The 550,589-nt window shown below is 43.3% G+C and overlaps 4 protein-coding genes, 1 non-coding gene and 1 pseudogene across 12 annotated transcripts; 3 read left to right on the top strand and 3 right to left on the bottom strand.

Annotated features, from left to right (window-relative positions):
• Positions 1–42,439: 42,439 nt before the first annotated feature.
• On the bottom strand, positions 42,440–52,847 carry ndufaf4 (NADH:ubiquinone oxidoreductase complex assembly factor 4). The gene is made up of 3 exons (XM_078212644.1): positions 52,599–52,847; positions 46,009–46,103; positions 42,440–44,063 (listed from the first exon to the last, which is right to left on the bottom strand). Exons 1-3 carry the CDS (start codon positions 52,735–52,737, stop codon positions 43,764–43,766), a joined length of 534 nt encoding a protein of 177 aa, XP_078068770.1. The 5' UTR covers positions 52,738–52,847; the 3' UTR covers positions 42,440–43,763.
• A 13,165-nt stretch (positions 52,848–66,012) lies between these two features.
• klhl32 (kelch-like family member 32) lies at positions 66,013–327,796 on the top strand. 6 transcript variants are annotated; one of them, XM_078212637.1, is made up of 10 exons: positions 102,626–102,648; positions 103,217–103,397; positions 140,190–140,297; positions 171,955–172,053; positions 209,737–209,952; positions 278,857–279,583; positions 299,759–299,817; positions 309,958–310,150; positions 326,694–326,788; positions 327,635–327,796. In XM_078212637.1, the coding sequence occupies exons 1-10, from the start codon at positions 102,626–102,628 to the stop codon at positions 327,794–327,796; spliced, it is 1,863 nt and encodes a 620-aa protein (XP_078068763.1). The 6 variants fall into 6 exon arrangements, with proteins under 6 accessions (XP_078068768.1, XP_078068763.1, XP_078068765.1 ...); XM_078212639.1 differs by lacking the exon at positions 140,190–140,297; XM_078212638.1 differs by lacking the exon at positions 171,955–172,053.
• Positions 221,439–221,644, top strand: LOC144494557 (U2 spliceosomal RNA; annotated as a pseudogene).
• Positions 259,587–260,006, top strand: LOC144494098 (COP9 signalosome complex subunit 9-like). The gene is made up of 2 exons (XM_078213678.1): positions 259,587–259,651; positions 259,907–260,006. The coding sequence occupies exons 1-2, from the start codon at positions 259,593–259,595 to the stop codon at positions 260,004–260,006; spliced, it is 159 nt and encodes a 52-aa protein (XP_078069804.1). The 5' UTR covers positions 259,587–259,592.
• Positions 327,797–366,400: 38,604 nt separating the features above from the next.
• mms22l (MMS22-like, DNA repair protein) lies at positions 366,401–518,444 on the bottom strand. 3 transcript variants are annotated; one of them, XM_078212634.1, is made up of 25 exons: positions 518,385–518,444; positions 513,550–513,729; positions 509,096–509,221; positions 499,516–499,568; positions 492,243–492,330; positions 490,906–491,083; positions 486,922–487,015; positions 478,080–478,210; positions 472,975–473,088; positions 463,395–463,574; positions 458,851–458,913; positions 457,213–457,332; positions 454,504–454,730; positions 452,636–453,145; positions 412,485–412,675; positions 410,283–410,433; positions 404,435–404,577; positions 401,815–401,960; positions 398,679–398,838; positions 387,945–388,114; positions 378,363–378,574; positions 375,697–375,866; positions 372,220–372,316; positions 369,131–369,298; positions 366,401–366,835 (listed from the first exon to the last, which is right to left on the bottom strand). In XM_078212634.1, exons 2-25 carry the CDS (start codon positions 513,723–513,725, stop codon positions 366,748–366,750), a joined length of 3,756 nt encoding a protein of 1,251 aa, XP_078068760.1. In that variant the 5' UTR covers positions 513,726–513,729; positions 518,385–518,444; the 3' UTR covers positions 366,401–366,747. The 3 variants fall into 3 exon arrangements, with proteins under 3 accessions (XP_078068760.1, XP_078068762.1, XP_078068761.1); XM_078212636.1 differs by lacking the exon at positions 509,096–509,221 and having other exon boundaries at positions 518,385–518,443; XM_078212635.1 differs by lacking the exon at positions 518,385–518,444 and having other exon boundaries at positions 401,815–401,957; positions 513,550–513,725.
• trnay-gua (transfer RNA tyrosine (anticodon GUA)) lies at positions 433,422–433,509 on the bottom strand. Its single transcript is given in 2 exon segments — positions 433,422–433,457; positions 433,473–433,509. It is a non-coding gene; the product is annotated as a tRNA-Tyr (tRNA).
• Positions 518,445–550,589: the final 32,145 nt, after the last annotated feature.

Genomic DNA, 550,589 nt, shown 5'->3' with positions numbered 1-550,589 from the left:
TGGGAAAGGGTCAAAAACAAATTATGGAACATAAATTTGAAAGGGCAATTCAAATTAAATATTTTGACAAGGAAATGATAACACAAAATGATGACTAAAAATAATATGAATAGGAGTTACGTGCCCTATCAATGCAAGGTTTGGATTAATTATTTTGGCATAGCATTGATCACAATGAATGAAAGGTTTAATGAAAACAGGGGTGTAATGCCAACGGATTATGAGGGATAATGATTTATCAGAATTGAAAACAACAGTCTTAGGAAAACTAGTAAAGGAATCCAGAGTCTAGCAGGATGGGGGTAATATCGAAGAGTCAATCGCTATTTTGGAGGGAGAGAGGGAGCATCCACTACTGAGTAATTTATGTGAGACGTATGTTCGAGGATCACCTGGTGCGGAATCTTTGACAGTAACACTGGTGAAGGATGTCTCATCTTCATGGAACAGTGGGGCGGCACGGTGGCATAGTGGTTAGCACTGCTGCCTCACAGCGCCAGGGACCCGGGTTCAATTCCGGCCTCAGGTCACTGTCTGTGTGGAGTTCGCACATTCTCCCCATGTCTGCGTGGGTTTCCTTCAGGTGCTCCGGTTTCCTCCCACACTCCAAAGATATGCGGGTTCGGTTGATTGGCCATGCTAAATTGCCCCTTAGTGTCAGGGGGATTAATAGGATAAATCATGTGAGGTTACAAGAATAGGGCCTGGGTGGGATTGTGGGGAGTGCAGACTCGATGGGCCAAATGGCCTCCTTCTGCACTGTAGGATTCTATGATTCTATAACAGTACAATCAAAAGTTTGACTGCTGTGAGGTGGGTTTGCAACGGAGGTTGGAATGATCGAACACTCAAGACCTGCAAGATTAAAGCTTGAAATCTGCATCTTTGCCTTTACTGATCATCTATTGGGATGGTAGTAACTAACGTTCCTCTGCCTTAAGGGGAAACTAACTTGACTGCAGCCCCCGCACCCTCTTTCCCCACTAGATTCCTAAGCTGTAGAAAGAACAGTCACTTGGATTGAGGAGAATATGTTTTGCATTCATTTTCCCCTCACTAGGGAGGAAATGGCCCGCTGAGAAATATCAGCTCCTTAAATCTTTCCCACAATGTCATTCAAGGACCTTCCACCATTGTCTATTTCTCTCTCTTTTCCTTCTCCTCCCCATACTTTCTCCCCAATTGTGTTTTGTACCCACTCCCTCATCGCACTTGCTCCCTTCTCCTTACCCACTCCCGTCGCCCACTCCTCCATCACACCCTCTCCCATTCCTTCACCTTTACACTCTTATTTCATTTTCACTGCTCTAGTTTTCTCTCCTCCCCCTCCTCCCTAAAACAAAACTGTTCAACTGAACATAAAAAACAAAATATGTCTGACTCATCGGGTTATTGGTAATTTTGGAGATAAAATGTTGTGTGTTATTGTTCTGAATGTGTATTTTTTTTAAACCTGAAGGCAGACCAAAGTTGCTTTGGCCTGGGGATTTTCAAATATAGCAGCAAAAAATATTTGATAGCTTGGCATGACTAGAGATAAATAAGGTACAAATTAAGGCCAAAACAAGGTCTATTTTAATGAATGCCTCCAAATTCAAAATAAATACAATTGTAACTGTTAAATGTTTTTCGATGTGGCACTGACTCACATGTACACTGTGCATGACCAGTTTATATAAGCAGCAGCTTGTGTAGGAGGTATGCGACAATATCTAAATTTCAACTAGTAACTGAGTCACACAATCTCACTGGCATCAAAAGCTCAAACACATGTAAGCTATAATATATTGGAATGGGAGCACATGAAGTGGCTTAAGAAAGGAACCAAATATAAAATGATTTTGCTGTTTCCCATTAGGAATGGAAATCGGAGGTCAGATGAGACCCAAGATCTGGTTAAAATCAAGCTTTGACTGTCAAACTGTAAACTGTGCAGAGCACACACCTAATAAATTCCACATTCAGCTGCCCACCTCTCTCTGTTATCACAGATTTAATTCAAACTGCAAAAATTTAACAAAATTCTCTCTTTCATTTTCCCAGTTGGTTAGTATTAAGCCTTATTCTAAAAGGACTGTGCACCTCACGCTGTTTCGATATGGCAATAAAAATGACACCACTGTTTCAGCTGGCCAAATTAAAATAGAGACAGCCTCACTCAATTCACTTATGCATTAGGCATGACTCAGTAGTATCACTTGCTTTGAAGTGAAAAGGTTTGTTTATGCAAAGCCCAGTCAGAAGGTTCAAGTCCTTAATCAGGCTGATTCTCCAGTGCATGTTTAGTGGTGCCACCTTTTGGATAAAGAACTAAACCAATGCCCCATTTTCTCTCCTGGATGGATTTAGAAGTTCACATGGTACAATTGGAAAGGGAGTCATACCAGCTTTCCTGACAAGTGTTGATCAACCAATCGACATCACTAAAAACAAATGATCTGGTTTCCCATATTAAATGACACACAAACAGGTGTTGCGGGACCTGAAGCAGATACCATATTTAATTTTTAATACACTGATTTATTTGGCTCAACCTATTTTTGAACATAATCCATCACCATCACAGTAAACAAACCCCCCACTCCCACATCGACCAACCCAACCACCTCGTCAAACATAATTACAGTAATCTTTAAACAGCTCCAGATCTGGAGTTAAAAGCAGAAATGACTACCTGTTATCTGATCATCACGTTGTCCATAATGTAACCACGGCTCCAGAAAATGTTGTTTACAGCAACCTGGACCCCCAGGCCCATGGCACGAATCCACAATGAACAGCTGTTCCCGTGGCTGGAACAGTTACCTGGGTTCCTGCGAAATATTCAAACATAATTGCATCAGCCATCCAGTTTGTCTTCATTCCACCAACTGAAATTTCATTTTGAAACCCCACCCCCCTTTTTTGACTTAATTTACGCCAAGAACGATATAACCACTTTCTGTAGATAGAGGGAATTATCAATGTTTATCAGATTGGGAGCAACAATCTAACTTGACATTCAAGTTGACAACAAACTGATTTTTCGAAGAGCTTTGAAGCTGAGGGACGGGCTACTTCATAACAGGACAAATGGGTTAATTTAAAAGAAGCGGAATCCTGGAAAATTACTGACATTTGGTGTAGGAGATTTAAAAACATGGGTGGGATCCTGTGCCCAGATTCTCTGTGCAAGGGATCACCGGTGGGGGCACAAAATCCCGAGAGAACTGGAAATGGCAAATCTTGCCAGCAAGATCATGATCGCTGGCTTTCCCTGCACCTGGCAACATAATCAGGTTCACATTCGGTAATGGGCGAGAACTTGATTTTAATGTATTGGAATAAATTTGAATATGCTTAAGTAATCCCCTCACCAAATGATTCCCCCTTACGGTATATTTTTGCCACAACAACATGACATCATGTCGGTGAGGTTGTCAACCAGTTTATAAAGACGTAAACCTGTCGAGGGGAACTCCCTAGGGGCGCAAAGGGAAGAGGGACATGGCCAGGTGGTGCCACGACACAGGCTGGCACATCAACCTGGAAGTACCAACCTCATTAAATCCCTAGAGTGCAGAAGGAGGCCATTTGGCCCATAGAGTCTGCACTGACCACAATCCTACCCAGGCCCTATCCCCGTTAACCCCACGTATTTACCCTGCTAGTCCCCCTGACACTAAAAGGCAATTTGGCATAGCCAATCAACCTAACCCACACATCTTTGGACTGTGGGAGGAAACCAGAGCACCCGGAGGAAACCCACGTAGACACAGGGAGAATGTGCAAACTCCACACAGACAGTGACCCGAGGCTGGAATTGAACCTGGGTCCCTGGTGCTGTGAAGCAGCAGTGCTAACCACTGTGCCACCATGCTGTCCCTATGCCTCAGTACCAGGTGGCTTGCCAGGGGCAGGTCCTAGCGGGATCCTACCATGGGGTGTGTTCATTGATTAGTGGCGAGGAGTGCAGTCACTGAGGGGGGAGGAATGCGGAAACTGGTGATGATCAGGAGGGGGAGCCCCTGATGCTGGGGTGATGGGTGGGTAATTATTTTTTGTCGTGATTGGGGGGCCCTTTAAAAATTGTGCAGTCAGTCTTGCTGGCTCTAAGAGTCCCCACCCTGCCACAGTGACAGTGTAAACCACACCCACTCATTTTTATTAGCCTAAGAGACTCAAAATCTGGAGAGAGACTGATCTGTGGAGCTGGAGAGCTTTACACCATTTTTCTGTCAGAGCCTGACACATGGAATAATTTTGGTAAGATTCCATGCCCTACCTTTAATTTAAAGATGACATATACGAAGAGGATCTGTTAGTAACACGATGTACTGCAGCAGAGAAATTTGGCAAAGAAAAATAGAAAATAGCTTAGTATTAATTTAACTTTAGTATTTTTGATGATTAACACAAGCACAATCTTGAATGTGTGAGAACAAACTGCTTACACAATACTCATACTTTATGCTATGAAAACAATTAAAATTTGCTTTATTTTTGCTCAAAGCATTGACTTCCATATCTCTCACCAAGAGGATAACAAGGAATGAACTGTAGGACAATATATTTTTGAAGGCTTTGGAGCAGTCTTTTTGAACACTAAAATTGGAAGAAAAACTTAATCAAGACATGCAGTGATAACTTAATTCCCATCCTTTAGTTTGCGTAATAGAATGTACTTGGCTTAATTTCGAAGTATCTGCTTATTATCACTGACCACATTGGCCAGGTCTTCAGTATAGAATCATAGAAATCATAGAATCCCTACAGTGCAGAAGGAGGCCATTTGGCCCATCGAGTCTGCACCGACCACAATCCCACCCAAGCCCTATCCCTGTAACCCCAAGTATTTACCCTGCTAATCCCCCTGGCACTAGGGGTCAATTTATCATGGCCAATCCACCTAACCTGCACATCTTTGGATATATTTGTCATTGGGAAAAAAAACATTATTTTAACACATTGCCAGCTCGCATCTTTAACACAGCAAAACATCCCAAGGCAGGAGCATTATCAAACACAACTTGACACCCAGCCACAAATCAAGATGCCAAGACAGGTGGCCAAAACCTTCTAAGGTAGGTTTTAAGGAGTGCCCTAGAGTAGAAAGAGAATCAAAGACCCGATGGTGGAGAGGGAGGGAGATCCGTGACTTTAGGGATCATGCAGTGAATATCCAAGACATCTGGCTCCTAGGCCTAACTTGGTGAAAATTATGATAAAATGTCTGCACGGTTTAAAAACATAACAGCTGGAGAAACAGAACACACTGGAAATCAGAAATGCCTTCTATCTCAATTATATTTATTTGGTAACATCGCTTGGAATGTCAAAGATTACTCCTGAGAGACTGTACTCGATGGAGTTTAGAAGGATGAGGGGGGGGAATCTCATTGAAGCTTACAGAATACTGAAAGGCCTGGATAGAGTGGACATGAGGAAGAGATTTCCATTAGTAAGTGAGAGTAGGATCCGAGGGCACAGCCTCAGAATAAAAGGACCACCTTTTAAAACCGCGATGAAGAGGAATTTCTTCAGCCAGAGGGTGGTGAATCTGTGCAGCTGATTGCCACAGAAGGCTGTGGAAGTGAGGTATATTTTAGAGAGAAATCGATAGGTTCTTGAATGGTAACGGGATCAAAGGTTATGAGGAAAAGGGATTGAGAAACTTATCAGCCATGATTGAATGGCAGAGCAGACTCAATGGGCCAACTGGTCTAATTCTGCTCCTACAGACTCAATGGGTCAACTGGTCTAATTCTGCTCCTATATTTTATGGTCTTACTATACCAGTTGGCAAGCAGAAATTGTCTCAATTTTAAAGGTCAAAAAACCATTTAAAAGTGAAATTATGTACAAATGATTGGTCTAAAATCACTATTTATTTTAATTTGCAAATTCAAATCACCATAAATTAGTAACATTCATGTAGTCAGTGTGTACTGAGGAAAAGATTGTGCAGAATTAGTGATTCATGCATAGTGAGTATATCTATGATGCAGGGATTGCAATGGTTTACGAAGATGGTTCAAAACCTTCCCAAAGGGAATGGGGGATGAATGTTGGCCTTGCAAGCAATCTCCACAACCCTTGAATAAATGTTAAGAAATAAAATCGCCATGTGAAGATAGGGTAGGGGCAGTCTTGGCAGACTTCTGCTCATGACAGATGCCCAGAAATTCAGGAATAAAAGCATCACTTTATTCCATCCTAATCTACATGTACTGGATATAGAACAAGAGTTACAGAGTGATCAATCTTTGGGCAGTGGAGCCAACTCAACACAATTTCCAATGTGCATTTCAACCCCATCTTCTCTGGGGGGAAGAAATCAGTCTGGCTGACTGGCTTGGAATGTTGGTGTAGATCATGAGAGGGGGAAAATCAGCATACTATTGGATCCATTATTTAATAATTACAAGCGATGGAACTCAGAGGTTTGAGTCTGAACACAACTACTTTCTGAGCAGAGGTGGTATTAATGTACTGTGTGCAGTATTGGTCCCCTTATATGAGGAAGGATATATTGGCATTGGAGGGAGTGCAGAGAAGGTTCACCAGGTTGATACCGGAGATGAGGGGTTTGGATTATGAGGAGAGGCTGAGGAGATTGGGTTTGTACTCGTTGGAGTTTAGAAGGATGAGGGGGGATCTTATGGAGACTTATAAGATAATGCGGGGGCTGGATAGGGTGGAGGCGGAGAGATTCTTTCCACTTAGTAAGGAAGTTAAAACTAGAGGACACAGCCTCAAAATAAAGGGGGGTCGGTTTAAGACAGAGTTGAGGAGGAACTTCTTCTCCCAGAGGGTGGTGAATCTCTGGAATTCTCTGCCCACTGAGGTGGTGGAGGCTACCTCGCTGAATATGTTTAAAGCGCGGATGGATGGATTCCTGATCGGTAAGGGAATTAAGGGTTATGGGGATCAGGCGGGTAAGTGGTACTGATCCACGTCAGATCAGCCATGATCTTATTGAATGGCGGGGCAGGCTCGAGGGGCTAGATGGCCTACTCCTGCTCCTATTTCTTATGTTCTTATGTAATGTACCTCTCAATGTCAAGTAGAATAGCCCTCACTCCGACTTACATTAAACGGAGATTTGACAAACGTAATGACCAGAAGTTTGAGGTGGTAATTGCAGCAAAATTGACAGTGTATGCCATCATTACTCCTCTAAATTAACACCAATGGCTGAAGTTTGTAAGTTGCTGTTAGTAATTCTACACTTCTCTGCAGCATGCTCTGTTGAAGTCCTCATAGACTGTAATCAATTAGAAATAGACAAGAACTGACATGTTATGCCATTAGTCTCAATTTAAAAACCCTCGAAAATGTTATATTGTTGAATGAGGTGTAACTTGAGTTTTTAAACCTAGTACTAGGTTCACAATTATGATTGAACAACCTCTTCGGCCCTGAAAAACTAATTTTATATTTGTGAAATATCAAAGTTGATAATATTGAAACCTATCCTTAATGTTTTAAAGCTTGCTCATGATACTTTACCTTCTGCCTTAATCTCATGTGAATGTTGCATTCATTTTTTTCTTTCTTGCTGTAAAATGGTATTAAGTGAAAGGTAATCAGTGCTTTTTACTTCCTGGTTTCTGTCTGTGAGAATGTTTCAGTGTTATTGACCATTTGACCTGTTTGATTATATCATTGTCGCTGGAAGCCTGAAGATCTCAGTGACTTAACCAGATCCCCATGACTTGACCAGATTCAAACTATCAAGAATGGGAAAACTTCTACCACATATGTCACTGGATCCTTTTAAGATAGCTTTCTTCAAGGTCAGGGGTAACCATCATCACTTTGCCTCTAATTGCAAAGTCTGGGCCAATGGCTATGCATGCAAAGGGCTAAGCTAAATGTAAATTAAAATGACCAATTCAATAGAGAACAGTATCAAGCAAGGAGGGTTTGAAAATACGAGACACAGCAGTAATTTAAGAACTAGATGTTTTAAGATCTCTGGTCAAAGATACAAGGTGTGCTTGTACCTTCACAGAATGGATGCCAAGGCTGCAAAGCTGATTGGCTAGAAAACCAGCCTTGGGCCTAGAATATTCGGACAACCTCCAGTCAAGGGTACAAATTAAGGTTAGATTACTGTAGGGACAGTAGGGGCATTCTTCCTATTGCTCAAGAGTTACAAACATTGGGTTAGATGTCATTAGTTGTGTCGATCAAGATATACATACTTGGGCTAAATGTTGCAAAGTTACATATAAAAGGGCATAAAAATTGTGGTGCATCATTGAGGTCTTTGCATTTTGCCATTTGCTGGGGGACATTTATTGGGAGAAGGAGTTAGGAGGAGGGCACTTGACAAGGAGTTAACATTTGCATCATACATTACTAGCCGATGAGTACTTATCACAAGACTGAGGGATTGCTGTAAGAACCCAGTATTAAAGATCAGTGGATCCAGTATGGACAGAATTGCCAGGGCTCATGCGATTTGCCTGAACAGAGAGTGAATAAAAAACATATAACCATTTAGCTGTCATTAAAGTCTAGCTTGGGAAAACCACAGTTGTTGTTAGAAGGATGTTTCCACCAGGGAGAGTGAGAGAGAGAGAGAAGCAGACAGACAGCTATGAAGTGTGTAGCTTCAGCAGTTAAAGTGGATTGGAAGCTTCAACAGTAAGGTAGACTGGGAAATTGTGGGATGGAAAACGATCCACTCAAGTTGGAGTCTTGGCATTTGTATGCATGTTAGAGTTAAGTTGGCTAGGCTAAAATCACAAAGGATGTAATGAATCAAGACACCAGGTTCTAGGAATCAAGAAATTAGTCCCGAAGTCTCAGGATCCATGGGAAAGATAGACCAACATATGCTGAATTTGTATATCGTGCCATGCCTCGACTAATGGAAGGTTAATTTCAATCTTTGTTATTCAATAAACCTTGTTATCTTGCACTCTAAATTAGTCATTGCCCTTTGTGCCAAAATTATCATTCCTCAACAAGAATTTTCTTACTCTGCCATTTAGTATATCGTGCAAATCCCTACATAAGATTGGAACTAACTGCACAGTGGAGATCAAAGAAAAGATATTCGAGCAGGATAGTATGATTATGTCAAATGCTTCAAAGAGATCAGAAAGGTTGAGGCAGGATAATGCATCACAGCCAGAAAATGCAATTGTGACAGACTAGGGTCATTTCAGTATTGTGGCATGGGAGGATGCGTGATTGGAGATATTCAAACACAAACTGGCAACTCTGGCACGGATTAGGGAGGTGGCAACACATTGAAGGGTTTGAGCAGAAAGGAAGGTTGGAGATGGGACAATACAGAGGGATCAAAGGTGGTGATGAAAGCACTACTGAAAGAGGGTGAGTGTGGTGGGGGTGGAGGGTGGGTGTGGGGGTGGGGGTGGAGGGAATCATTTACGACTTCAGCTAACATGGAAGTCAGGGAGGGCAGATGCAAAATCAGTTCATTGATATTAAAGGATATAATAAGTTTGTAGAGGACATGAGAGGAGATTGAAAGTGCTTGTGTTATAAAGCATCTTTCATGATCCCAGGATATCCTGAAGCATTTCACAGTCAATCACCTACTTTAGAAGTGTGGCTGCTGTTGTAGAAAAAATGTGGCTGCTAATTTATGCACAACAAAGTCCCATAAACAGCAATTAAATAAGTGATCCAATCATCTGTTTGAGATGTTGTTGAAGGTATAAAAATGTTGGCAAGAACTCTCAATCTCATGTATTTCTTCAAATAGTGCTATGCTTTCTTTCACATCTACCCGAGAGTGCAGATGAGACCTCAGTTTAACTTTGCATCTGACAGACAGGACCCCCAACAGTGCAACACTCCCTCAGAATTGCATAACGTTGTCAGCATAGATTGCATTTGTGTCTCAAGAGTAGGACTCAAACCCATTAACTTCTGAGTTAGAGGCGAGAGTAGTATCACTGAGCCAAAGTAGGCACTGATACAGGGAAGCTAGAAAAAGATGGGTGGTCATAGGCAGGGAAAAGGGAAACCGTGGTGGACAAGGTGAAGAGAGGGCTGTGCAGAGACAGTTAAACAAATGGTCTCAATCTTAGTAACAAAGATGACCATGAGCACTTTGTTGTGGTGGAGATGAGAGAGGAGGAGCATTGGCAAGGCATTACGAGATTGCTTCTTTTCTCAACCGCCAACTGAGTTATCATTGTATTCTACTCAGTCAAGCTTATAACATGGCTCACTTATGCCTGCGAGAAGCAACATACATTCATTCGTAGGGGCCAGTTCTGCAAACAAAAGGAAATATGTTCAAGTCTGGAGCCTTTTTTGAATAATCCAGGAACTTGGGGGTGGAGGGTGGGAGGGGCTATAGTTCCCTGTTGCTTTCAACACGGCAGTGCCTCATTCAATCAGAGCTGCCTTGCCAATCAACGAATACCCATGTCTCCTGTAGTATAAATTGTGATCGTTTGAAATTTGGCATTCTTGCATTTCTCCCAATGAGTGCAAGACAAAAAGCTTCAGCAACAGGTTTCACTTTTACCTGGCTGCTGAAAATGTCCCAGCAAGTCACTCAGTAATATTCAAGAAGGTGGCTCACCACAGCTTTCTTGAGGACATTTAGAATGGACAATAAATTCCACCCATGACAGCAATGCCCACATCCTGTTAACGAATTAATAAACAATTAAGGAGGTGCTTGAAGGAGGCAAAAGAGCGACATGAGGTGGTGGTGTAAAACACCAAAGCAAGATGATCACATCACCTACATCCCATTTTTTAGCAGGACAGGTATGAGTGGCACAGTGGTATGGGTGGCACAGTGGTTAGCACTGCTACCTCTCAGCACCAGGGATCCGGGTTCAATTTCAGCCCGGGTGACTGTGTGTGTGGAGTTTGCACATTCTCCCCGTGTCTGCGTGGATTTCCTCCGGGTGCTCTGGTTTCCTCCACAGTCCAAAGACATTCAGGTTAGGCGGACTGGCCACAGTAAATTGTCCCTTAGTGTCAGGGGGATTTGCAGGGTAAATCCATGGGGTTACGGGGATAGGGCCTAGGTGGGATTGTTGTTGGTGCAGGCTCAATGGGCTGAATGGCCTCCTCCTACACTGTAGGGATTCTATGATTCTATGAAATGGTTTTGCAAGTAAGAGGGATTTGGAAGCTGTTTCACGTTCAAGAGCTAAGTTTCAGGATATCAGTGTAATCATCTGTAAGGTTATGGATGATAAGTGCTTTGTTCATGAGTGAATGGACATTCTCCTGGAAAATGCATTGGGGAGGGTGGGGGGAGGAGACAGCGGTTGGATGAGCGAGACAATTAGGAGGTTGAAGGATTAGCCGCCCTCCTGCACTTTAAAACCAGAATAGGACAGTGCTCAAAAGAGGCATTATCAAAACACTGTATAGCTTCAACATGACAGCCTCAAATTTACCAGCATGATGATATTTTTTCACATCCTTTCTCGTACTCTTTACTATCTTTCTGAGCCATATAGATATTCAGTTGAAATAGGTTTATCAACACAGTATCTAATGTTTTGCTACGTAATCTCTTTTTCACATTTACTACTTGCAGGGTAAAGGAAACGAGAAATGTATTCTCATCACTATTCTTAGAAGACATAATTACAAAATGAAGGGTTTTTTTTTTTACACAGTTCCTTTCATTTCATTTTGTACTTGCGGTTCAGCTATCACAGTTTAAACCAAACAGCGTGTATTGATTGCACATGCCTCTCTCATTTAAGGACCTGCAGGAAATCCTTTTCCATTCTCCTTTCCTCCAATTAAGTCTGCTTTTAACGATTCTTTGTAATTAAGATATGAGCAACCAAAAATTCACCTACAAGAGTAATCCAAAATATGAAAGCCAATGAATCCTTGATAAGAAGTACTGGGCAAACCCAGAGATTTAACAGTGCCATTCTTCAGAAGGGAAATTAAGAAGAAACCTGTACCATGGATTTGAACGAGCGGAACCAATATCACACTGTGTTATTTAAAAAGTAGTGATATATCTTGCGGTGCACTGAAACATGTGTTGCGTTTACTTCGCACAACAATTTGCACTTAAGGGTAATTAACTGTACATGAAGCGTTTTGATATATTTTTGAGGCTTGAGTTTATAGTCCTGGGCACCAAACTATAGGAAGGATGTGAAAGTATTGGAGAGGGTGCAGAAAAGGTTCCAGAGATGAGAAACTTCAGTCATGAGGATAGATTGGAGAGGTTGGGATTGCTCTCCTCGCAGAGAAGAAGACAGAGGAGATTTGATAGAGATGTTCAAAATCATAAGGGGGCTGGACAGAGTAGATAGGGAGAAACTGTTCCCACTTGTAAAAGGATCATGAATGAGAGGGCACAGATTTAAAGTGAATTGTTAGGGATCAGATCAGAAACTCCAAAATATATTGTGAAGTTAACCCATACCCCAACTTTTTTTTAATTTTGGCATTGGTGCGAGCAGAAGGTGTTTTGCTCCAGGTGCGATCCCATTAATCCACTCGGAAGTTTTTATTAAAACAAATTTTATTTTAACAACACATTTAAAACATTAAAAAGAATTAACATAACTTTTACCAATTGAAATAATTCATCATGACAAGGTATAATTCTTATCCTATCTCTATAGTTCCAATTTAAGCAATATCCCCACAGACATGCATCCTTCTAAAGAATCAGCTAACACAAAAAAAAAGGCTCATGCAGGTGCTAGGATTTCAGCCTTTTAACCCCACTCGACAGAGATACAGAACAACAGTTGTCTTCTGACTCTTATACAGCAGCCTCCAGAGAAAGATCTGTCTTCAAACAGGCAGAACTTCAGAGAAAAAGAGACCTATTGCTGGCAGATTCCCCCCAGTCTCCAAATCTGGAGAGAGAGAGAGAGAGACAGAGAGCTACTTCTCTCTAACAATTCTCAACAGCATCTGAACTTTTTTTGTGTTTAAATCTAGACTTGCCCAGTCACATGATTTTTCCTGTCAATCAACCTAATCAAGCCCCACTCTGAAAAACCCCAGGGAAAACACAAAAATAACAACACTGCATTAGCCCAGATTAAAAGAAACATTTTAACAATTAGGATCAATTATGCTTCTGCAGCATAAACATCTGGCTGCCGGTTATAGACAAAGTGGCACTGGCTGAACTGAACTGACTGCTAAAAAGGTCCTACACAAAAAACATGACAAATATATTTCTTAAAGGCACAGTATTGTCACAGAATCTAATTTCAAAAGAAACAAATGCAATATGAGAAAAAACTGTTTCACACTGGGTGGTTGGGGTCTGGAATGCACTGCCTGGAAGTATGGTGTAGGCAGGTTCAATCAAGAAATTCAAGAGGGCACGAGATGATTACTTCAATAGAAACAATGTGCAGGAGTATGGGGAAAAGGCAAGGGAATGACACAGTCATGATGCTCATTTGGAGAGTCTATGCAGACTAGTGGGCCAAATGACCGCCCTCTGCGCTGTAACCATTCTGTGATCGATAGCACTATATCAATGCTTGGAATCTCCAAATCTACTTTTCTCAGAGCTCTCTTCAAGGTATCCAATTTTTAAAAGGTGGGTCATATTCATAATTTCAGAATAAATAGGTAAATAATTAGTGATGATCCACAAAGGATTCCCTCTCGGTGATCATTCCAATATTCTTCTGTATTTACTTGTTAACTAATCTTCTTAAATGTTTCCAATCTGTAGCAAAATTGCAAATACATCTTTGAACAAATCAATGTTTTGCTGCAAAAATTTTGCATGTAACAAGAAATATCATTGACTGCACATAGGCAACAGATCATTTTTGTTGAGGATTGCAACAACCAATCTATTTACTGATTTATTAATAGATCAGAATGGTTCCAGGGATGAAGGGTTTTATTTACATGGTTAGGTTTACGTGGGAAAAGTGGGGGTTGTTCTCCTTGGAACAAACGAGGTTAGGGGAGGAACATAGGAGCAAGAGGAGGCAATTTGACCTGTTAAGCCAACCAAGCAGACCATGGTCAACCTAATACCTCTACACCATTTTTCCCACACTATGCCCACATCCCTACTTGTCACTATATTCTAAAAATCTTGGAGATCTGACAGAGCTGTATGAAATTATGCAGGATTATGTAACTGACGAGGAAAAATTGTGTCCATTAGCTAATGTTACAAAGGACTATGGGATGCAGATTTAAGGTTTTGGATATGGGGAATATGGGGAAGACCTTTTTTTAAAAAAAATGGAGCTGGAAATTGCTGTCTACAAGGGTTGTAGGAATGGAGATAATGAATGATTTCAAAATGAAATCGGACGGGCACGTTGAAGGAAATAAACTTACAAGGCTACTGACAGAATGGGATTGACTGGATTGCTTGATGGACAACCAGAAGACCAGATGGACCAAATGGTCTCCTGTGCAGTAGTGACTCTATGACTTAAAATCTTTAAATTCTTAACTTAGTACAGTTCCAGTGACTTTATTTATGAAGAATCATAGAATCCTTACAGTGCAGAAAGAGGTCATTTGGCCCATCAAGTCTGCACCGACCACAATCCCACCCAGATCCTATTCCCTTAACCCTACCTATTTATCCTGCTAGTCCCCCTGACACTAAGGGACAATTTACCATGGCCAATCAACCGAACCTGCGCATCCTTGGAGAGTGGGAGGAAACCTGATCCCCCGGAGGAAACCCACGCAGACATGGGGAGAACATGCAGACTCCACACAGTCACCTAAGGCCGGAATTGAACCCAGATCCCTGACACTGTGAGGCAGCAGTGCTAACCACTGTGCCACCGTGCCGCCCTTGAAGGTCAAAACTTTTGCTAGTTTATATATTTCAAACCTCTTACACAGTAAATCACTAGCCCTCCAGACAAAGGCTGGTTAATAACAAACCAATAACCTATCTATCCAATCTCCTACATTCTCTTTCTCTGACACAATACATAAGAACATAAGAAATAGGAGCAGGAGTAGGCCATCCAGCCCCTCGAGCCTGCCCCGCCATTCAATAAGATCATGGCTGATCTGACGTGGATCAGTACCACTTACCCGCCTGATCCCCATAACCCTTAATTCCCTTACCGATCAGGAATCCATCCATCCGCGCTTTAAACATATTCAGCGAGGTAGCCTCCACCACCTCAGTGGGCAGAGAATTCCAGAGATTCACCACCCTCTGGGAGAAGAAGTTCCTCCTCAACTCTGTCTTAAACCGACCCCCCTTTATTTTGAGGCTGTGTCCTCTAGTTTTAACTTCCTTACTAAGTGGAAAGAATCTCTCCGCCTCCACCCTATCCAGCCCCCGCATTATCTTATAAGTCTCCATAAGATCCCCCCTCATCCTTCTAAACTCCAACGAGTACAAACCCAATCTCCTCAGCCTCTCCTCATAATCCAAACCCCTCATCTCCGGTATCAACCTGGTGAACCTTCTCTGCACTCCCTCCAATGCCAATATATCCTTCCTCATATAAGGGGACCAATACTGCACACAGTATTCCAGCTGCGGCCTCACCAATGCCCTGTACAGGTGCATCAAGACATCCCTGCTTTTATATTCTATCCCCTTCGCAATATAGGCCAACATCCCATTTGCCTTCTTGATCACCTGTTGTACCTGCAGACTGGGCTTTTGCGTCTCATGCACAAGGACCCCCAGGTCCCTTTGCACGGTAGCATGTTTTAATTTGTTTCCATTGAGATAGTAATCCCATTTGTTATTATTTCCTCCAAAGTGTATAACCTCGCATTTATCAACGTTATACTCCATTTGCCATATCCTCGCCCACTCACTCAGCCTGTCCAAATCTCTCTGCAGATCTTCTCCGTCCTCCACACGATTCACTTTTCCACTTATCTTTGTGTCGTCTGCAAACTTCGTTACCCTACACTCCGTCCCCTCCTCCAGATCATCTATATAAATGGTAAATAGTTGCGGCCCGAGTACCGATCCCTGCGGCACGCCACTAGTTACCTTCCTCCAACCGGAAAAACACCCATTTATTCCGACTCTTTGCTTCCTGTCGGATAGCCAGTCCCCAATCCATTTTAACACACTACCCCCAACTCCGTGTGCCCTAATCTTCTTCAGTAGCCTTTTATGGGGCACCTTATCAAACGCCTTTTGGAAATCCAAAAACACCGCATCCACCGGTTCTCCTCCATCAACCGCCCTAGTCACATCTTCATAAAAATCCAACATGTTCGTCAAGCACGACTTTCCCCTCATGAATCCATGCTGCGTCTGATTGATCGAACCATTTCTATCCAGATGCCCTGCTATCTCCTCTTTAATAATGGATTCCAGCATTTTCCCTACTACAGACGTTAAGCTGACCGGCCTATAGTTACCCGCCTTTTGTCTCCTTCCTTTTTTAAACAGCGGCGTAACATTAGCCGTTTTCCAATCAACCGGCACTACCCCAGAATACATCACAGTATAAATAATAGTGGCCTAACACTAACAGCCAAACCACTCACCAACAGTTAACTACAAATCGGCCATTAATCTACTTGCCCGAATCTTATTTTTTGCCACTGTGTACACCAAGCAATAAAAAGTTTTGGATATATCCTATTTCATTAATCTTAAAACGTTAATGTGAATGGTCAAAGCCTTTCCATTTCATGAAAATGCAACATGTCACAAATGCAATCAACAAAAAAAGCAGGAAGTCCACATTATACATAGGATACATTGCCACGCAGCTCACAGGAAAATCTCCAAAAGCAACATGGCAAATGTGAATGCATAGCTGCTAAACATCATACCATATTATGCATAAGCTGTAAACAAAATCTTGGTAAATACAACTTTTGTACTCCACTGATTTTGGCCGCAATTGCCTATTCCCTGCTATCTTGATTCAAAATAGAATTCTGAAAGCAAGTTAGTTGCCTGCTCTCACATTCGGAAATTATAGCATGAAAGTCATCAATAGGAAACTGGCTAGGGCATAGAATGCAGATAATAGTGGTGGCTGCCTACTTTTCAGACTGAAGGGACAGTAGTTTCCCAGGGGTCACCATCAGGATCACTGCTCTTTTTTATATACACATATATAGAGCATCAAGAATACAAAGAAGGTACACTTGCGTAGCACAATGTCTATATAGTCAATGTCCTAGTCCTGAAGCTCAACAGGCTTTACTACCACCGGCGAATTTACATTCATGGGAGTGGCCTGGCTGACAATAGACAAAGCTACATATTGATCTTGCTGGGCCATTTCTCTTATGTCATAAGTCTCTTATACTAGTAGATGCACACTCTCAAGTGGTTAGATGTGCAGTTGATGAAGTCCACAACAGCCATGGCCACCATGGACAAGTTAAGGAAGATCTTTGCTATTCATGGCATTCCACAAGTGGCTGTGTCAGACAATGGCACATTATTCATGGCGAAGAATTCCAACAATTTCTCAAGTCCAATCGCATTTGCCACATGAGGTCGACACCTTACCACCTGGCATTAAACGGACTGGAGTAGTCAATAAAAAAAAAACAAGCAAATAGGCTGTTCCCTTTACATATAGCCAGGTTTCTACTGTCATATAACACCACCCTAAACATGACCACAGCGGTCACACTAGCTGAGTTTTTGATGGGACGTTGTTTAAGAACATGACTGGACACAATATTTCCAAGTTTGGCAGGGGGAGGATGGAGGCTTGGCAAGTCTCTCAGAAGGAAGGAGTGTTTAAATTGGAGGATGCAAGCATGGTTAGAAATTTTGCTGCAGGCCCGGCATGTGTAGCCAGTAAAATTATGGAGAGAACAGAACCAGTCTCCTACGTGGACCATCTAAGGAGGAGAGCAGTAATGGACACAGGGGATCAACAGGCAACCTCAGCAGAGAGTTCTTTGATGCCAGGGTTGGTTACTGAGATTGCCACTGTGAATGTGAGATTGGAGCAGCTGATGGTTGTGGAAACTGAGGAGCCAGAATCTGCCGAAGAGCCACTAGAGCCTGCACTAATTTTGGGGGGGGAAGAAGTTTGATAGCATGGCCCTTGTGTGTGTGTGTGTGTGTGTGGGGGGGGGGGGGGGGGTTGTTGTTCCAAGGGCCACCCGATCACTGTGGACCCAATGGATTATCCTGGCAGGAAGATGAGCCAATTGGCGAGGGCGCATACCACGGGTCGAGGAGGGACTCGCATTTGGAGCCAGGGGTCAAGTAGTCACATTGTATATTAGTCTGAACTTCTTGTCTAAATATTATTCTTTATTTGGCAATAAAGCCTTTGTTAATTCAAGCCACACCGAGTAGCCCTTGATTTATTACAGGTATGTATACCATAACTTCAAACTTTACAGATAACAAGAAACACAGAAATGTAATAAACAATGAGATGGAGAGTAAAAAGCTTCAATGGGCCAGACACACTGGTGAAATGGGTAAATATAGATTAAATTTAATTTAATGCAGAGAAAAATGTAACGTGATAAACTTTAGTCGGAGGACTAAGGGAAGGCATTATGGACTGAATGATCCAGATGCAGAATCCGAGACACTTGTGTACTTATACAATTCTTTGAAAGGTGGCTATAATAGCACCCTCTTATGGTTATTCATACATATGCCAAACCATATTAAACTAGTTAATTTTGTAATGGTGGCTATGTTGTCCACACAAGTGATTTTCTTTGTAAAAATATGACAAATTTGGCAACCAAAATGGAATCACGAATTCCCTAGCTGGAAACATTTGGGTTGGAGAAGCTTCCAGCTAACCAGCCAAGAAACTTGTAAATATTCAAATAGCCTTAAAAATCTGATCGAGAGAAAAGGGTGCTGTACATGTGTGGACTGAATTTAAAAGATGGTGGTGTCAACAAGTATTATTAGGTGACAGGGGAAATACAGCAATGACAGAGTATTTCAGTGTATATGTGGAATGGCTAGAAATATTTTTTCACTGCTAACAATATCCTCGAAGATCCTAATAAACCAGCTGTCGACCTTACAGTGGCAGAAAGGAAAAGGATGATATTATTGACGTGAGGCGGCCCAGAAGATACTCTCAAGAATTTGCATGCTCCAGCAAAGCCAAAAGACATGCAACATGCATTTTAATCAAGCTGGAGCAGCACTATAACCCCAAACCACTGGAGATTGCAAAAAGCTATTACCTCAGAATAAGGAATCAGTTGCCCAGTGGACTTACCAAAGGGTTTATCCTGTCTATGAGAAAGCTGCCCATTCATTCCAATTCTGGACATTTTAAGAGAAGGCATTGCAGACAGATTTGTTAACAATTGCCAGTCATCTGCTAAAGTTACTAAGCTGTAGATGAGTGAGAAGGTGGCCCGAATTATGACAGCTGGCATTGACGGTGGTACAACAATGTCTTGTTACTGGTGCTTAAGCCAACACTGGCCACAGAATTGTCCACTTGTGAAGGACAGAGAAAATGCTGGCTGGAAGAAATGGCAGTCATTGTACTAAGTTGTCAAACAGCAGTAGGTCATTAGCATCATTGAAGATCCATCTGATCAGAAGCACAAGGATGTCCAATGGAAATTCATAGGGCATCAGATGGACTTCTGGTAGACATGGAGATGACCATTGGTGCCTAAGTTGGCATGATCCTAATCGTACATCATGAAAAGTTACGTCAACGTTAATTGGAAAAATTGCAATTCAGTTACTAAGTTCTGGAGGAGATAAAATTCCCATAATTGACAGTGTGTCAGTTCTGCTCATGCACAATGAGCAATTAGCAAAATTGCCCATCACTGTTGTTCAAATGAAAAATCAACCTTGTTAGGAAGAAACAGGCTAACAGCATTTTAGTTAAATTGGAACAAGCTTTTTCGTGTGGAAGTGAGGTTCACAATGCAGGATGATGTGATTGACGTGTACCCTCAGGCGTATAACAAAACCAGCAAACTGATTCGAGGATACAAGGCAAAGGTACGAGTTCAGAGAAAGATAAGATCAGCTAATTGCAGGTTGCTTCCAGTACTCCATTCTCTAGAGAGAAGGCAGAGCTAGAACCAAAAAGACTCGAGTCTGAAAAATTTCTCTCTTTAGGTAGAACAGAGTAATTGGGTTAATCCATAGTGGTAACAAGTCAGAAGGTTCTGTGGGGATATGTGGTGAACATAAGGAAATTGTAAATCAGGTACCAAATATGATCCACCTTACCAAACATGGAGGTTCACATTGTTGACAGGGGACCAACTTTTTTCAGTTAGATTTGAAAAACACACATCTGCAACTTGATTTAGACAATAAGCTTCAAGTCATACTTGACCATAAATACACAAAGGTTCAGTTTCATAGATTGCCATTTGGAGTCCCTTCAAGCCCTGGAGTTTTCCAAAGAGTAATTTATTACATTGTGTAAGGAATTGAGGGAGTAGCTTGCGATTTGGATGACATATTCATTTCAACTCCAAACAGATAATATACGTGATGACAGACTGAAAAAGCTGCTCAAATGTTTGGGAAAGCATGGCGTTCAGGTGAAATCACAAAAACGTGAAATGCTTCAAAATTCTGTAGAACATTTGGGTCACAGGGCAGACAAGAATGGGCTACATCCTACCAAAAGCACGGTTCAAGCAATAAGAAATGCACCACACCTTCAAATATCCCCAAGCACAGATCTTTTTTGGATCTGATTAATTGCAATGGTAAATTCATACCAAATTTGGCAAAATTATTGCATCCATTTGAGGAAGGGTGTTGCTTGGAATTGGACAAAGGGGTGTGACAAAGCATTCATTTTGCATAAAAGTCGACTGGTACAGGGCACGATATTTGTACATGACAATGTATCCAAAGAGATTAAGCGAGTATGTGATGGCTTTCTATACAAAATTGGTGCTGTGATGTCTCATGGGTAGAGTACGTCAATTAACAGTGTAGTAGCCACCATCAGTACCTTTGCAACCATGGAAATGACCAGCTGGAGTATGTCAGATGCTGCAGTGAGATTTTGCAGAATTTGGTATTCATTGTGTTAGTCATTTAAAGTGAACTGAGCAGTTGCCGATGAATCGAACAACTTGCAAAAACTACATTTTGCATTGTTACTTATGTCTTCCCAAAGGAAATTGTGTCTGACAACGGACCTCAGCTTTGTTCAGAAAAGTTGGCACAATTCAAGAAAATGAAAGGAGTAAAACGGTATCATCCTGCTTATAATGGAGCAGCAGAGCATATGGTACAAATAGTTAAACGTGCTCTTGTAAAGAAAATGTGAGATAGAAATCTAAAGAAACATCGCTTTTCATTGGCTCACAGACTGTTTAACTGGCATGATACTGCTCTTGCTATCTGTTCCTTAAAAGACAGCCCAGAACCAGATTTTCAATACTGAAGCCACATTAAACACAGAAATAGGAAGAAAACCATGATATGGGGTAGAGTGAGAGGAAGAAGCTTGAAGTTAAACCAGAAGGTTAAATGCTGAATCGTGATCACAAGTGGTTGAAATGGCTACCACAAAGAATCGTGAAAAAACGTGGTCCTCACACAAATTTCATCAAGATGTTTAGTCGTGGAAAGGTTAGGTTTGTACATATAGACCACGATTTATGTTCAAAGGTTCATGAAGAGAAGGCAGCAATTAGGAAGAATCAGATAGTTAGGATATGATGCCAGTACCAAAAATCACTCCAACACAAGTCACCTCTTTCAGATCCGAGTCAGAGTCAGACAGATGAAGGGGAAAATTCAAGTGTAGGTCACTATGTTTGTTGGAGAAAATGTCTTCATAGACAATAAGATGGGTAATGAGCCTTTCCCAAGTTCTGAAAGTTGGGATTATAAAAGGGAATATCCTCTTAAGAATGGGAAACCATGTGAATAAATGAAAACAAAATGAAAGCAAAAATTGTCAACTCGAACACATTAAGAAAGTGTGTAATAGTACCCTTTTATGACCCTTTGTGTATGTGCACATATAAACCAAACCAGATTAAACTAGCTCATTTGTACCAACGGTCAGGATGTCCACAGGAATAGTATGGACAGAAGAGAGAACCAAACCAAACTTTTATTTTCTCACTGTCTGTCAGTAAGCAGTGGTGTTGGGAATGTTTCTCCTACCTTCTGTGAAAGTCTATTTTAAAAGTGACTTGCAGCAAACTCGATGCACACACAGATAGGGAGATTTTTAAAAAGGTTTTACAGCTAGTAATAACTTAAAACAAAAGACAAAAATATTAATTCAGATGAATGTTAAAAGTCCAGAATGTCAGAATCCAATGAGGGTTCCGTCATGTAGGAATTAAAGTTGAGGCAGATTCAGCAAGGTGAAAGGAGTTGCTGAATTCTTTCAAAGTTTGTGATGGCTTGGCAAGATGAGATTGGTATGCAGAGACTTGGTTCACTTGATAGACTATAGTAGAAATATTCCAGAGAACCAGGCTTCAAAAAGGTTTAGGCTTGATGCAAGCTTTGTTGTCAGCCTTGAGTCTTCCTATGGTGACGGCAGGCTGCATTTTAAGAAGAAACTGCTCTGAGATTCTAGGAGTGTGGCGTTAAAACTTTTCAAAGGCCAAAAGAGTTTAGGTCATGTGATGTTTTCCATTGATAAGTCTCTTTCATGGACAAGTTGGACCGAAGGGCTTGTTTCCATACTGTAAACCTCGATGACTCTTTCAGGTTAACGGTTTATTTGTCTCTGCTCAAAATCCATTGTTAACCTTAGGGGATAGATAGGTATAATGAGTTTTGATGGCTCTCTCCCTTTGTTCTAAACCCAGGCTGGGAAGCCAGACCATTTGATAGGTAATGGTTAATTAATTTTGATAGAATCCCTACAGTACAGAAAGAGGCCATTCGGCCCATCGCGTCTGCACCAACCCACAATCCCACCCAGGCCCTACCCCCATATCCCTACATATTTTACCCACTAATCTACGCATCTCAGGACACTAAGGGGCAATTTTAGCATGGCCAATCGACCTAAGCCGCACATCTTTGGACTGTGGGAGGAAACCGGAACACCCGGAGGAAACCCACGCAGACATGAGGAGAATGTGCAAACTCCACACAGACAGTGACCCAAGCCGGGAATTGAACCCAGGTCCCTGGAGCTGTGAAGCAGCAGTGCTAACCACTGTGCTACTGTGCCGCCCTTGCTACCTTGTTTCATTGACTGTAATGGTTCACACAGTGACAGGTGTGAGATTCCACAAGGATGAGGGTTGAGCTTTGTCCTGTAATTACTGTTTGAAGTTTCCAGAACTGAAGCCAACTTGCAAATCATGTGACCTGTAGCAGCCATTTTTTGGTCCAGCAAAATCCATTTTAAATGAGCAGAAATTAAGGTTTGATTTAAATAGTTGATAATCCCTTTCATGTCTTATGGACATGACATGAATGATTGTCTGCAAAGATATTACCAGTGACAAGACAAATTAAGTAAATTAATAAAGCTGTTATAAAGCAATGGGATCCTTGGCTTTATTAATAGAGGAGTACAAAAGCAAGGAAATTATGCTAAACCTTTATAAAAGGCTGGTTAGGAATCAGCTGGAGTCTTGTTCAAATTCTAGTCAGCACACTTTAGAAAGACCTGAGAGAGTGCAGAAGAGATTTACTAGAATGGTGCAAGGGGCAAGGGATTTCAGTTGCTTGGAGGATCTAGAGAAGTTGTCCACCTTACAGCAGAAAAGGTTAAAAGGAGATTTGACAGGTGCTCAAAACCACAAAGGATCTTTATAGAATAAACGAGGAGAAACTGTTTCCACTGACAGAAGGGTCAGTAACCAGAAGACACAGATTTAAAGTAATTGACAAAAGAATCAGAAATTACATAATATGACATGTTTTTGACACAGTGAGTTGTGCTCTGGAATGCATGACAGTAAGAGTGGTGGAAGCAGATTCTATTGTAACTTTCGAATTGCATAAATATCTATCATTGCTGTTACTTGTAGCTACCACAGCAGATCTGCTGTCATGGTGTGTCATGCTTGCCTATTTTGCACCATCCTCACAAATCCAACATAGCTCGTCTGTAAACGCTGTGACGTCCATCATCCAACTGCACCTTGGCCAACTGCTCTTTCTGCTACCCACCACTTTGCCCTCTAGAAGAGATCTCTGCAGCTCTTAAACTCTGATCAAATAGCCTAAATACTAACATTGTATTTTCTGGATGTCATTTTTTTAAAAAGAGTTCTGTTCGCCCTTGTAATTTCAAACACTTCTTCATTGGTCTTATAATCTTATAATTTTAAGCATACGTCTTAGCATTCACATTTCAAATACCTCTACTTCCTTCCAGGATCTTTACTGACTATCCAGGTTTCTACAGAAAGATGAATGAAATGCGAAATGTGGCATCTTATGAGTTTTAACGCACACCAATTTTAGCCATCTGCCAGAGATTCTGATGTTTTTCCTTTTGCTCTTAGACAGAAAAAGGTCCAAATTAATGATTCACTAGTTTGTTGTAAAACATCGAAGTGAATGGTTCCATTCAGGCCTAAAAGTGCCACAGATATATCTGCAGGACCACACTGTTACTCTGGAACAAAAGAATTGTCAAATTAGAGAAACCCAGAGCTGATGAAAATATGTGCTCTTCTAATGTCAGCCTTGTCAACACACTTTCTGCTGAATTATGTATTTGTTATCTATTTGGGATATCGTATATCTTATGACTTATTTTAAAATTTTATTTCTTAAGGTTGCACAATGGGCATCAATGTTTTTCAACAATGCAGTAAGGTGTATATTTTCATGGGAAAGTTTGAAGACCAGAATCAAACATTTTCATGCTCAATTTGCCATTTAAACAGTTACTATTTTTAGCCAAGTATCACGTGGAGCTGCCACATGAACAGTAGCCAACTTCTTTTAAGGAGTACAGAAAAATCATTAGAGGTACCATGAGTTTCTTTATCCAATTACTTGCATTTGAGGTTGGAGATCAATTTACTGATGTAAATTTGAAGGCTGACTCTCATTTGCTTTAAGATTGATTATTCAAAGGATTGCTTGCTTCATGCCACTGATATATTCTCCCGATTTAAAAACCAACTGTGTTATTGTTTAATCAACAGGATGTTTAAACTTGAGGGTAGTTATTTATTTAATAATAGACTACATTCACTCTTTGGCAGTGACTCCCTAATCTTCAAATCAAGCTGTCATACCAATTACATTTTACGGAGAACTGAAGGGCAAGGGAAGGTCACTCAGTTAAGCAGAAGTTGGTGGTAAATGTTACAAGATTTTAATAACCTCTAGGAATGGCATATTGTCATGGCAGAGAACAAGTTTTATCCCACAACAGGTTTATTTAAATTTGCAGAATGGATTTTCTTTTCAAGGTTTCGCTAATTTTATGCATTCTTCTGCAAAAAAAATTGGTTTGTTGCTGCGGTATGGTTTGCCAAATTCAAGTCAACTCACACTGCCACCCAACTTGTCACTATTCACACAAGTTTTCTTGATGAGCGTCAACAAGTTTTTTGACTGTAATCGGAATCCCACCATCTAATCCTATTCCAAAAATAATAGATAAATACTTACTGCCAAGAGCTGCCAGATATCAATTAGGAGCACTTTATCCTAACGATTCAGTCATCTAAAAGTCTTATTTACAATATTTCATTTAAATTGTTTTCAATGCAAGTTAGTTCAGATGTTATAGCAATATCAAAATTAATTTGAAATGACACAGGACATGAGTGCATATGAATAATAGATATTGATGATTATTTTTCTACTGCTGCTCTGTGTCTTTTCCCTATCATTGGCATTTTGATCAAGTATAAGAGACAATAAGAAGTTTGCATTTGCCCACTTAACCGATAACGCTCTGCAGACTCTTCCCCTCACAACTTGCTTTCTGATCTAGCTTTGTATCATCAACAAATATTTAAATGAGCACTTGAAATGCCATAGCTTACAAAAAGGCCAAGTGCTGGAAAATAAGATTAGAATAGATAGGTGCTTGATGGTCAGCACAGCCACAATGGCCCGAGATCCTGAATCCTAGGGTGTTAAAGGAAGCCAACAGAGGAAGTGGATGTATTGGTTGAAATATTTCAAAATTCCCTAGATACTACAAGGTCCCAGCAGATTGGAAAAAATACAAATGTAACACCACAATCCAAGAAAGGAGGGGTCCAGTGAATGTTTATTCCCATTAGTTTGCAGAGTACTTTTTCTCTAGTGATAGTAACTGTTTTAAATTACCCTCTCCCTTTTGCCTCATGATTTCTACCACTCCTGTGATGTATTTTCTGTCTTCCATCATGAAAATACCTGTTCAAAGTTTCTGCCATGTCCTTGTTTCCCATTATTAATTTGTAGTCTCATCCTCTACAGACCAGTAGCTACTTTCTTCCTTTTTATACACTTGTAGAAACTCTTACTTTTTTCTATTGCTGCTTTGCTCTCATATTCTAACTAAACTGATTTTGTATCACAATCTACGGACCCAAGATTGTTTCTCACTACTGTACCGAACTCATACTTTATTAATAAAGCTCCCCCTCCTCCTTATTTTTTCTTCTTATCCTTCCAAATAATCTTTAATATTCAAATCTCAGCCTCAGTTACTTTGTAAGCAAATCGCTATCATATCTTGGTCATTTATCTGTATTTGCGCTCTCAATTTATCTATCTTGTTATGAATGCGGCATGCATACATAAAGAGCCTTGAATTCTGTCTTTTACCATTTTCCCCGACTCTGACCCTATCTCCTCTGCATTCTTACATTTATTCACTTTGTTCTTTCCTTTCACACTCTTGTTATCATTACGTGTATCAGTACCTTGCATTATTGCCTTGTTGTTTCTCGTTAACTTTCTAAATCTCCCCTCACATTGAAACTTCTTCCCCACTAATTACTTTAAACCCCTCGCTACAACCCTAGATATTGATTTGCCAGGAGCCAGCTCTCAACATAGTTCACGTTAAGGTCATCCCAGTGGTACAGTTCCTACTTCCCCCTGTACTGCTAGTCCATAGCTTATTTCTTCCACACCAATCTTTGAGCCATGCATTTAACTCTCTACTCTTACTTACCTTATGGTATTTTCTTTGAGGCCCAAGTTGCAATCTAAAGATTATCTTTGTAGTTCTGCTTTTAATTTAATCCCCAGCATCCCACACTCCCATAACAGAACTTCTTTCTTAGTTCTATATATGTCATTGGTACCTATGTGGACCACAACAACAAGATCTTTCCCTTCCTACTCAAAGTTCTACTCCAACCCCAGGGAAAGGTTCTTAACCTTGACAGGGGGCAAGCAACCCAGTCTTTGGGACTGGGTTGTTTCAATTGTTGAGAACGATATTTAGCCGTCTAACTGTACTATGTCTAATTAGCCATGTCCCCTACAGCAACATTCATTTTTTTACCTCCCTTGTATCACAGTGCTATGGTCAGTACGGTCATCCAGTGTGGTCATCCTCCCTGCTTTTGTCCACACAGGCTGCAAGAATCTAGGCCATAATGAAAATCTGGGGGTGGCACAGTGGTTAGCACTGTTGCCTCACAGCGCCAGGGTTCCAGGTTCAATTCCGGCCTCGGGTCACTGTCTGTGTGGAGTTTGCACTTTCTCCCTGTGTCTACGTGGGTTTCCGGTTTCCTCCCACAGTCCAAAGACATGTGGGTTGGGTTGATTGGCCATGCTAAATTGACTCAAGTGTCAGGGGGATTAGCAAGATAAATACAGGGGGTTACAGGAATAGGGCCTGGATAGGATTGTGGTCGGTACAGACTCGATAGGCTGAATGGCCTCCTTCTGTACAGTAAGGATTCTATGACAACCTACTTGGTGCTTCATATGAAGAAATATTTTCCATTTTAATCCTCTGAATGGTGTTAAATTTTGCATGACAATCCTAACTATTCTAACTACCACTTATTTGTCCAACATTTTATATTCACCAGGTTCTATTCAGCTTCACAGAAATCTGAGGACACATACCAACCGACTCAAGAACAGCTTCTTCCCTGCTGCCATCAGACTTTTGAATGGACCTACCTCACATTAAGTTGATCTTTCTCTACACCCTAACTATGATTGTAACACTACATTCTGCACTCTCCCTTTTCCTTCCCTATGTACAGTATGTTTTGTCTGTTTAGTGTGCAAGAAACAATACTTTTCACTGTATCCTAATACATGTGACAATAGTAAATCAAATAAGAAACGAATTAACTTATAGATCATTTCATTTAGACAGGGGACTGAAATTCTCCAAGTTATTTGAACATGAGGTTTGCACATAAAAGTTGAAACACATCAAAGATAAAAGGTAAATACATTCTCATCATAAATTGTCTTCAAATGGTTCAGGTGAATTTTTCCTCTCCAGTGAATGAAAAAGTCATCCAAGGGTGGATGATTCATAACAGTGCTGAGAAAATATACTTAAGCAGTTTGCAAATCACCTACAAATAACCCTCTACAATAAATAGCAACATGCAAATATCTTAACATTTTGGTAAATATGCATTAGACCTTATATACAGAAACTGTATAAATGCATGAAACTGGCATTTAACAAATGAATATAAAAGACCCGCACTTGTATTTTTTATTAAAATACATTCAAGTTCAGATCTAATTCTTTTACTGACAGTTATGTTTGTCTACCTCCAGTCCATTTTTAATTCATTTATGGGATGTGGGCGAACCTGGCTAGACCAGCATTTGTTGACCATCGCTCGTTGCCCTTGAGAATCTCAGAGAAAGAGTACACCACGTGGAATGACACATCCTGTGCTATGACTGCCATTCGACACTCCTGTTAACATCTATTTTCTCATTCGTACTCGGCTCCCCGAAAAATCAACTCATCCCAAGCTTGCTTTTCAACCGCTTTTCCAACACCCACCTCCCAAATTCCTGTATTTCGCCGGCACTGACATTAATTCCATAATAGTTGCGCGATCAGTCAGCTACTCTGCACTGTGATTCAGCTAAGATTTTACACAGAGCAATATTAACACCATCGAATCAACTCTATGAATACCCTACAAGGGACTCTACGATTGGGCCCCAGATACATACCTCTTTAGCTCACCTAGCATGCAATCACAATCTCTCATTTTGATCTACAGTAGAAACTTCAAATCCCGCACAGGTACATTGATGTACAAAGTATCGATGCATAATCAACACCTCTCAGGCGCCGTTTGCCTTTGTGCCTCTACCTTATCCTAATTCTGTTGAGTTTCTCATCCATGTTGTGGTCATTTTCAGACCCAATTTTTTTTCCAATACCTTCCCTGAACTCCGGTACATAACTTGCAACAGGCTCACAGAGCATGGCCATCCCTCTTCCAATCCTGCATTAAAATCCCACCCAGCGATCGTCCCAATTCTTTCTGGTCCACATCAGATTTCCAAGTCTCGATTTAAAACCGCTGCCCTCAAATTGCTCAGATGGTGGGAAGTTGCCAGGTAGAAATAATTCTTATTTCAACAATTGATGAAAATACCCAAAAGCTTCCGCCTCCCCGCCCCTCTCGAGTGTTACTTACATTAGAGTTTTTTTTACATTTAATTTACATTGAGACATAGGAAATCTGAAAATGAAAAAGCTGTTTCGCGGGTATACCCTTTCAAATTCAGTTTCAGAAAGGTACTCCGCTCAATTGCATTGACATAATTTTTTTTCATTAAAACAGCGCGTTTCAATTCTTATAAATATTAAAGATGGTAACTCACTTGAAGTTGTTAAATCAATTTATAGATTTTGATTTCTCTACTTGACATAAATAAAACAAGCCTCGAAACTGAAGTGTTCAAGTACTAAACAGAATCAATTAATACAGGATCAATTTCGCCACTGAATTAAAAAGGTCATATATATGCCTGGTGTGGTACTTTAAAGTTTAAAAAGTCGCACACGACAAGGAAACGGTTTTCATTGTATTTGTTGGTGGGAAGGGGAGGATGTGGAAGATTTCGATCGGTTGCATTTTCAGCAAAAACAAAATTATAAAAAAATAACTTAAAAGCATTCAATTATCTTTGCACAGTTTTCATCCCACGTATAGGTTAAAGATACCGAGTGGCGAGTAGCCAGGCTGACAGATACAACACCAATCAGTGCCTTCAACAGTGAGTGTAACGCCAGCACTCAGTCACAATGCTCACTGCTGCTGTGTTAGTGCTGAGAAACACTGCCCCCATTCTCCGAAAAAAGTGAATAACTTTCAACTCACCTCGCATGCATGTGTGTGTGTGTGTGTGTGTGCTTCGCTTGGCTATTCCCGAAGTGCCTCCAACGAATGTGACGGGAAAGGGAGTTTTTTTTTTAAAAACGAAAATCCTATGGTCGAGCTCTGCCTTTCATTTGCTGCAGCCAGCCGGAATTCACTGCTCCCTGCGCCGCTGATACACTGTATATTACTGTATCCCCCTTCCCGGCTGATACACTGTATCCCTCTCCTTCCCCCGATTGATACACTGTATCCCCCTCAGCTTCGCTACATTGTAGCTGTGGCACAAGCTGCTGCTGCTGCCACCGCCGCCACCAATGCGCACCGCATCACGTGCCCAGCAGCCGGCGCGCTCGGCCCACTTCCTCGCCGCTGCCGCCCGCGAGCGGCGCTCTCGCCCAGCGGGTCACGTGTCGCCGCGCTCCGACCCCCCTCGCTTCGCGCGCCCGGGAGTTTGATTGACAGCAGAAGCTGGGCTGCGTTTCAAGGGGTGCTGTTATCAAGCCCCGCTGCTGTTGGAAGCGCGAGTAAATCGTCTCAACTTTTCTGTGTATTAGACCGCAGTGCTGTGCTAACTTAGAATGGTCCTATAGAGGAAAGAAAAATAGCACATCGCCTGGGAAACCTGCATAGTCGTGCAAAGCGACGAACGCTGCAAATGTGCACTACGACTATCAAATCAACCACACACACTCCTCCCCATCCTATTTGATAGTGCAAATAGGATAATAGAACCATCAAGTACAGGAAGAGGTCATTCGATCTATAGTGCCAATTAGTCTCACTCCCCTGATCTTCCTCATCTTTTCTTTTTAAGCATTCATCCAATTCCCTTCTTGCTGATTCTTTTTAATCTGCTTCCATCACCATGTTGGGCATTGCATTCCAAATCATATCAGCTCTCCAAAGGATTAAAATAACTTTTCTCCATCCTGGCTTGTTTTGCCAATTATCTGTGCCCTCTGATTACTGATCCTCTTGCGAATGGGAACAGTTTCCCCCTATCCTACCATCCCCTCATAATTTTGGTCTTGTTTTATAGGTTCTTCCCTTAACCTACTTTCCTCTGCTCTGAGAACAATCTCGGCATCTCTTTTTTCCACTAAGTTTGATCTGATTTATTATTGTCACATGTATTGGGATACAGTGAAAAGTATTGTTTCTTGTGCCAAAAAGACAAAACATACCATTGATAGAGTACATGGGGAGAAGGAAAGGAGAGGGTGCAGAATATAGTCTTGCAGTTACAGATAGGGTGAAGAGAAAGATCAGCTTAATATATGATAGCAGCATTCAAACATTTGATAGCAGCAATGAAAAGGCTGTTCTTGAGTCGATTGGTACATGTTTTCAGACTTTTGTAACTTTTTTTCTGATCGAAGAAGGTGGAAGAGAGTACATCCAGAGTGTGTGGTGTCTTTGAGTATGCTGGTTGCTTTCCTGAGGCAGCGGGAAGTGTAGACGGAGTCAATGGATGGCAGGCTGGTTTGTGTGATGGACTGGGCTGCATTCACACTTGTTGCAGTCTTGGTTAGAGTGGGAGTCATACCAAGCTGTGATACATCTGGAAAGGATGCTTTGTATGGCGCATCTGTAAAAATTGGTGAGTCGCAGTGGGCAAGTATATATTCCTGGTACCAGTCTGATAAAAAATAGGCTACAAGATGAAGGCATGTAAAATCGCCGGCTCCGACGCACCCCTCCCTGATGAGTTCAATGCATTTTACACCCGTTTTGAGCAGGAGGTCAGCGAGAGCACGCCCTCCACCCTGGAAGCCTTGGGTGAACCTGTATCTGAGGTCACCATTGCAGATGTCAGAGCAGCTTTCTCAAAGGTCAACCCATGGAAAGTGACTTGCCTGGATGGGGTACCTGGACGAGCACTTAGATCCTGCGCGGATCAGTTGGCGGGGGTATTCACAGACATCTTCAACCCTCTTTACAAGAATCTGAGGTCCCTATCTGCTTCAAGAAGACGACCATCATCCCAGTACCAAAATAAAGCCAAGCAGCGTACCTTAAGGACTATTGTCCGATGGCTCTGACATCATAAGACCATAAGACCATAAGACATAGGAGCGGAAGTAAGGCCATTCGGCCCATCGAGTCCACTCCACCATTCAATCATGGTTGATTTCAACTCCATTTACCCGCTCTCTCCCCATAGCCCTTAATTCCTCGAGAAATCAAGAATTTATCAATTTCTGTCTTGAAGACGCTCAACGTCTCGGCCTCCACAGCCCTCTGTGGCAATGAATTCCACAGACCCACCACTCTCTGGCTGAAGAAATTTCTCCTCATCTCTGTTCTAAAGTGACTCCCTTTTATTCTAAGGCTGTGCCCCCGCGTCCTAGTCTCCCCTGTTAATGGAAACAACTTCCCTACGTCCATCCTATCTAAGCCGTTCATTATCTTGTAAGTTTCTATCAGATCTCCCCTCAACCTCCTAAACTCCAATGAATATAATCCCACGATCCTCAGACGTTCATCGTATGTCAGGCCTACCATTCCTGGGATCATCCGTGTGAATCTCCGCTGGACCCGCTCCAGTGCCAGTATGTCCTTCCTGAGGTGTGGGGCCCAAAATTGCTCACAGTACTCCAAATGGGGCCTAACCAGTAACATCCATCATTGTGAAGTGCTTCAAAAGGCTAGTCATGGCACAAATCAATTCTAGCCTCCCGGACTGCCTGGATCCATCACAGTTCGCCTACCACCACAACAGATCCACAGCAGACGCCATCTCCCTCGTCCTACACTCAACCCTGGAACACCTAGATAACAAAGATACCTATGTCAGACTCCTATTTATTGACTACAGCTCAGCCTTCAACACCGTTATTCCTATGAAACTCATCTCCAAACTCCGTGGCCTGGGCTATGGCACCTCCCTCTGCGACTGGATCCTGAACTTCCTACCTCACAGACCACAATCAGTAAGGATAGGCAACAACACCTCCTCCACGATCATCCTCAACACCGGTGTCCCACAAGGCTGTGTTCTCAGCCCCCTACTATACTCCTTATACACCTATAACTGTGTGGCCAAATTCCTCTCCAATTCTATTTTCAAGTTTGCTGAAACTACCACCGTAGTGGGTTGGATCTCAAACAATGACGAGACAGAGTACAGGAATGAGATAGAGAATCTGGTGAACTGTGCGGTGATAATAATCTCTCCCTCAATGTCAACAAAATGAAAGAGATTGTCATCGACCTCAGGAAGTGTAGAGGAGAACATACCCCTGTCTACATCACCGAGGATGAAGTAGAAAGGGTCAAGAGCTTCAAATTTGTACGTGTCCAGATCACCAACAACCTGTCGTGGTTCCCCCATGCCGACACTATAGTTAAGCCTTTACTTTCTCAGAAGACGAAGGAAATTTGGCATGTCCTCTACGACTCTCACCAACTTTTACAGATGCACCATAGAAAACATTCTTTCTAGTTGTATCACAGCTTGGTACAGCTGCTGCTCTGCCCAAGATTGCAAGGAACTACAAAAGGTCGTGAATGTAGCCCACTCCATCACGCCTACCAGCCTCCCATCCATTGACTCTGACTACACTTCCCACTGCCTCAGCAAAGCAGCCAGCATAATTAAGGACCCCACGCACCCCGAACATTCTGTCTTCCACCTTCTTCCGTCAGGAAAAAGATACAAAAGTCTGAGGTCACGTACCAACCGACTCAAGAACAGCTTCTTCCCTGCTGCCATCAGACTTTTGAATGGACCTACCTTGCATTAAGTTGATCTTTCTCTACACCCTAGCTATAACTGTAACACTACATTCTGCTCCTCTCGTTTCCTTCTCTATGAACAATATGCTTTGTCTGCTTTGTCTGTATAGCATGCAAAAAAAAATACTTTTCCCTCTATACTAATACGTGACAATAATAAACCAAATCAAATGATAAATGTCTTCTGCCCTCTCCAAGACCTTGGTATCCATTCTGAAGTGTGGTGCCCAGAATCAGATGCAATTTTCCCTGAGGTCTAACCAGTAGTTCATGAAGGTTTACCATAACTTTTTTTTACCCCTTGCCTCCATTCTAAACCTAAAGATCTGGTGTATTTTATAAACAGCCTTCTCAACCATCTTTAAGTATTTGAGCATGTGATCCCCAGCTCTGTCTGTTACCGTACCCTATTTAAAATTTCACATTTTAAATATTGCTCTCTACATTTTCCTTCTTGACATCAGATCTAAAATGCAATGCTTGTACACCCATAGTTCCATTTCAAGTAATTTTCCAGGTTAAAGTTTTACAATTTTCCATGCTGGAAATATGAAATAAAAGCAGACAACACTGAAAACACTCAGAAGATCAGGCAAAAAACAGAGGTAACATTTCAGGTCGTTTGATGAAAGGTCTGTCAGAGATCCTTGGGTACCAGCAACCTTCGGCACACTTAGTCGATTCTTAATACAAACAGCGCTGGACACCAGGCATCCAATGCAAAGTCTTTAATTACTTGTGCACAAGGAGAACACCCTTCCCTCCATCAAAATGGTTGGAGTGGTTCTGACGTTACAGAGAAACAACTCAGCAGTTATAGTCAATCACAGCAAATCAGGAACAAGCATTTTGTTCACATCCTTCATTGACATACATATTTGCCAATTAAATCCTGGTTTTTCACCCTTTGTCATTCGATGAAAAATTGACTTCTGCTAAGCCTTCATTTGCAAAGCATATCCCCATATCTCACCTTTGGTATTTGCCGTGGAAAAAAAACTGCTCTTGTTCACCCTCTGGTGAAGGTCAAAAAGTAGAATGTTTTGATGGTTAGGCAAGAGATGATTAATCTAAAGCAGACAGGCTCCCTTGAAGGTCTGCAGCTAATAACATTCTCACAAGCTGTTACTGAGAAGGCATGATTTTTTAAAAAAATCTCAGCATTTTAACTTCCACAGGTCATTGCTCTAAAACATTAAATGTATTTGACGGGCTAATTGTGTGCAGCATTTACCAGTTTTATTTTGATTTTTCCCGTATTATTTACAGGATCATCTCTCAGACAGTTCCTTTCCGAACTGAAAAATCCAAGTCTATCCTCTATATTCTCAGACTCCAGGTACTATAAGTTGAGTGAGCAATGCATGAGCAGCAGTATTCTGAATGAATCACAGTTTTGTGGAAAGTTGAATCTTTAGAGAATTCAAACCTTGAGGTAATAAACAAAGTCTCACAGGCAGGGAGGGAGAGTTTGGGGCAGAGGTGGCCAGTTTAGTAAACAGGCAAGTAGGCACCTATTGTGTGTGTGGCGTCTGTCTCTTTAAGACAGTACCACACAAGCAGATCACCTGTTTTGAGGGACCAGTGGGGACTGAGAATGAGTCATCACCCCAGAGGGTGGAGTCTCTCTCGGGCAGAACCTTCTCGCAGCCATGTAATTAACATCATAAAGACTGGGTTGGACTAGGGCAGTCTGGAGCTGCAACTCCACAACTAATTTCTCTTATTCAATAAATACCTTTTGTTCCTAACAAAGTCTGAAATCTCTTGGCGACACAAGAGTGCCACAACATAACAGTGGCCTTGACAAAACAGATACGAAATAGAAATTTACCATTACCCAAACGGATCGTCAGGCTCCAAGCTTGTGGTTTCTGATTTGAGAGGTTTAAGAATCAACAAGCTGCAATGGACAAGAATTGAACCCAGGTCAACTCCTTGGACAGTAGCTATGCTCATCACTGTACCACTGTCACTGGGCCTATTACACCTGCTGTTCCCAGGCAGTCTTACATCCATGTACCAACCAGGCCTCAGTCTATTTAGCTCCTGAGATTAATCAAGATTGGGTGTTTTCAGACTAATATTCATCATGTTTTTCTTGAGATGCAAACAGAATTTACCTGTTTGCAATTTAGTTGCTATTTTGACAGCCAGTGCTTTAAACAAAGTTGTTTTCATTGTGCTTGAGGACGAATACACAGAAAAAGAAATGTGTTTATTACTACTGTATAGAATTATCAAATGTTACAACATAGAAATATTGATTAACTTATCAAGTCTTCACTGGTGCTTTTTCCACACGAGCCACATAATTTAAAAAACATAGAAACACAGAAGATAGGAGTAGGAGGAGGCCATTTGGCCCTTCGAGCCTGCTCCACCATTCATTACGATCATGGCTGATTGTTCAACTCAATCGCCTAATCCTGCTTTTCCCCATAACCTTTGATCCCATTCGCCCCAAGTGCTATATTGAACCGCCTCTTTAATACAATCAATGTTTTAGCATCAACTACTTCGTGCGTTAATGAATTCCACAGGTTCACCACTCTTTGGGTGAAGAAATGTCTCCTCACTTCCGTCCTAAATGGTCTACCCTGAATCCTCAGACTATGACCCCTGGTTCTGGACTCACCCACCATCAGGAATATCCTCCCTGCATCTACTGTCTAGTCCTGTTAGAACTTTATAAGTCTCCATGAGATCCCCCTTCATTCATCTGCACTCGTGAAAATTTAATCTCAGGTTCAACAACCTTTAATTTCCTAATATATCTGCAGCTGAAAATAATGTTTCGAATAGAAACAAAAATGTATTTTTCATAATATTGTGACAACTGCATTTTCATAACATTTTGTTTGAGTGTTCAAACTTCCTGCAAAGTCCAGAGCTTGAATCTATCAGCTTGCAATAAGTAGTGGGTGAAGACTGCAGCTTCTAAAATACCAGTGTATGGGCAGCACAGTGGCACAGTTACAAAACCATGCTGCCTGTCACTAACTAAGTAAGAAGACTCACAACACCAGGTTAAAGTCCAACAGGTTGGACCTGTTGGACTTTAACCTGGTGTTGTGAGACTTCTTACTGTGTTCACCCCAGTCCAACGCCGGCATCTCCACATCATGTCACTAACTAATCCATTTTCTTCCAAACGTGCAGATACCCTGTCTCTCAGTATCTTCTCTACAAGGTCCCCCATCACTGACGTCAGCTCACTGGCCTATAATTTCCTGGATTATCCCTGCTTCCTTTCTTAAACAAGGGAACAACACTGGCTATTCTGCAGTCCTCTGGAACATCACCTGTGGTCAAAGAGGATGTGAAGATATCTGTTAAGGTCCCAGTTATTTCTCCTCTTATCTCCCGCAGTAACCTCAGATAGATCCCATCCGGCCCCGGGGACTTGTTTACCTTAATGCAATTTAGGTAACCAACACTTCCTCCTTCAATATGTTAGCATTATCTAGAGCATTCACACAACTATCCCTGACCTCAACATCTGTCTTGTCCTTCTCCTTGGTGAATATGGATACAAAGTACTTATTAAAAATCTTACCCACTTCCTATGGCTCCTCGCATAACTTTCCTCCATTATTCTTGAGTGGTCCTACTCTTTATCTTGCTCCCCTCTTGTTCCTAATTTTTGCATAAAAAGCATTGGGATTCTCCTTGACCCTGTTTACTAAAGACATTTCATGGCCTCTTTCAGCCCTCCTACTTCTGTGTTTAAGTCCTACTTTCACCATACTCCTCAGGTCAGGCACCACACTTGAGGAAAGATATGAAGATTCTTCAAAGTGTGCAGAGATTTACCCAAACGGTTCCAGGGATGAGGGAATTTTGCTACAAGGTTAGGTTGGAGAGGCTGGCATTATTTTTCTTGGAGCAAAAGAGGTTGAGGGGAGATCTGATAGAGGTGTACAAGAATATGACAGATAGACAGAGAAAAGCTGCTGCCATTAGCTGCTGGTACAAAGATGGAGGAGCAAGATTTACAGTTTTGTGCAAGAGATGCAGAGGACATGTGAGAAAGAGAAATATTTGTGTGGCAAATTATAACAAAGGGAAAGTAGATTTTATGGGCATTTGAGAGCAAAACATTAGCATAGCTATTGTAATACAGCAGGGGAATGGGAATGGGCGGCACGGTAGCACAGTGGTTAGCACTGCTTCTTCACATCTCCAGGGACCTGGGTTCGATTCCCGGCTTGGGTCACTGTCTGTGCGGAGTTTGCACATTCTCCTCGTGTCTGCATGGGTTTCTTCCGGGTGCTCCGGTTTCCTCCCACAGTCCAAAGATGTGCGGGTTAGGTTGATTGGCTATGCTAAAATTGTCCCTTAGTGTCCTGGGATGCATAGATTAGAGGGATTAGCGGGTAAAATATATAGGGATATGGGGGTAGGGCCTGGGTTGGATTGTGGTCGGTGCAGACTCGATGGGCCGAATGGCCTATTTCTGTACTGTAGGGTTTCTATGATTTCTATGATGATTGGATTGCTTGACAGAGAACTGGCATGGACTCAATGGACCGAATGACTCCTTCTGTGCCCTAATGAATTTATAACATTAAATAACAAAAAATATTTAGAGTAAATAAGGTAAATGAACACAATACTATGTTTTTTTGTTACACAGAAACAACATAAATTATCCAGCAACATAAATTAAGCCAGAATAACTGCAATGATATTAACAATCACTCTTAAAAAGAAACAAAGTCAGATTTCTGGCCAACAGCCTAAATAGCAAATAAGCCAGGATTAGCTCATTCACCAAAGCAGAAAAATATTTTGTGCATTACATCGCATTAGTGCACCTGTTCTTTTAAAATAATGGCTTTCACCTTGCTGGAAACAGTGAAGAAATGGCTTTCTCAGTACAGCACCTATACAATTGCCCAAAAAGACTTCCGTCTGTTTGTGCAGATTTATAGTTTTCTGGCATCTGATCCCGTAAGGGGTCACTTCCAAGGATCTGTCGAGTCTGAGAGTAGGACATGGAGCAGGGAGACTCTTCAACCTATCAGACTGAGTAATTCCACACTAAGACATGCAGACTACATTTAAATGATACATGAAGAAAAATAAAAATTACAACATACATGTAATTAAGCAATACATAAATGAGAAAAACAGCCGAAAGACAACTTGATTTTTATTTCAAAAAATCTACATTAATAATATTTGGAGGGAATGAAACTACACACTCGTATTTTTTCAGGGCCAGAGAAGATGTTCCACACTATCACTTCCTATGTAGTTAAAAATTTAGTAACCACTGATTACACGGAACCTATTATTTTCATCTCATTTTTTTTTTTAAAAACGGGATGTGGCAACACTGGCTGGGCCCATCCCTACTGTAATAATAATGAGTAATGAGCTTAAATTCACACCATTGCAGTGATATGTATGCAGATTCCATCAGTGAAGACTTGCAAAATGTAGCCTGAGGAGGAGTAGGGTCTCACTGACAGCAACTACTGAAGTTCCACATTTCACTGTGAATGTGTGGAAATCAGAATCTGTTGCCAGTTTTACCCTGCATAACACTGAGTTCTGACAGCCTCACTGATACTGATACACCAAAATCCAGCGCAATGTGTCATTTGCTTTGCTAGGAGCAATGACATGACAGATTTTTTTTAAAAATGCATGAATGCACAAACCTCCTCTCCATTGGATGTCAGGAGTCAGATCTCAGGCATACCACTTGCGATGTTCAAAATCCATGTTACATTAAAAGACAAAGCCAAATTGTTGCAAAGTTTATTATTCATCAAACAGTGATAAGTCATAATTGAACATGTTGGCACAAATTAAGAAAATCCAGCTTGCCGAGTTGATGAAAATAACCAAATGTTGAATGGTCAGTTGGGAAAACAATAATCATTCATCATGAGGTGGGAGTTTGTTAGTTCTGTCAGCAAAAATCTGGGTGAAATCAGGTAAAGCAGAGCAAAAAGCCAGGAAATTTTAAACGTAACCCATCTCAAGCATAGAAATTGTTTTAATGCTGGTTTTTAAAAAATTGCCTGAAGCTGAACCTGCCCCTAGTCTGGGCAAGACCCCAAATCTAAATAAGAATAGCTACTTTCTGCTGCGTACACCTGTTTGTGGTCTTCAACCTGAACTAGCTTTGAACATGTCAGCATTAGTGGCACATGTTTTTACATGTTAAAGTATCGAAGAATCTTGCTAGTGAATGAAACTAGTAATTGGTTCAATATAGCTTTTTAAACTTTCAGTGATCTTAAGTCAAGTTAATCACGAGAAACTTTTGAGCAGTATTAATAAAACAGGCACAAGGTTAACACTCTATATCACGGAATATTTTATATGATATAGCTGGAATCCAGCTATCATCAGCCTGCTGGCTACACATGAAAGGAATACAATATCTAACACGGATTCACATTATAAAAATATATTCACAAAAAACCTCAATTTAAGAAATAAAGCCAGCAGCAAGATTTGGTGCATAACAAATTGACTAGCGATATTCACACATTATAAATCATCCTTTAGAACAGAATGCTTAAGCAATCCATGCCCTTTGAATTAACTCAAATAATCATGATAGAGGTTAAAATTTTAACTGATTTACAAATGGAACTTTAGGAAGAAACTGGTAGAAATATTTCAGTTTGATTAATAATTTGCATTATTCCTGTCAAAAGGTTATATATAAAGCTTTGTTCCTGGAACGACAACTTCTTTTAAGGTCTGGAGTTTAGGTCCAAGACCACAATCAGTGCTTTTTTCCTGACCCCTGGTATAACACCAGGCAAAGCGACTATACTCACTTGCATAAATTCTCATCGCCTTATTGAAAATGCTGCCCTACTACTGCTGTAGCCATCCATTAACTGGTTTTGTACTTCACCAGGACAATCAGCCAGTCATAGCTCTTGTACCTCATTTGCAATCCACATCAATCTGTTCCACATTAAAAAAACTGTGTGTTATATGTTAAAGTGCCTCAAACCAGCAGCAGGGCCAAAGAAGCTGAGAACAGGAGGAGCATTGGAGTTTAAATTCAGGTTCAAGAACATTTGGGGCAGTAATTCTTCACCCATCTCCTCAGTGTTCCTTTCTGTATGGGTGGATAGGAAGAGCGTCCAAGTAGATCTCTTGCAACAGAGCTGGTGGTGGGAGCAGGAACCCAGCTTGCTCCTAAATCGGAAGTGGCGGATGAAGCCCAGGTTGATCCTCAGGAATGGTACTAGATGAAAGTGTTCGCTACGGGCAAGACCAAGTCTGCATTCCTTTCCAATATGGTTGGCAGAGATGGTGGTGGGAGTGGGGGGTGCAATGGAGTGGTGATGAGCTTATTGACTTCATCAAAAAAAGTTGATTTTTTTCTTGCACTCTGGATCTTACACAACCAATGGATGAAAAATGAATATTCACAGTTTGCAAAAATAATTCTTCCAAAGAAGTCATCATCGGATGTGAAAAGTTAACTGTTTCTCTCACCATAGATACTGCTCGACCTGCTGCGTTTCTCGAGCAGTTTCTATTTTTATTTCAGAGTTTCTAGGCAGCTTTGGCATTCTTTGTTCTTTGGGGAAAACTATGGGCAAGTTGGCATCTTGCACAGTGGGGCTATCACTCAACATTAATTGACCTTCAACAAATTATGTGTCATCATCCCAATTCCATCACCCTCGAGTGCAATTCCATTTTAATCTTGTAGCCACTCTGCAATTTTTTATAATCTATTCAGAATCATACTACCCTTCAAAGTGAAGCTTCATTCCCTTCCTTACTGTGTATTAATGAATACCCCTTGCAACTCAATATTCCAAGAAACCAGTTTTAGAAACAGTAAAAATAGCAAAACTATTTGTGTGTCAATATCAACGTAACATCATTCACATTATCCCAGCCCAAGAAATATCATTTTGACTGTTACCCTTGGTTTTCTGCTCACCTATCTATATGGTCACATTCCTACAATTCAACACAGCATCCTAAGTTTTTTCCCCCAAAGAGAAACTAATGAATGACTTTTTTTGCTGTAAAACTTGAATTGTGTTTAAGCAGTTGCTGCGATGGGGACTAAGGCAGATGAAGGGACCTGGCAATGTCCATCATCAATATAAGCAGAGAATTTGAGCAGAGAAGATCAGTCTGTGAGAAGATGGAACATTTTCAAGTTGCTTAGCTAAGAATTTGGTATTTGAAGGGAGACAGCTGGAAGTTACAATATGTAACACACATCATTTTCATTTCACAAGTTGAAGACCAAGGATGTTAAACTGGCAAGGAAACGGGGCTACAGAACAGTAAGCTGCTCTATAAATTTACAACTGACTTCCCACATTAGTTATATACTTTCCACCATATTTGCAAACTTGTAAAACTCAGGTGAAAAGTTTTAGATTCACAGCCAAAATGTAGTCTCTGGAACATACAACCTAGTTTAAAAAAGTGAAATTGTGTTTGTCAGATGACTATAATTACATCATTCATGCAACTTCATGTTCAAGTTTTCATCTTTGTCAAACTGCTCCCTCTACTGGATATTTTGTATGACAATTTGGTCAGTGACTGCAACGTAGAATTTGAAAATTTGAAATCACAGAAATATTTAATAGCACAGTTTGAACAAATTAGACATATTAGTCCAAAAAATAAGTGCAACTTGATTCATTTCCATCCCCTGCCCCCGCCAAACCCACATAACCAACAGTGGAGCTAAATGTGACAGAAGGGGAAAAGTTATATTTATATGGCAACTTTCACGACCTAAAGGTACTTCTCAGCAAATAACTGACTTTTTAGAAAGATTGCAACGTAGGGAAAGAAGGCAGGCAATTTGTGCATTTGGCCAAATATACAGCAATGAGTTAAAGAACCACAGCGGTGTTGGCTAAGGGACAAATGTTAGCCAGGAGACTGGAGAAATTCGAACTTCTCTGGATAGTACCGTTGGATTTTTTAATGTCAATCCAAGAGGGTAAACGGGAATGGAGCTTATCATCTCACCTATAAAACAACATCTCCAACAGTGCAGCACTCGCTCAGTATTATACCAAAGTGCCAGACTGGATTACGTACTCAAGCCTCTGAAGTGGGTCTTGAACACCATGGCCATTTCCCTCAAGAGGCAAGTAATTTACCTGCATTTATTAATCCGAGGAAACAAACATTCTGAAGCTTCAGCGCTACAAGAAATTGGAACAACCTGAGAGACGCACTGATGAAGAGAGAGGAGAATGAAACCATAGCCTCAGTGAAACTTTATCTCAAATATTTTGCAGACAAAACATTTTAACTGTATCAGTGCATCCAAGGTTAAAGTACATTCACAAGCTTGGAGGAAACAAAAAAATATATATTTGCACTTTACTTGTTATTTTATATTAACAGGACCAAAAAGAGAAAACTCCCTCAAGATACATTACATTGAGGTAACCAGTTTGTTGACCAAGGATTAAACGAACACAATATTACATAGCAAGAGACCTTTACTGAAACCAGGCAGTGAGTAGTCAGTATAAAGCATGATATGGAACTCAGTTTCTAACATGTACTAGAAACTGGAATATACAGTTAACCACAAGCCGGCTAGAGTGGTTGCACATTTCCAAGGTTATGTGTTTGTGAGTTTTAATGTGAAAAACAGATTGTAACTGGGCACTCGGTACAGTATGAACAGTTAACAAATGAAAGACTACACTGCAGTGCTGATAAGCTATTATATCCAGAGTACAGCTTTGTGGTCCTGCACTAGTTCACCCATAGGTCTCAGTAGAAGTCTAATGCTTCTAGTCACAACATCCATACTGTTCCCATAACATTGAAAATCTTAAATATTGTAAAGATATCAAACTCATTTACTGGCAAGAATTTAAATCTGAATAGTCTGAAAGTGTTCATATTTGCTAACTTGCAATTAGACGTTCCTTATTATCATGTTTTGGAGGTAGAACTTTTATTTCAAATGGTTTGAAAAACTCCAACAGTCCTTTAACGTCTTTAAGGTCTAAACTGTAATCTTCAGCTATTTTGTCAACTGTCCATACTTGGGGCTGGAGCTTGTGGTTGTTGAGGATTACAAGAGCCTCCGGTATGCTCAGCTTGCCTTTGGGAACCTTTGTAATGTTGAACAGGTCATAACTCATGGTCGACTTCAGAAGTCTGTGCTCCTGCAGCTGCTTGGATGTTTCAACAGTTTTAAGTCTCTGGAAAAGTGAAATAATAACAGTAAAATATCTGAGACAACAGTAATCATTAAGAAGGAAAACTGTTTTCAGGAACGATGTGTTACAAAATTAAAAGTTATTGCAGCAGATCGGCAATCAAGTCAATTTGTAACTGAGTGGAAACAGAGAAGACCTCTCTAAACATCCATAACTCATCCGCATACATGGGCATGGAGGTGGAAGAGGAGGAGTATATAGACCCAACCATTATTGGGGAGATATTAGGCACATTGCACAAAGCCACATTTACAAATAGTTAAGTTCATTTCAATTGTTTAATTTGGTAAATTAGTCCATTCACTTCCCACAGGGCTGTTGCATTAAGACTTTCAGTACACATTGCCATGTGACCTTCCCCTGCCTGGCATGTGTAATTTTTATGAGGGGTCATTGCATTTGCAATGATCGTCAAGCTTTTCCATCTTGGGGTCCATTTTTCTCAGTTGATTTACACACATTGTCAAGTACTGTGATGAAGAACTAGCATATTGATTCCTGCACTTTATTTCAGCCATGCAGCTTTGCAAATAAAGACAGATTTTCTTATATAAACTTCCAACCTATTGATATTAAAGCAGCTAGCTGCTACACAATTACGAGAGGAAAGGACAACTGCAGCAGTATAATCTGTTAACAAGATTTAATTACTTTTTCTGGATGCATTAATTACGCCCATTTATGCTGTGGCAGGGTGAAGTGTACACATTTTTTATTCATTGCAGGTTAGGCCATCTTTTATTGCCCAAACTGCCATCGAGAAGGTGGTAGTGAGCTGCCTTCTTGAACAGCTGCCATCCATGTGTTGCAGAAGCACCAATGCTGTAAGGAAGGGAGTTCAAGGACTTTGACCCAGTGACAATGAAGGAATGGCGATATATTTCCAAGTCAGGATGGTGAGTAGGGGAATGTCCAGGTGGTGGTGCTCCCATGTGTCTCAGCCTTTGTCCTTCCAGATGGTAGTGGTCATGGGTTTGGGTTTGGAAAGTGCTGTCTAAGGAGCCTTTGTGAGTTCCTACAGTGCATCTGATAGATGGTACACACTGCTGCCAATGTACGTCAGTGGTCGATGTTTAAGATGGTGGGTGCGATGCTAATGAAGCGAGCTGCTATGTCTGCCCCCAAACATCTTTGTGACCTAGAAATTGTCACAGAGAGCCAAGCACTGTTCTCCCTTCTGGAAGACACAGCAGCGAAAGCTTGGCACTTCCTAATTTAATTGCTCCAGAATTGAATTGAGTAGACTGGGAGTCTAATGTGCTTCCAAATCTGGTCCACTGTACTTAGCGCTACATGGAATAAATTAAAGGTGGCGTTACTGTGAGGTTCTCTTGGATATTTTGTTGATTTGAAAAACACCCATTCATTTCCCTACTCCGAAAAGCCCTTTCGTCTGCAGAAGACCTCTAACCCATTGCTAATAAGATGCAAAGTCAATAAGAGAGGCAACTAAAGTAGGTCAGTCAAACAATGCCTGCATCTGCTACTGACATCCAGAAAAAAAAAGGGAACAAAGAATTCCTACTGGATTGGCAAGCCTTTGAAAGAAAAAAAATTAGTACTTCAAATTTTGTTTTAAATTGTCAAAACAGATTGGGGATTAAAGAACTGCAGGAGAGATCTAGAAAAAAGGTGTCCCTTGACACCACTAAGAATCCAAATATCAGGTAGTTTCAATGGAGAGAACAGGAAGAGGAAAATGACAGAAATTCCACAATAATGAGCACAAAAGCTGAATTTAATCATACTGAAAGGTCTTTAAGCAATGTAGGCACATTTGAACGGTAATGCTCATTTTATTCACTGATGCTAGAAACAAAGGGCCAGGAGGAAAATCATTCAGCAAAACACAAGACAAATGAAAGTTTTATCTGCAGCGGTTCAGCATTATATTTTCAGCAAGAGTGCATCTATAACAAATACTTACCTTTGCAGGAATATCCTTCGAATCAACATATACATCTCTGAGTAAAGACAGAAGTTCTTCATTCTTGTTATGAACGTCACGGGCTTCGGGAAGGTCTGTAAAAGAACATTATAATTTAATTGCATGATTCTGAATGAAAGATGCAGCCTGACACCAACTCAGCACAAAAAGAAACCAAGAAAAAAACTGTCTTACCGTGGATCATGTTTCTGAATTAGTAAATTAATCAATCAGGCACAATACAAGAAGTGACTATAATATATCTCAAATTTGGTCCAACAGCTCCCTGCTAATTTCTCGACAACTGGCTTTTTAATTTAATTCAGCAATAGGGTAAATGTGTCAATATTAACCCACATACAAGCAAAGAAATTTTCAAACTCGTCACTGAAATAGACGGTCAGATACATTTTCCCCTTCTTGGCCTATCTGCAGCAACTCCACGGGAAGCAGTTCAAAGAAGACTTACTAGACCAATGTCTGGAATGGGTAGGCTCATCACTTCTGGAGTTTAGGAGAGTAAAAGGTGACTTAATTGAAACACAAGACTCTCAGGGGTCTTGACAGGGTGGACGTGGGAGGATGTAAAACTTGGGGGTCGCTGTTTAAAAATAAGGGGTCACCCATCGAAGACAGAGATGAGGATAATTTTTCTCGCTCAGAGGGTTGAGTGTCTTTGGAGCTCTCTTTCTCAAATGTCAGTGGAAGCAGAGTCTTTGAATATTTTTTCAGGTCGAGCTCGATAGATTCTTGATATACAAGGGGGTGAAAGGTGGGAATGCGGATTGGAGGTTGCAATCAGATCAGCTATGATCTTATTAAAAGACAGAGCAGACTCGAGCAGCCAAGTGGCCTACTCCTCATTCATATATGTAAAGGAAGTTTCAAGCTCATTCCTGAAGTAACTGGGACAGATCAATGGCACCTGAGTATTTGTAGGCTGGATACAGAATTTTGTTTTTTTGCAGAGTATCTAATTAAGGATGAGATTATTAGGGGAGATGATGGCCTAGTGTTATTATCGCTAGACTATTAATCCAGAAACTCAGCTAATGTTCTGGGGACCAGGGTTCGAATCCCACTACGGCAGCTGGTGGAATTTGAATTCAATAAAATATATCTGGAATTAAGAATCTACTGATGACCATGAAACCATTGTCAACTGTCAGAAAAACTCACTAATGTCCTTTAGGGAAGGAAATCTGCCGTCCTTACCTGGTCTGACCTACACGTGACTCCAGAGCCGCAACAATGTGGTTGACTCTCAACTGTTCTCTGAAATGGGCTGGGTGAGATACTCAGTTCAAGGGCAACTAGGGAAGGGAATAAATGCTGGCCAGCCAGCAACACCCATGTCCCACAAATAAATAAAAAAATAGAAAATGTACCTCAATAAATAGGTAAAAGTAGCTAGCACTGATTTCTAAAGAGATGATCGTGCTTGACAATCATCCTAGAACTCCTGAGTTACAGATGTGGTATTTGTGGGAAATGTAGTGGATGTAGTGTGCATGGACTATATTAAAGCATAGGACAAAGTACCACACGAAAGGGTTAGATTAAGAAGTACGGAATTAGGGGTTGCAATTAAAAATTGGTTAGAACTGATCAAATAGAGATAGTGCTTGGAATGCGCTGCCAGAGGAGGTGGTGGAAGCAGGCTCATTAGCAACATTTAAGAGGCATCTGAATGGGTTACGTGAATAGGGAGAGAATAGGGAAATATGGACTGAGTAAGGGCAGAAGGTTTTATTTTAGTTAGGACATCATGATCAGCACAAGCTTGGAGAGTCGAAGGGCCTGTTCCTGTGCTGTATTTTCTTTGTAAGACAGTCTCTCAATCTGGCTAGCACTGAGTACTGGTGTTGCAAAGGACTTGATTCTGAAGCCACTTCTTCTCACTGCCTATTTTGTAATCCATCAAAAGGCATTAATGGATACCTTGAAGTGTAATCCCAGTTGCAAATCTCCAAAGTATATTGGCACTCATCAAGCAGAAACAACTTCGCTGGCTCGGGCACATTTGCAGTATGGAAGACAGTCACATACCCAAGGATGTGCTGTATGGCGAGGTAGCCAGAACCAGCTGACCAGTAGGACCCCAAAGATGTCCACTTTGAGGATGCTTGAAGGCCCTAAACATACATTTCCACACCTGTAAGACATTAGCCAACCGGGACACTTACCAACCTGAGCGAAATGGCTTGGTCACTTGGGATCTAACAAGTGCCACCATGACGATCAGTGGCTGCAACAGTGTGGCACAGGCATCAACACCAAAAACAACCCACAACGACACCTGATAACCACTTCATATGCTTCACTTGTGGCAGAATCTGCCTCTCGTGGATTGGTGGCTTCAGCCATCAGCACCGGAGCACCAGATGAAGCTACCCCAACCCTAATAAATTTGATTTGCTTCATGACCATCACCTCATGCAGATTTCCACAATACCGAATGTTTACCAGTAATTTGCACATAGGCCCAGAGGAACAGTTGTGGATAATACCAAAATAGGAAGTTCATTGTTTAGAAGAGCAAAGGAAGCTGAGAAAAAGAGTCTGGTGCTGAAATCGGAGAACTGACAAATAAATTAGATAAAATTCAATTTCAGTAGTCATGACATGACATATTCTGAAACGGCGGCACAGTGGCAAGCACAGCACCAGGGATCCAGATTCAATTCCGGCCTCGGACGATTGACTATCTGTACGGTGTTTGCACATTCTCCCAGTGTCTGCATGGGTTTCCTCTGGGTGCTCCGCTTTCTTCCCACCCTCCAAAGGTGTGCAGGTTAGGTGGATTGGCCATGCTAAATTGCCCCTTTGTGTCAGGGAGGTTAGTGGGGTAAATACATGGGGTTACAGGGATAGGGCCTGGGTGGAATTGCTGTGGGTGCGGGCTTGATGGGCTGAATGACCTCCTTCTGCACTGTAAGGATTCTATGAAAGAAGAAATAACAGCAGGAACTGACATAATTAGCCAGGTGTTAGTGAAGATTAAAGGGATATGGGGATACAGGCTCACATGACATTAAAGGCAGCACCTCAGATTAATAAGACTTTATTAAAGATACTGAGATTGAAAAGGATGAGGCCCGGAATGGGCATATATAAATAAAAAGGAAGGTTTGAAAGCTTGCAGCTTTGTGTTAGCACAATGTAGATGTTGAGGCAATATGATGGCTCTTGGTCTAGCAACTCCCAAGAGAGCTCCTGTGCACCTATAGAACTTGAATTTCCCTCTGTCTATTACAGCATACATTTTGGCTGCTGCTCCAAACCAGAGTTGATCATTTACTCCCCTTTAGGTGGTTCAACCTTGCACAATGTCCCAAGGTGCTGCACAGGAGTGCAATTAAACCATGTTAAAGTCACTATATAAATGCAAATTGATGCTGCTAATATGCTAGAGATTTTTACAATCACAAAAGGATGGGGTAGGATCGACACAAGTAGATTATCTCTGGTAGTTGAAGGATTCAGGTTGAGAGTCACAGATGAAAGCTAAATTGCAGGGGATTTAGGATAAATCAAAAGAAACTCTTCACACAGTTGAGGGGCTGCAGAATTCACTTTCAGAAATAGCAGTTAGCAAAAGCTGTCAATATCCAAGATTGGATTAAATAAATAGATTAAAGAAAAAGAGGCCACAGAGACCTAGCAACGAGGCAGGTAAACGTTATCAGAATTGCGTGTTTGTAAGTAAAGTAAACATCGACATCTACACTTTGGGCCAATTGGCCCTCTGTGTCGTAAGGTTGATGTATTTCTATATATTAAAGGCTGGTGTATGAACAAGAGCTGAGAACGTGCCAACTGGTACAACAACAGCTGATCTATGTGTCCAATCAGAGTGAAGCGACAGTCAACAAACCAAGTTGAACTATTATATAATATTATATACACATACACACACAACTAAAAAAATTAAACACAAAATCCGAGAAATCAATTCTTCAGATTTCTAGACACCGCACTCTTAATTACTGCACCCAGAATTCAGCAGAAAGACACAGGGCACTATCTACGTGCTGGGAACAGATTAAAGAATCAAGAGACTGATCCCTAAAATCAGAGAACTGAAATATCAGGGAAAAAAACTGAAGAAACTCTAGACTTGTCTTAAAAGAACATGACCTTCTCTGACAGGAATATAATTTATGTACTACATAGACAAAGTATAAATCAATTAACTCATTGCAACATGGGTTTTAAAACACAGCACTACATTGAACAGTACCACTAAACAAAATCACAAGGGCACTCCATGGAGTGTATACTCCTGACAACTTTTTCAACCCCGCATTATTACAATTATGCAGCTCTTCCTCGAAGCTTTTTGCTGCTTGGCTGATGCTCTGTAACTATAAAAACTGAAAAAAGAAATAGATTTATTACAAGATTCCATCTCACTGAGAAAGCTTCAGGCCAATCCACCAACAACAACCTGCTCTGAAAACTCTGCTCACATTTTGACAGCTGTGACAAATTCCACCATTGCAGCTGAGACAATCCACAACATTCCAAAACAACATACTAAATAATACAACCCACAAAAGTCAATTACCCAATCTCCCAATGTTACCAAATTCCTCTTAAAAAAATGCCAGAATCTGGATCCAGATCTGCGACTTTGGCAAAAATTAATCAGGTTGTCCTTGGGCCATACTCTACCAAATATCTAAGCTTGTCAAAGTCCCTCAGTTTTTAAAATATATGGTTTACAAACAGATCAACAGGGCCAAACATCGGCCCGATTCTTCTGAGGAGTGGTAATAATCGTCAGATTGCTGCTGTGTCAAGAAATTTCCATGACCTGATGCTGCTCCAAATTTCTACTGGGGTCCTCTGAACACAGCTCTCCCAGAAAAATGGAGCACAGCATCTCTCCTAGAATTCCATCGGATCTTAGTAGAGTCAGGGAAAGACAAGTCCCCAACATCCCTCTTTTTCAGCACCAGCTGCTTTATGGTAAATTTAAATATCCAGTCTGAAGGCAAGTGAAGGGATGAGGTGGGTAGTCAGGTCGGGAAGTACTTGTGTTGAGAGAAGAGTTGGGGAAACTATGGGTGCACGATTGGGAGGGCCAATTTTGTAGTGACCCAGGATTTCAACTAGGTTTTAACTGCTCTAACGTTTCCTTAGTTAGGCATGTACGAAGGAACTGTCCAAATCTAACTCAGAGTCAGAGACATTCAGAGCACATGGGGGAGCAGGGGAATTACCCATTGGAACTTGAAATTTCCCGCATGATTTCTGGGTTGGGACTAACACGGTTTCATAGAATCCTTACAGTCCAGAAAGAGGCCATTTGGCCAATCAAGCCAGGCCCTATCCCCGTAACCCTACACATTTACCCTGCTAATCTCCCTGACACTAAGGGGCAAATGAGCATGGCCAATCCACCTAACCTGCACATCTTCGGCGTGTGGGAGGAAACCGGAGCACCCGGAGGAAACCCACGCAGACATAGGGAGAATGTGCAAACTCCACACAGACAGCGACCCGAGCCAGGATTCGAACCCAGGTCCCTGGAGCTGTGAAGCAGCAGTGCTAACCACTGTGCTACCGTGCCGCCCCTAATCCATCTAACCTGCACCGGAGCACCCGGAGGAAACCCACGCAAACACGTGGAGAATGTGCAAACTCCACACAGTCACCCAAGGCTGGAAATGAACCCAGGTCCCTGACGCCGAGAATCCATGATGTGGAGAATCAGCAGTGCTAACCTTGGAGGCACCTTGCCACCCATTTCCTGGCATGCATCTTTAGTTTGGCCCATTGCCTCCACCAGGCAATTACACTTGGTCTGGTTCAGCCAGACAATGGCTGGGAGAGGAATTAATACAAGTGAAGGCTGTGTTAGGAAGTGAAAATTACAGCTTTCATTTTCATGTTGTGACAAATTGTGATTTATTAGAATTTATATTGAACAAGCAACCTGAAAGTACACAGGCAATAGGATCAGGATGGGCAACAGGCAAACTGCAAAAAAACTCCAACTCCAGTAACATCACCATCCAAGATATAGTGACCTTGAAACACGCATTATTGCACTGTTACCATGGTGTAATTTTAATTTCATTTTAAGTACGGTAATTATCTCCAGGAGTGATCACAGCAGTCGGTAAGGTCAGCCCTCACTATGAAGTTTCGCAATCTGTACTGTTCACAATTTACAATTAATGGGGAGTAGAATCTCCTGTACGGATTAAACCAGATACCTATTTAGGTTTATTCTAAGGCCAGAGGAAAGGGTGCTGCACATCAAACATTACGGGGATTTTAACTTCAATAAAAATAAATCACAGGGAACCATACTACATAAAATTGGTCTTCCCAGTTACATTGGAAAAAGAATTAAAGCCACGTTAGGCTGATGGTAGTCACACAACCTCCAGATCACCTTGACCTCCCTCCCAGCCTCATACAAACTAACTTGGTCTGCAAAACAAAAATCTCTCAAGTTTTGGAAACTGCGGAAAAGCAGCACAGAAGGGAGAGAGAGAGAGCACAAGAGAGAGGAAAGGGGACGGCTGGGTTTGACTGGGAGTTTCGGCCCAGCTGGCGTTGACTGCAGCCCTCACCGCTGAGCTTCTGCTGCTTCATCAGCGCCTGGTTGCCCGGGTGCCGCGGGGCGCTGGTCGGCTTCTGCTTGCCGATCTCCACGTGCGCCCTGTTCTCCAGGTTGAAGTTCCGTATCGCCCGTGTCAGACGCCCCCCCATTGTTACATCCTTCCCCGGGCAACGTTCCGAAGAGCTGCTCGTGTCCCGGGCCAGGCTTCTCAACAGCTCCCACCCCCCGACTTTCCCAGGCAGTCCCCGCGGGCTCTTGTCAGACCAAAGACTTTCCCCTCCATGCAAAAGATAAAACACCCAGCTGCAAATACCGGTCTCAGCAAGAGCTACCGCCGCCTACTGACAAGCAGGGCAGGAGGAATTGGCTTGTAAATTGAGCGGGTGGTTTCAGGTGACCATGCTCAGAAGACTTGATTAAAATATCGACCAAGCTCAATTCGCATTCAGCATCATTTCCCTCTCTGTATAATTTGTAGTTATGGAGTACCTTTAAAGTAGAAAACATCACAAGACTGTTCACAGAGATGATAAAGAATGTTCGTTTCTGCAAATTTGGAAGGCAGTTAGATGAAAGTTGCGCTTCATCTTGGCTCATGTTTGTAAATCTTTGACTCCCTTCTACAGGGTCGTGAAAAAAAGTGTTAACTGGCTTTCCTTTTTATATTTTCCTTTAAACAAAATTGTTTCGTGATTCGAACAAAGTCTGACAATTTGAAACGTGGTATTCAACACCTGTATTTATAAATATAAACTGTGAATTTGCTTGCAATTGTACAGTTAGACAAAATAAATGATATAAACTTTTATCTTGTAATCCACCTCCACCCCTCCATTTCTCATCTAGGTTAATCAAATAGGTGGCCTGGTGGCATCATCACCAGACTTCAGCCAATGTTCTTTGGGCCTGGGTTCGAATCCCACCACAGCAGATGGTGGAATTTGAATTCAATAAAAAAATATCTGGAATTAAAAATCTACTGATGACCATGAAATCATTGTCGATTGTTGGAAAAACTCATCTGGTTCACTAATGTTCTTTCGGGAAGGAAATCTGCTATCCTTACTTAGTCTGGCCTACATGTGACTCCAGAGCCACAGCAATGTGGTTGACTCTCAACTGCCCTCAGGCAACGAGGAATGGATCATAAATGTTGGCCACCTAGCGACGCCCATGTCCCACGAATGAATATAGGCTGATGCTTCATGGCCTCATCCAAAAACACAATGGGCAGAATTTTATGGCTCGCTCAAGCAAGACCGGAAATTCCCACCCGAGGTCAATGGACCTTTCCGTTGTCCGCCCCTCGCCCGCTCCAATTCTGTGACGGGTGGGATGGTAAAATTCCAATGAATGTTCCTTTCCACATTGTAAGATGACTTAAATCCACCTTTTAATGGACATTAATACAATATGTGGAATATGTACAAAACTGGCTGAAATACAGACAAACTTAAAATTCTATGCTTCAAAACACATGGACTTAAAATGGCTGCAGACAAGATATCAAGATATTGACAGATAAAGAGATACACAGCCTTATCAAATCCGTCTAGGAGTTGCTTGAGCAGACAGAGAACAATGAGTCATGGCAAAACTAGCCTGCTAGTTATGCAAAAATTGGCACTTGTCAAAGCTTTGACAAAGGGTCACCTGGACCTGAAATATCAGCTCTTTTCTCTCCTTGCAGATGCTGTCAGACCTGCTGAGATTTTCCAGTATTTTCTCTTTTGGTTTCAGATTTCAACATCCGCAGTAATTTGCTTTTTTACACATTATAGACTCCAAGTTGTCTGTGAAATCCAACAAAGGTTTGGGCCCAGGCTGTGTCTTGCAAAACCATCTCGATGGGAAAGAGATCAACACCTCCTGAGGACCATCAAAACCATTTTGCACATCATCACACCAAGCACTCATCAAAATTCAATCGACCTTTGAGAGAAGCCTGCCAGAAATTCAAAGGCTGCATCGTTTTAAAATTGGATAAAGACAAAGGATACGTGACTCTTTTAACCAGAGCACAAGGGTGGTTCACTTCTCCACAACTACAGCCAAGGACTCTTCTCCAAGCAGAACAAACCAAATTTGACTGAGCCGCAGCCTTTATGGAGCGTAAAGGAGAACTTGCCCTGTCTACATAAACGAGGACGAAGGAGAAAGGGTCGAGAGCTTCAACCTGTCCTGGTCCCCCCATGCTGACACTATAGTTAAGAAAGCCCACCAACGCCTCTACTTTCTCAGAAGACTAAGGAGATTTGGCATGTCAGCTACGACTCTCACCAACTTTTACAGATGCACTATAGAAAGCATTCTTTTTGGTTGTATCACAGCTTGGTATGGCACCTGCTCTGCCCGAGACCGCACGGAACTACAAAAGGTCGTGAATGTAGCCTAATCCATCATGCAAACCAGCCTCCCATCCATTGACTCTGTCTACACTTCCCGCTGCCTCGGCAAAGCAGCCAGCATAATTAAGGACCCCACGCACCCCAGACATTCTCTCTTCCACCTTCTTCCTTCGGGAAAAAGATACAAAAGTCTGAGGTCACGTACCAACCGACTCAAGAACAGCTTCTTCCCTGCTGCTGTCAGACTTTTGAATGGACTTACCTTGCACAAAGTTGATCTTTCTCTACACCGTAGCTATGACTGTAACACTACATTCTGAACTCACTCATTTTCTTCTCTATGAACAGTATGTTTTGTCTGTACAGCGCACAAGAAACAATTCTTTTCACTGTATGTTAATACATGTGACAATAATAAATCAAATCAAGTCAAATCAAATCAAAGATCCAAGACACAAGAAACCACATTTTCGGCACAACTCCAAACTGAAGGCCTGAGTCGCACAGCAAAGATTTTTATATCTACCTCACTACACAACCAAGGTGCATGACCCTTGAAGGCAAGATGGCCCGCCCTGACCTTTTCATAAAGACAGCACTGCCTCTTTGATCCCAGGAGTGTTGAGTATAATCTACAGTCTCCAGAAATCTCCAATTAGCCAAGTGTTGAGCAAGGGTGGTTGGGAATTGTCTAAAATTGTGTAACCCTAAAAATGTCCGTTGTGTCATTATAGTCTCTTCCTTCCATAGCGTAGCAACTGGTTATGTATGCATATTGACAGGTCTGGTTAATTTCATTCCATCCTGAATAAAATTTGGCCTTTGGTGTCACCCACTCATCTCTCTTTTCATTCTGGTGGATCACAGAGTTAGAACATGATTCCGAAGTCTAAAACAGTAGGGGTTCGGGTGGCTCGAAAACACTCACTCAAGCAGGTTCACTGGTCAGGCATAAACAGTGGCTCACTTTCTCTCTCTCCTGTGAAGTCGTCCTAGTGTGACACTTCTGTCGTTTCCTCTACCTGCAGGAGAGATACACACATCCAAGAGTGGTAGCGGAGACAACCACGTGTGGAGTAAAAGACCCCCTACAATATGAATGGTGAGGACAGCCAGCTCTACCTCATCAAAACCTCTCTCAATCCCTTTGCTGTCTCTAAATTATTGGTTCTTTATAGTTGTTCTTGTGGTGTGAGTGTCACTGGCAGGGCTAGCATTTATTGCCTAACCCAGGCAGTGGGTCGCCTTTTTGAACCGCTGCAGCCAGTGTGGTATAGATACACCACAGTGTTGTTAAAGAGGGGGTTCCACATTTTGACCAAGTGACAGTGAAGGAATGGCAATATAGTTCCAAGTCAGAATGGTCTGTGGCTTGGAGGGGAACTTGCAGGTGGTGGTGTTCCCATATGTCTGCTGCCCTTCTCGATGGTAGAAGTTGCAGATTGGAAAGGTGCTGTTGAAGGAGGCTTGAAGAGTTGCTGCTGTGCATCTTGTAGATGGTACACACTGCTGCCAATAAACACTGGTGTTAGAGGGAATGGATGCTTCAGGTGGTGGTGCCATTCACCAAAGCAGGCTGCTTTGTCTTAGATGGTGTCCAGCTCCTTGAGTATTTTGAAACTGCACTCATCCAGACAAATGGAGAGTATTTCATCACACTCCCCACCTGTGACTTGTAACGACTGGGGAACAGACTTTTGGAAGTAAGGAGATAAGTTATTTGCCTCAAAATTCCTAGCCCCTGACTTGCTTTGTAGCCACAGTGTACATATGGCTGTTCCAGTTCAGTTTCTTGTCAATGGGAACCCCTAGGATGTTGATGTAAATGCATTGGAAGCAGTTTGAGAATGTTTACTTGTTGGTGGTGGATTCAGTAATAGCAATGCCATTGAATATCAAAGACAGGTGGTTATATTCTCTCTTATTAAAAATGGTTATTGTCTGGCACTTGCGTGGTGCAAATGTAACTTGCCACTTATCAACCCAAGCTTTAATCATAGAATCATAGAATCTCTACAGTGCAGAGGAGGCCATTCAGCCCATTGAGTCTGCACCGATAACAGTCCCACCTAGGCCCTATCTCCGTGACCCCATATATTTACCCTGCTAATCCCTCTAACCTATGCATCCCGGGATGTTGTCCAGATCCTGCTGCATATGGACATGGACTGCTTCGGTGTTTGAGGAGTTACAAATGGTGCTGAACATTGCGTAATCATCAGCAAACATCTTCATTTCGAATCTTATGATAGAGGGAAGGTCGTTTATGTAGCAGGTGAGGTTATTTGGGCCCTGGATACTATGCTGAGGAAATTCTGCAGTGATGCCCGGGGACTGAGATGATTGACTTTCGCCACAACCATCTTACTTTTGTGCTAGGTATGACTCCAACCAATGGGAAATTCAACCCCCCCCCACCCCCGCCACCCCACCCCACCATCTCCCATTGACCTCAATAACTAGGGCACTTTGGTGTTACACTCAATCAAATATGGAACATGAACTGAATATTGGTGAACAGGTTTTCTTCTGAGCAAGTGTGACTTGATAGTTCTCTTAAGAACATCTCTATCGTTTTCATGATGATTGAGAGTAGACTGTTGGAACAGTAGTTGGCTGGGTTGGATTTGTCCTGCAGCTTGTGAATAGGACAATTTTCCACAATGTCAGTTAGTTTCCAAAGTTGCAGCTATACTGGAACAGATTAACTAAGGGAACAACTAGTTCTTGAGCACAAGCCTTCAGTACTACACTGGCATGTCGACAGGGTCCATTGCCTTTGCTGTGTTGCTTGTCTGACATCTAGTACTGGATGAGCAGAAATTTCCTCCAACAAAATCTTGGGAATGCTGAAACCATTGTTTCCGCTTCCCTCCTCTGCAAATATCGCTGCCTTACTACCTACTATCCCTCTTTCCAGCAACTGTCTGAGGCTTACCGTATTTGGCATGTCATATTTGGGCGTGAGTTGAGCTTCCAAGACACATCCCAACTGTGAATAAAACCATTTATTTCCACCTCCCTTTCCACCAACTCTGCTCCTCTGCCATTAGCTGTGAAAGCTAAACTCTGGAAGTCCCTCCCTAGTCTTCTACATTCCTCTGACTCTCTTCCCTCATTTAAGATGCTCCTTAAAATCTACCTCCTTGACCAAACTTTTTTTCTTGGGAGTCATTGTCTGATAGAGTCATTACAGCACAGAAGAGGCCATTCGGAGCAATTGACTCAGTCCCTTTCCTCCACCGTGTCTCCGTTACCTGTAAATTTATTTCCCTCAAGTGCCTATCCATTTTCCTTTTGAAATCATTAAACGCCTTTGTTTCCAACATCCTTGTAGGCAGTGAGTTCTAGGTCATTACCACTCACTGTGTAGAATCTTCAAATTTCCCCCTCAATCTCATGCCTCAAACCTTAAATCTGTGCTTCTAGTCCTTGGAAACATCAGCAAATGGCAACATCTTTGTCTACCTTATCCAAACCTGTCATAATCTTGTACATCTCTATCAAATCTCTGCTCAGTCTCCTTTACTCCAAGGAGAACAACCTCAGCTTCTCTAACCTAATTCTATAATTAAAATCCCCCATCCCTGGATTAATTCTTCTTCCCTATTACTTCCTTTTGTGATTTGGTATTAAATTTGGTTTGATAATGTGACAGTGAAGTGCCTCAGGATGTTTTACTATTGAGAGAAACTGATGAGGTAGTGGAGATGTCACTGAACTTGTGATCCAGAGATTCCGGCTGATTCTCTGGGGCCATGGGTTCAAGTCCCACCATGGCAACTGGTAGAATTTAAATTCAATTAATAAAAGCTGGAATACAAAGCCAGTCACAGTAATGGTGACCATGAAACTATCATTGATTGCCGCTAAAAATCCAAGTGGTTCACCAATGCCCTCTAGATAGGGAAGCCTGCCATCCTTACCTGGTCTGGTCCAACTTGAAGTGGTTGACTTTTAACTGCCCTCTGAAATGGCCTAGTGAGCCACTCAGGTCAAAGGACCATTAAGGATGAGCGAAACACAATGGTGGCCTTGCCAGCGATGCACGCATCCCATGAAAGAATGAATAAATTTTAAAAACTATGTTAAAGGTGCTATATAAATGCAATTCATTACTGATGCAGATTCTTACATGGCACTCAGGTTTGGCACTGTCATAAGTGGGGATTTTTATACTTACTTGGGCAGTTTTGTCAATGAAGAATGAAGAATTCTTGTGGATTCATTTTTTTTTCCTTTGAATGAGTAATTTATTTTCTGTAAAATCAGGGTCACTGTCAGAATGCTGTATCTCAACATTACTCACATCTCACGGAGCGATTAGTAAATGGTCTGTAGTTTACTATCTTCACCGGTTAGACACTGCTGATTCAATTGAGCTTCTACATGCTATTAGAAACTTATATTACATTATGGTTAGCTATAAAATAGTTCAACACAATGCAAAAATGGAACATCTAGATATGTGTTTTTACCTGAAGGTGACAAGGACAAAACAAAGCAGCTAGGTCACTGTAGCTCATTCTATTACATGTACAGTCAGAATTCAGGTATCTGCCCTACTTTTGCAAAAATGGACAAAAAAATAAATAAAATAAACCTTGAGGAATGCGATTGATATAGACAAATTTATAGTTATGATTTTATTGGCTTTGACTTCTGAGGAATTATGATTCACATATACACAGTATTATTCTTGTCTTCATGAAACATCCTGTGAGGCAACGAAGACCTCACCCAGTATATTTTTATTAAATATATACATATATACCAGCCTCCCATCCATCGACTCTGTCAACACTTCCCGCCGCCTCGGCAAAGCAGCCAGCATAATTAAAGACCACATGCACCCCAGACATTCTCTCTTCCACCTTCTTCCTTCGGGAAAAAGATACAAAAGTCTGGGGTCATGTACCAACCGACTCAAGAACAGCTTCTTCCCTGCCACTGTCAGACTTTTGAATGGACTTATCTTGCATTAAGTTGATCTTTCTCTACACCCTAGCTATAACTGTAACACCACATTTTGCACTCTCTCGTTTCCTTCTCTATGAACAGTATGTTTTGTCTGTATAGCGTGCAAGAAACAATACTTTTCACTATGTTAATACATGTGACAATAATAAATCAAATCAAATTAAATCAAATCAGTTATCCTCATTGCTATTTCTAAAATTTTATAAACTGGACAAAGACATTTTAAAATGGCTGAAGCTATGTCTGTCTGTGAACAAAAGGAGCTCCCAAGGCAGTATCACAGAAACTTGCACCTTGTTATTTCTGAAGAGACACTAACCACCCCCTGTCCATTGCAGAGACCAAACACAAAGAGAACTGTACAAAGACCATCTGCATTTTTATGAGCCAGGCTGGCCTATTCATCTGTTAGGACAAAGGGCCACATAACCTTCCTCTCAAGTCTTAATGGTTGGAACATTTGACCATCTTGGGGACCCTGACAGGGGATACACTTCTTTGTCAAAGTCACTACAAAGAAGTCAGAATCATGTGATATGGCCCTTTAGCTTGTCTAACCAGTAATATTGCCTTGCTATAATACAAAACTCAGTCTATCATTTTTCCATCTAACTAGCAGCAATACGGGAAAAGGGCTCTGCCCAGACTGAATACCTGGCCCCAACAATGCTGTCTCTACTGGAACTTTGGTAGTATCACCTGCAAGGCTAATTCTCCATTCTCATCGTGGGAATTGTGAAAGAAAAGTGAAGTGTGTATTAGTTTTCAGCCTACTGACTTCTATGAAGGATAACCTCATTAGACTTTGATTCTGGACTCTGGAATCCACGCGAAACACCATTTCTTTTCAGTGGTTGTTGCAATGTAAATCTTTTTCTCTATCCCTCTTTTTCTGTATGAATGTGAAGGGGCTACACTGCAACCCGCCTCCTATGTTTTGCAAATAAACTAACCCTTTGAGTTCATCTTATCACAAGTTTTCTGTGCAGTCAATAATAGAAATTGGATTACACCAAAACCAAGGGGCTGGGAAATACACCACCGCTTATAAAGAGGGAAACAAATTAAAACACCTTTCTGTTTATCGCAGGTAGTGGGAAGAAAAATCAGTGAGGTTTAAGTTAATCCCTTCCAGTTTGTAACAATCCATTATTGATATTACATCCATGTCACAAACTGACAATATCTCAGGCTCTATATGTCACAAGCCCATCATTCCTTTATTTCTTATGTACACCTATATCTTAAAATGGAACCACAATGATTAAAAATAAATATTTACTATTTTAAATGTACAAGCAAGCCAGAGGATGTGTTATTTCATGGTAGGAAAGCTACATCTAAAATTTTCTTTTGCGCCAGCCATTGAATTTTTAAACAGCAGTACTTTACCTTTTTCAACCTGATAAACCGTGAAGGGTGTTTTGTACTGGTTACTGAAAGAGCTACTGAGTTACAGTATTTTAATGGTAACTCTAATTTTAAGCAGTGCATATAAGCAGAATATCTGCCAACTGTGCAGTTAGTTGTGAGCAACCAGCTAAAGAATATTGATACCTTAACACGCACTGTTGATTAAAATTGAGGCTAACTCCAACACTCTTTCTCATTCTCCTTAATTTTGTCTCAGGCCATTAAATCTCTCAAAACAATTTCTAATGTTCCCTTTTCCTTTTTTTTTGTATCTTTTTTTTATACTTTTCCAATTCAATCAAATCAAATCCAATTCAGAGTCTCAACAAGTTGAGACATTTCAGATCCAGGCTGACAAGACAGGGTGAGCGACCAAACCACCCTGTCCTGGGCCTGATCTACATGAGCCAAGCTGATTGGAGAAGGGGGAGGTTCCTCCTCCAAGACTTGGGCTCATTTGCATCTTAGCCAAAAGGCCGAGATGCCGCTTTTAAAAATTGCTTCATATGCAACATATGAAGCTTCAATGTAACCTAATGACCTCAACCAAGTGCAGCATCCTCTCCATACTACACTTGATCTTAGCCAAAAGGCCGAGCCACTTGATCTTAGCCAAAAGGTTTAGCAGCATGACGCAGTGATAAACATGTTTGCCTGACAATCCTTAATCTGGGTTCAATTTTTCACCTTCCATTTACTTCTCAGCCCTCAATTTAGTAATCTCACCTTTGAGTAACAAAGTTGTGAATTCAAACAGCACTCCAGGGACTTGTGCATGAAATCCTCTACACTAACACTTCACTGCAGTTCTGCATTGTTAGAGGTGCCATTTTTCAGATGAGGCACATACGTAAAAGATCCCATGCCACTATTTGGAGAAGAGCATGTGTTCCCTTGATGTCACGACCAATATTTATCTCTCAGCCATCAAAACTGACAACCTTGTCATTTATTACTTTGTTTCTGAGCAAATTGGTTGTTGCTTTTCTCTAGTCCACAAGAGTCACTGCACATTAAAAAAATTTCCACTATTGGCTGTGCAATGCTTTCGGATGTTCTAAGACTATGATAAGTACAAGTTCTTCTCTATCCTTTTCTTTCATTGCATATGATGCTTTAATAATCTCTTTCATGGTTTCTCTCTCTCTCTCCTCTTGCTCCTGGACTGAATCTCTATTTTTTGTCTATTGTTCTTTTTTTCTCAAAATAACTTTTTGAAAATAATTCACCTACAAAAACTTAACTCAACGAAATTGGAAAAATTATGCTTTTACCTTGTGTTGAAATCAGTAGGAAAATTATCATTGAAGCTTTTCTGCCAATGAGCTTTGAGTAAAGTACTGATTGGTTCTATAGTCAAATAGATGCATGTTGGAAGTTTTTACCATAGAATGTTTGCAGTCTCTGCCTGTAGCATGCTGTGAATTGTACATACAAATGCTTGCTGAGAGTTGTAGTTGAAACCTCAGCTGACATGGGGATTGCTTAGCACGAGGGGACATAGCTTTAAATTGAAGGGTGATAGATATGGGACAGATGTCAGAGGTAGGTTCTTTACTCAGAGAGTAGTAAGGGCGTGGAATGCCCTGCCTGCAACAGTAGTGGACTCGCCAACATTAATGGCATTTAAATGGTCATTGGATAAACATATGGATGATATTGGAATAGTATAGGTTAGATGGGCTTCAGATTAGTTTCACAGGTCGGCGCAACACCGAGGGCTGAAGGGCCTGTACTGTGCTGTAATGTTCTAAGTTCTAATATCTTGAATCAGAGGTACAGCCCTTCAATAGAAACTGCTATTTGAAATATTGTAGATACAGAAGATGCTATGGTAATTTTTAAACATATATTTAATATAAAAGCAAAATATTGCTGGAAATCGGTTGAAGGCTTGTTTAGATTCAAAACCCACTGTTTCTCTCCACAGATGTTGCCAGACTTGCTGAGTTTATTCAAAATTTGTTTTTATTTTAGAAATATTCAATGTTTTATTATTTCCAGTAATGAGTTTCTCAGATAAAGTTCAAAACAGCCTCTGAAAGAATGAAAAAGAAGTGTTATTTTAGTGGTTTACCATCCTTTTTTTATACTTCATATTTTTTTCCATTCTTACTTGCTTGTTAGTGCCTGGTAGTTTATTTGTGATTTATTATTGTTGTTTCACAAATGCGCAGGTATGACACAGAAATTTGGACTTTTACAGATGTGGTACTGACAATGTGATAGATAAAATTTATACTGGATAGAAAAGTACCGACTCAAAAATACCGACAGAAAAGTATGGACTTGAACAGCTTCTTCCCTGCTGCCATCAGACTTTTGAATGGATCTACCATGCATTAAGTTGATCTTTCTTTACACCCTAGCTATGACTGTAATACTACATTCTGCACTCTCATTATGAAGTGCTTCGAAAGGTTAGCCATGGCACGAATCAATTCCAGCCACCCGGACTACCTGGATCCACTACAGTTTGCCTACCGCCGCAACAGGTCCACAGCAGACGACATCTCCCTGGCTCTGCACTCAACCCTGGAACACCTAGATAACAAAGACACCTATGTCAAACTCCTATTTATAGACTACAGCTCAGCCTTCAACACTATTATTCCCATGAAACTCATCTCCAAACTCCGTGGCCTGGGCATCGACTCCTCCCTCTGCAACTGGATCCTGAACTTCCTAACCCACAGACCACAATCAGTAAGGATAGGCAACAACACCTCCTCCACGATCATCCTCAACACCAGTGCCCCACAAGGCTGTGTTCTCAGCCCCCTACTATACTCCTTATACACCTATAACTGTGTGGCCAAATTCCTCTCCAATTTGATTTTCAAGTTTGCTGACACTACCACCGTAGTGGGTTGGATCTCAAACAATGACAAGACAGAGTACAGGAATGAGATAGAGAATCTGGTGAACTGGTGAGGCAACAATAATCTCTCCCGCAATGTCAACACAACGAAGAAGATTGTCATCGACTTCAGGAAGCGTAAAGGAGAACGTGCCCCTGTCTACATCAATGAGGGTGAAATAGAAAGAGTCGAGAGCTTCAAGTTTTTAGGTGTCCAGATCACCAACAACCTGTCCTGGTCCCCCCATGCCGACACTATAGTTAAGAAAGCCCACCAATGCCTTTACTTTCTCAGAAGACTAAGGAAATTTGGCATGTCAGCTACGACTCTCACCAACCATAGAAAGCATTCTTTCTGGTTGTATCACAGCTTGGTATGGCTCCTGCTCTGCCCAAGACCTCAAGGAACTACAAAAGGTCGTGAATGTAGCCCAATCCATCATGCAAACCAGCCTCCCATCCATTGACTCTGTCTACACTTCCCACTGCCTCGGCAAAGCAGCCAGCATAATTAAGGACCCCACGCATCCCAGATATTCTCTTCCTTCGGGAAAAAGATACAAAAGTCTGAGGTCACGTACCAACCGACTCAAGAACAGCTTCTTCCCTGCTGCTGTCAGACTTTTGAATGGACCTACATTGCACAAAGTTGATCTTTCTCCACACCGTAGCTATGACTGTAACACTACATTCTGCACTCTCTCATTTTCTTCTCTATGAACGGTATGCTTTGTCTGTATAGCGCGCAAGAAACAATACTTTTCACTGTATACTAATACATGTGACAATAATAAATCAAATTAAAAAATTAATGCTTTAGCACATGTCATCTGACATTGCTCACAGAGGCTATACTGTTGTTAGCGTCAAAGCGTGGATGTGGGAAAAGATGCAAATTCCAGCGCAAGTTTTCTGCACATTGTAACAATCAGTTTCAGAGTGGTATTGCCAGGATCCTGAGAGAAAATTACCTATTGGCTACAGTGGAAGACACTGATTGTTTGGAAAATATCACAAGAAAAATGGAGGGCAACATCCATTCAAAAAATCATTCATACTGAAATTGTCACAATCCTAGCGCTGCACGATAACGGTGCAACATTTTAATTCTGGGGTTCTCACGTTCATAATTCTTATTTCGCCAAACCGTGTGAGAATTAGAGACACCTTTCAGCTGGGTAATGGAAGGAGACACATTATGGGGCAGCCACTTCCCACAAAGATTATAATCCAAAATTAACCCCTAATTTTGCATTATCTTTCAGCAGCAGACTGGGAAGCAGTGGCCCAAACAAAAAACACACACACACGAAAAAAAGAAGCTTGCCAGCAGCTTGGCTTTGACGCTTGCGGATCTGCAATCCCCATTGATTGGAAGTGACAATCCCTTATATCGGTTTGGAAATGTTGACCTATTTTAATGCGGGGCTTTGGCGAAGCACAGCCCCGGCTCTAACCTTGCTTTGAAAGGAAAGCCCCATGGTTTTCCATCGGATATGAGTGTCACCACCCCCACCCCCCCGCCCCGAACATTCAGAGCACCCCAATGTTGTGAGCGATGTGAAGAATAGCGAAGACACACAGACACTGCAGCTTGTCTGTATCTCTGTGTGTGTGTCTCTCTCTCTCTCTCGCGCGCGCTGGCCAGCACAACGTTCCATGGATGGGCCACCAGGGCGCGCGCCCGCCCGCGGCGTCACGTGTCAATCACCGTGCGCGCGCGCCAGCCGGCCGTCCCGGCGCTTCAGAGCTCCGGCAGCGGAGCAAAGCCCACACAGCCAGGCAAGAGACAGACAGAGACAGCTGAGCGTCTCTGCAAATCCACACAGGGGGGGGACACACAGCGCATCAAAGACATTTCCAAAAGGTTCGCCCGGCATACATCACCAGGCACGAGAAGTGCAGCAGCTCAATACATTTAACAAAAAAAAAACCCAATAGGACACTGCCTTCTCAGGTGAGTGGAAGTTATTCTGTCCATTCCGTCGATGTCTGGTGAGCAAGAAGAGTAAAGCAATCATTGTGTGACTGCTGCTAGGCTACATAATGCAGGTGGCTGGGTCCTGGTGCCCCATTTACCGGTCCGTTTTAGTGCAATTTTATACGTGTGTGTGTGTATATGTTGTGTGTGTGATTGCCACTGAAATCACGTCGAGGTTGAACGCTATGTTGTTGCAGGGGACGATGCAAGATGTGGGGGAAAACAGCTTATTCTGTCATAAGACTTTAGTTGACTTTAGCTTTACCATGGCAACACACAAGGTGTACTACGTGACCTTGATTCAAGGGAGAATTTCGACAGTAATTCGATGTGGTGACCCTATCTGAGTTATTGGTAATGAGTGAAAATAATTAAAACATGCTTTCTGACAAAGTGAAAAATATGAATGCAATGCTTACTGGTTAATGGAGTGCTGTAATGATGTGCTTATAGTATGGAGGGGGGATGCTGTACATTTACCTGTTTTGAAATGTTATCAATGATTATAATTGCAAACAGTGTATAACCATTTTAAATAATATAGTTTAAGTGTTGTTGCAATTTTGATATATACTAGTTGATCTCCTGTGGCAGTGCACGTGGGGAGTGGAGACTGAGGTGTAGCTTTCAAATAAAACAGGCGTAGAGGATAGGGTAATTCACTCCCCATTTTCAAGTTATATGGCCAGTCCTTATCTTTCTAGAACTTGATTTATAAATGTGGACATAAGAATTATAATGAAGGCAGCCTAAGTTGCAATGTCTCCACTGCAGAAAAGATGTAAGTAGTATGACAAAGTTTACATCAGCAATAGTGCAGACATAGGAATTGATGATGGGAAAAAAAACGACTGAAATTGTATGCAGCTGGAAGATTAAAAATTTTTTTTTTACTGCATTTAGCTTCCATTACATTTAGTCTTCATATTTTATAAACTTGTTCAGTGTTTATTTGCATGTTAAAACTATAACTGGTTAAAATTTCAAATCACATGGTTTATCTATCCTCCCACTCTTACTAAAATCAAATAATTTTGAGAGATATGATAAATTATGCCTTAATTGTTTTATAATGAACACATACTCTGAATGCTAACTGGCAGTTCATAGGAAATTATGGACACTTTCACAACCCCCATCTGGGAGCAATTCTGAAATGTGATCAAAGATTGAATCCTTGCTTGGGCCCATTTGGCCAAGATTGATTTTTATTTACAGGGAGAATCTGGCTATTAATGTCACTCAGGTTTTGGAACTGAACTTGGGTGTCCCACTTAGTGCTTCAGTCCATCAAAATATTATTCCTCTCAAAGAACAAAGAACAATACAGCACAGGGACAGGCCCTTCGGCCCTCCAGGCCTGTGCCGACCATGTGCCCTCTCGGTTGTTCCTCTAGGATGCATCAGTATTTTATTTAACTTTCTTTGTCTTTGTTTTTACAAATAACATTTGAAGTGGGTAGCATAAAAAATGATAATGTGCAAGATAAAAAATATTAAATACGAGCTGAAGAAGCAAAGTTCGAAGTAGTGCCAAATTATTGCTAGCCGACTAGTTGGTATCTTGTCACAATGCATGCAGGGAATCAAAAGTAAGTATTTCCTTCAAGAAAGGTGGTATTAGACAGCAAGTTAATGTTGAAACCAATGTATGTAAATAATTCTATTCTCATTTTCAAGTCATACATTTTGTCCCTATCCTATTTCCATTAGAAATTTCGATGTTCATATTTAGAATGGAAGCAGTTTGGTCATTGTGTTATGTCATCATCCAACCAACAAGTGACACTCTAGACACAAGAATATTATTATATTAAAGGTGATTTGTATGGCTACTGATGAGTGGTTTGGAGGATGGTTGTGAAGTCTAAATGGAATGGGATTTAACCTGGGTTATTTTTAAAGACACTGATGAAGCACATCTTGTGGGGAAAGGGTCTAAATACATCCTGAGGTCATTCTAAGGCTAATTACTGAGCAAAATTTCTGTAGATTGGCAGTTGCTTGCAAATCTTTTGGGGATTGTCCAGATTCTGCAAGATTGTCCTTTTTTATATGTTTTTTTTCACTTTCAAGTATTCTTTAATATGCTTGAAGGTGTGCTAATTGGAAGATATTTTTATAAATGGACATTTTTGGGTGTGAATATTTCAAAGGGTTTGTGTTTCCAATCAGTTCCCAGATTTGAAATTGCAGAATGTTCCTTATTAAGCCTGTGAAAACTGCCTGTTCTTTTAAAAGAATTCTCAGGTTCAGGAGGGTCTGTGATCTTATGTGATAGAACATTTCCTACTAGCTAGGAGAAATCTTGAATGTGCATATTATTAAATGAATGACAATTAACATTGCCATTCTGTCCCTATCCCTTGCCATGCTGTAAACTTGCTTTCAAGTAATTCTGGCATTAAAAGACATGTAAATGAAAACTTGCATAATATATTTACATTTTGTTTGAAAGCAGCATGACATATCTTGCACATCTCTTAAACTCTCAAGCAAGCAGCTGGACAAATATAAATGAGTTGTCGTAATTGTTTTCTGATACAACTGCTGATTCACCAAGGGAATTGTAAATAATGATCATATGTCAAAGTTTATAGCTTTATTAAATAAAGCATGTGAGCGGAGGTAGTGTATATACAAATTTGTGATCTGTTTTGAATAAAGAAATAACTTGTATTAACACACCAGTAGTTTACTATTTACCCTTTAGAGAGGGGAGGCATGTGGTCACTGCCTTTTCACTTCAAGAACCTGAAATCTGTGGGAGGGCAATGCAGTCGAAGAACACATGACAGGCTGGAATGTTTTATACCTGGGAGTGTGAGTTAGGGGAGAGTGAGCACAGGGTGTGAGGCCAGTGGAAACATTGGAAGGATAGGGAGTTTCTGTTCATGTTGCTTGAGAGAGTGATATTGGTTCAAAACTCTGGAGGAACTCCCACCTCTTCAATAATGTCACCAAATGTTTTCTGCCCCATGACATAGTAGGCAGGGTGTCCATTTAACATTTAATCTAAGCCCTAACAAGCAGCACTCCTCCAATTCCAGGCTGCAAGTCTTTGAAGTGGGACATCAAAACACAACATCAGAGAATGGCCTCTGGCTGTGCTGTGCAGGTTGTCCATCGAATCTGCTGTGGTGACTTTTGAACCTATATCCACTGCAATTTCACTCGTTGGATAAAAAAAGATTTCCTTATGTCACCTCTGGTTCTTCTACCATAAATCTGTGCTCATTGTTGACCCTTCAGCCACAGGAAATATTTCCTCTTTATCTAAATCTTTTGTGATTTTAAAGACCTCTATTAAATCTATGCAACGGAGAACAGCTATAGCTTCTCCAGTCTATCCACGTGACTATAATCTTTCATCCAGGAAGCAGTCTACTAAATATTTCCTGCAACCTCTCTGAAGCCTTCTAATCCTTCCTAAATTGTGATGCCCACAATTAGACATGATACTCTAATTGGGTCCAAAATTGTGTTCTATATAGGTTAGGCATAACTTCCTAGTTTTGAACTGTGCCTCTATTTAGGAGATCCAGGATCCGATTTTGTTTTTAATTTATTCTTTCATAGCTTGCTGATGTTGCTGGCTGGACCAGCATTAATTGTCCTTGAAAAGGTGGTGGTGCACCACCTTCTTGAACTGCTCGACAGGGTGCATGTGGGAAGAATGTTTCCCCTTGTGGGAGAGTCTAGAACTCGAGGCCACTCTGCTTAAAGATAAGGAGTTGCCTGTTTAAGATAGATGAGGGAAAAAAAATCTGAGGGTTGTGATATTTCAGAATTCTCTTCCTCAAAAAGGGCTGGAGGCAGAGTCTTTGGATATCTTTAAGGCAGAAGTAGATAGATTCTTGAAGAGCAAGCAGGTAAAAGGTTATTGAGTGTAGGCAGGAATAGGAAGTTGAAGTCAAAATTAAATCAACTGTGATCTTATTGAATAGTAAGAAGTCTCACAACACCAGGTTAAAGTCCAACAGGTTTATTTGGTAGCAAATTTGGTAGCAATCTTATTGAATGGCAGAGCAGGCTTGAGGGATCGAGTGACCTACATCTCCTAATTTTAAAGTTTGTGTATTAATGTCCCAAGTAGGCTTACATAAACACCGCAGTGAAGTTACTGTGAAAATCCCCTAGTCACCACATTTCAATGCCTGTTCACTAAGAGAATTTAGTATGGCCAATGCACTTAACCAGCATGTTAGCGGGTGCAGATTCAAGGTGAGAGGGGGAAAGTTTAAGGGAGTTGTATGGGGAAGTTTTTCACACACAGTGGGTGCCTGGAACATGCTGCCAGAGGAGGTGGTGGAAACAAGCACATTAGCAACATTTAAGAGGTATCTGGATGGGTACATGAATAAGGAGGGAATAGAGGGATATGGACCGAGTAAGGGCAGAAGGTTTTTTTTAGTTTAGTTAGGGCATCATGATTGGCACAGGCTTGGAGGGCCATAGGGCCTGTCCTGTGCTGTACCTTTCTTTGTTCTTTGTCTTTCTAACTGTGGGAGGAAACCAGAGCACCAGGAGGAAACCCACGCAGACATGAGAGAACAGACTCCGCACAGAGAGTGACCCAAGCTGGGAATTTAACTCATGTCCCTGACGTTTTGAGGCAGCAGTGATAACCACCATTTGCATGTTCCTGCCGTCTATGTATTGTAAGAATACCCGTAGTGCTGTTAGGAAGGAAGTTCTAGGATTTTGATGCAGTGACTGTGGAGCAACAGCAATGTAGTTTCAAGATATGCTTTTTTAATTGCTTTATTAACCTGTTCTGCCACCTTTAAAGATTAGTACATAAACATCTCGGATCTCTTGCATCCACTTTAAAATGGTACCATTTAGCATGTATAGTCCCTCCTCATTCCTTCTTGAAGGAGGCCCTCTGACACAGTGGTAACATCCCGACCACTGAACCAGAAGCTCCAGGTTCAAGTCAAATGCCAGGACTTGTTGACCACGGTTATCCCATGGGCTTCCATTTTGCTAACAAACCTAAGATGTTGTACTTTAAAAAACACCTTTTGAATGTCCTCATGCCCAACATCAACTGCAGTGCCCTCATCCATCTAGTTACCTTGTCAAAAAACTCAACCAACTTAGTCAAGTGCAATTTTCCTTTAACAACACAGTTTTCTTCTCGTCCGTCCATGTTTACCCAAGCTGTTAAATTTCCTCCCAGATATTATGTCCAAAAATTTCCTTACTGCCAGTGTTAAATTGACTGATTTCTAGTTGCCCAGTTTATCTTGCTCCCCTTTTTTGAACAACTGTGCAACATTTGCAGTTCTCCAGTCCTTCCTGTCTTGAAGTAGGATTGGATGATTGTGGCCAACATCCCATCAATTTTCACTCTTAATTTTCTCAGGAACCTAGGTTGCATCCCATCTAGTCCATGTGACTTATCCACTTTAATTAACAACAGGTTTTCTCATGTTTGCCTCCTGTCTAATGTTTATTTGTTTTTATTCAGTATCCTAACAACTCCTTGGTTATTGTAGTTTTGATTAAAAAACAATGCAAATTACTCATTCAGTACCTTGGCCATTTTTTCTATATCCACTAATAGATCTCCCTTTTGGTCCCTAACTAGCTCCCTCGCTCTTCTAATAGCCCCTTTAACAGCTTGTGGAACTTTGGTGATTCCTTCACTATGCTTCCTGCTGGACACCACAGGGATTGGGGTGTATAATTGACCCCTTTGATCACATTTTAATTTGATGTTTTAAGTTTCTTTTCCGCTTTGTCTTTTGTTTCGGGCGGTTCCCCTCCTTTTGGGAGCTGCCCCTTTTAAATTGTCCTTGAGTTAATTTGCGTTGGTTTATTTGGTTGGACAATAAAATATGTCTTTCACTATGCTTCTCAGCCCTCTTTTTCCTGATTATTAATCACGAGTAGACATGGTCAATTACAGTCAAGCAGCAGCTAAGTTCCCAATTTGCTGTTATTTAACAGTGTGTGCTGGGGTCAGGAGGGTTTTATGCTGCGCTATTTAATAATGAGTTGTGGTGTTTGGCTGGCTGCTTGTGAAGAGTTCCTGCCAGCTGATGTTCGCATAGTGAGGGCTTGTCAATTGTCTCATGACTAACTAGCAACTATCTCTTTGGCGGTCAAGGAAGGGAGAGAAACAATAATATGTCTCTTTGTAGTCAAGCTGGCTCACAAATCACATGCCTAGTAATTGAAGCCAAGAACTGATTTGCTATTGTGTACTTCCTGGACCAGTAAAGTCTGCAGTTCTCTAGGGCACTTGGTGTTTGACTAACCAACCTGGGTGACTTGTGGAACCTGGAAGGCAGATCTGGCACTGGGAATTGGGATTCTCCCACTCAGCTTCAGAAAAGCATGCTAGGCAAACTTAAGGTCCAGTTCTGATCGGACATTCAGGCAAAGGTCCAAGACAGTGTAGCAACAATCAAAAAACAATACTTTTCACATGTATACTATTACGTATGACAAATCAAATCAATCTTCCCAAGGACAATCCCACAACGGAACAAGCTGCCAAAGGAAAAAAAAATCACAACTCACAACCCCAGTACTTGAAATCTTCAAGATGCCATCTTTAAATTCTTTCCGTGTAAAAGCTTACATTATCCGGACCATCTCAGCAGGTCATACCTGGTTTAGCTAGTGCTAACCAAATAAATGTTGGCGGAATATAGATATTAGTTTAAAGCAGATGCTTACCAGTGCCTCATGCTGATAAGCTGCTAGTTTTCGGTCGGACTGTGTGTCTGCCATTTTGTGTTTACACTTCAGCTGCAGTATTGCTGAAATGCAGTTACAACTTTAGCGAAAAAGAGAAGTTAAAATGTAAATTCAAAGTCTGGAGAAAAGCGGGGTAATACTTTCTGAAGAGAGTACTCTTGCTTTGATTTGAGACAAGACAGAGTCCAATTACCTTGGACCTCTTATACATATTATAGCCCGCCAGCAAATAATTCCAATGCTTTGAGATTGCAGATATTGCCTCTTGCTCTATAAATATTGAAAATGTAACTTTTTGGAGGAAATCTCTGCGTATGTGCTGTGTGGCTAGTCTGGAGGGATGTCAGAAGTTACAGAGGGACATAGATAGGATGCAAGACTGGGCGGACAAGTGGCAGATGGACTTCAACCCAGATAAATGCGTCGTGGTCCATTTTGGTAGGTCAAATGGGATGAAGGAGTACAATGTAAAGGGAGAGACTCTTAGTACTGTAGAGGATCAGAAGGACCTTGGGGTCCGGGTCCATAGGACTCTAAAATCGGCCCCGCAGGTGGAGGAGGTGGTTAAGAAGGCGTATGGTGTGCTGGCCTTTATCAATCGAGGGATTGAGTTTAGGAGTCTGGGGATAATGATGCAGCTATATAAGACCCTCGTCAGACCCCACTTGGAGTACTGTGCTCCGTTCTGGTCACCTCACAATAGGAAGGATGTGGAAAAGATTGAAAGGGTGCAGAGGAAATTTACAAGGATGTTGCCAGGATTGAGTGGCATGCCTTATGCGGATAGGCTGAGGGAGCTCGGTCTTTTCTCCTTGGAGAGACGAAGGATGAGAGGAGACCTAATAGAGGTGTATAAGATGTTGAGAGGCATAGATCGGGTGGACTCTCAGAGGCTTTTTCCCAGGGTGGCAATGTCTGCTACGAGAGGACACAGGTTTAAGGTGCTGGGGGACAGGTACAGGGGAAATGTTAGGGGGAAGTTTTTCACAGAGGGTGGTGGGCGAGTGGAATCGGCTGCCGTCAGTGGTGGTGGAGACGAACTCAATAGGGTCTTTTAAGAGACTCCTGGATGAGTACATGGAGCTTAATAGGATGGAGGGTTATAGGTAGGTCTAGAAGGTAGGGATGTAAACTAGTATGGCAGGGGGGTGGGGATCAAACTATTAGGTCTATAAGTGTGGTGGCTGGGGACGAGCTTGGGGCTGGGACAAGGCTGGCAAAGAAGAAGAGCACTCTGGGGGAGGACGACCTCACTGAGCCTGGGGGTCTGGAGTGCTTATACTTCAATGCAAGGAGCGTAGCAGGTAAAACAGACGAACTTGGGGCCTTAATGCGCACGAGGAATTTGGATGTGGTTGCGGTGACAGAGACTTGGTTGAAAGAGGGACAGGATTGGCAGCTGAACATTCCAGGGTACAAGTGTTTTAGGCGAGACAGAGGAGGGGCCAAAAGAGGTGGGGGAGTAGCGGTATTGGTTGGAGAGATATTACAGCGGTGCAGAGGGAGGACAATTCGGAGGAGTCGTGTAGCGAGTCACTCGGGGTGGAGCTTAGAAACAGGAAAGGCGCAGTCACTATGTTGGGGGTGCACTACAGGCCCCCCCAACAGCCCAAGGGAAGTGGAAGAATGGATATGTCAGGAGATACTGGATAGGTGCAGGAAATATAGGGTTGTTGTAGTGGGAGACTTCAATTTCCCTGGTATAGACTGGAAATCGCTGAGGGCAGGGACTCTGGATGGGGAGGAATTTGTAAAATGTGTACAGGAGGGTTCGTTGGAACAATATGTGGACAGCCCGACTAGAGAGGGGGCTATACTGGACCTGGTACTGGGGAATGAGCCCGGTCAGGTCTTCAAAGTTTTGGTTGGGGAACATGTGGCAAATAGTGACCACAATTCTGTTAGCTTTAGGATAGTGATGGAAAAGGATGAGCGGTGTCCCAAGGGTAAGGTGTTGGATTGGGGGAAGGCTAACTTTATTGGGATCAGGCAGAAATTGGCAGCTCTTGATTGGGAGAGGCTGTTTGAGGGTAAATCCACATCTGGTATGTGGCAGTCTTTTAAGGAACGGTTGTTAGGGATACAGGACAAGCATGTGCCTGTAAAAAAGAAGGATAGGAAGGGTAGGATTAGAGAACCGTGGATAACCAGGGAAATTGAGGGACTGGTCAAAAGGAAAAGAGAGGCGTATGTTAGGTCCAAGCAGCTAAAAACGGAGGGAGCTCTGGAGGAGTACAATGAAAGTAGGAAAATACTCAAACGGGGAATTAGAAGAGCAAAAAGGGGTCACGAAATGTTCTTGGCAGACAGGATTAAGGAGAATCCCAAGGCATTTTATTCATACGTTAGGAACAAAAGGGTTGTTAGGGAAAAAATCGGACCTCTCAGGGACAAAAGTGGGGACTTATGCTTGGAGCCCAAAGAGGTAGGGGAGGTCCTAAATGAATACTTTGCGTCGGTATTCACAAAGGAGAGGGATGTGTTGACTGGGAGTGTCTCAGAGGGGAGTGTTGAACCGTTGGAGAAAATCTCCATTACAAAGGAGGAAGTGTTAGGTTTGTTAGAGAATATAAAGACTGACAAATCCCCAGGGCCTGATGGAATCTATCCAAGGCTGCTCAGGGAGACGAGAGGTGAAATCGTTGGGCCTCTGACGCAAATCTTTGTCTCGTCACTGGACTCAGGTGAGGTCCCAGAGGATTGGAGGATAGCCAATGTGGTCCCGTTATTTAAGAAGGGTAGGAAGGATAACCCGGGTAATTATAGGCCGGTGAGCTTGACGTCCGTGGTGGGGAAGTTGTTGGAGAAGATTCTTAGAGATAGGATGTATGCGCATTTAGAAAGGAATAAACTCATTAACGATAGTCAACATGGTTTTGTGAGAGGGAGGTCATGCCTCACTAACCTGGTGGTGTTTTTTGAAGAAGTGACCAAAATGGTTGACGAAGGAAGGGCCATGGATGTTGTCTATATGGACTTTAGTAAAGCGTTTGACAAAGTCCCTCATGGTAGACTAGTGAAAAAGGTTGGATCCCATGGGATAAAGGGGGAGGTGGCTAGATGGGTGGAGAACTGGCTTGGTCATAGAAGACAGAGGGTGGTAGTGGAAGGGTCTTTTTCCGGCTGGAGGCCTGTGACTAGTGGTGTACCGCAGGGCTCTGTATTGGGACCTCTGCTGTTTGTGATTTATATTAATGATCTGGAAGAAGGAGTAACTGGGGTGATCAGTAAGTTTGCGGACGACACAAAACTGGCAGGACTTGCAGATAGTGAGGAACATTGTCAGAGGCTACAGAAGGATATAGATAGGCTGGAAATTTGGGCAAGGAAATGGCAGATGGAGTTCAATCCTGATAAATGCGAAGTGATGCATTTTGGTGGGAATAATGTAGGGAGGAGCTACACGATAAATGGAAGAACCATAAAGGGTGTAGAGACGCAGAGGGACCTGGGTGTACAAGTCCACAGACCTTTGAAGGTGACGTCACAGGTGGAGAAGGTGGTGAAGAAGGCATATGGCATGCTTGCCTTTATAGGACGGGGCATAGAGTATAAAAGTTGGGGTCTGATGTTGCAGATGTATAGAACGTTGGTTCGGCCGCATTTGGAATACTGCGTCCAGTTCTGGTCGCCACACTACCAGAAGGACGTGGAGGCTTTGGAGAGAGTACAGAGGAGGTTTACCAGGATGTTGCCTGGTATGGAGGGGCTTGGTTATGAGGAGAGATTGGGGAAACTGGGGTTGTTCTCCTTGGAAAGACGGAGGATGAGGGGAGACTTAATAGAGGTGTATAAAATTATGAAAGGCATAGATAGGGTGAACGGTGGGAAGCTTTTCCCCGGGTCGGTGGTGACGTTCACGAGGGGTCATAGGTTCAAGGTGAAGGGGAGGAGGTTTAACACAGATATCAGTAGGACATATTTCACACAGAGGGTCGTGGGGGCCTGGAATGTGTTGCCGGGCAAGGTAGTGGAGGCGGACACACTGGGAACGTTTAAGACTTATCTAGACAGCTATATGAACGGAGTGGGAATGGAGGGATACAAAAGAGTGGTCTAGTTTGGACCAGGGAGCGGCGCGGGCTAATTGTTCCTGGTTTCTCGTTTCAAGGCTTCATTCTATGATCATCTTGCTGGTGCCAGTACAGAGCGAGACTGCGGATAGTTGGGAACCTGTCTCGGGGGCAGGGAATTCATATGGTGTTCGTGGAAGTGGAAATGTCTAGGGTTGGGAAGCATTTTCCGATCAGGGCCATTGTGATCTCCTGGACTCGTTTCGATCGCCTCAGGGGGTCGGAGAGGAGTTTCCCAGATTTTTTTTTCTTCCCCATATTGGCCCTGGGGTTTTTCACTCTGGGTTTTCGCCTCTCCCTGGAGATCACATGGTCTGGAATGGGGGGGTGAGGGTGAGTTAGTAGGTTGTAATGAACAAAGCATCGTAGCTGTGAGGGACAGCTCGGTGGATAGGATATTGGTATGTAGATAGGCTGGAAAATTGGGCGGGGATCCTGGATTCAGGATTCAATCCTGGACCGGGGAGCGGCGCGGGCTTGGAGGGCCGAAGGGCCTGTTCCTGTGCTGTATTGTTCTTTGTGTTCGGCACAACTTGTGGGCCGAAGGGCCTGTTTGTGCTGTAGTTTTTCTATGTTTCTATGTTCCCTCTTGGACATGCATTATCTATCTGGAATACTGATTTGTAAGTACAGTAAAGGGGAGCCAAATTGGATATTGCCTGCTAAAAGGATCATGTTATGATTAACCTACACCCAATCAGTGCAGTGCAGCCAATTTTACGTTTTCTCTAATTACCATAATTGTAGTGTGCAGCCAACACTAAGCAGAAAATTGGAGGACTGCCAACGTTTTACTGTTGCTGAAAAAGGAGGAACAGAATCAGAGTAATCTGAGACCAGCTAGCTTAACTTTGGTTGTGGACAAATTATCGGGATCAATTCTGAGGGATAATATAAACCTTCATTTAGAAAGGCATGAATTAATCAAGGAAAGTCAACATTTATTTGTTATGGGAAGATCATATCTGATGAATTTGACCAAACTTATTGGTGACAAGTTGGGTTGATGTGTGGTGGATGTGGTCCACGTGGATTTCAGCAAGGCCTAGTTCTAAATGACAAGCTGGTCAAAAAAGTAAAGTCCCTTTCGGATTCTAAATTAGATCTAAAATTGTCTTAGTGGCAGGAAGCAATGGTGACTGTTGTTTATCTGTTTGGAAGGCTGTTACTATTGGGATTCTGCAGGGTTCACTACTCGGTCTCTCGCTTTTTGTACTTCATATTCATGTTTAGATTCAAATGTCGGGGCATAATATTCTTTCGTGGGATGTCATGGAACAGCCAATATTTCTTGCCCATCCCCAATTGCCCTTGAATTGAGTGGCTTGCTAGGACCATTTCAGAGGGCAGTTCAGAGTACCCCATTGCTGTGGGACTGGTCTCACATGTAGGCCAGACAGGTAAGGACGGCAGATTTCCTTCCACAAAGGACATTAGTGAACCAAATGGATTTTAAGCCCAGATTTATTAATCTAATTCAAATTCCTGTAGCTGCAATGGTAGAATTTGATCCTATGACCCCAGAGATGAGGCTGAGCCTCAGGATTAGCCCAGTGATATTACTGGGATTATCTCCCAGTGACAGAGAAGGAAAATGTTAGACTGCAGGAAGTTATAGTCTTGTGGCAGAAAAGTGGAAAATGGAATTTAATTCTGAGAATTGTGGTAATACATTTGGGGAGGGTGAAGAAGGCAACAACATGCACATGCATGATAGGAAACTGATCAGCATGGAGGAACAGAGGGACCTTGGTGTATGTCCAAACATTCCTTAAAGGTAGAAAATACAGCCAACATTTCGAGTCTAGATGACTCTTTGCCATGGCTCTATTGAAGGGTCATCTCGACTCAAAACGTTGACTCTATTCTCTCCCCACAGGTGCTGTCAGACCTGCCAAGATTTTCTAGTATTTTCTGTTTTTGTTCCAGATTCCAGCATCTGCAGTATTTTACTTTTATCCACTCTATCCAATCTCTCAAGTAAAACTCTCCAGCCCAGGCAACGTCGTGGTAAATCTCTTCTGCACCCTGTCCAGTGTTATCACATCCCTCCTGTGACATGGATTCCAGAACTGCACATAAGTTAGATTGCAGCTAGAGTATTGAGTACAGTTTGGTCACCACAATACAGAGAAGGTGTAATTGTACTGGAGAGGGTGCAGAGGAAATTTGAGGTTGTTACCAGGACTAGAAAATCTTAGCTGTGAGCAAAGATTGGATCACTGAATGTTTTTAAAAAGGGGGCTGAGGGGCAATTTACTTGCGTGCAAAATTGAGGGGCTTAGATAAACAGGTGTGACCTTTAGTGGGGACGGTCAAAAAACGCGGGCCATAGATTTAGTGCAGAAGGATTAGAGGGGAACTGAGGAAACATTGACAAGATTCTCTGGCCTTATAGCCGCATGTTTCACGGCTGCAGGAGGTGACTTGCCATTCACTGGTGGCGGGATACTCTGGTCCCGCAGCTGTCAATTACATTTCCCATTGAAACCACCTCATGCCACTGGGAAACCCATGACTAATGATGTGCTATTGGTGGGATCAGAGAATCCCACCGGCGTGAATGACCAGAGAATCCTGCCCATTATTTCGCCCAGAGGGTGATAGGGCTCTGAAAGGATGGTTCAGGCAGAAACTCTCACCAATCTAAAAAGTACTTGGGTGTCAGCTTGAAAAGCCATGACCTGCAGAGCGACGGACCTAATGAAGGCAGGTGGTATTAGGCTGGGTAGCTCCTTGTTGACCGGCATGGGTACAATGGGCCAACTCGCTGCCTCCTATGGCATAAATGTTCAACGATTTTTAACTGTTCATTAGTAATATGTATCATCAGGTGGCTGAAAATTGTAACATGCTAGCACCAGATATAGCTGGCCCAAATCTGTTGAAGTGCATTGTAACAGGAACACCTGCAGGCGACATGCCCACTATCCTAACAGTCCACGATGTCGATGTGGGAGAGGACCCACCAATCAAACAAAACTACAAAACCTCGACTGCTAAACCCTAACAAGCTGACTCATGTCAGTCAGGAAATCCAATACATGCTGGGCAATAACATCATCGACGCTAGTTAGAGTAGTTGGAGCTCTCCCATTGTGGGCGGCACAGTGGTTCGCACCGCTGCCTCACAGTGCTAGAGACCCGGGTTCGATTCCCAGCTTGGGTCACAGTCTCTGTGGAGTTTACATATTCTCCCTGTGTCTGCGTGGGTTTCCTCCAGGTGCTCCGGTTTCCTCCCACAGTCCGAACATGTGCAGGTTATGTGGATTGGCCATGCTAAATTGCCCTTAGTGTCAGGAGGACTAGCTAGGGTAAATGCATGGGGTTATGGGGATAGGGTCTGGATGATTTTATGGTCAGTACAGACTCGATGGGCTGAATGGCCGCCTCCTTATGCAATTTAGGGTTCTATGAATCTATGGTTGTACTGGTCCCGAAACTGGATGGATCAAAACAACTTTGCATTGATTACCAGAAAGTAAATGCAGTAACCAGGGTCAACTCCTACCCAATCCCACACCTTGAGAATTGTATAGACAAGGTGGGCTGCTGTCCGATCTCAGCAAAATTGACCTCTTAGAGGGGTACTAGTAAGTCCCCATGACCCCCAGGGCAAGATAAATCACCCCTGATGGCCTATACCAATGCAAGGGCCTTAAATATACCCCTGCAACCTTTCTGTGGTTGACCAATCAGTAGTTGTCTTTGGCAATTGGGGAGTGTACCTGGACGATTTGATCACTTAAACCATCTGGAGGCAGTTCCAGGGTCTGAAGAGGGCCAACATGGTAGTGAACTTGGCAAAAAGTGAGTTTGCAAAGGCCAAGGTAACTTAACTGGGCCATGTCATGAGACAAAGGAGCATGCTACCCTGCAAAGCCAAAATACATGTTCTAATCGACTTCTCTCCCAAAAAACCAGAATGCTTTCTATGATATCCTGAGTTTTATAGAAAGTTTCTGAACTTTGACACTCGAGCTACCCCTTAAGAGATGCCTTTAAAAGTGCGTTGTGTTCAGAGGCTTTTGGATAAATGAGCCTGTGCAAGTTGCCCCAGGATTCAGTAAACTTTTACTGATAGATGCAAAGGATCCAATGGGAGCTGTTCTAGTCCAGGAAGACGATCAAGCTTTCAGTTGGCTATTTTTCCAAAAAACTCAACTAATGCCAGAAAAGATATTCTACAACTGAGAAAGAAACCTTGGGTCTCCTTCTAACTGTCCAGCATTTTGAAACTTAAGTTTTTCATGGGTACCAAGAAACCCTCCTGTGCATTGATCTCAATCCTCATAAATTTCTAGAAAAATTCAAAGCATCCAGTACCAGGTTGTTCTGCTGGAGCTTTCTCTTACAACCCTTCAACCTAAAAACTACCCACGTCACGGGAAAGGACAATGTCATTGCTTACGCCCTATTCAGAGTTGAAATCTCCCAAATTCAGCAGGGAGCTGACATTATTCCTGCTAGTTGTGTGTTTGACTTGCATAGCGAAGGAGTGCCTACAAAGGACAAAGAAAATTACAGCACAGGAACAGGCCCTTCGGCCCTCCAAGCCTGCACCGACCATGCTGCCCGACTGAACTAAAACCCTCAACTCTTCCGGGGACCATATCCCTCTATTCCCATCTCATTCATGTACTTGTCAAGCTGCCCCTTAAAAGTCACTACCGTATCCGCTTCCACTACCTCCCCCGGCAACGAGTTCCAGGCACCCACCCACTGTGTGTAAAAAATCTGCCTCGTACATCTCTTTTAAAACTTGCCCCTCGCACCTTAAACCTATGCCCCCTAGTAATTGACTCTTCCACCCTGGGAAAAAGCTTCTGACTATCCACTCTGTCCATGCCTCTCATAATCTTGTAGACTTCTATCAGGTCTCCTCCCAACCTCCGTCGCTCCAGTGAGAACAAACCAAGTTTTTCCAACCTCTCCTCATAGGTAATGCCCTCCATACCAGGCAACATCCTGGTAGATCTTATCTGTACCCTCTCCAAAGCCTCCACATCCTTCTGGTAGTGTGGCGACCAGAATTGAACACTATATTCCAAGTGCAGCCTAACTAAGGTTCTATAAAGTGTCAACATGACTTGCCAATTTTTAAACTCAATACTCCGGCCGATGAAGGCAAGCATGCCGTATGCCTTCTTGACTACCTTCTCCACCTGCATTGCCACTTTCAGTGACCTGTGTACCTGTACACCCAGATCCCTTTGCCTATCAATACTCTGAAGGATTCTGCCATGTACTGTATATTTCCTATCTGTATTGGACCTTCCAAAATGCATTACCTCACATTTATCCGGATTAAACTCCATCTGCCATCTCTCCGCCCAAGTCTCCAACTGATCTATATCCTGCTGTATCCTCTGATGGTCCTCATCACTATCCGCAAATCCACCAACCTTTGTGTCGTCCGCAAACTTACTAATCAATCCGGTTACATTTTCCTCCAAATCATTTATATCTTTTCACTTTGTTTTCTCTTGCAAGACCACATGAAAAGAAAACAAGAATTAACTTTTCTCCAGAGGGTGAAAGGACTGTCATATCAATAAGACATGAAAAAAAATCCCAAACTGTTCTATCAACATTTTATTATTTATGGGCAGCATGGTGGCACAATGGTTAGCATTGCTGCCTCACAGCACCAGGAATCCAGGTTCACTACCGGCCTCAGTGACACACTGTGTGAATATATAGATATATAGAATCCTACAGTGCAGAAAGAGGCTGTTCAGCCCATCGCGTCTGCACCGACCACAATCCCACACATGCCTATCCCCAACAACCCGTGCATTTACCCTGCTAGTCCCCCTGACACTAAGGGACAATTTGGCATGGCCAATCCACCTAACCCGCACATCTTTGGACTGTGGGAGGAAGCCGGAGCACCCGGAGGAAACACAGATAGTCACCCAAGGCTGCAATTGAACCCAGGTCCTTGGTGCTGTGAGGTAGCAGTACTAACCATCTGCCACCGTGCCGCACATTCTCCCCGTGTCTACATGGGTTTCCTCTGGGTGCTCCGGTTTCCACCCACAGTCCAAAGATGTGCGGGTTAAGTTGATCGGCCATGGTAAATTAATCCTGAGTGTCAGGGGGATTAGCAGGGTAAATACATGGGGTAACAGGGATTGGCATGGTTGGGATTGTTATCGATGCAGGGTCGAATGGCCTCCTTCTGCACTGTAGGGATTCTATAAGCAGAAGTTTCCACTCCCATGATTAACACTAACTGGAAAGAACTCCAGCAGTCTCTGCTGAACAAGCCACCATCTCTCACTCCTCAATGCCTATTTGATTTTAAATGTCTCTCATCATTACCTGCCAAGCAATCTAAGCACAGAAAGCTCATTGTGTTCGAGCACCATTTGTTTCCAGGACTTTTGTGTTGTTGTCTTCAACCAAAATTTCATGTGGCTAGAAGAACATAAGAACTAGGAGCAGGAGTAGGCCATCTGGCCCCTTGAGCCTCCATTTACCCACCCGCTCACCAAAACCTTAATTCCTTTACTGTTCAAAAATTTATCTTTCCTTGCCTTAAAAACATTCAGTGAGGTAGCCTCAGCTGCTTCACTGGGAAACATCCTATGGACTTTAGCTTCTTGGACTCCTGGAAATCATGTGAACCAATATTAATTCCTGTTGTCCTTTTTACTGTAGTTGTAAATCTTCCTCCTTTTCTATCCCTTCTTGCTGATTTTATTTATATATAATGTGAGTGAGAGGACCCCCTTTCTGCTGTATTTGAATGTGAATAAACTAACCTCATTAATCATAGCGTGCGTTTGCTGCATGTCATTAGTAAATGAGGATTGGAGTAAACACAGCACAGACTACTTAAATTGAAAACACCTCTGGTTACGGACAGACAGGGAGAGGAAAAATAAGTTGTAGATTCTGTGTCTCCTGTGCGTGACAAAAGGAGCTTAGAGTGTCACAGCATCTAGCAATCTGTTCTACAACAGGTTAGTCCGATTGCTGCGATGCTGCCTCAGGGGAGTGGCAGTGACTTCATGCAGCATGACCCTGTTCTCTTGCAGGATGACAGAAATTGTCCTTCTGCTTTGCCTGCGCCCTTGCTATTGCCTGTCAGCCAGCTAACCCAGACTGCTATTGGCGGCACGGTGGCACAGTGATTTGCACTGCTGCCTCACAATGCCAGGGACCCAGGTTCAAATCCAGCCTCTGTGCAACTCACCGTGTCTGCGTGGGTTTCCTCCCGGTGCTCCGGTTTTCTCCCACACTCCAAAGATGTGCAGGTTAGCTGGACTGATGATGCTAAATTGACCCATAGTGTCAGGGGGATTAGCAGGGTAAATACATGGGGTTATGGGGATAGGGCCTGGGTAGGATTGTTGTCAGTGCAGGCTCGATGGGCTGAATGGCTTCCTTCTGCACTGTAGCGATTCTATGTTGAGATGGCGTCACACAACCAACAGCCAGGCTTTCTAGGACCAGAAGTGCTTAAGGTCACCCTGCAGCTTCCTCCACTGAAAGTCATCAACCTGCCATGCTCAGCCCCAATGCAGGAGCTAATATAGACAAAGACACATTGAAGACACTAAAGAAATACACAAGGGTATTCAATTTACATTGCATGCAATGTGGCATGATTTCTTTCATAAATTTGGTTTGCAATGTATGTCTACAGGCCATTTTATTTTTACATTGTGTTCGAGTTGGTGATGGTTCGTGCCAAGGAAACTAAGAGGCACAATTTTACACTCCTATTCCAGCTGATTTGTAGGTGTGAGGAGCCCGTAAATTTCCCTGTATGGCCTGCCCAACCTGTCTGCAATTTTATGGTGGGTCAGGCGAAGCATAAGCCAGCTTGCCTGTCCTTGTCCCAGTTGAGGCCCTTCAGTGGGCAATTAATGACCACAAGGGCAGTTTTCTGTCCAGCCTCAATTATGGGGCTGGTGGGAGGAGTGGGGGATACCCAGTAAGTCACTCTGCTCAGGTTTCTGATGGAACGGCTGGGGTAGGGCAGGGAGGAAGAGGCTGTGTTCTTCAATGGTCTCCTTTCTACATTGGGTGACCCCTCCTGCTTTCAAAATCTGCCCCTCCCACCTGGCCTGTCCATCAAGACATTCTTCTCCCTCCCCATCTCCCCAGACTATACTTCTCATCCCACTGTGAGACCATCCTCACTTCTCGATCTTGGAAATCAGGGCTTTGAATCTGGCGACTGCTTGTAGTCCCAGTCTTGGCCACTGCTGCTACTGGCACTGCATGCACCACAGAACTGTAGGCCAGTCTGATTGGCTGACAGTTCTGAGGTGGGACTTCCTCCTGAGTGAGAGGTGGAAGTCCCAACTCCAGTCAAATAATACGGCATTAAATGGATGCAGCGTACCTGTGATTAGCAGGGCCACATTCCCCGCTGGCACTTAAGATGGTGGGGTCTGAAACTCCACCATTTGAAAAATTCTGCCCAAGGTAAGGGACCGTTGGTGAATCATGAATTGGGGGTTGCAGTGCGTTGAATTCGGACATTGATTTTCACTCTGGAAAACCAGTAGTGATTTTTGCCAGAGTTACGTCACGCTGCCAGGGGGATGGGAGGATCCATCGTGGGCGGTCGCTCCAGCGCCAAGCCTAGTAATTAAATTTACATCTATTGAAATGTATGAAAATCAAGTTCGCTCCCCTTCTAGGCATGAACATCATTATGCCACCAGGAGTGGGGTGGGGGAGCCTTAAACTGAGATTTCTCTGGTGCAAATCCAGTTTCTGGCCACTTGCAAAGTTTAGCGGCTTTTACAAAATTTGCACCCATGGCTAACAGACCACTAGATTGCGGCCAAAGGTTTTGAATCCATAGCTCTGAAGAAGAGTCATACAGACTCAACATTAACTCTACTTTCTCTCTCCACGGATGGTGCCAGAATTGCTGAGTTTTTCCAGCATTTTCTGTTTTTATTTCAGATCTCCACATTTGCAGTGTTTTGCTTTTATTTTAGTCACAAGAAAGGGGCTGTCTACGTTGTCTCCTGATTCAATTCCTACCAATGGTTCCTAGGTCTCAGCAGCACCAGCTACTCACTTCCTCCCAGACCACGATTCTTTTTACTTGTCCTTTTTTTGTGCTAACCTCAACTTGAATGGGAAAATGATTGAGGGGAGATCAGAAAACCTTTTGTGAAGGAAGAAAGACAATTACAGAAAGTGCTCCAAATTTCTGTCCACGAGTTGAATTTTATGCTGTGTTACTTGGTACGATATTAGTAAGAAGTCTCACAACACCGGGTTTATTTGGAATCATGAGCTTTCGGAGCGCTGCTCCTTCATCAGGTGAGATTGCAAGCAACATTAACCAATGTGTCATTTAAACAAAATACTTCTATTAGAAGGAGTTTTCTATTATTGTTATCGAGCATTTTTGCCCATGATATTTCTTTATGGTGTATTGAGACGTACTAATTTATAATTTCAAATTTGGCCAGCTCCAAAATGTTGATATCAGGAACAGTGCTAATGTACACGGTGAATTACTTATACAACGAATTACTAACAAATTCAAGTATGGAAGGATGAAATGAGATGCATCCAAAGATATTGAAGGAAGTAAGAATGGAAATTGCGGGGATGCTGGCTGTAACCTTTCAGTCTTCTTTAGACTCGGGAGCTGCCAGAGGACTGGAGAATTGCAAATCCGTAAATATAACCCCAGCAATTCTGCACCAGTCAGTTTAATGTTAATGGGCGAACTTTTAGAGACAATTATTCAGAATTATGGAAACATGTGGGTTGATCAGGAAGAACCAGCATGGATTTCCAAAGCAGAAATCATGGTGAACTAGCTTGCTGGAGTTTCTTGAGATGGTAACAGGGTGAATGCGGGTAATCCTGTTGATCTGTACTTGGACTTCCAGAAGCTATTCGAAACAGTGTCACACAATAGACTTTTGAGGAAAGTTGTAGCTCATGGAATAAAAGGATCAGTAGCAACTTGGACACAAAATTGACTGAATAATAGGAAGCAGAGAGTAAAAGTCAATAGATATTTTTTGGGCTGGAGGAATATTTGGAGTGGTGTTCCCCAGGGGTTGGTATTGGGACCCTTGCTTGTCCTGATGGTCTAGGGTTGCAGATGATACAAAACTTGGAAGTTTGTAAACTGTGAAGAGGGCAGTGTAGAACTTCATAGACAAGTTGGTGGAGTGGGCATTTAAGGCAGATGATGTTCAATGAAGAGAAGCGTGAGATGATTCATTTTGGTCAGAAGAACATTGAGAGACCATATAAAATAAGGGGTGAAATCTAAAAGCGATGCAAGATCAGAGGGACCTGGATGTATATGTGCATTGATCATTAAGATAGCAGGCCAGGTGGAGACCGCATATAGTATTCTGGACTTTATTAATCGGGGCAGAGTGCAAGAGCAAGGAGGTTATGCTGAACTAATTAGACCTCATCTGGAATAGTGTACAGTTCTGGGTGCCACACTATAGGAAGGATGTGAATGCATTGGAAAGGGTGCAGAAGAGATCTATAAGAATAGTTCCAGGGATGAGAAACTTCAGTTACGAGGATTGATTGGAGAGGTTGGTATTGTTCTCCTTTGCAATAAGATGGCTGAGAAGAGATTTAATGGAAATGTTCACAATCATGAGGGGGCTGAGCAGCGTAGATGGGGAGAAACTGTTCCCCTCCTAAAAGCATCAAGAACAAGAGGGCACAGATCTAAGGTGATTTGCAGCAGAAGCAAATGTGATGTGAGGGGGGAAAAAAAATAAAGCGAGTGGTTTGGGTCTGGAATGCACTGCCTGAGGATGTGGTGGGGGCAGGTTCAATTGAGGCTTTCAATGATTACTTGAATAGAAACAATATACAGCTATACGGGAAAAAGGCAGGGGATTGGTACTAAACCATAATGGTAGTTTGGAGAGCCGGTTCAGATATGATAGGCCAAATGACCACCTTATGCACCATAGCAATTCTGTGAAATATCTGTAATGCTGATTCATCATCGCCTTATTTTGCAAATATCTACAGACACTACCTTTCGAATCCTCCGTCAGTCTTGATTCCTATCATCATTATACGCTGATCACTTTTTTCCACATCATTATTTTTAACATTCATTCATATATATTTCATATTTTAAATACATAAATGATTTCTTCATTACCACCCATTATTGCTCAAACTTGACATCCGATTAATAATTTAGTTACTACTTCTTGACTTGTAAGATCTTTCAAGTGAAGCTACATGACACAGCAGTGGTCACTTTGTGTTTTCATTGAACTGTAGTTTCATATTGACAGAAATGTTGAATAATTTTGCTGTGATGACAGGTACTATAAAACAGCAGTTGCTGCCCGAAACATAAATTCTTAGTTGTCCCTGTGAATGGACTTTGGATTCTGGGATCAAATCATGTCGAGCTGCAAAAAAAAAACAACTGGGAATTAATGCAAGATTTCATCAATTGCGAACAACCATCTTCTGATGATGCTTGTGAGGCTGCTACTGAAATGAACTATTTTATGTTAGTTCATTTTGAGAGCCAAGCCTAGAACTGGCTTCTGGTGATGTTGGTGGATAAACTTAAAACACATTTATTTGTTAATCCTTTGTCTGCTGTTTTAGTGAATGTGTTAGCCTATTAATTTTAAACAGTTTCACACTCCTTTTAAAATGGAATGTGGGGAATAGATGCAAGTGCATAACAATTCATTAGATAATGTTGCCAGTTCCAAATTTCTGTTGATGTAGCAAAAATAAGTATGGAATTTTGCTAATAGTAAATTACCATAATGCAATTGTTTCATCATTATGACTTTTTATTTTTCTCAGCTCAATGGATGATGTGTACGTCGTATGTAATAGCTTAGATGATATAAGGAAATCCCATTTATTAAAAACCTTACCCCAAAATATTGTACAATATATCCACTTCTAAAAGTGCATGGATATGATTGTTTACTCCTGTAACTGAAATAATTTAGGATAATTAGGTTACTACACATCATGCATGATTATCATGAGAAACGCACTGGAAACAGAGACATAACTTTTATTCCAAATTATTTTTAACTTCACCCAACGAACATTTCTAAAATACAGTCTAGGGTAGCTTATCTGAGCCGAGAATGAGAAATCTGGTATGATTCTCGCTGGCTGCAAACTTGTTTCAGCATTTAAGCAGGCGACATTAATAGCAATGTAGTGGTAGTTTGGAAAGTATAGTCAGGGGGAGTGACACCATTCTCTGCATCCTTGAGTGGGAGTCCAGAAGGCTGTGTTGCCTGCCTGGTGCCAGGGTCTGGAACACCTGCTCTGGGATGGAAAGGAACATGGAGGTGGGAGGGGTAGGATCCAGTGGTCGTTGTCCACATAGGTTTCATCGACATATTTAGAGCTAGATGTTCTGCTGAGGGAGTATGAGCGGCCGGGGGCTAAAATAAAAAGCAGAACCTCAAAGATAGTAGTCTCTGGATTACTATCTGACCATGTGTAAATTAGTGTAGGTTAAATCAAATTAGAGTTAAATACATGGCTCAAAGATTGGTATGGAAGAAATTAGTTTTGATTCATGGGGCATTTACACAAGTACAAGAAGGAGGGAGCTGCTTGTTAAGATGGTCTTCACCTGAATCATGCTGGGACAAATGTTTTGGTAAGTCGTTGGTAGGAAGGTCGTTAAACCAAAGAAGTGGAGGTTGGGAAGAGGTGATAAATTGAATGGATAAGATGAAGCAAAAAAAGCAAAGTAGGAATAAAGTAAATGATGATCAGAATATGACAGTAAAGAAAAGAACGTACAAACCAAAACGTGCACAAGCAGTTAGGGCTAAAGGTTACAAAAAAATGTAAGAAGACAGAGTGAAAGGCTTTTGCATCTAAATGCACTTTGCATTCGTAACAAAACCGATGAATTGACAGCACAAGGAGAAATAACGATCCATGATCTGACTGCCGTTACAGAGGCATGGCTGCATGATAACAAAGATTGGGACCTCAATATTCAAGGGTAATTGATATTTAGCAAGGACAGGAAAAGGTGGAAGGGTTGTCCTGTTAATTAAGGCTGACACTGGTACAATAGAGAGGCACAGCCGTAGTTTGAGATCAAGCTGTCGTCGGATCAATTTGGGTAGAGATGAGGAATAGAAAAGGTAAGAAGTAACACGTGGCAGTGATTTATTGATCATGCAATAAACATGCAGGCTGTACAGGAAGAAACAATGGGGGCTTGTGAGAAAGGTGCGGCAATAATAATGGATGATTTTAATCTACATATAGATGGGACAAATTATTGGCAGACAGCCTGGATGATGAGTTTATAGTATTCTTGGGACAGTTTCTTATAACAGCATGTTTTATCACCAAGCCGAGAGAGCAGGCTATATTAGATCTGGTAATGTGCAATGAGCAGGACTAATTAATGACCTCATCATGAAGGCGCCCCGAGGTAGCAGCAATCATATGGTTGAATTTCACATCCAGGGCCATTATGAGGACATGAAGGCAGACCTGGCTGAAGCGAACTGGGAGATTCGGTTAAGGGATAGGTCAATAGAGATTCAGTGGCAGACATTTATGGAGATATTTCAGAATAGTCAGAAAAGATACATTCCAATGAGAAAGAAAGGCTCTTAAGCGAATAACCCTCTCTTCAAGGCTAACTAAGTAAGTTAAAGATGAAATTGAAAGAAAAAGTGTATAATTCTACAAAAATGAGCGGCAGGTCAGAGGATTGGACAGAATAGAAGAAGGAACAGCAAAGAATGACAAAAATTAATAAGAAGGGAGAAGTTAGAGTACCAAAGAAAGATAATTAGAAGTACAAAAATAGATAAAGTTTCTACAGGTTTTTGAAAAAGAAAAAAAGTAAAGTAAACGTTGGACCTCCGAGAGAAATCATGGAAAATAAGGAAATGGTAGATGAATTGAACAGAGATTTTGGGTGGAATTTTCCCATTCCACCCGCCACGGGAATCATAGCGTGCAGGACACGGACCATGCAAAGGTCCGTTAACCTCGGGTGGGAATTTCTGGCCTTGAGGCGAGCGCTGCTGGAAAATCCCACTCTTTGTGTCTGTCTTCAGTACAGGATATAAATAAAATCCCAGAAATAATTGTGAATCAGGAGGTGAAAGGGAAAGGGTACTGCGAAAATTATTAGAATTAAAAGCTGACTGGTGTACCGGTCTTGATGGACTTCATCCTAGGGTCTAAAAGGAAATAGTTGTTGAAATGGTAAATGCACTTGTTTAAATTATCCAAAATTCCCTAGATTCTCAATGTTTCATTCGATTGGAAAATAGCAAATGTGACTTCTCTATTCAAGAAAGGAAGGAGACAGAGAGCAGGAAAGCTACCGGCCAGTTAGTTTAACATCTGCCATAAGGAAATTGCTGAAATCTATTATTAAGGATGTTACAGCAGAGCACTTAGAAGATCTCAGTACAATCAAGCAGAGTCAACATGGCTTTGTGAAAGGGAAATAGTGAAAGGGAGTAACAATCAACATGGACAAAGTGGAGCCTGTGAATGTTGTGTGCTTGGATTTATAGAAGTCATTTGATGAGCTGCCACATCAAAGGTTGCGACGCAAAATAAGAGCTCATTATGTCAAGAGTAACATATTGGCATGGATAGGAATTGGTTAGCTAATAGGAAGCAGAGAGTTGGAACAATTTTTTTTGTATTTACAAGATTTGACTAGAGGCATGCCATATGGATCAATATGAGGGCCTCAACTGTGTAGAATTTATATCAATGACTTGGATGAAAGGGCTGAAAGTAAGGTTGCAAAATTTGCTGATGTCGCAAAGATAAGTAGGAAAGTAAGTTGTGTAGAAGATGCAAGAAGTCTGCAAACGGCATAGATAGGTTAAATTAATGGACAGAAAATTGGCAGATGGAGTATAATGTGGAAAAATGTAAACTTGTCCACTTTGGCAAGATGAACAGAAAAGCAGCTTGTTATTTAAATGAGAGAGCTTGCAGAACTCTTGACGTACAAAGGGACCTGGGTACCCAGGTCCATGAATCCAGAAAGGTTGGTCTGCAGATACAACAAGTGATGAGGAAGGCAAGTATTTGTTGTTTATTGTAAGGAGAATGGAATATAAAAGCAGGGAAGTTTTGCTACTGTTGTAGAGGGCAGTGGTGAGACGACATCTAAAGTATTGTGTATGGTTTTGGTCTCCTTATTTAAGAAACTATACAAATGCGTTAGAAACCCTTCAGAGACGGTTCACTCAACTTAACCGGTTGGTTATCCTGCAAGGAAAGGTTGGACAGGCTGGGCCTGTGTCCATTGGGTTTAGAAAATTGCGAGGTGTTTAAATGAAAATATAAGATTCTGAGGGGACTTGACAGGGTGCATGCTGAAAGAACATTTCCCCTTATGTGACTAACCAAAAAAGGGGAAGCATTTTAAAAATAAGGGGTCTCTCATTTAAGATGGAGATGAGAAGAATATTTTTCTCTTGGGGTCATGAGTCTTTGGAACTCTCTTCCCCAAAAATGGGTCCATGAATATTTTTGAAGCAGAGGTACATAGATCCTTGACTAACAAGGGAGTCAAAGGTTTGTGGGTATGTGGAACGTGGAGTTGAGGCCACAATTAGATCAGCCATGGTGTAATTGAATGGTGGAGCAGGCTCGAGGGGCCAAATGGCCCACTGCTCCTAATCCGTATGAATCCTTTCTGAAACATTGCCAGTGAGCTGCTTTGTCTTTGGCTTTGGATGAACAGGTCCTCTCTAGCCTCCAGATTGCAAACAGAGTCCAGCAGGACTCTATAGCAACTCATCCCCTTGATGTATCCAAGTATTACATCTTATTTTCAAGAGATATTGACGATAACAAAGGCAAGTAGTCTTTGGTATAAGGTAGTTCCATGTTGAACCAGGACCATATGGATGAATGACCTGTAAAATGTAAATGATCAAAGTTATATACGTTTCCCACTGGCGCTGGCGAGATGGGATTCAACCACTTTAAAATACAAAAAAATGCCCCCATCAGGCGTGCTCAAATCAACACTTCCTGCTTTTCTTCTTCTCAGAACAAATGAACGAAGAATAACCTAGTCTCGCATTACTGCAGGAAGCATTTCATGTTAGATCTTTAATGAGATCAATGTTTTTGAGTTATAACTGTGAATTTACCTCTGACGGTCTCTACTGCAGCAAGAACCCAGAAAAAAATAATTGAAGCCTGTAAATGAACTACTCCCCAAAAATTTAGTTCTTTGCAATACTAATTAGACATTTCACACACGGTCCATTTAAAATATGTGATATAACTGAATCAAACCTGTAATTTTCCCCATGACAACTGCATCTGAATGTTTTCTATATTCTATAGATGTTTTCACATATTCCCATGATAAGAGAATGAGATGTAGTTCTGAAATTGTACCTGGAGTAGGAGCACATAACACTTTTTGAGCTTGTATACGATAAAGTAGAGAGATATAGAATAGCATATTATAATGCCTCGCGTATTTCCAATCTCAACTAATCATTGGAAAGCAAACACTTAATACCAGAGTTAGCCCAATACCAGAACATGCAAACGTCTTTGTGACCAGCTGCCCACCATCTCACTTGTAGATGCTGAAAATGATGAGAAAACCATCATAAGAAGACTTGCATTCTTGCATAGCAACTTATCATGTCCTCATGTACAACGGTTAGCACTGCTGCCTCACAGCACTGGGGACCTGTGTTTGATTCCGACCTTAGGTTACTGGCTGTGTGGAATTTGCATGTTCTCCATGCATGGATTTCCTTTTCTCCCACAGTCCAAAGATGTTAGGTTAGGTGGATTGGTCATACTAAATTGTCCCCTAGTGTTCCAAGATGTGTAGGTTAGGGGGATTAACAACGTAAATAGTGGTGTTACGGCGATAGGCGGGGGGGCTGGGTAAGGTGCTCTGTCAGAGAGTCAGTTCAGACTCAATGGGCCAGTACATCCCTGCATTGTAAGGAATTCTATGATCTATGTCCCAGAGCGCCAATGAATTACATTGAAATATTATGAATATTCGTAACTTTCAGGTCAATTTCAAATCCAAGGTAGCCACAAAAAAGGTCAGATGTGTGAGCAAACAAAATACTGAATAAGTCATCATTTGCCACACTTTATGCCTTTATCTTCTTAGGCAGTCCTTCAGAGTTGAGGATGACTTGCTTCCACACTAAAAGTGAGTTCTCAGGTGACTGAGGAGCCCAATGCGCAATCGACAGGCTCCGTCACAGGTGGGACAGACGGTGGTTGGTGGAGCAGGTGAGGTGAGGTACCCGGGTTGCCACATGCTCCTGTCGCTATCAACGCTTGGCTTCAGCTTGCTCTTGGCGATGAAACCAGAGGTGCTCAGCTCCTTCTCGGATGCTTTTCCTCCATTTTGGGCAGTTTTGGGTCAGAGATTCCCAGATGCTGATGGGGATGTTGCACTTGATCAAGGAGGTTCTCAGGGTGGTTTTGTAGCATTTCCTCTGTCTTCCTAGTACCCAAGGGTACTTGTGTTGAAGTTCCGAGTAGAGCACTTGTTTTGGGAGTCTTGTGTCAGGCATGTGGATGAAGTGGTCCGCCCAGCAGATCTGATTGAGCGTGGTAAATGATTCAGTGCTGGGGATGTTGGGCTGAGTGAGAACACTGACATTGATGCGCCTATCCTGTCAATGGATTTGCAGCATCTTGCTGAGGTAGTGCTGGTGGTACTTCTCCAGGGTTTGAGGTATGTGCTGTACATAGTCCATGTCTTTAAGCCATATAAGACGGCAGGTATCACTACTTCTCAGTAGACCATGAGCTTGGTGCCAGGTCTGAGGTCCTGACTTTCAAACACTCTCTTCCTCGGGCCACCAAAGGCTGTGTTGGTACTTGTTGATAGTGAACTCCCAAGGTATGGAAAATGTCCATGTCATCTATACTCTCATCATGGATTTTGATAACTGGGTGCCAGGTGGGTGGGAGATGTGGGCAGTGCTATGTGGCAGGGGCAAGTTGATAGAGAACCCTTACCTTATGGATGTTCATTGTAAGGTCCATGCTCTCGTTTGCCTATGTGAAGCTGTTAACAAATGGCTTGGAGTTCGGCCTCTGAATGTGTGCAGACGCAAGCATCGTCTGCATACAGATGTTCACTGACAGAAGATGGGGCAACCTTGGATCTGGCTGGCTTGTAGGCAGTGGAGGTTGAACAGATTTCTGTTTGTTCAGTAGTTTAGCTCCAGTCCAGCAGGGAGTTTGCTGAAGATGAGATGAAATTGCAGCAAGGAAGATTGAGAAGAGGGTCGGTGCAATGACAGCCTTGATTGACCCCAGTCCAAACGTAAATTGGATCTGAGCTGGATCCATTGGTCAGAATCGACAGAAGAATTTCCCTGCTGTTGACCATTGGGAAGGAGATTCCAAGGGTCCTCCTTAATCACCTTTTCCCTGTGGCTGAAGAGTTCATTCCAGAATCCCAATGCAGATTCTGCCCACTGAAGGTCACAACAGACATGATTTTCCCCACATGGCAATTACAAGAGAAATGCAGGGGACAGCACCAATCCTTGTACATGGCCACCTTTGACCAAAGGCAAAGGCCTTTGATACTGTCAATTGCAAAGGATAATGGAGCACCCTTCTCTGTTTCAGCTACTTCCAAAGGTTTGTCGCCATCCTCTGCCTGCTCTATGGAGACATGCATTTATATACATGCATTGTAATCCTATTTTTGTATTTTGCGTAGCCTTTCTTAGTTCACTCCCAGTATACGTCCTTTTCTAATACTGTCCAGCACACTCACTTTATGCACCTTATTCTTCTTTATGTTGGTGACCATCACCCTGCCATTTTAATTCAAACCTTCCCAAAGCACACTTGCAAACTTCCCTGCGAGGCCACAGAAACAATATAGGAAATGTGACACATTATTTACAAGACAAATGTGTTTGAGTTTTTGCTTTTAGAAATAAAATAGGTCTCTATCATGGACTAGAAGGTGACTTGGTAATCACATTAGTGTCAACACTTCCGGGCTGATAGAGTGTAGTGTTCTACAAAGATCTATAATATTTATGACTGACTTTCATCAGGATTAGTTGGCAACTATTTATCTTAGTCATATACAAATATACAATACTGCATTGCCCTATATTCTACTGCATGGCCCCTGTTGACTTTATTGGTTTCTACACTCTCGACCAGCTTGTTATAGGCTCTGAAAGTTTTCTTTTTGCATTCCTGATTTTAACTTCTTGGATTCTTTTATCTTGCCTTTACTGCATGCAGTTTATTTTGCGTTACTCCAAATTAGCATAAAGCAATATTCTGTGAAGAGCTCCTGTTGCAGAGTGGTCGTGGAACTTGAAGAGAATGGGTTTTGAATTCCAGGGATAGTAAAAGCTTCAGCAAGTTTCTGTACGCCAAATGCCTTGGTTCAGGTTTTGACAAATAAGTTATTTATTAGTGTCACAAGTAGACATACATTGACACTGTAATGACGCTACTATGAAAATCCCCTAGTCACCACATTCCGGCGCCTGTTTGTTTGGGTACACTGAGGGAGAAATTAGCATGGCCAATACGCCTAACCAACACGTCTTTCGGACCGTAGGAGGAAACTAGAGCACCCGGAGGGAACCCACACAGACACAGGGAGAATGTACAGACTCCGCACAGACAGTAACTCAAGCTGGGATTTGAACCTTGGTCCCTGGCACTGTGAGGCAGCACTTGCCACTGTGCCGCCCAGAATCTGGCTGCTAGCTGATTGGTTTGTTTTCTGCGCTAATGGTTCGGCAATGGCATATAGGAAACGTCCCAAACTCTCTAGGTGAGTCTTGCTACAAACTGATTCACATGCCCAGATATTTATGTGGGTGGCCTTTGTTGAAGGGCAAACAGCTATCAGTAAGATGATGTGCAGATTGTTTTCGAGAGCGTTGATACACTTGCAAGTGGAAACTGATCCTTACAGATAATTGTTTTTTATATCGATATCTAGTTTAGGATTCTCAGAAAGCCAGAGGACGTTTTAACACTGTGAAGGTAACTAACAGAACTGGACTTCCCATTGAAAGTTCTTTTAAGCAGGGTAAAGCATCACATTCACAGAAAAATGTTAGCTTCCAAATAATTTTATTTCAGAACAAGAGATGGAGCTAGCATGAATACATAGGTTTTTTTTACATTTTAATAGATTTGTGCATAATAGTTATGCACAAGTATTTTTGAGTATCTCTGAGAAAAGAGACATGCTGTTAAAGCTTTTCATCTTGCAGTCATCAGGACAGACGCAAGAGCATCAAATTTTAAAAGGAACAATAATTTATTCTGTGTGAAAAAAGGGGTGCTAATTGCTTGACAATTGGACTCTGATCAAGGTGTTGGCATTGGGAATGCACCAGGGAAAAGTTACCCCTTCCAAGCTTGTGTCAAAAAAGGGAAGAAGGATTTGACTGACCGAGGCATTCCCGTAGGGAATACACCAGGGAACACTTGTCCCCCAATCTTTTGTTTAATTGAAGCATGTGCGATGCATGTTCTTTCCGTTTTTGTCAACTGCAAAGAAATATGACACTTCCCATTTCAATAGATACAGTAAGTCATAGCTTTTGCATTTTCAATGGATTAACTATGAAGCATGAATTATTAACCATAAATTTTCAAAAAAAAATCTTCGGGAGCAAATTGTACCTAAGGACCGAGAATGGCAAATTTTAAAGGCACGTTCAAGAGATAGAAAAGAAATGAATCACAAAATTGTAGGCCAGCCATGGTTAAACTTCTGGAACCCATTACAGAAAATAAAATGAGTTAATACTTAAAAAGACATATGTTGAATATCCCTGATTAACCTGAATTTTCAAAGGGCAGTTTATGGTTGACTAATTTAATTGATTTTTCTCAGGAAGTAACAGTGTATGGATAAGTGGAATGCATTGAATATTTTGAGTATGAGTTTTCAGAAGATATTTGATAGAGGTCTTAAAAATTATGGAAAAGAGGCCTTTTAAAATGATTAAATGCTTTGACAGAGTAGACAGTGTTTCCTTTTGTGGAGAAGAGTACAATATAGGCCATTAAGATTAGATAGTCAACAAGGACTCAAAGTGGTAATTCAGAAAAAATCTCTTTACTCAGAGGGGCATGTGAATACGGAACTTGTGATCAGAGGGAGCGGTTGAAGCAAATAGCACAGATGCCTTTTAAGGAAAGACTGGAAAAGCAAATAAGAGAGAAGTGAACAGAGAATTATGCTGATCATGTTAGAGAGGAAGGATGGGAGGAGTGGAGTACGAATGGAGTGGAGCTTGGACTAAATTGCTTGTTTCTGTGATGTTACATTCTGTGTAGGTGCTGCATGAGACTTCTGAAAATTAAGGCCAGTGGTTCAAAGCGAATGTCCTAATGTGGACAGAGATGGTTAGGAGGTGGGCAAAAAACAAAGATTAGAGGAAAATAATGTTTTTAAGATTGGCAGGGTACATTCGACTTCAGTAAATGATTTTGGCATAAGGTGCAAGAGGAATTATTTTTAGATTTACCGATGATGCAAAATTAGAGGGTCCAGTAGACTGTGAGGAAGACCACAGGTGGACATGGTTTGACACAATGGGCAGATAGGTGGGTAGTTACGGACGAATCTGATCAATATGGAGAGATTGTGGGGTGGGAACGGGGGTGGGGGGTGAATCCAGCAGAAGACCCAAAACTGTTTTTATGCTGATGTAATTTCCCTACTCAGTTGTTCTACCCCCCAGCCAAGATGTAACAGGGATCCTGACCTCAAAGGTTAGAATCCCTATTTATATCTTTCAGAATGTATACATCAGGTATTTGATTGGCAGTCAGTAACTAGCTGGGTTCTGCACGGATCTATGCTAGGACTCCAACTGTTCACATTATATATTAATGATTTAGAAGAGGGAACTGAATGTATTATCTCCAAATTTGCAGATGATACAAAGTTGGGTGGGAGGGTGAGCTGTGAGGAGTATGCAGAGATGCTTCAGCGTGATTTGAACAAGCTGAGTGTGTGGGCATCTGCAGTGTAATGTGGATAAATGTGAGGTTATCCACTTTGGTAGCAATAATAGGAAGACAAATTATTATTTGATAGAAGCTTTATTATTTGAATGGGTGTAAATTGAGAGAGATGGATACTCAGCAAGACTTTGGTGTTCTTGTCCATCAGTCGCTGAAAGTAAGTGCGCAATTACAGCAGGCAGTAAAGAAGGAGTGGGGAGTCCAGAACTCGGGGTCATAGTGTGAGGGTAAGGGGCAAACCTTTTAGAACTGAGGTGAGGAGAAATTTCTTCATCCAGAGGGTGGTGAATGTGTGGAATTCACAGAATGTCGTTGAGGCCAAAACGTTGTCTGATTTCAAGAAGAAATTAAATGTAGCTTTTGGGGCTAAAGGGATATGGGGGAAGGAGGGGGATCAGGATATCGGGATATTGAATTTGATGATCAGCCATGATCTAAATGATTGGCAGAGCAGGCTCGAAGGGCCAAATGGCCTACTCCTGTTTCTAGTTTCTATGTTTACACCTTATTTCACCACCGCTCCCCCTGCCCCCCACCACATCCCATGTTGGACTGTCCATTCAAGATGAAGTGAAGGCACATCAACATGAATCATAACAGGTTCCCTACAACATCCACCTGGCGAACAGAACCTGCCTGGGGCGTACAGCTAAGTACAGCCCATAGGGGTGGGGGTGCGGGTGGTTCATCCTCTGGCACTGCTATCCTGGTACAGCAGTGCCGGAGGCAGTTGAGGCAGAGGGGAGGGGGGTGTTCTTTGTTGGTGGGGGAGGGCGGCAGGTGGATGGACGGACAGAGTTCTGTGGTAGTTGGGGGAGGGGGGGGGGGGAGGAGGAGGAGGAGTGTTCCTTTTCTCTTTTTTTTACTTTGGGGCACCTTGTATTTCCCACCCCATCAGCATGACGTTGAGACGCGCCCCTTACTTTTTTTCAAAAGATGTGGCAGGAAAAGCCGGCAGTGCAGCCAGCAGGCTACACTCTGCTTTTCCCGTCCAAGTTGACACTTTTCTGCCTCTCAGTTCCAGGGGCCCAGGTTTAATTCCAGCCTTGGGTGTGGAGTTTGCACGTTCTCCCTGTGTCTACGTGGGTTTCCTCCAAGAGTTCTGGTTTCCTCCCACAGTCCAAAGATGTGCAGGTTAGGTGGATTGGCCATTTTAAATTGTCCTTTGGTGTCCTGAGATCTGTAGCTTAGGGGGATGAGTGGGATAAATGTGTGGGTTTGTGGGGATAGGGCGAGGCATGGGCCTGGGTAAGATGCTTCCAGAGAGTCAGTGCCGACTCATTGGGCCGAATGGCCTCCTTCTGCACTGTAGGGATTCTGTGAAAATTCTATGAATATTGATAACTTGTGTCTATTTTCTAAATTCGTGTACTCATTGCAAAGCTTCAGATGTATCAGAAGTGCTGCACTTACCTGACAACCAATGGATACAACTCCTCAACCGATGAGAACTGCAGAAGTTTCATTGTGCAGGCTATTAGAATAATTGATCAAAATCTTGATGCAGGTTGAAAACTGTTGCGCTTTGCTATCTTGCTTACCTTCCATCCAAAAGACGCAGAAATAGGAAAGTTGGGGAATGCAGCATTTTGTGAAAATGAGTTCAGTGGGACAGACATACAGTGGGCTGTGGAGGCTAATGGGCTGTTGTTAATATGTGGAGCAAAGATCTAGTTCAGAGATTGATTTTTTTAAAAAGTGATGAATGTAGTGTGGCAGCAATGCAGACATGGATGGGAAACAGTAGGAGGGTGATGGATGTATCAAGGGGGGAATAAGACATGGACATTCGGTGAAGGAATTCATAACAGACAAATGAGAAAGAGGCATTTCAAGACTATCCTAAAAATTGGGAAGCCAGCAAGGACAGCCAAGTTGAACTGGGTAATGGCAGAAGGAGGATGGTGTATTTTGCTGTCAAATACTGGAGCGAGGACACGGAAGGATAATGCACCATGATTGGAGCTGTTTTAGTTTGAAATGATGGATAACCTGATTGGAGGGATTCAAGTATTCGGACAACATTTTTCAAGGTCATTGGAGAAGGGATGGAACTTTGTATTGGCAGATGAGTTGAGTTTGAAGATGGAAATGACCAAGGTAGTTTTTAAAAAGAGAGGAAATACCTGTGGAAAAGGAGCTATTTATGACATCCATGACCAGGGATCTCAGCAGGGAAATTGGGTGACCAGCAGTTTAATCAGTATAGTCACGGGAGGAGGTGGTGGGTTTATTGGATTAATTGAAGTTTAAGAGAGCGTGGAAGGAGATGGTAAAGAAATGATTTGACTGCTGGATGAGGTTTGAAGGAGAAGCGGCAGAGAGTATCAATCTTGGTGGCAAAGAAATTCATGAGCTCTTTTACTTTTTTTTTTAGGGTAAAAGTGGGGATTCCGAGGAGTGTTTGAAGAGGCCTTTGGCAGTAGTGAAGGGAAGTTGGGGCTATCTTCTATTCTAGTTTGATTCTGGAATAGCTTTGAGATAGAAGTGTCATAGAAATTGTGTATTGACTTGCAATATATATTAATATTATAGCCAAACCAATCCCATTTGGAAAGAAGGAAAACAACAAAGTTAGTTCTCTAACTTGTAATCTGAAAATAACTATATTTAGCTTTGACCTTCCCCAGTATTTACTGAGCAGTTAAACCTTTTCGTCTGAAAGGAACAGAGTATCATGTTAGCAGCAGAATGATTTTTTTTTACATTTGCTTTTGACCTTTTGAAACGGAATATTATCCAAGTATCTGTGAACAATGCCGTAGAAGACTGCCGGATTTCGATAAGTGATCATCTTCAACTCTGCCACAAACTCAATCTGCTCACCAGTGACCATCCATCTTCTGGTCACTATCTCAGGCTGAACCAACCATTGCAATTGTTACATCCTGTGGTTTACATTATTATATCATCTACTCCACCTCTAAATCATTTCAGATATTCAAATGTCTTAAAAGAAAGAAAGCTAGAAAGTCATTTCACGCACTCTTTAACAGACTGGGAACCTAACTAGGTATTTACAAATAGCTGCAAAACTTTGCTCTCATTGGCCTTGAGGTTTACCTAATTACAGCCATTAACCTAGTGGTTTTAATGTTGCATACAGATGTACCTTGCCTATTGATTAATAATACATTGTGCATTAAATTGGATAATGCTCGTCTCCTTATAAAACAGTTTAACATGAGCACTGCCATTGGAGATCTCCTAGTATTAGAAATGGGTGAATTGAAAACTGTTTGCTAACGACAAATATAATGTTTTGAAAGTATTCTGGCATTGTTCTGTAAATCATGTACATTTTGAAAAATATCTTGTGCAATACTGAATGCAACTATTCACCAACAAATGCAACCGCTTTATAAGCCAAGTGGTTTCTTAATTTAAAAGATAATGCGGCGCAAATTGTGAAATGGAAAACCCAGAGGCAGAAGTTGCATAACCATTAATCTAAAACATTCTTTCATTTGTTGTGTGTGATAATCCTGATTCAGTGTTGGATGAGCCTTAGGAATCCATGCTTGTATAGTCAACTGGAGCCAAACCTGTTCATGCTCACACATTGCTATTCCCATTGTTACACTTGCAGCTGGGCTCTTTCTCACACCTCCACCGCCTTTGCACTGATACCTGCTGAGTCTGGATCGGAATATGCCATCCGAAATGTGCCTCAGGTACTGTGTATCTGACCCATGAGTGTATGTGATGTCACCTTAAGCGAGCTGGTATTTAATTCAGTTGAGGCTTTCGAAGCTTTCGTCAGATTGTGGCAGTGAAATATTGTCAGCAACTCGTATTGCACCATCAGTAAGATGTAGGAGGTTTAGTGAGTTATTTGATTCTAGTTTTATTTTTAAGCTTCTTATCTGTGGTTTATATTGAACTCTTTAAAAATAGTTCTAATGCATGCTGTGTACAAAATAGCTATCTATCATTCTCTGCATCACCTCAGGTTCAATCCAGGGGATTTAGTTGTGTGTGTCAAGCAGTCATGAGATTTTCAAGGCTTTGTTTGTAATCCAGCATGTGGCCCACGCTAACTGGACGGTGGTTTCATTATTTTCTAACTATTCATTAGAGAGAGAGCTTTTGATTTACAAGCAAAGGGTTGCTGTTTTCCCTTATCGAGAACAGTTTGAGTACAGCGGCATACAATTTTAATAAGTGTAACACATTGCTGGTTTTGTTTTGGGGAGAAAGGCCTTAATTTTGTTCACAACCTACTTTTGTTTTATTTTACAGCATTCAAGAAATGCTGACAGGTCACAGGCTCTGCCAGTCAAAGTCTCATAAGGATGCCGTCCTAGCAGCTCTGAACCAGCAGAGGAATGATGGGATACTCTGCGATGTCATTCTGGTTGCCGAGGAACAAAAATTCCATGCCCACAAAGCAGTGCTGGCAGCGTGCAGTGACTATTTCCGAGTAAGTTTGTCATCGGCCTTCATGTTCACACTGTTTCTTGGAAATGATTTGTTTTTTAATGCTTGTTAAAAAGTGTGTCACATTTAAAGGTTGTTGACTGCAGTTACAACACTGACTACACTTCAAAGGTACAACGTTGGCTCACAAGTACTTTGAGAGGTCAAAGTGGTCAGAAAAAGCGCTGTATGAATGCAAGTCCTCCTTTTTCTTTTCCTCCTTTGACTGGTGTACACGAGTGGAAACATAGACCTGCTTTGAATGTGCAGAACGATTGCACCTCATTCTGGCATGAGCCCGTTGATTAATGTTTGAACAATTTTGTATTGCATTCAAACCCATTGTAGTAAATGTAAATTGTAGTCTTTAAGCAACTGACACCTCCTTCAGCTAATTAGCAGTTGGATGGTGCTGTTGAAAGTCCTATTAAGGTTCAGGAGAAATGGAAACTATAATTAAGTTTGAAGTTTCTAAGCCTGCTTTTTTTTGAGAAAAGAAACATAATTTGTTTTTTGTTTTGTCTCATATCCTGTCAGATTTTAGAGAATGTCTCTTCTCTTGAAAGAAAGGAAATTCCTAAACTTTCCACTGAAATGCTACAAACATGGAAATGAGGAAGCAGTACAAAATTCGTCTGCGGCCTGCCTTAACAGCTGAGCACAGATTAATTGTAATCCTCCATGCAAGACAGGAACATTGAAGTCCTAGCTGGTTGTGTAGAAACACTAGCTACAATGGCAGCCTATCAAATTTAGTTTTTTTTTCTGCACGTTATTTAGTGCAGGAGAACCAAGCAAGAAATTAAAAGTTGAGGGGTTTAATTGCATAGTTGCTCAATTCTGTGATCTAGAGATAATGGGCTAAGAATTTGCTGAGGCCTAATAATGGATGCAAGGATTGCGATGAGCAAACAGCAAGTGACCTCTCGTAAGTACTGCAGGCAACAAGCAAACTTTGTGCTGTCTGCTTATTTTCATGATCATGGTATGCAGCCCAGTGCGTCATGCACTGCTAAGTGGTTGCATGTTCATGTAAGGCTATTACTGATTTAGCTAGCCAGCACCTCTTCAAAGGGGAGGGGTGGGGTGGGGATGGGGGGGGGGGGGGGGGGGGGCAGTGCATTCCACCTATAGCAAGCAGTTCATTCAGCTGGCTGAGAAATACATTAAGGGCAGGAGGAAAGCTGAGCAGTGGAGCACCAAGCAAGAAGTTAAAAGCAGGAGCGAAGTCCTCTATCCGCAGGACAATCTCCAGACAGTCACTGAAAAGAAAGAAGAGGCAGATGGCTTCATGGCCCAATGCCAAGAGTCTGGTCACAAGGACCTGGATGATGTTTGGGTACCTCACGAGTCGTCAAGGTCAGTGAATGCATCTTCAAACGCCATATCCTAATAATTGCAACAACAGCCTCAGCCATACTCAATGCAGCACATCCCTGTCTCGCATCTACTAACAGCTTCTAGCAATCAATTCATCCTCACACAGTTACCACTGCTACATGCCTCAGACCAAATCTTACAGCTTCCACAGTGCCAGCTATTCAGCTGTGATAGGCATGTCACCCAAACACATTGCGTTACTACTCATGGACACACTTCCCTCTTTCTCGCAGGACAAAGTGGCACATAACAGGAGGAAACAGCGACAAAAATGGGGGAAAGGAAGAGCTGCATACTTCTGCACCCTTTGAGGGGATGCTGCTCAGCAAACAACATCACTGAAGCTATCCAGAATGATGGTACGGTCCTGCCTAATGTGCCATCTAAAATCTCACTTCACCCTCATCCCGCAATCTGGTGTGACGCACAAGTTGCTGATGGTATGACCATGTGCCTCTTTCTTCCTCCTTCCCCACTTCCCTCAACCTAATTCTTTCCCTTCTGCATTTATGCTTTCAGATACTCAGGAACTGCAGCCTAGTCAGCCAGTGCCTAAGGATGAAGTCCCAGAAGAAGAACGGATCTTTGGGAAAGAAACTTCACAACTTGATCTGACACTTTCAGCTGTCAGCTCATACTGTGTGAAATTCAGAGGGTCGCACAGAGATAGCATCTGCAAGTGGTGAGTGGTGCACTCAAGTGGGCTGTAGGCAATGATGGTGTGGATGCCACATCCCCGAAGGATGAGGGTCGCAGATGAGTTCTACTACAGGTGATGAAAGGAAAAGTCTCATGCACGTGGACACAGAAATGGCAAGCAAACTAGAGAGCCTTTTGTCTGTTGTCACGCTGTTAAGTGCAAGAGGGATCCAGCTCCAACCTGACAACAGCTTGGACACATCCTTTCCAGCAAGAAAGTAGTGACAAACTCCAGAAGAACAATTGGTCAGACGCAACATCTGATGATGTTTCTGCTTTCATTGTAACACGGACAGAAGCCAAGCAATGTCACGCAAACTCAGTTCATGGGATACCAGAGCTTGAGGGGGCTTGCAGGACTTTGCAGTCCTCCAGCAATCTGTGCTCCAGCTGATTGCTAGGATTCTTTAGGTGCTGGTCCAAGAGAATGACAGTGACTCCACGGCGCACAAAATTATGACAGCATTTGTCTGTCTTGCAGTGCCCTGCTATTGCCTGTCAGCCAGCCAGTTCATACCACTGCCGCCTGTGCTGTGGTAATGTGGTCCAAAGTTGAGCCAGCTGCTTGAGGACATTCTGTAAGGCAATCTGCAGTCTCCTCCATTGAAAGCCTGTAGCTTTCCAGTAGCAATGCTGCAGCATCAGGGAACTCAATCAAGAAAAACACCCACAAGATTAACACTAAGAAAATGCACAAGAATGAATAGTTCATCTGTGTTTATATAATTGGATATGTTGCTTAATAAAGATGTTAAGGCAAGGTTTTTGTTCGTATTGCAGGGGTTTGGCCAAGAGGATGCAGAGATTGGACATCACAGATGGGTGGGGAATAGTGGAGCTTGTTCACATAGGGATAATATCTTGAGGGAATCTGACTAGGTGCTTAAAACATCTGGTCCAGAGAGAAAGTGTGCTGGATGACTCCTCCTTGACTTCACACCATCCTCCTCCTACTCCTCCTCCTCCTCCCTTCAAGGTGCCTTCTCTATGCCAAGTGGCAAAGGCTGAGCCATCATATTAATGAGTTTGTGGAGGATGCAGAAGACGAGCACACACTTGGAAATGCACTCTGGTAAGTATTGTCAGGCTCCCTGCTCAGCGAACCAGGCAGTGAAACCATTGCTTCAAGAACACCAATGGCTTATTCCATGATGCACCTGATGGCAACATGGCTATCATTGTACTACCTTTGTCATTGTGTGGTCTGGTGGTGAGGGTTGAGGACAGGGTTGCCATCAGTCACAAGTGCAAGGGTAACCCTTGTCTCTAAGCTTCTGTATTTCTTGGTATCCTGAAGACAAACAGGAACGTCAAATTGCGTCAGGATGAAGGCTTCATGGCAGCTACTGGAATACTGGGTGTTCACTATACTCTGTGCATAATTACACGGTAATTGCATGATAATAATATGGAGCCCTTTAGTTTTAGTTTATTTATTAGTGTCACAATTATGCTTACATTAACGCTGCAATGAAGTTGCTTTGAAAATACCCTAGTTGTCACATTCTGGCGCTTGTTCGGGTACACTGAAGGAGAATTCAGCATGGCCAATGCATCTAACTAGCACGTCTTTCGGACTGTGGGAGGAAACCCACGCAGACTCAGGGAGAACATGCAAAATCCACACAGACAGTCACCCAAGGCCGCAATTGAACTCGGGTCCTTGGCACTGAGAGGCAGCAGAGCTAACCACTGTGTCACCCTGCCACCTTTCGCATCTACAACTCTTCCTGTTGATGGGTGGCCTGCAGGGCCACATGCAATTGATGTCTCCCCGAATCACTGGGAATCCTAGTATCCTGGCAAAGCCACATGTTCTCTCATCCTGCTTCACTCTGGTTAGAAAGAAAATAAGTGCTTGCAACAGGGGTAGATCATAAAACAGCCATCAAGCCTGCTCCCCTATTTAATATAATAATGGTTGACCTTGGACTTCAACTCCACTTTCCACCTGCTCTCCATATATCTTGTTTTTCACAGTCTTCAGTATATTCAAAGATGGAGCACCCCCAACCATCTTTAGTAAAGAATTCCAAATATTTACAACCCTTTGAGTGAAGAAATTTCTCCTCATTTCAGTCCTGAATGATTGTCCCTTTATTCTGAGAATACAATGCACGCACCTTATCTTGTATACGGGGATTCTGTCACCTATCTGATGCAGTGATGGAGAGTACACTGATATTTGCTTGCAATGTCACCTGCTCACCTGGCAGGATCCAGTCCATAATACCATAAGTCATAGGAACAGAAATAGACCATTTGCACCATCAAGTATGCTCTGCCATTCAATGAAGTCATGACTGACGTGATAATGCTCAACTCCACTTTCTCGCCTTATCCCCATATCCCATGATTCCCTGACGGAGAATAAGTTGCGTAGAAGTTTAGAGTAACAATGATCTTGATGGCCACCACAGCACTGTTTTTGCCCTGGTGTGAGGCTGCTGGTCCTATTGAAAGAGGTGGCTCAGTTCTGTGACCACTTGTTTAGTCAATTTCAGGCGTCTCCGGTATTGATCCTGGCTGAAGTAGAGGAAGGGAAGGTGCTCCCTGAAGACGTTTGGTGAATTGGGAGAGCTCTCCTTTTCCTGTCTCTGTGCACAGCTTCCCCTCTTTGCAGTCTCGCTTCAATTGCCTGTGGTGTTGCAAACCCAGGGGCTATACCTATTGTAATGTTTCTGAGGGCAAGTCCCAAAATTCCTGTTGGGATAAAAGGGTCTGTTAGGGTGAATGGGTCATTTTCAGATTGGCAAACTAATTAGTAGGATACCACAGGATTCAGTTCTGGGGCCTCAGCCGTTTGAAGTCTATATTAATGACTTGGATGAGGACACCGGCTGTATTGCAGTGAAATTTGCTGATAAGGTATGCAACCCAGATTGTGAGGAAGACATAACATCTGCAAAGAGATATAGGTAAGTTCAGTGAGTGGGCAAAAATCTGGCAGATGGAGTATAATGTGAGAAAATGTGAGGTGTCCATTTTGGCAGGAAGAATAGAAAAGCAGAATATTATTTCAATGAAGAGAGGCTGCAAAATGCTGCAGCACAGAAGAATCAGGGTGTCCGTGTGCATGAATCTCTCAAATTTATCAAGCAGGGTACAGCAAGTAATTTGCAAAGCAAATGGAATGTTAGCCTTGTAAAGGGGATGGAGTATAAAAATTGGGATGTCTTGCTACAATTGTACAGGGCATTGATGAGACTGAATCTACAGTACTGCGTAAACTCTACACAAGGTTGTACATCTGCTTTCCACCAACTCCAAAAGCCTCTGTCCTCGTTCGAGGCGAGGATTCTCTGGTGCTGCTGAAATCGAATGGAGTTTTGGCTGGAAATCCAAATTCTCCGTTCTTGCCTGTGACGAGGTAGCCGTGGGCGAGGTACGAGAATCCCACCCCAGATCTCAGACTCTTAGTCATGTGACTCTCCCATTCCCTCCTCATCAAACACCCATACCGGGATTAAATTTGGAATCTTTTGGGTCTGTATAGTTCAATACTTGCTGGATAAAAATGCTCAGCTTCTTGGCACTTTCATTTGAATTCCTCGTCTATAGGGAATCATTGAACCTAAGAATGTAAGAAAGAGTAGAGGGAGACCATACAGCTCCTCCAGCCATTCAGTAAGATAATGGCAGATTTCTGCCCAATCCCCATACCCTTTGGTTCCCTGGATGTTTACTCATACAAGTGATCAAACAATGAATTGGTGAAATTAAAATAGTTGTTGTTGAAATCCAATTTTAAAGAGCATTTAAAAAAATATATATAATGGATTCCACAATCAATATAATTGTACTTGTTGCTGCCTAACCGAGGTTCAGTATTTCAGTTCACATAGATGGGAATAAATATTTCAACAATCACAGCAGCTTGTGGTTCAGAATTCAGTCACTATGAAATCCCTATGGATTTCTGCTGGTTACATTTTAGTCGGGAGTCATTTGATGTATTTGCTGGAGGCCAGGGGCACTGAGCATGTCTGGGGAAGACAGTGACCTATTTCTACATGAAGTTCGTTTTTATTCATTGAAAAGACCTTCCTTTTAGCATGCAATGTGTGGTCCCCAATGTGCGTACCAAAGACACTGAATCATATTGTGTAAGGTAGCATGTGACTATCATAAATGAGTCTGTTTATGTTTGTATAATTTAAGAAGATTACTTAACATATGAGGAACTTGCCCTATTCCCTGAGCAATGATGTTTTACGATTACTCAAGATTATGAAATCAATGTACAGGATAAAATTGTCAAAGATGTCATAACCTTGCTTCAGTATGCTTTGTAATAATTATTTGGATTTTTCAGGTCAATCTGAATGCGCGTACACTCGCTATTACCCAAATTTATAATACATTAGATTGTATTGTATTATGTGTATTCCATAATGAATCATCATACTGTTTCCTCCATGACCTTGCAGTATTCTAGGTTGAAGTTTGTGTTGCACAGGTATTTATAGGTTTCTAACAATTATTGTTAGTTTTTGTTTTTTGCTCTTTCCACACTGCATTACTGAATCACAGAATTGTTGGGTCGCAGAAGGAGACCATTTCGTCCATCATGTCTGCACCGGCTCTCAAAATAAGCAACTTTAGTGCCTTTTCCCGGCCTTCCTGCCATAGCCCTGCACATTCTTCCTTTTGAATGTTTCAACTACACTCACACTCAGGGAGTGCATTGCATGCTAAAGTACTACGGGAAGTTTCACCAGTTCTTAAGACCGTATTGGCATCACTGTATCTACTACACAAAGAAACAAAATGGAAGTGGGGGGCGGGCCACGCCAAATAAAGCTTTCAAGGATGTGCAAGTTTTGCTACAATCAACTAGTCTGATTCGTTTTGATTAAGATAGAGAACTCATTCTGTTGTGCGATGCGTCCTCCTATGGTGTTCGGGCAAAACTCTCTCATCTGATGGAGGACAGGTCAAAAAACCCATTGATTTTACATTGCATATGCTGACAACAGCTGAGAAGGAATATTCACAGTTTGACGAGGAAAGTCTAGCCATTGTCTTTTGTTGTGAAACTATTTCATCAGTGCCTTTTATGGTCATTAATGCACTATCCACAAGTCATAAGTCTTTTCAGTGAATCCAAGTGCATTCTTTTCATGGCCTTGGCGGGAGTACTGCTTTTGAAGTCCTGCTTGCTAATCTTCTACCTAGTTCCTGGAATTCAAATTACAGGACCACATCCATCTTTCCACCTATGTCATTGGTACTGTTCACCCTGACTCCCCTACTGCAGCCACTCAGTGACATCCTGAACCCTGGCACCAGGGAGATAGCATAGCATCCTAGATTTTCTGCTGCCACAGCCATAAAAATGTTTATCTGTTCTCCAACTCATGAGTTACCCATTACTATCGTTCTTCCTTGTATCCCCACCCGCCTTGCAGCTGAGTCCTCTGTGATCTTGTGGACTTGGCTCTGGCTGCACTCCCCAAATGGACCAACACTCTCATCTGTACTCAGAACTGAATATTGGTTGGGGGAGTGGGATACGCTCGGACTCCTGTATCACCACTAACTATTCCTTTTTGTCTGTCTGGTGGTCACCCATTCCCCCTCTCTCTGCATACTGAAGGGTGACCACATCTATAAACATGTTATCAACGTAGCTCTTAGCCTCAGGTGCACCATAGCGTCACCTCTCGAGTTCCAAAATCCAGAGCTCCAGCAACTGCAACTGCTGATACTTCCTAACAAGTGGTTGTCGAGGATACAACAAGGGTCCTGGAATTCCCACATTGCACAGCATCACAGCCAGCCAAGGGGATGAATCGAGCTCTGCTGTGTTACCGGATACTGGGGGTTCAAGTGCAGCTTCCACGGGATGTGCTGCAGTCCAAGATGACAGTCAGGATTTTCAGACTTTTGCTCATGTGCAATTGCTGACAGAAACCTGCCCTTCCTACAACTTTTGATCCTTCTTACTGAGTTATCCTAACCTGCAGTTTGTGCAGCTGCACAGAATTTGATAGATGCACAGTGTAGCTGAGGCTGAAATGTTATGTGCATGCATGGAGCCTGCACATTTGTGCCCATGTGCAGAGCCATGTGCACACCACATGGGTCACCTTCTGCTTGTTTGTGGCCACCCAGTACCCAGCAAAGACTGGAAATGATTACAGTTCTTTGTGCTATTTAACTCTTCTTTGTACTGTTTAATTCACAAAACTGAAGTAATTGTTCACTGCCCCAACTGGGGGTTGGGGGGTGGGGGTTGGGGAGGGGGTGGGGGGGGGTGCTGTATTTGAACATCTAGATATTTATGTTAGTAATGTCAGTCAGTCCCATTCGCTAATTCATTGATCTACGTGACTGTTAAAACAAAAAGTGGCAATTGACTCATACTGGTCTGTACCTACAGTGTGAAAGCAAAACCCAGGCGTGTAATAATAACCTCGCATGTATCCTGATTAGATATTCTTGCCCTTTAAGCATGCACTTTCAAACTCTACAAGTGTGAGATGAAGATTGAAACAAATTGATCCTGTTTTGTTTCATAATGTACATGTGCAGAACAACAGTTAGCGATCAGCTTCATTTAATACGATGAGTACAACTTATCTTCACGTAATAATACAAAATAAAGAATATACCACACTTCCCTACATTGATGGTCATCTTTCTTGTTGCAATAAGATGTCTTCAAACCACCCAGCAACATGTTTAATGCAATCATTCGCAACTTTCTCCTTTTAAAAACTGACTGTCTCTGCGTTCTGCCTCCCTCTGTTCACAACCAGAAAGGAATCAGCAACTTTTCAATACGAGGTGTTTTCTTGGCAATGGTTTTAAAAATGTTACTCCCTATTTACAGTCTATCACCCTTTTTGATGCTGTTTGTCAGTTTCAGCGACTTTTTGCGGTTGGCATATACAAGGTAGCTGAGAATTCACAACTTGTGAGTTAGGTTGATGAGATTATTCTGCTTTCTTGGCTGAAGATTTGGAAATTTGATGCCATCAGTGCCAACAGCCTCCTGGTACCTTACTTGCCCAAGTGAGCCTGTGGGTTCACTGGGTGTAAAACAGAGGATGTCATTGCAGAGGTCATCAAAGACCAATCTGACTGGGTCTTCTCAACATCCAATGTGCGTGTTTTTTTTAAAAATTGGGATTACTGGGAAACAATCTGGAGCTTTCATTCTTTGCCCACAGATTCGAAGACCAATTTGCAGTGTGTTTGCTGCTGGCGTTCTCCATTTTAAGCTCACAAAAATATGGTGCTGCTATAATTTTGTTGTGCTTTTATACATTAAGCTGTACCTGATTTTCTGCTTCCATGTGATGCCTGCATTCAGTCAGAGCCTGTCTGCCTCATGTTAAATGCCATGAGACAATTCCATGTAGCTTTCCATGTGAAATTGGCAAACATCTTCCTGTAAATTGAGCATTGAAGTGTTTTGGCCATGTTTGTTGAATAACAGCCTGCTTTTTTTTTTTGACAGCAGCTTGTGATCAATATATTTAGCCATTAGTGATGGCGGGCCAGGGCCAGGGGGTGTGGGTTGTTGAGATCTTGGTATCAAACATATACAATGTCATGTCATTGCAGGGAATCAGCCAGTGTTAGAAAAGTATATTTAGACAGAGCCTAGCAATTGTTAGTGCAAATCTAGGGGTTCAAGTATTATTTTATACAAAACAAACCTAATACTTGAGGGGAAAAAAATAGGTTACTTGGAAGGAGGAATGTTTTAATAAATATGGTAAACTGCAAGGTGGTAAGTGAGTGCCACTGAATTCGAATTATAAGAAAAAACAAAAGCTAAAATATAGAAATTTAGTTTTGTGGTGCAGCTTTTGCTTGCATGCAATTAATTTATTTTGAACAATTGTGACTATATTCCAAAAGTTATCAGTTGGCTGCGAAGCACTGAAAGGCACTCTATAAATGTGAATCTTTTTTACTTGAGTGTGCTGAAGATAGCTTTTGTAGTCTTAATCGTCATGCACTTCTTAATGCTAATCATACTTAATGTGATAATGGAGACGAATAAAATATTGCCATGGTAATTTCTGCATACTTCGTTAAGTATCAGATGCAGCAAGACCCATCTGCTTGGCAAAACATTTTCTGTTAAATTTCAAGTTCAGTGACCAACAACCTCCAGAGGATCAGAATAAGGAAACCTAGCACATCCATCGAATCAAAAGAGAAAATGCTGGAAAATCTCAGCAGGTCTGGCAGCATCTGTAAGGAGAGAAAAGAGAGCTGACGTTTCGAGTCCAGATGACCCTTTGTCAAAGCTGAAAGGCACGGCATTCCTATGCCTTTTAGCTTTGACAAAGGGGTCATCTGGACTCGAAACATCAGCTCTTTTCTCTCCTTGCAGATGCTGCCAGACCTGCTGAGATTTTCCAGCATTCTCTCTTTTGGTTTCAGATTCCAGCATCTGTAGTAATTTGCTTACATCCATCGAATTGATCATCAAACACAATCTGATGAAAATAAAATTCAAAACCATTTGTATTACTCAATGCAGACCTATGTTGGCAACAGCAGTTGAAGTTATTGGTTTGATTGCATAATTCTAACAAAGGTCGTTTTATGCAGGCCATGTGATCAATCTAAAATTAATAGCACCACATGTTGGCCATTGTATTAGTCAAGTTTCTATTACAAGACCATGATAAATTATAAGATCAGGCATGAATGCCTAATACAATATCCTGACAAAATATAGCTCCATTATAATAGATTCATTCTCCAAATACAGAATTCTTCTCGGATTTTTTTTTTAATGAAGGTTTTCAATTATGTAGCATAACAATGTTAAACTTGGGAGACCTGATGAGTACCTGGAGTTCCAAATTTCCTTGATGTTTATGCTATGAAATGTAAGGGCGACATTGTAGCATGTTGGGTTGCCTCAGAGCGCCAGGGACCCGGATTAAATTCCACCTCGGGTGACTGGAGTTTGCACGTTCTCCCTGTGTCTGCGTGGGTTTCCTCCGGGTGCTCTGATTTCCTCCCACACTCTAAAAGATGTGCAGATTAGATGGATTGGCCATGGTAAATTGCTCCTTAGTGTCATGGGGGGGGGGACTAGCATGGTAAATATGTGGGGTTATGGGGATAGAACCTGGCTGGGATTGTTGTCGCTGGGGGCTTGATGGGCCGAATGACCTCTTTCTGCACTGTAGGGATTCTATAAGTCATTTGATATCATGTGTTGATCAGTATCCCTGAGTTTATCATTTGGATATTCACTTTCTATGTTTAAGCTATGGAATGATCTGATGAGATGTTTTAGGTACTTTGAAATCATAATTTGATTTCAAAGTAGGATATATTGCAAACATTCATTAACTAAAAAGTTTGAAATTTATGAAATGAGAACATTTCATTTGGTTGAGATGCTTATGCCTTCCACAGAGCATATGCTGTTTGATCTGTTGTGAACTCGGGTCAATCTATTTAAGTTGAGCTGACAGAACCGAGAAATCTTCAGTGAATCTCAAAAGAGGATAAGCTCTGTGAAACATTTCACCTACAAGAACAATTTAGGAAAGCTACATATTTAAAGCCCGCAATTAATCTGATCATCTGAATTTCAGAAGTGACATCTATAGCTCCACCAGCACATGAATCGTTTTGTTCTTCAGACCATTTCATCCATGCCTCCTTTGTTTATCCTTATAATCTCCCACTCTGCTAGTCAGCATGCATTTAGCTGGTCCCTTTTAGAAGAATTAATAAACAAAGCATTATCTGTTCATGCTGAGAGTTCATTTGATACATCAGTTACTCTTGAGGGGTGAAATGGGAATCTTGACTGTTGTCACACAGGCAGCATTTAGATCCACAGTGAAACGCTTCGTCCTCGTGCATTAGTGTGATGTGATGCAACAGCAGAAACTTGCCATTGTGTAGTGTCTTTAATGTAGTGAAACTTGCCAAAGTGCATCAAAAGAACATTATCCAGCAAAATGTGACACTGAGCAGCATAGCAGATATTGATCAATTGAATTGTTATATTTATAATAAAAACAACTCCATTAGCACTCTCCATTCTTCTTGGAGAAACTGATAACAGCACCTGTAGACATTCCAAGTTGTTAAGTGCAGAAATTTGGAAGTTGCTCTCTACGATACCCTTCTTCTCCATATGATGCATCATTACAGAATTTGCAGGTGAAATTGTACAAAAATCATTGTCAAAGCAGAAACTTAGTTTCATTTTCTATTATTATTACATGAATGACCAATGAAAAGCTTATGCTTTGTAATCAGATATAAATTAGTTTCATGTTGTAGTAAGTCATAATTACTGCTGATCAGCTCCTCTTAATTAATTTAACAAAAGTTTGGAGTCTCCTTCCCTTAAAAGAAAATTAATCATTTGATTTTTTAAAAAATTCTTAGTTTTTGTGTCTGCTGTTCTGTGATTTTCCTTTAATCCCATGTGCATCTCTATTTTTATTTTGCTTCTGATACAATAAATTTAATTTGTATTCGCTGCATTTTTTAAGTCTGCTTTTGCTGTCTGTGAGGATTATTCAATCTGGTTGAATAGCTTCCCTGTTGCCTTCCCTCCGTACAGACATCACAAATCTCTTATCCAGTGTGATGAATTCAACAGACGCCAGAAGAATTCAAGTCTCCACTGTAAAGCCCACTAAAACTCTGTGGGCAACTATATGTGGGGTTAATGGTAGAAGCTGTCTTTTTGCCACTCACGGCAGAACCCAAGCCAATAGGACAAGTGATCAAAACTTTGGTCATAGAGCTAGGTTTAAAGGACCATCTTAAAGGTGGAGAAAGAGAGGCAAGAATGCAGACAGGTATGGAGAGGGAATACCTGGAGCTTTAAGGACCAGGCAACTGAAGGCATGGGTGCCAGTGATTCAAATCTCAAATAGGCAAGAGGCCAGAATTGGAGGAGGAGTGCAAGGATTGGAATGTTGTTGGGATGCGGAAGATTAAGGAGGTAGGAAGCGACAAGACCTTGGAGGAATTTGAAAACAAAGATGAGAATTTTAAAATTGAGGTTGTGCCGAACTGGGTTCAATTGTGGTTGAGAGTTTAAATTTTATTTATTTATTAGTCACAAGTAAGGCTTGCATTAACACTGCAATGAAGTGACTGTGAAATTCCCCTAGTTGCCACAGATTGGTGCCTGTTCAGGTCAATGCACCTAACCAGCACATCTTTCAGAATCTGGGAGGAAACTGGAGCACCCGGAGGAAACCCATGCAGTCACGGGGAGAACGTGCAAACTCCACACAGACAGTGACCCAAGCCTGAATTGAACCCGCGTCCCTGGCGCTGTGAAACAGTAGTGCTAACCACTGTTCTACCATGCCGCCCCACAGAACACAGGGGTAATAGGTAAGTAGACTAGATGCGGGTTAGCATGTGGATAGCAGAGTTTTAGAGGTCAGTTTTACGGAGGTTGGAGAGGGGAGGCTGATCAGTAAAGCATTGGAGTAATCAATCTAGAGGCAACAAAGGCATGGATGAGATTTTAGCAGCAGATGAGCTGAGGCAAGGGGAAAGGCAATGGTGTTACTGCGATGGAAGTCAGCAGACTTGGTGATGGAGCAGATTTGTGCTCAGAGTCATCTTGGTCAAATAGAACACAAGGTTGCAAATCATTGAGTTCAACCTCAGATAGTTGGTGGGAGAGGGATTGAGTTGGTGGCAAGGGAAAGGAGTTCATGTTGTGAATGAAAGCAATGGGTTCAGCTTTCCCAATATGTAGTTGAAGGAAATTTCTCCTCATTTTCCAAGTCTGGAAAATTAAGTCCTGTCTCCCTTCCCAATTATTATTTCATAACCTGGATATAAGAATTGTTTAGTCCATTCCCCTATGTGCTCTGAAGGTGATACTGGACTTGAAATCGGTCAGTGAAGTGTGGCACACGCACATTCCCATTCTTGGAATTAACTTAGGAGCTGAAAGAAGGAAAGTTAGTGCAGCAGTTTCCATTAATGTGAAATACAGGGAAAAAAATGCTTGAAATAATCAGCATATGTGGAGAGAAAGAGTTAATATTTTTTGTGTGGATGTACCCTTATTTGAGGGGAGGGAAGGGAAGGAAGTTGAATTAAATATCCGAATCATGATCAGTGAACACACACAGGCCATCCCAACCATCCCTTCGCTACAGCCAGTTTATTGAGAAGAAGTTTGAAAAGAGCTGTGGCTCCTCTGACTGATGGGAATGTAGGGGTCCAGGATGGTTTAGCAGCCTAGACTCATTCCATCCTCAGTGAGTTAATTTATGGTGTCTGGAATGAGGTATGGTTTAAACTCGTGAAGAGAATACAGCCAATGTTGCGAGTCTGGATGACCCTTTGGTCAGAGGTGACGAAGTGTCATCCACAATCGAAACATTGGCTCTATTCTCTCTCACAGTTGCTGTTAGATCTGCTGAGTTTAGACAGCATTTTCTGTTTTTGTTTCAGATTCCAGCATCCGGAGTTATTTTGCTTTTATCTTATGGTTTAACCCTGTTCCTTTTCCCTGCTCCACTCATATCCTTCTCCAATCTTCTCATCCTCCTCCTTCGTTGTTGACCTATAATTTCCTGGCTGTTCTATCCCTTTCCCTTGCCGCCCCTCTAATTTGATTGTGCAGTTTTGTGCCATTTTCTCATTCCACTTTGGGAGCTGTCATCTGAAATTAAATGCTCTAAATATTGTCCATATGGCTGAAATCTGACTTTATCTATTAAATCATCAGTTGTTCAGCTCTCGTCCTGAGGCAAAATGCCCTGAATAACATGATGTCAATTTATGTCACTACACCCTTTAGACTTTTAATTATGTGGTCTATTAATTTTCTTCTGGAGGAAACAATTTTCTTTGTTTGCCAGTTCTCTCTCGATTATTGTAATTGTCTGTCTTTTAGATATTTTTCTCTCTTTTAATTTCTCTGTGCTCTTCATATGAACAAATAAGATAGGGGCAGGAGGAGGCCATTCGGCCCCTTTCAGCCTGCTCTGTTATTTAATAAGACCATGGCTGATCTGTTTATGGCCTCAGCTCTGCATTTCATCTTGCCCCAATGCCCTTCATTCCATCTCTTCTTGGTTTGTCACGTTCCTTCTTCTTCAGCTTAACTGTCTGTTTCCTGTCTTCACCTCTTATCTAGGAGGTGATAAATTAGAGAAGGAATACAGGTGGAGAAGGTGGTGAAGAAGGCATATGGTATGCTTGCCTTTATAGGACGGGGTATAGAGTATAAAAGCTGGAGTCTGATGATGCAGCTGTAAAGAACGCTGGTTAGGCCACATTTGGAGTACTGCGTCCAGTTCTGGTCGCCGCACTACCAGAAGGACGTGGAGGCATTAGAGAGAGTGCACAGAAGGTTTACCAGGATGTTGCCTGGTATGGAGGGTCTTAGCTATGAGGAGAGATTGGGTAAACTGGGGTTGTTCTCCCTGGAAAGACGGAGAATGAGGGGAGATCTAATAGAGGTGTACAAGATTATGAAGGGGATAGATAGGGTAAACGGTGGGAAGCTTTTTCCCAGATCAGAAGTGACGTTCACGAGGGGTCACGGGCTCAAGGTGAGAGGGGCGAAGTATAACTCAGATATTAGAGGGATGTTTTTTACACAGAGGGTGGTGGGGGCCTGGAATGCGCTGCCAAGTAGGGTGGTGGAGGCAGGCACGCTGACATCGTTTAAGACTTACCTGGATAGTCACATGAGCAGCCTGGGAATGGAGGGATACAAACGATTGGTCTAGTTGGACCAAGGAGCGGCACAGGCTTGGAGGGCCGAAGGGCCTGTTTCCTGTGCTGTACTGTTCTTTGTTCTCTTTGTTTGTCATGGCAGAAGTGTTGCATCTGGAGTTACCTTATCAAGCATGGTGGAGGAGGGTGGGGAAGGCAGTAAGAGGGTGAGATAAAGGTGAAATGGTAGGGGGTTCCCTCCCTTGGGGTGGGAGTCAATGCAGGAAGTGAGATGTTAATAGTAATGGGGACTTAGGTTGGAAAATGCTGAGTGGGAAATGATTAGACCCAGTGGTTCGGTCTAGGAATGCACCATCTAGAAATACGGTGGAGACAGCTTCAACTGAGACGTTCAAGAGGGCATGAGGATAGAAACAATGTGCAGGAGTATGGGGAAATGATAGGAGAATGACAGTTGTAAGGGGCAGCAGGCACTAGTGATGTGGCCACATATCTAGTTAGTAGATCACCAGATCACAAATGAGCAGTATTTTGTGCTGCTGATCCTCTGCTGGTAGGTGGGAAGCATTGTATGCTGCAGGATGTATTTCCTGATTCAGGCGTTGGTCAGGGAGGAATGTAGTTATGAGTGGAATGTGGTAAAATGGAGAGGAAAGACAGTATTTTGTGTAGCAGCAGGAGGCCAAGATGATGAGAGCAAGGCAAGTAGGCATTTTGGATGGGTTGCAGTGGAAGGCATTTGAAAGGCGGCTGGCTGGGAAGGAATGGGCCAGCTTGCGTGGAGGGAGCATGAGCTTTGGGTTCTTAGAGTTACTCAACTCATTGGAACTCGTTCCTCAGTATATTAAAAATCCTAATGGAGTGGAGATTTGGAAATTGGATCAGGTTGCGATTAAAATATGGCAGAGTCATTATTTTAAAGATTTAGATTCTGCCCTTATTTTATATATTTTGATATTACTCATTGCTTAATAGCTTATCTGTTGAGCAAATATGGCAATTTGGAAAGGAGAAGTGATTGGAACATTGGGGTTTCTCTGCAGTACAGGCTGAGGAACTTGTAGAAGCAAAACTGAGGTTCTACAGCACCACTATTAACAGCAGGATGTAATTACTATGATAGTAATATCAGAGAAGGGTTACAGTCACTTCGCTATGTTGGTCCTCTGCAAGAATAATTCAGAGGTAGTTAGTTTATATTGTAATTATACATGTAAGGATTTCTAGTGGAAAAGTTGACAACAGCAAGAAAGATTTTGATTTGATTTATTATTGTCACATGCATTGGGAAACTGAAAAGTATTGTTTCTTGTGCACTATACAGACAAAACATACCATTCATAAAGTACATAGGAGTGAAGGAAAGGAGAGGGTGCCGAATATGGGGGGGGCGGAGTGGGTGGTGGGGGTGGGGGCGGAGTGGGTGGTGGGGGGCAACTCTCCCATCCTGCTGAGCTGCTTTTGCAGTGGGTCGGGAGAAACTAGCAGACCGTTTCATGGGCTCCCTACTGGATGCCATGGCCTCTGCGCATTTCTGGTAGCCGGATTTCTGGTGCCAGAAATCGGTGCGGAGCTGAATACATTTATGTTAATCCTAATTTGCATTTGTTTTAAATGCCATTAGTGGGAAATTTCAAGCCCGCTAGCCTCTCCACTCCAGCCATGAATATTTCACTCCAGCAGGGTTTAGTAAAGCTCCCCACTGCGGAGAGTGGTGGCCTGACCCCATTGGAGTAAAGGGGGGGGGCAATCAAGGCACCCCGCCCCCCCCAAGAGGGTCAGATGCTGGGGTGGGGGTGCCCCCTGGGTCCTGGCACTGCCCAAGGGGCAAATTGAAAATGCCCAAGGGGCATCTTGGCACTGCCCATTGAACATCGGGCACTGCCAAGGGGATGGGGCCTAATGGGCATGGGGCCTTGGGGGGGGGGGGGGGGGGGTGTTCAGTGGGGGAGTGGAGTCCCATTGCCACTCGGCATTTCGGCTGAGTGACAGAGGAGGGGAGGGAGGCCAGTGATCGGGGCTGGCCATAGGGTTGGGGAGGGGGGGGTCAACCTGCTGGGGGGGTTGGTGGGTCAGGGGTGTGGGGTGGGGCTGTTGGGTGGGATCACTGAGGTGGGGTGGGTAGGGTCGAGGCTGGCCCGTGCATGTTTGGGGGGCCAGCACTTGGGCCTTGGGGGGATCGCATGGCCGGCGTTGCGGGGGTTGCTGATTTAGGCGCTGACAGTTCGCCACATGCGCAGTGGTCTGCTCAGCGCTGTGCTGCCAGCCTGTCCATCCACTGATTTTTGGACTGATTAACACTGGTGCACTCTGCAGTCTCGGCACTCTATACCAGCATCCCCCACGATGATGGCATTGCTGCAACGGCCTCAGTACTCAATGCCGTGAACTGCCAGTTTCCAGATGCAATTTTACAACTCATCTGCTTCATCCTGGACCACAATGTCTTCACCTTCAACAACCAGTTCTTCATCCAGACACATGGAGCAGCCATGGGGACCAAATTCGCACCTCAATATGCCAACATCTTCGTGCACAGGTTCGAACAAGACTTCTTCACCACACAGGACCTTCAACCGATGCTATACACTAGATACATCGATGACATTTTCTTCCTTTGGAGTAATGGTGAGCAATCACTGAAACAACTATATGATGACATCAACAAGTTCCATCCCACCATCAGACTCACCATGGACTACTCTCTGGAATCGGTTGCATTCTTGGACACACGCATCTCCATTAAGGACGGTCACCTCAGCACCTCACTATACCGCAAGCCAACGGATAACCTCATGATGCTCCACTTCTCCAGCTTCCACCCTAAACACGTTAAAGAAGCCATCCCCTACGGACAAGCCTTCCGAATACACAGGATCTGCTCGGATGAGGAGGATCGCAACAGACACCTCCAGATGCTGAAAGGTGCCCTCATAAGAACAGGATATGGCGCTCGACTCATCGATCAACAGTTCCGACGCGCCGCACCGACCTCCTCAGAAGGCAAACACGGGGCATGGTGGACAGAGTACCCTTCGTCGTCCAGTACTTCCCCGGAGCGGAGAAGCTACGGCATCTCCTCTGGAGCCTTCAACATGTCATTGATGAAGATGAACATCTCGCCAAGGCCATCCCCACACCCCCACTTCTTGCCTTCAAACAACCGCACAACCTCCTGGACTTGCAGGCTGTCCTGTCTGGAGACAATACACATCTCTTTAACCTGTGTTTAATGCTCCCTCCACCCACATTGTCTGTACCTTTTAAGACCTGGCTGGCTGTAGGGATTCGCATTCTAATCAGTATTCTGTAACTTGATTTTGTGTCTCTGTGCACTGTTTGAGAGCACATTTCCACTCCATCTGACGAAGGAGCAGCGCTCCGAAAGCTTATGGTATTTGCTACCAAATAAACCTGTTGGACTTTAACCTGGTGTTGTGAGACCTCTTACTGTGTTCACCCCAGTCCAACGCCGGCATCTCCACATCGTGGCACTCTGCAGTGCACAGAGTGTGGGGGATTCATTTTAAATCCCGCTAAAAAACCCAGCGTGATTTACTCCAGTTTTTATGCAAATTCGACACTTAAAATATTTTTGGGAGAATCATCCCCATGGTGTTACAGTCATAGCTCGGGTGTAGAGAAATATCAATTTAATATATGGTAGATCCATTCAAAAGTGTGATGGCAGCAGGGAAGAAGCTGTTCTTGAGTCTTTAGTGGACAAGAATGAGTTTAAAATATAGATAAACGTATAGATTTGATAACTTTTCATAATGAAATTGATCATGTGAACAGCCCACTTGTGGTATACAAGTTGTGTATTGATATCAGCTTTTGACTCTTTGATTTTACATCTTGCAGTTGATGCTGGTTAATCAGCACACCTCCATGATATGTGTTTTACCTCAATTAACTGAATATCTCACCTCGAGCAACCCATTCATTCACACATGCACTTCTGTTTGAGCCTGGGGTTGAAAAGATACCACGGAAAACATTTTGCTGCCTCTGCCAACTGTGTCGTGGATAAACCACCACAGGAATTGCAGCTCAAGGAAAGCTGCGAGCTGGCTGTAATCCTGCCAGCTACCTCCTGCCAGGAAAATCAGATGGTTCCGAAATTGCAACTTATATGCTGCCTCATAACTTCATCAGTGAACTGCCTGCAACTTCAGAGACTAAACCCAAGACGTAAACAGACCTGAGAAAGCCACTCTGAAATACTGTCCGATGTCTACTGATCTGGAAAAACCAGTGAGGATGAACAGACTTTGTCAGCCTGTTGCAGCAAATGGCCATAGAAACTGAGAGTGGAATTCTCTGCTTTTGAGACCAAGTGTGGTGGCGGGAGGTTCTCGCAGCACCTTTCCTGCTGGCCAGAATGGGGAGATTTTGCACCAGATTCTGCACTTGGAACCACTCAATTACGCACAGGTGAGCTCCCCTCTGAATATCCTGATGGGCCGGCAATCAATTCGTCAACCTTCCGTCAGCTGGTGGGTTTATAAGTCCTGACGCCATATGTAAATACCAGTCCAGCACACTCGTATCACTCTGTCCGGCCCACTTGACTTCAGACCATTCAGGATGTCAGCAACCCAGAGGAAAAAGGCTAGCAGGCTCAAAAATATGTCTGCTTCTTGACCCAAGCATCCTTCACCTCCCGGCCCCTCTTCCTCTGAGCCATTACCTGCGAGGCTTCCATGCTTTACTTGGACCTCGATCCACCGCATCTGGAGTCTTTGTGCTTTCCTGGCTGAGTGGTGTACAGTGCATCAGGGGCAATGCAGCACTATGACAAAAAGGCTTTGTTGCCCTTGCCTCTTTAATAATCTGGTTTTAGACCGATGTAATTTCACGCTGGCGTGACATAAGATGGGGGAGTTCACAGTCTGAGGATTCAGGGTAGACCATTTAGGACGGAGGGGAGGAGATATTTCTTCACCCAAAGGGTGGCGAGCCTGTGGAATTCATTACCACAGGAAGTGGTTGATGCCAAAACATTGAATGCATTGAAGGGGTGGCTAGATATAGCACTTGGGGCGAATGGGATCAAAGGTTATGGGGAGAAAGCGGGATTAGCTATTGAGTTGGACGATCAGCCATGATCGTGATGAATGGTGGAACAGGCTCAAAGGGCCAAATGGCCGCCTCCTGTTCCTATCTTCTATGTTTCTATGTAAGATTGAAAGGCCTGGTGGGATGCCAGGAGACAGCTGTTTTAATCATTTATGAGGCGCAAATGAATACAAATAGCATTCACGTCACCAACAAGTGGGAAAACTGACCGTTGACCCGCCATTGGGAGAATTGCAATGTGATTTTACACTTTTTGCCCCTCATTAGATTTTCTGCTCTCACCTGCCACCCAATCCACCATGGGCAGGATGGGAGAATTCCATCCCTAGTTAACTGTTATGCAGAAAAAATGCTTACTTGCAGATTTGTTTATTTTATGGATTTGGAAGGTTCGGGAAGGCTATTCTTAACAGTGTTGTCTCGTAACTTGATAAGTCGTAGATCAGAACATCAAGATACATTGTAGGAGCAACTGAAGATGTATACAAATTAATGAATTTATGAATGACAAAATGTCCATGTCGCTGCCTCCTCAACATCAGGCTCCGAGATACATCTCTATGTGGGAAATGAAGACACAAAATTTGGTCACTTCTTGTCCATAGAAATGCATTGAGGGGAATCTTTTACCGATGGGTCCACCTGCTTAAATGCCTTATGCATGTCATGTATGTTGGTGTGGAGATGCCGGTGTATGTTGGTCACAGAATTTCTTTGGAATAAGTGCAGTTGCTTAGTCTGAACATGTTTAAAAACTCATTCTTGAGATGTGGATGTCACTGGCAAGGCCAGCAATTATTATCTATCCCTAGCTGCCTTCTGTATCAAGAATTTGGAGCAAGTTGCCAATCAGCATCTGTGCTAATAGAAACTGTTAGCTTTCAAAGTGAATCAATTATATTATCCATAATCTTACCCATATACATTTTATATTAAAAATTAGTGCCCTTGAGTGATTTTAATTAAAGGCGTAATGTAATGTTGGATTGCAATAACAAGTATGAACAGCTCTAGCTTTATTCCTGCACTTTAAAGTTTTCTTTCGAGTTCTGTGATTCAATTACTTCTATGGTTTTATTACCAGTTATCCATCATTTTCCTCCTTTAAGCAGTTTGCACCAAATCAGCTCGTTTATCTCCAAAATGTACTATCTATTTTAAAATATCTACATTGACATATACAAGTATATTGGAAAATTACAAAACTGTTGGAAGTATTAATTTGCTGGAGGGTTTAATATTCTTATACCTGGATCAGGTTTGCTGGGGTCAAAATTTTAAAATGAGAGCTAACCAGCATAATTTTTTGTTGACTGGGAAAGTTATTTTGCTTGGACTGAAGGTCCATGTTGTATGCTCCCACATACAATGTTTTGGAGTTATGGATTTGTTGGTGGGTATGTTGATGATGTTGCTTTGTTTCCAGAATGATAGCCAGTGAAATTAGTAGAATTAACTGGTCTTCACAGATTTGACTGAAGTGGTCCATAATATTCTTGTTGTTTTGGATACCAGTTGTAACCTTGAAGTTGCTCATGTCTGTTCTTGTGTTCTGTTTTAGGAGGGGATGGCGTGTTTAGAGACTTGGAAAAGAAGGTTGGAGATGTGGTCGTAGTTTGTAAGGACCGAGGGATCAACTTGGGGTTTACTGAGGAGTGCAATTACTGCAGATTTGCAAGGGAGCAGGGTAATACCAGAGGAGAGGGAACAATTTACAACATCAGCCAGCGTGGTAGCAATGAAAGGGAGTTTGGGTGGTCAGCCGCTTAATGAGGATCAGGTTGAGAGAACAAGAAATGAGTCTCATGGACTAAATTAATTTAGAAAGGGTATGGGGGAAGAACAAAGAGAAGTCTCCCCGTGTCTGCATGGGTTTTCTCCGGATGCTCCGGTTTCCTCCCACAGTCCGAAAAACATGCTGGTTTGGTGCGTTGGCCATGCTAAATTCTCCCTCAGTGCACCCGAACAGGCACCAGAGTGTAGTGACTAGGGGATTTTTACAGTCACTTGATTGCAGTGTTAATGTAAGCCTACATGTGACACTAACAAATAAAGAAATAAAAATAATATTGTTGGGGTAGGATGGGTTGCAGCAGCGTCAGTTGAATAGATGGCTTCAATCTTATTGACTAAGCTCCATTATGTTTGTTGCTGGAGGAGAAAGTGGGGATAGGGCAGAGGAGCCGAATAGAAGATGATCATAGAATCTTAGGTGCAGAAGGGGCCATTCGGCCCATCGAGTCTGCACTGACCACAATCCCACCCAGACCCTATTCCCATAATCCGTGCAGTTACCCTAGCTAGTCCTCCTGACACTAAGGGGCAATTTAGCATGGTCAATTCACCTAACCCACACATCTTTGAACTGTGGGAGGAAACTGGAGCACCCGGAGGAAACCCACGCAGACAAGGGGAGAATGTGCAAACTCCACACAAACAGCGACCCAAGCTGGGAGTTGAACCCAGGACCCTGGAGCTGTGAGGCAGCAGTGCTAACCACTGTGCCACTGTGCTACCCAGATAATGATTGTTATCGCAAAAGAGAACCGGGGGTTACCTTTATGTTTCAGGATGTTTTCTTTTTATTTGTTTATGGGATGTGGGTGTTGCTGGCTGGGTCAGCATTTATAACTCATCCCTAATTACTCTTCAGGAGGTAGTGGTGAGCAGCTTTCTAAAACGGTTGCAGTCCGTGTGTTGTTAGGAACATCCATATTTAAGGAGATATTCAATTCCTCCCAACTAAAATATATTCCAGAGAGAGAGAAGTTTGACACTTTTGAACATCAATAGAGGGTCAATAAAAAAAGTAATAACAAGCAAATGTGAATGATGAAAGAAATGTAATGCAACATATAAAAACGGATAGCAAAAGTTTCTCCAAGTATATAAAAAGGAAGAGAGTATCTAACATCAACATTGATCCCCAAGAGGATGAGACTGGGAAGTTAATAGTGGGGAACACAGAAATGCCAGAGACACTAAATCAATATTGTGCCTCGGTTTTCATGGTGGCGGACATTAGAATCACCCCAATAGCAACAGGTAAGGCAGAGGTTGTTGAAAAGGAGGAATTTTTAAAAATCACCATCACTAGGGGAAAAATACTGCGCAAGCTATTAGGATTAAAGGCATACAAGTCACCAGGGCCTGATGACAGACATCCTATGGTCTTAAAGGGAGTCATGACGAAGGAGCAGCGCTCTGAAAGCTAATGGCTTTTGCTACCAAATAAACCTGTTAGACTTTAACCTGGTGTTGTGACACTTCTTACTCTACTTAAAGGGAGTGGCAGGTGTGAGTAATTTTCCAAAATTCCCTGGATTCTGGAAAGGTTCCAGTGGATTGGAAAAATGTTCAAAAAGGGAGAAAGGCAGAAAGTAGGAAACTGTAGATCAGTTAGTTTAATGTCCGTCATTGGGAAATTGTTGAAATCCATTATTAAAGTTTATTTACTTATTGTTGTCACAAGTAGGCTTGCATTAACATTGCAATGAAGTTACTGTGAGAATTCCCTAGTCGCCACATTCTAGCGTCTGTTCCGGTACACTGAGGGAGAATTTAGCATGGCTAATACACATACCCAGCATGTCTTTCGGACTGTGAGAGGAAACCAGAGCACATGGAGGAAACCCACTCAGACACGGAGAGAACGTGCAAACTCCACACAGACAGTGACCCAAGCTGGGAATCGAACCCGGGTCCCTAACACCGGTGAGACAGCAATGCTAACCACTGTACCACCGTGCTAGGAATTAATAACAGGACATTTGGAAAGTCAAAATGCAATCCATCAGAGACAACGTGGTTTTATGAAGGGTAAATCATGTTTGACTGATTTGCTGGAGTTCTTAACAGATGCAACAAGCAAAATGGATAATGAGGGCCCTGTAGATGTAGTGTATCTGGACTTCCAGATAAGATGTCACCCCAAAGGTTAATGCACAAGGTAAGATTCCATTGGGTTGGGGGTAATTTATTAGCACATATAGAGGATTGGCTAACCAACAGAAAGCGGAGTGTGGGGATAAATATAACTTTTTCTGGTTGGCAAGTTTCAACTCCTGGTGTGCCACAAGGTTCAGTCCTCTGGCTCCAACTATTTCTAATTTATATTAATGACTTGGATGCAGGGTAGAATGTACTATGGCCAAATTTGCAGTTGACACCTGAAGGGTGCAGCAGAGACACTCAGAGTGCAGCAGAGTTCCCCAGTGAATTGAGTACAGCACAGTTCACTGGGAAGCTGCTGTGAAGATGTTTCTGAGCAGTGCCCACACTTGCAGATTGGCAGCACAAACAAGCTGAACAAAATACAGGAGGATGCGAAGTCTGATAACCGTAATAGAGATGTGGATGTTTGGATGGTGTAGCCATATGGGTGTACTTTGGTAACTAATCATTATAATTAGACAAGCATATAGAGGCTGTGGCTGGTTAATTATATTCACCTGACAAATGAAGTAATCGGAATTATTGGATTTTAATGACATCAGAACAAATATACACTTTTGTTTGGTATATGTAAATTTCTTATAAGCTAACCAAACGTATAATTGCCCATGTTGTGTATCATTCAGGATGTCTGTACGCCACCTTGTGGAAGTCAGACTTCCCTGATGTAGCTTAAATTAGGGCCAATTTAAAACTCCCAAATCTTCATCTGGTCATACGGTGGAGATAAGGGTCAGGGATAACTGGGCCACTATTGTCTGCCCCAAAACAACCCGAGCAACACTAAAATAGGTGGGAAAGCAAGTTGCAATGAGAAAATAAGACACTTGCAAATGGATATGGACAGCTTAGTAAATGGGTCAAATTTGGCAGATGGAATTTAATGTGGATAAGTGTGAGGTTATCCATTTTGGTCAGAGAAATAAAAAGGCAACTTATTATCTAAATGGAGAGAAACTTCAAAATGTTTCAGTGCAGAGGGACCTAGGTGTCCTCTTGCACGAATCACAAATTTAGTATGCAAGTGCAACCAGCAGTGAGGAAGACAAAGGGATTTTGGCATCCATTGCTAATGGAATAGAATATAAAAGTTGGGAGGTGCGGTTGCAACTGTATGGGGCATTGGTGTGATCGTATCTGGATTATTGCAGACAGCATTGGTCCCCTTACTTGAGGAAGGATGTAAATGCATTAGTGGCGGTTCAGAGAAGGTTCACTAGATTGATTACTGGGATGAAGAACATGTATTATGAAGAGAGATTGAGCAGTTTAGGCCTATATACGCTGGAGAAGAATGAGAGGAGATCTAATTGAGGTATACAAGGTGCTAAAGGGGATTGAAAGGGTGGACATCGAGTGGATGTTTACCCTTGTTGGACATTCTAGAACAAAAGACCCTAGTTTTGGGCTAAGGGGTGGCAGATTTAAAACAGAAATAAGGAGGAATTACTTCACTCGAAGGGTCGTGCATCTGTGGAATTCTCTATCCCAGAGTGCAGTGGACACTGGAACACTAAACTTACAGGTGGTTGGGTTCTCATGCATCTTCTGCCCTTGTTCTTTTAGGTGGTAAAGATCACCGATTTGGAAGGTGCTATCGAAGGATTCTTGGTGAATTGCTCCAGGGCATCTTGTAGATGCTTACACATTTCTGCCACTGTGTGTTGATAGTGGAGGTTGTGAATGTCAGAGGTGGTGGATGAGGAGCCGGTCAAGCAGACTGCTTTGTCCTGGACGGTGTTGAGCCTCGAGTGTCATTGGAGCTGTACTCATCCAGGCAACTGGAGAGTATTCCATCACACTCCTGACTTGTGCCTTGTAAATGGTAAACAGGGGGTCAGGGGGTGAGTTGTTCACTACAGAATTCCCAACCTCTGAAGTGCTCTTGTAGCCACAGTATTTATATGGCTGGTTCACTCAGTTTCTGGCCAGTGGGAAACCCAAGGATGTTGATAGTGGGGAATTCAGCAATGGCAATGCCATTGAATGTCGATGGTGATGGTTAGATTCTCTCCTGTTGAAGATGGTCATTGCTTTGCAGTTGTGTGGCATGAATGTTAGTTGTCATTTGTCAACCCAAGCCTGAATATTTTCCAGGTCTTGCTGCATATGGACATGACACCTCAGATAGTGAAGGAGACCATGAATGGCACTGATCATTGTGCAATCATCTGCGAACATGCCCACTTCTAACCTTACAATGGAGGGAAGGTCATTGATGAAGTAGCTGAAGATGGTTGGGCCTAGGATATGACGATCCTGAAGAACTTTTCAGATTCAAATGATTGGCCGTCAGCAACCAAAACCAGCTTCCTTTGTACTTGTTCTGACTCCAACTAGTGTAGAGCTTTCCCCCTGATTCCTATTGACTTCCATTTTGCTGGGGATCCTTGTTGCCACACTCTGGAAAATACAGCCTTGATATCAAGGACAGTCACTCTCACCTCATCTCTTAATTTCAGCTCTTTTTTCCATGTTTGGACCAAGATTGTAATGTGCTTGGGAGATGAATAGTCCCTGTTGGAAACCAAACTGAGTGAGCAGGTTGTTGCTGAGTAAGTGCCATTTACTATCACTGTGAACGACTCTTACCATCACTTTGGTATCAAGAGTAGACTGAAGGGGCAGTAATTGGCCAGGTTGGACTTGTCCTACTTTTTGTTGTTAGCCCCACTTGGTATTAAGGAGGATTTTGCAGGGTCGACAGTGTCAGTTCCATTTCCAGTGCCTAGGTGGACTGTGGTAGCAGTTTGATGCAACTGAATGGCTTGCGAGACCTTCTCAAAAGTCAACCACATTGCTGTGGGTCTGGGGGTCATAGGTCGGCCAGACCTGGAATGGATGTCAGGTTCCTTTTTCCTCCTTTGGCATATATAAGCTGGATGACAATCAACAATGATTTTGTAGCCACCATTAGACTAGCCTTTAATTCCAGATTTATTAATTGAACTTAAATTCCACCAGCTGCCTTGGTGGGGTTTGAAGCCATGTCCCCAGCGCATTAGCGTGGGAAACTGTAGCTGAGGCAGAAAAATCAGCAATGATAGTATTGAATGTCAGAGCAAGCTCTAGAGATCTATGCTTTTCTCTTCCTATTTCTTATGTTCTTATGATTGGTCTTGACAGAAGAGAGCAGAGAAGTTTTAAAATAAACTCACGGAGGGCAAAGCACTTTAGGGGGATCATTGGGGTGGTGGGTGCTCCCTTTCCTATCCCATTTTCATAGGCTACCACTGGCAGGACACTTCCATATTACTGGAGGCCTCCTCACGTGGTAGGAAGCTGTCCTCCCATTGGCAAAATGCCAACAACAATACAAAATGGCCACTAATTGACCCTTTAATTATGTAAATCGGCAGCCTATCTACTTGGGGTGGGGTGTGATGGACAGCCTCTATTCCCACTGTTGGTAAAATGGCCTGATACTTTTGGGGAACTGATCTGACCTCGGACCCTGTGATTTTATCAACCTCCTACCCTGACTCCCAGGGAGGAGTAAAATCCAGGTCATTAACACTGCTTTTCACTCCACAGATGCTGCCTGACCTGCTGAGTATTTGTAGCAGTTTCAGTTTTTATGTTCAGGTTTGCACTTCCTTATGTTTAAGTTTATTTATTAGTGTCACAAGCAGGCTTGCATCATCACTGCAATGAACTTACTTGGATACGAGGGAGAAAATATGAAGGCCTTACTCCAAAGGAATGACTTATGATGGGAAATAAAGGCATCAAAAGTGGAGGAGAGAGTGAGTGAGTAGATCAGCAGCTGTTAAAGTCTTGGCATCTGATCTGACCTGGGATCCAGCCTCTTTGAAAATGGCTTAGGGTCAGAATTGTGACTAGATGTTTGGGAATTTGAAAGTGACTTGGAGAGATTTATTCTGGAAGTTTGTTAGAACGGCTCGGGGGGAGGGGAGAGTAGGAGGTGTGAATGGTGAGGAATACAAAGATAGCGATGGTCTTGTCTTTGATTGAGACAATTGGAATAGCCATGTCTAGTGAGATGGGAAGGTTGGGGGAGAAGCGCGCTTGAATACAGATGGGAGAATTTATGTGAAGTGAGTGTTTAAAGAAGAGCGTTATAGCTCAGTGAACACAGAGGGAGAGTGCAAGATGAGTGGAGATGGAGGTTGAAATCACAGATGGAGTTGCTCACTGAGGGAGGAAAAGAATGAGGAACTCGGATAGGTTTTGGTTGGTGGCAGAACTTGATACAATTCAGAATTTCCATTTTTATAAAATCAATCACATAAAACAACATACACAATGTTTAATGAGATTTTCTGTAGTAGCTAAAGTGTACTGTAGATCCATAGCAACACAATACAAACACTTAAGTCTCACTTTGTTAATCCTGAGCTAATTTAGAAACAGACAGATGGCGTGAGCTTGGATAGATCACCTTTATCACATAAGGAGTTAACAAAACTCCAGTTCAGCTCTTGTTTCAAGCCCAGTAAATGATTCACGATAGTAGAAAAGAAATAGATGTGATATGGTGGGGGTGGGAGTTAACAGAGAACTGCATGACACCCGGTACCCAGTTAAACTTGCGAAAACCTGGAATAAAGGGCAGAAGAGACCCGACAGCCCTAGGAAGTTGTGGAAGGGTTCTAGAAACATTGGGCAGAACTTTCAGTTGAGGTTGGGATCCGGGTTGCCGGTGGGCAGATTTGCAGTTCAGCACTTCCAGTTGTGGTACTGGTTCCTTGCCAAAATTCTGACCCTTAGCCATTTTCAAAAAGGCTGGATCCCAGGTCAGGTCAGATGCCTGATGCAGAGGTAGCTAATTTTCTGCAAATTAGTGTCATTAACACAAACATAGAAATTTGAAGCAGGAATAGGCCATTCAGCCCTTCAAGCCTGATCCACCATTCATTTTGATCATGGCTGATCATCAAATTCAATATCCTGATCCCACCTCCCCTAATTCCCTTGGTCCCTTAGCCACAAGAGCTATATCTAATTTCTACTTGAAATCACACAACATTTTGGCCTCAACTACTTTCTGTGGTAGTGAATTTCACAGATTCATCACCCTCTGGGTGAAGAAATTTCACCTCACCTCAGTCCTAAAAGGTTATCCTTGTTGTGGGAAATCACCACTCAGAGTCAGATTTAAAGATTCAATATGCAGTTTATCGGACAAAGCTTTGGGAGAAGCGCTGGGCTCTCCGCAGTGCTCGCAGTCACCTTCTCAATTTTAAAATGGCAGCTGAGCTTTTATACTTTTCGAAGAGTCGACAAGTACAGACATTAGCAGTTATCATATCATTAGCCGATTATGCCCCCCAATCAACGACTGATCTCGTTAACAAAACTCATTGTTTCGGTTCTGCTTTATCTTAAGCTAAGGTGATCATCTGGACCTCAAGGTCTGGTTTATTTCCTGCAGTAATTGGACAATAACAGGATTTAGCTCGTTGTGCAATGTCTATGCCTAAGTCAGCACATCTTAATGTCTTTCCACAGAGTCCATTTTGTACCAGGTAACCATCTTGTATCTTTTAATTTCGGGATTCCCTCTGGCAGCATCTCACTTTTACTCCAACATCTTCATCCTCATCTCCTTATCCTCAAACTATGATTCCTAGTTCAGGACTCCCCCACCATCTTTCTGAATCTATCCTGTTTGCATTTTATAAGTTTCTATGAGATCCCCTCTCACTCTTCTAAACTCCAGTGAATATAATCCTAATTGACTTAGTCTCTCCGCATATGACAGACCTGCCATCCCAGGAATCAGCCTGGTAAACCTTCACTGTACTTCCTCTATAGCAAGGATATCCTTCCTCAGATAAGGACACCAAAACTGCACACAATACTCCATGTGTCACCTCAACAACGCCCTATACAATTGCAGCAAAATATCCCTATTCCTATACCCAAATCTGCTCGCTTTGAAGGCCAACATACCATTTGCCTTCTTTACCGCCTGCTGTACCTCCATGCTTACTTTCAGTGACTGATGCACGAGGATACCGAAGTCTCGCTTCCCTCAATTTACACCCATTCAAATAATCTGCCTTCCTATTTTTGCTACCAAAGTAGATAATCTCACATTTATCCACATTAAACTGCAACGGCCATGCATATGCGCACTCATTCAGCCTATTAAATCACTCTGAAGCATCTCTGCATCCTCCTCACAGCTCATCCTCCCACCTAAGTTTTGTATCATCTGCAAATCTGGAGATAATACATTTAGTTCCTTCTTCCAAATCATTAATATATAATGTGAACAGTTGGGAGTCCCAGCACAAATCCGTGGGACCTATTAAAGCCCCATTCCTGAGGCGACTGGGCTTTCCAAGGGCAATGCACATAGCCCACATGGTGGGCTCAGTGAAGGAAATGGGCACTGTCTTCTCATTGTTCACATGCGACCCCTGCTCTGTAATAGCCACTAGATCATATTCCTAAGAGGGGTTGCTCCTCCGGGATTGTATCAAAACTCTTAAAAATAAAAAAAACTTACTTGCCTTCTCCCTCCCTCCATCTTTAGAATGACACTTCCCACCACAGATGGTGCAAGCATGGCCATCCTGAAGGACAGCACTTTCATGCCTCCACATATTTGGATGACAGCATCTATCTGGCAAACAAATCACTGGGCAACTGAGGTGGGATCCATTGGAATTGTAGCGGGCAACTTCATCCCCTACCTCTTTCTGATGGCGTGGCGAGATGGAAATTCCCTCAGTCATACGTCCCTTATTTTGTCCCTCCAGCATCAGGAACCCACTCACCATTCTGAATTAGATAATGAGCCTGCTCCTCAGCCTTTGATTGTCTCCCCTTTTTCAAGATGGTAGCTTGCATGTCCACCACGAGCTGTCTGAGGTCAGCAGCAGGATCTGGCCTCCATGTCAGGTTCCCAAAATAAGGGACGTATGACTGAGGGAATTTCCATCTCTCCACGCCATCAGAAAGAGGTAGGGGATGAAGTTGCCCGCTACAATTCCAATGGATCCCACCTCAGTTGCCCAGTGATTTGTTTGCCAGATAGATGCCGTCATCCAAATACGGGAAGTTATGAAAGTGCTGTCCTTGACTTGAACACTCCAAAAGACCATTGGTCATATCAGTCAAATCACATCTCAACCAAAGGCAGCTGATGGCCACATTATGCAATACATTTGAGATTGTGCACTGGCCTGTGCTGCTACCATCCCCACTCCAACCCCCAAGCAGCAGGTCATTGCTACATCTTCCCACCTGACACGAGTTGGAATGTTTTAATGAGCTAATCTTAGAGACTTTGGCATGACAGAAGATTAGAAGGCCTGACGGGATACTGCTGGCTTGCTGTTTTAATGAGCATTCATGAGATGCAAATAGTGTTCATGCCAAATCTGCCCAGAATCTGTTACTGGAGTTGCAGCTCCTCCAAGAATCTTTTCTCCAAGGCTCACTTGAACTGCTCCTGTATGTAAATGAATGTGGCACCTGCGCCTTGGTTTCATCACTAAGTCGCAGAAGGAGCCGTGTTGTCCACAAGTATGGAACTGCACTTCTCTATTTAAACCAAACATTTCTGTACGCTTGCTGCACCTTCATTCATTCAATTCCAGAGGGAGGAGCCAAGTACCGACAGAAATTAGGAACAGGATGTCAAATTCAAGAAAGGCTCCTCCCCCTTTATGTTTTCAAGGACTTCCAGGAACATTTTGGGGCAGATTTGCCCATTATCCTTGTTTACTTTGAATGCTGAGCAGGACATTTAAAAAATCAGAATATCCACAAGACCATAGGACATACGAGCAGAATTAGGCCACTCGGCCCACCGAGTCTGCTCTGCCATTCAATCATGGCTGATATTTTTCTCATCCCTATTCTCCTGCCTTTTCCCCATAACCCCTGATTCCCTTATTAATCAAGAACCTATCTATCTCTGTCTTAAAGATATTCAATGACTTGGCCTCCACAGCCTTCTGCGGCAAAGAGTTCCACAGATTTACCACTCATTGGCTGAAGAAATTCCTCCTCATCTCTGTTTTAAAGGATTGTCCCTTTAGCCTGAGGTTGTGCCTTCTGGTTCCAGCTTTTCCTGCTAGTGGAAACATCCTCTCCACGTCCACTCTATCCAGGCCTCGCAGTATCCTGAAAGTTTCAATAAGATCCCCCCCCCTCATCCTTCTAAACTCCAACGAGTACAGATCCAGAGTCCTCAACCGTTCCTCATATGACAAGCTCTTCATTCCAGGGATCATTCTTGTGAACCTCCTCTGGACCCTTTCCAAGGCCAGCACAACCTTCCTTAGACACGGGGCCCAAAACTGCTCACAATACTCCAAATGGGGCCTGACCAGAGTCTTATACAGCCTCAGAAGTACATCCCTGCTCTTGTATTCTAGCCCTCTCAACATAAATGCTAACGTTGCATTTGCCTTCCTGACTGCCAACTGAACCTGCACGTTAAAATTAAGAGAATCTTGAACAAGGACTCCCAAGTCCCTTTGTGCTTCTGATTTCCTAAGCATTTTCCCATTTAGGAAATAGTCTATGCCTCCATTCCTCCTTCCAAAGTGTATAACTTCACACTTTTCCACATTGTATTCCATCTGCCACTTCTTTGCCCACTCTCCTAACTCCTAACAAGTCCTTCTGCAGCCCGGCTGCTTCCTCAATACTACCTGTCCCTCTACATATCTTTGTATCAGTTCCTCCTTCCAAATCGTTAATTTGGAGTCAACATGGTTTTGTGAAAGAGAAATTGTGTTTGACTCATTTACTCAGGATGTAACAAGCAGGATGGAAATAGGACCAGTAGTTGTAATGTATTTGGATTTCCAAAAGGCATTTGATAAGATGCCATGTGGAAGGTTACTGCATAAGATAACAGCTCGTGGAATAAAAATAAAATGCAGAAAATACTCAGCTCTGGTAGCATCTTCGGAAGGAGAATATGCTCTATCAGAGCTCATGAGGGTAATTTTCCATTCTGAACAGACATTTGGCTATCGAACAGGAAACAAAATCAAGAAAAATGAGTAATTTTCAGGTTGGTAAACTGTGACTGGTGGAATGACGCTGGGATTAGTGTTGTGATCTCAATTAATTAACTCACTATTAATGACTTGGATAAAATAACTGTATTTATTGTGGCCAAACTTATTGATGATACAAAGATAGGTAGTTGTGAGGAAGATACAGAGTTTGCTGAGGGATATATACGGTTTAAGTGAGTGTTTGGTAGATGGAGCATAATGTGAGGTTGTCCACTCTGGCAGGAAGAATCGAAAACTAGAATATTATTTCAGTGGATCGTGACTGCAGAATGCTGTGATATAGAGAGACCTGAGTGTAATTGATCACAAATCGCAAAATGTTAACATAGGCAGGGGAAGTAATCAGTAAGGCAAATGGAATGTTGGCTTGTATTGCAAGGGGGATAGAGTATAAAAGTAGGGAAGTCTTGCTACAACTATATTGGGCATTGGTGAAATCACACCTGGAGTACTGTCCAGTTTTGGTCTGGGGTATACTTGCATTGAAAGCAGTTCATAGAAAGTTCACCAGTCTGATTCCTTGGATGAAGACGTTGTCTTAAGAGGAAAGTTTGAGCAGGTTGGACCTATACTCAGAGTATAGAAGAATGAGAGGTGTTCTTTGAAACATATATAGAATTCTGAAGGGTTTGACAGGATAGATGCTGAGAAGATGTTTCCCTTATGGGAAAATCTAGAACTAGGGGGCACAGTTTCAAAATAAGGGGTGTCTCATTTAAGACTGAGAATTTCTCTGAGAGTTATTAGTTTTTTGAATTCACTACACCAGAGAACAGTGGAGGCTGGATCATTCAATATATTCAAGGCTGAGTAAAACAGATTATTTCATCTTCAAAGGAGTCTAGGATTATGTGGGGAAGGCAGAAAAGTGGAGTTAAAGCCACAATCAGATTAGCCATGGTCCTATTGAATGGCAGAGCAGACTCAAATGATCGAATTGCCTACTACTTCTATTCCTTATCTTATGAAAGACAAACTAAATTGAAAATGTGAATTTCATTCCCCAGCATAAAGTATGCACTTGTAATTCATTTCACTGGATGTGGGCAATACTGGCTAGACCAGCATTTTTATTGCCCATCCCTTGTTGTCCTTAAGAAGGTGGGGTTGAGCTGCGTTTTTGAAATGCTGCAGTCCCTGAGCTGTAGGTACACCCACAGTGCTCTTAGGGAAGGAGTTCCAGGATTTTGACTTGGTGAAGGTAAGGTAACGGTGATATATTTCCAAGTCAGGGTGGTGAATGGCTTGGAGGGAAACTTGCAGCTGGTGGTGTTCACAGGCATCTGCTGCTCTTTTCCTTCTAGGTGGTAGTGGTCATGCGTTTGAAAGGTGCTGCCTAAGGCGCCTTGGTGCATCTTGTAGATGGTACACACAGCTGCCACTGTTCACCAGTGGTGGAGGGATTGAATGTTTGTGGAAGGGGTAGCAGTTAAATGACTGCTTTGTCCTTCTTGAATGTTGTTGGAGCTGCATTCATCCAGACAAGTGGGGAATATTCCATCACACTCCTGACTTGTGCCTTGTAGATGGTGGACAGGCTTTTAGGAAGTCAGGAGGTGAGTTACTCTCCACAGGATTCTTAGCCTTTTACCTGTTCTGGTAGCCACAGTATTTATACAGCTGATCCAGTTCAGTTTCTGGTTGATGTTAACCTCCAGGATGTTGACGATTCAGTGATGGTAATGCCATCAAATGTCAAGGGGTGATGGTTAGATCCTCGCTTGCTGGAGATGGTCATTGCCTGGCATTTGTGTGGTGTGGATGTTACTCACCACTTACAGCCCAAGCTTGGGTATTATCCGGGTCTTGCTGCATGTGGACATGGACTGCTTCAGTACCTGAGGAGTCCCAAATGATATTGAACGTTTTTGCAGTCATCAGCGAACATTCCCACTTCACTTCTGATTATGATGGGAGGAAGGTCATTGATGAAGTAGCTGAAGATAGTTTGACCTAGGACACTCGCCTGAGGGACTCCAGCTGTGGTGCCCTAAAGCTGAAATGATTGACTTCCAATCACCACAATCATCTTCCTTTGTGGCATGGTGGCGCAGTGGTTAGCGCTGCTGCCTCACAGAGCCAGGGACCAGGGTTCGATTCTGGCCCCGGGTCACTGTCTGTGTGGAGTTTGCATGTTCTCCCCGTGTCTGTGTTCATTTTCTCTGGGTGCTCTGGTTCTCTCCCACGCTCCAAAGAAATGCAGGTTGGGTTGATTGGCCATGCCCAATTGCCCCTTGGTGTCAGGGAGACTAGCAGGGTAAATTCATGGGGTCGCGGGGAAAGGGCGTGGGTGGGATTGTTGTTGGTGCAGGCTCAATGGGCCGAATGGTCTCCTTCTGCACTATAGGAATTTTATGATGTTATGAACCAGCAAAGGGGTTTTTTTTTAATGCCATTGACTCCAGTTTTGCTAAGGCTGCTTGATGCCATACCTAGTCAAATGGTGTATTGATGTCAAGGACGGTCATTCTCTCCTCGCCTCCTCTGGTGTCCAGCTCTTTTGTCCATGTATGAGCCAAGACTGTTACGAGATCAGGAGCTGAGGTGGCCCTGGTTGAACCAGAACTGAGTCCGTGGTCAGGTTATTGTTGAGTAAATACCACTTGATAACACTGTTGCTGACCCCTTCCATCACTTTACTGATTATCAAGAGTAGACTGGGCAGTAAATGGCTGGGCTGGAATTTTCCTGTTTCTTGTGCACAGGACAGGCCTGGGCAATTTTCCACATTGCTGGGTAGAGGCTAGTGTTGTAGCTGTACTGGAACAGCTTGGTTAGGGGGCGCAGCAAGTTCTGGAGTGCAAGTCTTCAGTACTAATGCTGGAATATTATCAGGGCCCATAATCTTTGCAGTATCCAGTGCCTTCGGCAAATGTTTTTGGTGATTGTAACAGAGTAATTCTAAAATGTGCAAAGTGACAATACTCATTAGATTATATACATATATGCATTCTATGTAATTGATCCTTGAGATGAATTTATTTTACCTTTTTTGTTTTCAGGCCATGTTTAGCCTGTGTATGGTGGAGAGTGTGGCTGAGGAAGTGAGCCTGCATGGAGTGACCAGCCTGGGTCTGAAACAAGCTCTGGATTTTGCATATACAGGCCAGGTACAGAATTGTTTGCTTTTTAGGAACAAAATGATAAACAGTCAATTTAATTCTTACTGAGAATTAATTAATTTTAACTTTAGAAATTGCCATTTCCTGCATGCATGAATGAAACATACCAAACTCAACTGTGACGGGTTTCATATGAAATAATAACTCCTTGCCGTGCCATGATTGTTTTCCTGAGCCAACAATGTTTTACTACTTTATCAAAATCATTTCGGTGTGCTGAGGGAATGAGCAGTAGTCACTCCAAACTGAGGGGTCACTGTGATTCCAAAACCAGTAACTTGCGTATAGCTGCTAAAATCAAAGTGAAATACTGCAGATGCTGGACATCTGAAATAAAAACAGAAAATGCAGGAAATAGTCAGCAGGTCTGGCAGCATCTGTGGAGACAGAAATAGAGTTAACGTTTTGAGTCAAATATCAGAAATGAAGGAAGAGTACAAATGTGATAGGTTTTATGCCATTCAAAGTGGGGTGGAAGGAAGAACAAAAGGGATCGGTGAGAGATTAAACAGCAGAGATATCTAACTACAGACAGAACTAAACATAAAGGGGGGAGTGTAATGGCTGTGGTAAAGAAATATAACATTTATCCAGAATGAGTGTGAATGACAGAATAATGAACAGCCCTATCCAAAAAAAAGATTGCAATTGGCATATGGCAAAATAAAAACCAGAATCAAAATGGAGGGACAGAGTTTGTGGTCTGAGATTGTTGAGTCCAGAAGGCTATAAAGTGCCTAATTGGATGATGAGGTGCTATTCCTCGAGCTTGCGTTGAGGAATGCACCAGGGTGTTGCAGAGGGAATAGTCCCTACACAATGCTGTTAGGGAAGGGCAGGGAAAGATGAGTTGGGTGATGGCATCATGCTGGAGGTGGAGGATGCAATGAAGATGGAGAAACTGGGAAGTGCATCTCCCCTCGCATCTGTTCCAATGATTCAACCTTCCATAACAGTGCTTCTGATGTATCTACCTTTTTGTTCAACCAAGGATCCTCCCCCCTGTGGTTGACCGGGTCCTTAACTGCATCCGACCCATTTCCTGCACGACTGTTCTTGCTCCCCCAGAACCATGGTAGGGTTTTACTTGTCCTCACTTTCCATCCCACCTGCCTCCACATTCAAGGGATCATCCTCTGCCATTTCTCCCAGCTTCCGCATGATTGCCAACACCAAACAGATCTTCCATCCCATCCCATCCCGTCAGCATTCCAAAAGAACCTTTCCTTCTGTTGCACTGTCGTCCATTGCTCAATCACCCCCAATCACCTCTTCCCATGGTTCCTTCCAGTGCAATTGCAGGAAGTGCAACACCTCTTTTACCTCCTCTCTCCTCACCATCCAAGATTGCAAACTCTCCTCCTTTCAATTTAGTGTACTGTATTTGCCACTCACTATATGGTTCTCCTCTACATTAGGAAAATGCAAATTCAGATTAGGTGAGAGCTTTCCAGAGCACCTCCGCTCAGTCCACAAGCATGACCCCTGGCTTTTGGTTGCTTGCTATTTTAATGTACCACCTTGCTCACACTCTCATTTCTGTCCTCAGTCAACTGCTGTGTGCCAGTGACGTTCAATTCAAACATGAGGAACAACAGCTCATCTTCCAATTCGGCACTTGACAGCTTTCTGAATTCAACATCAAGTTCAACAATTTCAGACCATGGACCCATTTTGAATCTGTTTTTCTGTCATGTGCTGATCTTAATCTTGTTTTTCATATTTCTGCTTTCAGACAGAGCTATTCATTATTCTTCCATTCACATTCACTCTGGGCAAATGCTTTGCTGCTTTACATCTAACCACTGGCTTTGCCTTTTGTTCCTTGACACCTTTGTCATTTAATCTCTTCCTCCCCCTCCTCCATTCAACGGCATAAAACCAATCACAGTTATACATTTCCTCAGTTCTGAATACGAGTCATATTTGGCTTGAAATGTTGATTCTGTTTCTCTCTTCCCGAATGCTGCCAGACCTGCTGAGTATTTTCAGCACTTGGTTGCACTCATAGAATTTTAAGTCGCACTTGATTTGATTTGATTTATTATTGTCATATACAAAGAAAATTACAACACAGGAACAGGCCCTTCGGCCCTTCAAGTCTGCACCGACCATGCTGCCCGACTGAACTAAAACCCCCTGCCCTTCTGGGGACCATATCCCTCTATTTCCATCCTATTCATGTATTTGTCAAGACGCCCCTTAAAGGTTACTACCGTATCTGCTTCCACTATGAGTTCCAGGCACCCACCACCCTCTGTGTAAAAAAAAAAAATCTGCCTTACACATTTTCTTTAAACCTTCCCCTCGCCCCTTAAACCTGTGCCCCCTAATAATTGACTCTTCCACCCTGGGAAAAAGCTTCTGACTATCCACTCTGTCCATGCCTCTCATAAACTTGTAGACTTCTATCAGGTCGCCCCTCAACCTCAGTCGTTCCAGTGAGAACAAACCAAGTTTCTCCAACTTCTCCTCATAGATGATGCCCTCCATACCAGGCAACATCCTGGTAAATCTTTTCTGTGCCCTCTCCAAAGCCTCCACAACCTTCTGGTAGTGTGGCGACCAGAATTGAACACGATATTCCAAGTGCGGCCTAACTAAGGTTCTGTAAAGTTGCAACATAACTTGCCAATTTTTAAACTCAATACCCCGGCCGATGAAGGCAAGCATGCCATATGCCTTCTTGACTACCTTCTCCACCTGCATTGCCACTTACAGTGACCTATATACCTGTACACCCAGGTCCCTTTGCCTATCAATACTCTTAAGGGTTCTGCCATTTACTATATTTTTCCTATTAGACATTCCAAAATGCATTACCTCACATTTGTCCGGATTAAACTCCATCTGCCACCTCTCCGCCCAAGTCTCCTACTGATCTATATCCTGCTGTATCCTCTGGTGGTCCTCATCACTATCTGCAAATCCACCAACCTTTGTGTCGTCCGCAAACTTACTAATCAATCCAGTTACATTTTCCTTCAAATCATTTATATTACAAACAGCAAAGGTCCCAGCATTGATCCCTGAGGAACGCCACTTATCACAGCCCTCTATTCAGAAATGCACCCTTCCACTGCTACCCTCGGCCTTCTTTGACCGAGCCAGTTTTGTATCCACCTTGCCAGCTCACCTCTGATCCCATGCGACTTCACCTTCTGCACCAGTCTGCCATGAGGGACCTTGTCAAAGGCCTTACTGAAGTCCATGTAGACAACATCCACTGCCCTACCATCATCAATCATCTTCTTCACTTCCTCGAAAAACTCGATCAAGTTAGTGAGACACGACCTCCCTTTCACAAAACCATGTTGTCTCTCACTAATACATCCACTTATTTCCAAGTGGGAATAAATCCCGTCTCGAAGAATCCTCTCCAATAATTTTCCCACCACTGATGTAAGGCTCACTGGCCTGTAATTACCTTGATTATTCTTGCTACCCTTCTTAAACAAAGGAACAACATTGACTATTCTCCAGTCCTCTGGGACCTCCCCTGTAGCCAGTGAGGATACAAAGATTTCTCTCAAGGTCCCAGCAATATGTATTAGCATACAGTGAAAAGTATTGTTTCTTCAGCACGATATGGACAAAGCATGCCATACATGGGGAAGGAGAGCGTGTAGAATGTAGTGTTACTGTATAGCTAGGGTGCAGAGAAAGACCATTCAAAAGTGTGATGGCAGCAGGGAAGAAGCTGTTCTTGAGTTGGTTGGTCCGTGATCTCAGACTTTTGTATCTTTTTCCCAACAAAAGAAGGTTGAAGAGAGAATGTCCTGAGTGCGTGGGGTCCTTGATTATGCTGGCTGCTTTTCCGAAGCAGCGGGAAGTGTAGACAATGTCAATGGATGGGAGGCTGATTTGAGTGATGGACTGGGTTTCATTCATGACCCTTTGTAGTTTATTGCGGTCTTGGGCAGAGCAGGAGCCATACCAAGCTGTGATACAACCAGAAAGAATGTTTTCTATGGTGCATCTGTAGAAGTTGGTGAGATTTGTAGCGGACATGTCGAATTTCCTTCGTCTTCTGAGAAAGTAGAGGCATTGGTGGGCTTTCTTAACTATAGCGTTCGCATGGAGGGACCAGGACAGGTTGTTGGTGATCCGAACACCTTAAAAACCTGAAGCTCTCGACCATTTCTAGTTCGTCTCCATTGATGTAGACAGGAGCATGCCCTCCACTGCACTTCCTGAAGTCGATGACCATCTCCTTTTGTTTCGTTGAGGACCATCAGAAACTGAAGCTCCTAAAAGTGCACTCTATAGCCGAGTATTCCCAGTGGTCTGAAATATCTGGCATCTCAAAATCTTCTATGAGTCAGTTAAACATTTCTCTGCAGGCCCTTGATGAGTAGTTTAATAAACTGTAATATAAAAGAGCAATCTTGTCAACAACCGGAATCACGTTGGACTTTTCCAAATATTTTTCTGCACCATACAAAGAATGAAGCACGGAATTATGACACTATAGAGTGGGTATTCATAAGAGTTTGTAAAAGATTTCATTATTAATTTGGTGATGCTTCCAAGAATTCAAAACATATGGTTATTCTTGATAGACATTTGCATCTAAGTTGAATGTTTATTTGTTTTAGCAACTTGCAAATGTAAAATAAACAAGTAGTTAGATATGAGACAGTGAACGTTTCTAATGACATAACCCTATAATTATTTCAAGTTCATAGAATCCCTACAATGCAGAAAGAGGCCATTTGGCCCAGCGAGTCTGCGCTGACCACAATCTCTCAAGCCCTATTCCTGTAACCCCACATATTGGGCGGCACGGTAGCACAGTGGTTAGCACTGCTGCTTCACAGCTCCAGGGTCCCGGGTTCGATTCCCGGCTCGGGTCACTGTCTGTGTGGAGTTTGCACATTCTCCTTGTGTCTGCGTGGGTTTCCTCCGGGTGCTCCGGTTTCCTCCCACAGTCCAAAGATGTGCGGGTTAGGTTGATTGGCCATGCTAAAAATTGCCCCTTAGAGTCCTAAGATGCGTAAGTGAGAGGGATTAGCGGGTAAATATGTGGGGGTAGGGCCTGGGTGGGATTGTGGTCGGTGCAGACTCGATGGGCCGAATGGCCTCCTTCTGCACTGTAGGGTTTCTATGATATTTATCCTACTAATCCTCTTACTCTAGGGTCAATTTAGCATGGCCAATCAACCTAACCCGCAAATCTTTGGACTGTGGGAAGAAACCGGAGCACCCAGACGAAACCCATGCAGACATGGGGAGAATATGCAAACTCCACACAGACAGTGACCCGAGGCCAGGGAACTGAAGCTGGGTCCCTGGCGCTGTTAGGCAGCAGTGCTTTGCCACTGTGCCATCGTGCTGCCCCGAATGCCACCGTGCTGCCCCAAAGTTCTTTGTGTTTCTTGTGATTCAGAACAAAGGTTGCAGGCTTTAGATGGAGAAGATCATTGTAGAATCTCAGCACAAAGAGGCAAGTATCATGTATCTCCATGCATGCATAGAGCGTGACATAACATTTCTGCAGTGAGTTTAGAGAGGCGAACTTTCTGGGACGTAATCTGTGTAACTTGGTTTGGCCACATTATGGGTTTTCCATCAATCTGGCACTTTTATATTAACAATAGATATATGTGCTGTTATGTGGGCTGTGTATGAATCAACCTTTTATTACTGAAAAAAATAAGCTAAGGATGAGTATTAACACAATATTCAGAAATCCACTCCAACTGCTTACTCCTCCTGAGGCAGTACTGGGATGATTGCACAGGTCTGTCACTGACAGACTGCAGACTCTAGTTGTCGTATTTAACTCCAGAAGTGTTATGTATGATTTTATGCATGCAATGGCTATTTGTAGTGAAATTCTACAGAGGCTGTCAGGGGTGCTGAGACAATTGGGAATGATATGCAGTGTGCAAGAATCAATATTAGGAGAGTGTGGTATCAAGGTTTTCAAATGCTGCATCGGAGACAGAAAGGTTGTGAAATATCCTGTACCCGCAGAGATGGAGACCCTACAAACTGATGCTCATGGAGTCAGCGACAAGAGGGAGTGGAAGAGGTGAATGCCAGGAGTATAGCCCCAAGAACATGGGAGCAAGGCAGGATGCTCTTAGTGGTCGAAATCTGAAGACATCTTCAAATGTCATGTTCCATCAACTGCACCATTAGCCTCAGTGACTACTCAATTCACCATACCTTTAACTGTCACGCTCAAAAGAATTCTACCAATCAGGCTTTGTTTCTAACATTCACAAGCTTCACACCACTTGAAAAAATAAATGGACTGGGCTACATTCACAACCCTTTGTAGTTTCTTGTGGTCTTGGTCAGAGCAGGAGCCATACCAAGCGGTGATACATCTGGAAAGGATGCTTTCTATGGTGCATCTGTAAAAGTTGGCGAGAGTCGTAGTGGACATGCCAAATTTCCTTAGCCTCCTGAGGAAGTAGAGGCATTCATGGGCTTTCTTAACTATGGCATCAACGTGGAGAGACCAGGATAGGTTTTTGGCGATCTGGACATCAAGAAACTTGAAGCTCTTGACCATTTCCATGTTATCACCATTGCTGTAGACGGGCCATGTCCTCCACTATGTTTCCTGAAGTTGATGATTACTTCTGTCGTTTTACTGACATTGAGGGAGAGATTATTGTCGTTGCACCATTTCACTAGGTTCTCTATCTCTTTTCTGTACTCCACCTCCTCATTGTTTCAGATTCGACCCACTACGGTGGTGTAGAAGGCTGAGCTGTAGTCGATAAATAGGAGTCTGACATAGGTGTCTTTGTTATCTAGGTGTTCCAGGGTTGAGTGTAGGGCCAGGGAGATGACGCCTGCTGTGGACCTGTTGTGGCAGCAGGCGAACTGTCGTGGATCCAGGCAATCTGGGAGACCGGAATTGATTCATGCTATGACTAACCTTTTGAAGCACTTCATAACGATGAATGTCAGAGCCACCGGGCAGTAGTCATTAAGGCACGCTGCCTGGCTTTTCTTTGGTACAGGGGTGATGGAATAATTTACAGGATAGCCTGGGGCCCTGAATATGGTGAGACGTGCACAAGTGTGCTGCAGCCATGGCAGGGGAAAAGGCAAAGCATGTGCCAGTTCGCTGGAGGTGAAGTTGCACGTATGTTCTGCTGTAGTGGCCTCGGTTGATGAAGTTAGTGGAGCAGTTAATTCTGCATTAGAAGTGTGTGCATGTGCCACAGACATGATATTGGAATGTTTAAGGGGCCTGTTAGCAACCTAAAAAGCAGATGCTGCTGAGCCCAATTTCATTCCTTGTAGTTATTGACCCTGCTGGGCAACAGAGTAATTTCAGTGAATTGATAATTTTATTTGTTCGTATTTGGAATAGAGTCATAGAGATTTACAGCATGGAAACAGGCCCTTCGGCCCATCATTGTTTCCTCTACATCTCAAAACCACGGAAGAAAAATGGAGACTAACACGTTCCAGAAAGACCTTTTTCATGGGAGATCCAACACACCTGTAAGGTGGCAGGGTGGGACAGTGGTTAGCAGTGCTGCCTTACAGCGCCAGGGACCCAAGTTCGATTCCCGGCTTGTGTGTGTGTGTGGAGTTTGCACATTTTCCCCAACTCTGCGTAGGTTACCTCCGGGTGCTCCGGTTTCCTCCCACAGTCCGAAAGATGCGCTGGTTAGGTGCATTGGCCACGCTAAATTCTCCCTCAGTGTAAAAAAAATTACTAATTTTTTGTACATTCATGACCCCTTGTGGTAATTCAATTTAACTACAACTGAAATATTTTGTGGTCTTAACAGTATTGTTCAACATTGCAGAATGATTGTGGAGAAAAAAATTACATGCACACCTTCGTTTGAAGGCCGGCTTGAATCCGTTCTTAAAATGATCGAGCTGTCATTTGGCTCGGTGGACGGGGAAGATGAGGTATTGGCGCTTTGGTAAAAACAGGGCGCGTGGTCCTTCAAAAAAATTCATGGTGAGGGAGCAGTAATTGAAAATGAGTTCTTGCTGCATGTTGGTTGGAGGTCTTATGGTCTTATAGGAATTAAGGGCTATGGGGAGAGAGCGGGTAAATGGAGTTGAAATCAACCATGATTGAATGGTGGAGTGGACTCGATGGGCCGAATGGCCTTACTTCCGCTCCTATGTCTTATGGAGGGAGAGAGAAAAAAAAACAAAGAACTGGAGACGGACAAAATTACCCAAATCTCTCAATGCAAGAAGAATGTCTGCTCCCTTATATTTTATTGAGGAAATTAAAATTGAATTTGGCAACACTTATAGTGGTTAAACTGGGATTTGAAAAATGACAAAGAGGCTAAAAGCTCCCCGCAGTGCAACAGTTAAATGATCAGGAAAGTGAATCAAGCTGCACTAATAACAGAAAATAAGTGCAGCACACCTTGAAATATCCAACATTCCAAAGAGTGAAGCATGCCCTCCCTCTAGTGGCTGTTTTCTGGGGGAATGCTTAGTTGTCGGTGCATTTCCAGCAAAACAAAATGACAAGAAATCGCAGCTATTTACCACATCAATTTGTATTGAAGTTGGGACTGTAACGAGCAAGAGCTTCTGGCAGATGTTTTGTTTCTGCCCAGCTGGCAGGCGTACCTGATTTCCAGTCCTTAGCTGTCCTACTGGTGTATTCAGTCAGAAAGTCTGTCCTCACGTACCCACTTCAACTTCTGTTTGAAAGGCTTTAGAGATTGGGCAAAATTCTGAAGTTTTACAAGGTTATTTCCATTATTTTTTTCTGCACATATTTTAGATTTCCAGCACTTGGAGTCGTGCTTTGTTATATTATGGAATCACGGTAGAACATTCCGTGTAATTAAAGAAAAAACCTTTGCCTTAACAGAATTCCCCATTCCGTTGTATTTGATATTTTGATGAAGATGATAAACGTAGGCACCCTGGTTAGCGACTCATCATTCAGTGGAAATAGTCCTCCACTATTTACCATTTCAAAACACATCATCATTTTGAAGACTTGTCTATTAGATCTCTTCACTTTCACTGCTGTAATGATGAGAGGTTAATTAAAGTTAATTAAAACCACTTATTCCTAATATCCGAATGAATCTGTCCTTTGGTGTCTCCATGGCCTTGATATCCTTCACAAAATGGGCCATGGTGTTCTAACCAGGGCAATATCAATACGCACAATGCAACATAAACAACTAAATGCTTATTTCTACTTTATCAGTGTTTTTCCCAATTTTAAAGATTGGTGTATTGGAACTCCTAAATTTTCCTGCTCTCTCGTATTTTTAAAGATTTATAATTTAGTGTAAATGTCACCTCTTTCTTTTCTTCCTAAAATATTATCACTTCTGACTATTAGAGAGGAATAACCTACATTTATTCGACACCTTTATTGTGCCCAGGATACCTTGATACCTTGCAACCAATGAATTACTAATGTAGTGCCAACATTGTTGTCGCGTGGACAGATGTCATAGTTTGTGCATTGCAAAGTCACACAAGCAGCATTGAAATAAATACCAGCTAAGTGTTTTGGTAGTATTGGTTTAAGGGACAAATGCTGGCGAGGAGATGCCCCTGCTCTTTGAGTAAGGTCAATGGATTGCTTACAACCATCTGAATAGAGCATCGATTTGATGCCTGATCAGGAAGGCTGCACTTCCACCAATGCAGAATTCATTCAGTACTGCAGTGAAGCATCAGCTTGGATTACTTGCTTGAAATTGGGCCTGAGCTCAGTCTTCTGAATTCAGTGACAACTGTGCTATCAAAAGCCCACCAATGCTGCTACTTTCTCAAAAGACTAAGGAAATTTGGCATGCCAGCTATGACTCTCTCCAACCTTTACAGATGCACCATAGAAAGCATTCTTTCTGGTTGTATCACAGCTTGGTATGGCTCCTGCTCTGCCCAAGACTGAAAGAAACTACAAAAGGTTGTGAATGAATCCATCACACAAAGCAGCCTCCCATCCATTGACTCTGTCTACATTTTCCGCTGCCTCGGAAAAGCAGCCAGCATAATTAAGGACACCATGCACCCCGGACATTCTCTCTTCCACCTTCTTCCGTCGGGAAAAAGATACAAAAATCTGAGGTCACGTACCAACCGACCCAAGAACAGCTTCTTCCCTGCTGCCAAACACTTTTGAATGGACCTACCTTGCATTAAGTTGATCTTTCTCTACACCCCAGCTATACTGTAACACTACATTCTGCACTCTCTCCTACCTTTCTCTCTGAACAGTATGCTTTGTCTGTATAGCGTGCAAGAAACAATACTTTTCACTGTATACTAATACATGTGACAAATCAAATCAAAATTCTCCTGAAGGCTATTCATAAATGCCAGAGTGCACAATTGATGCTTTAAATGGTTGCTTAAACCATGAAATGACACTGCCCAGCATGTTCGCAACAGGTTCCCAAAGGTGCTGCAAAGAGGAATTTGGTCATTCTGTGTCATTAGTGAGTATTCAGTAATAACCAACAGAGAATTGTCAAACCCAGTCAAAAAAAATACAGAACGAGGTTATTGGCGTTACCGTTCTTGTGGCTGCACTAGATTTTCAACTAGAGATATTTAGTCTCATTTCCTTGTTCCTTTTCCCCATCCTTTAATATGTTACATCTTGAACGCTTAGTAAGTCACTTATTAATGTTAGGGAATCACATACACATGAACCCATATCAAAAAGCTTGCCAGCACTATTCAGTGCACATGACGCAGCAGTATCATGCTTCGTGCCTTTGCCTGTCCTGGTGCTCCCAAGTTGTGCTACCCCAGGAGTTGCAACATGACTGGCAGAAGGCTGCTGACTTTCAGTGGTGGAGACTACAGTTGATCTTGCAGAATGTGCAGCTCTGGCCTGAAGATCTGAATTTACACCTCACCACCTCCACACTGGGACCAGCAGTCTGGGCTAGCTGGCCAAGATGCAAAGGTAAGGAGTCTGACTGAATGATAGTGGTGAGGGGATGAAGGCCACCATTCTAAGACAGGAAAGCAGGGTTTGTACTCTATGGGAACTGCTGCCACCCCCTGGGTTTCAGCCATTTCGATCCTCGCAATTTAAAAAGATTAATTCATGATAAGTGAGCTTCGCTGGCTAGGCATTTATTGCCCATCCCTAGTTGCCCTTGAAAAGTCATAAGAGTCAGAGAATTTACAGCACAGAAAGAGGCTCGTTGGCCTATTGTGTCTGAACAGGCCATCGAGCACTGTTCTGCCGATCTGACCACTCCGTCTATGGGGTCCTGTATCCCAAGGCTTTCTTCCCCGCTATTTACCACACCACCAATTTTTGTCATCTGCAAACTTGCGGACCATACCCACACATTCTCATTTAGATCATTAATGTACACTACAAACATCAAGAGAGAGACACTGATCCCTGCGGTACACCACTGGACACAGGCTTCCAGAGCACAAAACCAACCTTCAACCAACATCCTCTACCTCATGCCACTGACCCAACTTTGGATCCAATTTACCAAATTTTGGATCCAATTTACCAAATTACCAAGAGCCCATGGGATATGAGCTCTTATCACCTTGAACAGTCTCCCATGTGAGACCTTGTCAAAAGCCTTACTGAAGTTCACATAGACCACATCAACTGCACTGCCCTCATCTACACACCTGGTCACTGTCTCAAAACATTCAATCAAATTTTTTAGACATGTGGCCTCCGTGCCACATGTTTCTCATCAACAGAAAGCGATGTGCTGTTCACTGGCGGCGGGATTCTCTGGTCCTGCTGCTGTCAATGGGATTTCCTGTTGATATCACTTCAGACCACTGCAAAACCCGTGGGAGAGGTGTGCACTGCCAGCGGGACCAGATAATCCCACTGGCATGAATGCTCAGAGAATTCCCCCCGTGCCAAAGGCATGCTGACTATCCGTGATTAATCCTTACCTTTGCACGTGGAGATTAATTCTGTCCATTTTTTTTTCCAATAATTTCCCTGTCAATGATGTTAGACTCACTGGCTAACTCCATATGCCTATTTTTTCTCTACTTCCCTTCTTGAATGATGGTACCACGTTTGTTGTCCTCCACTCCTCTGGCACTTCACATGTAGCCAGAGATATTTTGAAAATTAATGTCAGAGTCCCTGAAATCTTCTCTCTTGTCGCAAACAGCAGCCTTGGATATATCTATCAGGGCCTGGGATTAATACATTCTCTTTAGCCCACTAAAAGCACTAACACCTCCCTCTCAAAGCTAATCTGTTCAATTATATAACAGACCCCTCCCTGCTTTCTATACCTACCTGGTCCTTCTCCATAGTGAACACATGCACAATAATAATTTATTATCTCACCTATGTCTTTTGGCTCCACACACCGATTGCCACTGTGGTCCCTAACGAACCCTATCCTTTCCCTGGTTACCCTCTTGCTCTTAATATACTTATAAAACACCTTGAGATTTTCCTTTAATTTGCCCACCAGTGTTTTTTCATGTCCCCTCTCTGCTGTCCTGATATTTTTTTTAAGTTCCCCTCTGCGCTTTCTATACCCCTCTAAGGCACCCACTGTTTTCAACCCCCTGTATCTGCCATAAACCTTCCTTTCTTTCCTTCTCAAATCCTGTATTTCCCTTGTTGTCCAGGATTCTCTGGACTTTTTAGTCCCACCCTTTTACCTTTATGGGAGCATGATGTCTTTGTACTCTCTTTCCTTTTTGAATGACTCTCACTAATCTGATGTGAATTTAACTACAAATAGCTGCTCCCAGGCCAGATCCTGTCTTATCCGATTAAAATTGGATTGCCCCAAATCAGAAATTTTATTTCTGGTCCATCTTTGTCATTTTCCATAAACTACAGAATCACAGAATACTGCAGTGCAGAAGAGGCCCTTTGGCCTATCGAGTCTGCACTGACGCATGAAAGACCCTGACCTGTTCACCTAATCTCACTTGTCAGCACTTGGCCCATAGCCTTGAATGTTATGGTGTGCCAAGTACTCATCCAGGTACTTTTTAAAGGATGTGAGGCATTCCGCCTCCACCACCCTCCCAGGCAAAGCATTCCAGACCGTCACCAACCTCTGGGTAAAATAGTTTTTCCTCAAATCCCTCCCTAAACCTCTCACCCCTCACTTTTAACTTGTGTCCCCCCCGTAACTGACCCTTCCACTAAAGGGAACAGCTACTCCCTATCCACCCTGTCCATGCCCCTCATAATCTTGAACACATCAATCAGGTCACCCCTCAGTTTTCTCTGCTCCAGAGAAAACAACCCAAGCCTATCCAACTTCTCTTTATAACTTAAATATCCCATCACAGGCAACATCTGGTGAATCTCCTCTGCACCCCTTCCAGTGCAATCGCATCCTTCCTATAATGTGGTGACTAGAACTGTACACAGTACTCCAGCTGTGGTCTCACCAAAGTTCTATACAACTCCATCATGACCTCTCTGCTTTTGTAATCTATACCCCGATTGATAAAGGCAAGTGTGCCATATGCCTTTTTCACCACCCTCTTAACCTGGCTTTCCACCTTCAGAGATCTATGGACAAGCATGCCAAGTTCCCTTTGTTCTTCGGAATTTCCCAGTTTCAGACCTTTCATAGTATACTTTCTTGTCAAACTACTCATTCCGAAGTGTATCACCTCTCATTGTTCAGATTAGATTCCATCAGCCACTTATCCGCCCATTTGACCATCTCGTCTATATCTTCCTGTAACCCAAGACACTCAACCTCACTGTTAATCACCTGGCCAATCCTTGTGTCATCAGCAAACTTACTGATCCTACCCTCCACATAGTCATCTATGTCATTTATATAAATGACGAACAATAGGGGGCCTAGCACAGATACCTGTGGTACACCACTGGTCACTGGCCTCCATTCACGAAAGCAGCCATCTGTCATCACCGTCTGTCTCCTACCGCTAAGCCAATTATGAATCCACCTTATCAGATGACCTTGTAGGCCATGGGCATTTGCCTTCTTAATAAGTCTCCCAACTACTTTAAATCATAATGAGTGATGATCATTATCATCAAAATGCTCCCCCACTGACACTTCTACCTCGTTCCAGGCTTCATTCCCTCAAATTTGATCAAATTAGGTCTCTTGTTGGACTTTCTATGTGCTGGCTCAAAAAGCTCTCCTGGATACACTTTAAGAACTCCACTCCTTCTAAGCCTTTCACACTCTGGCTATCCCAATTAATACTGGGGAAGTCTACTATTATTACCCTATTATTTTTACACTTCTGAAATTTGCCTACATATCTGCTCCTCTACCTCTCCCTGATTTTGCTGGGAGTGTACTATAGGACCTCAATGTGATTGCTCCCTTTATATGGCTTTAGTTGAGGATCTTGCTAAGATATCATCCCTCCTCACTGAAGTAATTGATTGCTTGATCAATATTGACACCACCTCTTCTTTTAAACCTATCCCCTCTCGCCTGACAATTCTATACGGCAGAATATTGAGCTGACAGTCCTGCCCCTCCTGCAATCATATCTCCGTGATAGCATTGATATCATATTTTCATGTGTGAATCAATTCCCTCAATTTATCTGCCTTACCATAAGATTCCTTGCAGTGAAATAAATGCCATTCAGCCTTGCCATATTCCCTTGTGTCTTAGCATGTCTATCTTCACTCTACCTTCTGGACAGACTCGGTTTTTCTTCTATATTTAGCTGTGCGTGACCCTCTACTGTACCTCCACTCGGCAGCCCATCTCCCTGCCAAATTAGTTTAAAACCCCATTTCCACATAACAGCACTAGCAAACATTGCTGCAAGGATGTTGGTCCTGTTCTGATACAGATGCAACCTGCCCAACTTGTACAGGTTCCACATTCCCCAGAAACAGACCCAGTGATCCATAGAACTGTAGAGTCATAGCCTCTTTCTGCACTTTAGGTAGTCTATGTGGCCCATCGAGCCAATTCCACTCAGGCCCTATCCCCATAACCCCATGTATTTACCCTGCTTATCGCCCTGACGCTAAAGGGCAATTGAACATGGCCAATCAACCTAACCCACACATCTTTGGGCTGTGGGAGAAAACCGAAGCATCCAGAGGAAACCCACGCAGACAGGGGGAGGATGTGCAAACTCCACACCGTCACCCAGGTGGGAATTGAACCTGGGTCCCTGGCACTGTAAGGTAGTAATGCTAACCACTGTGCCAGCATGATCCAGGAAACAAACACCCTCCCTCCTGCACCATCTCTTCAGCCACACATCAATCTTCTCTATGCTTCTATTCCTATATGCCAACAGTGTAGGTTCAATTCCTGTACCAGCTGAGGGTTTTCATGAAGGCCCTGCCTTCTCAACATTTCCCCCTTGCCTGAGGTGTGGTGATCCTCCGGTTAAATCACCATGAGTCAGTGCTCTTTCTCTCTCAAAACAGGGAGAGCAGCCTATAGTCCTCTGCAACTTTGGTGACTTTCAGCACTTGGCACTGGGAGTAATCCAGAGATTACAACCTTTGAGATCCTGCTTTTCAATTTGCTACCTAGCTCTCTGAATGCTTCCAGAAGGGCCTTATCCCTTCTACTTATGTCCTTGATACCAATGTGAACTATGCCCTCTGACTGCTCAAACCCCCCTTCAGATTGCTCTGTGACCACAGAAACCCCCATCTTCACCCTTCACTATTGAGTCTTCTATCACAATTGCTCTTCCACTCTTACTACTCCCGACTTGTGTAGCTTAGCTCCACAGTGCCATGAAATTGGCTCTGGCAGCACTCCCCAGAGGCACTGTCACTTTCACCATTTTCCAACACAGACATATGGTTCTTGAGTGAGATGCATTCTGGGGCTTTCCTATCTACCCATTTCCTCTCTCACTGCACTTTCTTAAGCTATGGGGTGACCATGTCTAAAAACATGCTCTCCACGAACTTCTCAGCCTCCTGGATGCGCTGCTGTGTCTCCAGCCAATGCCCGAGCTCAAAAGCCGGCTCTCAAGCTGGTCAAAGTGGTGGTACTTCCTGCAAATATGAATTTGGTGAATGACCTGATGAAGGAGCAGCACTCCGAAGGCTCCTGATGCCAAATAAACACGCTGAACTTTAACCTGGTGTTGTGGACCACCCCAGTCCAACCCCGCGCATCTCCACATCAAGTTTGACTCCTGGTGGATTGGTGATTGAAGCAGGGAGGGGTTCAGTTGTGAGGAAATTGAATTTGAAGATGATCCACTGACCTTGATCATCCATGTGATCCAGATCATTAGGGCTGCATTGTTGGTATTGATCATGACTGTTTGCTTCCACTGCTTTCACCGTATCATTTCAGAGAGCCTCCAGATCCCCTGCTGGTAGCAAACCTCTCTCCCTCTGCCCGTCTCTTGTACCAAGACTTCAGCAGTGCGGTATTGGTGAACCTTAGAGCCCATTCTTTGTAAAGTTATGTCATTCTTGTATCATGTACCCAGGTCACAATCTGACTTTCAGTGCCTACTCTAGTTGCAATGCATCTTTCCCTTAAACAGGTGCAGACAAGCTAACCTGAACTCCTGCGAGCATCTTACAACCTCCCTTGCTCTCCCATCAACATTCCCCCTCCCCCACCCTCCATGCCCATCCGATGCTCAGGGTTGCATCCACTCAGCACACTTCACAGAATCACAGAATTGTTACAGTAGAGAAGGAGGCCATTCAGCCCATAGTGTCTGCACTGGCTCTCCAAATGAGCAATTCGCTTAGTTGCATTTTCTTGCCCTGCATATTTTTCCTTTTGGGTATCAGTCTAGTTCCTTTTTTAATGTCTCGATTGAATCTGCTTCCACCACACACTCAGGCAGTGAATTCCAGACATTAACCACTCACTGCATGAAAAAGCATTTTCTCATGTTGCTTTTGGTTCTTTTGCCAGTTACTTTAAATCCGTGCCCTCTCGTTCTTGATCCTTTCATGAGTGGGAACAGTTTCTCCCTATCGACTATTTTGGGATGGGGCAGTGGTTAGCACTGCTACCTCAGCGCCAGGGATCTCTCTCTCACTCTCTCTCTCTTTCCTCCTCCTCCTCCTCGCCCCCCGGCCTCCTTCTATACTGTAGGGATTGTATGATTCTCTACTCTCTCAAGACCCCTCATGATTTTGAATACCTCCATCAGATCTGAGCACTGGCTGCCCACATAAATCATCAAAATGAGCAAGCAGCGTAAGTGTGTGTGTAAACTGTCTGCTTCAGGAATAATTGGTTAACCGCGCATTATCTTCTCTGAGCCTGTTTTCAGGTCTTATCCAATTTTGTGGCCTAAATATCACCAGTGGACAATAATATTGATCAGGATTAGTCTTTGATCTGGGAATGAAATAACATTCTTTTCTACCCTGTTGCTTCTCTTGAAAATTAAAAACACCTGACAGCCACATTTACCCTGAACCTAAACCAATAGTCTCGTGAAGCTTCGGAGACATTCTTCTTCCCTTTCATTCTGAGCAGTGCAAGATCAATCGATGTCTAAGCTCTCTTTATTCTGGAACGTTGCTTAAACACTAAATTGAATCAAACAACAGACTGTGTGAAGTGGGCTTGAGAGGGCAATTGAAAGGTTGATTGAAGAAAGAGGTAGCCAGATAAATTATTTTTGGCTCTGAAAGTAGAAGCTGACAAGTTAAAAGCTGAATAAGATCACAGAGTAGAAAGGAAGGAGATTGTTTGATCCATCTGGCTCATCCTTCAATGAAGCCCTCATGCTAAAACATAGCATCCATATTCCTATCCAGAAGATGAATCTGTGGCTACGTGGAAACGTTTTTTTTTCCTGACATCAGTCCTGAACATATCTTTTCTCAGTTCTTCCTGACATCTCGTGTCCTGCAGTCACTTAAAATGAGGTTCAGAATAAACTGCTGCTGTTCCTGTTAGTACCTCAGTCCTCTGACATAAGAGTTCAACTTAGCACATCTTCTCTCAGTTGCTTCAAGAGCTTGTAATCTCAATGCCAATTTACAGCCTGACCTAGTTTTCTGAAAACAGTGTGTGGCAATTAGCAAGTGCCATCCTTGCAGCATTTCGATGTGGTCACTCCATCTCCTTATTGTGCAACAGTTCAGGGCTTTATCAAACTAAACCAGTGATAGGGAGAAAAATACAGCTATTTGGCTATAGTGTACTTCACACACTCTATCTCGAGAAAACTAAACAAAGACTCTTGGAGTTCCTGACAAGGCCCTTATGCTGAATTATACTACAGGCTGACCCCAGTGCTCCAACTTGTGGTTCAACAGGGAGAGCCTCAATCCAAGAATTGCACAGACCTTTATAGTTGAGATTCAGTTACAAGAAAATAGTATATACCAATCAAAGATATACATTTGCACAGAAGTTATCTGTATCCAGTCACAGCTATCAATTAGATTTTCATCATGCACAACATAAGGGTATAGTTGTCCAATTGCAATATGTCAATATCTGTGCATGGGAGATCATGCCTTACAAATTTGTTAGAGTTCTTTGATGAAGTGACCAGGAAGGTTGATGAGGGCAAGGTGGTAGACATAGTCTATCTGGCCTTCAGTAAGGCCTTTGATGAAGTTCCACATGGTTGGCTGCTCTGGAAGATTAGATCACATGGAATCAAGGGAGAGCTGGCAAATTGGTTTGATGGTAGAAAGCAGAGGGTAATGGTGGAAGGATGCTTGTCAGACTGGAGGCCTGTGATGTGGTGTGCCTCAGGGGTCAATGCTGGGCACATTGCTGTTTATTATCTATATCAACGATTTGGATGAGAATGTACAAGGCATGATTAGTAAGTTTGCAGATGACACCAAAATACTTGGTATTGTCGACAGTGAGGAAGGTTATCAAAAATTGCAGCAGTCTCTTGATCAGCTGGGGAAGTGGGCCGAGAAATGGCAAATGAAGTTCAATAAATGTAAGGTGTTGCATTTTGGAAAGTCAAATCAAGGGAAAAGTTTCTTGCTGAATGGTAGGACCTTACGGAGTAGCATGGAACAGAGGGACCTTGGAGTTCAGGTGCGTGGTTCTCTAAAGGTGGAGTCACAGGTAGATAGGGCAGTGAAGAAGGCTTTTGGCATGCTGGCCTTCATCAGTCAGGGCATTGAGTATAGAAGTTGGGAAGTTATGTTGCCATTGTACAGGACGTTGGTGAGGCCACACCTGGAGTATTGTGTTCGGTTTTGGTCACCTAGCTATAGGAAAGATGTTATTAAACTGGAGAGAGTGCAGAAGAGATTTGCAAGGATGTTGCCATGACTCAAGAGACTGAGTTATAGGGAGAGATTGAACAGGCTAGGACTTTTTCTTTGGAGCGTAGGAGACTGAGGGGTGATCTTATAGAGGTGTACAAGATCATGAGAGGCATGAATAGGATGAATGCACTCGGTCTTTTTCCCAGGGTTGGGAAATCGAGAACTAGTGGGCATAGGTTTAAGTTGAGGAGAAAGAATTAATGGAAACCTGAGGAGCAACCTTTTTTACACAGAGGGTGGTATGTATGTGGAATGAGCTGCTGGAGGAAGTGGTTGAGGCAGGGACATTGGCAACATTAAAAAAGGCATTTGGACAGACACATGGATAGCAAAGGTTTAGAGAGATATGGGCTAAATGCAGGCAAGTGGGGTTAGCTTAGAGGGCATTTTGGTCGGTATGGACCAGTTTGGGCTGAAGGGCCTGTCTCCATGTTGTTGATTCTATGATCTACCTAATTATACTATCACCAAGCACACATTTCTTTCTATACAATTATGAAGTTATCTTTCTAACCAGTGGTATATCAGCCTCCCTGTCCCATTGTGTCTTGTTAGAACAGACACTGACAAGCTACAGCTGTGTATAATTCAATGGAGGTCTTTTATGTATGCTGTATGACTGAGTCTTGCCTTATAACTAGGAGTTTTATGGCCCTTAATGCTAATCTGGGTCTGCTTTAATTAAGACCTGTGGTTTTCCCATAGTTTTCCTGTGTGACTGAGGTTTAGCAGCTTATGTGTTTTTCAAACTTGTGTGATTATTAACCCTTTCAACCCGTAAACTCTACTCCATGTGATTTTATGTTTTTGGTTTAATGTGGCAACTGCTGTGGTTCCCTGGACATCTGTCTGGGTCATCGCTATTATACATATAACAATATAATGAAGAGGGTAGTGGTAGATTTGAGGAGGACAAAGACTGGTGAAATAGAAACAGTGATGAAACATGGCCGATGAAATTTAATGCGGAAAAATAAGAGATGACACATTTTTGTTAGGAAGAATGAGGAGAGACAATGGTGCAGTTTTAAAGGTAACGTAGAAACTGAGGGTCATAGAGTCATAAAGTGCAGAAAAGACCCTTTGGTCCATCGTGTTTGCACCAACAATATCTACCACTGAGGGCTGCTAATCCCATTTTCCTGCACTTGTCCCATATCCTTGAATATTATAATATTTCACATGCTTATCCAAATATTTTTTCAAGGTTGTAAGGTTTCCGATCTCGACTACGTTTCCAGGCAGTGCATTCCTCTCCAAGTCACTCGCCATCCTAAAGAGGAAATATATCACCATTCCTTCCCTGTCGCTGCGTCAAAAACCTGGAACTTGTTCCCTAACAGCACCTTGGGTATACTTAATACTATATAGGGACTGCAGTGGTTCAAGAAGGCAACTCACCATAGCCTCAAGGGAAATTAGAGCTGAGCAATAAATGCTGGTCTAGCATTTGAATGAATAATTTTTTACAAATGAGATTCCATTCTGGGGACACAGTATTTCCAAGTCAGCATCCAAGGTGCATGCAACACCAGGCAACTTTTTCCCCAAATTTTTATTCCATCCAAAAAAACAAATTCAAATTGAATCCAGTTCATGGTCCCCACATGAGGGATAAACAAAGTCCGAGTTGATGAGATGAGGCATTGCACCCCAACCTGGGCTTGATCTAGAGTCATAGAGGTTTACAGCATGGAAACAGGCCCTTCGGCCCAACTTGTCCATGCCGGCCTTTTTTTTCAATGACTAAGCTAGTCCCAATTGCCTGTGCTTGGCCCATATCCCTCGTTAGCCATTTTACTCATGTAACTGTCTAAACGCTTTTAAAAAGACAAAATTGTACCCGCCTCTAGTACTACCTCTGGCAGCTTGTTCCAGACACTCACCACCCTCTGTGTGAAAAAATTGCCCCTCTGGACCTTTTTGTATCTCTCCCCTCTCACCTTAAACCTATGCCTGCTAGTTTTAGACTCCCCTACCTTTGGGAAAATATATTGACTATCCGGCTGATCTATGCCCTTCATTATTTTATAGACCTCTATAAGATCACCCCTCAGCCTCATACGCTCCAGAAAAAAAGTCCCAGTCTATCCAGCCTCTCCTTATAACTCAAACCATCAAGTCCTGGTAGCATCCTCGTAAATCTTTTCTGCACTCTTTCTAGTTTAATAATATCCTTTCTATAATAGGGTGACCAGAACTGGACACAGTATTCCAAGTGAGGCCTTACCAATGTCTTGTACAACTTCAACATGTTCCAAGTCAAAGTTCTGACCAAATGACACCAAGCATGCCGCCTTCACCATGCTGTCCACCTGTGACTCCACTTTCAATGAGCTATGAACATGTACCCCTAGATCTTTTTGTTCTGTAACTCTCCCCAATGCCCTACCATTAACTGAGTAAGTCCTGCCCTGGTTCGATCTACCAGAATGCACCACCTCGTATTTATCTAAATTAAACTCCATCTGCCATTCGTCAGCCCACTGGCCCAATTGATCAAGATCCCATTGCAATCCGAGATAATTTTCTTCACTGTCCACTATGCCACCAATCTTGGTGTCATCTGCAAACTTACTATGCCATGTCTCCTAAATTCTCATCCAAATCATTAATATAAATGACAAATAACAGTGGACCCAACACCGATCCCTGAGGCACACCGCTGATAACAGGCCTCCAGTTTGAAAAACAACCCTCTACAACCACCCTCTGTCTTCTGTTGTCAAGCCAATTTTGCATCCATTTGGCTACCTCACCCTGGATCCCGTGAGATTTAATTTTATGCAACAACCTACCATGCGGTATCTTGTCAATCTAACGCTTCATCTTGGCCAAAAGGCGAGATGTCTTTGAAAAATTGCATCAGGTAAATCCTTGGTTTAACCTCATGGACTACTCTGATCCTTTACTCTATCCTAGCCTGGGCAAACCACCATCACAGGCATTAGGACACCCTAAGTGCAATGGGCTAGCCTTGTCACCTGGCCGATCATGTCTTCACCCCTGCCAGATAACTGGAAAAACCTGATTCCCTATTTGGTTTTTGATTTTTTAATTTGATTTATTATTGTCACATGTATGAACATGCAGTGCAAAGTATTGTTTCTTGTGTGCTATACAGACAAAACATACCGTTCATAGAGAAGGAAACGAGAGTGTGCAGAATGTAGTGTTACAGTCATAGCTAGGGTGTAGAGAAAGATCAACTTAGTGCAAGGTAGGTCCATTTAAAAGTCTGACAGCAGCAGGGAAGAAGCTTTTCTTGAGTCTGCTGGTCTGTGACCTCAGACTTTTGTACCTTTGCTGCAGTGGAGGTGTTTTTGCCTTAAGGTAGTTAGCTGGCAATGAGGTCTGTAGAATGCCCACACCATCCCCTGCCATTAACCTCCTCCACCAAATTAAATATGCCCGAAATGGTAAGATTTTGAATGGCGTAAAGGAACACTCCACAACACAACCTCCTGCAGGTCAGTATTTCAACCTACCAACGAGGTGCTGTTGAAACAATCTGACGGTTAAGTGCGCAACCCTAGATTTCACACTAGCCTCATATACCCTTGTAGCAGATTGCACAGTTCAGCATATGGCTCTCCAATTAATCCAGGCCCTGCAATGTCAGTTCTTTATGATCTTTGCCAAGTAAATGAAACCGAGACTGCAGATATAATTGGTGTCTTAGTGGGTGGAATTAATTTTGGTGTACTGGGTATTTATCACCCTGGCATACTTTTCTTTCTGATGTGGAGATGCCGGCGTTGGACTGGGGTAAACACAGTAAGAGTTTTAACAACACCAGGTTAAAGTCCAACAGGTCTATTTGGTAGCAAATGCCATTAGCTTTCGGAGTGCTGCTCCTTCGTCAGATGGAGTGGCTCCTACATAACACCAGCCTAAAGGAGCTTGTGTAGCTTGCAGCAGTAGCCACATTTCTTTCCTCTCTCCCATGCATTATGCCCTGCCAGGGATGCAATTTTCCAATGTAGCTCACCCAGCTTGGTCATGCTGAGAACTTTGAGTGAACTGTGCCTGTCCAGAATGTGTGCATAGGAGGGGAATTAAAGCCAGTAAAATTGAACGCCTACAGTGCCAAAGGAGCATTGCAGAAAAAAAGTAAAATTCAGGACTTTTCAACATATTCTAATTTTGGGATATCAAGGCGATCATGAAATTAAAATGTGCAACTAAATTGTTAATTGATAAATTATTATTTCTGTAGGTTGCATTGACGCTTGTCCTTCAACCATAGGTCTACCTCTGAAGGAATAAATGAGCTTGTGAAGAAGATTAACCTCACAGACCATCCATTTTTATCAAACAAGTCCTCAATGGTGTCACAATGTCCTTGATTCCAATGCTGACCATTTTTGAGGCCAGCAAAACAAGGGAAAACTTCTCTGAAATTGTGCACTGCTTTTGATATTGTATTAATTCCTGCCACCAGGTGGTACTGCTGTGCAGCCTGGAGAAGGCAGTAAGAGTAAGCCTGGAGAAGGCAGTAATGGGTCTCACTACTTCAGAATAATCACAAATAGACGGAACAGCAAAAAGTGGGATTTTGCTTCTGGCGATGAATCCTAGAATATTAAATGCTATTCAGCTAGTTAAATGTGCACTGTTAATTCTCTTAACAGAACCTATTTCATCTAATCCCAGTCTTCTTGCTGCTCAGATCCTTTACATTCCTCTTTTTCAATTACTCTTCGTTCATTAAAAACATCTATTGACTCTCCTTCAAAGATGGCTTGTGATAGAGAATTCCACATTCTGTCTGTGAGTGAAGAAATTGATATTAACTTGAATTCTTTTTTGTGATCACAAATTTGTACCCTCCTGTTTATTATGTTACGGGTTGGTAGATACAATTTGTGACTATTTACCTCATCGTAAGCTCCACATAACCTTGAAGAGTTCTTTTGGGCCTGCTACTAACATTCTCAATAGTAGTTAAAGATGCTATAACTGTTCAAAACTCTAAGTAACTACTCTCAGGTAGCATACCAGAGAGGGATGGTACAGGGTTAGCACTGCTACCTCACCGCACCAGGGACCTGGTGGGTTTGATTCCCAGCTTGAATGACTGTCTGCGGCGTTTGCACATTCTCCCTGTGTCTGCTGGGTTTCCTCCGGATGCTCCAGTTTCGTCCCACAGTCCAACAATGTGTGGGTTAGGTTGATTGGCCAAGCTAAATTGCTCCTTAGTGTCATGGGGAATTAGTAGGGTAAATATGTGGGGTTACAAGGATGGGGCCTGGGTAGGATTGTTGTCGGTGCAGGCTCGATGGGCTGAATGGCCTCCTTCTGCACTGTAGGGATGCTGTGATTCTATGATCACAGTCTGTTGCACATTTTCCTTTGATTTTATATCTTTGCTTTAATGGGTGCCGGGAAGTGTTACCAACATTCCAGCTTCAGCCTAAAGTACTGTATGTTTGCACACACTCTGCTCCTTTACTCCATTTGAAATCTTACCATTCCGAGCATATTTAATTTGGTGGAGGAGGTTAGTGGGAGGGGTTGGTGTGGGCATTCTCCAGACCTCATTGCCAGCTATCTAACTGTATGTGTAAAAGCCAATGCACCATGCAGGGAGACAATAGGAACAGGGGGGAAAAAAGGGAGAAAGGGACAATTTACCAAAAAAGTAACAGCCTTTCAAACATCTTCCAACATTTTAGCTCACTGCTTGAAAAAGTGTGTAACCTCCAAAATTGCTGATATATTTTCCTCTGCACGTAGAGTTAAAACGTTTTCAAGAGTCTGTCAGTGAATTGTTAATCAAGATCTTCTCTTCAACATTACTCGCAAAGGTAGTTTCATCAACTAATTAATCTGATACCTCGGAACAGACCAGGAAACCAATGTAATATAACTGAAAAGTTTACTGCAATGACTTTCTTTTAACTCGCAACAGCTTCAGGATGTAACTTGCTAAAACCTTATAAGCTTCTGTCTATATTTGCGATCCTCTTCTTTCAGCCTTCAATCACTTCATCCTACCCAATATGCTAGCACAAATCAGGTGTTAAAAATCAAAGCTGACATTTCACATGCATAAACAAAACAAGGGGTTGTAGATGTTGTCAGAAGAGCCTTGGTGTGTCACTGCAGTGCATCTTTCATATGGTATACAATGGTGGAGAGTGTGAACGTTTAAGGTGGTGGGTGGGTGTGAACCAAGTGGGCTGCTTTGTCCCAGATGGTATCAAACGTCTTGAGTTTTGCTGAAGCCGCACTCATCCAGGTAAGTGGGGAGTGTAGGAGTTTTTCAGAGACCTATGTATTTTGCTGGCTTCATGCAGGAGATTTCTCTTTATTAATACAGCTCAGCAAATACAAAGAACTCACCGGAGATAGTAATTCAGGTTTGAAGATGTCCTTTATTGCCCAAGCCTGGTTCCACCATGGAGGAGAGCACTTTGAGATAGCTCAAATTACTCTAATTACGTTATCAAAATGTTGTACAAATTATATTCTTTCAGAAATCATCTGCCCACCTACTCTGTCCATCTTACTAGGATGGACCAATCATGTTAATATGGATTATTTACCTTGTCCAATTACATCCCACTCTCTGGCAGCATGAGAATTCATTAGTCCGTAGAATCCGGAAGCTCCCGGGTAATAGGTAAAAGAGTTCAAAGGTACCTTTTCCACTATCTCTCAATTATGTAGGTCGTAGAATTCAAAAGTTCTCATTCTCACTGTCTGCTAAGCACTTCTTATCAGTAGAAATTGAATTGCTCCATTCATGTTAGTGTCTGGGAACTTGTAACCTATACTGATAAAAACTGTGCTCTAAGGCTGTATTGTTCTTTAAGAATGTGGTTCATCTTACTTAGCTTTCATCTCATTATGCCTTGGGGCAGTCTGTATTTGGCCAAGGTATACAGAATATTTCAAAAATACATATTTAAAATCTCTAACAGAGGTTATATGTATTTCTATGCCACTGTACCTCTGTATTTTCAGGTACCTTTACTGCACTAGTTTAAAGTTTTTATTATTTATTAGTCACAAGTAAAGCTTACATTAACACTGCATTGAAGTTACTGTGAAATTCCCCTAGTCATCACAGTGCGGCGCCTGTTCAGGTCAATGCACCTAACCAGCACGTCTTTCAGAATGTGGGAGAAAACCGGAGCACCTGGAGGAAACCCACACAGACACGAGGAGAATGTGCAAACTCCACACAGACACTGACCCAAGCCGGGAATTGAACCCGGGTCCCTGGCGCTGTGAGGCAGCAGTGCTAACCACTGTGCCTTAAAGAATGTAGTTCATTTCACTTAGCTTTCATCCCATTATGCCTTGGGCCAGTCTGTATTTGGCTAAGGTGCACAGAATATTTCAAAAATACATATTTAAAATCTCTAACAGAGGTTATATGTATTATATTTATTTCTAAATTAGTCTACCCCAATTTATTTATTAGTCTTTTAGTATCAGGTTATCCTAATTTCCTCAAACAGGTAAGTGGGAAGTGTTTCAGTTCTGGGTATAATGATATATCACAACAGTGGTGAAATATCCACCATCCAAAGGTTGATTGTGAGCTTTATGAATGGAGGTTGGTTAGTGAGAACGGGAATTGAGAACTTTTACAGATGCTGCAAAGCTCCATTAATGTGTGAGCACAGGGCGCAGAACAAATGTAACAATGGCCTGAAGAAAAGATGTTTATTATTAACCTTGGAGAAAGCTGTGTGGAGCGATCTAATAATCTCCGTGGTGAGAACTTTGCCTCTTTCAAAGTGGAGTGGATTTCCAGTATAGGACTGCAGTGACGTCATCAAGCTGTCCAAGCGGCCAATCATATTAAAGAATTCTCACAAAAAGCCACCCAGGAAATGAAATATACCAATCAATCAAATTTACTTTTTAAAATGATACTGAGAGTGAAATAAAGATTTAGACAAGCGCAAGAAAGAATTAAGTAAGTTAACTTTAAAAATCTATTTTTAACAGGGACTTACCTGATGAAGGAGTAGCGCTCTGAAAGCTTGTGATACCAAATAAACCTGTTGGACTTTAACCTGGTGTTGCTTCCTACTGTGCCCACCCCTGTCCAACGCCGGCATCTCCACATCATATTTTTAACTAGTAATTAATCATAAATAACATTTAATAATGTTCCACAAATATAAAATAACTTCTGCACAACTGGATTCCTCATTCAACAGTAGCTATTTCTTAGTTCATGGTTAACAACCCAGTTACCTCCTAGTAGAAAATAATAGAAATTTAAGTCTTTCTCAAACAACAATATGAGAGCATAAATGCAGAGATTCTCGTCAGATCAATTGATTCTGTTGATTGCTAGCTTAGGTTGTTTGGTGAACTGATGGACTAGCATCACAGCCTTGCAGTTTCTGCATTATAATATTCATAGTCCAGCAATATTTCATACATTGGTAATATGGGTGTACTTGCACCATTTGGACTGCAGTGGTTCAAGCATGCAGCTAACTATCACCACCCCAAGAGCTGTTAGAGATGGGCACAGATGCTGACCTAGCCAGTGATGCTCACGAGCCATGAAGGAATGCAAAAGATTAAAAATAACTATTTGGGAGTGACCATAACAATGGACACAAAACTTGGATCCAGGTTGTCAGTGGAACAGTCTGTTCTTAAAAAAAAAAATGGGTGGACAAAATCAGCATTTCATTTAAGGAGCCGAATGCAGTTGGAATTTGTGAAGATAGATTAGTCATGACCTCATTAAATGGTGGAAGATGCTCAACAGGCTGAATGGGCTACTCATGTTGCTATTTCCTCTAAAATGTAAGAGATGATTCAAAATGTACATGTTTCACCTGGAGACAGGCAATTGGCCAGTCATGTTTAGGATTAAGACACCGCGGCCTAAGATGGACCCAGATGTGCTGTGGTCTGACTGCTGCTGCTTCTTCCTCATCTGTGTGGTACTCATTTTATACTAAAGAAAGTGGCTGTGTGTATAAGGTGCCTTGCTCCTTGTTGAGATAAGCCTCTTTGTCTGTTTTCCCTGTTCCTTTCTAAAACTGACCTCCTCAAATCAAACCTCTGATGTATTGGATGTCAGCCTGAAATACCTGTGGCTTATATTTCTCATATATTTGAGGGTTTTTCAGGAATATATTGACAATGTAACGACCTGTTGAGTTAGATTGTGCACCCACCTTGCATTGTGAAACTTGGTAGAGCAACTGGGAAAGTCCAAGCTGTTTTCTGTGCTAATTACTCTATAATTTTGTGTGTGATGAAAGCATTTTACAAAGGCATCCAATTTACTGTCAAAAATGTTACTTTTAACAGAATATGACTATAACTAAACTTCATCGCACCTCTAAATATTAAAATATTGAACAAAAGTCCAAATTAAATTTACTTGGCAAATTTCAACCTCCTTGTTTTCTTTCCTGTAACACGAATCCAGAGTGCTTAGTTCAACCTTGAAATACTGTGAGATTTAGCTCGAGAACTATTGATGCCAAAAAAATATTTTAGATGTTGAGAGGCATAGTTTCACAAATGCATTTGCAATTAGACTTAAAGATAATATTTCCTCGAACAGGCTGTAGCCCTTTGTGAAGCTGGTTAAGGAGGGAAATATGTCATTAATGTTTATGATGTTTCATTGATGATTAAACTCAGGCAGTATGTCTATTACACTTATCTCTACAATCTCATATGGGTGTTACAGGTTGTAGTTCGTATTTTCTGGCGCATTCTCCCAACAATATTGGAGCAATTCAATCTCAATGATGGAACCGGTCTTCAGATAAAAGTGCCCTGCCCACTTCCTTGTTTTCATATATTGTTCATTCCCCAGTTAGAATAAAATTAATTGCTCCAGGAAATCAGTGCCTCTGATATAAAATAGAGCAGCTGAGTGCTGAAATCTGCAATAAAAGTTGGCAGTGCCAAGCACTTAATTGGTTAGCAACACCTTGAAGAGAAACTTCAGTTAATATTTGGAGTGGGTCTGATGAAGGGTAGGAGGTGAAATGTAAACTTAATTTTCTCTTTCTGGTGCTGATTTAAATTGCAATGTAGCTTCACCATTTCCACTATTCCATAACATAATACTGTAGCTGTTGCATTGCCTATATTGCTGGTACACAGACATATAAAAATAACGGTCAGGAAAAGACCAATTGGTCCATCAAACCAATTTGATGCAACTGAGCTTCGAGATATACAATCCTTCTTTCCGACTAACAGTCATGTAATCACCTCGCGAGAGGCAAGTGGAAGGTATTTAATGAAAACAACCTTGGACCAAACTCTTGGGAAATTCCTCTCTGACATGACACGTGATTGAAGTGATACACAATGAATTTAAAGCATATAAACCAATAGGTCACCTATTTTTGCATGCTGTGATATTAGCAATATTCAGAAACTCAGTGCTCACTCCAGCAGCTGCCAACCTGTTCTTAAAGTTGATAAACCTCGTTGAAATGAAAAATCTTCTGGCATCTAACCTTGTTCTATGTTTCAATAACTTGCATAAGTATCCCATTGTTCTCCATAATCCATCTGGTATTAGATGCTGCTTCATTTTAAAAACATGATTCAAATCTGCCCAAAGCCCGTGCTTTACTGAGGCAAGAAGAATCAATTCTCCAAACCTACCATGACAACCAATGGATTTTAAACAAATATTGATCTATTGGTCCTCTTGTAAACATTTTTCAGGGTTTCATATTGCCCAACATGTAATGGGGCCAAAACTGTTCACTCTATTCCAGAACAGTTTAAGCAAGGTCTTATTTGAGTACAATAGAGCCCTGTTTGTTGTTCTTTGGTTTTTCTTTCACAATGCACCCTAATACTCTGTGTTTAGCTATAACATTGTAACACTGATTGTTAAGCTTTAGCAACTCATCTACTATGTTTATTTACCATATTCATCTACTCAGTGAAGAAGGTCTTCTGGGTCCATTTGTAGTGCCTCTGCCTCTGAGTTGGTAGTGCTGGGTTCAAGTCCCACTCTAGGACATGTTGGCTATGGAAGAAGCATTCATGACATAGTTCAACGGGTTAATAATCAGCCTGCTAATCCTTCCAGCACCTCCCAAAAGGGAGAAAAGTATACGAGAAGGTACAAAAGAAATAATCAATCTCTTTCCCACTCAGCAGACTTGAGCTTGGACGGCATACATGTGATTGTTATTGGCCTTCACATCTGCACACAAGTACATTTATCAATATCAAGTGACATTTGCCAAATGCAAGTTCATTCCCCCATTGCCTGTAGATCTAAATGTATTTTTTTTCTCCTCATTCATGGTTTTAACGTTTGCTCAGATACTTATCAACCAGATTATTCATGAAAATTATGAAGAGTAATGTGCTAAAAATGACTCTGCGGGACTTGTCTAGTAATTAATCTCCACACAAAACCATAAAATTAATGCCAACCTTCTGACCATGAGAATGTAACTAATCTCTTACCTAACCATAGATCTCATCTCCAATCCTTCAGGACTCTATCTTATAAGGTAACTTATTGTGTGGTACCTTGTCAAAAACTTTATGAAAATCCAAGTGTGCAATGTGAAATTTCTACTTTCCTCCAAATGATTATGCTGAACCTCTTCAATCGTGCCTTCTCACCACTTTCCTCTCACTGAAGTCAAGCACATGGACCTATAATTTTCTATTTTTGACTTGTTGACTGTTTCTAAAAGAACTGGCATGAAACAAGCCTCCTCAGAGTCCGTGGTAAAGATCTATGTCCATAATGAGCCATTAAGAAGGCAGATTATTGAGCATTACATTGTATCCATTTCTTTGAGTATCTTCTGTTGAAAGCCATCAGTACCAACAGTCTCTGTTCCGAGACCTCTTATTCTTGTCACATTTGGTTTAATACTTGCAACTTTAGAGTCAACCATGTATTGCATTAATGACAACTAAACATAGTCTACTGGAGTGAGAAACAAACATAATTTACTGAAATGAAGATTAATTCATCGTGGCAATTTAAAACCTCCACCAAAACCTGGACTTGACTCTATCATGAGGAATCTTTTCACAGTGCTTAGGAGTCCTTAATGGCCCTTGGACCTCCCCCAAGGTTAAAAAAAGATTTCACTGTAGTTACTCACTATCTTCCCCTCCAGTGAGCTTTTGATTGCTCTTAAAGCAGCTTTTGTTGCCTTTAACTGAGTGCAGTAACGATCTCTATCCTCCTGAGAGTTATTTTTCTTCTGCAAAAGTATTTTTGCTTTAATCTGATACGTCCTTACACATGACCAGTTAACCACTTTAGTTTTGTTATGCCACTTGACCTTTTTTTTTCTCTGGGAAACATCCAGAGCTTCCCTTTGTATTAGGGTGGTTTTGGAAATAGCTTTGTCGGTAATGTCCCTGCTGAATAGAGTTGCGCAAAGCTGTTGTAATTTGATACAGTTAGGAAGGTATAAAAATTATTTATTTGACACAAAGCCAACCTCCCGTTTAAAACACAAACTGTTTGCTTTTCAGATCTTACTGGAACCGGGTGTAGTTCAAGACGTGCTTGCAGCGGGAAGTCACCTTCAGTTATTAGAGCTCTTGAAACTGTGTTCTCACTATCTAATCCAGGTGAGCCAATACTTAGCTTATTATTCTTAGTGGGACTTTGATCCTTACTTCCTTTTTATAGTGTGATTTCATGGTGGCACCTGAATTCACAACCCAGTACCAGAACCACTTCACAATCAAACATTAGAGAGGCATTTTACGTTGTAACTTGTATTTCAGTGGCAACATGGTGGCATAGTGGTTAGCATTGCCAGGGACCCGGGTTTGATTCTGGCCTTGGGTGACTTTGTGGAGTTTGCACGTTCTCCCCATGTCTGCGTGGATTTCCTCTGGGTGCTCCGGTTTCCTCCCACAGTCCAAAGATGTGCAGGTTAGGTGGATTGACTGTGGTAAATGTGTGGGGTTACGGGGTTAGGGTGAAGGGGAGGGCCTGGGTGGGATGTTCTTTTGGAGAGTTGTGCAGACTCAATGGGTCAATTAGTCTCTTTCCTCATTGTACGGATTCAACGGACTCTACGATTGAATTGGTAGCAATGTTTGAAGACAAGACAAGGATCCTCTGCTTCAATTTGACAAGTTCAAAATAGAACCAAGGAGGCTTGGCTTTTGAATTAATAGAACGTGTAGAAAAGATAGCTTCTTATTTTTTTTCAGCTTATTGATTGTTTTCTTCACTCAATTACTATGAACGGTGAGGAAGATAGCTCAGCAATTTCTTCACATCGATAAACATAATCAGGCAGCAGTAAAGTGCCTCTGTGAATTTGGACAGAGGTTGGCTCTTGTGAACTTGAGAGCGAGAGTCAGAGAGACGCAGGCCTGAATTTTCACTATAACAGAGAACCTTTCTGTTGGAGCAAAAGTGGGGAAAGAGGCCCGAATCTAGAAGGCCTGTCTCTGAACACAGCACCTACCATTTTCCCGGGGCGGGGATGGGCCTGGATCAGGATTCGCACATTTGCTTTTCACAGAGGCAGCTACACAGAAATCAGGAGCTGACTCCACTCATGATTTTGGTATGACAGGTGTCTGAAGCCCAACATGTGCAGATGAGAGCTGGTTGTACCAGGTTTGAACTTACTGGATTCATCAAAATAAACAAGGTATTCCTTTGGAGAGGATTTTGGGGGAGGTCAGGTGCCCCCTTTTTTTGATTGCTAAACTCATTGGAATTGGCAGAAACACCTGTCAAATATCTCAACATGAACTGTCAAGAAGAATTTAAAACTCTTACCCTTTAACTGTTTGAAAAACAATTGGTGTGGTTTTAAAAAAAAACTTTGTGTCTGTAAAATACTCCCACAGACGAAAAATGTGTTGACATAATCCAGAGGGCTTTCATTATAGGATTGGTGCAACGTGACTGATTTCGCAATAGTCTATTATCACAGTCCGGTTGCCTACTCTTTCATAGTTTAATCGACTGTTCCAAGTGGCTATAGATCCTTTGAAATGGGCTATGAAGTTGTTATAATGGATCATGCAATTAAATGTTTGGTGTTATAAGGGATGATGTAGTTGAAAAAATGTAAATGTAGTAAATGGCATTTCAAGTGCAATAGACACTTGGAAATTTATTTTATTTAATCTCAGCGTGGGTCCTGAGGTCTGTCCATAGTGGATACTGGGTGAGTTGACATGGTCGGTGTGAGAGCCAAGGATGGTGGATGGGGGTCATGGACTGGCATGAATTGGCACAAGGTTGGTATAGGGGCTATAAAGGGCCATGGGCTGAGCAGAGAGGCACAGGTTGGTATATGGGCTGTAAGGAGTCAGGGGTGGGCAAAGGTTCATAGAATCATAGAAAAGTTACAGCATAGAAGGAGACCATTAAGCTCATCTTGTCCACACCAACCCGAGGGCACCCAGGTGCCCTTTTTAATCCCACCTTCCTGCACCCGGCCCTTAGCCCTGTAGCTTACATTTAAGCTGCAGATCAAGGAACTTTTTAAGAGTTTAGGGGCTCTGCTCCACCACCAACTGGGGCAACGAATTCCAAACACCCACCATTCTTTGCGTAGTTCATAGGTTGGCATGGTGGCTATGAGGAGCCATGGGGGTGGGAGGAGGCATAGGTTGACATGGAAGGTATGAGGGATCATGGGGGTGGGAGGAGGCATAGGTTCGCATGGTGGCTAAGGTGTCATGGGCTGGGGAGGAGGCATAGACTGACATGGAGGGTATGGGAGTCATGGAGAATGGGCAGAAGGACATAGTGTGTTGGGGTGGGACGACTGGACAGCTATTTTATGTTTTTCTGCTTTTTTAACATAAAGTTCAACGTGGAACACTGACGTCCTACTGCCCAGGCTGTGCCAGTGCCTGGCATCCTCCTCATTCGTTCTGGAGTTGCCAGGCCAGGCTCCCAGGGAACCCCGCTACCCTGGAATAAAACTCTGGTGTTTGGTCAGATATTTTTAGAAGGGGGCTCACAGATCTGGGAATTCTCCGGATTCTGCACACAGATGCATGGATGAAAACCCAGCCCACAGTGTCCCTGTAAATTCGATGAGTATTGAAGAGGCAGAAGTATACCTGGGAGAGCATTATGATGAAGAGTGAGTGGAATTCCAAGGGGGATAATGACTGTTGAGTTTGTTTTTGGGGAAATTATGGATTTTTTTTATCAGATCAGTCATGATCTCATTGAATGGCAGAGCAGACTTGATGGGCCAGGTGAACCACGATTGCCCCTATGTCTTATGGTCTTATTCAACCTATAGTTTTTTGATTTAAAAATATTGTGAATTAATAAAGTGATTCACAATTTTTAAAGTAAATTGTCTCACACAATACAAAAAAAAATCAATTGGAGAGAAGTAGTATTTGGAAGTATTCTAATTCTCTTCCTGCACCTAGTGACTCACTAAGGCAGACTTTTATCTCTTCCCATAACTAGTTACTCCTGGGACAGGTTGCTAGTCAGTCACCAGAGGCTTGTATAAATTGAAGGGCACCACTCCATATCAAGCTTGGCTGACCAGGAGTCACTCATGGTCACACATTTGGCGTATTTGGTAGGATTTGCAGGTTGACAGTCAACCTGTTTGACCATGTGATGAACGCACCTTCCCTGGCCTTCAAGTCCTGGGACTCAAACCGAGAGCTTTTGCCTCGGAGGCAGGGACGCTACCACTGCGCCACAAGACCTCCTATTTGGAAGTGTGCACATTTTAAAATGTCCCATGAGATAACATCAGAGGAACCTTTACAATATTATTTGGAGATCTTGGCTCAGAATACAAAATGTTTCACATACTCTGTGAAAGCATGTTTTAATCTTGAGATCAATCTTTAAGAATTCTATAAAAGCAAGCTGCAGCAAAATGACAAGATCAGTGATATTAACTAGCCCAAAAATCCTCTTACTAACCATTAATGACTTAACAACTCTTAATAACTTAGTAACTCTTTCAACATACCTCCCATTGGCTGCTTCCCTCCCAACTTGCGGCCTGATCCCAACCTGCTCCTGACTCACTGCTTTGTTTTCAACTCTGTGCCTTGCTCCCACTCGCGCCCCTCTCCCATGCTCTCCTATGTGCTGCGCTGCCTCTCCCTAATGCCACCTTCCTGCAACTTGCCATTTCCCTCTCCCAAACCCTTGCCCTGAGTGAGAGCTCAGGACAGGGATGACGAGAGGGAGGAAGTGAGCGAGAGAGTGGAATGGCCAGGGAATGAAGCGGTAAACTTGAAGTTTGAGGAGGGAAAAGGTAAATGGGAAAATCAACATTTTGGCTGTTAGTTGCACCTGAATAAATCATGTCAGGCTTTGCTCCCATCCATTAGCCTCCTGTCACGGGGGGTGTTCTTTGTTCTTGGGGTAGAGTGTCAGTAAACCGCATTTTACCATCGTGGCTGTAGTAACTAAGTGCAAGGCATTTGATGGACTGATGGACCATTTGAAGGACGGCCTTGCAAGCATACATCTTAGAGGGAACATTACTGAGGATGTGTATTTCTCTAGAATTTAGAAAGGCCTGCACATATGAGCTTCTGAAATAAAATCTGTTTCTTCTCTGGGTATGGTAATTGCATAACTCTATTCTTGTCTGTATATTTGTTATGTAAGAAGTCTCAACACCAGGTTAAAGTCCAACAGGTTTATTTGGTAGCACAAGCCACTAGCTTTTGGAGCGCTGCTCCTTCATCAGGCTCCTTCATACAGACAATGTGAGTGGAGAGAGGGTTAAGCACAGGTTAAAGAGATGTGTATTGTCTCCAGCCAGGATAGTTCGTGAGATTTTGCAAGCCCAAGCAAGTTGTGGGGGTTACAGATAGTGTGACATGAACCCAAGATCCCGGTTGAGGCCGTCCTCATGTGTGCGGAACTTGGTTATCAGTCTCTGCTCAGCGACTCTGCATTGTCATGTGTTGTGAAGGCCGCCTTGGAGAACGCTTACCCGAAGATCAGAAGCCAAATGCCCGTGACCGCTGAAGTGTTCCCTGTGCTGTGTTCGCTGTGCTTAACCCTCTCTCCACTCGCACTGTCTGTACCTTTAAGACTTGATTACCTGTAAAGACTCGCATTCCAACCATTATTTTGTAAATTGAGTTTGTGTCTTTATATGCCCTGTTTGTGAACTGAAATCCCACTCACCTGATGAAGGAGCAGCGCTCCGAAAGCTAGTGGCTTGTGCTACCAAATAAACCTGTTGGACTTTAACCTGGTGTTGTGAGACTTCTTACTGAGCTTACCCCAGTCCAACGCTGGCATCTCCACATCATATTTGTTATGTCACATATCTATTGTTTAACCTCCTTGCTGAGTTGATTCATTTTATTTATTGTCCATAAACATTGAATAGCTAGAAAGCTACCAAAAGCCTTAACACATCCCAGTCGGATTAATTGAAAATTGTCCAGTCCAGTTCTTTTCGTGCATATTCATGTTTTCAAAAGAAATCTGAAAATGTAATTGTGATATGTGCTGAAAAATAATTGCAGAGTCACACCATAATTCTAATAAGCCTGGACAATTTTCCTGAAGTGCTTCTACTCACCAGACCACAAATCTGTGAATTTGTAATGCCTGCTCTAGATACTGAGTTAGGACTGAAGGGAATGATTCCACAATTCCAGGGAAATTGGCTTTGGGATTGCTGTGCATACAAATACACTAATGCAGTTGCAGTGAGGAGCTGACCTTGCTGAATCCTACAAGGTCAACTAATTTTATTAATCTGCTCATGCTCCCTCTGCAGCTTGTGCCTTGTGCAGGACTAGAATGAATTGGGGCCTGCTGAATCCAGCCCATGCAATAGTTGGATGATGGCACGGTGGCACAGTCGTTAGCACTGCTGCCTCACAGCACCAGGGACCCAGGTTCAATTCCGGCCTCGGGTGATTGTCTGTGTTGAGTTTGCATGTTCTCCCCGTGCCTGTGTGGGTTTCCTCTGGGTGGTCCGGTTTCCTCCCACACTCCAATGGTGTGCAGGTTAGGTGGATTAGCCATGCTAAATTGCCCCTTAGTGTGCCAAGATGTGTAGGTTATGGGGATTAAAGGGGTAAATACTTGGGGTTACAGGGAACAGGTCTGGGTGGGATTTCCCTTAGCATCAGAGAGATTACGTGGTATTATGGGAATAGGGCGTGGATGGGATTGTTGTCAGCACAGACTCTGGGCTAAATGGCCTCCTCCTGTACAGTAGGGATTCAATGATTCTATGACTATTGTGCGAAATTGAAACAAATGCAAAACTTGGGTTGGTAGCGCCTGCTTTTTGAAAGCTTCAAGTAGCCCTAAATGTCCAACATGGTATCTTCAGTGCCCTTCTGTGGGGTGAAAGTCTTAGAACATAGAACATAGAAAGCCACAGCACAAACAGGCCCTTCGGCCCACAAGTTGCGCCGATCACATCCCCACCTCTAGGCCTATCTATAGCCCTCAATCCCATTAAATCCCATGTACTCATCCAGAAGTCTCTTAAAAGACCCCAACGAGTTTGCCTCCACCACCACCGACGTCAGCCGATTCCACTCACCCACCACCCTTCTGATAACATGCAGAGTACATGGTTTATTACGTGAAATGGTGTGTAATGCTGATTGGAACCAGCCTTGCCATCTTAGCTCAGTGTTCCAACTAACGTTCTCTCTTAAATTTACACAGCTGAATGCATGTTCATCAGCAGAGGGGACATTTCCCAAACAGCAAAATTCTCAACTGCTTTCAAGTCTTTTGCTGATTTGTGGCTGCGGGTTAGTGCAGTGATGACAGCAGTGTTTGGTGGTTTCTAGAGTCCTGAGTGTCGAGGCATGTGCTGAAATATTTTGCCCTGCCTAAAGGCTGGACAAACCAATTGTTCCCAGACATGGGTGTGATAGTTTGCATCCCTCTTGGAATACAATGTGACCAGGAAAATGAGCCAAGGTGAGCTGAAATAAGCTGCTGGGAGAGGGAGAAGGGTTCTCAGCAAATGGCCGTCAGTCCAGGGTACAGTTGTCATATGTGAACCTCAGCAAAGGACAGAGCATCATATATCCACACTCATTCACTGACAGCAGCCACAACTGCAACCTTGAAGCAGAGCCAGGGTCACATTGCCAGTGGCTGTGCAGGTGTATGTGGCAATGAACTTTTGTCCTTTGGCTCCTCTGGGGCAGTCCTGGAGACTTTTAAAACCAATTGAAAGTTTGTAACTGTGACACTGTTGCATTGCACAAGGGAAGTCACAAATTCTGATTATGTTTCATTCTGTCTTGCCAGAGAGCAGCAGGCGGCGTGAGCACATGGCTTCACTAGGATTGCAGGTTCTCCTTGGTGCCATTGACAGCATACATGAGGCTTACAGGCTCTGCCTGTCAACCCTGATCTACTGCAATCGAAAGGGATTCCACTCCCTCAACCTCCAGCTCTTGTGTGACCATAGGTGGTGACACACAAATCAATATCCGATGTCCTGGCAGCAGTCATGATATACTCTTTCTGCAGCAAATGCTGTATCACCTACATTTGATGCACCGTTGACAAAGCAATGTGTGGCTTACTGGGCGACAATGGCTATTGCTGACATGCAACTCTGGTGGCACATATGGGCAGCACACGTGCAATTAAACTAATTTAGTGGGGGGGAGGGTTGCAGACTGGACGTACATTCGGGGCACGGCTAAATATAGGAGAAAAACCAAGGCTGTCTGGAAGGCAGAACAAAGATAAGCATGTTGAAGCATAAGGAAATAAGGCATGGCTGGATGGCATTTATTTTAATACAAAGACTCTTATGGGTGAGGCTGATGAACTGAGGACATAGTTTAGCACATGGGAATATGATATTGCTATCACAGAAACATTGTTAAGGGAGGGGCAGGACTGGCGGCTCAATATTCCAAGGTATGGAATCTTCAGGTGAGAGGGGGTGGGGTGCAAATCAGGGGGTGGTGTTGCAGTATTGATCAAGGAGTCAATTACTGCAGTGAGGAGGGATGGTATCTTAGCAGGTTCCTAAATGAGGCCATTTGGGTGGAACTTAAAAACAAAAAGGGCGCAATCACATTGCTGGGAGTATACAATAGGCCCCCAAACAGTTGGGGAGAGATAGAAGAGTAGATACGTAGGCATATCTTAGATAAGTTTAAATATAATAGGATAATAATAGTAAAGGATTTCAACTTCCACAATATTATTTGGGCTAGGTAGAATGTGAAAGGCTTAAAGGAGGCAGAATTCTTAAAGTGCAGCCAAGAGAGCTTTTTGAGCCAGCACGTAGAAAGTCTAACAAGAGCCCCTCTCTTGTTAGACTTTCTATGTGCTGGATCAAAAAGCAATACTTGACCTAATTTTAGGGAATGAAGCCAAATAGGTGATAGAAGTGTCAGTAGGGGAGTATTTTGGTGATAGTGACCATAACTCAGTAAGATTTAAGGTAGTTATGGAAAAGGGCAAACATGGGGTGGGAATGAAGGTTCCGAATTGCGGGGGAGGCCGGTTTTAATAGGATAAGACAGGGCGGCACGGTAGCACAGTGGTTAGCACTGCTGCTTCACAGCTCCAGGGTCCCGGGTTCGATTCCCGGCTCGGGTCACTGTCTGTGTGGAGTTTGAACATTCTCCTTGTGTCTGCGTGGGTTTCCTCCGGGTGCTCCGGTTTCCTTCCACAGTCCAAAGATGTGCGGGTTAGGTTGATTGGCCAGGTTAAAAATTGCTCCTTAGGTTCCTGGGATGCGTAGCTTAGAGGGATTAGTGGGTAAATATGAGGGGGTAGGGCCTGGGTGGGATTGTGGTCGGTGCAGACTCGATGGGCCGAATGGCCTCCTTCTGCATTGTAGGGTTTCTATGATAACCTCTATGATAATCTGGCCGAATTGGACTGGGAGCAGCTACTTGTAGGAAAATCCACATCAGAGGCATTCAAAAAGGTAATAGAAAGAGTACAGAGCCAAATGTAACGGTAAAGGATGGGGCCAAAAAGTCCTAACAACACCAGGTTAAAGTCCAACAGGTTTATTTGGTGGCAAATACCATTAGCTTTCGGAGGGAGCAGCACTCTGAAAGCCAATGGTATTTGCCACCAAATAAACCTGTTGGACTTTAACCTGGTGTTGTTAAAACTCTTACTGTGTTCACCCCAGTCCAACGCCGGCATCTCCACACCAAAAAGTCCAGACAACCCTGGATGTCAAGGCAAATACAGGATTGGATAAGGAAAAATGGAAGGCAGATATAAGGGGCTGAAAGCAATGGATGTCTTGGAGGAGTACAGAAATAGCAGAGGGGAATTAAAGAATAAATCAGGAGTGCAAAGAGAGGGCATAAAAAACACTGGTGTGCAAAATAAAGGAAAATCCACCTCAAAGAATTCTAATGAAACTGTCAGACACGATTTTCCCTTCATGCAGCCATGCCAAATCTGTTAGATTATATTGCATTTCTAAATGCTCTGCTATTACATTCTTTATAATGGACTCTAACATTTTCCCAATGCCAGAAGTAAAGATAACTGACCTGTAGTTACCTCTATTTTTGCCCCTCTTCCTTTTTGAATAAGTGTGTTACATTGGCAGTTTTTTGGGATTTTTATAGAATTTAAGGATTCTTGGAAGATTACTATCAGTGCATCCGCCATTCTTCTAGGGAGGCGTCTGTGATATAAATGAACAGATTAGCACTGTAAATGGGTCAGTATTGATGGTGTGCTGCACAGTCAGTGGGTCAGTATTGAGGGAGTGTGACACAGTTGTTGGGTCAGTAGCGAGGATGTGCCGCACAGTCGTTAGGTGAGGATTGATAGTGGACCGCACAGTAGTGGCTTCGGTATTCAGGTAGTGCCGCACAGTCGGTGGGTCAGTATTAATGATGTGCCGCACAGTTGTTGGGTCAATATTGAGGGATTGTCGCACAGTCGATGGGTCAGTATTGAGGCAGTGCCACACAGTCAGTGGGTCAGTATTTAGGCAGTGCTTCATCGTCGGTAGATCCCTATTGAGGGAGTGGTGCATCATTGGTAGGTCAGTATTAAGGGAGTACCACACAGTTGGTGGTTCAGTATTGAGTGCCACATAGTCTGTTTTCATGCTGTAAACTTCTTTGACACTGAGGTGTTAGCAGTTTAATGGGCTGAGTAAATATCCAGGCCCAGATGAGATGTATCCTTAGCTGCTGTGTGAGCCAAGGGAGGAGATTATAGGGGCTCTGACATTTATTTTCAAATCCTATCTGGCCGCAGGTGAGGTGTCAGAGGATTGGAAGACAGCTAACATGGGATCGTTATCCAAGAAGGGAAGTAGTGAAAAATGAGGTAATTACAGGCTAATGAGTCTAACATGAGTGGTGGGGAAATTATAGGAAAAAATTCTGAGGGACAGAATTAATCTCCACTTGGAGAGGCAAGGATTAATCAAGGTACTCAGCATGGCTTTGTCCAAGGGGAGATCATATCTAAAAAATTTGATTGAATTTTCTGAGGTCGTGTCTAGTTGTGTAGATGAGAGCAGTGCAGTTGATTTGATTTGATTTATTATTGTCACATGTATTAGTATTGTTTATTGTGCACTATATAGACAAAGCATACCATTCATAGAGTACATAGGTGAGAAGGAAAGGAGAGGGTGAAAAATAGTGTTACAGTCATGGCTCAGGCTTGGCGAAAGCCCAACTTAATATAAGATAGAAATCAAAAGAGAAAATGCTGGAAAATCTCAAAGCTTTGACAAAGGGTTGTCTGGACTCGAAATGTCAGCTCTTTTCTTTCCTTACAGATGTTGCCAGACCTGCTGAGATTTTCCAGCATTTTCTCTTTTGGTTTCAGATTCCAGCATCCGCAGTAATTTGCTTTTATTAATATAAGGTAGAATCATTCAATAGTCTGATTGCAGCAGGGTGGAGGCTGTTCTTGAGTACTTGAGATGTCTTGAGATGTAGCCTACTGATGTAGTCACCTGAACCGATCTGGGACCAGTGTTTGAGCGGAAAAGACAAATAGAGTGGTCACAAAGACTTTAAATTAGCAAGTGGGGGGAACGGAAGTATAATGGTTAATGGGAAGCAAAGCAGCAGGTTCGCATGTGGGGAGGAGGGTTTAACTATGTGGAAAATTATGAAAAAACAAGGTAAATGAGTTGACAGAACGAATCATCGCGAGTGAGTATGATTTGGCGGCCATGACAGAGACATGGTTGCAGGATGGTCACAACTAGGAGTTAAGTATCCAGGAGTATCAGACTATTTGGAAGGGCAGACAGCAAGGTAAGGGAGATGGTGTAGCTCTACTATTTAAGGATAACATCAGGTGATAGTGAGAGATGATATAGGTTCTGTGGAGATAAAAGTTGAATCCATTTGGGTGGAAATTTGAAATGGTAAGGAAAAAAAGTCACTGATAGCCGTAGTCTATAGGCCATAAAATAATAACATCATGGTAGGGTGGACAATATACAAAGAAATAACTGATGCATTTAAAAATGGTACGGCAATTATCATGGGGGATTTTAATCTACATGTTGATTGGTCAAACCAGGTCAGTCAAGGCAGCCTTGAGGAGGAGTTCATAGAATGTATCCATGATAGTTCCCTCGAATAATGTAATGGAATCTACGAGGGAGCAAGCTATCCTAGATCTGGTCCTGTGTTATGAGACAGCAATAATTAATAATCTCGCAGTTAGGGATCCTCTTGGAAGAAGCGATCACAATATGGTTGAATTTAAAATACAGATGGAGGCTGAGAAGGTAAAATCTTCAGTGGTTCAGTATTCCTTCTCACCTATGTACTCTATGAATAAGAACAAAGAACAATACAGCACAGGAACAGGCCCTTCGGCCCTCCAAGCCCGTGCCGCTCCCTGGTCCAAACTAGACCATTCTTTTGTGTCCCTCCATTCCCACTCAGTTCATATGGCTATCTAGATAAGTCTTAAACGTTCCCAGTGTGTCCGCCTCCACCACCTTGCCTGGCAGTGCATTCCAGGCCCCCACCACCCTCTGTGTAAAATATGTCCTTCTGATATCTGTGTTAAACCTCCCCCCTTCACCTTGAACCTATGACCCCTCGTGAACGTCACCACCGACCTGGGGAAAAGCTTCCCACCGTTCACCCTATCTATGCCTTTCATAATTTTATACACCTCTATTAAGTCTCCCCTCATCCTCCGTCTTTCCAGGGAGAACAACCCCAGCTTACCCAATCTCTCCTCATAACTAAGCCCCTCCATACCAGGCAACATCCTGGTAAACCTCCTCTGTACTCTTTCCAAAGCCTCTACGTCCTTCTGGTAGTGTGGCGACCAGAACTGGATGCAGTATTCCAAATGCGGCCAAACCAACGTTCTATACATCTGCAACATCAGACCCCAACTTTTATACTCTATGCCCCGTCCTATAAAGGCAAGCATGCCATATGCCTTCTTCACCACCTTCTCCACCTGTGACGTCACCTTCAAGGATCTGTGGACTTGCACACCCAGGTCCCTGTGCGTATCTACACCCTTTATGGTTCTGCCATTTATCGTATAGCTCCTCCCTACATTATTTCTACCAAAATGCATCACTTCGCATTTATCAGGATTGAACTCCATCTGCCATTTCTTTGCTCAAATTTCCAGCCTATCTATATCCTTCTGTAGCCTCTGACAATGTTCCTCACTATCTGCAAGTCCTGCCAATTTTGTGTCGTCCACAAACTTACTGATCACCCCAGTTACACCTTCTTCCAGATCGTTTATATAAATCACAAACAGCAGAGGTCCCAATACAGAGCCCTGCGGAACACCACTAGTCACAGGCCTCCAGCCGGAAAAAGACCCTTCCACTACCACCCTCTGTCTTCTGTGACCAAGTAAGAAGTTTAACAACACCAGGTTAAAGTCCAACAGGTTTATTTGGTAGCAAAAGCCACACAAGCTTTCGGAGCTCCAAGCCCCTTCTTCAGGTGAGTGGGAATTCTGTTCACAAACAGAGCTTATAAAGACACAGACTCAATTTACATGAATAATGGTTGGAATGTGAATACTTACAACTAATCAAGTCTTTAAGAAACAAAACAATGTGAGTGGAGAGAGCATCAAGACAGGCTAAAAAGATGTGTATTGTCTCCAGACAAGACAGCCAGTGAAACTCTGCAGGTCCACGCAACTGTGGGAGTTACAAATAGTGTGACATGAACCCAATATCCCGGTTGAAGCCGTCCTCGTGTGTGCGGAACTTGGCTATCAGTTTCTGCTCAGCGACTCTGCGCTGTCGTGTGTCGCGAAGGCCGCCTTGGAGAACGCTTACCCGAATATCAGAGGCCGAATGCCCGTGACCGCTGAAGTGCTCCCCAACAGGAAGAGAACAGTCTTGCCTGGTGATTGTCGAGCGGTGTTCATTCTGTGACCAAGCCAGTTCTCCACCAATCTAGCCACCTCCCCCTTTATCCCATGAGATCCAACCTTTTTCACCAGCCTACCATGAGGGACTTTGTCAAACGCTTTACTAAAGTCCATATAGACGACATCCACGGCCCTTCCCTCATCAACCATTCTAGTCACTTCTTCAAAAAACTCCACCAGGTTAGTGAGGCATGATCTCCCTCTCACAAAACCATGCTGACTATCGTTAATGAGTTTATTCCTTTCTAAATGCGCATACATCCTATCTCTAAGAATCTTCTCCAACAACTTCCCCACCACGGACGTCAAGCTCACCGGCCTATAATTACCCGGGTTATCCTTCCTACCTTTCTTAAATAACGGGACCACATTAGCTATCCTCCAATCCTCTGGGACCTCACCTGTGTCCAGTGACGAGACAAAGATTTGCGTCAGAGGCCCAGCGATTTCATCTCTCGTCTCCCTGAGCAGCCTTGGATAGATTCCATCAGGCCCTGGGGATTTGTCAGCCTTTATATTCTCTAACAAACCTAACACTTCCTCCCTTGTAATGGAGATTTTCTCCAACGGTTCAACACTCCCCTCCGAGACCCTCCCAGTCAACACATCCCTCTCCTTTGTGAATACCGACACAAAGTATTCATTTAGGATCTCCCTTACTTCTTTGGGCTCCAAGCATAATTCCCCACTTTTGTCCCTGAGAGGTCCGATTTTTTCCCTGACAACCCTTTTGTTCCTAACGTATGAATAAAATGCCTTGGGATTCTCCTTAATCCTGTCTGCCAAGGAAATTTCGTGACCCCTTTTTGCCCTTCTAATTCCCCGTTTGAGTTCTTTCCTACTTTCTTTGTACTCCTCCAGAGCTCCCTCCGTTTTTAGCTGCCTGGACCTAACATACGCCTCTCTTTTCTTTTTGACCAGTCCCTCAATTTCCTTGGTTACCCATGGTTCTCGAATCCTACCCTTCCTATCCTTTTTTACAGGCACATGCCTGTCCTGTAGCCCTAACAACTGTTCCTTAAAAAACTCCCACATGCCAGATGTGGATTTACCCTCAAACAGCCTCTCCCAATTAAGAGCTGCCAATTTCTGCCGAATCCCACTAAAGTTAGCCTTCCCCCAATCCAACACCTTACCCTTGGGACACCACTCATCCTTTTCCATCACTATCCGAAAGCTAACAGAATTGTGGTCACTATTTGCCACATGTTCCCCTACCGAAACTTTGAAGACCTGACCGGGCTCATTCCCCAGTACTAGGTCCAGTATAGCCCCCTCTCTAGTCGGGCTATCTGCATATTGTTCCAAAGAACCCTCCTGTGCGCATTTTACAAATTCCTCCCCATTCAGAGTCCCAGCTCTCAGCGATTTCCAGTCTATACCAGGGAAATTGAAGTCTCCCACTACAACAACCCTATTTTTCCTGCACCTATCCAGTATCTCCTGACATATCCGTTCTTCCACTTCCCTTGGGCTGTTGGGGGGCCTGTAGTATACCCCCAACATAGTGACTGCGCCCTTCCTGTTTCTAAGCTCCACCCAGAGTGACTCGTTACACGACCCCTCTGAATTGTCCTCCCTCTGCACCGCTGTAATATGCTCTCCAACTAATACTGCTACTCCCCCACCTCTTTTGGCCCCTCCTCTGTCTCGCCTAAAACACTTGTACCCTGGAATATTCAGCTGCCAGTCCTGTCCCTCTTTCAACCAAGTCTCTGTCACCGCAACCACATCCAAATTCCTCGTGAGCATTAAGGCCCTAAGTTCGTCTGTCTTACCTGCTACGCTCCTTGCATTGAAGTATAAGCACTCCAGACCTCCAGGCCCAGTGAGATCATCCTCCCCCAGAGTGCTCTTCTTCTTTGCCAGTCTTGTCCTGGCCCCAAGCTCGTCCCCAGCCTCTACACTTGTAGACCTAATATTTTGATCCCCACCCCCCTGCCATACTAGTTTAAACCCCCCCGAACTGCACTAGCAAAACTCCCAGCCAGGATATTCGTGCCCTTCCAACTTAGTTGTGACCCGTCCTTCTTGTACAGGTGCCATCCTCTCCTGAAAACTTCCCATTGATCTTGGAAAATGAAGCCCTCCCTCCTGGACCAGTCCTTTAGCCAAGCATTCAATTGTACTAACTCCCTATTCTTAGCCTCACTGGCACGAGGCATTGGGAGCAGCCCAGAGATGGCCACCCTGGAGGCCCTACTTTTTAGTCTATTTCCCAACTCCCTGAATTGCTCTCGTAGGATCCCCCTGCTCTTCCTATCTACGTCATTTGCACCAATGTGTACAATGACATCCGTTTCTTTATCTTCCCCTTTTAAGATGCCTCCTATCTGCTCGGAGACATCCATTACCCCAGCACCAGGTAGGCAGACTGCCATCCTGGAGTCCCGTTCGCACCCACAGAATCGCCTGTCCGTGCCTCTAACCGACGCATCCCCCACCACTATTGCTCTCCTAACCCCTCTCTTTCCTTTCCGGGCCACAGAGCCTGACTGTGTGCCAGTGACCTGGTCACTGTGGCTTACCCCTGGAGAGTCATCCTCCTCCACACTATCCAAAACAATATACTTGTTTTGGAGTGGGACAACCACAGGTGACCCGTCCACTAATTGCTCACTCCCCTCCCCTCTCACAGCTGTAGCCGAGCCCTTCCTATTATGAGAGACAGCCACTGGAATACTCTCTGGTACGTTACCCTTCTGACCTTTACTGCTCCTAACTGTGACCCACGTGTCTTCCTCCCGATGCCCCGGTGTAACTAGTTCCCGATAACTCATGTCAATTATTCTCTCATTCTCCCTGACTAGACCAAAGTCAGCAATCTGCAGCTCCAGCTCCAGCTCCAATCTGCAGCTCCAGGTATGCTTTGTCTATATAGTGCACAATAAACAATACTAATACTAAACAAAGGAGTTTACAATGGGATGAGGGAGGAGTTGGCTAAGGTAGCCTGGGAGAAAAGACTTTATGGTGGAACAATTGAGGAACAGTGGAGGACTTTCAATGTGATTTTTCACAGTGCTCAGCAAAAGTATATACCAGTGAAAAGGAAGAACTGTAAGAAAAGGGGATAACCATGGATATCTAAGGAAATAAAAGAGGGTATCAAATTGAAAGAAAATGCATACAAAGTGGCAAAGATTAGTGGGAAACTAGAGGATTGGGAAATCTTTAAAGGTCAACAGAAAGCCACAAAAAAAGCTCTAAAGAAAAGTAAGATAGATTATGAGAGTAAACTAGCTCAGAATATAAAAACAGAGAGCAAAAGTTTCTACAAATATATAAAACAAAAAAGAGTGGCTAAAGTAAACATTGGTCCTTTAGAGGATGAGAAGGGGGATTTAGTAATGGGAAATGAGAAAATGGCCAAAGCATTGAATAGGTATTTTGTGTCGGTCTTCACAGTGGAAGACACAAATAACATGCCAAAAATTGATGACAAAAAGGCTATGGCAGATGAGGATCATAATCACGAAAAAGGTAGTGTTGGGCAAGCTAATGGGGCTAAAGGTAGACAAGTCTCCTGGTCCTGATGGAATACATCCTAGGGTACGAAAAGAGACAGTGGGGAAAATAGCAAGTGTGCTTGTGGTAATTTACCAAAATTCACTGGACTGGGGTGGTTCCAGCAGATTGGAAAACAGCAAATATGACGCCACTGTTTAAAACAGGAGGTGAACAAGAGGCAGGTAACTATAGGCCAGTAGCTTAGCTTCTGTTGTGGGGAAAATGCTTGAATCTATCATCAAATAACGAGACATCTGGATGGAAATTGTCCCATTGGGCAGACGCAGCATGGGTTCATGAATGGCAGGTCATGTTTAACTAATTTATTGGAATTATTTGAGGACATTACGAGCGCGGTGGACAACAGGGAACCGATGATGTGGTGTATCTGGATTTCCAGAAGGCATTCGACAAAGTGCCGCACATAAGGCTGCTGCATACGATAAAGGTGCATGGCATTACGGGTGAAGTATTAGCATGGATAGAGGATTGGTGAACTAACAGAAAGCAGAGAGGGAGGATAAATGGGTGTTTTTCTGGTTGGTGATCAGTGACTAGTGGTGTGCCTCAGGGATCAGTGTTGGGATCGCAATTGTTTGCAATTTGCATAGATGATTTGGGGGTTGGGGATCAAGTGTAGTATGTCAAAGCTTGCAAATGACACTAAGATGAGTGGTAGAGCAAAGTGCGCAGAGGACACTGAACCTCTGCAGTGGGATATAGATAGTTTAAGTGAGTGGGCAAGGGTCTGGCAAATGGAGTATAATGTTGGTAAATGTGAGGTCATCCATTTTGGTAGGAATAACAGCAAAATGGACTATTATTTAAATGGTAAAAAATTGCAGCATGCTGCTGTGCAGAGGGACCTGGGTGTCCTTGTGCATGAATCGCAAACAGTTGGTTTGCAGGTGCAGCAGGTAATTAAGAAGGCAAATGGAATTTTGTCCTTCATTGCTAGAGAGTTGGAGTTTAAAAACAGCAAGATTATGTTGCAGCTGTATAAGGTGCTGGTGAGGCCACACCTGGCGTACTGTGGACAATTTTGGTCTCCTTACTTGAGAAAGGATGTACTTGCACTGGAGGAGGTGCGGAGGAGATTCACTAGATTGATCCTAGAGTTGAGAGGGTTGGCTTATGAGGAGAGACTGAGTAGAGTGGGACTATACTCATTGGAATTTAGAAGAATGAGGGAGAAACATATAAAATTATTAAGGGAATAGATAAGATCGAAGCAGGGAAGTTGTTTCCACTGGCGAGTGAAACAAGTACTAGGGAGCATAGCCTCTAAAAATGCAGGAGCAGATTTAGGACTGAGTTGAGGAGGAACTTCTTCACACAAAGGGTTGTGAGTCTGTGGAATTCCCTGCCCAGTAAAGCAGTTGAGGCTAACTTGTTGAATGTTTTTAAGGCAAAGATAGATTTTTCAACAGTAACGGAATTCAGGGTTATGATGAGCGGGCGGGTAAGTGGAGCTGAGTCCACGCAAAGATCAGCCACGATCTTTTTGAATGGCGGAGCAGGCTCGAGGGGCCAAATGGCCTACTCCTCGTTCTTATGTTCTTCTAGACTTCAGTAAGACTTTTGACAAAGCTCCGCAAGAGGGACTGATCAAGAAGGTAAGAGTTCATGGGATCCAGGGCAAATTGGATCCAGAATTAACTTAGTGGCAGGAGGCAGAGGGTGATGGTTGAAGTTTGTTTTTGTGACTGGAAGTCTGTGTCCAGTGGTGTGCTGCAGGGGATCGGTGTTGGGTCTAAACCAAATTTCTAAATGAAATCACGCATATAGGTTACTTGTCAGCTTTATGTAGTGCCTTAGTGCTTGTCTTCTGTGCATCTTTGCCTGTCCTCATAGAATCATAGAAACCCTACAGTGCAGAAAGAGGCCACCTGGCCCATTGAATCTGCACCGACCACAATCCCACCCAGGCCCTACCCCCATATCCCTACACATTTTACCTGCTAATCCCTCTAACCTACGCATCTCAGGACACTAAGGGGCAATTTTTAGCATGGCCAATCAACCAAACCCGCACATCTTTGGACTGTGGGAGGAAACCGGAGCACCCGGAGGAAACCCACGCAGACACGAAGAGAATGGGCAAACTCCACACAGACAGTGACCCAAACCGAGAATCGAACCCAGGTCCCTGGAGCTGTGAAGCAGCAGTGCTAACCACTGTGCTACCGTGCCGCTACTGTCCTGGTATTCCTATTCAGTGCTGTCTCATTGGCTGCAGGATGGCTGGTAGATGGCACCTCCCTTTTAGTGGGGGACACTGCAGATGGGCTTGGTGGGTGACATCAAGCAGCTGCAGTCCTAGGAGGCCCAACTTTGGACAACACCATTGTGGCAGGGGTGACAGCAGTCTGGCCGACTAACCAGCAACAGCAAAGGCAATGACAGAGTGGCAGTGGTAGAAGTATCAAGACTGTTATCCTGAGAGAAGGCAGTGTGTTTATGCCGTACCAGACTCTACAACTCCCTTGGGCTGACAGCTCAGCAATCCTTGGAATCTGTTGGAGCACAGATTGCTGGAATACTGTGATGCTCTGCAAGCCCCTTTCAACACTGGTATCACAGTTATGATGGCAGCGGCCTGAGCTTGCACAGCAAGAGTCTGAGTTTCCATTGCACCACACAGATATTGGATAGCTTCCAGCTGCGCTATATTAGAAGCTGAGACATCGACCATCAGTCTTGGATTATGGTTGGGTCCACAAGTCTACTGTTGGTGTTGGCCACCACTTTGATGCTTCAAGGATATGTGCTCCAAACGCTACACAAAGCCCTGTGATGAGTTCCATAACTTCGCACAAGAGCTTCCTGGCAGAATTCTCTGTGCAGCGAGTATTTCGTTGTGGGTGTCACCTGTGCATTTCACATCAGCTTTATTCTATAGACAGATGGAGGAGCCCAGCACATCAGTGCATAAAATAAGGCTGAAGTATTTGCAGCAATCTTCAGCCAGAAGTGCCGAGTGGATGATCCATCTTGGCCTCCTCCAGTGGTCCCCAGCATCTGCGATGCCAGTCTCCAGCCAATCCGATTCACTCCACGTGATATCAAGAAACGGTTGGAGACACTGGATACTGCAAAGGCAATGGACCCTGATAACATTCCGGCAATAGTACTGAAGACTTGTGTTCCAGAACTTGCCGCTCCCCTAGCCAAGCTCTTCCAGTACAATTACAACACTAGCATCTACCCAACAATGTGGAAAATTGCCCAGTTATGTCCTGTACACAAAAAGCAGGACAAATCCAACCCTACCAATTACTGCCCAATCAGTCTCCTCTCAATCATCAGTAAAGTGATGGAAGGGGTCATCAACAGTGCTATCAAGCAGCACCTGCTCAGCAGTAACCTGCTCAGTGAAGCCCAGTTTGGGTTTCACCAGGGTCACTCAGCTCCTGACCTCATTACAGCTTGGTACAAACATGGACAAAAGAGCTGAATTCCAGAGGCGAGGTGCGTGTGACACCCCTTGACATCAAGGCTGCATTCGACCGAGTCTGGCATCAAGGAGCCCTAGCAAAACTGGAATCAATGGGTATCAGGGGGCAAATTCTCCGCTGGTTGGAGTCATGCCTGGTACATAGGAAGATGATTGTGGTTGTGAAGGATCAGTCATCTCAGTCCCAGGACATCTCTGCTGGAGTCCCTCAGGGTTGCGTCCTAGGCCCAACAATCTTAAGCTGCTTCATCAATGACCTTCGCTCCATCATAAGGTCAGAAGTGGGGATGTTCACCGATGATTGTGCAATATTCAGCACCATTCATGACTCCTCAGATACTGAAGCAGTCCATGTTCAAATGCAACAAGATCTGGACAATATCCAGGCTTGGGCTGACAAGTGGCAAGTAACATTCGCGCCACACAAATGCCAGGCAATGACCATCACCAATAAGAGACACTGTAACCACCACCCCTTGACATTCAGTGGTGCAACCATCACTGAATCCCCCACTGTCAACATCCTTGGGGTTACCATTGACCAGAAACTCAACTGGACTCACCACATAAACACAGTGGCTACAAGAAAGGTCAGAGGCTAGGAATACTGCGGCGAGTAACTCGCCTCCTGACTCCCCAGAGTCTATCCACCATCTACAAGGCACAAGTCAGGAGTGTGATGGAATACTCCCCACTTGCCTGGATGGATGCTCCAACAGCACTCAAGAAGCTTGACACCATCCAGGACAAAGCAGGCCGCTTGATTGGCACCACATCTACAAACATTCAATCCCTCCACCACCGACGCTCAGTAGTAGCAGTATGTACTATCTACAAGATGCACTGCAACTAGTCACCAACGATCTTTAGACAGCACCTTCCAAATACACGACCACTTCTATCTAGAAGGACAAGGACAGCAGATAAATGGGAACACCACCACCTGCAAGTTCCCCTCCAAGCCATTCATCATCCTGACTTGGAAATATATCGCCGTTCCTTCACAGTCGCTGGGTCAAAATCCTGGAATTCCCTCCCTAATGGCATTGAGAGTCAATCCACAGAACATGGACTGCAGCGATTCAAGAAGGCAGCTCACCACCACCTTCTCAAGGGCAACTAGGGATGGGCAATAAATGCTGGCCAGCCAGCGATGCCCATGTCCCACGAATGAATAAAATAAAAGCAGTAATGGTGACCATGAAGCTATCATTGATAGTTGTAAAAACTCATCTGGTTCACGAGTGCCCTTTATGGAAGGAAATCTGCCATCCTGACCTGGTACCTCCAGACCCACATTCCGGGAATCAGTCTGGTGAACCTTTGCTGTATTCCCTCAATAGCAAGAATGGCCTTCCTCAGACTAGGAGGCCAAAGCTGCACAATACTCAAGGTGTGGCCTCACCAAGGCACTGTATAACTCCAGCAAGGCATCCCTACTTCTATACTCAAGTCTTCTTGCGATGAGGGCCAGCATGCCATTAGCTTTCCTCACCACCTGGTGTACCTGCATGCCAACCTTCAATGACTGTTCCACCATGATACCCAGGTCACGTTGCACTTCCTCTTTTCCTAAACTGCCACCATTCAGATGATAACCTTCCTTCCTGTTTTTGCCACCAAAATGGATAACCTCACGTTTATCCACATTATATTGTATTTGCCCATTCCGCCAGCCTGTCCAAGTCACCCTGCAGCCTCTTAGCATCCTCCTCACAGCACCCACTGCCACATGTGAGGGCCACTTTGTTACTTTTGACAATTTAACATAACACGTTAAGTAATGCAATTGTGTGTTTGTGTTCCAGCGCACATTCTTATTTGCTTACAAATGGAAAAGGTTTATTAAAATCTTTTTCTGCAACCCAGCTCCATTTAAGATATATTGGCCTGGATCTTCTGTAGAGCAGCAATCATCATCAGACTGTTGTTCCACTCAAAGGTTTCCCCACTTGACTCTGCTCCGCATTTCACCCGGGACTTTCCGAGCCCAGTTTTTCCAGAGATGCGGAGCGCACTGTCCATTGGGAACTCTTGTCAAAGTGGAACGAGGTTAGGGGAAGATCGGAGTTAGCCCCTTTTTAAGGCAATAGCTGGAATATGGTAAGATTAAATGTGCAACCTTTAAATGTCAGTGAATAGACGAATGAATAGGTAAGTGGTTGCTTGAGTGAATGGGTAGGCGCATGGTATGGATAAGGGGGTAGGAGGGTAGTAGGATGGGTGAACTAGACAATTGGGTAGGCTGGCTGAGGTAAGTGGGTAGATGCATGAGTAGGTTGACGGGCAAGGTGGGTAAGCAGGTGAGGTGGGTAGACAAATAAGTCGGTCGGGGGCATGGTTGGGTTGGACGTCAGCTGAGGTAGTTGGGGGGTAGTTGGGGCAACACAAGTAGCTGTGGGATCAGGAGTGGAATCAGGCAGGACTCTGGGATAGTTGGAGAGGGGCAACAGAAGTCAGGTGATAGTTGAGGTACATGATGGGTAGTCAGGGGGTCAGGAGAGATGTTCGTGGGGTCAGGATGAATTCTTGGGGAGGTCAGAAAGAGTAGAAATCATAGAAACCCTACAGTGCAGAAGGAGGCCATTCGGCCCATCGAGTCTGCACCGACCACAATCCCACCCAGGCCCTATCCCCACATATTTACCCGCTAATCCCTCTAACCTACGCATCACAGGACTCTAAGGGGCAATTTTTAACCTGGCCAATCAACCTAACCCGCACATCTTTGGACTGTGGGAGGAAACCGGAGCACCCGGAGGAAACCCACGCAGACACGAGGAGAATGTGCAAACTCCACACAGACAGTGACCCGAGCCGGGAATCGAACCCGGGACCCTGGAGCTGTGAAGCAGCAGTGCTAACCACTGTGCTACCGTGCCGCTACAGTAGTCAGGAGGTTAGTGTGAGTGATTGGAGGGGGTCAGTTGTGTAGTTGCCCAGTACTTAGATGTTAGACCCCCCCCCCACCCCACCCCAGCGACATGTTTGGCAGAGGTGACATGTCATTGTCCAGCTGCATATCATTGGCCAACTGCGTACCATTGGCAGGTGGTGGTGGGATTTTTCGGTTGGAGGATTTGACCCATTGTTTTCTGCTGTCCTTTTATCTGCATTTAAAGTTAAAACACCAGTAGATGGCAGTATGAACCCATTAAATGTTAGGAATCTGACATTGTAGTTTAGCTTTTACAAAATGTTTCCTTTGAAGGTTGTGGGGGGAGCACAGTGACCTTATTTATACATTTTATGTTTACGTCTGCCATTGTAAACATTTTACATTGTAAACTTTTTTAAAAAGGCTTGTGGCTTGTTTCTATACAGTTAGCACAGTACTATTCAGCAGCATAATCATTTATCATTGTGCATTGTAAAACTAGTCATTTGTTATAATTTGAATGTAAATTACACTTAGGTTTTACAAATAAGGTGACAGACTTGCATAAGAGAAATTGCAGGGTTCATCTCCTTCCTTTCATACTTCATTCATTAGGTTCTGAATTAAATACATCTTATTAAACAAGGAGCATGTCCAATGATGATATTGTAATGGCAAATTACTCTCCCTATTATAAGTATATTTTAAATTCACAGGCATTAATTTGTCATTAAGAACCATTAGTTTAGCACTTTTATGTGGTGAACGTGATCTGAAAGAACAGCTTGCTGTAAGACATGCAATGGCTACTCTTTTGCTGTATCACCCTGCAGCTGTTTTACATTATTAAAGGAGCTAATGAATACATTGCAAAGTCATAGTGATGATCAGTGGGTTACAGGGATTATCCCATTGGTGAGCAACGACCTGATAACTCACTGGTGATAAAGATACAAGTGGGTTATTAAATTCTTGCAAGCAAGTTTTCTACTTCAATTATTTTTCTATTGGCCTTTCTCCTGACAGCAATGCTACGTTAGTGCACATAGTAAAATAAACATGCTGCAAAATCAGGCACACAGCTAACATGAAGAATTTTGACTGGAAAAACTTGGCAGTCTTAACTTGTGTGTTTGTACAACTTGGATCTAATGGGTGAAGGACCGGGAGGGGGGAGGGGGGGGCTGCAAATTCCTAATGTGGTTTTTTTTCAATATGCAATTGAGATACAGGCAAATTTCGTGTAACATCCTCCTTACGCACACAAGTTGTTGTTACGTTCTAATTTTTATTTCTTGTGCCGCAGTTCAGAAATAGGAATAAGCCACTCAGCTCCATATCCCTTGATACACCAGCCTCTCAGAAGCCTATCAATTTTAATCTTGAAAATGTATATATCAATCTAGGATTTATAGCCTTTTGGGGAAAGAGTTCTAGATTTCCATTTGCCTTTGTGCGGGGAAAATAAAATGCTCCTGATTTCTCTCTTAACCATTGCTATTCTAAAGTTAAGATTATGTCTCCTTGTTTTGGATTCCCCCGCCTGGGAGGTGATGGCCTAGTGGTGTTATCGCTAGACTATTAATCCAGAAATTCAGCTAATGCTCTGGTAACTCAGGTTTGAATCCTGCCATGGCAGATGGTGGAATTTGAATTCGATTTTTAAAAAAAATCTGGAATTAAGAATCTAACGATGACCGTGTCGATTGTCGGAAAAACTGACAAAAACAGAAAGGAAATCTGCTGACCTTACCTGGTCTAGCCTACATGTGACAACAGAGCCAGAGTAATATTGTTGACTCTCAATTGCTCTTGGGAAACTAGGGATGGGCAATAAATGCTGGACAGCCAGCAATGCTCATGTCCCACAAATCAATAAAAGAAAACAAAAGGAAATAGTTTGTTATATTGAACACCCCAGTTTTGAGTAAGCTATCCAGAAATAAAGGGGATAGAAGATTTGATGAAAAACAATAAATTAGATCGCGGGAGAAGAATAACAAGGGTAAGCGGTGGCACAATGGTTAGCACTGCTGCCTCACTGCGCCAGGGACCCAGGTTCAATTCCGACTTAGTTCACTGTCAGTGTTGAGTTCTGCACATTTTCCTTGTATCTGCGTGGGTTTTCTCTGGGTGCTCCAGTTTCCTCCCACAGTCCAAAAGACGTGTTGATTCGGTGCATTGGCCATGCTAAATTCTCCCTCAGTGTACCTAAACAGGAATGTGGTGTGGTGACTAGGGGATTTTCAGTGTTAATGTAAGCCTACTTGTGACACTAATTTTTTTAAAAACAAAAAAGACTGAGAAGCAGGTGTATCAAGGAATATGGAGCTGAGTGGCTTATTCCTATTTCTGAACTATTGCACAAGAATTAAAAATTGCAACATAAATAACAATAACTTTTCTACATAAGGAGGATGTTACATGAAATTTGCCTGTATCTCAATTACAAATACTCTAAAATTTGGGATTGCCATGATGGCAAAAGGGCTGAGATAATATCTGATAAAACTGATTAATAATTAAAGAGGCAAATTATTAATTGGCAAGTGTTGTCATCATGAGTGAGATGAACAGATGGATAGGGAGCTGTTTAGAATAGACTTCAAATTTACAGGAAGAGTCTCAGGGAAAATTAATTGTGAAACAATACCCAAAATATAAATCAACAGAAGAAAAATGAACTATATTTAAGTCTATCCTTAAATGAAGAAAAAGTAAATTCTGTTTTTTTTTAAAGAATGATACTGATGACTGTTGGTTGAAGAAGAGGCAAATTTGTTAGCATTATTACAAATAATCAGAATATGGAGTTATACTGAATAGACTATTCCCATCAATCTTCACAAAGGACTATGAAAACCTCTAGTGATTGTAAGTGAGGTTAAGGAATCCATGGTACATTTCAATGTTTAATCTGGAAGTACTAAATATTCGCATTTGAATCCTTGATCAAATGGAATCTATCCTAGAGTCCTTGAGGAATTAAGCCAATTAATGATGCTTTTGTTATTTTTTTTAAAGAGTCAGCAAATACTGGAGTAGTACCCAAGGAACAGGAGTTAAGAACAAGCCATTAAAACTTCTAACCTTTTCCTTGACAGTTTTCCATTTATCAGCCTACTTTTTTTTTGTTATTCAACCAATTCACAATTCATCAAAATAATTTTTATCTAATCTACTAATAGGACTTGCTCTTTTAGTATGACGTAATTATCAAACACTTTTTGAAAATCTAAATTTCATCCACTACCTCAGTTTCTCATTAAGGTGATCTTAACTGCTATTCTTATTAGATATGTTTTCTCCTGTATTTGCAATTCCGTGGTTTTCCACACATCCACAATAGTTGATCGTTGGATTGGTCAGCGCAGAAGCTGCAGTCCTTTTTAAATCTCAATTCTCTGCCATCTCTTTGCACTTCTAAATGTCCATATCTTTAAATAAGCACCTCAAATCTGTCTTGCATCATTGATTTTTGGTGAATGGTTTGCCTCATTCCATGTCTGAAGATGTTTGGTTGCCAGCTTTTATACCATGTGGGCTGTCCAGGCTCCACTTTGAAATAAAGTTGGGACATGGATGATGTCATTGGGCCCTGATTTTTGAATGTGCAGTAGTTGCCTGTAGCAAGAGCCTCAGCTCACTTGAAAGCTGGAGAGTTAGGTGATTTCAGCCGATATGATGATTCGACTCGATTTTGGTATGTGCCATTTTTACTGGACAAGGGGTTAAAATCAGGGTCTAGATACCTTACTTTCCGCGTTATAGCTGACTTCAAGTGACTCAGCTGTTTATGGTTTGAATTTATCTTCACTAACCGTAATATCTAAGCAAGTTCAGGATAAGAATAGAAAGCAGGCCTATCGGTTGCTTTGGTTGTGAGGTCTCTCTTGTGCCTCAGCAGTTTCTTCAACCTTCAAAAAGGAGCAGTGTAGCATTAAGCCTCATTTTAAACTTCAAATATAGATGGGTATTTATTCATAGAACATAGAACATAGAAAGCCACAGCACAAACAGGCCCTTCGGCCCACAAGTTGCGCTGATCATATCCCTACCTCTAGGCCTATCTATAGCCCTCAATCCCATTAAATCCCATGTACTCATCCAGAAGTCTCTTAAAAGACCCCAACGAGTTTGCCTCCACCACCACCGACGTCAGCCGATTCCACTCACCCACCACCCTCTGAGTGAAAAACTTACCCCTGACATCTCCTCTGTACCTACCCCCCCAGCACCTTAAACCTGTGTCCTCTCGTAGCAACCATTTCAGCCCTTGGAAATAGCCTCTGAGAGTCTACCCTATCCAGACCTCTCAACATCTTGTAAACCTCTATCAGGTCACCTCTCATCCTTCGTCTCTCCAGGGAGAAGAGACCAAGCTCCCTCAACCTATCCTCATAAGGCATGCCCCCCAATCCAGGCAACATCCTTGTAAATCTCCTCTGCACCCTTTCAATGGCTTCAACATCTTTCCTGTAATGAGGTGACCAGAACTGCGCGCAGTACTCCAAGTGGGGTCTAACCAGGGTCCTATAAAGCTGCAGCATTATCTCCCGACTCCTAAACTCAATCCCTCGATTAATGAAGGCTAGTACGCCGTACGCCTTCTTGACCGCATCCTCCACCTGCGAGGCCGATTTAAGAGTCCTATGGACCCGGACCCCAAGGTCCTTCTGATCCTCTACACTGCTAAGAATGGTACCCTTCATATTATACTGCTGCTTCATCCCATTGGATCTGCCAAAATGGATCACCACACACTTATCCGGGTTGAAGTCCATCTGCCACTTCTCCGCCCAGTCTTGCATTCTATCTATGTCTCGCTGCAACTTCTGACATCCCTCCAAACTATCCACAACACCACCTACCTTGGTGTCGTCAGCAAACTTACCAACCCATCCCTCCACTTCCTCATCCAGGTCATTTATGAAAATGACAAACAGCAAGGGTCCCAGAACAGATCCCTGGGGCACTCCACTGGTCACTGACCTCCATGCAGAGAAAGACCCCTCCACAGCCATTCTCTGCCTTCTGCAGGCAAGCCAGTTCTGGATCCACAAGGCAACAGCCCCTTGGATCCCATGCCCTCTCACTTTCTCAAGAAATCTTGCATGGGGGACCTTATCGAACGCCTTGCTGAAGTCCATATAGACCACATCCACCGCTCTTCCTTCGTCAATGTGTTTGGTCACATTTTCAAAGAACTCAACATAAACTCCCTTTCTAGAAAAAGCCTAAAAATGCCAGTATGTAAAAGTAATATAACTAAAGCTTGAAAAGTTATGTGGCTTTTATGACAAGATTTAAGTCTATAAAATAAAGTTAAAGTTTATTTATTGGTCACAAATAAGGTTTACATTAACACTGCAATGAAGTTACTGTGAAATTCCCCTAGTTGCCACAGTCCGTCGCCTGATCGGTCAATGCACCTAACCAGCACGTCTTTCAGAATGTGGGAGGAAACCGGAGCACCCGGAGGAAGCCCACGCAGACATGGGGAGAACATGCAAACTCCACACAGACAGTGACCCAAGCCCGGGAATTGAACCCGGGTCCCTGGTACTGTGAAGCAGCAGTGCCAGCCACTGTGTCGCTCACATAGATCCTTTCCAAAGGTCTGAAATCTTGATTTAGGCCCCTCAAGGTTCCACGCAAATAACAGTCGTACCTTTACTGTGTAATAGATGAACTAGCTGCCTGTTTCAAAAATAAGTGGAATTAGGCAGTATTCAAAGGATTAGAAATTACCATATATGTTGGTAACACGATGGGTATTTTCTAATAATTTTATTTTATAATTGAGATTATTTTGGTGTAGTGTGCATGTTGTTCATTCTTTTGTCATGCCATATCAAAAACAAGGTGCTGTGATTTGTTTCAGTATAATTGTTGACTGCATTGAGTGTATGTCCTACGTTGTGGATTGCCTGAGAAGACCGAATTCAAAGGTGGGAAAAATACACCTGTTTGTCTGGCTATACAGTGTTTGTTATTCTGTTTTGCAGTCAGAAACTTTGGAGCTCTTTAACTTGCTCCAAGGTGTGCTGTTGCTAGGGAGCAAGAGAATCAAAAAGAGCAGCAGAATTGCAAATGCTGAATATAAAGGGGGAGAAGAAAAACGGTGTGGGGGAGAGGAGAACTTATTTGATAAAACAATAAGGGTCAAAAAGGGAATTTAAGGGTTTTGGGGAGCAGGCGGGTAAGTGGGACTAAACCACTATCAGATCAGCTATGATCTTATTGAATGGCGGGGCAGGCTTGAGGGGCTAGATGGCCTACTCCTGCTCCTATTTCTTATGTTCCTTATGTTCTTAAATATGTTATTACTTATATTTTGCAAAGAGCCATGTTTTAACTACCTGTTCATTGCAGACAGAAATTGAATGCGCCTCATAGGCATCTCACCACTAGTCAATTGTCATGAATGATAAGAACAATAAGACAAGGTTACCTATTTCAATCATTAATATGTATCACTAGCTGCAGCAATAACATTCTTGAACCAGTAGAAAGGAGGAGTGAGAGATGATCAGCAAAAAGCCTCATTCCAGATTGTATAGATTTGTGTATTATCAGAGGAGTGGTGTGGATGGAAGTTTCTGCTGAAAGGTTTTACCTTGTATCTGATAGTAGAAATAAACTTAAAGGAATCATCAGCAATTTGAATTGCAATTAAGAAAAAGGCACTAATCATTATTAGTTTACTGCGTCTTTGAAACACCAAGAGGTCATTCTTTTTTGCGTGAACAGAAATCTTGAATGGTGATGTACAGGGGTCAAGTGCCTGAATCCCTGCTTATTTAGGTGTTTAAGTTGTGAAGTGATTGGCAGCTTAACCTACTTCTAGCAGTCAGCTAAGATGCAGCATTCTGGAATGCACACTGCTCATAGTTGACAGTAAGCTCACTTATTGTTGCCAAAATTTCTGAAGTGTCCTAATAGCCAAAAAATATACCTGAAAGCATTTCTTGTTTTAACTTGACGAAGGCAACCTGTAAAACAACTTGTTATTGTGTAGTGTTCAAGAATATAATTCAATATTGTACTTGGTTGTCAAAAACGATGGCTACCCAAAAGTGATTGAGACAATCTTTTCAACATTATGATGCCATAAACTCAGATGCAAAGGTCGGTAGATTTGCAATTAAATCATTGAAAACTGTTTTCATTCGTATTACTTTTCTCTTAAAGACCTATAACATATTAAAGGTTTGTGTTGTCTGTGCCTTTTGCTGTCAATATTAACCCTATGTCCTGTGTCACAATTTCTGGGTTGCATTCGTCACATTGACATTTATAATGGTAAACCCTTATTTCAACGTGTAAAAAATTTTATAAATGTAAAATCCAATGACAACATTTGGCTGTTGTGCTATAATTACTGGCATCTGATCCATAGGTGCCATTTGTGTCTCCCACATCCTTTAGCTTAGTTATCAATTCAGCACAAACTGTAAATGCAGAAATTTAGTTGATTTCCATGAAGATAATGTATGCCACCCCCTTTTTTCCTGCCTCGCTAAGCTTTTCTTTTGCCCAATATCACCTCCGATGCTGACTTAACTGTCTGCCCACTCGCTATCAACTAAATGTCCTCTGATTTTGTAGGTCCTCCACCCTAATCCCTGAAAACACTTCCTGCCTTTCATTTCCTTTTCCATTCCTCTGCTGATTCCCTCTCCTTACACAGCTCAATACGTCCTCCTTCAAACCCAAACATTACCCTCCCCAACCAATGGTGCAGTTAAATCTGTACAGATCTTGTATATGAGGGCAGCCTAATTTTTGTGCATTTTCAATTTTATGATGCAACAAAATAACCGATGCATAATGGCAAGAGGGAGATCCATTTCACCAAAACCATTGCAAATTTAGACTGCAATAATCCATAGTTAATTAGCAGACAATAATAATAGTATTCATTGTGCATGGTATAAAATTAAACATTTGGATAAGGGCTCAGAATAGCCTGATTATTATTTACAGTGAGCCAGGCCTTTTGATTAAATGGGTATTATCAGACTTTGTCAATTGGTGGTCTGAAAGCCCAAGTTTCTTTTTATCCGAGCAATGCTGTATACTAGAAATAAGCCCTTGGCTTGTTGGAAGTCTTTCCACATCCGAGCCAAAAATGAAGGATTCGAGCCCCTCGCAAGTGGAGATTAGTATATGGTTGATAAATACTAGTTTGATAGATGGGGTGGGGTGAGTTGGTGGGGGCAGTGGAGGTGGGGCGGGGGGAGGCGGAAATGTACATCTGATGGGTGCAGATGATCCTGTGCACCCATTCAATTGTAAAGGGTACATATAGAACTCTTTAGCCTTGGTTGCAGCCCACTTAGCACAGGTTGCGCTGGGGATAAAACTTGAGGAAAGCAATAGAACATTACAGCACAGTAGATTATAGGAAGGATGTGGAAGCATTGGAAAGGGTGCAGAGGAGATTTACCAGGATGTTGCCTGGTATGGTGGGAAGGTCTTATGAGGAAAGGCTGAGGGACTTGAGGTTGTTTTCGTTAGAGAGAAGGTTAAGAGGTGACTTAATAAAGGCGTACAAGATGATCAGAGGATTAGACAGGGTGGATAGTGAGAGCCTTTTTCCTCGGATGGTGATAGCTAGCACGAGGGAACATAGCTTTAAATTGAGGGGTGATAGATATAGGACAGATGTCAGAGGTAGGTTCTTCACTCAGAGTAGTAAGGGGGTGGAATGCCCTGCCTGCAGCAGTAGTGGACTCGCCAACATTAAGGGCACTTAAATGGTCATTGGATAAACATATGGATGATATTGGAATAGTGCAGGTTAGATGGGCTTTAGATTGGTTTCACTGGTCGGCGCAACATCGAGGGCCGAAGGGCATTGCGATGACCAGAACTCTACGCAATACTAGGAATCCTTTTTAGCTACTCTTTCCTGGTAAGAGGTTCACAAATCTTGTGTGAGACTTAAATTAGGACCTGTCTTAAGGCAGAACACAAATGGCAGACAGACCAGCCTTACCTTTACCAGTTCCTACTTTATTTTCCATTCTTTTTTTTATCCATTTATTTCTATATTGTCAAGCAATATTTTTACTGTGTCTCACACCATAACTGTGTTGTTTATGTTCAAATACATACATATTTTATTCCTGTAGTCATGTTAAATATACATTTAGCATGTTTATCAGTATAATCATCTCATATTGTATATCTTAAAATGTTGTCTTTCCCTAAAATCTGTGATAAGATACCAACACTATCTGAATAATGTGCTGATATTCTGTACAAGCTTAACGGAATGACAAAAGTAATTCTTTCATATGTTCATAAAATGCTCTGATCATTGCAACATGAACAGTTGAAATAGCAATGAACCAAAGCAGAAGGTTGTTCTCCAGGGGGAAAATGGCATTTAATTGTCCAGCAACTGTCTATAGCTGCTAAAAGAGTAAAAATATTTCATCCCTGGCATATTATCGTTTTAAGAAATTTTTGACCATTGTTTTCCCTATTTTTGATACTGCATTGTCCCAAGATAAGGAATGAATTGTATGATAGATTCTGAGGTGCATTAAGTGAAAAGTGACTAATATCCATGGAGCAGGCAGCACATAAGTTCAGGAAAATGCCAGAAAACCGATTCAATATAGGAACATGCAGAACAAAATCAATCGAACAACCTAGCCGTGACAAAGTGGACCAGTTTAGTTAGAAGAATACTGGGTTAAAGCTGTGATTAAATGCATACTGCTTGGAAAATACAAAGTAGTGAAGTTGGACTTGTATAAATTGCCTCAAATGTCATTGCACTGAGCGCAAGGCTATCTTTTGTGAGGCATGCAAACTTGTGTGAAAAATTCAAGACTCGTCCACAGCTGGGATTCTCTGGTGCTGCTGCAGTGAATGGAATTTTGGCTAAGTGCCAAATTCTCCATTCTCGCTGGCAATGGGGCACATATAGACTAGATCAAAGAATCCTGCCCTATGCTATAATTAGGGACCATACAGAACCAAGACCATTCTATTATAAATAGATATTTTTGTTATATTTTTTCATGTTAAAATTGTTCCATGTGACAGGAGTCTTTGTTTTGAGCATTTTTAGGCTTGATTTTAAAAAAAACAAGTGACAATGATGGCCGTCAACACCTTTAATAATATTAATTTACAGTGACAGACGTAGAAATAGATTCCCACTACTGTCAGACTCTTAACCAAAAAAGTATTGCTATTTCCCAATCAGATAGTCTGTCTAGTCACTGAAGGTATGTGACTGGGGAGAAGCAGAAAACAGCGGAAGTGACTGTGGTTTTGGGGAATTGACTCTTGAGCCAATTTTCCAACCAAATCTCAATCAAAAGACCAACAGACCTCCTCCCATTTTCTCACAGATTCCAGCTCCTTGACGGCAGTGACTGAAGGCACTAGACTGAGAACCTTAGGAAAAAAACAACAAAAATAATGTTTATGGTTTTTTCCCCATGGTGCTACTATTTTCTGTGATTAAGTCACGTCAAGCAGAATCCAGCTCATCTCCTTTCTAACTACTCAGTGGACCACCAAAGCCACTAATATGTGTGCCACAGCAACTTGAGAACCAGTTTTGCAGTCAGTGAGATCACCATATTGCCTAGCAATTTCCAAGTTCTGTACAATGCGCGGTTGTACAACACTGCATTTCTTGCCCAGAATTCTATTTGTCTGTTTCAGTGTGGTTCCTGGTGGGATTCTCCAAGACCACTGCCAATTCTTTCACAGCTTTTAGGAATTAGACATGAATACTAACTATCACCTCAGGATGAAGTATGAAGTCCATACATTAAAGCATCTGTTCTATATTACACACTCAATATACTTTTCTAACCTCAATGAAGATTGATTTTTATTATATAACCTCTTGGATTAGATACCAAATCCATGCAGTGCTCTCCCTACATCTGGAGAAAGCGGTTATTGGAATGCATTAAACTACACAAAAGATGGCAGACCCTGCACTGAGATATCGTTTTGTACTTTAGAAATCCTTGGGTGTTTCAAAAACAAGTTCGCATCAGTCAAGGTCAAAACTCCCACAGTTGCCATTTGACCTTTATGGTATTCAGCAGGATCGTTGAAGAGTGCTTCATTATTAAGGACTTGTTTCACCTAAACAAGAAACTGTCATCATCTGCCTGTCTTTTCTGCTTACCACATGATTCGATCTCTGACTGACCAAATAAGTGCACTTAATTCTGTTTAATTCAGGCAGATTTAGTTTGTCATCTTGTCGTCTTTAGAGACACAGAGAGGGAAACCTTTGAAGGATGGATGTTTGATTTTATAATCAAGCAACACCTTGTAGACCAGGTTGAGCTGTTGTGGGGCATATTTGGCATATTATCATAATGTCTTAAGGGATAAAATGCAAGACTTATCCTATAAGTGTTGGGTAAAGCTTCAGTATGTGTGAAGATTATTGTGATTGCAATGTTCCAGTTTTTGGATAGCTATTAATATCACTGACAGAGGGTTAGATAGACAGTAAAGATGGATTTATGGACAATAAATGCTGGCTTAGCCAGTAGCACCCACATCCCATGATCAAATACGTAAATAAAATAATTGTGCTTTGTCTCCTTGTTCAACTTAAGCATTTAATGCTAGTTTTCTGCAGGGTGTCCAGAATTGTTTTAAACTTTGTCCCCCTCGAAAGAGGACCAAGCTTTGATCACCTTTCTTGTGGCAAAAGCATCAAACACCTCCCAGCTATATTTAAGAAATATTCTCATACATATTCCTTATCAATGCGGTTTGTTCTGCTTCCCCTTCAAAAGATTCTTGCTTGAACTCAACATCAAACCAAAAATGCCTCTAAGGGAATAAGAGAAGCCTTGTGCTGCAGCGATAGCATCACTGTCTCTGAGCCAGAAGCTCCAGCTTTGGGTCTCACTCCTGGACTTGATGGCCATAGAAGGTGCATTCATAACGTGGCCAAACAGGTTGAATATCAACTTTTAAATTCTTACCAGCTGCCACTGGTGCATGTTGAAAGTGCAGCTGTCGGCCTCTGCCATCACCACTCATAGCTCCAGACTACAACATGCATGTAGAAGTGTGTATTGCCACAGCATCTCTGACTTCTTGGGATGGGGGCAGGGGTTTGCGGTTGGCTCAGTTGGCAGGATGGACGGTGTGTATTATATTGGTGCTAACAGTGAATGGTTCAATCCCTGTTCCAGCTGGGGTGGATTTGAGATCTGCCGCCTTGCCCTCTCCTTGGTGGAAATTATGGTCAGACCTGCCTTTAGGCAGAGAGCAAGAGCATAAACAGAAAGCGAACACAAACCAAAAGGGAAAATGCTGGAAAATCTCAGCAGGTCTGGTAGGAAAGAAAAGAGCTGACGTTTCAAGTCCAGATGATCCTTTGTCAAAGAAAGGGAACTTCTTTCACCTCCAAGTAAATTGTAGGGGAACACTTTATATGTAATATTTATATGTAATACATTTTAAAATGGGCAGTTAATGAACACTGCGATTGTAAAGGGGTTAATTTTTTTAAACTTGCACTCCTACAATTGGGGGGAATCCAATTCTATCATTCACATCTTCTTGAAGCATTTGGTTATCCAGAGTGAAAAGCACTGATAACCCAGGACTTTTAAATTGGAGTGATCTTCCAAGCTTCATTCAGTGTATCAAAATTCCTCACCTTGTGAAGGATCAAAGCTGCAAGCAGTATGGTAGATGTGGCCAGATCAAAGTCTTGCATTCGGAAAGGATTGTAATTATAGTTTTCTATTTAATTTTCATGTACTTCCCAACACCCTTTTGCAACAGCCTCATGTCCTAGCATTCATTGATTCAGGAATTGCAACCTCCAGCAGCCTTGTCATTGCAACCCTGCATGATGTAGTAGTCATACTTTCCATTGCTCCACCGAAGTGTAACAACTTATACTTGTTTACATCAAAAACATCTGCCATTTATGAGCCCATTTCTCCCAATGCGTGTAGGTCTGCCTGTGGACTATTTATCCTATCCAAGTTCCTAATTCTGATACATATCTTTATGTCATCAGCAAACTTGTAAATGTTCCCCTGAGTGACTTCGACCAAATTGTGAAGGGAGACAATAAAAAGCAATGTACCTAATATTGATCTCCGCAGTACTCCACTAGTGGCTAGAACCCCTTCGGAGCTTCAAGCATTAATAGCCACCTACTGTCTATTCCAGCAGAATAAATGCGCTATCTGACCCAAGATCCGCTTGTTAATTTCACAGCCCTTGGCATTACCTAGTAGCCTTTGAGAAAACTTTTGAAATCCTGAAAATAACATAGCAGACTTTCATCATTCAGCAATTTTGTAATCTCCAGTTACCTGGTTCTGATTCCTGTTCTGGATCTTCTTATTTGGCTGCATTTTCAGACAGATTGGGATCATTCCTTTTGCTGCCAAACACTATTTTTATTTGACTTCTTCATATTTTGCTGAACAGATTGTAAGAAACGGCATCTCACAAGATATGGAGCTACAAATCAAATAATCTAAGTATGTGGAGGAAAATAACTGGTAAATAGATTGAATGTAATTTAATTTTTAAATTATTTTCAAACTGAATACAGTATCCTTAAGGATAATGCCTTTCACGGTTATTTTCTGGTGTAATCGCAGTGTATGTGCATTGCAAATAAACTGATATAGAACTTGCTTTTGTCAATGAAACTGACATAAAATCAAATGGTCAATACTTTCCAGACATGAGAGGATTGTATAGGAAATTGTGCTGAACAAATTTATAAGTAACTTGGAAAGGTTTCATTGAATTTACAATGTACACGTCAATTACTTTGCAAAAATGGCAATTCTTTATTTTGAGTGATGTTGTCTCTTTCCTGGTGTATTCTGTACACTCCTTCATTTCTGAGCAATCAATCCTTGTTCAGGAAGGAGCAGGCAACATAACATTAGGGACTGCATTCTCCGACCTCGCCCGCAGCTGGGGTTCTCCGGCCCCTTTTGCAGCGAACGGAGATTTGGCTGAGCGCCAAATTTTCCATTCTCGCCAGCAGCGTGGCATGAACGGCTGGAGAATTCCAGCCTCGATTTCAATTTTTTTTCTGTTTTGAAACAGTTGCACACACAGTCTCCAGGATGACCCATCCTCCAATGTGTATCCCATATATAAAATAAATTTTGAATAATGGGTACATTGAAATGACTAGATAGATAATAATGTATTATTGGGATAATTTCCAGTAAAAACTAATGTTAAAATTGTTGGACTAGGTGACAGACTAGATTTAAACAGATTCTTTTCTCCTCTGGAACTGGATTGGAATTTATCCTAGATTTATGGGGCAGAATTTTCCCATTCCACCCACCACAGGAATTGTAGCGGGCAAGGAATAGACCATGGAAAGGCCCGTTGATCTTGGGTGGGATTTTATGGTTTCGGGATGAATGAGACCGTAAAATCCCATCAATGGTCTTGGCTTTCTGGTTGCCCTATGACACTTGGGTGAAGTTAGATGAGGTGCCTCATCCCAGTTCTGAATGGATCTAAATTAAGTCTTTATATATAACGCAACATTAAGAATGCATACCAATCATAAAGCCGACTGTCAAGTTGAATAGTTTTTTTTAAATAAAGAAGCTTTATTCACAACCTGCTCTCCTTGTTGGGCATAGGGGGTGGGGTTGTGGTGGGGGGAGGGAGATAATCAAGCTCTTTCAAATTACTGTACAACCTTGAACTAACCTGATGCCTGCTGTTTAAATTTATTTTTATTCCATTTTAAAAAACATCTGTTGCCTTCAAGACACTCATTTACATGAGTGGACAGGTAACTTCCTCCGAGGTTTCTTCCAAAGCTCCTCTGCAGTTAGACTTGAGCAAGATAGTCTATAGAAAGTAGTCTATGTAATTTCTCTGTCTCTTCTGAAATTTAATTGAAGACTTACTCACTGTGTTATGCCATTAACCATGTACTATTATTATTGCAGTGTGCTCAGGTAATTAAATGATATGGATTCTAATGAAATTGCTGATACACTGTATGCTCTATATATAATGTATATCTATCTATTAGTGACAGGAATGCCATTTTCAGTGTTCTTTTTGTTGTCTTAGGAACTGACTAGTTTCAATTACCTGGATTTATACAAACTTGCTGATCTATTTAACCTTACACTGCTGGAGGAAGCAGTAGTTAACTTCCTGGTCAAACACCTATCTGAACTGCTGAAGAATCACCCTGAGAAGGTCATGGCACTTCCTTACCGGCTGTTGCGAGAAGTTCTGAAGAGTGACCGCCTGACATCACTGAGCGAGGAGCAAATATGGCAGGTAACATAACGGCAGCAATGTATTTGACTCCAACTCGAGCTGTTTTTTTCAAAAGGTGCTGCTTCAATGCTGTGCATGGTTCCATGGGACCACCTTCCATTATTGGGTTCAAGTGGGAATTGTTCATGTGTGATTAATGATGTTGTGTACTATTTGACTTTTCAACTGTGGGAGCAGCATATCAGAGCCCTAACCTTTTCTTGTTGAATGGCTACGATGCACACTCGCAGTAGGTGTTGCAGAATATGACCCAAGAGCAGGAACTCTGGCTGTTTTCCCCCCCATCCCCGGCCCCCTCTCTCCCCACACCATAGGGACTGAGACCAATTATATCATCCTTGTTACTTAGCAGACTCAGTGCATGTCAAAGATCAAACCTGTGACCATTCAGGCCTGTATTGTCCATCTGATTACTGAGCCCCTTTTAATATTCCTTTTCACAGAAGTGATTGAATTATGAAAATGATGAAACTCATTGTGTTCTGGTCAAATGTTATATTTTTTAAATTGCCCTATCGTTTAACTTACATGGTGAGATTGAGTATTATTTGTCTGTTCTAAATGTTGGAGTTGCTTCATCACACCTTACCCCAATGTGGGAAAAAAAAAGAGAATAAACTCTCATTCTGCAAAAGATGTGGATGTATCTTTCCTCTACTTCCATGATGCACTGCAACACTACAACGGAAAGTCCCCTTTAAGCGTCAAGCAAATCTGCTTCACTGATGGTCTCCTGGGACTGTAAAGATCTTTTCAAATAGGATGAGGGCCGTGTACTAATTGCTTATTGACTATTCATTTTAGGCCGATAAGCTTTCTTCAAAGCATTCTGCTTTGGTGATCGTATTATAGAAGGGATTGGAAAAGGGAATGCCTGGATTACAAAGTGAAACAATTCACAGGTACAATTGCGATCACTCAACCTTGCACATGCCAACCTTTTCTGATTTTAACAAAGAGGCTGTCATCAAAGTTCTGAGAGTGTGTAAGCGTGTGTTGGGGGCAGGGGAGAAGGAAAGGGAGAGACTATAGTCCTCCAGAATAATGTTGCAAAAAGCTCCTGTCTAGTGCATGCATTTATTCTTACTTTTGCAATACAAGCGTCCCAAGTTTAAAATTATTCTACGGATTCGGGAATAATAAATATATATTTCTTTATATTATTAAAGCCATGAAATGTAGTATATGATATAATTTACCGTTCACTGCTGTGTGTGTTGAATGCAACTGTAGGTGCATGCTCTGCAGTTCTTTTTATGCTCTGCCATTTTCTGTCTATCTAACTGATATGTTCATACAATAACCACAATTTTCAGCATAAAATCATGGTTAATTTGATTTAAGAGAAAGTCGTATCATTTGTTGATTACGCTAGTCTTATACCTTGGTCACTTCTGACTCAAGGTTGGGTTATGACAGAATCTTACTGATTTGCAATCTTTGGCAGAAAGGTGAGCAACTCCGGGGAGCAATTTATCTTTTTAATGCATCCTGTTTTGGAGGAAAATTAAAATGCAACATTTGCAGCATAACGCAAAGGCAATATGAAGTTGATTTGTCACTATGTCCCAAATCTTGATGGATGGAGAATTTGTTGATTTTTAAAAAAAATTTGTTTTAGTTTTATGCAATCTTTTGCTTCCCTCAGTGTGTTTATTTAAACTGTAGTTTTATTGTGCATTGATGTTTTTACTGAGTTTGATAATGGGAAATATGTCCAGATTTGTGCTGCTGGTCTAATCTTACTTGAACAATATGAGCACATGTCACCTAGAGTTTTGGTAAATATGTAGGCACATTTTAATTTTATATCTCATTTAAACCTAGTTACAATAATCTAAATTTACGGTTCAAGAAATATCTGCACAATGTTCCCCTAGAATTGAAAGTGTATTGAACTGAATATACATATTTAATGCTTTCTTGTACTGTGCTATATATGTAAGAATGATTGTTATCTTTCATTATCAGTTTACCTTTTTAAAATTCCATCTGTGATGGAAAATTAGTGGGATGAACTTGAGCCCCCTCCCCCCAAAAAAATTAAACTTTGAGAATTTGTTTTTTTTTTAAATCACAAACACCAGCAAACAAATAATGGATTGAGAAATACTGATTTATTGGAAAGCACTATTATTGAAAGGTGTAAAATAATTAATTACAGGCTCTTGTTTCTTGAGGACACACCAAAGCCCATCAGCTGAGCTAATGTAGTGGTGTGAAATCCCGTTACTGGGACTTCTATGTGACCTATAGTTTCATTATAGTTTGATTTGAGCCCTCAGTGGGAAAAACTGGTTTTATTTTAGCAATGGTCTTGTACTAAATGGTTTTCTTTCTTTAAAAAAGCTTAATTTGTTCTGAAATAAACTGGATTAAATGTTTTAGTTTATTTTCTAAATTCTTATACGCAACCTTGCAGATCCATTGCAATTGTGTGGCAGGGAAATATAAAATAAACCATGAAAAGCTATGGCAAGGCCAAAAATATCAATAATCATAAAAGGGCTCACAGACAGATGAATGATACATAGATTAACTGGAAACAGCTGGGCCACAGCAAGAAGATTGCAGTTCCCTTAGAAGGAAGGAAAAGCCAAAGCTTCCTTTTAGAAGGCTAGAATCTATCATTAGGGGCATGGTAATAGCACACTTGGAAAATCACAGTAAAGTTAGGCAGAGTCAACATAGCTTCATGGAATTGTATTTGACAAATTTCTTAATGCTTTTAAAGATGAAACCAGAAGAGTAGAAAAGGGGAAACCAGTGGATTGGTATATTTGAATTTTCATACGCCAATTAATAAGGTTGTTACACAAGATTAGGGCCTTTGGGATAAGGGATGGCTTGTTAACATGGATGTAGGATTGGTTAACAGATAGAAAATAGAGAGTAGGAATAAATTGATTATTTACAGGATGGTAGAGTGTAACTCGGAGTGCCACAAGAATCAATAGCTGAGGGGCCCTCAGCTATTTTCAATTTATATTCATGACTTCGTTGAAGGAACCAAGTCTGGTGATAATACAGAGTGAGGTAGGAAAGTAAGCTGTGAGGAGGAGTGTAGAAGAATGAGAGTTGATTTCATTGAAATGTATACATTTTTAGTGAATTTGACAAAGATCAATGGACATTTGGTAACTAAGGGACTTGAGGGATATGGGGATAGTGTGAGTAGATAAAGTTAATGTAAAAGCTCCTCCATGATACTGAATGACAGTTCATGCTCAAAAGCTAAATTGCCTGGGTACTGTATGTGATATGAAATGAAGTGTTCACTAAAAGTATCTAAAAACCATCCAACATATATTTTCTCCAAAGGATTGTTGGTGTTCTCGTATATAATCAGTGAACTTGAGTTTCAGTGAGGTTATTCCAATATCTCATTGAAATTGGGACAACCTGTTCAGCAATTAGAGCCTATACATTCAAAGATTCTACATGCAATAAAACACCCATGTCTGCCAATGTTAATTGTGCAGTGGTCAAGATTTGCTCTTCTGTCAACTTGCGTCCTGCTCATTGTATCGTGTTTTTGATGGGACATGCTGATCACCATTTGTAAACTTCAGTCCCAGTGAGCTAGACAGTAAGTGACGAGAGGTTTCACAAGCTCGTAATTGATCAATGTTATATGTAGTAAAATATATTTGTGACATTAAAAAAACACCCAATACTGATTCAGAGCACAGTGGAAATTGTATTTCCCTTGATGTGTAGGGGAATGGCCAGATAATCATTACAACAAAGTTCTATGTGCTGTCCAGTTGTTCCAACCCACACAGCTAAACATGCACATACATTCACGTTGACTTGTTCTTGCAGAGAAAATCAGTGTCCATGCACAGATTTGTAACTCTAGCCACTGGCTCAATCACAGTTAAGTGACATGGATAATAATTCTCCTTTGATGCCAATCCTGGCCCTTCCCTCTATATAGGCAAGTAATAACTTTCATCAGTCGGCGGAACATCATTCAGATTGACTCTGTTGAGCTGTTTGCTTTAAAATCAATGCAGCATGCATGCGTAAATAGGCTTGTGAACTAGCATTTGGAGCTCACATTGAATATAACATTATGGAATCCCTCAAGATGAAATGTATGCCATGTTTAATGCTCACCGTTGTAGCAGGGGATCTATATCTAACATTATGGGAGCATTTTAGGCTAGTTATCGTGGATCTATAGCCAGTCAGATGGCTGGAATTGTGGGCAAGTGTATGGGAGTTGTAATAGTAAATCTGATGTGTTACAACAAATTCCCCAGCATCAGCTGATTTTGTGAGTAGGAGTAGAATAATGATACTGAATAAAATGTGTTGCAGTACTAACTCCCACTGGCCTTCTATTATCCAAGAAACTTTTTGCAGATACTTGAAAACCCAGATAATCAAGACAGAGGTTTCACTGTAAGCTGAAAATCTTGACGTTTTGCTGATGCCCTTTATTCCCTTAACTAATTTCAACATGGCTGCAACATAATTGTTATCCTTTAGCATTCCAGTCTGAGCCAGTGAAATCCTCAGCAGCATGTCACTACTTATGCATGGAGTGAAGAAAAACGGGTAAAAAGAAAATAATTAAGAATCAATAACAAGAGATCAGGCTCAAAGAAGAAAGAAACATGGAGGAAAACAAATTTAACTCAGTTTCCTTATGCACATTCAAGTTAAATTTAAATATCTTTACCAATTCAATGTCTTTTAAAAATAGGCAATTCACAAAAGAGGTCCAGGTATAATTCTAGAACGCAGGCATTACACATATACACAAAACCCCTAGCACATTTTCTGAATGTGTAAATGACATGTTACATGCAAACATTAAAGAATCCATCTTGTCTGTGTCTCATACACTCATGATCCCTGATGCTTTATGATTCAGACACTTACTATCAACCAAGAGCCACATAATCTCCCGAGGCATAAGAAAATGTGAAATATCCTGCTGATGGATTAGTGGGTAAATATATCTGTGAGCTTTGCAGGCTATGAAAGTCCTAGGTTTTAATCTCTTTATGCTGATTTTGCTGATCTCAGACAGTTCGCAGCGGGGCATATCAATTGGCTTCAGGTTAGGTAGGATTATCATCTAGTTGACTCCTGTTGACAAGCGTGTGTGTGTGTTTGTTGAAGTTGAATGGGTGGTTTGTGATCAGAACTCCCACCCACCTGACAAAGGAACAGCCTGCTCCGAAAGCTAGTGGCTTTTGCTACCAAATAAACCTGTTGGACTTTAACCTGGTGTTGTTAGACTTCTTACAAAGTTGAATGGGACCAGAACTGGATTGGCTCTTTTGCCACACATAGCCGATTAGTCACCCGACAGTTCAAGTTTAGACCCATGCATGTAGTTGCTCAAGTTAGGTTTCGGAGAGCTGTCCAACTGACTGCTAAGGCCCCTGGGACTGCAGTACAGCAAAAGTCATTACCTGTAGTAGGGAAAGGTGAAAATTGGAAACCATGCACATGTGGATAAGTATGTTAATTAGATACATTGATCCATAAGCATGCCAGCTTTTACTATCTTTGCTTCCTGCGGAAATCTCTATATTGATAATGTATGTGTAAAGAGGGTGGGGAAAGACATGGGGAAGAATCATTGGGAGGTTATTTTAGTTCTGGTCACTATGAAGGAATAGGATATTTTTGCTATTTTCTTTCCTTTTAGGGAAATAGTGCAGAACTTTACTGTTGATGGTAGCTTTCATCTATGCTCTTTAAATCCAGATGTGCAGACTGGAATCCAGAAAATTTGAAATGGGCCTGTGATGATACTGTGCCTTTAAGAAATGTATTTCTGATTTGAAACCTGCTCCTGTGTTGTTGAAATTACCTGAACACAAATTGCAGGACTGTCAAAAACAGCTAATCATTTGTGAAGAAAACATAGGTGAATCAACAATCATGTGTGATCTCAAGATGGAGACTGAGGAGCAGAAGCATTTTACTACTGCAGACAAAAGAAAAGGACAACAATGTGAAATGAGACAGTTTGCTGAAACTGTACCGTTATTTGAAATGAACTGCTGGAATAATCTATATGTAAAGCTTGCACAGAAGTGGATACCCAGTGAAACAGTACTGTTAACACCTGGTGTTCAAGTAAATTACAATAGTTTTTGCAGCAGCGTAACTGCCACAGTGAACTCTAGAACCATGGTTGCAACAGGTTGACAGCAAGGAAAACAACCTGCTGTGTGTCTTTGCCAAGCAGTGAGCAGAAAGTGATGGTGAAGATCCAGAGCAAGCAAAGGAGTAGGGCATAAATAGGTTGATTGACAGAAAATCAAGTCACTGGGTTGAGCTAAGCTTACACAGAGAAATCAAGCTTAGGAGCTGCTTGGAATTGTTAGAGGGCAGTGCCTCTATTTCCCCCTCTCTGGATTTTGAGACTGAGATCTGCCAGGAAATAAATCTCTTTCGGAGATTCTGCTGTTTGGGGGTGGATCTTTCTCTGTAGGTTGCTGAATGAGAGTCAGAATACAGGTGTCTGTCTAGAGGTGTTGAACGGGTGAAAATCTAGCATTCACGTGATCAGGAGAGGCATCTGTGTCGGCACAGACTTGGTGGGCCGAAGGGCCTGTTCCTGTGCAGTACTGTTCTTTGTTCATATCTGTTTTTGTGCTGATGACAAAAACGGATTTATGTCTGTGGGATTCTGCTTACATTGGAACAATAGCAATACTTAGTTGCTAAGAATGATACCTTGTCTTGTTTAATTATTTCCAGTTGATGAAAGTTATGCTAATTCTTTTTGTCATAGTTTAACTGTGTTGTTAAAAATAAAGTTTGTTTTGATAAAAGCTTCCTAGTGGGTCAGTTGAAACATACCTACAGCAAAATAGCTTATGCTCAAACTAATGCCAAAATCATAAAAAGTTAGGGTCTAGGCTAACTTCATAATATACCTTCTGATCTGGTCGCTAACAGGCCTCCTTCCTCTGATATCCATTTGCTAGAAGAGGGTCTGCAACATATAGGGTTGATGTGGGGCAAAGTACACTACCATCCACACAATGATGTAAGAGAAGATGTGACCCACACCTAGGGGTCATTTTATGTTGGACAGAGCTGTGTGCACAAGCAAGCATGGAAACAGATCCTAGCTTGAACGCTTTACTGTATATCTGTACATAGTTTTAGCAGTTTAAAAAAATATACATAGTTAACTTACTTATGACTGTGAAGACTGAATTTAAGACCTGCTGGATGGAATCCAACAACCAACAATATGTTGGCTCTGGATGGAAAAACCCAAAACCTCACAAAAAATGCAGAGATAAACTAAAATCCTGCCAAGGCTGAATAAAAATTCATAGAGGCCTTTTGATCTGAAGAAAAACTGGACAGATGTGCAGGAGAAAAATGACAGGGAAAACTCCAAAGAAAGGTTTAGAAGCTGAAGACAGAAATTTAAAATTCCTTACTGCAGCAGAAGACTCCAAAAACTCTCTTGGAAGTCTTGTTTCAATTCCCAAAGGGTAGAGTCAGCAGACCTAGCAGGGGTAAGCGAAAACTTTTAAATTCCAGTATATGCATTACATGAGAAATGTTTAAATAATTCGGTGGTCATAAATTGTCATTTAAGAATTTAGTCGGAAAAAGTAGACCCCTGAGTCGGTGTTTGTTTGAATCATAGAGTCCCTACAATACAGGAGGAGGCCATTTAGCCCATTGAGTCTGTACCAACCACAATCCCACCCAGTCCCTATTCCCGCAACCCCACACATTTACCCTACTAATCCTCCTGACACTAAGGTCAATTTATCATGGCCTATCAACCTAACCCGCACATCTTTCGACTGTGGGAGGAAACTGGAACACCCAGAGGAAACCCACGCAGACACGGGGAGAACGTGCAAACTCTACACAGACAGTCACCCAAGGTCGGAATTGAACCTGGGTCCCTGGCGCTGTGAGGCAGCAGTGCTAACCACTGTGCCACTGTGCTGCCCCAAGTCTGAACTTCTTCCAAGAAGAAGAAGAAAAATAATTAATTAATTTGGGAGAATTGCGACTATAGGATCAGCTTTAAAAACTTGCAAAGAGGCCAGGATTCAATGTTTTAGTAACCCTAAAGCACAGAGCTGAAATGGAGAAGTTTGCAACAAGTCGATCAAAGCAGCCATTGTTTAAAATATTCTCAACTCCTGAATGTGAACTTATTGCAGCGGGAGATCACCAAAACTGGTAAACACGGTAAAGTCTACATCTTCAAACAAACAGCAGGGTCATCTTGACTTTCAGCAACTTCTTAAAGCTGAGCATACATTTCAAAAAATTTTAACCATGCATAAAAATCCAACTTACCAGATCAGTTTGGACTCCTCCAAGAAGCCACACCTAATGGAAAACTGGGTGTTCGGGAGAAAATAATTTTTAAACTGCCAGAGTACATCGGGTCTAAGACAAACTCAGTAAAGGTCCAAATTATTATCTTTTCATGCTGGTTTGATGAATTTGCGGATGATGTAGTCCTAATGCAATGCTTCGATGATTCCTCAACCAGCTTAGATGAAATATTAAAAGCCTTTGACAAATATTTTAATCTTCAAGTTGTGGAGCGCGCAGGGCATAAAAGGAGGCACAGAAAACGCCTTGTAAAACACCAAAAGGGATAAATGCAATACTTGAGTAAACAAGGTGAGGGTACAAGAAACATAGGGAGCTTTCCAGAAGTCTCAAAAATATATCTTTTTGATAATGCTGACATATTATCTGAACTGCAACAGCAGGTGACAGTGCGGAGTTAGCAGCTGGCTGTGAATGAAAGAAAGCCTTCTAATGAAATCCAAAATAAACCCTACAGAAGGAAAATTAAATATGTTTGGAAAACGTTCATGTCAGAACTGAATTGGAAGATTTCAAACTCAAGATTCAAGCTGAGTATATGCCTTTGAAAACACATGAGATACAAAGTCGTCAATGGACCAAACCATTCAAAATTGAATAATGAACTTGAAGAACAGGTTCAAGATCTTAGGAATGAATTGAAAGCGTCTCTAGTGCGTTCAATGACCATTCCTAAAAGCACTGAAAGCCCAGACAAAGTTTTTTAATTTATACAAGAGTTTTGCAGGTAACTCTGCAACAAAAACAACTCAACTTTTCAGTTGTTGCTGAGCTGAATGAAAAAATTCATAAGCTCAAAAAACAAGCGGAAAAGAAAAAAATAATCAAAACTTTGGCTAAAATTGTGCAACAAGTGGGAATGAATGTTGCTTGATTGAAACGTAAACTTCCATCTGTGTCACGGTAAGCTGCCCGATGATGAAAGAAGAGGAAAAAGCATTACGGACATGAACACAGTGCTTCTCCACCCTGGAAAACATGGGATAAATCAACAACTACCTATCACCACAACTGCCAAATTGACAGAGCGGTTCAAGAACAAGTAAGTCCAAAAGAGCATGAAAAGATACCCAGATGCCAGAACAACCTCCAAATCAATAGAGTTTGCCTGTAATGACAGACCTACCACTCCTCCGACATTACTGCACATGAAATAGAGGTGTTAGAAGATCTCTAGAGCCCTTGAATCTATGAACTGAGACTTGATGCAGTAAGAGCGATGCAAATACATGGCGTAAAGCAGAATAACTTGGAATACAGGTGTAGTATAAGAGTCTGGCATATATAGGGTTAATGTGGGACTGAGTACTGCCTACACAGTGATGTAAGAGAACATATGACCTGCACCTAGGAGTCAGTCTAGTGTAGGACCGAGCCATACGTATACGCAAACATGGAGGCAACTCTTATCTTGAACTCTTCACTGTATGTATTTACATAGTTCTTATAGTTGTACATACAGTTGATCTACTGAAGACTATGAAGACTTCATTAAGGCCTACCAAATGATATCCTACACCTTAGAACAGATTATATATTAAAAATGTTACATATCAAAAGTATTTTGGCAATATGTGTTATGTTTACCAAACACATTTTGGATTGACTTAACTGGAGCTCATGATTACTAAAAATCACAAGAACATAGTCAACTCATGATGCTGGATCTGTGATTATAATTCTGAGGGCCAAGGAGAGGATGGAAAATGTAAGGGTTGGGAGGTTAAGTTATAGCATGATATGAAATTTAATATATAGACATGATTCATGGAAAATTACTATGACAACAATTAAGACTGCTGGACAAACACTAAATTAAAACTAAGTTATTTGTTATTTTACCCTGATATTTGAAGGATAAGCAAAAAATGGAAAAATACTGCCATTAGTTAGCGTCTACCAACCCAGTATAAACTGGGGAAATCCAAAGGGGAAAGATGATGAACTCATCAATGTAATGAGTAGTGGCTTCCTGACTTGATGTGTTAGGACACCCATGGGAGGCTGCTGTCTCTGCTGGACTTGATTCAGAGCAGTGGCCCAAATGTTAGTCAGTGTACACATGTAGATAAATCGTTATTATAATCATTTTGAGCAATAGTTTATAATACAACTTGGGAGCGGTGCAATCTTGAGGAGCTTAAACTACCAACATAAACTGGGGAAAATATTCGAGTAAGAATTGGTGAAGGATGTATCGAAGCCATATTGAGGGTTTTTTTCAATCTGTCATGGGTTTCTGTGCAGGCAGCAAGTTAAAGCAGCTGAAACAGCCAGCATGTTGAAAAGCTGACAGGTAGCCACTGACTTTTACCTTCATTCCAAAGTAATCTGGAGCATAGAATCATAGAAACCCTACAGTGCAGAAAGAGGCCATTTGGTCCATCGAGTCTGCACCGACCACAATCCTACCCAGGCCCTACCCCATATCCACCCACTAATCCCTCTAACCTATGCATCTCAGGACACTAAGGGGCAATTTTAGCATGGCCAATCAACCTAACCCGCACATCTTTGGACTGTGGGAGGAAACCGGAGCACCCGGAGGAAACCCACGGAGACACAAGGAGAATGAGCAAACTCCACACAGACAGTGACCCAAGCCGGGAATCGAACCCAGGTCCCTGGAGCTGTGAAGCAGCAGTGCTAACTACTGTGCTACCTTGCTGCCCATATGAGATATGAGAACCTCCAGTGGAACAATTGGGATTGCTATTTAAATGTGTGAAATGTTCATTGTAAGCTCATCTTTTAACCTAGGATTCTGAATTTAACAATGAGAAAAGGAGTTCCCAGTCTTCCAGTAACTCACCAGGCCATGAGATTTGCTGGAGTTGAGCAATTGACGGGCAAGAAATGCATTAAATGCAGTGATCTGATGCCTGTTTCCTTGCCGAAGTGCAGAGCCTTTATTCACAGGGCTTATTCTAACAGTGTGCTTTCACTGCTTTGGAGGTGATTTCCATTACTTTGGAGGTTATGTCTGCTACCCTGGAGTTTTTGTTGCCTTTGATCTGCACTTCCCAGCTGTCAACCTTCAGTTCAATATGGGAGCTGCTTCTCCAGCTTTGAACCTCAGGTGAGGAACAAGATGAGGATCAGGCACAGGGTCAGCCTTCTCCCCAACCAAAATCGCTTCTCGGCCTTTTGGCTAAGATCAAGTGTAGTATGGTCGGCAGCCCATGGTCGGCCGCACTTGGTTGAGGTCATTAGGTTACACTGAAGCTTCATATGCTTCATATGAAGCAATTTTTTAAAGCGGCATCTCGTCCTTTTGGCTAAGATGCAAATGAGCTCAAGTCTTGGAGGAGGAACCTCCCCCTTCTCCAATCAGCTTGGCTCATGTAGATCAGGCCCAGGACAGGGTGGTTTGGTCGTTCGCCCTGTCTTGTCAGCCTGGATCTGAAATGTCTCAACTTGTTGAGACTCTGAATTGGATTTGATTTGATTGAATTGGAAAAGTATATATTTTTTAAAATCGCTTCTCGGCCTTTTGGCTAAGATCAAGCGTGGTCTGGTGATGCTGCACTTGGTAGTGGCCATTGGGTTGCATTTAAGCTTCATTTTCATATGAAGCAATTTTTAAAAGCGGTATCTCAGCCTTTTGGCTAAGATGCAAATGAGATCAAGCCTGGGGGGGTGGAGATGTCTGCCTACTCCAATCAGCTTGGCTCATGTAGATCAGGCCCAAGACAGGGTAGAGGGTTGCGTGCCCTGTCTTGTCAGCTTGGATCGGAAATGTCTCAACTTGTTGAGACTCTGAATTGGACTTGACTTAATTGAATTGGAAAAGTATAAAGAAAAACTGCTTTCCACTAGTTAGAGAATGAGCAGGTAACTCCAACTTGCAGGAAACAATGTCCCCAATCTCATGATATACTGGCTGAGAAACTTCTTAGACATGCCTTAGCACTGGTATGTCAGGAGATGTTCAGTATCTTCTGCTTATAATGCTATTGCCTTGTCACTAAGTTTTAAATCAGAACCAATGTAATATCAACAATTGTCATTGAATATACTCTGTTCCCAATCCCTCACCTTCAGTGACATTTGTTAAACAAATCTGCTTAATTTCTATTTTAATACATGCTAAATAAATCGATAGGCCATTCTCATTCATTTGCAGTTCATGTAGTCACAATAAGTAGTCTCACAACACCAGGCTAAAGTCCCAACAGGTTTATTTGGTAGCATGAGCTTTCGGAGCACTGCTCCTTCATCAGGTGAGTGCAGGATTTGTTTCACAACCAGGGCATAGATAGACACAAACTCAATTACAAGATAATGCTTGGAATGCGAGTCTTAACAGGTGCAGACAATGTGAGTGGAGAGAGGGTTATGCACAGGTTAAAGAGGTGTGAATTGTCTCAAGCCAGGACAGTTAGTGAGATTTTGCAAGCCTAGGCAAGTCGTGGGGTTACAGATAGTGTGACATGAACCCAAGATCCCGGTTGAGGCCGTCCTCATGTGTGCAGAACTTGGCTATAATTTCTGCTCAGCGATTCTGGGTTGTCATGCATCTTGAAGGCCGCCTTGGAGAATGTTTACCCAAAGATCAGAGATTGAATGCCCTTGAATGCTGAAGTGTTCCCCGACAGGAAGGGAATACTCCTGCCTGGTGATTGTCGAGCGGTGTCCATTCATCCGTTGTTGTAGTGTCTTCATGGTCTCGCCAATGTACCATTCTTCAGGGCATCCTTTCCTACAGCGTATCAGGTAGACGACGTTGGCCGACTCGCAAGAGTATGTACCGTGTACCTGATGGATGATGTTCCCACGTGAGATGATGGCATCTGTGTTGATGATCTGGCACATCTTGCAGAGGTTGCTGTGGCGGGGTTGTGTGGTGTCGTGGTCACTGTTCTACTGAAGGCTGGGTAGTTTGCTGCGGACAATTGTCTGTTCGAGGTTGAGCAGTTGTTTGAAGGCAAGTAGTGGGGGTGTGGGGATGGCCTTGGCGAGATGTTCATCTTCATCGATGACATGTAGTGACTTAGTATATATCTATAAGAATGTTCCATTTGTACTTCAAGACCTCGGAGTAATCCTTCTGTTTTTACAACCTGTTTTAACCAGGAACCAGGTGCAACATGAATTCTGGAACCTGTTATCCTCCAAATGCAATGTTTTATCATCTATTAGGAAGCTATTAGAAAAACGATGGGTGGTCTCATTTTGGAAAGGGAAAGAGAGAAAGAAAGCTTGTTCCATCTTGCCACAAACATTGCTCTTAGTGCTGTAAACACAGAACAGTATTGTCAGCAATTATGAAGAAGCTGATGCATAGTTTTACACAACCCACTTCAAGTGCTGAATTTCATTAAGTCTACCGATAGTATATGTACTGTAATTATTCTTGGGCCAAAAATATCTAATTTGATAGTTTTATAACAGATTGATTTAAAATTCAATTGATTTGTCAATGAATTTAGTCAGCTGAAGAGGTGAGAGTTTTTAACCATCAGAAATGATTGGTAGGAAAAAACCTCACCTAGGCTAATGCGTTTAATGAGTATTTAAAAAAAAAAATAAAACTTGGAGTATGAAAGACTTCAGTAATTATAGTATTAATAATTTGTCCAAAATGTAATTGTGTATCTGTTGGCAAATTTTCTCTAAAATAATTATATCTTTATAATGTAGAACAGATAGCTTGGCTTGAAAATCCTGCTCCCTCAAAGGAATTAGAATCCACGTTTAGGCACTTTATTGTGTCTAATTTTGGGTAGCATGGTGGCAAAGTGGTTAGCACTGCTGCCTCACGGCGCCTGTGACTTGAGTTCGATTCCCAGCTTGGGTCACTGTCTGTGCAGAGTCTGCACATTCTCCCTGTGTCTGCGTGGGTTTCCTCCGGGTGCTCCGGTTTCTTCCCACAGTCTGAAAGACAAGCTGATTAGGTGCTTTGGCCATGCTTAATTCTCCCTCAGTGTGCTCAAACAGGTGGCGGAGTGTGGTAACTAGGGCATTTTCACAGTAACTTCATTGCAGTGTTAATGTTAGCCTACTTGTGACACTAATAAATAAACTTAAAAAGCTTAACTTAAAACTAAAATTGTATTTGATTCAACTGCTGATTACAATGGTATTTATTGATGATGAATTAAAAAACGTTTTATTGCAAGATATCACTTCCAGACTGACCTGACGCACTTTTTAACCAATCAATTACCAATTAAAATTGGTCAGTATTATGTACGCAGACCTGGCATTCCGTTTGCACACAGCAAGCACCACAGAAAGTGGATGAATGAATGATCAGACCTGTGTTTTGTTTTCAGTCATGAGGAAATAACTCAGGATTCTTGATTTAGTGACGTAAAATATTTTATATCACCCTGACCAGGCAGTCAGAGCCTCAGATTGATATCTCATTTGTTAGGTGGTACCTTCGACATCAACACTGCACAGAAGTAACAGCTTAGGTTATGTGCCCAGTAGTCTGTGATAGACTATGTATTCAGAGATGATAGGAAAGCTGTCTGTGTCAACCTGTCACTTATAGCTTGTTTCTTGTACTAATGCAATATATTGTATTAAAGTGTGGCATGGTTTGTGTGTTTAATTTTAGTTCCAGTCTTAAAGAATAGTGATTGACACCAAGTCGGAATATTTGTTCTCTATCATCTGATTAGTGTAATACAAAACTCTTTCCCTTACCCTCCTGTTCCAACATAAAGAAATTTGAATAAAAGATAGACAAAGTAATATCACAAATCAGCAGAGTTTGCTTCCTTTTCACATACATTGGTGTAGGAAGTTTTAGTAGAGACTTGGAGGCAAAGGGCGCTGATGGATTGAGTTTAATCAGGGACTTCGAGGTAAGGGTCACCAAGAAAATTAAGGAGAAAGACATTGTGCTGGTTGCCCAATATGTTTTTGCCATGTTTCTGCTTTTCCTGTGGCAATGTGGATGGTAACCCACCTGGCAGCAGTGGGAAGCCAAGTGGGCTTGTGAAATGGCAAACTACCTTCTATTTTCTAAGGACAGTATAATTCTAACATCATTGCACAGGCCCCATGATGTGTCAGTACCTCAACAACTGCCAAAGGTGGCATCTGCACATTGGGTCTCAGCACTATGGGTGTTTAATGAATTATGAATGTTAATTGACAGGCCTAATGGCATATTTTAGACAGAGGCTTGTCATTGCAAGACCAGTCCCTGCAGACTTCTTATAGATATTGCTCATTGAGCAGAGATGGCTGCTGGTACCCTTTTGCTCCTTCTTCCCTACTCCTAATTGAACATTGAACCTGGAGGCAGCCACCTGAGTGGTCCCTTCCAGAAAATTGGTCTGTAAGGCGCGCTGCTCTGACTGCTGGGTCATGGACCTGGAAATGGTTCCGATGATGGACAATGTTCCAAGTGGAGAAGGTTCAGCCCTGGAATTATTGTCACTGGTCCTGTACACCTCTTGTTTTATTATAAAAGAAGTAAGGCTCTTATTTGGTTTCTGCATTTTGTCTAATTTTATTTGGTTGGGCTGGGCCTGTTCAGATAGACTAAGGAGCCATTTATATAACACCTTATTAATTTCAGAATGGCTTAAAGTACCTTCCAACCAATGGATTACCAAAGAAAATGCGCAGATTATCTTTTCATTATTCATGTTTACTTGTAATCCCAATCTCCAGCATGCAGATCCCAATGTAGCTGCATTTTATTCTTGCCAGAGACAGTGCTGTCCGGCTATCCTCTGGGTCTCCTTCCACTACTTTTTAACAGTAATTGAACTGGTCAAAGTACATGAAGGTTCTCACTTACAGGCATTTCAGTGATTGTAGGTTGTGAAATTTCTTGTATAAACTGAAAACTATCTGACTGAGACCTGGACAATCTTATTCTAAAGTTGAAAAACATGTCCAGTGCCATTAAGTAATGATTTAACCATGCAGCGAATGTAGGTTTTTGAGCCTTATGTCATGAGATGAATTATCAAAAAATTAAAAATGAAATCTAGTTACATGAATGATAAATGTTTAAAAAAAAACAAAATTTACATGTCTTTACTGAAAAACTTAAAATGCATTTGTAGGGCTGTGGAGGGGAGTGCTAGGCAGTGCTGTGGTGAGCTGCATTATGCAATAATCCTTTTGTATATTGAAATTCATGAGGTATCATTGGGTGCAAATAGGGCTGAGAGAGAGCAGAAATTTGGAGTAGAACAGGAAAGCAGAAAGTCTTCTGCCATCTACAACCAGCCGTGGGATGTATCCAAGGTATCACTGGGGGCTACCTTGGGTATTCTGCCCCTCCACCCCCGTAACCCCAATAGGCTGAGAGGAGATTGAATAGAATGGTTGATTGAATAGCCTCTGGGGTTTCGAAGAATGGGAGACAATCTCATTAGAAGCATATCAAATTATTGGCTGGTTAGATGCTAAAAGGCTATTTTCCCCAGGGGGAAAGTCCAGAATGAGGGCACATAGTATCAGAATAAGGGACCAGGCATTTGGAACTGCGATAGGAAGAGATTTCTTCAATCAAATGGAGGTGAATGTTTGGAAGCTGTAGGTGCTGTTCATCGAGTATATTCAAGGCTGAGATTGATGGGCCTTTAGAAATGAAGGGTATTAACAAGTATGGGAATAGGACGGGAGTGTAGGATTGATGTAAAACTTCAGCCACGATGGATTGAATGACCTAACCATTCCTATTTCTTATGATCTTGTGATCCTTATGTAAGAGGCATTTCTGCCAAATGAAACCTGAAGAAGACTGCCCACATGAAAGGTATTCAATCCCATAACTCCCTGAGAAGCAGAATAAAAATGGAGCAGTCCTTTCTATTCGTCAGAGTGCCCCTGTCAGAGTGGCATTTTGCTTATCCAATTCCCACTACCTCACCAGAGTGCTGCTTCAGCACGCACCAGTGCACATCTCAATTATTTTAATGACCCTATCACTACAATTTAGGGTGATATCATCTACAAGGTGCCATGGTAAGTTCTGCCCATCACATTTTTGGTGATAGAGCCAGTTTGAGGAACTTAATGCCCAATATATTAGGGTACAGTAAAACTATTACCTATTTGCTAATGGTGAATACTTAAAAGAAATTGCATTTTTTTTTGTTATCTAGAATTATGCATAAAATTTCCTGCAGTTTTATGATTCCTCTATTATTCTCCCTGAAGCTATAGTTTGGTCTGTGGTACTGGGGATCAATTAATATATATGAATGATTGTTAGCCAATTAATATGTTCAGTCGTGCAGAAGTGCTTGTTTTCACCATCTAAGTAAATAGGTATTTTTTATAGTTACCTCAATGGTATAAAATAAAATCAACTGAACCATAATGTCTCAAGTGTAGTTAAGTTCCAGCACTTCGGCTGAGGTTATACTGTTAATGCAATATACCGTGGAAAAATCTAATATGCAGCCTTGGGTGCAGATTGGATAGTCTACAGGATTAGTGTCAGCATTCTTTATAGAAGTGAAACTTGATGGGCAGGCTGGAGACAGATCTACGAAACCTCATTAAATTGTTGAATTGTTCATTACCAAGCTCTCTGACTTTAATAAAGTGCTCATTGACTTTCCTGCATCCTCAATCCCACGAAAAAGAATAGCAGCTTGGAAGGCTGTTAGCCATGCAAGGAGAAAAGAAGGAGGGGAGGGGGGAGGAGAGTGGGGGGAGCAGGACACTCAAATTAAAGGGAGAGAGTGGCTTGTAGACAGATATTCTGCCAAGCATTTTACCTCAATACCAGGGGCAAGTGCAGAAGGAGAGGAAAGCTCAGTATGTGGTAACATGGCCTAACAGCTCAGAAACTAGCTGCAATCAGATGAAAATGAGACATGCCACAGTGATGATTACCTGCAGCTCTCTGATTATTTGCCTCTTTTTAGTTAATGAGCATGAGAAAACCATGCCTTTATTCCAATATGTGGAACTGAATAAGCTGCAGGGCTGAGAATTTAGATAAAAGAACTCGCTGCAGAGAAAAATAGAATTTTTATGTTTTTTTTAATTCTTAAAGGGATTATAAAATATTAAAAATTTGTGCCCCATATAATAGGCAAGAGCATACTTTCTAAAAACCTAAAATTTGTTACTTTAACCTCTGGTATTTGGATAATCATTGCTATGACATGTTTGCACTTGTAAATTTTGTTTCTAAAAGAAAATTGGTAAAATGAAATGAACTACTTCTGTTATTATGGAATGATTAAGATTTTATTATTTTAATACGAAGTTGAAACATGCTTAGATCATACCAATTCAAACTATTGGTGGCACTAATTGGTACACAGTGGTAAAATACAGTTCGATTGTATTTTCTGCCACTGATATGCTGATGTTGTCAAAGAAATAAACTCAAATCCACATAAAAATATGATTGGTTAAAAGATGCATAAATATTTTATAATACTTCATTGCTATGAGGATCATTCATTGCTCAGCTTTATTATGGTATTTTGCTCTATTTAGGGCAGTTAACCCTTTTTTAACCCAACTACAGAAGGTGCCGAACCTCATTATGTGAGAATGATTTGAGTACACTTGTTTCAGCAATGCCAAGATCCATGAAATTAAAAAAATAAAGAGAAAGTGAAGGCAAGGTTACACACTGTCTATATCTGTAAACTAAAATATTTGAAAATTTAGCTAAAGATTAATCCTTGATTTTTAAAAATACATCGAGTGCATATGGTTAAGGTGTTTTTATTCAAAAAATAAAATTTCAGAATACGAATTTGCTGGAATTTAGGTTTTGATGCAAGAATCACTGGAGTATTAGGAAGTGGTATCTGGAATGCAGAACTCCAGTATGTGCGTAAATGCCATGATCCCTGCCCCCAATCTCTATTTCTGTCCCCATTTTAACTGATGAAGACTAAACAGTTAAATAGCACTATTTAACTGTATGTGTGTGGTTTCTGATGTTGAATATGATTTTCTCTTCACTCAAGAGCTGGTATTTTAGACTTGTCATGATCTATATTCACGCATTTAACAATGTCATGCCTGCATCTGCCAGCCATTCTCATTTTATTGGGACATCAATATTTGGCTAATGCATCTGCATCATCTGTGTTTCCTTCTCTCCCGAGTGGAAGTTAAAGAACTGCCCTTATTCAAGCTTCTATCAGTCTAGTAAACTGCCCATCCATCGCTGACACTCAGTTTTAAACTACAATGATGATGCCTGTGGGTCCCATGCCCATGTATCCGTTTAGCATTGTCTCCGAGCTTTCTTTGGAAATTGGACATTTTTAGAAACGGCCCTGAGTACTTGGGGAATGGTGACTCACTAGCAGCAGACGCCCTTCAGCAACAGCCAAAAAACGAGACATTGCCTGAAATTCATGAGTTTGACTGGGGAGAAGAAACATTTCAGAATGATTGGTGAGAGTGGGACATAGAGGAGCAGCTGGCAGCAAACTGTGAGCAACAAGAGACTCTGGAGAGACTTCAACAAAGGTACACCTTTACAAACTGGTCTCATCAATCACTGCAAGAACATACTCAGTCACTTATTTACCCACTGTGTGTTATGCTGGGTTGCTGCTGGATGTCATCGGCAGGATACAATTTTGATGCAAAGTCACTCTGGAACAACCAGTTTAGGGGACACATGTCAATCAGCTCTGTGCAGCATATCGGGCAAACCTGTTTAGCCCAAGTTAGATATTTCTTGCCTCTAACCTGTGGTAGAGGTACCAGAATTATTAATAACTTAATGGCCCAATGTGGTTCTGTCTTTGTGATACATTCTGTAGTTTTCTGGGACAGTATGAAGTGATCTTTAGGGATAAACATTGCTAAAAATATTAAGTAGGAATTTTTAAAAAACTTATTTATGGGATGCGGGTATCAGTGGCGAGGCCAGCATTTATTGCCCATCCTTAATTGCCCTTGAGAAAGTGGTAAGATAGAATGGTGAGTGACTTTGAGGGGGAACTCCAGATAATGGTGTTCCCATGTGTATGTTGACCTTGACCTTCTAGATGGTAGCAGTGGTGGGTTTGGAAGGCGCTGTCTAAGGTACTTTGGTGAGTTTCTGCAGTGCATCTTGTAGATGGTACACACAGTTGCCACTGTTCGTTGGTGGTGGAGGGGGTACTAACAAGTAGGCTGCTTTGTCCTGGATGATGTTGAGCATCTTGTGTTGTTGGAACTGCACTCATCCAGGTAAGTGGAAAGTATTTCACCACACTCCCAACTTGTGCCTTGCAGATGTCGGACAGGCTTTAGGGAGTCAGGAGGTAAGTTAATCACTGAAGTGTTCCAAGCCTCTGAAATGCTCTTGTAGCCACAGTATTTATATGGCTAGATAAGTTCAGTTTCTGGTCAATGGTAACCTCCAGGATGTTGATAGTGGGGGATTTAGTGATGGTAATGCCATTTAATGTCAAGGAGCCATGGTTAGATTCGCTCCAGTTGAGATGACCATTGCCCCGGCCCTTGTGTGGTGCAAATGCTACTTGCCACATTTCAGCCCAAGCCTGGATTTGTCCAGTTCATGTTGCATTTGGACATGGACTGGTTCAGTGGAGTCATGAATGTTGCTGAACTTTGTGTAGTCATCAGCAAACATCCTCACTTTTGATCTTATGATGGAAGGGAGGTCATTGATGAAGCAGCTGAAAATGGTTGGATCTCAGACATTACCCTGAGGAACTGCTGCAGTGATCGCCTCGAACTGAGATGATTGACTTCCAACCACCATAACCATCTTCCTTTGTGTTAAGTATGACGCCGATTGGAGAGTTTTCCCCCTGATTCCCATTGACTCTAGTTTTCCTAAGACTCCTTGATGACTTGGTCAAATGCATCCTTGACGTCATGGGCAGTCACTCTCACCTTACCTCTGGAATTCAGCTCTTTTGCCCATGTTTGAATCAAGAGTGTAATGATGTCAGGAACTGAGAGATATTTGGATATTAACGTTCACATACTGCTATTCCAGAAGAACAAGGAGCTCTCTCACTGCCCTCGCTAATGTTTATTCTTCAACAAATATTACCAAAACAGACCAACACATTTATATCATTTTATTGTTGATGGGATATGGCTGTGCAGTTTGGCTGCTTTATTTGGCTGCAGAACAATGGTGGTTGTTCTCATACCTTCACACTTTTTCCCTGGAATAATTCACAGGCCGATTTAACAGGCTGTGCCGGCAGTTTCTTCCATGGAGTAGCCCATGTGTGGTGGAAAGTTTTCTAGGCTCCCTAATCTCATACAATGAGGAAGGTCACACTGAGAACTTTGTTTAATCTCAACCTCGAATTTCAAGATGCAACTCTGGTCTTTCTTGCCAGGACGGTCTTCTTTTAGATCTACACCCTGCACCTTCTGACTCAAATGCAGGAATGCTGTCACTAAGCCGAAGGTTCGCTCCTAAGGCAATGGTAGCTATACTTCAAAAGTAATTACATAGAAATTACAACACAGAAACAGGCCATTTGGCCCAACCAGTCCATGTTGTTTATAGTCTACATGAACAGTTGTCTTAATCTCATGGAACCACCCTGTCCTCTATGCCTTTTAATCCCTTTTCTTTTAGCCTTCTGTCTAACCAATCCTTAAATGTTGAAATGGGCCGCGATTCTCCCAATGGGAAATTAGGTGCTGCCGCCAATGGGAAAACTGGAGTCTTTCCCGCTGGTGCTGGCAGTGCTAACCAGGTGAGATTCAACCACTCTTTGGCAAAAGGATCCCCATAGGGAAGCGCAACAGCAAGCCCATGCTAAGCTCCCCTCCTCTCTCCCTTGCCCCTATGGACATAGCTACCCCTCACAAACAATGGGAGTACCCTCAATCCTTCACCACAGAGGGGCAACGTCCCCCCCACCATTAAATGTTCCTCACCTCTTTCCCTCCTCCCCCCCCCCCCCCCCCACCCAGTCAGAGGCCTCACTGTGTGTGTGTGTGTGTGTGTGTGTCCCGCACCCCGCATTTCCACCCACCCCAGACTGCTGTGATTTTGAAGGCTTCCAGGTGTTCATGGGACATAGATTTAAAAGTAAGCATGCCACTTCAAAGGTTTTACAGAACACAAACACTGATAAAGACTTTAACCATAAATTTGACCATCCTAAGAATGACTTCTACGTTTCCCAGCACAAGGGGGTGAAGTGCAGCCATGAGACCCGCCCCCGCCCCCCCTCCCCAAAAAGTCCCCACTATCAGGACCAGGAGAGGTTGGTGCCCACTGGATTTTCCATTGTGGGGGCAGGAGCATACAGGAAGGCTGGAGCATCTGGCCTCAAACCAGGCAATTAAATGTAAATTAATTTAAATTAGAAATGATCAGGTTCCCAGCCACTCTGAGCCAGAACCTGATCGGGTCAGGCAAAGCGGGTCAAGAGACTTTCAACAGGTTTGACACCTGCTGAGAATCCCGATTTTGGCCCTCAAGCCCGATTCAATGGGCCATCAGGATTCCCGGCTACAGCTCGTGGCCCCAGAGAAATGCCCCAGTGCTCTCTGCTTTAGTCACATATGTCAGTGGTGTGTTTCATAGCCTCTGTATAAAGTATTGTTTCTCCTACTCTCTATCCTAAATCTCTTCCATTTATAAATTGGCTTTGCAGTGCTATGTAATATCCTATGGGCATGAAAGGAATTGCTGTATACAGACCAAGTACCTGCCTCCATGTGAATAAGCGAGTGTTTGTCACCAATGTCTGTGTGGTTCTTATCTCGGCCTCAATTTGCACAAACATCAGCTGGAGCTGTTAGGTTTGTGGAATCTGTGGTGGAGACAGGAATGGGAATAGGCCATTCAGCCCCTTGAGTCTCTTATAATAAAAAAAATTGTTGCTGATCTGTATTGTAACTCCATTCATCCACTTTGGTTCTATATCCCTTAATACCCATTGCTAGCAAAAATCTATTTACCTCAAATTTACAATTATTAGTTCCACAATTCTACCACCCACTCCGCCACCAGCAAAACAGTTTCTTACTATCTACCCTATCAAGTCTTTCAAAATCCTAAAGACCTCAATCAAATCACCCTTTAACCATCTATATTACAAGGGTTACAAGCCTAGATTATGTAATCTCTTCTTATAAACTTACCATTGAACCTCTGGTAACATTCTGGTGAATCTTGCTACACTCTTTCCGAGGCCAGTATATTTTCCCTGAGGTGCACTGCCCTGAATGGTATACAGTACTCCAGATGTGGTGTAACCCAGGCTTTGTGCTGGACAAATAGCCTGGCATTGTCAAGATTTATGCATGCATACTGACCAGTCAAGGAGATGCATGACTGTGACTGTTACCTGTGGAATTATTAGACAGTATCAGCACATTCAGAGGAAAGAGAACCTGAGAAGAAAAATTGGTCCAGCTTTGTACCACTGATTGGAAGGCTGCACGGGTTTCCCCTTCACAGAAGCATTGTATAGATCCTCTCCCTTTTAATTAAGGGAGGCTAATAAAAATGGTGTGCATTAAAATTTACCACTTCCTTTAGAGAAATGCTTTTCCAACAATCCTTGCAAGGAAATTGGTATAATGAAAATCCACGTTGGTTTCCATGGCAACTTATCTATCCCATTGGTGAAAACTGCCATGAAAGAGAAGAAGCATTAAGTTTAAATTCAGGCCTAGTAGCAGGATAAAAGTGTAAGTGGATGAATCATGGTCCACACATTAGCTGGAAATAATCCTCAGCATGGTGAGGTTATTGTGGGAGACACCAATATTAAGAAAATGAGGGCTCGTACCGAATATGAGGCAATCAGGACTGTTGAGCTGTGAAACACTGAAAAAGTATGATATGTCTGTGATGGAAGAACCAGTATATTCATCAAGTTGCTAAGAAAACAGCTGTGTTAGAAGTGGAATCAAAGAAAATAGGAGTAGGAATTATTTGGCTCTTGGAGTTTCCATTGTGAAGGATTCTCAACATCATGGGGAGGGAAACAACTCTCGCACTTGATACCAGTCCCCAAATGGGGGGAAAAGCCCAGGGGGAACGCATGGTCTGGATCTTCAACTTTTGATCAAGATTGCCCTGTGTCCCTTCTTCTCAAAGAAGTGTTCACTGAATATTTCTCTGAGGGAAGTTTTCCCTTGAGAGTCTTGAAGTAAAGAGATGTGAGATATACCAGATACCAGCAAGGTTGGAAGCCGGATAGAGTCCTAACCCTTGTTTATTTCAAGTTCAGGAAGATTCTGCCTAGAGGGCTGAATTTTATGGACCACGTGTAGGTGGACATATTCCTGAGATTTGTGAGATATAGCATACTGTGTCAGCCATGTGGGGGATATTTTTTAACACTGACACAACATTATGATCAAAAATGATTTTTAAATTATATACATGTGTGTGTGTGTGTATATATTTATATATATATATATATGTATATATTACAGACTTTTTAGTTGCCATTTTAGGAGCAATTTTTGGTGCATGCCAATCTATCATCTGGATCAAATTTCATGGATAGAGGATCTCTCAAATGGTTGCAGAGCATTTTGTGAACAAAACACCCTGAGTTGTTAGGTAAGGGCCATCAACGTGGACCTGCTCCGCCATTCAATTCAATCATAACTGTGTACAGTTTTGGTCTCCTTACTTGAGAAAGGATATACTGGCACTGGAGGGGGTACAGAAGAGATTCACTAGGTTGATTCCGGAATTGAGAGAGTTGGATTGTGAGGAGAGACTGAGTAGATTGCGGCTATATTCATAGGAATTCAGAAGAATGAGGGCAGATCTTATAGAAACATATAAGATTATGAAAGGAATAGATAAGATAGAAGCAAGGAAGTTGTTTCCACTGGCAGGTGAAACTAGAACTAGGGGGGCATGGCTTCAAAATAAGGGGGAGCAGATTTAGGACAGAGTTGAGGAGGAACTTCTTCACACAAAGGGTTGTGAACCTGTGGAATTCCCTGCCTAGTGAAACAATTGAGGCTACCTCATTGAATGTTTTTAAGGCAAGGATAGATAAATTTTTGAATAGTAAAGGAATTAAGGGTTATAGTGAGCGGGCGGGTAAGTGGAGCTGAGTCCACGAAAAGATCAGCCATGATCTTATTGAATGGTGGAGCAGGCTCAAGGGGCCAGATGGCCTACTCCTGCTTCTAGTTCTTATGTTCTTATAATTAATAAGCATCCAGACTCTATTTTCCGACATTAGCTCCACATCACTAAATATTCCCACCTAAAAAAACAAAAATTGCAATTTCAGTCTTAAAAGTGCCAATTGTCCCAATATCTACAGCCTTTCAAGGGAAGAGATTTGCAAAATAAAGATTTTTTTTATTTATTAGTGTCACTAGTAGGCTTACATTAACACTGCAATTAAGTTACTGTGAAAATCCCCCAGTCGCCAAACTCCAGCGCCTGTTTGGGTACACTGAGGGAGAATTTAGCATGGCCAATCCACCTAACCAGCACATCTTTCGGACTGTGGGAGGAAACCGGAGCACCGGAGGAAACCCACGCAGACACGGGGAGAACGTGCAGACTCCGCACAAACAGTTACCCAAGCCGGGAATTGAACCCAGGTCCCTGGCATTGTGAGGCAGCTAGTGCTAATCATTGTGCCACCATGCCGCCACCGTGCCACCCCGAATTCTACTTTGTTTGAAAAGTTGTTTATTAATTTCCCTCCCAAATGTTCTAACTCCATTATCAATGTTATGCCTCCTGTTCTTGATTCCCCTAATAGAGGAAATAGTTTATTGTATGTACAATTTCAACTTATTTCAAGGTTTAAAGCATCTGAATTACATCACCCTTTATTCTTCCCCACTCAAAGGCTTTATGGCAGTGTTGAGTAGGTTTGCCTTGTTAAAGACTGTGGCATCTCCTCTGGTATTTGTTCCCGTGTTCAAACAGCATGACGCTGTGACCACCTTCTCAGTCATGGCATACTTGGGTATCCTGAGAATGCCAAATGGAGCAACCCATCCTCACAGTCACCCCATGCAGCAACACATCCACTTTGCCAGATAGCAGGCAATGAATTGGGTGTAGCACCCCTTCCCTTGATGTCCACAGCATCTGTTTTGTGCCTCTATTTTGATGTTTCGCCTTGCCTTTAATTTCTTCAGTCTTTCCCTTCCCCCTGGGAAAAACTTGCAACATTTTCTAATCAGTGCAGCCATTTCACTTTAACCAACTGCACGCACATTCAGTTGGAGTTGGAGCCTTAAAGGGCTTTTAGCTGCTGTGATCCCTCCCCTGCATTTCATGATTCCTGTACTTGCACTCCCTGTGCTTTGGTGCCTTGTATGTATATTTACATTTGATGCTTGGCCAGATGTGATTGAACAAGCAATTTTGCAAAATTATCTGATATTGTAAAACACTTCCATGTGCTTATTAATGAGATAAAATACTTTGACTCTATTGCGCCTGCGTGCACACAGGGCTCTCTGATGTAATATTTTGGGTACAAGCTTAAGGCCACCTGCCCTAATGTCACAATTAGTTCACAGTTTTGTCAAAATTTGCTGAGAAATCCATAATGTCACTGTTCAACATGTATAACGTGACCACTTGCAGTCTCCCATATGAATAAAGCTCACTCCATATAATTTGAAATACATGCATATGTAGGAGCTTAATTCTTACCTGTTCCAGAGGTTGCACCCCACCCAATTTAAATGTCCCTTTTTGCAGTTTGCTTCACGTGGGTGAGTATCACCCTGACAACTGTGGTTGATGTGCACTTGGAACATGATCAGCACATAAGTTTAATTATGTTTCACAATGCTTCTGTGAAATGCCATGTGATACTTGATTGCGTTGAAGGCACGATACAAATATTGATCCCGATGCACCTTGTGCCTGGATTGTAATATTGGTAATATTGGATCTCTTAATTCCACTTGGTGATATCCAGCAGAATCAACAAATCAACTGATCATGGAGGGAGATTTAATGTGATGCTAGCTAAAGTTATAGTATAGTGCAAAATCAATTACACCACTGGCCACCTTCATTACTATCATTTGCCAAGAAGCTTTGTTGGTGACACACAAATCATGCTTCTATGCTGCTGATCTCCTAATTTCAAAATCAACACTTTGAAACTCATTCCTTAATATTTTCAGTCAACATTTGCTAGAGAGTAATTTTCATTAACATTTGGTAGCTTGTTTGGTGGGTGGAGTGGAGGGTCTCTTCCCATTCAGTTCAAACACTCTACTGGTAGGTTGATTCATCAGCAGCACGAATATCACTGTATTATCCAGTCCTAGATTAATGATTTTGTCATCAACCCAGTCTGAAATAAATGGTTTCAGTGAAGCATTTCATTGGAGTAGGGCTAAATCTGCAGGATATCGTTCCCACACCTGATCATTTCAGGAAAAAAAGTACGTGGGAATATTCATCAGATAAATCTGCATTGCTTATTTAACGATATTTGGTCATGATGTTTTCGGATTGATTTATATAACTGGTTCCTGGAAACTAGCATGTTCCTTATCTACTGTAAATACCAATCAAAATGCCCAAGGCAAAATACCATGGAAGCTGAAAATCTGTTTTTTAAAGAAATACAGAAAATCCTCAGGAGGCTGGGCAGCATGTGTGGAGAGAAACAAAGTTTCTGGGGGCGAGATTCTCCAGCCTCCCCACCACCTGTTTCCCAGCGGTGGAAAGTGGTGTGCTGTTCATTAGCAGTGGGATTCTCTGGCCCCACCGCTGTCAATGGGATTTCCCATTGACGTTACCCCACACTGCTGCAAAACTTGCGGGCGGGGGTGCACTGCTGCCGGGACCAGAGAATCCCACTGGTGTGAAAGGCCGGAAAATTCCGGCCACTGTTTCAGGTTTGCCATCTTTCATCGTGACCCGAAGAAGTCCAAACGATATGCAGGTTAGGTTGATTGGCCATGCTAAATTGACCCCAGTGTCAGGGGATTATCAGGGTAAATATGTGGAGTTATGGGGATAGGGACTGGATGGGATTGTGGTCAGTGCAGACTCGATGGGCCGAATGGCCTCCTTCTGCACTGTTTGGATTCTATGATTCTATGAAGTTGGAGATGTAACAGAAAAGGTAAGTGATGGGAGTAGTTGGAGGGGAGGAAAAAAATAAAAGGGAAGGCCAATTATGGAATGGAAGGTAGAGTGATTAAATGACTAAAATGATGATTGTGTGAGGCAAAGGAGGTGTTAATAGAATAAGCAAAGAAACTAGAAATGGACCTAGTAGAGCATGGATCGGATGCTGTTTTGGAGAGTCATGTAGACTTGATGGCCTGAATGGCCTCCTGCACTGTCGGGATTCTATGGTTCTATTCCAGGTGTGATTTTAAAAAGAGCTTTTGCAAATCAGCATATCTAACCCTTTGCATTCTAGTCCTCTAAATCCAAAGGCCAGCATTTCATTAGCCTTTTTGATTACTTTCACTAACATTTTTGACAGTCTCTGGGGACATGAACCCCTAAGTTTCTTTGATATTCACTGTTTCTAACTTTCCACCATAGTCTTTTATCTTTTTTAAGTTCAAAGTGAATGATCTCGCAGTTAGTTCCATTGAAATCTGTTTGCCTCAGTTTTTCCCATTCACTGGATCCAATACTATCAGATGTACTTGAGTAATAGTCAATCTCATGTAAACGTTGACCCCCAGCTTTCTGCCCGAAAACATATTTTTCACACATCCCCAACTTTTAGTTAAACTATTCAAACTCTTTGTACTCACCATCAGCTCGCTGCTGAAGTCGAAGTTGCTCTGGTGCAAACCTACTCATTGACAGTGTGACGTTAGTGTACCTTTAAGAGATGTTTTTTTTCTAAATCATGTTTTCTGCAGTTGTAAGCAGGCCTTTTTCTTCATTATGGCACCGGTTTGTCTGGAGGAGTTTTTTTTTGCTGCTTAAACGGGGTTTTGTTTATTTTTACTGGGATGTTTATGACTCTGCATTGTTAGGAGGAAAACTGGTTCACAGGTCAGATGATGGGAGCTCTTTCATTTTCAATTCTGAGCTGCAAGTTTTAGTTTTTAGAAGGGACAGCAAGCTGAAAAGAAGTGTTTCTCTCTCCCTGTTTTATTTGAAAATTCTGCTGGTTATCTGAAAACAAGGTCTTGCCTTTCTGAAGGGGAGAATCTGCTGTTGATGGCTTGACCAGAGTCTACCTGGGGTTCTGGAAAGCTGTTCTGACTTCAAACTCTTCTGGGTGTGTCAGGAGGACTACTAGAACATATATGACTGAGAGTTTTCAATTCTCCAACCAAAAGACTCAATTCCAGTATCACGTGAACACTATGTTGAACCTATTTAGAGGGTTTTGTCTGTGGCAAGGGTTTTATCTGATTGGAACATTTTAGGTATTTTTGTTAAGGGTTATACATTATCGTGGTTGTTTTGTTTTTGTTTGTAACTGATAAAAGCTATTACTAATTTTTTTTCCATACGTGTTAACTATATTCTTAAATAAACTTTGTTTGATAAAAGCTTCCTAGTGGGCCATTTGAATCATATGTGAAGTGAAATATATCATGTTTATCCCAGCAAAATTCAAGGTGCAAAACGTGTGATCCAGGCGGGCTCCACAAAATACCTTGGAGTTTCTGACCTGAGCCATAACAATAAAACCATAAAATAGAAGGCTGTTCAGCAACTCTGGTCAATATGTGCTGTCAAGGCTACCACCTCACTGGTGAGTGACGAGTTCCCTTTTCGAATGTGACAATATGGTATCAAGAACAAACAGCAGAAACTCAGCCCAGTCCAAGCTTAAAAGTCATTGAGATTACAGAGCAGACGAGTAATTGTGCAGCATCTCGAGAAATCAAGACAATAGGGAAGAATGTTAAAGATTGGAAAAAGCTTAGGCAGATGCCTGAGAAGAAGTGTGCAAGCATAGGGAGTGCCTGGCATGTCACTGCGGTTGCAAGTTGCAAAATATGTCGGTGAAAATCACGAGAATGGAGACTCAACTTTGTGAGGATCTAGCCAAATCTTTGCCCTGACGCAAGCAATAAAATTAGGCATTGTGGATTTCAAAGCCAGCCCTTAAACCATGATTATGAAGTGAAAATAATTTTGTAATCTGACAGAAGTCCAAGATTTCACAGCAGAACTTGATAACAGGCTTATTATATTTAGGAGTTTATTCAACTATCAACAAAAGAATGGATTCAGATTTGTTTTTCTTTTAATTAATGTCACAAGTAGGCTTCCATTAGCACTGCAATAAAGTTACTATGAAAATCTCCTAGTCGTCACACTCTGGCGCCTGTCTGGTATACTGAGGGAGAATTTAGCGTGGCCACTACACCCAACCAGCATGTCTTTCGGACCGTAGGAGGAAACCGGAGCACCTGGAGCAAACCCACACAGACACGGGGGAGAACGTGCAGAATCTGCACAGACAGTGACCCAAGCCGGGATTCGAACTGGAGTCCCTGGTGCTGTGAGGCAGCAGTGCTAATCCCTGTGTCACTATGCTGCCACAACCTGTATTGGGAACAGGCAATCAGACAGTTGGCAATGTTGGAAAGAAAACTGTTAGTGAAGATGATCAGCCTGATGTCAGACCTGCTCTGCCATTCAAACAGATCATAGCTGATCATCTACTTACATATAGAGGTTTACAGCACCTCTGCTCCATGTCACCCTTTTTTTAAAAACCCCTAAGTTAATCCCAATTGCCCGCATTTGGCCCATATCCCTCTATACTCATCGTACCCATGTAACTGTCTAAATGTTTTTTAAAAGACAAAATTGTACCCACCTCTACTACTACCTCGGGCAGCTTGTTCCAGACACTCACCACCCTCTGGACACTTTTGTATCTCTCCCCTTTCACCTTAAAGCTATGCCCTCTAGTTTTAGATTCCCCTACCTTTGGGAAAAGATATTGACTATCTAGCTGATCTATGCCCCTCATTATTTTATAGACTTTTATAAGATCACCCCTCAGTCTTCTATGCTCCAGAGAAAAAAGTCCCAGTCTATCCAGCCTCTCCTTATAACTCAAACCATCAAGTCCCAGTAGCATCCTAGTAAATCTTTTCTGCACTCTTTCTAGTTTAATAATATCCTTTCTATCATAGAGTGACCAGACCCGAGGTAGTAGTAGAGGGGGGAAAATTTTATCTTTTAAAAAACATTTAGGGTGGCATGGCAGCACAGTGGTTAGCACTGCTGCTTCACAGCTCCAGGGATCTGGGTTTGATTCCCGGCTTGGGTCACTGTCTGTGTGGAGTTTGCACATTCTCCTCGTGTCTGCGTGGGTTTCCTCCGGGTGCTCCGGTTTCCTCCCACAGTCCAAAGATGTGCGGGTTAGGTTGATTGGCCATGCTAAGATTGCCCCTTAGTGTCCTGGGATGCGTTGATTAGAGGGATTAGCGGGTAAAATATGTAGGGATATGGGGGTAGGGCCTGGGTGGGATTGTGGTCAGTGCAGACTCGATGGGCCAAATGGCCTCTTTCTGTACTGTAGGGTTTCTATGATGATTTCTATGAACTGTACACAGTATTCCAAATGTGGCCTTGCCAATGTCTTGTACAACTTCAACAAGATGTCCCAACTCCTGTATTCGATGTTCTGACCAATGAAACCAAGCAAGCTGAATGCCTTCTTCACCACTCTGTCCACCTGTGACTACACTTTCAAGGAACTATGAACATGTACCCCTAGATCTCTTCGCTCTGTAACTCTTCCCAATGCCCTATCATTAACTGAGTAAGTCCTGCCCTGGTTCAGTCTACCAAAATGCATCACCTTGCATTTATCTAAATTAAAATCCATCTGCCATTCATCAGCCCACTGGCCCAATTGATCAAGATACCGTTGCAATCAGAGATAACTTTCTTCTCTATCCACTATGCCACCAATCTTGGTGTCATCTGCAAACTTACTAACCATGCCCCCTATATTCTCATCCAAATCATTAATATAAATGACAAATAACAGTGGAACCAGCACCGATCCCTGAGGCACACCGCTGGTCACAGGTCTCCAGTTTGAAAAACAACCCTCTACAACCACCCTCTGGCTTCTGCCAAGAAGCAAATTTTGTATCCATTTAGATACCTCACCCTGGATCCCATGAGATTTAACCTTATGCAACAACCTACCATGCAGTACCTTGTCAAAAGCCTTGCTAAAGTCCATGTAGACAACATCAACTGCACTGCCCTCATCTACCTTTTTGGTTACCTCTTCAAAAAACTCAATCAAATTTGTGAGACATGATTTTCCACTCACAAAGCCATGCTGACTGTCCCTAATCAGACCTTGCATCTCTAAATGCCTGTAGATCCTGTCTCTCAAAATACCTCTCAACAACTTACCCACCACAGATGTGAGGCTCACTGGCCTGTAGTTTCCAGGCTTTTCCCTGCAGCCCTTTTTACACAAATGAACAACATTTGCCATCCTCCAATCTTCAGGCACCTCACCTGTGACTATCGATGATTCAAATATCTCTGCTAGGGGACCCGCAATTTCCTCCCTAGCCTCCCACTATGTCTTGGGATGCACTTTATCAGGTCCCGGGGATTTATCTACCTTGATGTGCTTTAAGACTTTTGTACAGTCCTCGAGACATCACTATTTATTTCCCCAAGTTCCCTAACATCCATGCTTTTCTCAATAGTAATATATCTGTCTATCATCCAGTCTACGCTGAAGACGGGAATGGGTTAATGAACTTTGTAACACTTAAGCATTGAGACCCGAACTCTGTAATACTTAGAGATTTGTGAGAAGCACTGTAGAGCTCATTGTTTTCCTGTCTGTAGAGCTCGTTTTCGTGTATCCAAACAGATAAGAGAAGCAGCTGCTGTGAACAAGCCCATGCTGTTTCCAAGCTAATCGTGTTCAGGAATGTGGCTTGTTTAAGATAGACTCCATTTTGTGTTCTTTTATATTATGTACTTTGCTGTTTAACATGGTGGAGCTTATATGCATGCCTTCTGTGATCGTATAATGATAGATTCATATATATTCATTATATGCCATTCATCCTTATCGATATAAATTGTTATATAGGCCCCTGTGTTTTAGTTAACCTGTTTATGCAAACTTATGATCTTGTGTAATGGATAAACAACGCACAGGTGGCGTCAACACAGTTATTCGCAGCCTTGAGATGGCCACGGTTACACGGGAAAGACAGAACTGCCGAGGCAGCAATAATCGTGGGAAGATGCGGACATGACCAGGGGTGAAAATATATGTATAAATGTTTGCTCTTGACCTGTTTTCGGTGAGAAGTCTGGAGACCGCGTAAGGGATCGGACTTCTCCCACAATTGTGAAAATAAACCACTGTACTTTGACTCATGACTAGTCTCAGAGGTATTTTTTACCTACATCAACGCCATTGTTTCCCACTATACCCATATCACTAGATGCCATTAGTATGCAAAAATCTTGTTTAAAAAACATCTGTTCCTTGTAGAATGCTGGACAGGTTTTGGGAAATCATGAGGTGAGTTATTCTCTGCAGAATTCCCAGCATCTGACCTGCTCTTTTAGCCATAGTATTTAGATGGCTGGTCCAATTCAGTTTCTGGTCAGTAGTAACCCCCTGGATGTTGAGAGTGGAGGATTCAGTAATGGTAATGCCATGGAATGTCAAAGGGGAATGGTCAGATTCTCTCTTGTTGGAGATGGTCATTGCCTGGTACTTAAGTGGCAAATAATATTCAAGCCAATCATCAGCCCAAGCCTCAATGTTGTCCAGGTCTTGATGCATATGGATACGGACTGCGTCAGTATCTAATGAGTCACAAATGGTGCTGGACGTTGTGCAATCATAAGTGAACATTCCCACTTCCGATCTTATGATGGAAGGAAGGTCATTGATGAAACAGCTGAAGATGGTTGGACCTAGGATAGCACCCTAAGGAACTCTTGCAACAATATCCCAGGATATCCAAGACACTAGTAAATACAGTGAATAATTGAAACTACAAAAGAGATCCTTGTCGGACATTTATCAGTCACATCCTGCCAATTGGAATGCCTGTCCATGCTCCCTGTTCTCTATCTCCTTCACTCAGCCAATTTCCTAACCAGGTCAATAATTTGCATTTAGTTCCATGAACTTCAATTTTAGCTAACAGTCTCTCATGAGACACTTTATCAAGTGCCATCAAGAAGTCCATATAACATACACAGACAATTCTGTGACATTCTTCAAAAAATGCAGTCAAGTTCATCTGGCATGACCTAGCATTTATAAATCCATGTTGGCTTTCTCTATTTAGCTGAAAAATTTCAAGCTGTTCAATCACCTTATTCATAATTAGACACTCTCGTAATTTCCCGACGACAGATGTTAGACTAACTGCTCCATAATTCCCTGCCTTCCCCCCACCGCCCGCCCCCCCCCCCCCATCTCTTGTAAATAGTGCAGTGACGTGTGCAATTTTACAGTCTTTTCCGAATCAAAAAATACGTCTGCAAACACTCTCCCTCAACTTCTACATGCCACCCCACTTCCACATTCCCCACCTCTCGTCTGGTGCAGAGAGTGGTGAGTAAATGTAAATATTTTCTCCTAAGCCTGCTCTTGAGCCGGACTACAGCAGCAATTTGTCGGTCCATGATTGACAAGGCCTTTGGTGGAGAGGCCGGCCATGTGGAGCTGTCACAGTGCCTGCCTCTTCTGTGTTCTAGTCCATGGCTGGGTAGCCCTGAAGAAGGAGCATGTCCACACTTGCCCACTGTTTAGACTTTCTGTAACCTGTGGACATGGCAAGGTATACACCGATATGACACTGATAAACATTTTTTTTTAGTTGGGAAGGTATCCATTTTGTTGTGACTGTGTTTTTGTTTTGATTTTTAGTTTGATTGGACCATCTGTTCTTTCCGATATTAGTGATGCCCTAAAATGGCCATTATTATAATGAATATTTTTTACAGTGACCCTGAAGCAGCCCAGTTTCTCCTTTAATTGGTCCATTTAAAACAAAACACTTGCACATCCCCATTCCTACATAAGATTCCTCCACGACTTCCACACCATTCCTTCCCACCCTCTTACATCTCTGCACCTTCTTCTCCCTCCCTCGACACAATTCAGACTCCTGCGCAATGGCATGAGATCTATTAATGTATGTATGGTTTTTTTTTAAGAAAACAACGCTCAATGATTTTATAGGATTAATTATTTCCACTGGCACACTCTGATCATTTTTCTGCCCGTCCTACTGACTCCGAGATAGCCCTCCCTCATCCTGAGTACTCCTCAGTGCTCCCAAGTGTATTTAAATTAATGACTGAATACTAATTTGGTAGCAGCAGTGTGCACTTGTACTGTTAAATGAAGGATCACTGTTGTGCAGTGGTGCTTGAAAGTATGTCTAGTGCTGCCAGTGCACCTGAAGTAAATTTCACAACTGAAACCATGCTCTACATTTCTGGAAGATAAGTTTGCCATTGTTCTGTTTAGGTTTTAAAACCTTTATTTGTTCTTGTATGTCATTGTGGAGAAAAGCGCATCAGGAAAGAAAATCTTTGGCAGTGATTAACTATTAAAAACAATCATATAGGGGTAAGTTTTAACGGTTTTTTTAATGATGGGATCTTGTAAATGCGGGGAAGTTTATTAATGGAGATGCACACCACATTTTTAGTGGGCAAAGAAATGTGTCAGTTATGTGGTCAAGATGGTCAGGGGCGGCATGGTGGCACAGTGGTTAGCACTGCTGCCTCACAGCGCCAGGGACCCGAGTTTAATTCCCGGCTTGGGTCACTGTCTGTATGGAGTTAGCACGTTCTCCCTGTGTCTGCGTGGGTTTCCTCCGGGTGCTCCGGTTTCCTCCCACAGGCCAAAAGAGGTGCTGGTTAGGTGCATTAGCCATGCTAAATTCTTCCTCAGTGTACCCGAACAGGTGCCAGAGTGTGGAAACTAGGGGATTTTCACAGTAACTTTATTGCAGTGTGAATGTAAGCCTACTTGTGACTAATAAATAAACTTTACTTTTTTTTACTTTATGTTAAGAATGGCAAATGAGTGATTTTGATTACCTGGCAGGGGTGAAGCAGTGATCAAGCAGGTTGCACTTGTGGTGTGCTGATGCCTGCAGTCGTGGTTTGCCCGGGCCAGGGTAGAGTAACGGATCAGGGTCACCGATGAGGTTAAACTGAGGCTTTACCTGATGCAATTTTTCAAAGCCATCTTGGCCTTTTTTTTGCTAAGATGAAGTGTTAGATCAAGCCCGGGAGAGGGTGCAATGCCTCAGCCTGTCAACTTGGACCTTGTTCGATCGACCCCAAGATGGGATGCAATGTCTTGTCTTGGCAGCTTGGATCTTGGTTGTCTCTCATGTGGGGACCATGATTGGCTTTTAAGTACCAAAAGGTACCAATAAGAAAAAAATGATGTAGCTGGATTTCTAAAAGAAGAAACACAGCTTAGAAGAGAACAAGCTGAGCCACGAATAGTACTAAAATGTAACAACGTAAGGCATACAGCAATGTAAAATTACCAAAAAGTTGAGTTTTTTAGACCAAATATGAGGCAAAAAGTTGGGTATCAACTTGCACACGAGTGACATGATCAGTGGATATTGTGATTAAAGCATAGGTACTCTCAGCTTCGCAGCGGGAAACATTCCACATTCCCACCCCCACCATGGCACTTAATCTCAAGGTGGGAGAATTCTGTCCAAAATTTCAGGCTGATGACCTTTATGTAGGAGTTCTGACCAGGGCATTAATTGACCTATTTCCAAAAATGTCCCATACTTGCAGAGTACTTCTAGTATTTTAACCCTCAAATGATTTTTCAGATGAACTCAGGTGGGTGGTGGTAGCAGGGAGCAGAGACTGGTTAGGTTTCCTGCTCCTAATTGCTATCAATTAATTTTTTTATCCCCAAATGCATGGTATAGACATTATGTAAAGAAGGCATCTGGCTCAACTCTTAATCGCCTCCTAATTTCATCGTCTGTCGATATTCATTGTTGGGCCTTGCTCATGGTACTGCTTACTTAAATGGTAGCAAATGTGACCAGCATTCATTAAACAGTCCCCCAGTGAAGAGTCATCTATGTTAAAAGAAAGAAGAAGATAGACAGAGAATAGCAAGTTATGTATGCGTGATGGAATGTCGCACAGAAAACAATTTGCTCAAGCTAAGTTACTGTCTGATTCTCCCATTTAAAAGCAAAGTTGTCCTGTAACAGGGCACTGTTGGATAGTACCAGCTGTATATTTTGTTGGCCACAAACCTCTTCTCTACTGTGATATATCTGCTGTTTGCTTTTAATCCTACTTATGGGTGGAAAACTCCAAATCAAATCATTCACATATTTCACTGCTGTGATAATGTTGCACAATTTTGATTTTCTCATAGCTCCAGTTCTGGCCTGAAGAAAAATCATCAGTTTTTTAAAAATTGTATTAACTAACTTGAATCGCTACACAGTTCATAATATTCCTCATTAATGACCTCTAATGTAGGTCTAACATGTACAAAATATGACCTTTTTCTCACTTTGTGCCTGCCTTTTTTTTTTGGAGAAAGACTACTAGAGCAGTTGTAAATACTGCTGGGAAAATCTTTACTAATTTTAAAATAGGGTTAGAATAAATTGCTGATGCTTTCTCCCAATCTTGCACCATTAGCAACTTTTTTTTACTGAGATTAGCAAACACTTGGACCCTAGGCCTAATATGCCTAGTTATTGAAACTGATGTTATTCTTGGGACTGTTGGATTCATCAAGGTTTTGAGTGCACCTCAATGCGTCGTGAATCAATTTACATTACACTGCTAAAGGGCAATGTAGGAGTGCATTTCTTTAGTTTGGCATCATTCACGTTGTTCCCAATTTTCATTTGGTTAATAAATGGGAGCCTTACAGCAGTGCAGCTTTGATGCAACATTTTCTGTCCATCAAAATGTGGTCACCGTTGATTAGTCTAGTGCAGGATTTCCAATTGAAGGGGTAATTTTTGGGCTTCTATGTGGTTGGAAATCATATGCAATATATGCCAGAATTTCTGATTGATAGAAGCAAGGAAACTGTTGAGCAGGAGTAGGGGCAGAGCAGAGGAAATTAGGAGTTAGGGTCCCTATTAATGGTTCTTGAAATTGAGGTACTAAGTGTATATACTGGGGTAGAGGCTGTTATGTCACATTTCTCCCCATGGTGAAAATGGTGAAGGAAGTGGATGGATGTTTTTTTGCATCCATCTCTCTTTCTGTGCTCATGTTATGGAAAAAGATGGGAGTGGACGGATGAAGCAACCAGCTTGGAATTGTACCAGTTTTGTTTTTCCTGGAGCAAACATAAAGCAGACCTGCTGATGCTTTTTCAGAGCAACGTGAAAATGTGGATTGAATGCTGGGAACAGGATTTCTTTCCCAGCCAAATGGATGTGGGTTCACGTGTGTGGGTGAGAAAGTCCCAAAAAATGACATCATGTCTGCCTGCTTTCCAGCTTTCCCTGAGGAGTGTTCCCCCATAGGGATTGAAAGGCTATTGAGAGCCTTTTTAAACCATAAATTCCTCCTTTCCTAAAGGCACATGGCTTCTACATCGTGTCTGATGAGGTCACTGAACTGAGTTTACAGCGGGAAGAAACTGACAGGCCAGGAAGGCTTTGATCAGTCACTGTGAAGAACTATGTCCATTGCCATGGAAAGGCTGCTGTTCACCTGTCTACCACTTCAATCATCTCCAGCTGCACTGCACCACTGCCAACCTTCACTCACCTGATGAAGGAGCTTGAGACTCTGAAAGCTAGTGCTGCCAAATAAACCTGTTGGACTTTAACCTGGTGTTGTGAGACTTCTTATCGAACCTTCAACATGGCAGGGAAGCAGGGTATGTAACTCCACCTTGCACCTCTGCTGAGGGCCAAGAACAGAAGCCACACCCACTGCCATGTGCGGAGATGAGGGAAGGATACCATGTGTAGAAGGTGACTGTGAGGCATGGCATGAGAAGGCAATAGGGTGAGGGCGAGTGTGATTGTTGGCTGCTCAGATGGAGGTGTGAGGTGTCTGCAAGAAAGGAATGAGTGGAGTTAGATAGTGTTTTGACCTGAGACATTCTATACAAGAGAATGTAAGCAAGTCAGAATGTTGACATCTGGTGTTATGCCACCCACCTGTCATGCCCTCCTGAGATTTTGGATACTCATTACACGGTCTGTGTATTGTATGGAACACACACGAGCTGTTAACTTCATCAGCCACTTCCATCCATGCCTGCTTGGTTGGAGAAGTTATCTTTTCCAACCCATCCTTGGAGAACTGCATGTAAAAGTGAGAGAGCTGGGTTGGAAACCTCCCCTGGTCTTTTTTCCATTTCATTGGTTGCTACAACTTCAAAAATCTAGGTTAGAGGGAGCCCTTGTAGCCGTTCCTTTGAATGAATGGACATTTTATCCATACTTCCTTCCTTAATCGGTTGAGAAACCTGGAAGTGGGATGTTTAATGCCATTGCTCTGGGAAAGTGCCTTGGTAACATCCGGTTAGGAAATCAGGTTCCCAACCTGAAAATGGTTCTTAATGCCTTTACAACAGAGTCCACATGAACAAGATTCTGTCTCTGGTTTCCAATGGTGAGCAAACAATAGGGGAGAATTTATTTTTATTGTTATTCTTTTTCTGTATTAACCAACTCCCTAAGGAAACCCAGAGGGACCTCATTATGCCAGATATTCCCAATTCCCCACTAAGGAAATACCAAGAGGCATTTTGAATAATGTGAACATTCACTCCCTTTATTTATGTAAATTATCTATCCCTGGGATTTAGGGATGGGATCAGCACCAAGCTAGACTGGCAGCCAAAAAAACCCACCCATGTCTCTTTTTGCAGTGGAATGGGGCTTTAGAGGTTTCAAAATCTGAGTATGTTGAAAGGGTTGTCCAGGTCTTGTGCACAAAATCCAGCAAAGGAATAAAATCAGGATTCTGAATAGTTTTGATGAAATGTCATCTCTCTGTTTCTCCATTCACAGATGCTGCCTGATCTGCTGAGTATTTATGACATTTTCTGTTTTTATTAGAATTGGCTATATGGATGTTGGAGAAATCAGGTTTGTGAAATTATCAAAAAAGGTTTCCTCTTGCTGCTATAATGGCAAACAGCTTATCCCAGACCTGGGACAAGTGTACAGTCAATTAACCCATCAAGTCTGCTCTCCCATTTTAGTAGCTTCTACCTCCACAATATATTTTTAATCCAAATTCCCTTGTCTTTTTCTCCTGTCTTCTGTTATATTTTCTTCTTAATTAAGTATATTTGTGTACTTTAAACACCATGCATAATATACATGTTTTATGATCTTCTGGAGTCATGTTCCCAACCTGAAAATTTTGATATTTTACTTTCATGTGTACTCAATGCTCTCAATTACAATTTGACGTCAGTAGTTTTAATTTGGAATGAATTTGATAGTTCACTCAAAGCTGTCCTTTGTGCTCAAAGCATTGAAAAATACAAGGAAATTAACTATTAATTTTAATAGACTCAGATTTTTAAAAGATTTTGTCCAAAAATTTGTTCTAGTTTACACTAGAAGCTTGAGAGCACCACCTGATCCCATTAGCTCCTAATTATTTTTAGTCTCAGGGTCTATATCGTCCACGCATTGGCTCCTAAATCTCATGATCTAAATCTGCCTCTCTCTCCCCCGACCCTCCTGCCTCTCTCTCCCATAAGACCATAAGACATAGGAGCAGAATTAGGCCACTCGGCCCATCGAGTCTGCTCCGCTATTCAATTCCTTCCCCTCCTGCCTGTCTCTCCCCCATGCCCCCCCTACCTCTCTCTCCCCCCTGCCCCTCCTGCCTCTCTCTCCCCCTGCCTCTCCCCCCTGCCTCTCCCCCCTGACCCCCCTGCCTCTCCCCCTGTCCCCCCCTGCCTCTCCCCCTGCCCCCCTCTGCCTCTCCCCCCTGCCCCCCCTGCCTCTCCCCCCTGCCCCCCTGCCTCTCTCTCCCCCCTGCACCTCCTGCCTCTCTCTCCCCCTGCCCCTCCTGCCTCTCTCTCACTCTCCTGCCCCTCCTGTGTCTCTCTCTGCCCCGCCCCTCTTGCCTCCCTCTCCTCTGCCCCTCCTGCCTCTCTCTCCCTCCTGCCTCTCTCTTCCCCCCTGCCCATCCTGACTCTCCCCCCCGACTCTCCTGCCTCTCTCTCTCCCCCCTGCTCATCCTGTCTCTCTCTCCTCCCGACCTTCCTCCTGCCTCACTCGCTCCACTCCAAGTCTGCCCCGCCCCTCCTGTCTCTCTCTCTCCCCCACCCCTCCTGCCTCTTTCCCCCTTCACGCCTGCTGCCTCTTCCACCCCCCCCCCCCCCAACAAAACCCCACTGCCTCTCTCTCCCTCCCTCATTCTCCTCGCTTACCTTGCAGCCCTTGGAGCCTTCTGTGGTAAACTACTGTTATGTCCTGATAACCACTGTTATGTTCTGATGACTGGACACACCCCTACCGGTGCTGCCTGAGGCTCCTCCCCTGTTCACTGGGGTATAAAGGTGGCTGCTCCTCCCCTTCGCCTCATTCTGGTCCGGTCCCTCGGTTAGAGTTTACTGTAGAATTAGTTCCCTTTTATAGTTAATAAAAGCCTATTATTCCAGATTCCGTCTCTGGGTGTTGATAGTGCATCACCCTCCAAATTTGCATGCCTGACCCTGGAAATGCAGCGTGGGCCTCTGAGTTTTTTTGCTCCCTCCACATTCCCCAAGGCTTGTTCCATGATGCTGCTCCCACGCCAATTTCAAATCTTCACAGGGCTGCCCTGTAAAATGTCGTAAGAAGTTTAACAACCCAGGTTAAAGTCCAACAGGTTTGTTTGGTAGCAAATGCCACTAGCTTTCGGAGCGCTGCCCCTTCGTCAGGCGGAGTGGAGAAATGCCCACAAACAGGGCATACAGAGACACAAACTCAATTTACAGAATAATGATTGGAATGCAGTCTTTACAGATAATCAAGTCTTAAAGGTACAACCAATGTGAGTGGAGAGAGCATTAAGCACAAGTTAAAGAGATATGTGTTGTCTCCAGACAGGACAGCCAGTGAGATTCTGCAAGTCCAGGCAAGCTGTGGGGGTTACAGATAGTGTGACATGAACCCAAGATCCCGGTTGAGGCCGTCCTCATGTGTGTGGAACTTGGCTATCAGTTTCTGCTCAGCGACTCTGCGCTGTCGTGTGTCGTGAAGGCTCCTATGAGGGAGCGAGTTGTCTTGGATCTGGTCCTGTGTAATGAGACAGGTAAAATTAATGATCTTCTTGTGAGGGATCCTCTTGGAATGGGTGATCACAATATGGTTGAATTTCTAATACAAATGGATGATGAGAAAGTAGGGTCCCAAACCAGTGTCCTCTGCTTGAACAGAGGGGAGTACAATAGGATAAGGGCAGAATTGGCTAATGTAGACTGGGAGCGCAGACTAGTTGGTAGGAGATTTTTCTCAGTACTCAGATAAAATATATTCCTGTGATAAAGAAGGAATGTAAGAAAAGGGATAACCAGCCGTGGATAACTAAGGAAATAAAGGAGAGTATTAAATTAAAAACCGATGCGTACAGAGAGCCCAAAACTAGTGGGGAATTAGAAGATTGGGAAAGCTTTAAAAAACAACAAAGAACTACTAAGAAAGCGATAAAGAAAGGAAAGATAGATTATGAAACTAAACGAGCACAAAATATAAAAACTGAAAGTAAACGTTTTTACAAATATATAAAAAGGAAAAGAGTAGCTAAAGTAAATGTTGGACCCTTAGAAGATGAGAAGGGGGATTTAATAATGGGAAACGAGGAAATGGCCGAGGCCTTAAACAAGTTTTTGTGTCGGTCTTCACGGTAGAGGACACAAATAGCTTACCGAAAATTGACGGTCGTGGGACTGTAGGGGGTGAGGTCCTTAAAACGATTACTATTACTAAAGAGGTAGTACTTGGTAGGCTAATGGGACTGAAGGTAGACAAGTCCCCGGGCCCGGATGGAATGCATCCCAGGGTACTGAAAGAAATGGCAGAAGTAATAACAGATGCGTTGGTTGCAATTTATCAAAATTCGCTGGACTCTGGGGAAGTGCCGGCTGATTGGAAAACAGCTAATGCGATGCCACTGTTTAAAAAAGGAGGTAGACAAAAGGCGGGTAACTACAGGCCGGTTAGCTTAACGTCCGTAGTTGGAAAATTGCTGGAATCCATCATTAAAGAAGAAATAGCAAGACACCTGGAAAAAAATGTTTCGATCAAGCAGACGCAGCATGGATTCATGAAGGGAAAGTCGGTGTTTGACGAATTTACTGGATTTTTATGAAGATGTAATGAGTGCAGTTGACAGAGGGGAACCGGTGGATGTGGTGTTTTTGGATTTCCAGAAGGCGTTCGATAAGGTGCCTCACAAAAGGTTGCTGCAGAAGATTAAGGTACACGGAGTTGGGGGTAAAGTGTTAGCGTGGATTGAGGATTGGCTATCTAACAGGAAGCAGAGAGTTGGAATAAATGGGTGCTTTTCTGGTTGGCAGTTGGTGACTAGTGGCGTGCCGCAGGGATCGGTGCTGGGTCCTCAACTGTTTACCATATACATAGACGATCTGGAGGAGGGGACCGAGTGTAGGGTAACAAAGTTTGCGGATGACACAAAGATGAGTAGGAAAGCGAATTGCGTGGAGGATGCGGAAAGTCTGCAGAGAGATTTAGATAGGCTAAGTGAGTAGGCGAGGATCTGGCAGATGGAGTATAACGTTGACAAGTGTGAGGTTATCCACTTTGGAAGGAATAATAGTAAAATGGACTATTATTTAAATGGTGAAAAATTACCACATGCTACTGTGCAGAAGGACCTGGGGGTCCTTGTGCATGAATTGTAAAAACTCAGTTTGCAGGTGCAGCAGGTGATCAAGAAGGCAAATGGAATGTTGGCCTTTATCACGAAGGGGATGGAGTATAAAAGCAGGGAAGTCTTGCTGCAATTGTACAAGGTACTGGTGAGGCCGCAACTAGAGTACTGTGTGCAATTTTGGTCCCCTTATTTGCGGAAGGATACATTGGCCTTGGAGGGAGTACAGAGAAGGTTCACCAGGTTGATACCGGAGATGAGGGGGTTAGCTTATGAGGAGAGATTGAGTAGATTGGGCCTGTACTCGTTGGAGTTTAGAAGGCTGAGTGGAGATCTTATAGAGACGTATAAGATAATGAAGGGGCTAGACAGGGTAGAGGCAGAGAGATTCTTTCCACTTATAGAACATAGAACAGTACAGCACAGAACAGGCCCTTCGGCCCACGATGTTGTGCCGAGCTTTATCTGAAACCAAGATCAAGCTATCCCACTCCCTATCATCCTGGTGTGCTCCATGTGCCTATCCAATAACCGCTTAAATGTTTCTAAAGTGTCTGACTCCACTATCACTGCAGGCAGTCCATTCCACACCCCAACCACTCTCTGCGTAAAGAATCTACCTCTGATATCCGTCCTGTATCTCCCACCACGAACCCTATAGTTATGCCCCCTTGTAATAGCTCCATCCACCCGAGGAAATAGTCTTTGAACGTTCACTCTATCTATCCCCTTCATCATTTTATACACCTCTATTAAGTCTCCCCTCAGCCTCCTCCGCTCCAGAGAGAACAGCCCTAACTCCCTCAACCTTTCCTCATATGACCTACCCTCCAAACCAGGCAGCATCCTGGTAAATCTCCTCTGCACTCTTTCCAGCGCTTCCACATCCTTCTTATAGTGAGGTGACCAGAACTGCACACAATATTCCAAATGTGGTCTCACCAAGGTCCTGTACAGTTGCAGCATAACCCCACGGCTCTTAAACTCCAACCCCCTGTTAATCACTTAGAAAGGAAACAAGAACTAGAGGACACAGCCTCAAAGTAAGGGGGAGTCAGTTTAGAACAGAGTTGAGGAGGAACTTCTTCTCTCAGAGGGTAGTGAATCTCTGGAATTCTCTGCCCATTGAAGCAGTGGAGGCTACCTCGTTTGAATATGTTTAAGTCACAGGTAGGTAGATTTCTGATCGATAAGGGAATTAAGGGTTATGGGGAGCGGGCGGGTAAGTGGAACTAAACCACTATCAGATCAGCCATGATCTTATTGAATGACGGGGCAGGCTCGAGGGGCTAGATGGCTTACTCCTGCTCCTATTTCTTATGTTCTTATGAAACAAGGAGTTACAAAAACCCTCCGGGTTTACTGAATTTACAATAAATTGATGTTGTTAAATGCCTTGTTTCCCGGTCTCTGTAATTTACTGACTTTACATGTCTCTGGGATCCAACAGTTAACTTGTACAGAACCTGAATATGGATTGCTCAAACCTGACAATGTTTTATCTTTTTGAACTGGAGGCTATGTTGGTCATGAATCAATTTTTGTTTCTGAAATATTTAATTCGAAAGGAATTATCATGGGAAACCTGAAATCCAGCTTGAAAACCCCATTTACATGCCGGCTTGTGTATGCTTAACACATTCAAATAATGCTGCTGCCAAAATATAACATCTGACACTGACAAATGCCCATTCTGCAAGTTTGTTCATATCATCTTGTAATTTGTCACAGTTCCCCTTGGGGTGAGGGGTGGAGGAGAGGGGAAGGGGAAGGGAGGGGTGAAAAGGGGAAAAAGAGGAGTTGGGGTGGAAGAGTTTGGGGGAAGGGAAGTGGGAGGCGAGGAAGAGAGGAGTAGGGAGGGAATGGGAAAGGGGGAGGCAGAAAGAAGGGAGAGAGGAATAAGAGCAGTTTGGGGAGGGGAAAAGGGGTGCGGTGGAAAGGAGAGGAGAGAGAGACAGGTTGGGTTGGGATGTCGGGAGGAAGTGTGACCCTACACCTTGCATACACAATCAGCTGGGTCTGATGGCCGTGATTCTCCCGAATTGGGACTAAGTGCCCATGCTGTCAGAAAGACGGGAGTGTTTCCTGCTGGTATTGGCAGTGTCTTTCAGGTAGGATTCATCCACCTGGGAGTTGATAATGAGGTCATTGTAAGCAACTCGCCAACCAGCCCCTCTGTTCCGAGACTGGGCCACCAGGGGAGCATTGTGATGGGTTTGTAATCTGATGCTCCGGCCCATCGCGATTCGCAATTGGAGCTAGCGGACCTAGAGGCCCTACCCCCATATCCCTCTAACCTACACATCTTAGGACACTAAGGGGCAATTTTAGCATGGCCAATCAACCTAACCTGCAAATCTTTGGACTGTGGGAGGAAACCGGAGCACCCGGAGGAAACCCACGCAGACACGAGGAGAATGTGCAAACTCCACATAGACAGTGACCCAAGCCGGGAATTGAACCCAGGTCCCTGGAGCTGTGAAGCAGCAGTGCTAACCACTGTGCTACTGTGCCGCCCACATGATGAGAAGCTGATTGTCATTGAGTGCAGTTGAAGCCAAATGAAATCTGTTGAAAACAAATGGTGCCAAATGATATGAATAATTTCAGAGGTAGGGTCTATTTTATCACAAACTTTTGTCTGAAGTTTTTTGCAGGGTTCCCTTTTAGTTGGTTTTATTCAGTTTCAAAAACTGTCACCTTATTCTAGATTCCTCTGCAATAGGAATTCCATATCCACTCAACCAATTTCCTTCAGTAACCAAATCGCCTCATAAATTCCTAGTCCCCAGGGAATAGTTTGCACCATCTCTCATTATAAACTAGTGCCTTTGTCCCTAGTACTGTCCTGATGAGTTGTCTGACTATATAGTTGAAGTAATATTTTCTATAATATGCAAATAATGGATCATTTCTACTACTGTTTACTGCTACAACACATTCTGTAATCTATTTCATGTCTTACCCAATGCTTATGTTTGCACACGTTCCTAGCCTTTCTGTTGCTACATTTTTGTAAGAAGTCTCACAACACAGGTTTATTTGGTAGCACAAGCCACAAGCTTTCGGAGCGCTGCTCCTTCATCAGGTGAGTGGGAGTTGTGTTCACAAACAGGGCATATAAAGACACAAACTCAATTTACAAGATAATGGTTGGAATGCGAGTCTTTACAGGTAATCAAGTCTTAAAGTCTGTACCTTGATCACCTGATGAAGGAGCAGCGCTCCGAAAGCTTGTGGCTTGTGCTACCAAATAAACCTGTTGGACTTTAACCTGGTGTTGTGAGACTTCTTACTGCGCTTACCCCAGTCCAACGCCGGCATCTCCACATCATGGCTACATTTTTGGGCATACTTTTTTTGCTAACTTTTCCCATCAACATCCTAAATTCATTTTTCCCGTTAATTATCCTATGTCAGTTGGCTCTGGTCATTATATAATTTCAGGATCTGGACATTAGGTAGCTGAGTAACACTTTGAAACTATCAGCGCAGAAGGAGGGCATTCGAACCATCATGCATGTGATGGCTCTTTGAAAGAGCATCTATACTTAGTACTACATCCCTGCATTTTCTCCTTCATCCTTTAAATTCCTATAGGACATACAGGTCCTATAGAAGTAAGGTCTCTGGCTCCGGCATCTTTGCCGTCTCCAACCCCTCCTCAAGCCAATGTTCAGCCGGTTCCTGGACCCTACCAGCAGCTCCTTGACTTTCTGCTGTGGTCTCGATCCTGGGTTGGCCTCCATGGCAGCTACTAGTATCACTGCCAGCTCTGCTGGCTGAATTCCAGTGGGGGAGATGGGGGGTTGGGAGGAGAGACAGTCCATAAAGCTATCCATCCCGGGCCCTTCAATCTCTCCCAGAAACCCTTGTTCCCATGACTCCGGATGCTGCCAACTGGACACCACCCCCGATGCCATCCCCACCTCAATGGTCTGCCGAACATTGCTACATCATTGCCATGGTGGCCACGGTACTGCCCATGCCCCCTCATGGTCGTCAATGGCCTTCCACACAGTTGTACCCTCTCTTTACATGTTGTGACATGATGCTATCTGCAACCTCAGTGCAGTGTGATCCTGCCTCTCCGGATGGCCACACCACCCCCCCGATATGGACCACTGAGATCATAGGCCATTGCTGGCAGCCTGCGGCAGACTGGGCTCTGCACGTAGAGCATAAGGGTAGCTGTGAGGAGGCCCCCATTGAGAGCGCTTGAAATATAGACTTGCATACACCCATCTGGAGGTCTGGTGCACCAGCTTCCAGGAATGGCTTCCAGGCCAATGGTCGAGAAGTTCTCTCATGGCTTTCGTGCAGAATAGCCACTGCAGCATTCATGCAGTGTGAGGCTACCCCCGACTTTTGGATCCTCAGTCCAGCCCGAGCTCCCCCAATCCTCTGCGCCCTTGCAAGCCCCCCCCATCCCACATCATGGCAGGGGAGGTCCTCCTCCTGCCCCCTAACCATGGAGGTTGATGCTCAGTAGTACTCACCTCCTAGCTCTCCCTCGCTATTGCTGCACCTTGACATCACTTTTAAAGAGCTGTACAAATTGGCGCCGGTATGATATCATGCCAGAGAGGTGGGAACCCTCTGGGAGGGGAGATGATTACATGCCGAGCTCTCTAATCTCATGCTAGTAAAGTCTCAATCTCATGCTAATAAGCTTTGCGCACTTGCTGGGCACAATGCCGGTCGCGCCACTCGAAAGGGTTGGGAAGATCGCAAACCACTTGGCACTGGGTGCAAATCGAATTTTGAGCTTCGCACACAATTTTCCTGGCTCGCCGCCATTTGCATCAGGCACAGCAAGGTGGTAAAATTCTGCCCATATTGTTTACAGACAAACAGACTAACAAGCAGGAGCAAAAATATTATTTCTGCCTACATTCAATGGTGGAGGTAATTAAATCTTCATAAAAGGCCTTCTCACATTTAGCTGGCTCAAAATTAATAAAGGACAATGCATTCCAATTCACTTCAGGGTGTTTTGAAATGGACTAGAATATGAAAGTGCAGAAGGACACAATAGATTTCCTTTTAAATGGGCTATATTTGGATAAGAAATATTTGACTATAAAGCTATTTAAGGTTTTTGATTGTATTTGAATTGCTTTGCTGATGTTTATTAAAGGATACAGTGTTTACAGTTACACTGTCTAGCCTTTAGTATGTGCAGTAGCTAAGCAGGAGTCTGCAACCCACTGTTTCCAACAGTATATTTGTTTCAATACCTTCAGTTATGAGAAATAGTAATGCTGTTCTGGGACATTCAATCGCAGCTGTGAACTCTGAGCCTGTAAAGAAATGGGGCCTTCTGTATTGAAATTATACACATTGTTAAACACTGGTAAGTGATGCCCCAGAAATATAAGAAATGGGACAATGAACTTTGTAAATCTAGGCTATCAGAGAGATTTAGTTCTGCAATTTCCTAAGCATGCAACAAATATAGTGAATTTGACAGTTATACGCCTGAACGAGTGAGGGACATCAGAAGTTCCATCTGTTTTTGAGTCTGGGACTCGAAGACAGTCTGGGACAGAAAATTCCGGTCAGAATTAAGCCAGCGATGGAGGGGATGTTCCTGGAAGGTGTGGGGCCCTATGAAAATCTGCACGAGGTAGGAGGGAAATTAATCACAGAATCATAGAATCCCTACAATGCAGAAGGAGGCCATTCGGCCCATTGAGTCTGCACCGACCACAATCCCACCCAGGCCCTATTCCTGCAACCCCACCTATTTACCCTAGTTAGTCTCCCTGACACTAAGGGGCAATTTAGCATGCCCAATCAACCTAACCCGCACATCCTTGGACTGTGGGAGAAAACCGAAGCACCCGAAGGAAACTCACGCAGACACAGGGAGAACTTGCAAACTCCACACAGTTCAGGACTTCTAATGTATCTTGCAGCTAATGAAAAAGCAGTCCATGCAGATGTCTTTAATGATTTTGAAGACCTGTTTGATGATGATATTCAGTGATTCCTTCTTCACACTTCATCTGAACCACTGTACACTTTCAAACAAGGAGGAGAGAAAAGAATAGTCAACACCTGGAAAGACTGCTGCTAATGTTGTGTGGACAAATACACAAAGCAGGATGTTTTCTTGAGAAGGAGTTCACATTTTACAAACATGCATAGACTTGTGTACAGTCAACCTATGAATATATTTTGTCTTTTTCAAATTATGAATTTTATTGAAGTAAAATGTAGCAAAAAAACTGAAATCTTTGTTTGTTTTCTGCTTGAATTTCCTAAATAAAGCTCGTTACAATAGTTACTAAAAATTACCAGTAAACTACCATTTACAACAATAAGTGTGAGGAATACAGGCATTGGTGTGAATTATCAAACCATTTGTGGTTTATGAGATGGTCTTGTCTGGGCACTATGGCTGATGGGGAAGGAGTTTGTGCAGGAGCTAGACAGGATGAGAATAAATCCAAGGGTAAGTAGCCACTAATTGTTTTTGAATTATTTAGTGATTGTCTTTTCAAGTAGCATCGCTGGAGGCCAAAGACTTACCTGGATATGTTAATGAGACCACAGGCTGTTGCATAACAGTTGTATTTGCAGTAAATACTTTGGGGGTAGGAATGGATTTTGTTGTGACCAGGTGAAGGGGGATGAACTTGCTGCTCTCTATTCAACATTCTCGTTTGGTCACAATAAAGGTTTAAGTTTATTTTTTGCAAGGCCATGCTTTTTTTCCAACTCGGAATGCATTTAACTATTTGTGCTGTGAGCAATAAGGAGCCAATCAAACAAGTTTTTCTTGAGTCAAAGAGCAAATTTATTAACTCCTAAACCCAGAGGAAAAAATAATAAAAATGCAACATCAAACATTCAAAATATACACACGTAACAAACACACATGCACACACACTTAAATATCCTGTGACTGTAAGTTTTTAAGCATCGTGGCGAACCGAGGTTAGTTGGTTTCTTGGATGCTGTCAGATGTAGAAGATGTTGAATTATTGTGAGATCTTGGTTCACTGGTAGGTTTCTGTAGGCTTCTGGAACCAGGTGATACTTATTTCAAAAGGTTGCAACTTGTTTCCTCTGCTGATGACTTTCTGGACACTGCCTGTGTCACTTGCAATCTCTCTCTAGTGGCTGGCAGTCTTGCCTTGAAATACTTCACCGACTGACTATTTCCAAAATGTTTTGGGGGTGGGTCTGTCTGTGGCATCCAATGTTTCAGTATCCCGTACTTTGCATTTTTAATATCTCTTCCTGAGACACTTACGAATTTCAATGGGTGTCTGGATTATAGGGAATGTCTTTCTCTTCACACTCCCCCTGACAGTGACTTGTTGGGTTCTCACCTCTACCTTGGAATGGAGCCTTCATTTTTAAGCAGGTTGCTCTATCTTCAAATTTCAAAAGTTCCAGTCAGCTGAAAGTTGAAAAATCGGATTTTCAAATATAAAAGGGCACTGCCTCATACCAGTAGCCATTGTATCAATTTTCCAAGCATAAAAACAGGGGCAACACTGATGAATTTAGCAGAGCATTGTCCACACCAAATCAGAGTATGTTCAAACCATTCTCTGAATCATTGGATATACCTTGTTCGGTATTTTGGGCAGCTGTAGCAGAATGGTAGCTTGGTGTAGTATATAATTTTAATGTTACTGGACAAGTAATCCAGAGACCAGACTATTGTACTGGATTCAAGAGTCCAAATCCCACTATGGAACTGCTTTTCCATAAAAACCCATCCAATTCACAAATGTGGAAATCCTCTGATTATCCAACTGGTCTACATGTAATTCTAGACCCAAAATGATGGACTCTTGACTGCTGTCTTAAATGCCGTAGAAAGCCAGTCAGTTATATCAAACCACAACATGAAAATTGAGTAAGAATAAAACAGACCATCCTGCAAAGCCCTCTTCACTAACAGCTGGAGACTTGTATAGCAACAGCCTGACATAGTCATAGCGCATGATACCATACAAGCAGTTTGCCCCAGATTTCTCTGTGATTGTCACAGTAGCCCTGGGTGGAATCCGGATCCAACGACCATTGTATCAGGTCAAATACAAGCAATGAAACCTCTCACTGATTCCTATCTACCATCCTCCCCTTTTGATGAATCAGGACTCCTCCATGTTGAGCACCAGTTGAGAAGTAGCACTGAGAGTATCAAAGGGACAGAATATACTCTCTGGGTGGGGTTCTTCAATATTTATCACCAAGGTTGGCTGGAGAGTACTATTGTTAACCTAGCTGGTTGAGACTTGGGCTGAGGCAGGTGGTGAAACATGGCAGGGGAAATGTACTTAACCTTGTCCTCGCCAATCCAGCTGTGGCAGATGCAATGCACGATGTTTAGGAATGGAAAAGTCTTCATATCAAATTGAACATTTCAGCAGTACAGTGGTTAGCAATGCTGCCTCACAGCGACAGGGAACTGGGTTTAATTCCAGCCATGGTTGGGTGACTGTTTGTGTGGAGTTTGCACATTCTCCCTGTGTCTGCATGGGTTTCCTCTGGGTGCTCTGGTTCAGCAGCCAAATGTGTTCAACCACAATCTGTACTCTTTATGGTCAGGTGGATCCCTCACTTAACTATTACCATCAAGCTAGGGGATCAACACGGATTCAATGAAGAGTTCCAGAGAGCATGCTGGCAGCAACAGTAGCCATATCTAAAAATGAATTTCCAACCTGGTGAAACTACAAGTTAGGACAACATGCATTCTGAACAGCAGAAACAACATGCTTTAGACATAGGCAAGAGAGCCCACAGCACATGGATTCGATCAATGTTTTGCCGTCCTGGCATGTCCAGTCATGAATGGTGGTGGATAATTAAATAACCAACCAGAGAAGGAGATTCCAAAAACATCCCCATCCTCAATGAAAGGGGACCCCAGCACATCAGTGAAAAGGTCAAGGCTGACACATTTGCAACCATCTTCTTTCTGAAGTGGTATGTGACTAATGCACCTCGGCCACCTCCAGAGAATTTCACATAGATGTGAGTCTTCAGCCAATTTGATTCACTCCACATGATATCAAGAAATGGTACTGGACACAACAAAGGCTCTGACAACATCCCGGCAATAGTTGAAGACTTGTGCTCCAGAACCCGCGGCAACCCTAGTCAAGCTGTTCCCATACAGCTACAACACTGGCATCTACCCGTCAATACGGTAAATTGCCCAGGTAGGTCCTGTCCATGGAATGCAGAAGAAATCCAATCTGGCCAATTACCACTCCATTAGTCTGCTCTCAATCATCAGCAAATGATGGATGATGCCATTGACAGTGCCATTAAGCAGAACTTAAAACAGCAACTACCTGTTCACTGAGTTTAAGTTCTGCAAATGTCACTAAGTTCCTGATCTCATTACGTCCTTGGTCTAAACATAGAGCTGAACTCAAGAGGTGAAGTCAGCATGACTGTCCTTTACACCAAGGCCGCATTTGACCCAGTCTGGCTTCAAGGAGCATTGGCAAATTTGAAGTCAATGGAAATTGGGAGAATACTCTCCACTGGCTGAAGTCATACCGAGCACAAAGAGGATGGTTGAGGTTGTTAGAGGCTGATCATCTCCATGTCAGGGAATTGCTGCATGTGTTCCTCAGAATAATGTACATCTTCAGCTGCTTTATCAGTGGCCTTATCTCAAACATTTGATTAAAAGTTGGGATGTTCACTGATGCTTAAACAGTGTTTGTACCATTTGCAACTGCTCAGACATTGAAGCAATTGTACCCAGATGAAATAAGGCAACATTCATGCTCGGCTGGAAAGTGGCAAGGAACATTCACACCGTCTCCAACAAGAGAGAATCTAACTATCTCTGTTTGGCATTCAATGCATTACCATCACTGAATAGCCCACCAACAACATCCTGGGGGTTGGCATTGACTAGAAGTGTAACAGGGCCAGTCATATAAATACTGTGGCTACAAGAACATGCCAGAGGCTGGGAATTCTCTGGCAAATAATTCACCTGTTGACTCCTCAAAGTCTGTCCAACATCTACAATGCACAAGTCAGGAGCATGATGGAATATGCTCTACTTGCCTGGATAGGTGCACTGTTCAAGAAGTGCGACACCATCCAGGACAAAGCCGCCCGCTTAATTGGCACACCATCCACTACTTTCAGTGTTTGCTCCCTCCACCATTGGCACACAGTGGCAGTTGTATGTGCCATCTACAGAACTCCTTAGACCAAACCTTCCAAACCTGCAACCTCCTCCATCTAGAAGGACAAGGGCAGCAGATTCATGGGAACATCCCCACTTGCACTTCCCCACTCCCAAGTCACACACCATCCTAACTTGGAACTTGCTGGATCAAAATCCTGGAACTCCCTGACAGCACTGTAGGAGTACCGACACCACATAGAGTCACAGAGGTTTACAGCATGGAAACAGGCCCTTCGGCCCAACTTGTCCATGCCGCTCTTTTTAAAAAAAAACCCCAAAGCTAATCTCAATTGCCCGCATTTGGCCCATATCCCTCTATACCCATCGTACCCATGTAACTATCTAAATGCTTTTTAAAAGATAAAATTATACCCGCCTCTACTACTACCTCTGGCAGCTTGTTCCAGACACTCACCACCCTCTGTGTGAAAGAATTGCCCCTCTGGACACTTTTGTATCTCTCCCCTCTCACCTTAAACCTATGCCCTCTAGTTTTAGACTCCCCTACCTTTGGGAAAAGATATTGACTATCTACCTTGTCTATGCCCCTCATTATTTATAGACCTCTATAAGGGTCACCCCTCAGCCTCCTACGCGCCAGAGAAAAAAGTCCCAGTCTATTCAGCCTCTCCTTATAACTCAATCCATCAAGTCCTGCTAGCATCCTAGTAAATCTTTTCTGCACTCTTTTTAGTTTAATAATATCCTTTCTATAATAGGGTGACCAGAATTGCACACAGTATTCCAAGTGTAGCCTTACCAATTTCTTGTACAACTTCAACAAGACATCCCAACTCCTGTGTTCAATGTTCTGACCGATGAAACCAAGCATGCCGAATGCCTTCTTCACCACTCTGTCCACCTGTGACTCCACTTTCAAGGAGCTATGAACATGTACCCCTAGATCTCTTTGTTCTATAACTCTCCCAAACACCCTACCATTAACTGAGTAAGTCCTGCCCTGGTTCAATCTACCAAAATGCATCACCTCGCATTTGTCTAAATTAAACTCCATCTGCCATTCATTTGTCAGCCCACTGGCCCAATTGATCAAGATCCTGCTGCAATTGGAGATAACCTTCCTCACTGTCCACCATGCCACCAATCTGCAGCATGGACTGCAGCAGTTCAGGAAGGCAGCTCACCACCATCAACTCGAAGGCAAATAGGATAGACAGTAAAAGCTAGCCTTGACTGTGATGCTCACACACCAAGAACAAATAAAAAGAAAAAATGTTGAGCCCCTTGCATATATTAATTAAGACCCAATGGCTATTTAAAGACTTAGCATGTGGAAGTTTATCTATGATGAACAGAGGAGGCACTTGCAGAATTCTTCAATAGGCACTGTGATTGCCAACCAAAAGAATGTTTTTGAAATTCCATTTTAATATGATCCCAGGAGGGGCAGGAGCCAGAATTCTCACTGACTCCACAGTCATTGATGACTGACACCCGTTGTCCTTCCTGGGACATATCTTCCGCCCAGGCTTGTGTGCATAAAATGTTAATGAGTCCTGAGGTCTAACTTCAAACCAGTCTTCAGGTTGGGATGTGTTCTACATACGCAGATGAACTTCTGCCTATTAATATATTAAGAAATTCATTTAGATTTTTTTTAACTCAGTAAATATTAAGTAGTGTTAACCCATATGCTACCATTAGCACCAGGGGATTGCAGTTTCCCTGAGCTAGCTAGCATTTTTAATTTTTCATCTTGCATTGTGGCATGGAAAATAACTGATAATATTACATGAATAAAACTCCTTAAATGGCAGGAGTAAACTGATTATTCTAGTCTGAATTCTGGAAAGTAAAATTAACAAACTATTGTTTTCACCCTGACTTCTCCGGCACCCTGCTCTCATTCTGATTCAATCTCTCTTCCTTTTTATTTCCTACCTAATATACTCTGTCTACTCTGTACTTTACTTTAAAACAATTTCCTAACTTAGTCTCTTATCCTCAAGCTGCACTGTGCATTTTGGAGGTAAAAGCACATTGGAAAATGATGCCCTAGGTTTTTAACCATTTTCTTTGCAATTCGAGACTTACCACAGAAGATGGGCATTGTTCTACCATGGATTCAGCCAGGTTAATTTTAAATATGATTTTCTAGTGTCAAACTGCTGTACATTGTTTTCTGTGGGGTTTGCCAGCATGATTGCACTTCGGACAAGGTAATTTAGCAAGGTACTCTTGAGTTGAATGTTATCTAGATAATTAATTAGAGGATGGAGATAACTTCTTGAAGTGCGACTCAGAACAGGCATTAACAATGAATTGTATTCTATTTTAAAATGTGTTTATTCATGAGCTGCAATCGAATGAATTACTATATAGAAGCGAATATTTAATAGCTTTCTGAATATGCACTGTGATTTTTTTTTCCCCCCTGTAAGGTTTGGACAGATTCAAGATCTTTATTGTTATGAAATGCATTTACTACGTTATAAAGTTGCAAAAGAAAATTTTAAATTGCTGATGTGGGAACACTGAATGCTGTTAACAAGGTTGATATGAAATGCTTAACACTAAGCTTTATAGGAAAATCATTATCATATTAGTGTCCTATGAAAGCAATGCAAAAGGAAGTGACAAAACTATTAGAAATAAAACTAATTAAGTGTTAGCCATGGCTTGCTGGTCCACTTGAGCACATGATCTCTGTTGACAATCCAGTGCAGTACTGAGGGAGTTCTGTACTGTCAGAGGTAGACTTTTTCAGATGAAACATTAAAATGTCATCCCATGTTTATCTAAAAGAAGAGGAAGGGGATTCTCCCTGTGTCCTGACCAATATCTACCCCTTAACCATACATTATTAAACAATTTAATTGGCTATTTATTCAATTGCTGTTTGTGAGAGTTTGCTGTGTGCAAATTGGTTGCCATATTTCGTACATTGAAGCACTTGACTTCATTTGAACATTATTTATTTGGCTGCAGAGCACTTTGCACCTTTCATGATCTCGGGATATCCAATGTAAATGAGAGTTCTTTCTTTCTTAATGCTATGATTAAATGTTCAGAATTATCACAATTTACTGCCACACAAGAAACTTTACCTTCAGTGCAAAGAAAGCTTATTTAATTTTTTGTGTATGTCATTGGCTAGGTTTTTGAAAATCAAATTATGCTGTAAAATGTATAGTCTATCAGATGTTGAAAGGCCTTTCATTTTGGTTAGCTTGAATTGATTCTTAGCTACTATAATTATTTTTGCTTTGGTAGTTCTCTTAAAGTGTTACAATGCTATGAAGACAAGTCAGTCCTTATTTTTGTGACCTTGTGGAGTTAAAATTTAACTTCTAAAGAATTTATGTAAACATTACAGTAGTTGTTGCAATATCTGATATCCCCATCCTATGTTTTATAACACTCAGCTGTCATAACTCATAACAAATCAAACAACCCCCTTTAAGATACTCAAAAAAAAACTAGAATTTAAGTGTAATTTCAGATTGTAAATGAAGAGAAGAGCCTTGAATGTTCATTTGCACCAATCATGCCTCCCTTTCATCTGGCCTGATTAGGCCTAGTGCAGTTTCATCAAACTATTCAATCACAGACCTGTCATTCCAGCCGTCTGTTGATTGAAAACAATCATTGCTCTGATGGCACAATTATTCTGACCCTTTAACTAGAGGCTGCTGTGATAATGAAAGGCTGATTATGATAGTTTGTGCCTCTTTCAGTTTCCTGAGAAGGTTAATTTGGGCATCAGACGAATGTTTAATATGTGCTTGCTAGCTACACTGAGGTAAATGAGAACGTGCTATCTCAGATATTGCATGGATATAGCTCAGCTGTCAATCATTGTCATTTACAGTTCGTGTCTTGAACACTAGAAATTGCATTTTAGTTTCTTTCCTTGCGATTTATTTATTTCTGCCTTGAGGAGGAAGTTCATTTGCTTGGCTGTGACCTTCACAGCCTTTGAACAGAAGTGCTGTGGAGTTGGCTACGACTTCTGTTTAGCTTCCTCTGTAAAGGAGATTGTCAGTCAATTCAGGATATGCAAGGAAAACCTTCAGGGTCATTTCAACAATTTACTGTTTACCAACCTAGTTACTCCTGTCAGGTAGTCAGTGTTTTTAATATAGGGGAAAATATAAAAAAGATGGGTAAAGGAGTATGAGGGCATAAAAACTTGATTTTATAATTCACGACAGGCTGAAAAATTCTAGCTCGGGGTGCTGGGAAGATGATAACCACCGAGGAACGTTCAGCAGTGGCCTCAGTTCATTTGAACACTTGGGGTTCACTTAAGCAGCAATGTCGTGTCTCATAATCAAAGCTGGTGGGGATGATGGTGGGGGGCTGGAGAGGAGGGAGGATTGAGATGAAGTGAAAGATAATCAAATGACCCTTTCAGTTTTTTCCTTTATCTCCTTCATTTCCTACAGTGGGTTTACAGGTTTTGTATCACTGAAGCCCTTTTCATAAGAGGTACTTCCCACTTTTGTCCTGACTGACCAGCCTCTCAACCCATAGTCATTAGCCATGATCTGGTTGAACAATTTCAGCCACAGTGCTCAAGTTCAAGACTCAGCCACTACCAGTCATCCTTAGCAGTGCAAAACAAAATTACATTTCAAGTTACATAATCAGGATTTGTACTTAATAGTTTAAGCCAAATAAAACCCTTAAAAATGTAATTGTGTGTTTCATCTCAGTTTTGAAATATCTGCTTTGGAATTGTTGTTATATACAGGAGCAGGACAGAAATTGCAATCCAAGGAAACCTCCTGCTGATCATCATCTGCCTTTCCCTCCCTTAGCTGATGAAACAGTCCTCCCCCATGTTGAACACCACTTGGAAGAAGCACTGATGATGGTGAGGGCAAAGACTGTACTCTGGGTGGGGGGCTTCAAAGTTCACCACCAGAAGTGGCTCAGTAACATCACCACAGACCCAGCTGGCCAGATCCTGAAGGAAATATCTGCCAGATTTGTCCTGCAGCGGGTGGTGAGGGAACCAACCAGAGGGAAAACCTGCTGGACTTCATTCTCACCAATCTAACTATTGTAGATGCTTCTGTTCATGACGTTGTTGTATGGAATGTTTGCCGCAAAGTACTTGTGGGGAGGAAGTCCCACTTTACACTGTGTATACCCTCTATTTTCTTATGTGGCACTCCCACCGTGCCAAATGGAATACATTCAGAACAGATCTAACACCTCAAAACCGAGCCATTAGCAGCAGCAGACTTGTGTTCAGTCATAATCTGTAACCTCATTGCTGGCATATCCCACACGCTGTCATTGCCATCAACCCTGGTTCAATGAGAAGTGTAAGAGAGCATGGAAGGAGCGGACATACCCAAAAATGTGATGTTGAACTGATGAAGCTACAACACAGGACTATATCCATACTAAACAGTGAAACAGCCTGTGATGGAGCAAAGCAGTCTCACGACCAAAGCATAAGATCAAAGCACTGCGGCCCTGCCACATTCAATCATGAACGGTGCTGGACAATTAAGCAACTAACTGGAGGAGGAGGAGGCTCCACAACCTTAATGATGAAGCCAGGCATGGTGAAAAATGCAAGGCTGAAGCATTTGCAATCATCTTCAAATGGCAAGCGGATAAGCCATTACTGCTTCCTCCTCCTGAGGTCCCCAGTAACATTTGCCAAGTCTTCAGCCAATTCAATTCACTCCGCATGATATCCAATCTGACCAATTACCACTCCATCAGTCTACTGTCAATCATCAGTAAAGGTGTCATGGAGTGTCATCAAGCTGAACTAAAACAGCAATTAGCTGCCCACGCATACTCAGTTTGGGTTTCTCCAGGGCAACTCTGCTTCTGACTTCATTTCAGTCTTGGTCCAAACATGGAAAAGAATCAAGAAGTGAGAGTGAGTGCCCTTGACATCAAGGAAACATTTGATTAGATACGGCATCAGGGGCACTATAGCAAAATTAAAGTCTCTGAGAATCAGGGGAGAACTCTCTGCAGGTTGGAGTCATACCGAACACAAAGGAAGTTTGTGTTTGTTGAAGGCCAATAATTTCAGCCCCAGGATGTCATGGCAGGAGTTCCTCAGGGTAGAGTCTTGGATCCAACCATTTTCAGTTGCTTCATCAATGATTTTTCCCTCCAAAATAAGGTCAGATATGGGATACTCGCTGACGATTGCACAGTGTTCAATATTATTCACAATTCCTCAAATACCAAAGCAGACCATGCCTGCATGCAGCAAGACCTAGACAAAATTCAGGCTTGGACTGGAAAGTGGTAATAGCCATCTTCAAAAATAGAGAATCTAACCATCTCCCCTTGACACTTGATGGCATTCCCATGATATTTCCCACCATCAACATTGTGGGAGTTTTCCTGTACCAGGAATTTAACTGGACCAACCATTTAAATACTGTGACAGCAAGAGCAGGTCAGAGACTGGGAATTCTACAAGTAACGCATCTCTTGCATTCCCGAAACCTGGTTGTCATCAAAAAGGCACCAGTCAAGAGTATAATGGAAAACTCTCCATTGCTTGAATGAGTGCACCTCCAACAGGACTGGATGCTCAAAATCATCTACGACAAAGCAGCCCACTTGATTGGCATCCCATTCACTGCCTTTAACATTCACTCCCTCCACCACCAATACACAATGGGAGCAGTGTGTACCATCCACAAGATACGCTGCAACATCTCAGCAAATCTCCTTCAATAGCATCTTCCTAACCCATGACATGTATCACATAGAGGGACAAGGTCAAAAGATACATAAGAACACCATCACTGGATAGTTCCCCTCCAAGTCACTCATCATCTTGACTTGGAATATTAATGATGTTCCTTCGCTTTGATGGGTCAAAACCTGGATCTTCCTACTTAATTGAACTGTGGTTGTACCTGCACCCTGGTACAGCAATTCAAAAATATGACTCATCACCACCTTCTCAAAGACTAATTTGGATGGCAACAAATGTCAGCAATGCTCGATGCCATTAATAAATAAATAAATAATCCATGTTATATCTCAAACTCTGTAAAAACACACATTCATGAAAAATTAAACAGCAAGCATATTAAATATGCATGTTCAAGGAGTGATCAAAGGAGCAGAGAGACCTCAGAACAGGACGAGAACGGCAAGGCAAAGCATAACAGAAATAATCCTTCAATGCTACAATTGTTGGGGGGCAGTCAAAGAAGAAGGGAATTCATTAAAAATGCAGTGGAACTTTAAACTCAGCACAAAATAGCAAATTCTCTGCATTAATTAGTTCCCCAAAAAGCTAACAGGACAAAGACATGCTCTCCCAACAAAGGTGACCAATGCAAAATTCAAGCAAAAAGCTGCGTAAAGATTAAAAACACCCTTTGGTCTGGATTTTCATTGGCCAGATTAGGCCAGAATAGAGGTGGGTGACTAAAATAAATGGCACCGACAGCCTGCATGCTGGTCTGCCACCTCCTTTCTGACGCCAGTTATTTTCATGAGGGCAAGAGCAGACTAATGAACACACCCACACCAATCATATTAATTACAATAGTCTAGGCACTCATTACTTTGCTTTTGTAACTTAATGGTTTGGACGGTCTTCAGCAGTTCAATGGAGGGACGCTAATGTGAAAAGATGCAGTTCAAAGTGGCACTGAAGAGGCTGAGTGAGGCAGAGTGGTCCTACCCAGTAATAGAAAAATTCAATTCCTCTAAAGAACTAGTCACCATCCTGAAGCCTGTCAGTGTGATCTGCATTCGACTGACTCAGCTCCCATTCCCATGGCCATTAATTGGCCAAACCCATCAGCCAGGAATATCTGTTCCAGTATTTGCTATATTTGCATTTGCAGTTGATGAAGGTGAAACGTGGCAAATTTGGCTGGAGCTGGAGGTAAAGGTGGGTTCAGAGCACTTACTAACACTGAACTAGGTAAATTAACTCAAAAGTTCCAAATTAAATTTGGATTTGACTGTGCACTTCTCTGAGCAAAGGTGGAAAATGACAGATGTAAACAGTGAAGGAATTATTTGATGAATAGATTTGTGGTATTTGCTGGTTAGTAAATCATAGCTTATTTTTCTGCCTGCTCGTTATTGAGAACCTTTACTATCTGTACTTTGTGATTGATTTATTAATAGTAAATTGGATATTTCAATAGTTATGCAATTAATGTATGATGCTTTGAGATGCAATACCTAGAAGTCAGACGCTTTGGCGGAGCCTTACTTGGTTTGGCCTACATGTGACTCCAGATCCACAGCAATGTGGTTGATTTTTAAATGCCCTTTGAAATGGCCTAGCAAGCCACTCAGTGCAAGGACAATTAGGGATGGACAATACATGCTGGCCCAGCCAGCGATGCCCACATCCCCTGATTTAAAAAAAACCTTCAGATGTGTGATCCATGAGGTTGCTGTGGTGCCTTTCAAAGGCAGTAAACTAATGCAAGACTTTTAACTAAATTAGCAGATCTTTGGTGGTGATGCGCACAGTGAGTCAGGGATTACAAAGAACAAAGAACAATACAGCACAGGAACAGGCCCTTCGGCCCTCCAAGCCCGCGCCGCTCCCCGGTCCAGGATTGAATCCTGAATCCAGGATCCCCGCCCAATTTTCCAGCCTATCTACATACCAATATCCTATCCACCGAGCTGTCCCTCACAGCTACGATGCTTTGTTCATTACAACCTATTAACTCACCCCCACCCCCCACCCTTCCACTACCACCCTCTGTCTTCTATGACCAAGCCAGTTCTCCACCCATCTAGTCACCTCCCCCTTTATCCCATGGGATCCAACTTTTTTCACTAGCCTACCATGAGGGACTTTGTCAAACGCTTTACTAAAGTCATTATGCTCTTGGTGTGCTGCATTTGTTGACACCATCCAGTACAATTAAAGTAAATGCCACTGCCAGAAAGTGGAAGGACAATATTCGCCCAACATGGTATCTGGAATGTGTGATTTGATCTCTCGAAGTTGTTGATTCTACGTGAAGTGAATGTGCAATTTGATCCAGTCATGGACAGGCAGACTTACAGAGTAAACAATACAGAAAGCTTCAGCATAGTACAATGTGTGGTTGCAATATGCTCATTGTGTTGCACCTGTAAATGACACTGAATTAATAAGTTAGGTGATGTTATCTCCTGACGTTGAAACTAATTTATGTGGCCATCAATAAATTAATCTGAACTCTTTTTTCGTGAAATTGGTGTGATTCCTTATTGTCCATCCAGTGATAATGCATGAATTCTTTCCCTGGAGAATGACTCCAGGAACGTCAGAAAAGGTCTGAAGATGTGGTTACTTACTCAGTCTCATTAATGTTCAGAAAACATTGTAAACACAGAAAAAGTCCCAGCTAAGGTAAAAAAATGCATGGAAAGAACACATGCTTTTGTCCCAAAGATGCTTGAAACAGTGCATCAGCTGCATGATGGCCAAAATGAAAGGAATCTGGAGATCCCACAGCATGCTGGGTAAAATGCTTTTCCAGAGGATGAGTAGCCATTTTGTAAATCAGCTGAGTCTCAGACAAATAAGTATTTTGGTATGAAAGATCAGTTGGTGACAATCAAAGTAGAAGTAAACAGTTTCCATTGCCAAAAGGACAGTAAGATCACCTTGAATTTAAAAGAGAAAATTAACCCATCATTATTGGGGCCAGTCCTGAACATCTTTCATCCCCACCTACTGAGCAGATGTTCTGGGATCAGAATAACAACCCAAAAACAAATGCCCCACCACTGAGTTTAAACATCAACGTATGCCATCCTCTCTTTCCTTGGAATCCCTTCCATCCCCAAGGAGTAGAGCTGTTGTCAACAATCCCAACCACAGATTGCATCCTGTTCCAAGTGGGCAATCATTTTGCATTATGTACTCAAGATCTTGCCCCCATTTGAGGAGAAATATATGGAAGAAAAACGCCCAAATTGCAAGTGGCATCCCTCTGCACCAAGCAGAACCCAAGCAACTGGAGCATATTCCTCCTTAACCAAGCAATACCCTGTGCGCTTAGCATAATTATGGGGATCAGAACTTGCACACATCACCTCAGGATATCTCCCTCCCTTGCATATCAATCAATCAGAGAACTCCGCTACTCGCTGTACACTGCCTTAGAACATGAGAACTAGGAGTAGGAATAGATAATTCAGCCCCTTGAGGCTGCTTCGCCATTTAATATGGTCATGACTGATCTCATCTTAGACCTTGTCTCCACTTTCTTGCATGCTCCCAGAACCTTTCATCCCATTACTAATTAAAAACCGATCTGTCTCTTCCTTGATGACTAAAACTCATCTCCCATGTGTAAAGGTATCTGTTCTATGCAACACCATTCTTTGTCCTCACCCCACCATTGAACATCAGTTATCTAATTGGAGCCAACCTCCTTGTTGTTTCCCCTCCTCTCCCATTTTGGGCAGTTGGCTAGTAAAGAACTAAGTTTAAACCTTTCACGTAAACAGTAACTTAAATATATAAATGTGCATCCCATAAAGTAAGGGACGATAACATAGCTGTTTTTCAGTCTTGACTCAACTTGTAGCATTCTTGTCTCTGAATCACAAAGTTATGGGTTTTAGCCCCATTGCAGAGACCTAAACACGTAACCTAGGAGATACTTCAGGTCAGTACTGATCGAGCAAGCGCCACACTGTCGATAAGACCTTAAATTAAGACCCTGCCTGATCTGCTAGGCATGGGCACCAAGCAAAGTAATGAGAGTGCTCCCTGATATCCTGTCCAATCCTGTAACCAATGTAATGAAGACAGATTGTCCAGCCATTAAACCCATTGCTGATTGAGTTTAGTGTTGTTGTGGTTGCCTAGATTACAACAGTAACTTCAAAAATGCTTCCTTCGCTGTGCTTTGGGACATCCTGTGGACATGAAAAGCACCTTATCAATTCAAATTCTTCTTGTAGCCTACAGCGTGGTGTTGCAGATAGGAACAAAGTAAAGTTTCCAACTTGAGTTATACATATCACTGGATGCTTTATCACGTGATAAGAAATGCATTATCTTTTTTGAATTTCCCCATGTTTTCTATCCCAGGTTGCTGGTAACAGTGTCCAGGAGGTTAACCTGAATTTTTGCAGACTCGGATAATCCAGGAGGATTGGCGACACTAGAAAAAAGTGGCAACGTGTTCAATTCAGTTTTAGGGGACAGGGGTTCCAGACATTTAACCATGAGCCAGCACACTGGCAGTAAAAAATAAACTTAGGATTAGCATTCATGAGAGAAGGTGAGAAAATTGGATGAAAGATCAGAAAGATGCTTGTCTGGATTTTTAATCCTCTAGGCAGGCAGTGGGAGTCAGGAAAATTCCCACTCATCCAGCTCAGGACAGGATTTTCATGGGGCATGAGTGCAAAGTTGGGTCAGGTTGGCGTCAGGTTAGTCAACACAACAAAACGTTTGGAGGCAACCATGGGATGCTGGGTACGGAGGCGGGTTGTTTTAAAGGTCCACTTTGGTGTTGTGGGACTCTGGTGCTTAAGTACTTTAATGGATGTCTGACCACTCAGCCCAGGGCTGAGAGCCTAGAATTCTATTAGCCTGTTGAAGCACCTAAGTCGCAGAGAGAATATTGCTTGATTAGTAGCTTTGAGTCTTTGATCAATGGTGCTAATTTCACAATGCTTATTTACACAAGATTTAAAGTGCTTATGGTTTTAGCTACTAAAACTTTAAATGATCTGAATGAATTACTGCAGCCCAATATAAGTGGTGGAAAAAGTTTTTAATAAATTGGAAAGCTATAAATAAATTACGTTTAAAAACCTTTTTAAAACTTTTTTTACAAAAGCCTTTTTTTATACATCTGACTGTCACTATTGATTTTCATTGGTTCTATACAGTGTATAGTGAATAGATTACTGGGGGGAGGAACAGTCCTGAAAATGATAACCCCAGGAATAGGGTTGGGAATCCAGGAATCAGGACCGAAGTGCCATTTATTTAAAGGGTTCTTGGGTCATCCTAACTTAGTAAAACTTTAGACCACAATCTATCGAACAATAAATAATTAATGTTTGTTTCACCAAGACAAATTACATAATATATATATATATTTAATTACGATATATTTATGTCAAGTTCAGAAGGTGTGCTTTGTTATTTTGATATTTTGAAACAAAAATTTTATTTGCTTTCTATTTACATTATCTGATGCCCTCGCCGAATGTATCCCCCTGACTGTGACACCTCTGAGAAGTCCTGTGAACTAAAGTCTCAAGGTTCAGGGAGGGCCATGCCTCTAATGGAGGACATAGAAAATTGTGCTTTTTGATATGTTAGCTTGTTTTCTTGTAGATGCTATTTTTATGACTTGCACATTTTACTTTTGGCTTGCGATATTTCAGTTATGGAGAGAAAATGGCATTGCAAATCTTTTCAGACATGTTTCGAGTGGTTTGATTTGTTCAACTCATTTTATTAAGTTCTCTTGATTAATCATTCAAGGTTGGCTGTCTCCGTAAGTTCTTAATAGCCCTTCACATCTGATTTAGTGCTGTTTCACTTTGAGTCAACAAAGTTGGACAAGAAAAATGTGATGGTGAAAATGTGTCATTACAGGCAGTAAATGTGACCAACATTAAATGCATGGTAAATACTAAACCTTTGATCGGGTTATATATACTACATTATTTATGTACTTACCTTTTATCTTCTACATTTTTAAAGCTCAAATACACAGGAAGATGCATTAATATCTACCGGTGCCTGATGTTGAGTGCCGCTAGTGAGTCAACGGTTGGCATTGAGTTTAGTAGCATTTGACGGTTTTTGCCTTTTGTCTTTTTTGCTCTCACTCTTTCTCCTCTCTTCCTCTCTTGCACATGCACACATCACTGAATTTTCTGTTGGAAACATGACAGGCCGGGCTTTTGATCACATCAGTGTTGATCCCACTGAAGTTTCCAGGGTCAGGCAATTTCTAATATTGAGCGAGAGCTCCCACCATTGTAAATGCCTCTTGTTAAATCAGTTAAAGGACTCCGAAAGGCAACCAGATACATAGGGGGTTCAAGGACGGAATCTACTTGTATAGAGCTAAGAAGCAATAGTGCTATCATTGCATTAATGGGTGTAATTAAAACCAAGAAAGCTAACCCTGTGGATTCTCCTCCAGTCCAAGTGTGCTGAGGCCAATTGCAGCATCCTCACTGCCCACAATGACAAATGGATTGAGTATCAAACCGGGATTATGCTTGGATTTTCATAGTGTGACACTGTGGCATATTCAATTATTGAGCTGAGGGAGCATTGAAGTGATTGTTTTTTTATTTGTTAGCAACCACTATGTGATAAGGTGAATTGCATTGGACACGCTTTGCATCAGTTGCACGTATTTCATCGTGATGGAAAACTATTTGTTTCTGCTGCCAGCCCAAAAGAAAATGCCTTCTTTAAGAAAAGTATTCCATTGATTCTCAGCGAGAATATAAGCCTGTATATTCCTGGCTCCAGCGAGGATTTTGGGGACACCCCAGAGAAGCATTGGGAAATCCGTCTGGGACGTTCCTAGCTAAGTGTTTACCTGACAATTGTCCAGAAGGCCTAGCTTCCCCTGAACATTTGGGCTGCGTTGGGAACAATCCCACAATGCAATTTAAATCGCTAACTTCGGACAGTTCTGTCAGTTTTGCGCCTGTAGTTATTGTGAAAGAGTTCGAAGAAAATAAAGCATTTCTAACTTCAGCGTAACTATTTTAAACACTCAGAACGAGCCCTGCATAGGACACCCCCCACCCCCAACAAAGCACCCCATCTCCCACAGTACTCGCTACTGTCATGGGATTCCCCAACCCTCCCCCTTGACCTGACCAGCCCCAATCCCCATCGGCCTACAACCACCCCACCAATTTTGGACTATCCTCTCTCCCCTCTTCCCCTGGCCAATGTCTGAATCCTCACATACCATTCAATTACTTTAGAACCTTACTTTATCCCTGTCTTGTCATTTTTAATGGAACATTTAAATTCACCTGTTTTATGGCAGCTAATGGCATTTTTTTAAAAAAGGGGCTCCGCTCATTTTACACTTGGCTGCTGGAGTCCAGGGTGTACTTCACTGCCTGAGTCTCACCCAATCTGAGTCGAGAAGTTCAGGTGAGACAGGCACTTTAGAATTGAAGCACAGGTAAGTCGGTACAGAATGGTAATCTACTGCCACTGATTGCCACTCCGAGGAAGCCAAGACCCATAGTTACAGCAGTATATTTAAAAATGTTGATTTATTTTGGCATTCTTGTGTTTGATAAGTAGGCATTTACACACCAGTTAAATAGAATATAAATGCAGTAAAGGATCAGTGGCATTTGGTCATATGATCCATTTAAATCCATTATTGTTCTTGAATGCAATTATGACTTTAACTTCAGACTGAGAAGATCTTGCTCTGCATTACTACTGATTTTTTTTTAAAGATTCCCAAGTTTATAGTCAGAGATTGAATGAAGAGGGGAATGGAATTTCAAAATTAGCTATTAACAATATTTTGCTTGCCAGATAGGACCACTGTATCCTACATATGTGTTTCAGTGCTGGGAATGTTCACTAATTCTAAATTTCCATTGTCTAAAGTGTTTTATTTGTTGATTGTTCACGAAAATGTTACAATATGTTCTTGCTTTAAAAGACTAACCGGGCTACTCTGTTCTATTTTGACAGCTGGCAGTCAGATGGTTGGAACATGGTTGTCGGTATCAGTACATGGATGAGCTCTTACAATATGTACGCTTCGGTTTGATGGATGTTGATACACTTCATGCTGTGGCTCTGTCTCACCCTCTGGTTCAGGCCAGTGAAACTGCCACAGCTTTCGTGACTGAATCCTTGGAGTACCACCAGAGCATCTATGCACAGCCCATATGGCAAACCATCAGGACACGACCTCGCTTCCAGTCAGAAACACTTTACATTGTAGGTGGTAAGAAGCGGGAGATTTGCAAAGTGAGGGATCTGCGATATTTTAATCCAGTGAACCAGGAGAATGTCCACATAGCAAGGGTTTCAAACTGGAGCGAGCTGTCCCCAATGCCTGTGGGAAGAAGTCATCATTGCGTGGCTGTCATGGGAGACTTCCTTTTTGTAGCAGGTGGGGAGGTAGAGCACGCAACAGGTCGTACTTGTGCAGTGAGGACTGCATGTCGTTATGATCCTCGCAGTAACACTTGGACAGAAATAGCTCCTATGAAAAACTGCCGTGAGCATTTTGTACTTGGAGCCTTGGACGAATACCTATATGCGGTGGGTGGGAGGAATGAACTGCGGCAGGTTTTGCCCACTGTGGAAAGATACTGTACAAAGAAGAACAAGTGGTCTTTCGTTCAATCATTTGATAGATCACTGTCCTGTCATGCAGGATGTATGGCTGACGGGCTTCTTTGGATATCTGGTAAGGAGCTATAGTTTAAGTTTCAATGTCCCCCCATTGAGTATCTTGCATGTGCATATCAGTTTGTTTATTAAGCCTCGATCAGGTTGAATAAAGGTAAGTTTAGCTGAAATGAGAACTGGTATACTCATTTTTGATGTGCATATGCAGGTGCTTTGATGTGTTTGATATGTTTTAATGTGCATATACAACATGTTTTCTAAGCTAAGCTTGACGACAGCTCTTCACACCTCACGTCCTGTAAGGACACCATCCTATTCCCTCAGTTCCTTCGCCAGCATTACATCTGTTCCGACCATGCCATCTTCCAAAATGTCTTCCTTCTTCCTTAATTGTGGTTTCCCACCCACTGTGGTTGACAGGGCTCTCAACTGTGTCCGACCCATCTCCCACGCCACTGCTCTCACCCCATCCCCTCCCTTCCAGAATCAAGATAGGACTCCCCCCTTGTCCTCCCTTTTCACCCCACCAGCCACTGTATTCAAAGGATCATTCTCCACCATTTCCGCCAACTCCAGCATGATGCCACCACCAAACACACCTACTCCCCCTGTCAGCATTCTGCAGGGACCGTTCCCTCTGGGATACCCTGGTCCTCCCTCCATCACACCCAACACCTCACCTTCTGTCCGTGATATCTAGAAGGTGCAACACCTACCTCTTTACCTCTTACCTGCTCACCATCCCAGGGCCCAAGCACACTTTTCAGGTGAAGCAGCACCTTTAATCTGATCCATTGCATTCTCTGCCCCCAATGTTGTATAATCTACATTTGAGCAACCAACCGTTGCCTGGATAACCACTTTGCAGAAGACCTTCAGGACCCAAACCTTCCTGCCACTTGGTATTTCAACACACCATCCTGCTCTAATGTCTGCATGTCCATCCTTGGCCTGTTGCAATGTTCCAGTGAAGCCCAATGCAAACTGGCAGAACAGCACCTCATCTTCTGATTAGGCACTTTACAACCTTCTGGACTTTAGATTGAGTTGAGTTCAGCAACTTCAGAGCATGAACTCTCCCCTTCACTTCCACAACATTTACATTTATTTTATCTTACTTATTTATTTTCATTTTAATGTTCATTACCATCATTTCATTTGTCCACATTTTTAAAATCTCGCTTTCCATCTTGTTTTCCCCCCCACCCCACTAGGGCCATCAGTTACTTGTCTCAGGTTGCCCTTTGACACTCTGCTTACCTTTGTTCTGCCATTTTACACATTCTGATCTCTTAATGGCCGCTATCAGCACCCTTCTTAGCCATGATCATCACATTTTACATCCCCTTTGTCTTTTTGTCTCTGACAGCTTTGTCAGTTACAACCCCCACCTCACCCTACCAGTATAAATCTCATCCTATTTTCGTTGTCTTCAGCTCTGATGAAGGGTCATCCAGTCTTGAAAAATTAGCTCTGTTCTCGCTCCACAGATGCTGTCAGACCTGCTGAGATTTTCCAGCATTTTCTGTTTTTGTTTTCCAAGTGTTTCATTGAGTAAATACTCAAGTTCTATATGCTACTAATCTGTTCAGGTTAGAATGAAACAAGAAATGGAAGCGCTATAATATTTCCCCTTTTCTAGCACAGGAAATTTAAGACCCATTGTACTGCATCTGCTGCCATCTTTGTACAATCATCACAGATCGTTTTCTGTTTTTTTTTCTTTGAAGGGTCAGTAAGGTTGGTCAAGTAGCATCCTTTGGAAAAGCAAAACCTTTGACAAAGTCTGATCACAATTTTTAATCCTTCTCAAAAATGAAAATTGAGGTGTGGGATTTGAAAATTTTACACCTTTAGTCAAGAAGGAAGGAAAGGAAGGAGGCAGTCGTTGTAGACATCTGTGTCTAACTTCAGTTTCTGGAAAACTGAATTTGTTTAAAGTCAAGGAGTGTTTGATAAATGTTTTGAGGTGACTGATTGAATTTTCGGAATGTATTCGATAAGGCATTTCCACACAAGTTACAAACACAAGTGCCTTTAACATAATAAAATATGCCAAGGTACTTCACAGGAGCATTATAGAACAAAACATAACATCAAAACACATGAGGAGATTTTAGGTCATCTTTAAGGAACATCTTAAAAGAGGAAGAGAGATAGCAAAGCGAAAGATATAGGGAGGGAATTCCAGAGATTGGGGTCTAGGCAGCTGAAGGTACAGTGATTAACGGTGGAGGAATTAAAATCGGGGATGCATTCGAGACCAGAATTAGATGAGCGCAGATATCTCAGAAGGCTGTGGAACTGGAAGAGATTACAGGTATAGAGAATGGTGAGGCCATGGAGGGTCTTGAAAACCAGGATGAGAATTCTAAACTCAGGACTTTTCTTGATCAGGAGGCTGTTTAAGTAATCAAGCAGAGGGATCAATGGGATGTGATGTGTGGTAAGAAACAGGCAGCAGAGTTTGGATGACCTCAGGTTTATGAAGGGTAGAAGGTGGGACGTTCGCGTTGCTTGGCTAGGTCAGCATTTATTGCCCATCCCTAGTTGTCCATGGTCAGGTGGTGGTGAGCTGCCACCTTGAACCACTGCAGTCCCTGAGGTGTAGGTACACCCACAGTGCTGTTTGGTTTTTGACCCATCAAAATTGGGAAGAAATGGCGACATATTTACAAGTCAGGATGGTGACTGACTTGACGCAAAACCTCCAGGTAGTGGTGTTCCCAGCTTTCTGTTGCCCTTGTCCTTCTAGGTGGTAACAGTCATAGGACTGGAAGGTGCTGCCTAAGTAGCCTTGGTGAGTTCCTACAGTGCATCCCGTAGATGGTACACATGGCTGTCACTATTCATCAGTGATGAAGGGATTGAAAGTTTGCTTTGTCTTGGATGGTGTCGAGTTTCTTCAGTGTTATTGCAGCTGCACTCATTCAGGCAAGTGGAGAGTATTCCATCAAACAACTAACTTGTGACTTGTAGATGATGGATAGGCCAATAGGTGGGTTACTCGCTGCAGGATTCCTAACCTCCAAACTGCTCTTGTAGCCACAGTATTTATATGGCTGGTCCAGCTCAGTTTTTGGCCAACGGTAAGCCCCCAGGATGCTGATAGTGGGGAATTCAGCAACGGCAATGCTTTCGAATGTCAAGCGGTGATGGTTAGACCCTCTCTTGTTGGAGATGGTAATTGTGTAGTGCAAATGTTGCTTGCCATTTGTAAGCCCCAGTCTGGATACTGTCCAGGTCTTGCTGCATTTGGATTGAACTGCTTGAGTATCTGAGGAGTCATGAATGGTGCTGAGCATTGTGCAGTCTCTGTGAACATCCCCACTTCTGAACTTATAATGGAAGGCAGGTCATTAATGAAGCAGCTGAAGATGGGGGGCCTTAGAATCCTTGGTCTATTCAAGTCCAGAGGTAACAAAATTACAAGTGAGAGTTTCAGTAACAGATGAGCTGAGATAGGGTCAAAGTCAGGCAATGTTATGGAGGTGGAGATTGACGGTTTTAGTGATGGCTCAGGTGTGTGGTCATAACTTCAACTCAGGGTCAAATGTGACAGTTGGAATAAGAACATACAGCTCTATTCCACAAAGAACGTAAGAACAAGTGTACATTATCACAACGTTTAGGAATGCGGATTTAACATTGTAACCTCCTACATTTTTAAAATATATCTTAGAGTCATAGAGTCACAGAATTTCTGTAGTGCAGCAGGAGGCCATTCGGCCCATTGAGTCTGCACCGACAACAATCCCACCTAGGACCTATTCCCGTAACCCCACATATTTACCCCTCTAATCCCTCTAACCTACGCATCCCGGGACACTAAGGGGCAATTTAGCATGGCCAATGATTCAATCATTCCCAATGATGTGGAAATGATTGAAAGGGTGCAGAGGAGATTTACAAGGATGTTGCCTGGATTGAGTGGCATGCCTTATGAGGATAGGCTGAGGGAGCTCGGTCTTTTCTCCTTGGGAGAGACGTAGGATGAGAGGAGATCTAATAGAGATATATAAGATGTTGAGAGGCATAGACCGGGTGGACTCTCAGAGGCTTTTTCCCAGGGTGGAAATGGGTGCTACGAGAGGACACAGGTTTAAGGTGCTGGGGGGTAGGTACAGGGGAAATGTTAGGGGGAAGTTTTTCACACAGAGGGTGGTGGGCGAGTGGAATCGGCTGCCGTCAGTGGTGTGGAGGCGAACTCAATAGGGACTTTTAAGAGACTCCTGGATGAGTACATGGGACTTAATAGGATGGAGGGTTATAGGTAGGCCTAGAAGGTAGGGATACATTCGGCACAACTTGTGGGGCCGAAGGGCCTGTTTGTGCTGCAGTTTTTCTATGTTCTATGTTCTAATGCACCTAACCCACACATCTTTGGACTGTGGGAGGAAACTGGAGCACCTGGAGGAAGCCCACGCAGACATGGGGAGAACGTGCAAACTCCACACAGACAGTGACCCAAGCTGGGAATCGAACCCAATTTCTTGGCGCTTCGAGGCAGCAGTGCTAACCACTGTGCCACCGTGCTGCCCACATTAGCTACAGTGTCTTCATGACCTTAAATAAGGGATTCACATGGACAACAAACCCGGGAGGGAATAGCAGCAGTTTAATTACTCTTGACCAATATCACGTCCATCTAGAGGCCAACTTAAGAGCGGTATTCACAACTCAAGAAGAATGGGAGCTGTCGACTGTTGTATGCAGTCAATGCTGTGTGGGCTGGGGAAAACCAGAGAGAGAGCAAGAAAATTAAACTAAATTAAAAATAAGGGGAGGAAAAGAAAATCAAAACATGATTTTGCTCATCACTGATTAGAGAGAGTATCAAGGTAATAACTGGTTTCTGCCGTAATTTCCAACTTTTCTGTGGTGACAGAAATACATCAGTTATGCCAGAAACATCATAGTGCATTTTTGATTGTCAGTCACAATTAGTTACAAATACTGCAATTATTGCATCGATGATTAAACACATGGCAGCTGGTAGCACTTGAGAACAAATGACAAATAACAAATTGCATGCTGCAAAATCAGGATGAATAGATAAAGAGGTTAGTCAAATTAATAAAAAAAAATTCTCATGTTTGGAGAATGAAATCCTATTTGTTTCAGCAGTTTTCTATGAGATTGTAAACTTTAGGGACATCGGGTCTCAAAACGGTTTATTTTTGGAATGGCCAAGGGCGGCACGATGGCACAGTGCTTAGCACTGCTGCCTCAGCGCCAGGGACCCGGGGTTCGATTCCCGGTTTGGGTGACTATCTGTGTGGAGTTTGCACATTCTCCCCTGCTTGTGTGGGTTTCCTCCCACAGTCCAAAAATCTACAGGTTAGTTGATTGCCCATGCTAAATTTCTCCTTAGTGTTCGGGGGATGTCAAGGAGATTCGGATAAATATGTGAGAGTTGCGGGGATAGGGCCTGGGTGGGATTGTTGTCAGTACAGGCTCGATAGGCCAAATGGCCTCCTTCTGCACTGTAGGTATTCTATGATAGTTTTGATTTGATTTATTTTTGTTACGTGTATTAGTATACTGTGAAAAGTATTGTTTCTTGCCGCTGTACAGACAAAGCATACCGTTCATAGAGAAGGAAATGAGAGAGTGCAGAATGTAGTGTTGCAGTCATAGCTAGGGTGTAGAGAAAGATCAACTTAATGTAAGATAGGTCCATTCAAAAGTCTGATGGCAGCAGGGAAGAAGCAGTTCTTGAGTCGGTTGGTGCATGCCCTCAGACTTCTGTACCTTTTTCCCGATGGAAGAAGGTGGGAGAGAGAATGTCCAGGGTGCGTGGGGTCCTTAATTATGCTGGCTGCCTTGCCGAGGCAGCGGAAAGTGTAGACAGAGTCAATGGATGGGAGGCTGGTTTGCATGATGGATTGGGCTACATTCATGACCTTTTGTAGTTTCTTGCGGTCTTGGGCAGAGCAGGAGCCATACCAAACTGTGATACAACCAGAAAGAATGCTTTCTATGGTGCATCTGTAAAAGTTAGTGAGAGTCGTAGCTGACATGCCAAATTTCCTTAGTCTTCTGAGAAAGTAGAGGCGTTGGTGGGCTTTCTTAACTATAGTGTCGGCATGGGGGGACCAGGACAGGTTGTTGGTGATCTGGACACCTAAGAACTTGAAGCTCTCGACCATTTCTACTTCAACCCCATTAATGTACACAGGGGCATGTTCTCCATTACACTTCCTGAAGTCGATTACAATCTCCTTCTTTTTGTGGACATTGAAGGAGAGATTATTGTTGCCGCACCAGTTCACCAGATTCTCTATCTCATTCCTGCAGTTTGTCTGTTTATTGTTTGAGATCTGACCTGCTATGGTGGTGTTGTCAGCAAACTTGAAAATCAAGTTGGAGGGGAATTTGGCCACACAGTCATAGGTGTATAAGCAGTATAGTAGGGGGCTGAGAACACAACTTTGCAGGGGACCACTGTTGAGGATGATTGTGGAGGAAGTGTTGTTGCCTATCCTTACTGATTGTGGTCTGTGGGTTAGGAAGTTCAGGATCCAGTCGCAGAGGGAGGGGCCAAGGCCCAGGCTACAGAATTTGGAGATGAGTTTTGTGGGAATAATGGTGTTGAAGGCTGAGCTGTAGTCAATAAATAGGAGTCTGACATAGGTGTCTTTGTTATCTAGGTGTTCCAGGATTGAGTGCAGGGCCAGGGAGATGGCATCTGCTGTGGACCTATTGCAGCGGTAAGCAAACTGTAGTGGATCCAGGCAGTCCGGGAGGCTGGAATTGATCTGTGCCATGACTAACCTTTCAAAGCACTTCTTAATGATGGATGTCAAAGTCACCAGACGATAGCCATTAAGGCACGCTGCTTGGTTTTTCTTTGGTAATGGTCGTCTTCTTGAAGCAGACAGGAACCTCAGATTGTTGTAAAGAGAGTTTGAAGATGTCTGCGGATACCCCCACCAGCTGATCCCCGCAGGATATGAGTGCACGTCCGGTACCCCATCCAGGCGAGTTGCTTTCCGTGGGTTGACCTTCGAGAAAGCTGCTCTGACATCTGAAATGGTGACCTCGGATACAAGTTCATCCAAGGCTTCCAGGGTGGAGGGCCTGCTCTCACTGACCTCTTGCTCAAAACAGGCAGAATGCATTGAGCTCATCAAGGAGGGGTGCGTTGGAGCCGGCGATTTTACTTGCTTTCATCTTGTAGCCTGTTATGTCTTGCAGACCTTGCCATAGTCTGTGGGGATCCATGCGGCTAGCCTGTATTCTCTGAAAACTGTTCAAAAACAAAGGAAAATTGTGCTGAAGAAAATGCTTTACCTTAATATTAGGTCTATTTAAACTAGTATAATTCTCGAGATTTTGTTCATGGATAAATTTGGATACTTAAATAGCATTCATCTTTGGCGTGCCTTTAACCTACCACATGGAGATAAATAATCCTTTGTTCTTGTCGTTCAATGCCAGCAACTGCCACACCCCGTGAAAGAATAAATCAAATTTCACAAGTATGCCAATCCATTTCTGTACATGACATCCTTTCCTTTAGGTTTATTAATTATTATAAAGTGAAATACAAGTTATCCACCCATTGTCAGAAACCTTATTAGGTCTGCAGACCGCTTCCAACGTTTTGTAACTTTGTTTTGGATTTTCAGTATTTCAGTTTGCTTTTGCTTTCATGCCTTCAAGATCATTCTTGATTAATTTTATGGGTTGTGTTTATGGTGAGGGGGTGCCGTCCAGTTGAAACTCTGCTTCAGGTTAGACCAGTGAGGGCTGGTCATGGCAGATGGGATAACATTTCTTATGGGAATGTGGGGATGCAGGGAAACAGAGCACAACAGCAGCAATGGGTGACAACAGCAGAGAGGGAGCAACATTGAGCCATGGAATGCTCTCTGTCCTGTACATCATCCCCTCCAATGTGCAGCCCATTGACCTCACCATCATCTTCATTCCCATATGCCCATCATGAAATCCCTGAACTGGAGAGCTGCGGTGGAAAAGGGGAATGCGGCAATATATTATCAAATATCTAACTTTCAGTCCCAGAAATATAGGTGGCCCTTCCTTTCCGACAAAGATTATTCCTGCTGTGTGAATCAGTGTCAGATATACGTGCTAAGAGTACAGTAACAGCAACTCTGCTTCTGCACTGAGAACCCAAGAGTCATGAGCTCAAATGCATTATTCAGGAAATCTGAACAATACACTTAAAAAATGAGAGTATAATCAAATTAAATCAACAAGGAGCAGGATTGGGCCTTTCAACATGCTGCTCTGATAGTAACCTCTGATCTACACTTTGCCTACTCCCAATAACCTATCAACCCTTTACTTACCAATAATCATAGAAAGACCATAGAAACCCTACAGTGCAGAAAGAGGCCATTTGGCCCATCGAGTCTGCACCGACCACAATCCCACCCAGGCCCTACCCTCTTATCCCTACATATTTACCAGCTAATCCCTCTAACCTACGCATCTCAGGACACCAAGGGGCAATTTTAGCATAGCCAATCAACCAAACCCGCACATCTTTGGACTGTGGGAGGAAACCAGAGCACCCGAAGGAAACCCACACAGACACGAGGAGAATGTGCAAACTCCACACAGACAGTGACCCAAGCCGGGAGTCGAACCCAGGTCCCTGGAGCTGTGAAGTAGCAGTGCTAACCACTGTGCTACTGTGCCGCCCATTCTATCCACTCTGCCTTAAAAATATTCAGACTCTGTTTCCACCACCTTTTCAGATGGTGTTCACCTCTGAGTTTCACCATATCTCCATTTTAAATGAATGACTGCTTATTTTTAAACATGATGTGGAGATGCCGGCGTTGGACTGGGGTAAACACAGTAAGAAGTTTAACAACACCAGGTTAAAGTCCAACAGGTTTATTTGGTAGCAAAAGCCACACAAGCTTTCGGAGCTCTAAGCCCCTTCTTCAGGTGAGTGGGAATTCTGTTCACAAACAGAGCTTATAAAGACACAGACTCAATTTACATGAATAATGGTTGGAATGCGAATACTTACAACTAATCAAGTCTTTAAGAAACAAAACAATGTGAGTGGAGAGAGCATCAAGACAGGCTAAAAAGATGTGTATTGTCTCCAGACAAGACAGCCAGTGAAACTCTGCAGGTCCACGCAACTGTGGGAATTACAAATAGTGTGACATGAACCCAATATCCCGGTTGAGGCCGTCCTCGTGTGTGCGGAACTTGGCTATCAGTTTCTGCTCAGCGACTCTGCGCTGTCGTGTGTCGCGAAGGCCGCCTTGGAGAACGCTTACCCGAATATCAGAGGCCGAATGCCCGTGACCGCTGAAGTGCTCCCCAACAGGAAGAGAACAGTCTTGCCTGGTGATTGTCGAGCGGTGTTCATTCATCTGTTGTCGCAGCGTCTGCATAGTTTCCCCAATGTACCATGCCTCGGGACATCCTTTCTTGCAGCGTATCAGGTAGACAATGTTGGCCGAATTGCAAGAGTATGTACCGTGTACCTGGTGGATGGTGTTCTCACGTGAGATGATGGCATCTGTGTCGATGATCCGGCACGTCTTGCAGAGGTTGCTGTGGCAGGGTTGTGTGGTGTCATGATCACTGTTCTCCTGAAGGCTGGGTAGTTTGCTGCGGACAATGGTCTGTTTGAGGTTGTGCGGTTGTTTGAAGGCAAGAAGTGGGGGTGTGGGGATGGCCTTGGCGAGATGTTCATCTTCATCAATGACATGTTGAAGGCTCCGGAGGAGATGCCGTAGCTTCTCCGCTCCGGGGAAGTACTGGACAACGAAGGGTACTCTGTCCACTGTGTCGGTTGTTTGTCTTCTGAGGAGGTCGGTGCGGTTTTTCGCTGTGGCGCGTTGGAACTGTTGATCAATGAGTCGAGCGCCATATCCTGTTCTTATGAGGGCATCTTTCAGCGTCTGGAGGTGTCTGTTGCGATCCTCCTCATCCGAGCAGATCCTGTGGTCACGGGCATTCGGCCTCTGATATTCGGGTAAGCGTTCTCCAAGGCGGCCTTCGCAACACACGACAGCGCAGAGTCGCTGAGCAGAAACTGATAGCCAAGTTCCGCACACACGAGGACGGCCTCAACCGGGATATTGGGTTCATGTCACACTATTTGTAACTCCCACAGTTGCGTGGACCTGCAGAGTTTCACTGGCTGTCTTGTCTGGAGACAATACACATCTTTTTAGCCTGTCTTGATGCTCTCTCCACTCACATTGTTTTGTTTCTTAAAGACTTGATTAGTTGTAAGTATTCGCATTCCAACCATTATTCATGTAAATTGAGTCTGTGTCTTTATAAGCTCTGTTTGTGAACAGAATTCCCACTCACCTGAAGAAGGGGCTTAGAGCTCCGAAAGCTTGTGTGGCTTTTGCTACCAAATAAACCTGTTGGACTTTAACCTGGTGTTGTTAAACTTCTTACTGTATTTTTAAAAAGCCATGCCTAGTTCTAGATTCTCCCACAACAGGAAACATGCTCTCCACGTTCACCCTGTCAATAAACTTCAGGATCCTTATTCTTCAATCCATTTGCCTCTGCTCTCCAAACTCAAGCCTCGCTTCTCCAACTTTTCCTCATAAGACAGCCCACCCATTCCAGGTATTAGTCTGGTAAACCTTCACTGAACTGCTTCCAACATATTTACATCTTTCCTTAAATAAGGAGACCAATACTGTCACAGTACTCCAAATGTGGTCTCACCAATGCCCTGTACAATGGAAGCATAACCTCCCTACTTTTGAATTTAATTCCCCTCATACTAATGATAACATTCTGTTAGCTTTCCTAATTACTTGCTATACTCACACATAACCTTTAGTGGTTCAATTACTCAGACACCCAAATCCCTCTGCACCTCAAAGCTCTGCAATCTCTCACCGCTTAAATAATATACTTTTTTATCCTTCCTGCCAAAATGGACAATTTCACATTTTCCCACATTACACTCCATTTTCCAGATCTTTGCCCACTCATGTTATCTCTCCATGTCATTTTGTAGCCTCCTTATGTCATCTTCACAGCTTACTCTCCTACCTATCTTTGTGTCATCAGCAAATTTGGCAACCACTCCTTCAATCCCTTCATGTAAGTCATTTTTTATAAATTGTGAACAGTTGAGGTCCCAGCACTGATCCTGGTGGAATGCCATTTTACCAGTACACCTTTAATAATAGGTTCTAACATTTTCCCTGTGACAGACGCTAAGCTGTAATTTCCCTGGAGTTTCCCTCTTTCTGTCTCCCTCACTTTTTGAATAATGGAGTTATGTTTGCTGCCTTCCAATCTTACGGAATCTTCCCCGAATCTGGGGAGTTTTGGAAAATGTTAAACCATTGCATCAACTATCTCACTGGGCACTACTTTTAACACCCTAGGATGAAGTCCACCAGGATTTGGCCTCTTGCCAGCCTGAAGCTTCAACAATTTTCTCAGTACCATGTCTCTGGTGACTGTAATTTTCATGAGTGGTTCATATCTGCTTCTGGGATGTTACTTGCCTCCTCTACATAGAAGACTGATGCAAAATATCTGTTCAATTCACCTGTATCTATTTTCCATTATCAGTTCTCTAGATACAATTCTTATAAGATGAATGCTCACTTTGTTAACTCTTATTTTTTAAATATAAAAACTTTTTTCTTATCTTTCTGGTTAGCTTTCTCCTGTACTCTAATTTTCCTCTACTTATTAATCTTTTAGTCATCCTTTGTGTTCCTTGTATTCTGTCCAATTCTCTTATCTGCCATCTGTCTTTGCCTTTTCTTTAAGTTTAATACTATATTTAACCATTCTAGTTAACAATGAATGGTGAGCCCATCCCTTGGACTTTTTCTTACTGTGTGGTAGGTAAGCACTGCTAACAGTGGTTAGCACTGCTGCCTCACAGCGCCAGGGACCTGGGTTCGATTCCGGGCTTGCGTCACTGTCTGTGTGGAGTTTGCACGTTCTCCCCATGTCTGCATGAGTTTCCTCTGGGTGCTCCGGTTTCTTACCACAGTCTGAAAGATGTGCTGGTTAGGTGCATTGACCCGAACAGGCATCGGAGTGTGGCGACTAGGGGAATTTCACAGTAACTTCATTGCAGTGTTAAGGTAAGCCTTACTTGTGACTAATAATAAATAAATAAACTTTACTCATCCAAGACTCTGTCCCATATCCGGTCCCACTGCCTATGTGATCGCTCACCTATCTTGTCTCCCAATCTTCACAATACCTCAAATTTAAATTTCTCATCTTCATTGGGCCGTGCATGAGCTGCCTGTGGTCCACAGTTTGAAATACTGTCCTTGAACCATTCCACTCTCCAGCTCCCTCTACAACTCGAAGGCATTCCTTAAAACCCACCCCTCCCTCTTTCCTTTGCATCTTGTGGATCACATTGTACAAGTGTTCAGGTATGCATGGAAATTGCCATAGATGTCAAGCCAGGCCTGTGGTGGATGGCCTTGGACTCTGAAGAGATGAACTTTTGCTCACCTTTCGGCGTCAAACATTGGGGGAATTAATGATTTCATTAGGGACTGTATCATGGTAACTGTCAGAATGTGAGCAGTGAGCAGCATGAATTGTTGTAGACAGTCACAGGCAATTGCACTTTGATTCAGTAGAATTGTCTTGAAGTTCATAAGAGCTATGGCATTGTGAGCAGGAAGAAGTGGGGTTATATGTGAGCAATCTATGAACTTTGTGGAACTCTGCAATCAGTGCAAACCCCAGACCCCTAGCTTGCTGTTTCTAGATAAAGAAATTTATAAAGATGCAAGGCAGTTGATCTTTATAGGCTGCAGTGTACTTTACTTCAAACCAGGGCGGCACAGTGGTTAGCACTGCTGCCTCTCAGCGTTAGGGACCTGGGTTCCGTTCTGGCCTCGGGTGACTGTCTGTGTGGAGTTTGCACATTTTCCCCTTGTCTGCGTAGGTTTCCTCCGGGTGCTCCGGTTTCCTCCCACAGTCCAAAGGTGTGCAGGTTAAGTGGATTGGCTGTGCTAAATTGCCCCTTAGTTTCAGGGAGATTAGCAGGGTAAATACATGGGTTACAGGGAAAGTGTCTGGGTGGGATTGTTGCCGGTGCAGGCTTGATGGGCCGAATGGCCTGCTTTATACTGTAGGGATTCTATAGTTGTATTCTACAGTTCTAACAATCCATACTGAAGTTTGGAAGCAGATTTTCCTTAGATATTATGCTCAGTAGTGAAGATAAAGGTGAGTGTGAACTGTTTATGGACTATATATTGGATCCACAGTGACCGTTCATCTGGTTTTCAGCACAGCTGGCCCTATTCTGATACTGGATGCCCTTGGGTCCGATGTGGTTTGAAAGCCTGAGGGGAAGGTTCATCATTTGTGGTCATTCACCATCATGCACTGACCAATGGAGGTAGTTTTAAATGAGTAATGTTAAGTTAACCAATGATTAGGGGCAGTTCCAAATGATCAACTTATCAGCCTCTTCAATTAACATCAATGCCAGTCATCTGGAATCACTTCCAATGTGGCCAGTACCCATTAGAAAAGGTTCTTTCAGACCTGTTCCTTTACCCTTGTGACGCCTCCCTCAATGTTACACAATGGATATGGAGCCATGGCTCTACTAGCCTCATAGGCTAATATCAAAGTCAGTCATTTAAAATGATTTCCAGCTGGACCAGTATCTGTGAAGAAAGACCCTATCAGGTCATCCTCATAACCACCATTGAACAATTCAAAACGCCTAAGAGAACCAGGCCATTCAATCCAAAATGGTCAAAAGAATGTGATTTCATAACAAGAATGCGAAGGACGAGACAAGTGCTACGGTTCTGTGCATTCTGCAAATTGTGCTTTGTGATATCAATGTCTGTCACCAGGAAATGGGAAATGTGAATCATCACACTTTGTCAGGAAAGCACAAAGTTAACACTTGAAGCGCAGGTACATCATCATTGAGATGTCTTTTGGAATTGCCTGCTCCGTCTTGAAAGGAAAATGATGGAGTGAGCCACCACCAGTCTTACAGAAGCATTTACTGCCGTGTAAAAGTTAACAAAGAAATCTATAACAACTCTTCCATGGTGAGAGAGCTAAAATTAGGGAAAACAAAGGCGTAGAAACTGAGCAAGAACAATATAGTGCCATATTTTGTACAGAAGCACTTAGCTACATTAAGGCAAATTATCTTTCCTCCTTTTCCACAATCGATGCCTCAAATAAGTGTGCATTTAAGTGTTATCTCTTTGTTTTGAGATATTTCAGTTTTGAGAAGGGGGTCCGAAATTTAATTTTTATGGTGATAGCTAGGAACATTAGAAGAAATCTCAAAAGAAGTATTATCCACACGCAGTGCCTTCCATCTCAGCTGAGAGAGACTTTTTGCATCTTCAACTGATAACACAAGTGTTAATTAAGGAAACCACAACAGTGTTTATGATAAACTGAAAGGTGCTCAGAAGTACATTGTTGCAGCCAACAGTTTTCTCATATTTTGCACAACACGTCAAGGTACACTTTCGGAAACTTTAATGTTGGTGCAGGAAACATAATTCTCAAGGCATATGCTCACTTTAGCATTTCTCTGAGCAAAAGACAGCAGTCGAGTTCTATGATTTTATTGAAGCGGAGGACAATCTATTGAGGCACGTTGTGACCAAGTGACTTTCTCTACTGCTGGCTATTGATAGATTGCTAAAATGCTGGATACCTGTGACAAGCTATTTTCAGAGTGTAGGTCTGGAAAAGTGCCCTCAGATACTATGGAGATACTTTGGGGACAAGGGAGTTGCCAGTGAGGCAGCTAAGCTTTACCTTCTCTTTCTCAGTAATAATGTGAAACTATTCATAGACTGTATCAAAGATATCGGCATGGACAAGATGGGTCGAATGGCCTCCTTGCGTGTTATAACTTTTCTTTGGTTCTCTGGTTTGGAGACCATGTCAGTCAGTGTCCTCGGTGTAAGAGCTGAAATGAGTGATATAGAGGAGATCTTGGAAAGAGGGACTCGGGACAAGTATTTTGGGCTTGCAGTGAATGCAAACTGAAGTAATTATCCCCATATGGTTTAAAGTCAAAGGGAGGAAAATGTACGAGAGAATTTTTTTAACATTTTGCAAAAGCATCAAGAAGTACTTGAGTGACTGATGCGACTGAAAGCTGTCTGGAAACAGCTTTCACAGCAGATTGTCCAAATTAGCCTTTTGAAGAATTTTTGCAACGGTGTTCATGTGGGCAATCTTAAGTTGACATGGATGGACTGTACGAAGAATTCAACATTGTGGAAAGTCTTATAGCCTGAGATGAAGCATTGTCAGACCAGTGATGAGAGGTACCTGAAACAGTTCATCAAAACCCAGGAAAAGATTCCCAAACATGAAGAAACTCAGACCTAGAAATTCTCCATACTGTGCAGCAGTGCTCAAATAGAACATGTTTTTTTCCACAATAACTAGCACCTGGAGAAATGAGATGGTCGGCCGCAAGGAGACAGTGTGAAAACAGAGCTTCAGAGCTGTATCAATTTTTCAGAAGAATGCAAAATCATGTATTCTGTGTTCTTGGGGAGCCAAATAATTCTGAATGCCATAGGAATGGACAAAAGTATAAATATTAGTCATTTCCATGGTGGATACATTTGTTTTAAATTGTTGATACTGTTAATAGTTATACTATATGTATGTTGATGCAGTGTTAATCAGTGTGATATATATTAGTTATGGGCACAGTTATTATTAGTGATTATTACTTAAACTTAATCAATAAAATGATTCTGTCTGCAAATGAAATTATAGTGCTCATTTTAATTAATTATATTGGGAGGCCTCAATTGGCTTGTGGCCATTTTTGCGAGTTAGCAGCCCAGGGGCTGGGGTCTTTGTCCTGTATTCCTCACCTCCATCAGTGACTGCCCTAGTTAGACCTCTAGCAACTCCATTGTCTCATTTCCCTGCCTTTTCCCCCCAGCACAAACTGTAGCCATGGAAGCCCAGGCAATGAAAACAGATTTGATTTGATTTGATTTATTATTGTCACATGTATTAGTATACAGCGAAAAGGATTGGTTTTTGCACGCTAAACAGGCAAAGCATACCGTGCATAGGGAAGGAAAGGAGAGATTGCAGAATGTAGTGTTACAGTCATAGCTAGGATGTAGAGAAAGATCAACTTAATGTGAGGTAGGTCCATTCAAAGGCCTGATGGCAGCAGGGAAGAAGCTGTTCTTGAGTCGTTTGGTATGTGATCTCAGACCTTTGTATCTTTTTCCCGACGGGAAGAAGGTGGAAGAGAGAGTGTCCGAGGTGCGTGGGGTCCTCACCCAGCTTGCATGGAAACTCGCACAGCTGCCATCTCGACCTCAGCTCTGTTGAATTAATTTGATGTGGAGATGCCGGCGTTGGACTGAGGTAAACACAGTAAGAAGTCTAACAACACTAAGTTAAAGTCCAACAGGTTTATTTGGTAGCAAAAGCCACAAGCTTTCGGAGCTCCAAGCCCCTTCTTCAGGTGAGTGAGGACTCGTGTTCACAAACAGGGCATATAAAGACACAAACTCAATTTACAAGATAATGGGTGGAATGTGAGTCTTTACAGGTAATCAAGTCTTAAAGGTACAGATAATGTGAGTGGAGAGAGCATTAGGCACTGGTTAAAAAGATGTGTATTGTTTCCAGACAGGAAAGTTAGTGAGATTTTGCAAGTCCAGGCAGGTCATGGGGGTTACTGATAGTGTGACATGAACCCAAGATCCCGGTTGAGGCCGTCCTCATGTGTGCGGAGCTTGGCTATCAGTTGCTGCTCAGCGATTCTGCGTTGTCGTGTGTCGTGAAGGCCGCCTGGACTTGCAAAATCTCACTAACTTTCCTGTCTGGAGACAATACACACCTTTTTAACCAGTGCCTAATGCTCTCTCCACTCACATTATCTGTACCTTTAAGACTTGATTACCTGTAAAGACTCGCATTCCACCCATTATCTTGTAAATTGAGTTTGTGTCTTTATATGCCCTGTTTGTGAACACGAGTCCTCACTCACCTGAAGAAGGGGCTTGGGGCTCCGAAAGCTTGTGGCTTTTGCTACCAAATAAACCTGTTTGACTTTAACTTGATGTTGTTAGACTTCTTACTGAATTAATTTAGACTTCTTACTGAATTAATTTGACCCATGGATAGATTTCTTTCACTGTAGCGCAGCACAGAGACACAGCCACAGAGAAGTTTAAAATCATGCAGATATCTTTTCAATCGCTAACAGCTGCATCAAATTTGAAAGGGAAAATTTATGTTTTAGAACAAGAAAGACAAAAGCAATAAAGTGAAAACAAATGGCAAAGCGAAAAAAAAATTGAAAAAGAAACACAAAATTCTGAAAATACAAAGCAGGCCCATTAGCATCTGAAAAGAGAAAAGAAAGGTTAATGTCTTGGGTTGAGACTCTCTGTCAGGACTGAAATAAAAAGCTGTAAAATCATCCTTAACAGCATCAGGCGATTTAATTATGGTTGCAGCATTACTGAAACCGTAGCATGCTGATTAGACCCCTGGGAAGCAGATAGAATGAAATGTTAATCTGTGTGATACACTCGATAGGTGAGCCCTAGAATCTGTGGAGGGCTTTGATTGCAAGGGATGATGTGCCAGCATGTGGTAGCATAACCTAACAGCAGAGAAATCAGCTTGATGACTTTTGAGAACTCCAACAGGAAAATGCACCCCAGTTTTAAGCAAATTAAACAATAAGGACACTCTAATTTAATATCTGTTTTAGTACAATCAAATCTGTATGCAAATCTTTAGAATCCCACACTGATAGACACGCATGAACATAAAGTGCATACGTGAAAGGAATTTAATTACGGAAATAAATACAGGTGTGTTCAGCCTTGTAGAAGATGTAAATTGCAGGGATATATTTTATGGCGTACCTATTTGAAAACTTTCCTCCAAAAATTGATTTCCAGTTTTAAAGAAGCTCTGAAGATATAAATGCAGAAATGCATTCTTGGTTAACTAGCTTAAAGCATGGAAACTCATGACCATAAGTATGCTTAAGAAACTCCAAACCAAATTGGTGAAGCTTTTGTTTGTCCATGCTTTCGTGAGGTGGGGAGTTGTGGGTGCACGGTTTTGTGGGGGCAACCTAGACCCCTCAGATGTACATAGGCATGAAGGCAAGCCTGTGAGCTGCAAGTTATACTACCTGCAGCTGGTAAGCTCCCATATACTTGTCCTTTTGCTGTAGTGCTGAAAACTTGTATTCGAGAACTAGCCACACCTCCAGTAGAGCTCTTCCAATACGGCTACAATAGTGTGGGATTTATCCAATAGTGTGAAAAATTGCCCATGTATAGCCTGGCCACAAAATGTAGGACAAATCCAACCTGATCAAATTGCAAAATTACTTCAAAATGCCATTTAATGGCTAGGATCTGCAATTGCACCATGGCAGGCAACCATTGACATTGGAAAGTGCCATTATAAATGTTTGTAAGTTTACAAATGTTGATATAAAAGCATTACTTAAAAATTATGACAACAGTAAGTAAGGCCTTGGGATATAAGTAAATAGATGGTAAGGTAGACTGGGTTCCGTTTGGCCACTGTGCATTAGGACATTACTACCTTGGGAATAGATCAAAGAAGAGCACAAACATACCTCTAGGACTTGGAGCTTGAAATGCAAGAATATATTTGAAGTGCTTTTTTTTAGCTGGAGAAATGATGATTCAGAGCAATATGATCTATGCTTTTAAAATGCTGAGAGGCATGGGTGATTTAAATGTAAGCGAGTAACTTCAACTAAGCTATTGCCTAGGACATGGATTTGAATTTAACAAGCCTCAAGTAATTTTAGAAGAAATTGTGAGGAAGCTTCTTTTATGTTACAGACTAGTGGGTATGTGGATTTCATTACTGGAGGGGAAAAAATGTTTGTGTTGATTAACATGGATGGTTGGGAATGGAATTGGAGGTTTCTCTAGATAGATATCAACTGAGATTATTAATTACTCACTGAAACACCATTGGGTGTTGGATTTCTGGTCTTAGTGAAGGCCAAGATTGAATGGTGAAGATATGCATGTAAATTCGAGGGCTTGCTTTATTCCTTCTGTGGATCAGGAGTATTATTTACATTGAACAATCCAACAAGAGATTAAGTAGGAAGGTCGGTATCCATGATCGAATAGATTGTACATTGTGGGAGAAGCCTGATTGATGCCTGGATGGTTGTTCCACGGTTCATGATTTGTTATGCTCTTCAGTCTCCTTCAGATCATGTGGAATGCCCAAGTGCACGGGAAATTTGTTTCAAAATAAGTTAAACAAATTGCATCTCACTCGGGTAAAATTAAAGCTAGAGTTTACTGTGACTGGAACCTTATTGTGATGTATACCTTATAATACCACCTAGTATCATGCAGGTGCAATAATGTTGCATCATTTTAGTCTTTTTGTACTTTACCCTATTATGGGCAAAAGGATTTTTGTCATGAAATTAATGCTATATTATTATCGTTGGGTTTCCTGCAATCTTACATTTTAAAGTCAATTAGCCATTCGCATTGTTAAGCAAAAAGTTGCTCCCTGAGAATTTGGTAATATGTGTTGACCATAAATAGTAAGAAGATGGTATTAAAAGGTGAGAAATAGAACCTTTTGATGGCTAAATTTGTATATGCGTTGCCTAATAAGGAACGGTGTATAGCTCCTGGTCTGATTCCTAATCTGTTTACAAGTTAACTGATCTCAGTAGTGAGACACTGTCTCAGATTTACATAGAAAGAAAATCGGTGCAAGTTTTGGGTCCTGCTACTCTCGATCCTCTGGTTTCCTGCAGACCATGGTCCCCTGGCCCCCTGCTGAGCAGTGTGTGGATACTGGGTGAGGATGAGATTGATCTCACCTGTGATGAATCTTCTCAGTAAGAAGTCTCACAACACCAGGTTAAAGTCCAACAGGTTTATTTGGTAGCAAATACCATAAACTTTCGAACATCAGGAATCTTCTCCACATTGGAACAGCCTGCTAACAGTCAGTGTGTAAACTTGTGTGTAAAGAATGGCCACTTGAGTCAAATACTGCAGAATATGAGTCAGCATATTCATAGGACAATAGTAATTGGCACTCCAAAAACTCCAGCCTGCCTATGACATCTTTACATTGTGAGAAAGTGCTGTGAAGATTATGCAAAAAGAAATGGAATGAAAATTGACAGTATGTTGAAATTCTTATCTGATCATCTGAGCTAGAATTAATATTATTTTTTTCATGCTAGGTGGAGTGACCAACACTGCCCAGTACCAGAACAGACTGATGGTGTATGATCCAAGTCAGGTAGGCAGCATTATTATTGTGTCGTGTTCTGAAACTTCAGTGTTGATGTTTGTAAGCACACACTAAAAAAATATACTTTTTCAGCAATGGAAAAAAAGTGCTCAAAGTAACTTGTAATGAAGTTATCTCACAGAATAATAAGGTATTTTGATGGCTGAGTTTAGTTGGCTTGCCAGATATTCATAAATATGCGGCACTTGTCTGCTATAAGTAGACTTGTTCAAGCCAGTGATGATTTCTCACAATCAAAGAATCTTCATAATTGTTATCAATTTTGTTGTATGCTTCCGGCTTTGTTCTGATTTACCGAATATTCTAAAAAGACACTTAAGCATCCTTAGCATTGATACATCAGGCAAATAAACATACAAATGTATTGCTGGAAACCACCGATGTAGCTTATTCACTGTTTGGTGTCTTGTTTTCACCCTTACGTCCATACCATAGAACCTTCATTATCCACTGGAGTGAGAAATAATTAAAAATCATATCGAGTAGAAAGTTGACCAACTTTGTGGCTTCATCACACACTTGTACCTGAAACTGTGGCAAAAATGAATCTTATTCCAAATATCTTAAAGCATGAAAGTATAATGTGGCAAAATGAGGTTGTCCAGTTTGTCAGAAAGAGCAGAAAAGGAGAATATTATCTAAATTTAAATGTGGAGAGACTGCAGACTGCTGCAGTACAGATGGATTTGGGTGTCCTAGTACAGCAAGTGATTAGAAAGGCAAATCAAGTGTTGACCTTTATTGCAAGGGGAGTAGAGTATAAAAGCAGGGAAATCTCGCTACAGCTGTAATTGGCATTGGTGAGACCAATGTGTATATTTGTGGTCTTGTTACTTAAGGACGTGGTATACTTGCATTGTAAGAAGTTCAGGGAAGGTGTACTAGGCTGATTCCTATGTTGAAGGGATTGTCTTACGAGGGCAGGTTAAATGGGTTGAGTCCATATTCATTGGCATTTAGAAGAATGAGAGGTGAATTTATTGATACATAGGATTCTGAGGGGGTTTGGCACAGTAGATGCTGGGAGGATGTTTTCCCTTGTGGGGGAGTCTAGAACGAGGGGCTACAGTTCAAAAATAATGGGATGGGGGTTTCATTTAAAGAACACCAGGTTAAAGTCCAAAAGGTTTATTTGTTAGCAAATGCTACCAAGTAAACCTGTTGGACTTTAACCTGGTGTTGTTAAAACTCTTACTGTGTTTACCCCAGTCCAACGCCAGCATCTCCACATCGGTCTCATTTAAGACAGAGGTGAGGAGGAATTTCTTCTCTGACAGTCATTTGTCTTTGGAATTCTCTTCCACAGAGAGAAGTGGAAGCTGGGCCACTGAATATATTCAAGGCTGAGTTAGACAAATTTTTGATTGACAAGGGAATTAGTAGTTCTGGAGGGCAGGCAAAAAAGTGGAATTAAGGCCACAATCCAATGAACCATGATTTTATAGAATGGTGGAGCAGGATTGAAGGGCTGAATGGCCCACTCCTGCTCCTATTTCTTATTTCCTAAAATTTTTTTTAGATCAAGTCAAAATGTTTATTTTTCATATGATGGCAAGTACAAAATGGGGAGTCGAATTCTTCATTGTAGAAAGTGTATCTTCCCAGGCGGCACTGAACCGTGCCCATCAAAATTGGATGCTTTCTTAACCTCAGATTGATCTACAGGGTTCTGTCAGTAAATTAAGTTATCTTTCCAACCCATACAATCAGCAGGTTTATCCTAGCATCAAGAGCAAAATAAGCAAAAGTTAACAATTTGGCAAACAACAGAAATTGCAGATTCTGCCTTAAATTTGCTCAGGAAAACCTGGCTCCGTACCCTGGCCTCAGTGCTCCCAGTGTGTGATGAGGAAACTGAGGCAAACCTGTGAACATCCAACTGGGTGTGCCGATATGCAAACACACCAGGTAAATACACTCATCCTGCTGATGTGCTCCCGCTGGAATTTCAGTCTCCTCGTTGCTAATCTAATGACTGCTTCTATTTGTGGAAAACGTAATTCATTAGACATTGCAGAGACATTTATCAAAATCTGTGTCTCCAAAACGGAGTCTCATTAGACTGGCAGCTTGGAGAATCAAGGTTATGCTCTTATAATCTATGTCCAGCTAGCTCTACCTTCCAGCTCAGCTCCAATCCAGGAACGAGCCACACTAATTTTGCCCTTGCATAACATCAAATATAGTCAAGAGCAAAAACAAATGCCTTAAATACAAAAATGTTCAACCAAAATTATGAATACAAACCAATGTGGGTTCATTTTTGTATCAGGGACTTACCAGATTAAACAATACAAAGCCTATCCAGACCAGGCTGAAAGCGAGAAGCGTGTATCCATGGCTAGTATTTTAAACGTAAATATGGGTAACCATGAGGATATGAAGACAGAGCTGACCAAGGGAAACTATATTAAAAAAAACAGGACTGTAGAGTTGCAGTGGCAGACTTTGAAGGATATATTTAATAACTCTCAGCAAAGATTTATCCCAGCGAGAAAGAAAATCTCTTTGCGAAAGATGCGTCACCCATGGCGAAATAAGGAAGTTAAGGATAATACTAAATGGAAAAAAATACTATGCAAATCTGCAAAGATTAGCGGTAGGTCAGAGGATTGGACAGACTAAGAACCGGCAAAAAGCGACTGAAAAAAGAGGCAGAAAGCAAGAGTGTGAGAGAAAGCATAAAAACATATAGTAAGAGTTTCTACAAGTATTTAAATAGGAATGAATAACTAAAGCTGTGTTGGTCCTCTCAAGTGTGAGTCTGGTAAATTGTTCATGGAAAACAAACAGATGGTGGAGGCTGAACAGGTATTATTTTATCTGTCTTCATGGTAAACGACTTAGAAAACTCCCAGAGAAAGTTGAAAATCAAGAGACGATAGGGAGGGATGAACATAAAACCATTACCATCACCAGGGAAAAAATGGTAGGAAACTACTGGACCTAAAGGCTGACAAGTCCCCAGGACTGCATGGCCTGCATCCTCAGGTTTTACAGGAAGTGACTACAGAGATAATAGGTGCATTGTTTATAACCTTCCAAATTCCTTAGATTCTGGAAGGGTCCCAGCAGATTGGAAAATAGCTGAAGGAACGCCTTTACTCAAGAAAGGAGGGAGGCAGAAAGCAAGAAACTATAGACTAATGAGCCTAACATCTGTCAAAGGGAAAGTGCTAGAATCCATTATTAAGGAGACAGTAGTAGGATACTTAGAAAATCACAACTTGATCAGGCAGAGCCAGCATGTTTAATGAATCTATTAGAGTCTTTTGACAAATTAACGTTCAAGGTAGATAAAGGGGAACTGGTAGATGTGTGTTTGGATTTCCAAAAGGCATTTGATAAGGTGCCACATCAAAGGTTACTACATAAGATTGTGGTGTAGGGAGCAACATATTCGCATGGATAAAGGATTGGTGAACAAACAGGAAGCAGAGAGTAGAGATAAATTTTTCAGGATGACAAGCTGTAAGTAGCGGGGCACCACAGGGATCAGTGTTGTGTCCTCAACTATTTATAATGTATACCAATTTCTTGAAAGACACCAAATATGTAGTAGCTAAATTTGCCGATGAAACCAGGAGGCAGGAAAGTAAGTTGTCAAGAGGAGATCATGAGTCTGCAAAGGGATATAGACAGGTTAAGTGAGTAGGCAAAAATTTGGTAGATGGGAGTATAATGTGAGAAAATGTGAACTAGTCCATTTTGACAGGAAGAATAAAAAAGCAGTATCCTATTTAAATGGAGAGAATGTGCATAACTCGGTTGTACAGAGGGATCTGGGTATCTTGGTACATAAATCATATTAGGTTAGTATGCAGTTACAGCAAATAATTAGGAAGGCAAATGGAATGTCAGCATTTATTGCAAGAGGAATGACATTTCCAAACAGGGAGGTTTTACTGCAGCTGTACAGGACCTTGGTGAGACCACATTCTGGAGTACTGTGTATGGTGTTAGTCTCCTTATTTGAAAATAAGATATAATCACATTAGAAGCAATTTAGAAAAGGTCCACTCAACTCATTCCTCAGATGAAGGGCTAACCTTCTGAAGAAAGGTTGAACAGGTTGCGCCCATACCCATTGGGCTTTAGAAGAATGAGAGGTGATCTTTTTGAAACATATAAGAACCTGAGGGGACTGGATAAGGTGGATACTGGGAGGATGTTTCCTCTTGTGGAGGAAACTAGAACTCAGGGATATAGTTTAAGTATAAGAAGTCTTTTTAAGACAGATCCTGAGAGTTTTTTACTCTGTGTGTCATCATGTGTGTGTGTCATTATGTGTGGAAGTTTCTTCCTCAGAAGGTAGTGGAAGCTTTGTCTTTAAAGTCATCCAAGGCTGAGTTAAGATAAATTTTTGTTCGACAGTGGAGCCAAAGGTTATGGGGTGCAGACAGAAAAGTGGAGCTGAGACCACAACCAAATCAGCCATGATCTTATTGAATGATGGTACAGGCTCAAAGGGGCCAAATGGCCTGCTCCCACTCCTATGTTCTAAGGCTATAGCTTCTTTTCTGTACTTCAGTGAAATTAATCCTTTGAACGTAGATGGATTCTCATTTCCTTATTTTTTTATAAATAGATCATCAATTTTAATACTGACTCTTCGAAATTCAAAGAAAACGAAGTGCTAGACACATATTTGCATATTGTGCACTTTAACGCAAAGTGGAAGAAAATCAGTCCATTATTTGTAGATGTGCTTTTGATAAAAAAAAGTTATTGCACTGTTCAAAGAGTGAATGTCTTTCTAATCAGGTCTGTTTCATGTTTACACGTGCACTAGCTTTTTAAAATTCATGTAGCAGATTGTTTGAATACAGTGACTAACAGAAGTCACAGCTGAAAGGGTATGGCTTTGAATTCCAATAACTCTATCATTTGGTATTTGAGTTTGTTACTTTTCAGGACATTCTCAAGTGCGGTAATAACTGCCATCTGGCAAAGAGCACACAGATACCTGGTATAGACAGTGACCCGTTCTTCTTCTAAACTGATTAGTAATGACTTGTCAGTTGATTCGGAATGGCCCCTCAATTCCCGAGAGTCTCCGTTCCTTATGGTGCTCAGGAGCTCACCTGCCAGACTTTGCTGCTAAGGAAGATCTAATTGAAGAACACAGGGAGCCTTCTACAGCAAACAGATGTTGTCTGTAGCCATTCATTAGGGAGTTTACTATTGGTCCAAACTTAAAGAATAAATTAGTTCATTCAGGACAAATAGTGGCCCAGAAATTCAATGGCACTGTGCCCATTGTTCGGGCCCAAAATCAGTAGTCAGCCACGCAATCTGGTAGGCAGTGTGTACACTCACTAAGAGCCTGAAATGCACCACCTGCCATTTTTATTTCTCAGTAGACAACCAGAATGCAAGGTAGAACTATTAAAGTGATGAATTAAAGTATTCAAATGAGGAGTCCTGCATTTGTTGTAGCTCGTCTTTGACATTGGACTACTACGTGCCTGCCTTACCATGTGATAAATTAAAGGGAGTAAACACAATAAGAGTTTTAACAACACCAGTTAAAGTCCAACAGGTTTATTTGGTAGCAAATGCCATTAGCTTTCGGAGCGCTGCTCCTTCGTCAGATGGAGTGGATATCTGCTCTCAAACAGGGCATACAGAAACACAAAATCAATTTACAGAATACTGATTAGAATGCGAATCTCTACAGCCAACTAGGTCTTAAAGATACAGACAATGTGAGTGGAGGGAGCATTAAGCACAGGTTAAAGAGATGTGTATTGTCTCCAGACAGGACAGCCAGTGAGGTTCTGCAAGTCCAGGAGGCAAGATGTGGGGATGACTGATAGTGTGACATAAACCCAAGATCCCGGATTAGGCCGTCCTCATGTGTGCGGAACTTGGCTATCAGTTTCTGCTCAGTGACTCTGCGCTGTCGTGTGTCGTGAAGCCTTGGAGAACGCTTACCCGAAGATCAGAGGCTGTATCTTTAAGACCTGGTTGGCTGTAGAGATTCGCATTCTAATCAGTATTCTGTAACTTGATTTTGTGTCTCTGTATGCCCTGTTTGAGAGCAGATATCCACTCCATCTGACGAAGGAGCAACGCTCCAAAAGCTAATGGCATTTGCTACCAAATAAACCTGTTGGACTTTAACCTGGTGTTGTTAAAACTCTTACTGTGTTTACCCCAGTCCAACACCGGCATCTCCACATCATAAATTAAAGGGATCAGGGACCAAACTAAACTGATGCAAAACATGATGGCTACCCACATCATGCCTATTTTCAGGCACTGCTGAATTTCGAGGCCCTGATATTTTCATTACTGATTCAGTGTGTCATTAAACATCACTTGACCTAACTTGAGCTTTATTCTTCAAAGTTTACGCCACCGATTTATTGCAAGCAGCTTGCATGCAAACCCATAATGCAGTATAAGGCAACCAAGGTGCTGTTGAGCTCAGCGTGTCTCTATTATTGGAAATGAAGATCCGACAATGATCCTTATCTGTATAACTTGCCAAATTGCAATGTAAACCAAGGCTCATTGCACCTACACTTTAATATTAAATTAAACTCCCGAACAAGAGCAGGTGACCGAAACAACTCCTGGTAGACTTATACAACCAGATTTGGAGACTGTGCTCCGATATAATATAGAAGGTCTGTTTCTTTGGCTGTTATTAAAATTATATTGCAGTCCCTGCCGAATCTGTTTTCTTACCGAACAAAGGAAATAATTGAAAATTTGTAAAGGTTTCTTAAAACAGTACTGCATATTTTCCAGCAATTATTTGTAGAGCTCGAGATCGCTTTCGTATCAGCTATGAATCTTCTTATAGGCTATGAGTTGTAACTGCAAATTAAGGAGCAAGGGAAAGGACAGAGGAAACATGGAGGGCATATTTGTGAAAATATCGAAGCGCTAATGCTAACATACTTTTTTTTTGGGCCATAGCCACTTTCCTAGATTTGCTAAAAAAACCATCAACAAATGGAGCGGCATGGTGGCACAGTGGAGTGGCTAGCACTGCTGCCTCACAGCACCAGGGACCTGGGTTCAATTCCAGCCTCGGGTCACTGTCTAAGTGGAGTTTGTACATTTTCCCTGTGATTGCGAGGGTTCCCTCCAGGTGATCCGGTTTCCTCCCACACTCCAAAGATATGTGGGTTAGGTTGATTGGCTCTGCTATATTACCCCTGAGTAACAGGGGGATTAGCAGGGTAAATACATGGGGTTACGGGGATAGGGCCAGGATAGGATTGTTGTTGGTGGGCCGAGTGGCCTCCTTCTGCACTGCAGAGACTCTATGAAACCCTACACTCTTATACAACCACTTTGGAGACTCATTCCAATGGCTGACGAGTCCATAACTGCTTATATAAGGCAGCTTCTGGATCCACTGTTAAGAAACCCAATGATGTTAAATGTGAGGGTATCCCAAAACCCAGAAGGGTAACTTGGAACACCGGCTCTTAGTGGTGTATATTTGAAAATTGGTATTTGTGAACCAGGAAGGAATAGTCCAGTCATTGGGCCCGATTTTACCATTTTCATTCTAAGTGCTGAATCTGGGCGCAATTCAGATCCGACTTGGAAATCTGTTCTTTGGCACCCCGGTATGCACTTAGCTTGAAAAAAAATCGCAGGTCTGAATTGCGCTGTGGGCGGGGCTTAGCACGCCCGAAACCCTGCTGGTTTGATCGGAGCTTTGAACTGCGCATGCGCAGTGAGAAAAGAAATTGAAAAACGCGCTGCTGTCACATTGCGCCTGGGCCACAAAAAGTGGATAAAGCAGCCCGGGAGCAAAAAGTGGGAGCGATGGCCCCACCCCCACAACATGACTATCCCCCTTATCCACCCATCCCCCTCCCCTACCCAGACCGATCGCGACTCCCTGTCCCCCTTCCCCCGCACCAATTGCCCGCAAAGTGGCAGCAGTCCCCCCTGCGTCCCCCACCAGAGAATGATCGGGCCTCCCTCCTCCCCCCACCCCCAGCAGACAACAATCTGGCCTCTCTCTGCCCCTCCCCAGTCCTGATGTGGAGATAGACTTGATTAGCTGTAAGTATTCGCATTCCAACCATTATTCATGTAAATTGAGTTTGTGTCTTTATATGCCCTGTTTGTGAACAGAATTCCCACTCACCTGAAGAAGGGGCTTAAGGCTCCGAAAGCTTGTGGCTTTTGCTATCAAATTAACCTGTTGGACTTTAACCTGGTGTTGTTAAACTTCTTACTGTGTCCTCCCCACTCCACCAGACAACAATCTGGCTTCCCTCTGCCCTCCTCCCTACACCCCCCCCCCCCCCCCCCACAACCAGACAACAATCTGGCCTCCTTTTGCTCCACCACCCCCCCACCAGAGAATGATCTGGCCCGCCTCCCGCCTCCTCCCCCCCACCCCCACCAGAGAATGATCTGACCCGCCTCCCTCCTCCTCCCCCCCCTACCAGAGAATGATCTGGCCCACCTCCCTCCTCCTCCCTCCCCACCAGAGAATGATCTGGCCCGCCTCTCTCCTGCCCCACCACCACCAATCTGAGTTGGAGAGCCGTTGGAAGCTCTGAAGTACCTCTTCAGAAGCTGGAGCGCATGAAACAGACCATTGCCGAGCGTGTCTGTTTCGCACTGAATCTGGACGCGCGAACGCGATGGTAAAGGGGGAAATGCTGGTAAAGTTGGGCGGGCAGCCCATTAATTCAATTTAAATGCATACAATGCATACACATTGTGCCCGTTTTGGGCGTGAATCGGATCACGGCCATTTTCGGGCCTTGGTAAAATGGGCTTCTGTGCGGACGCGGGCGTGAATCGCGTTAATGGCCTCACGCCCAACCTTACCACGTTTTCGTGCCTGAAAATGGGCGCAACGCAATGGTAAAATCGGGCCCATTGTGTGAACAATTACTAAAGAAAATTTATTAACGTTAAAGGAAACAAAAACACACGACAAAAAGACTACAATACACTATAACACTGACAGCTATACACACTATTATAGAATCATAGAATCCTTGGCTCTATGAGGCCACAATGCTAACTACTGTGCCACCATGCCACCCCGATTACATGAAACTACCACTTGTTTCCAAACTACCAATTCCCTTTTGTTCCCAAACAACATCCAATATTATGTAATTCAATGAACTAAATCCAGCAAATAATTACCACACACAGCTTATGTGGTCACATTTTGGAAAACATCTTCGGTTTTAGCAAAGTGTAGTCTGCTGTTTCTGCAGCTGGGTGTGGCTGCGATGTTAGCTGTGACTGTGTCCTTTTTCCCCAGTTATTGTACTCTGGATATATAACTCTTTGATCTTACCCATCCTCTCGAGTCTGCTTTTGACATGTAAGTGTCAATTTCCTTATCTCTCCACTTTGAAGTTACCTCTTCTCTCTCCCCATTGTTTTCCTCAAGTTACCTAGGTAAACACTTGCTTTTCTCACTGATATGCTAATTCATATCTCTTCAGACAACTGCCCTTATCAACTCCCTGTTTTACTTTCTTTTATCCCAGTTGCATTTTTTAATCTTAATTTCCCCCAATTCTTAACATCACATTAAAAACTTCAGCCTTCTGTCAGCCCTTCCTCCCTCTAAGTTGTTTTCCCTCTCCTCCGTTCCCCCCCAACCCTATTTAACACGGAGATGAGGGGTGTTTTTGTTCTCTGAAGGTTGAGATCTTTGGAATTCTCTTGCTCAAAAGGCAGTGGAAACAGTCTTTGAATATTTTAAAGGCAGAACCTAGCTAGATTCTTGACTAATAAGGGGGTGAAAAGTTATTGGGGATAGGCAAGAATGTGGGGTTGAGGCTACAATCAGATCAGCCATGATCTCATTGAATAGCGGAGCAGGCTGAAATGGCTGAGTGGCTGACTTGTGGTCTTCGTGCAACTATTCGTATGCTCATGTGAATAAGGCTGCGTCTCAAACTGGCTGCAGCCTCAACGTGGTGTTGTTAAAACTCTTACTGTGCAGTCTCAACACCAGGGGAGCAGACTCTGCCTGCCACCTGCCTGCTGTAGTTAAAACTGGGGCCTTTGATATGCCCTGACCTGACGAGAGCAATTACACAGGATTATCAGCAAATAACCAAATAAATTATTTTCAAACCCTCTGTAATGTTTTGAAATCTTTCTGACTTTCAGAATAAATGGCTCAGCCACAGTCCAATGTTACAGAGGCGAGTCTATCATGTTATGGCAGCTGTCAATAGAAAACTTTACGTCCTTGGAGGAAATGACTTGGACTACAACAATGATCGGATTCTAGTTCGCCAAATTGACTGTTATAACATAGACACTGACCAGTGGGTCCGCTGCCATTTCAACCTCCTCACAGGTAGGTGGTTTTAGGTCTCCATTGTGAGAATTTTCCATTCATGACAGGATAATATGAGGAAGTTTCTTGTCAAGTATTCTTTTTAAAGTAATTTTATTTTGTTGTGCATGCATCTTAATATTGCTGTTGTATTAATTTACAAATAAAATCATACAAACGTTGTTTCTTCATCACTACTACATGTGGGCTATGTGTTTGTCATTGGTGTAAGAGCCATGGCGTGAGCGCACTTTGTTCCCGCTCATTGTTTGCCTATTTCAGCCAGTTGTCTTGTATCATTTATGTGCAGTTTGAATTGATCGGTTTTGTCCATAGTTGCATCTCCTTACATCAAATTGATAAATTGGCACCATGTAATTTTTAAAGTCTTTTGTTGAATTTGTATTTCCTCTTAACCAGGTAGCATCATCCTGAATCTGCACTTTATCCTCTCTGTTGCTCAAATATCTTCCTATGATGTGGAGCCCTAAACTCCACATAGTACTGCAACTGTGGCTTTGCAATTGATTTGTTGTTACATACCTTCTGTCATAAAACACAGAATCCACAGTGATAAACTTTCCAAATTCTGAGTCGTGATCCTTACTGGGGTCGCGAGATGAGATTTTGGGGTCACGAGCTCTAAGCTGGGACTTATTTCTGACAGCTGCGAGGGCCCTTTAAATGTTTTGTTTGTTTTCTATTGCTGGGCGTACTGCACTTTGAGGCCCACTTGCTCTAAAAAGGTAAGTAGAAACCCTGCCTTGTCATCAACTCCCCCAACACTTAACTCCTCCCCACCCCTCCCATACCCCACACCCGCACATACACACACTCGCTGGCCCAGAACTACAGCCCTGCTCTCACTCAGCAATTGGAGCTACCCACCCCCCAGCATGCCAAAGAACACCCTGATAGCTGCACCGCTGAAGCCTCCCCCTGCTCAACAACTAAAGCTTCTCCCTGCCCCACTCAAACAGAGAAGCATTCCCACCACCCCGCACTCAACAACAGAAACCTTTCCACACCCCCGCTGAACATCTCTCATACACCCACTCCTGCTCCCCCAAGTCTGAGGCATGAAATTGGTGTCAAACCAGGATAATGTTTGGAAAGTACTGACTTAACTATTTTGAGATGCTTTGAATACCATTAGCTTGTTTCATGACCTTAATTGGGTTAAGGTACTTTTCTTACATGCCTAGGTAGGGTTTTCCTGTGTCCATTTACATCCTTGTTTTAGCTGCTGCTTCCGATCCGAGCCTATCACGTCTATTTCCACCTTTCTCTTCTTTTTCTTTGTCATCTTTTGTCTGTGTAGGGTAAGCATTTTAAAGTAAGTTATACTAAACCTGTTTCCATAACAGGTTTAGAGGATGCTCTGTGTGAGCTGCAAATAGGCTTATCTGTCTGCACAATGATCATTTGCTCTTCTGATCCCTTTGGTAATGAAGATCACTGCAGTGATTTGGCCAAATATTCAACTCACTTGCAGGGTCAAGATCTAGAGATGAGGCGAGGTCAGTGCTGCAGTCAGCAAATAGTGATCAGATTTTTAAAACTCATCCAGACTCTGCCACAAAACAAATGGAGTATAATTTGATTTGATTTGATTTATTATTGTCACCCGTATTAACATACAGTGAAAAGTATTGTTTCTTGCACGCTATACAGACAAAGCATACTGTTCATAGAGAAGAAACGAGAGAGTGCAGAATGTAGTGTTATAGTCATAGCTAGGGTGTAGAGAAAGATCAACTTAATGCAAGGTAAGTCCATTCAAAAGTCTGACAGCAGCAGGGAAGAAGCTGTTCTTGAGTCGGTTGGTATGTGACCTCAGAGTTTTGCATATTTTTCCCGAAGGAAGAAGGTGGAAGAGAGAATGTCCGGGGTGCGTGGGGTCCTTAATTATGCTGGCTGCTTTGCTGTGGCAGCGGGAAGTGTAGACAGAGTCAATAGATGAGAGGCTGATTTGCATGATGGATTGGGCTACATTCACAACCTTTTGTAGTTCCTTGCGGTCTTGTGCAGAGCAGGAGCCATACCAAGCTGTGATACAACCAGATAGAATGCATTCTACGGTGCGTCTGTGATGCGCGACAATCAAGCACGAGGTACAAGGCTTCAGCGATTGAAGGCTTTTATTGACAAACAATGGAACTATCTAAACACGAGTACACCAATCCAGACTGGGGGGGTCCCGCCTGAGCAGAGGGTCTTATACCTCTCCCAGGAGGCGGGGCCCGACTGGGATGTGCCATAACAGCATCCACCACAGGTATATTAATCCCACAGTGTAAACACCCTAGCCCAACAACAACATTATAACAACCCCACAGTGTCAACCCCCTAACCCAACAGTAACATTGGAATAACCCCACAGTGGTAACCAACGATGGTTCACCACATTCACCCCTCCTTTGAAAACAAAGGCCGGCGGGGTGCGAAAACAGACTACATATATACAAAAAATCTACAAGTCCAGACGGTCTGGAGGACCGCACCGTCGCTGTGACCTCCTCAACACCGGTTGTGACACCGGAGCAGATGCTTGCGGTGGCGTTCTCTCCAAAACAGCGTCCGGCTGTCCCCTCGAGGACTCACGGGCCGGTTGACCCTGGTGAAGCGGTGGTGCAGGGGATCCCGGTACCTTCTGTGGTGGCGCCGATCTCCGAGTCTCAGGCAAGCTGTACATGGGAGTATAACTGTTATGCACTGGTCCCGGTGCTGACCGCGCCACGTCCGGGGAAGAAATAAGTGATAGGGGATTCGTGACAGGGGGTATGGGAGCGACAGGAGTTGCTACGTCCCCTGCGGGCGCCAGGTCTCGAATCGAGACTGTGTCCTCTCGCCCGTCAGGATATGCCACATAGGCATACTGAGGGTTGGCGTGGAGGAGTTGGACCGGTTCGACCAAGGGGTCGGACTTGCGGGCCCTTACATGTCGCCGCAGAAGGACGGGTCCTGGGTACGTCAACCAGGCTGGTAAGGAGATCCCCAAGGACGACTTCCGAGGGAATGAGAACATCCTCTCGTGGGGAGTAGCATTGGTTGCCGTACACAGGAGGGAGCGAATGGAATGAAGCGCGTTTGGAAGGACCTCCTGCCAACGGGAGACTGGAAGGCCCCTGGACTTCAGCGCCAATAGGACTGTAGCATTCTCTCTCTCCACCTGTCCGTTGCCCCTAGGGTTGTAACTCGTGGTTCTACTAGAGGCAATCCTGTATGAGAGCAGGAATTGCCTCAAGTCGTTACTCATGAACGACGAGCCCCTGTTGCTATGTATGTAGCAGGGGTACCCGAACAGGGTAAAAAGATCACGGAATGCCTTGATCACCGTGGCAGTCGACGTGTCCGCACAGGGGACAACAAACGGGAACCGGGAGTACTCATCTATGATATTGAGAAAGTACACATTCCGGTCCGTTGAGGGAAGGGGGCCCTTAAAATCCACACTCAGCCTCTCGAAGGGGCGAGTGGCCTTGACCAATTGTGCCCGGTCAGGTCGGTAAAAGTGCGGTTTGCATTCCGCGCAAATCCGACAGCTTCTTGTTACTGACCTAACATTCTCCACCGAGTAGGGCAGATTGCGGGCTTTTATGAAGTGGTAGAGCCGAGTGACCCCAGGATGGCACAGGTCATTATGGAGGGCGTTCAAGCGGTCCTCCTGCATGGTAGCGCATGTTCCGCGCGAGAGGGCATCCGAGGGCTCATTGAGTTTCCCTGGACGATACATAATATCGTAATTATAGGTGGAGAGCTCAATTCTCCACCGCAAGATCTTGTCATTCTTGATCTTGCCCCTCTGCGTATTACTGAACATAAACGCCACGGATCGCTGATCCGTGATCAGGGTGAACCGCTTCCCCGCCAGGTAATGGCGCCAGTGTCTGATGGCCTCCACAATAGCCTGGGCCTCCTTCTCCACCGCTGAATGCCGAATTTCGGGACCTTGAAGTGTGCGGGAAAAAAACACGACGGGCCTGCCTGCCTGGTTTAGTGTGGCGGCCAGGGCGAAATCCGATGCATCACTTTCCACCTGAAAAGGGATGGATTCATCCACCGCGTGCATCGTGGCTTTCGCAATGTCGCTTTTCAAAGCCTTGAAGGCCAATTGGGCCTCCGGCGTGAGTGGGAAAGTCGTGGACTTGATGAGCGGACGGGCTTTGTCCGCGTAGTTGGGGACCCACTGCGCATAATAAGAGAAGAAGCCGAGGCATCTCCTCAGTGCTTTTGCGCTAGCGGGCAAGGGAAGTTCAGTAAGGGGGCGCATACGGTCTGGATCAGGGCCGATGACCCCGTTTTCCACCACGTATCCCAGGATAGCTAACCTGCGCGTACGGAATACACACTTCTCCCTGTTATAGGTCAGATTCAGGCGAGACGCAGTGCGCAAAAAGTTCTGGAGGTTTGTGTCATGGTCCTGCTGGTCATGGCCGCAGATGGTGATATTATCCAGGTACGGGAAGGTAGCCTGCAACCCGTTCTGGTCCACCATTCGGTCCATAGCACGCTGGAAGACCGAGACCCGATTGGTGACACCAAATGGAACCCTAAGAAACTGATACAGACGACCATCCGCCTCAAAAGCCGTGTATTGACGGTCCTCTGGGCGGATGGGGAGTTGGTGGTAGGCGGACTTAAGGTCTATGGTGGAGAACACCCGGTACTGCGCAATCTGATTGACCATATCAGATATGCGCGGGAGAGGATACGCATCCAGCTGCGTATAACGATTAATGGTCTGACTGTAGTCGATGACCATCCGGGGTTTGTTCCCGCTTTTAACCACCACGACCTGTGCTCTCCACGGACTAACGCTGGACTGTATGATCCCTTCTTTGAGGAGCCGCTGAACCTCAGATCTGATGAAGATCCGGTCTTCAGCGCTGTAACGCCTACTTTTAGTAGCGATGGGCTTGCAGCCTGGTACCAGATTCTTAAATAAAGAGGGTGTGGTGATCTTTAGTGTGGAAAGATTGCATGCGGGGCGCTTTGGACGATTTGGAGGCTGCGGCTGATTCCCTACTGCCAGCGAAGGGAGTGGCCCACCGTACTGTAGGATCACACTCTTCATGTGGACCATAAAGTTTAGTCCGAGGAGAATTGGCGCGCAAAGATGCGGCAACACAAGGAGCCTGTATCGCTCGTAAATTGTACCCTGCACCTCCAGAGTTACCACACAACGTCCTTGGATCAGTACAGACCGGGACCGTGATGCCATAGAAATTGTCTGTTTGGCAGGTAGAACCCGGAGTCCACACCTCTTTGCAGTGTCAGGGTGAATAAAACTCTCGGTGCTCCCACTGTCAAACAGACAATACACAGTACGACCATTTACCTTGATGTTCATCATTGAACAGTCAAGCCTGTGATGCTTAGCCTGGTCCAGGGTGATCGACGCCACCGTTGGCCCTTGGACGTCACTGCAGGCAGCCGAGGTTGATGCTGAGGACCCCTGCTGGTCGCTCCTGGTCGTCGTCGACCAAGATGGCCGCCCCCATGAATCGCACGTGGGTGAGGGCGCCAAGCGTAGCGACTCCTGGTGGTCATCCTCCTCCTCCGCCAGCCACAATGGCGTCGTCCTGGGCTCGCATGTGGTCGGACCTCGTGGGTACTGCAACGCCGATGGAGATTGTCTCCGTTCTGGAGGGTCACAGGCTGCACTGCCGTTCTTGGGCTTCGATCTGCAGGCTTTCGCGTAGTGCCCCTTTTTACCGCACTGACTGCAGATCACCGTTTTAGCTGGACACTGTTGCCGTGGATGCTTGGCTCCTCCGCAAAAATAGCACCGCGGGCCGCCTGGGGCTGCCGCCGTCGTCAGGTCGATATGGGAGCGCGAGCCCGTGGGGCGAGGAGGGATTTGTGACTGCTCCTGCCACGTTGTCTCCACGTAGTCTTCTGGATACAGGGCCAAGCTTTTCGACGCCGCCTCCAGCATCTCAGCCATCTCCATTGCTTGGGTCAGGTTGAGATTCCCTTTCTCCAACAGCTTGAGCCGGATGTACGAAGACCCTACCCCTGCCACAAATGCATCTCGGGCGAGGTCGTACATGTACTGCTCAGCCGACACAGCTTTGCAGTCGCAGCCCCTGGCAAGCTGCAAGAGCTCATTGGCGTAGTCCTCCATGGTTTCGCCCGACTGCCGACGTCGTGTAGCGAGGAGGTAACGAGCGTGAATCTCGTTGGGTGGTCTCGTGTATCGCTTTTTCAAGAGCTCGAGGGCCCTCGGGTAAGTGGTGGCCGCACGAATCGCGAGGTAGACCGTGTCGCTGACCCTCGCATGGAGGACCTGGAGTCTGTCGTTATCCGTAGTAACTGCTGCAGAGGCTGCCAGGTAGTCCTCGAAACACTTCAGCCAGTGGTCGAAGGTGTTAGAGGCGCCGACCGCACGTGGGTCCAGCGTCAGACGCTCTGGTTTCAGCATTTGCTCCATACTCTCTTTACTGTCGAGAGTTTCGTGTTTGTCAATAAAATTGATGCGCGACAATCAAGCACGAGGTACAAGGCTTCAGCGATTGAAGGCTTTTATTGACAAACAATGGAACTATCTAAACACGAGTACACCATTCCAGACTGGAGGGGTCCCGCCTGAGCAGAGGGTCTTATACCTCTCCCAGGAGGCGGGGCCCGACTGGGATGTGCCATAACAGCATCCACCACAGGTATATTAATCCCACAGTGTAAACACCCTAGCCCAACAACAACATTATAACAACCCCACAGTGTCAACACCCTAACCCAACAGCCACATTGGAATAACCCCACAGTGGTAACCAACGATGGTTCACCACAGTCTGTAAAAGTTGGTGAGAGTCATAGCTGACATGCCAAATTTCCTTAGTCTTCTGATAAAGTAGAGGCATTGGTGGGCTTTCTTAACCATAGTGTTGGCATGAGACAAAATGTGACAAAATGTGAGGTTGTTCACTTTGGCAGGAAAAGCAGAATATTATTTAACTGGCAAGAGGCTGCAGACTGCTGCGGTACTGAGGAATCTGTGTGTCCTTGCAGATGATTCACAAAGGTTACCATGTCGATACCGAAAATAATCAGGAAGGCAAATTGAACTTAGGCTTTTGGAATATAAAAATTAAGAAGTCTTGCTACAACTGTACAGGACATTGGTGATATTGCACCTAGACAAGTTTGGTCTTCTTGCATGCATCCAAATCAGTTCAGAGAAGGTTCATTAGGCTGATTCCTGGCTTGAAGGGGTTGCCTTCTGAGAAAAGGTTGAGCAGGTTGGGCCTATACTCATTGGAGTTTAGAAAAATGAGAGAGTGATCTTATTCAAACATATAGAATCCTGACGGGACTTGACAGGGTGGATGCTGAGGAGATGTTTACCTTTGTGGGGCAATTTAGAAGGGGGACATAGTTTCAAAATAAGGGGTCTCTTTTTAGATGAAGATGAGGAATTTCTTTTCTGAGGGTCTTTGGCATTTACACAGAGCAATGGAGGCTCAGTAATTGACTATATTCAAGACTCTGTTAGACAGATCTTTGATCAACAAGGGAGTCAAAAGTTATGGGGGGGGCAAGCAGGAAAGTGGAGTTCGGCCACAATTAGTTCAGTCATTGAATGGCAGAGCAGGCTCATCCTATTCCATTTGATATGATATTGCATCGCTTCAGTCATCACCACTAATGTAAAAAAAGCATTCCTTTAATTAACTTGTTGCACTGTGAACAATTGAAGTTGAACACCAAAAATGTCCTTGTTTCCTTGCATTCAAATTGTTCAGTTTCAAAAGCCATCAGAAATTTGAGGGTGGCTGTGTCCGAAATGAGTGTTGATGCAAAATTATCAAGTTATTTGCTCATGGATCTTGGCACGTGGTTGCCTGTGTCATTCTAAATCCATCTAAGTGGTTGTTGTGAATAGAGGAGTATTAATACGGCAAAGTGGACATTTTGGTTTTGTAGTGGAGAGGAACTGTGAGCATCAAATTCTCACCATTACGGTGAGGTTCACAGTGCTGTGGCATAGAGGGACCCAATAAATTTTGGCATGACAAGCAATGGTGCGAGTCACTCATTGCCTGAAAATTGGTAACGATGTGTGTTGTGGATTCGCTACGACTGTGACATAAGCTGTCATTTAATTCCCGCCCATTATTTTGGAAGAACTAATGATCTGTGTAATTCCAGGCAATTATTTGTTTCAGTTAATTATAAAGCCTTTGGTAAACTTATTTCTAAGCAAATATGGTTAATAAAAGGATCAAGGGGTGTCAGTCATTGTGATGCCAATTAGTGAACTGTGCACCAGCAGTTATTTTTCATAAGTTAACTTGAAATTGCTTTAACCAAGCAATCCATTACAAATGGGCACCTTGAGGGTATTTCACAACAAGCACCAAACATATTATAGCCTGTACATATCATTGGTTCGGGCTATTTTAGTATTACTTAAAATATTTAACATGAAATCAAATAATCAATGTGTTGTTGAGGTTTCACCTCAAATCTTCAAGAATAATTACAGGATCTAAAAGTTTAAGGCGATAATATTTTCCTACTTGTGAATGCTTTTGATGACATTCTGATGGTGAAGTGTCATTGTTATTGTGAAAACATTAAAATCTTCAGCTGATAAAATGTATACATGCCTCCTTTGCCACCAGTCGTAGTTAGAAATATAGAATGTTCAATTTACCAAGGATTTTGTGACAGAACCACCACTGGGAAGCTGGTCAGTCCTGAAAGACATAGCTGTGAGATGAGATCTGTGCGGAGGGGCGAGAGCAACAACTTGGGGGTGTTATGATCCAGGCCAGAAACTCCAAGGTGTTTTATGAAGTCAACGTAGACCATAGGTTTTGCACTTTGAATTTGGCACAGGTGAGCATAAGGTGTTTCCCTCCAGGGATGATTCAAGTGACCCTTTAGGAAGCTTCTATCAACAAAATTTATTTAAGAACACAGTTAACATATAATGAGAAAAAAATAGCACAACTTTTAGCAATTATAAGAGAACAACCATAATGTTGTGTAAACCTTAACAGCTCACTATACTGTTCCAAATCAAACAACCCCCACAAACATGCACCCCGTTCTAGGCTTGTCACAGAGAGTGAGTATGCTCATGTGATGCTTGATTATGCAGCTTTTTAACACCTGCTGTGAATTGCTCCTTTGAATATTGAATTAAAACGCTGAGGTTTCATAATCCTTTAATTTTCCCAAAAACCTCTGGAGAGAGAGAGAGAGAGACTGAGGCACTGCTGCCTCCACCAGCTTCTAACTGCAACTCAGACAGCAGGATTTCCAACAGCAGGGGGAGAGAGAGACAAAAAACACTGCTTTCAGTCTGCAGTCCAAACAGCTTCTGAAAGAAATGAAACGAAAACCCTGGATCTTACTGTGAAAAATCTGTCCATGCAGGCATCACCTGACCTGCCAATCATTCTCCACCCAACAATTCCAAAAGAATCACAAAACTCCAGGACACTGCATTAGCCCAGATTAAAAATAAACAAGATGCCCGTTATATTGCTTCAGCAACAATTAGAGGTCACCACTCACAGACATTTTGGTGCCAAAATAAACTCCCAGGGGCAGTTTGAAAAACTGCAGAGAAACATGATTAAAATACATTTGTTAAAGGCACAGTAACGTCACAGGGTGAAAAATCTAACTGACCTTGTCCTCGCTAGTATACCTGTCACAGATATACCTATTGATTGCTTTGGCCGAAGTGGCCACTGTGCAAAAACTGCACCATCAAGAATTCTCCATAATCTACATCCTGGTAGTCACCATTGACCAAAAGCTGGAACGGCCAGCGAATTCAACACCATGACTACAAGAGCAGAACAGAGGAGGGTTCTCTGTGGAAATTAGCTCATCTTCTGACCTGAAAAAAACCAGCTTCACCATTTGCAGGACTCGGGTCCCCAGTGTGATGGACTATTCACCAATCGTCTGAATGGTTTCAGCCACAATGATATGTCAGAAGCAAGAGATCATCCAGCATAAAGCAGACCTTTTCATTGAAACCACTGGCACTGCACTCTATAGCAACGTGATCCACTACTTATGAATTGTTGCACCTGTATCTTTCTACAGGATGCATTGCAACAACTCACTAACTTTTGTTCAATACCATCTCCCAGTATAACAGTACATGGCCTTCTGATACCATAAAAGACTAGAGAAACGATGATCTAAATCTTCTGTTCAGCATCAGAATCCCTGGAGGCGATTCTCCCAAAAGTGCTGAATTGGCGAGAAAACTGGTCTGATCATGACTGTTTTTTCAGTGCAACTGCAGACCTGAATTTCCCCACTCTGTGCACTGCACAGGTCCCAGTCATGAATATCATTAAAAACCCAGGGAGGCGTGGCTTATTCACGCTGGAGTCTGACAGTTCCAGAACTCTGCGCATGCGCAGTGGCCCCGTTCTGTCAGTCTCCCTGTTTGCTGACCAGCTCAATCACTGGCCAGCCCGGGACCCCCATAGTGCTGCCCCTCCAGTCACCCCCCCAGACCCCAAGGCCCAATCGCGGCCCCCAGGACAATTCCTGGGCCAGCCCCCCCCCCCCCCCCCCCCCCCCCCCCGTGTCCCAGAGCACTTCGATGTCCAGCTCACCCCTGCTAAGCAGTGGCGATCCCCCCCGTCCCCCACCACCACAGCAGATCCCTCCCCCCCACTGACCCCCCCCGATGGGAGGCAGACCCCCCCAGCAGACCACCTCCCCCCTGCCCGCCCCAATCGCTGGCCTCCCTCCAGCCCAGACCGATCTCAAAGAACAAAGAACAATACAGCACAGGAACAGGCCCTTCGGCCCTCCAAGCCCGCGCCGCCCCCCGGTCCAGGATTGAATCCTGAATCCAGGATCCCCGCCCAATTTTCCAGCCTATCTTCATATCAATATACCAATAGGATACCAATATCCTATCCACCGAGCTGTCCCTCACAGCTACGATGCTTTGTCCATCACAACCTATTAACTCACCCCCACCCCCCCATTCCAGACCATGTGATCTCCAGGGAGAGGCGAAAAACCAGAGTGAAAACCCCAGGGCCAATATGGGGAAAAAAAAAATCTGGGAAATTCCTCTCCGACCCCCTGAGGCGATCGAAACGAGTCCAGGAGATCACACTGGCCCTGATCGGAAAATGCTTCCCAACCCTAGTCATTTCCACTTCCACGAACACCATATGAATTCCCTGCCCCAGAGACAGGTTCCCAACTATCCGCAGTCTCGCTCTGTACTGGCACCAGCAAGATGATCATAGAATGAAGCCTTGAAACGAGAAACAAGGAACAATTAGCCCGCGCCGCTCCCTGGTCCAAACTAGAACACTCTTTTGTATCCCTCCATTCCCACTCCGTTCATATAGCTGTCTAGATAAGTCTTAAACGTTCCCAGTGTGTCCGCCTCCACCACCTTGCCGGCAACACATTCCAGGCCCCCACGACCCTCTGTGTAAAATATGTCCTTCTGATATCTGTGTTAAACCTCCCCCCCTTCACCTTGAACCTATGACCCCTCGTGAACGTCACCACCGACCCGGGGAAAAGCTTCCCACCGTTCACCCTATCTATGCCTTTCATAATTTTATACACCTCTATTAAGTCTCCCCTCATCCTCCGTCTTTCCAAGGAGAACAACCCCAGTTTCCCCAATCTCTCCTCATAACCAAGCCCCTCCATACCAGGCAGTTTCCCCAATCTCTCCTCATAACCAAGCCCCTCCATCCTGGTAAACCTCCTCTGTACTCTCTCCAAAGCCTCCACGTCCTTCTGGTAGTGTGGCGACCAGAACTGGACGCAGTATTCCAAATGCGGCCGAACCAACGTTCTATACATCTGCAACATCAGACCCCAACTCTTATACTCTATGCCCCGTCCTATAAAGGCAAGCATGCCATATGCCTTCTTCACCACCTTCTCCACCTGTGACGTCACCTTCAAAGATCTGTGGACTTGCACACCCAGGTCCCTCTGCGTCTCTACACCCTTTATGGTTCTTCCATTTATCGTGTAGCTCCTCCCTACATTATTCCCACCAAAATGCATCACTTCGCATTTATCAGGATTGAACTCCATCTGCCATTTCCTTGCCCAAATTTCCAGCCTATCTATATCCTTCTGTAGCCTCTGACAATGTTCCTCACTATCTGCAAGTCCTGCCAGTTTTGTGTCGTCCGCAAACTTACTGATCACCCCAGTTACTCCTTCTTCCAGATCATTTATATAAATCACAAACAGCAGAGGTCCCAATACAGAGCCCTGCGGAACACCACTAGTCACAGGCCTCCAGCCGGAAAAAGACCCTTCCACTACCACCCTCTGTCTTCTATGACCAAGCCAGTTCTCCACCCATCTAGCCACCTCCCCCTTTATCCCATGAGACCCAACCTTTTTCACTAGTCTACCATGAGGGACTTTGTCAAACGCTTTACTAAAGTCCATATAGACAACATCCACGGCCCTTCCTTCGTCAACCATTTTGGTCACTTCTTCAAAAAACACCACCAGGTTAGTGAGGCATGACCTCCCTCTCACAACATGCAATGTGGCAGCACGACCCCCCCCCCCCACACCCCCCAATCGCCTCCTAGGCCCAGCCCACTATAGGCCCCCCCCCCCACACCCCCCAATCGCCTCCTAGGCCCAGCCCACTATAGGCCGCACCCCCTTGGCAGAGCTGCATGTTTGCCTTACCCCCCCTTTCGCACTGCCAGGGTGCCCATGCACAGGGGCACCAACCCCCCTGCCACCCAACCCCTGGGGGGCCCTGATTGCACCCCCCTTCACTTCCGCTAGTGGGGAGCTATCTAAACCTCGCCGGAGTGAAATACTCCTGGCGGGGTGGGAGATGCTATCGGGCCCGGCAAGTTCCATTACATTTAAAATACATTAAAAACAAATTGAAATAATTTACTTCTCCCGCCGGTTTCCAGCACAGTCCCGACTGCACCTGTTCTCCGGCTCTGGGAGAGGCGCATGCGTCGGGATCTCGCAAAATGGCTGACACGTGATTCTCCCGACCTAACCCGCCAGAAAATTTTCGGGTCGCGATGGGAGAATTCCGCCCCCTCCACCCCCCCCCCCCCCGCCATTTCCAACCTTAAACAGGCAAAAGAATACATACTTGTATTCTTCCAGTATTTCAGGCGGTCTTCTGATGGAGAATCCTGCAAGACTGACTCAGTGCAGGAATCTTTGGAGGGAACAGCGAAGGAAGTAAGCGCAGAAATCATGTCTCCTTTTTATGGCAGCAGCTGCCATATTCTTTAAGTACAGGGTTTAAATGGCCCAAAGCTTCTTTGAAAAGCTACTGAGAGAAGGAAAATGTGTAAGGGAGTCGACAGGTGGACCTACTTTGGAAGGAGGGGTTCAGAAAGCATTCTCGTGTTTATCTGGACTAAGTTGATGCAAAGCATTTTCGTTCTGTATGATGGAGCATTCGAAACACCTTCTTAATTGATGTAAGATACCTCCACAAACATAAGTGCAGCACAGTTGCTCTTTCCTTATTGAAATATTCTGCATGTTTAAAAAAAAAATGTCTTCTCTGTTAATAATGAACTAAAGGCTGACTTGGAAATCCAGATAACCATGTTTTGGGAGGTGCTGTCTAAGTTTCATTGTTTTTACTAAATCAACAATATTAATATTTTACCAACTTTTTGATTCTGTTGCCTGGAACTGGTTTATGCTTACATGTGGCATTAGCTAGCTGGATGCTAAAATTACTGTCTGTAGATTGTGACTCTTAAATTGTAAAATCAGGTCATGAACATATTTGCTTTGGAGAAAATAAAATCGAGAGAGAAATATGATAGAGGGTGACACGGTAGCACAGTTGTTAGCACTGCTGCTTTACAGCGCTAGGGACTCGGGTTCAATTCTGGGTGCTCCGGTTTCCTCCCACAGTCCAAGGATGTGCAAATTGGGTGGATTGGCCATGCTAAATTATTCCCCTCAGTGTCCCAAGATGTGTAGGTTAGCAGAATTAGCAGGGTAAATCCATAGGGTTATGGGAAAGAGCCTGGGTGGGATCCTGAGTGGGAGAGTCAGTGCAGAACCGATGGTCTGAATGGCCTCCCTCTGCATAGAATCATAGAAACCCTACAGTACAGAAAGAGGCCATTTGGCCCATCAAGTCTGCACCGACCACAATCCCACCCAGGCCCTACCCCCATATCCCTACATATTTTACCCACTAATCCCTCTAACCTACGCATCTCAGGACACTAAGGGGCAATTTTTAGCATGGCCAATCAGCCTAACCCGCACATCTTTGGACTGTGGGAGGAAACCGGAGCACCCGGAGGAAACCCACGCAGACACGAGGAGGATGTGCAAACTCCACACAGACAGTGACCCGAGCCGGGAATCGAACCCAGGTCCCTGGAGCTGTGAAGCAGCAGTGCTAGCAGCAGTGCTAACCACTGTGCTACCGTGCCGCCCTACTATGATGCTATGATGCTCATCTTTTGAAGCGTTAAATGTCAAGAAATTGAAGAGTGTTATGGATGCTAGCAGGTTAACTAATTTAATTTTTCGAGTAAAATCAAGCAAATTGAAAGACTAAAGCAGTGTTTCAGTTTTAGAGTTCCAAAAGTCTAAAATATAATCCTGGAAATAATAGTTCATCAATTGACCTCTTGCAAAAGCGGCTTGGTGAATATCTAATTAAGAAGATGATTAATAAAATGCTTTGTGTAGCCCTGTTTGCTACTAAGAAATACAATCCGCGGAATGCACTCGGTCATCGTCGAATAAGTTAGATCGTGCATTGTTAGACTTGAATCCTGAAAAGGACAGTTTTTATGACTTAAAAATGGAGATAAATTTCACAAATGTTTTGTACTAGTGGTTATTTGCATTCCTCATGATGCTTATAAGTTGAGTCAACAAAGTCCGCTACCAATATTCTCCCTTATCTTTTTTTTTTCTGGAAGGAAAATGCATGTTGGATACGATCCTGAAAGTATAGGAAAGCTTTAACTGCGGCTGATTGTTTATTAGAAGCAGAGATAGCATTTTTTTTTTGCAACAACGATTGGAAATCCCAAATGGTGAATTACTTCTTGATGCCAAAGTAAGGGACTTACTGGAATAGATGGAAAAGTTATTGGAATGGGGGAGAAACTTTGAATTCATGATTTGCATGGGAAGCAATGAATGGGAGCACTTGTAAAGGAGTTTGAACAGTTAAGTGGTGTTTTACAGGATAGTACCTGTTATGATCCCAGTTGATAATACTGGGCGAGTCAGATTCTGGAGTGAAATCTGGCTTGGTCTAACTTTCATTTAGAAACTGTGAAAGAAAGTTGCTGAATAACTTCACAGAAGTCTGCTAATGAACTTGTAACACAAAGAACAAAATATTTAAGGAAGTAAGAAAAAATGATATTACACCAGACAAAAAGTTGGAAAGATCTCAATACAAACACAAGAAGATTTTTCAAATTCACACTGTTTCTTTACCCCAGCAATATCTTCACAGATACATAATCCAATGAAGAGTTCTTTTAAAATTCATTTATGGGATGTGAGCGTTGCTGACAAGGCCAGCATTTATTGCCCATCCCTAATTGCCCTTGAACTATGTGGCTAACTAGACCACTTTGGAGGGCATTTAGGAGTCAACTGCATTGCTGCGGATCTGAAATCACATGTCGGCCAAACCAAGTAACGATGACAGATTTCCTTTCCTAAATTCATTGGTGAACCAGGTGGATTTTTACAACAATCGACAATGGCTTCATGGTCATCATTAGACTTCTTACTTCCAAATTTTTATTGAATTCATATTTCACCGTCTGCCATGACCCGTGTCCCCAGAGCATTACCTTAGACTCTGGATTATTAGTCCAGTGACAATACCACTATGTCACCACCTCCCCTCGGAGTTATCCCTAGCTTGCCACACAGGCTTCCCGCTTGAGACTGGCACAGTTGCAAATGGTTTTCTTCTGGAGGGTTCCTGAGTGTTCACTTGATGTTTCTCCCCCAACTCATGTGTCTGCCCGAACATTGCACTCTAAACTCACTGTTTCTTCAACTGCAGAGAAAATGAATGAGCTCCCTAAACTTAGGGCAAGATTTTCTCCGATATTGGGCAATGTCAGGCAGGAAAAGCTGTGTTGTTTCCCATTCTATATTGCGGGACTTGGTGCAAAAAGAAAGCTGGCAGGGGTTCCACACCATATCGTGGGTGGGCGGCCAGTCTCTGATTTGCTTTTCTTGCCATCAAATCAATGAATTGATTACCAATGCTGTCCCAGCGAGCAAACCAGGCAACAATCTTCACCCAGATGCTCTCCTGGCAGCCCCTGGCACTACTCACTTCCCACCACCCCACCCTAAGCTCACACCCAATACCCTGGGGAGTACTGCATGTCAGTTGCATGTCTTCTGAGACTAGACATGCTTCACCTAAGTAACAGGTGATGTAAACTGCATCCTGCTCATGGCCATGAAACTATCATCTTTTCTTTGAACTTCTGGTGCAAATATCTAGACATTTAAGCCAACGTGTAGATTTTTTGGTGAGTAATCGAGCTAATCAGTGCCTTGCATTTTCCCATATTAGGCCAAAATGAATCGGGTGTAGCTGTGCATAATGGACGTATCTATCTAATTGGTGGGTACTCCATCTGGACCAATGAACCATTGGCGTGTATCCAGGTCAGTGGCTGCATTTAGTTCCTCCTTTACATTTGATTTTAAAGGAGTAGCAATTGTGGAAGGAAAAATGAATCATATTCTTTGTCTATTCCATTACTAAAATTTAGTTTATTTTACTTTGTAGCAACAATGTTCAAGATGCCATGGAGAGTATTGTGCTAAGCACACACATAAATTAAGGAATTTTGATTAATCAGAATAAGAAGATATTCAACAACGATAATTCGATAAATTTGTGGCTATCTTAGTTGTGGCAGCTGCGAAATACAAAATTGGCTAACTGTGAGTGGCACGGTGGCACAGTGGTTAGCACGGCTGACTCACAGCGCCAGGGACCCAGGTTCGATTCCCACCTTGGGTCACTATCTGTGTGGAGTTTGCACATTCTCCTCGTGTCTGCGTGGGTTTCCTCCGGGTGCTCCGGTTTCCTTCCACAGTCCAAAGATGTGCGGGTTAGGTTGATTGGCCATGCTAAATTGCCCCTTAGTGTCAGGGGGATTAGCAGGATAAATACATGGGGTTAAGGGGATTGGGCCTAGGTGGGATTGTGGTAGGTGCAGACTCGATGGGCCGAATGGCCTCCTTCTGTACTGTAGGGATTCTATGATGTTAAAGAGACACACTATAGGTTCAAAATTTTAAAAATTCATAAGAAGTTGGGTGTAATTGCCAGCAACAAAGTCTAGAATGAATAATTGTAAATGTGCCATATAGAAAATATACAAAAATGAAGAAGGTTAATTTCAATCAGAAAACTGTTTCAAGAGATTTGTGAGAAAAATTTTATTTATTATAAAAATATATATCAAACATAAAAATGTAATTCTATATTGATTTCCTTTTTAGGTCCTGGATGTCAGTACAGAAGGCAAAGAAGAGGTCTTTTATGGGCCAACACTACCTTTTGCTTCCAATGGAATAGCAGGATGCTTTCTCCCAGCCCCTTATTTTACATGTCCTAATCTTCAGACACTGCAAGTGCCTCATCACAGGATAGGTGCTGTGTGAGAGAATAGAACCTAAGGTATCTGTCCACATGTAGTCTGAATGAATGTGGGTATATGCGACATTGACAGTGGTTTTGGTATTTTCACCATTTTCTGTGCAAAGGCCAAAGTCTATATCCAATTACAACATGTCCCAGTCAAGCAGGTACCCTCCCTTTTCCTAAATGCATTGTAAAACACCTTAAGTTCCCCTTAGGAGCAGCTGTTCAATGTAGCTAGTACTATGACAACTACTGTTTTTGTCAGAAAACAAGTGGTGTAAAATTAGGGTCCATAGTACCTATTATTGGGCGGTATGGGTGCAGTTTCGGGATCAGAAGTAGTGTCTGGAGCATATGCACATTTTAGGGCTGAGCTGCAACGGACGCCATATTGGTGAGGGTGTTCTTGTGTGCACAATGAATGGCCATCGTAAGTATGCACAGCAGGCAATGTACAACAGTGATTTGATATAAGTGGTGTCATTATGGAGCTCAACAGTCCAGCTAATGCCCTGTCTTAACCTTACATGAACACCCATTCAACAACAGAATGGACCCGCCCCCAAACCCACCCACCCAACCAACAATGCTATTTAAAGATGTTACCAACTACTTACAGTTTAGTTGTTGGTTGATTTATTGAGGCTGAGGTTCCAGTTCTACGAGTGCTTGATGCCTTTTATAGTTTAAGGTTGCAAAGGTCTACAGGGAGCATTTTTTCTGACTTCAGCACTTCTGTACAAATCAGTTTGACCCAGACATGGATCCACTTATGGGTTTCCACTTGGAATATAGCATGACTGCGAGAATGAACAGAGACCACTCAGAACAGGACAAGCTGTCAGAAGAGGGAGTAAATGTGGAAAAAGTGCTCACAGCAGGAGACCTTAACTGCCCAGAGTGCTTAGTTTGCTCAAAAGAGAAAATGCTGGAAAATCTCAGCAGGTCTGGCAGCATCTGTAAGGAGAGGAAGGAGCTGACGTTTCGAGTCCAGGTGACCCTTTGTCAAAGCTTCGTTTGCTGTTCTCTTCCCTGAACCTTAGCAAGGAACAATGTATGCGATGACTGCTCTTCAGTAAGGAGATCTTCATTGAAATCTGTCACCATCTGAAACCTCTGAACAAGGAAAAGGATTGCATAGCCAATGGTTTTAAAGGTAACTGTGGCAATAAACATTTATGGTTCCTTCCAGGCTAGAGCTGGAGACGTTCGCAGCATCTTGTAATTTTTTTGTCTGCAGTGGTGTAAAGGAGGCCACAGATGCTCCGTCTTCATTCTCCCTTGCCAAAGAGACACAGGTGAATGAAGGAAACACATAGCTTTGCTGGAAATCCAGGCTTTCTAATGGTGCAGATTGCATGGCTTTGTGGGTGCCACATGTCAACTCTACCCTACACTAGAACTGAAAGAGATTCTGCTCCCTCAACATCCAGTTGATGTGTAACTGCAGGCAGCGAATCAAGCAGGTTAATGCTCATTATGTTGGCAGCAATCATGGTGCCTTCACGCTGACAGTCTGCCCTTGCAATTACATTTGAACCCCACCACTTCAAAGCAAAGAGTCGTTACTGGGTGACATCAACTGTTGTTAAAATTCCCAAAGAGACCAATAACTTCTTAAAAGAGATGAATTTCCCAGCAACCAACAGGAAAAGAATTGCACAACAAAAATTCACATTTTAAGACTTCGATTCTCACAAATAAACTGAAATCAAAATAAACTAAACATTGTCTAACAGACAACTAATACTAAAGAAAATGTAATAAAAGCAGAAAATGTTGGAAAGACTCAACAGATCTGTCAGCAAGACAGAGAAAGAGTTAACGTTTCGAGTCTGCATGATTCTTCTTGACGACACGCTCCAAACCCCATGGTACACAGTATCAGGATTACAGCAGACTGAACCTGCATTGCAGCAAGCTGACCTTAAATGGCTTAAGAATGAACTTCCACTGCAGCATTCAGACATGAGGTGGAAGCTGCTTGTGCTGCCAATAGAAGCTGAGACATCCATCATCAAATGCTGCATCATGCTCTAGCGCACCAGTGTAGAGTTGGCAATCACTTCTCTGCTGGAAAGGATGGGGTCTAAGCTCTCTGCAAAGCCCAATGCCAAGTTTGGTGCCAAACCCCTCCATGCTCCTTAACACTGATGACAGGCTTCCCAGTGCACCTAGCATTTCATTGTGAATAGGCATCAGCATTAAATGTTCATTTGAGATCCCTGCAGCAGAGCTCGTGTACGATCTCACCAACTGGTGAGCTGACAACCATACTGGCCTTGGCAGCAGGCCACTTCTATGCTAACTTCTATATTATCCACAGTGTGAATCCCTGATCTAATGTTCCAAGTGTGAGCGAAATCATGTAACAGTACATTTTCATCATTATTATTCCTCCACTGCTTGTCGGGATTGCATTTCTTGGGTAGCTGAAAAGTGGAAGGTACAGTGTAAGTTATAGTGTGGGAAAAGTGAGAAGCTTACACCATCTGCAGCTTGCAATTCAGAAGAGCTTGTGGAATGAGGGTGAGGAAGAGGGAGAGGTATGAGGGTACCATTATGTTCAGTGGCCATGGTCTCAGCAGTGGACGTCCCAGTAATAACGTGCACTTTCTCTCCCATGGGGATTAAGACATGCAGGTATGGCAGATTCCTTCCCATTGGTTTCTACAGCCTTTGGCTGTGCACCATTCTGTCCTGCAAGAGAGTGGAAAGTGCATCAGTGAGTGTTGGGCAATTTGTTGGGTGATACAACTGTCATGGTTGAATGGCTGGCAATGTATGCAAACTGAGGGATTTGGCTTTGAGGCTCGTAGCAGTGCTAAATGTGTGAGGTTGAGATGAAGCTTATGGATTTTGCTTACGATTGTTGAGGGTTTGTTGTTACCTAAGAAATGTTAGTGTAGTGAATTAAGGCGTGTCTGAGGCCAGTGGTACAGTTGGTGGGATATAACATTTTCAGGATGCATTCATGAACCTTGACCATTGAGACAATTGAACTTGCAGCACTGCATCCATGACTTTGGAACTTGAATCATGGCCCTGATCACTATGGCTACCTGTTCTGCCTCTGAACAAGTGTCTGGAATGTTTTCTTTGAAAATGAGGCACATTTCCTTCCCTCACCTCCAACAAGGCTTTCAGTGTAGAAAACCCCAGAGCCTGCAATCTCCAATGCTCTGCCATTGTTCAAGGTTCCCAAGTAAAATTCATTTCAAATGTAACTGCCAGTCCCTGCTCCAGCTATAGTGCACTTCCCCTTTAAGAAGTACAGACTGGCTTTAACTGCTGCTAGCCATTCACATTAGTCACCTGCTGTTGCATCCAGCCAATCAACAACAATGTTAACACAGGCTGCACACGGAAATCATTTAAAGCAGCAGGCAGCAGAAGTTGACTTGCCGCCTATGCTGCAGTCAACAGGTGCAGGTTAATTGCACGTTGAGATCTCTGCATTCATTTTTGGAGGCTATCAAATTTAGTCCCCAAGATTGGTCAGTAGTTTCAAGAGAATAATGAACATCTGACATTTATTTGAGGGAGATTATTTTATTCTCTTTACAGAGGCGAATGCTGAATCTGATTTTATACACAAGTCTCTATGGTTACATCAACATTCATTTTCTTTCTCCTTGTTTGTGGGGAAAATGGATTGCCAACATGCAGTTAGTGATTTTTAGATAAGGATTTCTATTAATTTCCTAACCGTTAGTTGTGCTCTTCTGATTGTGCAGTGAGTTAAAGTTTAATAATAGTCATCTTCTTCATTTTACGTATCCGCAAGAAAGTTAATTTGGCCATTGTGTGGTTTACCTCATTATCCCCACTGGCAGATTGAAATTTACCAATCAAACATTAAAGAGTAAAAATTGCAGAATGCAATATTTGTGGGCGAATTCTCCAGCTGACAAGTTCATGCTTCATCCAAACTGGGAGTAGAGTAAAGTCCTTATGAGGATGTGGAGTGCTCATCTACTATTATCACCACCAGTAATTTCTACCTTTAAATGCTAATTTGGGGACATATTTTTGCAGTTCTGCAGCCAAAATATATCATAAGTTTATAAATATATCAACTCTTCGTACATATATCAACTCTACGTATATATTTTCAGGATTTCTTGGCAAACAAACAGCAAGGTCTCATTCTTATCAGTTGGCTCACATCATAGTGATTAAGAACCCCATGCAAATTTGGGAGCAAGTGATGCATTCGGTATTTAAGTTATTCCAAACCAGCACTCCTAATCCCAAGGAAAAATAATGTAAGTAAACATTATACGACAAATTTCCTAGTTGCCAAGGTTGAGCCACCAGGACGGATGATGAGGGGACTTGAAAAAACAGGTGGAAGTCACTCTTGCTGGGACCATTACTCATTGTGCCCTGTATGATGTTCTGACGCTGACCTAAATTGGCCTTGTGCAAAAATGTATGAGAGATTTGTTTTAATATTAGCACTCTAGTAATGAGATGGAAATCAGCACAGGCAAGTTTTTCCACTTTTCTCATGGGGGGCACATGCTATGTGATCACAGGATTCCGTATGTACTGAGATAACAAGGTGGTTCTGCAGCATCTTTGAAGAGTATATGAAAATGCACATTAACTTCAATTTGTATGACACCAAATTTTCAGTTTTCTGTGGGAATTTTTTTAAGTTTTGGAGATGTTTGATCAAAATTTGGGATGTGGAAATTTTATTAGATATTCCTCTCTATATGTATATTTGGTAAGAGGGTAGAGGACATAGAAACCAGGAGTAGGCCATTCGGCCCTTCGTGCCTGCTGCACCATTATTTATGATCATGGCTGATCATCAAATTCAATTTCCTGATCCCTCCTTCCCTTCATATTTGTCTTACTTGAACCCTTTAGCTCCAAGAGTTATATCTAATTTATTCTTGAAATGATGCAAGACAGGTTTGATTGCTTCACATATGCACTTTCTTTACCTATCCTTTATCCATGCACATCTAGTTGGAATCTGCAAATTAAATGGCAATGCTAGCTCCAATACGCCAAGTGCCCGTTACAGAGTAATGCTGTCTGCAGATGACCTGCAACACAATATCAGTTTAGGGTAATATAGCCTTATACCTTGCCTTCAACTTAATACAAGGTACTGCCAGGCACACTAACAATTAGTCAATTGGCAACGCACAGGTGCATGATAGGCTTTGCCAAAACTCTGGTGGTTGATGCCACCCATTTGGGCATCAAGGTGTGTTTGCATAATTTAATGTCCTGATACACCACAAGGGACCATTATGAGATGCGACCAGCAACACTGGTCAGATCCAGCTTTTCAGGCAGCAGTTATGAGATCTCATTTAAGAGACTCCTGTAAGCTATTTAAAGAAGGTACACAGCATGAATGGGATCTGAGAGAATGAGATAATCCTCATATTCAAAACAACAAGTATGGTACACTAAAGACTGGAATTTGAGATCAGTAGCAAAGTAGCACCACTTACCACTGAGCTCAAAAAGACCTGTGCGCAAAATTAACATCTGCGGTGTGGATTTCACCTTTTGCAATGTTAAATTCCTTCTAGTGTTCAATATAGAGAATCTCTGGTGTCCCGTATTAATAATGATATCAAGCTGGCTCAGCATCCAATCACATTGAAGTGTTCTCACAGACAGCGAACCAGGAAGTAAAAGGAATTGATCATCCTTCACTTTATAATTTTACAGAAAACTAAATAAAAATTAAGACATATATAGAGCCATAGAGGTTTACAGCATGGAAACAAGCCCTTTGGCCCAACTTGCCCATGCCGGCCAGTTTTTGCTACTAAGCTAGCCCCAATTGCCTGAGTTTGGCCCATATCGCTCTAAACCCATCTTACCCATGTAACTGTCTAAATGCTTTTCAAAAGACAAAATTGTACCTGCCTCTACTACTGCCTCTGACAGCTCATTCCAGACACTCACCATCCTCTGAGTGAAAAAATTGCCCCTCTGGACCCTTTTGTATCTCTCCCCACTCATCTTAAACCTATGCCCTCTAATTTTAAGCTCCCCTACCTTTGGGAAAAGATGTTGACTATCTATCTACCTTATCTATGTCTCTCATTATTTTATAGACCTCTATAAGGTCACCCCTAAGCATCCTACATTCCAGGGAAAAAAGTCCCTGTCTATCCAGCCTCTCCTTATATCTCAAACCATCAAGTCCCAGTAGCATCCTCGTAAATGTTTTCTGCACTCTTTCTAGTTTAATATCCTTTCTATAATAGGGTGACCAGAACTGTACACAGTATTCTAAGTGTGGCCTTATTAATGTCTTGTACAGCTTCAACAAGACATCCCAATTCCTGTATTCAATGTTCTGACTAATGAAACCAAGCATGCTGAATGCCTTCTTCACCACTCTGTCCAACTGTGACTCCACCTCCAAGGAGCCAAGAACCTGTACCCCTAGATCTCTTTGTTGTATAACTCTCCCCAACACCCTACCATTAACTGAGTAAGTCCTGCCCTGGTTCAATCTACCAAAGCGCATCACCTCGCATTTATCTAAATTAAACTCCATCTACCATTCGTCAGCCCACTGGCCCAATTGATCAAGATCCCACTGCAATCCTCGATAACCTTCTTCACTGTCCACTATGCCACCAATCTTGGCATCATCTGCAAACTTACTCACCATGCCTCCTATATCCTCATCCAAATCATTAATATGAATAACACTGACACCTGAAGCACACCGCTGGTCACCAGACTCCAGTTTGAAAAACAATCCTCTACAACCACCCTCTGTCTTCTGTCATCAAGCCAATTTTGTATCCAATTGCAACAACCTACCATCCAGTACCTTGTCAAAGGCCTTGCTAAAGTCCATGTAGACAAAGTCGACTGCACTGCCCTCATCTACCTTCTTGGTTACCCCTTAAAAAAACTCAATCAAATTCATGAGACATGTATTCCACTCTCAAAGCCATGCTGACTATCCCTAATCAGTCCTTGCCTCTCTAAATGCCTATAGATCTCTCTCAGAATACCTTCTAAAAACCTACCCACGACAGATGTTCGACTCACCAGTCTGTAGTTCCCAGGCTTTTCCTGCAGCCCTTCTTAAACAAAGGCACAACATTTGCTACTCTCCAGTCTTGTGGCTGTCGATGATTCAAATATCTTTGCTAGGGGATCCGTAATTTCCTTTCTAGCCTCCCACAACATCCTGGCTTCATCAGGTCCCAGGGATTTATCTACCTGATGCACTTTAAGACCCCCAGCACCACCTCCTCTGTAATATGTACACTCCTCAAGACCACAATTTATTTCCCCAAGTTCCCTAATATCCATGCCTTTCTCAAAAGTAAATACCAATGAGAAATATTCACTTAGAGTCTCACCCATCTCTTTTGAATCCGCACATAGATGATCTTGTTGATCCTTAAGAGGCCCTACTCTCTCCCTAGTTAATCTTTTGCCCTTTATGTAGTTACAGATGAGAATAATTTAGAAACTGAAGTAAGATAAATTTTAAAAATAAATTAATCACCTGATTATTTTAAGAGTGTGGAATTTTTTAAAATCATAATGAAGACATATGACGTTCCACAAATTAGCATGCCCTTAAAAGCTACTTACATGACTTACAACTTTTTCAAGGGGCTTTACAACAAGATTGATAGCATAAAATTGGAAGCTAGCATTAATTTAAATGATCTTAAATGATTTATATCTTTGAGGACCTAGCACAGCCTGTTGAGCAGCAGTGACAGCAACACCTAGATTTCTGTATTTAACTGCACATGTGCAGGCACAGGAAGTTGCTGTCAGTTTACGGTTGAAATGTTGGTTGTAATGACCTAACTATGTTAAGGGTTGTGGATTTTAAATAAACAAAAAATATGTGGTTTGCACAGGTAGATTCAAGCTAACAACAACAGATTTATTCTAGGACCTCTTGCCTGTGCAGATACAAACCGAAAGTAAAACAGCAACCTGTGCAACACCCTAATGATATCACCCTAATGATATCACCATGAAATCAGGTAATGTGCTCTTAAAGCAATCTGCAACCGCTTAAATATATAACATTGGCAAACACTGACAGCTTTTCCATTAATTACAACCACAAAAACTGAGCCATTATTGGACACACTATTGTCAGCTTTCAGTTTCAGATGGCTATACAATTCAGGGGTGATTTAGAATTCACCTTTGCCAGCTTGCCAAGATTCTCAGTCTATTGATATGAGCTCAGTGCTCCTCTCTCTTGCCTGTGGAGCTTGAATCTCTCGATGTGTCTTGCCAATCACAAAATGTTAAGTTTGGTCAGAACTTCCTCTGACCCGTTCTACTATGTTGCAATGAATCTTCACTGGTGCTCTTTATTGTTGCTGTGCTTTGATTGGAAATATTGGGGGTATTTTTGGCTTTTAAATTAGTGGAACTGGACGATAATTGTTTTAATCAACTTTTTTGTTATGGGTTGAAGCTGGGCCAGCATTTATTACTCATCCCCAATTGCCCTTGAACTGAGTGACTTGCTAGGCCATTTCAGAGGGCATTTAAGAGACAACTGCATTGCTGTGGATCTGGAGTCAAATATAGGCCAGACCAGGTAAAGATGGTAGATTCCCTTCCCCAAAGGGCATTAGTGAACCTGATGCTTTTTCACGACAATCATGATAATGGTGACATCACCATTAGATTTTTAATTTCAGATTTTTATTAAATTCAGATTTCACCATCTGCCATGGTCGGATTCGAATCCAGGTTCCCAGAGCATTACCCTGGATGTTTGGATTACCAGCCCATTGACAATACCACTGCACCAAGACCTTCCCATTACCACTGACACTCTGCTGTCTGTCATTTTTATGGACGGCTACCACTGTTTCAAGCAGCAGGCCTGTTTTAAGATGCAAATCTAGGTCTGATGTATGGCGATAGTATGGAACTGGTTGGAGTTTGCTTTGTGCAGTCTCCAACCAGTCTTACAGATGATAATCCAAAGAGGCCTTGAAAATGGATCCCCCTATCCTCCATTCTTTACAACTGTTTGATTTATTTCTCAGTCAAGATAAATGTGCCTCCTTTTAGATGGAGGTTATTCCAAAGGTAAAACTTTCTCTAACCCTAGTTCTCCCAAGCTCCTGAAATCTTTCTCGACATAGGGCCTGCATTCTGTATCCACCTATATCATTGGCTCTCATGTGAACCATGACCTCTGGATTCATTCTTTTATCTTCTCATTTTATCTGTGGCAAAGAGACTTTGGTTCCAATAATTTTAGAAAATGCTTTTAAAGACTAATTCCTCTAACAATTCCCTTAAATGAAAAAATTACTTCTTGCTGTGCCAAAAACATGTTTGCCATCAGTCTCCAAATACGATAATTATTATAAAAAATCAAACTTGTATCACCAATCGTCCTACCTTTGCATTATTTTGTCAAATCTTTCCTTGTCCCACCTAGGTTCTTGGTACCTGCATGGACCGCGACCACTGGATTTTCCCATTGCCAATGCAAGTTCCTCTCTAGCTCAGAGCAGATGTCCCGAACCCTGGCACCAGACAGGCAACACAGCCATCTGGACTCGTACTCCTTGCTACAAAATGTCAATTCCCCTCACTGTATTGTCCCCTTACCACTACATTCTTATGTGTTCTGCCCACTTGAATTCCTTCCAGTACCACGGTGCTATGGTCAGTCAGCTCATCCACCCTGCAGACTCTCATCCAAACCTGGAACCTGTTGGACAATTGCAGAGATTGGCACTCCTCACTCCTGCCCGCTGGGTCTCCTTGCTTGCCTCACCTCACAGTCACACTTTCCTGCCCATGACCACTCAATATACCAGAAGACCCTAATCTAACAGGTATGACTGCCTCCTGGTACAAAACATCCACTCCCTGATGTGTTGCAGAGTCTGCAGCTCAGCCTCCAGATCTGTCCCTGCAATTGCCTCTAGTTCCTGTACTCTATTTTTGCTGATTTGCAGATTAACGTATAAGCACTGTATCACTGGCCAATTCACACTAATCAGTTCTATTTTCCTTCTTTTTTCTTCATCTTCTCTTTCTTCTCCTATCTGCTCCAGCATATATATTTGCATATCGTCTCCCTAAAGCTTAATTTTCTAGCTACGATTCCTATTCATTATATTTATTTGTAACACCTCTTTCATATGGTTTGAGATTTGGGGCTTGTCCTTACTTCACCAATTTAAATCCTTCCCCATTATTATGTTTATCTTCTCTGCAGTGACATTGTCCATTCATTTTCGGTGAAACCTGCCTCAGTTGCAAACCTGCTCCTGTCCAGAACATGTCCGAGTACTCTGGAAATCTGAAACCCTCCCTTTTTCTACCATTTGTCAAGACACACACCAATGTGCCTAATGTGTTTATCCTAGCTGGCCTGATGTGTTTATCCTAGCTGGCCTGATTTTTATCCTAGCTGGCCTGATGTGCAGCCCTCTATTTTAAAATCCTAACCCCACAAATTGACTTTTTCAAAAATGTCAACCCTCTTTTTCCATGTCTCATCCAATATGAAGCATCTCTTTCTGAAATCATGTACATTCACTCCATTGTCTGTATCCTGTTAACTGGGAGCTAACAAATCATTTGAATCCCCCAGTCAAAACTACAATGAAATGTATCTGTTTTTCTGATGACAAAATCCCCAATAGCTACCACTTGACCTAGCTATCACTTCTTCCTGTCTGTGTAACTACATGGTCCATGTTGCTCACTATTTGCCTCCTTGAGTTGCCATGCCATCCCCATCATAGATATCCAGTACATTAAATGTAGCAAATAATTTCAGTTTTCCTTGTCCATCTTCCCCAAAGTAAGAAGTCTCACAACACCAGGTTAAAGTCCAACAGGTTTATTTGCTACCAAATAAACCTGTTGGACTTTAACCTGGTGTTGTGAGACTTCTTACTGTGTTTACCCCAGTCCAACGCCGGCATCTCCACATCTTCTTCCCCAAAGCCAGTGCATAGTCATCCTCTGTTGTTCTCTTTCACTATCTTTCTCTTGTTCCTTATTGTATCGTATTACTTAGCTCAGCACTTGGAGCTTAAGCAGGTTCATTTGAGGACAGTCCTTAGATGCACAAGGTTTTCCTAAACTCCCGCATTACAGATTTTCACGTTCCAGCCGATTTTTCCATTCAAGATGATCAAAAAGAAATGAAATGGGAAGTTGTGATTTGATTTTTGACTGCTATTATCTTTGATTCCACCGACATGCATGTTTTTCAGATTGTTCTGTTGGTTTGAAATGGAAGCATTTAGACTTTGTATGCATGCTTCCCCTTGGCAGTGAGACCATTCTCAACTGGGTCATCAGGAGGCTGAGGAAGGAGGAAAACTGCCAAAAAAATCTGCCATTAAATTCATTGAGTCCTACTTTTCTGATCATCAAAGCTATAGTTTTAAAAGAAGGGAAAAGTAATGAAATGAAGAATGCATTTTCAAAGATTGCTTATCATTACCAAAAACATGGTTACAATATTGATAGTTTTGTAAGGAAGAATTATTTGCTGGATAGCACAGCCTTTTATAGGAAAATGTCAGAGTTCAAATGTTGCTCCTGAATGTTTCTAAAGCATATTTATGTTATCTGCAGTATTAATTCCGTGTTTTAGAACCAAAAGAATGTGCCGTAGGGATCGGTGCTGGGTCCACTGTTGTTTGTCATTGATTTAAATGATTTAGATGAGAATATAGGAGGCATGGCTAGTAAATTTGCTGATGACACTAAAATTGGTGGTATAGTGGCCTGTGAAGAAGGTTATCTAAGACTACAATGGGATCTTGATCAATTGGGCCAGTGGGCCGAGGTATGGCAGATGGAGTTTAATTCAGATAAATGTGAGGTGTTACATTTTGGTAAGACAAACCAGGGCAGGACTTACATAGTTAAAGTTAGGGCCCTGGGGAGTGTTGTCGAACAGAGAGACCTAGGGGTGCAGTTGCATAGTTCCTTGAAAGTGGCATCACAGGTAGACAGGGTCGTGAAGAAGGCGATGGCACACTTGCCTTCAGCGGTCAGAGCATTGAGTACAGGAGTTGGGACATTGTTACAACTGTACAAGATATTGGTACAGCTACATTTGGAGTACTATGTATAATTCTGGTTACCCTGCTATAGGATGCTATTAAACTGGAAAGGCTGCAAAAAAGATTTATAAGGATGTTACCAGGATTGGAAGGATTGAATTATAAGGAGAGGCTGGATAGGCTGGGATTTCTTTCCTGGAGCTTATGAGGATGAGGGGTGAACTTATAGAGATTTATAAAATCATGAGGGACATAGATAAGGTGAATACCCAAGGTCTTTTCCTCAGGGTAGGGGAGTCTAAAACTAGAGGGCACAGGTTTAAAGTGAGAGGGGAAAGATTTAAAAGTGACCTGAGGGCCAACATTTTCCACACAGAGGGTGGTGCGTACGTGGAGTGAGCTGCCAGAGGAGGTGGTAGAGACAAGTACAATTACAACATTTAAAAGACATTTGGACAGTTACATGGATAGGAAAGGTTTAGAGGGAAATGGGCCAAACGCAGGCAAATCGGACTAGTTCAGTTTAGGAAACATGGTCAGCATGGACGAGTTAGGACCTGTTTCCTTGCTGTGTATCTCTATGACAAGGGTTGGATATATTTTACATTAAAGTTCAGCAAAAAATTGTGAACCCGTGCATATATTTCAAATGACAAGTCTTATGTGCAACACATTTGGAATCAGTGCAACACAATCTTTTGAATTGTGTTAAGCATTATAATAGTGCTGAATTCACTGAAATCAGCCATTTCATATCATAATGTGGCTGCAGTGTGTACAATCTACTAGGTGCATTGCAGCAACTGACCATGGCTTCTTTGACAACAAATCTCATACCTTTACCACCTGGAAGGGCAAAGGCAGCAGGGGACACCACCAACTTCAAGTTCCCATCCCAAGAAGAGGCTCCACAACCATCCTGTCCTCAATGATACAAGGGGGCTGCCACGTCAGTGCCAAAGACGAGGTAGAAGTTTTGGGACCATTTTCAGCCGGAAGTGGGCGATCCATCTTGGTCTCCTCCTGAAGTCGCCACCTTCGTGCGTGCCATTTTTTAGTCAATTTGATTCATTCCATGCGATATCAAGAAACGGCTCTATGCAGTGTTTAGGGCAAGTCTATGAGCCCTGGCAACATCCCGGCTGTAGTACTGAAGTCTTGTGCTGCAGAACTAGCCATGCTCCTGACGAAACTGCTCCAGTACAGCTACTATACTGGCATCTACTTTGCAATTAGGAAAATTGCTCAGCAAAGTTCTGTCCACAAAAAGCAGAACAAATCCAACCCAGCCAATGACTCCCCATCACCCTACTCTCAACCATCGATACGTTGCTGGAGAATGTTGCTCACAGTGCTATGTAGCGTCAAAAAAACCAGAAAATGCCAGAAATACTCAACAGCGACACACTACTTAGTAAAACCTGTTCACTGACAGCCAGTTATGGTTCTGCCAGAGCTACTTAGCTGCAGACCTAATTATAGTCTTGATCCAAATATGAACAAAATAGCTAAATTCCAAAGCTGGGATGAGAATGATTGCACCAACGTCTCGGCATCATTTGACTGAGTGTAGTGTCCAGCAGCCCTGGAAGAATTTTCGTCAGTTGTAATTGGGACGAACACTCTCCACAGGTTGAAATCGTAACTAACACAAAGGAAGATGGTCATGGTTCTTGGAGGTCAATCATCTCAGTCCCAGGATATTGTTGAAGGAATTCTTCAGTGTCCTAGGCCCAACCATCTTCAGTTGCTTCACCAATGATCTTTCTTCTAAGGTCAGAAGTGGGGATGTTAGCATAGTAGTTTAGTGTCATTCACTACTCCCCCCACCGTATACAACGAAATGCGGACAATATTCAGGCTTAGGCTGATAAATGACATATAATGTTTGTGCCACATTAATGCCAGACAATTTCTATCTCCAAAAAGAAAGAATGTGACCATCTTCTCTTGGCACTCAATGGCTGAATTCCATTGCTGAATCCCCCACCATCAATGTTCAAGGAGATTACTGCTTTACTATAAATATGTATGTATATTCATAGATATATAATATATAAATATTAATTATATATAAACAAGAGCAGGTCAGAAGTTGTGAATTCTGAGGCAAGTTACTCATCCTCTGTTCTCTCTGAGTCACAAGTCAGGAGTGTGATGGAATGTTGTCCCCTTATCTGGATGAGTGCAGGTCCAAAAACACCTCAAAAGCACATATCTAGGACAAATCAGCATGCTTACTCAGTGCCCCAGCCACCACCTTAAACAGTCACTCCCTCCACTACCAATGCACAGTGTTAGCAGCATGTATTAGCTACTCACCAAGCCTCTTTCACCAGCAACTTAAAAACCTACCACCTCTGCCACATAAAAGGACAAGGGCAGCAAGTTGCATGGGAATGTCACCACCTGCAAGTTACCATTCAAGTCAAACACAACTTTGGCATGGAAATATGTCACCTTTCCTTCACTGTTGCTGAATCAAAATCTAGGAACTCCCTTCTTAACAGCACTGTGGTTTTACCCACACCAAGTGAACTGCGGCAATAAGGTGGCTCACCGTCATCTTCTCAATTGCAATCAAGGATGGGTAACAAACGCTGGCCTGGCCATTTACACTTGCATCCCCACAAACAAACAAACAACACACACCATCCCAAGTTTGTAACTATATCGCTACTCCTTCATTGTCCCTAGATTTAAATTCTTCACAATCTGTAGCTAGCATCGCTGTTGGGAGCACCTTCAGCACATGGACTACAGTGGTTCAAGAAGGTGACTTACTACCATCCTTTCCAGAATAGTTAGTGTTGAACAATAAATGCAGACCATATTGGTGACAACCATATTGCAAACATGGATTTTCAAATACTTGAAAAACATTTGCAAGTAACGATAATATTTTATTGTGCAGCCAACTTTATAAAATTTAAACATTTAAGAACTCAGATGGCCCATTAGGTTGTCCATACATCTGTCGCGAAGAGCTAAGTATCCCATTAGCTCTTTATTTTGAGAGTTCACTGGCAACAAGAGGCTGTTGAGTGAAGCTGTAGGAATGTGTTTCTGTGTATGTGTGTGTGTGTGTGTAGTATCCAATTTTTTTCCATTCAATGGCAGTGTAAGCAGGAATTTGCATTATTAAAACTGTATCTGATATGTAACATTGGTGCATAGATCTTGGGCATTTTTGAGGAATGTGTAATATTTGATACAAGACATTACAGCATTTTTTTAATAAATCTAAGTCCTGCACGGAGTGTTTATCATGCATTAATGGCACAACCACCCCTGTCAAGCTGGTTGCAAAAAACCTATATTCTATAAAGAAATCCACGTGGTTCAATATTTGCCTTCACCGCCTAGGTAACAAATTGGTGGAGCAGATAACTGCCCATTACAAAATCTGCCTGGTTTCAATGGAATAGAAATGGGACTGATTCTCTAATGGCCATTGATGTGCTCTCCCAGATTCCTGCTCAGGCTGCTCATAGAATACAATGGGGTAGATTCTTATGTGGAAAGTCCTTGAAAAAGCATTTGAAGAGTGACAGGGAGTTACTGTCCTTTTCGCATTGTCTTACTAAAATATCGCCTTATTGACGGATGTAAGAATCACAATTGTAGACTGCATCTTGTGCATTAAGTATTGTAAGATTAGAGCATTTCATTTTTGTGATAGAGTCTTCACAATTTTACTTATTGAAAATGCAAGGATAAAACTGGTTACTGCAGTTCAGTATCACTCAGTGGTCTAGATTGTGTTTCAGAACATGATTCAACGGCCACCCATGTAATATATCCCACATTGCTTCATTGTTGGTATACTGTGGACATTCCATCTGTTGTGGAAAGGCCGTGATGCATCCCTTGTGTTACAGCACCGTGACTTATGGGCTTTCACATTCATAATAAAACTCATTAATCCACACTGCACAACCTCTGGTGCAATAGCCTAAATTTAGTCTCATTATTCACCACATATTTTGTAGGATGTGTGTTTTATTCTCATTCAACTTCAATGTATTCGCCACTGTTAATTGCGAAGATATAAAACTGTACACTGCAGGCTAATAAGAAACATCAGTTCCAACACTATGAACTGTGTTGAAGCTCGGTTTGAAATACAGTGGTTTGATGTTTGATCAATCAGGGCTGTGCCAATGCAGTTGTGTTAGGTACTTAAGTAAACCAAGGACTCTGGACTGCTATTCAATAAATTTTCCTGTTTGAATGGAGAAACATCAATCAAGTCTTTGAACAAAGTTTTACATGATGTGGAATCTATTGTTATGGGCTTCCTCAACAAAATAAAAGCAGAAACATGTGACATATAATGCACATTGATGCCTGTACAGCAGTTTATATAAATAAAGTAACGTGTAAGATAATACATTTCAAAGTATGTTCCATAATCTCTTTTTTAATGTAGTTGATTTCTAACTATAAGGTACTGGTGACAATCTCTTACCCAGGAGCTTAAATCACAGGTAGTTTTTCAAGATTTTTTATTACAGAAATAGGTTACTGAGTTTTGAAAATATTCCCTACATTGAGATACCTGTCTCTGCATCAAACTTCAGGTTATATACTTACACATATTTGAGTTGAAAATTTGAACCTTTTAAAAAAAAATCTCAAAATAACCTGCTCAATAGAAATATCTTTATAATGCATTTGTTGAGTTATGATTTACTTTCAACATCTTAACATGCAGCTACTGCAGGAAGCAGCCCCCTACCCATACCAAAAATGATTATTCTCTACTAGTAATATCTGCTTGTCAGTTTGAAATCTAGAAACTTGCTGTAATATCTGTTGTATTATGTGCCTGCATGCCGTTGTAATAAAAAGGTGCTCAGCAAAGCAAGGGTTGACGTGGGACTGGAAGAGCACTGCCCACTGTATGATGTCTCGAGTCACATGATGTGAGACTTGGAGAGAACACTCTGGAAGCAACCTGCATGGAGACAGCGCCATGCATGACAATATCTGGGATCTGTAAATAGTTAAAGCTTAACAATAAACGATTCATGTTTAAAAATACAAGTCTAAGCTCCTAATAATTGAGACACTACAAACACACAACACCACATTGTTCTCAGCTGCAACACTATATTACCAACGTTGTTGGCAGCAGTGGATGCTTCTAAAAGATATTGGGAGTTCACTGGGCCTGCTAGGTGGGAATCCTGATGGGCTGGTGTCAGGGCTAAAATGGGAATTGCGCTGGGCATCAGACCCATTGTGATTCTCCCGGCCCACCCTGTCAGCCTCGAGTGGAACCCTTATTGATATGCATATAAAGACAATTAAATGTCATTACCAGGTTTGAGACTAGATGCTCTGGCCACCCAGCATGCTGCTGTTCCCCTCCAGCCAGCAGAAGACCACTGAGCAGGATTTGGTACAGGTCCTGACAAACCAGGACATGGAACCTTGGACTCTGAGTTGGGGGGGTGGAGGGCAAGGAAGTAAGTGCTGTGCCCATGTGCCCCCTGCCACTGCAGAGGGAGGTCCCCCTAGAGACTGGGAGGTTGGATGGGCTCGGGCTGGGGAGGAAGGGGTTGACCTCAGGGAATGGTGGCCTTGTGTCTGGAGTGTCCTTTCCAGCCCTGTAAAAGGTGGAGATCACTCTTAGCATGATAATCTCAAGCAGATTTAATTTCTGTCTGCGTAATGTGAAACCCTTGAAGTGCCCTGATCGATTTGATATCCATGCCCCATGGGCATCTGGAAGCCTTTAAGATCACAACAGCATTCCATTCTGCAGAAGGGATTTCCTTTTCTCTGTCTCAGACACCCCAGGTTTGAGAAGATCCCTTTGAAGTCCTCAGACTGAAAGTAGATGGTAGTTTCATTGGGGGAATTCCCTTTTGTAGCCTGAATGATCAGCAGTGCAGCTGATTGACAGTTCCAGAGCAGATCAGACAGTTCAGTATAGACACAATCCAGTACGCCACATAGACTTCCTCATTTCACCAGATCTACTCACAGCCCCATTCTTTTAACACTGCGTTTTTCAGATCTCTGAGCCTTTCTGGAAAGCTCAACAGTCTCAAAAAGCTTTGTGTTCATTCAGTTTCATGCTCCATTACCTTTAACGAGCCTTTGATTGACAGGTTGTATCAATTACCCACAGGCCAGGAGGTTGGTTTGTTTTCTTCCCTTTTGTGGTTGTATACACCTCAAGTGGTTTTGTTTACAAACATTCTGCCTTTGATTAACAGGTTGGATCAATTACCTACTAGCCATGAGATTTTAGTTCCTCTTTTCCCGCAATGTTTACAAAGCACTTGAGGTGCATTCAGCAGTGAAAGGAAAGAAAAACAAAGGTCCTGGTTAGTGAGTAATGAAAAGGTTCTCGGGCCTACAAGAATTAATGTGGGATTGGAATAGCACCAACCATGGTATGATGTATAGAGTCCCATGGTAATAGACTCAGAGAGAACACTCTGAAAGCAACCTACATGGAGACAACATCATACGTGACAATATCTGGGATCTGTTAATAGTAAATGATAAACAATAAATTGTTCATGTTTAAACATACGAGTCTCAAACTCCTCATAATTGAGACACAATAGATGAACCCATAACACAATATAGTATTCAGCAGTAACACCATATTACCAAAATATCTACCTATGAAAGCAGTAATTCTCATTGGGTTAAACATACTGTCTTGATAATTATGGATAGGTTAAACATTATTTGATTTGATTTATTATTGTCACATGTATTAGTATAGAACGAAAAGTATTGTTTCTTGCGAGCTATACAGACAAAGCATACCATTCATAGAGAAGGAAAGGAGAGGGTGTAGAATGTAGTGTTGCAGTCATAGTTAGGGTGTAGAGAACAATTAACTTAATATGAGGTAGGTCCATTCAAATGTCTGATGGCAGCAGGGAAGAAGCTGTTCTTCAGTCAGTTGGTATGTGACCTCAGACTTCCGTATCTTTTTCCCGAAGAAGGAAGATGGAAGAGATGTCCGAGGTGTGTAGGGTCCTTGATTATGCTGGCTGCTTTTCTGAGGCTGCGGAAGTGTAGTCAAAGTCAATGGAGGAGGCTGGTTTTATAATGGACTGGGCTTCGTTCACGACCATTTATAGTTTCTTGCAGTCTTGGGCAGAGCAGGAGCCATACCAAGCTGTGATACAACCAGAAAGAATGCTTTCTATGGTGCATCTGTAAAGGTTGGTGAGAATCGTAGTGGACATGTCAAATTTCCTTGGCCTGCTGAGGAAGTGGAGGCATTGGTGGGCTTTCTTAATTATATCCATAAATTCAGGAAATGCAGCAGCATTGGGAAACAGGCGGAAACTACCTTTTCTTTTTCAGTAAGCAAATTCACCTGTGTCACATAGATATACTTACCAATGGTCACAGAAATGGTGGAACTGTTTTTTTACTGGTAGTGAACTCTTGCCAGTCCCCCTCTTTTACTGATAACAGGATTGAAGAGGCAGCTTTAAGAATTATTATCCCTCATCTCAGAATTTGGCTTGTAACAGAGGGGTAGCGATCTGGTGGAATTGGATCCCACTCCAAGTCCCAGCTCTCGCAAAAATTCCGATTCCAACACCAGGAATTTTGGAGCCTTTGGCTTTTTACTTTTTCTTGCCATATTTTTTCCAAAATCTACAATCTTTTTCACAAAACAATTGGCGGACTTTTCCCAAAAAATAGCAAAGTATAATGTTCTGATTCAAAACCAGCATGTTTCACCCCAGAGAAACAGCCAGGCTTTCTCTTCAGATTTTCTGAAACCGTCAAAAAAAGAAGGGGGGATGTGTCTTTTCCCAGGGTGGAAGTGTCAATTACAAGGGGGCACAGGTTCAAGGTGAGAGGGGAAAAGTATAAGGGAGATGTGCGGGGGAGGTTTTTCATGCAGAGAGGGGTGGGTGCCTAGAACGCATTGCTGGAAAAGGTGGTGGAAGCAGGCACATTAGCAACCTTTAAGAGGCACCTGGATGGGTACATGAATAGGAAGGGAATAGAACAAAGAACAAAGAACAGTACAGCACAGGAAACAGGCCCTTTGGCCCTCCAAGCCTGTGACGCTCATTGGTCCAACTAGACCAATCGTTTGTATCCCTCCATTCCCAGACTGCTCATGTGACTATCCAGGTAAGTCTTAAACGATGCCAGTGTGTCTCCTCCACCACCCTACTTGGCAGCACATTCCAGGCCCCCACCACCCTCTGTGTAAAAAACATCCCTCTAATATCTGAGTTATACCTCGCCCCTCTCACCTTGAGCCCGTGACCCCTCGTGATCGTCACCTCCGACCTGGGAAAAAGCTTCCCACTGTTCACCCTATCTATACCCTTCATAATTTTGTACACCTCTATTAGGTCTCCCCTCATTCTCCACCTTTCCAGGGAGAACGGGCCCAGTTTACCCAATCCCTCCTCATAGCTAAGACCCTCCATACCAGGCAACATCCTGGTAAACCTTCTCTGCACTCTCTCTAAAGCCTCCACGTCCTTCTGGTAGTGCGGCGACCAGAACTGGACGCAGTACTCCAAATGTGGCCTAACCAGCGTTCTATATAGCTGCAACATCAGACTCCAGCTTTTATACTCTATACCCCGTCCTATAAAGGCAAGCATACCATATGCCTTCTTCACCACCTTCTCCACCTGTGCTGCCACCTTCAAGGATTTGTGCACTTGCACACCTAGGTCCCTCTGTGTTTCTATACTCTTGATGGCTCTGCCATTTATTGTATAACTCCCCCCTACATTAGTTCTTCCAAAATGCATCACTTCGCATTTATCTGGATTAAATTCCATCTGCCATTTCTCTGCCCAATTTTCCAGCCTACCTGTATCCTGCTGTATTGTCCGACAATGTTCATCGCTATCCGCAAGTCCAGCCATCTTCGTGTCATCCGCAAATTTGCTGATAACACCAGTTACACCTTCTTCCAAATCACTTATATATATATCACAAATAGCAGCGGTCCCAGTACAGAGCCCTGCGGAACACCACTGGTCACAGACCTCCAGCCGGAAAAAGACCCTTCGACTGCTACCCTCTGTCTCCTGCGGCCAACCCAGTTTTCTACCCACCTAGCCACCTCTCCTTGTATCCCATGAGCCTTAACCTTCTTAACCAACCTGCCATGAGGGACTTTGTCAAATGCCTTACTGAAATCCATATAGATGACATCCACGGCCCTTCCTTCGTCAACTGTTTTTGTCACTTCCTCAAAAAATTTCACCAAATTTGTAAGGCACGACCTCCCTCTTACAAAGCCATGCTGTCTGTCATTAATGGGATTGTTCCATTCTAAATGCGCATACATCCTGTCTCTAAGAATCCTCTCCAACAACTTCCCTACCACGGACGTCAAGCTCACTGGCCTATAATTACCCAGGTTATCCCTGCTACCCTTAAGTAACGGTACCACATTCGCTATCCTCCAATCCTCAGGGACCTCACCTGTGCCCAATGAAAAGACAAAGATTTCCGTCAGAGGCCCAGCAATTACATCTCTTGTCTCCCTGAGCAGTCTAGGATAGATGCCATCAGGCCCTGGGGATTTGTCAGTTTTAATGTTACCCAAAAAACCTAACACTTCCTCCCTTGTAATGGAGATTCTCTCTGACGGGTCAACATCTCCCTCTGAGACACTCCCAGTCAACAAGTCCCTCTCTGTGAATACCGATGCAAAGTATTAATTTAGGATCTCCCCTATTCCCTTGGGTTCTAAGCATAATTCCCCTCCTTTGTCCCTGAGAGGTCTGACTTTTTCCCTGGCAACTCTTTTGTTCCTAATATATGAATAAAATGCCTTAGGATTCTCCTTAATCCTGTCTGCCAAAAACATTTCGTGACCTCTTTTTGCCCTTCTAACTCCCCGTTTGAGTTCTTTCCTACTCTCTCTGTATTCCTCCAGAGCTCCATCTGTTTTCAGTTGCCTGGACCTAACGTATGCCTCTCTTTTCTTTTTGATCAGATCCTCAATTTCCCTGGTTATCCACGGCTCTCGAATCCTACCTTTCCTATCCTTCCTTTTTACAGGCACATGCCTGTCCTGCAGACTTATCAACTGTTCCTTAAAAGGCTCCCACATGCCAGACGTGGACTTACCCCCGAACAGCCTCTCCCAATCAACGGCCACCAATTCCTGCCTAATCCAGCTATAGTTAGCCTTCCCCCAATTTAGCACCCTACCCTTAGGACAACACTCGTCCTTGTCCATTACTATCCTAAAGTTAACAGAGGGATAATAGAGGGATACAGACCGAGTAAGGGCAGAAGGTTTTTTTTAGGGCATCATGATCGGCATTGGGCTTGGAGGGTTGAAGGGCCTGTTCCTATGCTATACTTTTCTTTGTTCTTTGTTTTGCACCTTCATTCTTGAGGCGCGGGAGCCAAGTTCGCCGGCAAGGCCAGCTCCAAAGAGAGCAGGACGCTCTTCTTAAAGGGTGGCCTGATCTCAAAGTTAAGAGAGAGGACCCCCTCCCACTGCCTCCACCCACCTCCCCCCTACCCCCCCATGGACATTTGGATCCTTTCCCCTTCCATCCCACCCATCCATTCTCGTCAACAATCTACGCCCCTACCCATCCATCATCGCCATGTTGGTACTGCCAGGGGCAGTGCCGGGACACTGCCTTGTTGTGCCCTTGACCACCTGGGGCTACAATGGCCTCCGTGTCCCCGGCGTGGTCACCTCAAGTGCTGGAGAGTAGTGATCCCCGCCAATACACACCGCTACATAATCAGGATGGGTTTTGTAGCTTTCTCCCTGAACTCTCTACTGAAGGACTTCATCAAATAACACTCCAGCAGGAGACGAATGTAACATCATACAAAAGCTGGGTACATTGTCTATTTCCACTCGTCCTTTCAAGCTATAAGTCTGAAATAGAAAAACACAAAGTGAAAGGAAAAGATGGCACAAACTCCAAGTGAATGGAATGAATGTAAGAATGAGGTCATCAAGCCCATTGCCTCCAGAAACTATGTTCAAATGGCTTCAAGTTGAATTTTACCCAACTTAATTTGCTCCTGAGGGAATGCCTCCTTGAAACCCAGTTAACATTGAGTGAAACATTACGATAACTATTATTCTGTGCAATATTCACAGATCACTTTCTGATTGTTATGGCAGCAGGTTCTGTAGAGTATTTTGAACTTCAGCTGCTTTTCCTAATTATTTTAAACACTGCTGCTAAGCAGATATTCACCCAACTTCTATTGAGGAAGTTACCAACCGGCATTCACTATTTCTTGCCAGCACTCTCCAAAATATTCATTATTCTATAATAGGAAAAAGAATCTCATCTACTCTTGTCGAGTTTCCAGCTTCCACTTTTATATTTGTTTCCTCATGTGCAGTTGATGTTGACTACATGGACTTTAGCAAGGCCTTTGACAAGGTACCGCATGGTAGGTTGTTGCATAAGGTTAAATCTCACGGGATCCAGGGTGTGGTATCTAAATGGATACAAAATTGACCTATTGACAGAAGCCAGAGGGTGGTTGTAGAGAGTTGTTTTTCAAACTGGAGGCCTGTGACCAGCGGTGTGCCTCAGGGATCAGTGCTGGGTCCACTGTTATTTGTCATTTATATTAATGTTTTGGATGAGAATATAGGAAGCATGGGTAGTAAGTTTGCAGATGATACGAAGATTGGTGGCATAGTGGACAGTGAAGAAAGTTATCTCGAATTGCAACAGGATCTTGATCAATTGGGCCAGTGGGCTGACGAATGGCAGATGGAGTTTAATTTAGACAAATGCGAGGTGATGAATTTTGGTAGATTGAACCAGGACAGGACTTACTCAGTTAATGGTAGGGCGTTGGGGATAGTTACAGAACAAAGAGATCTCGGGGTTCATGTTCATAGCTCCTTGAAAGTGGAGTCACAGGTGGACAGAGTGGTGAAGAAGGCATTCGCCATGCTTGGTTTCATCGGTCAGAACATTGAATACAGGAGTTGGGACGTTTTGTTGAAGTTGTACAAGACATTGGTGAGGCCACACTTGGAATACTGTGTGCAATTCTGGTCACCCTATTATAGAAAGGATATTATTAAATTAGAAAGAGTGCAGAAAAGATTTACTAGGATGCTACCGGGACTTGGTGAATTGAGTTATAAGGAGAGGCTGGATAGACTGGGACTTTTTTCTCTGGAGCGAAGGAGGCTAAGGAGTGATCTTATAGAGGTCTATAAAATAATGAGGGGCACAGATCAGCTTGATAGTCAATATCTTTTCCCAAAAGTAGGGGGAGTCTAAAACTAGAGGGCATAGGTTTAAGGTGAGAGGGGAGAGATACAAAAGTCTCTAGAGGGGCAATTTTTTCACACAGAGTGGTGAGTATCTCGAACAAGCTGCCAGAGGTAGTAGTAGAGGCGGGTACAATTTTGTCTTTTAAAAAGCATTTAGATAGTTACATGGATATGATGGGTATAGAGGGATATGGGCCAAATGCAGGCAATTGGGATTAGCTTATGGGTTTTTTTAAAAAAAGGGTGCCATGGACAAGTTGGGCCGAAGGGCCTCTTTCCATGCTGTAAACCTCTATGACTCTATATTATGCTCCCACAGCTCAAATACCTACAATGACCTAAGTCTCGCAATCTATTGGAACTGGAGTTCTCTAGTTTTCACCATTGGAAGCATTCACTCACACTGTGGCATTGACACAAGCTGTATCTCAACTAAGTATCCACTGTTCATATTTGCAGTATTTCTGCAGTCTATTCTTGTGGGAGGGACTAGAAACGAGAAAAATATGCAATCTTCCTTTTAAGTTGGAGATAAGGAAAAATTCTTTTTCTAAGAGGGTTATTAGTCTGTGGAATTCTGTTCCCCAGATTTCAGTGGAGGCACTGAATTGGCTCATGCCCGAGTTGGATTGATTTTTGATGGACAAGGGGGTCGAGGTTTTGCGAGGCAGACAGGAAAGTGGAGTTGAGACCACCACCGGATCAGTCATGGTCTTTTGGAATGGCGGTGTAGACTCGTAGGGCCAAATGGCCTACTCTTGCTCCTAAGTCCTATGTTCCTGAAGAGAAATGGCAAACAAGCTTAATTATCTCCCAAACCTATGTCCACACTGAAGCATATTTCACCAGGAATACTGAATCATGTTCAGGAAAGGGAATCCTGGTTAATTCTCCCCAACCCACCCCACCCCCCCCCCCCACCCCGCCCCCCTGCCCCCCTCTTCCAGTTAGCAGTGCTAAGGCTAATTGTAACAGACCCAAAAATCATCTTATTTACAATGAACAAACTCAGAAGTGTTGACAAAGCATATGCTGCTGACTAAACCAAGTACCTCACTGAACATTGTACTGTTTTCAATGTCAAACTACATAGATCACCGAAGAGATGACAGAATTACGAAATCATGTAAAGTTATATCCCCTCTGTTTTAATGTCACTGTCTCAGAACTGGTTCCCGTCCTGGCAAGACTCCAGTTCTCAGTTGGCCTTGTCATTCCAAACATCTCACACCTGACAGGTGCAACAGGCCTGTCACATAATTTGATGGGTGCACCTAGTCTGTAACAGATCCCACTCATTACCAATTTGTCCTGTATATGTTGCTCACCCTTGTCATATGGACCACCTCAGATTTTTTTCCCCCTATCTCTAGACAGATGAAGCAGTGCTATTCAACTGCAAAAAATAATCGAGCTTTGTTGTTGGTCCCCATCTCTAATGAACCTATTGTGGTGGAAACCACACCAAGTTGTATTCTGTGCACTGATGACATGGATAGACCATGTTCAAGTTAAATCAGATACTGAGCTTCCTAAAGAGGAAAAGAATAGAACAAGCAAGGATTCCCTTCTTACACATATCATTTAAAATACTTATCAGTTCGTAAGCTGATGCAAGGTACATTGGGACGTGCAGACATGGGAAACTTTAGTGGGCAGGGAGAATTATGAATGAAGTTACTGTTTCATTTATCTATTGGAAGCCCTTTCGAAATATGAGATCTGACTGCAAACATATATTCTGAGATAAGTGGGCATTTCTCAGTAATGATAAAACTAAAAAAGCTTCTACTTTCTAGTTGAAAACAACAATAAAATAATATAATTCTACATAAAATTTGCATTTTAAATGCAGCAGTTAAAACAACTGGGCCCTGAAATTCCATGAGACCCCACGCACTTCCCCCTCCCCTGTCTATTGCTCTTGGGGTGATTGGCAGAAACCCCAGAGAAACAGTACAAACAACTCCTTTTAGTCATTTGTGCTGGAGATCCTCGACGGTGGTTCCAGGTACCCATTTTTAAGGTGCATTTTAAATGGAAAAATTCCCAATTAAGCAAAAACGCAAATACTTTACAAGACTGCAAATTCATGGCTGCTTGAGGGTTACATCCTCACAGTTATCCACACTACACTGCATTTGCTATGCAGCCTGTCAAAATCTCACTGAAGCATCTCTGCATCCCCCACAGCTCACCCTCCCACCCAACTTTGTATCATCTGCAAATGTGGAGATAATACATTTAGTTCCCTCGACGAAATCAGTAATATACAATGTGAACAGTTAGGGCCATAGTACAGAGCCCTGCACTACCCCACTTGTCACTGACTGCTAATCAGAAAAAGACCCATTTATCCCAACTCTTTGCTTGGAACTGGCTTTCTATCAATCTAAAGACACTAAAAACAAATAATAAGAGTTTCCGCAGGTATTTAAATAGGAAAAGACTAACGAAAGGTAGTGTTGGTTCTCTTGAGAGGAAGTCTGGGAAACAAGGAAACAGTAAGACGTCTCACAGCACCAGGTTAAAGTCCAACAGGTTTATTTGGTAGCTCAAGCCACAAGCTTTCGGAGCACTGCCTCTTCATCAGGTGAGTGGGAGTTGTGTTCACAAACAGGGCACATATAGACACAAACTCAATTTACAAGATAATGGTTGGGATGCGAGTCTTTACAGGTAATCAAGTCTTAAAGGTACAGACAATGTGAGTGGAGAGAGGGTTAAGCACAGGTTTAAAAATGTGAATGGTCTCCAGCCAGGAGAGATTTTGGAAGCCCAGGCAAGCCGTGGGGGTTACAGATAGTGTGACATGAATAAACAAGGAAACGGCAGAGGCATTGAACAAATATCTTGGTGGCGATTCTCCCAAAAACATTCTAAGTGTTGAATTCGCGAGAAAACTGGAGTAAATCACATTTTTTTCAACAGGAGTTTAAAAATGGATCTCCTACACTCTGCACAGCAGAGTGCACTAGTGTGATTCATGGTGAAAAGCTAGCGGCGGGGCCTATTCCCACCCGGGAGGCCGGCAGCATAGCGCTGAGTGGGCCACTGTGCATGCGCTGATCTGTCAGCGCAGAGATCGGTGCATGCGCAGTGGCTTTGTTCTGCCAGCCTCCCGATTACTGGCCACCTCAAGCGGTGACAGCTCCACGATCCCCGCAACGGCAGCCCTCCGACTTCCCCTACAGGCCGATCACTGGCCCCCCCGACCATGTCCAGGCTCAGCTACAACGCCACCCCCAATTCCCCCCCGACAGTTTTACCCCCCCTCTGCAGTGCCGACCCCCCCCACCCACATTGCTGACCTCCCCGCCCCCCCCCCCCCCCCCCCCCCCCGCAGTGCCAATCCCCTCTGCCCACCTCAGCAGCCCCGATTCCCCCCATCAGGCTGCCCACCCCACCAGTCATGATGGCCAGCCCCGATCGTTTGCCTCTATTCCTCCCCCGCTGATCCCAATGCAGAGTGGCAGTGGAACTCCACCCCCACCAAACCTCGCCCCACCCCCACATACACCCCACCTCCTTGGCACTGCCCCATGCCTGATGCGCAATGCCAAGGTGCCCCCTGGGCCTTGGAACATTGCCACTTGGGCAGTGCCAGGGGGCCATCGCTGGCACTGTGAAGGTGCCAATGTCCAGTGGGCCCCCCCCCTGACGCCCGCCCTCTGGGAGGACCTCGATCGCCCCCCCCCCCCCTTCACTCCAGCGGTGTCGGGGTGCCAGCTCCCTGAAAGTGGGGAGCTACTGTAAACACCGCTGGAGTGAAATACTTGTAGCTGGGTGGGATAGGCTAGCGGGTCCAGAGACTTTGCTAATTATATTTAAATTACATTTAAAAACCCTTCTGCATATCTAATCAGCTCTGCACCTATTCCCGGCATGGAGCTGACGGCATTGGAAATCTGGTGCTGGGAGAGACATTCGCGGCCGGACGCCCAACATGGATTGCACTAATCCAGCCCCGCTGAAATCTCCCGGCCCGCTGCATTTATTTTTTTAGCACAGTGGGATGGGAGAATCACACCCCCCCCGCCCCCCCCCCCCACCCCCACCCCCGACTCCCTTTGTTTCTGTCCTCACTTTAGACTTAGAAAGCTTCAAAAAGATACTTGAAAATGAACAGGTGAAAGAGAGAGAGGAACTTAAAACAATCATCATCATTAGACCTAAAGACAGACAGGTCCTCAAGACCAGATGACCTGCATCTTAGGGTCTTAAAATAAGTGGCTGCAGAGATAGTAGTGCCATTGGTTATAATTTTCCAAAATTCCTTAGTTCTGGAAGAGTCCCAGTGGATTGAAAAATAACAAATCTAACACATTTATTCAAGAAAAAAGTGAGACCACGACAGGAAACTGTAGGCCAGTTAGTATTACATCTGTCATAGGTTATTGAATAATGATGTCTCATTTCATATTTCCAGGTCTAGAATAGCATGCTCCCTCACTGGTATGATAATGTACTTACTACTCGAAGAAATGATCCCAAACGCACTCTATGGGCTCATTTTCCAGGCCACCTTTGTCAATCTGATTTACCCAATCCACATGTAAGTTAAGGTCTCTCATCACCAATCTGTAAACGGAAACATGCTTTAATTTGTTCCCCTCTTTATAAGCAGTAGCATATTTCCAAACCCCTTGGTTTTGGTACGATCCAATTTTCTATTAATAACTCCACAACTAACTCGAGACTGGATGAACTCAAAGGGTTAGTTTATTAGCACACACTCAAATAAGAAAAGAGAGTTTGAAATGTTCCCCTCACATTTATTTGATTTGATTTCACAACACTCTGTGAAGGGGGGCAATCGGGGCTCCCCCAGGGGGTTGGGTGGCGGGGGATAGTGCCCCCTGAGCACCTTGGCAGTGCCCAAGGGGCAAAGTGCCCATGTCCGGAGGTACCTTGGCATTGCCCATCAGGCATTCGGCAGTGCCAAGGGGGTGGGCCTATTGTGGGCAGAGAGGGGTTCACCTCCCTATGGGGGAGTCTGCCTCCCGGGGGGGGGGGGTGTCAGCAGGAGGCTGGGGGGACCGCCGCTGCTGGGTGCAGAGTGCTGGACATCTGGGTGCTCCGGGATGGGAGGGTCGGGGTTTGCCCGGGATTTGTCGTGGGAGCCACGATCGGGCCGAGGTGGGGGAGGGGGGCTGGAGGGGCAGCATTCTAGGGGTCTGGGTTGGCCAGTGATCGAGCTGGCCAGCAAACGGAGATACTGACAGATCAAGGCCACTGCGCATGCACAGAGTTCCGGAACTATCAGACTCCAGCGTGAATAGGACCCCCACCCCCACCCCAGGTTTTTAATGATATTCACTATTGTGACCTCTGCAGTGTAGATGATGGCATTGAATTTCCAGCAGAAACAGTGTAAATAGGGACTAGGTATTGCACCTGGGCAGAGCTCCTTGTCTGCGAGGCTGCCAGTTTGATGGTAAACAGCAGACTGAGCTATACAGTTCAGTGAGGCAATATTACTCATTCCATTAGCCAGAGGCCCCTGTCACATGACTTCCACCTCTCCACCAGGTCTTTGGTATGTATCCATTGTTTGGATGCCAAAGACTGTTAAATGTCTGCAATCTGAGATTTTCCAGCATTTTTGTCTTTGTTGTATAAAAGTAGGGAAGGCTTCTTCCTCAACCATGGTTTTCCACCCACTGTGATTGACAGGGTTCTCAACCGTGTCCGACCCACCCCCCCGGACCACTGCTGTCACCCCCTCCCCTCCCTCCCAGAACCAGGATAGAGTCTCCCTTCTCCTCACTTTTCACCCCACCAGCCTGGGAATTCAAAGGATCATCCTCCGCCATTTCCACCAACTCCAGGATGATGTCGCTACTCAAAACATCTTCTCCCTCAATCCCACTGTCATCATTCCACAGGGATCTCAAGATAGACAAGTCCCCGGGGCTGGATGGGATCCATTCCAGGTTACTGTGGGAGGCAAGGGAAGAAATAGTTGGGGCCTTATCAAATATCTTCACGTCCTCTTTGACCACAGGTAAATTTCCAGAGGACCGGAGAATAGCTAAATGTTGTTCCCTTGTTTAAGAAAGGAAACAGGGATAATCCAGGAAATTATAGGTTGGTGAGCCTGTCAGTGGTGAAGAAGCTTTTGAAGAAGATACTGAAGGACAGGATATATGCACATTTGGAAGAAAATGGACTAGTTAGTGATAGGCAGCATGGTTTTGTATGGGGAAGGTCATGTCTCACCAACTTGATTGAGTTTTTTGAAGAGGTGACAAAGATAATTGATGAGGGAAGGCTGTGGATGTAGTTTAAATGGGCTTTAGTAAGGTGTTTGACAAAGTCCCACATGGCAAACTGATACAAAAACTAAAATCACATGGGATTCAGGGTGGGCTGGCTAGATGGGTACAAAACTGGCTTGGTTGTAGGAGTCATGATGTGGAGATGCCGGCGTTGGACTGGGGTGAACACAGTAAGAGTTTTAACAACACCAGGTTAAAGTCCAACAGGTTTATTTGGTAGCAAACTCCATTTGACGAAGGAGCAGCGCTCCGAAAGCTAATGGTATTTGCCACTAAATAAACCTGTTGGACTTTAACCTGGTGTTGTTAAAACTCTTACTTGGTTATAGGAGACAAAGGGTAGCGGTGGAAGGGGATTTTTCAGAATGGAGATCTGTAGCTAGTGGTGTTCCGCAGGGATCAGTGCTGGGACCTCTGTTGTTTGTAGTAGATATAAATGATCTGGATGAAAATGTAGGGGGTCAGATTAGTAAGTTTGCAGATGACACAAAGATTGGTGAAGTTGTTGATAGTGCTGGGGATTGTCAGAGAATGCAACAGGATAAAGATAAATTGGAGACTTGGGCACAGAAATGGCAGATGGAGTTTCATCCAGACAAATGCGAGGTGATGCATTTTGGAGGATCAAATTTAGGTATGAATTGTACTGTAAATGGCAGAACCCTTGGGAACATTAACATACAGAGGGATCTGTGCAGGTCCTTAGTTCCCTAAAAATGGCAACACAGGTGGCCAAGGTGATTAAGAAGGCATATGGCATGCTTGCCTTCATAAGCTGGGGCATTGAGTACAAGAGTTAGGAAATCATGTTGCAGATATATAAAACTTTGGGTTGGGCCGCATTTGGAGTATTGCGCACAGTTCTGGTCACCACACTACCAGAAGGACGTGGAAGCTTTGGAGGGAATGCAAAAAAGGTTCTCCAGAATGTTGCCTGGTTTCGAAGGTGTTGGCTATGAGGAGAGGTTGAATAAACTAGGATTGTTTTCACTGGGAAGCTGGAGGCTGAGGGGAAACCTGATAGAGGTCGACAAAATTATTAGAGGCTTTTGTCAATTACAAGGGGGCACAGGGAGAAGGCAGGAGAATGGGGATGAGAATCATATCAGCCATGATTGAACGGCGGAGCAGACTCGATGGGCTGAATGGTCTCAATTGAGTATGCAGGGAAATCCAAGATAACAAGTTGCTCGACCAGTATAAGATTTTGCTAATCTTGCAAAACCACGTTAAAATCCCCAATTCCACCTTGTAACATATGTTTTCATTCGTATACACTGTGCCAGTCTGAAAATAAATATTAAATATATTTGATATTAGCAATTTGACTGCAGCACTAAGTCTGACTTTGCAAGGTTTCTTGTTTGCAGGTCCAACAGTTTGTGATTTAATGTCAGTTATATGATGTGACTTGTGTATGTATATGTGGAGGGGAATGGAAGTACAGCAGTGAAGGAAGTAGCAAAATAGGAATGTGGTGGTAGAATTACAACCAGGAAAATACAAATATGTTCAAGTGCACATAGGCTAGTTTGTGACATGCTGACACCGGATCGGAAAGTTCACTGTTCAAAAGCAGAACGGCCACTTTCTTTTTAGTATATATATTTACGTAAAAAGGATTAAAAGAGTTGTTCAAAGTGGATTTCCACAGAAACCCTTCCTCAGGCAGGTTTCCTAATGCTATTGAGTCATATCCAAGTTTTGCTCAGTTCTAGAAATTAACGATGCCCAAACCTGACAGCGTAGCCCTGACAAGTTTTTAAAAATGTTCACTGTGAAATTTGATTCCAGATTTTCTGATCTCAATGATTGTTTGAATGTTGTCCACATTTTTAGCTAGCGTTTGCAAATATGGCTTCTCATAATTGATGGCGACATGTAATTTTTTTCCCTCATTTTAAATACCTCTGAAATTATATAAAATCTACAATAGCCCATTATCTCCATTTGCCCTTGTGACAGTTATCTCAATTTTGCATGAAAGCCAATGTCAGCTAACAAACACAAACTATACAGACCAGGTGAATACAATGCAGACTATCCAAGCTCAGTCTTTGACAATTTCAATGCCTTAGTTCAACAGTCATGGTAGTCACAGACAGAGACGAGGTATAACAAAGCAATCCATTCACTCGCTGAAGGTTGATTGTTGCTGTAAAAGATACTTTAAAAAAAGACAAATGAATTTTCCAAAATAAAAGAAATCATAGCTTTTCTGCCATTTTATGCTTGGTGCTAGCCTTCTGGACTACTGGTCCTTATCTGCTGATCTAATAAAAAACTAATTCCTACCAATATCTATAGGCATAACTGCTGGAAAATGCAGAATTTACTTGTGGCCTAAATTCAGGAAGTGATACTACAGACATCTGCTCTGCTATCTCTGCTTCATCACAAGCACTCAAATTACCAAGACATCTGAATAAATCAGACTTTATTAGTTAAAGCTTTCAGACATAGCCAGGGCTCAGGGGACACATAAAACCTATCCCAGGTGTCTGTGCTTTACAAGTAGTTACAGAACAAGTTCATATGTCACATTCACATTGAAAGAGGATCTCACTGTTCTGGGCCCGTAAGTGGTCTACAGAGGCTTTTAGCTACTACATTTAGGTAAGTAATGAAGGCTGATTAAGTGAACTGATAATTTGTTCCTACATTCCTAGGTACAGGCAGAACACACCGATTGTCGTAATTGGTAACAATTAACAAGTTGTAACCGACTAAATTACAACTTGTGCACGTGCATTCAGACCTTTCCATTTCTGATAAATAATGGACCAGTTTATACAAACATGCCCAATTCTGATATGTTTCAAGATAAATTATGTGCAATCTTCCAAACTTATTCAAACATGGACAATGTCAAACATGTTTAGTGCAACATCACATTTTATGCAAAATTTGCTAAAATGGTCATGTTACTCTACATTGGATTTGTGGGCACAATGGAATGAAGTCCACTCTAAGGCCTTTAAGAATATTTTGTTGATAGATGGATAACTATCAAAGAAAAAAGTTAATTCATCAAACGTTTGTTCCTGGGGGTTGTTTCTGAACTGATGTTGCACCATGTGCTTCATTTTGGGTCAGGAGATGGAACTAACATCTTAACCTAGCAGTAATTAATCCTTTTCTTAAAAAATCCAATCAGAGATTTCTTTTTTGATTGTGTTAGAACACATATTCAAATTCAAGCCACTCAATCAGATAATTATAGTTTGCCCCCCTACACTCAGCTAAAGTTTCATGGAATACTAATTTTAGTATAATTATCAGTGTGGCTGAGTAGTAGTGCTCTTGCCTCATAATCAGTACTTATTAGGCTGACATTTCACTGAGAGTGCTGCCATCTGGATGAGATATTAAACCTGCCTATTCAGGTGAATGTAAACAATCTCATGTTACTTCTTGGAGAATATAGCTGACCATTTTCTGGCTAGACTGACCAACATTTATCCCTCAACTAACCACCAGAAACAGATTAACTGGTTATGCATTTGACTGCTCTTTGTGGGATCTTGCTATGTAGAAATTGGCTGATGCAAACCAATGTAAAAGTGGTAACTGTAGTGCAAGGGTATCTAGCTCAGCAAGGCTTAAAGTGGGACTGGGAAGCAGTACCACCCACAGCGTGATGTTAAGAGGTACATAACCTCAGACTAAGGTCAAATATGGACTGGAGAGAGACCTGCGTAGAAGCAAGCATGGAGTAAGCTCATGATTTGGGTTACACCAGGCATATGTGTACATAGTTATTTATTATTAATGAAAACTTAAATGTTCAACCATGCAGGATTCAGAACCTCTTTGTGGGACTGACTGAGCATACAACAGCTACAATTAAAAATGACAGTTTCACTATTGATTGACTGGGAAATGCTTTGGGACATCTAGAGGATGTGAAAGCTGCTTCATAAATGCAATTAATTTATTTTCCTTAATAATATTGAACTCATTGACATTGCAGGTGAACTTTTTCTCCCAAAAACATTTAAACTAATTTACATCTGCATAGCGTGCAAGAAGCAATACTTTTCACTGTATACTAATACATGTGACAATAATAAATCAAATTCCTTCATTTTTGAACTGAAGTCTAAAATGATCCCTCTGTGATCAATTTTTGATTGAATCAGGTATTCATGATTCAGCCTACACATAGTGCCACACAGGAGTCTTTCAGTGCTCCTCCTGTAAGGAGATAGGCCACCTAATGGCTTGCTTGAAAACTTGTTTTCATGTATGAACTCACTGACTATGAGAGGCAAAAAGATCACACAATATTGATCTTCTTGTGTCATCGGAAGGCACCAGGTATGCTGCTTAGTTCACCTGTTGCTGGAAAAGTAGCATCAGCCAGCTGAGAGCCGCTGGTAAAATGTGGGAGGGGGTGGCGGGGGGGGGGGGGGGGGGGGGGGGAGACGGGGAGAGGTTGGTTGTGAGGAGCAGGGCTGAGGATGTATTGGGAAGGGGCAGGTAGGGACTGGCACCAACCAATTTGATGTTGATTCGTGAGCAGCACTCCTACTCCTCCTGGCTCAGCATTCAGTAGGTTTTGAAAACATGCCCTTGTCTTTCTTCATCCGGCTACAGTGGTCCCTTTAAGGACTGACTGCTCAGGCCAGTATGGAGACAACAATAACTGCTGGAACGTGTCTAGTGGAGGTCCACAGCTTTGTGCCCAAAATGGCAGTAGAATCTTTCCACAGGCACAGAATCCGTTCACTGTGGAGCAGCTGTGATAATGTGCTGATCACTGGAGCAGGCTTTTAACACTGGGTTTTTTGCAGCATAATTGGATTTTATTGTTTCAGACATTACCTAACAGACCTTGATGGCACAGTAGCTGAATATTTTCCAATTCTTATAGAAATGGGCATTGAATCTGATGGCACGACTGACTGTGAAGTAGTAGGAACTGAAGTGAGCGATCATGTGGAAAAACCCAGGAAGAGCAGAGCTCTACAAATGAAAAAAAGAACAAGCAGCCCAGGAGAGAGAGCTTTAATACACCGCGGGAAGTAGAGGTCAAATGAGTGCAGCTCCCAATGTTTCTGAATATCAGCTACCTTAAAGGAACCAGGAACTTATCATTCCCCCAAACCATCCGGGACAAACTAGATTAAAATGAAGAAGTTACAAGGTTCTCAGCTTGCAGTAATCCCCAGACAGGAGTTTCCAAGTGGAGCTGTGGGCAAATGATTTTCAATAGGGTACCTCAAATTGACCAAAGTAAATAACTATCATGTGCCAGCTCCTAGAATTGTAACAACTATTTTGTGACAATCCCATAAGGGCTCTTAAGACCCAGTAAATTGGTTTTGCATATGATTATATCCTCTGTGAAATGCTGATTGCTCGTTACATTTTGCTAGCGCACAAGACTAAAAGATGTCAAGTTTTCCCCTCACCATTCATGGAAATAAAATTAATTAATAGCATTGTTCCCTTACCAGCCATAATTCAAAGCAAATCCACATGTGTAAAATGTTAATATATATATATTTTTTAATGAACACAATTAATAAGTTCATTTCACACTCAACGGTCAATCTTTATTTAGTGAGTTCATGGTGCTGTTCCTTTCTTCATAAGCTTTGCCAGACTTCCTTCACTCCTCCCAGAATTCTGTTCCTCTAACTTGAGCCTCTTGTGCAAACCAGCCCCCCTGATATCCACTAGTACTAACCTTCTAGGCTACTTGCAATTCCCTCCCTCTATGTGTCCATCCCCTTTTTAAGTTTTTCATAAAATTCTACGTCTCTGACCGGCCTTTAGTCATAGCTCCTAATATATTCTTCTCTGGTTGATCCACGACTTTTGTCTGATGACACCGCTGTGAAGAACCTTAGTATGTTTTTCTATATCGAAGATTAAAATCTTGGAACAATAAAAAGATGCTGAAAATACCAATATTAGGCTCATGCAAGTTTTTTAAAATATCTATTTAATGGAATGTGGGTGTCGCTGGCTGTGTCAGCATTTATAGCCCATCCCAAATTGCCCTTCAGGGGATTGTTAAAAGTCAACCACATTGCTGTGGATGTAGATTCACATGTAGGCCAGACCAGGTAAGGATGGCAGATTTCCTTCTCTAAAGGGAGTTGGTGAACCCAATGGATTTTTACAAAAATTGACAATGGTTTCATGGTCATCGATTAGACTTTTAATTCCAGATTTTTCTTGAATTCAAATTTCACCCTTTGCCATGATAGGATTCAAATCTAGGTCGGCATAGCATTACCCTGTGTCTTTAGATTACTGGTCCAGTGACAATATCGCTACTTCAATAACCCCCCCCCATTAAAACACAAATCTATTTCATATAAATACAACACCTATAATAATGTTCACTTAATGCTTTTAAGCAGACATCATAATGCCAAGACTTCTACATTTGGTTTTTGCTACTCATTGAACATAAACAGTTATTTATATTGAAAAAGGAACTAAAACCAAAGGACTGTTAGGTAGTGATGAGTTTAGAGAGCTTTGAGATGTTGAGATCTTCATAATCCTGAAGTATTAATTCCTTTTGTGCAAGCATTTTATCTCGTGTGTAAAGTAAGGGTCTGAGTCAGAAAAATTTGCATCTTCTTGCACATTTTATTTCGTTATTTAGGCTTTCACTTTCTGTTTCCTTATTTTAGTGTTAGTGTGGGGTATACATTACTCATTTAGGGTCTAGTATTTAAATTGTGAAGAAGATTGACAAGACACACTTCCTTGAATGTTCTCTTACATCAGTTCTGCCAGTTATTCAACTCTGGTCTAATGATGTCTCTTGTCTTACAGGCTATCCCCAACTGGTGTTCTGGACATTCTGAAGTGGTAGTTATGTTTGTTCCCTTACTGATCCATGAATGATATGCACTATCTGCTGTATAGTTGGATTCTCACCACCACAACTGTTTCCATCAAATTGTTTGAGTTTAGATAAATCCTCCAGATAAACAATTTGAAGAATAACTTTAAAAACACAAAACTATCTGAAGAATAACTTTGTTCATTGGGTCATTGACAATATTCGAATGATGGTAATGACTCTTCAATTTATTCAGTCTTCAAAGGGTTCTCCTACATATCAAACAAAAACTTATTTTTGACCTTTAGAATTTGTTTGACAGCTAGGTTGACAGGTATTTTATTGCTCAGTAATATGTTGCTTCCAAATGCAAAGGATGACAGAACGTAGACATCATTGCAAATGGCCCATAATTGACATTTACACAAACGCGTCATTAAACAGCTTTGCAGCACAGGAATATTAGCAAAGATTGACAGTCGCATTTTTGAACGAAACTGGCAGAGTAACTGCACAAAATCTATTAAATTATTTGAAGGGAAGTTGAGAAAGTATCCTGGACCATAAGGAAGTGGAAACAGATTCTGATTGCAACAATTCATGGAAAACAACTGCTGAATTACTTGCTCATTATTGGATTCCTTAAATGATTACTGGGCCTGACATCTCAAATGCATGTTCAGTCAGGTGCAGTAAGCTTAAACCCATACCATTCTACCTGTAAGTAGAACCACAGTAATCTTGGTAACATTTCGAACATCATTTCATAGTTTTGAGCCCATTCAGGTATTGCAATATTCTCTAAGCACAGTGGGGTAGGTGCTGCAATGTTCTCTGTAAGTACAGAATAAGAGGAATTATATATAAACAATGTTCCCTGATGCAGACATGTGCCACTGCTTTATCACAGAGGCTTCAAGTAACAACAAAGATCAATGTTATCATTTTGGTACATACACAAGCCTAAAGTTCACATTTTATTGTAAAGAACACCATAGAATAAAACTGGGGCTTTAGGGATTTAAACAGTATCTGAAACAGGAGGTATAACAAAATAAAACATCAAGGGTAATTGCTGATTGCTATTGCTGGGCATATTGTTAAAGAAACTCCTGAGGAGGGGGAATACTTATGTAAAGGGTAGTTAAGAGAATTCTTCAGCTGCAAATATTTAATTCCAAATCTATTCCCTTTAATTTGCTGCGTTGACTCTGTGTTCAAGTTAGGCAAGGCAAATTCATTTCCAACATATGAATTTATTAATATGCTACATCTAATATCCATGAGAACAATTCAAAATCAATCGCAAAAAAATTTCTAACAACATTTGTCACTGATTTGTGTATTTACATATGTCTGTTTTTGATTTGTCAAGTAATAATTAAAATCAACTTCATCAAGTAGAGTTCTGTAATAAAGCATGTGGAAAAAACTTATACCTAAAAGAATCTCAGTTGCTATGTCACAAAACTATTGTACATTTAAGAATCTGTATATATTGAAATATTTTTACATAGGAATTCAGCACTCCCCCCAGTGCAATAAGCAGTCAGTCTGGTGCTTGTTTTTACGAATCGCTTCTCTGTTAAGCCTCATCACATTCTGTTTCCAACTTAATGATTTCAGCTTGTCCTTCCTCCCCAAGAAGGACCAACAGTTTTTTGTAGGACTCTCTGTAATAGATTCAGAAAGAATACTTTCAGGATTAGATTACTTAACCAGGAGACCACTGATATATTTGAATAAAATCAAAATACTGCCGAAAATCTGGAATTAAAACTGAAAATGCTGCATAAACTCAGCAGGTCTGGCAGCATCTGTGGGGTTCTGTAGAAGGATCATATGGACTCAAAACAGTGGCTCTGTTTTTCTCTTCAAAGATAAAATCCCTACAGTGCAGAAGGAGACCATTCGGCTCATCGAGCCTGCACCAACAACAATCCTACCTAGGCCCTATCCTGTAACCCCACGTATTTACCCTGTTAATACCACTGACACCAAGGGTAAATGCTAATTCAGAATGAATAATCAGAATTAGTGAATCAACCTAATCCACACATCTTTGGAGTATGGGAGGAAACCGGAGCACCCGGAGGAAACTCACACAAGACACAGAGAGAATGTGCAAACTCCACTCAGACAGTGACCTGAGGACGGAATTGAACCCAGATCCCTGGCGCAGTGAGGTAGCAGTGCGAACCACTGTGCCACCGATGCTGCCAAACCTGCTGAGTTTATCCAGCATTTTCTGTTCTAGTTTTATACCATTGATAGATTCTTCAGACAGAAGTGACTAAATCAGACTATCACGGTGTAGCTTGGTTTCTTTTGTAGAGAAAAGAATATAGCAGCTTTTAAACACGACCAGATTATGTGTCTGCGAACAAGGGCGATGGCTCCTGTTTGTAGTCGAGGAATAGCAACACACCTGAATTGTCCAAGCTCTTTTCAGTTTATCAACCAATGATAGATTTGCACACTTGATTTCTTTAAATGCCTCTCACTGGGCTGAAGTATAGTTATTAATTTCTCATGAATATAGCTAAAACATTAAGGTGCATATTTTCTTTACATTTGCTGAGCAAATTCTTGTGCATCTGCAACAAAGTCCTTTTGCTGATTTCAGATTTCTAGTACAGCAGTTTTTTCTCCCCCCATGTTTAGTTGGAAGATGTCTGTACTCATTAGGATCCAAGCATCACATGGAATGGGTTACGTGCTTTTTTAAACCACGTGCTGATATTGAAAGTCTTTGCACATAACCTCATTTAATTGAGGTTATTGTGTTGTAAACCAATTTTATAAAATTCTCTTCTCTCCCCTTTGGGAGTCAATTAAGTCTGGTTCCATGGGGAGGAGGGAAATAGTGCCCCACCTTTACCTCTCTAATGTGCATATTCCTCATGCCTAGCCAAGACAGTGAGGGTTAGCAGGCTTTTTGATCAGTAGCTTCACACCCCAGCACATTTACGATGAAATCTATCAGACTGTATGAATCAGTTGAACAATCAGAACCATCAGATGAATCCAGACTACAATCCACTACTTCAAGATGGATCGTACAACACTGCCCAGAGAGATGCTATTGCTGGGAAAAGAAAATAATTTTTTTTTTGCTGAGATTGAGTGGAGAATCAAAGAACATGTGCTTCCAACGGCAGTATTTGAGAAAGAAGTTTTGCCATTCTCACACAAGTATAATTTCCAAGAAGGAACATTAGATGTCGTTGCGGAAATGGCCAATTGAGTGGGTATCCAGGCAGATTTTTTTCCCTCAAATATATACCAAAAGAAACATAAAACAAGTCCTGGCTGATACGAACAACACATTTACTTATTGACTTTCTGAGGAGTTGGATGCCGTTATTGTTCAGAGGAATTAAATTTCACATTGCCCTTGTTTCATTGCGACATTATCAATATACAAGACTACACAATAAATTAGATACACTTAGTGAAGAAAAAAAATGCTACTTGGGGAGAGTGCCACCTGGGAGGAAACCAAAGATTTAAATAGTTTTTATTTCCGTCAATGCTGAACGTATTAAAGTTCAAGGATTTTGTTTTCAGTCTCTAATCTGCAGATGCCACAGCAAGTTATTCACGTTCAGGAACGCTCCCTTATCACTATTAAGCATATGTATAGAATCTGATGCTGTTATTTTTGACAAGATGACTAATTTTTTAAAAGTTGAAACTATGACAAATTAAATACCAGACTTTCCGGCTCCGCTGCGGCAGGTTTCCCCGTGGTGGATGCAGTGATCCATTTCAATCCCCGTTGGCTTCAGCGGGAAGATCCCACCAGTGGGAGAGGCGGGTAAAATCTCACCCATTTCATTGTTTCCACATCCACTCATACAGTACGAACCTCCGGATCCGCAATGTGGTTTGCTAAATTCACACTCTAATCCTACTTGAAGCCGACCGCACCTTTTAAAAATGATAATTCTGAGAACTAGGCTTACCTTTGTGAATTGTTCCTGCCCAGCCCACGCTTATGTTCAGTGTCCTTCAGCGTCTGACTTAGTGTAGGAATGAGGCTGATAACCAAATCGCGATTCAGGCCTGCTATCATTTCCATCATGTTGTACACCTGGTGAACGTAGATCCCAATATACTCCTGGGTGAATTGCCTGCACAAATTTCAATAGTTTCATCAATATGTTAACAATTTGGTTTGAAGTGTAAAAAAATCTAATTAAGTTCGTAACTGATTAGGATAGTCAAACCATAATGTATAATTTAGGATTTTTGCTTTGCTGTTTATGGAACTGATAAGAGGTGTGTTACGGATAAGTATTGTGCCTTAAAATAAAGTGACCTTGAACAGGTTTTTTAAAAACAAAGCCACAGGCTGTAGCTAGTTAAAAAAAATTGTTCAAAAGCAAGATACTGCAGGTGCTGGAAATCTCAACAGAAAATCTCAGCAGGTCTGGCAGCATCTGTGTAGAAAGAAATAGAGTTAACGCTACAGGTCTGTGACCTTTCATCAGAACAGTCACGTTATCATGCCTGCTGGTGAATACTTGACAGAGTAGAAGTGAAGGATAGCTTTCCAACTGGCTGGAACCCAAAGAGAAAAGGAACAAAGGAACCTATCACCAGTCTGTCAGACAATTAGGTCCAGCGAGTAAGCCTGACCTAGTGAGAGAAAACTGGTTCGTCACAGAATCAGAAGGCTAACCAAACATTTTCAGCAGTTCCAGAAGGTAGCATACTTTTATTAAAATTCAGAATACTTCCAGGTGAAGCAATGACTTATGGGCACTTCTTTCAATTTAGTCTACTGTATTCGCTGCTCAAACTGTGGTCTCCTAATTGGGAGACCAAACAAAGACTGGGTGACCACTTCCATGTGGTCTGCAAGCATGACCCTGGGCATCTGATGGTCTTTCATTTTAATTCTTCACCTTGGTCTGTCCTTGGCCTTCTCCACTGTTCCAGCGAAGCTCAAGATAAGTTTGAGGAACAGCACCTCATTCTTTTGATTAAATACTTTACAGCCTTTTGGACTCTATGGTCTCTCTATTTGTCTCCTTTTCTTTGCATGTTATGTTTTAATTTACTTTTGCAGCAATCTTTTTCCTTTCGTTCTTGCCCCAATAATGTCATTCAGTCTTTTCAATCTTCCACTCGTATCACAGAACTTCCTTTTGTCAAAACCAACCACCCCCCATCCACCCTTCGCTTAAAACATGTCACATCTCTGACTTTTCTCAGTTCTAATGAAAGGTTATCAATATGAACTCTGTTTCTCTCTCCACAGATGCTGCCTGACCTGCTGAGTAATTCTAGCATAAGTTCATAAGATATAGTAGCAGAATGAGGCCGTTCGCATCCGCTCCGCCATTCGAGCATGGCTGATATGCTCCTCATCCCCATTTTCTTGCCTTCTCCCCCTAACCCTTCAACCCATTACCAATTAAAAATCTGTCTAACTCTTCCTTAAATTTACTCACTGTCCCAGCATCCCCCGCACTTTGGGGTAGCGAATTCCACAGATTCACAACTCTTTGGGAGAAGTCGTTTCTCCTCAACTCTGTTTTAAATTTGCTACCCCTTATCCTACGATTATGACCTCTCGTCCTAGAATGCCCCACCAGTGGACACACCCGCTCCATGTCTACTTTGTCCATAGTTTTATTCTATCTTTTACTCCTGAAAACTCTGTAGTTACCTGATCAAGCTAAAATTGCAATATGGATGTTAATCTGAACATTTACTTTCTAGACTTGATTTTACCATCGCGTTGCACCCATTTTCGGGCGCGAAAACTTGGTAAAGTCGGGCATGAGTAGTAGTTGGGTGAGTAACACGATCCGCGCCAGCCTCCGCGCCGGTTCCCCCTTTACCAAGGCCCGAAAATGGCTGCGATCGAGACTGCACCCGAAACGGGCGCGACAGCCATTTAAATGTATTTGTATGCATTTAAATTGACTTAATGGGCTGCACGCCCAACTTTACCGACACTTCCCCCTTTACCACTGAGTTCGCCCATCCAGAATTAGCGCAAAATAGACATGCTCCATATAAATCCGACTCGGGCGCTCCATCAGTGAGGGTTAGTGAGGAGGTAAGTGCTGAGTGTCCGGTGGCTCTCTGCTTGAGATCGGTGGTGGGGGGGGGGGGGGGGAGGGGAAAGGTGGGTCCGCTGCCACTCTGCTTGGGATTGGTGGGGGTTGGGGGAGGGGATGGGGATCCGCTGCCACTCTTTGAGGTTGGTGGGGATGGGGGGAAGGGGGGTCTACTGCCATTCTGCCTAAAATTGGTGGGGGTGAAAGGGGGTCCGCTGCCATTCTGCCTGAGATTGGTGGGGGCAGGGGGGGGTCTACTGCTACTCTACCTGTGATCAGTGGGGGGGGGGGGGGGGGGGAAGGGGGGTCCGCTGCCACTCTACCTGAGATCGGTGGGGGGGGAAGGGGAGGGGAGGGGCCCACGATCGGTCTGGGTGGCGGGGGGTTTGGGGGATAAGGGGGTCAGTAATGTTGTGGGGGTGGGGCAATGTCTGTGGGGGCCGGGGGGAGGCATTATCTGGCCCAGGTGCGATGTGGCAGAGGAGCCACATTCTATCATTTTTGTTTTATGCACATGTGCAGTTGGAGGCACCAATCAGAGTTGCAGGATTTCGGGCACGTTAAACCCCGCCCACAGGCTTCTACAGCATGATTCAGAATTGCTGATATTTTTGCAGGCAGAGTGCGTATGGGGACACCTCAGAACGGGTCTAAAAGTTGGGTCTGAAACACTCCCAGTTTCAAGCCCGCCCAGCACTTAGAATCAAAATAGGGCCCTCTGTCTCTAAAATAATAATTTGCACCTAACCGAATCGCATTAAATTGTTTGGTCGCTTCTATGAGATTGTTGAAGTGCGCCTGCAAAAAACACACCTTCTCAAATGAGTTCCATTGTTTCACACCCGGACGGCGTAACTGTATAATGAAATAATTGGCAGTGTGGACACAGCTCCGAACAAAGTTAGCTCAACCGCTCGCAGAAGCAAGGGGCATGATAAAATTAGAGAGCATATCTAGGGTAGATCTGATAAAATACCTACCTTAGTGCAGAGATCAAGTGAGGGCAAACCTGGCATGGAGTTGATGATTGACAATTTTCAATTATACATTGCGTGACCTCAAAGGTCAGCTTCTTCACTGAAAAAATACATAAAATTATTATGCAAATATATTCAAAAGAGGGTGGCTTTTAAGAGGCAATTTAATGACTTATGCTTCTGGTGCCTCCCACCACCCTATTCCCACCCCCCTCCCCGCCTCGCCCTACCCTGGTGTCCTACCCATCATTAGAAATGCATAACAAAAATGTGAGTGCATGGATGATCATCCAGCCATTTTTATGGTGCAAGTTTGGATCAGTTGCAGCACTCCCGCCTCCAAGTCAGGTCGATCATGGATTTAACCTCTGCTGCATGGGGCTTGAACACGCAATCTAGGCAGGAACTGCAGCACTGAGGGATCACTGCCTTCACAGAAGTGCCACCCTTTGAACGAGATGTTAAACCAAGGTTCCAGGTGCCTGTTCAGGCAGATGTGCAAGATCCTAGGACACTATTTGAAGGAACGCGGTTGAGTTCTCCAAGATTTTTAACCAATATTCATCCTCCAATTGGCATCACTAATATATTGTCTGGCCATATTTATATCATTGTTGGACCTTGCTGTGGAAAGACTTGCTCCAAAGGTGTGCAGGTTAGGTTGATTGGCCATGCTAAATTGCCCCTTTGTGTCAGGGGGATTAGCAGGGTAAATATGTGGAGTTACGAGGATAGGATCTGGGTGGAATTGTTGTCGGTGCAGACTCGATGGGGCAAATAGCCTCTTTCTGCACTGTAGGGTTTCTATGGCTCTTCTATTTCCCTGCATTATAGTGACTCTGCTTCAAAAGTACTTCATTATCAGTGAATTGCTTTGGGATGTCCTGAGGTTATGAGGAGCTTTGTCAATGTAAGTTCTTTGTTTTCAGCTGCATAAGGACATTTTTCATAGAAATTCATAATGCTGCAGGAAACCTTTTTTTTACGAAATTGAGACTTTATGGCATAATTGATTATAATCTACAATGGATACTCAGCCACCAGGACACAAGATCTATAAAGAATGAGATTAAATGAAGCAAGCAACATCAACAGGGCAGACCAATTTGTTCAAATCTGTCACTGAATATGTATTAATATTAGGTCACAACCATTACGGTGGCCTCATCAAGTCTTTTACTTCCGTTTAAAACACTTAAGTGTATTGTAAGAAAAAGTGTTTTTTTTCTGCAGTAACCTTTGGACAGTTAGTTATTCCCAAACTGGAGGTTAGCATGAAGCCATGATTCGAGTGAGTGCAACTGATGTCACTTAAAACAGTTGTCATGGTGATTATTTCTTTAAAAAAAAAGATGTGGCAGGACTGTGCAATGGTACAAATATGATTCTGGCTTCATTACTTAACAATGAGTTTTTCCGGCAAAAGGAATAAGAGTCGTAGCGTGATTATTCAACTTGACATGCAGGATTTTATATCTAACCTTATAAAACAGCAGGCACCAAATGTGCAGTCTACTAAAACTAGATTAGGCAGGAAACAAAACACTGCACATTGCATAAATTGAATGGGCAGATAATCTAGTCCTGTATTTCACATCACTTTGGTGTACTGTAGGAATGATGTGGAAGCTTACGTGATTTTAGATCCTGAATGCCTAAGAAATGCCACGGTGCTTAGTATGATTTGCACAGCTTAATTAATCTGTGTTGTATCGATCAAAAATGTTTGATGGACTTCAAAATATTTAACCAGAAAGAATGGCTGCAATACAAACTGAACCAGATAAACAATACCCATAAAATCCTCATTATTTCTATTTTATTTCATTTCAGAATATGACTGGGGTTCAGCACGGGCTGTCAAGTCCATTGTTAGTTCAGATGTCCATGTGGCATCTGATAATGTCATCATGTGACAAAGGAACTGGCATAATTTTCAAAATTTTAAATAGCTGCATTGCACAATAACTCAAGAACATTTTTTTCCCCTCTCCTGAGGATATTGTTTATTAAAGTTAAAAAAAAAATCCAGCTGTAACAGAATTAGGCCAACACACCCCAAATCAGGCGACTTCCCCAGGGTTAGATGAGCCTGTCAAATTCGTCACCGTACAGCAAACTACAAGCTTGGAAGGGAAATGGGAAAAGGTCAGTAATGCACCATTGTGGCTGCTGGAATGTACACAAAATAAACACTAATTTACCAACAGGTCTGATTGCCTGCCACGTAAATGAAAGCAGTCATTTCTCAACTGGGCGGGTTAGATCCATTGTGACAGCACAGCATCTTATCTTGGGAGATGAAAGGACAAAATAAAATATAAAAATTGACATGAGGTAAGGTTATCCCATAGCTAAATGTAGTACACCTTCTCTTTAAGAAGAGTGTTGGCAGCTCAAGTCAATTCCCTAGTTGTGGATCCTTGATTTCTTTTTGTGTCGAACGTATCTGAAATCCGACAATAAAAACCTGCTGTTAAAACTTTATGTCAATTCTGGCTTACGAATGAGACATTAAGCCCTGAGAATTCCACTTGATTGCACTGGCTTTTTCAGTGCACTTCCCCTGATGGTGACAAAACTTGCACAAAAGTTGATGGAATTTTAAGTACAAATTGCATTCATTTGAGTTTTCACGATCTTTTGCATTTGCTTTGCAAACATTACACAAGAAACCGGCACTGTCCACAAAACTGGCTTTGCTGCTGGGGAGTTTCTGCAAATTTTGCTTATTTGCAGGCTCTTGAGGAGGTTCCAGGCATTGCAGTGGATCTTTTGGGTGCAAGGACACAAAATGTATTTCCGAATTTTCATTTCAATTTGCTAACAAACTCACTAGTGCAGTCCAATCTAACTAGAAAATAGTTTTGAATATCTTTTTTTCCCGTTCATTTACAATTGGGTTACTCGCAGGTAGTAGATCGTGATTTAAAATGTGGCTTTTTTAAAAAATGACAAAATCATTTTGAACTTTACCAAGTTATCGCTCTTAATTAACTCCAGGAAATTTCTTTTGAAAAGCAATTCAAGAAATGGGGATTTTTCTAATTGAACACAAAATTGGGTACAATTTGTGCTGAAATCACCACTTTTACCCAGAACAGACTCTATTGCCCCTTCATGTCAGGGGGACTAGCTAGGGTAAATGCATGGGGTTATGGGGATATGGCCTGGGTGGGATAGTGGTCGGTGCAGACTTGATGGGCCGAATGGCCTCCTTGTGCACTGTAGGATTCTATGATTCTACTGCTTAGTTTTCTGTCCTCAAGCATATCCTTTCTTTGAAGAGAACTTGCGAGTTGATTGCATGCAACAACACTGGCATTATCAAAGTGGTTACTACTTAATTTTCGTTCTCCCACAAGAAGAAAGAAAGAATGATTATGGAAAGGCAATTGTAGGGATTTTTGTTTTGCTTCATGAAGACTGGAAACATTAAGATAAAAACATCAGTGAACAGGCATCAGTGAGAAAACATACCCTGTGGTTCGTTCACAAACATTAAACATTTCAGAACTGTAGGCAGGAGTAATTCTGCCTCACTGGTGGCATCGCTACTTTGGTTTCTTCTGAACAGTTCATGGAGGAAAGACAGGACTGCTGCTAAGCGAGGAGGAGGAGCATGACCTCTGAACTGCATATAGTTTTCACTGGAGAGAACAAATTTAAGAGAATTAGTTCACAAGTTGCAGAAACCATGTCCATGTGCACTAAAAGTATCAACACTAAATATTTGTACAAATTTATATTGCAACAAAATGTTATTATCATTCATGGTAAGTGTAAAAGGGACTGAATGTCAAAAGGGCAGCCATTTCCAGAAGGAGGCAAACCAGCTTCCTGATATTGAAGATATGCTCGAGCGGCATGGTGGCACAGTGGTTAGCACTGCTGCCTCACAGTGCCAGAGACCCGGGTTCGATTCCCGGCTTGGGTCACTGTCTGTGTGGAGTCTGCACATTCTCCCCATGTCTGCGTGGGTTTCCTCCGGGTGCTCCAGTTTCCTCCCACAGTACAAAGATGTGCGGGTTAGGTGGATTGGCCAAGCTAAATTGCCCCTTAGTGTCAGGGGACTAGCTAGGGTAAATCATGGGATTATGGGGATAGGGCCTGGATGGGATTGTGGCCGGTGCAGACTCGATGGGCCGAATGGCCTCCTTCTGCACTGTAGGATTCCACGATTCTATGCAAGAAAAGGCATTATGAAAATTACTGCATTCGATGGTGTTTGAACAAGTAATGAAGTACAACACAGGAATAGGCCATTGGGCTCTCCAAGCCTGTGCCGATCATAATGCCCTAACTAAACTAAAAAAAAAAGCCTTCTGCCCTTATTGGTCTGTATCCCTCTATTCCCTCCCTATTCATGTCCCCATCCAGATGCCTCTTAAATGTTGCTAATGTGCCATCTCCTCCGACAGCACATTCCAGGCACCCACCAGTCTCTGTGTGAAAAACTTTCCTTATACATGTGCCTTAAACTTTCCCTCTCTCACCTTGAACCTGTGCCCCCTTGTAATTGACACTTCCACCCTGGGAAAAAGGCTCTGACTATCCACCCTGTCTATGCCTCTCATCATTTTGTAGACCTCTATCAGGTCTCCTCTTTGGTCTATTGGCTTAAAAAGGTTGGAGGAACGTATGGGATGACAGATTGTCTTAAACACAGTATAATATCACTCTGTTAGACTGCTTAAGGTAAAATAATCAGTTTACACTGCACCACCAATTTTTTTAAAGCATGTTGATGAAACAGATTGAGTGTTGCTTATCAAACTATTAAGCAATGCATTAAGGCTGGGTATTTATTTTTATAGATAGCACAGGAAACATAAACGATCAGCTTCCTAAAGATACCGGATCTAAGGCAGAAAAGACAGAACATTTGGAATATTAATCAGAACTAAAAATAAACACTCCACGAACATTTTTAATCTTCACAAACTCTACAGTCCAGTGATTAATAATCGAAAAAACATGTCAGCTAAGTTCCTACGAATTAAGGAAATTAACTTTAAGGAAATCATCTGTACAATTTTAAGAATGCATGTTTCAAATTTAATTGTGCTTTCGGGAGCCTCTTAATATAACGTTCACATCAGGATTACCCTGTGATCTTGAACTGGAGGATGTTACCTCAGTAATTAATTTTATATTTCTCCTAATCCACCTCTTCAGTTTCGATATATTGTATGAATTGCACTGGTTACTGTAACGATGCACGTTCAGGAACACAAAGGTATTAGTTAGAAAAAAAACTGTACACAGGCTGGCAACGCCCCAGCTGTCCTGGGGCAACCCACCGGCTGCCTCAGACCCGACATATCTTCTACCTAAGAGAGGACTCCACCCCCTGGGATGATTACCCACTCTCAGTCCCAATTGGTCCCTCGAGCCAGGTGACCCCCTTCTGCTTTAAGTTTAAGTAGATTTATTCGTGTCACAAGTAGGCTGACATTAACAGTGCAATTAAGTTACTGTGAAAATCCCCTAGGCTCCACACTCTGGTGCCTGTTCGGGTACACTGAGGGTGAATTTAGCATAGCCAATGCACCTAACCAGCACGTCTTTCGGACTGTGGGAGGAAACCCATGCAGATATGGGGAGAATGTGCAAACTCCACACAGACAATAACCCAAGCTGGGAATCAAACCCGGGGTCCCTGGCGCTGTGAGGCAGCAGTGCTAACCACTGTGCCACCGTGCCACCTGCTGCGTTTCCCTCAAAGGGAAAGTCACCACAATCACTGGACTCCTGTATCTCATTTGCACTAATGACCAACTATGACACTAATAGTGACTGTGACAAAGCTGTTCCAATCCTTTTAGTTAGAGGCAGAGAGATGGCATAGGACATCTTAAATAACTACATCAATTTGAAAAAACAGAACTATGGAAGAATGTTACCGAAAAACTAATTACTAATTTACTATTGGACTGTTCCAAATCAATCTGAAAGGTATAGATAAGGAATTGGTGTGGATCCGTAAGTAACTTATCAAATCATTTTTATAAAACATGCTACTACTACACAGCACTAAGCTACTATAATAGATGGAGATTGATGACATGCCCCATTGATAACAACTACTCCAGGAATTTGACAGTGAGAATCCATTGATATTGGAGCATTCAAAAATCTCTTACTTTATGACCAGAAGAATCGTCTTCCGCAGGGTCTGACCTTGAGTCACTGGGATCGACTCACAAAGTGCAAGTAATATTGGGTGGTTCACAATGCCTGACCCAGTAGGAGATGATGGGAGAAAGCGGCCAAAGTATTGCTGAATAATTTTCCGCAGCTGCTGTTTAACATAAGCGATCTGAACGGTAGTTTGTCCAATGATAGCCGCCAGTCCCTGCAACAGGAAAGAGAATTTCAGATGACACTCCGAATAATTCCTAACCTATTACTGGCTCCTCAGGATATGTCCCTTTTCATCCAACCGAGAGTCACTCCAAGATGGTGGAAATACAGTCACTTGTTCATCAATGAGCCAACTCTACATTATAACCGACAACCCAGCCGAGATACAAGGCTCATCATCGAGAGAACAAGTAAAACATGTTTCCAAGTCATAAATGTGTCTCAGAAGTAATGATGCGGAGATGTCGGTGTTGGTCTGGGGTGGGCACAGTAAGAAGTCTCACAACACCAGGTTAAAGTCCAACAGGTTTATTTGGAATCACGAGCTTTCAGAGCGCTGCTCCTTCATCAGGTGAGATTTCTTACTCTCAGAAATGTTTGCAATTAGCGAAACACTGCTTTTATTCAAACTGTTCAAATGATATAGAAAATAATAACAGCAAACACAATGGAAGTTTCAGGAGACATTGAAATGTCTGCCATAAGTTGAACTCATGGGTACATAGTTTATTGTGGAAATCAAACCCTTAACATTCATGAAGTTCAGTTTGGGCTCTGCAGAGCCACTGGGTTCCGGACCTCAAACAGGGACAAAATAGCTGAATGCTAGAAGTTAGGTGAGAGTGACTTTCCTTGACATCATGGCAGCATTTAACTGCGTGTTAATTAAGAAGCTCGAGTAAAACTGGAGTCAATGGGAAGGAGGAGGAAACATTACACTGGTTGGCATCATACCCAGCACAAAGGAACATGACTCTATGGCTGTTGGAGGCCAATCATCTCAATCTCAGGAATTCACTGCAGGAGCACCTCACAGAAGTGTTTTTAATTACCCTGATTACCAGAAACATTTTATTATGAGGCTAATAAGGGGACAGCCTTCTTTTAAATATACTTTAGCTGCTAGTTCTACCCTGGGTCACTATGTGATCAACACTGTCGTTTAGAAGTAGCAGAATAAGACAATAAAGAACAATGTTTTATAAAGTGTTTGATAAAGAACAATGTTTTATGGCTGAACTGTCAAATAAATATATCAAACAGCAATCAAACAAAGGAGTTCTAAAATAACCAAAAGAGAAAATGCTGGAAAATCTCAGCAGATCTGGCAGCATCTGTAAGGAGAGAAAAGAGCTGACATTTCGAGTCCAGATGACCCTTATTCGAAAATAAACTTGCATTTTTACAGTAGTTAGTAGCTTGTCATCATTCACAGCTTTTATGCTAAACTATATATTTAACACTTAATTTTTTTTATATGCACTTCATTTTCTTTCCTATGTCTCATCAACTGCAGAAGTATCTGCTTTAGCTAATGTTCTTCATGGGCGGCACAGTGGTTAGCACTGCTGCCTTACAGCGTCAGGGACCCTGGTTCTTCAGGTGACTGTGTGCGGAGTCTGCACGTTCTCCCCGATGATCTAGAATTTATTGCACATCTCTCCCCTGACTCTCCATATTTACCGATTCAATAAGGTATTCAATGCAAGGAGCATCCGGAACAAAGTAGATGAACTTGGGGCGTGGATTGGTACTTGGGACTACGATGTTGTGGCCATTACAGAGACGTGGGTAGAACAAGGACAGGAATGGTTGTTGGACGTTCCGGGGTATAGATGTTTCAGTAAGTGTAGGGAAGCTGGTAAAAGAGGTGGAGGAGTGGCATTGTTAATCAAGGATAGTCTAACGGCTGCGGAAAGGCACTTCGAGGGGGATCTGCACACTGAGGTAATATGGGCTGAGGTTAGGAATAGGAAAGGAGCGGTCACCTTGTTAGGAGTTTACTATAGGCCCCCAAATAGTAATAGAGATGTGGAGGAAGAAATTGCTAAGCAGATTATGGATATGTGTGGGGGTCACAGGGTAGTTGTCATGGGGGACTTTAACTTTCCAAATATTGATTGGAACCTTTGTAGGTCAAATAGTTCGGATGGGGCACTTTTTGTGCAGTGTGCACAGGAGGGTTTCCTGACACAATATGTGGATAGGCCGACAAGAGGTGAGGCCACATTGGATTTGGTACTGGGAAATGAACCGGGCCAAGTGTTAGATTTGGTTGTGGGAGAGCACTTTGGAGATAGTGACCACAATTTGGTGTCTTTTGTTATTGCAATGGAGAGGGATAGGGCCGTACGGCAGGGCAAGGTTTACAATTGGGGGAGAGGTAATTATGATGCGATTAGGCAAGAATTATGGGGCATAAGATGGGAACAGAAACTGTCAGGGAAAGGCACTAATCATAGAAACCCTACAGTACAGAAAGAGGCCATTCGGCCCATCGAGTCTGCACCGACCACAATCCCACCCAGGCCCTACCCCCATATCCCTACATATTTTACCCACTAATTCCTCTAATCTACGCATCCCAGGACACTAAGGGGCAATTTTAGCATGGCCAATCAACCTAACCCGCACATCTTTGGACTGTGGGAGGAAACCGGAGCACCCGGAGGAAATCCACGCAGACACGAGAAGAATGTGCAAACTCCACACAGACAGTGACCCAAGCCGGGAACCGAACCCAGGTCCCTGGGGCTATGGAGCAGCAGTGCTAACCACTGTGCTACTGTGCCGCCCCATGAAAAGTGGAACTTTTTCAAGGAACAAATACTGGGTGTCCTTGATAGGTATGTCCCTGTCAGGCAGGGAGGAAATGGCCGAGTGAGGGAACCATGGTTCAGGGAAGAGGTGGAATGTCTTGTGAAAAGGAAGAGGGAAGCTTATGTAGGGATGAGGAAACAAGGTTCAGATGGCTCGATTGAGGGTTACAAGTTAGCAAGGAATGAGCTGAAAAAGGGGCTTAGGAGAGCTAGGAGGGGACATGAGAAGTCCTTGGCGGGTCAGGTCAAGGAAAACCCCAAGGCTTTTTACTCTTATGTGAGGAATAAAAGAATGACCAGGGTGAGGTTAGGGCCGGTCAAGGACAGTAGTGGGAACTTGTGTATGGAGTCAGTAGAGATAGGCGAGGTGATGAATGAATACTTTTCTTCAGTGTTCACCAAGGAGAGGGGCCATGTTTTTGAGGAAGAGAAGGTGTTTCAGGCTAATAGGCTGGACGAAATAGTTGTTCAGAGGGAGGATGTACTGGCAGTTTTGAATAAACTGAAGGTCGATAAGTCCCTGGGCCTGATGAAATATATCGTAGGATTCTTTGGGAGGCAAGGGATGAGATTGCAGAGCCTTTGGCTTTGATCTTTGGGTCCTCACTGTCCACGGGGATGGTGCCAGAGGACTGGAGAGTGGCGAATGTTGTTCCTCTGTTTAAGAAAGGGAATAGAAATGACCCTGGTAATTATAGACCGGTTAGTCTTACTTCGGTGGTTGGTAAATTGATGGAAAAGGTCCTTAGGGATGGGATTTACGACCATTTAGAAAGATGCGGATTAATCCGGGATAGTCAGCACGGATTCGTGAAGGGCAAGTTGTGCCTCACAAATTTGATTGAATTTTTTGAGGAGGTAACTAAGTGTGTTGATGAAGGTAGGGCAGTTGATGTCATATACATGGATTTTAGTAAGGCGTTTGATAAGGTCCCCCATGGTCGGCTTATGATGAAAGTAAGGAGGTGTGGGATAGAGGGAAAGTTGGCAGATTGGATAGGTAATTGGCTGTCTGATCGAAGACAGAGGGTGGTGGTGGATGGAAAATTTTCAGACTGGAGGCAGGTTGCTAGCGGAGTGCCACAGGGATCAGTGCTTGGTCCTCTGCTCTTTGTGATTTTTATTAATGACTTAGAGGAGGGGGCTGAAGGGTGGATCAGTAAATTTGCTGATGACACCAAGATTGGTGGAGTAGTGGATGAGGTGGAGGGCTGTTGTAGGCTGCAAAGAGACATAGATAGGATGCAAAGCTGGGCTGAAAAATGGCAAATGGAGTTTAACCCTGATAAATGTGAGGTGATTCATTTTGGTAGGACAAATTTAAATGTGGATTACAGGGTCAAAGGTAGGGTTCTGAAGACTGTGGAGGAACAGAGAGATCTTGGGGTCCATATCCACAGATCTCTAAAGGTTGCCACTCAAGTGGATAGAGCTGTGAAGAAGGCCTATAGTGTGTTAGCTTTTATTAACAGGGGGTTGGAGTTTAAGAGCCGTGGGGTTATGCTGCAACTGTACAGGACCTTGGTGAGACCACATTTGGAATATTGTGTGCAGTTCTGGTCACCTCACTATAAGAAGGATGTGGAAGCGCTGGAAAGAGTGCAGAGGAGATTTACCAGGATGCTGCCTGGTTTGGAGGGTAGGTCTTATGAGGAAAGGTTGAGGGAACTAGGACTGTTCTCTCTGGAGCGGAGGAGGCTGAGGGGAGACTTAATAGAGGTTTATAAAATGATGAAGGGGATAGATAGAGTGAACGTTCAAAGACTATTTCCTCAGGTGGATGGAGCTATTACAAGGGGGCATAACTATAGGGTTCGTGGTGGGAGATACAGGAAGGATATCAGAGGTAGGTTCTTTACGCAGAGAGTGGTTGGGGTGTGGAATGGACTGCCTGCAGTGATAGTGGAGTCAGACACTTTAGGAACATTTAAGCGGTTATTGGATAGGCACATGGAGCACACCAGGATGATAGGGAGTGGGATAGCTTGATCTTGGTTTCAGATAAAGCTCGGCACAACATCGTGGGCCAAAGGGCCTGTTCTGTGCTGTACTGGTCTATGACTAATTCTTCTTGCTCAATGCAGCCACACCCAATTCCTGATCCCTGAAATATCTGGCTCCAGTGTTCATCATTCAGGTTCTGCCCTTCTCCCTTTCAAAACAATCACTCCTCCTTCCTAAAAGTCAATTCAGACCAATCTGCACCCTCTACTACAATCCCATCTTCCCTTTCACTACTGAGGTACCATTTTTATTATTCTTTCATGGGATGTGTGCATTTATTGCCTATTCCTAATTGCCCTCGAGAAGGTGGTGGTCAGCTGCCTTCTTGAATCACTGCAATCCCAGTGCTGCAGGTACACCCACAGTGCTGTTGGGGGGAGGGGTTCTTGGTTTTTGACCCAGTTGGTGGGGGGTGGGGGAGTTCCTGGTTTTTGACCCAGCGACAATGAAGAAACTGTGATACATTTCAAGCCAGGATGGTGTGCGCCTCGGAAGGAAACCTGCAGGTGATGGTGCTCTCATACGTCTGCTGCCCTTGTGCTTCTAGGTGGTTGAGATCTTGGATTTGGAAGATGCTATCAAAGATGGCTTGATGCAGTGCATCTTGTATATGATACACACCTGCTGGCATTGTGGTCAATAGTGGAGGGCATGAATGTTTAAGATGGTGAATGTGGCACCAATCAATCAGATTCGTTGTCCTGGATGGTGTTGAGCTTCTCAAGTGTTGTTGGAGCTTCACTCATCCATGCAAATGGAAAGTATTCCATTACATTCCTGACTTGTGTCTTGTCGATGGCAGACAGGATTTGAAGAGTCAGAAGGTGTGCTTCTTGCCACAGGATTCCCAGTGTCTGACCTGCTCTTGTAACCACAGCTGTTCTCTTTATATATTAACGATCTAGATGACGGGACTGGGAGCATTCTGGCCAAGTTTGCCGATGATACAAAGATAGGTGGAGGGGCAGGTAGTATTGAGGAGGTGGGGAGGCTGCAGAAAGATTTAGACAGTTTAGGAGAGTGGTCCAAGAAGTGGCTGATGAAATTCAACGTGGGCAAGTGCGAGGTCGTACACTTTGGAAAAAAGAATAGAGGCATGGACTATTTTCTGAACGGTGACAAAATTCATAATGCTAAAGTGCAAAGGGACTTGGGAGTCCTAGTCCAGGATTCTCTAAAGGTAAACTTGCAGGTTGAGTCCGTAATTAAGAAAGCAAATGTAATGTTGTCATTTATCTCAAGAGGCTTGGAATACAAAAGCAGGGATGTACTTCTGAGGCTTTATAAAGCACTGGTTAGGCCCCATTTGGAGTACTGTGAGCAATTTTGGGCCCCACACCTCAGGAAGGACATACTGGCACTGGAGCGGGTCCAGCGGAGATTCACACGGATGATCCCAGGAATGGTAGGCCTGACATACGATGAACGTCTGAGGATCGTGGGATTATATTCATTGGAGTTTAGGAGGTTGAGGGGAGATCTGATAGAAACTTACAAGATAATGAACGGCTTAGATAGGATGGACGTAGGGAAGTTGTTTCCATTAACAGGGGAGACTAGGACGCGGGGGCACAGCCTTAGAATAAAAGGGAGTCACTTTAGAACAGAGATGAGGAGAAATTTCTTCAGCCAGAGAGTGGTGGGTCTGTGGAATTCATTGCCACAGAGGGCTGTGGAGGCCGAGACGTTGAGCGTCTTCAAGACAGAAATTGATAAATTCTTGATTTCTGGAGGAATTAAGGGCTATGGGGAGAGAGCGGGTAAATGGAGTTGAAATCAACCATGATTGAATGGTGGAGTGGACTCGATGGGCCGAATGGCCTTACTTCCGCTCCTATGTCTTATGGTCTTATGGTCTTATATAACCACATGGCTATTCCAGTTCAGTTTCTGGTCAATGGTAATCCCCAGGATGTTGATAGTGGGGGGTTCAGCAGTGGCAATGTCACTGAGTGTCAAGAATAGTTAGATTCTCTCTTGCTGCATATGGTCATTGCCTGACACTTGCTTGCTTTGAATGTTACTTGCCACTTATTAGTCCAAGCCAAAATATCGTCCAGGTCTTGCTGTATATGGACATTAACTTCTTCAGTATCTGAGGAGTTGCAAATGATGCTGAACATTATGCAATCATCATGGAATACACCCACTTCTGACCTTATGATGGATGGAAGGTCATGGATGAAGCAGTTGAAGATGGTTAGGCCTTGGGCACCACTCTGAGGAACTCCTGCAGTGATGTTGTTGGGCTGAGATGATTGACCTCAAACAACCACAACCATCTTCCTTTGTACCAGTTATGATTTCAACCAGTGGAAAGTTTTCCCAGATTCCCACTGATTCCAGTTTGCTAGGGCTCCTTAATGCCACACTCGGTTAATGCTGTCTTGATGTCAAGGACAATAACTCTTACCTCACCTCAAGTTCAGCTCTTTAGTCCGTGTTTGGACCAAGGTTGCAATGAGGTCAGGAGTGAAGCTGACTCGAGGAATCCAAACTGAGCATCAGTAAGCAGGTTACTCCTGAATAAGTGCTGCTTGACAGCACTGTCAACGATATTTTCCCCTGCTGATGATTGAGAGTAGACGGATGGAACAGTAACTGGCTGGACTGGATTTGTCCTGTTTCTTGTGTGTAGGACATTCCAGGGCAATTTTCCACATTTCCATAAGACCATAAGGTACAGGAGCAGAGTTAGAACATAGAACAGTACAGCACAGAACAGGCCCTTCGGCCCACAATGTTGTGCCGAGCTTTATCTGAAACCAAGATCAAGCTATCCCACTCCCCATCATCCTGGTGTGCTCCACGTGCCTATCCAATAACCGCTTAAATGTTCCTAAAGTGTCTGACTCCACTATCACTGCAGGCAGTCCATTCCACACCCCAACCACTCTCTGCGTAAAGAACTTACCTCTGATATCCTTCCTATATCTCCCACCATGAACCCTATAGTTATGCCCCCTTGTAATAGCTCCATCCACCTGAGGAAATAGTCTTTGAACGTTCACTCTATCTATCCCCTTCATCATTTTATAAACCTCTATTAAGTCTCCCCTCAGCCTCCTCCGCTCCAGAGAGAACAGCCCTAGCTCCCTCAACCTTTCCTCATAAGACCTACCCTCCAAACCAGGCAGCATCCTGGTAAATCTCCTCCTATGAGTTAGGCCATTCATCCCATCTGCCATTCAATCATGGCTGATATGATTCTTATCCCCATTCTCCTGCCTTCTCTCGTAAGCCTTGATCCCCTTATTGATCAAGAACCCATCTATCTCTGTCTTAAAGGTAGGTACAGAAAGAAGTTTAACAACACCAGGTTAAAGTCCAACAGGTTTATTTGGTAGCAAAAGGTGTTCTTTTGCTACCAAATAAACCTGTTGGACTTTAACCTGGTGTTGTTAAACTTCTTACTGTGTTTATCCCAGTCCAACGCCGGCATCTCCACATCTTAAAGGTAGGTGCCAGTGTTAACTGTACTAGAATAGCTTGGCTGGGGATGTGGATAGATCTAGAGCACAAGTATTCAATACTACTGCCAGAATGCTGTCAGGGCCTAAAGCCTTTATAGGATCCAGTGCCTTCAGCCATTTCTTGCTATCATGTGGAATGAATAGAATTGACTGAGGCTGGCATCTGTGATGCTGGGGACCTCAGGATGAGACTGAGATAGACCATCCACTTGGCACATCTGGCTGAAGATGGTTGTAAAGGCTTTAAATTTGTCTGTTGCATGCTCATCTCTCAATCTGCTGCCCTTTGCATCCATTTCCATCTAATCCACTACTGACAAAAGACTTTTTTTATTATCGTGACTGTATTGACTTGTCTAGGCATCCTGCTGTGAGTAACTCACCTCCTGTCTCCTCAAAGCCTGTCCACCACCTACAAGGTACAAGTCAGGAGCGTGATGCAGCATTCTGCACTTTCCTGGACGAGTGCTGCTCCAGAAAGAACACTCAAGAAGCTCGACACCATCCAGGACAAAGCAGCTCACCTGATTGGCACCCATTCCACAAACATACACTCCCTCCGACACCAACGCACAGTAGCAGCAGTGCTACTGTGCACTGCAAGAACTCACCAAGACTCCTCAGAGAGCATCTTCCAAACCTATGACCACTACCATCTAGAAGGACAAGGGCAGCAGATATATGGGAACATCACCACCTGGTAGTTCTCTTCCAAGTCACGCACCATCCTGACTTGGAAATATATTGCTTGCCCCCCCCCCCCAAATCACTTCAATTTAAAGTGTTCACTTTAAAATTACCGCTTACATTGTAACCTGGTATTTACAACATTTAAAAATATGTATTTTTCTTCTCCAAGTTAATGTTTGATTTATTTGCATGAAAAAATTCCTTGCTGATCTGCCAGGAGAAATTCTAACAACCAGAGCAGAAAAAAAAATCATGGTGATCCACAATTTATAGGTTTATTGCAATATGATGATTAGCTGGAACATTGCTAGGACAGAACTAGAGAATGGTGTTGTTCTACTCAAGCTGGGTGGGTTACTGCATGACCTGATGTTTACTTCCTCACAATAACATTAATAACAGGATAAGTGCAAGATTCATCTGCGTCACTCACTCCTACATGACCTAAAGGACATTGAGATTCGAAGAAAAAAAAACATTCAGTACCCTAACAGTAAAAGAACATATGTGTGCGTGCATGTGTGTGTGTGTTGGGGGGGATAAAACGTCACGATATTCCAAAGGTAACATTGACGGTGACAGTGACAGTGCTCACCTGGAGGTACAAAGACAAGTTATCTCGGATGGCAGACAGCATTGCTGGGGGCAGTCCTTTGTCCTGTTGGAATAAGGTATGCGGCAACAGCAGACAATCAATGATGCGGAACAAGAGCTGCTGAGCTTTTGAAGTAGACAATATCAGTGCCCAATGTTTGACAATGCAACCTACAAATAATAACAAAATAAAGTGGGGTTCAAATACTTTGGAAAACACTCAAAATTGCTACGCTATTTCAGAACAGTGAGATTCTAAATACAGGAATTCAATAAGTTCTTAGCAAGATTAATGCTCACCATTTAAATGAACATGTTTGATTATAAGTCCCAACTTGAATTTTTAAAAAATTCCTCTCAATAGTGACATTTTTGAAATGATAATGTACATTTTGATTCCTATGATTTTTGCGCAATTGTTTTCACTTCAGGTCAGTGTTGCAAAAGGCAATGGTCAATGATATGAAATGAAAATAAAGGGTGGGGTTTTCCCAAAAAAATTCTAAGTGCCGGAGTTGCGTAAAAACTGGAGTAAATCCCGTCATTCTATTCAGTGAATCTCCCACATTCTGTGCACTGCAGAGTGCCTCAGCGTGAGTCACCCTAAAAATATCAATGGGCAGGGCCTATTCCCGCTTAAGAGGTTGGCAGCGTAGCACAGAGTGGATCGCTGCGTATGCGCCGATCTGTCAGCACCAAGATCGACCGACGCATGAGCAGTAACCCCGCACTGCTGCCCTCTCGATCGCTGGCCAGCCCTGCGACCTCGCATCGCTGCCCCACCAAATCCCCAGGACCTGATCGCTGCCAAAAAAAAGCCTATTTAGCCTGTTATTGAAGCTTTAATCTCTTTATTGAAGCGGTAATCTCGGAGAACTGGCTTGGCCATAGGAGACAGAGGGTAGTGGTCGAAGGGTCTTTTTCCGGCTGGAGGTCTGTGACCAGTGGTGTTCCGCAGGGCTCTGTACTGGGACCTCTGCTATTTGTGATATATATAAATGATTTGGAAGAAGGTGTAACTGGTGTAATCAGCAAGTTTGCGGATGACACGAAGATGGCTGGACTTGCGGATAGCGAAGAGCATTGTCGGGCAATACAGCAGGATACAGATAGGCTGGAAAATTGGGCGGAGAGGTGGCAGATGGAGTTTAATCCGGATAAATGCGAAGTGATGCATTTTGGAAGAAATAATGTAGGGAGGAGTTATACAATAAATGGCAGAGTCATCAGTAGTATAGAAACACAGAGGGACCTAGGTGTGCAAGTCCACAAATCCTTGAAGGTGGCAACACAGGTGGAGAAGGTGGTGAAGAAGGCATATGGTATGCTTGCCTTTATAGGACGGGGTATAGAGTATAAAAGCTGGAGTCTGATGATGCAGCTGTATAGAACGCTGGTTAGGCCACATTTGGAGTACTGCGTCCAGTTCTGGTCGCCGCACTACCAGAAGGACGTGGAGGCGTTAGAGAGAGTGCAGAGAAGGTTTACCAGGATGTTGCCTGGTATGGAAGGTCTTAGCTATGAGGAGAAATTGGGTAAACTGGGGTTGTTCTCCCTGGAAAGACGGAGAATATGGGGAGATCTAATAGAGGTATACAAGATTATGAAGTGGATAGATAGGGTGAACGGTGGGAAGCTTTTTCCCAGATCAGAAGTGACGTTCACGAGGGGTCACGGGCTCAAGGTGAGAGGGGCGAAGGATAACTCAGATATTCGAGGGATGTTTTTTACACAGAGGGTGGTGGGGGCCTGGAATGCGCTGCCAAGTAGGGTGGTGGAGGCAAGCACGCTGACATCATTTAAGACTTACCTGGATAGTCACATGAGCAGCCTGGGAATGGTGGGATACAAACGATTGGTCTAGTTGGACGAAGGAGCGGCACAGGCTTGGAGGGCCGATGGGCCTGTTTCCTGTGCTGTACTGTTCTTTGGTACTCGTCAGTCACTTATACATTCATTGTGGCCAGATTCAACCTGGTCTTCCTTGCTAACATGTGCCCAACTGTGAGGGCGTAATTCGATTCAAGCTTTCAATGAAATCTCTAATTGAATGGCAAAACTAGAGTGGACTAGGTGACATGGGCATTCAAGTTTGATATTGTAAATGACCCTGCAACTTTCAACCATTTCACAGTGCGTTAATTAGAGCAGCTCAAAGATTTTCATGGTTACAAAGCAAAATCTATAATAAAGGCATATTTTTAAAAAACAGCAGTTTTGGAAAAGCACATAATTATCCAATTATGTTCTTTGGAAATAAGGTAGAATACTAAAAGCTAGAAGTAAACAGATGTGAATTTATTTGGGTCACGTCCAGCGCAAAGTAAATGGGGCTTATTTATATTTTTTCATTGCACAAAGGAATAAAGAGATGTTCTTTTTATCTCAGAACTGCCCTTTTTTGCTGCAGCTGACACTTCTTCCTCCCCCAGCTCTGCCACCTATTCAGATTTCTGCTCTCATTTGGAGATGAAAGGTCTCAATCTATAACAAAGCAGTTGTAACAACAAACGCGAGATCAAAGTAGAATGCTATCAAAGGTGATGGTCATTTCATTAGCGACTTGCACTACCTTACATAAAATCATTAACATTAACTGACATGATCTGTGTACAGCAGCACAATGATCTCCACTCAACAATGTGCTGTATCCCGTGGTGCACAATTTGTCATTGTGGAAAACCTCTTCACCTCATATCCAACTGTAAGGACGGTCGCGGCAGTATTATAATCATTCCACCCTGTTTTCCCAAAGACTGGTAATCACTTTCCTGCTAAACTAACCTTATTTCATTGCAACAATTTATCTAATTCACAGAAATTTTATCCAATGACATTTCTCAATATAGGCTATGCTTTAAGGGTTTAGATTACATTACAGTTTCAGAATTCATGCTGTGAAGGCACTGCATATGGGAACAGGTCCACAATTCAGACTTACTTTAACATTGTACTTGTGTTTTATTAGGGGAGGGAGAACGGAAAGAGGAAAATGCTGGGGTGGAGAGGCTGGTGAGAGGGGGAGATGGTGGGGGAGGAGGTCGAGCAGGATGACTCATGCCGTTCCTGTAAATACTTCAACCTTTTCTCTTGCACTTATTGGTGGGTTTCACCATATTTGAGGATGCGATGTTATAGAAACTCTACAGTACAGAAGGAGGCCATTCGGCCCATCGAGTCTGCACTGACAACAATCCCACCCAGTGCCCTATCCCTGCAACCCCACATATTTACCCGACTAATCCCGCTAACCTACGCTTCCCAGGACACTAAGGGGCAATTTAGCACAGCCAATCAACCTAACCCACACATCTTTGGACAGTGGGAGGAAACTGAAGCACCCGGAAGAAACCCACGCAGACACGGGGAGAACGTGCAAACTCCACACAGACAGTGACCCGAGCTGGGAATCGAACCCAGGGCCCTGGCGCTGAGAGGCAGCAGTGCTAACCACTGTGGCACCTTGCCATGAAGAATGCTCCTCATGAGGAATGCTCCTCTGGTCAGTTACCACATCTCGCTACTCTCTGGATCGAACAATGCTGGGTCTATTGGTTTAAGTTAGCTGCATGGGCTGATGTCAGGCAGGCTGGAGGATCTCCTTTGCAGATCCCCAATAAGCCCATCGGACCTTCACCCCCATTAACCTCATGTGTGGCATACATCAAGAAGGAGCCAGCTTCCCTACGCTTGCTACTGACCTGCCTCCTCCGTGACCCTCATCCTGCCATCACTCTGCTGTAGTCTGAGTCCCTTGGCAATCCTGGGCCTCTGGTGGGTGCATTGCTGGCAGCTCCCAATGTCTCCCCGGTGACGCTGCCAGCAAGCACAGCTGACAGTCTCTGACTGGCCGGCAACTCATGGAAGGTGGGATTTCCACCCCCCACCCCTGAGGGTCACTGAGCCTGGGGAAGGCCCACGGCTGCCCAGTCAATTATCTGATTGACATATCATTCAGCGGACCCCCCAGAAAGGAGGCGATGTGGGGCTCTCGCTGGCTCTCCAGCAGGCGATGTGGGGCTCTCGCTGGCTCTCCAGCAGGCGATGTGGGGCTCTCGCTGGCTCTCCAGCAGGCGATGTGGGGCTCTCGCTGGCTCTCCAGCAGGCGATGTGGGGCTCTCGCTGGCTCTCCAGCAGGCGATGTGGGGCTCTCGCTGGCTCTCCAGCAGGCGATGTGGGGCTCTCGCTGGCTCTCCAGCAGGCGATGTGGGGCTCTCGCTGGCTCTCCAGCGGGCGATGTGGGGCTCTCGCTGGCTCTCCAGCGGGCGATGTGGGGCTCTCGCTGGCTCTCCAGCGGGCGATGTGGGGCTCTCGCTGGCTCTCCAGCAGGCGATGTGGGGCTCTCGCTGGCTCTCCAGCAGGCGATGTGGGGCTCTCGCTGGCTCTCCAGCAGGCGATGTGGGGCTCTCGCTGGCTCTCCAGCGGGCGATGTGGGGCTCTCGCTGGCTCTCCAGCGGGCGATGTGGGGCTCTCGCTGGCTCTCCAGCGGGCGATGTGGGGCTCTCGCTGGCTCTCCAGCAGGCGATGTGGGGCTCTCGCTGGCTCTCCAGCAGGCGATGTGGGGCTCTCGCTGGCTCTCCAGCAGGCGATGTGGGGCTCTCGCTGGCTCTCCAGCAGGCGATGTGGGGCTCTCGCTGGCTCTCCAGCAGGCGATGTGGGGCTCTCGCTGGCTCTCCAGCAGGCGATGTGGGGCTCTCGCTGGCTCTCCAGCAGGCGATGTGGGGCTCTCGCTGGCTCTCCAGCAGGCGATGTGGGGCTCTCGCTGGCTCTCCAGCAGGCGATGTGGGGCTCTCGCTGGCTCTCCAGCAGGCGATGTGGGGCTCTCGCTGGCTCTCCAGCAGGCGATGTGGGGCTCTCGCTGGCTCTCCAGCAGGCGATGTGGGGCTCTCGCTGGCTCTCCAGCAGGCGATGTGGGGCTCTCGCTGGCTCTCCAGCAGGCGATGTGGGGCTCTCGCTGGCTCTCCAGCAGGCGATGTGGGGCTCTCGCTGGCTCTCCAGCAGGCGATGTGGGGCTCTCGCTGGCTCTCCAGCAGGCGATGTGGGGCTCTCGCTGGCTCTCCAGCAGGCGATGTGGGGCTCTCGCTGGCTCTCCAGCAAGCGATGTGGGGCTCTCGCTGGCTCTCCAGCAGGCGATGTGGGGCTCTCGCTGGCTCTCCAGCAGGCGATGTGGGGCTCTCGCTGGCTCTCCAGCAGGCGATGTGGGGCTCTCGCTGGCTCTCCAGCAGGCGATGTGGGGCTCTCGCTGGCTCTCCAGCAGGCGATGTGGGGCTCTCGCTGGCTCTCCAGCAGGCGATGTGGGGCTCTCGCTGGCTCTCCAGCAGGCGATGTGGGGCTCTCGCTGGCTCTCCAGCAGGCGATGTGGGGCTCTCGCTGGCTCTCCAGCAGGCGATGTGGGGCTCTCGCTGGCTCTCCAGCAGGCGATGTGGGGCTCTCGCTGGCTCTCCAGCAGGCGATGTGGGGCTCTCGCTGGCTCTCCAGCAGGCGATGTGGGGCTCTCGCTGGCTCTCCAGCAGGCGATGTGGGGCTCTCGCTGGCTCTCCAGCAGGCGATGTGGGGCTCTCGCTGGCTCTCCAGCAGGCGATGTGGGGCTCTCGCTGGCTCTCCAGCAGGCGATGTGGGGCTCTCGCTGGCTCTCCAGCGGGCGATGTGGGGCTCTCGCTGGCTCTCCAGCGGGCGATGTGGGGCTCTCGCTGGCTCTCCAGCAGGCGATGTGGGGCTCTCGCTGGCTCTCCAGCAGGCGATGTGGGGCTCTCGCTGGCTCTCCAGCAGGCGATGTGGGGCTCTCGCTGGCTCTCCAGCAGGCGATGTGGGGCTCTCGCTGGCTCTCCAGCAGGCGATGTGGGGCTCTCGCTGGCTCTCCAGCAGGCGATGTGGGGCTCTCGCTGGCTCTCCAGCAGGCGATGTGGGGCTCTCGCTGGCTCTCCAGCAGGCGATGTGGGGCTCTCGCTGGCTCTCCAGCAGGCGATGTGGGGCTCTCGCTGGCTCTCCAGCAGGCGATGTGGGGCTCTCGCTGGCTCTCCAGCAGGCGATGTGGGGCTCTCGCTGGCTCTCCAGCAGGCGATGTGGGGCTCTCGCTGGCTCTCCAGCAGGCGATGTGGGGCTCTCGCTGGCTCTCCAGCAGGCGATGTGGGGCTCTCGCTGGCTCTCCAGCAGGCGATGTGGGGCTCTCGCTGGCTCTCCAGCAGGCGATGTGGGGCTCTCGCTGGCTCTCCAGCAGGCGATGTGGGGCTCTCGCTGGCTCTCCAGCAGGCGATGTGGGGCTCTCGCTGGCTCTCCAGCAGGCGATGTGGGGCTCTCGCTGGCTCTCCAGCAGGCGATGTGGGGCTCTCGCTGGCTCTCCAGCAGGCGATGTGGGGCTCTCGCTGGCTCTCCAGCAGGCGATGTGGGGCTCTCGCTGGCTCTCCAGCAGGCGATGTGGGGCTCTCGCTGGCTCTCCAGCGGGCGATGTGGGGCTCTCGCTGGCTCTCCAGCGGGCGATGTGGGGCTCTCGCTGGCTCTCCAGCGGGCGATGTGGGGCTCTCGCTGGCTCTCCAGCAGGCGATGTGGGGCTCTCGCTGGCTCTCCAGCAGGCGATGTGGGGCTCTCGCTGGCTCTCCAGCAGGCGATGTAGGGCTCTCGCTGGCTCTCCAGCAGGCGATGTGGGGCTCTCGCTGGCTCTCCAGCAGGCGATGTGGGGCTCTCGCTGGCTCTCCAGCAGGCGATGTGGGGCTCTCGCTGGCTCTCCAGCAGGCGATGTGGGGCTCTCGCTGGCTCTCCAGCAGGCGATGTGGGGCTCTCGCTGGCTCTCCAGCAGGCGATGTGGGGCTCTCGCTGGCTCTCCAGCAGGCGATGTGGGGCTCTCGCTGGCTCTCCAGCAGGCGATGTGGGGCTCTCGCTGGCTCTCCAGCAGGCGATGTGGGGCTCTCGCTGGCTCTCCAGCAGGCGATGTGGGGCTCTCGCTGGCTCTCCAGCAGGCGATGTGGGGCTCTCGCTGGCTCTCCAGCAGGCGATGTGGGGCTCTCGCTGGCTCTCCAGCAGGCGATGTGGGGCTCTCGCTGGCTCTCCAGCAGGCGATGTGGGGCTCTCGCTGGCTCTCCAGCAGGCGATGTGGGGCTCTCGCTGGCTCTCCAGCAGGCGATGTGGGGCTCTCGCTGGCTCTCCAGCAGGCGATGTGGGGCTCTCGCTGGCTCTCCAGCAGGCGATGTGGGGCTCTCGCTGGCTCTCCAGCAGGCGATGTGGGGCTCTCGCTGGCTCTCCAGCAGGCGATGTGGGGCTCTCGCTGGCTCTCCAGCAGGCGATGTGGGGCTCTCGCTGGCTCTCCAGCAGGCGATGTGGGGCTCTCGCTGGCTCTCCAGCAGGCGATGTGGGGCTCTCGCTGGCTCTCCAGCAGGCGATGTGGGGCTCTCGCTGGCTCTCCAGCAGGCGATGTGGGGCTCTCGCTGGCTCTCCAGCAGGCGATGTGGGGCTCTCGCTGGCTCTCCAGCGGGCGATGTGGGGCTCTCGCTGGCTCTCCAGCGGGCGATGTGGGGCTCTCGCTGGCTCTCCAGCAGGCGATGTGGGGCTCTCGCTGGCTCTCCAGCAGGCGATTTGGGGCTCTCGCTGGCTCTCCAGCAGGCGATGTGGGGCTCTCGCTGGCTCTCCAGCAGGCGATGTGGGGCTCTCGCTGGCTCTCCAGCAGGCGATGTGGGGCTCTCGCTGGCTCTCCAGCAGGCGATGTGGGGCTCTCGCTGGCTCTCCAGCAGGCGATGTGGGGCTCTCGCTGGCTCTCCAGCAGGCGATGTGGGGCTCTCGCTGGCTCTCCAGCAGGCGATGTGGGGCTCTCGCTGGCTCTCCAGCAGGTGATGTGGGGCTCTCGCTGGCTCTCCAGCAGGCGATGTGGGACTCTCGCTGGCTCTCCAGCAGGCGATGTGGGGCTCTCGCTGGCTCTCCAGCAGGTAGCAGATACCTCTGTCATGTCAGATTCCAGCTCAATTCAAAGGTATTAGCAAAGGCACACTGTTCCTGTTAACATTATCCATAGAGGAAGGAGTTAATTTGAACCAAAACCTTTGATCTGACAAATGAGTTGTCCCCATAATATTTTTCATCCTTAAAGGTATGATTCACAGCTGATGTGACACTTATGTGCTTCACTATATCACAAATCACAGCACACACTATGGTGAAATGTGCTGCATGACCTTTTTTTACCTTCCCTATCATGTTACATTAGTTTAACTTATTCTTTTGCCGCAAGGTTACATACTGAAGTTTCCTATTCAACAGGACTAAAATCCGAGTTTAAGAGGAACATTCTAGCACTGAAAGCTTAGAATTCCCTATCACAAGGATCCTGCTTGAATTAAACTTAATCATTGTAAACAAAACACAAGAGTAAAACTACCTGTGGTAATTAGCTGAAAAAGGCTGTAAAGTTGGAGTTATCTTCCAGATGAAGAGGGGGTTAAGAGAGGACATTAACATACAGAGGGATCTGGGCGTGCAGGTCCACAGTTCCCTAAAGGTGGCAACACAGGTGGCCAAGATGACTAAGAAGGCATATGGCACGTTTGCCTTCACCAGCCGGGGCACTGAGTACACGAGTTGGGAAATCATGTTGCAGTTCTGGTCGCCATACTACCAGAAGGATGTGGAAGCTTCGGAGAGAGTGCAAAGTAGGTTCACCAGGATGTTGCCTGATCTCGAGGGTGTTGGCTATGAGGAGAGGTTGAATAAACTAGCATTGTTTTCACTGGAAAGACAGAGGCTGAGGGGAGACCTGATAGAGGTCCACTAAATGATGAGAGGCATAGACAGGGTGGATAGTCAGAGGCTTTTTCCTTGGGTGGAAGTGTCAATTACAAGGGGTCACAGGTTCAAGGTGAGATGGGGAAAGTTTCAGGGATTTGTGCGGGGCAAGTTTTTCACGCCTGGAACACACTGCCAGAGGTGGTGGTGGAAGCTGGCACATTAGCAACATTTAAGAGGCATCTGGATGGGTAGATGAATAGGGAGGGAATAGAGGGATATGGGCCGAGGACAGAAGGTTTTTAAAAAAGTTTAGTTAGGGCATCATGATCGACACAGGCTTCGAGGGCCAAAGGGCCTGTTCCTGAGCTGTACTTTCTTTTGTTCCAGGAACGAATTCACTTCAATTTCCCACTTTATTTATGCCAAGGTAACTTGAAAGGTCACCCGAATGTAATTTCTGGGTGTTCACTTCATGTTAATGCAGAGATGGTTTCTCAGTATTGTAAACAATTTCAGAGGAGTAAGTAACTGCTACAGATTGAAAGCTTGCGTAGGATTTTTCTCCCTCTCCGCGGCATGCTTCGTGGCAGCGGGAGGCAGTGCACCACTCGTTGGCGGTGGAATCTTATGGTCCTACCATTGTAAATGGGGCTTCCCGTTGAATGCACCCCTCATCGTTGGGAAACTCGTAAAATCCCGCCGATGTGATCGGCAGGAGGATTTTGGTGATGATTAAATGCATGAGATTTAGGACAGATAACAGGAAAAGTTGTTTTATACAAAGTGGATGCTGAAGCTATGAAATACATTTTCGGAGTTAGTAATTGAAGCAGAGACCATGTCCATCAACTCCTGGCTCCCCAGTGTTGCATTTGTGGGACTTCAATGATGTGCTGTGGAATCCCTCGGAGATGTTCCCACGTAAGGGTTTACCTGGCAATCGCGCAGAGTGTTACCCGCCTCTGGGAAATTGCATTGGGCTGGGAATTATCCGACAGTATCGATTTAAATCGCTAACATTGGATGGTTCTGCCAATTTTACCCGGAGAATTACACTGAAAGAGTTAGAAGGAAATACATTTCCAACTCCAGAGCAACTACTTAAAAAACCCAGACTCAGCCTCCTACACACGTCATTCCCACCTCCTCAGGGGAACCAGCACCCGAACCCCAACAACCTCCCCGACCCCCCCTCTTTGCTTTGGCCACCCAGTCTCCAACCTGATTTCCACCCCTGCTCTGCTCCAACCACCCCACCGATCCCAACTCCAGCCCAACCCCACTTCCCGTTCTGCTGCGAACCACCTCTGATCCGGCCACCTCTGTACTGAACCTCCACCCACCCATTACAGCCTGACCCTCACTCCTGTCTGCTCCGAACCCTCCTGTTGCCCCCATTCCAGCCTGACCCCTCATTCCCATCTGCTTGACGTCCTCCGCCATCCAGCCCTCTGCTCCAAATCTCCTCCATTCAGGCAGTTTGCCCCCTCCCCTCTGATCCGTCTTGCCCCCTCCGTTCCACTGCCCCGCCCCGCCCCCTCCCCCTCCTTTTCCTGGTAGACCACTTTGAAACTTACCTGCTCCCTTTAAAAATCCCTTCACAGCAGCTACTGGTGTAAATAGGGGGAGCAGCCTTAACTCTCTGCACCCCAGTTACTCAACGCCAATGCTCCTGGGGACATGCTTCGCTGCTCCTTGCTCATTCCGCCTGAGTGAAGATGGCCGGGCAAGACAGGGGTTTTGCCATTTTAGTGAGAGTAAGTTCATTCAGAGCGACAATCAGACAGAGACTGCCATTCTGAGGAGGTTACAGCCCCACGTCACCATTTAAGAAAAGATTGGACAAGTGTTTGAAGGAAAGGGTGAATAATTGGATATGAGAATGGTAGCCTATAGCACCAGGACTACTGCGTGTACGGGGGATTAAACAGCAAAATGCACCAATCAGCCGAGTGATCCAGTTCCATATTGTAATTTCGATATGATTTTATGTCACAAATTCACACTGAAAGAAGAAGACACTTACCAACGGTCCAGTACATCAACTGCAGACCATCAGGTGGTCCTTTGGAAGCTAAATATGGCTTAGTGTACTTCAGTATGTCACCTACATAATCCAGGGCCTTTGAAACCAAGGCAGACTTGTCTCCTCGAGTTTGTAACTGAGCGTAAGTCTTCCCAACTGCCTGCAAAAAAAACACGAATAAATACGTTTTACAAATGTGATCTGACTACACGTATAAAAGAATCGCTCTTTACAAAACACAGAAACACGAGATAAAAGCAATCTAATATTGCAAATTGTCACTTCCTTCAAAGGAGAATTGAGATGATGTCGTGATACCCATTATGGAAATGGTTTGAAGTATACGGTTCTGTCTCTACTGAATACCATTTGCAAAATAATTTGGCAGATCTGTGAAGTAAAAAGGGAAACACCTTCACGAACAACATCTATAATGAGACGACACACTTTTATTTTCTTCCATTTTTCTTCCCTGTGTAAGATTTTTCCCAGTAAGAGTTTTAACAACACCAGGTTAAAGTCCAACAGTTTTATTTGGTAGCAAATACCATTAGCTTTCGGAGCGCTGTTCCTTCGTCAGATAGAGTGGAAATGTGCTCTCAAACAGGGCACAGAGACACAAAAATCAAGTTACAGAATACTGATTAGAATGCGAATCCCTACAACCAACCAGATCTTAAAGATACAGACAATGTGGGTGGAGGGAGCATTAAGCACAGGTTAAAGAGATGTATATTGTCTCCAGACAGGACAGCCTGCAAGTCCAGGAGGCAAGCTGTGGGGGTTACTGATAATGTGCCATAAATCCAACATCCCGGTTTAGGCCGTCCTCAGGTGTGCGGAACTTGGCTATCAGTTTCTGCTCAGCGACTCTGCGCTGTCGTGTTTCGGGAAGGCCGCCTTGGACGTGCCGGATCATCGACACGGATGCCATCATCTCACGTGAGAACACCATCTACCAGGTACACTACTCTTGCAACTCGGCCAACGTTGTCTACCTGATACACTGCAGGAAAGGATGTCCCGAGGCATGGTACATTGGGGAAACCATGCAGACGCTATGACAACGGATGAATGAACACCGCTCGACAATCACCAGGCAAGACTGTTCTCTTCCTTTGGGAGAGCACTTCAGCAGTCACGGGCATTCAGCCTCTGATCTTCAGGTAAGCGTTCTCCAAGGCGGCCTTTATGACACACGACAGCGCAGAGTCGCTGAGCTGAAACTGATAGCCAAGTTCCGCACACATGAGGACGGCCTAAACCGGGATGTTGGATTTATGTCATATTATCAGTAACCCCCACAACTTGCCTCCTGGACTTGCAGGCTGTCCTGCCTGGATACAATACACATCTCTTTAACCTGTGCTTAATGCTCCCTCCACCCACATTGTCTGTATCTTTAAGATCTGGCTGGCTGTAGGGATTCGCATTCTAATCAGTATTCTGTAACTTGATTTTTGTGTCTCTGTGCCCTGTTTGAGAGCACATTTCCACTCCATCTGACGAAGGAGCAGCGCTCTGAAAGCTAATGGTATTTGCTACCAAATAAACCTGTTGGACTTTAACCTGGTGTTGTTAAAACTCTTACTGTGTTCACCCCAGTCCAACAGCGGCATCTCCACATTAAGATTTTTCCAGCACAATGTTCCAAAATTTGAAGCATTAATCTGCTTCTGGACTCGATGGAAGCCACTCTGCAGCAAGTAACCAACACAGGTGCTCATAAACTCTCTCTTCTTTACAGCCACTTATTAATTTCCTAAAGAGCTCTGCCCAAGACTGAAGGGAGGAATTCAATCTCATTGGTCGAGGCTGAGAAGATAATTTTTAAAAATTTCTCAAACAACTTCAAGTTTTAAGAAGGTGGGCTGGGAGTGGGTGACCAACCTACTCTCATGAGGTGGATCAGTCACTGAAATTTTTTAAGGGTGCTGTGTACCTCCATGTTAACCACATTTGTTTCCTACTTCATTGAGGTTGGCAAACTCCATCTGCCCGCATGATGACCGATCCACCCCAGCAATATTTGACCATTGCCCTTACTCCTCCGCCCCCATCCGTACTCTCAGACTCACCCACTCCCTTGCTGTTTTACCCCCTGACAGTCCTGTCAAGCCGGCTGTCTGTCAGGTGGAAAACATGTTGACAAAATGTAAAAACACACCAGCAGGGCATCTGGGAAAACCCATACACAGGGGTTCCCTTTCTAAAATCTTCCCTCCGACTCTACTCCCAAGTAAGATCCCCTTGTAAGAGTGTGTTACATTTACTGACATAGAGCAAAAAGTCACCACTGTAACTTTTACATGCTAAAATGACTGAGGGATGTAGCTGCATAGATGACGGGATCATGGCACGGTGGCACAGTGGTTAGCACTGCTGCCGCACAGCTCTAGGGATCTGGGTTTGATACCCGGCTTAGGTCACTGTCGGTGTGGAGCTTGCACGTTTCCCTGCGTTTGCGTGTATTTCCTCCAGGTGCTCTGATTTCCTCCCACAGTCCAAAGATGTGCAGGTTACGTGCATTGGCCATGCTAAATTGTCCCTTTGTGTTCGGGGATACGTAGGTTAGAGGGTATTACCGGGGTAAATATGTGGGGTTACAGGGAGAAGGCCTAGGTGGGATTGTTGTCGTTGCAGACTCGATGGGCCGAATGGCCTCCCTCTGCACTGTACGGTTTCTATGATTCTATGATCATAACTCCACATTTTATTTATTTAACCTTTATTTAGCCAGGTGAGTCAATCGAGAGCCACTTCACATTTACAATAATGATTAAGGTGCTGCACATAAAGGGCATGATTTATATACAGTGTGCTTAACATTATCTGTCTCGGCCTTCGCTTCTCGGCCTTTTGGCTAAGATGAAGTGTCAGAGCAAGCTCTAAATCAGGTGCACTTGTCAGCTTGGATCTTGTATGTATCTCTTGTGGGGACCATGAATTGGATGTGGTTTGAATTTGAATTGGTTTTTGGAGCAAGCAAGGAGATGGATTGGGGTCTGCCCGGTCCGCTCTGCATTGGCTTTGTAACTTTAAGAATGGAGTAAAAATTTAAAAAGAATAAAGCACAGGGACAACCCGTGTGAGGAAATTATTTTATTGCCCACCTCGGTTTCTCAACAGACATTACCTTAATGAATATGAAGACAGCAGTCTTGGGTTCCACCTTTACTGTTGACTGGTCAAGTTGAGCTTGGAGGAGTAGGCTTTCCACTTCTGGCAGCTTAAACACGATCTTGGTTAGCCCTGCCAACTGCTCCGTGTTTACCCTTCCTACTGGTGAATGGAAAAGAGCAGATTATCATTCCGACATAATAATTAAGAACGGTTTGTATGGAATTAAATGCGACTGACAAAGTCAACCATAAAACCGTAGAAAAGCTCTGGTGCAGAAAGAGGCCATTCAGCCCATCAGATCTGCACCAGAGGGGAAGAAAGGAGGAAAAAGAAACTAGCCGCTCATTTTAATCCCACTTTCCAGCACCTGCTCCATAGCCTTGTGGGTTACAGCTCTTCAGATGCAGGCCCAGGTACCCTGTAAACGAGTTGAACATTTTAGTCTCAACCAACAATTCTGAGCAGTGAATTCCGGACGCCCACCACCCTCTGGGTGAAAATGTTTTTCCTCATGTCCCCTCTGATCCTTCAGCCTGGTAATTGATCTTTCAGCTAGGGGAAGCAGTTTTTCCTGTCTACCCTACCTCGACTCCTCATAATTCTGTACACCTCAATTAGGTTACCGCTTAGCCTCCTCTGTTCTAAGGAAAACAACCCTCGCCTATCCAACCTTTTCCCATAGCTGCAATTTCCTGACAGCATCCTTGTAAATCTCCTCTGTACCCTCTCCAGAGCCATTATGTCCTTCCTGTTATATGGTGACCAGAACAGTACACAAAATTCCAGCTGTGGCCTAGTCAGTATTTTGTACGGTTTCATCATTACATCCCTGTTTTTTTATTCAATACCTTACCGAACAGAAGACAGCCTTCCATATGCTTTCTTTACCACCTTATCCACCTGTCCTGCCACCTTCAGGGACCTGTGGACATGCGCTCCAAGGTCCCTCACTTAATCTACCCCTCTCAACATCCTCCCATTTATTGAGTATTTCCTTGCTTTGTTTAGCCTCCCCAAAAGCATCATCTTATACTTTTCCATAGCTAACAATTTCAAGCCAATGATTTCTTTATTGACATAATTTTCATAGATTAGTAAAATTCAATCAGCAATATGGTACCTTGACACATTTACAAATCCACTGCCCTAGGCGTCGGCACTGTGAGTCTAAGGCTGACTAAATGAACGACTGACTGTGAGATTTGGAAAGTATTAAAAGGAACTACCTGTCACGATAAAAATCACAACATCAGTGACTTTTGTGAGCAGTCCTAACCTTACAATTTACCTCCTCCTCCATCGAAAAAATAATCAATTTCATTGATCTGAAACTGATCTCTCTTGAATGTTGGAACTTTGGCTTGAACCAGTGCGACTATACGATCATGTTTCGCATCGAGCCTGCAATGACTGATGAAATGTCAGTTGGAAAAAAATTGTCCATCAAGCTCCTGAAGACACTGGCTGAAATTTTCCAGCCGTTCATGCCCTGCCGCCTCTGCAAGCGAGGATGGAGAATTTGGCGCCCAGCCAAATCTCTGTTCACTGCAGGGGGGCCAGGAAATCCCGCCGGCGAGAACGGCTGGAAAATTCCACACACAGGCTTTAATTTAAAAGACAGCATGCGTAAATCACAGTCATTTCTTCAATTAAAATTGCCTCAGGTAAGTCACAGGTATAATGTGCAACTTCTTTCCTTAAGAGCTAGGAGAGAAAGTTAAAAATAGTGCTGGAAGATTAGGGAAGACATTTATGGTTTTCAATTTTAATCAACTGAACAGTTCCTTGGTGTCAGTTTGGCAGCTTGTATTGGATTCTACCATCTTATTCCACCACTGTTGGTTGCCTTGCTTCTGTAGGGGAAGAGAGCAGCAGAGCTTGGTGATCTAAGTTACTAAAAGATAATGCTCGGGATGGGCAGATAACTGGTGGAAGCAAAACAGATGTGAATGACTTCAATAGAAAAGAGTACGACGCTGGCTGAATATTAGCTGGCCGATTCGTTACTGCCATGTTCTGCAGGCTACAGGGTCTATCTCATTTGTGAACACGTATGCCATATTAATAAAGGATAATAACTTTCTGGGTTTTCAGCAAGATGTATTGTGTTATAAAATGGATGCAAATACAAATACATTGTAGCTAACTTGGTGAATCTTTACCTCCTGCAGCATCGGGAACTGTAAAAGCTTCCAAACACATTAATTTTACTTTGGAACTTTACTAGCCAGTGGCAACATAGTGAAACATGTTTTGGGCGGGACGGTGGCACAGTGGTTAGCACTGCTGCCTCACAGCGCCAGGGACCCGGATTCGTTTCCCGGCTTGGGTCACTGTCTGTGTGGAGTTTGCACATTCTCCCCATGTCTGCGTGGGTTTCCTCCGGGTGCTCCGGTTTGCTCCCACATTCTGAAAGACGTGCTGGTTAGGTGCATTGACCCGAACAGGCGCCGGAATGTGGCGACTAGGGGAATTTCACAGTAACCTCATTGCAATGTTAATGTAAGCCTTACTTGTGACTAATAAATAAACTTTACTTTAAGTAAATTCGCTCCTCGGTTAAGGTAACAATTTTTCCTATTAACATTCCCCTATCTTTAAGCAACTCAAATGATTCCATGTTTATTTCTTACCAGTTCTATGGGTGGAGTCCAGTTTCTCTATAACGCCAACAGGCTGGTTCATATGCTGTTGCAAAACACAGCGAAACCAAGAATGAACTGAAGAAGTTTGGTATGAGCTGCATCCTTGACTCGTCAGAGCATCCACTACAGAACTGAGGAGGAAGAAAATCAAGGAACAGTTGGACATCTACAATGTATTGGTCCCTTCATAATGTTTCAGAAATTGCTTTGGACAGAAATGAAGCTCAGTTATAAAATCCAAATACTGTGCTGTATATCTGCATTCTGGAGAATAGGTTTGAAGACCCATGCGAGCCATAAAATGCAGTTTTAAATCATCATTTGATGGTTTACAGGTCTTATCAACAGATTACCAAAACTTAGAAGCATTGTAAACGGTGAGGACAGTGAAGAACAGGGACAAGATGGTGGAATGGGCAGACTGGTGACAGATGAGGTAACACATTTTGGTAGGAAGAAGATGAAGCGGCACTATGAAACAAAGGGCACTACTCTAAAGGCAGTGGAGGAGCAGAGGGACATGGGTATATATGTACATAAGTCATTAAAGGTGGCAGTCCCTCAACTGCAGGTTGAGAGAGCAGTTAAAGCATACAGTCTCCGAGGCTTTATTAATAGGAGCATAGAGTACAAAAAGCAGAGGTTATGTTGAGCTTGTATAAGACTCTAGTTAGACCTCGGCTGGAGTTCTGGGCACCGCATTTTAGCAACAACGTGAAGGCATTGGATAAAGTGCAGAAAAGATTTACGAGAATGATTCCAGGGATGAGAAACTTCAGTTATGAAGATCGATTGGAGAGGTTGCAGAAAAGAAGGCAGAGAATAGAAAGTGTTCAAAATCATGAGGGGCCTGGACAGGGTAGATAGGGAAAACTGTTCCCATTTGTAGAAGGATCAAGAACCAGAGGGCACATATTTAAGGTAACTTGTAAAAGAAGCTAAACTGATGTGAGAAAAAGCATTTTCACACAGCGTATGGTTAGGGACTGGCACGTACTGTCTGAGAGTGTGGCGGAGGCAGGTTCAATCGAAGCATTCAAGAGGGAATAAGATGATTATTTGAAAACAAACAATCTTCAGGATTATGGGGAGGAAGACAGGAGAATGGAATTCGTGAAATGGTCATTCAGTGAGCCAACGTAGACATGATGGGCCGAATGGCCTCCTTCAGTGCTATAACAATTCTGTGATTAGAAACAAAATCCCATGTTAATTTTTCAAATGCTGAGGTACAATTTCAGAGCAATCTTTTGTTTTTAAAAGTTATAGATGTAGATGTTTTAAAAAAAAGTATGTTTCAAGACAACCAAATGAGAAGAATTTTGTTTAAAGATTTAGTTTTGCAAATTTTAAAAGAAAGGGAATGGGTGCATTTTGATAGCAACTCCAAGGCAACCAGCTGAGATCCTGCGTGCTTCCAAGAGCAACACAACTGAAAGCTGTAATCAATGTCATGAACTACAAAAGCAAAATAAAGGCATCAGTATGACAAGACTAGATGTTGAATGGTCTGGGCTCGAACAGAATTATTTGATACATCACACAGTGTGAGGTAGTTGTGCAATTTTGGTTGTTTCAAGTGATTAGGATGTTGCGATCACCATGGCGATTTGCCGAAGAGAAAAGGACATTCTGACTTTGGATTCTGTACACTTGTCAAACTGGACTTTAGAATGAGTTTCAATTCTTACAAAAATAATGTTTTATTGATTACTTGCACATTCTTATAACAACCTGCACTCACACGGTACTTTTAATATAAAACAGGCCCCAAGGTGTTTCCAAGACTGAAAAAAAAAGAACAGATACCGAACCTTCGTGGGTAAATTAGAACAAGTGACCCTTAAGGACAAAGTAGAGAAACGGAGTGTGTCGGAGAGAGAGAGAGGTCCAGGGACTGGCCCCGAGCCTGCTGAATGTTTATCCATTCCATTGATGGAGAAATGGAAAATGGGTAGGGCGGAGAGACATCAAATGCCAGGAGGCAGCAGGGTCCCGAGAGGAACGTGAGGCTGGAGAAACTTACAAAGAGGCAACACCACTGAAAGGAAGAGGAAACAAGCATCTGGATTTGAAGAGAATTTAGTAAGGATGTCAAGGCTATGGGGAGGGTGCAGAGGAATTTTACTTGAACTCTACAATAAGGATGAGGGACTTCAGTTATGTGGAGAAGCTAGAGAAACTGGGACTGTTCTCCTTGGAGCAGGGGAGCTTGTGAGATTTAATAGGAGTATTGAATTTTCTGAAAAGTTTTGCAGCGGAAGTGAGAAACTGTATCCACTGGAATGAGAGTGAGTAACCAGAGGACACAGATTGGCAAAAGAACGAGACAGAGGGGGAATGAGGAGACATTTTTCGAACACTGAGTTGTTATGATCTGAAGTGCACTGCCTGAATGGGTGGTGGAAGCAGATTCAATAGTAACTTTCAAAAGAGAATTGGTTATTTGCAGTGCTACAGAATGAGGTGAATTGAGAAGCTCTATCAAAGGCACAATGGACTAATTGGCCACCGTCTGTATTGTATGATTATAGTAAGAAGTTTAACAACACCAGGTTAAAGTCCAACAGGTTTATTTGGTAGCAAAAGCCACACAAGCTTTCGAGGCTCTGAGCCCCTTCTTCAGGTGAAGAAGGGGCTCAGAGCCTCGAAAGCTTGTGTGGCTTTTGCTACCAAATAAACCTGTTGGACTTTAACCTGGTGTTGTTAAACTTCTTACTGTGTTTACCCCAGTCCAACGCCGGCATCTCCACATCATGACTACCATTGTATGATTATAAGCAGCTTTACAATTGTTACATTTGACGCTTCTATCTTTCAGTTTTAGTCTGGTGTTTGATACTTTGTCAATATTGTGATATATTGCTATAGTAAATTTGCCATATGTGCTTTTGCGGGGAAAAGCCCACACTTTGTGTTGGGATGATAGTTCTTTTAAGAACTTGGTTTCTCTGGGATATTATTTGTGGTACTATTTCAAGAAAATGGTCATGTGACCAGATCGCCTATGAGATGAATAATAGATAACCAAAAGGTCAATATAAGTTAATTATAGAGCTGTGATTTGGACCCCCGCGCCTCCCCCCTCCCACCGATCTCAAGCACCGAGCCTTCAGACGCTCGGCACTTACCTCCTCACTAGCTGCAGCCCCCAAATCGGACTTTTGTAGAGCATGTCTGTTTTGCGCCGATTCTGGATGGACGAATGTGGCGGTAAAGGGAGAAGTGCCAGTAATGTCGGGCGTGCAGCCCATTAAGTAAATTTAAATGGATGCAAATACATTTACATGGCCGGCGCGGTCCCGATCGCGGCTATTTTTGGGCCTTGGTAAAGGGGGAACTGGTGTGGAGGTGGGCGCGGATCGTGCTGCTCGCCTCACGCCCGGCTTTACCAAGTTTTCGCACCCGAAAATGGGCGCAACGCGATGGTAAAATTGGGCCCTAAGTGTCATCTGCATGTCACACAGTGAATGACAAAGTTAGCTTATTACTCTGCTTACAGAGCAGGTCTATCTAATTGTCATTTGCTCTGGTTATTTTCTCTCATTGAGCTGTAAACTGCACACACCAGTTCTAAGCTACAACTATTACCTGGATGATTCAGCATCCATTTATACCGCCTCAAGCAGTTTCAGTCTGCCCAGCTGTTTTAGTTACCAAATCTCCGGTTCAGATTTTGTTTCCTGAGAAATGGGGAAGGTCAGTTTCCTTTCAATGTTTCCCTTTTCTGGTCCCATTTTCAGTTTCTGTTTCCAGTCAGGTTGTACAATATTTCAGTTTGTACACAGTTCTATCTCTTTCATTCTGACCTTTTAGGAATAATAATCTCCCAGCTTGTTTACGTTACATTCACATCAGGTGTTTACCAGTTTTAAATTAGGTCTTCCTCCCAGCTCTTTATAGTTAAACTTTAATGCCCAAAACCAAAAGTTGTATACTAAAACACATGACCATAAACTAGATATTTGCAACAACATATAGTGTGGAAGGGCAGATAGCAAATATTGACAGACTGGTGTGGACTCCTTGCCCTGAAACTCTGGATAGAATGGTTCTTATTCCTATTGTTATTTAATTAAAGACGCATTAAATAATCACTGTTCTTCATAAAATCAAGTTTTATTTTTGATTTAATGGTTGAGCTAGCGATGAGCTTCCGACCTCATATCTGCATCATCACAAAAATGGCCTAATTTTACATCTCTAACATCACCCAACTCTACCCCTGCCTCAGCTCCTCTGCTGCTGAAACCCTCATTCACACTTTTGTCACCTCTCCACTTGACTATTCCAAATATTCCCGGCTAGCCTCTCACACACAGCCCTCTGTAAACTTAAGCTTCTCCCGAACTCTGCTGCCTGTGTCTTCGATTGGATTAAGCTCCATTCACCTATCACTCCTGTACTCTCTGGTCTACATGGCTCCTGGTCAGGCCACAGCTCAATCTCTTCCAGTTGCGTAGTTTTCCGAGATGCCTGCTATGCTCATCTAATTCTGACCTTTCCAGCATCGATGTGGAGATGCTGGCATTGGACTGGGGTAAGCACAGTAAGAAGTCTCACAACACCAGGTTAAAGTCCAACAGGTTTATTTGGTAGCACAAGCTTTCGGAGCGTCGCACCTTTTTCAGGTGAGAAGAAGCCTGAAGAAGGAGTGACACTCCAAAAGCTTGTGCTACCAAATAAACCTGTTGGACTTTAACCTAGTGTTGTGAGACTTCTTGCTATGCTTTCCAGCATCCCCAGTGTTAATTTTTTCTTTATTCATTCAATGGGATATAGGTGTCACAGGCCGGCCAGCATTTATTGCCCATCCCTAATTGCTTGAGGGCTATTGAGAGCCAACCACATTGCTGTGGCTCTGGAGTCACATGTAGGCCAGACCAGGTAAGGATGGCAGATTTCCTTCCCTAAAGGGCATTAGTGAACTGGACGGGGTTTCCTGACAATTGACAATAGTTTCATGGTTATCAGTAGATTCTTAAATCCAGATTTTTTTTTTATTGAATTCAATTCCATCATCTGCTGTGACGGGATTCGAACCTGGGTCCTCAGAACATTAGCTGAGTTTCTGGATTTATGGTCTAGTGATAATACCACTCGGCCATCACCTCGCCTAAAACATCAGTGGTGGCTGTGCCTTAATATGTCTAGGACCTAAGCTCTGGAATTCCCATTCAAAAACCCTCCACCTCTCTGTCCTTTAAGGTACTCTTATCCACGTAACAAGTAGTTAGCTATTGGCCACAAAATCACCTCGTGAGGTTCTGTGTCAAATTTTGCTTCAGAGAGCTTTTGTGATGCATCTAGAGACTTTTATGATGTTAAAGCCACAACATATAATAAGTGTTGTAGTTGTTCATAGGATTATCCCCGTAATGAAGAATACCGAAATGGAACTTGAACACCAAAAGTAAAATAAAGGAAAATCTCAGCAGGTTTGGCAGCATCTGGAAGGAGAGAAAAGAGCTGACGTTTCGAGGCAAAGGGTCGTCTGGACTTGAAACGTCAGCTCTTTTCTCTCCTTACAGATGCTGTCAGACCTGCTGAGATTTTCCAGCATTTCCTCTTTTGGTTTCAGATTCCAGCATCCGCAGTAATTTGCTTTTAAAACTAAAATGTAGTTGTGGTTAAAGCTTCCAGAACATCTCGCGGCAAATCCTTGGCCACTTTATGTATTTAAACAGTGCTATCTGAAGTTTCAGGCTCTGGATCCTGTCTTGGACTCTGATTGTGAAAATAAGGAGTTGCCTTGCAGCTGGAGGTTGCAATTTTGACAAGCCCAGGACCATTCCCGGAGTCCGAACCACGAGAAACAAAAATCAAAATGTTATACCTGTTTTCAATTAGATGGCTGAGGTATCTACAGACTAGCTGAGGGTGTACCATGTCATCCCAGCCAAATAACTGCACCATGGTTATGAGAGGCTGCGGCTGGAGGTCTGATGTTGCTGTGCTAGGCAAATCCATTGCCAGAAGCGTAAAACCTGGAATACATAATGCATTTTGTTTTATTAAAAATCTCATTAATATCTATTCACGTAAGAGACATTGCCTACACACTATGGTTAGGGTTCAGCTTTCACATCCTATACTGGCAAATGCTTGTGTCACAGCTCCAGCCCTTTAAATTCATGGAATCACTACACTGCAGAAGAGACCATTCGGTCCATCAAGTTTGCACTGACTCTCTGACACAGCATTTTACCCAGGCCCTCTCCCCCTCCTTATCCCCGTAATCCCGCACAGGTCCCATGACTAATCCCCCTAACCTACACTTGAGATACTAAGGGGCAATTTAGCATAGCCAATACTCTCCAAGACAAAACAACCAGCCCACTCTGTACTGCACATGTGATAACCGCATCCTGTGCCAGACTCCCAGACTACACCAGACCTGACCCTACCCACCCATGTTGCCCCTATATCACCACCCACGTGACCTCCCCCCCCCCAACCCCTCCCTCCCACCCTTCAAGGCTGGTTCTGCACTTTCACATTATTTCCCCTCGAAAGTCTCTACAGCCTCCTTGCGCAAATCCTAGTTTCAGCACTGTGATATAAAGTCCAAAAACTCAGCTAATGTTCTGGGGACCCAGGTTTGAATCCCGCCACGGCAGATGATGGAATTTGACTTCAATAAAAACTATCTGGAATTACGAATCTACCGATGACCATGGCCATTGTTGGAAAAATGCATGTGGTTCACTAATGTCCTTTAGGAAAGGAAACCTGCCGTCCTTACCTGGTCTGGCCTACATGTGACTCTAGAGCCACAGCAATGTGGTTGACTCTCAACTGCCCTCCAAGGGCAAATAGGGATGGACAATAAATGCTGGACAGCCAGCAACACCCATCCAATGGGGTATGTTAAACTGTGAAATGTTATGAACTGGCGGGAGGGGGGTGGTGAAGGTGCTATCTGCTCTGCCCACTGGCTACTAACCAGATTCCTTGACTAACTAGATTAACATTTTGTCAAGGAAACTTTGCACACACTGAAAATAATCAATAACTTGGAGTTATAACAATGGAGAAATTGCATCAGTCCTTCAGATTGAGTTTGACTTGAGCGATAATTGCCATCCATAGAGTCATAGAGGTTTACAACACGGAAACAGGCTCTTTGGCCCAACTTGTCCATGCTGCCCTGTTTTTACCACTAAGCTAATCCCAATTGCCCACATTTGGCCCATATCTCTCTATATCCATCTCACCCATGTAACTGTCTGAATGCTTTTTAAAAGACAAAATTTTACCCGCCTCTACTACTGCCTCTTGCAGCTCATTCCAGACACTCACCACCCTGTGTGTGAAAAAATTGCCCCTCTGGACACTTTTGTATCTCTCCCCTCTCACCTTAAACCTATGCCCTCTAGTTTTAGACTCCCCTACCTTTGGGAAAAGATATTGACTATCTAGCTGATCTGTGCCCCTCATTATTTTATAGACCTCTATAAGATCACCCCTCAGCCTCCTATGCTCCAGGGAAAAAAGTCCCTGTCTATCCAGCCTCTCCTTATAACTCAAACCATCAAGTCCCGGTCGCATCCTAGTAAATCTTTTCTGCACTCTTTCTAGTTTAATAATATCCTTTGTCTCATAGGGTGACCAGAACTGTACACAGCATTCAAAAACATAGTGCTTTTATAATCATTCGCATATGAATTATATTTACAACATAACATAATTGGATCTCATGTTAAAGAGGATTTGTTGTATTTTTTGCAGACTAACAAACATGTGTGTGCAGGTCAAGCTAAGTATCACACCCAGAGCAGAAGGTTCACAACTGACACTATTCCAAGTCAATCTAATCAATTATTTACAGTGACAGAAAAGTTCTTGTCCCCTCGTTACAGAAGTTGTGTTTGCAGGTACAATGTGGACAGTACAATGAACACAGCTGAGGCCCAAACTGGGAGGATTTCCTCCAGGAAACTGCTGCCATTGGTGCGTCCTCTGTTGCAGAGTGCTGGGCAGGGACAGGAATCCTTCGGTGCGGGCAGCCGAGAACTGAAAGGAGGATCTCACTGACCTGCAGCGATGTCGGCTATCTGTGAAGAGGGAGTCTGCGACAGTCTTTGGCTCTTCACAAAAGGGAAAAAGTTCCTCCAGAGAGCGCTGGCGATCGCTAGGTGGCGCTCTTTGGCAACTAATGGGACAGGTAGGCTGTGTGAAGGCACACCAGGCTGCTGGAGGAGTTGGACTGAGCGCTTGTGCATACTCCTGGAGACATGAACGGGGAAAAAAAAGATGTTGAAACCTGCATAGGAGTGCAAAGTTTGCATTGTAATTTCACCTTCAACAATTGATGGGGAGTCCATGATTTGTTTTTTTAAAAAATGCACATTTTATTTTCCCCAACATTCTACCTCATTTTTACTCGTCAGCTTTCCCCTGGTTTTCATTGACCAGGGCTTTGCTTGCAAATCCTCTGTTCCTTTAAGGTTCATTGTTCCATTTCCCTCCTCGAATCGCGTTATCAGCTGCAATCAAGAACTGATCCACTGAGGAGAAGCAGCAGCCCCTGCTGTGAAGGCAAGAGGCAGTGACAAAAGGCAGTCGAGTCTAGCCTAGAGGACGACACTCAGAAAGTAATCGTCAAACTTTCAGGTGGTGGACAAACGAGAATAGCAGAGATTGTAAAATTGAACTCAAAGGGATAAGTGATGACGTTCAAGCAGTTACTTTGAATGCTGTTTGAAATATGCTGTTAAATGAATACAATTTGAAATAAAACAGCTTCTAGAGGCACCAACTGTATAAATTTCAGTTAGCTGAATACTTTGCAATCAGATTTCACAGGACGTCTCTATATTAAGATTTTATTTTAAACCGTTGTGTATTCCGAGTGCACTAATGAACCCCCATTAAAATATATACTAAGATGTAACCACATTAAAAGTTGCATCTCACAGCAAACCTACCTACAAAGCCCCTTTGGGTCTATGTTTAAGTGACTGAGAGTTTCCTATTACATGCTCAACTCTGAATCATTTATTGCTGGGAGAGTTGCTTAAATGCTCACTCTCTAAACAAGAAATTAAGACAGATTTTACCTTATAACCGTACCGTGATCTTGAATTTAGAGACAGTTGTCATGCTTCCAAAAAGCACTCACATTGTCTGTACCTTTAAAACTTGATTAGATGTAAAGACTCACATTCCAATCATTATTCATGTAAATTGAGTTTGTGTTTTTGTGCCCTGTTTGTGATCAGAACTCCCACCCACCTGACGAAGGGACAGCCTGTTCCGAAAGCTAGTGGCTTTTGCTACCAAATAAACCTGTTGGACTTTAACCTGGTGTTGTTAGACTTCTTACTCCAAAAAGTACACCATAACATTAAAAACTGAAACAAATTTGTTCATGGAGTAGACATTGTGACTCTATTTCATTGTGGAGACTTGCGTCTCGTCACGGCCCTATTGTGTGTATTATAAATACCTTCAGTTGCAGTGTGGAATATATTGCTTTTATTCTTTCATGAGATGTGGGTGTCACTGGCAAGGCCAGCATTTGTTCCCCAACCCTAATTGCCCTTGAACTGAATGGTCTGCTCGGCCATTTCACAGGGCAGTTAAGAATCGACCACATTAGGTCTGGAGTCATGTCTAGGCAGAACCAGGTAAGAATGGCAGAAGTCCCTAAAGGACATCAGTGAACCAGATGGATTTTTACAACAATCGATGATAGATGTCATGGCCACCATTACTCAAACCAGCTTTTCAATTTTGAATTTAGTAATTGAACTTAAATTCTATCAGTTGCCATGGTAGGATTTGAACCAGAGCATTAGCCTAGCCTGGTGACATTATCACTGCACTACCATTTCTCTCCCTAACCCCCCAGTTACACCATAGAGCACATTCAGCTCATGCACCAAACAAGATCCCTATTCCTTATTGAGAAAGGGACACCAAATAATAACCATTTGCATAATTCCTATAAACTTTAAGGTCTTGTTTTAGCATAATATATCATGGGTGAAAATAAGACTGCAATGCAATCAAGGGGTTAAGTTTTCGAGCCCTATAGTCTATGGGCCCTATTTTACCATTTTGATTCTAAGTGCTGGGCGGACTTGAAACTGGGAGTGTTTCGGATCCGACTTTTAGACCCATTCTCAGGTGCCCCCATGCACACTCTGCCTGAAAAAAATATCAGTGATTCTGAATCGCACTGCAAATGCCTGTGGGTGGGGTTTAACGCGCCCAAAACACTGGAGCTCCGATTGGAGCCTTCAACTGCGCATGTGCAGTAAACAAAAATGAGAAAAACCCTCCTTTGCCACATCGCTCCCGGGCCAGATAATACCTCCCCCTGGCCCCCACAGATATTGCCCCACCCCCACCACATAACTGACCCCCTTATTCCTCCACCTCCTCCCCCACCACCCAGACCGATCGCGGCCCCCTGCCCCTTCCCCCTCCCTACTGATCACACGCAGAGTGGCAGTAGGCCCCCCCCGCCCCTGCATCCCCCCCCCACCAGAGATCCATCTGACCTGCCTCCCTCCCCCCCCGTCACAACCACCGATCTGAGTCAGAGAGCCACCAGAAGTTCTGAACTTACCTCTTCAGAAGTTGGAACGCCCGAATCGGACCTTTGTGGACAATGTCTGTTTCACGCCGAATCTGGATGGGCGAACGTGGTGGTAAAGGGGGAAAGTGCCGGTAAGTTTGGGTGTGCAGCCCATTAAGTCAATTTAAATGCATGCAAATACATTTAAATTGACGTCACGCCCATTTTGGGCGCAGTCCCGATGGCGTCCATTTTCGGCCATTGGTAAAGTAGGAACAGGCGCGGAGGCGGGCGCAGATTGCTACTCGCCTCACGCCCGATTTCACGAAGTTTTCGCGCCCAAAAACGGGCACAACTTGATGGTAATATCAGGCCCGCTGTGTGGGTTTGGAGTTGGTTTGCTTTATTCATTCAGGGCATGTGGGCGTAACTGACTGGGGCAGCATTTATTGTCTATCTTTAATTGTCCTTGTTAGGCCATTTCAGAGGACATTTTAAGAGTGGGTCTGGAGTCACATGTAGGCCAGACCAGGCAAGGATCGCAGATTTCAAACATTGGTGATGGGTTTTTACGACAATCGACAATGGTTTCATGATCATCATTAGACATTTGATTTCAGAATTTTACTGAATTCAAATTTCACCATTTCACCATCCACCATTTCAAACCTGGGTCCCCAGAGTATTACCCTCAGTCTCTGTATTACTAGTCCAGTGACAAAACCATTACGCCGCTATCTCCCAATATGAATTGCCAGATAATTTTTTTAAACACAACATTGCATTGAATACACAGTATGCTGCCTTCCAAATCCTTGGATTAAATAAAACCGTCCACATTTAAGGATATATTTAAATACATAATATGACTTCTATTTGATGCAGCTCTGAGGTCTGTACTCCAGGATCACTCATACATTTGTTTCACCCACCTGCTGATATGTTGTTTTCTTTGAGATTGTTCTTTGATTGCATTGTGTTCTCATACATTGCTTTCATGGTAAACAGCAGTACATGATCCACTGTGACAGCTAATACATATTTCAGAGAAAACTCTCCCACTTATAATGCATGGATGTTTTACTGGCAAGGGGGCAGAAGTAATAGCCCAATTCTTGGCCTGCACACAACTGGCAGTGCCATGGCATTTCCATAATCACTAACTGTTGTGATGCCTCCTGAAAGTTATGCCAGAAGACAATGTTTAACAAGTCCAGTACATCAGATGGAAATCGTCAGAAATGAAGAAATGCCACAGAGGGTTGTTTCAATGAAATATGTGTCCTGTATGATATTCCGGCTGTGTCGCACTTAGATTTGAAATTGATCATTGCACCTTGCTATGCACAGGTCCATTCAATGGAACCAAATAATAGAAGCAAACCAAGGAAACGGTTCTCAGTACAGAGGGTGATACCAGGCGAGATTTTCTGCTCCCCCCCCTGGCAGTGACATTAGCCAGCGGCGGAATCTTCCGGCCCCGCCACTGTCGGCGGGACTGGACGATCCCACCAGCAGGAACGGTCAGAAAATCCCACCCAAGCCAGGTGAGAGTGCAGAAAAAGAGCTTCTCAATGTGGCATTTATTCAATTGAGAACCTGACTTTGTTAACTCCACGACCCTTGTGAACTGTTGTTTCATTACCGCGCTGGCAGAGAATTGAAGCAGCTGCGAGTTCATACAGGATGCAGCTTGGGAGACCAGCGAGACCATTGAATCATAGAATCCCTGCAGTGCAGAAGGAGGCCATTCAGCCCATCGATTCTGCTTCGACCCACCTTTTTATCCAGGCTCCAACTCCGTAACCCACGTATTTACCCTGCTAATCTCCCTAACCTACACATCTTGGGACACAAAGGGGCAATTTAGCATGGCCAATCCACCTAACTTGTACATCTTTGGATTGTGGGAGGAAACCAGAACACCCGGAGGAAATCCACTCAGACACGGGGAGAATGTGGAAACTCCGCACAGTCACCCAAGGCCAGAATCGAACCCAGGTCCCTGGTGCTGCGAGGCAGCAGTGCTAACTATTGTGCCACCTTGTCGCCGTGTTTTCCCGAACCTTGGCAAAAATGGAAAATCTATGTGGGGAAAGGAATCCTGATCTCTCAGGACCTGTCAAGCCCACAGAACAGCTAACATCTTAACACAGTTTCAATAAAAATAAATTAAAACTTGGAAAGTGGCATCATCACTTCCGCAAGAGTGCTGGAAAAGATGTTCTCTGTGCACATCTGAAGTGCAATGGCATCATTTGCTTTACAAAACCCTCATTTATTCCATTTGTGCACTTTACTGCATCTCATTGTGACGAAAATAATCTTCCCCAAAACACCAATAAGGAACACCTGGAAACATTACGTTTGTAAATTGTCTATAGAAATGTTACTGCTGTACTAAAGAGAATTAAAATGAACAAAGGTGTACTTCAATATCAATTAAACTACATCATTTCCTCAACGTGCTTGACTTGCATTAGCCTGCGTAGCAATAATTAAAGCAAATATCTTCTGTGTTCATGTGTATAAAAACAATCCGGGGAGGGGGAAAAAAACACATACTTTCTCCGAGTTACGTTACAAATATATGTTTTAAAAAGTCAAAACTTAATGATGTTCAACTTTTGAAATAAGATTCAACGCTTTTCACTGCTTAGCACATCACTGGAGGCGAGTGACATTGACATTCCTCTGAATGTCAACTGAAGCTAAAAGCCAAATGTACAAGAGCAACAAAACCTCACCATTAGATTATCTTAACAAAATAACAATCGGAACAGGACTAACTCCAACGTCCTCTCGTGTGTGACTGTTCACCAATCAAATTCAAAAACAACCATGAGCTACGTTCGGCCGCCTGTTATAAGGAAACGGTGCCACTATATAATACTATATCTCATTTTGAGGCAAAGTGGCATGAATTCAATAACACACTCAATTTTCTCCTATTTCAAGAGTAGTGTTTCTGCTACTTAATCTAATTCTGAAGTTGCAAGTTTCCAGAGTTTTAATACCGATATGTCTGCAGGGAATCAATGTTGCTGTGGAAAAGGAGACATTAACAAATCTGTCTGGAAGAGTAGGTTGGAACATATTATAGCAGCAGGCTGATAAACTAAATAACATGCTTATTAAAAACAACCTGTAGAAATGTGCCACTATTTCTCCTCTCCATTTATCTTCTGGTCAAGTCAATTGGGACTCTGCATTAACGCTCACACAGTGTTATTGCATTTGAGTTATTAAATTCCATAAACAATGTTGTAGAGTCGCAGCTGAGATATATGAATACGGCATAATGTGATTTGCTACCCATCAGGGCGACCTTCAAAAACTGCTGGGAACCTCTGAGGCTAGACACATTCAGAAAGAGTGGTTCCCTCTGCTCAGAAACTTCAACTGCCACTGCACATTACTGTCGGGACTGAATTCAATCCAGTGATTTCAATGAAATAGTGGGCAGTTTGCCTACTCCACAGTGTGAGCCCCCTAAGTGGGTATATTTTGGCAGCCACACTTTCAATGTTGTTAAAGAGAGAAAGCTGCCATCCAACACAAACAGACAAATTGACAAACAAGCTTTTATAATTACCAATCGATTGTCTGCAGCCTTCTTATTGAAAAAGGCACATTTCTGATCAATTATAAACAATAGCTTACACTTCAGACACCTGGTGTTATTTGTTTCTTTTGGGGGAGGGGGGGGGGGAAGGAACAACTTTCATTATCTAGACCTGCCACAGCATTATAAACGTTGTGCTAACTTGTGTTCATAATTTTCCTAAATTATTTTTGTTCCAACACCAATCGAGAGATACGCAACTTTATTACCTGAATTTGATTTTCTGAATTAGCTTCCACTTCCCTCCCTCTCGTTGGTAATGCTGGGGGCCATAGAGGTATGTCTATTGGCAGCTCTCTGGTTACTTTGCCTGAATGGCAGCTCTCTATAAGCCAATGTTGACAGACCACGTAATGTTAGGGACAATCACACTGAAGTCAGATCCAAAAACCGGTCCAGTGTTATATTCTTCTATTATCACCTGTTTGTGATCACGAGTAGGAATCCTGGCAAACCGTTCCCTCATCTCAACACATGTTCAAAGAGGACCTCACCCACTGTACCATGGAACAAGACTCTTTTCCCGTCACACGCAACTGAGGTGTCCTACGTGAAGAAGTCGACGCAATGGTTTTTGTTCCAGTCAGGCAGCCAATGCGATGGACACAAGTTCTTGCCGGGAACAGTGTTGATGTAAAGAGCAGGGTTTATTTAACTATTCCTGTCAGCAGTTGTACATAAACACCAGCTAATCTGTACTTTGGGGTCATTTTCACTGGGAAACATTTTATGCCTCGCAGAACCAAGTGCAAGGACTAAATACACTGAATTGTTTTTTTCCTCCACACAATTCAAAAAATGTCACTGTTCCAAAACTTGTTAACTACTTTGATGTACTTCTTTACCTTCTCTGTTACATCTTAATTTCAGCCCAGTTCCAAAACAGAATCATCAGGCTGGACTTTTCCGACAAAAATAGCAGGCTTGAAGGGGCCTTGGAAATGGATCAGTTGCACATACCACAGAGGTGGGCGGCTGCTTTGCAAACCTAAGTAGCCTTCTGTGGTTTGTCAGGAGTGGAGTAGCACCCTCACCCCCCCTGTCAAAGAGGGGTCTACCAGCCCACCGGAGTGCCCCACCTCTCACCCTGCAGCAGTCCCCCGAATCATCATAGTATCCCTACAGTGCAGAGGGAGGCCATTCGGCCCATCGAGTCTGCACCGACAACAATTCCACCCAGGCTCTATCCCCGTAACGCTGCATATTTACCCTGCTAATCCCCCTGACTAAGGGGCGATTTAGCATGGCCAATCAACCTATCCTGCACATCTTTGGAGTGTGGGAGGAAACCGGAGCACCCGGAGGAAACCCACGCAGACACGGGGACAATGTGCAAACTCCACACAGACAGTCACCCGAAGCCGGAATTGAACCCGGGTCCCTGGCGCTGTGAGGCAACAGTGCTAACCACTGTGCCACCGTGCCGCTGAAGTGGGGTGGCGGGGGGGGGGGGGGGGGGCTTTAAAACAGAAGGCTATGTGCCACTAATACAGGATTCCATGCGAGAAGTCCACGCTCGCAGCCAAGGCAGGTGCAGCCAGGGCTCTCTCCCCTCCATGGTCACCCACCTACTGGTATGGGTCACGGCTCTGCAACATTTCACATGCAGAGGAGCAAAGCGTCCCTCCTTCATATCAGTCTCCTTTGCATCCTCTCCAAGGCTATCACAACCTTCCGAAACAATGCAGTGCTCAGACTGGACTGAAACTGATGCCGAGCTAATGGTTTATCAATGGTTTCTCTAACCTTTTTGCTTTTACACTTGGTGCCTCTATGTATAAAGCCACACGGATCCCACACGCTTTCTCAGCAGACTTCGCAACTTGTTCCTGTCACCCTTCAATGATTTGTGTTTGACTAGAATCAGAACAGGAATAATCGCTTTCTACTCTAATTGAAAAACACCGAGTGATAACTCCAACAACACTGAAACCTTTAGAGAAATCAAACAGGGAGAATAATAGTCAATTAACTTTTAATTTCTTAAACATTTCCCCAGAAATTTAGGAGAAACTTGCACGTTAATAATATTAATTTATGCCAAATTATAATTAATTGTTTTTCACTTCCAAAATATTTGGTCACTTGATAGTAATGGGTAGCCTCATCAGACCCAAATTAAACATACTCAAATTGATGATATTTGATGTATATTTTAGCATTGTGAGTGTCCCCAAACCACCACCCAACTCAGATGACATTTATTGGGCCAGTTCAGGAAGGAATTGAAGATTTGCAGATGAATACAGACAGGGATGATCAATAACTCCATGGAACATGATGGCTCTTGTGAAGCTGCGGAGGGGTAATAGAGAAAAGATCGAGTAAGGATGGGGAGGGGTGTGATCTATGATGCCGGTAGAGATTTGTTGGGCTGGATTTTGAGGCAATTGGGAGTTGGGAATTTTCCTGACCCTGTGATCCCATCTCCGTTGTGGGGGTGCCCTCCCATCCTATATTCATGCTGGTTCATGAGGGAGATAGGCCCGCCCACACAGTAGGCCCTATGAAGTCAGATTCTTGCCCAGATACGGAAGCAGGCAAATTGCATTGCAGCCCCAATATAAAGGCCCGCCTCCAATGACATTACTGGGAGATAAGGCAGATAAGGAGACACTTTGCGAATACAATGAATTCGTCTCGGACACATGTCATGAGGGGAGTGAATTTTTCCACCAGTATGTGATGGCCAATAGGTTTTTAAACTGTGGTAAAGTTGGTGCAGCATAAGCCTGGACTATGAAACCTCGCTGCCTCCATTTCACATTTGACCACCTCACAGCATTGGCACTTGTATTGATATCCTATCAGTGTCTGCACTCTGCAGCAATTGTGATCAGAAGGGCAGTTTCAGGTCCGCGCTCTACCCACATCCTTTAATCACAACACCTCTAGTTCTAGCAGCTCACTGATCGCATAAAATAAATGTGCCAAGTCCTGACACATCAAGCCACCTGGTGCCTCACACTGCTGTCACGTTCTTGCACTCTTCATGCTTCAATAGACTCCTGGGTCATGGCCACTCATTAATCACGCTTATAAAGCTGGCATGCAGGCAGCCAAGGCAATGACACTCATCCAACACAGATAACCACAGTGATGACACCCATCCAGCAGAGATAACCACGGTGATGACACCCATCCGACACACAGACAGCCACGGTGATAACACCCATCCGGTACACAGATAGCCAGCTCAAGTTGTCAGTGTCACTCACTAGTGTCGCTCCATTACACAACTGGACCCATGAATTGTGACTTGTCACTCTCAGAGAAGAAATTCCTCCTCTTCTCTGTCTTAATTGAGTGACCCTTACTCTGAGCTTATGCCCCTTGGTCTTTGTCTCTCCCACAAGGGGAACCAAGCTCGCAGCTTGGAACAACACAGAACACTGGTTAACAATACATGCCAATTCTGACGCAAGACAGGATAAATAAATCCAATGAAACCATTACAATCTTATGGCCAATTCATGCAGACCCACCAATGAAGATGTTCTAATTGACTAGTTTTGTTATTCTATCAAACAAAAAGAATTACATTTTGCCAGAGGATCCTGCATTTCTACCCTAGTTATTAACTACTGATAAATAAAACAGTTCATCGGCAGCCAAACAAATTTTGGGATGCTGGAAATCTGGAACTAAAAACAAAATGCTGGGAAAACTCATCAGGTCTGGCAGCAGCTGTGGAGAGAGAAAGAGATGCCTGAACTTGACACTCAGGGCATGCTCCAGGTTGGCACGGGCAGGCGAGAGTGTCTGTGAAACCTGCTTTCGCCTGAGAGTGTGTTGTTAACGGGATATTAAGCTGGCTGGATAATCAGCGGTCATCCAGCATGAAATGCTGGGTGAAAAGCTGAGCTCTGCTGGGGAGGACGGGCACTGAGGAAAGGGAGCCTGCAGGTGGACCCTTCCAACGTGCTCCCCAAGGGGGACAGTGCGGAGCTGTCTCCACTGCCCTGTAACATATCAATATCAGCAGAACATCTTTGCCACAACTGTCTAAACAGCGCAATCCTACACAGGCCTCAGTCCCCAGACACATTTGTCAATTTGATTTGAGGCCTGACTTTCATCCTGCCCTGAATCGAGGTGGCAACTCAAATATAAAGGCCTCTTTGCCAATCGGCCCACCCACCCGCCAACCGTAAAAGCAGACGGGCAATGTGAAATGCCAGTCAATCGCTGTTTAATTAATTTAAATTGGCTTATTGATTGTTGGAGGGTGCACTTCCGACTTGCACGCATGCCCACTGACTGAAACCTTGCACCAGGGCGCGATGATGCTGGGACACGCGCCTGATGCCTTCTCGCATGATTTGACGCGATTTCGGGTCAGATGCCCGCCCGCCCGAGAAACATAAATTTCCGTCAATGTTTCAGATCTACACGCCTCTTCTTTACAGCTGAAGAGAGGTAGAAATGTGAGCGATTTTATATCGTAGAGGAGGTGGAGTGAAACACGGTGAGGGGCAGGTGGGAGCTCGGGAAAGATGTGACAAAGAGGTCACAGGACAAAAGGAATGTTAATGATAGTGTTAAAGACCAAGGAAGGTGCCAATAATGAGCTAAAGGTCAGAGAGCGGAATGTGTTAATAGCAGAACAAGGGTCGGTGCTCCTTGAAAGCAAAACATAAGAACAAGTTACAAGCTGGCACTGTGGGGGGAATGGTTGGGGGGAAAATGCTCAAAACGGAGGAGAGGGTTCATGGGTCTGAAGTTGTTAAAACTGAAGTCACAAAGGCTGTAAAGTGCCTAACTGGAAGACAATATGCTGTTCCTCTCGTTTGCATTGGGTTTCACTTGCGCTTCCTCCAATTTGGTCTATTGTACTTGCTGCTCTTAATGCGGTCTCCTCTACACAGGGGAGACTAAACACAGACTGGGTGACCACTTGGCTGAACAGCTCCGCTCAGTCCCCAAGCATGAACTTGACCTTTCTGTCACCTGCCATTTCAATTCCCCCATCTTGCTCTCATGCCCGCATTTCCATTGTTGGCCTACTGCAAAGTTCAAGTGATGAAGATCACCTACAACTGAGGGATTAAAATCGTCTATATTTGCGTGTAGTTGGCTGGAACCTTCACACCTCAGGCCATGTAGAATGATCAGTCTGTGCCAGCTTGCTCTTGGGTTATTTGAACAGGAAAGGGTTAAAGTTTCCTATTATCTTGCCTTCCCACATCAAACACACTTGGGTGTGAATCGACATCAGGTACATCCTACACCCAGGAGGAGAGCACCGTTTGCACTCAGCCCAGTTCGCCCAGAAGCTGTTAACTGGATGAGGCTGAAGGAGGGATTAGTGTCTGCCACTGTGAAGCAGAATGATGATACATGATAAAGAGTGTCTGCTGCAAAAACCCTTGGATGAGCAAAGCCACACTAGTTAGCATTAGACCAGATAAGCTCCTGAACCATCCGTAATCTCATTTAGGCCTGAGCTGATCCTCCTGTCCTTTCATTCCTTAGGATCAAAGGAAACCACTGTGGAGGCTGCTGTTTTACAGTACTTCTGCCTGTTGGACACTTCAGTAATTTTCTAACATTAGACTCCTCTGAGCAAGGTTGCACATAATCTATATTGAGCTGGAACTATTGATTATTCCTGAATTCATTAATCTAGGTATTACTGCAGAGTACAGCTTTCACGTTTATCCAGTTGCTATGGTCATGTTGCATGAGACTTTTATTAAACACAACTCAGAAACACTGAGGAACCAGGCAAATAAAACCTTTTCTTTAAAAAACAGAAGTGTCAGTATGTATTGGTAAAGCCAGCATAACCATCATTTCTAAATCTTCCCCTTAAGGAGATAGTCTTCTGCTTCATCGCTGTCTGAATAATCTTCTACAGTACTCATTTCTGTTAATAATCACAGACACAGCAGCCTTTCGAGCACTTTATGAATAAGTGAGTTCACACCCACTGTAGATCCTGTTTGAAGCACAAGCAACAGATTTTGCACTTCCCATCAATAAAAGTGTTACTTACATACGTATCCTCAATGAAATTTCTGTAAAATAACAAAATGATTTTTTGATACATGCAACAAGGGTGAGAAAACACACTGTACCCTAGAATGTGATATTGCCAAAATTCAGTGAACCATCTGAACGACTCACAGATACCAACCAGTACATTGCTCCATATGTAACAAGTAGCATCTGTCCCTCACCTCGCCACCCGTAAGGATAGACTCTTCAGCCTCTTCCTGTTTCAGAGCCCAATTTGGGTGTGCACTGGATATTTCATTTGGACCCGTGTCACCACTCACTCCGGTAAGTGGACCTCATGCCCCCCTCTCCCGCCCCCACTCTCCCCACCGAACCTCCCCTTTAGCTGGGGTACTTTTAATGCCCAATGTGCAGTTAAATGAAGCCTGATCCAAGAACTCTAACAATAAATCCCCTCACTAAATACTGTAATCACTTTTCTGGCAGATAGGCTGGAAGTGTTTTCGTGAAACAAAGTTGGGCATAAATCAAGAAACCACTTCCTTTTACATGAACTCAATGCACAGAAGGAGGCCATTTGGCCCATCGATTTATGAATCAACAGAATACCGTTTACAGCAAGATTTAAGTAGTTTCTTGAAGCTCTTTGCAACATGGAAAGTAATAAATATATTACAATTAGATTCTGGTAAACTGTTGTACGGTATCGTCAGTTGTTTTATATCAAGGACCGTTTGTTAATTCTATAATCTAACTCGGAAGTTTTTTATGAAACATTCCTTGACATCCGCCCCTCGAACCGCTTGATAGACTTTACCCCAAACCTAACTGACCATTAGATTTTCGTGGAAACATAAATTTTAAACGCATTAGAGCGAAAGATGCTTTGACTAAAAAATCCTTTGAAATCCACTCTTTCACAATGCTGATGCTGAACACTGTACAAATTCATATATCTTATTTAAAACGCAGCATCGTGGCTGAGGCACCACTCGAAATTTCAGAGGAACATTATATTTTAAAAAGGATCAATCCATATAATGTAAAGCCGGTGTTAGAAATGAGTACAAATCTATCAAAAAATGCCACTGGTTAATACTGATAATTAAGCACGGATAGCCATCTCGAACATCATTGGAAAAATCCTATTGTTGAAAAGAAAATGACTCGGGTGGATGGAATTCTCTCCAAGTAGTGGTAATGGCGGGTCACAAGGGGTTAGGGGAGGTGAAAGGAAGATGACAGAATTAAAATTGAACAGTGCGATTCATACTTGGGAAAGGCATAAATGAGGACGAGGGTACAACAGCAAGATCATCTGGGTCAGTCAGGTTAATGAAATGAGGTCCACGAACCTGACACACACTCATGACGGTATTAAGTTCATAAAATACTGTATTGTTTCCTGCCTCCTTGGGGTTATGTGATATGTCCTTTTATATTGAAAAGCAGTTATATAGGGACATTATTCTATTCTAATTACTTAATGCAGCTGATGAATCTCAATCCCTTAATTCTTCTAATATTTTCAAAAATTAGCTGATTCAATGACAACATTACCATATTTAAATATTCTACATTCAAATCATATTTAATCGTGAAGCTGAAACGCATTAACCAAAAATATTCAAGTTTAGAAGCAAAAATCAGAAATAATTTTGGAAAAATTAGAGTGTAATTTAGGTCACCATTGCCACTAAGAACAAGCCTGCTCTGGGAATACACCAGTTAATGGCTATTTATGTGCAAATGAGTACCCTCCAACCCTACAAATTTGCAAAGAACAGGTACCTTTAGTAATGAGCTGCTTGAGCATACAGTACTAAGGAAGAAATTAAACCAATTTTTCCAAATAATTTAAAACAGATTTTTGCATTTGAGAAGAATCTCATACTCGATCTAACCCAAGGCTATCTGTATTCCAAATAAAATCTCTCTTGTACTGAAAGCAACACAGCACATCTGCTTCAATTTGGTGTTAATTGATAAAGTCACAACTGCTTAAGGTGCAATGGTAACAAACATTTACAACTGCACAGACTCTGGAATATCAAAGATAGCTGCAGAAATGTAAATCTCTCAGCGTACAACTCGGAAACACGCGCGCACCCAAATAATTCGGCCACTTTGTGAAAGGTGAGCTTGTGTTGAAGAGCTCATTGGAAAGACAAGCTTTACCGTGGCAAAGCGTTAGCTTGGTCAGTAGCTACATTCTAACCTGACTCAGAAAGTGTGTGGGTTCAAGTCCCACATCAGGCACGTGCAACCAAGGCTGAAATTTCAGTGCAAGGGAATGCCACACCATCTTTCATGTGACCAGTCTGCCTGCTCAGTTGGATCCCATTGTACGTTTGCAGGGAGCAGGGGAATTCTCCTGGAGTGCTGACCAACACTCATCCCTTTACCAACTCCATGATATCCATTCATATAATTGCTCCTTGGGGGGGCATGCAGTGTCCAAACTGCCTGCCACATTTGCCATAACAGCATCAGAAAATGAATATGTTTGACGAGTAGTTAGATGTCTGTATAGTGCTTTGGGATGACCTCAGATCATAAAAGGCACAAGTTTGTTCTTTTATGTGAATAAAACACATTTAACATAAGCAAAGCTCAGATCGTCAAAATGAAAAAGCACAAAATCACAGCTTGATTAAAACTTTTATTTTGTCACTGACGGCAATCCACCCGCCATTGACAGTTTGCCCAAAATGAGTGGCCAACGGCACCTTGGTAGCTGGTGGATGGAAGCAGAACTTCAGGCAGTTGGAGGCAGCCAGCAGGCATCTGATCGAGGCTTCTTGGTAACAAGATCAATCGGAGGAAGGATCTCAAAGTTACATTACAGACAGTGGCTACACTTCAAAACGTGCTTCATTGGCTGGAAAGCACTTTGAGACATATGATGGTTGTGAGAAGCACGATGTAAATGCAAGTCTCTTATCTTCCACCAACATGAAGCAGATGAGTCACGGCACCAAAACTGGCTCAAACGTCTTGGCAAGGACTTCAGCGGACAGCACAAGCACACTTCCCATGACTCATCCAAAGTCAGAATCGCTTCCTCTGCTCTTCGATCCCATATTTAGTTTTCAAAACTTAGTTTAAAGTTTATATATTACTTTCACTCGAAGTCTTACATTAACACTGCAATGAAGTCACTCTGAAAATCCTCTGAAATAAAGGGTGTCAGAATTTCCCAAAACAAAAAACTACATGAGGAAGATTAAGGAGAATTAAAGGAATGTTAACCTGACCAAGCTCATATCCTAATCGTCATCAATCATCTACTGCCTGGTTGGTGCGGAGGGTGGGGGGGGGGGGGGGGGGGGGGGGGGTAGCTGCGGCAGTGTGGTGCTGGGTTGACAGGAAGCATAAATAATATTTAATACTTCCTTTCTAGCAACCTTTGCCTTGTGTATTGTTGAGAAAAATAATCCATAGAGGTTGCTTTCAAAATATTGCATTTGTAAATTGAGTCCTCCAGGTAAACAGGAACTCATTATAAAAGGGTACAATACAAACCTCTGCTACTTGCTAGTAATTCATTAGTCAACTATCATGCCAATACAGCATTGTTGCCTCATTAAATGATTTTCCAAGAAACAATTATCCGAACGATTGTCAGCGCCACTGATGAGATAGCAGATCAAATGAAGGTCAATTTGCTGCTACTTATTATTTTGTACAGCACAGAAGGACAAAGTAAAATATACATTTAGCTGCATTGTCTGATAAGTGGTATTGCCAGAAGAAATACAATTCTGTAGATACGCAACTGAAGGTTTTCACCAGCCAGAGTTTTCTTCACACAACTGCCAATGAACAAGCTCTGCTTCTTCTGTAAGCTTGGCACCATTAAAGCCAGCAAACATCTCAGGAGATACTTGGAACAACAGAGCGGTACAATTTATTCAAGCAGTTGGTTGAAAAGAGGCGATTCTGGCTTTGCGCGGAAGTATAAAAAAGGTGAGAGGGAATCATCTGCTCTCTTTACATATTCAGTGAAGACACAGATCGGGAGAGATGCAAATCGGGCCACCCATTTTTCGCTATCACACAAAGTTAAAATTACCGCTTCTGTTTTCAATGCCCAGGGTCCATTTTAAGAATCCAAACGTATATAATATTATACTAACACTCCTGTTTCTTAATCTGTCGGCGATCCTCAAGACAACATGAACCCCTCTCGGCCAACATAGTAGACCAGATCTAATGGAGACTGCAGGAGGGGACAAGGTGGTGGGTGGGTGGGTGGGTGCATGGGCCGGCATAATCGCGGGTGAGGCGGTGCATCCATTCCTGCTGTCGGGAAAATTCACCCCATCAAGCCTGCGGTGGGAATGGGCTGATACAGAGAACTTGCCTGCTGGTTAACTAGGCTCATTATTGAGCCAATTAAAGGCCATTAACCTAGAACTCAACAGAATTTAATGGTGACTCAGGGTTTCTTTGGAACACGCATGGGTTTCCATGCCTCCTGAGGGCCACTCAGCAAACCCTGCCAGCTACCAGCGGCCTCTTAATTGCCTGATTGAGGGAGCCAGTATCGCAAGGGGTGGGGGTGGGTTAAAGAGTGTCCATGGAGGACCACATCCCTCCCCACTCCCGCGAGTGAACCCCTTGCCACGACCCCAATCTGCCCACTAACCTCTCCCCAAGGATCCCACAATGATCTCTGATGAAGGCCTCAGGCTGCAGACTATTCCCAGTGGCTGTGCCAGAGCTGGACATCTGTTGGCCTCTGATTAGCCAGCAGATTTGAGCAGGCATTATATCCGCCACTGGGATCCTAATTCCTGGAGAAAGTCTGACAAACACTTCATTCGGTACAGCCTGCCTCACTGAAGCAACACAGGTCTCCAGCCAATTCACCAACTGGTGGAGGGACTCTCCGCTGATAACACAGCCCAATGTTTGTGATCTTACTGAAGATCTTGTCAAATTTCACTTGTTTGTTTTCTTTCAAATATTTGCTGATTTGATACTTGGAATTGTAGTCTTGTGTTCTAACAATGTTTCATATCATAATTTTCAATATTTTATTGACAAACATCTCCTCTTCGTAATTTTTTGCATTTAAGGTTTTACCATTCTTTTTGTTATGGGGAAAAGAGAGAGAGAGGCAAGGGGTTTATAATTGGATTTTTTTTCCATTACAATTCTGTGATCATTAATATCGACAGCCAAGGCTATCATTAACAACAAGGAGAACTTTATTGCTTCTCGCCTCCACAGTTCCATTTCGGTCACCCATTGTCAGCATCAAGCCCTTTCAGATGCAAATTAAATCCTGTAGTCTTCCCCTACAATGTGCCGTCAAGCCAAGCCTCAGAAGCTCACCTCCTACTACATCCACATACAATTTTCTAATTCTCACTCCAGACATCCTTTTGCCTTTCTAGGTGATGTCACCACTTTTGTTCCCAATCGTACTGAATTATGGGCAGTCTTTTGCTGTAAGTTATGACCACGAGAAATAAGGTTGAGAATTTCTGATCTACGTAGGGCCCCTACAACTAACAGGCAGGAATCTTTCATGTCATCAGTTTGGGTTGGATCCGTACTCGGTATTCCCCTGCATCAAAGCACTGCGTATCAAAAAGTGAAGAAAGCATTAGCATGTATATAGCAATTCTCATGTCCTCAGGATGTTCTAATGTGCTTCACAACCAATCAAGTACTTTCGTTATGTAGTCACTTTTGTTACGCACCACACAATTTGCATACTTTTTCATATTCCTTTCACCGTCCCCACAGAAAATGCAAGATTAGTTGGTGCAGAAAAAGAGCTGTGATTCAGACAAAAGTGCAAAAGTAGCAAAGCTGTTCAACAAGGTCACAACGGAATTCATTCGGAGACAAGGCGAGAGTCGAACCAGACCACCGTTCTTTCACCAAAGCAAGTTCGTTTTTGCTGCCCTTCATCTCAAGTGGACATCGTTTGGACATTTTGGAATAAACATTTTCTTTGAATGCTAGCTGTTAGTTGAAACACCTTTTACACTGCTCAATGTATCGGAAATGGTAAGCAGTTCAGTTATAATCACCGGAACAGGGAAACATTTTAGTTACTTCTCTGGAGGACAATGAATAAAAAACTCAATTTCTAAATAGTTGACAGGACCTCGACTCTCTCCTTTGAGTGTGATAACACATAGCTATCAAGACTAGCACCTAGCTTTACATCATTTTACTGCTATGTATACACTGAGTACTTGGTAATTTGCCAGAAGCTCCTGCTGATTAAATTGTTAGTCCTGTCCTAGAATTACAGTTAAAAGCCAAAGCTCTACTCTGAAAAGGTCACTTAATTCTACCTCTTATTACAGAGAATCTGTCTTTCTCTCCAGCCATTCCTCTCCATATTTCATTTACATAGCATTCAACCTTTGGCTATTGTCCTGCATCTGTCCAATTCAAAGCAATCACAGGCTGCAATCTCCAAAGAAACCTAAGTAGTAATTGCAACTGCACCCATCAAGCCTTTATTTGGGCTCCTGGATGGTCTCAGCATTAATTAACCCCAACTGCAGATAAGCTAGAATGATTCATAATTGGGAAGGCAAGAGTAAGGAGAGGAAAAAAAAGAGACAGAATGGAACAGAGAGTTCTTTCACTGGAACACTGCAGATAACACAAAGCTGTAGGCAGGGTTGAGAAAGTGATATAACATAAGGGGCTGTTGTGCATAGTCAATTAAATCGATATCCCATTCTCTGTTAATCTGTTGTTGCAACAGTTGAAACACAAGTGGCCTAAGAACCATCCAGTTACCACAAAAAGAGGACTCCCACAGAGGACAAAGGCTTCGCATGTTTCGCAGGCTGAAAACTATTTCTCAGATTCCAAATTTGTGAAAGAACGAGTGAACAAATTAATTCTGAAAGTGTTAAGAATTGCTATATGCTTAAAACTTGCACAATGAGATATGGGTAGGTTAACATATGGAAGGCTTGTTCCGTTTAATGGAATGGGATCAGTGATGGAGCCTTGCTCCTAATTGGTACTTAAAAGTTTAGAAATCTGAACTCAGTTCAACTGAGTTTTTATTAACCCCCTTAGTGCTGAAAATACCGACCAAGTACGCTGTTCTACTGACAATATTCCATTAAAGTCATAAGCCTTCGTTTTCTGTCTTATAGAACATTCAAATATGGAATAGAGTTCAATTCAACGATACTGAATGGGGTGACTCAACACAGTGAATTTTCACTTTTATGGGTGGCCAATCTGTTAGCGCCCAATAATACAAGTGAAAGTCTACAGAGTATGGTCCCAAGAAAATGCCTTTTCTCCCTCCCTTTATTCTTTAACGGGATGTGGACGTCGCTGCCTGGGTCAGCATTTGTTACCCATCCCTAATTGCCCTTGAACTGCGTGGTTTGCTCGGCCATTTCAGAGGGCAGTTAAGAGTCAACCACATGTGGGTCTGGAGTCACATGTAGGCCCAACTGGGTAAGGATGGCAGATTTCCTTCCCTAAAGGACATTTGTGAACCAGATGGGTTTTTACGTCAATCATTCCATGGTCATCATTAGATTTTTAATTCCAGATTTTTTTACTGAATTCAAATTTCACCATCTGCCATGGTGGGATTCGAACTTGGGGCCCCAAGAGCATTACCCCGGGTCTCTGGATTACTAGTCCAGCCACAATACCACTATGCCACTATCTCCCTTTGTATCATCAAATACGCACACATGCATGAAGCAATGACTGGTTTCTTCTTGGATTGGAGAGGGGGGGGGGGGAAAGCCAGGATGGAACACAAATCAAGCCATTTCTGTGAGGTTTATGATAGTTTTATATTCAGCAGCAAGTACATTCAATGCTGTTTTTAAAGCCAATTCTATAAAAACATGTCACAATATGGTGAAGAATCACAACTTTTCTTCCCCACATTCTCCAACTTGATGGTACAGGAATGTTTTATTGAAGTCTGATGACATAAATCTTTGCCTCCTGCGCCTCCAAGTGCTGAAATTGGGACTGATGGTTCTTAGGATTACAAGTTGTTTGTACCGTGTTTCCAAAATGTGAGTAACTAAAACCCATTTTCTCTGCTATAAGTTGCAAAAAGTGTAAATTCTGCAATGTTAGATTAATACATTCTCTGCAAATACAGTAAAATACAATTGGCCGCATTCCAAAACTCTGCAAACAATGATTGCCAGCTGATTTAGGACCCTGCACAATGGAGAATGAAGTAAATGGCAGCCCATACAGAACAGAGGCTGAAAGGATGGCTTTCTGAACACAAGCAAATTCTCCCTCAGTGTACCCGAACAGGCGCCGGAATGTGGCGACTAGGGGATTTTCACAGTAACTTCACTGCAGTGTTAATGCAAGTCTACTTATGACACTAATAAATCAACTTTAAAACAAATAACCAGCTACAATTTAAATGAGACGTTAATCTTAGATTGCACATTAGATTTTTAACCAGTTGCAAATGACAACTGTTTTTAATTTGCGACATCACTAAAGCTTGACTCAATTCATAGGCTTGATGGAATCGTCCAAGTTTTTAAAGTTTTAAAGTTTATTTATTAGTCGCAAGTAGGCTTACATTAACACTGCAATGAAGTTACTGTGAAAATCCCCTAGTCGCCACAATCCAGCGCTTGTTTGGGTCCACTTGAGGAGAATTTAGCATGGCCAATGCACCTAACCACCACCTCTTTCGGACTGTGGGAGGAAACCGGAGCACCTGGAGGAAGTCCACGCAGACACAGGAGAATGTGCAAACCCTGCACAGACAGTGACCCAAGCCAGGAATCGAACCCACGTCTCTGGCGTTGTGAGGCAGCAGTGCTAACCACTATGCCACCGCGCCGCCCTTAAATGAATATTGGGCTTCCTTCGAGCTGGAATTGAACCAGCGACCCAAGGATGTCAGTTTGAATCATCTACAGTCCTCCACTCTACCAGCTGAGCTATTGAAGGGGAGCACCTGCAGTGTGGCCATTGTGAATGAACTCTTCAGCACATGCTGTCAGATGACTGGCAACATCTCTCTGAAATACTTTTAACAATAACAAATGATGCTGCTGTCCCAGACTTTTAAAGTGAACACACCGTGTTCTATACTTACGATGGCCTTTAAAGTGAAGACTTCTCTACTGAAGACTATTTACACACTGGTATACTCTCTATATTTAAAACTAATAGCATGCCTATTTAAAAGCACACACACACACCATCTTTTTTGAAGCTATTTTCCATTTGAAATGCAAATCCTGAGGTTTTGGTGAGCCACGTGTTATATTTCTGGGGAAAAGGGAAGACAGAAAACTGGCATAAAACGCTACGTTGCTCCATAATCATGGTCTGGCAAAAAGCCCACATGAAGGGTTGCGACAAGCCAGTAGAGAAAGATCTTGGCAAATTTCTTTCTCCATTTAAAAGACGAAGCCAGAATGCAGCCTGCCAGTAGGAGGCAGCATAGTCTACTCAGAGCTGCTGAAAACTTCAAACCACTATTTTAATTGTTTAAATTCAATGCAGTGAAGATGACAATCGGACTCTAATCCATCCAAAGCTGTTAAGTGTCATTATCCTACTCGTTCTCACATGCCACTTTATATATCAAAGCATCAAGAGATTTTTTTTTTCAACATTTATATTTTTGCCAAGAGCGTTAACAGTCCCCCCATTTTTTTAAAAAAAACTTCAAGTGCGCTAATGCTGTAGCAGCGCACTGAGGTTATTCCCAGACTGAATAGCAGGTCACTCCCCTGCTCACTGCGCTCGGCTGTGGCCCCTGCGCTAGGCAATTTAGATACAATCAGCCCCTATTTAGCTCAAGAGTAATGAGAAATGTGGGGACACAGGCTTAAGTCTGACCGAGAGGACACTGCTCATCAAGCAGTAAAATGTGATCTAAATCATCTACTTCTTACCCACTGGCAAGAAATCACACTCACACAATTTATTACTTCTCATACTGGGAGGGGGGGGGGGGGGGGAATATATCGAGAGAGAGAGACAGAGAGCTAAAGAAGCTGAATTTTCATGATATGAACCATTAATTTGCAAAGCTGTAAAACTCCCGATGCAGTCTGCTCCATGGGGGAAATCATGTCCTCAGAGAATAAATGGCGTGAAGGATGAAATTGCTCTAATTTTCTTAATAATTTCAGATAAATTCAACTGAAACGTGAGGATATTTTGTAGCCGGCTCTGACAGGGTTAAGATAATTACAGTAATGCGACTGGAATCAGAATTCTCATTGGGTGCCACACTGAGCAGTGGCACTGTGAAGTCACCTTTACTAAAGTAATTGAATCCAGGGCAGGGGTAGTGCTCCACTTCAGGTGACGATTGCTTGTAAACTCAAAACCACAGTGAGTACATTTCATTTAGCTTCGATTTGTTGAGGACAAAGCAATGGGCAAATTTAAGTCTCAAAGTTTCTAGTCCACTCAGAGGTTCAATACATCAATGTGGGAGCTTTCATTCTCATAGTATATCAAACACCACTGAAGGAATTTGCCAGAAAGAACTATTAGTAGGTTATTAAAACCACAGAGCTCGGCAATTATTTTTAACGATTCCCTTCACTAAATATATTTCTTCATTACAAATGGCCATTAGAAATAACTTTACACTTTGCAGTAGCAACTGACACTAGGAAGCATACTCCTTGTACACTTGGAACTATTTTAAGAATAAAGGAAGAGCTCGGTGCCATGTTTTATGCTAGGAAATAAAAAGCAGGAACTGATTAAGTTCAAAATATAGCGTAGCAATCCGGTAATCCATTACTGCAGTTTGCATGATAATATAATACATATTCGACTGCGCAACAGAGAGAATAATTTGAACACAAATTTCCCAGTGTGCAACCAGAGACACGCACACACCGAGATGAACCATGACTTACTTTTTGCTCAGTAAGAAGTTTAACAACACCAGGTTAAAGTCCAACAGGTTTATTTGGTAGCAAAAGCCACACAAATAAACCTGTTGGACTTTAACCTGGTGTTGTTAAACTTCTTACTGTGTTTACCCCAGTCCAACGCCGGCATCTCCACATCATTACTTTTTGCTAACAGCTTTCTTTAAAATTTGGAAGAAAGTTCTCTCTCCGCCAACTAAACACGCCATTGTTACTGCACTCGCGGTGCCCACTAGACCCATTCACTTGAACAGTAACAAGGCTCGCAACATCACTGTACGTTTGATCTTTCAAATTTAGATTATGTCCAGTCAGTGCATTTTGTATTATATTGTGTCTGTGTGAATCTTACCTGCGTAAGACATTCAAAGATGTATCATTGGAGATCCAACAGAAATGGTCAATTAAGGGCATTACACAACATTACCATATGTTAGCTGAAGTGTAATTATTTCCCTACGTAGAGTCTATGCTGTTTATAGTGTTGGTATTAAGACACTAAGCAACTCTGCGGCTTTTTTCCATGGCATTACAAAAGCATGTTTGTTTTACTGAGTGAGAAAATGAAAAACTAACAGGAGCTTTTAATTGCACTTTTGAGATTGACTGAGGGGAAAATGTTTTTTGCTACAGTCATAAACTAGTACTTACCCCGACTCAGACCTGCTTCTTTAATCACTTTTCATTTTCCTTTCCTCATTTTTACAAATTTGGACTTATTTTTAAAAGCAAACGCAGCCAATAAATTGGCCCAGAACATTGGAATTTTCACAATATTGACATCTTAAGGAATATATGATGGTTTTTGATCTTAAAACCATTTCTTCATAACCTCTGGGAGTTTCAAACAAAACATAGTTTTTTTTTTCAACTTGCAAGTCACAAAGGCAAGGGATGACAGCACAAAGAATTGGGACCTTTCTCTATAGACACCTCATAGACACCTATGTCAGACTCCTATTTATTGACTGCAGCTCAGCCTTCTAACACCATTATTCCTACAAAACCCATCTCCAAACTCTGTGGCCTGGGTTCGGCTCCTCCCTCTGCGACTGGATCCTAGACTTCCTAATCCGCAGACCGCTATCAGTAAGGATAGGCAACAACAACTCCTCCACGATCACCCTCAACACAAGTGTCCCACAAAGCTGTGTCCTCAGCCCATTACTATACTCCTTATTACAGCTATGACCGTGTGGCCAAATTCCCCTCCAACTCGATTTTCAAATTCACTGATGACACCACTCTAGTGGGTTGGATCTCAAACAATGATGAGACAGAGTACTGGAAAGAAATAGAGAATCTGGTGAACTGGTGCAATGAGAATAGTCTCTCCCTCAATGTCAACAAAATGAAGGAGATAGTCATCAACTTCAGGAAGCGTAAAGGAGAACATGCCCCTGTCTACATCAACGGGGACGGAGTGGAAATGGTCGAGAGCTTCTAGGTGTCCAGATCACCAACAAACTGTCCTGGTCCCTCCATGCAGGAACTATAGTTAAGAAAGCCCACCAACACCTCTACTTTCTCAGGAGGCTAAGGAAATCTGGCATGTCTGCTAGGACTCTCACCAACTTTTACAGATGCACCATAGAAAGTATTCTTTCTAGTTGTATCACAGCTTGGTATGGCTCCTGCTTTGTCCAAGACCTCAAGAAACTACAAAGGGTCGTTATCAAAGCCCAGTCCATCACGCAAACCAATCTCCCATCCATTGACTCTGTCTACACTTCCCACTGCCTCGGCAAAGCAGCCAGCATAATTAAGGACCCCATACACTCCGGACATTCTCTCTTCCACCTCCTTCGGTCAGGAAAAAGATACAAAAGTCTGAGGTCAAACTACTCAAGAACAGCTTCTTCCCTGCTGGGGAGCTACTCTATTCCTGCCGGAGTGAAATACTCCTGGCGGGGTGGGAGATGCTATCGGGCTCGGCAAGTTCCGTGCTGGGCCCGATAATCACATCTAAAATAGATTTAAAATACATTAAAAAAAGATTTAAATCATTTACATCTCTTCCCACCAGTTTCCAGCATGGTCCCGACTGCACCTGTTCTCCGGCTCTGGGAGACGCGCATGCGTCGGGAACAAATGCACGAATCCCGCGAAATCCTGCGCATCTCCCGACCCTACCCGCCAGAAAATTTGCGGGGGGTCGCGATGGGAGAATCGCTCCCAATATGTGGCCCAGAATATCAACAGGTGAAAGACTAAAGGCAAGGGATAGTGGACTACACTTTAGGGGCAGATAGAAGAGGAAAGCAGCTCTGCAGCACACTGCCCAGTAACCCCATTTCCCCACTGCTTTCTCCAAACCAACTGTGATCTGAGAGGTTGTACCATCCCACACAAAAAAGTGGGAAAATGCTAAAAAAAAATGCAAATGAAAGGGACACAACCATCACTGTGTGTCCCACGATTCATATTGCAAAAACATTAGATACGACTGACCCTGCCAATTAGATCCCAGACATCAGGGAAGGGATCACCTGGAATGACCTGACAAGATGGCCTGTGCAACATTGTACCAATCTGCTCCAAAGTCAAAAAGGAACAAAATCGGATCAACCACCAAGTGATGATCAGTCATGATCAAAATGAATGGCCGAGCAGGCTTGAAGGTCTGAATGGCCTATTCCTGCTTCTGGTTCCTATGAGTGGTACGATAGCTAAGGAGGAATTGAGAGACTTTGGCTTCAAAGGTTCCTCCAGATATTTTCTTTAGGCCAAACTTATGCGTTTGGACGGCTCCCCCAGCTAGGGTGTTTGATACCACTGAGTGTGGCAAAAGTTTTTAAAAATATGGTTCCACTGTCTAATGTCATGACTTTAGGTAATCCCTAATGTTCTCACTTCATTTTCTAAAAACATCACCTCCTGCTGAGTTCCACACACTGCGCAGTCATCACAAAACAGCAAATTAACTGGAGCTCCCCAACTGCTGTCCTGGCTAAGGTCAGCTAACTCAAAACATACCAAGCAGCAGGTTAGGAATCATCGAGCGCATATGACTCATCATTACTCCAGCAGCTGCTTTATTCCTTGTGTGATCAGGGAAACCGGCAAATCATAGATAAGGGTTACAAAGTAATGGAACATGCAAGTCAATCTGTAACACATCTCCGTAGCTGATGATAAAGATCAAGGGTCTCATACAGGAAGTGTTTGCCCCCTCGGAAGAGCATGAAAGTGGCATTCTGCCCCTCCATGCAGGCTTGTAGCTTGTACACGCCAGTGGGAGAGAGGCTGCAGCCGGCGTGAGATTCAGCCAGAGTGAGGGCATCAGGAATTTGGAGCTAAGTGGGAATTCGGTGTCGAGGGGAAAGAGGTGCTCATCTTCGGGAGTGGAGAGGCGAACCTGCGAGGGAGACTCGAGGGCAAGTGAGAGGTGACGTCACAGCCAGCAGGTAAGTGATTGGTAAGTGTTATCCTTTCCTTTGTTTTCTTGGCATTGTAGTTGTTGTTGTAAGTTAACTGAAGGGTTAAGTCATGGCAGGAGATCCCAGACCCGTGTCATGCTCCTCTTGTGCAACGTGGGAATTCAGGGACCCTTCTGGTGTCCCTGGCTCCTTCACGTGCAAGAAGTGTGTCCAACTGCAGCTCCTGTTAGATCGCCTGACGGCTCTGGAGCTGCGGATGGATTCACTTTGGACCATCCACGATGCTGAGGAAGTCGTGGATAGCACGTTCAGTGAGTTGGTCACACCGCAGATAAAAATTACTGAGGGAGATAGGGAATGGGTGACCACCAGACAGAGGAAGAGGAGGAAGGCAGTGCAGGGGTCCCCTGGGGTCACCTTCCTCCAAAACAGATATACCGTTTTGGATACTGTTGAAGGAGAAGGTTCATGGCACCATGGCTGGCTCTGCTGCACAGGAGGGCAGGAAAAAGAGTGGCAGAGTTATAGTGATAAGGGATTCAATTGTAAGGGGAATAGACAGGCTGCGGATGCAAACAAGACTCCAGGTGGTATGTTGCCTCCCTGGTGCAAGGGTCAAGGATGCCTCGGAGCGACTGTAGAGCATTCTGGAGGGGAGGGTGAACAGCCAGCTGTCATGATGCACGTAGGCACCAATGATATAGGTAAAAAACAGGATGAGGTCCTACAAGCTGAATTTAGGGAGTTAGGAGTTAAACTAAAAAGTAGGACCTCAAAGGTCTGACCAGTGTCACGTGCTAGTCAGAGTAGGAATGTCAGGATAGCTAAGATGAATATGTGGCTTGAAGAGTGGTGCAAGAGGGATGGATTCAAATTCCTGGGACATTGGAACTGGTTCGGGGGGAGGTGGGACCAGTACAAATCAGGTGGTCTACACCTGGGCAGGACTGGAACCAATGTCCTAGCGGGAGTGTTTAAACTAGTGTGGCAGGAGGATGGGAACCAATGCAGGAAGTCAGAGGGAAGTAAAGTGGGGACAGAAACAAAAGGCAGTAAGGGGAAAAGTGGAAGGCAGAGAAACCATAGACAAAAATTAAAAAGGGCCACCGTACAGAGTACAGAGGCAGTGGAGAACTCAATGAATGGGTCCAGAAAGGCTAAGAGAAATAAAACACAGGGAGAGTGTACAAAACACGATAGGACAGATGGTCTGAGATGTGTTTGCTTTAACACAAGGAGTATGATAGGTAAGGCGAATGAACTTAAAGCTTGGATTATTACATGGAACTATGATGTTGTGGCAATTATGAAGACTTGGATGAAAGAAGGGCAGGACTGGCAGCTTAGCATTCAAGGATTTAGATGCTTCAGGCAAAATAGAGAGGGTGACAAAAGAGGTGGGGGTGGTGCTTTGCTGATTAGGGAGGCTGTCACAGGAGGACAACTTGGTGGGATCATGGCCATATGGGTAGAACTCAGGAACAGGTGCGGTGCAATCAACAGCAAGCGTGAAGTGGAGGGACTGATGTGTCAGCAGATTATGAGAAGATGTAAAAACAACAGGGTTGTTGTGATGGGCGATTTTAACTTCCCCAAGATCATAGAATCATAGAAACCCTACAGTACAGAAAGAGGCCATTCAGCCCATCGAGTCTGCACCGACCACAATCCCACCCAGGCCCTACCCCCATATTCCTACATATTTACCCACTAATCCCTCTAAACTACGCATTTCAGGTCACTAAGGGCAATTTTTAGCATGGCCAATCAACCTAACCCGCACATCTTTGGACTGTGGGAGGAAACCGGAGCACCCGGAGGAAACCCACGCAGACACGAGGAGAATGTGCAAACTCCACACAGACAGTGACCCAAGCTGGGAATCGAACCCAGGTCCCTGGAGCTGTGAAGCAGCAGTGCTAACCACTGTGCTACCGTGCCGCCCAAGATAGACTGGGATTTCTTTAGTGCCAGGGGCTTGGACGGGGCAGAGTTTGTTCAGTGCATCCAAGAGTGCTTCTTGAGGCAATAAGTAGATAGTCCAACTCGGGAAGGGGCTATCTTAGACCTGGTTCTGGGAAATGAGCCCGGACAGGTGACTGATGTCTCAGTGGGGGACCATTTTTGGAACAATGCTCACAATTTTATAAGTTTCAAGGTGCTTATAGAAAAGGATAGAAGTAGCCCCACTGTGAACGTACTAAACTGGGGAAGGCTAACCAAGACAGTATTAGGCAGAAACTAGGGAATGTAGACTGGGGGGGCAGCTGTTTGAGGGTAAATCCACATCCGATATGTGGGAGTCTTTTAAAAGTCAGTTGTTAACAATTTAGGACAAGTATGTTCCTGTAAAAATGAAGGATAAAGATGGCAAGATTCGGGAACCCAGGATGACAAGAGAGATTGTGAGCTTAGTGAAAAAGAAGGAGGCATACATAAATTTCAGCAAATTGAAAATGGATAAGGCTCTTGAGGAATACAAAGATAGCAGGAAAGAGCTTAAACAGGGACTTAGGAGGGCAAAAAGGGGCCATAAAATGTCCTTGGCAGACTGGATTAAGGAGAATCAAGGCTTTTTACGTGTATATAAAGAGGAACAGGGTAGCTAAAGAAAGGGTGGGTCCGCTCAAGGACAGTGGAGGGAATTTATGTGTGGAGCCAGATGAGGTGGGTGAGGTCCTTAATGAGCACTTTGCATCAGTATTCACAAAGGAAAAGGATGTGGTGGATGGTGAGTGTAGAAAGGAGAATTTTGACATTCTAGGACATGTTGAGATAAAAAGGGAGGAGGTGTTGGAGGTTTTGAAAAACATTAAGGTGGACAAGTCCCCAGGGCCAGATAGGGTCTATCCCAGAAGACTGAGAGAGGCGAGGGAAGAAATTGCTGAAGCCTTGGCCAAAATCATTGTATCCTCTTTAGCCACAGATGAGGTACCAGAGGATTGGAGAGTAACTAACATTGTTCCTCTGTTTAAGAAGGGCAGAAGAGACAATCTGGGAAATTCCAGGCCTGTGAGCCTTACATCAGTGGTGGGGAAATTATTGGAGAAGATTCTTAGGGACGGGATGTACTCACATCTGGAAGAGAATAGGTTTATTAGCGGTAGGTGGTTTTGTGAAGGGGAGGTCGTGTCTCACAAACTTGATTGAGTTCTTTGAGGAAGTGACAAGAAACATTGACCAGGGCGGGGCAGTAAATGTTGTAGACATGGACTTTAGTAAAGCCTTCGATAAGGTTCCTCATGGCAGGCTGATACAGGAGGTGAAGTCATATGGGATCCGAGGTGAGCTGGTAAGATGGATATAAAACCGGCTTGGGCATAGAAAGCAGAGAGTAGCAGTGGAAGGGTACTTTTCTACCTGGAGGTCTGTGACAAGCGATGTTCCACAAGGATCAGTGCTGGGACTTCTGTTGTTTGTAATATATATATATAAATGATTTGGAGGAAAGTGTAGGTGGTCTGATTAGTAAATTTGCAGATGATACAAAAATTGGGGCAGTAGCGGATAGTGCGGAGGATTGTCAGAGGATACAGCAGGATATAAATCGGCTGGAGACCTGGGCTGAAAGATGGCAGATGGAATTTAACCTGGACAAATGTGAGGTGAAGCAATTTGGAAAGTCTACTGCAGAAAAAAAGTATACAGTAAATGGTAGAGCCCTTAGAAATATTAGCAGACACAGGGACCTAGGCATGCAGATCCACAGTTCCCTGAAGGTGGCAACTCAGGTGGACAAGGTGGTCAAGAAGGCATATGGCATGCTGGCCTTCATCGATCGAGGCATTGAGTATAGGAATTGGAAAATCATGTTACAGCTGTATAAGACGTTGGTTAAGCCACATTTGGAGTATTGTGTACAATTCTGATCGCCACACTACTGGAAGGATGTTGATGCATTGGGAAGGGTGCAGAAGAGATTTACCAGGATGTTGCCTGGTTTGGAGGATATGGACTATGATGAAAGGTTGAACAAACTTGGATTGTTTTCATTGGAGCTTTGGAGGATGAGGGGGGACCCTATAGAGGTTTACAAGATGATGACAGGCTTGGATAGAGTGGATAGTCAGAGTCTTTTTCCCAGGGTTGAAGGGTCAATTACTCGGGGACAAAGGTTGAAAGTGAGAGGGGGAAAGTTTAAAAGAGATGCAAGGGGCAGGTTTTTCACACACAGGGTGGTGAATGCCTGGAACGCGCTGCCAGAGAAGGTCGTGGAAGCAGATTCTACAACAATGTTCAAGAGGCATCTGGATAGATACACGAATAGGCAGGGAATAGAGGGATATGGACCACATAGAGGCAAGAAAATATTAGATTAGAGAAGCATCTGTGTCGGCACAGACTTGGTGGGCCAAAGGGCCTGTTCCTGTGCTGTACTGTTCTTTGTTGGGGAGCATGTAGAGTCAACTCTTGCAGTAAATTTTGCTTTTATTTTGTATATCAATCAAGGAAGAGAAGGATTGGACAGAAAGATAAAATATAAAGTAACAATGCAGACAACAAGTCGAAATACAACCTCAACTTTGCTTTGCTTTCAACCCTCAGTCCTTGTGCATTTCAGTTTGTGATACCTTAGACTGTAACACAAACCTATGGCCCTTTCCTGAACTCCACATATGTACTTTCTACAAAGGTATACAACTGCCTCCATCAGCAGCTGACAGGTAGGGTAATTTTGTAAGCCGCTTCAGGCAGAAGCTGATCCATTCGTCCCCAACCCCCTTTTTTTTGTTTGCCTTCATAGCATGAATTTCAGCTTTGCGAAAATAATTACACAACAGTTTTATTCACATACATTTCGCTTAGCACACAGGTTTACATGTAAGTGGTCTCCTGGGATCAAGAATGGAATTCAACTAAAGGATCTCTCCACTTCACAATCACTTCAAATTCCACTTTTTTTTATTTTAAAATGTCACAATTTCTTCAGGAAGTTTTCAGAAGAAATGTATTTATCCCCAAAAAAACCCTTTATGTTATCTATGTTATAGTATCTAAACACCAGCTTAAACACGGTATCACATACTTTCACCAGTGAAGAAATAATTCAACAAAGCTTATCTGAGCCATTAAGAAATACTTCATGGACCGGGCAGATAAACATTTTCCTGGTTCATCGACAGGACAAGAATTTGACTACAACAGTATTCAACACATTAAACAATCACAATCACGATGGGCATAAACTCAGACACTTTAAAAAGATATTTGTGCAAAGAACTGCTGGAGCTCCAAAATGCCTCTGGAGTATCAGAGAAAGCTATAATTAGACAACGGGAATTTAATTTAGCAGAGCATTGTGGTAATGCAAAGCATCTCTTCTGGAAGATGACGCCAACTGATTGAGCAGCAAGTTTTACTTATTATTTTAATTCCTCATCATGTATAACAGAATAATATATTTTCAAACCAGGCTAAGTTCCCACTGAGTAACTGATACTTTTGAAATGGCCTTTTTGCTGTCAATGTTTAAGACATGCTATGACTGTGGCACAAGCTGCATCTCCTCTATTACAATTTGCCGAGTGATTTAACAGTCTTCAAACAATTACGTACGACGGAAAAGTGGAAACTCTCAACAGTTTGAAAGATTTTGGTGCCACGGGCAAGTTTTCTGTCACAAAAATAGAGAAGGCAAAAATCTTTTGTGACTGTCATAACTATTAAACACATAAATATTACTGGAGATGTCACGAGTATAAGTTAAGTCCGTCCAAACATTTTTGACTTTGTTTAACATTCTCTCATCTTTTCCTTTTAATTTGTGATATAGTTGATTCCTCATTTTAAACAGAGCTTGTTGGCAAGGCACCTGAAATTTCAAATATTTTTGGTTTTTGGTTTTACCACAGGTCTGACCAATTCTATAACCCAAAAGAATGGACAAACTTCAATTGTGTAAAATAATTCAGAAAGCAATTTTGAATAATAAACAATACACATCATAGCGGGTGCACCTGAACCAGAGGGGCACCAATATCCTGGGAGGGAAATTTGTTACGGCTCTTCAGGGGGGTTTAAACTAATTTGTCAGGGGAGTGGGAAAGGGAGTTGTAGTTTAGAAGTCAGTGAGGGTGGTGAGGTATTGGGGAAGGTATCAGGGTCAAGGGTGGGTACTGGTAGACAGGAAGGTGGGTTGAAGTGTGTCTACTTCAATGCAAGGAGCATCCGGAACAAGGTAGATGAACTTGGGGCGTGGATTGGTACTTGGGACTACGATGTTGTGGCCATTACGGAGACGTGGGTAGAACAAGGACAGGAATGGTTGTTGGACGTTCCGGGGTATAGATGTTTCACTAAGTGTAGGGAAGCTGGTAAAAGAGGTGGAGGAGTGGCATTGTTAATCAAGGATAGTTTAACGGCTGCGGAAAGGCACTTCGTGGGGGATCTGCACACTGAGGTAATATGGGCTGAAGTTAGAAATAGGAAAGGAGCGGTCACGTTGCTAGGAGTTTACTATAGGCCCCCAAATAGTAATAGAGATGTGGAGGAAGAAATTGCTAAGCAGATTATGGATATGTGTGGGGGTCACAGGGTAGTTGTCATGGGGGACTTTAACTTTCCAAATATTGATTGGAACCTTTGTAGGTCAAATAGTTTGGATGGGGCAGTTTTTGTGCAGTGTGTGCGGGAGGGTTTCCTGACACAATATGTGGATGGGCCGACTAGAGGTGAGGCCACATTGGATTTGGTACTGGGAAATGAACCGGGCCAAGTGTTAGATTTGGTTGTGGGAGAGCAATTTGGAGATAGTGACCACAATTCGGTGTCTTTTGTTATTGCAATGGAGAGGGATAGGGCCGTACGGCAGGGCAAGGTTTACAATTGGGGGAGGGGTAATTATGATGCGATTAGGCAAGAATTAGGGGGCATAAGTTGGGAACAGAAACTGTCAGAGAAAGGAACTAATGAAAAGTGGAACTTTTTCAAGGAACAAATACTGGATGTCCTTGATAGGTATGTTCCTGTCAGGCAGGGAGGAAATGGCCGAGTGAGGGAACCATGGTTCACAAAAGAGGTGGAATGTCTTGTGAAAAGGAAGAGGGAAGCTTATGTAGGGATGAGGAAACAAGGTTCAGATGGCTCGATTGAGGGTTACAAGTTAGCAAGGAATGAGCTGAAAAAGGGGCTTAGGAGAGCTAGGAGGGGACATGAGAAGTCCTTGGCGGGTCGGATCAAGGAAAACCTCAAGGCTTTTTACTCTTATGTGAGGAATAAAAGAATGACCAGGGTGAGGTTAGGGCCGGTCAAGGACAGTAGTGGGAACTTGTGTATGGAGTCAGTAGAGATAGGCGAGGTGATGAATGAATACTTTTCTTCAGTGTTCACCAAGGAGAGGGGCCATGTTTTTGAGGAAGAGAAGGTGTTACAGGCTAATAGGCTGGAGGAAATCGATGTTCGGAGGGAGGTTGTCTTGGCAGTTTTGAATAAACTGAAGGTCGATAGGTCCCCTGGGCCTGATGAAATGTACCCTAGGATTCTGTGGGAGGCAAGGGATGAGATTGCAGAGCCTTTGGCTTTGATCTTTGGGTCCTCGCTGTCCACGGGGATGGTGCCAGAGGACTGGAGAATGGCGAATGTTGTTCCTCTGTTTAAGAAAGGGAATAGAAATGACCCTGGTAATTATAGACCGGTTAGTCTTACTTCGGTGGTTGGTAAATTGATGGAAAGGGTCCTTAGGGATGGGATTTACGACCATTTAGAAAGATGCGGATTAATCCGAGATAGTCAGCACGGATTCGTGAAGGGCAAGTCGTGCCTCACAAATTTGATAGAATTTTTTGAGGAGGTAACTAAGTGTGTTGATGAAGGTAGGGCAGTTGATGTCATATACATGGATTTTAGTAAGGCGTTTGATAAGGTCCCCCATGGTCGGCTTATGATGAAAGTGAGGAGGTGTGGGATAGAGGGAAAGTTGGCCGATTGGATAGGTAACTGGCTGTCTGACCGAAGACAGAGGGTGGTGGTCGATGGAAAATTTTCGGATTGGAGGCAGGTTGCTAGCGGTGTGCCGCAGGGATCAGTGCTTGGTCCTCTGCTCTTTGTGATTTTTATTAATGACTTAGAGGAGGGGGCTGAAGGGTGGATCAGTAAATTTGCTGATGACACCAAGATTGGTGGAGTAGTGGATGAGGTGGAGGGCTGTTGTAGGCTGCAAAGAGACATAGATAGGATGCAAAGCTGGGCTGAAAAATGGCAAATGGAGTTTAACCCTGATAAATGTGAGGTGATTCATTTTGGTAGGACAAATTTAAATGTGGATTACAGGGTCAAAGGTAGGGTTCTGAAGACTGTGGAGGAACAGAGAGATCTTGGGGTCCATATCCACAGATCTCTAAAGGTTGCCACTCAAGTGGATAGAGCTGTGAAGAAGGCCTATAGTGTGTTAGCTTTTATTAACAGGGGGTTGGAGTTTAAGAGCCGTGGGGTTATGCTGCAACTGTACAGGACCTTGGTGAGACCACATTTGGAATAGTGTGTGCAGTTCTGGTCACCTCACTATAAGAAGGATGTGGAAGCGCTGGAAAGAGTGCAGAGGAGATTTACCAGGATGCTGCCTGGTTTGGAGGGTAGGTCATATGAGGAAAGGTTGAGGGAGCTAGGGCTGTTCTCTCTGGAGCGGAGGAGGCTGAGGGGAGACTTAATAGAGGTGTATAAAATGATGAAGGGGATAGATAGAGTGAACGTTCAAAGACTATTTCCTCGGGTGGATGGAGCTATTACAAGGGGGCATAACTATAGGGTTCGTGGTGGGAGATACAGGACGGATATCAGAGGTAGGTTCTTTACGCAGAGAGTGGTTGGGGTGTGGAATGGACTGCCTGCAGTGATAGTGGAGTCAGACACTTTAGAAACATTTAAGCGGTTATTGGATAGGCACATGGAGCACACCAGGATGATAGGGAGTGGGATAGCTTGATCTTGGTTTCAGATAAAGCTCGGCACAACATCGTGGGCCGAAGGGCCTGTTCTGTGCTGTACTGTTCTATGTTCTATAGCATTCAATAGTACACAACATGAGAATTATAGCATTGAAAATATGAGAATCTCTCCTTTGTTTGGTCATTTTTCTTCATTTCATGCTTACTTACACATAGTTTGACCCATTTTACCTCCTTTCAGCTCCCCATTTTAACAAAGCATCCCTCACAAGACGAATGTTGATTGTAACATATCCAACCTTGACAATAAGCCTCTTGGTTATAATACACCCTTCAGTAAAAGCCTGACATCAACTATTGAATTTTACAGGTTTAATTTTATCAATCACACTATCACAATAAAATCCAAAATACTTCAGTCTCAAATATGAAAGTATGTTGTAGTCAAGCTGCGTGAATTACATTCAATCTTTGGCTGACTATTTAAATTTAATTCAATGTGCCAGTCTATTATTACAGGGTATCTTTTTATACAACAAATACTTTGCTAATGGCTTCACATCTCACTGCAGCCCCACTCCTCATTATACCATCATTGGTAAGTATATTCTCAAAGAAAAGATGCTGTCATACATTCAGACATTGCAATTAAACTGGGATTGTTACGCTTTAAAAAAAAGGTAGTACTTTCATCCAAGTTGGTAGGTCATGGGATCAAGCCCCTCTCCAGATTGAGAGAACATTAAGCTCTTTAAGAAACACGTTCATATTCTGGATAAGAAGTTATTACAAAGTCCTCCTCTGCCAGCTCAAGTGGACATTAAAGATCCATTGCACTGTTCGAAAAGTAGGAGAAAGCTACCAGAATGCTGGCCAATATTCGCCAACCCCCACCAGAAGAGATTTTATCTCACTGTTATGCGTGGGACTCTGCCCAATGCAAACTGGCTCCAATGTGGCTCCACTCTTGGTGAGGCTTTGAGAGGTCAAGCTGTGAGTCATTCTTTAAAACAGGGGGGCAGCGGTGTAGTGGCATTGTCATTGGACTTGTAATCCAAAGACTCAGGGCATTGCTCTAGGTGATCCGGGTTCGAATCCCACCACGGCAGATGGTGAAATTTGAATTCAATAAAACAAATTTGGGATTAAAAGTCTAATGATGACCATGGAAAGTAAAGTAAAGTAAGTAAAGTTTATTTATTAGTCACAAGTAAGCTTACATTCACACTGCAATGAAGGTACAGTAAAAATCCCCCTAGTCGCCACACTCTGGCGCTTGTTCTGGTACACTGAGGGAGAATTTAGCATGGCCAATTCACCTAACCTGCACATCTTTGGACTGCGAGAAGAAACTGGAGCACCTGGAGGAAACCCACACAGACACGGGGAGAATGTGCAGACAGTGACCCAAGCGGGGAATTGAATCCAGGTCCCTGACACTGTGAGGCAGCAGTGCTAACCACTGTGCCACCCCATGGAACCATTGTCGATTCTCGTAAAAACCCATCGGGCTCACTAATGTCCTTTAGAGAAGAAAATCTGCTGTCCTTACCTGGTCTGGCCTACAGCAATGTGGTTGACTCTTACCTGCCCTCTGAAATGGCCTAGTGAGCCACTCATTTCAAGGGGTAATTAGGGATGGACAACAAATGCTGACCCAGCCAGGGACGCCCACGTCCCATGAAGAAGTAAAGAATAAAGAAAAAAGTACCGAAAACCTTTGTCCTGCGCATGCACCTGCGTTGTTACTATGGTTGGCTAAGTCACAGGAGACTGCAAAGATGCAGGTGGGAGGGACTCAGGAACATTGATATTGCTGAAAGTCGGGTTGAGGTGTTTGGATCTTTTCTTGTTCAAAGTGGTCATTATCTGGCACTCAGAGGACACAAACACTACCTGTCAGCACAACTGCATCCAGGAATCTCTAATTTTATTAAAATAAGCTAATGAACATCTAATGCAGATCGCGCCTGATTTCACCGGCACAACAGGGCTGGTAACATTATGAGAGGTGAGAAACTGGGCACGAGCCCGGTTTTTCGCCTTTCACCCAATCTTATCTGCTTGCCACACCGATCGACTGGCATGATGAGCTGGTAAGATCGCCATCGAAGAGTCTAAGACTGTTATAGGCAGGTTAAGTGACTGGACAAAAATTTGGCAGATGGAATATAATGTAGGAAAATGTGAAGTTCTGCACTTTGGTAGGAAGAGTAAAGGAGCTGAATATTATTTAAATAGAGAAAGACTGCAGAAAGCTGCAGCACAGAGGGATTTGGGGATCCTTGTGCACACATCACAAAAATCAAGCATGCAGGTTCAGCAGGTAATAGGGAAGGCAAATGGGATGTTGGTTTTTATTTCAAAGAGAATGGAACATAAAAATAGGTAAGTCTTGCCAAAACCATATAAGGCATTAGTTGGACCATATCTGAAATATTGTGAAGAGTTTTAGTTCTCTTAACTAAGGGGGGATATACTGGTATCGGAGGCAGTACAGAGAAGGTTCACTAGGTTAATCCCCTGTATAGAGGGATTTTCTTATCAGGAGAGAGTGAGTAGGTTGGGCCTGTACTCATCGTAGTTTAGAAGAATGAGAGGCGATCTTATTGAGACATATAGGTTTCTCAATGGGCTTGACAGGGTAGATGCTGAGAGGTTGTTTCCCTTTGGGAGAGAGTCAGGACCAGAGGCCATAATCTCAGAGTAAGGGGTCATCCATTTAAGGCAGTGATGAAGCAGAATATCTTCTCTCAGAGGCCAGTGAATCTCTGGAATTCTTTACTGCAGAGGCTGGGTCATTAAGTACGCTCAAGGCTGAGATAAACAGATTGTTAATCAGTAAGAAAATCAGGGTTATGGGGATAAGGTGGGAAAGTGGAGTTCAACATTATCATATCAGATCAGTCAATCTCACTGAATGGCAGAGCAGAATTGAGCAGAAATGGCCTACTTCTGCATCTATGGCTGATGGTCTTCAGCCTGACAACCCACTGAGATAGCTGTACTCCTTTAATTTTGGCCCCTTGCACATCCTCAGTATTTGCCGTTCCACCATAGGCAGCATGCTTTCAGTGCTCAAATCTTAAGTTCCAGAACTCCCTCTCTCAACCTCTCCCCATCTATTCCCTTCTTTAATAACCTCATTAATAGCTACCTCTGCGGCCAAGCTATTGATCACTTGCCCCAATATCTACTTGTATGGCTGTGTCAAATTTTGTTTGAAAATGTCCCCAAGAAGCGTCTCTTTACTATGTTAAAGACACTACGTAAACACGATTTGCTACTGTGCTACTCAATAAATTCTTTTCACTTCGACTCTGGTTAACTGATGGTTTCACACCATTCATGTTTTAGTTCCATGCCGTTATGGCCAAGCAGCAGCCAAGAGTGTCCTGTGAACATCCGAACATATGAACAAGGAGCAGGAGATGGCCATTCAGCTCCTCGAGGCTGCTCCACCGTTTAATAAGATCATGGCCGATCTGACTGTAACCTCATATCTGCACTTCGCCTACCCCCAATAACCTATCACCCTCTTGCTCACCAAAACTCTATCCACTTCTGTCTTAAAAATATTCAAAGACTCTGTTTTGACTGCCTTTTCAGGAAGAGTCCCAAAGACTCATGATCCTCAGTCAAATAATTTCGTCACATCTCTGTTTTAAATGGGCGACCCCTTGTTTTTAAGCAGTGATGCCTAATTCTAATTTCTCCCACAAGAGGAAACATCCTCTCCACATCCGCCCTGTCAAGACTTCTCAGGATCTTACATGTTTGAATGAAGTATCTATCCCCTATGCTGCCAAACTTGCATTATCCACAGGCTTAAACCTGTCACAGCTGTCCCGATTTACACATTGACTCACTGATTAAGTCCACCAAGTAGTGAGCTGGCAAACAGAACATATTGGAAGATTCTCACATGTTATGTGTTGATCTCATCCTGCCAGTCAAAGAATAAGCCTTGGAATCACCCCAAATACAGATGGGGAAAAAATATATCTGGGTTTCCACACTTAATCGCGAACCAATGACTTCTATTGGAAAGGGTGTTTGTGCTTGACTGTGTCCTGATAAGAAGTAGCAAATGAGCACTCATTTCCTAGACCACCACGAAGGAAGGTCCACTGGCTGAAACTGGAGGGTTGCTGGCACTATGTAAAATAACTCAACATCAGGACATTCATTGCTAAAGAAAAACTTCAGTCACAGCTGATGTCAGTTAGTTCTGTCAAAATGTAAAAACTTAATTAAACTTCAAACACTTCGGATATGACTGCGTTCTAAAGAGATAACAAAGGAGTGGACTAACAGCAAAATGTGGAATGGCACTCCATCTCCTTCCTGTCAATTTGTGGATTATCCCAAAATGGTAGTCAGAATGATAGCCACTGCACAATTCACAATATGGATTGATAAATAATCAGACACTTACAGCACGCATACTCTGCTGGATTACTTGCCCACCGTTCAGGGATGCCCTACGCATACACACTACAAGTTTGACATCAGTGCAACACAGTTCTGGCTTCTCACTGAGATAAAATCTATCAAGCATACATCAAGTATCTAGGTTAAAAATTGCTCCCAAAAAGACTCTCAGAAGTCTTATTGATCTGTTCTCTGGAGGCAAATTATCTCCTGATTCAGAACTGAATGCAAGCTTTAACCATTGCCTATTCACCATGCAGTATTAAATTATCCAACAGCCCAATAAAATCTCCAGGCCGAAGGCTTAAAAAAGCCCACCAAATTTGTTCATGGGATGCTCAGCAACAATACTTCAGTGACAACTTCATTCATTCGTATCTTTAGAGATATCATTGAAAACCTAAAAGAAAAATGCAGAGCAAACTTGAGGAAAACCTTCATCATAAGATATAAATTAAAATGAATGTCCACTCACCTTAAACGAGCCAACACAACCTGCAAAAACGACAGTGCTGTGTTCAATTCAGATTCCCTACAGGCACGGTAGAGCAAACTAAACCCTTCATTCAACAGCTTTTCTTCTGAAAGGTGCAGGTAGGAGCTTGTCTCGAATACCTCCTGAACAGCTTCAATATATGTTGAGAGCAACGGCCAGAGGGTCACTTTTCGGGTGTGGTCTGTGGTTTTCAGGTAGAACTCTTTAGTTACATTCTGAAAGTTCGTTGACAGTTTTGTAGCAAGAACACTAATGTCAACATTCTTCTCTTCGTACATCAGAACAAAAGCAAAGTAGCCTTTCCAAATCAATGACTGCTGGGCTATAGAGAGATGGCTAGGTTTTAAAAAGTCCAGGAGATCGGATACCCGGCTGACAACATCCTCTATCTCGGCCACTGCTGCAAGGACTAGAAAAAGGCTGAAGAAGTTCTGAAGTCCCAATTCGGTAAGTTCCTGCATTTTTCGCTGATGGAACTTGGAATAAATCCTAGAAAATTAATGGGGTTGCTTAGTTTCATTTAGCAGAAATGGAAACAGGCAAAATATTCTAAGAAGCACGTCTGGAATGTTTTCAGTACGGTGGAAGAGGTGGGATGACCTTACGAAGGTGCTATAACTCCAGGTTGCACCACACGACTTAACAAAATCGCAAATTTACAAATTTAAGAGTTAAGAAAGTTTTGCAGAAAAACTGTTCTGTCAAAGATCTAATGTTATTCCGTGGAAAAACGAATTAACGATAAGTTTTAACAAATGTAACCATTTTCATTCAGAAAAGCATAACTTTCACATCAATACTCGAGTATCCGGGTGTCTCATTTTTCATTGCAGTAAGTATCTTGGGAATTATAAGGCGCGGGATTTTGTTTGATAAATAACAAGTATCAGAAAGAAGTGAACTCTCGATACTAAATTAGCGGTTTAGAAATTATTAATTCGCTTTAGCAGAGAGATGGTGGCATATTGGTAATATCACTAGAGTGCTTATCCAGGGGCTCGGTCTAATGCTCTGGGTTCATGAGTTTAAAGCCACCATGGCAGTTGGTGGAATTTAAATTCAATTAATATATCTGGATTTGAAAATTAGTCTCAGTAATGGTGACCATGACAATTATCATTGATTGTTATAAAAACCCACCTGGTTCACTAATGCCCTTCAGGGGAGGAAATCTGCCATCTTTATCCCGTCTGGCTTACATGTGACACCAAACCCACATTAATGTGGCTGAATCTTAACTGTCCTCTGAAATGGCTTAGCAAGGCACTCAGGTCAGGGACAATTAGGGATGGGCAATAAATGCTGGCCCAACCAGCGATACCCACGTCCCATGAAAGATTGAAGAAAAAGAAATTCACCTAATTTTATCCGATAAATTAATTTTAAAGTTTATATTTGCTCAGTGTTTCATGCGGCTTTACCAAAATAAACTAATGCAGTGTATTGACACTTGTGCCGGTTTTTCGCTCTTTACTCGATGTAAAGGTCTCACTGAAATGAGGTTGAACAGCCTCAAACTAATCTCTTAACAGAAATCTTAATTGCTTAACAGAAATGAGGTGCAGAATGCAAAATGGATGCAATGAGTTCCAGTTTCAGCATTCAATGTCCTGCATGTCAGGGTGAACTTAAACATTTCCAAAGTAGAGTCAGGCCATTTTTTCTTTTAGGTGTTTGGCCCCTTCGATATGTTAACAGGTTAACACCTGTCTTAAGAACCCTCTGCCAAAACAGGCCAATGACCAAAAAAATAGTGGGGCAGTCTTTGTGACAGTGTTAACAGAACAAGGTTTGTGGGTTGGAGTGTAATGGGAAAAATACGTCTCATTTACAGCGTACTTTATTACCTTCCTTTCAGCTGTTTCCACGGGTGCGTCCCATTTGTGCCCTTTCCTTTCGTAATCTGCAGGGCCAGAATTCGGAGGAAGAACTGAAAGCTGTTCTGAGACTGGTACAAATTGGGGCTTTGTTCACCACAGCAACAGGTCTTTGTAATCTCAAGCATAGACAAAGGAGATTTGCTCACACTGGCCAGCCCTTTCAAACCAAGCCAGGGAATGTTGAAGGCGCTATTCTGTGACAGCAGACAAGAGAGTGAATTGCAGTCAGCCATACTCAGGACATCCAAATGCAACCCACAAATTAAAAAAAACTTATTAAAATCAACAACTTGACCTCTTAACACACAACGGACAAACCATTTCAAAAATGTATATTCAAACTCATCCTGCATTTTAAAAAGATACACAGCGAAACAAAAAATAACTTAACCAAATTTAAAAAACTGAAACCACGCCTTCAAAGTGTCATTGGTTACATGAAACGTGCAAAATTTGCCAGATCTTTAGTCAGGTTGATAAAGCAGAAATATCTCATAACTAAAATCTACAATTCTCTCATTGCAGTGATTGCATTATTCCCACTGAAAATACATCGAAACAGTGGGAAAGCCATTGAGGATTGGTCAACATTGATCTGCAGTATTGGTGATGCCTCTAGAGTCTAGATGTTGGTTTATGTGGCTGATTCTAATTGAAAAACTGTAAGAATGGTGTCGGTGGAAATCAACCTGACACAGGGGCAATATACTAGCTCAGCAAGAGCAAATAAAGACCAGACAATCCCAGAAAGTGTAGGAGTCTTGGTGTATGTAAATAAATGCACTCCTCAAAAATATTTTCTATTTCACGTACAGAGATACTCTAACCTGTTGCCACTTTGTTTCATGCAATTTAAGCTTCACGGTCTCTCTTTCTACTGGCGGCACGGTGGCACAGTGGCTAGTACTGCTGCCTCTCAGTGCCAGGGGCCCAGGTTCGATTCCCAGCTGGGTCACTGTCTGTGCGGAGTCTGCACATTCTCCCTGTGTCTGCGTTGGTTTCCCCCGGGTGCTCCGGTTTCCTCTCACAGTCCAAAAGATGTGCTGATTAGGTGCACTGGCCATGTTAAATTCTTCCTCAGTGCACCTGAACAGGTGATGGTGTTTAGGCGACTAAGGGATTTTCACAGTAACTTCATTGCAATGTTAATGTAAGCCTACTTGTGACACTAATAAATAAATTTAAACTTGCTTTCTGTTGTTCTCATCTAGCACCATCTCTCTTTGTTTGAATGGAACAGAGGGAATGGGGATCAGTCAAATGGTTAAATTCATTCTCCAATGTCCCCAAGCTATTTAAAGAATGCAGATATATAATCATTAGGAGCACATCTCCCCTTGACTAGGCCAAAACCCTGACCTCAGTTGGTTGACACATTGGGCCTTATTTTACTATATTTATTCCAAGTGCTGGGCGAGCTTGAAACTGAGAGTGTTTCAGATCCGACTTTTAGACCCCACAGACATTGCCCCACCCCCACAACATTACTGACCCCCTTATCACCCCACACCCCTGCGAACCAGACCAATCGCGAGCCCCTCCCCCCTTTGCCCCCACTGATCACAGGCAGAGTGGCAGCGGACCCTCCTTCCCCCCCCCCACTGATCTCAGGCAGAGTGGCAGCGGACCTCCCCTTCTCCCCCACTGATCACAGGCAGAGTGGCCTACCTTCACCCCCACCCCCTCCCCCGAATTCAATAAAAAATATCTGGAATTAAGAATCTACTGATACCCATGAAGTCATTGTCGATTGTCAAAAAAACCCATCTCGTTCACTAATGTTCTTTAGGGAAGGAAATCTGCTGTCCTTACCTGGTCTGGCCTACATGTGACTCCAGAGCCACAGCAATGCGGTTGACTCTCAACTGCTCTCTGAACAAGGGCAACTAAGGATGGGCAATAAATGCTGGCCAACCAGCGATACCCATGCCCAATGAATTAATAAAAAAGCTACAACCAAGTAGAGGGGAAGATTGCTGATGTTCTTGGAGGCAAGTCATCTCAGACTTGAGACATGATTACAGGAGCTCCTCAGGGTAGTGTCCTAAACACAACCACCTTCAGTTGTGTCACCAAATGTCCTTCAATCTTTCATTGGGTCAAAACGGGGATGTTCACTGATATTTGCAGAACATTCAGCTCCAATGAAATTCTTTAGATAATGAAACAATCCATGCCTCCATGCAGCCTCAATAAGCTCCAGAGAGTGCATGCTGATAGTCCAACAAGGCCGGTTTGTAACACGGCAGGCACCTACAATGTGGCAATTTGAGTTGATTGCCAAGGGTTACACTCATTTTCACTGATTTTTTTAAAAAAGGACTGATACTAGCAGGCATTGGGCCTGCTCAGTATATCTTCTAACTCATTATGAGCAACACCATGGGAGATCTGTTGTAATAATGTAAAATTGAAATGTTATCTAAAACTATGCACAGAAAGCATGACTTTAAAATGGCAATTGAATTCAGTCCCAGCACCCTGATCGATCCTAATTGAAAATTACACTTAGTCTTGACACTGCATGAAATTCCACAGGAGATCAATTAGAATAATACAAAGAAATTGAAATGAGTGCAATTTTACCATTCCAACTGCTTGATTTGTTGCAATTATTTTATCTTTTCACCAATAAGGTTTCAGAACTACTAACAGTTGTGCAAATTTTATACTCACCAGATGCTTGCTGTAATATTCCCAGAGTATAGAAACAGCATTTGGATTAGTATCCCAGAGATCGCACAATGTTAGGCAACACTGAACATGCATCCGTAAATGTTCTTCCAAGACGCCAGTCTAAAATATTAGAGTCAAGAGATAGGATCAAACAATAATCACAGACATTATCTTTATTGAAAGTACATAAGATTTTGTGCTTCATTACAATGGTCACAAATAATGTTTCATTGGGACTACTCAAGATGTTTTGAGATGGAGGATAGCTCTGTAGCATTTTTTCAGAGCTTATTTTTATTTACAGATTCCCTGAATGGTGCTTTGTAAGTATTAATTCTTCACTGAAAACATTGACAGGAGGAAGGATGATGTTGTCTCCTTATGTTGCTGAATTTTAGAAAATATAGACATTAACCTCAATCAGATATGATAAACTTCATTTCAAATTTCGCAGAAGTGGCATTGATGAAATTCTGGAAGGAATTCCTCATGTATGCATTGGATTTGAAAAGCAGAATTTGAATAGGAGGGCCTGAATAAATTGGGAAGCTGGACATGCCAAAGATTCGATGGGCTGCACTTGAAGAAGGCATTTAAAGGGTTAAAAATCTATGCCATGTTTCTTCTGTTCACTTATTCATTTACGCTTTTAATTTTTATTTGGTATTTAAAGCCCAATAACGTTAGTTGTATTTTACAACTTGTCAAATACCAGGAAGACCTAATGGAACATGAAATAATGTATAAATTTATTGCCTTTCATTATCCTTAACATTCAACCATATTTCACCTAGATATTGGCAGCAATGAAAATTCCCTAGGACACATAGAAACATAGAAACTAGAAGCAGGAGTCGGCCATTCAGCCCTTCAAGCCTCCACCATTCATTTTGATCGTGGCTGATCATCGAATTCAATGTCCCGATTCCTCCTGTCCCCCATATCCCTTGATCCTTTTAGCCCCAAGAGCTATATCTAATTTCTTCCTGAAATCAGACAACATTTCGGCCTCAACTACTTTCTGTGGTAGTGAATTCCACACTTTAACCATCCTCTGGGTGAAGAAATTTCTCCTCATCTCAGTTCTTATCATCAAACTATGACCCTAGTTCTGGACTCCACCATCTACCCTGTCTAATCCCATTAGAATTTTATAAATTTCTATGAGATTTCTAAACTCCAGTGAATATAATCCTAACCATCTTAGTCTCTCCTCATATGATAGACCTGCCATCCCAGGAATCAGCCTGGTACACCCTCGCTGCGCTCCCTCTATACTAAGGGCATCCTTCCACACAGGTTGTAAGGGCTCACTTACGAGAGTTGTCAAAAATATTTAGAAGAAAATGGCTGAATGAACCCAAAATGTGTATTGAGAAAAGCAGGGAGCTTTGTCAGTGTCTTGGCTGACATTTACTCATAACCAATATCACTAACGGTAATATGAGCAGAATGCTGCAAATGTTGTAGATCTGAAATAAAAACCAGAAGTGCCGGAAAAGCTCAGCAGGTCTGGCACTCTCTGTGGAGAGAGAAACAAAGTCAACATTTCGAACATAATATGATTGTTCTTCAGAGCTGTTTGAAAGATGTTTAGACTTTATAAAATAAATAGTCCATGTAAGTGTATTTACATACCTGATTATTTGAGGACAGTTTCAAAAGTTCTTCTGTAAAACTCCAATTGCTTTCAGTCTGTTTCTGTGTTGCACAAATACATTAAAATGCATTAGTAGATTCTGGAAATGTGAAATTGAGGTCTTTATTAGAATACTAACCAGGCAGTACAATGGGCAGAGGACAACTTATTTTCAACTCTGAACCCATGACACAAACATCTCCTCTCTCCTCACTAGTTGTAAGAATCCAACATTCCTTGATGAATCTCAATCCTAATATGGTACGCATTGGCCACATTATAAAGATTGATGTGGAAAATGGACAAATTTATATTGGTGCTGTAAAGGTTATTTTTACAAAACTGGACTACTTACAGACTAAGGATTTGTACTCGAAGTTTAGAAGGACGAAGGGGGATCGCATTGAAACTTACAGAATACTGAAAGGCCTGGATAGAGTGGACGTGGGGAAGATGTTTCCATTAGTAGGACAGGCTAGGATCCGAGGACACAGCCTCAGGATAAAGAGATGTTCCTTTAGAACCGAGATGAGGAGGAATTTCTTCAGCCTAAGGTTGCTGAATCTATGGAGTTCATTGCCGCAGAAGGCTGTGGAGGCCAGGTCATTGAGTATATTTAAGACAGAGATAGATAGGTTCTATATTGGTAAGGGGATCAAAGGTTACGGGGAAAAAGCGGGAGAATGGGTTTGAGAAACTTATCAGCCATGATTGAATGGTGGAGCAGACTTGATGGCCGAATGGCCTAATTCTGCTTCTAAATCTTATGGTCTTATACTTGTTTTTTTTAGATTAATTGTCTCGATTTTTTGCAGACTTCAGTTTATGCGCTTGCCAACTCAACACTGATACATTCCGACCAAACCCCTTCCGGATACCCAGGACTTCCTCAACCATTCATTTTCTTTGGTCTGGAAGGGGACAGGGTGGGATGCTCTCTTGAGGAAAGGTCCGTCTTCAACTCAGGTACTATACCGGAGATTGGGAATTCATTATTTGAACAAATCTACTTTCAACCATAGAATACATCTTACTCTCTTGGGAATACAATACCATCATACGTTCTCTTTGTTATGTTCATTTGACAGGAACAAATGGATAAAATACTTCTTATGCACCACAAGGCATTTGCACACATTAGCAAAATTTGATCTGAATCTGCTATATTGCATAAATGTGATGTTACTGACATTTTCAATATTGTGACAGAATCTCAGAGTAACATGTGCCACTACACAACAAGTTTCAATCAAAACACAAGGATCTCCTGTAAAGGTCTGTCAGATACAAAAATTTATATTACAGGCATGAATATTACGTGCAATTGTATGAGGGCCTGGGTAGAAGTTAATTTGCATTTGAGGAAGTGCTTGAATGCCGCTGAACAGGCAACGGAAAACTAATAATCTGCTCTGCCTCTCAACTGAGAATACTCCCATCAGTAAACAAAGACTTAACAAAACTACTAATTTGCTTTACAAGTGGACTGTAGGAAAAGTGAAGAGGACCATGGTGACATTCACAGGGTTTCACTGCATGAGATGCAATATTCCTCCCAGATAAACAAATGAGGAACAAAAATACAGATACAACATAAAATTACTCTTATTCTAAATCACCAATAGTATATCACGCTGAAAGACAGCTAGAAGGACAAGGGCAGTAGATACATTGGAACACCACCACCTCCAAGTTCCCCTCCAAGCCACACACCATTCTGATCTGCAACTATATCACCATTTCTTCACTGGAGCTAGGTCAAATTCCTGAAAATGCCTCTCAAACAGCTGTGGGTGTTTCTACAACACAAGGACTGCGGCAGTTCAAGAAAGCGGCTCACTACCTACTTTCTCAAGGGCAGTTAAGGATCAGAGACAATTACTGGCCTAGCCAGCAATGCTCACATTCCATGAAAGAATTAATAAGAGTTTACAGTTGCTCTTTCATCAATGAAAAATACTGTAATTTCTCCTAACAGCCTCCATAACCATTGATATAGTAACAATATAGAACAAAGAACAGTATAGCACAGGAACAGGCCCTTCGGCCTACCAAGCCTGCGCTGATTACGTTGTCCTATCTAGACCAACCGCTTATATCCCTCCATTCCCCGTCTGTTCATGTGTCTATCCAGGTAAGTCTTAAATGTCGCGAACATGTCTGCCTCAACCACCTCAACTGGCAGTGCATCCCAGGTCCCTACCACCCTCTGCGTAAAAAACTTCCCCTGCACATCTCTACTGAACCTTTCCCCCCTTATCTTGAACTTGTGCCCCCTTGTAGTTGTCATTTCTGCCCTGGGAAAAAGCTTCCAACTGCTCACCTTATCTATGCCCCTCATAATTTTATAAACTTCTGTGAGGTCACCCCTCAGCCTCCATATTTCCAGGCAGAGCAATCCCAGTTTATTCAATCTCTCCATATTTCCAGAGAGAACAATCCCAGTTTATTCAATCTCTCCTCATAGCTAATACCCTCCATACCAGGCAACATCCTGGTAAACCTTTTCTGTACTCCCTGCAAAGCCTCCATGACCTTCTGGTAGTGTGGTGACCAGAATTGGACACAGTATTCCAAATGTGGCCTAACCAATGTTTTACATAACTGTAACATAATATGCATATAACATAACCTGATTCTGTTTTAGCATTTTTATTTAAGTAACAGTAAATGCTGGAAATACTCAGAGGTCAGGCAACATCTGTGAAGAGAGAAACAGGTTGTAAACCTTTCATCAAAACTGGAAAAAAGGTGGAGATGTAACTGGATTGAAGCATGCACAGGTGCAGAGAAAGATTTTGGGAAGGAAGTAAAGGGAAGGTATGTGATAGGGGGGAAGGCAATACTGGCAATTAAATGGCTAAAGAGATGATGGTGAAATGCAAAAGGGAATGGCAGTGCAACAAGTAATCAAGGGTGTCTCAAGGGACAGTAAATGGCAACAGCAGAATCATGAGCTGCACCAAAAAAAAGCAGTGATTGTGGTCCAAGGTTTTCAACTCAATATTGTGTCTGGAAGGCTGGAAGGTCCCGAATCGAAAGATATGGTGCTGTTTCTTGAGCTTCCATTGAGCTGCAATGGAACAGGGCAAGAGGCCAAGATCAGCAAAGTCAGAATGGAAACGAGCCAGTAAATTAAACTGGCCTGAAACTCAGGATCACACTTTTATGTTCCATAGAACGATCACACAGTCTGCCGTTAATCTACCCAGTGTGGGGAAGAGCACATTGTCAGCAACAAATACAGAATAAACTGAAAGACATACAAGTAAATCACTGGTTCCCCTGGAGGGAGTGTTTGGGGCCCTGAATAATGAGGAGGTGAAAGGAGAGGTGCGCTAGCATGGGAAGGTACTGTGGGAAAGTGGCCGGGTTAAGGTGATGGACAGGGGGTTGCGGAGGAAATCGCCCCCTCGCTCTGCATTATGAAAGGGTGGGGAAGACGTGTTTGGTATTGCCAGGGGGGGGAAGCAGTGAAGGATGCTCTCTTGAATGTTGAGCCTGGTGAAGTAGAAGGTGAAGACAAGGGGGGGGTGACAGTAGGAGTACGTGAAATGCATTGGCGACGGACAAGGGATCAGCTAATCACTGTGGAGGGGTTGAGGAGAAAGCAAAGACGCATCAAAAGGCCTAGTGAGGAAGGCTGTATTGTCAGAACATATGCAATAAAGACTGAGGAATTGTAAGAATGGAATAGAGTCCTTACAGGAAGCAGGGTGGGAAGAATTGCAATCAAGGTAGCTGTGGGAGTCAGAAGGTTATAGTAATTACTGATTGGCAGCCTATCCCCAGAAACGGAGACACTAGAGTCAAGAAGAGGAAAGCAAAAGTCTGAGGTACGACATGTGAAGATGAAGGAGGAGTGAAAATTGGAAGTAAAGTTGATGCATACGATTAGGGTCAGGAAACAGGAAAGGGTCAGTGGACAAATGGCATCAGGAGCATGGTAAATGTAGTTGGGGAGCGAATGAACAAGGGAAAACTAAAATACTTCGATCAGGGAGAAATAAGGCAAATGGGCCTACCAGGACAGTCCTGTTAGTGGATCCTGGAAAGCTGCCAGAAGCGAGTTGCACAAGGTTAGGAGGTTGACTTTGGAAGCGGTGGTAGGTAGATCCCCAGGGGAAAGGAGGTCAATGAGAGTCTGGAAAATGATAATTTAATCTCTAGTCATGGGGTCAAGGTTCAGGGAAGGCAGGAGGAGATGTCCGATAGTTGGCCCTTGCCCTGTTTCCTGCAATTCTGCTCTTGCCCCTTCCCATCCTTCCCAGACTCTCCTTGTTCCGTAATGAATCTACTTTCAATATTCAACTCTCCACAACAACTCTTTGCAACAAATAAGGTTTGCCAAGATCAAGAACACTGTAGCTTCCCTCCAACACAGAGCATCATTATTTTATATCCAAAACAGCCAGAATAAGGATATTCTGTGTTGACCTTCCCTTACCTGACCACTTTAGCAAAGGTAGTTACAACAGTTCAAGGAAAAGAATTAATCAAATCTAAAAATAGTACACCGAATTTGCATATCAAGAATCTATACCTTCCCCTGCGTAATTCCATTCCGATCGAACACATAAAGCATTGCAAGGTGAGTAACCAGCCACCAAACAAAACCCTGGGGATCCTTACAGCGAGTGGCATCACAAAGGCGGACTCCTTCCACACCAGCAGCCTCTTGCAGCAGATTCCTGAGGAGACTGTTGCAGCAGCTCCAGAAATTCTACAATATACAAAGAGAATTATTCATCGTCAACTGACTTCCAACACAGTAATTGCAGAAAGCAAAACCAGGCTACACATCAGTCGAATAAAAATAATGAAATTCACCTCCTGTATGAAATTAATACGATATTAGTTAGCTGATGACTCACTGGACAAATGTATCAACTTATAAAATAACAGAAGAGTCATCCTTACAGATTGAGTCTGTGGTGTAAAGAGCAACACAGTTACCTAAATTATGGGAGTAATTAAGTTTATCAACACCAACTTAGTCCTGAGATTTATTTTGCCTCTGGAACACATTCCTGGCTAATTTTATATGGTTCAGGTAACTTTTTCTCAAAGAATCATAGAATCCTATAGTGAAGGAGGCGGCCATTCGGCCCATCGAGTCTGCACCGACCACAATCCACCCAGGCCCCAGCCCCATAACCACATGCATTTACCCTAGCTAGTCCTCTGACACGAAGGGGCAATTTAGCATGGCCAATCCATCTGACCCGCACATCTTTGGGCTGTGGGAGGAAACCGGAGCACCCGGAGGAAACCCACACAGACACGGGGAGAATGCGCAGACTCCACGCAGACAGCGACCCAAGCCGGGAATTGAACCCAGATCCCTGGCGCTGTGAGGCAGCAGCGCTAACCATTGTGCCACCGTGCCGCCCATAAACAAGGAAGGGGGCAGTCGGATCAGAAAACAAGGCCTTTTGATCTGCAGTCAAATGCTCTACCACTGAGCTATACGCCACTGAAACAACCCAGATATCTGAACTGCATTTCAGCAAAGGAGTTACGATGGAAGGAATACTGTTTAAGGTAGTTCAGCTCATTTATTGTTAGTAACAAAAACAGGTTCACATACCTAAGAAAGCACTCGTGCAGCAAGTGTGCAAGCAAGCGAGGAACTGAAGCTGCCACTTCACGAGAACTGGATACAATGCAAGGTTTTGCTGAGTAGGAAGGGAATTGAGTAGTTGAATATTAAAGACTACAACACCAAAGATGAAGGCTAGTGGATAAAAGATGCCAGGCTTCAGCCTATTCTATTCATTCCACTTGATTACAAGAAACAGCTAAGCACACAGTATACCACAACATCTATGGGCCCCAGAAACATCGCAGCTGCAATTCTCCAAGCCCTGACTCTGGACAAACTGCCCCAGGACATCTACAAAACTGGGCAAATAAAGTGGAAGCCTCCCTGTCTACAAAAAGCAGGACAAATCCAATCCAGCCAATGACCACCCCATCAATCTGCTCTCAGTCACCAACAGAATGACAGGAGGTGTAATTGACAGTGCTATCAAGCAACGTTGCTTCGCACTTTTTTTCATTCAGGCACAGAATGAGTTTTGCTATCTGCACCAATATCGAGGCAATACGCAAAGTGCACCGCCAGTGGAAACAAAAAAAACCCAATATATGTTATATTTTTGTGAAAGTGTTACCACAGGTATGGAAGACGAAGCAAGAATGGCCAAGTCCACAAACTACCAGGTTTACTAAACTCAGTTTCAAATTTACTATGAATGCATTTGAACTCACTGGGCAGGATTTTTCTACCTCGCTTATCCCAAAACCATAAAATATCACCCGAGGTCAACCCACTGCCATTTTTTCAAAGGTCTGCCGACTCTTCCTGACTCCACCAAACTCCAGTCCACAGTGTCCCTGTAAACTAAGTGAATTATGAAGGGGAAACTAGATCTGAGAACCGGGGACGAGAGCGTGGTGGTGAAGAGAGAATGGAATCCCAGAAAGGTGAATGACTGCGCGGGATGCAGCTTTCGGGGAAGTAGTGGCATTTATTACAGTTTCAAAAAAGCAAAATACTGTGGATGCTGGAATCTGGAATAAAAATAGAAAATGCTGGAAAATCTCAGCAAGTCTGACAGCATCTGTGGGGGGAGAATATAGCCAACGTTTCGAGTCTGGGATGACCCTTCGCCGGAGCTGGAGCTCTGATGAAGGGTCATCCAGACTCGAAACGTTGGCTATATTCACTCTCCACAGATGCAGTCAGACCTGCTGAGATTTTCCAGCATTTTCCGTTTTTGCTTATTACAGTTTCAGTTAAAAATCCATGAATTATGAAGTAACACCATTTTTAAATATAAACCGTCTCTCACAAAGGTGAATCGGGAAGACGTTTTTTGAAATTTGGAAGTTGCACAGTTTAAACTGGTGAAATACCATTGTAAGAACTTTGGCATTATTATTTGGAGATCTGGGCTTAGAACCATACGTTTCACAAACTTCATACAAATGCCTTTCTGTTTATAATGTGTCGAATGTGTTTGGGATCGATCTTTCATTAAGAATCCTACAAAACCAGCTGCAGCAGAATAACTGGATCTGTGGAACTCTTTGCCACAGAAGGATGGAGGCCAGGTCATTGAGTGTCTTTAAGACAGAGACAGATAGGTTCTTGATTAATAAGCGGATCAGGGTTATGGGGAAAAGGCAGGAGAATGGGGATGAGAAAAATATCAGCCATGATTGAATGGCAAAGCAGACTCAATGGACCGAGTGGCCTAATTCTGCTCCTATGTCTTATGTTCTTATGGATCAATGGTATTACCTGGCCCAAAAATCATCTTACTAACTCTTAATAACTTAACAACTCTTAATAACATCCTAACTGTTAATCTACGAATTCCAAACTGAGCAAATATTTCACCTTACCTCCTGCTCACCACTTCCTGTCTCCAGCATGACGCCTCTGTACTGACTCACTGTGTCTCCAACTCATCACCTCCCTCCCGATCTACATGCTTGCTGCTTCCCTCTTCCAAATCCGCACTTTGGGAAAGAGCTCGGGAGATGGATAAAAGAGGGAGCATGTGGGCAAGAGCGTGATACGGCTCTATGAGTAAGAGGGTCAGGGAGGGAGGGAAGCAGCAAGTGGCAGGGAGGTGGCACACTGGAGAGTCAGGGAGGGAAGCAGCAAGTGGCAGGGAGGTGGCACACTGGAGAGTCAGGGAGGGAGGCAGCAAATGGTAGGATCGTTAGAGAGGCAGCAAGCAATGGAGTTGGGGAGATAGGTGGCAAGCAGAGTGGTCAGGTGCAGAGGCAGCATGGCAGTCCAAGAGAGAGGTGGCAAACAGGAGGATCGGGGACAGAGGCAGTGAGCAGGGGGGTCGGGGAGCGAGGTGTCAAGCAGGAGTGTCAGAGAGAGAAGCAGCAGTGAGGCAGAAAACTGGAGGATCGCGGAGAGGGGCAGCCGTCCATGAAGGATACAGCAAAGCCTACACTACATAATGCTTGGGCTGATAATTTGCAAGTAACATCCATTCCACACAAGTACCAGGCAAGTAACCAGCTCCAACATGAGAGCATCCAACCAGCTCCCCATGACATTCAATGGCATTACCATCATCAAATTCTCCACCATCCTGGGAACGAGCACTGACAAGGAACTTCACTGAGCCAAACACTAAAATGGTGTGGTCTAACTTTGGGTAGATCAGAGGCCAGATATTCTGCGACAAGTAACTCATTTATTGCTTTCCTAAGTCTTGCTATCAGTTACATGTCAGGAACGTTAGAGAATAGTCTTCATTTGCCTGGATGAATATAGCTCCAACACTCAAACAATTTGGCACAATCCAAAACGAAGCATCCCACTTAAGCAGCACTCCCTTCATCGCCAGTGCACCATGTATCAGAGTGAAGGAGGGGGAGAGCGCTATCAGAGATGGGGAGGGGGAGAGCGCTATCAGAGTGGGGGAGGGGGAGAGCGCTATCAGAGTGGGGGAGGGGGAGAGCGCTATCAGAGTGGGGGAGGGGGAGAGTGCTATCAGAGTGGGGGAGGGGGAGAGCGCTATCAGAGTGGGGGAGAGCACTATCAGAGTGGGGGAGGGGTGGAGAGCAGTATCAGAGTGGGGGAGGGGGAGAGCGCTATCAGAGTGGGGGAGGGGAGAGAGCGCTATCAGAGTGGGGGAGGGGTGGAGAGCACTATCAGAGTGGGGGAGGGGTGGAGAGCGCTATCAGAGTGGGGGAGGGGTGGAGAGCACTATCAGAGTGGGGGAGGGGGAGAGCGCTATCAGAGTGGGGGAGGGGGAGAGCGCTATCAGAGTGGGGGAGGGGTGGAGAGCACTATCAGAGTGGGGGAGGGGGAGAGAGCGCTATCAGAGTGGGGGAGGGGGAGAGAGCGCTATCAGAGTGGGGGAAGGGGTGGAGAGCACTATCAGAGTGGGGGAAGGGGAGAGCACTATCAGAGTGGGGGAGGGGGAGAGCACTATCAGAGTGGGGGAGGGGGAGAGCGCTATCAGAGTGGGGGAGGGGGGAGAGCGCTATCAGAGTGGGGGAGGGGGAGAGCGCTATCAGAGTGGGGGAGGGGGAGAACACTATCAGAGTGGGGGAGGGGTGGAGAGCGCTATCAGAGTGGGGGAGGGGAGAGCGCTATCAGAGTGGGGGAGGGGGAGAGCGCTATCAGAGTGGGGGAGGGGTGGAGAGCGCTATCAGAGTGGGGGAGGGGGGACAGCGCTATCAGAGTGGGGGAGGGGGGACAGCGCTATCAGAGTGGGGGAGGGGGAGAACACTATCAGAGTGGGGGAGGGGTGGAGAGCGCTATCAGAGTGGGGGAGGGGGAGAGCGCTATCAGAGTGGGGGAGGGGGAGAGCGCTATCAGAGTGGGGGAGGGGGAGAGCGCTATCAGAGTGGGGGAGGGGGAGAGCGCTATCAGAGTGGGGGAGGGGGAGAGCGCTATCAGAGTGGGGGAGGGGGAGAGCGCTATCAGAGTGGGGGAGGGGGAGAGCGCTATCAGAGTGGGGGAGAGGTGGAGAGCGCTATCAGAGTGGGGGAGGGGGAGAGCGCTATCAGAGTGGGGGAGAGGTGGAGAGCGCTATCAGAGTGGGGGAGGGGGGAGAGCGCTATCAGAGTGGGGGAGGGGGGAGAGCGCTATCAGAGTGGGGGAGGGGGAGAGCGCTATCAGAGTGGGGGAGGGGAGAGAGCACTATCAGAGTGGGGGAGGGGAGAGAGCACTATCAGAGTGGGGGAGGGGAGAGAGCACTATCAGAGTGGGGGAGGGGGAGAGCACTATCAGAGTGGGGGAGGAGGAGAGCGCTATCAGAGTGGGGGAGGGGAGAGAGCACTATCAGAGTGGGGGAGGGGAGAGAGCGCTATCAGAGTGGGGGAGGAGGAGAGCACTATCAGAGTGGGGGAGGAGGAGAGCGCTATCAGAGTGGGGGAGGAGGAGAGCGCTATCAGAGTGGGGGAGGGGTGGAGAGCACTATCAGAGTGGGGGAGGGGTGGAGAGCGCTATCAGAGTGGGGGAGGGGTGGAGAGCGCTATCAGAGTGGGGGAACGCTATCAGAGTAGGAGGGAGAATACTAAGATCAGTGCTTTTTCTAACTTACACGAGTTGCACTAAGAATTTCAATGCAGTGAAATTTTCAGACGATAGTAGATTAATAAGAATGGTCAAGTTGAATGATGTGGAGTTGCCGGCGTTGGACTGGGGTAAACACAGCAAGAGTTTTAACAACACCAGGTTAAAGTCCAACAGGTTTATTTGGTAGCAAACGCCACTAGCTTTTGGAGCGCTGCTCCTTCGTCAGGTGAGTGGAAGTTCTGTTCACAAACAGGGCATATAAAGACACAAACTCAATTGAGTTTGCTACCAAATAAACCTGTTGGACTTTAACCTGGTGTTCTTAGACTCCTTACCAAGTTGAATGAGACAGCTCAAAATTCGCAAAACAAAATAAACGTGGGCAGAAAAATGGGAGATGAACTTTAGTGTGGGCCAGTGTGAAATATTGCACACAAGAATGAATAATGGGTAGCATGTATTCCACAAACAGCGCTGAAACAGTTAACAATGTAGTAGAGAGAGATCTGGGAGGCTTAATAAACAAAGTGCTCAATATGTCTCACCAATGTAGTCAACAACGCGGGGTAAACTACTGAACTACAACCAAAGATTACTCAGAGAAAATCATTGCCTAACTGCTGTCCCTCTAATGCTGCAGCACCTCAAACACTGTGTCCAGGTTTGGTCATCAAAAATCATTCAAATCTTCGAGACAGAGAAAGGAAGAACCACAGGGCTGACCTCGAGTGCAAAAGGTCAAAGAGTGGAGACATTTGGGGTTTTCAGTTTGGAAAGGAAGTGTGCATTGAGAAAAATGGGCAAAATCTTATACAAGTACACATGATGGTTAATGGTAGCAAAAGGTTAATTCATAACACTGCTCCAAATTATATTCAGCTGAAAGGAAAAGGAGCCACAGATTGAACCTAGCAAAATGATAAATTTAGGACTGATACCAAGAAGTTTTTCTACATATCAGAGTGATCAATATGTGGAATGGGCTTCCAGACAAAATAGTGGAGACAAGAACCTTGGAACCATTTAGCAAACAGTTAGAAACTGAAATGGGAACAGTAGGGTCTTTCAAGATGAATAAATGCACCAATTCTGAATGGCCTGCCTCATCGGCAATTATCTTGTGATATCATGCATAGGGGTTAAAATCCTCACAGGGAATGAGATTAATCTGTCTAACGTACTTGTGTTTGTCTGTGGCAGGTGTCATGGTGTTCAGAAAAGCCATGTGTCAAACCATGATGTGAACTGTCATGATACTGCTACATAATTTGAACTGAGTGAAAGGAATTAGTATCCCTGCATAATTCTATATTCAATACTTTGTTTCCTCATTAACCCACTTGACTAAACACTTTCAAAATAACCAATAAATGAAGTCCTGCATTACAAGTACTAATATGGTAATATGCTTTAATCCTTATACTACCCTTTCAATCAAGATCTATGTGTGCCTCTCTCTCTCTCTCTCTCCATGCCTCACTCCATCTCCAACTTCTCCAAAAACAGATCTTTTGAGTTAATTCATGCAACAGTTTAACATTATGATTATTTTACCGCATGTTAATAATGAGTTGGATGGGGGAGGTGATAGCGCAGTGGTATTGTCACTGAGCTAGTAATCCAGAGACCCATGGTAATGCTCTGGAGTCCCGGGTTCGAATCCCACCCCGGCAGATGGTGAAATTTGAATTCAATGAAAAACTGAAATTAAAAGTCTAACGACGCCCATGAAACCATTGTCGACTGTTGTAAGGACCCATCTAATTCCCTAATGTCCTTACCTGGCCCACATGACTGCAGATCCACAGCAATGTGGTTGACTCTAAACTGCCCTATGAAACGGCCTTGAAAGCCACTCAGTTCTATGGCAATTAGGGATAGGCAATAAATACTGGCCTCCCCTTGCTGTGGGCTTGTGTGCCGTAGGGATCCTGAGAGCTCTGCCGGCAGGGGCTTCGGCTCCTGGTATGTCTAACCAAGCCAGGCACGTCTCACGTGAAAGGTCTGACAAAGAGCAACAAACTGGTCCTCCAGGTTGGAGGTTGAGCATGGAGTCAACTACCCCACTCTGTAAAAATAACATCAACTTACAGAAACTGCCCTTTGTCCCTCAAGGGACAAAGAGGATAAGTAAAAGTGAGTAGTAAATGTTGGCCCATGAAAGAATTAATTATAAGCTTTATAACTTAGGCATATTAATAAAGCGCATTGAGAAAAGTGTTACAGGAAGTGCTTGTTATTTACAATTATTAATGCATGTAACTTCCTTAATAAATGTATTGAATAAACTAATGGGATTAAAGGCAGATAGGTCTCCGAGACCTGATGGCCTGCACCCTAGGGTATTAAAGGAGGTGGCAGCAGAGATATTGGACGCCTCAGTTTGATATTTCAAAATTCCTTGGATTCTGGGTATACTGGAAACACGCTGATGTGACGCCCCTATTCAAAAAGGGCGAGGGGCAGAAAGTAGGAAACTATAGGCCGGTTGCTTGACCTCTGTGGTGGGGAAGTTGCCGGAATCTATCATTAAGGAGGATATGAATGAGCACTTGGAAAGAGAAAGGTCAGTATCAGCATGGTTTTATGAAGGGTAAGTCATGCTTGACAAACTTGCTTGAGTTCTTTGAGGACATAACCAGCAAGGGGAACTTGTGGATGTGGTATATCTGGACTTCCAAAAGGCGTTTGACAAGGTCCCACATAAAAGACTGATCCAGAAGGTGAGCTCACAGGGTATTGGGGCTAAAGCACTAGATTGGATTGAGGATTGGTTAACTGACAGAAAGCAGAGGGTCGGGATAAACGGGTCCTTCTCTGGCTGGCGAAATGTAACTAGCGGAGTGCCGCAGGAGTAAGTCCTCGGACCTCAAGTGTTTACAATCCATATAAATGATCTGCAAGCAGGGACATAATGTAACATAGCAACATTTGTGGATGATGTTAAATAGGTGGGAAAGCAGACAGTGAAGAGGAAATAAAAATTTTAGTGACGGATATAGCTGGGCTAGGAGAATGGACCAAAATTTGGCAGATGGCGTTTAATGTGGGTAAGTGTGAGGTTATCCATTTTAGCAGAAAAGCAAATTATTACCTAAATGGAAAGCAGATTCAAAATGCATTCGGGCAGAGGGATCTGGGTGTCTATGTTCATGAGTTGCAGAAAGTCGGTATGCAGGTGCAGCATGTAATAAAAAAGGCAAGTGGAATGTTGGCATTTATTGCAAAGGGACTGGAGTATAAAAGTAGAGAAGTGTTGTTGCAATTGTATAGGACGTTGATGAGACACATCTGGAGTACTGTGTCCAGTTTTGGTCTCTTTATTTGCGGAAGAATGTGGTGGCATTGGAGGCAGTTCAGAGGAGTTCACCAGATTGATTCCTGGGATGAAGGGGTTGATGTATGAGGAGAGACTAAGCAGTTTGGGCTTGTACTCGTTGGAGTTTAGAAGGATGGGAGGGGATCTGATTGAGGTATATAACATTTTAGAAGAGATTGATAAAATAAATGTGGACCAAATGTTTCCTCTTATGGGGCAATCTGAAATAAGAGGTCACAGGTATAGGTCGAGAGGATTTAAAACTGAAATGAAGAGGAACTACTCCTCGCAGAGGGTGGTGAATTTGTGGAACCCGCTGCCCTGTAGCACGGTGGAATCTGAATCGCTGAATGGTTTCAAGAAGGAGATAGAGAAATTTCAAATAAAAAAGGGGATAAAGGGAATGGGGAACAGATGGGGAGGTGGATTTGAGACCAGGGAGAGATCAACCATGATCTGATTGAATGGCAGAGCAGGCTCGAAGGGTTGAATTGCCTATGATGGCTCCTAATTCTTATGTTCCTATGTGTCATGAATCCAAGAAGTAATTTGGAATTCACAGAGAAACTGTGAATCAGAATTTGACCAATTATATCAAAAAGAAACAAAGAAAGCCAAGTTGCTGACCGACAGCATTTATAAAATATATCCATTTCAGTCATTGGAAAATTTATTTTGTGGTCAAAGTTTGTACATACAGAAATCATTCGAAATAAAATAAAACTTTCCAGTAAATATTACCTCAGTTTGAGAAGCTTTGTTCCTATAGTCCAGGAGATGGATAAGCAGCACCCATAGTTCCTTGATACAGCTGCACTGGTAATGGCAAGTGGTGAGTACCTCAGATGGACGAACCTAAAAGGCAGGATAGTAAGAAAAAAACTGTTGTTCTTCATTGAACAAAATACAACCTGAGACAAACAGAATCAACTGGAATACAAAACCATGTTGGTAATATAGCTCCCTCTTACTCTCATATTCAGTTTGCATTTAAATCATTTCCATCACAATTGGGTTGAATTGTTGTTTTGAGGGGTGAGAAACATAAGTTGGGTATGTTTCTGGCTCCCACACCCAGGGAGGGAGGAGTGGGGGGTTGGGGAGGGGGGGGGGGGGGGGGGGTTGGGGAGGGGGGGGGGGGGGGGGGGGGGGAGTTGGGAATGATCACTCTTTGGGATTTTGACTGGGGTTCCCCCTTTATTGAGCAGGGAGACAATTCCCCTGTCCGATTAAGGGCAGCAGGTGAGCTCTCAAAGCTATAAGACCAATCAGAGGCCTTCCAGTTTGAGGGGTGGCAAAAGATTGCAATAAAAGGCAGTGACTGAGAGAGTGCTTCAGCATAGAAGTGCCCTCTCACCACCCTTTTTAAAAATTCAAATGAAGAGTAGAAAAATCAGCCATGCGAGGGAGGGGGAGGGACATGGTGGAATTGGGAGGAATCTCTCCATAGAGCAGTCTTTGGCTGCACCAGTATCCAGGCAGGGGGTCCTTTAGGCCTGCCAGAAGAGCTGGCTCTCAGCATACTGCTGAGTATCCCCCCCACCGACCCCACCCCCCGCCGTCAAGTTGGTAAACTGGAGGACCAATAGAAAGTCCTAATAAACCTTCTTTCAGGTGCCCTAAATAAGGCTCTTAATGAGCTTAATTGGCCAACCACCTCATGGAAGCAGCAACCTTGGTCAATCCTGAAACGGCCGGCTCTGGGGACAGGGTTGGGAAATCGGCACACATACCGGTGCTGGTCCTTTCAGGCCCTCTGTGCCTCCATTTCCAATCTCAGTGGGGCCTGAAAGTTCTGCCCATTAAGAGGACAGGTTGAATTAGACATAATAAAAGCATGAATTAAGGGAAAGGCGATTAACAATCCTGAAACAGGTTTAAAGAAAGCTCAATTGTAAAATGAGTTACAGTGTAGCATAAAGCAGAGGGAAAGGTAAAATTTAAATCTGAAAATCACAGAGTAGTTTAACACACTCGACTTTTCATCAGTTATATTGATTCAGCACCAAATGCAGCATAAAAGATTGCTAGGAACTCCCCTATTTTTACAGCAGACTCTCAGTGAAATATTCTTGTGGCTGCATTATTTTCCATATTCAATTACTGCCGTGTATATATTTACATCAGAATTTTTGTATTTGTTTTTGGAATGTGGGCGAAGACGCCTGGTCCATGAATATTGTCCATTCATACCATCCTGAATGGCTAACTGACTTGCTAACTTACGGATCAACCACTCGTTGGAAACTAAAGTCACATTTAGAACAGATTAATGGTCCAACAGCATAATGATTAATCTATCGTACCCTTAATGTTTAGTGCATAATCTCTCATTCAGCGCACCCAATGTGTTCCTGAAAAATAGTGTGCTGATTGAGAACGCATTAAACAAAAATAATTTTCCTGTTCTAAGACTCACACTAAGGGAAACTGGAGGCCCAGGAGAAAATCCGAATAAGGCTCTTTTGACTGCTCTTAACAATGATGTAGAGATGCTGACGTTGGACTTGGGTGGGCACAGTAAGAAGTCTCACAACGCCAAGTTAAAGTCCAACAGGTTGATTTGGAATCATGAGCTTTCGGAGTCCACTCACCTGATGAAGGGGCAGCACTCCGAAAGCTCGTGATTCCAAATAAATCTGTTGGACCTTAACTTGGCGTTATGAGACTTCTTACTGTGCCTTTAACAAGACGGCTAATGAACCTAATTGGTTACCTGCTTGATGGGAGCAGCTAGCCTGGTTGAGACCTGAATCCACATACCGTGAAATGGCCAGCACTGGGATTGGTCCTATGTATTGATTATATATTAATTTATTGGGGGAACAAAAAGCTGGTATAACAGACGCTGTGCACATGCACTTGAAAAGCATACACCACTTTGCTTACCCAGCATTTAAAACAGACGAAACAATCGGATTAATCCAGGAATCTTCATTATACTCTATCCTAAGTTAATCCCAACATACATCTTAACCAAGTACCTTCATACCAGGGTGGTTTTGGAGTATGCAACAGCAATGTTTCCTTAGGTAACCGATAACAGATTGACACAGACCTTCTTCCATTATTAATATGTGTAACATCATAATGACCAAACTGGTGAAGAGTATTTCAGATTTGTGAAAAATGAATAAAAACCCTGGAACTCCCTATCTAATAATCCTGCAGGAATACCTTTACCAAATGGATCGCAGTGGTTCACGAAGAAAATCCATCTCAATAGCATTTAGAAATAGGCAATAAATGTCAGCATTGCCAAGGATACCCACATCCCAAAAATTGATTTGCAAATAATGCTTCAAACATCAAAATACTTTTGTCTTTGCACTTATAGTTCCGGGTGCTAATACAAAAATAAACCGCTGGACTAATGAGGAATTAGGAATTATAAAAGACCAGAACCAACGTTACAGAGCGTCTATCCATCAGAATTCTGCCCTGTCCACAAAAACATCCCTCTTTATTTTCTCTTTTCTCAACTGGCATAGTCTGAGCTATTGTTGTTCCACTCCTGCGGAGCCACGATAATTAATGGGAATATTCTTTTCTGACTTTAATAAGTCTGCTAATTTTGAAGATCCATCCCAATAGATTGGTATATTTTTGTAACTTTGCTTCAGCTTTTCACTTCAATGCTCTCTCAGTGGAAACCTTTATTTCCACCCTATACCGGTCACATACGCAATGGAAATAGCCCTTGTGCGATCATAGAATCCCTACAGTGCAGGAGGCTGCCATTTGGCCCATCGAGCCTGTATCGACAACAATTCCACCCAGGCCCTATCCTCATAACCCCACACATTTACCCTGCTAATCCCCCTGACTAAGGGGCAATTTAGCATGGCCAATCCATCTAACCCGCACATCTTTGGAGCGTGGGAGGAAACCGCAATACCCGGAGAATACCCACAGAACATGGGGAGAATGTGCAAACTCCAAATAGACAGTCATCCGAGGCCGGAATCGAACCCAGGTCCCTGGCGCTGTGAAGCAGCAGTGTTAATCACTGTGCCACCGTACGGGGAAAGGAGTTTTCTTTTTTATGACTTAGAACAAAGAAGCAAAAAGCAGCCACTAACAGCACAAATTATGCCTTCATTGCTATGCAGGTTCGTTTTTCTCTCAACATTACAAGTGTAAAGGCCAATAGGTCATTCTAAAATTAACACCTGTCAAATTATTTTCAAGAACCTCTTCCCACTTAACGGAAAGGTGAAATTACCCGTCATGATAACGATGAATAATGATTAAGGACTTGGTCAGAGCCAAAAAAAATTTAGTCCAGAAATGCTGCAGGCATTTTTGTGGGGGTATAAGTGTGACACAGAAGTCATCAAACAATCACTTTGCTGATTCAATCCTTGACCTTGGGGCTGAGATTATTTAGATATTCTGGATGGGCATCTGCACCGTGAGTGATGCAACACAGGCACTTTCCCCCATTGAGGAAGTGAAACACCTTGTCAATCCAAGGGGGGGGTACCTGTAGCCCAGATTCGGCCAAGTGGCATTAAGACCTAAAACAGGAAGCACACTGCTCGCAACAGGTTCAGGTCACGCGAGGTCAATCAGAAGAAATGTAGGTAGAATTCCAAGGCTAGCACAGGAACGCTCCCTCCACCGCCACCCAGATCATAGATCATAGAATCCCTACAGTGCAGAAGGAGGCCATTTGGCCCATCGAGTCTGCACCGACCACAATACCACCCAGGCCCTATTCCTGCAACCCCACATATTTACCCTTCTAAACCCCCTGACACTAGGGTTAATTTAGCATGGCCAAACAACCTAACCCGCACATCTTTGGACTGTGGGAGGAAACCGGAGCACCTGGAGGAAACCCACCCATACATGGGGAGAATGTGCAAACTCCGCACAGTCACCCAAGTCGGGAATCAAACCCGGATCCCTGGCGCTGTGAGGCAGCAGTGCTAAGCACTGTGCAACCATGCCGCCCCTTGGAGGAGATATCCTCCAAAGACTTTGTGCAACTTAATGGTGGCGGCCCCATAAAGAGACAATACTCCCAGAACATCACTTCGGCCAAATAAAAGTAGCACAAATTCTCCAGGCCTGGGCGCCACGCCAAAGCTAAAATCCTGCCCCTTCCAAAATCCTGACTTTCTACCTAATTGTTTCTTTTTCAATTCAGCCAATTCACACTCCCAAATTTTGATCCCTCAAAAGGAATTATAAAAGACCAGAACCAACGTTACAGAGCGTCTATCCATCAGAATTCTGCCCTATCCACAAAAACATCCCTCTTTATTTTCTCTTTTCTCAACTGGCATAGTCTGAGCTATTGTTGTTCCACTCCTGCGGAGCCACGATAATTAATGGGAATATTCTTTTCTGACTTTAATAAGTCTGCTAATTTTAAATCCCTTCCCCTCGTATCAACACACTTGTGGCGCCATGAGTCAAATGCTTTCTCCCCACAGAGCTCAGGATCTGCAGAGCTACCTCATTAATACAGCGCTAAAGCAGAACGTGGTAACAGCTACCAGGCGTATACAGGGTGGAGGCTAATTCAGGGTCTACAGCCAGTGACATAATTACTTTGTGAGGAGATAAGTCAGTCATGTGGAAATCTGGGTCAGGATATGACTCGCATTCAGGGCAGTGTTCTCTAAATTTATCGACAAGTAGGGGTGTAAACTTTTATCTGGGTATATATGAACTACCATTAAATGTTTAGTCATAAAAAAAAAGCTCTTTTAGTTTTCTACTTTGGCATTTGTTTTGCAGTGCTGTCATTTTATCCAATCGCGTTCCTGTAAAAAAAAATTAGATGAAGGGAAAGGGTACATTATATATTTAAGGCCAAGAAAATCACTGCCTACCTTGGTATACTTGTTAACTGCTAAAATAATCAGATCACGTAGAAGGTTGTTGCAATGGTCTTCAAATAGACTGACGTTTGTCAAGTTTTTTCCGGTCAAATTCATAAACTGATGCGCATAAATTACTTGACCTAAAACAACAGGAGACACAAGGTTCAGCAGGACATAACAGGCAGTAACATAAACAGCAGTAACATTTGCCACTTGCCATATGCTAATAGCATGTACATTTATATATCTTCACAGAACCACCAGGGAACATATGTTAATTAAATATACACTGGGAAAAGTTAATATACTATGTCATGTAAAATTAACTTTAGATTGTTTTTTTTAAATTGGAGTGAGTGGTAGTGTTGACAACTCTTTTTCCTACCCTTGTTGCAGCTCCTTGGTCTATTTCTAATCACTAGCAACTGTAATAAATGAATGAATCACCAACACAGAAGTAGTTTCTGCAGTCCATCTAACTGGTCCCCAAAAATAATTCCCTCATATCATCAATTCCCTTAAATATTTCTTGAACTCCTCCCTACTGTTTATCAACATTATATGCAGCATTCCCAGGCAGTCTATTCCAGTTCAACCAAAACTGCCCTGGCGCTTTCTGTCTTCTAAGCTTCAGCCAGTGTCAGCTCAGTTTACGATAATCGTGGACATATCACTGGGTTTCACTTTATCTATTTCTTTCAAAATCTTGAAGGCTTAGAGAACATGTCTCCTGCGCCTCCAATTCTCCAGGGTAAATAATCGCAGGCTCTTCAACATCATCTTGTGGCTTAATGTAAACATCAAATTAGTTGTCTTTATTGCACTGCCTTCAATTACATTTACCAGAGCAACATGTAAAGCTATTACATGGCTCAGGGATTTCATTAGAAAGATCCATAACCACAAACTACTCAGCCAAATAGTGCAGCGGTGGGATACCTTACTAATCATCTGACTCATTGTAAGATTCTGAAGACATTTTACAGATGCCATATCAGTAATCTTTAAGGGAAACTTTTAAGAATTATTTCTACTCTAAAATTTAAGGAAATTGTAACACTCCACTTATTTATCCCCATTGGCGTCCGCACCTCTTACCTTTTATGAGGTGTGGGGCCCGAGTTATTGGGAACTCATTCTCAATGTCCGTCAAGAGCTTCAAGTTTCTAGGTGTCCAGATCACCAACAACCTGCTCTGGTCCCCCCATGTCGACACTATAGTTAAGAAAGCCCACCAATGCCTCTGCTTTCTCAGAAGACTCAGGAAATTTGGCATGTCAGTGACAACTCTCACCAACTTTTAGAGATGCACCAGAGAAAGCATTCTTTCTGGTTGTATCACAACTTGGTATGGCTCCTGCTCTGCCCAAGACCGCAAGAAACTACAAAGGGTTGTGAATGTAGCCCAATCCATCATGCAAACCAGCCTCCCATCCATTGACTCTGTCTACACTTCCCGCCGCCTCGTAAAGACAGCCAGCATTATTAAGGACCCCACACACCCCGGACATACTCTCTTCCACCTTCTTCCATTGGGAAAAAGATACAAAAGTCTGAGGTCACGTACCAACCAACTCAAGAACAGTTTCTTCCCTGCTGCCATCAAACCTTTGAATGGACCTACCTTGCATTAAGTTGATCTTTCTCTACACCTTAGCTATGACTGTAACACTACATTCTGCACTCTCTCCTTTCCTTCTCTATGAACGGTATGCTTTGTCTGTATAGCGTGCAAGAAACAATACTTTTCATTTTATACTAATACATGTGACAATAATAAATCAAATCAAATAGTGGACAACAGAGTTCCCAATGTTGATTTTCAATCCACCCTGTAATGGAGAGCTGCGCAATCACTTCCATTGTTTTTCTATTATGAATAAGCAATATTCATTGGGCAGCTAAAATTGTGGTTGCAATGGGCTCTTTGAGTGGAATCCAATACTCAAGTTACCACAACAGGCTTTTCTTTTTATTTTGAGTTTGTTTCTTTGTGTCACAAGTAGGCTTACATTAACACTGCAATGAAGTTATTGTGAAAATCCCCTACTCGCCACACTCTGGCGCCTGCTCAGGTACACAGAGGGAGAAATTAGCATGGCCAATGCACCTAATCAGCACTTTTCAGCATCAAGACAATTGATTTTGTACTATTTTAATATCATTAAAATTTTAAACCTAGTCAGATCAGTTTCCCTGGATAAAAGGTACAATTTGGGATAAAAATAGAGTGAAATTATTTTAAAATGTCTGCAGTTACGGTGTAATTTCAGGCATTCGAGCATGTAAAAATGTCAGATAGGAAAGGTTCCACTGGTCTGTCTAGCCTTTCCCATGCACCATATCACAATACAGACATTCCTCAGCCTCCTGTTGACATGCAATCTCCTGGGAAAGCCAAAAAACCAAGGCCAATTAATCATAGAATCATACAGTGCAGAAGAGGCCCTTCAGCCCATCGAATCTGCACTGACACATTAGAAACACCTGAACTTCCATCTAATCCCGTCTGCCAGCACTTGGCCCATGGCACATCATAACATTCAAGGCTAAGTGCTCATCCAGATACTTTTTAAAGGATGTGAGGCAACCCGTCTCCACCATCCTCCCAGGCAGCGCATTCCAGACCATCACTACCCTATGGGCAAAAAGTTTTTTCCTCACATCCCTCTTAAACCTCCTGCCCCTCACTGTGAACCCATGTCCCCTTGTGACTGACCCTTCAACTAAGGGGAACAGCTGCTCGGGCGGCACGGTGGCACAGCGGTTTGCGCTGCTGCCTCACAGTGTCAAGGTTCCAGGTTCAATTCCGGCCTCAGGTCACTGTCTGTGTGTAGTTTGCACGTTCTCCCCGTGTCTGCGTGGGTTTCCTCCGGGTGCCCCGGTTTCCTCCCACACTCCAAAGATAGGTTGACTGTCCATGCTAAATTCATCCTAGTGTCAGGGGGAATAGCAGGGTAATGGCGTGGGGTTGCAAGAGTAGGGCTTGGGTGGGAATGTGGTCGGTACAGACTCGATGGGCCAAATGGCCTCCTTCTGTACTGTCGGGATTCTATGATCCTTATCCACTTTGTCCATGTCTCTCATAATCTTGTACACCTCGATCAGGTCTTCTCTGCTCCAACAAAAACAACCCAAGCCTATGCAAACTCTCTTCATAACTTAAATTTTTCATCCCAGGCGGCATCCAGGTCAATCTCCTCTGCACCCCCTCCAGTGCAATCACATCCTTCCGATAATGTGGCGACCAGAACTGCACACAGTACTCCAGCTGTGGCCTCACCAGAGTTCTATACAATTCCAACATGACTTCCCTGCTTTTGTAATCTATGTCTCGATTGATAAAGGCATGTGTCCCATAGCCTTTTTCACCACCCTACTAACATAGCCTTCCGCATTCAGAGATCTGTGAACAAACACGCCAATGTCCCTTTGTTCCTAGTGTCCTATCATTCATTGAGTACTTTCCAGTCAAATTACTCCTTCCAAATTACATCACCTCACACTTTTCAGGGTTAAATTCCATCTGCCACTTATCTGCCCATTTAACCATTCTGTCCATATCTTCTTGTAGCCCAAGACACTCCACCTCATTGTTAACTACCCGTCCAATTTTTGTGTCATCCGCAAACTTACTAATCATACCCCCACATAGTCATCAATGTCATTTGTATAAATGATGAATAATAGGGGGCCCAACACAGATTCCTGTGGTTCGCCACTGGGCACTGGCTTCCAGTCACTGAAGCAGCCTTCTGTCATCACCCTCTATCTCCAAGGAAATAAAATCTGGAAAATTCCTCAATCCGATCCCATCAGGCAATCAAAGCTAGCGCAGGAGATCACCCTGATTTCCATGATAAACACGAGATAATCTTGGCCCCAGCTAGAAACAAGTCCTGCTCTTCAATGGAGGAATCCTGTGAATCATTGTTCACCAGAAAAGGTGGCAATCGATTCAGCGAGTCCACCACTCAATGGGGACCATAAGACATAGGATCAGAATTAGGCCACTCGGCCCATCGAGTCTTCTCCACCATTCAATCATGGCTAATATTTTTCTCATCCCCATTCTCCTGCCTTTTCCCCTAACCCCTGATCCCCTTATTAATCAAGAACCTATCTATTTCTGTCTTAAAGACACTCAATGACCTGGCCTCCACAGCCTTCTGTGGCAAAGAGTTCCACAGATTCACCACTCTCTGGCTGAAGAAATTCCTCCTCATCTCTGTTCTAAAGGATCGTCCCTTTAGCCTGAGATTGTGCCCTCTGGTTCTAGTTTTTCCTACTAGTGGAAACATCTTCTCCACATCCACTCTATCCAGGCATCGCAGTATCCTCTAAGTTTCAATAAGATCTCCCCTCCTCCTTCTAAACTCCAATGGGTACAGACCCAGAGTCCTCAACCGTTCCTCATACGACAAGCTCTTCATTCCAGGGATCATTCTTGTGAACCTCCTCTGGACCCTTCCCAAGGCCAGCACATCCTTTCTTAGATATGGGGCCCAAAACTGCTCACAATACTCCAAATGGGGTCTGACCAGAGCCTTATACAGCCTCAGAAGTACATCCCTGCTCTTGTATTCTAGCCCTCTCGACATGAATGCTAACATTGCATTTGCTTCCTAACTGCCAACTGAACCCGCACGTTAACTTTAAGAGAATCTTGAACAATAGCTCCCAAGTCCCTTTGTGTTTCCCATTTAGAAAATAGTCTATGCCTCCATTCCTCCTTCCAAAGTGCATAACCTCACACTTTTCCACATTGTATTCCATCTGCCACTTCTTTGCCCACTCTTCTAACCTATCCAAGTCCTTCTGCAGCCCCCTGCTTTCTCAATACTACCTGTCTCTCTACATATCTTTGTATCATCTGCAAACTTAGCAACAGTGCCTTCAGTTCCTTCCTCCAAATCGTTAATGTATATTGTGAAAGGTTGTGGTCCCAGCACCGATCCCTAAGGCACACCACTAGTCACCGGCTGCCATCCTAAAAAAGACCCCTTTATCTCTGCCTTCTGCCAGTCAGCCAATCCTCTACCATGCCAGGATCTTACCCTTAATAGCATGGGCACTTAACTTATTTAACAGTCTCCTATGCGGCACCTTGTCAAAGGCCTTCTGGAAATCTAAATAAATCACGTCCACTGGTTCTCCTTTATCTAATTTCCTTGTTACCTCCTCAAAGAACTCTAACAGATTTGTCAGACATAACCTCCCCTTAACAAAGCCGTGCTAACTCAGTCCTACTTTATCATGCACGTCCAAGTACTCTGCGATCTCATCTTTCATAATGGACTCTAAAATCTTGCCCATAAATGAAGTCAGGCTAACTGTTCTATAATTTCGCATCTGCTACCTCCCTCCCTTTTTAAACAGCGGTGTTACATTAGCTACTTTCCAGTCCTCTGGGACCCTCCCTGCCTCCAGTGATTCCTGAAAGATCACCACCAATGCTTCCACAATTTCCTCAGCTATCTCTTTTAGAACCCTGGGGTGTAGTCCAGCCAGTCCAGGTGATTCATCCACCTTCAGACCTTTTCAGTTTCCCCAGGACCTTCTCCTTAGTGATGGCCACTGCACTCACCTGTGCCCTCTGACTCTCCTGGAGATCTGGCATCCCACTGGTATCTTCCACCGTGGGACAAACCACCAAACATCCAACATAGTTCTGCCTTTGTAAGCGTGATCCCTGGTCCTCCTTAAGATACACAGTTGAACTATATGGGCCACATAATTAGCTTCTTGACAGAAGCCAGAGGGTGGTTGTAGAGAATTGCTTTTCAAACTGGAGGCCTGTGACCAGCGGTGTGCCTCAGGGATCAGTGCTGGGTCCACTGTTATTTGTCATTTACATTAATGATTTGGATGAGAATATAGGAGGCATGGTTAGTAAGTTTGCAGATGACCCCAAGATTGGTGGCATAGTGGACAGTGAAGAAAGTTATCTCCAATTGTAACGGGATCTTGATCAATTGGGCCAGTGGGCTGACGAATGGCAGATGGAGTTTAATTTAGACAAATGCGAGGTGATGCATTTTGGTAGATTGAACCAGGACAGGACTTACTCAGTTAATGGTAGGGCGTTGGGGAGAGTTACAGAACAAAGATCTCGGGTACATATTCATAGCTCCTTGAAAGTGGAGTCACAGGTGGACAGAGTGGTGAAGAAGGCATTCGGCATGCTTGGTTTCATCGGTCAGAATATTGAATACAGGAGTTGGGACGTCTTGTTGAAGTTGTACAAGACATTGGTAAGGCCACACTTGGAATACTGTGTGCAATTCTGGTCGCCCTATTATAGAAAGGATATTATTAAACTGGAAAGAGTGCAGAAAAGATTTACTGGGATGCTACCGGGACTTGATGGATTGAGTTATAAGGAGAGGCTGGATAGACTGGGACGTTTTTCTCTGGAGCGTACAATTTTGTCTTTTAAAAAGCATTTAGATAATTACATGGGTATAGAGGGATATGGGCCAAATGCGGGCAATTGGGATTAACTTAGGGGTTTTTTAAAAAAAAGGGCAGTATGGACAAGTTGGGCCGAAGGGCCTGTTTCCATGCTGTAAACCTCTATGACTCTATAAGCACAATCTATCCCTTCATTATTTCAAAGATCTTGATCAAATCTCCCTTTCTAGTGTAGACCCAACCTTTTGAACATATCTGTGCAACAAAGATGTTTTACATTCAGTATTAATCTTGGGGTCCTTTTCAAAGATTCAAAATCCTTCATCATTTGAGGATACCAATACGGGCCACGGTATTCTAACTAATGCCCAAACAGGATCTTGCATGAGGACTAAATAGTATGCTTTGCTTAATATTGAACTTTCTTGTCAATACAACCCAAAACCTTATTGCTTCAACTATAGCTTCTTGGCAGTCATCATGAACTGTTAGAGATTGATGGAATGTGATACCCAGATCTTCCTCTTTCATCATGGATTTCAATTCCCTGTCAGAGATAAGAATTTCACCCGCCCACTACAGTACACCTTTCTAAATTAAACATACTTGTCAAACACTGACCCATTCTTCCAGTTCAAGATCTTTTTGTAGTAGAGACTTAATATTCTGGAAACATTTAGCAAATCTGACAGCATCTATGAATTGAAGAACAAAGTTAACCTTTCATGCCTGTAACCTAGTTCTTATGAACCCATTTTTCTCTTCACATATGCAAGGAGACCTGCTGAGTTTTTCCAATATTGCCTGTTTTTATTTCAAATTTCCAGCAACCACAGTATTTTGTTTTTCTATTTGTGCACCCTCACAGTCTTAACATGTGCTAATTGCTTGCATCATTCCCCCAATAGTCACACATAAATCATTGCTTAAAATAGCAAAGGTCTGAACACTATTCCTTGCGGGGCACCACTGGCAAGCAGTTTCCAAGCAGATGCAAATTGTATGCTTTGCTTTGTAGTGAATTTTTCTTATAGCTTTATGGACATTCAGCCAGTCACCAATCCACTGTAATAGTGGATTAACTTCAAGAAGTTCTCTCATGGATCTCTTATGAAGTACCTTTTGAAAATTACAGCACAGGAACAGGCCCTTCAGCCTTCCAAGCCTGCACCGACCATGCTACCTCTTAGCAAAGGTTTTCTGCAAGTCAAAGTAGGGCAGATGACCAACTCAGGCGTTAATTACCAATAACCCGGTGATTCCTTAAAAAAAAAAACCAAACAAATTCATAGGACACAACACTTCATCTGTAGCCCAAAATCTGTCTCGTCTATGTTCTTTGACTATTCCACTATATGCCCCAGTTCCCCCTCCCACACCCATACTTGAACTGGTTGGCTTGCTAGGCCATTTCAGAGGGCATTTAAGAGTCAACCACAAATGCGGAGTTACATGTAACATAAATTAGACCTTTTTCTTAAATTCCAGATTTTTATGGAATTCACATTTCACCATCTGCTATGGTGGGATTCAAACCCGGGTCTTAAGAGCATTACCTTGGGTCTCCAGATTACGAGTCCATTGACAATATCACGACACCACCACCTCCCCCATCTGCGCTCCTCCAACTCTGGCATCTTGAACATCCCTGGCATTAAATTGCTTCACCACTGTTGCCATGCCTTCAACTGCCAAGGCCCCGAGTTCTGGGATTTCCTCAGGAAATCTCTCTGGCTTTCTGTCATTCTTTAAGACCTTGTTTAAAACCTACCCCTTTGACAGTGTATTCGGTCATCTGGCCTAAAATCTCCTTATGTAGCTCAGTGTCACATTTTGTTTGACAATGCTCCTGTGAAGCACCTTGGGCTGTTTTATTTCATTAAAGGTGCCAGAGGTTGTTTCCATTGCTGTTGTTACGAATTTAGGTTTGTTGCTGGCGTGATTGCTTCTTTTTTTTTTAATTACACACTGCCTTGCATCTGTTAGCATCTGCAGTGGTATAACAATGAAAGTCCTGCCTTTTGTGTTTTTTTTAATGTCCCTGAAGATACACCAAGTTAACTCCAAGCGAGGCTTGGGGAGATTATTCCTTAAAAACCAGAAAGATATATTTGTTCTGTTCTCTGTCTTGTAATCTGTCTGCTGCTAAAATTAGCAGAAATCCATGCAGCCTGTCAATAGCAAGGTGGAGCATTTTTCCTAAGGCAACTAAGATGTTAGTAACGAATGGCCTATAATTTAGATACCTTCAAAACTGTGGCTCATTCCACATTTAAAATACCTGCCAACTACAGTAACATGATACTGAAAACTTTAACATGGGACATTTGAAGCGACCAAAGTTAAGTCAAACGTCTGCACAAGTTTAAGTCAACCCATGTCCATATCCTGTTTTTTTTGTTACACAAAATGGCAACAGGATCTCAATTATGCTTACCCAACATTTTTTCCCCAAGGATGTGCAGAATTTCTAGCACTGACCAGTGAATGTCCAGATGTAAATGCAGCAAATGCCAGGATGGTGGAAAAACCTAAAAAAAGACAGCCATGCTGGTTAGCAAGACATACAATATATAGTACCATCTCACTGAAAATAATCTGCAAACGTTTCACTTGCCATTCATTAGGTTGGAGTTCAGTAGCTTATTATTTGCACAGAAGGATCTCAAAAAACAGCAACGAGACGAACGACCGGTTGACCAGTGATAGTAGGCAGTCCCTTTTAGAGCTGGATATATCCAAAGCGTTACAAATATGAAGTATGTAAGATGGTTATGTTTTGAGTCTGTCTGTTTAATTTACGGTAAAATGGAGGAATGAAGGGGTCTTGTGACCTGTTCTAAATTCTGCCCAATAACAAGTTTGGGTGACTTTGTTATTAAAGGTAAAGGAGGACCCAGGTTGTCTTACTGGGAAGGAAGTGTAAATAAACAATAACCAGGGTAGCTGTTCTGATGATGGATACACTGTTAATCTCCAACCCATTGGGAGGTGTTAGGAATGACAGGTATTACAAATTGTTATACTTTAAACTGCCTACTTAATCCCAAGATAGAATGGAGTTGGGGAAATTTAGAGGATAACTAATTTGCCTACTGCCCGGATACAAGATCCATGTGATTTGCAATGCATTGGAGATGGATTTTAAAAGGGAAAGTATTCAAACATAGCAAGCCGATATCCTTGAACATCATAAATAAATCAGTCCACAAGAATCTGGGAGAGACTGAGAGATTAGAAAAATAGGGGCAGTAAATCCTGTACCTTAAGCAGAGAAAATACTGACCCCGTCAGTCACCATGTAAAAAACAGGTGGGAGCTCATGCTCAGATTGAAGAAACAGAGTCTGAGAGAACTTAAATGAGATTGGAAGATTCACCTAGCTTGGCTAAAGAGAAGAATCCCCAAACCATCCTTTATTGTGAAAATCAAGTCAGGGATTAGAAGTCATCCACCTGAAAAACGAAGGAGGAAGCAAGCTATCTTTCGCTCTTCCTAAAAGTTCTCAGTCTCTACGGAAATCATAACCAAAAAAAAAGGTGAGCAGGGATTGCAGCAAGCAAGTTTAATGAGGATATGAGATGCACAATGACAGAAGGGGTGGGGGAAAGCGAGACGTGTACTGGACATCGAGTGCACAGATATCAACATTTGCAATGCCATCACCGCTGGTAGAATTGAACAAAGGCTTACAACAGCATCGCACTGAACATTATCAGAGCTCTGAAGCCATGTGACTGACTGCTGGAATTATAAGGGATGTTACAGATCATTGATTGGATTGACAATGTAAATCCAATTACAACTTCATCTATTTGCATCGCAAGAGAATAGCTACAGATAAATTTCCAAGTACTGGAAGTTTAACATGAATATTTCCTCAGAAATGTAACTTAGGACTTTCAAATGGGACACATTATTATATTCCATTCTCGGATGTGAGTGTCATTGACAAGGTCAGCATTTTATTGCCCATTCCTAATTGCTCTGGCGAATGTGGTGGTAAGTCAACCGTCTTTCAACACCCACTGTGCAGTTAGGAAGTTGCATGATACTGACGCAGTGACAATGAGGGAAACGGTGAGATACTCCCACGTATGGATAGTGTATGATCGAGAGCAGAACTTGCAGGCGATGAGAACTTGCTCCCATGCAAATGCTATCCTTGTTCTTCTAGGTGGTAGATTTATCACATTTGGAAGATGCTGTCAAAGGAACACTGGTAAGCTGTTGCAGTGCATCTTGTAGATAGTACACACTGCTGCTACTATGGTTCAGTGGTGGAGGGAGTAATTTAAAGGTGGTGCCAATCAAATGGGTTTACCTTGGATGGTGACAAGCTTCTTGAGTGTTACTGAAGTTGCGCTCATCCAGATAAGTGAACAATATTCCATCACACACCTCCCTTGTGCCTTGTAGATGGTTTGGGGAGTCAAAAGGTAAGTTGCTGGCCTCAGAATTCCCAGCATCTGGCCTGCTTTAATAGTCATGCTATTTATATAATTGATCCAATTAAGCTTCCAGTCAGTTGGAATTACATCGCCATTCCTTCACCTCAAAGTCCCTCCCTACCAGTACTGTGGGTGCACTGTGGTGTATCTACACCACTTGGACTGCAGTGATTAAAGAAGACATCTCACCACCACCTTTTCAAGGGCAATTAAGGGTGGGCAACACATATTGACAAACTGGCATCTCATGAAAGAATGAAAACTCATGCAACGATGTCCTGGGGCTGAGATAGCTTTGTCGATAACATCTTCCATCACTTTGCTCACGATCGGGAGTAGATTAAAAGGATAGTAGGCCACATCTTGGCAATTTTCACCATGTAAGTATATATTGTCCTGTGCTGTCCATGTTGTTGAACTCGAGGTCTTGCAAGAACACAGATGTCATACCACAGTGTGAGGTCACGTACCAACCGACTCAAGAACAGCTTCTTCCTTACTGCCATCAGACTTTTAAATGGACCTACCTCATATTAAGTTGATCTTTCTCTGCACCCGAGCTAGGAGTGTAATATTACGTTCTGCACTCTCTCCTTTCCTTCTCTATGAACAGTATGCTTTGTCTGCATAGCGCGCAAGAAACAATATATTTCACTGTATACCAATACATGTGATAATAATAAATCAAATCAAATAAAACACAGCAGTGGTTCCCAACCTTTTATATGTCACAGGACACTCCTTGATTTATAAAATATATTTTGAGGCACACCTCCTATTTTCCCTGAACTGCCGTCAAGCAAAGCACTTTTTGGAGTGATTTCCAGCTTGTGTTCGCTGTCCGACAGAGTGGCGACGCTGGCGGAAAATCCGGCGAGAATCGGGAAAAGTGGGTTCCCGAGCTTTACTGTGCATGAGTGGATGCCAGAATTCTGATTTCCACCATAATAAGGCTGAGCACTGGTAGCTTCTGTTCGAGCCATCGCCAAACCTGGGCCATTGACTTGGGAAAGTATAAACTACACAGTATATATGTAAACTCTATATGAAGGAACCTTGATTTCCTTAAAAACCACAGTTCACGAATAACCTTTCCAGTTCATTCAAAATTTTTGAAACAGTCAAGACATGAATGTTGACTGTTTTGCTTCACATGTGCTGCCTGACTATCGGAGATTTTCCAGCATTTTATCCGAACGTCAGATTTCCAGCATCTGCAGTATTTTGCTTTTGTGTTAATATTTTTCAGTGCTATTACCCCAGATAGGAAAATAAAAAGTATGAGAAAAAAGTGGTAACATCGTTAAAACAGAAAGAGGAGAAAGCTAATGTATAGAACAGAAGTCTCAGCAGAACGTTAATCTCATATCTTGGCATGAGTTGAACATAACTACAGATGCAAGTTAATGGTAGGGTTTTAACACTATGATTTTCAGAACAGCATTTGCCATTTTTTTACCCCTCTCTCTCTCTGTCTTCTCCTGGGGTTTTGCGCCCTTTTTGAGTTTTCACTTTTTATGCGGGCACATGGGGCCTTTGTCTACAGCTCCAAGTCCCGTTGGTCAATGCGGATGGCCAACATAAACATAAAAAATCTAAACTGCGCATGTACAGCTCTTTCCCATGTGTGGGAGGCCTGAGGTCCATTGGGGCCTTAGAGATGGCGACCACAGAGCTGAAGAAGAAGGTTAGCTTTAGTTTAATGACATGAATTTTTAATCATTTTGAACCTTCTTTTTGTGTCACATTTGGAGGGGGGCTTCACGGCACACCAGTGGGGAACGACTGCCACAGAGCAGGGCAAAGATTTAAATGATCAACAGAAAATCTCTAGAATTAAGGACTTTGCAATATTTAGACTTGTGTATGAATTGATGCTTTCAATTCATTCCTGTTGTCATTATTGTACAAACCTACTAACATTACGCTTGGATCTTAACACAGTCTTATTTATAAAACGTGACACAAACCTTTCCCTCGTTCTGTATCGAGAGATTAGCCAGAACATTGCTGGAAAGTTCACGGAGCTGGCCAACGAACAGAGTAAGTGCATGCAGCTCCTCGACTAATACAGAGGGCAGCTGGGCTTCCAGTTCCTCATACGGATGAACAGGCTCTTCACTTAATCCTCTGGAAGACTCTAGATATCTGCGCAGCAACGAATAAATGTATTTCAAAAAATTATTTCTTCTGCATTTATTTTTGCCGTATAAATAAGAGTACTATTTCCACATGAGCAAAGGACATTTAAATCATCAATGCTTCCCAGTCCCTGCCCCTCGCAACAAATCCTCCTGGGTTTTGGTGCAGATAGGTACAGTTTGGTTAAGTATTATAAAAATGTGTCGCAGCCCCACCCTCTGGAAAACACTCCTTTTAAATCATTTTCCCTTTCTGATACTAATAATTATGTGGGCTCTCGGAGTGAGATTACCAGTTTGCCCTATGTGATCTCAAGATGGATACAAAAGATCCCATGGCACTACTTTGAAGAAAAGCAGGGGAGTCAACCCTGGACAATATTTATCCTTCAACCAACATCACGAGAACAGGTTATTGTCTTATAATCTGTGAGTGGAAGCTTGCTGTGTGCAAAATGGCTGCCACGTTTGCAACACTCCAACAGTGACTACAATTCCAAGTGTTTCATTGGCTGTAAACCGCCATGTAATGTCCGGTGGTCAGGTAAGATACGATACAAGTGTTTCTTTCTTTCACTCCATCAAAAATATTGTAGTCATGGAAAGAGGCACCAGGATCACACCAACGTGGAGAGGACATAGTATGATGACAGACTAAAAAAAAAAATCGAACTATATTGAACCAATATGATTGAGCAGGGATTTAAATGAAGTATTCAAAATTAACTAACAGGAAAAATGGTGAAATAATAATGTTCTTATTTTGACTTCTGGATCAGTAACAAGGAGGTTTAATTTCAGATCAACACTCAAAAGCATTAAACGGGAGGTTTGGAAACACATTTTTCCACAATAAGTGTCATTAGGATATGGAATGCTTTACCAAGTTATGGAAACCAAGTCAATCAAGATAGTTAAGAGATACAAAAGGGGTACAGGAAATTGGGATTAGCTTTGATGGAGAAAACTAGCTTCAGGACAGATTCAATGACTAGCTGCTGTGGTGAATCCCGAGGATTCTACAAAGGCTATTTAAAATTGGTAAGTGAAATCATTCAAACTCTAATCCTTTCACAAGTAAATATTCTCCAAATCAGTTTGCTCGATCTTTATTATAACCTTTGAAATATTCTTAATCAATGATACAAATGGATTGGTGAGATTACCTGAAAATAAATACTTTGATGTACTGGAGGAAGTTAACACACTCCTGTCTGATTTCATCTGCTTCAACATATGTGCTGTTAGCATGTCCTGCATTTTTTTTTAAAAGAAAAGGTAAACGAGTATCACATCAAGTTGCCTACAATCAATAATATCCCGATGAGCCGGAAACTCGTGCTACCAAATAAACCTGTTGGAGTTTAACCTGGTGTTGTGAGACTTCTTACTATTCCAATGAGAAGAGACGTGATTGATGTATTGACTGAGAATTCCCCGTCAAAACAGTGGTGAGGTGAATAACATATGCCATTATTTATGTGTCAATGAAGCAGCAAATTCAGTTGAGGGGCAGATGCACAGTTTAACTCAAGGGTGGGATTCTCCCATTTTGAGAATAAGTATGGTTAGAGGCGGCTCTGGCAGCTCCTATCCCGCCGACCAGAACGGTAGGATCCCGCGCCAGATTCAGCGCTTGGAACCTCATTAATTATGCAGAGGTGAGTTTCCCTCCAACTCTTCCGGTGACAGCGGATTGGTCCGCTCACCCTCAGCTGACAGGTTTGAATGTCCCAGCACCATATTTAAATACCTGTCCAGCACACTCATATCACTCTCTCTCGCCCACCTGTCTTCACCACACCCCCCAACATGTCAGGAATCCAGAGGGAGAAGGCCAGCAGCCTCAACGAGAAAGCAGAACCAGCTTTCACTGCAAAGGCCCTTATTCAGTGAGTGTGGGCCTGTCGACATGTCCTCTACTCCAGGGATGGCTTAAAGAAACACATAAACTTCACCTCTCGAGCCTGGGAGGCCACTGCCCTGGATGTCATTGCGGCTGTGGTACACATTGGTACCAACGACATAGGTAAGAGAAGGGACGGGGATTTAAAACAGGAATTTCGGGAGCTGGGCTGGAAGCTGAGAGCCAAGACAAAACATGTGGTCATCTCTGGTACGTTGCCGGTGCCACGTGATAGCGAGTTGAGGAACAGGGAGAGAGTGCAGTTAAACATGTGGTTGCAGGGATGGTGTAGGAGGGAGGGTTTCAGATACGTGGATAATTGGAACACGTTCTGGGGAAGGTGGGACCTGTGCAAACAGGACGGGGTGCACCTGAACCAGAGGGGCACCAATATCCTGGGAGGGAAATTTGCTACGGCTCTTCAGGGGGGTTTAAACTCATTTGTCAGGGGAGTGGGAAAAGGAGTTGTAGTCCAGAAGTCAGTGTTGAGGGTGGTGAGGTATTGGGGAAGGTATCAAGGTCAAGGGTGGGTACCGGTAGACAGGAAGGTGGGTTGAAGTGTGTCTACTTCAATGCAAGGAGCATCCGGAACAAGGGAGATGAACTTGGGGCGTGGATTGGTACTTGGGACTACGATGTTGTGGCCATTACGGAGACGTGGGTAAAACAAGGACAGGAATGGTTGTTGGACGTCCCGGGGTATAGATGTTTCAGTAAGTGTAGGGAAGCTGGTAAAAGAGGTGGAGGAGTGGCATTGTTAATCAAGGATAGTCGAACGGCTACGGAAAGGCACTTTGAGGGGGATCTGCACACTGAGGTAATATGGGCTGAAGTTAGAAATAGGAAAGGAGCGGTCACGTTGTTAGGAGTTTACTATAGGCCCCCAAATAGTAATAGAGATGTGGAGGAAGAAATTGCTAAGCAGATTATGGATATGTGTGGGGGTCACAGGGTAGTTGTCATGGGGGACTTTAACATTCCAAATATTGATTGGAACCTTTGTAGGTCGAATAGTTCGGATGGGGCAGTTTTTGTGCAGTGTGTGCAGGAGGGTTTCCTGACACAATATGTGGATAGGCCGACAAGAGGTGAGGCCACATTGGATTTGGTACTGGGAAATGAACTGGGCCAAGTGTTAGATTTGGTTGTGGGAGAGCACTTTGGAGATAGTGACCACAATTCGGTGTCTTTTGTTATTGCAATGGAGAGGGTTAGGGCCGTACGGTAGGGCAACGTTTACAATTGGGGGAGAGGTCATTATGATGCAATTAGGAAGAATTAGGGGGCATAAGTTGGGAACAGAAACTGTCAGGGAAAGGCACTAATGAAAAGTGGAACTTTTTCAAGGAACAAATACTGGGTGTCCTGTCAGGCAGGGAGGAAATGGCCGAGTGAGGGAACCATGGTTCACAAAAGAGGTGGAATGTCTTGTGAAAAGGAAGAGGGAAGCTTATGTAGGGATAAGGAAACAAGGTTCAGATGGCTCGATTGAGGGTTACAAGTTAGCAAGGAATGAGCTGAAAAAGGGGCTTAGGAGAGCTAGGAGGGTACATGAGAAGTCCTTGGCGGGTCGGATCAAGGAAAACCCCAAGGCTTTTTACTCTTATGTGAGGAATAAAAGAATGACCAGGGTGAGGTTAGGGCCGGTCAAGGACAGTAGTGGGAACTTGTGTATGGAGTCAGTAGAGATAGGCGAGGTGATGAATGAATACTTTTCTTCAGTGTTCACCAAGGAGAGGGGCCATGTTTTTGAGGAAGAGGAGGTGTTTCAGGCTAATAGGCTGGAGGAAATAGTTGTTCGGAGGGAGGATGTCCTGGCAGTTTTGAATAAACTGAAGGTCGATAAGTCCCCTGGGTCTGAATAAATATAACCTAGGATTCTTTGGGAGGCAAGGGATGAGATTGCAGAGCCTTTGGCTTTGATCTTTGGGTCCTCACTGTCCACGGGGTTGGTGCCAGAGGACTGGAGAGTGGCGAATGTTGTTCCTCTGTTTAAGAAAGGGAATAGAAATGACCCTGGTAATTATAGACCGGTTAGTCTTACTTCGGTGGTTGGTAAATTGATGGAAAAGGTCCTTAGGGATGGGATTTACGACCATTTAGAAAGATGCGGATTAATCCGGGATAGTCAGCACGGATTCGTGAAGGGCAAGTCGTGCCTCACAAATTTGATTGAATTTTGTGAGGAGGTAACTAAGTGTGTTGATGAGGGTAGGGCAGTTGATGTCATATACATGGATTTTAGTAAGGCGTTTGATAAGGTCTCCCATGGTCGGCTTATGATGAAAGTAAGGAGGTGTCGGATAGAGGGAAAGTTGGCCGATTGGATAGGTAACTGGCTGTCTGATCGAAGACAAAGGGTGGTGGTGGATGGAAAATTTTCGGATTGGAGGCAGGTTGCTAGCGGAGTGCCACAGGGATCAGTGCTTGGTCCTCTGCCCTTTGTGATTTTTATTAATGACTTAGAGGAGGGGGCTGAAGGGTGGATCAGTAAATTTGCTGATGACACCAAGATTGGTGGAGTCGTGGATGAGGTGGAGGGCTGTTGTAGGCTGCAAAGAGACATGGATAGGATGCAAAGCTGGGCTGAAAAATGGCAAATGGAGTTTAACCCTGATAAATGTGAGGTGATTCATTTTGGTAGGACTAATTTAAATGTGGATTACAGGGTCAAAGGTAGGGTTCTGAAGACTGTGGAGGAACAGAGAGATCTTGGGGTCCATATCCACAGATCTCTAAAGGTTGCCACTCAAGTGGATAGAGCTGTGAAGAAGGCCTATAGTGTGTTAGCTTTTATTAACAGGGGGTTGGAGTTTAAGAGCCGTGGGGTTATGCTGCAACTGTACAGGACCTTGGTGAGACCACATTTGGAATATTGTGTGCAGTTCTGGTCACCTCACTATAAGAAGGATGTGGAAGCGCTGGAAAGAATGCAGAGGAGATTTACCAGGATGCTGCCTGGTTTGGAGGGTAGGTCTTATGAGGAAAGGTTGAGGGAGCTCGGGCTGTTCTCTCTGGAGCGGAGGAGGCTGAGGGGAGACTTAATAGAGGTTTATAAAATGATGAAGAGGATAGATAGAGTGAACGTTCAAAGACTATTTCCTCGTGTGGATGGAGCTATTACAAGGGGGCATAACTATAGGGTTCATGGTGGGAGATATAGGAAGGATATCAGAGGTAGGTTCTTTACGCAGAGAGTGGTTGGGGTGTGGAATGGACTGCCTGCAGTGATAGTGGAGTCAGACACTTTAGGAACATTTAAGCGGTTATTGGGTAGGCACAAGGAGCACACCAGGATGATAGGGAGTGGGATAGCTTGATCTTGGTTTCAGATAAAGCTCGGCACAAGGGCCTGTTCTGTGCTGTACTGTTCTATGTTCTGTCAAAGTGCCATCCAGTACAGGAAGTGTTCCCTCCAATATCAAACTCTCAGCATGGCATCATATATGCAAACAGCTACTCTTTTCATGGATCTCACACATCCATTAGCGGGGATCACATATCAACACTTATTCTCTCAACAAGAAATTCACATAATCACCATCCCATTGTCTTGTTGCTCCAACTCCAATCTCTGTCCCTCCGGACAGGGCACACCACACACAGGGGACATTCTTTAGTCTCCATACCGGCCAAACTCATGCACAACAAACATGAGCGATCCCAGACCGGAGAAGGGATGGCAGAGATCATCAGCCTCACCGAGTTAAGGAGGCTGCTGCAGAGCTTGCCGGTGAGGATCGGGATCGCTCCCGTGGCAACACAGAGCATGGCCTCACACAACAACCTCGTACGGATCCCAGCTCCATCACCCAATCCTGCAATTCACGCTGAGTGCAACGTACTCTGAATTAGCTTCAGCCCATCCACTAAAACTATCCTTTCATCTTTGGCAAAGACCAGCAGACTGCGACTAGCTAGCCAACTCAGCAGCTCTCCGAGCCTCTGGAGCACATCTGAGGATGAGGGGGCTCAGGAAGAACTGTCACAGGGTGAGATGACCTTGGGAGGGATTGAGGGATGCTTTGACTGGGCGCAAAGAGCTCCCAAAAGTGATCCCACCCTCCCTTCCCTGACACCACCAGGCAACCTGCCTGGCCTGGGTGTCCCTGCCGTGGATTTCTCTCTCTGTGACACTATAATCTTGCATTTTTAACAATTTTCCAAGCAGAAAAAGGGCAAGGCAAGGGTAAATTTAACTAAGAGCAGATGCTGGTGGAAGTCCTGGTACAGAAAAATATAGTCCAATATTTATTCCCAGGGCTTGGAAAACAAATCTAATACATTGAATTGCATTTAAAGATGCTTTCCTGTAACCTTGCCTGTTTAAATAGCACCGTGGCACATTTATCGTTAAAAGACCAGAAAACAAATTTTTTCGGACAGAACATAAACGAACGTAGGAGGACCAGGTACCACCCTGTCCACCTGATCCGTCAGCAAATCCACCAGTTAGCCATTTAGAAACAGGCAACTCCCAGGTTTTCATGGCATCCTCTTGAACCAGATATTAGGTCCCTTGACTATACTCGTCAGGGTCCTACTATATATATTTTAATAAAGAGCTCTGCTCCAAACTTGATATGAACATTTTAGTCACTAATGCTTATGCAGAGCCTGGATCTATCTGCAGTCTGACTCAGTGTCGAGACAGCAAATTTTCCTGAGACCCCCCCCCAGCTGCTGTGTGCAGTTCTGGTCACCTCACTATAAGAAGGATGTGGAAGCGCTGGAAAGAGTGCAGAGGAGATTTACCAGGATGCTGCCTGGTTTGGAGGGTAGGTCATATGAGGAAAGGTTGAGGGAGCTAGGGCTGTTCTCTCTGGAGCGGAGGAGGCTGAGGGGAGACTTAATAGAGGTGTATAAAATGATGAAGGGGATAGATAGAGTGAACGTTCAAAGACTATTTCCTCGGGTGGATGGAGCTATTACAAGGGGGCATAACTATAGGGTTCGTGGTGGGAGATACAGGACGGATCTCAGAGGTAGGTTCTTTACGCAGAGAGTGGTTGGGGTGTGGAATGGACTGCCTGCAGTGATAGTGGAGTCAGACACTTTAGAAACATTTAAGCGGTTATTGGATAGGCACATGGAGCACACCAGGATGATAGGGAGTGGGATAACTTGATCTTGGTTTCAGATAAAGCTCGGCACAACATCGTGGGCCGAAGGGCCTGTTCTGTGCTGTACTGTTCTATGTTCTATGCTCAACTACATGAGGACATGCAAATGACATCCACACCTCATCGACTGTATGCAGACAAGACCCCAGAAATAGCTTCCCTGCCAGATTCAGCCCAAGGTCTTTGGGCAGACATTGGATGGGATTTTCCAGCCATGCTCGCCCCAAGACCGGAAAATCCCACTCGAAGTCAAGCAGCCTTTGCCCGCTGCGATTCCTGTGGCGGGCCGGACAGGAAAATTGCACCCATTATCTTCATGATGTTCATTCTGCATTGCCATGCAATGGTGCTCCAGTGTGTCAGTCACATTTTCCTGTGCCATAATTTCCTGTGCAGTTAAGTGCAGCCAAAGTTCCCTTGTAGTTAGACAATAGTTTGCATAGCTAACTAGGTTAGCTAGAAGTAGAACAGCTAGCCAACTCAACTCGACTATCTCACCACTCAATCCAATAATCACTGTTTGCCAAACAGGGATATGTTCTGCTGCTTGCAGTTATCTAATGTAACAAAGCTAGACAAAAACAATTGCTCCTCTGGTAAAAGAGTGACTACAGCCCTAAACAGCATCTGGGTTTCAAGAGAAAATAATAGTCTGTACTTCCAGATTGCCAGTCAGAACTTAAAGGGAAATAGTAATGTCCGGAGAAATACCCTCAAAGCCAAATGTTTCCCCTATTTATTTTTGCCACTGCTTCCCATTTGGAGCTGTTAAGACAAATTCATTTCATTTTGAACACTTATGGCCAGCAGAGAAATTATACTTTCTTCCAAACACTGTGAGATAATTTGAACTGAGTTGGAAATCAAAGAGACAGTGCCCAACCAGTCTTGTCCTCTTTTCTGCCTTCCCTAATGTGTTAAGTATCAAAGATTCAGAATGACGTCCCCAATGAAAGATTAACAATTGTGGCACTGCAGATTTGTCAAGTAATAAGCAACAATCACAACACATCCACACAGATAAATTACACGCAGCTTCCACTGAAAACAAAGAAGTGGCAACTATTAAAACAAAATGAAGCTGCGTGCCAAAGGAAGAATGCTGTGCAATGAGCAAATCAATGATTAGTAATAAAACAGACAATGTTAACGTTCCAGGAGTAAATTAGTGAAACGTGAATCTATTAGAAACCTGACTCAGTCTTTCCACTGGGACTCGCTGGTAATAAATCAATCCTGCCCTCACATTTGTATATTCATACAAGTTTTGATATTTTCATACTTGGCTCAAACTAGTAAGGTTGGCTACTAAATACAAAGGAGTAGTCGCTTAACTGGACACCAGTGGCCAACATGTTTCATCAATCAGTCAGGAAGAGAAAAGAAACATTCAATCAGTTGTATACTTGCCAAAATCACATGAACCAGCCTGTGCCAAGCTTTCTAAACGGCTGATCTGTTGTCTGAAAAAGAACAAATGTAGATTGCTTTAAATTAAGTCTCCTTTGTGTTTGTGTTTCAAAAATCATTTGTGATCGGTTTAGTTGAAGGCCAGGTACAAATACTAATACGCACAACTGGATTACAGAAGGTTTGGCTTGCTGAATTATTTACGCAAATGAAATTTCAGGCAAGGACAATAAACTAACACACAGCACGGGATTATAATCATCTTCACGTGCTCAATTTAACAAAAAGAAATAAAAATGCTCAATCCAAATTTTACAAATACAAGATTCAGTATGTTTCATGCCCGATTTTTCCTGTGTGATTCTGATTTAGAACAAAGCCCAATTGTCAGTGGGAAATGCCAAATACACCTTCTGTTGTCGACCCATCTCCACCCACCCAAACTGTACATTGTTTAGAGAATCACAAGGATCCAGGAAAATTATCCATTCTTTAATATTTAATATGCACACTTAAAGTTGACACATAAACCCACACTTGTGTTTGGACATGGGCAACTAGACTCTAAAATTTCACATTATAGAAAAGAATTTGGCTACCGCACAGGGCTATCCGCTTTTAAAAATGCTGGAAAACCTCAGCATGTCTGACAGCATCTGTGGAGCGTGGAACAGAGTTAAAGTTTCGACTTCTATGACTCTTCCTCAGAGCTGACGCAAGAGAAAACTGTGATGGATTACACACAGCATAGAAGTAGAAGGTCAGTGATAGGCGGGAGCTAGGAGAGATTGCAACAAAGGTATGTAGGGCACAAGACAGTGGAAGTGTTAATGGCAGTGTGAAGGACTATGGAAGGTGCTGAAAGTGGCATGAATATGTTAATGGAGGAGCAAAAGTCAGTGCTCAGTGAAAGTAAAACTTAAGAACGAGTGACAGGTGACCCAGTAGAGGAGGATGGAGTTTACGTTGGAATAAAAAACATTTTTGGATTAAAAAGGGTCAAGGTGGAGAAAAAAGACCACAGTCTAAAGTTGTTGAACTCAATGTTGAGTCCCGAAGGCTGTAACATGCCTAATCAGATGATGAGGTGCTGCTCCTCCAGTTTGCGTTGGACATCACTAGAACATTGTGACAGGCCAAGAATGGACATGTGGACATGAGAGGAAGATGCTGGGTTCAAATAGCAAGCAATAGCAAGGTTGGAATCATGCTTGCGGACTGAGCAAAAAAGTTCTACAAAGTGGTCACCCAGTCTACTTTTAGCCTCCCCAGGTTAGAGGAGACCGCATTGGGAGCAACAAGTTAGACCAAATTGAAGGAGGTGCAAGTGAAATGCTGCTTAACCTGAAAGGAGTATTTGGGGCCTTGAACGCTAAGGTGGGAGGAAGTAAAGGGGCAGGTGTTGCACCTTCTGCGATTACACAGGGAGGTGGCGTGGGGAGCGTATGAGGAGTTGGGGGTGATGGAGGAGTGGACCAGCACGTCACGGAGGGAGCAGTCCATACGGAATGCTGACGGGGAAGTGGGGGAGGTGGGAAAATGTGTTTCGTGATGGCATCATGCTGGAGTTGCCAGAGGATGATGGGGTGAAATGTGAGGACAAGGGGGACCCTTATGGAGGGCTCTGGGAGGAGGGCAAGGGGTGAGGGCAGAGGTACAGAAAGTGGGTCAAACCCAAATAAGTGCCCTGTCAACCACAGAGTGGGAGGAACCTCGGTTGAGGAAAAAGGCAGACATGTCAAAAGCACCATTTCAAAGGTGGCATCATCAGAACAGATGTGACGGAGGCAAGAAACTGGGAGAATGGATGAATCCTTACAGTGAGTGGATGTAAGGAGATGTAGTCACGGTAGCTGTCGGAGTTTTGGTTGGCTTGTAATGAATATTGGTGGTCAATCACCAGAAATGGAAACAGGGAGGTCAAGGAAGGGAAGGGAAATGTCAGAGATGGACCATGTGAAGGTGAGAGAGGGGTGGAAAGTGGAAGTAAAATTGATAATATTTTCCAGGCCCAGCCAAGAGCATGAAGCGGCGCTGAAACAGTCATTAATATAATGGAAAAAAAGAGTTGAGAGAGGGGGCCTGAGAAGGACTAGAACAAGGAATATTCTACATACCACACTTCGAATCTGATTTCCCCGACTGTTCCGATAACTTTATTAAATATTCTCTCTTCTCAAAAACTAACAAAATTCCCTTTTAAATAGCCACTTGTGAAAAGTCTTTGATGATTTAATAACCTGCTGTATTATGAAAGTACTTTTGAGATTTTCCTATCTGTTCTGGTGGCAACCTTGGTATATCCCCTTGTATTTTCAGCAGTCAACAGATCCAGTCTTTCAACTTTAAGCCTCTTAAGACCCTTTATAATTTCCATGACTAATAGCCCCATATTTTCAAGCCTTCCTTCAAACTATAACTTCTCATTCTCAGAAGCCTTTGACTGAACCTTTGTTGTTTCCAATCCATAGCTCATATATTCCGTCATATACTGAAGTATCAAGAACTAAAAGCAGAACACAACACAAGAAATAGCAGCAGTAGACCATAGGATGGAGGAGATTACAGAGATAGGGAGGCGGAGGAGGAATTTGAAAAACATTGAGCATTTTAAAATCAAGGCATTGCTTAATCAAGAGCCAACGTAGGTTAGCAAGCACAATTCAGCATTTCAGATCATGACACGACAGTGAAACCTTGGTGCCTCCTCTGCATTGGGAAGACAAAATGCAGTCTGGATGGCTGCTTTGCGTCTGGCATCTGTTCAGTCCTCAAGCAGGTCCTGACCTCCCGGTCGCATGCCATTTTAATTCACCACCTTGTTCTCATGCCCACATTTCGGTCCTCGACCTGCTACAATGTTCCAGTGAAGCCCAACACAAACGAGGGGAACAGCATCTCATCTTCGGATTATGCACTTTACAGTCTTTTGGACTCAACACTCAGTTCAGACCACGAACTCTGTCCTCTAAACTGTATTTTTCCCTAAGTGCCAGTCCTTATCTTGTTTCCATGTTTTGCTTTCAGACAGCACTGACCTTTACTCTGCTTTAACACCTACTCTGGACCAATGCTTTGTTCCCTTACTATTACCATTCCCATTCTCTCCGCCCTTTGTTCTATGACATGTTTGCAATTTAATCTCCCTCGCTCTCTAACCTATCCTTTTTTGCTCCATCAGACACTCTCAGTGTCAACAGTATGAAACGCATTGCATTTCATCCTCTTTTCAGTTCCAAAGAAGAGTCATATTGAACTCAAAATGTTCACTTTATTTTTCTCTCTCTACAGATGCTGCCAGACCTGCTGAGTTATTCAAGACTTTCTGTTTGTATTGCAGGTCTCCATCATTGCAATATTTTGCTTTTATAACCTTTGGTGGGGGTGGAGGGGGGGATCTCGCTGCCACAGCTGTCTGGCGAGATTTCACATCTGGACTTTAAAACATTGTTCAGAATAGAATCCCTGCATTGTAGAAGGAGTCTATTTGACCCATCAGGTCTGCACCGACTCTCTGACAAATTTATTTATTTATTAATGTCACAAGTAGGCTTACATTAACACTGCAATGAAGTTACTGTGAAAATCCCCCAATCACCACACTCTGGCGCCTATTCGGGTACACTGAGGGAGAATTTAGCATGGCCAATGCACCTAACCAGCATGTCTTTCGGACTGTGGGAGGAAACCGGAGCACCCAGAGAGAACCCATGCAGACACAGAACCCATGCAGAACCCATGCAGACACAGGGAGAACGTGCGGACTCCATACAGACAGTGATCCAGGCCGGGAATCGAACCCGGGCCCCTGGCGCTGTGAAGAAGTGCTAACCATTGTGCCACCATGCCGCCCCATGTGGCCGATCATCTTACCCAAACTCACTGCCCGTAACCCAACATATTTACCCTGCTAATACCCCTAACCTGCACATCTTGTGACACTAAGGAGCAATTTTTGCATGGCTAACATACCTAACCTGCACATCTTTGGACTGTGGGAGGAAACCCACACAGACACGAGGAGAAATTGCAAACTCTACACGGACAGTCATCCAAGGCCAGAATTGAACCCGGGTCCCTGGTGCTGTGAGGCAGCAATGCTAACCACTGTGCCACCGTGCTGCCCATAGCTGGTCAGTTTACCCAAAAGAAGCCGATCTGTAAAAGGAGCATTTTATTTGCTATTTGGGATAATGTGGCCTCTCTTTACTTATTTGTGCTGTTGCTGAAAATCCTGGGGAGAAGCTTTAAAAAGTCTGGAACTGTTCATTTTGTTCAGTGATGTAGTCAAATATCGACCCATCTCTGGATTTGTCATTGAGCTCACTTTTCTAAGAGCGTTTGCAAGTTTGCCTATCGAAAACATGAACATGTGTTTCAAAAGCACACATTCATTCATCTTTCAGAGGGGCACATTACTACCCTAGATAAGTGATCTCCATAAGATATAGGAGCAACCTATCCAACCTTTTTAAGCACAAGATCACTTTTAGCATCAAAATGCAGCACGAGATCTACTCTTGAAAAATCCATTTTACTAAAACCCCCCAAAATGTACTTATGCATGTTTACCTATTCTTATTGTGGCACCTGTGCTTGCACACTATCTGTGAGCGCTACGAAGTCTGGGTCTGGGTAGTTTGAGATGGCCAGTCTCATACAGTCTATTGGATGGGCATCTGTGAGTGTGATACTTGGACTTGGTGATTTTCATCTGGGAAAACGCCACCGCACAGAGGGTTGTGGAACCAAAGTGGGCCTTCACTTTGAGTGCACAGTATGTCAAAAGAGGGTACTTCTCTCTGTTTACAAGTCCCCAAAAGCCTTTGTCCCTTGATCGATCTTTCAGCTCTATGTCATTTTGCATGGTGATTATTTCCATGTCAAGTCCACTGTTTTGTTCGAACACCTGTGAAACTTTGCTGTCAGTTCTCCAATATCAGCTTGAAGAAAAGGAGTTGAGACAAACATAATGATTTGTTCCATCTTGTCTAATTCCTGAAATTGTCTGTTGAATTATTTTCCAATTTGTTCAGGTGGTCACAGAATTTGTTTGGATGGAGCCTTTTCTGATTGAACTGTTGCTGGATTTTCTCCAGATTTGGGAAGTGCTCAGTAATTTTGTTCTTTAACCACCGGCCCAGTTCCAACCTGAACACATTCACTGCACTGATCATGTGTGACAAGTCTCTGTCCCTCCCCTGGAGCTCAAGGTTCAGCTCATTCAATTTGCATTTATGTCAAAGTTACGCCAAGTCTAGCAACCACGCTTTATCTGACAGCTCGCTTTACACCTCATTTCTTAATATAAGGCAGTTTAAAGTTTATTTATTAGTCACAAGTAAGGCTTACATTAACACTGCAATGAAGTTACTGTGAAATTACCCTGGTCGCCACAGTCCGGCACCTGTTCGGGTCAATGCACCTAACCAGCGCGTCGTTCAGAATGTGGGAGGAAACCGGAGCACCCGGAGGAAACCCATGCAGACACAGGGAGAATGTGCAAACTCCACACAGACAGTGACCCAAACTGGGAATCGAACCTGGGTCCCTAGGGCTGTGAAGCAGCAGTGCTAACCACTGTGCTACCGTGCCCCCCCCCCCATTGGTGACGTTTCCTCGACTTAACCACCTCCTATCTGCATGAAAGATTAGCTCACCATAGGTGGCATCAAGCTCATGGAGTAACAGTTTGAACAAGTGATGTTGCAGAGCTCTGGCATAAATTGAGTTGACGATCTTGTCATTACAATGACGCTACTCGCTACTGCTTGTAGGTGGATAACACAGTGATAATTGATCTGATTTGATTTATTATTGTCACATGCGTTGGGATACAGTGAAAAGTATTGTTTCTTGTGCGCTACACAGACAAAACATTCCGTTCAGAGTAAACATGGAAACGTAGAAGATAGGAGCAAGAGGAGGCTACTTGGCTCTTCGAGCCTGCTCTGCTATTCATTACGATCATGGCTAACCAACCAACTCAATAGCCTAATCCTGCTTTTTCCCATAACTTTTGATCCCATTCGCCTCAAGTGCTATATCCAGCCGCCTCTTGAATACATTCAATGTTTTGGCATCAACTACTTCCTGTGGTAATGAATTCCACAGGCTCACCATTCTTTGGGTGAAGAAATGTCTCCTCATCTCCGTCTTAAATGGTCTACCCTGAATCCTCAGACTGTGCACAGGGGAAAAGGAAAGGGGAGGGTGCAGAATGTAGTGTTGCAGTTACAGATAGGGTGGAGCGAAAGATCAGCTTAATATGTGATAGGACCATTCAAAAGTCTGATGGCAGCAGGGAAGAAGCTGTTCTTGGGTTGGGGGAATTCACCTACGCAAAGTGCAACGAAGCCTGCATTGATACCCAGCATTGGCGATGCACCATCAGTTGTGATTGAAACCAGTTTCTTGATCGGAATGCTTTTCTCAGTCACATACTATTTAGACATTTGTAGACATCCTGGCCCCTTGTCCTCTCTTTGAGTGGCAAAAGAGTGAGGAAGTCCTCCTTTGTTGTTGCATCTTTGAATGCCATGCGAACAAAAACAATCAGCTGGGCCATATTCGTCATGTCCACTGACTCATCAAACAGCAGTGAGAAACATTCACAGCCTGATAGGTCTTGGTGTATTTGCTGAGACACATCCTCAGACAACAATTCTACTCTTCTGGCTACTGTTAAAGCACCAAGCGGCATGCTCTTGGTGGCTGTGTTAATTTTATCTTTGTTTTTAAAATCGCTGGACAAGGTGTCGTCGGCCGCAACATCAAAGCCTCCATGATAAACTGTTTTGCAAGCAGATGGCTAACGTGAGAAGATGCCGCTTTGCTGGCCTTTCCTTTAGCCGCAGGTTTGAAAAGAGTGACTGTTGAGCTTACAACATTCCCTTTAACTCCCCAACTTTCTTTATCCGAATGGTGCTGTTTAAAGGTAAACTTTCGTGAAATTTTGCATGCATTGCCCAGTGATGCCATTCCAAATTACCTCTTTTATTCAAGGCTACACTCTCCGTTGACAAATGAGACAAAGGGTCTTGCCGTTGAAATTCGTAAAAAGAAATACACTTTCCCATCGCTCATCATTTTGTCTTCATCCAGCTTAGTCCACATTTTTGGGCCTGCGATTCGACAGTCTATGAGCTGATATGCTTGTCATCACGAGAAAACTGAGTTTCATGCATTTTTGGCATGGTTCAGCAGCCAATGAGCTGATTCACTCATCATCACAAGAAGCCCAAGTCCCGCGCATTCTTGGCAGCGGTTTGGCAGCTAAAGACAATCGACTTTGAGACTCCAGGGTCAACCTATTGATTGCGATTGACTATTTGGAGATCACTGCCCTAGATTGTGCTAGTGTGTAACTCCACCACATACAGTGTGCTGAATCTGCTTACAGAAGCAATTGGTGCCACAGAGCTTAATAGAATAACAAAGGTAAGGCCTTAAACTTGTAACAGATATATGAAATGTCATATTTATAATCTTGCAAATAGTATGAATTTCCTGTTCACAAAACCTTACTTCCTGTCACCATTTTGTGTAACATTTATGAAGGAATGACCCTTCTGAAGATGTAAACATCTTTCAGGTCAAAGTGCCATTTACCCATCATCCTTGTCCTTGCTGACGTAAGTTGGTACCCAGTCGAACAATGTCTCAGTTTAAAATTCTTATTCTTTTTTTCAGATCCTTCCATGGCCCGACCCCATCCTATCGCTATTATCATCTCCAGCCTGACAACCTTCCGAGATCTCTGCACTGTTCTAATTCGCGCATTTTTCCCCCCGTCCAAATTTAATCACTCCTCCTTAGACAGTTGTGCTTAACAGCCTAGGTTCGCTTGTAAGCCAGGCACCAGGTTCTTGAAGCAACTGTTCTATTTGGAACTCAGTCATGGCAGAAGATTCCTGGAAGGACAATAGAAATACTTGAGGAATGCCCTCAAAGTATCAATGCCCTACAAGAGTTCAAACATCCCTACCAACTCATGGCAATACATGTAATCGATGAAAATGGAAAAGTTTCATTTGGGAAGGCACCAAACGTGAAGTGGGGATAGTGCACAAACCTCCAAACAATTAACCTACCTGACCCTCCAAGAATCACCTACCCCACACGTGACCGAGGCTGTAGGTCACACATTGGACTTATCAGCTTTTTCAGAATCCATTGAACCAGCTGTTGCCTAGGCCCTGTGCTCTGGAATTTCCACCCTACATCTCTTTACCCCTTCCTGCTTCTTTTATAAATACATTACATCCTGGTATTTTCTCAATGACCTGCCATTCCCTTCTTCCTCGTCTGCGCTCTGCTTCATTTTCTTTACCCCACTTCTCCTAATCAGGTCTCGCTGCATGCCCAGCTTCCTCCTTGATCTCGAAAGCATCTTTCGTCACCCACTTCCCTCTCCCTCTGATTCCGAGAGTAAAGGCCCGCCCATCTTTTTCACAGATTCATTTTTTCTTTTGTTTGGCATGTCTGTTCTTTAACAATCACAGCAGCACATTTCTAATCCAACATTTTCTTCTTTTCAAACCCACTTCTCACAATCCATTTAATTAAAAACAGAAATAAAATATTGCAAATGTTGGAAAGCTGAAAAAGAACAAAGAATTGCTGTAAATATAGCGCAGCTCAAACAGTGGATAGAAAGACCTGAAACATTAACACTGTTTTTTTCTCTATCTACCTGACAAGATATCTATCTAAGCTGCCAGACCTGCTGAATATTTCCAGCAGTCTGTTTTTTATCTTACAATCACAGCCACCAGAACCTTAATGGCATCTCCAGTATGACACCTTTATTGGTTCAAACTCAGAGTCAGATGAGCAACACCACATTTCCAAACAGTATAGTCATAGAATCCTACAGTGCAGAAGGAGGCCATTCGGCCCAATCGAGTCTGCATCGACCACAATCCCACCCAGGCCCTATCCCCATAATGCCATGCATTTACCCTAGCTAGTCCCCTGACACTAAGGGTCAATTTAGCATGGCCAATCCACCTAACCCGCAAATCTTTGGACTGTGGGAGGAAACCGGAGCACTTGGAGGAAACCCACACAGACATGGGGACAGTGTGCAAACTCCACACAGACAGTGACTCAAGCCGAGAATCGAACTCAGGTCTCTGGCGCTGTGAGGCAGCAGTGCTAACCACTATGCCGCCCAAATAATTGTTGAGATGTAAGCGTCACTAGAAAGGAAAATTTATTGTCCATCTGTGGATGCACTGAGGTGGTGGGATTTCTTCTTGAACTACTTGGTAATGCTTTGATGCAGCTGAGTAGTGTGATCAGGCCACTTCAAAGGGGAGTTAAGAGTCAACCGTGTATGGGATTAGAGTCACATACAGGCCATACCGGGTAAGGACTGGGGCTCATTTCTGCAGGTTTACTGTTTTTCATGGGCATTAATCAATGGAGTGCACAATGTGTCCAATGGCAAGATTGCATTCAGAAGTATTTACTGGAAAAATAGTTCATGTTTAGGATAACAAAAGTGCAACACAGAAACTACCGAATCAATCTTACAAAAATAATTAAATCACAACTGTAATTCAAGTACTCATACCTCAGTAAGCCAAACAGAAGTTTAGGAGATTCGACAAGTGCCATTTCAGTCACCCATCGAAAACCAAAAATGTCGACTGTGTCAGCTTCGTAACCGGTGGGAGAAGGATCCAATCTTAGAAGCAATCTTAAAATACACAATGAGCAAATGGTATCAATGTAATCATAGATTCCTGCCATTTTCTGGAAGTTAAGTTGGGCATTGAATCATTTTGAAATTTCAAAGCCTCACCCCTAAAGTTCAGAGAATGCAGCTAGTAGTCGACAAGCACAGGTCTAGCTAATGGCAGTTTAAAATCCAAAATAAAACTCTGATCATTAAAATGCAGGTTTGTGCCCAGTGTGACAAATCTTAATGAGCCTTAAACAGGACCGCGAGGGTAATCATCACCTTGAGTCCCCTGGGCAGTAATCCATTGGAGAGGATCACCTATCTATTGCAGAACAACCCAGTTTTTCACTGCACTGATTTCAAAATGGGTGAGTTCTACAATAGACTACAACATGTTACCACCCAGGGGTCACGATGATAATTAACCCTAATGAACTCTGACTGAAAAACCAAGCAGCTTTACATAATTTTTTCTAAAAGTGTTTGCTTTTTTGATCGGGGAAATTAATCCCACCTGTAATTCAAATACATTACTGCACAAGAAAATTAAGCACTGAAACGTCTTTGTACATATCGATGCTAAATTCGAAGCATACGGAAAATACCAAAAATTAATTGAAGAGCGTTTGAACAGTTTAGGCCTATACTCTCTGGGATTTAGAAGAATGAGGGGAGATCAAATTAAGGTGTACAAGATGATGAAATGAAAGGTACGGATAAAGTAGCTGTGGAGCGGATGCTTCTGCTGGTGGGGCATTCTAGGATGAGGGGGTCATAGTCTTAGGATAAGGGGTAGCAAATTTAAAACAGAGTTGAGGAGAAACTACTTCTCCCAATGGGTTGTGAATCTGTGGAATTCGCTACCCCAAAGTGCGATGGTTGCTGGGACAGTGAGTAAATTTAAGGAGGAGTTAGACAGATTTTTAATTGGTAATGGGTTGAAGGGTTAAAGGAAGAAGGCAGGAAATGGGGATGTGAAGCATATCAGCCATGACCGAATGGCGGAGCGGACCCGATGGGCCGAATAGCCTAATTCTGCTCCTTTATCTTATGAACTTATGAATAATACTTAATCTCAGCGCAAAACAGATAATTTATCAAGTTCTGTTTGGGCATTATATAAATGTTGCCAGTAAAACCAGATTGATGCCAAAAAATTGAAACATGTCGTGTGATAAAGTGCTTCCGAATTTCACTCCTAAACGGCTTAGTTCTAATTTTACAATTATTCATCCTTGCTCGACGTCCTCCACCAAAGAACAGTTTCTTGGTATCTATCCAATCAAGTCCTTTCCTGATTTTAAATATGTCAATTTTATAACTCCTCAACTTTCCAAACTCGATGTTGTGGCTATTTCAGAGACATGGATAGAGCAGGGGCAGGAATGGATGCTGCAGGTCCCGGGGTTCAAATGTTTTAGTCGAAGTAGGGAAGGAGGTAGAAGAGGGGGAGGGGTAGCATTATTGGTCAGAGATTGTATCACAGTGTCAGAGAGGAGGTTTGATGAGGACTTATCTGTTGAGGTAGTATGGGCGGAGATTAGAAATAGGAGAGGAGAGGTCACCCTGTTGGGAGTCTTTTATAGACCTCCTAAAAGTTCTAGAGAGGTTGAGGAAAGGATTGCGGAGTCAATCCTGCTTAGGAGTGAAAGTAATAGGGCAATTGTTATGGGGGATTTTAACTTGACTAATATTGACTGGAATTGTTATAGCTCTAGCTCGTTAGAGGGGTCAGTTTTTGTTCAAAGCGTGCAGGAAGGTTTTTTGACTCAGTATGTAGACAGGCCAACTAGAGGTGAGGCTATATTGGATCTGGTGCTGGGAAATGAGCCAGACCAGGTGCTAGACTTGGAAGTTGGTGTGCATTTTGGTGATAGTGACCACAATTCGGTTACGTTCACCTTAGTGATGGAAAGGGATAGGCATGAACCTCGGGCCAGTGGTTTTAGCTGGGGGAAGGGTAATTATGAGGCTATTAGGAGAGAATTAGGAAACATAGGTTGGACTAGGAGATTACAGGGACTGGGAACGTCCGACATGTGGAGTTTTTTCAAGGAGCAGCTACTGCGAGTCTGTGATAGGTATGTCCCTGTCAGGCAAGGAGGAATTGGTAGGGCTAGGGAACCGTGGTGCACCAAAAAAGTTTATTTGTTGGTTAAAAAGAAAAAGGAGGCTTATGTTCGGATGAGACGTGAGCACTCGGGTAGTGCACTAGAAAGCTTTAGATTGGCTAAGAGGGAGTTGAAGAGCGAGCTTAGAAGGGCTAAAAGGGGACATGAGAAGACTTTGGCGGATAGGGTTAAAGAGAATCCTAAGGCGTTCTATAGGTATGTCAAGAACAGAAGGTTGGTTAGGGCAAGTTTAGGGCCAGTTATAGATGGCAGAGGGAAGTTATGTGTGGAACCGGAGGAGATTGGTGAAGCATTGAACCAATATTTCTCTTCGGTGTTCACGCAAGGGGACATGAATATAGCTGAGGAGGACACTGGGTTGCAGGGGAGTAGAATAGACAGTATTACAGTTGATAAGGAGGATGTGCAGGATATTCTGGAGGGTCTGAAAATAGATAAATCCCCTGGTCCGGATGGGATTTATCCAAGGATTCTCTGGGAGGCAAGAGAAGTGATTGCAGAGCCTCTGGCTCTGATCTTCAGGTCGTCGTTGGCCTCTGGTATAGTACCAGAAGATTGGAGGTTAGCGAATGTTGTCCCATTGTTTAAGAAGGGGAACAGAGACTTCCCCGGGAATTATAGACCGGTGAGTCTCACTTCTGTTGTCGGCAAGATGTTGGAAAAAATTATAAGGGATAGGATTTATAGTTATTTGGAGAGTAATGAATTGATAGGTGATAGTCAGCATGGTTTTGTGGCAGGTAGGTCGTGCCTTACTAACCTTATTGAGTTTTTTGAGAAAGTGACCAAGGAGGTGGATGGGGGCAAGGCAGTGGACGTGGTATATATGGATTTTAGTAAGGCGTTTGATAAGGTTCACCATGGTAGGCTTCTGCAGAAAATGCAGATGTATGGGATTGGGGGTGATCTAGGAAATTGGATCAGGAATTGGCTAGCGGATAGGAAACAGAGGGTGGTGGTTGATAGTAAATATTCATCATGGAGTGCGGTTACAAGTGGTGTACCTCAGGGATCTGTTTTGGGGCCACTGCTGTTTGTAATATTTATTAATGATCTGGATGAGGGTATAGTTGGGTGGATTAGCAAATTTGCTGATGACACCAAAGTCGGTGGTGTGGTAGACAGTGAGGAAGGGTGTCGTAGTTTGCAGGAAGACTTAGACAGGTTGCAAAGTTGGGCCGAGAGGTGGCGGATGGAGTTTAATGCGGAGAAGTGTGAGGTAATTCACTTTGGTAGGAATAACAGATGTGTTGAGTATAGGGCTAACGGGAGGACTTTGAATAGTGTGGAGGAGCAGAGGGATCTAGGTGTATGTGTGCATAGATCCCTGAAAGTTGGGAATCAAGTAGATAAGGTTGTTAAGAAGGCATATGGTGTCTTGGCGTTTATTGGTAGGGGGATTGAATTTAGGAGTCGTAGCGTTATGTTGCAACTGTACACAACTCTGGTGCGGCCGCACTTGGAGTACTGTGTGCAGTTCTGGTCCCCACATTACAGGAAGGATGTGGAGGCTTTGGAGAGGGTGCAGAGGAGGTTTACCAGGATGTTGCCTGGTATGGAGGGGAGATCCTATGAGGAGAGGCTGAGGGATTTGGGATTGTTTTCGCTGGAAAGGCGGCGGCTAAGAGGGGATCTTATTGAAACATATAAGATGATTAGAGGTTTAGATAGGGTGGATAGTGATAGCCTTTTTCCTCTGATGGAGAAATCCAGCACGAGGGGGCATGGCTTTAAATTGAGGGGGGGTAGTTATAGAACCGATGTCAGGGGTAGGTTCTTTACCCAGAGGGTGGTGAGGGATTGGAATGCCCTGCCAGCATCAGTTGTAAATGCGCCTAGTTTGGGGGCGTTTAAGAGATCCGTAGATAGGTTCATGGACGAAAAGAAATTGGTTTAGGTTGGAGGGTCACAGTTTTTTTTTTCTTAACTGGTCGGTGCAACATCGTGGGCCGAAGGGCCTGTTCTGCGCTGTAATGTTCTATGTTCTATGTTCAGCAGGGCACAAGCTAGGTTTTCCATCCTGTCCTCATAATTTAAACCTTTAATCCCTGTCATAATTCTAGTGAACCTGCACCATACCCACTCCAAGATCAAAATATATTTCCCGAGATGCATTACTCAAACTGTATTCCAGATTGTGGAGAGTTAGATCTGAGTTTTGAATCTCTACCCAACAGAAATGTAACACAATACAGTTCACATTTTACGCACCGGTTAAGGGATCCACTTGTCAGATAGCCATCAGCAGAGAAGGATCTACCCCCGTCCCGTTGGCCCAAGATGCAGGAGAAACAAGGAGGTCTGCAGCACTCCATATCTGTCTCCATCATTTCGATCACATATGGCGAGACAGGAGGAGTAAGAGATCCCCCAAAGTTATCATCCATTTTCCTAGAAAACACATTGTAGATGAATTCCATTATTAACTGTTTTACCTGCCAATTAGCACACTGCCAACATTTTGCTACAAAGCCATAGAAAGATCACTGATGTCACACATACACACTTATTCTTGAAATACATCGCAAGGGAATAACATAATTTAGGCATTTTAAGCGTTGGACTGTATTATTCTGGATTGAACATCGTTGGTTATGGTTGTAGAGGCCAATTCGTAAGTGGCAATCTCTTCCACATCTGAGCATTAGTCCAAGATCGACTTATGTTTCCCCCTTCCAGTGGGCCCTCTTTTCCACCATCTGGTCATGTCTTTTGCCCTCTACTTCTTCCACACCCTTCCGGACGGTTTGTCTCTGGGCACTCTGGTCAGCAGGAGGAATTCCCATTATCAATTCCAATCCCAGTCGTGCTTGCAGACATTCTTCACCAGATGTTTCCCGTCCCGCCTGCCATTTTCCAACTTTGGGGCAAGTGTGGCCAGAAAATCCCGTCCCTTGTGTCACAAAGTTGGGTGGCCTGTTGGTCTTGTGCTGATAGCAAACACATCTTGGAGCATGTGTCTGGGAATATGGTCATCATTTATTCTGTTCACATGACCCAGTCAATTGCTGACTCAAGAGGGCAAACACACTAGGGATCACTGTCCCCTGGTGAATTTCCACATCTGGCACTCCTGTCTTGCCGGGAGATGCCCAATTTTTTTTCTGGAGCAACAGAGGTGGAAGCTATTTAGCCACTTTTCTTGGCTTGCATAAGTTGTCCATGCCTCACTACTGCAAAGGAAAGTGCTGAGAATGCAACACCGGTATACACAGAGCTTTGTATTTTTAGTCAGTTTGTTATTGGTCTGAACTTGAACTCTCAACTTTGACATGACAGCTGCAGCCATTGGCAATCCTGATCCTTTTTCGGTTTGAAAGGATAGGCTGCTGGTAATTGTTGATCCAATATTTGTGAAGTGTCAATGACCACCAGAATGAGGTTGTCAATGATGATGGAAGGTGGAGTTGCTACATCCTGGCCAATATTTTCCTGACACCAATTGTCAGGTCAAACACATTGTAGTCCCGTGTGATACCAATTTAGAATGGGATGCCATCAGCAAACACCAGTTCACACACTAGAACACTTTGGTTTTGCTGCGTAGTCTTGCCAAGTTCAACACCTTGCTGTCAGCTGTGGTGTACAGAGTCGCCAAAAGTGAACAATAGCAACATGATGAAAAATATGCAAATAACATAATGGCCACCTGTAAGCAACCTCTACCATTCTCTAGTTGATAGGACGTACACATGACAAATTCTAGCCCATGAGTTTTGCTGCACACTTCAGGCTTCCAGAGCATGCCTTTTCATACCCAAGTTTCAGTGACATGAGCAGCCCTGTACTTCATTCGAATAGCTGCTCTCCGCTACACATGGACAATCCTACCACATGACAAATTTGTCATCTCAGTCAAGCTGTTGAGGAAAGGCAGTAAGATACCTCACCACAGGGAAGCAGGTAGGGGAAATGTTAACTCAGTTCAACAGCATTCTAAGAGTTCGTGCTGAAGAAACATTGGCAGATAACTGGACGCTTCTCTTCCCTCTCAATGTTATAAAGCTACATGATGCAGACAAGCAAACCTTTCTAATCTGGTCAGCTGGCTATCAGGCACCAACATTATCCACATGTATAGATATACTTCAAATTCACACAGGTAGAGTTCCAATTTGTTTGACAAGGAGTAACTCATCCTCCCCATATGCCTTGATCTGGACTTCCATCTGTGATTGTATCTTTATTTCTGTTCATGTATATGTGCCTGATCCATCAGCCCCAATATAGAATCCATATCAAAAAACAAAGAACAATACAGCACAGGAACAGGCCCTTCGGCCCTCCAAGCCTGCGCCGCTCATGTGCCCACTAGACCATTCTTTTGTATCCCTCTTTTCCCAGTCTGTTCATGTGGTTATCTAGATAAGTCTTAAACAATCCCAGCGTGTCCGCCTCAATCACCTTGCTTGGCAGTGCATTCCAGGCCCCCACCACCCTCTGTGTAAAATACGTCCCCTTGACATCTGCGTTGAACCTTGCCTCCCTCACCTTGAACCTGTGACCCCTTGTGTTCGTCACCTCCGACCTGGGAAAAAGCTTCCCACTGTTCACTCTATCTATGCCCTTCATAATTTTATACACCTCTATTAGGTCGCCCCTCATCCTCCGTCTTTCCAGGGAGAACAACCCCAGTTTACCCAATCTCTCCTCATAGCTAAGACCCTCCATACCAGGCAACATCCTGGTAAACCTTCTCTGTACTCTCTCCAAAGCCTCCACGTCCTTCTGGTAGTGTGGCGACCAGAACTGGACGCAGTATTCCAAATGTGGCCTAACCATCGTTCTATACAGCTGCAACATCATATGCCAACTTTTATATTCTATGCCCTGCCCAATAAAGGCAAGCATGCCATATGCCTTCTTCACCACCCTCTCCACCTGTGCTGCCACCTTTAAGGATCTGTGGACTTGTACACCCAGGTCCCTCTGTGTGTCTATACTCCTGATGGTTCTGCCATTTATTGTATAGCTCCCCATTACATTAGATCTATCATGCAGAAGGCGGCCATTTGGCCTATCGAGTCTGCACTGACTCCAAAAGATCTTCTTACCCAGGCCCATCTCCATAGCCCCCAGGCATTTACCACAGCTAACCAACCTAACCTACACATCTTTAGACACTAAGGGGCAATTTAGCATGGCCAATCCACCTAACCTGCACCTCTTTAGACTGAGGGAAGAAACTGGAGCACCCGGAAGAAACCTATGCAGGCATGGGGAGAACATGCAAACTCCACACAGACTCCACCCAAGGCCTGAATCGAATCCCAGTCCCCGACACTGCGAGGCAGTAGCACTAACCACTGAGCCACTGTGTCGCCCTATGATATAAAGAATCCATTCTCTATCAGCCCCTGTATATATAACCTGTCCCTCTAACAGCCCAATATAAATAGCCAGTCTCTTTCTAAACTTCAGGTATCAGGTAGACAACGTTGGCCGAGTTGCAAGAGTATGTACCGTGCACCTGGGTCGTAGCGTCTGCATGGTCTCCCCAATGTACCATGCCTTGGGACATCCTTTCCTGCAGCATTTCAGGTAGACAACAGTTGTATACCTAATACGCTGCAAGAAAGGATGTCCCGAGGCATGGTACATTGGGGAGACCATGCAGACGCTACGACAATGGATGAATGAACACCGCTCGACAATCACCAGGCAAGAGTGTTCTCTTCCTGTTGGGGAACACTTCAGCGGTCACGGGCATTTGGCCTCTGATCTTCGGGTAAGCATTCTCCAAGGCGGCCTTCACGACAACGCAGAGTCGCTAAGCAGAAACTGGTAGCCAAGTTCTGCACACATGAGGACGTCCTCAACCGGAATCTTGGGTTCGTGTCACACTATCTGTAACCCCCACGACTTGCCTGGGCTTGCAAAATCTCACTAACTGTCCTGTCTGGAGACAATACACATCTCTTTAACCTGTGCTTAACCCTCTCTCCACTCACACTGTCTGTACCTTTAAGACTTGATTACCTGTAAAGACTTGCATTTCAACCATTATTTTGTAAATTGAGTTTGTGTCTTTATATGCCCTGTTTGTGAACAGAACTCCCACTTACCTGACGAAGGAGCTGTGCTCCGAAAGCGAGTGGCTTTTGCTACCAAATAAACCTGTTGGACTTTAACCTGGTGTTGTGAGACTTCTTACTGTGTTTACCCCAGTCCAACACCGGCATCTCCACATCATCCCTACATATACGACCAGCCCTGTGTTTACGACCTGTACCTCTATCTTTATATATGATCAACTGTGCTACATCTGACCAGCCTCTGTACATATAGTCAGTACCTCTATATCAGTGCCTCAATCTATATAAACAGTCTTTCTCGATGTGACCTGCATCAGTATCTCATCTTTTGTCTACATGATCAGCCCATCTGTCTGCTCAGTACCTCTCTCAGCCTCTGTTTATTTGATCGTCCCTGTGTAAATGACCAGCCTGGGTCTAAATGACCAGCCCGTCTAAATGACCAGCCAAGGTATAAATGACCAGCTCCTGTCTAAGTGACCAGCTGGGATCTAAACAATCAGTCTCCATTTAAGTGACCAGCCCTTATCTATGTGCTTTGTTGAGTTGGTCCAAACTTGATGGACCAAATGGTCTTCCTTCTGCACTGTAGGGATTGTCTCATTCTAAGTGTTCAGCCCCATCTAAGTGAGCAGCCCCGTCTAAGTAATTAGGCCCTAAGTAATCAGCCGCTGTCCAAGTGACCAGTTCCTATCAAAGTGACCAGCCACTGTCTAAGTGACCAGTTCCGCTCTAAGTAACCAGCCTAAGTGGCCAGCCCCTATCTAAGTCACCAGTTCCTATCTAAGTGACCAGTTCCGATCTAAGTAACCAGCCTAAGTGGCCAGCCCCTATCTAAGTCACCAGTTCCTATCTAAGTCACCAGTTCCTATCTAAGTCACCAGCCCCTGTCTAAGTGGCCATCCCGTCTAAGTGACCAGCTCGTTTTAGTAACCACCTCCTATCTAAGTAAGCAGCTCCTGTCTATATGATAGGTACTGGTGTCCCAGCCCTTGTCCCTATGATCTGTACCTCTGTGTCTGCTCTTCTTCCTTTATGCTCTCTGCTTGTTTCTTTTCCTGCTTCCCGCGTTCGGGTGACGCATGCGCACACTCTCCGATAGCGATTGGTCCATGCCTCTGGTCAGCGGCCCAGTGATTGGTCCAGATTTTATGAATCATCAGAGGTTCTTGCTCCGGCTCCCCGGTTCAGGGAGCGTCTCTAAAATCCCACTCTGTGTGTAAAGCGAAAAGTTATAATTCCCATTAAAAACAAGACAAAAGCTCAGGTGGACTCGGAGATGAACTGATATTAAAGTTTATGCGTTTAAAGGGTTTAATGTGGGTCCATGAAAGATAATTATTGGTTAAAGGATTCTGACTTCAGCGCTTGCCCTTTTGCAGCACGATCCCTAAACTGAGAAACCCAAAGGCTCAGAAGCAAACTCAGTTCAGTCACTTTTCACATTAATGCAAGAAATGCGATCTAATTATCTCTTTGAGAAATGGTGCATAATATTTTTTTAAGTAGCCCATCTCAGGAGGTGTAGGAGGTGTACAAATAACAGGCTCCAAAGATGCGCAGTTTTGCAGAACAAATTATTCTGCATTAATCACCTGGAATAGAATCATTGGTCTTGCTGGATCTGTAACTAGCTGATCAATACATGAGAAACAAAAGTGTATATCTTTTATGACTTTAAAAGAAAGATTGAATAGGGTGATGCCATCTACAATGTGTAATTGTATTTTCCCGTTTAAAACTGAAAACGTGTCTTCTCGGAAATAATGTATAACATGTCGAAGCAAATGTAATCCGAATCTCTGAAATTCTGTATTTACACATTTTCTGAAATCGGGTTGCTAAACTTTTTCTGTGCACATTTCAATCACTCTCCTGTCCTCTTGTGACAATGATGCACTGCAGTGCTGCTGAATTATGAGCATTGGCTTTTAACCCAGAAGAATTTCCACAATTCGCAATTTTTTTTCTCTGAAACTAGGGAGCAAAATGATTTAAATAAAGTGTTTTTCAGTTTGCCTGACTCCGCATGAGAAGCTGCCAGTCACTTGCTCCGTGCTGGGGTTCTCTCTGTCTGTGTGTGTGTGTTCTTGTCTAATTAAAAAACAGTACATCACAGTTAAATAAAATTGCACCCAGGATAACCCATATTTCCATATGCAGATTTATCGGCACTGACAGCCCTCTCTCCCTCTCTCTTATTGTGTCTGCATTCTCCTCCTTATTAAAAAAAAACTGAGGCACAGAGAGAAAGAGAAATCTGATGCAGCCTCCCTCATTCTATCGGGAAAAAAAGAATGCTTCTCCTTTAATATCTACAATGTTATTTCTCTCTCTCTCTTTCTGGATGTCCTGCCAGCCGGCGCTTTGAGGAAATCAGCCGGGACTTTTTCAGATTTGCAATGAGCAAACAACATTCCGTATTTTCTTGGTTCTTGTCGCCGAAGGAAATGGCACAGAGATTTGAGACTGAGGGAATGAGAGAGGGGAAGAGAGTTCTCCAGAGGGGGAATATATTTTTGTTAGTATTGATAATATTTTATCTGACAACTGAGAGCATTTGGTGAATATGCTGTTATGTGCGGTCAAGTGGACTCTGCCCCTGTCTCTGGGCTTTACAGAAGATCCGCAGAAATAAATCTCAACCTTATGTGGAACTGAGGTAAGAGGGACTGTATGACCTAATATATATTTAAGGCCTTATTTAGATTTGCAATGACTGATTTTTTTTCTTTACATTTATTGAAATACTTTAGGGAGAAAGGGTCGTGAGGTGATGCATTTTGCTAACAACATCTAAGAGAAAATAAACGTGTAATTTCTTCACTAAGTAACTAAATGTTTGTGTTGTTTTAAGGAAAACATTACTGGGCTGAATACTCTAATATATTATCAACGTGCCACTTCACAATTGTTATATTATACAAGCTTATCTGTATCTATTGTTTACTTTGCAGTGTCATATTATTATCATAAAGTGATTCATTATATTATGCAAAGCAGAATTATTTTGGTAACCATTGTTCACAAAAGTAAAAATGATTTAAAAAATCAACGTTAAGTTGATTGAAATTTTAAAAAGGCACATACAAAAGATATAGAAACTGAGTGGATATGCAAAGAAATAAGACAATTATCTTTAATTTTTACAATGCATCCCAAAATTGCTCTTTGTGCCAACAGAGAGAGAAAAATTGCAGCACCCATTAGAATTTCTAATTTTACAACACAGCACTGACAAATAAGCTCACTCGGTGAATTATTCACATCTTTAATTTGCTCACTTAATGACAGTGTTCTGTAATCAGAGTGCAGAGGCTGCTTTACATGCATTATGTATGATGTGTGATACTTAATGCAGGACATTATGGAGCTCTTAGTGATTCAGTAATTAGTTTTCCATAAGGCAATACTTGGATGCTAAACTGCTGGAACACATATTTCAAACAGTATATGGTGTAACTAATGAAATTGCATCTTCCTGGATAGTCCATTGAGACTTCCAGCCAGCTTGTGCTGTATCCAAAAGCATTATCGGGCTGTGGTTATTTCAACTGAAATCACAGAGACTTTGGGTGTCTTGCTATGCAGTTTAATGCTGCTTTACCAAATAAATTTTGTGTATTTTGTGAATATGCATCATCCTAAGGTTCCAACTAGATTGTCCGCAGCTAATGTGATTCCAAGTAAATTTGTTTTCCTGCTGCTCATGATCAATTTTGCGTGACAAGGATATCAGACTTGGTATTTACCATTCCTGTAAACGACAGAGTATCATTTTACAGAATTTAATCAACAGCATGACAACAACTGCATTACGTGCTGCGCTTGGAAATACTTTTTATCTTTTTAAGAGTTCTGCCGTCCACAGTGCTCCAGTCTGACCACACCACAAATGTCTGCTTTATCTTCAAGTTTGTTTTCAGCCAGTGATTCAGACAGGCCCAGGTGGACAAAATATGGTGAATGCTCAACTTCCACTGACCCGTCATCCTATTCATATAATATTGATGATGGAGTTCACCAGGCCACAGAGATGCAACCAAGTGAAATCTAGCAAAATTTGGTCCAGCTTCTCTGGTTGCCAACAAATTTGCTGAGGAACTTCCTCATCCTGGAATCAAAGTGCACGGTGGCACAATGGTTAGCACTGCTACCTCACAGTGCCAGGGACCCGGGTTCAATTCCCGACTTGGGTCACTGTCTGTGCGGAGTCTGCACCATTCGCTCTGTGTCTGCGTAGGTTTCCTCCGGGCGCTCTGGTTTCCTCCCACAGTACGAAAAATGTGCTGGTTAGGTGCAATGGCCGTGCTAAATTCTCCCTCAGTGTTACTGTGAAAATCCCCGAGTTGCCACGCTCCCGAAGTGTGGCAACTAGGGGACTTTCACAGTAACTTCATTGCAGTGTTAATGTAAGCCTACTTGTGACACTAATAAATGAACTTAAAAAAAATAAAACCACAAATCTGTTCTACGCATTTGAATTGGTTATTTCTAACATTCTTGTAGATCTTTCATTACTTTTAATTGAAAATATCAAAGGAGATGAAGTAAAATGCATAGTTCTGGACTTTTTCTTTACAATTTCTGGAAAGAATTTACATAAAAATACTTGAGAAAAGAATATCAATCTTTAACACAATAATTCGAATGCTTTTATTATTGTTCCAAATGAAGAGTACTGAGTACAAACAAAATGGTACAGTGGATTAAAGTTTAAACTCCTTGACAGCATGTTCCCTATTCTTGCATTTTGTGGACTGAGAACAGAAGTATGCTAATAACTTTTCCTTGAATTGACAGAAGTTTGCAAATAAAATTTATTTGAAATGTCCCCATGCATTTATCTGCCTGTGGGCGTGAGTCTAAAATACAGACAAAAAGGCACAACTTAAGTTATTGTCAAAGCCTGTGATTCAGAGGCCATCAACTTCAGAGGTAGAGATACCAATTTCTCATAAATAACACTGCCTGAAAATAATAAGAACACAGTGGTAAAGTTGTCAAGATTTTGAAAGTTTTGCAATGTTCAAAATGTTATTATGTGTGCTAGAAACTACATATATTCACACGCAGGGCCCTATCCTTTGCAGACGAAGGAGGTTGTCCACGCATTGTGTATTTTTCAACTAAACAAAAGCTTTGGGGACATCCACTTCCTGGTTCATTCCCCATGGCAATGCTTTGACCACTCTGGGTCGACCTGCCTGGCTTAAATTTAAACAGAAGTTTGGCAGTTAACTGTTCGCTGGGAGAGGGTTGGCCCACTCGAGGACAGGGGAGGGAATCTATGTGTGGAGCCAGAGGAAATGGACGAGGTATTCAATGAGTACTTTGCGTCAGTATTCACCAAAGACAAGGGCTTGGTGGATGATGAGTCTGGGAAAGGGTATGTAGATAGTTTGAGTCGTGTTGAGATAAGAAAGGAGGAGATATTGGGGTTCTTGAGAAACATTAAGGTAGACGAGTCCTCAGGGCCTGATGGGATATACCCCAGAATACTGAAAGACGCAATGGAGGAAATTGCTGGGGCCTTGAGAGAAATCTTTGTATCCTCACTGGCTACAGGGGAGGTCATGATGTGGAGATGCCGGCGTTGGACTGGGTAGGCTCCAAGTGGAGAGGATCTCCAAGAAGATCGTGCATATCGACACAGGCATCAAGTTTCTACAAAGATGCAAGAAAGCAGACAAGGTACTGAAGAGACTTCTTACAGGGGAGGTCCCAGAGGTTTGGAGAATAGCCAATGTTGCTCCTTTGTTTAAGAAGGGTAGCAAGAATAATCCAGGTAATTACAGGCCGGTGAGCCTGACATCTGTGGTAAGGAGATTATTGGGGAGGATTCTTTGAGACAGGACTTACTCCCACTTGGAAATAAGTGGACATATTAACGAGAGGCAACATGGTTTTGTGAAGGGGAGGTCGTGCCTCACTAACTTGATCGAGTTTCTGAGGAAGTGACGAAGATGATTGGGGATAGGGCAGTGGATATTCTCTACGTGGACTTCAGTAAGGCCTTTGACAAGGTCCTTCATGGCAGACTGGTGCAGGAGGTGAAGTCGCTTGGGATCAGAGGTGAGCTGGCAAGGTGGATACAGAACTGACTTGATCTTAGAAGACAGAGGGTAGCAGTGGAAGGGTGCATTTCTGAATGGAGGGCTGTGACAAGTGGCGTTCCTCAGGGATCAGTGTGATGTTTGTAATATATATAAATGATTTGGAGGAAAGTGTAACTGATTTTGATTAGTAAGTTTGCGGATGACACAAAGGTTGGTGGATTTGCAGATAACGATGAGGACCATCAGAGGATACAGCAGGACGTAGATCAGTTGGAGACTTGGGCAGAGAGATGGCAGATGGAGTTTAATCTGGACAAATGTGAGGTAATGCATTTTGGAAAGTCTAATATAGATAGGAAATATACAGTAAATGGCAGAACCCTTAAGAGTATTGATAGGCAGAGGGATCTGGGTGTACAGGTATACAGATCACTGAAACTGGCAACGCAGGTGGAGAAGATAGTCAAGAAGGCATATGGCATGCTTGCATTGAGTTTAAAAATTGGCAAGTCATGTTGCAGCTTTATAGAACCTTAGTTAGGCCGCACTTGGAATATAGTGTTCAATTCTGGTCGCCACACTACCAGAAGGATGTGGAGGCTTTGGAGAGGGTATAGAAAAGATTTAACAGGATGTTGCCTGGTATGGAGGGCATTAGCTATGAGGAGAGGTTGGAGAAACTTGGTTTGTTCTCACTAGAGCGACGGAGGTTGAGGGGTGACCTGATAGAAGTCTACAAGATTATGAGGGGCATGGACAGAGTGGGTAGTCAGAAGCTTTTCCCCAGGGTGGAACAGTCAATTACTAGGGGTCATAGGTTTAAGGTACGAGAGGCAAAGTTTAGAGGAGATGTACGAGGCAAGTTTTTTACACAGAGGGTGGTGGGTGCCTGGAACTCACTGCCGGGGGAGGTAGTGGAAGCAGATACGATAGTGACATTCAAGGGGCGTCTTGACAAATACATGAATAGGATGGGAATAGAGGGATATGGTCCCCGGAAGGGTATGGGGTTCTAGTTCAGTCGGGCAGCATGGTCGGTGCAGGCTTGGAGGGCCGAAAGGCCTGTTCCTATGCTGTAATTTTCTTTGTTTTTTGTTCTTTGGTGCATTCTCCATGGCAATGCCTCTACCAATTAGAGTCCACTTGCCAACCAGTTTGTCAGTGCCATATTGGTATTGACACTGGAGTAGCAGTCCAGAGACTCAGGTTATTGCTCTGGGGACTCGGATTTGAATCCCACAGCCAATGGTGACATTCGAATTCAATAAATAGCTGGAATTTGAAGTCTAATAATGACCATGAAACCATATCACAATTGTCGTAAAAACCAAATGGTTCACTAATGTACTTTAGGGAAGGAAATCTGTCATCCTACATGTGACTGCAGGCCCCCAGCAATGTGGTTGACTCTAAATGGCTTAAGAAGTCACTCAGGGCAATTAGCGATTGGCAAACAATGCTGGCCCAGCCTGTGATACACATATTCTATGAATGAATGTTTATAAAAGACTCTCTTCTCATGCAGTATAAATTGTTGTTCTCTTTACTATTGGTATTCTGTCCTGATGAGTGCACAATGAAAACTTTGACAACATGTTTCTTTTTCAGCAATATTCAGTCTTTTCAAATGACTATTTAAAAACAGTATACATTAATGCTAAGCTAGAAAAGAACAGTTGGAATTTGACACAACGCAATGTGGAGTTTTCTTCTGCATATGGTATGTCCTAAATGAAAGACAAGATCAGGATGTAAAATGTCAAAAAAAATCTTCCTTTGAAATAATATCAGTCTGTGAAATTTGATCTAATGTGACAATCAGCATTTTATTAATGAAATTCTGTTGTCATTTTGAACATCCTTTACATCCTTTGACAAATGTCAAAAATGAAAAGTATAAAAATAATAAAGTTAATTTCTGTATTTGCAAACTATTGCTCCAGAATAAACCTGGGAATTCTTCAGACGTAGTTTACTCAAAGTACATTCTGCTTGACATGACCTGAACAGACCTCAATTTTTGGATTCAGTTTAATTCACCCAGATCCGGTAGGCTTCTGCTGTAGGCCAGGCCACCCCACCCCAGAAACAGAGGTGGTGATGGAGCCTTCTAATTACTGTTGAAGGACAGCGGCCAGAATTCCTCCAGTCCTAAGAATGGTGTCTGGTACCGCTAAGGAAAAGCTGCTTGCTTCCTTCTGAGTTTCAATTTTTGTTTTCCTGGCCCTCTCAGATTACCCTATTTAATAATCTAAGAAAGATTGACCACCCCTCAAAATGAGCTTCTGCATAGCATCGGTGGAGGTAAATATGGCGCAAGGAGGATGAGTCACGTCCCACTCCTATTTCATTTGCATTCCTGTCCATACTTGGGACACCTATGAAATTCTTAGGCAATGTAAAAAAGGAAGAGAACCTGCATTACAGCTTTCCTTTCCTTTTCCCTCTGCTTTACACCCAGAAAATAAATATCCCTCAGGTGCAAAGGAGAGGAAATCAGCCCTGATAACTTGGCAAATATATCAAATTACCCAATAATCCTAGATGGTGTGAAGGAAAATATCTGTACACTTTGCTGTGCTTAATGCATTATTGATTACGATAGGTTAGATGTAAAACTCTTGGTCAGAGTCAGCTTAGATCCAATTATTTTGTCTAACGTCTCTCTAACATCAAGTTCTACCAGCACAATTTACCAGGCCCCGATATCTATCAGGGCCAAGGAAGCAAATCACAGTTGGGGAACTGGAGGGAGGGAATCCCAGGAAAATAGAGGTCCTGCCTAATTCAGTAGTAGGCATTCATTATCATTTCTTACTCCTTATCCATCCAGCAGCCGGTCAGTTTGACACATTGGTCGGCTGCTGGGCAGAAAATATAATGGCAGATCGTTAGGAAAGATCGCAGGGCAAAAGTGGGAGATTGAACCAATAATCGGAAGGGAGGATTAAACTGAGAAGGGAGAGAAGTCCAGGGGCAGAAAATTCAGGATCATTGATTTGGAGGGAGTGCTTTAGATGAAGGTTTGCTTGAAGGGCTGAGGAGGGGGACCATTCCTGGCTCACAATTAGTGCTATAAAAGGAAGTGAGCTGCTTGATTTGGCTACTTCCCTCTCCATTTAATTGCTGAGACCCCTGAACCTTGGGAAAACAGGTTCAGGACATCCAGCTCAAGTTAGGCTCTCGAGTGCATTGTGGAAGCCAGATTTAAATTTTATAATGAGACCCCCACCTCTTGAGAGTGGGATATAGGCTGCCATATAATCCACCAACCATCATTAAAGTGGCATTAGGCAGTGGTTTAGAGCCACATTAGAACCTCAGGGCATGTGGATCGATACCCAGCTTGGGTCACTGTCTGTGCGGAGTCTGCATGTTCTCCCCGTGTCTGCGTGGTTTTCCTCCGAGTGTTCCGGTTTCCTCCCACAGTCCGAAAGACATGTTGGTTGGGTGCATTGGCCAAGCTAAATTCTCCCTCAGTGTACCCGAACAGGTGCCGGAGCGTGACGACTAGGAGATTTTCACAGTAACTTCACTGCAGTGTTGATGTGGGCCTATTTGTGACACTAATAAACATCATTTTTAAAAAAATTTACCCTTGACTCTCCTGCCCATCATGGGGGGAGTTGAAATTCCCACTTATGTTCTTCAATTGCTCTGTGTTTGAGTCTGTTTACTATTGATGCTCACTGTGCTTTATCGGTTAAGCCTGGATGTGGACTGAGGGAAAAGTAAACAAAGCTGTAGAGAGAGTTGGAATCGAGAGCTGAAGCATGGAGTAAACCTTCTAAAAGGCTGTAAATTAAACCTGTTACACACATAGAATCTAGTGTCATCTCCTCTTAGATCTGAGATATAAAGTATGCAATATCCTGTCCCCATCCCTCTCTATGGTCTCCATTCATGATATCCCTGGCTTTGAATTTGTTTGCTAATTTTCTCACCAACTCAATTGTCCCCATACATGCTGACTCCCTAACTTAACAGTGACAGTGCACTATGAAGGAGAACAGGATTGGGCCTAATCTTGTTTTTGGTTAGCATTGTCACATACATTTGAAGCAGGAGTGAACTAGGAGCAGAAATCTTAATGAATGACCGAGCAGGCTCGAGAGGCCGAACAGCCTACACCTCTTCCTATTTGTTATGGTCTTCTAGTCGGAGGAATCACCTATTCCCACCTTGCCTCAGATCACTTGCTGCCCAAATCTCATCCACGGCACCTCTATGCTCAACTTTTCCAATGATCTCCTGTCCATCCTCCCATCATCCACCCTCCCTATACTTCAAGCTTGTCCAAAACTCTGCCGCCGTTATCCTATCCTGCACCAAATTCCATTCGTCCTTTACCTTACCAGCTTACATTGTCTCCAATTTCCCAATTCTTCAAATTTTAAATGTTTATCCTTGTGCTTAAATTCCTTCTTGCCCTGACTAACCTCCTTCAGCTCTGCAACACCCCCGAGAGCTTCCCATTCCTATGATTCTGGCCTCTTGTGCATCTTGCCCTCACTTCATTCCATTCATAGGTGGCCTGCCTTCCAACACTTGAACCTCAAACTCTGAAATTCCCTTCTTAAACCAAGACCGCATTCCACCTCCCTCTTTTCCTTCTAGATTGCTTGAAAGCCCATCATGTTTGACCACCCCTACTTCTTTGAATAGTAGAGCACAGAAGGAGGCTATTCATCTCCAAGCCAGATCTTTGATAGAACAACAATTAGTTCCCCTTTCCCCACCCAGCACTGAGGTGGGCCTTTTAAACAGCCTGCTTCAGCACCGAGAAGCCCCTGTGACTGTAGGTTTGCTAGGCCACCTCAGAGGGCAACCATATTGCTGTGGGTCTGGAGTCACATATAGGCCAGCCCAGGTAAGGATGGCAGATTTTCTTCCTTGAATGATATGAAAACCAGATAGGTTTTAATGACAATCAACAATGGTTTAATGGTCATTGTTAGATTTTTAATTCCAGATTTCTATTGAATTCAAATGTCACCATCTGCCGTGGTGGGATTCAAACTTGCATCCCCAGAGAATTGCCTTGGGTCTCTGGATTACTAGTCCAGTGACAATATCACTACACCACGGCCTTCCCTACTTTGGCATAAAAGGTTCCATTTAACGAATACTCCATTGTGGCTACACTTAGTAAATAGCTTTTCCACTCTTTAAAAGTAATTGTTAACTCGACAGAGCCTTAGAAACCCATCGTTCCAAATTGTATATTGTCCTGTGTGACTGATGAGAACGTATGAACCAATTTAAATGTGTAAATTTAGGGAAAGTACTGGAGACTAGTTGGCACACATAAGCTGTATCCACATGTAAATATGCACCTTTATGAGTGAAGGCGGAAGAAATTGAAACACAATTCAGTTTTAAAGCTGAGAAGCAGAATACTGTGGATGCTAGAAATCTGAAGTAAAAAAAGAAAATACTGGAAATACCCAGCAGGTCAGCCAGTATCTGTGGAGAATGAAACTGAGTTAATGGCCACGATTTTCCCCCCAAAAAAACTACTAGCCGGAATTCGCTGGCCATTCGTGCCCTGCTACCACTGCTAGAGAGAGCGGAGAATTTGGTGCTTGGCCAAATCTCCATTCATTGCAGTGGGACCAGAGAATCTCAGCTGCGGGCAAGGTCAGAGAATCCTTCCCTAAGTTTCATAACAGTGAGAAAACCCAAAGTGATCCGCGCTGGTCTGTCAGGCATGGTCCAACCTGGGGTGACAAAGGGATAAACCAAGATGAGGACATGGCACTGATACGATGTCGGTATACCAGAAAAAGAGGTTCGGTACATATCTTACAAAAAGACAGGCATAGTTAGGACCCATACAGAGTTATGACAGGCAAGATGGCATTAAAAGATTGGACAGTCGTACATCAATTTACACCATGGAATTTCCAAGTTGTAAACAATTACAAAAAGGAGCCGAGCTTCTGACACCGCATTATTCTTATTTCTCTAACATTGGCCACCTCTGTCTTTACTCCCACCTTCTATTGAATCCCTCATCTTTGCCTTTGTCACCTCTAGCCAATCAACTCAAATTCAACTCACTTAAAACTCTGACCACTCAAACTCTTGCTCTCATTGACCTACTTTGGTTCCCAATACTTCAATTCCACAAATTCATAATTCTCATTGTTGTTTTTCAATCGATTCAGAGCTTTTAGTACAGTGGTCAACATTGCTGCTTCACAGCATCAGGGACCTGGTTCATATTCCCGGCTTGGGTCACCGTGTGGAGTTTGCATGTTCTCCCCGTGTTTACATGGGTTTCCTCTGGGTGCTCCGGTTTCCTCCCACATTCTGAAAGATGTACTGGTTAGGTGCATTGATCCGAACAGGTGCCGGGGTGTGGCAACCAGGGGAATTTCACAGTAACTTCATTGTAGTGTTAATGTAAGCCTTACTTGTGATTAATAAATAACCTTTAACTTTATTTAGCTTTGGGTCTCCTTATCTCTGTAATTTGCTTCAGTCCATACCCACGCATGTTTAAAGTTTTTTATATAAATGCAGTAAGTTATTATTTTGTTTCAGATGCTAACAAACAATCTGTGTATTTTTTTAGCATTTCTCTTGAGGATAGATTTTAAAAGTCTGCCCTCCTGCCATTTGTCTAACAGGAATGCTGATTGGGAACTTTGGCACGGAGATCTATTTCCATTTTCATTCATTAAAGCTAAGAGATGGGAAACTGTAAGAAATGTTAACTTTCACACTGAAATTCCTGTCATGTACTCCCTTCACTTGAAGGTGAGTTATGGGGTGTGCTGATTTGATAAATCTATCCCTTTATCTCAGAACTCCCAAGCATAACATAGTTAAGCTCTTTCTACCCAACTTCAACAATGAGCAGAAAATCCACCCTCTGAAGAACAAACTCTGTTGCTTTCGTGTGAAATTTTCAATTTTCCACATTGGAAACCCTCTAATTGGATGGGGTAGTTTATGCTCGGCGTTCATACGTTTTAGAAGCTGTGATTGAAATCATCTAATCTAACTTCACACAAGACCATGATAGCCAGCAGTGCAGGAATAGAGAACTGCATCTCATAAGCTTGGCCTAGATTTCAATTAATGTTCCCTAACTGTAAGGCTAACATGTTGACCCATTGTACCCCATCTCACCTCTTTTAACTCTTTCATGATATTCTTCAAAATTGATCTCTTCGGCCAACCTTTTAATTACTCTTCTGAACATCTGTTTCTTTGGCTTGGTTTCCATTTTCCTGTGGTCACAACCCTGCAAAATGCCTGGGGATGATTTCTTACATTCGAGGCGCTACATAAACGCAAGTGGGTTTAAATTAATTCACTATAATTGCTGTGCATGGAGCAACTAATTGCTATGCATGGAACAACCTGTTACACATTGTAATTTGTAATGTTATTACAATATGTGAGGCAATTAACAATTCTGTTAAATGTTCCTGGTAAATTCTATAATGTGTTGAAATGTTGTACGCTGTTGCAACTATATAACAGAATTCTAATCAGATGTACAATAGCATGCCGTAATGTAGATCATTATATTAATGTATTCAATAGCTCTTAGGCTTAGTAAAGGATAACCATCTAGGTAATTACATTATGGAAAAAGAACCCTGTTTGAGTTGTTAATTAAAGACACAGTGTATGTATATTTTTACCTAGCGTGATACATGTGGATAATTTTGATGCCCAGTTATACCTAAGAATGAAACAATTATGACGGAAGTTGTGTGAGAATGGGGAAGAATCCAAAGAATCAAATAGACTATACCAGAGCATCTCAAAGAGCTTCATATACATTGAATTATTTTAAAGAGTAGTGATCCTCTTTACATATGTAGCTAGATCCACAAACAAGGGCCAGAACTGGAATGAACTACTTTCAAATTAGCATTGGAAACGCACTCTTAATTTACGCATCTAGTTCGTTTGTGTCAAGTTTTGTATTGTTCCACGGTGCACTGATTCTGACTGGCAGGGACCTATGGGTGCAATTGAATGATTTTTTTTCTCAAAGCAGAAGGCAGCCCCTCAGTTCCCTTGCTGGCTTTACCCGCCAAATTTTCAAGCACCTTTTTAAAAAGTGCAGGGAGCAGGGCAGAGTGGGGCACCATTTTCAAAGATGTGAAAAAAAAATGTATCCCCCAAGGCCACAAGACCTCACCACCCCAGAGAATTCACCCCCCACCTTGAACCTCCCCCACAGAATCCCCACCCTGGCAATTCTCTTGTTCTCTCGCTCTCCCCCTGATGAGTCTTCTCGGACTTTGGGTGCTGCCAGTTGTTTCGGCGAGGTTTCCAATTCCCTCCCTGTCTCTTTACCTGCTTTCAGGGACTTCAAGCTGCCCTAGGCTTCTGCCAATCAAGTTTCAAAGCTTTATTCTGGCTGCTTTCTCTCTCAACTCACAGCTCCGGCCCTCAGCTTGTCAATGACACTGTTTTCTGCAGAAAATGAATTGGCGCGATCGGGACCCCGCCCAAAACGGGTGAAACTTGCATTTTGTTTACATTCATCACAATGTAATTAGCAAGCTTCACTCACCATTGTCCCAACTCAGTTGCCTCAACAACCTCGTTCGCTGCAGCTGCAACTGGCAAGCAAAACACCTCATGTATAAAAGTTGGCTTCAGGTGCTGGAGCAGTGAAGGTGAGCGAGGAGGTAGCTCTCTGTTTTCAAACAGCTCCGTGTTTCGGGGGGGGGGGATGGGGTGTTGTTTTGTTCGTGGCCATGTTGCATTTTGGGTCAGGGGGAGTCCTGTGAGTACGTGGCGCGGGGGGGGGGGGGATGTTGTTGTTGCTCACGGGGTCCGACTTTGGCCTCTCAGCACGGACCTGGATCTGAGCACTGACCTCAGGTCTTAGCGCTGACTCTGGGTCCTAGTGCCAGCAGCAGCAAGCAGTTGGTGGTGGGGAATGGAAACTCTCTGAAGTGGCAGTAATGCAGCCTCAGGACTTGTCAAGCAATGCTGTCTCGGGTGACGACTACATGGGTCCTGGGTGTGTGTGTGTGTGGATGGGGGGGAATGAGGGGGGGGCTCTGTTGCCATTCTGGGGAGCTGTTGGGGGATGTGAGGAGTGTGTGTTGCTGGGGGGCTCGGGGGGGGGGGGGTGGGGGGACAAATTGGGGAGTGTGTGTTGCTGGGGGGGGCGAAATGTGATGATTGGGGTCAGGGAGAGAGAGGGCAATGTCATTCAGCAATCAGGGCCAGGAGAGTGATGAAGGGCCATGTGCAAGGGGCTCCCGGTGGGGTGTGGGGGGGTAAGGGGGTCAGTAATGTTGCAGGGGGAGGGGGTTCCCTGATGTCTGTGCCGGGGAGGGGGAGGCTGTATCTGGCCCAGGTGGGGTGGGGGGGGGGGGGGATTTCTGCCAGGTGAACTGCTGATTTTTAGCTTTTTCTGTGCATGCGCAGTTTGTGGCTCCGATCTAAGCTGCAGGCTGTCTGGCGAGTTAAGCCCCGTCCACTGCCTGTCGTGGCTAGAAACAGTCTAGCCCATATTTTCAATGTCTAAGTCCCATAAGATTGGGAGTGAAAACGGATCAGGAACTCCTCCTCTAAGCTGGACACTTAGAAAACAGTCTCATAAAATTCCACTCATCATGTCTGCACAGGCTTTCCAAATAAGCATCATGACATAATGCCATTCTCCTGCCTTTTTTTCATACCCTGCGCATTGTTTCTATTCAAATAATCATCTAATGTCCTTTTTAATGTCCCGATTGAACTTGCCTCCACCACACTTCCAGGTAGTGCATTCCAGACTCAAACCACTTGTGAAAAAGTTTTTTTCTCACATCACATTTGCTTCTTTTGCAAATCAATAAAATCTGTACTCTCTCATTCGCGATCCTTTTACAAGCGGGAACGGTTTCTTCTTTTTTCCTATCTACACTGTTCAGCTCCCTTATGATTTTGAACATCTCTATCAAGTCTCTTCTTAGTCTTCTTCTTTCCAAGGGGAAGAGCCCCAACTTCTCCAATCTATCCTCATAACTGAAGTTTCTCATTCTTCAAACCATTCTTATAAACCTCTTCTGTACTTCTCCAATGTGTCCACATCCTTCCTATAGCGCGGCACCCAGAACTGTACACAATACTCTAACTGAGACCTAACTAGTGTCTTGTACAAATACAGCATAACCTCCTTGATCTTGTACTCTACAACCCTGTTAATAAAGCCCAGGATACTGTATGTTCCCCCAACATTGCCAGCTGCTGCCAGAATTATGAGAACTCCATTAGAATAAACACATCCGTTAAATGTCCATATTTTAATTAGTGTACAAACCCACAGACGAGTTTCAGCCATAATTTAAAGCTGTAATGTTGTCTGTTAAAATATCTTGAAAAGCCGTTACTAAGTTACAGAATAAATTTAAATATAACTAATGTGTTTACATCATCAGTTAGATAACGGAATCTTACCTTAAGAATCATATCAACTTAGTGTTGTTGGTAGAATTCTCAGAGTTAGAAAGGTCTGAAGATAGGAATAGGCCATTCAGCCCATTGAGCCTATTCCACCATTTCATACAATAATGGCTGATCATTCAATTCAATGCCTTTTCCCCACAGTATTCCCATATGCCTTCATGTCACTGGTATTTCTGTCAATCCTTACTTTCAAAATACTCAATGACTGAGCTTCCAAACCCTTTGAGGTAGAGAATTCCAAAGATTCATAACCCTCTTGAATAAAAACAATTCTCCTCATCTCAGTCCTAAGTGACTTCCCCCATTATTTTGAAATAGTGTCCCCTGATTCAGAGCTCCCCAACGTGGAGAAACATCTTACCTGCACCTACCCTGTCTGTGCCATTAAGTGTTAATGTGACCACCTCTCATTCTTCGAAACGTTTGAAGTTCCAGTTTTCCCAAGCTCTCTTCATAGGACAGTCCTACCATCCTGGGAACAAGCCTGGTGAATCTTTATTGCACGTCCTCTATGGCAATAAAACCGGTAAGGTAAAGAGACCAAACCTGCACTTAGATCTCCAGTTCCAGTCGAATCAAGGTTTTGTATGTTTGAAGCGGGATTTGAATACAAGGCTGGAGTTCTCCGATGTTGTATACCCCACTCCTGCTGCCAGTGGAAACGGAGAGTTAGGCTAGTCCTGGGTCGGAATTCACAGACCTCACCTACAGCTGGGATTCTCCAGTTCCGCTGTTGTGAATGGAGATTTGGCTGAACGCCAAATTCTCCATTCTCACCTGCAGTCGGAGTGGAGTGTATGACATCAGAGAATTCCGGCCTTGTACTCAAATCCTCCTGTAATAAAGGCTAACATACCATTAGCCTTCCGAATTGTCTGCTGCACCGGCACTGACTTATTGATGAGGACACCCGGGTCCCTATGTGCATCTACATTTTCTAATCTCTTACCATAGAAGAAATATTCTGCGTATCTGTTCCTGTCGCCAAAGTGGACAACCTCACATTTTTCCACATTACATTCCATCTGCCATTGTCCACTCATTCACTGGGATTCTCTGGTCTCCCCACGCTGTTTCTCTTGGCAGTCGAAGATGGCGCGCCGGTGGCCGATGGCATGATCTTCTAGTCCTGCCAGTGTCAATGGGATTTACTATTGATTCCACCCCATGCAGCTGGGAAACATGCAGTGGGGGTGCACCGTCGGCAGGACTGGAAGATCCCGCCGGCGTGAAGAACCGGAAGATTGTGCCCACTTAGTCTGTCCAAATCCTCTCGAAGCTGTTTTGCATCTTCCTCACAACACACATTCCCATCTAGCTTTGTGTCATTGGCAAACTTGGAAATATTACATTTGCTCCCCACTTCCAAATCATTGATATGGATTGTGAATAACTGGGGTCAGAGTACTGATCTTTGTATCTCATGCGTAACAGCCTGCCAATGTGAGAATGGCCTGTTTATTCCTGCCTGTTAGCCAATGCTTAATCCATGTCAGTTTATTTCCTCCTATTGTATCTGCTTTAAATTTGCTCATCAACTTCCTATGGGGGGACTTTATCAAACCTTCTGAAAATCCAAATATTTTACATTCATCAACTCCCCTGTATTAATTCTGTTAGTAACATCCTCGTAAAACTCAAACACACTCATCAAGCACAAAGTTGATCATCACCAAGGATGTGCAAGGTAAGTTGATTGGCCGTGCTAAATTGCCCCTTCGTGTCCGAAGATGTGGAGATTAGCGGGATTAGTAGCTTAAATACATCGGGTTACAGAATAGGGTCTGGTAGGATGCTCCATCAGAGAGTTGGTGCCAAATGGCCTGCTTTTGCACAGTAGTGGTTCTCTGATTCCACAATTTCCCGTTCATGCATCCAAGCTATCAGATTGTTGTTATCCAAGTATCCATTTATTACATCCTTTATAATATATTCCAGCATTTTCCCTACTACTGATACAAGGCTAATAGGTCTGGTGTTCTCCGTTTTCTCTCTTCATCCCTTCTTAATTAGTGTCCCAAGATGTGTAGATTAGATGGATTAGCCATGGGAAATAAGTGGGGTTACGGGCATAGGGCGAGTGAGCGGGCCTGGGTGAGATACACTGTCAGAGTGTTATAGATAGAGGTTTACAGCATGGAAACAGGCCCTTCGGCCCAACTTGTCCATGCCACCCTTTTTTTTAAAAACCCATAAACTAATCCCAATTGCCCACATTTGGCCCATATCCCTCTATACCCGTGTAATTATCTAAATGCTTTTTAAAAGACAAAATTGTACCCACCTCTACTACTACCTCTGGCAGCTTGTTCCAGACACTCACCATCCACTGTGTGAAAAAATTGCCCCTCTGGACACTTTTGTATCTCTCCCGTCTCACCTTAAACCTATACCCTCTAGTTTTAGACTCCCCTACCGTTGGGAAAGGATATTGATTATCTATCTTGTCTATGCCCATCATTATTTTCTAGACCTCTATAAGGTCGCTCCTCAGCCTCCTATGCTCCAGAGAAAAAAGTCCCAGTCTATTCAGCCTCTCCTTATAACTCAATCCATCAAGTCCCGGTAGCATCCTAGTAAATCTTTTCTACACTCTTTCTAGTTTAATAATATCCTTTCTATAATAGGGTGACCAGAATTGCACGCAGTATTCCAAGTGTGGCCTTACCAATGTCTTGTACAACTTCAACAAGATGTCCCAACTCCTGTATTCAATGTTCTGACCGATGAAACCAAGCATGCCGAATGCCTTCTTCACCACTCTGTCCACCTGTGACTCCACTTTCAAGGAGCTATGAACATGTACCCCTAGATCTCTTTGTTCTGTAACTCCCCCCAACGCCCTACCATTAACTGAGTAAGTCCTGCCCTGGTTCAATCTACCAAAATGCATTACCTCGCATTTGTCTAAATTAAACTCCATCTGCCATTCGTCAGCCCACTGGCCCAATTGATCAAGATCCCGCTGCAATTGGAGATAACCTTCCTCACTGTCCACCATGCCACCAATGTTGGTGTCATCTGCAAACTTACTAACCATGCCCCCTATATTCTCATCCAAATCATTAATATAAATGACAAATAACAGTGGGCCCAGCACTGATCCCTGAGGCACACCGCTGGTCACAGGCCTCCAGTTTGAAAAACAACTCTCTATAACCACCCTCTGGCTTCAGTCAAGAAGCCAATTTTGTATCCTGGATCCCCTGAGATTTAACTTTATGCAACAACCTACCACGCAGTACCTTGTCAAAGGCCTTGCTAAAGTCCATGTAGACAACATCAACTGCACTGCCCTCATCTACCTTCTTGGTTACCCCTTCAAAAAACTCAATTGAATTTGTGAGACATGATTTTCGACTCACAAAGCCATGCTGACTGTCCCTAATCAGTCCTTGCATCTCTAAATGCCTGTAGATCCTGTCTGTCAAAATATCTTCCAACAACTTACCCACCACAGATGTGAGGCTCACTGGCCTGTAGTTCCCAGGCTTTTCCCTGCGGCCTCTTCATTCAGCCCATCGAGTTTGCAGTTGGTGCAGACTCGATGGGCTGAATGGCCTCTTCTGCACTGTAGGGATTCTATAAACGTGGTATTCTGATATTCTGCCAACAAACACCATCAAAAACAAATTAACTAATCACTAATTTCATTTGTTGCTTGGGGGTCCTGCTATGTAAAAATTGGCTGCTGTCCTGTATACATAACAATGGTGGGTAGCTACATTTCAAAAAATAATTCATTGGCTATGTAATACTTTGGGACTGCAATGTAAACACAAGTTCTTTATTTCCACAATATCTCATAAATCAAAAATAATGCAGACCAAAAGTTAGCAATTGTACTGAACAAATCACAGTAAGAATGTGAGCCCAGCTCAGAACAGAGTATTCCTGTTTGCCCCATGAATATGGCCTGCCAGAAAGTTCCCCAAACAGTGTTATAGTTGCAAAATGCAAATCACGCCAGCAAATCAAATGATGAAAACAAGAAGGCCTGGTCGGCTGCCTAGTCTAATTTACTGTAAAGTGTTTCAAATAAAACAAATAGAATGTCTTCCATTATCCCTTGTGGATTCCCTGGTTTACTAATCTGATATACCAGCAGGATTTCCAGTTTGAAATTGCTACTTCACAGGTTGTCTTTTAGAGCAAGATCTAAGCAGAAAGATTTCCAATCATTTCAGGTACTTCACATTGCTTGGGAATTTCTCTAGCAAGCTAAACTCCTGAAGCAATCATCAAAATCCCATTGAAACTTTGTGCTCTTGGGGCGAAATCTTACCAAAAAATGGCAGAGTGTTGGCTCCAGCGTGGAAAAGGGAGTGTTTTACGCCGACGGCACCGCTGTGATTTTGGGCTGAATTTTAGCGCTCATTAGTATTAATTTTTATTTCCATGAGTTTCACTGGCGCATTCCCTCCGACTCACTTGGCCCGTGACAATTTAACTGCTGCAGACACTGGGGAGCTCCATACAAACGGCTCCCCAGGACTCCCCAACACTTGTTCCACAACGACTGCAGGGGAGTGCAGCCAATGTCATCGCAAAGTCATCTCAGGCAAAAAGGCGTGGAAGTCAGCATGCCGTCTCAATCTCCGCTTTGGATCTTGGGGATACACCTAGACACAGTGCGGCGGGTGGGGGGTGAGGAAGATTACGAAACATAGGCATTTAGTGGGCACGGGTGAATATAGGCCCTGTTTCAGTAAGGCCACCATTTTGTTCCGAATGTGTTTGTCAATAAATTTTACTTGCTTCACCCACAGAACCTCTCCACCCTCTCTGTTTGTGCCACCAAGCTTGGGGGTATTAGCGCACTCGCCAGCGCCTCAGCCCTGTGGAGTGTGGCAGTGCTATGTACCTCCCACCCTCTTGCCAGCCTCCCATAAGGAAAGGCGCTCCCTCAGCTGCAATATTGTCAGGAACCGAGAAAGGAGGACACAGGAAGCGCTGCCTGCTTACCGGCCTTCACAACCCCTTCAGAGCAAAGGGCACCCCAACATGAAGGGCAGAGAATGCCAGCAAGTGACCCCCTCCTGACCTTTCTCCCCGAAATGGTCCCCCACCCCTGACCTCGTGTTGAATCGATCTGTGTCTCCCGAGTACTGTCTGTTGCCCCCCTGAGCAGTGCACTTCACGCAGGGTGCTGGCTGCCTGAGTGCTCACCTCTTGGAGGTGAAGGTGCCAGGTTCATGTTTCCGTAGACTTGTTGTAAATGGCGCCGACGTGACATCACACTGGTGCCAGCTGAAAGTTCTGTGTGGGCTCAATATCCAGAGAGAGTGCTCGCTAATAACATGCTGATGTATTAAAATGAGCTTTCTGTGGTCCCGCGGAGTGTTTCAGGCCACTCCAGTGAGTTGCCAGTGATGTGCTATCAATAAGGCGAAAGACTACCGGTGTGCCAATACAAGTGTAGGCTTTTATTCACAACAGAATCAGGAGCAGATCCCAACAAGTAACCGACCTGGACTGAACAAGGGGGAGGAGACAGCCACCTTTATACTAGGTGCCGAGGGGAGGAACCAAACTGGAAGGGGATGTGTCCAGGTATGACAAGCACACACAACGGTGGTCCATATAGGACAAAGGCACAACTGAGGTCCACCACAGCCAGGAAGATTGCTGTTGTGAATCGCGCTCCCCGGATTTTGAACCACGTGGTCATTCCCGCAGATGGAGAGTGTAGGCCTAAAATTGACCTCTTAGTCTTCTATTGGATACATGTAATGTTTCATTGCTTCAAACAGTTTACCTGGAAACTTCTGCAATGGGTACTTGTTTTGAGTAAAATGTTTATTTGAAAGCCTGAATCTGAATATGGTAGTTCAATTTATATCATGAACATGAGGAGACTTTTATCAATACCAATTACATTAGCAATAGTTACTCAAAATTCATTTCCAAAATTTTGCTGGAAGCTGTGAAGAACCAAATTCTGAACCTTTCTCCGTCGACGCCCATACCTGTTGCTTCATAACTGTCTCTCTGCCGAGTCCATTACCGTTGCTACATTATAATGTTACTGCAGAATCCTGGCCTATTCAAGTTTGATGTTAATGTTCTGAATCTTTTAGTATCTTGAAAAAAAATCCAACCTCAATGCAGATTACTATCTATTTTTTTCCCTGAGCTCATTTGTTTCGGATCTACAATAATGTCCTTTGGGATAAAGGTATAATGAGTTTGGCAGTGAAGGTAATTTTCTTTAACCATACTTTGTCGAAATTATTTTTTAAATTACAGCTTCAGGTTGTTTTGGCAATATTTCTGACTGCACACAGCACTGAAGTGTCCACTAAAGGTTTGAAAATAAGATAAAATTAATGATTTGTATTTGCAGTGGTTCATAAGGTAATGCACAATGTAGCACCGCTGTGCATCTTTCTGGTTTGTTTCTATGTGGCTTTCAGTTCATGAAATTATTTATTGCGCATTGTTTCCGGGATTTTATTGCACTCATCAATTGCATGTGACATTTAAATGAGGTCAAAGTTACACTTAAATGTAATAAAATTAGCCACACGGGCAACCTTCAGGCTGGGGCTCACAGAATGCGATGCAGACAGAAAGTGGCAGAATCAGGCAGCAGGTCCAGCAGCAGTGCTACTGAGCCTTCCAGCAGCAGAAAATATCACTTTATCTTTAAAATTTCTTATGACAGAGGTCACAAGGGCCAAAGAAAAATTGTTTGGCACAGGCAACCAGTGACTGAAAACGAGCGTCTCACTGAAATATCTGCACAGATATAGCAGCTTGCATTGGCCGCGATCTTACCGGCACGGCGAGTCGGTAAGATTAAGTAAGAGGTCAGTGGCGCCCCGAGCAGTCTGAAGCTGGTTTCACCGGCGAGCTAAGAGTCCACCTCCACCCCTACTGGTGAGAATCGCACTTCTGTCCAAAAAAGTGACAGAGTGTCATAAGATTGCATTTTTAAATCACTCAAAAAATGAGTCTGAAACTCTCCCATTTTCTTGCTTGTTCAGCACTTAGGGTGTGATCCAACAGCCATTCAGGCCACACTCCCGCTGCAGCGAGGTCTGAGAATTTGACGCCCAGCCAAATCTCCGTTCGCTGCAGCGGGATGGGAAAATCCTGTCACATGAACAGCCGTAGAATTTCTTTCATAAGATTGCGGCCATAAAGTCTGAAGTAAGAAAGGAAGTGGCTGAGAAAGACCCGACCGTTCCTTGAGAAATGTTCCTTGAGGAGAAATAGATAATATATTTTTATCTAAGCAGATTGAAGTGCAGGAGATCTGAAGCAATTTAGGATTTAGGATATGACCAAGGTCTCCTTTCTTTTCTGCCTTCACCCCTGTTAGAGAAGGACATTCACCAGTTGATGTAGGATCAGTCAAGCCATCATCAAGTATTGAAGTGGGCGCCAATAATATTGTGAAAGCCATTCCTACCCAAATGCACAAGATACCATTTAGCTTAGTCGATGAATGATTGCTACCTATGGTATTTGGAAATGTTTGAGTTTGTGACACTACCACGTCCCCTGAAATCAATGGGTAACATTGTGGCAATAGCTGTTATTTTTACTTCATTCAGAGGTGGCAGAAAAACAAAGCACAAGAATGTATTTGATTCCTACTTGCTGTTGAAGTGAAGCTGTGACCGCAGTCAGCCTGTTACAGCTGAAAAAACAATATAAGAAAATGTAAAAAACACACAGCAAACCAGTCAATATCATCCTTCAAAACAAAAAAAAATCAAGAGGTAGAGTTTGCTAATTTAAAGAAAAAGGCCTGCACCTGAAATATTAATCTCTCTCCAGGTGCTGCCAATCTGCTCTGTCTCGATAATATTGTTTGCTTTTTGTTTCAGATTTCCAGAATCTGCAGTGATTGGCTTTTTACAGCGTATCACTTCCTCTGACTCACTGTGAGAAAAACCATGCAAGATTCATGAGCTTTTTAAATATTCATTCTAATTTAATTCTGATTCAGTACAGTTCATTGAGCTGAAGATCGTTTTACTTGGAAAATTGCCACAAGGTGAAAATTCTTTCGCTTCTGCTTCCATAGAGCCAAAAGTACAAACTTAGTGCCAATGAGCTGCGTACCATTCGTGGCACTGATTTCCCAGAGAACCCAGATTGTGATGGTCACTGTTGCCCCGTTACTTGCTGCAACTCCATCTGGCAAATGTTAATCATTCACGGGACAGAATCTGCTCAAGTACAACTATTTTGAAAAAAAGTTTATTTATTAGTGTCACAAGTAGGCTTACATTAACACTGTGATGAAATTACTGTGAAAATCCCCTAATTGCCACACTCCGGCGCCTGTTTGGGTACACTGAGGGAGAATTTAGTATGGCCAATCCACCTAACCAGCACATCTTTTGAACTGTGGGAGGAAACCGGAGCAACCGGAGGAAACCCACGCAGACACAGGGAGAATGCGCAGACTCTACACAGACAGTGACCCAAGCCGGAATCGAACCCGGGTTCCTGGCGCTGTGAGGTAGCAGTGCTAACCACTGCGATCATTTCATGAGACAACTACTTCGATGTGCCAAAAAAACCCTTAAGTCAACAGGAGGTTCAACTAAAGGAAACTATAAGGATTGGAAATTTCAGTGCACCCAAGGTTTGGTGCGGAGGGCATGCGCGGACCAATCTCTGAATGGATAAGACCGAGGAACAAATAATATTGTGCCTCATTATCATCAAACCCAGTTGTAGAAACCTAATTGTCATGTCCAAGCAGTTTAATGGAGAAGAGGACTTGAAAATTGGACCTATCTAATTAGGGAAATTATTGGAAAAAATTCTGAGGGACAGAATGTATCTCCACTTGGAGAGGCAAGGATTAATCAAGGATAGTCAGCAAGGCATTGTCAGGGGGAGAACACGTCTAAGAAATTTGATTGAATTTTTTGAAGAGGTGACTAGATGTGTAGATGAGGACAGTTGTAGCTAATGTTGTCTACATGGACTTCAGTAAGGATTTTGACAAGGGCCCACATGGGAGACTGATCAAGGAGCAAAGAGCCCAGGGGATCCAAAGCAATTTGGATCCAAAATTGTCTTTGTGGCAGGAGGCAGAGGGTCATGGTTGAAGATTGCTTTTGGACTGTGTCTAGTGGTGTACTGCAGGGATCGGTTCTGCGTTGCTTGCTGTTTGTAGTTTACCTTAATGATGTGGACATCAATGTGTGGGGAGTATGATCAGTAAGTTCGCAGATAACATGAAAATTGGTAATGACAAATAGCAAAGGGCCTTAGATTAGCCTTAGATTACAGGATGATATTGGCGGGCTGGTCAGATGGGCAGAAAATGGCAAATGGAACTTAACCCTGAAAAGTATGAGGTGATGCATTTTGGAAGGACTAACAAGGCAAGGGAATACACAATGAATGGTAGGATGCCACGAAGTACAAAAGACTAGAGGGGCCTTGGGTGCATGTCCAAAGATCCCTGAAGGCAGCAGGACAAGTGGATAAGGTGGTTAAGAAGACATATATGATACTTGTCTTTTTCAGCTGCAGCATAGGATATAAGAGCAGGAAGATTATGATGGAGCTGTATAAAATGCATGCTACATCTATAGTACTGAGTGCAATTCTGGTTACTACACTATAGGGAGGGTGTGATTGCATTAGAGAGGGTGCAGAGGGGATTCACCAGGGTGCTGCCTGGGTTTTGTATTTTAGCTATGAAGAAAGGCTGGATAGGCTGGGGTTATTTTGCTTAGAGCAGAGAAGGCTGAGTGAAGAACATAATCAGGGTGGATAAAATTATGAGGGACATAGGGTAGATAGGAAGAAACTTTTCCCCTTACTTGAGAGGTTCCTCATTAGTTGCAGCTCATCGTTAGTATAGTGGTTAGTATCCCGGCCTGTTACATGGGAGACGGGGTTCAATTCCCCGACGGGGAGTTACGAAGTTTGCCTGACAGCGCACCGGTAGGGTGCTTTTGTGGTTGGCATGGGTGGCTCAGTGGTTAGCATTGTTGCCTTACAGTGCCAGGGACCCAGGATTGATTCCCGGCTTGGGTAACTGGCTGTGCGAAGTCTGGATCTTCTCCCCGTGTCTGTGTGGGTTTCCTCTGGCTGCTCCAGTTTCCTCCGACAGTCCAAATGTCGTGCTGGTTAGGTGCATTGGCCCAATGCTAAATTCTCTCTCCGTGTACCTGAACAGACGCCAGATTGTGGCGGATAGAGAATTTTCACAGTAACTTCATTGCAGTGTTAATGTAAGCCTACTAGTGACACTAATTAATAAATAAAAGGGGTTAATGACCAGGACGCATAGATTTAAGTATGGGACGGGAGATTTAGAGGGGATTTGAGGTAAAAACCCACTTTTTCTGAGTGGTGAGATGTGCACCAGTATTTGAGGGGGTGGGGGGATGGGGGGTGGTGCAGGAGAGCTTAAACACTTTTGTGAGCCCAGCTGCAGAGCACTTAGGTGCCGTACTGCAAGGGTGCCTGAGCTCACAGTGCAATGGTAGACACCCCCTGCCACCCCCCCCAATGCTGTCTGGTCCCCCAACCCAATGGCTGTCTGGTTCCCCGACACAGGTCACCAAAATCAGGGCATTGGGGCCCTCCCAATAACTCCCCCATTATGACCCCCAACATGCCCCCCCCCCATCAGAACCCAACATAATCCATCTCTGTATTGTCCCCCCGTCATAGCCCCCCTGTCATAGCACCCCCCCCCTCTTGACACTGCCCCTGGCACATTTGTCGTGCCCAACTGGCACTACTGGGGTGCCTGGTGGCCACTGCTGGGGTGTCAGGTGGGCATGGCCAGGTGGGCACTGCCCGATGCCACTGCCTAGCTATGTCCTTAGCCAGCCAAGGGCTTCCATGGCCTCCGTGCCCCTCACTGGTGTGGCCATTCCCCCAGGTCTCTGCCAGTGAAGACCAATAGTGATTCATGCCGGTGATGATCGCAGTTCGAATTTGTTAATGAGATTGACAAACAATCAATCTCGTGCGAATCGGCCTTGCGCCCTCTCTATGGAAATGATCTGGTTCACGCCAGTGGAAAGGGACCAGGACAATGGCAAACTGTTTAGCGCTGGGGGACGGAACCGATTTTTAGGCCCACACTATTCTCCGGAATCAGCCTGATCACGCCAGGCGCAGTGAGGTCGGAGAATCGCCTCCATAGTTGACTTGTTTATTCAGGGGAAGCAATTACTTATATATAAACACAATATAAATTAACGTACATGTTTATTGATATAGCATCTCCAAATGCTTGGGTACGTAAGTGCAGTGTGTAGTACAATAGTACAATACCATCAGGTGAGGAGGAATTAAATGTTTCTTTTTTCACGCTCCTTTTTTGACCACAACATATTTGTTTTTAAATGGAATTTATTTGCCATTCCAGTGGTTGCCTAACAGTTTATGTGCTGTGACCATAACATGCCAGATCAGACAGGTTTTCCTGAGATTTTACAAAGAAAAGAGGCCAGGTGTTGTGCAAGTGAAATAATTGTTTAAAAATGCCCTGACTATAACATACACACACAGATATTTTAAAGTTCACAAGTACACAACAAATAGATCACAGAATAGGGAGGATAGATTAAGTAACTTAGAATCTAGTAAAATTGAAAGACTCCTGAAGGTTGGTGAGTTGGATGGCTTCAGGCTGATTTGGATGGTCCTGTTCCTTTCACTAGGTGGTCCTGCTGCTTTCGGTGTCCAGGTGGTTTAAAGTTGTAGACTGGCAATTTATCCGATCTTCTGGAGACAACAGTGCTGGGTTGAGTTATTTTTAAGATCTGTCTGTGGCACCTGCACAGGTGGTACGGTGGCACCGTGGTTAGCACTGCTGCCTCACAGCGCCAGGAACCCAGGCTCAATTCTGGCCTCGGGTCACTGTCTGCGTGGAGTTTGCACACTCTCCCCGTGTCTGCGTGGGTTTCCTCCAGGTGCTCCGGTTTCCTCCCACAGTCCAAAGTTGTGTGGGTTAGGTGGATTAGCCATGCTAAATTGCCCCTTAGTGCCCCAAGATGTGTAGGTTAGGGGGATTAGTAGGGTTACGGGGAAAGGGGCTAGGTGGGATTGTTGTCGATGCAAGCTCGATGGGCCAAATGACCACCTTCTGCACTATAGGGATTCTATGATTGTCAAAATCAGCAGATGAGGTTCAAAAAATTGCAAGCTGGATGTAGAGAGAGAGAGAGAGAGAGGAAAGGAACCCACTCAGTCTCTTGTTCCTTAAGTTGTGCCAGTTGCTTGTATAGTTCTGCAGAGTAAGCAGGTGCTGAAAACGCACAAAGGGTTGTTTGTCACATGACATTCTCTCTCCAAATGCCCAGTGACCCAAATAAGGTCATAGCTGGTGTAACTTGATTAGATCATGGCTGAGAATTCCTCACACAGTCAGGTCCCATTGTCCAAGTGATTATATATAATAGTTTGTATCCATACAGTTGAATACCCATGTGATTGACTAGAGACTTTGCTAATGGGATAGGAGATAGCCTCCATTCATCCTCTTTCAAGGATTTTTCAAGGTTTTTAGCGTGGCTATTCAGACAGGTTGTCCCTTTTTCAATAGTTTTTAGAATGTGGAAGGTACAGTGATGTAAATATGCAGTTATCTGGAATTGTGGTTGGAGTCCAGGCTTGTCCAACCAATTCACACGAAGAGCCATATCTCATTTTTTTTCACTCAAGGGCTGCTAAGCAAATTTCTCACACACTCGCACTCATTCTCTCTCACACTCACTCACTCACACTCTCTCACACACACACACTCACTCACTCTATCTCACACACAAACTCACACTCTTTCTTACACACGCACACTCACACTTACTCACACACATGCACTCACATTCTCTCACTCACAACCTGTACTTTCACTCACAACCCACCCTCACATGCTTTCTCTGTCACACATGCTCTTAAAACACACTCACTCGCCCCACCTCCATCCATTCTCACTCCCCACTACAACAGTCACTTTCTGCCTTTCTCACTTGGCAGTTGCTGTCTCTCCGTGCTTGGTAGTTGCTCTCTCTCTCCCCCCACACTTGGCAGTCATTCTGATTCAATCCTCCCCCCTCTTCCCCCCCTCCTCACCCTTCCTCCCTCCTCACCCTCCCTCCTCCCTCCCCCCTTCCCTCTCTCCCTCCCCCCTCCCCTCACTCACTCCCCCACTCACTCCCTCCCCCTTCTCCCCTCCCCCCTGCCCTCCATCCCCCCCCCCCCCCCCCCCCCCCCACCCCTTGCTCCCTTCCCCCTCTTGGAAGTGCAGGGACGAGTACTATGAGAACACATAAAGCAGTGATGTTATGAGCTAGTGTTATGAGGACTAACATAGCAGCCATTTTGAACACAGCAAGATCTCATAGACAACAACGAGCAACATGAACACTTAATCTTCTCATGGTAGTGTTGATTCCAGGAGGAACATTGGCCAGAATAGGTGCTCCTTCTTATTTATTACCAGGTGATCTTTTAAATCCATTTGAATCGGTGATGATGACACTCTGATAATGTAATGCTCCTTCATTTTGATAGTCAATCTATCAACAACTCCCAGCATCATCTTGTCAGTGCTGTTAGAGGGTGGCATGGCAACATCCTGGACATTTGTCTTCCTGATGCTGATGGTCAAGTTAAACTCTTTACAGGTGTGAGGGAGTCTGTCCATTTACAGCTGCAGATGTTTCTATATGTAGCATCGGCAAGTCTCAGTTTTTCTTTATCTAGTTTATTATCTCAATTCTGGTTTGCTCTCTTGGACTCCGATTCCATTGATGTCCCATCTGTCTGGATTTCTGTGCAACTGATACCTTTGCATTTTTGAGATAATGTTGAAAAGACTGGTGGTTCCACAGAGAAACGTATGAATAACATTCCTGATATTTTGTCCATGAAAGAATTAAGAATTAAGCATGTCCTTTATTAGGACTAAATAACCTTCACATATTAATGCCAGAAAATTAAATGCAGGATATCCCCCTCATTTTAAGATGTAAATGAGGCTGCCATGCTCAGAAATGCACAACATCTGTGCAGTAGATCATTGTCCTATTTTCTGATTGAACATGTACATTTTATGTCCGTAAATTGGATGAGCCTGATTGAAGACTTGCCTCATAATTTCAGAAAGTACAGATGGAAAAGCAATAGGCAGCATTGGAAGCGTAATAATGACCATGGTCCTTCCAAATATAAGCAAATTCCCCAGAAGAAATAACATGAACTGGAAATGATTGAATGCCCAAAAGATGGTATTGGATAGAGGGATATCTTGAGGACAATGCGTAGGTTACCATTAGAAGCACATGTCTTATTTAATATGAGCTGAAGAAAAAACTGATTGACGTAATTATAAATCAGTATGGATCAATCCTGAGAGGATCTTCGCTATGATCATCAATTTAACAATTGGAGGAGAAAATAGGAGTAGGCCGGTCATGATCTCATTGAATGGTGGAACAGATTCAAGGGGTTAATTGGTCTACTCTGTCCCGATGTTCTTGCATTCCTAAAAGTTAGACAAAGAAGTCAGCTTTCTTTCCCTGAGAGCTGTCAACAACATCATCAAAGAACAAACAACAGTACAGCACAGGAACTGGCCCATCTTATTCAGGTAGTTGTTGGGGTGGTCTGGAAGACTATGCAAAGCAACGTGGATGCCATTGATTTCACTCTGGCCCTTGGGAAAGTCAGCAACCCTGTAAAAATGAAAGGCCCAAGACTAATTTCCAGAGGTTGTTTCCTGGTGGGGAGAGAACTGCTTCAGTCATGTTGTGCCTGCCGCACACAGTCTGTTTTAATCCTTATACGGTGGACAAATAACTGCGAGTAGATGTCTTGTTAGTACAACCAATATTTATTTAAGACACACAATCAATAATCACCCACCCACCCAACAAAAAGTCATCTTACAGAAAAATACTAGAGTTCAAGTCCAATACAAGACCTTGACTTAACTTTGCGTGACTGGCAAGTACCCAAGCAGATATTGGCCTTTATCTGTGTGTTGGTCTCGGTCGTCCTCTGCGTAGTCTGGTCCTTTGGTCTGGTCTGGCACTCTGACTCTGGTCTTCCTTCCTTCTCGGGTGTGGTGGCTCTCCTCGTGCTGGTCGTTGCTGGCGATGGTCAGCGGTGTTGTAGCTCGTTTGTGGGGGTCAGAGAGAGAGAGAGAGCTTCTTCTGTTGTACAGAAACTTTTATCCCTCCTTGGTTTTGTGTCCTTTTAGGGCGGTCTCCTGATTCTTGTCAATCAATCGATCAGGGCTTGATCACCCTGATCGATAAGCGTCCAATCAGGTGCTGCCACACCAATCTCTGGGTGTGTACCCAACGGCCGTGCCTGTAGGTGCTGGAGGCACATAGGTCACATATCTCCCTCCCAAATAAGGGGTTAAGGTAAACAAGTACGTTTGACTAGAAAGTGTCCATTGTCTTTGGGATGGCCTATTTCCTGTTTATTCAGTCGTCTGAGTTGCAGCCTGTTTATCTCTGTCTTTTAAGCTGCAGTCTGCTGTTTCAGTGCTTGTCCAATTATCCCAGCGTGCTCTGTAAATCACCATTTTAGGTGGCCTGTTTGGCCACAGTCAAATCAGCCTTCAGTAGAACCAAATATATCAACCTGTGATATGGACCCTCGGGTTGCACCTTGGAAACATAGAGGTGATAGTTAGGAACAGATAACCCATTTCACCACTTCCTTCCCATATTGCCAAAGATTATGAATTCATCAAGTCTTCTGCAATAAAATATTATTGATCATAGTGGTATGATCAATAATATTGCAGTTTGGTTGACATTGTAGAGCTAGCCCCTAGCTGCCTGAAATGAGCCGCTGCCATTAAAATTTAATGGAGTGGTTACTGTGCAGGTGGTGAGAGCAGTGCGGGAGGTCTTCATTCAGTGGATTACAGACCTTTCATACAGCTTCTTTCATGAAGTGCCTTCTTCTTATACACAACTCCTCAATAATGTCTTCTCATGATCTGTGCTATCTACGTCTTCTATGTGAGGGGGTTAATATCGAGTGAACTCTATCTTCCTAAAATGTTGTCATTTGCTGCTCTTTCTATGCCATGCTAATGGCACAGAGGGGAGTACAGTAAGAAGTCTCACAACACCAGGTTAAAGTCCAACAGGTTTATTTGGTAGCAAATACCATAAGCTTTCGGAGCAATGCTCCTTCATCAGATGGAGTGGTCTCTGTTCTCAAACAGGGCACAGACACAGAAATCAAATTACAGAATACTGATTAGAATGCAAATCTCTACAGCCAGCCAGGTCTTAAATGCACAGACAATGTGGGTGGAGGGAGCATTCAACACAGGTTAAAGAGATGTGTATTGTCTCCAGACAGTACAGCTTGTGAAATTGTGCAAGTCCAGGAGTCAAGCTGTGGGGGTTACTGATAATGTGACATAAATCCAACATCCCGGTTTAGACCGTCCTCATGTGTGCGGAACTTGGCTATCAGTTTCTGCTCAGTGACTCTGCGCTGTCGTGTGTCGTGAAGGCCGCCTTGGAGAACGCTTACCTGAAGATCCAAGGCTGAATGCCCATGACTGCTGAAGTGCTCCCCCACAGGAAGAGAACGGTCTTGCCTGGTGATTGTCGAGCGGTGTTCATTCATCCGTTGTCGTAGCGTCTGCATGGTTTCCCCAATGTACCATGCCTCGGGACATCCTTTCTTGCAGCATATCAGGTCGACAACGTTGGCCGAGTTGCAAGAGTAGGTACCATGTACCTGG

This window comes from Mustelus asterias, chromosome 5, assembly GCF_964213995.1.
Source record: "Mustelus asterias chromosome 5, sMusAst1.hap1.1, whole genome shotgun sequence".
Lineage (NCBI taxonomy): Eukaryota > Metazoa > Chordata > Chondrichthyes > Carcharhiniformes > Triakidae > Mustelus > Mustelus asterias.
This window is presented reverse-complemented; position numbering and strand designations above follow the sequence as displayed.

Coding starts and splice junctions, on each gene's coding strand:
- ndufaf4 (XM_078212644.1), bottom strand. CDS start 52,737: ATGGGGGGGCGTCTGACACGGGCGATACGGAACTTCAACCTGGAGAAC. Junction 46,104..52,598: donor GAAGCAGCAGAAGCTCAGCG/GTGAGGGCTGCA, acceptor GTTCTTTTACAG/ACCTTCCCGAAGCCCGTGAC. Junction 44,064..46,008: donor CGAAGGATATTCCTGCAAAG/GTAAGTATTTGT, acceptor TCACTTTTCCAG/AGACTTAAAACTGTTGAAAC.
- LOC144494098 (XM_078213678.1), top strand. CDS start 259,593: ATGGAGGGGATGTTCCTGGAAGGTGTGGGGCCCTATGAAAATCTGCAC. Junction 259,652..259,906: donor AATCTGCACGAGGTAGGAGG/GAAATTAATCAC, acceptor GCAAACTCCACA/CAGTTCAGGACTTCTAATGT.
- mms22l (XM_078212634.1), bottom strand. CDS start 513,725: ATGGATGATAACTTTGGGGGATCTCTTACTCCTCCTGTCTCGCCATAT. Junction 478,211..486,921: donor CCTTGGGGAAAAAATGTTGG/GTAAGCATAATT, acceptor CTGTTGTTTTAG/GTCAAGTAATTTATGCGCAT. Junction 398,839..401,814: donor CTGTCTTCATATTCATTAAG/GTAATGTCTGTT, acceptor TTTTTTTTGCAG/GCAGTTGGGAAGACTTACGC.
- klhl32 (XM_078212637.1), top strand. CDS start 102,626: ATGCCATCCGAAATGTGCCTCAG. Junction 103,398..140,189: donor CGTGCAGTGACTATTTCCGA/GTAAGTTTGTCA, acceptor TTTTGTTTTCAG/GCCATGTTTAGCCTGTGTAT. Junction 172,054..209,736: donor GTTCTCACTATCTAATCCAG/GTGAGCCAATAC, acceptor TTGTTGTCTTAG/GAACTGACTAGTTTCAATTA.